General features: G+C 39.4%; 16 protein-coding genes, 1 long non-coding RNA gene and 2 pseudogenes across 25 annotated transcripts; 11 read left to right on the top strand and 8 right to left on the bottom strand.

Moving 5' to 3' along the window:
* Nucleotides 1–14,126: 14,126 nt before the first annotated feature.
* LOC139467710 (solute carrier organic anion transporter family member 2B1-like) lies at nucleotides 14,127–23,031 on the top strand. The gene is made up of 10 exons (XM_071249223.1): nucleotides 14,127–14,193; nucleotides 14,515–15,258; nucleotides 15,670–15,756; nucleotides 16,365–16,547; nucleotides 16,965–17,129; nucleotides 18,179–18,371; nucleotides 18,503–18,632; nucleotides 21,134–21,288; nucleotides 21,697–21,761; nucleotides 22,772–23,031. Exons 1-10 carry the CDS (start codon nucleotides 14,127–14,129, stop codon nucleotides 23,029–23,031), a joined length of 2,049 nt encoding a protein of 682 aa, XP_071105324.1.
* Nucleotides 23,032–28,444: 5,413 nt separating this feature from the next.
* LOC139467698 (solute carrier organic anion transporter family member 2B1-like) lies at nucleotides 28,445–37,675 on the top strand. Its single transcript, XM_071249214.1, has 10 exons — nucleotides 28,445–28,470; nucleotides 28,792–29,535; nucleotides 29,948–30,034; nucleotides 30,644–30,826; nucleotides 31,282–31,446; nucleotides 32,505–32,697; nucleotides 32,829–32,958; nucleotides 35,455–35,609; nucleotides 36,020–36,084; nucleotides 36,842–37,675. Exons 2-10 carry the CDS (start codon nucleotides 28,800–28,802, stop codon nucleotides 37,099–37,101), a joined length of 1,974 nt encoding a protein of 657 aa, XP_071105315.1. The 5' UTR covers nucleotides 28,445–28,470; nucleotides 28,792–28,799; the 3' UTR covers nucleotides 37,102–37,675.
* Nucleotides 37,676–41,788: 4,113 nt separating this feature from the next.
* On the top strand, nucleotides 41,789–52,548 carry LOC139457152 (solute carrier organic anion transporter family member 2B1-like). Its single transcript, XM_071238581.1, has 11 exons — nucleotides 41,789–41,871; nucleotides 42,801–42,853; nucleotides 43,175–43,918; nucleotides 44,318–44,404; nucleotides 44,881–45,063; nucleotides 45,519–45,683; nucleotides 46,741–46,933; nucleotides 47,065–47,194; nucleotides 49,623–49,777; nucleotides 50,187–50,251; nucleotides 51,087–52,548. Exons 1-11 carry the CDS (start codon nucleotides 41,789–41,791, stop codon nucleotides 51,344–51,346), a joined length of 2,118 nt encoding a protein of 705 aa, XP_071094682.1. The 3' UTR covers nucleotides 51,347–52,548.
* A 4,320-nt stretch (nucleotides 52,549–56,868) lies between these two features.
* Nucleotides 56,869–60,501, top strand: LOC139467688 (solute carrier organic anion transporter family member 5A1-like). The gene is made up of 6 exons (XM_071249207.1): nucleotides 56,869–56,971; nucleotides 57,893–58,079; nucleotides 58,524–58,647; nucleotides 59,152–59,306; nucleotides 59,608–59,672; nucleotides 60,272–60,501. Exons 1-6 carry the CDS (start codon nucleotides 56,869–56,871, stop codon nucleotides 60,499–60,501), a joined length of 864 nt encoding a protein of 287 aa, XP_071105308.1.
* A 4,046-nt stretch (nucleotides 60,502–64,547) lies between these two features.
* Nucleotides 64,548–85,772, bottom strand: LOC139463132 (neural cell adhesion molecule L1-like). The gene is made up of 13 exons (XM_071244566.1): nucleotides 85,644–85,772; nucleotides 75,341–75,443; nucleotides 74,219–74,412; nucleotides 72,902–73,090; nucleotides 72,290–72,424; nucleotides 70,937–71,033; nucleotides 70,496–70,683; nucleotides 69,897–70,055; nucleotides 69,228–69,371; nucleotides 68,598–68,909; nucleotides 67,772–67,906; nucleotides 66,621–66,705; nucleotides 64,548–65,963 (listed from the first exon to the last, which is right to left on the bottom strand). Exons 1-13 carry the CDS (start codon nucleotides 85,708–85,710, stop codon nucleotides 65,768–65,770), a joined length of 2,004 nt encoding a protein of 667 aa, XP_071100667.1. The 5' UTR covers nucleotides 85,711–85,772; the 3' UTR covers nucleotides 64,548–65,767.
* An 11,237-nt stretch (nucleotides 85,773–97,009) lies between these two features.
* LOC139463293 (neural cell adhesion molecule L1-like protein) lies at nucleotides 97,010–144,952 on the bottom strand. The gene is made up of 13 exons (XM_071244588.1): nucleotides 144,874–144,952; nucleotides 141,142–141,259; nucleotides 140,548–140,653; nucleotides 118,525–118,718; nucleotides 117,777–117,965; nucleotides 117,229–117,366; nucleotides 116,633–116,729; nucleotides 113,831–114,021; nucleotides 113,411–113,563; nucleotides 104,852–104,989; nucleotides 100,742–101,077; nucleotides 99,093–99,192; nucleotides 97,010–97,389 (listed from the first exon to the last, which is right to left on the bottom strand). Exons 2-13 carry the CDS (start codon nucleotides 141,200–141,202, stop codon nucleotides 97,233–97,235), a joined length of 1,860 nt encoding a protein of 619 aa, XP_071100689.1. The 5' UTR covers nucleotides 141,203–141,259; nucleotides 144,874–144,952; the 3' UTR covers nucleotides 97,010–97,232.
* LOC139467678 (uncharacterized) lies at nucleotides 120,656–123,629 on the bottom strand. 2 transcript variants are annotated; one of them, XR_011653651.1, is made up of 4 exons: nucleotides 123,501–123,629; nucleotides 122,969–123,027; nucleotides 121,743–121,821; nucleotides 120,656–120,837 (listed from the first exon to the last, which is right to left on the bottom strand). It is a non-coding gene; the product is annotated as an uncharacterized lncRNA (long non-coding RNA). The 2 variants fall into 2 exon arrangements; XR_011653652.1 differs by having other exon boundaries at nucleotides 121,750–121,821.
* Nucleotides 144,953–148,744: 3,792 nt separating the features above from the next.
* On the top strand, nucleotides 148,745–154,645 carry LOC139457142 (uncharacterized). The gene has a single exon (XM_071238573.1). It carries the CDS (start codon nucleotides 148,745–148,747, stop codon nucleotides 154,643–154,645), a length of 5,901 nt encoding a protein of 1,966 aa, XP_071094674.1.
* Nucleotides 154,646–168,205: 13,560 nt separating this feature from the next.
* LOC139457130 (t-SNARE domain-containing protein 1-like) lies at nucleotides 168,206–170,167 on the top strand (annotated as a pseudogene).
* Nucleotides 170,168–171,709: 1,542 nt separating this feature from the next.
* LOC139467669 (neuroglian-like) lies at nucleotides 171,710–189,688 on the bottom strand. The gene is made up of 12 exons (XM_071249188.1): nucleotides 189,599–189,688; nucleotides 183,546–183,648; nucleotides 182,319–182,512; nucleotides 180,138–180,326; nucleotides 179,620–179,754; nucleotides 177,653–177,749; nucleotides 177,214–177,401; nucleotides 176,569–176,727; nucleotides 175,948–176,091; nucleotides 175,325–175,633; nucleotides 173,665–173,767; nucleotides 171,710–171,949 (listed from the first exon to the last, which is right to left on the bottom strand). Exons 1-12 carry the CDS (start codon nucleotides 189,657–189,659, stop codon nucleotides 171,793–171,795), a joined length of 1,839 nt encoding a protein of 612 aa, XP_071105289.1. The 5' UTR covers nucleotides 189,660–189,688; the 3' UTR covers nucleotides 171,710–171,792.
* Nucleotides 189,689–196,659: 6,971 nt separating this feature from the next.
* LOC139462867 (neural cell adhesion molecule L1-like) lies at nucleotides 196,660–224,457 on the top strand. 2 transcript variants are annotated; one of them, XM_071244547.1, is made up of 15 exons: nucleotides 196,660–196,714; nucleotides 201,148–201,269; nucleotides 202,248–202,347; nucleotides 202,867–202,972; nucleotides 209,781–209,974; nucleotides 210,535–210,723; nucleotides 211,216–211,353; nucleotides 211,853–211,949; nucleotides 214,705–214,895; nucleotides 215,358–215,510; nucleotides 217,940–218,077; nucleotides 219,070–219,384; nucleotides 220,059–220,193; nucleotides 221,450–221,534; nucleotides 223,102–224,457. In XM_071244547.1, the coding sequence occupies exons 2-15, from the start codon at nucleotides 201,186–201,188 to the stop codon at nucleotides 223,142–223,144; spliced, it is 1,968 nt and encodes a 655-aa protein (XP_071100648.1). In that variant the 5' UTR covers nucleotides 196,660–196,714; nucleotides 201,148–201,185; the 3' UTR covers nucleotides 223,145–224,457. The 2 variants fall into 2 exon arrangements, with proteins under 2 accessions (XP_071100648.1, XP_071100656.1); XM_071244555.1 differs by lacking the exon at nucleotides 196,660–196,714 and having other exon boundaries at nucleotides 201,181–201,269; nucleotides 202,230–202,347.
* A 4,473-nt stretch (nucleotides 224,458–228,930) lies between these two features.
* On the top strand, nucleotides 228,931–247,597 carry LOC139467659 (neural cell adhesion molecule L1-like). Its single transcript, XM_071249180.1, has 14 exons — nucleotides 228,931–229,018; nucleotides 232,519–232,623; nucleotides 234,650–234,755; nucleotides 234,894–235,090; nucleotides 236,556–236,747; nucleotides 237,443–237,577; nucleotides 238,353–238,449; nucleotides 238,928–239,115; nucleotides 240,973–241,131; nucleotides 242,802–242,945; nucleotides 244,088–244,402; nucleotides 245,129–245,263; nucleotides 246,483–246,567; nucleotides 247,411–247,597. Exons 2-14 carry the CDS (start codon nucleotides 232,563–232,565, stop codon nucleotides 247,451–247,453), a joined length of 1,857 nt encoding a protein of 618 aa, XP_071105281.1. The 5' UTR covers nucleotides 228,931–229,018; nucleotides 232,519–232,562; the 3' UTR covers nucleotides 247,454–247,597.
* A 4,517-nt stretch (nucleotides 247,598–252,114) lies between these two features.
* Nucleotides 252,115–268,315, bottom strand: LOC139462436 (neural cell adhesion molecule L1-like; annotated as a pseudogene).
* A 28,820-nt stretch (nucleotides 268,316–297,135) lies between these two features.
* Nucleotides 297,136–310,200, bottom strand: LOC139462505 (serine incorporator 1-like). The gene is made up of 12 exons (XM_071244315.1): nucleotides 310,047–310,200; nucleotides 308,452–308,616; nucleotides 306,513–306,697; nucleotides 305,562–305,641; nucleotides 304,500–304,637; nucleotides 302,844–302,920; nucleotides 301,643–301,739; nucleotides 299,963–300,049; nucleotides 299,536–299,689; nucleotides 298,943–299,016; nucleotides 297,753–297,900; nucleotides 297,136–297,401 (listed from the first exon to the last, which is right to left on the bottom strand). Exons 1-12 carry the CDS (start codon nucleotides 310,065–310,067, stop codon nucleotides 297,263–297,265), a joined length of 1,365 nt encoding a protein of 454 aa, XP_071100416.1. The 5' UTR covers nucleotides 310,068–310,200; the 3' UTR covers nucleotides 297,136–297,262.
* An 11,992-nt stretch (nucleotides 310,201–322,192) lies between these two features.
* LOC139462572 (cAMP-dependent protein kinase inhibitor gamma-like) lies at nucleotides 322,193–386,034 on the top strand. Of its 3 annotated transcripts, none has more exons than XM_071244499.1 (3): nucleotides 322,193–322,277; nucleotides 381,771–381,948; nucleotides 385,152–386,034. In XM_071244499.1, exons 1-3 carry the CDS (start codon nucleotides 322,269–322,271, stop codon nucleotides 385,235–385,237), a joined length of 273 nt encoding a protein of 90 aa, XP_071100600.1. In that variant the 5' UTR covers nucleotides 322,193–322,268; the 3' UTR covers nucleotides 385,238–386,034. The 3 variants fall into 3 exon arrangements, with proteins under 3 accessions (XP_071100600.1, XP_071100536.1, XP_071100638.1); XM_071244435.1 differs by lacking the exon at nucleotides 322,193–322,277 and adding an exon at nucleotides 336,873–336,931; XM_071244537.1 differs by lacking the exon at nucleotides 322,193–322,277 and adding an exon at nucleotides 340,710–340,734.
* Nucleotides 386,035–394,549: 8,515 nt separating this feature from the next.
* LOC139462358 (arf-GAP with SH3 domain, ANK repeat and PH domain-containing protein 2-like) lies at nucleotides 394,550–480,432 on the bottom strand. Its single transcript, XM_071244061.1, has 31 exons — nucleotides 480,216–480,432; nucleotides 469,462–469,534; nucleotides 456,659–456,745; nucleotides 445,869–445,930; nucleotides 442,860–442,984; nucleotides 434,530–434,605; nucleotides 433,197–433,250; nucleotides 431,943–432,028; nucleotides 430,042–430,201; nucleotides 429,380–429,412; nucleotides 427,711–427,890; nucleotides 426,916–426,963; nucleotides 426,432–426,483; nucleotides 425,957–426,005; nucleotides 425,367–425,536; nucleotides 424,470–424,603; nucleotides 423,755–423,843; nucleotides 422,866–423,046; nucleotides 421,045–421,136; nucleotides 419,736–419,922; nucleotides 419,439–419,507; nucleotides 418,195–418,242; nucleotides 417,221–417,256; nucleotides 415,265–415,430; nucleotides 414,243–414,296; nucleotides 408,913–409,266; nucleotides 407,752–407,794; nucleotides 407,570–407,601; nucleotides 402,784–402,878; nucleotides 402,504–402,635; nucleotides 394,550–401,418 (listed from the first exon to the last, which is right to left on the bottom strand). The coding sequence occupies exons 1-31, from the start codon at nucleotides 480,333–480,335 to the stop codon at nucleotides 401,341–401,343; spliced, it is 3,165 nt and encodes a 1,054-aa protein (XP_071100162.1). The 5' UTR covers nucleotides 480,336–480,432; the 3' UTR covers nucleotides 394,550–401,340.
* Nucleotides 480,433–497,243: 16,811 nt separating this feature from the next.
* LOC139462258 (mitochondrial fission factor-like) lies at nucleotides 497,244–507,614 on the bottom strand. 2 transcript variants are annotated; one of them, XR_011653027.1, is made up of 5 exons: nucleotides 507,474–507,614; nucleotides 506,104–506,311; nucleotides 504,527–504,725; nucleotides 499,618–502,850; nucleotides 497,244–499,559 (listed from the first exon to the last, which is right to left on the bottom strand). XR_011653027.1 is itself a non-coding variant. In XM_071243895.1 (4 exons), exons 1-4 carry the CDS (start codon nucleotides 507,510–507,512, stop codon nucleotides 502,622–502,624), a joined length of 675 nt encoding a protein of 224 aa, XP_071099996.1. In that variant the 5' UTR covers nucleotides 507,513–507,614; the 3' UTR covers nucleotides 497,244–502,621. The 2 variants fall into 2 exon arrangements, 1 of the variants encoding a protein (XP_071099996.1); XM_071243895.1 differs by having other exon boundaries at nucleotides 497,244–502,850.
* A 273-nt stretch (nucleotides 507,615–507,887) lies between these two features.
* On the top strand, nucleotides 507,888–513,550 carry LOC139467649 (meiotic recombination protein REC114-like). Its single transcript, XM_071249175.1, has 7 exons — nucleotides 507,888–507,972; nucleotides 509,578–509,767; nucleotides 509,997–510,080; nucleotides 510,220–510,303; nucleotides 510,824–510,976; nucleotides 511,328–511,411; nucleotides 513,305–513,550. The coding sequence occupies exons 2-7, from the start codon at nucleotides 509,690–509,692 to the stop codon at nucleotides 513,485–513,487; spliced, it is 666 nt and encodes a 221-aa protein (XP_071105276.1). The 5' UTR covers nucleotides 507,888–507,972; nucleotides 509,578–509,689; the 3' UTR covers nucleotides 513,488–513,550.
* Nucleotides 513,551–513,940: 390 nt separating this feature from the next.
* Nucleotides 513,941–576,042, top strand: LOC139462010 (rho GTPase-activating protein 18-like). Of its 4 annotated transcripts, none has more exons than XM_071243612.1 (18): nucleotides 513,941–513,999; nucleotides 549,508–549,658; nucleotides 550,940–551,005; nucleotides 552,071–552,240; nucleotides 552,667–552,820; nucleotides 553,966–554,087; nucleotides 556,037–556,069; nucleotides 561,196–561,358; nucleotides 562,485–562,576; nucleotides 563,804–563,881; nucleotides 564,399–564,558; nucleotides 565,767–565,849; nucleotides 566,872–567,084; nucleotides 567,893–567,958; nucleotides 568,553–568,618; nucleotides 569,131–569,285; nucleotides 570,372–570,487; nucleotides 572,645–576,042. In XM_071243612.1, the coding sequence occupies exons 2-18, from the start codon at nucleotides 549,544–549,546 to the stop codon at nucleotides 572,734–572,736; spliced, it is 1,944 nt and encodes a 647-aa protein (XP_071099713.1). In that variant the 5' UTR covers nucleotides 513,941–513,999; nucleotides 549,508–549,543; the 3' UTR covers nucleotides 572,737–576,042. The 4 variants fall into 4 exon arrangements, with proteins under 4 accessions (XP_071099713.1, XP_071099643.1, XP_071099793.1 ...); XM_071243542.1 differs by lacking the exon at nucleotides 513,941–513,999 and adding an exon at nucleotides 522,602–522,827; XM_071243692.1 differs by lacking the exon at nucleotides 513,941–513,999 and adding an exon at nucleotides 522,602–522,831.
* The last annotated feature ends 674 nt before the right edge of the window (nucleotides 576,043–576,716 follow it).

Genomic DNA, 576,716 nt, shown 5'->3' with positions numbered 1-576,716 from the left:
TATATGAAAAAAGTTGCTACATATATAGAGAACTTTAATTTATGGCGTCTTTTAACCATCACGACAATAATACTGAGTGGTCCAAGTCAGGTTCAGGAGAAGTGTGTTTTCACAGAACGAGCTGCTCGGAGATGCAGCACGTATTCGTTTGTTGTTGTTGTTGCATTAGGTGTTTAAGAGGTCGCCTTCTGCCTAGGCAATTTCGGCTGACCTGTCCCTCTTTGGGACTCCTGTGTGTGAGAAGGGTTCACATATTTTCTGTTTTTGCATTGATATGGTTTCTATTTTCTTATATTGATATGATTTCATTTTTATCCTTGGCTGCTCTGTTTATATACGTTCGAGCAGCTGTCCATCTCTCAGAAATAGACCGGGCTGGGGCATGGTCTTGACATTCTAGTAACACGTGGTCAATGGTTTCAGCCTGATTGCAAGATGAACAAACCTTGTCATAGTGCTTTCTGTGACCAAGTCTGAGGCGTGAGATAGCAATTTCAATTTTCCTTTCATTTGAGTATGAGTTTGGCTTTTGTTGGACCTTGGGTTGAATTTTGTATAGCCATCTGCCGATCTTACTTGCGTCCCATTCGGCTTGCCATCTTTCTGCTATGGAGGCTTTGATTTTGATTTTTATCTCTAGTACTAAAGGGAATAGGCTGTATATCCGCTTTGTCTAGAGTTAGCTTCGCCAGTGAGTCTGCTTTTTCATTTCCATGAATATCTATGTGAGAGGGGATCCAACACAGATCCACCTGTTGCCCTTGGTCCGATAGTTTTGTATATTCGTATAGAATATTGTTAACTGTGTTTGGCCTGGAGTTTGAGTTTCTGATAGGACGACTGCCTTTGCTTCCGGGAGTTCCGGTATGAGTTTGAGTGCATGATGAATTGCCTCCAATTCAGCCGTGAATACTGACTGACCATCAGGCAAGCGAACTGAATGTGCTTGGGGTTCGGAGCTGTGGATATGGATCCCGTAACCAACACTGTTGTTGATAGGATTCTTGGATCCATCAGTGTATATATGGGCCCAGCTGTCCCGGGTAGTTTGAATTTTAGTGATAGCTACTGATCGTAGTAGGGTTGGGTTTTCTCTTTTAGTGACTTCTGATGTTAAAGCAGTGTTAACATTGGGAGTTTTTAAAGTCCAGGGAGGGTGTAACTCTTTGTAGTGACTCTCTGGAGGCTGAATGTCATCGCAATTGTGACTTCGAATGAGTTCACGTACTGATATCCCAGATGGCTTTAGTGATGGATTTTTTCGAGCTAGGGCTTTATCTCGAGTGTTTTTGTCTTGCAATATCTTTTTAACCAAAGGGTTTGATGTTCGTCCCCAGAACGATAATATTGCCTGCTCTCTTCTTAGTTTCAATGGGAGTTCTCCCGTTTCTACTTGTAGTGCTTCTAGTGAGGTGCCTGTCGCTGCGCCTGTGGCTAGCATTAGGGCTTTGTATTGTATTCTGTCTAGGCGCCTCAAGACAGTATTTGATGCTGAATGAAAAGCCTCACAACCATAGTCAATTTTTGATCTGATAAGAGCTTTGTAGAGGTCCAGCTGAGTGTCCCTCGATGTGCCCCAAGATGTGCCTGAAATTGCCCGTAACACGTTCAGGTCTTTTTGACATCTGTTTTCCACATATTGTATATGCTTGCGCCAAGTGAGGTGTTGGTCAAGGATCACCCCAAGAAATATTGCAGATTTTTCGAATTTGATAGGTTTGCCTTTTATGGAGACACGGGGTATCATAGCATCTTTCCCTCGGCGTTTGAATAGAACTCCAACAGTTTTTTCACCTGAAAGGGTGAATCCCCATTTATTGCACCATTGATCTACTCCGTCCAGGGCTGACTGGAGTTTTTTTCTGATTTGTGAAATATTTCTGTGCTTTACCCATATTGCTCCGTCATCAGCGAACTTAGAAGTTTGGGTAGGAGAGTTGACATGGTCAAAAAGATCATTGATCATGATATTAAACAGGGTTGGGCTTATAATGCTGCCTTGTGGCGTGCCATTGTCCAGTGCCATAGGGTCCAATCGATTGTTCCTTATTTTAACTGATAGCGCATGTCTTGCAGGAAGCTGTCTATGAAGTTTGCCATGTTCCCTTCTACTCCATTTTGTGCTAGTTTTGAGAGGAGTCCGTCATGCCATACCATGTCGAAGGCTTTGCTGAAGTCCAGAAATACTGCGGCTAGGTATTGTCTGTTTAATTGAGCTTTTTTTATTTCATTTTCCAGTCTTAGAATATGATCTAGACACGAGTGTCCCTTCCTGAAGCCACTTTGGTCAGGTTTTATGTGGTTGCCAGTTTCAAGGTGATGCATGAGCCTTTTTGTAACCATGGCTTCCATGGCTTTGCACATGTTTGAGGTGAGTGAGATCGGTCGATAAGAGTTTGGTAGGGCTTCGTCTTTCCCTTGCTTTAGCAGCGGGATAACCGCAGCATGTTTCCATGCTTTTGGGACTTCTCCTTTGGACCATATCGTGTTATACAACATATACATGAGGGACATAGTACAGAATATATATAGTAGGTGGAGGATTACCAGTAGAGGATTACCAGTAACAACAATTGCATACATGAGTGGGCTCTTTCATTAGTATCGGTAAGGTTACATGGGTATCGCATATTAGGACACTATTATTCTCACATGGATATGGGTATATATGGCTTAACCAATCGGTTGGTGATCAACATTTATTTCTAAATGATTTTCGTAAAATAGCAATAAAAATGTTAATCAAGGGTGGCAATGCAACTTGGAAAACAGTTCACGTTATGGAACTACGAAATAACATGTTGAGTGGGCATTCAGAATTTTAATTTCCTTACCCTATAAATGTATGTTATATTTTTATAATTTTTGTTGTATCTCCCAAACTGTAAATACTACAATATATATATATATATATATATATATATAGAGAGAGAGAGAGAGAGAGAGAGAGAGAGAGAGAGAGAGATGGCTTATTTGCGGTGTAATAACACAGTTAACTTCGCTTCTTCGGTTTGGAGCATATCATACAGCTTTTCTCGAGATGGTCCATTTAAAAAATACTGTTGTATGTACTCATTTTTCTGAACTTGCATATGCATATTAATAGTACTAGTACTTTTGAAGTAAGGAAGGTCTCAGATGCAATAGAACTTTTACATTCAGAATAATGTACCCAATTTTATTCTCGTACATGACGCATTCTTGTTGATATATATCTTTACAGCTTTGTTTAAAAAAAAGGAACTTAAAAGGAATATTAAAAAATATTTAGGTACACTATAAAACGATCTGGTCATGCATAACTGGGGGGCACGGGTGGCCCAGTCGTCTAAGGCGCCGCGATTCGCTGTGCAGAGTTGCGTCCCTTGGGCACGCCAGACACCTATGATTGTGGGTTCGAATCCCGGTTCGCCCCGATTATGTTTCTAGGTTTGTCAGCACCATACCTGTGCTCGTGGGTTTCACCGAGGTAGTAAACGTCTGGGACCTGCATCATTTCGGGCTTTCCTCCCACATTAAGCTGACACGCGGTGATATAACTGGAATACTGTTAAAAGCGGCGTTAAACCCATCTCAGTGACTCATTGCTTGACAAGTGTCTCACAGGTTCTAGTGAATATATTTCTACACGAAAAAAGAACACTCTTTCCTTTGAGAAACCATTTCTCATATCTTGATATCCTACCTCCTTTTTGAAGATTATTATTTTGATCTTACCCGTATTTTTTTTTAATTGACCATTTCACACAATACTCAATTAGGATATCAATTTTACGCTAGAGCATATCACCGAGTCTGCAAAACTGTTTATATCGTCTGTAAATAGTAAGATTGATAGATTTTGTATAGTTTCATTAATAAATAATATATATTTCGAATCGTTGGATAATACTTCGCAGAAAAATGCAACCCTGTCTTACACCAGCAAATGTCTTAAATATATCGGTTATATCATGTTTATTGGCTTTTACAGATGCTTTAATATTGTGGCACGTGTGTTTAGAAAGGCGTTGTAATTGCCCACATATGTCAGATTGTAGTAAAACGTATAGTAATTTGGATCTATGAACACAATCGAAGGTTTTTATAAAAACAACAAACAATACAACTTTGTTGCGTAAATACTTAATATGTTGAAGGCTGTGGAGATTAAATGCATGGTCGGTGGTAGAGTAACTCTCTAAACCCAGCTTGATATTCTGATAACAATTGTCATCGATTCTTCAGTGTGAGTTCTTGCGATTGGCGCTTCTATTCTTTTCGGATTCTTTTCACTTTTAGTCAATATGACATACATATAAATATGGCCATCTCAATAATTTTCGTTTATACATTTTTCAGGTACCTCAATTAGAAGGTATCATCAGATGTGTAATCCTTACATAGTATTATAAATAAGAATGAAAATTAGTTTTGCACATTTTCATAGGTTTTCGAATAAATGATAACACTCATAAATACTGTGGACTTTAGAGAGGAATATGTTAATTACATGCCTAAGCGGTATGACTTAATAAATCGAAAGAAGGCAGACTATCTAAAGATCAACCTTTTAAATACTATATTTTGTCAAAGTTTTGATCAGAAAAATTACATCCTTCCTTCTTTCTGAATATTCAAACAGAAACATCTCCTTTATCAAATATATTTTAGTTCCTGTTTTATCATGCATCTTCTTTTCTATTTTATTCCATATTATTCGTATCTACTATGTAAGGTGTGTGTTGGGTGGGGGGTGGGGTGGGGTGGGGTGGGGGGTGGGGTTATTAAGTGGGTGTATTAATGTCATACCTATCCCACTTGCTTTCGTTGATAACGCAAAATATTTTATACAGCGGACTGATTGATTTTAATAATTTGATAATTCCATGTATACTGTATGGACGTCGTCAATCGAAAGAAATTGTCAATTTCACGTTTTGTCACGGAAGGCAATAATAAATGCCGATGTATAATATACAGGAAGGACCAAATTATTATTCCATGGTAATTACTTGTATTCCATTTTTGTCGGGAAAACATTTTACAAAACCTAGTGAATATTGGTAATTTGGCTGTGTTCAACAAACACCATTTTTCATTCTTTGGACGTTCGCTTTGTGAAGATCCGTACAAAACGGAACTACGATCAGTAATATGTTTTTATTAATGTATATGAATTCTTTTATTGTAAAACCATTAAGCACACCAAAAAAATATGAAGAGAATTTTAATTAGGGCTCCAAGCCGAAAGGCTGTAGAGCCCTATTGTAATCGTTCGATTTATTATTAGGGCTCCAAGCCGAAAGGCTGTAGAGCCCTATTGTAATCGTTCGATTTATTATTATTATTATTATTATTTATTATTATTATTTATTATTCCGCCGATTTTTGTACTACACCTAGCAAAATAACCACTTGCTCGATTATGTTCTAATTTTGTGTGTGTATGTGGACCGTTGGGTACTAGTGCCCGCCAAAAACCCAAGGCCGTAGGCCCAAAGGCCAAGGGCAGATAACTAAAAGAACAGAATTTTGTGAAGATGTATTTCGCCCTATTGCTCGGCAACCGCTTATCCGATTACTTTGAAACCTTGCATGTATCTGCTGCTTGAGCTGCTTGACATTTTTTGTTCTTTGACTTTGGTCATTGGTCACGTGGTTTGGCAGCCATATTGGATTCAAGGTTTTTACAGTGTCTTTTGGGTACCTGTTTTCAAATGCAAACAACTTTGAATCCACTGCATGAAATGCTTTCAAACTTTCTGATAATTGTCTCCATACACAACACATCAAACGTTAATAGCCGATTTTGGAAATCTTTTTTAGTTGTGGCCATATTGGATTTTGATTTTGACCATTTTTTTCACCCAAATTTTACTTTAAAGATCATATCTTATAAGGTTCTTAACAGAAACTATTGAACGTTTGCACAAAGTTTTAATACTATATGTACCTAATTTTATTTCTGGGTTGCATACTGAAAGCTCCACCGCTTGGTGGTAGTATTTGATCTTAGTAAAAAATCAGACTTGAGTACAAATACTGAAGGAAGCGCCTCATAAATCTACCATAAACCTCCATTCACTGGCTTTGCAGATACCCAAGCGTTCGCCACAGTCTTTTTAGTATTATGTGTACTACCCTTGATGATCAGGGTTAGAATTGGCCTTTTTCAACCGATGCTTGTCTCAAGAGGCAACTACAGTAAGCTTGTCACATGAGGCGACTGATCGGATCGGGTGGTCAGACTCGCTGACTTGGTTCTTCATTTCTCAATTGCCAATTGCTATGGTACCTTACTTTTGACGGCGTTATTAAAAGCAAACCATTTGTGGATTAGAATATGGTCGAGGTCGGAAATGGGTTAAGTACAATCTGGGAAACTGTGGCACACGCCAATTTGGTAGCGGCAGTGTCCTGAAAACGGTGACAATCTTTTGACGGGAGTTGGTACAAGCAAACCATATGCAGAATCGAACATGGTCGAAGTAAAACATGGGTTAAGAACACACTGGGACACATGTGGTGATGTCTCACAAGCGGTTTATTACATTTGATGGCGTTGGTACAAACAAACCATATGCGGATTCGAACATGGTCGAAGTCAAACTTGGGTTAAGAACACACTGGGACAAATGTGGTGATGTCTCGCAAGCGGTTCCTTACATTTGATGGCGTTGGTACAAATAAACCATTTGAGGATTCGAACATGGTCGAAGTTGGAAATTGGTAAAATCATCCTGGAACACCCAGGCACATGTCAATTTAGTAGTGGTGATGTCTCACCAGAGGTTCTTTACATTTGACGGCGTTGGTACAGGTAAACCCTTTGAGGATTCGAATATATGAAAGAGGTGGGAAACAGGTTTAGCACTTTATCTCAGCAATGCGACAGGAACCCAGGACCCGGACGAACGCAGAACGCTAATCCGTTTGACTGGAGCCCAACTGACAAAGAAGTTACAGCCTGTTAAAGAGTCACCAAGCCGAAAGGCTGAAGAGTCCCAGTGTTAGCGTTTGATTTAATATTATTATTATTCCGCTGATTTTTGTACCAGAGCTAGAAAAATAACCACTTGCTCGATTTTGTTCAAATTTTATGTGTGTATGAGGACCGATGGGTACTAGTGCCCGCCAAAAACCGAAGATCCGTAGGCGGAAAGGCCAAGGGCAGATAACTAAAAGAACAGAATATTTTGAAGATGTATTTCGCCCTATTGCTCCACAACCGCTTATCTTATTACTTTGAAGCCTAGCATGTATCTGCTGCTTGAGCTGCTTGACATTTTATGTTCTTTGACTTTGGTCATTGGTCACGTGGTTTGGCAGCCATATTGGATTCAAGGTTTTCATAATGTTTTGGGGTACCTGTCTTCAAATGCAAACAACTTTGAATCCACTGAATGAAATGCTTTCAAACTTTCTGATAATTGTCTCCATACACAACACATCAAACGTTAATAGCCGATTTTGGATATCTTTTTTAGTTGCGGCCATATTGAATTTTGATTTTGGTCATTTTTTTCAACGAAATTTTGCTTTAAAGATCATATCTTGTAAGGTTCTCCACAGAAACTATTGCAAGTTTACATGAAGTTAGTGTGCCATATGCATCTCATTTATTGTTATTGGTTGTATGCTAAAAGTAACACCGCTTGGTGGTAATATTTGATTTATATTTGGGACACCCCTGGAACACGCCAATTTCGTAGCGGCGATTTCCGGTGACTATCTTTTGACAGAGTTGGCACAAGCCAACCTTTTATGGATTCGAACATGTTCGAGGTCGGAAATGCTTTTAGAACAGACCTGGACACCCTGGCACACGCCATTTTCCTTGCGACGATACCCTGCAAGTGGTACCTACATTTGACGGATTTGGTTCAAGGAAACCCTTTGAGGATTCGAACATGGACGTTTGGGCACAGTGTTTCTTGGAGCCCGCCATTGCTGCTTGCAGCTTTAATTATTAGGGCTCCAAGCCGAAAGGCTGTAGAGCCCTATTGTAATCGTTCGATTTATTATTATTATTTATTATTATTATTATTATTATTATTATTTATTATTCCGCCGATTTTTGTACCAGGCCTAGCAAAATAACCACTTGCCTGGTTGTGTTCAAATTTTGTATGTGTATGTGGACTGTTGGGTACTAGTGCCCGCCAAAAACCCAAGGCCGTAGACCCAAAGGCCAAGGGCAGATAACTGAAAAACAAGTATTTTTTGACGATATATTTTGCCCTGCTGCTCCACAACCGTTTGTCCGTTTACTTTCAAACCTTGCATGTATCTGCTGCTTCAGTTCTTTGATATTTTTTGTTCTTTGACTTTGGTCATTGGTCACGTGGTTTGGCAGCCATATTGGATTCAAGGTTTTGCCAGGGTTTTTTGGGCACCTGTCTTCAAATACTATCTCCTCTGAATCCACTGCATGAAATGATTTCAAACTTTCTGAGAATTGTCTCCATACAGAACACAACAAATAAGCATAGCCATTTTTCGGTATCTTTTGTAGTTGCGGCCATATTGGATTTTGATTTTGATCATTTTTTTCACCGAAATTTTACTTTTAAGATCATAGCTTGTAAGGTTCTTGACAGAAACTATTGAAAGTTTGCATGAAACTTTGAGACTATATGCAGCTCATTTTGTCCTGGGTTGCATACTGAAAGCACCACTGCTTGGTGTTGTATTATTCGATTTAAGTAAAAAAATCAGACTTGAGTACAAATACTGAAGGAAGCGCCTCATAAATCTACTATAAACCCCCATTTACTGGCTTTGCAGATACCCTCGCGTTCTCCACAGCCTTGTTCAATATTATGTGTACTACCCTTGACGACCAGAGTTAGAATTGGCCTTTTTCAACCGATGCTTGTCTCAAGCGGCAACTATGCTTGTCACAGGAGGCGACTAATCGGATCGGGTGGTCAGACTCGCTTCAGACTTGATTCTTCATTTCTCAATTGCCAACTGCTACGGTACCTTATTTTTGACAGCGTTGTTTAAAGCAAACCATTTGCGGATTAGGATATGGTCGAGGTCGGAAATTGGTTTAGTACACTCTGGGAAACTGTGGCACAAGCCAATTTGGTAGCGGTAATGTCCTGCAAACCGTGACTATCTTTTGACGGAGTTGGTACAAGCAAACTATATGCGGATTCGAACATGGTCGAAGTCAAACATGGGTTAAGAACACACTGGGACACATGTGGTGATGTCTCACAAGCGGTTCATTACATTTGACGGAGTTGGTACAACCAAACCATTTTGGGATTCGAACATGGTCGAAGTCAAACATGGGTTAAGAACACACTGGGACACGTGTGGGGATGTCTCACAAGCGGTTCATTATATTTGATGGCGTTGGTACAACCAAACCATATGCGGATTCGAACATGGTCGAAGTCAAACATGGGTTAAGATCACACTGGGACACGTGTGGTGATGTCTCACAAACGGTTCATTATATTTGATGGCGTTGGTACAAGCAAACCATATGCGGATTCGAACATGGTCGAAGTCAAACATGGGTTAAGAACACACTGGGACACGTGTGGTGATGTCTCGCAAGCGGTTTATTACATATGATGGCGTTGGTACAACCAAACCATTTTGGGATTCGAACATGGTCGAAGTAAAACATGGGTTAAGATCACACTGGGACACGTGTGGTGATGTCTCACAAGCGGTTCATTACATTTGATGGTGTTGGTACAAGCAAACCATATGCGGATTCGAACATGGTCGAAGTCAAACATGGGTTAAGAACACACTGGGACACATGTGGCGATGTCATGCAAGTGGTTCCTTACATTTGATGGCATTGGTACAAACAAACCATTTGAGGATTCGAACATGGTCGAAGTTGGAAATTGGTTAAAACATCCTGGGACACCCAGGTCAATTTAGTAGTGGTGATGTCTCACAAGAGGTTCTTTACATTTGACGGCGCTGGTACAGGTAAACCCTTTGAGGATTCGAATATATGAACGAGGTGGGGAACAGGTTTAGCACTTTATCTCAGCAATGCGACAGGAACCCGGGGCCCGGACGAACGCAGAACGCTAACCCGTTTGACTGGAGCCCAACTGACAAAGAAGTTACGGCCTGTTAAAGAGTCACCAAGCCGAAAGGCTGAAGAGTCCCAGTGTTAGCGTTTGATTTAATATTATTATTATTCCGCCGATTTTTGTACCAGAGCTAGAAAAATAACCACTTGCTCGATTTTGTTCACATTTTGTGTGTGTATGTGGACCGTTGGGTACTAGTGCCCTCCAAAAATCCAAGGCCGTAGGACCAAAAGCCAAGGGCAGATAACTAAAAGAACAGAATATTTTGAAGATATGTTTCGCCCTATTGCTCAGCAACCGCTTATCCGATTACTTTGACACCTTTCATGTATCTGCTGCTTGAGCTGCTTGACATTTTTTGTTCTTTGACTTTGGTCACGTGGTTTGGCAGCCATTATGGATTCAAGGTTTCCACAGTGTTTTTTTGGGTACCTGTCTTTAAACGCAAAGAACTCCGAGTCCACTGCATGAAATGCTTTCAAACTTTTTGATAATTATCTCCATACATAACACATCAAACTTTAGTAGCCGATTTTGGAATTCTTTTTTAGTTACGGCCGTATTGAATTTTGATTTTGATCATTTTTTTCAACGAAATTTTGCTTTAAAGATCATATCTTGTAAGGTTCTCCACAGAAACTATTGCAAGTTTACATGAAGTTAGTGTGCCATATGCATCTCATTTATTGTTATTGGTTGTATGCTAAAAGTAACAACGTTTGGTGGTAAAATTTGATTTATATTGTGGACACCCCTGGAACACGCCAATTTCGTAGCGGCGATTTCCGGTGACTATCTTTTGACAGAGTTGGCACAAGCCAACCTTTTATGGATTCGAACATGTTCGAGGTCGGAAATGGTTTTAGAACAGACCTGGACATCCTGGCACATGCCATTTTCCTTTCGTCGATACCCTGCAAGTGGTGCCTACATTTGATGGATTTGGTTCAAGGAAACCCTTTGAGGATTCGAACATGGACGTTTGGACACAGTGTTTCTTGGAGCCCGCCATTGCTGCTTGCAGCTTTAATTATTATTATTATTATTTATTATTATTATTATTTATTATTCCGCCGATTTTTGTACCTGCCCTAGCAAAATAACCACTAACTCGATTTTGTTCAAATTTTGTGTGTGTTTGTAGACCATTGGGTACTAGTGCCCGCCAAAAACCCAAGGCCATAGGCCCAAAGGCCAAGGGCAGATAACTGAAAAACAAGTATTTTTTGACGATATATTTTGCCCTGTTGCTCAGCAACCGTTTGTCCGTTTACTTTCAAACCTTGCATGTATCTACTGCTTCAGTTGCTTGATAATTTTTGTTCTTTGACTTTGGTCATTGATCACGTGGTTTGGCAGCCATATTGGATTCAAGGTTTTGCCAGGGTTTTTTGGGCACCTGTCTTCAAATACTATCTCCTCTGAATCCACTGCATGAAATGATTTCAAACTTTCTGAGAATTGTCTCCATACAGAACACAACAAATTAGCATAGCCATTTTTTGATACCTTTTGTAGTTGCGGCCATATTGGATTTTGATTTTGATCATTTTTTTCACCGAAATTTTACTTTTAAGATCATAGCTTTTAAGGTTCTTAACAGAAACTATTGAAAGTTTGCATGAAACTTTGAGACTATATGCAGCTCATTTTGTCCTGGGTTGCATAATGAAAGCACCACTGCTTGGTGTGGTATTATTCGATTTAAGTAAAAAAATCAGACTTGAGTACAAATACTGAAGGAAGCGCCTCATAAATCTACTATAAACCCCCATTCACTGGCTTTGCAGATACCCTCGCGTTCTCCACAGCCTTGTTCAATATTATGTGTACTACCCTTGACGACCAGAGTTAGAATTGGCCTTTTTCAACCGATGCTTGTCTCAAGAGGCAACTATGCTTGTCACAGGAGGCGACTAATCGGATCGGGTGGTCAGACTCGCTTCAGACTTGATTCTTCATTTCTCAATTGCCAATTGCTACGGTACCTTATTTTTGACAGCGTTGTTTAAAGCAAACCATATGGTCGAGGTCGGAAATTGGTTTAGTACACTCTGGGAAACTGTGGCACACGTAAATTTGGTAGCGGTAATGTCCTGCAAACCGTGACTATCTTTTGACGGAGTTGGTACAAGCAAACTATAAGCGGATTCGAACATGGTCGAAGTCAAACATGGGTTAAGAACACACTGGGACACATATGGTGATGTCTCACAAGCGGTTCATTACATTTGACGGCGTTGGTACAACCAAACCATTTGGGGATTCGAACATGGTCGAAGTCAAACATGGGTTAAGAACACACTGGGACACGTGTGATGATGTCTCACAAGCGGTTCATTACATTTGATGGCGTTGGTACAAGCAAACCATATGCGGATTCGAACATGGTCGAAGTCAAACATGGGTTAAGAACACACTGGGACACGTGTGGTGATGTCTCACAAGCGGTTCATTACATTTGATGGCGTTGGTACAAGCAAACCATATGCGGATTCGAACATGGTCGAAGTCAAATATGGGTTAAGATCACACTGGGACACGTGTGGTGATGTCTCACAAAGGGTTCCTTACATTTGATTGCGTTGGTACAAGCAAACCATTTTGGGATTTCGAACATGGTCGAAGTCAAACATGGGTTAAGAACACACTGGGACACATGTGGCGATGTCATGCAAGTGGTTCCTTACATTTAATGGCATTGGCACAAACAAACCAATTGAGGATTCGAACATGGTCGAAGTTGGAAATTGGTTAAAACATCCTGGGACACCCAGGTCAATTTAGTAGTGGTGATGTCTCACAAGAGATTCTTTACATTTCACGGCGTTGGTACAGGTAAACCCTTTGAGGATTCGAATATATGAACGAGGTAGGGAACAGGTTTAGCACTCTATCTCAGCAATGCGACAGGAACCCGGGGCCCGGACGAACGCAGAACGCTAATCCGTTTGACTGGAGCCCAACTGACAAAGAAGTTACGGCCTGTTAAAGAGTCACCAAGCCGAAAGGCTGAAGAGTCCCAGTGTTAGCGTTTGATTTAATATTATTATTATTCCGCTGATTTTTTTACCAGAGCTAGAAAAATAACCACTTTCTCGATTTTGTTCACATTTTGTGTGTGTATGTGGACCGTTGGGTACTAGTGCCCGCCAAAAACCCAAGGCCGTAGGCCCAAAAGCCAAGGGCAGATAACTAAAAGAACAGAATATTTTGAAGATATGTTTCGCCCTATTGCTCAGTAACCGCTTATCTGAATACTTTGAAATCTTGCATGTATCTGATGCTTGAGCTGCTTGACATTTTTTGTTCTTTGACTTTGGTCATTGGTCACGTGGTTTGGCAGCCATTATGGATTCAAGGTTTCCACAGTGTTTTTTGGGGTACCTGTCTTTAAACGCAAAGAACTCCGAGTCCACTGCATGAAATGCTTTCAAACTTTTTGATAATTATCTCCATACATAACACATCAAACTTTAGTAGCCGATTTTGGAATTCAGTTTTAGTTACGGCCGTATTGAATTTTGATTTTGATCATTTTTTTCAACGAAATTTTGCTTTAAAGATCATATCTGGTAAGGTTCTCCACAGAAACTATTGCAAGTTTACATGAAGTTAGTGTGCCATATGCATCTCATTTATTGTTATTGGTTGTATGCTAAAAGTAACACCGCTTGGTGGTAATATTTGATTTATATTTGGGACACCCCTGGAACACGCCAATTTCGTAGCGGCGATTTCGGGTGACTATCTTTTGACGGAGTTGGCACAAGCCAACCTTTTATGGATTCGAACATGTTCGAGGTCGGAAATGGTTTTAGAACAGACCTGGACACCCTAGCACACGCCATTTTCCTTGCGACGATACCCTGCAAGTGGTGCCTACATTTGACGGATTTGGTTCAAGGAAACCCTTTGAGGATTCGAACATGGACGTTTGGGCACAGTGTTTCTTGGAGCCCGCCATTGCTGCTTGCAGCTTTAATTAGATTTGCATTTGTAACAATGTGCTCTTAGACCGGGTAATGTCGAGCGCTATATAAATATGGCATTTAACAGTCACTGATTTTTATGCATCAGTATGAAGGCTGGCACCACATAGGCAGGGATTATTTTTGCAGAGCTCTGAAGACAGTTGGTAAGTATATGCCTGTATTAAGACGTATGTATTATGTATCATTCGTTTGAGTCCTTTAAGACTTATGTAACCTTAATGCACAAATTCCCTGAAAAGGTAATTCATTGTACGAAACGTATAAATGTATATTGGGATAAGATGCCTGTAGATCGTTCCTTGTATTAACCTCAAGATTTCTCGACGACTTGTTGAAGAAACCTGTTAGATATTGACGTAATTAAGATTCAGACAATTTTTTCATTATATTTCCAAGTAAAAAAAATAAGGGATACAGCACCATAAAAGATAAAACATAAAACTATTTTATGTGTCTTTGTAAAGGAATAGTGATGGCATCCAACATTATAGAAGAAGCATCAGAGAAAGAGTTGTCAGTCAAATGTGAAAATACAGAACAGGTGGACAAGAAGGCTATAAGCAGCATCTGTGATTCGGACGAGGACAAAACATCGGGTGGCGACGGATCACGTTCCCCATCCTGTATGCAAAGATGTGGAAAAGTTGGATCATTCACGATCTCGGTGGGATTGGCCTCCCTTTGTCTGCAAACAATAACGGCTTATGTTGCATCTCAGATAACCACTCTGGAGAAGGTGTTAAACATCGACAGTACAACCAGTGGCATCCTTCTGAGCTGCAATGATATCGGCTACCTTTCCACAGTCTTGTTTACCAGCCACCTCCTCCGGAAGAGTCATATCCCAAGAGTGCTTGGCATTAGTACGTTGGTTTATGCACTATCGGGAGTTCTCAGCGGGCTGTGTCATTTCATGGATCCATCGTCTTTGCCAAGAAGCATCGGCATGACAGGCAATGTCACCAACGCGACTGACGCAGGGGATGGGGAGAAGTATCTGTGCAGTCAAACCGGATGGGAGAGTAGACAGAATGATACGTGTGAGGGTGGATCTGCTGGACCTGTCGGGGTGGAGAAGCGATGGGCGCTGTGGTTTCTAGCATTGACGCTGGTGGTACAGGGGTTAGCTAAATCTCCCAGGACCCCTCTATCGTCAGATTATATTGACAACAATGTGACTGATAGAAGAAGAACAGGGCTGTTTCTAGGTAAGAGTTAGTAGGTTGAGTGTAATGTCTTTTTGGCGTCTCTGGGTAAGAATGGAATGAGCTAGGGATAGGATGACTTAAGTCACTGTTGTTGATAAAACCAGTGACGGGAACCAGCCTATGCTTATGTCGAATAGAAACATCATCTCACACAGCGTTAATTCTGTTTTCGACCAGCTAACAGATGTCAGAAAAGATCCAAAACAGATAATGTTACAGAAAATGTTCAAACAATTTCATGTTCAAATGTTTGTTTGATCTATCTTTGCAAAGATACTTTCACCATATCAGCATGTTAATATGAACATAGTAAATGTGAGGGTGGGCCACATGTTCGTCCTTTTCAATGTATGTACGGATGAACACCTTTTGTCATATCATTTTATTTATATGTATTTCAATTCATGTCAGGGGGACTTGTATCAATTACAATGTTCGGACCAATGTTGGCATTTTCCCTTGGAGGCGTCTTTTCTCAAATCCCAGTTGATTTGTCTCGTAAGTAAGATATATATTCTTTACAAATAAAAAAATGTATGTATTTTCCTATACAGACGGTATCGTACAAACATTCATTCCATGAACTCGATTCTGTTGTCACAAGTTAAAACGTATTGTTAATAATATTAAAATGGTTTAACATGAAATATTAATGACCAAATACAGTTATCAATAGGACTTTCTGTGATAAATTACTAAACATTTTCAATAACATAAAGTTCAATATTATGGTTAATATGCAGCCAAACTTTCTTAAACATTTGAAACAAAAGATGAGATTGTCTGCTCTGTTGTTAGATATGACTCTCTAAACATATCAGCTTTGTACAAGGTATTCATGATGCAATATCTAAACAATGTTTCCCCCAGGCCTCTGAGATATGCCCCTTCATTAGATGTTGTTACAAGTTAAGAACTTAAACGCATCACCAAGAAAATGTCCATCTATCAAGTTTGTCATTTTATATCTACCTTATCATACTTTGTCACGGGATGCCAATTTAGCCATCCTAGATTATTGGAGCTTTGGACAACTGTAGGCAAATTGCTAGTCTTTGAACATTTATACCTGTTACATGTATTTGCCCTACTTTCTGTTCTTCCAGCCACTTCTCTGACCCCACAGGATCCAAGATGGCTTGGTGCCTGGTGGCTAGGATTTATTGTTTTCGGTGGTGTGTCGGTCGTCACGGCAGTGCCATTGTTCTTCTTTCCGAAAAAGATGAAAGGCCGACATATTGTCCTATCAGATGATGACAAGACACAATCATTTTGTGACAAAGTAAAAGGTAGTGCTTCAGAATTCATGATGTAAAATGTAAACAAGATTAACATAAGTGACCTTTATTTATGAACTATACATTGAGGGGTATTTCATAGCCTTTAACGCTTCAGCCAATAATAGGAAGAGTTGATATTTGATATTTCACGGGACGGCCAAGTGACCCTATTAGTCTTTTGTCAAAACTGTAGATCAATATTGAATATAACTCATATCGTTCACACCTTAACCTGAAACACCAGAATAAATTAATTTCTTCTTTTGTCAGGTCACATTGCTGTTTCATAACTTGTGTCATGTTTAGACAAACCGAGGGTGACAAAATGAGAGTAAATGTTTTCATGACATGTTTATTTGAGAAGTAACAGTGAAAGGTAGATGCGATTGCCTTTGAGTTCAACTAATCATTTCTCCACATGTTCAGATTTCCCGCTGTCGTTGTTTCGGGTGGTGAGTCAACCAGTCTACACTTTAAACAACCTCTCCATGACGTGCACGACGATTGCTACAGTGGGGCTATTCTCATTTGGCCCCAAGTATCTCGAAACAGTCTTCAACATCCCTTCTTGGAAGTCCAACCTGTTAATAGGTCTGTTTAATGTATCATCACGTCTTAGATGTGTGGGGGCACGGGTGGCCCAGTCGTCTAAGGCGCCGCGTTTCGCTGTGCAGAGTTGCGTCCCTTGGGCACGCCAGAAACCTATGATTGTGGGTTGGAATCCCGGTTCGCCCCGATTATGTTTCTAGGTTTGTCAGCACCATACCAGTGCTCGTGGGTTTCACCGAAGTGGTAAACGTCTGGGACCTGCATCACTTTCCCTCCCACATTAAGCTGACACGCGGTGATATAACTGGAATAATGTTAAACGAGGCGTTAAACCCATCTCACTCACTCACTCTTAGATGTGTTCTCCTTTATGTCTTGTCTCCATTTACGAATCGAATCCACCCTGCATCGTTGTGTCATAACTAACATGTTAGTCAGCGAATCATCATTTCTTAAACCTGTTCTCCTTTAGCGAATCACGAAATCTTTGGTCTGTATTCCATCAGTGAGTTATGATCTGGATCAGGCTGGATCTCTATCATAACCGAGTTTTACATGTTCTCACGAGATTCATCAAGCCTTAGGTATGTCCTCCATCTGTGTACTCTCGCTTATTAGATGTGCCCTCCACCAGTGAATCATAACGTCTTAGGTGCATATATGTTATCCATCCGTCATTACTCATTCCGACATATGTTCTCCATCAGTGAATCATTATTATTAGGTATGTTCTCCATCCGTGTACACTCGCTTATTAGATATGTTCTCCATCATTGAGTCATTACGTCTTCGCAAACTATATGTTATCCATCCGTGGTACCCCATTCTGATATATGATCTCCACCAGTAAATCATTACGTCTCAGGTACGTGTATGTTCTCGATCTGTGAATCATTTATAATTAGGTACGTTCTCAATCCGTATTCACTCACTTTGTAAGTCAATCAACTGTCGTTTCCGTTAGTGATGATTAGGTCTACATTAGCTATGTTCTTTTAACTGGCGGTATCTTCGGCTGATTTACAACTATTGACCTTACACCATTGATAGCATGACTACCATACCTGCACATGTTGTTTGTCATTTACTAGGTGTCATCGTGTCGATAACAATAATTTTTGGAACGTTTCTCGGAGGTTTCATTGCAATGCATTTCAAGTTAGACAGAAGTGGCTGTATCAAAGTAGTTATCGGGACCTTCTTTCTCGCTACTCTTGTGGAGTGCCTCAACTTCCAATTTGGCTGTGACAACCAAACGGTAAGCGGACTTAGACGGGGAAACCAGTAAGTTTACAAAATATTATTTCTAAGGACAATTAACTTCCTGATATGAGACTGAACACTATCAGAATCGTTATTTCGTATCTATTGTCTCTGTTGGTGATATTAACTGTTTGATATTGTCACATCTTCAGAGAGAGGGTTGGGTTTGATGACGGTCTGAATACGTGTGACTGTCTCAACGTCCGCTTTCTTCCCGTCTGCAGCGGCAACGTCACGTTCTTCTCACCATGTCATGCGGGATGTCGCAACCAGACTGCCACTGTAAGGGGTATTATATACTGAACTGCAAAAGAAATGTCACCGTGGATAGATTTTTGAGAAACCCTATTTGTCCTAACACTGTACACATACTTTGAGACATATTAAAAAGATGAAAATTGGCAAAACCGACCATCAAGGTTGAAATTAAAGTGTCAAATGTTAAACTGAAAAACAACACTAGTCTCTGAGAAAATGGCATCACAAGTCAGTATCTCGTGTGTCCGCCATGTGCATTGATGACTGCCGTGCAACGTCAATACATGGAACGGATGAGGCGGTTGATGAAGGCCATTGGCACTTGAGCCCACACTCTGAGGAACGCCTGTCGCAGTTCAGTTGCAGCTGTCGGCCTTGGTCGGACGTCATTCAGTCCGTGTTTGAATCTCGTCTACGGGTGCTCAGTGGGACTTAATCAGGACTGAGGGTAGGCCACTGTATTGTTCTGATGCCATTCGCAGTGTGGGCACGGGCTTTATCATGCTAACACTCGTGGTTGCGGCGACGTGCGAAATGAGGTATGGCGCGTGGTCTCAAGACTTGATCAATGTACCGAGCTGCTCTGGCCTCTCCCTGGACGATGCTCTGGAAGACCACAGGGCCGACCCTCTGTGCAAGACAAATTCCACCCCACACCATGATGCTCGGACCAGCCCGTGAGCCTCTCTCAACAACACAATCATCCGAATAACGTTCCCCACGGCGTCTCCAGACTCTCTCTCTCTCTCTCTCTCTCTCTCTCTCTCTCTCTCTCTCTCTCTCTCTGCCATCTGCTGTTGAGATACAGTAACGCCTCTCGTTTGAGAAGAGGACTCTTCTCCACTGCTGGTGGCGCCAATGCTGATGCTGTTTTGCCCACTGAAGACGTTCCCGGCGATGACGTGGTGTCAAAATGGGTCCTCGGTGTGGCACGTGACAGTGGCGGTGTCTGCTCGTCAATCGTCGACGCACGGTGTCCGCACTTATGTGTCGCTGGTGTGTCCCCATGGTCTGCCCAGCAGTTTCCGCAGCAGTAACAAAGCGGCCTTGAAGATGCTGTCGCACGATCTGACGAGCCTGACGTCATCTGTTGTGTTGGTGGTCTGGTACCGATGCTGGAGCCTATATATGGTCCTTACTGGACTTGAAATGCATTGGCTACTTGCCGGGCGGTTTGTCCAGCTTGCAATCCTCCAAGGGCTTTGTGTTGCTGATTTCTTGTCAATCTTGGCATCTGGTAGCAGTTCAATAACGAATGAATGTTACCCGATCCGGGTGGATTTTAAAGGGCAAGAAATGGGGGAACGCATGTGCATTTCAATTTGCACGGAACTCACGTGCAGCGGGTTACCATGGTCGTTGCCGTGATGTGTTTGGGCGATCGGTTTTATTGTCATTTGCTTTGTGTTTGTATCATCAAATTTCATTTTGTCGGACTAGGTTATGATAGATTTTAGAAATTTTGACAAAAATTACTCATATATTTCAATGACAACTTTTCATGCAATCTTACTTGGGGTGACGTTTCTTTTGCGATTGAGTATAGTTTCTTTTAAAGGATGAGGTAGGATGAGAGATAAAAGGCCGAGTTTTGGAACTCCAAGAGAACCCATTCATATGAACTCATCTGGTCACATTCACAATGATTTCAAAAGGTTTTTCCTCATTTCATATATTATGTATGTCCCGTTGGCTAAAATATGCTCTCATCCTACCATGGCTTTCTATAAGCACATATTATGAAGACATGTGCTGAAACCGAATTTCGTACTAAACGAAATGAATAAAACTTTCACCATTCTTTGGCTCTGCCGAGAAGAGACGCTCGTTGAATTGTTCAATGCCTGTCCAGTTGAATACCCTATATGTTGATATGTTTGGGTAGCCTTTATCCGGCGCTTATGTATTTGAGGTCCATATATAGTGCGTTCCCTATACCAGTATCATTGCACAGATTCAACGCAACTGATTAATCGTAATGATTCAATTAAAGATTATCATGTAAGTGTATCGGCATTATCAATATGGAAAGATAGCTGGAAAGGGACTTGAACAGATGGATTTCTGGGGAGAATAAGTAATGCTATTCAGAGTCGATTAAAGTGAGGAATCAATCAAAGAGTTGGTATTTTTCGTGCCTTCAGCTAATTAATGAAATATTGTTAAATGTTGAGTTAAACAACAACCAAACAAACAAAAAAAGCAATTTTAAAGATCGCTATCGAGACATACCAAAAAGGTTGAAACCTAAGGTACACACATGGGCGAAATTCGTCTTTAATTCCTTTTTCTGATTGACAATATAATAGTACCGTGTATGTTTTGTTACATACAGCCGTCACTAAATCCGTTCGTGAAAGTAGCGCCTGATGTGTACCTTTAAGGCTAAGAAATGATTACTGAGTTGATCGGATTTATGTGTCTTCAATTTACTCATTATAACTTGATGACGTTTCGCTTATACACCTGTTTGGCATATGTGTTGATGCATATCTAGTCATAAGCAACACGAACGTTTGTTTCAGACTTACGGAGGTTGTTTGTCTGCTGGAGGCGGCTCTGTAAGCCCCAGCTTCTGTGAATCGGGGTGTCCCTACCTCTACCCCTACGTTGCCTCTACGGCTGTTTACGCTTTGGCTGGAAGTACTGCGGTCATCCCCATATATCTTGTCCTAATACGGTAGGGTCACAACATTCAGGATGTTATGCATGCAACAGAAGTATGTCTATAGAGTCTTCTACACATTTGAAGTACCATATCAACTTACACCGTAGTGATTCCCGGATTAGAAGGCGACTTAAAGGATCCAGTACTCAGATTCCGTATTGATTTCATTGTTGATGTCGTATCCTTGTATCGTTGCTCGTAATATCAATCAATTGATTGTAAGTACCCAACTCGATTAATTCCAGGCCGTCGTAATATACCATAATATTGCCTGTGCGGCGTTATACAAAATACAAACATACGAAATATTGTTTCTATTACAATATAGCATTATTAACCTCCTGTGGGTAAATATGCTTGCATTGACTTCAGTGATGCTGTATACAAATGCATCTAATTATACTTTGTATTTCATAACAGAAGTGTGGCGGAGAAAGACAAGTCAATGGCAGTAGGACTATTCAGTTTTTCCTTTTCTGTTTTTGGTACGTATATCTCGTAAGTCACTATATCTCTCTCTTTATCTTTCTCTTTCTCGCATACATATGCACACACACACACACACACACATACACACACACCCACTCACATCCACACTACACACACACACACACACACACACACACACACACACACACACACACACACACACACACACACACACACACACACACCACACAGACTACACTCACACCACACACACCATATGCACACAACACACACACTCAGACATAGATGCTGACCATTGCATTCTGGTGATGTATTGCTGCTGGAGGTTGTCAGTTACGACCAATGCACCGTTTGTACGAGCATTGTTTGAAAGACAACACATGGACTAGCATGGTGTGCAAGCGGCCCAGCTCTTGGTGCCAGTATTTTGTCTCGGTACTCCTGTCCAGTGACCCTGTCCAGTGACCCTTCTATGGACAAAATGCCATGGCGTTGTGGCAGCCATAGTAATACCGACATTTATTATTACAGACGCCCCCCCTCCCTTACTACTTTGGCTATTTGATTGGCTGTCTTGGCTCGATTTCATAATTGTTGGATAGACATTTCTTTGAAGTTAATGAATGACAGAGTGGAAAAAAGCTTATTGATAACAGTTTCCTTATTATACTGTAACAGCGACGTTTTCGGCATCTGTACAGAAATGTCGCTTTACAATATAATAAAGAGCTCTGGTTTTTTTTATTAATTATTGCAGAACAAGTGTTTTGATACAGACATGTGATGCAATGTAATACCTGCACGACGCCTCTACTGATCGTGAATTCAAGTTGCAACGCTTGTAGACTAGACTAGTGTGTGCAAACATCAACCACTATTTGCGACTGAGCTTACAAATGTTTCCCAACATAGCAGTTTGGCGCAGATATTTCATAATCCAACTAAATATCTTCGCGACGCATTTCATATAGAAATGTTAGTGATTTCAACATTTCAACGTGTGTTTAACACAAGTGTGTCACACATTCTGTGGTTTCTTTTTCAGCCTTCATCCCAGGCCCTATTGTGTACGGGAAGATTATCGACACCACATGTATTATCTGGAATTACGCATGCGGCAAGCGTGGATCATGTGCACTCCATGACCTTGTAGATCTACGAATGAAAATTACGGGAATGAATGTATGCGTCCGCTCGGTTTGTATTGTGTTGAGTGTCATAACACTGTTGCTTTTGAAGTGGGGGAATAAGAAACCAGAAAACGCAAAGAAACTCGAGCCAGAGACAGCGTCGTCTGAAATGTAGCACTCCTATCGGGATTTAGTATCAGAGTATTCTGATAGTATACCATCAGCTGAGGTTCAGTATGATTTAGGTGATCGTTCAAACTGTTTCAGTAAGGGATATAATACAATCAATTGAGTTTCTACATTCACTATAGTACCATCCATGGGGTGTCTGTATACGACATACGGTTTCAGTACATTACAATCAATAGGGTTTCTGTATGCAGCATGGTAACGTCTATATGGTTTCTGTATGAGATAGGTACCATTAATGGGGTTTTAGTATGAGAGACAGAACCATCCATATGGTTTCAATATGACATATAGTACCATCCACGGGGTTTCAAACGGAGATTAGTTTGGCACCCATATTGTTTCAGTGTGAAAAGTAGCAGTTTGTGCTGAGATGTAGTATCATGCAATGCGTGTTCAGGTTTGGATTTGGGACATGATCAAATGTATAATTATGACTGAAGAAAAACACGAGTACTAACTTCACTTCAAGCCAGTTATTGTATGGTATTTCTAAGGCGCTGTCTGTTGTAACATCCATCCCATTAAATATGTTTCTTGACATGATTTAAACTATATATCTGAAATGCTCCAATGTTCTCCTCACATTTCATGAATAAACGAATTAAAACCAAAAGGTCCGTGAGTCAAGATAATGTGTTTACCTTAACTCTATACTGTTTTTATCTACATCTACTTGAGTCAAAGACTTGCTCACAGGTTTCAAAAGGCTCTATTGAAACATTAAAAACCACATTTGACACACACCTATTAGCCATACATGTAAGTATTAGCTGATAATATGCATGAACCAGGCGTCAAAAAGCTCGTGTACACGATAACATGACTATTTATGAATGGAATTTGATTAAACTTAGCATGCATGATCTCTAACGCATGGTCTCGATCGCATCCACACTTTAGGTGACCTCCATATAAGGTCAAGGTCACCAGAGGTCAAATGATGAAAAAATGCACTAACTGTCGTATTATTTCATGAAATACCAAAGGTGTGTGCAATTAGTTAAGATGAACTCTAAGCAAGTAACTCGACACCTATCATTGTTTAAAATGTCGACGTTGCACTAAAGGTCATTCACTTCATGAAATTACTTGCAAATAGGTCAACTGTCAGCATGGTATGGAGACTTCATCTTTGAAACACCACCCAAGTAATCATCGCATGGGATTGGATGATGTTGAAGGTCAAGGCAACTCAATGTGTAGGAGACGTCCAATTAAGCCGAAGGGGGGTGGGGGGTGGGTGGCATCATGGGACTTTAGCTTCATTGTTACACTAAGCTACAACACAGTGGCGTGACGTGTAATACACATTGTAATAAGACACCACATGGTTCTGGAAATTAGATCAAGGACCACAATGTTCCAAAATACTATTTCAACATGATTTCATATAAAACGCTGCTTTATGTACCCAGTAAACTAGATTCATGAATATCAGGAAAAAGTAAATGGAACCAACATACCTATAACTGGTTGTATGAAGTCATTGGATTCCGATTTCACGACGTCGGCTACAGCAAATCTAGTAATTAATCAGGCGCCCCGTGAAGATTCGGGGTGGAATAGGTTTTCAGCAAGCCATACTCATAGGTGGCGACTAACGGGATCGGGTGGTCAGGCTCGCTGACTTGGTTGATCCCAATTGCGTGGATGGATGCTCATGATATGAATTACTGCATTGTGTGGTCCAGACTCGATTATTTACAGACAGCCGCTACATAGCTGGAACATTGCTGAGTGTGGCGTTAAACAACCAACCAACCAACCAACCAATTAATCAGACATCATCGGGATTCGAACCCACGAACATAGGCTTCTAGCACATATTGTGGATGCAACACTGCACAGTGACTGGTTCACCCGTCCCAAAAGTTTCCTTTATAGTGTATTTGTAAGAAGAGACCCATATTAATAAAAGCACCTTCAATCTGAAAAGTAACGTCGTCACCGAAACAGTATACATATGAAATGTACGAAAACTAAATTAAATTCTCAAACCATATTTTAGTACTCTGAATTGTTTGATCACCTACATGTATTTACGATATGGTTTTCCCTCATTGGTTAAAGGAAAACCTGTTTTAGATTGATTATCACCAAATCTAATTACAACCCTAACGCTTTTGGACCGGGTTTTTTCAAAGAAATATTTGTGTATGTGTGTTCATGTTTATTAACACTACAAATTACAGAATGATAATAATCTCTTTAATCTAATCGGATGATGATAAAATAATGTAGATGGCTGTAACATGATATCATTAATAAGCTCACAATTGGCAAATCCATCAGAATTTCATACATTTTTATATATCTCTTTTATGGCATAATGAAAACAACTGGTTGTTTAAATAATAACACAACAGATTGCAAAGTACAGAAAAATGTTCCATTTAAAATAATCCATTCACGATACAGTACATATAGGATGCTATAACATAATATTATTATTAATATAGAGATTCATAATATAGGGAATCGCAGGTTCGGTGCCTGGATCTAGACAGTCGCAGATTCAGTACATAGCTCTAGAGAATCGCAAATTAAGTGCTCAGATCCAGAGAGTCACAGATTCAGTGTCTCACATTCAGTGCACAGATCCATCGATTCATTGCAGAGATTCAGAGAATCGCAAATTCAGTGCCTATATCCAGATAGGGTGCATGGATTCTGAGGATTCAGTGAATAGATCAAAAGAATCGCATTGCCAGAGTTCCAGAGAAATGCAGATAACCCCAGAGAGTCGCGATCTAAGGAGTTGCAGTTTCATTGCATAGAACCAGGGAGTAGCTGGTTGAGTACACAGAGCCAGAGTCACAGATACAGGACATAACGCAGAAAGTCGCAGATTTAGTGCATACGCATACAGATACATTCAGCTGTAACCTATTCCTGCCTAAAAGGCAACACAGCTATGTCTAAAAAAGATATTAGGACATCAGTATCATTATTACCTGTCGTAGATGCCGGAAACAGAGAAGACCCGGTGAACTTCACACAAGCTTGCGTAACGCACAGAGTAAGCCAAAATGGCGCCAAAGAATAACTGGGCTTGCCTCATTCACCTTCTCCACAGGCGCTGCCTCCCTTTGCTTACAGACTATTATGGCAGAAATCAACAGTCTTGATACTCCCAATTGATGTTTATTGTCCGTTATTCCTTCACAATAATAAGAGAAAAGCTCATTCGTTTGGATCTGTTAACATGCTTTTCCTTTGAACATTAGCGTTGAATGAACAGTGTTGAGGTTCAAGAAACTAGTAAATGACAAGAAAAGGTGCTAAGTTACAGTGTAAACAGTGAATTGGCTAAGTTGTTACAAATACAAAATTCTACAAATATTATATCATTTAAAGATAAATGATAGCTTCAACATTACTTTAGATGTACACACATTGTATAAATATGAATAAGCAGGTTATAAACTTACATCTGTGTTCTGCAATAGTTCATGACACGTTTCTCCAACATGGAGACCTTTCAAACTGAATGTGACAGTGGATGAGGTCACATGACCAGAAATTAATCCCATGATGCAACACAACCGATTATAAGTCACAAAAACCTTTGCCTGAACCTGGTATCGAACCCTGGACCTTTATGCTGCTAGTCCAGTGACATAACCAACAGACCATTGTTAAGTCTGATATATGTACATGAAATTCATAAAATTTTTGCACAACAGATTTGCAACATAAATTATACATTCTGCACTAACACAGACCGTTACAGTATACATAGCGTCGCAGGTTCGTGCCATAGAGAAGGTGTTGAACATTGACAGCACCACTAGCGGGGTTCTCAGGAGTTGCAACGACATCGGCTTTTTGACAAGCATACTGTTCAGCACTCACCTTGACGGGAGGAGGCCAAGCAAGTCCTGGTCAGTTGGGCTGTTCGCTGTGTGTTTGTTGATTCAGGGTGCGGTAAAAGCTCCTAGAACACCTCTAGTCACCGAGTACATTGACAACAATGTTATCCAGAAACGACACACGGGCGTACTGTTAGGTAAGACAATGAGTAGTGTACATTTCTGTTGGGAAGTGAGTTCAAATGTACCAGCCATATGACAAAAATGAGAACACATTTAAGGTGATTAATTAACGACTTCCTTTCTGAACTAATAATGCACGAAACAGTTTTATTAATAAACTTGATACATGATAAGCATGGTTAAAGGGGAACTAGCCCATAGCTAACTGTCGAGTCCCTGCAAATTTTATTCAGGACTTTTAATTAAGCATCTGTTTGTGTCTTTGATATGTCAAATTTATTGAGTGTATCAATTTAGCAATTATTGATTATTCCAATTACACAGAGACAATGTCTCAGTTTAGATATTAATTACCACGTCTGGAACAAGGCCGAAAAAAAGGCTTCTGACATTATAGCTCATTCGTCATTTAAATGTACCTGTTTTTGTTAGTATCTTGTTGAGCATGCTTGTGGGGTTTTTTTAGGATCAGTGTTGACACTTGGAGTCTTCGGTGTAGCAATTGAATTTGTATTAGGAAGAATCATATCTGCTATACCAGTGGATTTGAGTGGTAAGTGTTATGATATGTAAACAGAGATTATATGTATCTTATACTCGACCCTAAAAAGATTCCATTACAGGTACCGTAACATTAACCCAAATGCTTGGAACAAAACTTATTAAACAGAGCGGAGGGATGTTAACATGTACGCCCTGGCTGACCTTATCATCGTCGTCCGACAGGCAAGTATCGTTGCTCATATTATCTACTCCTGGTTGACTTTACTCCTTGATTATCTACAGGCTATAGTAAACCTGGAATTTTGGGTGGGTGGGGGGGTGGAGTCATTAAGTGGTGTTTTAATGTCATACCTATCCCACTTGCTTTAGCTGATAACGCAAAATATTTTATACAGCGGACTAATTGATTTTATCGTCCCAATAATTCCATGTATACTGTATGGACGTCGTCAATCGAACGAAATTGTCAATGTCACGTTTTGTCACGGAAGGCAATAATTTATGCCGATGTATAATATACAGGAAGGACCAAATTATTATTCCATGGTAATTACTTGTATTCCATTTTTGTCGGGAAAACATTTTACAAAACCTAGTGCATATTGGTAATTTGGCTGTGTTCAACAAACACCATTTTTCATTCTTTGGACGTTTGCTTTGTGAAGATCCGAACAAAACGGAACTATTATCAGTAATATGTTTTCATAAATGTATATGAATCCTTTTTATTGTAAAACCATTAAGCACACCAAAAATATATGTAGAGAATTTTAATTAGATTTGCATTTGTAACAATGTGCTCTTAGACCGGGTAATGTCGAGCGCTATATAAATATGGCATTCAACAGTCACTGAATTTTATGATATCAGTATCAGGCATCACATAGGCAGGGATTATTTTTGCAGAGCTCTGAAGACAGTTGGTAAGTATATGCCTGTATTAAGACGTATGTATTATGTATCATTCGTTTGAGTCCTTTAAGACTTATGTAACCTTAATGCACAAATTCTCTTAAAAGGTAATTCATTGTACGAAACGTATATATGTATATTGGGATGAGATGCCTGTAGATCGTTCCTTGTATTAACCTCAAGATTTCTCGACGACTTGCTGAAGCAACGTGTTTGATATTGACGTAATTAAGATTCAGACAATTTTTTCATCATATTTCCAAGTAAAAATAATGAGGGATACAGCACCATAAAAGATAAAACATAAAACTATTTTATGTGTCTTTGTAAAGGAATAGTGATGGCATCCAACATTATAGAAGAAGCATCAGAGAAAGAGTTGTCAGTCAAATGTGAAAATACAGAACAGGTGGACAAAAAGGCTATAAGCAGCATCTGTGATTCGGACGAGGACAAAACATCGGGTGGCGACGGATCACGTTCCCCATCCTGTATGCAAAGATGTGGGAAAGTTGGATCATTCACGATCTCGGTGGGATTGGCCTCCCTTTGTCTGCAAACAATAACGGCTTATCTAGCATCTCAGATAACCACTCTGGAGAAGGTGTTCAACATCGACAGTACAACCAGTGGCATCCTTCTGAGCTGCAATGATATCGGCTACCTTTCCACAGTCTTGTTTACCAGCCACCTCCTCCGGAAGAGTCATATCCCGAGAGTGCTTGGCATTAGTACGTTGGTTTATGCACTATCGGGAGTTCTCAGCGGGCTGTGTTATTTCATGGACCCATCGTCTTTGCCAAGAAGCATCGGCATGACAGGCAATGTCACCAACGCGACTGACGCAGGGGATGGAGAGAAGTATCTGTGCAGTCAATCCGGGTGGGAGAGTAGACAGAATGATACGTGTGAGGGTGGATCTGCTGGACCTGTCGGGGTGGAGAAGCGATGGCCGCTGTGGTTTCTCGCATTGTCGCTGGTGGTACAGGGGTTAGCTAAATCTCCCAGGGGCCCTCTATCGTCAGAGTATATTGACAACAATGTGACTGATAGAAGAAGAACAGGGCTGTTTCTAGGTAAGAGTGAGTAGGTTGAGTGTAATGTCTTTTTGGCGTCTCTGGGTAAGAATGGAATGAGCTAGGGATAGGATGACTTAAGTCACTGTTGTTGATAAAACCAGTGACGGGAACCAGCCTATGCTTATGTAGAATAGAAACATCATCTCACACAGCGTTAATTCTGTTTTCGACCAGCTAACAGATGTCAGAAAAGATCCAAAACAGATAATGTTACAGAAAATGTTCAAACAATTTCATGTTCAAATGTTTGTTTGATCTATCTTTGCAAAGATAACTTTCACCATATCATCATGTTAATATGAATATAGTAAATGTGAGGGTGGGCCACATGTTCGTCCTTTTCAATGTATGTACGGATGAACACCTTTTGTCATATCATTTCATTTATATGTATTTCAATTCATGTCAGGGGGACTTATATCATTTACAATGTTCGGACCAGTGTTGGCATTTTCCCTTGGAGGCGTCTTTTCTCAAATCCCAGTTGATTTGTCTCGTAAGTAAGATAAATATTCTTTACAAATAAAAAAATGTATGTATTTTCCTATACAGACGGTATCGTACAAACATTCATTCAATGAACTCGATTCTGTTGTCACAAGTTAAAACGTATTGTTAATAATATTAAAATGGTTTAACATGAAATATTAATAACCAAATACAGTTATCAATAGGACTTTCTGTGATAAATTACTAAACATTTTTCAATAACATAAAGTTCAATATTATGGTTAATATGCAGCCAAACTTTCTTAAACATTTGAAACAAAAGATGAGATTGTCTGCTCTGTTGTTAGATATGACTCTCTAAACATATCAGCTTTGTACAAGGTATTCATGATGCAATATCTAAACAATGTTTCCCCCAGGCCTCTGTGATATGCCCCTTCATTAGATGTTGTTACAAGTTAAGAACTTAAACGCATTTCCAAGAAAATGTCCATCTATCAAGTTTGTCATTTTATATCTCCCTTTTCATACTTTGTCACGGGATGCCAATTTAGCCATCCTAGATTATTGGAGCTTTGGACAACTGTAGGCAAATTTCTAGTCTTTGAACATTTATACCTGTTACATGTATTTGCCCTACTTTCTGTTCTTCCAGCCACTTCTCTGACCCCACAGGATCCAAGATGGCTTGGTGCCTGGTGGCTAGGATTTATTGTTTTCGGTGGTGTGTCGGTCGTCACGGCAGTGCCATTGTTCTTCTTTCCGAAAAAGATGAAAGGCCGACATATTGTCCTATCAGATGATGACAAGACACAATCATTTTGTGACAAAGTAAAAGGTAGTGCTTCAGAATTCATGATGTAAAATGTAAACAAGATTAACATAAGTGACCTTTATTTATGAACTATACATTGAGGGGTATTTCATAGCCTTTAACGCTTCAGCCAATAATTGGAAGAGTTGATATTTGATATTTCACGGGACGGCCAAGTGACCCTATTAGTCTTTTGTCAAAACTGCGTGAGTGCAATTTGTTTTGGCCAAAAAAGAGGGATTGTAGATCAATATTGAATATAACTCATATCGTTCACACCTTAACCTGAAACACCAGAATAAAATAATTTCTTCTTTTGTCAGGTCACATTACTGTTTCATAACTTGTGTCATGTTTAGACAAACCAAGGGTGACAAAATGAGAGTAAATGTTTTCATGATATGTTTATTGGAGAAGTAACAGTGAAAGGTAGATGCGATTGCCTTTGAGTTCAACTAATCATTTCTCCACATGTTCAGATTTCCCGCTGTCGTTGTTTCGGGTGGTGAGTCAACCAGTCTACACTTTAAACAACCTCTCCATGACGTGCACGACGATTGCTGTAGTGGGGCTATTCTCATTTGGCCCCAAGTATCTCGAAACAGTCTTCAACATCCCTTCTTGGAAGTCCAACCTGTTTATAGGTCTGTTTAATGTATCATCACGTCTTAGATGTGTGGGGGCACGGGTGGCCCAGTCGTCTAAGGCGCCGCGTTTCGCTGTGCAGAGTTGCGTCCCTTGGGCACGCCAGAAACCTATGATTGTGGGTAAGAATCCCGGTTCGCCCCGATTATGTTTCTAGGTTTGTCAGCACCGTACCCGTGCTCGTGGGTTTCACCGAAGTGGTAAACGTCTGGGACCTGCATCACTTTCCCTCCCACATTAAGCTGACACGCGGTGATATAACTGGAATAATGTTAAACGAGGCGTTAAACCCATCTCACTCACTCACTCTTAGATGTGTTCTCCTTTATGTCTTGTCTCCATTTACGAATCGAATCCACCCTGCATCATTGTGTCATAACTAAAATGTTAGACCTGTCAATCAGCGAATCATCATTTCTTAAACCTGTTCTCCTTTAGCGAATCACGAAATCTTTGGTCTGTATTCCATCAGTGAGTTATGATCTGGATCAGGCTGGATCTCTATCATAACCGAGTTTTAGATGTTCTCACGAGATTCATCACGCCTTAGGTATGTCCTCCATCTGTGTACTCTCGCTTATTAGATGTGCCCTCCACCAGTGAATCATAACGTCTTAGGTGCATATATGTTATCCATCCGTCATTACTCATTCCGACATATGTTCTCCACCAGTGAATCATTATTATTAGGTATGTTCTCCATCCGTGTACACTCGCTTATTAGATATGTTCTCCATCATTGAGTCATTACGTCTTCGGAAACTATATGTTATCCATCCGTGGTACCCCATTCTGATATATGATCTCCATCAGTAAATCATTACGTCTCAAGTACTTGTATGTTCTCGATCTGTGAATCATTATAATTAGGTACGTTCTCAATCCGTATTCACTCACTTTGTAAGTCAATCAACTGTCTTTTTCGTTAGTGAATGATTAGGTCCACATTAGCTATGTTCTTTTAACTGGCGGTATCTTCGGCTGATTTACAACTATTGACCTTACACCATTGATAGCATGACTACCATACCTGCACATGTTGTTTGTCATTAACTAGGTGTCATCGTGCCGATAACAATAATTTTGGGAACGCTTCTCGGAGGTTTCATTGCAATGCATTTCAAGTTAGACAGAAGTGGCTGTATCAAAGTATGTATCGGGACCTTCTTTCTCGCTACTCTTGTGGAGTGCCTCAACTTCCAATTTGGCTGTGACAACCAAACGATACGCGGACTTAGACGGGGAAACCAGTAAGTTTACAAAATATTATTTCTAAGGACAATTAACTTCCTGATATGAGACTGAACACTATCAGAATCGTTATTTCGCATCTATTGTCTTTGTTGGTGATATTAACTGTTTGACATTGTCACATCTTCAGAGAGAGGGTTGTGTTTGATGACGGTCTGAATACGTGTGACTGTCTCAACGTCCGCTTTCTTCCCGTCTGCAGCGGCAACGTCACGTTCTTCTCACCATGTCATGCGGGATGTCGCAACCAGACTGCCACTGTAAGGGGTATTATATACTGAACCGCAAAAGAAACGTCACCGTGGATAGATATTTGAGAAACAATATTTTTCCTAACACTGTACACATACTTTGAGACATTAAAAAGATGAAAATTGGCAAAACTGATCATCAAGGTTGAAATTAAAGTGTCAAATGTTCTTAAAGTGAAACACAACACTAGTCTCTGAGAAAATGGCATCACAAGTCAGTATCTCGTGTGTCCGCCATGTGCATTGATGACTGCCGTGCAACGTCAATACATGGAACGGATGAGGCGGTTGATGAAGGCCATTGGCACTTGAGCCCACACTCTGAGGAACGCCTGTCGCAGTTCAGTTGCAGCTGTCGGCCTTGGTCGGACGTCATTCAGCCCGTGTTTGAATCTCGTCTACGGGTGCTCAGTGGGATTTAATCAGGACTGAGGGTAGGCCACTGTATTGTTCTGATGCCATTCGCAGTGTGGGCACGGGCGTTATCATGCTAAAACTCGTGGTTGCGGCAAAGTGCGAAATGAGGTATGGCGCGTGGTTTCAAGACTTGATCAATGTACCGAGCTGCTGTGGCCTCTCCCTGGACCGATGCTCTGGAAGACCACAGGGCCGACCCTCTGTGCAGGACAAATTCCACCCCACACCATGATGCTCGGACCAGCCCGTGAGCCTCTCTCAACAACACAATCATCCGAATAACGTTCCCCACGGCGTCTCCAGACTCTCTCTCTCTCTCTCTCTGCCATCTGCTGTTGAGATACAGTAACGCCTCTCGTTTGAGAAGAGGACTCTTCTCCACTGCTGGTGGCGCCAATGCTGATGCTGTTTTGCCCACTGAAGACGTTCCCGGCGATGACGTGGTGTCAGAATGGGTCCTCGGTGTGGTACGTGACAGTGGCGGTGTCTGCTCGTCAATCGTCGACGCACGGTGTCCGCACTTATGTGTCGCTGGTGTGTCCCCATGGTCTGCCCAGCAGTTTCCGCAGCAGTAACAAAGCGGCCTTGAAGATGCTGTCGCACGATCTGACGAGCCTGACGTCATCTGTTGTGTTGGTGGTCTGGTACCGATGCTGGAGCCTATATATGGTCCTTACTGGACTTGAAATGCATTGGCTACTTGCCGGGCGGTTTGTCCAGCTTGCAATCCTCCAAGGGCTTGGTGTTGCTGATTTCTTGTCAATCTTGGCATGTGGTAGCAGTTCAATAACGAATGAATGTTATCCGATCCGGGTGGATTTTATAGGGCAAGAAATGGGGGAACGCATGTGCATTTCAATTTGCACGGAACTCACGTGCAGCGGGTTACCATGGTCGTTGCCGTGATGTGTTTGGGCGATCGGTTTTATTGTCATTTGCTTTTTGTTTGTATCATCAAATTTCATTTTGTCTGACTAGGTTATGATAGATTTTAAAAACTTTGACAAAAATTACTCATATATTTCAATGACAACTTTTCATGCAATCTTACTTGGGGTGACGTTTCTTTTGCGATTGAGTATAGTTTCTTTTAAAGGATGAGGTAGGATGAGAGATAAAAGGCCGAGTTTTGGAACGCCAAGAGAACCCATTCATATGAACTCATCTGGTCACATTCACAATGATTTCAAAAGATTTTTCCTCATTTCATATATTATGTATGTCCCGTTGGCTAAAATATGCTCTCATCCTACCATGGCTTTCTATAAGCACATATTATGAAGTCATGTGCTGAAACCGAATTTCGTACTAAACGAAATGAATAAAACTTTCACCATTCTTTGGCTCTGCCGAGAAGAGACGCTCGTTGAATTGTTCAATGCCTGTCCAGTTGAATACCCTATATGTTGATATGTTTGGGTAGCCTTTATCCGGCGCTTATGTATTTGAGGTCCATATATAGTGCGTTCCCTATACCAGTATCATTGCACAGATTCAACGCAACTGATTAATCGTAATGATTCAATTAAAGATTATCATGTAAGTGTATCGGCATTATCAATATGGAAAGATAGCTGGAAAGGGACTTGAACAGATGGATTTCTGGGCAAAATAAGTAATGCTATTCAGAGTCGATTTAAGTGAGGAATCAATCAAAGAGTTGGTATTGTTCGTGCCTTCAGCTAATTAATGGAATATTGTTAAATGTTGAGTTAAACAACAACCAAACAAACAAAAAAGCAATGTTAAAGATCGCGATCGAGACATACTAAAAAGGTTGAAAAATAAGGTACACACATGGGCGAAATTCGTCTTTAATTCCTTTTTCTGACTGACAACATAATAGTACAGTGTATGTTTTGTTACATACAGCCGTCACTCATTCCGTTCGTGAAAGTAGCGCCTGATGTGAACCTTTAAGGCTAACAAATTATTACTGAGTAATCGAACATCCTTCAGCCTTTTGCTGATCGGATTTATGTGTCTTCAATTTACTCATTATAACTTGATGACGTTTCGCTTATACAATCTGTTTGGCATATGTTTGGATGCATATCTAGTCACAAGCAATACGAACGTTTGTTTCAGACTTACGGAGGTTGTTTGTCTGCTGGAGGCGGCTCTGTAAGCCCCAGCTTCTGTGAATCGGGGTGTCCCTACCTCTACCCATACGTTGCCTCTACGGCTGTTTACGCTTTGGCTGGAAGTGTTGCGTTCATCCCCATGTATCTTGTCCTAATACGGTAGGGTCACAACATTCAGGATGTTATGCATGCAACAGGAGTATCTCTGTAGAGTCTTCTACACATTTGAAGTACCATATCAACTTACACCGTAGTGATTCCCGGGTTAGAAGGCGACTTAATGGATCCAGTACTCAGATTCCGTATTGATTTCATTGTTGATGTCGTATCCTTGTATCGTTGCTCGTAATATCAATCAATTGATTGTAAGTACCCAACTCGATTAATTCCATGGCCGTCGTAATATAGCCAGAACATTGCCCATGCGGCGTTATACAAAATACAAACATACGAAATATTGTTTCTATTACAATATAGCATTATTAACCTCCTGTGGGTAAATATGCTTGCATTGACTTCAGTGATGCTGTATACAAATGCCTCTAATTATACTTTGTATTAAATAACAGAAGTGTGGCGGAGAAAGACAAGTCAATGGCAATAGGACTATTCAGTTTTTCCTTTTCTGTTTTTGGTACGTATATCTCGTAAGTCACTATATCTCTCTCTTTCTCTTTCTCTTTCTCTTTCTCTTTCTCGCATACATATGCACACATACACACATACACACACACCCACTCACATCCACACTACACACACACACACACACACACAACACAGACTACACTCACACCACACACACCATATGCACACAACACACACACGCTCAGGCATAGATGCTGACCATTGCATTCTGGAGCTGTACTGCTGCTGGAGGTTGTCAGTTACGACCAATGAATCGTTTGTACGAGCATTGTTTGAAAGACAACACATGGACTAGCATGGTGTGCAAGCGGCCCAGCTCTTGGTGCTGCCAGTATGTTGTCTCGGTACTCCTGTCCAGTGACCCTGCCCAATTTATTATTACAGACCCCCCCCCCCCCCCCCCCCCCCCCCGCTTTACAATATAATAAAGAAATCTGGTTTCTGATTAATTGTTGCAGAACAAGTGTTTTGATACAGACATTCGATGCAATGTAATACCTGCACGATGCCTCTACTGATCGTGAATTCAAGTTGCAACGCTTGTAGACTAGACTAGTGTGTGCAAACATCAACCACTATTTGCGACTGAGCTTACAAATGTTACCCAACATAGCGGTTTGGCGCAGACATTTCATAATCCAACTAAATATCTTCGCGACGCATTTCATATAGAAATGTTCGTGATTTCAACATTGCAACGTGTGTTTAACACAAGTGTGTCACACATTCTATGGTTTCTTTTTCAGCCTACATCCTAGGACCTATTGTGTACGGGAAGATTATCGACACCACATGTATTATCTGGAATTACGCATGCGGCAAGCGTGGATCATGTGCACTCCATGACCTTGTAGATCTACGAACGAAAATTACAGGAATGAATGTATGCGTCCGCTCGGTTTGTATTGTGTTGAGTGTCATAACACTGTTGCTTTTGAAGTGGAGGAATAAGAAACCAGAAAACGCAAAGAAACTCGAGCCAGAGACAGCGTCGTCTGAAATGTAGCACTCCTATCGGGATAGTATCAGAGTATTCTGATAGTATACCATCAGCTGAGGTTCAGTATGATTTAGGTGATCGTTCAAACTGTTTCAGTAAGGGATATAATACAATAATTGTGTGTCTACATTCAATATTGTATCATCCATAGGGTGTCTGTATACGAAATACGGTTTCAGTACATTACAATCAATAGGGTTTCTGTATGCAGCATGGTAACGTCTATATGGTTTCTGTATGAGATAGGTACCATTAATGGGGTTTTAGTATGAGAGACAGAACCATCCATATGGTTTCAATATGACATACACTACCATCCACGGGGTTTCAAACGGAGATTAGTTTGGCACCCATATTGTTTCAATGTGAAAAGTAGCAGTTTGTGCTGAGATGTAGTATCATGCAATGAGTGTTCAGGTTTGGAATTCGGACATTATCAAATGTATAATTATGACTGAAGAAAAACACGAGTACTAACTTCACTTCAAGCCAGTTATTGTATGGTATTTCTAAGGCGCTGTCTGTTGTAACATCCATCCCATTAAATATGTTTCTTGACATGATTTAAACTATATATCTGAAATGCTCCAATGTTCTCCTCACATTTCATGAATAAACGAATTAAAACCAAAGGGTCCGTGAGTCAAGATAATGTGTTTACCTTAACTCTATACTGTTTTTATCTACATCTACTTGAGTCAAAGACTTGCTCACAGGTTTCAAAAGGCTCTATTGAAACATTAAAAAACACATTTGACACACACCTATTAGCCATACATGTAAGTATTAGCTGATAATGTTCATGAACCAGGCGTCAAAAAGCTCGTGTACACGATAACATGACTATTTATGAATGGAATTTGATTAAACTTAGCATGCATGATCTCTAACGCATGGTCTCGATCGCATCCACACTTTAGGTGACCTCCATATAAGGTCAAGGTCACCAGAGGTCAAATGATGAAAAAATGCACTAACTGTCGTATTATTTCATGAAATACCAAAGGTGTGTGCAATTAGTTAAGATGAACTCTAAGCAAGTAACTCGACACCTATCATTGTTTAAAATGTCGACGTTGCACTAAAGGTCATTCGCTTCATGAAATTACTTGCAAATAGTTCAATTCAGGAAGTACTGTCAGCATGGTATGGAGACTTCATCTTTGAAACACCACCCAAGTAATCATCACATGGGATTGGATGATGTTGAAGGTCAAGGCAACTCAATGTGTCGGAGACGTCCAATTAAGCCGGGGGGAGGGGAGGGGGGGGGGGGGGGGGGCATGGGACTTTAGCTTCATAGTTACACTAAGCTACAACACAGTGGCGTGACGTGTAATACACATTGTAATAAGACACCACATGGTTCTGGAAATTAAATCAAGGACCTTAATGTTCCAAAATACTATTTCCACATGATTTCATATAAAACGCTGGTTTATGTACCCAGTAGACTAGGTTCATGAATATCATGAAAAAGTAAATGGAACAAACATACCTATAACTGGTTGTATGAAGTCATTGGATTCCGATTTAACGACGTCGGCTACAGCAAATCTAGTAATTAATCAGGCGCCCTGTGAAAATCCGGGGTAGAATAGGTTTTCAGTAAGCCATGCTTGCCGTAAAAGGCGTCTATGCTTGTCAGAAGAAGCGACTAACGGGATCGGGTGGTCAGGCTCGCTGACTTGGTTGATCCCAATTGCGTGGATGGATGCTCATGATATGAATTACTGCATTGTGTGGTCCAGACTCGATTATTTACAGACAGCCGTTATATAGCTGGAATATTGCTGAGTGTGGCGTTAAACAACCAACCAACCAACCAACCAATTAATCAGACATCATCGGGATTCGAACCCACGAACATAGGCTTCTAGCACATATTGTGGATGCAACACTGCACAGTGACTGGTTCACCCGTCCCAAAAGTTTCCTTTATAGTGTATTTGTAAGAAGAGACCCATATTAATCAAAGCACCTTCAATCTGGAAAGTAACGTCGTCACCGAAACAGTATACATATGAAATGTACGAAAACTAAATTAAATTCTCAAACCATATTTTAGTACTCTGAATTGTTTGATCACCTACATGTATTTACGATATGGTTTTCCCCGCATTGGTTAAAAGAAAACCTGTTTTAGATTGATTATCACCAAATCTAATTACAACCCTAACGCTTTTGGACCGGTTTTTTTCCAACAAATATTTGTGTATGTGTGTGCATGTTTATTAACACTACAAATTACAGAATGATAATAATCTCTTTAATCTAATCGGATGATGATAAAATACATGTAGATGGCTGTAACATGATATCATTAATAAGCTCACAATTAGCAAATCCATCAGAATTTCATACATTTTGATATATCTCTTTTATGGCATAATGAAAACAACTGGTTGTTTAAATAATAACACAACAGATTGCAAAGTACAGAAAAATGTTCCATTTAAAATAATCCATTCACGATACAGTACATATAGGATGCTATAACATAATATTATTATTAATATAGAGATTCATAATATAGGGAATCGCAGGTTCGGTGCCAGGATCTAGAGAGTCGCAGATTCAGTACATAGCTCCAGAGAATCGCAAAATTAGTGCTCAGATCCAGAGAGTCACAGATTAAGTGTCTCACATTCAGTGCACAGATCCATCGATTCATTGCAGAGATTCAGAGAATCGCAAATTCAGTGCTTATATCCAGAGAACCGCAGACAGGGTGGATGGATGCTGAGAATTCAGTGAATAGATCAAGAGAATCGCATTGCTAGAGTTCCAGATAATTGCAGATAACCTCAGAGAGGAGCGATCTAAGGTGTTGCAGTTTCATTGCATAGAACCAGGGAGTAGCTGGTTGAGTACACAGAGCCAGAGTCACAGATACAGGACATAACGCAGAAAGTCGCAGATTTAGTGCATACGCATACAGATACATTCAGCTGTAACCTATTCCTACCTAAAAGGCAACACAGCTATGTCTAAAAAAGATATTAGGACATCAGTATCATTATTACCTGTCGTAGATGCCGGAAACAGAGAAGACCCGGTTGAACTTCACACAAGCTTGCGTAACGCACAGAGTACACCAAAATGGCGCCAAAGAATAACTGGGCTTGCCTCATTCACCTTCTCCACAGGCGCTGCCTCCCTTTGCTTACAGACTATTATGGCAGAAATCAACAGTCTTGATACTCTCAATTGATGTTTATTGTCCGTTATTCCTTCACAAAAATAAGAGAAATGCTCATTCGTTTGGATCTGTTAACATGCTTTTCCTTTGAATGTAAGTGTTGAATGAACAGTGTTGAGGTTCAAATAACTAGTAAATGACAAGAAAAGGTGTTACAGTGTAAACAGTGAATTGGCTAAGTTGTTACAAATACAAAATTCAAAAAATATTATATCATTTAAAGATAAATGATAGCTTCAACATTACTTTAGATGTTCACACATTGTATAAATATGAACAAACTTACATCTGTGTTCTGCAATAGTTCATGACACGTTTCTCCAACATGGAGACCTTTCAAACTGAATGTGACAGTGGATGAGGTCACATGACCAGAAATTAATCCCATGATGCAACACAACCGATTATAAGTCACAAAAACCTTTGCCTGAACCTGGTATCGAACCCTGGACCTTTATGCTGCTAGTCCAGTGACATAACCAACAGACCATTGTTAAGTCTGATATATGTACGTGAAATTCATAAAATTTTTGCACAACAGATTTGCAACATAAATTATACATTCTGCACTAACACAGACCGTTACAGTATACATAGCGTCGCAGGTTCGTGCCATAGAGAAGGTGTTGAACATTGACAGCACCACTAGCGGGGTTCTCAGGAGTTGCAACGACATCGGCTTTTTGACAAGCATACTGTTCAGCACTCACCTTGACGGGAGGAGGCCAAGCAAGTCCTGGTCAGTTGGGCTGTTCGCTGTGTGTTTGTTGATTCAGGGTGCGGTAAAAGCTCCTAGAACACCTCTAGTCACCGAGTACATTGACAACAATGTTATCCAGAAACGACACACGGGCGTACTGTTAGGTAAGACAATGAGTAGTGTACATTTCTGTTGGGAAATGAGTTCAAATGTACCAGCCATATGACAATGAGAACACATTTAAGGTGATTAATTAACTACTTCCTTTCTGAACTAATAATGCACGAAACAGTTTTATTAATATACTTGATACATGATAAGCATGGTTAAAGGGGAACTAGCCCATAGCTAACTGTCGAGTCCCTGCAAATTTTATTCAGGACTTTTAATTAAGCATCTGTTTGTGTCTTTGATATGTCAAATTTATTGAGTGTATCAATTTAGCAATTATTGATTATTCCAATTACACAGAGACAATGTCTCAGTTTAGATATTAATTACCACGTCTGGAACAAGGCCGAAAAAAAGGCTTCTGACATTATAGCTCATTCGTCATTTAAATGTACCTGTTTTTGTTAGTATCTTGTTGAGCATGCTTGTGGGTTTTTTTTTAGGATCAGTGTTGACACTTGGAGTCTTCGGTGTAGCAATTGAATTTGTATTAGGAAGAATCATATCTGCTATGCCAGTGGATTTGAGTGGTAAGTGTTATGATATGTAAACAGAGATTATATGTATCTTATACTCGACCCTAAAAAGATTCCATTACAGGTACCGTAACATTAACCCCAATGCTTGGAACAAAACTTATTAAACAGAGCGGAGGGATGTTAACATGTGCGCCCTGGCTGACCTTATCATCGTCGTCCGACAGGCAAGTATCGTTGCTCATATTATCAACTCCTGGTTGACTTTACTACTTGATTATCTACAGGCTATAGTAAAGCTGGAATTTTGCTGATTGTGGCATAAAACAACCTTCTCTCATTACCTCATATTCGATGACTGTTATTTGGTAAGGAATCATTCTCATAGCCATGTAAAGTGTCCCAGAGGCTTTCCACGGAAGCATGGGTCCTCTTTGTAGTCTTCAGCTGACCATGATGATCGGGTGATTCACGCCGACACACGGCCAGGACACTTTGAAACACCAACCATACCTGATTTCCTGTTTTATCATGCATCCTGTTTTCTAGTTTATTCCATATTGTTCTTATCTACAATGTAAGGAGGGGGGGGGGGGGGGGGGGGGGGGAGTCATTAAGTGGTGTTTTAATGTCATACCTATCCCACTTGCTTTAGCTGATAACGCAAAATATTTTAAACAGCGGACTAATTGATTTTATTGTCCCAATAATTCCATGTATACTGTATGGACGTCGTCAATCGAACGAAATTGTCAATGTCACGTTTTGTCACGGAAGGCAATAATTTATGCCGATGTATAATATACAGGAGGGACCAAATTATTATTCCATGGTAATTACTTGTATTCCATTTTTGTCGGGAAAACATTTTACAAAACCTAGTGCATATTGGTAATTTGGCTGTGTTCAACAAACACCATTTTTCATTCTTTGGACGTTCGCTTTGTGAAGATCCGAACAAAACGGAACTATTATCAGTAATATGTTTTCATTTATGTATATGAATCCTTTTTATTGTAAAACCATTAAGCACACCAAAAAAATATGTAGAGAATTTTAATTAGATTTGCATTTGTAACAATGTGCTCTTAGACCGGGTAATGTCGAGCGCTATATAAATATGGCATTTAACAGTCACTGAATTTTATGATATCAGTATCAGGCATCACATAGGCAGGGATTATTTTTGCAGAGCTCTGAAGACAGTTGGTAAGTATATGCCTGTATTAAGACGTATATATTATGTATCATTCGTTTGAGTCCTTTAAGACTTATGTAACCTTAATGCACAAATTCTCTTAAAAGGTAATTCATTGTACGAAACGTATATATGTATATTGGGATGAGATGCCTGTAGATCGTTCCTTGTATTAACCTCAAGATTTCTCGACGACTTGCTGAAGCAACGTGTTTGATATTGACGTAATTAAGATTCAGACAATTTTTTCATCATATTTCCAAGTAAAAATAATGAGGGATACAGCACCATAAAAGATAAAACATAAAACTATTTTATGTGTCTTTGTAAAGGAATAGTGATGGCATCCAACATTATAGAAGAAGCATCAGAGAAAGAGTTGTCAGTCAAATGTGAAAATACAGAACAGGTGGACAAGAAGGCTATAAGCAGCATCTGTGATTCGGACGAGGACAAAACATCGGGTGGCGACGGATCACGTTCCCCATCCTGTATGCAAAGATGTGGGAAAGTTGGATCATTCACGATCTCGGTGGGATTGGCCTCCCTTTGTCTGCAAACAATAACGGTTTATCTAGCATCTCAAATAACCACTCTGGAGAAGGTGTTCAACATCGACAGTACAACCAGTGGCATCCTTCTGAGCTGCAATGATATCGGCTACCTTTCCACAGTCTTGTTTACCAGCTACTTCCTCCGGAAGAGTCATATCCCGAGTGTGCTTGGCGTTAGTACGTTGGTTTATGCACTATCGGGAGTTCTGAGCGGGCTCTGTCATTTCATGGATCCATCGTCTTTGCCAAGAAGCATCGGCATGACAGGCAATGTCACCAACGCGACTGACGCAGGGGATGGGGAGAAGTATCTGTGCAGTCAAACCGGATGGGAGAGTAGACAGAATGATACGTGTGAGGGTGGATCTGCTGGACCTGTCGGGGTGGAGAAGCGATGGCCGCTGTGGTTTCTCGCATTGTCGCTGGTGGTACAGGGGTTAGCTAAATCTCCCAGGACCCCTCTATCGTCAGAGTATATTGACAACAATGTGACTGATAGAAGAAGAACAGGGCTGTTTCTAGGTAAGAGTTAGTAGGTTGAGTCTAATGTCTTTTTGGCGTCTCTGGGTAAGAATGGATAGGATGACTTAAGTCACTGTTGTTGATAAAACCAGTGACGGGAACCAGCCTATGCTTATGTAGAATAGAAACATCATCTCACACAGCGTTAATTCTGTTTTCGACCAGCTAACAGATGTCAGAAAAGATCCAAAACAGATAATGTTACAGAAAACGTTAAAAAAAATTCATGTTCAAATGTTTGTTTGATCTATCTTTGCAAAGATACTTTCACCATATCATCATGTTAATATGAACATAGTAAATGTGAGGGTGGGCCACATGTTCGTCCTTTTCAATGTATGTACGGATGAACACCTTTTGTCATATCATTTTATTTATATGTATTTCAATTCATGTCAGGGGGACTTATATCAATTACAATGTTCGGACCAGCGTTGGCATTTTCCCTTGGAGGCGTCTTTTCTCAAATCCCAGTTGATTTGTCTCGTAAGTAACATATATATCCTTTACAAATAAAAAAATGTATGTATTTTCCTATACAGACGGTATCGTACAAACATTCATTCAATGAACTCGATTCTGTTGTCACAAGTTAACACGTATTGTTATTAATATTAAAATGATTTAACATGAAATATTAATAACCAAATAAAGTTATCAATAGGACTTTCTGTGATAAATTACTAAACATTTTCAATAACATAAAGTTCAATATTATGGTTAATATGCAGCCAAACTTTCTGAAACATTTGAAACAAAAGATGAGATTGTCTGCTCTGTTGTTACCAAGAAAATGTCCATCTATCAAGTTTGTCATTTTATATCTCCCTTTTCATACTTTGTCACGGGATGCCAATTTAGCCATCCTAGATTATTGGAGCTTTGGACAACTGTAGGCAAATTTCTAGTCTTTGAACATTTATACCTGTTACATGTATTTGCCCTACTTTCTGTTCTTCCAGCCACTTCTCTAACCCCACAGGATCCAAGATGGCTTGGTGCCTGGTGGCTCGGATTTATTGTTTTCGGTGGTGTGTCGGTCGTCACGGCAGTGCCATTGTTCTTCTTTCCGAAAAAGATGAAAGGCCGACATATTGTCCTATCAGATGATGACAAGACACAATCATTTTGTGACAAAGTAAAAGGTAGTGCTTCAGAATTCATGATGTAAAATGTAAACAAGATTAACATAAGTGACCTTTATTTATGAACTATACATTGAGGGGTATTTCATAGCCTTTAACGCTTCAGCCAATAATTGGAAGAGTTGATATTTGATATTTCACGGGACGGCCAAGTGACCCTATTAGTCTTTTGTCAAAACTGCGTGAGTGCAATTTGTTTTGGCCAAAAAAGAGGGATTGTAGATCAATATTGAATATAACTCATATCGTTCACACCTTAACCTGAAACACCAGAATATATTAATTTCTTCTTTTGTCAGGTCACATTGCTGTTTCATAACTTGTGTCATGTTTAGACAAACCAAGGGTGACAAAATGAGAGTAAATGTTTTCATGATATGTTTATTGGAGAAGTAACAGTGAAAGGTAGATGCGATTGCCTTTGAGTTCAACTAATCATTTCTCCACATGTTCAGATTTCCCGCTGTCGTTGTTTCGGGTGGTGAGTCAACCAGTCTACACTTTAAACAACCTCTCCATGGTGTGCGCGACGATTGCTGTAGTGGGGCTAGTCTCATTTGGCCCCAAGTATCTCGAAACAGTCTTCAACATCCCTTCTTGGAAGTCCAACCTGTTTATAGGTCTGTTTAATGTATCATCACGTCTTAGATGTGTGGGGGCACGGGTGGCCCAGTCGTCTAAGGCGCCGCGTTTCGCTGTGCAGAGTTGCGTCCCTTGGGCACGCCAGAAACCTATGATTGTGGGTTGGAATCCCGGTTCGCCCCGATTATGTTTCTAGGTTTGTCAGCACCGTACCCGTGCTCGTGGGTTTCACCGAAGTGGTAAACGTCTTAGACCTGCATCACTTTCCCTCCCACATTAAACTGACACGCGGTGATATAACTGGAATAATGTTAAACGAGGCGTTAACCCATCTCACTCACTCACTCTTAGATGTGTTCTCCTTTATGTCTTGTCTCCATTTACGAATCGAATCCACCCTGCATCATTGTGTCATAACTAAAATGTTAGACCTGTCAATCAGCGTATCATCACCTCTTAAACCTGTTCTCCTTTAGCGAATCACGAAATCTTTGGTCTGTATTCCATCAGTGAGTTATGATCTGGATCAGGCTGGATCTCTCTCATAACCGCGTTTTAGATGTTCTCACGAGATTCATCACGCCTTAGGTATGTCCTCCATCTGTGTACTCTCGCTTATTAGATGTGCCCTCCACCAGTGAATCATAACGTCTTAGGTGCATATGTGTTATCCATCCGTCATTACTCATTCCAACATATGTTCTCCATCAGTGAATCATTATTATTAGGTATGTTCTCCATCCGTGTACACTCGCTTATTAGATATGTTCTCCATCATTGAGTCATTACGTCTTCGGAAACTATATGTTATCCATCCGTGGTACCCCATTCTGATATATGATCGCCATCAGTAAATCATTACGTCTCAAGTACTTGTATGTTCTCGATCTGTGAATCATTATAATTAGGTACGTTCTCAATCCGTATTCACTCACTTTGTAAGTCAATCAACTGTCTTTTCCGTTAGTGAATGATTAGGTCTACATTAGCTATGTTCTTTTAACTGGCGGTATCATCGGCTGATTTACAACTATTGACCTTACACCATTGATAGCATGACTACCATACCTGCACATGTTGTTTGTCATTTACTAGGTGGCATCGTGCTGATAACAACAATTTCTGGAACGTTTCTCGGAGGTTTCATTGCAATGCATTTCAAGTTAGACAGAAGTGGCTGTATCAAAGTAGTTATCGGGACCTTCTTTCTCGCTACTCTTGTGGAGTGCCTCAACTTCCAATTTGGCTGTGACAACCAAACCATACGCGGACTTAGACGTGGAAACCAGTAAGTTTACAAAATATATTTTCTAAGGACAATTAACTGCCTGATATGAGACTGAACACTATCAGAATCGATATTTCGCATCTATTGTCTTTGTTGGTGATATTAACTGTTTGACATTGTCACATCTTCAGAGAGAGGGTTGTGTTTGATGACGGTCTGAATACGTGTGACTGTCTCAACGTCCGCTTTCTTCCCGTCTGCAGCGGCAACGTCACGTTCTTCTCACCATGTCATGCGGGATGTCGCAACCAGACTGCCACTGTAAGGGGTATTATATACTGAACCGCAAAAGAAATGTCACCGTGGATAGATATTTGAGAAACAATATTTTTCCTAACACTGTAAACATACTTTGAGACATTAAAAAGATGAAAATTGGCAAAACTGATCATCAAGGTTGAAATTAAAGTGTCAAATGTTCTTAAAATGAAACACAACACTAGTCTCTGAGAAAATGGCATCACAAGTCAGTATCTTGTGTGTCCGCCATGTGCATTGATGACTGCCGTGCAACGTCGATACATGAATGAGGCGGTTGATGAAGGCCATTGGCACTTGAGCCCACACTCTGAGGAATGCCTGTCGCAGTTCAGTTGCAGCTGTCGGCCTTGGTCGGACGTCATTCAGACGGTCTTTGAATCTCGTCCACGGGTGCTCAATGGGATTTAAATCAGGACTGAGGGCAGGCCACTGCATGGTTCTGATGCCATTCTGCTTGGGGAAGTCTCTTGTTGCTCTCGCAGTGTGGGCACGGGCGTTATCATGCTGAAACGCGTGGTTGCGGCGACGTGCGAAATTAGGTATGGCGCGTGGTCTCAAGACTTGATCAATGTTCCCGGCGATGACGTGGTGTCAGAATGGGTTCTCGGTGTGGCACGTGACAGTGGCGGTGTTTGCTCGTCAATCGTCGACGCACTTATGTGTCGCTGGTGTGTCCCCATGGTCTGCCCAGCAGTTTCTGCAGTAGTAAAGCGGCCTTGAAGATGCTGTCGCACGATCTGGTGAGTGAGTTGGGGTTTAACGCCGCTTTTAACAGTATTCCAGTTATATCGCGGCGTGTCAGCTTAATGTGGGAGGAAAGCCCGAAGTGATGCAGGTCTCAGACGTTTACCACTTCGGTGAAACCCACGAGCACGGGTATGGTGCTGACAAACCTAGAAACTCGCACGATTTGACGAGCCTGACGTTGGGTGGTGACCCTTGGTCTTCCACTGCGTGGACGGTCATCTGTTGTGTTGGTGGTCTGGTACCGATGCTGGAGCCTGTATATGGTCCTTACTGGACTTGAAATGCATTGGCTACTTGCCGGGCGGTTTGTCCAGCTTGCAATCCTCCAAGGGCTTGGTGTTGCTGATTTCTTGTCAATCTTGGCATGTGGTAGCAGTTCAATAACGAATGAATGTTATCCGATCCGGGTGGATTTTAAAGGGCAAGAAATGGGGGAACGCATGTGCATTTCAATTTGCACGGAACTCACGTGCAGCGGGTTACCATGGTCGTTGCCGTGATGTGTTTGGGCGATCGGTTTTATTGTCATCTGCTTTGTGTTTGCATCATCAAATTTCATTTTGTCGGACTAGGTTATGATATATTTTAGAAACTTTGACAAAAATTACTCATATATTTCAATGACAACTTTTCATGCAATCTTACTTGGGGTGACGTTTCTTTTGCGATTGAGTATAGTTTCTTTTAAAGGATGAGGTAGGATGAGAGATAAAAGGCCGAGTTTTGGAACTCCAAGAGAACCCATTCATATGAACTCATCTGGTCACATTCACAATGATTTCAAAAGATTTTTCCTCATTTCATGTATTATGTATGTCCCGTTGGCTAAAATATGCTCTCATCCTACCATGGCTTTCTATAAGCACATATTATGAAGTCATGTGCTGAAACCGAATTTCGTACTAAACGAAATGAATAAAACTTTCACCATTCTTTGGCTCTGCCGAGAAGAGACGCTCGTTGAATTGTTCATTGCCTGTCCAGTTGAATACCCTATATGTTGATATGTTTGGGTAGCCTTTATCCGGCGCTTATGTATTTGAGGTCCATATATAGTGCGTTCCCTATACCAGTATCATTGCACAGATTCAACGCAACTGATTAATCGTAATGATTCAATTAAAGATTATCATGTAAGTGTATCGGCATTATCAATATGGAAAGATAGCTGGAAAGGGACTTGAACAGATGGATTTCTGGACAGAATAAGTAATGCTATTCAGAATCGATTTAAGTGAGGAATCAATCAAAGACTTGGTATTGTTCGTGCCTTCATCTAATTAATGGAATATTGTTAAATTTTGAGTTAAACAACAACCAAACAAACAAAAAAGCAATGTTAAAGATCGCTATCGAGACATACCAAAAAGGTTGAAACCTAAGGTACACACATGGGCGAAATTCGTCTTTAATTCCTTTTTCTGATTGACAACATAATAGTACCGTGTATGTTTTGTTACATACAGCCGTCACTCAATCCGTTCGTGAAAGTAGCGCTTGATGTGTACCTTTAAGGCTAAGAAATGATTACTGAGTTATCGGACATCCTGCAGCCTTTTGTTGATCGGATTTATGTGTCTTCAATTTATTCATTATAACTTGATGACGTTTCGCTTATACACCTGTTTGGCATATGTGTTGATGCATATCTAGTCACAAGCAACACGAACGTTTGTTTCAGACTTACGGAGGTTGTTTGTCTGCTGGAGGCGGCTCTGTAAGCCCCAGCTTCTGTGAATCGGGGTGTCCCTACCTCTACCCCCACGTTGCCTCTACGGCTGTTTACGCTTTGGCTGGAAGTACTGCGATCATCCCCATGTATCTTGTCCTAATACGGTAGGGTCACAACATTCAGGATGTTATGCATGCAACAGGAGTATGTCTGTAGAGTCTTCTACACATTTGAAGTACCATATCAACTTACACCGTAGTGATTCCCGGGTTAGAAGGCGACTTAAAGGATCCAGTACTCAGATTCCGTATTGATTTCATTGTTGAAGTCGTATCCTTGTATCGTTGCTCGTAATATCAATCAATTGATTGTAAGTACCCAACTCGATTAATTCCAGGCCGTCGTAATATAGCCAGAATATTGCCGGTGCGGCGTTATACAAAATACAAACATACGAAATATTGTTTCTATTACAATATAGCATTATTAACCTCCTGTGGGTAAATATGCTTGCATTGACTTCAGTGATGCTGTATACAAATGCCTCTAATTATACTTTGTATTAAATGACAGAAGTGTGGCGGAGAAAGACAAGTCAATGGCGATAGGACTATTCAGTTTTTCCGTGTCTGTTTTTGGTACGTATTTGTAAGTCACTACATCGCTTTCATTCTCTTTCTCTTTCTCGCATACACATGCACACACACACAAACACATACACACACACACACTCACACCCACACTACACACACACACCACACAGACTACACACACACCATATGCACACAACACACACACACCATATGCACACAACACACACACTCATACATAGATGCTGACCATTGCATTCTGGTGATGTATTGCTGCTGGAGGTTGTCAGTTACGACCAATGCACCGTTTGTACGAGCATTGTTTGAAAGACAACACATGGACTAGCATGGTGTGCAAGCGGCCTAGCTCTTGGTGCCAGTATGTTGTCTCGATAGTCCTGTCCAGTGACCCTTCTATGGACAAAACGCAATGGCGTTGTGGCAGCCATAGTAATACCGACATTTATTATTACAGACCCTACCCCTATTTCTTTGGCGATTTGATTGGCTGTCTTGGCTCGATTTCATAATTGTTGGATAGACATTTCTTTGAAGTTAATGAATGACAGAGAGGAAAAAAGCTTGTTGATAACAGTTTCCTTATTATACTGTAACAGCGACGTTTTCGGCATCTGTACAGAAATGTCGCTTTACAATATGATGAACGTGAATTCAAGTTGCAACGCTGTTAGACTAGACTAGTGTGTGCAAACATCAACCACTATTTGCGACTGAGCTTACAAATGTTACCCAACATAGCGGTTTGGCGCAGATATTTCATAATCCAACTAAATATCTACGCGACGCATCAATGTTCGTGATTTCAACATTTCAACGTGTGTTTAACACAAGTGTGTCACACGTTCTATGGTTTCTTTTTCAGCCTTCATCCCAGGACCTATTGTGTACGGGAAGATTATCGACACCACGTGTATTATCTGGAATTACGCATGCGGCAAGCGTGGATCATGTGCACTCCATGACCTTGTAGATCTACGAATGAAAATTACAGGAATGAATGTATGCGTCCGCTTGGTTTGTATTGTGTTGAGTGTCATAACACTGTTGCTTTTGAAGTGGAGGAATAAGAAACCAGAAAACGCAAAGAAACTCGAGCCAGAGACAGCGTCGTCTGAAATGTAGCACTCCTATCGGGATTTAGTATCAGAGTATTCTGATAGTATACCATCAGCTGAGGTTCAGTATGATTTAGGTGATCGTTCAAACTGTTTCAGTAAGGGATATAATTGTAATAGGAACGGCTGTCACAAACAATATCTCATGCTTTGCGTTGTGTTCGTCATTCTTAGCCTACCGCCGACCTATGTTCCAGTTCTTTTAGGATGTAGAGGAGTGATTAGAAAAATAAATAAACAACGTCAGAGCAACAAAATATCCAGTTTATTCAATAAATCAAGGAAACTCAAATTATAAACTTAACCCCCACCCTCAAAATCCTAACATTACCCAACATGCCGTTTTGACCACTTTTCTACCTAGCCAGTTTGCCCTACATCACTCCCAAGATAATCCCGCATCCCTGCTGTGCACTAAACTTCCGTAAAATGTCACCCGCCCCGCCCACTATCTTACCGGTTTCCCAAAGAGTCTTAACTCTACCAAATCCCTCTAATATTTTATTAAAGAACATTTGGACATAGATCCCTCCCACAGATCTACTGGGAACCAACTCCGTCACGGAGTTATGAGTGGTGTGGTCACCTCACCTGTATCGATCAACCGATAACGCAAGACAGTCTACCCCAGGTGTCAAGCCCCCTTATATTTGCCGCGCCAACCGACCTCTGACCTCTTCCCGTACTCAGTTAATATTTTCATTACTGAAAATACGTTTCTGTCACACAATCAATTGAGTTTCTACATTCAATATATTACCACCAATGGGGTGTCTGTATACGACATACGGTTTCAGTACATTACAATCAATAGGATTTCTGTATGCAGCATGGTAATGTCTATATGGTTTCTGTATGAGATAGGTACCATTAATGGGGTTTTAGTATGAGAGACAGAACCATCCATATGGTTTCAGTATGGCATATACTACCATCCACGGGGTTTCAAACGGAGATTATTTTGGCACCCATGTTGTTTCAATGTGAAAAGTAGCAGTTTGTGCTGAGATATAGTATCATGCAAAGAGTGTTCAGGTTTGGAGTGAGTGAGTGAGTTGGGTTTAACGCCGCTTTTAACAGTATTGCAGTTATATAGCGGCGTGTCAGCTTAATGTGGGAGGAAAGCCCGAAGTGATGCAGGTCTCAGACATTTACCACTTCGGTGAAACCCACAAGCACGGATATGGTGCTGACAAACCTAGAAACATAATCGGGCGAACCGGGATTCGAACCCACAATCATAGGTTTCTGGCGTGCCCAAGGGACGCAAATGTGCACAGCGAATCGCGGCGCCTTAGACGACTGGGCCACCCTTGCCCCCCCTATCAGGTTTGGACATGTTCAAATTATGACAAAAGAAAAACACGAGTACTTACTTCACTTCAAGCCACTTATTGTATGGTATTTCTAAGGCGCTGTCTGTTGTAACATCCATCCCATTAAATATGTTTCTTGACATGATTTAAACCATCTATGTGAAATGCTCCAATGTTCTCCTCACATTTCATGAATAAACGAATTAAAACCAAAAGGTCTGTGAGTCAAGATAATGTGTTTACCTTAACTCTTTCCTGTTTTTATCTACATGGACTTTAGCTTCATAGTTACACTAAGCTACAACACAGTTGCTTGACGTGTAATACACATTGTAATAAGACACCACATGGTTCTGGAAATTAGATCAAGGACCATAATGTTCCAAAATACTATTTCCACATGATTTCATATTAAACGCTGGTATATGTACCCAGTAAACTAGATTCATGAATATCATGGAAAAGTAAATGGAACCAACATACCTATAACTGGTTGTATGAAGTCATTGGATTCCGATTTCACGACGTCGGCTACAGCAAATCTAGTAATTAATCAGGCGTCCTGTGAAGATCCGGGGTAGAATAGGTTTTCAGCAAGCCAGGCTTGCCGTAAAAGGCGTCTATGCTTGTCATAAGAGGCGACTAACGGGATCGGGTGGTCAGGCTCGCTGACTTGGTTGATCCCAATTGCGTGGATGGATGCTCATGATATGAATTACTGCATTGTGTGGTCCAGACTCGATTATTTACAAACAGCCGTTACATAGCTGGAATATTGCTGAGTGTGGCGTTAAACAACCAACCAACCAACCAACCAATTAATCAGACATCATCGGGATTCGAACCCACGAACATAGGCTTCTAGCACATATTGTGGATGCAACACTGCACAGTGACTGGTTCACCCGTCCCAAAAGTTTCCTTTATAGTGTATTTGTAAGAAGAGACCCATATTAATAAAAGCACCTTCAATCTGGAAAGTAACGTCGTCACCGAAACAGTTTACATATGAAATGTACGAAAACTAAATTAAATTCTCAAACCTTATTTTAGTACTCTGAATTGTTTGATCACCTACATGTATTTACGATATGGTTTTCCCTCATTGGTTAAAAGAAAACCTGTTTTAGATTGATAATCACCAAATCTAATTACAACCCTAACGCTTTTGGACCGTATTTTTCCAACAAATATTTGTGTATGTGTGTGCATGTTTATTAACACTACAAATTACAGAATGATAATAATCTATTTAATCCAATATGATGATGATAAAATACATGTAGATGGCTGTAACATGATATCATTAATAAGCTCACAATTAGCAAATCCATCAGAATTCCATACATTTTTATATATCTCTTTTATGGCATAATGAAAACAACTGGTTGTTTAAATAATAACACAACAGATTGCAAAGTACAGAAAAATGTTCCATTTAAAATAATCCATTCACGATACAGTACATATAGGATGCTATAACATAATATTATTATTAATATAGAGATTCATAATATAGGGAGTCCCAGATTCGGTGCCTGGATCTAGAAAGTCGCAGATTCAGTACATAGCTCCAGAGAATCGCAAATTTACAGCTCAGATCCAGAGAGTCACAGATTAAGTGTCTCACATTCAGTGCACAGATCCATCGATTCATTGCAGAGATTCAGAGAATCACAAATTCAGTGCTTATATCCAGAGAACCGCAGACATGGTGGATGGATGCTGAGAATTCAGTGAATAGATCAAGAGAATCGCATTGCTAGAGTTCCAGATAATTGCAGATAACCTCAGATAGGAGCGATCTAAGGTGTTGCAGTTTCATTGCATAGAACCAGGGAGTAGCTGGTTGAGTACCACAGAGCCAGAGTCACAGATACAGGACATAACGCAGAAAGTCGCAGATTTAGTGCATACGCATACAGATACATTCAGCTGTAACCTATTCCTGCCTAAAAGGCAACACAGCTATGTCTAAAAAAGATATTAGGACATCAGTATCATTATTACCTGTCGTAGATGCCGGAAACAGAGAAGACCCGGTTGAACTTCACACAAGCTTGCGTAACGCACAGAGTACACCAAAATGGCGCCGAAGAATAACTGGGCTTGCCTCATTCACCTTCTCCACAGGCGCAGCTTCCCTTTGCTTACAGACCGTTACAGTATACATAGCGTCGCAGGTTCCTGCCATAGAGAAGGTGTTGAACATTGACAGCACCACTAGCGGGGTTCTTATGAGTTGCAACGACATCGGCTTTTTGACAACCATACTGCTCAGCAGTCACCTTCTCCGAAAGAGTCATATCCCACGGGTCCTAGGTGTATGCACTGCAATGTATGGTTGTGCAAGCCTCCTATGCAGTATTCCCCATTTTGTTGACCCTACAGTTTTGCCTTGGACGTCGGAGCTGAGGAACATCAGTTCGGAATTGCCGCACCTGTGTACAAGACAAGGGAGAGAAATTCGTGGAACGATGTCCTGTGATGTTGACGGGAGGAGGCCAAGCAATTCGTGGTCAGTTGGGCTGTTCGCTGTGTGTTTGTTGATTCAGGGTGCGGTAAAAGCTCCTAGAACACCTCTAGTCACCGAGTACATTGACAACAATGTTATCCAGAAACGACACACGGGCTTACTGTTAGGTAAGACAATGAGTAGTGTACATTTCTGTTGGGAAGTGAGTTCAAATGTACCAGCCATATGACAATGAGAACACATTTAATGTGATTAATTAACGACTTCCTTTCTGAACTAATAATGCACGAAACAGTTTTATAAATAAACTTGATACATGATTAGCATGGTTAAAGGGGAACTAGCCCATAGTTAACTGTCGAGTCCCTGCAAATTTATTTAAGTCTTTCAAGCATCTGTTTGTGTCTTTGCTATGTCCAATTTATTGTGTGTATCAATTAGCAATTATAGATTATTCCAATTGCACAGAGACAATGTCTCAGTTTCTCATAAGATATTAATGACTACGTCTGGAACAAGTCAGAAAAAAGGCTTCAAACATTATAGCTCATTCGTCATTTAAATGTTTCTGTTTTTGTTATTAGTATCCTATTGAGCATGCTAGTGTTTGTTTCTTTTTAGGTTCAGTTTTAACACTTGGAGTCTTCGGTCTAGCAATTGCATTTGTATTAGGAGGGATGTTCTCTGCTATACCAGTCGATTTGAGTGGTAAGTTTTGTGATATGTAATTAACATTATATGTATCTTATACTCGACCCCGAAAAAGATCCCATTACAGGTACCGTAACATTAACCCCAATGCTTGGAACAAAACTTATTAAAAGGAGCTTGGAGTTGTTAACATGTGTGCCCTGGCTAGCCTTATGATCGTCGTCCGACCGGCAAGTATCGTTGCTCATATTATCAACTCCTGGGCCCCAATGCACAATGCGATCTTAGCGCTAAGATGATCGTAACTCTCATTTTTTAACATAGGCTTACAATAGTTGTATCGCTAAGATCGCTTTGTGCATGTGGGCCCTGGTTGACTTTACTACTTGATTATCTACAGGCTATACTAAAGCTGGAATATTGCTGATTGTGACATAAAACAACATTCTCTCATTACCTCATATTCAATGACTGTTATTTGGTAGGGAATGATTCTCATAGCCATGTAAAGTGTCCCGGTGGCTTTCCACGGAAGCATGGGTCCTCTTTGTAGTCTTCAGCTGACCATGATGATCGGGTGATTCACGCCGAGTAGGTTACATGTGGTTAACACGAGGACACACGGCCAGGACACTTTGAAACATCAACCATACCTGATTTCCTTAGAAAATCACTGAATTAATTATGTTAACATTATCATCATCGAAGGTGACAATAGCAGCATGTTTATGTTATGACATTACGACTACCGCTACTTTGACCACAGACACAGCTCTAACGAGACGCTGGGTGATGGGGTGTGGTGAGGACTTTCGTTAGAGACGCAATATTCGTCTGTCAGTCCTTCAAGACATTTACTTTCTCTGTACGCAGCAACCAATTATGTTTTGGTACAAATTACTTATTAGTTGATGGGACCTCAAAGCCCAGACTCAGATATTAGCGTTGAGTACTAACAAATTGACAGACCAAGTACAACTATCTCTACCTGCATATGGTGACCTATACATTCCACCCTCCTCAGACGTCCCCAAGTCTGTGTTCCGTGTGGTGAGACATCCGGTGTACCTGCTCACCTTGCTGGCCATGGTGGGACTCAACATGCGAGCAATCAGTCTCGTCGTCTTTGGGTCGAAGTACATGGAGCACGTGTTCAGTGTTCCAATCTGGCAATCAAGCATGTTTATAGGTCGGTATATATAGGATGTTGTTTATAGTTCACGTCGTTGTTGTTAACACTTTAGGTGTAAACTTGTACGTGTGATTTACACTGTTTTGTAACCTACAATGATCTATTGCACTATAGAGTTTTTAATGATAACGTTTGTTTCACATGTTTTAAAGCTCCGGCGTTTGCACGATTTCAACTTTAACTTTAAACCAACACAATATGAAATATATTTCTTAAATATAACATATTTTTGTACTGTTGATCATTTGAACAACAGTCCCACAAACCCAATTTAATCACCTGAACAACAATCACATGATCTCAATTGTCGATCATCTGAACAAATGTCACATTGTACTCTTCAATGATGTTCAACTACATGCGCTACACCACGCTATCGATAAATCTGAAGCAAATCACTTGTAGGTCATCCGAGGCAGAATGTAGCTTGGTCTCAAGGTCCAAATGATTGACGTTGATTGCTGCTTACGCTATCAGTGATTGCTTTGTCAACCCCAGCATCGATTACTTACCCGCATTGGTGAAATAGCTGGAATAGTGCTGACTGTGTCGTGAAAATAACATTAAATCAATCTGAACATTCCCGAGTTACAGTAGAACACGGATATAACGAACCCGGATATAGTGAACAAACGGATACAACGAACTGTTAAAAAATCCCCGATTTATCTCCTATATAATATCATATGAAATTTACGTATATAACGAACTCTCTACAGCGAACTAACGGATACAGCGAACTGATATCTGATCACCGACAAGCCCATCTATCATTGATTAGTGACGTGTATAGCGAACTGATTTCTCTGGTCCCTTGTAGTTCGTTATATCCGTGTTCTACTGAACTTCCGATTTGAGCGGCTCGAACGATTTTTGTACCCTTTATTTTTATATAATTAAGGATATTCGCATTGCCAGGTATCGGAGTGATGCTACTGAGTGGAGTGGGGTGCTTTCTCGGCGGGGTTGTGGTATCTCATTTTAAGATGGAGCGCAGGGGGTGTCTTTTATTTGCAACTGGAGCCATGGTGCTGTCCACAGTTTCAGAAGGCATAAATATGACAATGGGTTGTCCAAACACACGCATAGCTGGGCTTAACCTGCAGTAAGTATGTTTGCAGAGTAAGGTTAGGTTTTAATCTTTGATACCACGCACAGATCAGGAATACATTCTTGCATATCGATCTGAAAAACACGGCTTAAGGGGGCACGAGTGGCACAGTGGTTAGAGGCACGCCTTAGTCGTACCAGAAACAGCTAATCAGGGTTTAAATCCTACCTTCGCACCCTTAATATTCCTTGATTTCTTCACAATCATAAACTTGTACGACCAGCACGACTTCAGGCTTTACTTACACACGAAGCCGACTAGCAGTGATAATATATACGGCGGTAAACACGCCTTTCAATCATCGTTGTGAAGCTGCAATGAACATAAAACGAGGGAGAACCTGGTAAAACCTATTTTATGTGTGTTAAGGGATTTGTATTTTGTTCATGAAAGGTCTATAACCGTCCAGCGAAATAATGATTGTCAACTGGTCTCTAGATTAAATGGCACACTGAACACAACTGCTTGCCAGTGTGATGGTACCGACTTCCTTCCGGTTTGCGGCAATGATGTCACATTTTTCTCCCCGTGCCACGCCGGATGCCAGAATTCAACTGGCATTGTGAGTATTTCTCAGGAAAACTGTAGATCCACGAAGTGTTGATTGCAGTAAATATTTCAAAACCCTTATTACTGTATATTTTTATTTGATAACACATTCTATCCATTTTAGCTGTAATGGCGGTAATGCTATATTTCAGGGCAATATCATTTGCAGAAGCCCTCGGTCGTTTCAACTACCCTCCTTCGGCAGTTAATTGAAGACCTCGGATTTCTGCAAATGATAATGCTCTGAAAAATTGCGTTACCTTTATAGTAATGCCCTACTTTAAGGCTGGCGTTGGTACAAAGCTGCATTACCATATTAGACCAGTGGTATAATGAAGCTGCAATGCCCTACTTTGTAGGCTGGTGTTCGTATGCAGATGTATACCCTACTGCAAGCCTAGTGTTTCAGTGTGAAACGTTTAAAGATATGACATTGACAAAAAATTCCCTGTGATGCGAGCGTTTCAGAGTTTTTGTGTTCTTGCATCTACACATAGTGTTGCTACTGTTGTTTCAGTCCTATGGAGGCTGTGCTGGTGTGGAAGGTGGGGCAGTAGTGTTGGGAATGTGTGACTCGGGCTGCTTCAAACTCTACCCTTTCATGGCGCTCACAGTTGTTTATGCCGTGGTCGGCTCTTTCTCCATTGTGCCCAGCTATCTGGTCTTAATCAGGTGCAGTCACACACCTAATTCACTAATTCAGATGTATGTAGGTATCGGGACACTATGGGTCCTGACGACGTAATCGTGTGTCCTTTCAATACACTGATCGTACTGTAAGTAAATTATATGAAATCAAGATATTTCAAACAGAACCTTTCCTGGTCATGTGTGCTGTGGAGAGATGATTTTAAATGACCAGAATTATTCAAGTCCTTCATACGATAATGTTAATGTATTTCTTTGTTATGTCTTGTATTTATTTTGTCCTTTGTCTGATCTATTTATTGTTATGATTATGATTGTCTTGCAGAAGCGTCTCTGAACGCGATAGGACGATGGCAGCAAGTATCTATGGACTGGCGATATCTCTGCTTGGTATGTGGCCCCGTGAATATCCGGGGTAGAAAGTGCCTTCAGTAACCCATGTTTGTCGTAAAAGGCGACTATGCTTGTCGTAAGAGGCGACTAACGGGATTGGGTGGTCATGTTCGCTGACTTGGTTAAAGCATATCACCGATACAAATTGCGTGTATTGAAGCTCATGATATTAATCACTGGATTGTCTGGTCCAGACTCGATTATTTGCTGGAATATTGCTGAGTGCGGCGTAAAACAACAAACCAACCTTCCAACCTTGGTACGTGTCTTCCTTTGTAGCTTGATTTTCTATTCTCTCCCATTTCTCTACGAAACAATACAAGAGTATAATTCTGTCGCGTTTAACCTTGAAGAAGTATTTCAGCTGTAGCACAGCGTGTCACCTTAATATCGAATGAGGGCCAAAAGTTACTCATTCCGTAAATGCACGATATATCTGATATTGAGCTGACAGACACAATGCATTTGAATCTCAAAAAGCCGATCCTAACACTTCTAATGGGCAGCAACTGGACAGTGCGGAATCCACAGCCTTACACCACATACACGACTGCACTGCCTAGCGAGTGATCTTAAACGTTTGTTTATGTTTGCAGCATACATACCGGGACCTGTACTGTATGGAAAGATCGTCGACACCACATGTATTGTCTGGAGGAACTTGTGCGGTAAACGTGGGGCATGCGCACTGTACGACATTGTTGAATGGAGGATGAAGATGGCGGGAACGAACGTAGGACTCTTGGTGGTGTCCACCCTGTTCGCTGTTCTGGCGTACTGCGTTCTAACATATAAAGGAAGACCTGCTGTTGCCAAGTCAGTATGACTGGTATGAATATGTTGATACACAGCTGTCTGCATGGGCAATTAAACTATTTGAACAATTTAACTAATTGTCCATGCAGCTGATTTCAAGGACATGCATAGTCATCACACTGACGTGGCAACACCTGGTCTTTTCCTTTCCCTCTTTAACGGGGAGTGGCCTCGAGCAAAGTTGCATCCAACTTTGTGTGCCTGCTGCTATTTTGTTGCGTATACAAATTAGGGCATTTAACAATATCACAATGTTTCCATTTCGTATAAGGCGTTAAATCTATGATTGGACCTACACTGGAGATAGGCGCCAGGCTTTGGAATGTAGTCACTTGTTAACTTGGCCTCTTTCATTCCTTGTTGCATTACTGATTTTGTTTATGTCAGGCGGATATACTTTTCCCCAGCTGTCACGTGTATTGCATGGTGTAAGATCTTGCACTAATAAATATACAGATTTGCTATGATTTTTGATGGAGGGGTGGGGGAAGCGGAGGGGTGCTTCTATTGCTAACTCTGTGGAGACATACATAGAGTCGACTATGAAATTAGGCATGGGTGGTTATAGTGTGTGGCCTGGCTGTTTGTGTGTACTCTGGAATATTTCTGGCAGCGGCAAAAGAACCCAGACTCACTCACCTAATTGACTCATTCGTTGATGGTACATTGCCTAGAATGTTCAGACCTGTTACAATTCTACATTTCAAGTGTTTAATTTGAACAACGGGTGGCATTTATTGTTACATGGAGAATGAACACATAATTGTGCTCAGACAGGTATAATGTAAGTATATCTATGATGCGCCCCACCCTATTGACAAATGGGGTAGAGATTGGGCGTCCTGGGCATCGCCAGTGCAGAGTTGCGTCCCGTATGCTTTCCAGAAACCGATAATCGTTGGTTTGAATCCCGGTTGGCCCTGATTATGTTTGTAGGTTTGGAAGCACCATACCCATACACCAAAGTATCATCAAAGTGGTGAATGTCCAAGACCTGCGTCAGGTTGGTCTTTCCTCACATCAAGCTGACACGTCGTGATATAGATAAACTACTCATCATAGCGGCGTTAAACCAAACTCACTCACTCATTCAATAACCCACACACAGGGCTGGGTGTAGCACAGATCGCACCTATGACTCATGCTTCTTGTGATAACATTTATGGCGACGATGGGGAAGTAGTAGTGGTTAAAGCTTTGGCTCGTCAATGGTTAGGGGGCACGGGTGGCCCAGTCGTTTAAGGCGCCGCGATTCGCTGTGCAGATTTGCGTCCCTTGGGCACGCCAGAAACCTATAATTGTGAGTTCGAATCCCGGTTCGACCCGATTATGTTTCTAGGTTTGTCAGCACCATACTTGTGCTCGTGGGTTTCACCGAAGTGGTAAACGTCTGAGACCTGCATCACTTCGGGCTTTCCTCCCACATTAACCTGACACGCGGTGAAATAACTGGAATTCTGTTAAAAGCGGCGTTAAACCCAACTCACTCACTCGTCAATGGTTAATTCATTCGTTAGTCCCGCCGAAGATCGGCGTTCGATTCCCCACATGGGTACAATGCTAAATGTGGTGTTAACCCGATTCACTCGTTCGTCCATATTCCAGAAGCTCTTCTGAAGCTAGCACTTCCGAACCGTAGTCAAATTAATGACATCACTGATTTGTCAAACACGTGTACAGAGGTCCCACCAGGGGACGAAGTTGCCCACGCTAATAGTTTTGGATGGTATTACTTGATTATATTCTATTATTGATAAAGTCGTGTGGTCTTCGTAATAGAAATAGTCTGAACAAGTAAAACGCACTCCGAATATGTGCAAAGAAGCAAAACGAAAAAATAGGAAAAGCAAAAATGAAACAAGAAAGCCCTCGATGTCAGAACAAGTATCAACATGCCTACATGTGAGTCCATGGCAGCAAAGTATTGGTTCTCTTTTCAAAACAAAACTAAACGAAACAAATAAAAAAACTAAAAATCAGATTTATTTGGATAACACGTTTGGAAGTATAGTTGATAAGAACAGTCTAACAAGTAATTATTTACAAATCGTAGAAATGAAGCGGAGTAATACTGACTTGAACCTATGAAGCATTGCACAATGATTGGTGAAAATGGAACATATAAAACAGACAATTAAGACTGCGATGTCATCTGGAGGTTAACACCTTTCGCACGTGTATCGTAACATGTAATAAATAACAGTAAATATACACGGAGGGCACATAATTAACCTGATGGCAGTGTACAAAAATTTATTATATACATACATACATACATACAAACACATAACCAAGAAACATTCATAACTATATCTATGTAACAATAATACAAACTTTAATTGTTAAAGCAATCAATCATAAAATATATTTTGCATAGTTGATTACAGCACCAGTTGTAACGTGTAGGATATTAGATTTACTGCACGCACTAGTAGCAGTAGATTAACGGCGTGAAGTAGCTGCAGTAGATGAAGCCGTAGAGTAGTTGCAGTAGATGTACCGGGCGTAGTATTTGTAGTGGATATACTTAAATAAGCAGTTGCCGAAAGATGTACGAAACAATCTAGTTGCAGTCACGTATACCGAGAAGTGCAGTAGATGTAAGACATAATCTAGTCTATGTTGCTAAATGTCGTGAAGTTGTTGCTGTAGATGTAAGCCATGAAGTAGTTGAAAGTAGAAACGATCTAGTTGCAGTCAAGTATACCGATAAGTTCAGTAGATGTAAGACATAAAGTAGTTTCTGTTGGTAAAAGTCGTGAAGTTGTTGCTGTAGATGTAAACCTCTGGAGTAGTTGCAGTAGATGTAAGCCGGGAAGCAGTTGAAGTAGATGTAAGCCGGGACGTAGTTGCAGTAGATGTAAGCCGTGAAGTACTTGCTGTAGATGCGTTGTGGTGTTTGCTCTAGAGCCACTATAGATAGCAGAAGTTGGAGTAGTGATTGTCGGCATTGTCTGTCCAAGTGGTGGTTGTTCTTTTGCACGAGAAAATGTTCTTGTTGTACAGCTAATTTTAGTTCTTGCTCTCGTAGAACTTGAAGTTGTAATTGTCTTGTTGTTGACTTTTATTCTACTACATGAACTACCATGTAGTATTTTTTCTGCTGTTAGTTGGTGAACTACAAGAAGCACCCGTTGCACTAGTGGCATTAGTTTTGACCGTGCCGATGAGTACCCACTAGTCCAGCTGTGCAGGTTGTCTCGGCAGCAGCGGCCCCTCTAGATAAACAGGCAGTAAGACAGTTGCCAGGCCATGTTAGCAGCGAACAGCAAAGCTATAGATGATTCGTTCGAGAGGTTTATCAAAGTGCACATTAATCAAAACGCGTTTTCTTTGATTATAAAAAGCATTGTAAAATAACCATGCGAAGTACTCTTCCTATTTAGTAAGCCTTCAATCCGCCAACGTTCTGAACGATGGCTTGTACACCAAGGTATGTCGTGGTATTTTGTTCCCTAAAACTACACTGATATATTACTAACCATTAGATGTGTCGATATACATAGAAACGCCGACATTGTATGTCTATACACAAACATATGACTTCAAGTAATAGATACAGAACCTTATCTAATAAACGTTTGTTTTTAAAAATACAAACGTGTCTTGAGTGTCTCATATATACCTAAGACAAGGACAGAGCGTGAACTGATGCCATATCCCATGGACTTTCGTATGTCAACGGGGCGGTCGGGTAGTCTAGTGGTTAAAGCGTTCTCTCGTCTCGCCGAAGACCCGGGTTCGATTCCCGACATGGGTACAATGTGTGAAGCCCATTTCTGGTGTCCTCGGCCGTGATATTGCTGGAATATTGCTAAAAGCGGCGTAAAACCATACTCACTCACTCACTCACTTGTATGTCAACAAACAGACAAACACAGTTTGATACACAACTCACAAGGAACATTGTACGTACAGGACTGCAGTTAGAACTGATTTGTTTGCTATATGGTTAACGAGATATATTGAAGAGACATGTGTTCTTTTGAAGATATTATTGAGTACAGAATTAACTCCGCTTATGTATATACATAATGACTGTAAATGGTAAATGATCCAAGAATGTTTCGATGAATGACAGTTATAAACTCCAAAATGTATTCTAATCCACAGATAATACTGTATCTTGTATCACCGTTCCAACGTCTCAATACAATTTTCATAGCCTGTTGATTTCTTGAGATCAGCAATCTGATAAAACAAAATGAGTATCTAGTCTGCATTTTGTATGTTAGTTAATTAGATTAATATCAAGGTGCACATTAGTAGTAAATTACACGTGACAATATCGTTTGTGTTAGATAAGAACTATAATATTAAGGGATGTTAAAAGTTTAATATGTTGTATAGATTTATAAAAGATGTCTACTATGAGGAGGTTAAGTTCATTAGACAATGAGTAAATTGCTAATAACACCTTTCGAGTATCATTTCACACATAAAATCAAATTTAGACCAAAGACAAAAATTTGAAGCAAACACTTGACCACCAATAACAAGACACAAATACAGATCTAAATGGGGTATAGATTTTAAAGGATTATCTTATAACCCTGATCAAAGGTACTATATTTGTTGATAAATGTATAAAAAAATATATTGCCAGAGAATAATCAGCCTCGATATTGGGCGTAAAATACAAAAGGAATTACATGAATGTATCACTGAAAATCAGCGGTGACACCAGGTGTTCGCTTAAAGGGTAAGCATGTCCTGCTTTCAAAAGCAACAATGAAACATTACTTATCGCCGTCGTAGGCCAAGTGTTTTACATACACTTTCACTTTACACTGCAACAGTGGGCTTGGCAATTACGCACGAAGAACATAACAGTAATGCACAAGCGAATCGAGTCTTGAATCACACAAGATGAATCTGCCCACCTATCATTTAGTCAAGGCATCTCACTGCTGTCTGTCATTATGTTTGTTGAGATCCTACACTCTGAAAACACCGGATTTCGTCTTGTTAATGCTGCCCTCTTTAACATGTTAGTCCAATTAGTTTGGCAAGCTAGTTTACGTTTATGTCACGAATTGGTATACGTAACTCCTCATAAGGTTCAAGGTGTTATGAAGAACCTTTTCGGACCTTTTCTTTAAAACTAAAGAGCCAAGGTAAGGTTTCCAGCATTGAAGAGTGTTTCTGTACCATTGTCAGGTGTAAGAATATCATTGCAGACACATGGGATGTAATTACACTACACCCATCGCTACATGAATGTAATGAATACCATTGAATCCAGTAGATACCGATACGCTATATTTTCTTGATCTTTAAGCTTGACTTTCTTGATGTGTATACCGTCCAGCATTAGCATAACGGTCGTCTCCACTGAAATAACCCGCGTTATATTTACCACTATGATCTCTTCTACTTCGGTACTCGTCCATCGAGTCAGGCTCATCATCATTGACATCGTAAGCAGGGTTATGGGCGGGTCGCTTCTTCGTATATGTATCTTCCTCTGACCTGCAACAGTAAGGGATAGAGATGAAGTGAAATGGGGTACCCGGTTGATATCGCCTTTAAGATTATTGCACATACATAGCGACGTACATGCACGTGTGTGTCTGTGTGTGGCTGCTTGTACTAGTAAGGACTTATTTTGGTTTGATAGTGCTAGCCCACTGATATACCATGTCGCATCTTAACACGGGTACCTTACTAAGACACTGTACACAGACCCCGAGCCCACCAGTCCTTGCTTTGTCCCCCGAATACCGAGCGCCAGGTCGGGTTTCAACAAGAACGATCTTTTCACGTCTTTTTGTATAGCGCGGCCGGGAATAGAACCACCGACCTTCCGCTCTCCGGGCAGACGCTCCATCAACTGGACCACCTCCGTGGTCTTTAAGGGATACATGGAACGTGTGAATGAAATATCGACCAGTCTCTGTTGATTGTACAAGTTAAGAATGTCTTCAAATTATCTGCCGACATAGTTTTATACTTACACATCTATTGTTGCTTTTCACGTGTGACAGATCTTTTCTTTGGATACATTGGTACTGTCATTAGTCCCTTTATAAATAAGAAGCGTTTTCAAAGTAAATCGATATATGTCAGCCCGAAAACCAAATATTACTCTGTCAAGGTCGTCCATATATAGCAAGTAAAAATACTAACTCTATTCTGGCAACATTGTGGAACTTGTGGTCTTCCAAATCCTTATCCGGATTAAGGTACACGGCGTTTACCTCTGTTGCATAGACTGAAAGATAAAATATGTCAAATATTAGCACGAAATACGAAACGACATTCCATTAAGTGTGAACTCAGCTCCAGACGTGACAAGGAAAATAGTTCAATGCATCCCTCATCGAATAACAGTGAGTGAGTGAGTATGGTTTTACGCCGCTTTTAGCAATATTCCAGCAATATCACGGCGGGGACACCAGAAATGGGCTTCACACATTGTACCCATGTCGGGAATCGAACCCGGGTTTTCGGCGTGACGAGCGAACCACTAGACTACCCGACCGCCCCTCGAATAACAGAGGAGATACAACTAATAGTGACCTATTTGGACACTCCTTGGCTACACTGATATATCATTTTGTAAATGCAAAATACCAGTTGGCTACTGCAAATTATGTAAGTATATATTAGTATTTGGTAAGCGTTATCAACATTGCTTATTAATGATTAGTTCCATAAAGTTATTTATTTATGAATGGTCATATAGTTTCCTTATTTTACATTTTACTCTATTTCTCATAGTTGTACACCTAACTAAGTATAAATGCATTTCTAATGGACCTCTCTTCGCAACGCAAACTACAGTTAGCAATGGATACGTGTAGCCGTTCATCGCATGGTCCATTACGATGAGAATTACATTTGATGCAGTAAAGAATGCAATCTACTATTTGGAGGACATTTTTTATACAAACATCAAAATATGATTAAATTTCACTTTATTAATGAGAATTTGTCAAAACCCACATATCTAGTAAGAATCACAGCACACTGATACAACAGCAATTGAGACTGTAACAAACTGTTCTTGTATCTCCTGGAGAGAGAAATCAAATTCTTCTGAAAAGCATAACTGCCAGCTTACACTCCAATCTATGATTGTGAAGGTATATGAGTAATTACTCAGAACATCATGACAGGGGCAGTAAAGCCCATTGGCATGATAACAGGGCAAAATAACATCAACATCTGCGTTTGGATGTACAGGTTAGCTTTATTAACATAGACAGGATCGAATTTCCCAAAGTATATACTAGATCATCCAATGCTGAAGTGTTCCATGTAATCCAACAGCTCACCTTTGTAAGTCCCTTCATCCTGTTTCCGCTTGCAGCAGAAGCAGATGAGGATGATGATGACGACGAGCAAGAGGAGGAGTATCACCACCACTATCCACCACCACGGGAAGTCCCCAGCGGCTGCAACCCCACCATCTGGCAACAAGGATACATGTAACGTTGGGAAACTACCTTGAAAGGTTCATAGTTCCATAGTTCATACAAGTACACTATTTATGTGAAGGTATATTTTTAAACAGAAATACACAGTTATGTGTAAATAACATCTGACAATAATAATGAGAAATATATCTGCTGAGCGCAAAATCCATTTTACGATTGCGACCATATCATAAGCATGAATGAATGAATGAATGAATGAATGAATGAATGAATGAATGAATGAATGAATGAATGAATTTAAGAAATATATAATATCATCTTCCCTTTACTCGTCTGAAAAAAATATCAAACAAGCCATACGATAGCACATAGACACAATTTCTCAATTTCAAAGACTAATTACGACGTTTGAAACAGCACTGAATCGTTACCAGATCACGGAGCACAGTCTCCTTGTAAACATTAGACAAACACGGCCAAATTCGCTGCAGCTGACGATATGAGTTTTATATTTCGAAATTGCAAAGGAGGTCACAGTCAAATTGTTTAACATGGTTAATTTTCTTCAGATCGCTGGCTTTCAAAATACTGGAGTAATGACATGAACTGAATCATCGACACTAAACTGTACGGGGGATACATTTGGCATTACATTTTAACAATGAGGAGGGCGGATTGAAACAAGAAACATTGGATAAGATCAATATTATTTGAAAACACCAACCTCTACCCTTCGGTACGACTTCAATTGTTACTGTGTAGCTATCGTATTGGTGATACAGGTCCCGATAGTAAACGCCAATAATCGCTTCAAACTCCGCATCGGTGAGGCCTGACGTGTCGATATAGGCTTCCTTTGTGACATCATTGTAGATCACATGAGGAGGCGCATTATTGTCATAGGTTTGATTCTTGAAGCGCCATCTTTCTCTCAAGGTCATCCCCGGGTCAGTTGTAGCTTTCACTGTCAGGTTAACGCGATCGCCCTTGACGATTTCTTGAAGTGGCGGAGGATGTTCAGTTATTACGATTGGTTCTGAAACAAACATGCAAAATGTGTCTTTCTTCGGTTCCCAGGTTGCAATGTGGCTTGAATATTGCTACAAGATCCAATCTACACTGATCATGAAGTAACAGGACAAGTATTAGATTTTTTCAAAATTAACATGTGGAAAAAATTTACATTAGTCATTCGAATTTCAAGAAATGCATACAACACACATTGCACGAATTAACACCATTTCTTGAGTAACATCGTCATGAAACTGTCACATTACTGTCCAGGAATGAAGATTTAACTCCCTTTGTATCCATCCGTTTGTATCCATGTTTGATGACAAATATAACCACTTACCGATGACGTTGAGGCAACCATTTGCAAATTCATAGTCTATTTTGTTGCTGACGTTACACTGGAAACACTGGGTATCGTCCGGTTTCTGCAGACCTATGACCGTTAACACTCTTCCACCATCACTGAACTGGAACTTGCCGCTTCCTATAAAGGGATGTGAATTGTTTTTGAAATAATCGTATTAGAACGATTATACCCATACATGTGTATGTCAAATGTGTATGTCTGCGAGGGATTCTTTCGAAAGTCATTTGTTAAAGTTGCAATAATGATTAAATTTTGCAAGGGGGATTTTCTTTAACACAAACAAAGATTCATCTCTGACAGTCTGGTTTCGTTTGTCGTTTCGTGAAGCTGTTGTTCAATGACATGCTTTCATGGTTTTCCTCGATGTTTTCAAAGCCGACAACTGTTGATTTTGCCCTTTTTAAGGCATCTTCTACATAATGCACTGCAATTAATGTAATTATACATGTGCCGATTTTGCCATATCAGTGTGAGAAAAAAGATATTTGAGAAATTGTGTACAACACAGATATTGCGCCTCAGACTCCACATGTCTACATGCATCTGAATTACATGGAAGGTAAGGTGACGTTCATGTCACGTTCAAGATTTGTGGATCAATATTGCGACGTTTAAATTACAGAATGACAGTATGAGTCTTACCTGGAGGACTTAGTATGTTAATTGGATTCCCATTAATGTACCAGTTGGGTGTGTTTATGGGATCCTCCCCGTCAGCTGCCCGGGACTTGCAGTAGAAGACAGCGTCCCTGCCCGTTGGTATAGTCTGGTAACTTAACGCCTCTTCCCAAATAGGACCAGCTGCAACATAGAGCTCTCAGTTTAATCACACACTTAATCCAAAGTATCTTTCGAACTTGGGGGATATACTAGTTAAAACATTAAAAAACAATATGTCATCTTTGTTCATCAAAATTCTGAATTAACGAATATTGAAAACCGTGCCTCGAAACATGCGAATCTACGTGTCAACATGGAGCACAACTGTGAGTAGGTCTAACACCGCTCTGAACAGTATTGCATTCAAATATCACGGCCTTTCATCTTAATAGGAAGGAATCTCATCGTTACGCCGGTTGTAAACATTTTACCTCTTTGGTGAAAAAACGAGGAAGGATATGGTACTGACAGATCAAAGATCATAATCGGGGAGAACAAGATATCTGGGGGGCCAAGGTTTGTAACTCTTCACAACGAGTTAAAAGAACCGTGACTCATCATAACAATACAGAATAACTTACACGTGACATCGAGAAAGATGGGAATCTGGACTGTGCTGACGGAGTTCTGCCCGAAGCAGGTGTAAATTCCCTCGTCTTCCTCCACCAGCTTCATTACCTTTAGCTTCCTGTTGTTCTTGTCGAACTGATATTTCTCACTTGCTGTGATGATATTACCCCCCTTGCGCCACATGATTGTTGGTAGAGGACTAAGAACACATTTACCAAAAGCTTTAGTGCAATGGTATTGAAAACAGTATTCATCTTTAATCAAGGTTTGTGAAGGCTTAAGATGACTCTACAAAACAGTTTTACTACTACTCTGCTGTACCAATGTAAGAACTATATATTGTTGTTATAAGTTATATGGCAAACAGGTGTATATTTACTCAAATGACATGTCAACGTTGAACATGTACTTGCGGAAATATATCAAATCTATCATGAACGAGCTGCACTCACTATCCACTGAACACACACTCCAGCTCTGCCGTCTGGGTCCGTAAGAATATTGCAGGGTTAGTTGTATACTCGGCCTTAGGTTTGACTTGCGGTTTACCTGAAACAAAATGCAAAGTAATACGTCAATGAAAATATCTATTGAGTTATGACTATGGCAATTGGCTGGTTACTGGATTGGGTATAATTGCGAGCCGTGTATGCTGGTGTCCATGATCTCATAGTTCGACACTCTCAATTTCCGACGGACACTGTATTAAGTCATAGAACATTCTGTCCTGGAATAAAACAGTGTACATTGTATTCTATGCTACAATGGTATGCCAGGATAAGTAGCTCTCGACAAAGAAGACAGTGTAAATTGCCTATATATATCATTAAAGACTTGTAGATCGACTTGTAAATACAGAGAAATACTGAGCCATGCTGAAAAATAATTTCAGTCTCTTTCGCAGATGATATGATCAAAATATACCTTATTATGAAATACCACGAATTCCTATAAGCAATAAGATAGGATGTAATTCGGTATTATATCTTTTAAAAAAATATAAAAAATTAAACATATTTCGATTACAGTGTAGACACGAATTTAAAGGCAACCATTACAATACGGCCTCCTTAACATACTAGACACTACTAGACACTGAATAGACTGAATAGGCACATGTGTATGTGTGCCAGAAATAGTAGTTGCAGGACACCAAGAAGCAATGACCTGCGTAGGACGTTGTATGCGGGAAATAACACCCTCTGGACAAGCTATTGTCACATCGACATTATCCTTCCTATTTGACGTTTCATTGTGGAAAGGGAGACATCTGCCAAGTCAATCATACCTCTTTATATGACTAAACTGAAGATATCTTGAATAGCTGAATACGCTGTCCTGGTGGATGTAACGAATATTTTTATGTCAAGGTTTGGTATTTTCTATGGTCATCGTCTTGACATTTTGATGTCTTCTTTAATTCACATATTGATGTCAATTTCGTTTCCATATATGGACAACAGCGTATGTGAGTTTTACATACAATGTGACATTTCTGTACTTCATACATTGTTGAATATTGAATTCAGATAAGATTCTGGAGGTTTGTTCCATGTTCACTCTTCATGTTTTCACTACGAGCTAAACAACACACACACTAACAATTCGTTCCACTACATTATCGCTCGTGTCAGTAGGACAGGCAGGTACGTGCAAATATATGCAAGGGGAGATACCTTGAGCGAAGAAGGGTTAAATCTAAAGAAAGTGAAAGTGATATAAACACTAGATGGTTAGAGTTGTTAAATACATGAACAGTTTGTTAAATACAACGTCACATCTGATACAAAGCAATCGATACTCACTGGCTACCGGAGTAACTGTCAGACTCTTTGGACTGCCTAGCTGAATAGTATTTAGGATATTGTTATAGATGGCACACTTGTACAGATCGGCGCCTGTCTGGTCACTTGTCTCCAAGTAGATAAAATGCAGCGTTCCTGTAAACGAATACAGTCATAACATAAAATGTCATCGGTAGACTTTTAAGGTATGAATGCCGTAATAACATTTATTCATATCCAAAGATATAAACATATTTCAAGTTAAAGCAAAATTCTTGTTTCATTATAAAATGACTGGGTAATAGGGAGGAGTTTATTTAGTTTCATTTTTAGCGGGTTACATATCTAGAAAAACGTTGCTTTAGGCGTACAACGTGACCACTTACTGTCACCACGGTTGTCCCTGCGATTCTGACGAACAACGAATTGAAAAAGTTGGAATCTGTTCCAAAGCCGTTTCATAAACAATTAATGAATGGCAAGTCAGGTCAAACAGGAAACTTAACAAATAAATATTGTAAGGGTTTTACACCAATTGTGTCGTAGGAAAAATATTGTTGTGTCAAAAGTCTCACTGTTTTGCCATCTTTGTCTTTTAGTCTTGTCTATTAAACATTAGTTTTGAACACCAACCTTGATCGTCAACGTGGATTCTGGTGGTTTCCTCCACTTGTTTCTTTGCCCCGTCGGTTGATTCTAAAAACCAGCTGAATTGAGCTTTCGGGACACTTTCTGGTACGTCTGTACATAGCAGCTTGGCGTATGCTCCTTCGAATTTGTTGATGTCTTCAACAGGGATCTCAGGCCAGTTTGCACCGAGTGCTGTAAATACACACGTTAAGGTCGTATATGTTGGGACATAGCGTACACTCCGTGAATATCAATGCTATCTTGGAGGGTTTTGAAGGGTTGGTATATAAATATGCAAATGAGCTACGTTACATCGATGTAATGTCTACGTGATAAAACAAAAGTGATATTTGACATTTCCACTACGTGTGAAAGGTGTTTCCCGATGTCTGGGTGTTCTGCAGACAAACATGGCTGCAAATCAGCTGACACTACGTGTATATGATAAATTAAATGAAGCGATACACTCAAACATTGTATTCATATGCAGTTTTAAGGTTACATCCTTTACTTAAAATAAGTCTCATACATTGGTGAAAATGTGGAGGACATCACAAATTGGAAGAATCAGTGTCCGAAATTATATCTGATTAATTCCTTATTTTGAGTTGGAGACCTGCATCACTTCGGACGTTCCTCCCACATTGAGTTGACACGCCGCGATATAACTGGAATACTGTTAAAAGCGATGTTGAAACCCAACTCACTCACTCACTATTTTGAGTTGTATCATATGTTCAAGTTACATGTGTTTGTGACGGGCGCCATCGCTGGGGCAGGATACGCTCACCTATTTCACTACGACAAAGCAAGAATCGTAAACTCAGGATGTTATTTGTAATAGCCTTGACTGTAAGTTCTGTTCGGCCACCCGATCCCCATTTTAGTCGGTATGAGGCACTGGGGACCTGGCCCTTAATCCCAAAAGATGTGTGTACACGTTGAAATTGGCATGTTGTTACAGGTCTTCACATCATTGTATTAATCGAAATATACTAATATAGCCTTGTGGTCTTTATTTCAGATTTATAACAGATTATGAACATATACGACATTGTTAAATCATTAATCTGTGAACGGATGTATATTCACGTCAAAAACATTACAGCATAGAGCGAACCCCCGTTAATCCGGAATGCTAGTGTTCGCATTAGCACATTTTCCGATATGACGAATCATCAGAACGCATTTATGTCACTTGTATGCATGAAGGACTATCCAACAGTGCTCGTCCCGAAGGAAGGGGTTTCCGGATTAGCGCGGTCCAGACTAAATCGGTTTGACTGTATATTGCAGCAGTGCATAGATATATCTACTCACAAACTTCTCTGACGTTAATGGCGGGGGATACGGCTTCAGGAGTCACCCCTGGACTAACGGTGTTCTCCGCCCCGCACTGGTATAATCCTTCCTCCCTGATTGTGAAGCTGGGTATGGACAAGTTGCCAGTGACTTCATCTACTTGTGTGATAGAATCGGAGACAATTAAGGCCCCGTCTTTGTACCATTTGTACCTGCAATCAGACAAAAAGACATCAGTGGAAACTTTTGATTCTTGTGGTCTCAAACTCTTTAATGACTATGATTTTAATTACACTGTTAACGCTGCTGAAGTTCCTAAATAGAACCTCAGGAACCTATGTTTGTTATGTAGTCAGGCTCTTCTACAAGTCATTGTTAAGCAGATATTGCACAGGATTTTTGACCAACTGACTGTATCAATACAGACAATCATTCTATACAAATTACATTAAGGAATGTGGTATATCCCCAGTCTTCGAATTTCATTGAAGGTACCTTCAGCTCAGAAAAGCTCGCCTTGCGATGCTCATTTACCCACACACATGTAAGTTGCCTCTAGAACTCTCATTCTACAACTACTTCAACGATTCAGTTGTTTTTTAAGCAAGACGCAGTTTCAAAGAAGATCTTTAAAGAATCAAAAGAGCTTGTTTCAAGGAATCGAACAGCAGTACTTACAGGTGATACCACCAATAGGGTAACTTTCATAATGTAGACTTTCATTTGTCTAAATAACACCATGAAGTTACCTTACAGCGGATATGCCTACTCGTAGAAGCAATCGCCCGTATCTTAGGAACACACAACTATAATACACAAGCTTCAATTCATATTTATTACATCAATATTTGGCAACAAACATTTGGACTCATTTTCCGACTTATAACTGTTTATGTAATAATTGTATATTTTAGACATACTGTCTGATGAATTGAAAGAAGACATGTATGCTGAAATATTGTGAAATAATGTTTTCATTACATTGCGAACTAACGAGAGAAAAGAGAAGATGGTGACATCTTTTACTAAAATAAAATACATAATTCAACCTTCAAATAACATCGACCGAAAAGGTCAGTTAGTGTTCCCCCTTGTATGAAATACCTTGAAATAACGATTTGTGACAAATGTCGTACTTACCTAGGGACTGGTACACCTTCGGCATAACACATCAAAAGGACCTGTTGATTGGAAATGTATTCCATCCGACGCACATCAGGCATCTTTATTTCTGGAGCTGTTTCTGGAAATAATTAATCCAATTATAGAGAACAAGGCTACTCGACCTGTTTACAGTTGAATAATGTCTGGAGTATTATAAACTGATAAACATGTGGAATGGACATGTGTTTCCATAAAGTGTTTCAGCATTAATACCGAAAAGTGGAACTTTGTATTGATAGATGTAGGTACTCTGAAACGTTGACGATATATCGCTCAGCCCTGGACGAAGAGCTGTACCCACTTCTACGAAACGTTTCTACAGCGTCTCTACAGTAGCAACAAGGCTACTCGACCTGTTTACAGTTGAATAATGTCTGGAGTATTATATACTAATAACTGAAGACGTCTTCGTATACACAGTCCTGTATACCACTTTTTTAATGCAGGACCTATGTCAGTGGTAAGAGCCAACGAAATGGATCGGTAGTCAGGCTCAGTGACTTGGTTGATTGTGTGGCACCATAACCCGCTGGTGTGGATCGTTGCTCACCATTTCCATTAGTCACAGTTAGCCGTCTTATACTATGAGCTGGAATATTGAGAGTGGCGTTAAACAAAATAAAAGCAAAAGAAACTTTAAGACAGTTTGTGCCTCTGGATAATGTACTGTGTATCACATGATAATGAGAGAACCCCTCCTTTTCACAGTCCTGAATAGTATAGGTAAGGCAGTATATGCATTGGAAACACACGGTGTCTTCATAATACTTCAAAGTGTTGTGATACAATATGCTCTTGATTTTGACCCTTTTGGTTTTCTTGTAACAGCGATGCGAACTCGAATCACGTAGAGGAATATACGTTTCTTAATGAGTACTTACATACAATAATAAAAAGCATGTAGGTGATACGATAGGTAGTTCATAAATATTGATTAAACGACGCAATCAACAGTCCTCGAGTAACCCCCTCCGTGATATTGCTGCAATATGGTTGCATGAGTACTAACCTTGAGTAACCAATTTGACCAAATAGTATGATGCAAAATGTTTACAATACCTACAGCCTTTTCATATGGTATTGACAACATATCGATCAAATTTTGGGCTTCGAACATGGACACGTAACTCGAACTCGAAGACAATAAATTCACTATAATTTTGCCACTGAAAATAGGAATATAACTTCTTTTTTTAATTCTTTCAAACATGTGGAATGGACATGTGTTTCCATAAAGTGTTTCAGCATTAATACCGAAAAGTGGAACTTCGTATTGATAGATGTAGGTACTCTGAAACGCTCAGCCCTGGACGAAGAGCTGTACCCACTTCTACGAAACGTTTCTACAGCGACACGGTCGCATGGTAACCTTGGGAGTGACGCTAGTCGTGGTGTATCGATCGCTGTTTGGGACGGACCCATTGTCGCGAAAGGGGAACCTCATACCCGTTACAGCACATTCACGCCCTTCCCTTCCCCTATTACAAATCACCTGATAACGCCCACCCGACGAGTCACCAAGAGCAAACACTCAATATCCTTATCCGTTAAGTAAACACAAATCATAAATCACTCTTATCAGTAAAAACTGCAAGACCTTGGTTTGTCGACTACCTTAATAACGTTTATCTCACAGTCAGTCAAATGCATGTCTGAAGTTAATATGCGGGACACTATTTCTGTGCTTGTCCCACCTACCAGTGATCCGATCAATCATGCACAGGTATACACGTGTGTGGATGATTAATCTTTGGGTGTGGCGATGACCTTTCAATTCGTGTGTTGGTGATTTGACTAGTTTCACGTTAAAATCAACATTTACAGTGTTTGCGATTACGACTCGTCTGTCCAACGAGTAGGGTTTAACGGAGGCTACCTGTGTGGGCAAACTCGGCACAGATAGTAATACAACCACTGAGAGGCAAATGGCGGCAAAAGTGGCTTCCGGTCCACATTATTCAAAACTTTAACCTTAGTTTCCTGAGCGCAACAAAACCAGAACATAAGTCACACCCAGTTTTGTTTGTCGTCATGAAAAGATAAATCGCGCTTTTTTAATATGCAGTAAATACTAACAGGCGTAGATAATCTTTACCTTTGTCAAGGCTTAGCGATAACAGCATAACAGCCAAGGAAAGCAAACAACAGTCCAGAGTCCAGAGACGGGAGCTTATTCCAGACGAGTACTTATCCTTGTTCTATCTGGTAATCATCTTTCTGCGGATATTATCATAGCTTTTGAATGAAGCTCTTAATTTGATGCCTCGAATCAGCAAGTACCTCTTCACTGCGTGTTACTTGATATACCTGATGCCTTTGATCCAAACAATGTACTACTTGGTGACTTTGATCCAACACTATGTATTACGTTGTGACTTTGATTCAACACTATGTACTACGTGATGACTTTGATCCAACACTATGTATTACATGGTGACTTTGATACAACACTATGTACTACTTGGTGACTTTGATCTAACACTATGTACTACTTGGTGACTTTGATCCAAACAATGTACTACTTGGTGACTTTGATCCAAAGTATGTACTACTTGGTGACTTTGATCCAAACAATGTACTACTTGGTGATTTTGATCCAAAGTATGTACTACTTGGTGACTTTGATCCAACACTATGTACTACTTGGTGATTTTGATCCAAAGTATGTACTACTTGGTGACTTTGATGCAACACTATGTACTACTTGGTGACTTTGATGCAACACTATGTACTACTTGGTGACTTTGATCCAAACTATGTATTACGTTGTGACTTTGATCCAACACTATGTACTACTTGGTGACTTTGATCTAAACTATGTATTACGTGGTGACTTTGATCCAACACTATGTACTACGTGGTGACTTTGATCCAACACTATGTACTACGTGGTGACTTTGATCCAACAGTAATGCCTATAACGTAGTGCCTGGTGTATTTGATCCAACATCACTGCTTACTATGAACTACCAGACGTCATAGATGCAACAATGCAGATCGCAGTATGCTACATCAACTACCTGATACATCAATAATGCTTCTGGGGAATACATGATCTATTAGATGGAACAGTGCTGCACACTATGTACCACATATCGCCTCAGAACCAACTACATGTATACTGCTTTCAGTGTACTAGCCAGTGCTCAGACATGTTAATAGTGTCTTAAAGGTACTCACAGTATTACTCCGGGTCAATAAATGGATCAATGTGCAACAGTGGTGCTTAATGTGTACGTCTTGGTATCTTTGATGCAACAATACTGGTTACATTGCTGCCTTATGCGATACATTTGATATGACGTTCCTGCATACAGTTTACTACCTGATGCCTTAGATGTACCAAAGCTGCTTGCTATGTAGCAACCGATGCCCTCTATGTAATGCTACCACTAGTTATATACTACCTGATGCTTCAGAGGTAACAATACTGCTTACTGTGTACTACCTGGTGCCTTCTATGTAATGCTAACTCTAGTTATATACTACCTGATGCCTCAGAGGTAACAATACTGCTTACTGTGTACTACCTGGTGCCTTCTATGTAATACTCCCACTAGTTATATACTACCTGATGCTTCAGAGGTAACAATACTGCTTACTGTGTACTACATGGTGCCTTCTATGTAATACTCCCACTAGTTATATACTACCTGATGCCTCAGAGGTAACAATACTGCTTAATGTGTACTACCTGGTGCCTTCTATGTAATACTACCGTTAGTTATATACTATCTGATGCCTCAGAGGTAACAATACTGCTTACTGTGTACTACCTGGTGTCTTCTATGTAATACTCCCACTAGTTATATACTACCTGATGCCTCAGAGGTAACAATACTGCTTACTGTGTACTACCTGGTGCCTTCTATGTAATACTCCAACTAGTTATATACTACCTGATGCCTCAGAGGTAACAATACTGCTTAATGTGTACTACCTGGTGCCTTCTATGTAATACTACCTTTAGTAATATACTACCAGATGCCTTAGATGTAACAATACTGCTTACTGTGTACTACCTGGTGCCTTCTATGTAATACTCCAACTAGTTATATACTACCTGATGCCTCAGAGGTAACAATACTGCTTACTGTGTACTACCTGGTGCCTTCTATATAATACTACCACTTACTATTTACTCCCTGGGTTTTTTGATGTAACAATGCAGATTGATGCGTGTGCCCTCATGTCTCAGATCTATGTAACAAGACTCCTTATTATGTAATACATGATGCCTTCTATATAACGATGCTGCTTACTGATGCTTAAATGTAACAATACTGCTTATAACGTAATACCTGATTTTATTTCTATGAAACAAAACTGCTTACCATATAAAACACGATGCTTGCTTACTACATACCTCCTAATACTTATATGTAATGATACTGCTTACTATATACTACATGATGCTGAGTTGTTACAATTCTGCTTATTATGTTATACCTCATAACTTCGACCCTTCGATGAAAAAATACAGCAAACGATTTACTATTATAATACATGATGCCATAGATATTGCAATATTGCTTATTATGTACGACCTAACGCCTTTCATTCAGCAGTGTCCTAGTATATACTACCTTGTGCCTTTCATGGTATAAATGTTGATATGGTTGACATGTGGAGGACATTTCCAAATTTGACGCATCAGTGACAAAATATGATGTCTGATGCAATTCTTTATTTAAACTTGTACCATATGTGCCCGTGTTTTTTCAAGTGAACAATTGACTTGTGTCTGGACGGATGCAACCTTTGGGGCAGGATACGCTCACCTTTTCGAGAACACCAGGCGTCATCACAATATGACAGTGATTCATAAACAAATGCTCATGATATAGTCGGAACCGTGCAATCTGCTTTCCTATGGATTTCGAATGGGGTTTGTGGCTTTAATGTAACAATGCTGCGCACACGGTAACAGTTCACAATACTATGCACAGCCTCATGTCTTAGATGTAACAGTTCCCCTAACTATGGACAACATCATGTCTTATATGTAACAGTCCCCCTAACTGTGGACAACATCATGTCTTAGATGTAACAGTTCCCCTAACTATGGACAACATCGTGTCTTAAATGTAACAGTTCCCCTAACTATGGACAACATCATGTCTTAGATGTAACAGTTCCCCTAACTATGGACAACATCATATCTTAGATGTAACAGTTCCCCTAACTATGGACAACATCGTGTCTTAAATGTAACAGTTCCCCTTACTATGGACAACATTGTGTCTTAGATGTAACAGTTCCCCTAACTATGGACAACATCATGTCTTAAATGTAACAAATCCCCTTACTATGGACAACATCATGTCTTAAATGTAACAACGCAGCTTATTGTGTATTTAACTGTGTTCTTCCTACAACATTGAATCCTACATACATTACTATGTACAACCTGATGCCTTCAATGTAACAATACGGATCACTGTGTATTTCCTTGTCCCTAAGATCGAACAATACTGCTAACTATATACTGCCTGCAGCTTGAATATAAGAATACTGCTTACGATATATTACCTTGTGCCATAGATTTAACAACACTGATTTAAATTTATATGTACTGTATGATGTTTGAGTGTAATAATACTGCTTTAAATATATTACCATATGCCTAAGATGTAACATTACTGCTTACTGTAAACTACCTGATGCCTTAGATGTAACAATGCTGCTTGCTATGTAGCAACCGATGCCCTCTATGTAATACTACCATTAGTTATATACTACCTGATGCCTCAGAGGTAACAATGCTGCTTACTGTGTACTACCTGGTGCCTTCTATGTAATACTCCCACTAGTTATATAATACCTGATGCCTCAGAGGTAACAATACTGCTTACTGTGTACTACCTGGTGTCTTCTATGTAATACTCCCACTAGTTATATACTTCCTGATGCCTCAGAGGTAACAATACTGCTTACTGTGTACTACCTGGTGCCTTCTATGTAATACTCCAACTAGTTATATACTACCTGATGCCTCAGAGGTAACAATACTGCTTACTGTGTACTACCTGGTGCCTTCTATGTAATACTACCTTTAGTAATATACTACCAGATGCCTTAGATGTAACAATACTGCTTACTGTGTACTACCTGGTGCCTTCTATGTAATGCTACCACTAGTTATATACTACCTGATGCCTCAGAGGTAACAATACTGCTTACTGTGTACTACCTGGTGCCTTCTATATAATACTACCACTTACTATTTACTCCCTGGGTTTTTTGATGTAACAATGCAGATTGATGCGTGTGCCCTCATGTCTCAGATCTATGTAACAAGACTCCTTATTATGTAATACATGATGCCTTCTATATAACGATGCTGCTTACTGATGCTTAAATGTAACAATACTGCTTATAACGTAATACCTGATTTTATTTCTATGAAACAAAACTGCTTACCATATAAAACACGATGCTTGCTTACTACATACCTCCTAATACTTATATGTAATGATACTGCTTACTATATACTACATGATGCTGAGTTGTTACAATTCTGCTTATTATGTTATACCTCATAACTTCGACCCTTCGATGAAAAAATACAGCAAACGATTTACTATTATAATACATGATGCCATAGATATTGCAATATTGCTTATTATGTACGACCTAACGCCTTTCATTCAGCAGTGTCCTAGTATATACTACCTTGTGCCTTTCATGGTATAAATGTTGATATGGTTGACATGTGGAGGACATTTCCAAATTTGACGCATCAGTGACAAAATATGATGTCTGATGCAATTCTTTATTTAAACTTGTACCATATGTGCCCGTGTTTTTTCAAGTGAACAATTGACTTGTGTCTGGACGGATGCAACCTTTGGGGCAGGATACGCTCACCTTTTCGAGAACACCAGGCGTCATCACAATATGACAGTGATTCATAAACAAATGCTCATGATATAGTCGGAACCGTGCAATCTGCTTTCCTATGGATTTCGAATGGGGTTTGTGGCTTTAATGTAACAATGCTGCGCACACGGTAACAGTTCACAATACTATGCACAGCCTCATGTCTTAGATGTAACAGTTCCCCTAACTATGGACAACATCATGTCTTATATGTAACAGTTCCCCTAACTATGGACAACATCATGTCTTAGATGTAACAGTTCCCCTAACTATGGACAACATCGTGTCTTAAATGTAACAGTTCCCCTAACTATGGACAACATCATGTCTTAGATGTAACAGTTCCCCTAACTATGGACAGCATCATATCTTAGATGTAACAGTTCCCCTAACTATGGACAACATCGTGTCTTAAATGTAACAGTTCCCCTAACTATGGACAACATCGTGTCTTAAATGTAACAGTTCCCCTTACTATGGACAACATTGTGTCTTAGATGTAACAGTTCCCCTAACTATGGACAACATCATGTCTTAAATGTAACAAATCCCCTTACTATGGACAACATCATGTCTTAAATGTAACAACGCAGCTTATTGTGTATTTAACTGTGTTCTTCCTACAACATTGAATCCTACATACATTACTATGTACAACCTGATGCCTTCAATGTAACAATACGGATCACTGTGTATTTCCTTGTCCCTAAGATCGAACAATACTGCTAACTATATACTGCCTGCAGCTTGAATATAAGAATACTGCTTACGATATATTACCTTGTGCCATAGATTTAACAACACTGATTTAAATTTATATGTACTGTATGATGTTTGAGTGTAATAATACTGCTTTAAATATATTACCATATGCCTAAGATGTAACATTACTGCTTACTGTAAACTACCTGATGCCTTAGATGTAACAATACTGCTGACTATGTACTGCAGAATATCTTGATGCCAAAGATGTAAAACTACTGCTTACTATATATTATCCGAAGCTTGTGACATAACAATACTGCTCACTATACTTACTATATAATAAATGATGTCATAGATGTCACAATATCGCCTATTTGGCATTGTCTGATACAGTACCTTTAACTGTGTTCTTCCTAAAACATTGGATCTAAAAGTACTTCCTGATCCCTCGGATGCAACAGTCCTACTTACTTACAATCTTAAATGTAACAATACTGTTACTTCCTTATCCCTTAGATAGAGCAATACTGCAAACTATGTATTACCTTTTTCAAAGATTTAACAACACCACTACATACCACATGAGGACTTCGATGTAAAAATACTGCTTACTATGTACTACCTGATGCCTTTGGTGTAATCCTGAGGCTTATAACTACTATGTACTACCTGATGCCTTTGATGTAACAATGAGGCTAACTATGCACTACCTGATGCCTTTGGTATAACACTGAGGCTTACTATGTACTACCTGATGCCTTCGACGTAACAATAATGAGGCTTACTATGTACTACCTGATGCCTTTGATGTAACACTGAGGCTGACTATGTGCTACCTGATGCCTTTGATGTAACACTGAGGCTTACTATGTACTACCTGATGCCTTTGATGTAACAATGAGGCTGACTATGTACTACCTGATGCCTTTGATGTAACAATGATACTTACTATGTACTACCTGATGCCTTTGATGTAACAATGAGACTTACTATGTACTACCTGATGCCTTTAATGTAACAATGAGGCTGACTATGTACTACCTGATGCCTTTGATGTAACACTGAGGCTGACTATGTACTACCTGATGCCTTTGATGTAACAATGAGACTTACTATGTACTACCTGATGCCTTTGGCGTAACACTGAGGCTTACTATGTACTACCTGATGCCTTTGATGTAACACTGAGGCTGACTATGTACTACCTGATGCCTTTGATGTAACACTGAGGCTGACTATGTACTACCTGATGCCTTTGATGTAACAATGAGGCTGACTATGTACTACCTGATGCCTTTGATGTAACAATGAGACTGACTATGTACTACCTGATGCCTTTGATGTAACAATGAGACTTACTATGTACTACCTGATGCCTTTGATGTAACACTGAGGCTGACTATGTACTACCTGATGCCTTTGATGTAACAATGAGACTGACTATGTACTACCTGATGCCTTTGATGTAACACTGAGGCTGACTATGTACTACCTGATGCCTTTGATGTAACAATGAGACTGACTATGTACTACCTGATGCCTTTGATGTAACAATGATACTTACTATGTACTACCTGATGCCTTTGACGTAACAATGAGGCTAAATATAGCTATGTACTACCTGATGCCTTTGATTTACAATAATGAGGCTTACTATGTACTACCTGATGCCTTTGATGTAACAATAATGAGGCTTACTATGTACTACCTGATGCCTTTGACGTAACAATAATGAGGCTTACTATGTACTACCTGATGCCTTTGATGTAACAATGAGGCTTACTATGCACTACCTGATGCCTTTCGTATAACACTGAGACTTACTATGTACTACCTCATGCCTTTGACGTAACAATAATGAGGCTTACTATAGCTATGTACTACCTGATGCCTTTGACGTAACAATAATGAGGCTTCTTATGATCCAACACTATTACCGGAACAGCTATCATGTGAACAAGTCAGTTAGAAACTAATGTCTGATATTTGATGTCAAACCATTAAACTAAAAATACACAAGTTCACTTGACTGAATGTAATGTTACTGCAGTACGTGTACGCATGCCAGGCTGTTAATGACGCTCGGTACGTTTTTATGCTATGTAAACAATAATGCAATGATGCATGTACCGTAAAGTACGTCATATATACTGGTATGTTAAAATCCTTGGTGTGCCTATCCTTATCATGTGTACATTGTCAGATATGTACCATGACACATGTTGAATAGTCACAGGTGCAATGCTGACGACAAGGACTATTCTTATCAACATGCAGGAAATGACAATGACTCACACAGTAGGAGTGTTTACTGAGTGTTATTCGATCATATACCTTCTTTAAGTAACAGTGGTGTCATTATGTGGACGAGAAATAATAACTCTACTATCATCTGCTCTTCGAAATAAATTTGTTTGAAATCAATTGTAAATTCCGTAATGACATCGGACCCAGTGCCATGAAATGTTGGAAACTCTTCACATAATCAAACCTTAAACTTTTGCCCAGAACAAACTCCCAGGACGCACACAAGGAAACCTCGTTAATGCAGATACCTCGGGATACCTTAAGTCTTAAACTGGCAACGTTGAATGCCGCAGTGCTGGGATTACAGTCAAGTTCGATACAGTCACTCCATTGTGTGACCTGCTGCAAGCTCAGTCATGTGAAATTGTATTGACATTGGTCTTACCCTGTGCTGTGACCCCGTTCAGCAGGGTCAGCGCGAGGAGAAAGAAGACGGTGAAGCACAGTCTCATATTGAAGCGGTGCCTCCTTCACTGGAGCTTGTGGTTGCTAACTCTCGTTGGTGACATACAGGTTATCTACAAATAGACGTGAAAAATAGACGTGACATGAGGCCATTTGACATGAAGCACACATTCTACAATACATGAAACAGACAATTGTGTGCTATGTGCATTGATTATACTTTGAAAATGTTAATTGTCTAGTGAGTAACAGTCGTTTGACAACTACACCAATATCCAAATCGTTTAAACTGGCAAGTTTTTTAGCGCGACCTGAAGTGTGCTGGCAGATCAATAATACTGCTGGCTAGCAAGGTAACCCAGATATGAAGCATGGCGGACAGGTAGAGCAACGTGACCTCGTTAGTGTTATTCAAAGTCCACCCGGTTCCTGGTGGCAAATATGTGTTTCAGTTAATACGAACGATGGTGTTCCTAAAAAGCAACTGATAGTTAATGCTATACCAAGGCTACACAAATGAGGCCTTCCATGACAAAGGTATTCATAAAGTGTACTCACGCTATAGCGACCCACTGTATATGATAACACAAGCACATATGTACAAGAGACGCGCATATTTCCCTACGCCTTATTTCACGTACATGGACTATGTGAGAACTGTGTCAGTTGCTCTGCGTGCTTACCTTTAGGTGTTCGTGATGCGTTGACCAAGTAACATCCTGAGTCAACAAGCAGAGGCGAATGTTTCAAAGGTCCGTCATACCGGTGCAGCTCGCCCACACCTGTCTTAAATCCGGTGTAAGTATGTCAGAGTCACGGCGATGACTGCCTGGGTAAGCGGCTGGGTAGCTACCGGTTTAGGGTATTCAAACAAGATAAAAATGCATGCTTGAGCTCGGCCAATGCATTGTTGGCGTGACAGCGGTTGACTTCTACCACAACCTGTCTGGTTTCAAATATGAATATAAATTAAACGCATGAGTGCATAACTCTATGCACTATTTTTTTATTCTTCAACACCTTCTGTCACATTTTGATATATTATGTTGAATTCATGTCCTGAATATAGAAAACAATATCAACTAATTTCACAACTTGTACATTCAGCTTAAAAATATGGTTATCAAAATGGCACATGTTGGTGTTTTTGTTTTTTAATTAACACCACTTTGCCTTCAGTCATTCATAATTCGGATAAGGTACGAACGTATCACGAGTCTGTCGCACCTCACGAGTGTGGCTATATCTACTGCTTGGGTGGGTTAGTGAGTTGAGTTTAACAGAACATCATGGCGTGTCAGCTTAATGTCGGTTTACAAGGCTAGTGGAATCCACGAGCACGAGTGCGACGCTGACAACCCAATAATCTTAGTCAGAGAGAATCCGAGATTCTAATCTACGACTATCGGATACCAGCATGCAAACGCATCTCTACACGGTCTTAATGCTTTGACGATCTGTGCGTAGGCTTCTGTTGGATTGTCAGTTGATATTGCACATTTATATGCGTCAAAACACAGTGAGATCCGTCTATGTTACTAATCTAAGTTGTTTATCGTAGGGTTGTTGTTTTTTTCCGCATACCTCTGCGCAAGTGAGGACCAACCGGTTCGGTATGGTTTGGAGGACATAAGCCATGAAAAGTGTGCGTGTTCTGTTACAATAGTGTCGGCCATCATAGGCCGACAACACCTAGGTTACCCTCCTCACTTCGCTGAACGTGCTGAATAGGAGCGTTCATGCAAACAATGTACAGCATGTGTACGGCCTTTCCATCTCTCGCCATGTCCCAGTTGCATGTGTGGGCTTATATCCCACATAGGATCCGCATGGACGAGCCATCTGCATTGACGAACAGTGAAGCATGACGAGCCTCATTTAGCGGAGATTATATACATTGCTGAACAATGAGACATATATCGCCTAGTGCTTTATCATCTGATATGGTACGTATAACAGAAAACGACATGGAGACAAATATGCAATGAGTGATAAGAGAGTTGAACAGTTCGACATACATAATATGGGCACACATTACCCAGTAGGACACACACACAGGTTAATATTGAGACACAGAGGCTAATGCAAGACGTAATGGATGAACAGTGAGACATATATGGACATTTTATTTAAGTTGAACCGTGAATCTATGGAACATACCGAATATAGGGATTGTTGATCATGAATCACAAACCGCCTCCGTGGTCCGCCTCCGCCTAGTGGTAGAGCATCCGCCTGGAGAGCGGCAGGTCAGGGGTTCGATCAAAAAAAACGTTAAATGACGGTTGTTACCCTGCCTGTCGCTCGACATTAAGGGGCTAGAACAAGCACTGGTCGGCCATAAGTCAGTATACTGTGTCTGAATGGGTTATTCATGTTAATCTGTGGTATCTTAGTGGGCTAACACTAAAAATCGGAATTTGTCCGGACAAGTACAGGCAGGCACACACACGCACGCACGCACGCACGCACGCACGCACGCACGCACGCACGCACGCGCACGCACGCGCACACACACACACACACATGCACGTCAGTATATTGTTGGGCCTACCATTCACATACACCTTACACATGAGGTTGACCACTGAGGTATTTATAGTGTAATGTACTGTAAATGTTACACATAGCTGAGCCCCGAGATAGGCGTGCTAGGCTTTGAAACATCATGTGATATATATAATAACGGAAAAAGTAAATGTGTTCCATATAAAGTCCAATATTTAAAAAAATATAAATAATTATTCTGAGAATAAATACCGCATCTGTCAATACGTATTCATAAAGATTATTCAATTTGAATGTTTGCGTGTGTGTTCGCAGCTTTATACCAAAACTGGTGCTTTTTTGTAATGTGAACGTTATCTGCAGCAGGGTAACACTCAAGACTTGACGCGGGCCGGTCGCCGACGTGTCGTGATATCTACGTCAACAGGACAACAATTTTCGATCGGTGCATCTACGGAATCGATACCAAACTGCTTTAATAACAGCTCGGATTATTCCAAGGTTGAGATCAGTTAGAGGCAGAACCGTAAGCAACCGGTTGAGGGAGCACAACACAAAAGTGTATGTATTGTCTAACACCAGATCATATCAACTTCCTGGTAACTGAATAACAACCACGAATATGATGCTATTGGCAGTAGGGTTTTACAGACAGATCACGCACTGTGCACATTTTTTACTACTTGTTAAGATTAGTTAAGATTCACTTGGGTAGTTTGATGCCGTCTTAATGTGTATGTGAGGCAAAAAAGAAAGTCACACCTCACGATTTCTCTCTCGTTCAAACAGTTGTACATCGCTAATAGTGAATGAAACTAAACAAACATTTTATCATAAGCAAGAACTGCTAAGCAGGAGTTGAATTTGAGATTTTGAATTTTTGTCAAATTCTTAAGAAAGGCAATGGTTAAACACTCAATCCAATAATAAATCAGTATAGTTCAGTTTTCCAAAGAATAAAATAGGGGTTTTGAGCAATGTACTTCCATCATATCAGAAAATGAAAAACGTGGTCACAGTTACTTTTGCCTTTGAGTATAATGTCAGGTTGTTGAGTGATGTAAGGGAAGCAACTCTCCTATCACAATGCTGTTTGACACGTTTGTCGCTGCATTCACTGGGAGAGGAGGCCTTCTATACTAAATCAGGACACATACATGTGACAAGCAATACGGTTTTCCTGGTAATTAAGGTACACCAACCCCGTGGTGATTCCCCAGTGCAATAGTGACAAGTCCCACAAAGTCACAGAGCTAAGAAGACTGTTTTGTGGAGCATGGCCCAGATCCTCCATGGGGCTTGTGATCTTTTGTTTTACAATATTTATATTTATACAGTTTGGCCATGATACCTTAGATTCCTTACTCGTTGATGGGAAATATCATGGCATACCCATAAAATATGCATATTGTAAACTTAAATGGACAGTAAGGATACAAACCATAATTATACATGTCATCGTCATTGGCAGAATGGGTTAAAGCTGGTATAAAAAGCGATAAAAAAACTTTCCATAATCATAAGAAATATATGCCTAAAGCAGAGATCATTGTACTATTGCGAATATATCATGCGCATGTATTTATGAATCACGATCAAATGGTGATGATATCCGTGAACTCAATTCTATCCAGCGCTATTGCAGCTTTCTCTGTTTTTGTTTGCAGATGACATAAACTTTATTGTTGACACTGAAACTGTTGACACGTGTAAACACTGATCAAACAAAAATGTCAAAAAGAAGGGAATACTGCCAAAATATGAAAATGTGGCATTATGGTGGCTTCCGTTGGAATGTGTGTCATCGTATATATACTTAGGGGTTACATATTCAAAAAAAAAACAGTTGGAGTAGACACGTGTCAAATCTATTGCTCGAGGCAAAGCGTGTTTTGTTCTCTGTTTGTAAGTACCTGAGACATTTTAAACCAAATGATAATGATGTGAATTTTAAGGTTTTCGACATGACATTTCAAAATGGTGCAAGATTGTAAGTATGCGTCGTTACCCTAAAAAGGGTTAACTATATTGTATCGTGAAGCTCTTAAATCAAACTACTCTGTTAAATAGTACTAGCATTTATCAGTAAATTTAGGTTACTTCAGGTCAGCAATGGCTGACATTCTTTACGTGGAAACAGATCGATACAATAACACTCCCAAGGACCAGAGGCTTGTGAGATATGTGACACGGGCTATCATTTTGTTACCGCTTATGGTAACCTTCGACAGAAGAAAAGTTCCATAACCATCCTACATTATCTGTGTTTAATATTCTAATGTCAAACCAATTAATAAAGAATTAAGACAGTAGGACACAACTGTCGACAACATATGCATTAGTATACTGGAATATTATTAATAACCCTTACCTGTATATCCTGACTGACTCTATGCCAGTTATTTTCCACTACAAGTATATGGTGTCTGCTTGGTCCTGTGTAATAGTTTGGATGTCCCTGTGATGGACACCCTGTTAGACCAGAGGAACATAGCCACATCTGCGCAGACCAAGGAGGATGCTGGAATCTGGCAGCAGTAAAAGGTTCGCAGTGAATCTTAACTTTAAACATTTCTTGTAGGTTACAGATGTAACCGTCAAATGGATGAGTTTGTCGGACAAAGTTATCGAGATGCATATGTCGAAGCTACAACTTTGTCAAAAAACAATTCAATATACTACCGACAAAAAGGGAACTGGTGAAATGATAGTAAGAGTGTAATGACGATAACTATCTGTAGAATTAATCTAGGGCGTGTAGATCAATATATGCTGTGTCCACCATGTCGAGTGGTTCATGCACGACAAGCTAATGACATACCTTGGTAACCTTGGTATTGTCCGCCATTCCACCTGAAGAGCTACTCCAAGCTTGGCCCCGTTGGCGGATGATGGTTCTCTGGCGTAGGAGAGAACCCAAAATGTCTTCAACATATCGCTTCCCAGTCAAATGTCCATAAACAATAACCAAATCACTTCGCCTTTCATGTGTGATACCCTCCCACACTATCACACTGCCACCCCAATACCCGTCATGGTTAAGAATTTTTGTTGCCCTGGCACAGCGCTCGCCGCTTCGTCGCCAACAACCTTTTCTGCCATCTGTAAATCGGAGGCAAAACCTTTATTCGTCAGTAAATACAAAGCTTGTCCCTGGTCTGTCAAGCTCATGGTAAGCTGTTAGGGTCACACCCTTCACAGGGCGGTCTGCATAGAGTCAACTTTTAAAGGCACATGTTGAAATTCGTCTTTCTGTTGATAACATGAACGGAGTTGAATTTATTGCGAAGTGCAATAAATGTAATGAGACGCTCTAGTCTGGGTGTCTTGTTTTTTAGGCCCGTCACGCCCAGGTCTTATTCCAATCCTACCCGTTTGACGGCACGTGTCCCCCAGTCGGGAAATTACACTGTTTGATTTGACAAACATTCGGACAACTGGGAATATTGACGTCACAAAAGACTGATAGCACAACATCACTAGTTTGCTCCAGTCATCTTTGGTACTAATCATATTCATCGTCTCAGTGGTCTGGTGTTAGAGCGTCCGCCCGGAGAGCGGAAGGACCGGGGTTTGATGCGACATACCAAAAGACGTTAACAGATTACCGGTACCTCTTGTTACCCTGTCCGGCGCTCGGCATTAAGGGGCTAAAACTAGGACTGTCTGAGTGGGGTATTCGTGTTAAACTGTGGCATTATATCTCAGTGGACTAGCACTATAAAATCGGTATTAGTCCGGACTAGTGCAAGCAGACACACACACACACACACACACACACACACACACACACACATCTTGAACGCGACGTTCATCTCACTTATCATATCCCTGACACAGATATTCTATAAAACTTTAAAAATCTAAATGTTTTCTTGGGAAGAGTTCATCAAACGTGCCAGTCGTCATGCGGCAGTCGTGATGTCTAGTACCACGTTTGTCCACCATTAGCCTGAATGAACGCTCGTCACACCTTGCTCTTGGAAGCGAGAAGCCTGATAATGACACCTTTTGTGAATTAGGTGCTCCCTTCCTCCAGCACAGCACGGCGAAAATGGTTGACATTGACGTAAATACCTGTGTGGCTCATCCCACAGATGCTCAATTGGATTCAGATCCGGTTAACTTGACGGCTACAACAATTCTGGTGGGGTTTTCTGAGCTCTCAGGATCTCAGTACAGAATCGACGCTGTGTGGGGATGGGCTTTGTTAAGCTTAAAAAAAGAGCCTGGTTCTTGAAGATTCGGGACAACGTGAGGACTTACAATCTCGTTACTTGTGTCGTAAAGTTCCGAAGTAATTGAACGTCTCTAATCAATATATAAGTGCGACAAACATTTGCATAATCAGTAGAAAGCCGTTGTACGATTCCGACTGTATCATAAGCATGTGTGTATGTTTCGCTAATCAATTAGTGATAATACCAGGTGTCCGAGAAAAACAGAGCGCATCCTCCTCCCCAAAGGATGTTACCCGTCGCATAGTCGCATAATCGGGGCGAATCGGGATTCGAACCCACAATCAAAGGTTTCTGGCGCGCCCAGGGGACGCAGCTCTGCACACCGAATCGCGGCGCCTTAGACGACTGGGCCACCATTGCCTCTTGTGATTAATGAACGCTTCCTTATGATACTGTCGGAACCGTGCACTCGTATTATGGCTTTGCTTCTATGTACAGCCAATAAGGTCGTGTTTCTGATCACACATGTGACAGTACTTCTTATCGACTTCCATTGACATTGAGGTTGAATGCGTTTATATCAGCGTTCTTCAAAAACATTTTTTACGCCTCGGTTCTGAGATGACCAATCTAGCTTTGACGCCGTAATTTTGTTTTCTCTAGTCTATATCATTGTCACATAAATGGCTTTCATCTTTGTTAATTACTGTCTCCATACTTCCGCATTTAGGACAAGCATGGGTTGCTGAATGCCTATTCTAACAACGATTTTCACGAATTGAAGTCAGGAGGTATATAACAGAGATATGTCTCCTCCGATACTTTAAACGTTCTAACAAGTTAGATTTGTTCCATGTGTACCTGTTTTCTAGTCTAACTTTAACTAATAATCTGCCTATTCCTATGTTCGACAAATCAAAGACTGAGCTGCTGTTAGTCAAAATTGCATTGGGCACCCTTTGACCACTGATTGGACCACAAGTTTGGAAACGTCTTCCATGTGTCTATTAACAGCTCTAATTAGGCCTTGTATCATGTGACCTTGATCAAACAACTTTTGTTCAAGTCATAAGATTCTTTGAAATCACCATACAAAAGCATGCTCTATTGTTCCTCAAAAGTTTTGAAAAAAGACAAGGGCCGTAGCTCTTGGAGTATTGCTCCACATAAAAAGGAAAGTTGACTATTGGAGCGCTAGAAGATTTTGTCATTCTGATCTAAAAACAGATAAGGTGGTGTCACTGATCTCTTTTATTTCTAGTTCAGGTGGGTAAATCAGTGAAACGGAATAGGTAATTTGATACCAGATATACCTGAAGCATATATTTAACATTTTGACCCAATTCCCGTTTTTTCATTTTGCCAATCCGAGCAGAAATTCAGATTCATATGCACGAAGAAACAGATCATCAAGGAGTGTAACCCATGGGCCTGCTTCTTGCCTGAATGTCCTATTTATCCGTGAGAAAGTCAATCAACCAATACATTATTCAGTATAAGGCCATAGGCCCACATACAAAAATCAATTTCAAAATCAAATAGTAGCAATATACATAATTGTAAAAATGTTTTAACAAATACTTTATTCTTTAATAAGCGTGATAAATACACAAGCATAATGATTTGATTTGTTATAAATATGGTTATAAATGATTCATATTAACATTAATGATACTTGTCTTTGGTAAAAATTTAATCTTGATAGCAATAAAAGTTATAAGAAACAATCATATTTATCTTCCATACTTCGATCACATAAAGGTTTCTAACACATACATCTACATGTTTATTTATTATTTCTAAACTTCTCAAATAGGTTGCAAAGCTTTAATTCACAAATAAAGACACTTTAAACAAAACTTTAAATTCTCCTCAAGGTTATGTCGAGAAATGTTGTTAATAGTGGATGTCCAATTCTGATGAAATATTTTAAAAGCACAATCATTCAATATAACAATCTTTAAATGTTTGTGACAGCCACACAAAACCAAAACCATGAGAAGATATTAAGTGTATATTATTTGAAGCCCAGTTATTCTATTACCCTAAATATAGGGTACATTATCTAAATAAAATAATATTTTGTACGCTTTTAGGGGAGGTGTTTCTATAACTATACTAATACCCAATGCTACGAACAAGTGGGTTGATATACATCAGATATCGGCCACATATGCCATCCACATTAGTTTTTTTTGGTCCAATTTGTAAAAGGTTTTTACCAGCCAGTAGCTCTGTACTATCAAATCTATTGATCCCCCAAATTGTATATGCGTACAAAAAGAATCGGACTAACCTGACAATGAAATAATGTAAAGAATACTTCAGGGGCAGTAATACATAGTTTTCTAGTTGTAAGTAACTCAAATAAAGCCTTTTGGCATGTAAAGCTAGATCAGTATAAACAGCTTTACTTTGACTACATTTACAAGTGAAAACTAATCCCAGATATTGATACGTATTACATCCTCGAGCGCTGAGGCCTATCTTCAATAATATCATACTGCTATAGCTGAAAAACAACATTGTATTTTTCAAAGTTAAAAGTCACTCCCCACTTCGCTGCATAAGAACCTAAAATATTTATCTGGTGCTGTAAACTACGTATAGTATCAGAAACCAGAATTACATCATCAACAAATATCAACATTAATATATATCTTCTATAATTTGGGAGGTGTTATTTCCCATGAGTTCCATGTGTCATAATTTATACAGTAGGGGATTATGAAAGAATATAAATGTTAATACAAATTATTACAAAGCAATGGTATGTGTTGACCATAAACATCCTGTACAAGAACAAGAACGTTCATGTCTGTAAAACGTACAAGTGCAGTGGCCAATTTGTTAAATGTTTCACAGTCTGTGATTAGAAAACTGTGGAACAGGTACCAACAAACCCTATAAGTTGATGAGTGAGTGAGTGAATATGGTTTTACGCCGCTTTTAGCAATATTCCAGCAATATCACGGCGGGGGACACCAGAAATGGGCTTCACACATTGTACCCATGTCGGGAATTGAACCCGGGTCTTCGGCGTGACGTAAATGTTGACGATCGACCCCGTCCAGGCTCTACGAAATCGAGGTCAAACGGTGAATCAAATTGCAGACGTCCAGATGCAGAAGACACTGTCAGGCCCAACTCCATGCTCGACAGCCACGTGTTTTGCCGACCCTTAATGAATCGTCATATTTCCAACACAACGTCGAAACTGGGGTAATCGACAATGGTCCCGTGTCATGATTTGCACTTCTTCGATATGTGTGGTCGTGTCTAGCCACGTCGAAGTGACTGTCAAGCCAGTGTCAACCTGAGACCTCATGACAGATTTGGCGGTGGGTCGTTGATGGTGTTGTTTGGCATCACTATGACTCACCGAGCTCCACTATACTTAAGGGTCACCAGACAGTACTATCGAGACAACATACTGACACCATCTGTTGCCCCGTTTGCAAGCCACGTGGGTCGAAGTTTAGTCTTTCAGGACGACAAAGCCCGCGCTCATCGTCAATACTCCCCTCCAGCAGGACACCATCCATAAAGAGTCATGACTAACAATATGCCCAGACCTTTCCCCCATTGAACACGTTTGGGACATTCTAGGGAGACGTGCGTCAACGTTATAGGTCGCCGACCACGTTGAGAAGAGTGGGACCGACTTCCTCAAATCGCCACTGGGAGACCCATGGCCATATGCAGTATGCCTAGTACACCGGTTGAAACTGTTCCCAATTCGTTCATTATTACCATACAACTATAACTCGAAACTAATATATCTTACAATCTTGGAAATTTTAAGCACTTTCCGAGTAGGGGAAGGTGGGGTAGACTAGTGGTTAAAGCGTTCGTTCGTCACGCCACAGACCCGGGTTCGATTCCCCACATGGTTACTATGTGTGAAGCAAATTTCTGGTTGTCCTCGCCGTGATTTTTCTCGAATATTGCTAAAACAATACTCACTCACTCAATCACTCACCCACTCACCCTGAGTATTCTCTTCTTTATATATATACAATAGTTATGGTGTGAAAATACATAAGGAAAAATATGCAGATTTCAGACTGTCGTCATTGATTCCAGTTTTAAAACTAATGGCATGGTAGATTTGAAATAAACACGTGTAATTTGTGTTCACAATAGTTTCGAACTTTTTAAAATAAAAAAAACCCACAGCGTCAAATACAATTTTCAGGTATAGAACTTCGAAAACACAAACAGTAATTTTACCTCATAAAGATCTGGCTATAGGTGTAATACAAGATTCCTACAGAATCGAACAATGTTCACAGAGAAATCTTGTCAACGAATAAGGAATGCCGCAACTGTATAACCTGGCTTATTATATATAAAGCCTATTCTACTCTGGAACCGACTCCATGGTGGAGCGGATAGAGCTTCTGCGCGTCGAGGTGAATGTCAGGGAACCGATCCCCGTCTGCGTCTTACCAAAAAAAGTTAAAAGACGGTACTTTTTATTTCCCTCCCTTGCGCTCGGCATTAAGGTGGTAACAAAGACTGGTTGACTCGGAGTCAGTATACTGTGTTTGAATGGGAATTTGTGTTAAACTGCGGCATGGTATCTCAGAGGACGCACACACGTACACACACGTACCTACGTGACTATGTAAGTGCACTAATAAGTAAACTCCATTTCGCAAGGACGCTTGTGACTATGACATTAGGCTTCATTGTATAAATTACTTTCCGAAGTTATTAAGATAACATACAATACAAAACACATGCAGTCACATGTGAATATTTGAACTTATCCTAAACATGGATTTAAAAACACGAAGAGAAAATTATTTGTAAGTCCTTTCTCAAGGGGTGGTATCAACGTGAGACGGTGGCATCACCTGCAGATAGATTTGGCGTTAACATCTCTTCGGCGCGGGCACATCGGGTATGGTGGAATAGTAAGGACCATCGTCCGCTCCCGCTTCGCCACCACCTACTACATGACTCATGTTGATGGCGACTGGAGTCAGGTAGGCCTCACTTTGTTGTTGAAGCGGACAGGTACATGTGGGCCTGCAGAAGAGGAACCATACTATATTGTATATGTATGGCGCTTGAAGACATCCTGTTGGAAGGGTTTTTATTTTGAAACTTAATACCAACAGAAAAGTCCTGATAATTGAAAAACTTCAGTCGGTTCACAGTTGATGGTATATTGTGGCAATCGTTGTTGACGGAAATCCTAGTTGCCTAGCTCATCTCATTTGGTGTCGACTGTAACTTTTAAACAAAATTTGATTCCTGTCAGCAAAAGTGATAAACGGCTGCGATCTGCGCCACTCTGGTCTTTAATGTCATACTAAACTGCGTCGTATTGACAGTCCTTAAACTATTGGTACAGTTTTACATAAATAAATTTTAGAAAGCAAATTATTTTGGCTGTGTCGTTTGTCTTGTTAACCTTAATATTCACATATAAATGCATTCGGGCGTGACTACTTAGTTGCTATGACTTGTGCCAAATACTCTTTTTCAAGAAGTTGTTAAATGCCAGTGTATTGTATTGTTTCTGTTGGGATTGGGTAGACGCTTATTGCATTGTGTGTCGACAATGATCAGTCGTCAGGGACTACTATATTTAGATGCTAGTATGTGGAGAGGGCACGGTATAGACATTTCAGGTAGCTTGTTAGGTGTTATAAAAGGGGACAATAGCGTTTTTACGTATCCCTCACGCTTTTCAGCGCTTCGGAACCAGCATTCATGTGAGGATCGCTCATCATCCCTGATTCCCTGAAAAGACCATCTCGGAGGCGTGACTACTTTCGCCGCTAGTTGAATATATATTATTATCACTGACGTTTGCCATCACCACTGTATTTTGCCATCACCACTGTTTTTTATGTATCTGATGCTGACCGCTACGATCATATCATATTATACCATTGAATATTATACTACCACTCTATTGTGTACTGCCATTGTACCTGTTGTGCAGTAATTTGTATTGATTTGTAAACGTAGATATTTTTTGTAATACATCTGTTGATTGTATACCACTTGTTTCACACTGAGTTCTATTACGTACAAATTTTGGGTTAACAGACCGCCTCAGTGGTCTAGTGGTACAGCGTCCACCCGGAGAGCGGATGGTTCGATCCCTGGCCGCGTCATACCAAAAGACGTTTAACGACTTGTTGTTACCCTGTCTGACGCTCGGCATTAAGGGGTTAAAACAAGGACAGGTCGGCTCGGAGTCAGTATACTGTGTCTGAGTGGGGTATTCGTGTTTCACTGTAGCATGGTATCTCAGTGTGCTAGCACTATAAATCGGCATCAGTCCGAACTAGTACAAGCAGCCACACACACACACACACACACACACACACACATACACACACACACACACACATGTGCATGCACGTAGCTATATAAGTGCAATAATCTTGGACGCGACGTTAAACCCCATTTCACCTCACCTCACCTGGGTTAACATCTTGTTTCAATTTGGGAATCGACTCGCAACATTGAGTGAGTGTTTAAATAAAATTAGAAAAGCAAGAACCGCATTTTCTCCCTATTCCACAATAGTAATACATAGACTATGCCCTCCGTTAGACAATCCATTCTGGGTGGAGGGTACTCACAGCATAAACTCCATGGAAATAAGCAGGCATTATAAAGCATGAAGAGGTCACCAAAATGGCAAAAGAAAAAAAGTAGATCAATAGATTTCTTGTAACTTGTGGTTTAGTGAGGAGACGTAGAGTGAATACCTTCTTATAATTAAAAACACCACTGTGAACAGGAGCACAACGACTGCCGCAGACAATGAATATATCCACGGATACAGTGAGTGTTCACAGACGTCTGCACCTGAAACAATCAGAGGTTTCTGATGCATTAATGTACAGAAAATAATGACCTTCCCTTAATGCTTGTCAGTTTCTTTGGATGACCCTCCACGAAAAGATAAATAGCAAAATCACTTTCATAAAAAGAGAATTTCTATCTATTTCGAGAATGTCCATAATTCATACTCCTCATGCATGTAAAATCATTGGCAAATTATTGTTGTTTTCTGAGGCAGGTTAATGTTACTGATCCGCTGATCCTCATTGCGGCCACATGTTGCACGTCTTCCCTTGATAGACGTATAGACGCTGGAAGGGCGGGGGTGGGGGGTGGGTAAGAACTGAATTGCAGTCAACTTTTATCTGAAACAAATATAGGATGGCGCCTCCTTTTTTACGTATACTTTAGCTGAAATATCAAAATACAAAACCGAATTTTTAAAAATGAAAGCAGAAGAATCTAGAGGATTGGAATTGGAATCCTGTAAAAAAATTAAGCACAAAGATGAGTGACATGTTTCATTACAGGTAGATGATAAATTTATCAGTTATCACTTAAGATTTCTGTACGATATCAGGTTTCCAACAAAACCAAAACACCTATTTGTACTATATGATACCACTTATCAATTTTGAAAAAGAAACTTTGGACATAGTGTCCCCAAAATTTATAATGAGATAAGTTGAGAAATATGGTTTTGGTTTTCATGTGCTCAGGTGTTATCATATACTAGTATTAACTAAAAACACTACATCCTGTGTAATACAAAATGGCATTTTGTCATCGTTTTATGACAAAAGGGTCTGTGTATAGGAAACCCAATATCCAAACCTAAACTTTTCATCCTGAGTGAGTGAGTGAGTTGGGTTTAACGCCGCTTTTAACAGTATTCCAGTTATATCATGGCGTGTCAGCTTCATGTGGGAGGAAAGCCCGATGCAGGTCTCAGATATTACCACTTCGGTGAATCCCACAAGCACGGGTATGGTGCTGACAAACATAGAAACATAATCGGGGCGAATCGGTATTCGAACCAATCATAGGTTTCTGGCGTGCCCAAGGGACGCAACTCTGCACAGCGATTCGCGGCGCCTTAGACGACTGAGCCACCCGTGCCCCCTCTTTTCATCCTGAAATGATTTGAACTATGATAAGAAGCACTAAAGACTTTAAAAGAATTGAACTAAAAATTGAACAATATAAATTTGGACAACATGCAGATTTCACACAACTTTGCTTGAATGCAACAGAAGGCCTCTTTTCTTCCAAGCATTTCATATTTGAACTGAACCTATCTGGAGACGTCGGCCTGAAACCACCCCAGAACGCACAGTAACCAACAGGCACAACAGAAGTACAAAACCTCGGGGAACACATCCAGCGAGTGAGTGAGTGGTTAGCTTTTAAGGCGCTTTTAGCAATATTCCAGCCATATCACGGCCTATGGACACCACGCCGCCGGGATTAGAACCCTTCCTCCCTCGCACTATCCATCTGAGAGACATATGACACATGCTTGGCACAGCAGATAAGGCGACAACATCCAATTGTTCATATCAAGTGTACAAACCTGTCACTTGATATCTGTCACCTGTCCCATCATCTAGGACAACGTCAATAACTACACGGCGGGTTTCAAAGTCGTGGTACAGCACTCCGGTGTAGGTTCCTTCTATCTGTTTGAACTCCTCATCGCTCAGACTTGTAGTGTTGATGTAGGTTTGTTTCGTGACGTCGTCGTAGACCACATGTGGCGGTAGTTCTGTGTAATACGTTTTATTCTTGAATTCCCATCTGTACCTGAGAGTCATCCCCGGGTCTGTGGTTCCCCGCACAGTGAGGTTCACCAGATCACCTTTCTTGATGCCCTGCTTAAGTAGAGGCTGGGTAGTCACTTCGATGGGTTCTGGAATGTAGGATTACATATAATTTCATACATAGAGGATATTATATGAGTGTTCATGTCATACTATATTTACGACACGAGTTTCTAAATCCCGGTATTTTTAGTGTTTACCTATTGACATTTGTCACTCTATGCTAATTCCGGTTTTAAAGCGAGGCTTGCAGAGCAGAAGGTGAAGGCTGGATAGCACATGATACACATGGAGATGTCAACAAGGACACAATCGAGAAAACTGTGACAATTATACCATTCCGGTACTATCACGGCAACAATTATCGTAAGTATTGAACATTATAATTATTCATTGACAAAATATTCTACTGTTATCTGGTCTCCTCGCTGATATAAATTTAGCAAGTGAGTCTGGCCGTTCTGTTGTGATTTCAATTTCAAATATCCATGACCACCTGGTAACTCCCAGTGCAGGTTATTGTAGTTGAACAGACTTAGTAAAATCCTACTGGGATCATGTAAAGAATAATTCATTGTTAACACACCATTAACCCAAACTATTTATTTATGTGTTTTAGTCAAGGTGTGAGTTTGAATAACTTTGCGAGTTGTATTTGAAGTCGAGCAGAAAATATTGAACTTTTGACCATATCTAGATAAATGGTTGAAACTAAGTAAATTGATATGTTGATATAATTTATCATATTGTAACCTATTGAGAATTTATAGTCATAAGCAAATCAGAATTTTGCATCAGATGTGTATTTAATGTAAATTGTAATTGACTCAAATACATTCCAATAAGATATTAGACCTATAGATCTACTAGTGCTGCTGTGATTGTGAACAGAAGTTATTTTAATTGTCAATGTTGACAGATTAGATAACATGAGGTGTAATATTTCAACTGAATTATAACATAAAGGGTGTGTAGATATTTAAATTGAAGTACAGTTTGATCTGCAATTTTGTAAACAGTATTTCTACCAAAATGATAATCATTTTTCTGTACCAAATTAATCATGAAAAAAAAACAACCAAATAATTAATGGCCAGTATGTTCAATCTACATGTGATCTTTATGTTATGTACAGAAACAGATAACTCTTTAACAGTCTGTATTCAAATATTTAATCTCATAAATTGAGATTGAAATTACCATAAACAGAATTATTTTTATGATTGTTCTGTAATGCTCATGGGTATTGCAATCATAACTCATTTATTCCCTTTGTTTAATTATGAAATCCATCTTTTTTATGTACACAAACATGTTTTGAAAATTTTAAAACAAAATAATCTCTTTTATGCCAGCAAATGCTATGTTATGTATTATTGATTATTAATCATATCAATTTATATATTAGATGATAGTTGTGCTTACTGTGTCAGTGTGCAATAACTATATTGTTATGAATAATATTTTGCTATTGTTCACAATCTTTAGAGCTTGAGTTTATTTTAATCTAGTCAAGTGGTGTGATAATTTTGATAATTTTGATTATTCAGTCAAGACGAGAAATAGAAAAAAGTATAAATACTTAGGAAATTTGTTTTCCTTGTCAAATAACGATGATAGCATGAATATTTTCATGAGTGGCACAGCCACAAATCAAAATATTAACTTTAGTAAACCACAAGATGAGATAAACTTTTCATTTGACCAAATAAATACAAGTCTTATTCATATTATATTTTCTTTGTGATCTTCATGCCCTTACTCAGAAAACCATAGTGCCAATGAGGCAGACTGACCGTATAAGTAGAAATATTATTACAATATTATTGAATTATTTATACACAATGAATATCTACACAGTCTACAGAGTCCACTATGTTTCTTCACGAAGAAGATGTATGCTGAAATTAAAACCATTTCCGGTGATGGAGGTCTGGGGGAGCTTTCGGCTGATCGTAACATACTGGTTACAATGTGCTTCCTGTCAAATTCACTTAAATAGGACGAGGAAGTGAAAGCCATATTGACTCACTCAACAAATGTGCTTCATGTTACGTTCACTTAAAAAGGACGAGGAAGTGATTTTAGATAATAGTGATTCCTTAAATGTATTGTCGGGTTTTGGAAACATAGAAAAAATAACAATGTTTGGGGATGATATGTCAAATAGTTTTTTCCCCCAACCACTTTGACATTTTATTACTGACTGAACAGATGAAATTATATTCTAGTTTTTGGGTAAAATTTGAGGTTGGTATGTTCATAGGTAACATAAAACACCATGTACATGTTTACTGGCAGATAATGTTGTAAGAATTTTGTAAATGTTTGGAAAAAACACACCCAAAATCAACAACATGAACATGATGGATATATTTTAAGCATGCTGCACTTTTCGTAAGATATCTCAATGATTTAATATTTGAAATCATATTACAATGACATAATTTCAATACTTCCTCCGAAACTGAGATTTTCTCAACATTAAACTTGATAATCTACATGTATGATATGGTATATATTATTAGTTTTTGACAATTCATAAACAATTTAATATTTACATATATCCAGCTTTCATGATAGAGTGTAAATGGACTGTAAAAACATATTTGTATATATATTTTTGAAAATTTATGAAAAGAATACTTTGATATTTTTGTTTGGCCATCAGTATCATCAAATCATACATTTATCTGCATGAACTTCATTTAGACCAGACACACTTCATAAAAAACTTCTGTCATTGAATATACTATTACATTGTACTCATATGCCGACGAGGTTGTGATAAAACAATCTATTTCGGAAATATGTATCTCGAAATGCACCTTTCGATTCACAGCAAAATGCGAATTCCAGTGTATAACAGGCATATTTTAGTTGGTCCTCAGGATTAAATGTGCAATATCTTCAGTTAAATGCACAAAATGCTCTCTGTTCCCTATCAGCTGATGCGACCACACTGCATGGAGCTATGCTCTCCTAACCTCGTTTTCGATCCAAGATGGCGAAAGTGTGAAAAAGGTGAATAAGGACAGCTAGTCGCAACAGCAGGAGAACCACAATTTGTCGAATGACGTCAACAATCTTCAGCTATGACATCGTTTCTAGTGTGAGATCATTCCGACCTTACGTCACAATAAGATTCGAATGACGTCAACAATGGCGTTCGGATGACGGAAAAAATACATCGTTGTCTCGTGACGTGATATAACCCTTGGGCACATATGATTTTTATGAACCCCGCTATGTTTGCCCTCGTAGGTAATAAATAGACATACGTCCCTGGCATTGAACGTCTGAATACAGAATAGGCTCAGTTTGTATTAATGTAGGGCATTAGGTCTGTGAGCTAATCACTCAATATACGGGCTAGATGCATGGGACACAATGCAGGGGTCAAATATAAACTGCTGACGATATAAGACTATAAGCAATTATTACAAGCAGATTTTGTACTTGTATCTCAGCAGTGTGTGTCCAGCATTGCACAAAGAGCGTAAGAATGAACCGTCTACAGGAAAGTATGGACTGAAAACATCTATGGGCGAGGGTAGTAAAGTTGCACACTGTAGTCTCCTGATCATGAAATAACCCTAAAAAGTTAAAAATAGAAATGTGATATTAAAAACAGAACCAAATAAAATCGTTGTTCCCTGACACACAGCATACAAGGCTATGGAAAGTGTATCTACCAATCAAAACGTGTAGGATTCTAAATACATGGTACTCTGTCACATGATTAGAAACAGAATTCACACAAAATGGAATCGACACGTCTATGGAGACAAATCATTGTATTCTTATAACTTATTTCTACTATTACGTCCTGATACTATGAAATAGTTAACGAAGCTACTTACTGATGACGTTGAGACAACCGTTGGAAAACACGGAGCCGATGTCGTTGGTGATCTGGCACTGGAAACACATGATGTCATCAGGTTTTGTCGGCTGAGTCACTGTCAGGACACGAACTTCGTCCCCGAAGATAATATTACCTGCGGAACGACAGGGACAAACAGTCAGTTGTCTGAGGCATTGTAGTGATATCAGCATGAAGGTTTATGAGGTGGTCGTAGGGTACCTTCTCAGGTTCTTGTGCATTGTCAGTGTGAATAAAAAAACACCGAAACTCATCCTCTACAGCTATTATGCTTACACAATACGAACCGTAAGACTGATAATAAACTCTACAAAGATCCGATTTAGAATTGTTCTTCAGCAACCCATGCTTGTCGTAAGATGCAGGCTCTCTGATTTGGTGGTTGCATGTCATCGCATCCCAATTGTGTAGATAGATGCTCATGATGTCAATCCCTAGGTAGTCTTCAATTAATTACAAACCGCTGAAGGCTGGAATATTGCTGAATGCGGCGTTAAACAAAAAAGGAGATACGGATTTTGTGAAATATAGCTAATATATATGGAATACTACTAATAAACTTATTGGCTATGATGCATTTGATTGCATGTTAGGCCAAAACATACCATATGTGTGACGTCAAAGCATTATGGCACTGCACGTATCATATAAGTAATACATACTGACTGTATAAAGGGATGTCAGTCGTACATGCGGAAGAAATTCTCGTTACGTTTTGAACATTCTGATAAAATGTTTGTGTTGCATTAATGTCAGACAAATATAAGATAAAAAAAAACAGTCTGAAATATAATTTGTGCGATGTGATGCGACATAGTAATTTCAAGATGATTTCAAACATCAGTGTGTGCCGTTTTCAAATAATCGTTTGTTTAGAATCATATAAGATAATAAATAATCATTTCACCTTCATGTCTTATAATCTAAAATTTATGAACTTTCGTCGATTGAAGGAACTCGTTGTGTGTAAACTTTTGATCGTGTTGTGGAGGAGTTTCTGCTCTCTCATACATGTGATTACTGTAATGATTTACCCTTTTCGGATGAACTCCTGTCAGGTGAGATCACTGAAAGAGAGGTCTCGGGCAATAATCTCAGTACGGGCAAGTCCGGAAGTGAAGATGGGATACCCCCTGAATTCTTTAAACTACCATCGGATCTCTTAGCACCATAATGAAGTTATTGTTCAATAAGATTTTAGACATAGATGTGTTTCCAGAATCTTGGAATATAAGTATGATTATTTAATTACATAAATCTTGGTCAGTTTGTGAACCAAGTAATTGTAGAGGCATTTCACTGCTAAATGTTATGGGGAAAATCTGCACGTCAATCATAGAAAAACGATTGAGAATATGGATGGAAGTTACTGATTTACTGTCCGAGTCTCAAGCAGGGTTCCGACCTAACTACTCTATTGTTGATAATTTGTTTGTTTTACAAGCTCTTTGTTCTAAATACTTATGCACAACCAGAGGTCGCTTTTATTGTGTATTTATTGATTTTAAAAAAGCATTTGACTATGTTAATAGGAAAAAAATTATGTATTTATTTATTACTAGGATGTCATGGTACAATGTCTGTACTTTTTAAAAAACATGTATGCATCAGTCAGCGCATGTATAAAGGTCAATAATGAACGTACGGACTGCTTTACAACATCCTCCGGTGTGTTTTAAGTCAGTTGTTGTTTATATTTTTCATAAATGAACTTGCTATAGAGCTGCAAAATAGTTGCCAACATGGGATATTTGTAACACAAGAAATAATGGACATTATGTTGTAATTTTTTCCTATTCTGTAAATGGCTTGCAAAAACAGCTAAATTGGTTACAGAGTTACTGTTCAAAATGGAGTCTTGTAAAGTAAATCTGAATAAAGCCAATGCTGTAGTTTTTAGAAAAGGTGGTATTGTTGCAAAACATGAAAAATGGTTTCTTGGTTCGTCTGCCTTGAGTGTAGTCACTCACTATAAATATTTAGGTCTTATGTTTTCCTCTAGATTGTCGTGGTCTATGGCATGTAAGCAATTAACTGTTCATGCGTTGATAGCCATTATGCCTCTTTATAATTCATTCAGGAAAAATAGTTGTTTGTCATTTTTCACAGCATGTACCATTTTTGAAGGCAAAATTATGCCTATACTCTTGTATGGTTCTGAAATATGCGGTGCTAAGTACTACGCTGCAATTGAAAAAGTTCACACTTCATATTTCAAATGTTTACTCGGTGTTGGTAAGTTTGCCTCAAACAAGGCAATCCTTGATGAAACAGGCCGTAGTAATATTTTTGTAGCCAGCCAATAAGGGTAATTAAGTATTGGATTAAATTACTTAGAATGATTCCTGATAGAAACCCATATCAGTGTTATAAAATGTTAAAGGTACTTAATGATAATGGTAAAAATAATTGGGTTTCAGATGTGAGAAATCTATTATTTGTTATTGGCTTTTCATATGTATGGATTTCCCAAGATGTGGGAGATCCACAATTATTTTTATATTCATTTAAGCAAAGACTAAAACATATATTTTGTCAACAGTGGCACCAAAGTATTTCTGAATCACTTTATCTTAGCAATTACAGCAAGGTAAAATCATTGTTACAAACTGAAAGATATTTAACTTGTTTAAATGATAAAAGTTTAATAAGAACTTATTGTAAACTTAGAATTTCATTACACAATTTGAATGTAAATGTATGTCGCAGGTCCAAAGACGGTGATATTGCGAGGTCTATTTGTACAAACTGTTCATCCGGAGAAGTAGAAGATGAATACCATGTTTTACTTATATGTGAACCATATTCCCATTTAAGGAATATTGCAAGGTATTTTTAAAGACCGTCAGTTAATGATAATATGCTTAACTCTGAAATTTAACGGACCAACCAACGGACCGAACTTATGGAGCCCTTGTACGCCTGTGACTGAAATGTCGCAAAGGTAGTGGGATGCAAACACAGTATCAGACTTCCAAAAGCACCCTTCTGTAAACTGTTCTTTTAGGGGACAAGAAAACTGGGGGAGTAAAAGCCGTGGGTCGCGGGAAGTGTGCCGCGACATTCGATAGCGTATTTTGCTAGTAACGTACCTATCGTTTCGATCATTGTTGGTAGCTGCCTGGACGAGTACGTTCTCCGATGGGGATGGAGTGTTGTAGGTAATGGTGCGATCATTGGTAATCGATACCCTTGTTGAAGGTTCGCCGGCGCTCTTGGGTCAGGTAAAGGCGACCGATCGAGCCGAGGAGGGTTTTGACCTCTTCGACCTCTGCCGCGCCCTCGAAAGGGATAAGGCCGGTGAGAAATAAGCTCACGTAAATCGCGCTTGGCAGGAACAAATTTGGGATATTGGCGATCCTTTTTCTGTTGATCCTCCAATTGTCTTTTCTGGAGACGTAGAAGGTTCACCATGACCTGAAGGCTAGAATCTCTCTGCACGTCCTGTGGGACCTGTTGTATCGCGTCAGCAAACAAGGAGCGGGAAGACCAGGGTTGCTGATGCAGTTTGGCCTTAAATTGGTCATCCCAGGAAGAATGTTGTAGCACACCACGACGGCGTCATGGAGTCGGCGCGGTGAGTGAGGAGTTCCAAAATCTGCGTAAGGTTGATCAATCCCCGAGTAAAGGCATCTTCTTGGGAATGAGTGGAGAGAGAGATGGAGAGTGCCTCCATGGCTGACAAAATAGTAGACGCGAGTGGGAGGGTACGGCGGACTGTGGTATCCAAGTGCGTTAGGTCCCGAAGATGAATACCATGTTTTACTTATATGTGAACCATATTCCCATTTAAGGAATATTGCAAGGTATTTTTAAAGACCGTCAGTTAATGATAATATGCTTAACTCTGAAATTTAACGGACCAACCAACGGACCGAACTTATGGAGCCCTTGTACGCCTGTGACTGAAATGTCGCAAAGGTAGTGGGATGCAAACACAGTATCAGACTTCCAAAAGCACCCTTCCATGATAGTTGAGAGGGTGCAGTTACTGTGGAGGGCCATGGTGGAAGCAACCGCACAGGTCTCATGAGGATTTGACGTTGTAGTCGGAGGCAGCCCGGCGAAAGTATACGCTCGCAGAATGATGGAGCGGAGCCAGAAGGATAGCGTCGTCCGAGAAATTTCCGATGTAGACAATGGGATGAAAAGTCGAGATATATTCGAAGCGCCTGAACCGGGCACAAAGAGAGGTCTTCATGGTCGTTCGATCCCAAAATAGCCGAGAGCGGGGAAATCGTAAATAGCCGGTCCGGTTGTCCGGGCAGTTGGTTCTTTGCCACGAAATCCCAACGAAGCCCCAGGAACGCTTTGCCACTTCCGGATCTGTTAAACTGGACTCTCGTGACATCCAAAGCATGAATTTTACTAACCGTTGCGGCAGTGGCCAAAGCCAACAAAAAACGGTCTTCAGCGTAACTGTCTCGAAATGTTTCTCCGTCAGTGGTTCGTAATCACCGGAAGCCAGGTGTTGAAGAATAACGTTTAGGTCCCACGAAGGAGGCCGAAAACGAGCAGTTTGGTCGGTTAATTTGTAGGAACAGATGAGCGATTGTAGTTCCGTAACCGTGGAAACCTTCGCACCGGAAGTGGTGGCGATGACGAAGTTAATAGCCAAGAGGTAGGTTGCCAACGTGGACCCCCAAAGTTTCCGAGTCGAACGCAGGTGATGTAAGTATTCGGCAATCTGTTGAGGCGAAGCCGAGGTAGGAGTGGAAATGTCACGAGCGCGACAATAAGTCTCAAAATCCTTCCACTTGTGGTCATAAAGGCGCCTGGTGGAAACACGATGGGCTGCAGAGATGGTTTTTGCTACCCGCTATGAGTAACCTTTTGCTACCAGGGACTTCTGCAGATGCACCGAACGCAAAGATGGAGCGTTGTCAGAGACTGATGGAGCCACGGAGAGTGCGGTTGAATGAGGAGGTCGTCGCGGAGCGGAAGAGGATGAAATCGTTCGTCGGCGAGCCTTAGCAACGTCGGGAACCAGTTGCGCGTTGGCCAGTAGGGCGCGACCAAAATCAGAGACAGGTGATCGGTGGCTGCTACCTTCTGTAGGACCCGGGGAAGGATCCGTGTCGGGGGAAAAGCGTAGGCATTGAGACCTTCCCACGAGATCGCCAACGCGTCGTGCTCCCAAGCCCGAGGGTCGGGGATCGGGGATACGAATCGGGATAGTTGAGCGTTGAAGCGGGTGGCGAAGAGGTCTACATCCGGGGCCGGATATAGTTGACAAATCCATTGGAACAATTGTGGATGAAGAGACCACTCGGTTGGTGATGGTCTGTCTGGTCGGGACAGGGAGTCTGCTATGACGTTGGATATCCCCGGAATGTGCCGAGCGCGGACATGTATGTTGAGGGAGTCGATGAGACGAACGAACTCGAGGGCAAGTGGGAGTAGGGACATCGACTTCGTGGATCCCATCCTGTTGATGGACCACACAACCGCCGTGTTGTCGGACTGGATCATGAGGGCGGAGGACCGGAGGAGGTCCGACCAATGCGAAATCGCAAGAATTGTTGCCTTGAACTCGAGATTGTTGATGTGAAGGCAACGTTCTACGTCGGACCAACGCCCTGCTACTTGCCGATCTTGAAAATGTGCTCCCCAACCGACGGTTGAAGCGTCGACGAACAGATGGAGGGACGGGGCGAATGGCGTCAAGGAGACCCCGTCGCAAACGTTCGGCGCGACCAGCCACCATTGAAGATGAGGGTGGAGATAGAGCAGTAGAGAAATGACAATCGGTGATCCTCATAAAGGGCGCGAGAAACCATTGGAGAGGTCGCAATGAAGTCGACCCCGTACATTGAATGCCTGCGACGATGTTAAGAGGCCCAGGAGTTGTTGCTATTGGTGCAGTTGAAGCAGCTATTTGAGTGCTAACGGTACGAGACGTTGAATCTTCTCCCATCGGTCGTGGGGAACGAACATACGACCTTGCCGAGTGTCGAACAGGGCTCCTATGAATTGGAGACGTTGAGTGGGAATGAGTTCCGACTTTTGTCCGTTGATTAGCCAGTCGAGTTGTCGGAGAAGATGATTTGTGAAGGCGAGTTGTATACGGCGGAAAACGGCATCTGCGTGAACTTCGTGATGGGTCGGGTCAGGCGGGTGAAAAGCCACGGGGCCGAAGGGATTCCAAACGGGAGCGCCTTCCATTGGTAATGGTGGTCTTGAAAAACGAACCGGAGGAAGTGACGGTGCTCCTGATGGATGGGATCGTGCAGATAAGCGTCTTGGAGATCGAGACTGATGATATAATCGCCGGGATGAATGAGCGTACGAAGGAGCGCGATCGACGTCATGCGAAAATGTGGTGGGGTTTCAAGGTACGTAGCGTTGAAAGTCTTCATGTTGAAAATGAAGTTTTAAACTGTTCTTTTAGGGGACAAGAAAACTGGGGGAGTAAAAGCCGTGGGTCGCGGGAAGTGTGCCGCGACATTCGATAGCGTATTTTGCTAGTAACGTACCTATCGTTTCGATCATTGTTGGTAGCTGCCTGGACGAGTACGTTCTCCGATGGGGATGGAGTGTTGTAGGTAATGGTGCGATCATTGGTAATCGATACCCTTGTTGAAGGTTCGCCGGCGCTCTTGGGTCAGGTAAAGGCGACCGATCGAGCCGAGGAGGGTTTTGACCTCTTCGACCTCTGCCGCGCCCTCGAAAGGGATAAGGCCGGTGAGAAATAAGCTCACGTAAATCGCGCTTGGCAGGAACAAATTTGGGATATTGGCGATCCTTTTTCTGTTGATCCTCCAATTGTCTTTTCTGGAGACGTAGAAGGTTCACCATGACCTGAAGGCTAGAATCTCTCTGCACGTCCTGTGGGACCTGTTGTATCGCGTCAGCAAACAAGGAGCGGGAAGACCAGGGTTGCTGATGCAGTTTGGCCTTAAATTGGTCATCCCAGGAAGAATGTTGTAGCACACCACGACGGCGTCATGGAGTCGGCGCGGTGAGTGAGGAGTTCCAAAATCTGCGTAAGGTTGATCAATCCCCGAGTAAAGGCATCTTCTTGGGAATGAGTGGAGAGAGAGATGGAGAGTGCCTCCATGGCTGACAAAATAGTAGACGCGAGTGGGAGGGTACGGCGGACTGTGGTATCCAAGTGCGTTAGGTCCCGATCTTCAACCACGTAAGACGAGGTTGGGCGCTTCTGAGACAGAGTAGAAACGTCACTGTCAATCTCGGGGGAGACGACCGTAGTAGACATGCCATGAGTGCCTGTATCTTCAAGGATGAAACGGGGGATATGGAGACGATCCAGAAGTCGACGAAAGGACGCGAAAGCCATGTCTAGGTTAGAGTTAATGTCCAGTAAGACCGGTCTTGGAGTGAGCATAATCTTGGACGAACTAGCCGATGGAACTGCGAATCCAGAGAACCTATCCGCAGCCGAAGTTGTCCGCTGTAACTGCAGTTTATCAGCTATCCAATGCAAGACCGATTCAGGGTCCGTTGGTTCATAACTCCCAACAGAGGAAGGCGTCGACACGTGATCGTCAAACGCATAGTCGAATGCTGCTACGAACTGTTGATGGTCGAATACGTGTTTGGAGGCAACGTAACATTCGTTTTGCACCAAGGAACATCCAGAAGACCTTAGCATGTGGCGGGGGGGGGGGGGGGGGGGTCTGTCATGATATGGGGTTTTTTCCTTCGGCTGCAAACTTCCGCTGGTGACAGTTCGTGGAAACCAACAATACCAAGATGCCGTTCTTCGTCCAGTGGTAGTGCCTCATTTTGACAACCATCCTCTTCAGACAAGACATGTTTACATGGACGACAATGCTAGACCACACAGATCTCGGGCAGTTTTGGCTCATTTGCGTAAGAGATATTGCCACTCTTCCTTGGCCGGCCTGTAGTCCGGATCTTAATCTGATTGAGCATCTCTGGGAAATTCTTGACCGGAAAATCAGACATCGTGATCCCCCAGTTTAAAATCTCGCTGGACTTTAAGCCGCACTTCATGAAGAATGGATCCGTTTGCCTCAGAGAACCATTCAACGACTTGTAATGAGTATGAGGCGTAGGGTTGAAGCTGTGGTCAATGTCCATGGATCATACACACGTTACTGACGTTTCTGTCTTGCAATAGACTCTGCACTCCCTAGGGTGTCTATGCGACACTTGATATGGTCTGCTGATATCATGACAGTTACATGACAAAAACAAGTTTTCCAATGTTTTCTAATCCTTCAATTTCTGGTCTTCGGTAAAATTCGATTCTGCTCATATTCTTTTGGAACACAAGATAAACTTGCTTTGGGACAACTTTTGCATCACATGAGGTTTACATATACGGCTTATAACAATCGTACATCTCGTTATAATAGTCACTATTAAGGGCCAAAAGTAACGGCTCACAAATATGGTGGGTGGCGCTTAACTTTTGTGCATGTGTATATTTTTCATGACACGTTATCCTCTCTACTTCAGACTATGAACATATTATTATACCTTGTCAATGACTGCCATGGTGGATAGTACCTTATGTTCATTGACAGTTATTTCATAGGATATTTACCTGTTGTTTTTTGTATTCTCTCCCAATTCTTGTACCACACCGGTGGTTCCAATGCTTTCTCGTCGATAGCTGGTCGGGCCTTGCAGGTGAAGGAGGCGTCTCTACCCTCCGGTACGGTCAGGTTAGTGATGGCTTTTTCCCATACAGGACCAGCTGCAACATGTTTCAACTCAAGCAAGCTCAAAGAAACTAAAACACCTACAGCAATATTAAACCATCCAGTCGTTCCATCACTTATCAAAAGGTACTTTTCACTATCTTGATGTCACATTTTTTACGCCACTCTTAAAATGAGCATATGTTATGATTGTTATGTCGCTAATGAGGTGACAGAACTGAAAGAAATGAGAATAGATTGGCAATATGTAACTTTATAATGATTGTCATACTGAAAAAAAACAAGAACAAAACAAGGAATACATTTTACGTCAAGGAAGATGGTCGTCTCAGCTTCCCCAAGAGTACTCCCCCCCTTGCATCTGTACAGGCCTTCATCTTTCTCTGTTAGTTTAGCGATCTTCAGTTTAATGTTGTGTTTATCCATTTGGTATCTCCCTCCTGGATTGATGGGCTCATTCCTTATGTTAAACCATTGGATCGATGGTAGGGGACTTCAAAGATAAATGAACAAGTCATGTATTAATTAACCAGTGGTTACCACGTGTAATGGTACCACGTGTAAACCATCACATGCATCAAGTGAGAGAAAATAATCACATGAAAACATACCGAAATCTGTCTGTAACGAAAAGCTATACGAGAAACACGCCCATTCCTCTGTTTGGTTTATTTGTCAATATATAGTGTCTTATATTGTATATATATTCAACATCTCAACAGAGTTAACAACGAACACAGGAAAACACTCAATTATCAACCGAATGGACTGGTTCACTACCGGCTTGAGAAAATGCTATTATAGCAATCTCCAGGAATGAGAATTATTACTCTCGTCATGATTGCATGTTATGCTGTTCTTATTACATATGGGCGGTCGCGTAGCCTAGTGGTTAAAGCGTTCGCTCCTCACGCCAAAGACCGGGGTTCGATTCCCGACATGGGTACAATGTGTGAAGCCCATTTCTGGTGTCCCCCGCCGTGATATTGCTGGAATATTGCTAGAAGCGGCGTAAAACCGTACTCACTAACTCACTCACTCTTATTACATATGCCTAAACTCTAACTTCTTTGAGAGGCATCAATCAACCGTGATCAAGGCTATAACACATCCGCTGCTTAAAATGATAATCAACTCATCAAAGACTCCAATCAGGTATAATCCGCTTGTTTCTACAACTGACTGTTAGGGTTTTTACCTTGTATCACCCGCATTGTGTACATAACAGGCCTCTCCAGTCTATTGTAATTACCCCCAATCTACTCAACTGTATAAACTCTGCCTTGTATATATGCTTGTAATAGGCCATTTAGATTGCGCATATTTACATACCACTCAGGGGCATGCTCAAAGCGATACTATTACCCCGGATCAGTATGCACTCAAGAATCATTCTCAGCTCCCTAAGTAGTATACAACCCAAACTGCCTGTTGGGCGCTAGAAGGTTAAAAACATCTCATCCTACCGGATACCCATTCACTGCTGGGTGAACTGAGGCACATTTTGAACAAAGCCATTTGTCCAAGGAGACGCCACATGTGTTATATGTGCTTCGATTCAGGGCATGACCGAAGCCCTGGAAACCCTCAGGAGCCAAGCTGCCGAAACGCGGTAACCCATCTCAGGACTCTCCGCAACTCACGTTGCTTACTTTCACCTGATGTGCACAGGACCACGTGTCACTAGTTTGCTTGTCAAGTATAGTCTGTATATTTCTTGCTTGATAACAGTGTTAGAACCTACACCGAAACGTCGCTCCTAATTGTAGTAAAGAATTTGTTCATCCATATATCTTATCCTTACCTATACCAAAGCTCGGTAGGAGAGTCGACACTGGGGTTTTCCAACACCAATACATTGTATAAAGAACAATAGCCTGTTATGTAAAAGGACCATGGTAAAACCAGATTTAAGCTAGGGATAGCATTATTATCTCCTTTAGGGATCAGTTAAGGTGAGGTGAAATGGGGTTTAACGTCGCGTCCAAGATTGTTGCACTTATATAGCGACGTGCATGCACGTGTGTGTGACACAGTATACTGACTCCGAGCCGACTAGTTCTTGTTTTAGCCCCTTAACGCCGAGGGGCAGACAGGGTAACAATAAGTACTATCTTTTAACGTCTTTTGGTATGACGCGCCCGGGGATCGAGCCCCGGATCTTCCGCTCTCCGGTCGGACGCTCTACCACTTGACCTCGGAGGCGGTCCTGAGAGCAGTCTAAGAACAGACATGCAGAATAGAAGTTCAATAATATTATTGGATAAGTTTATTTCAGAATCAAAGTCCTTGTGGCCCAAAGTACAGTTGAATATCATATCATCTGTGCACATACATTAACAATTATGGAGATGCACTCCTTTTCAGAAGGTAGCAATTGTTTTGAAGGTACATGTAAAAAGTTGATAGTTAATACCTATTTCATTCACACGAAAATAATGGGACACAAGTTATGACAACTTAGATCGCCCTCTCCAATAGATGTACACGTGTTATTATATATAATAAGCACATTAAAAGACAGAAAGGAAAGACGAGGAACAGATAATTGTATTAACATGGCTCACTCAAACCTTTTTTGTTTTCTTTATACATGTATGCAAAATCCTAAACATGTTTTCCTTGACACGGTTAGGTAAAGCTGCATCGTCTAGTCAATATGCATATAACAGGTCTCTTTCGCTATATATATGTCAGCGATTCTCCAAACAAGTGAGCAGAAGCGTAATGTCGCATCGGCAAAATGTCGACGGGTCTCAATGAATCACTTGTGTAACTAATGGGGCATAAGGTTTTACATTGACAAACCGTCTTTGCAATCTAAACATAAAATCGGTTTTATGTCAAAGCAGATGAAGCCTTTAGAGACATGAGAGCACCTTAATGATATATTTCCAAGAATACCTTGCAAATAAAAGGTAACACACGAGCTAAGAAATAATGAATGCATAGTAACACACTTCACTTGGTAATTTTCAGTCATTAAAAAGTAAACTTGAAAAGTAACATACTCTATCCACAGTACCAAGAAGCCTCGCGTCGCATTTATTCTGATTACGTCAAACATTCACGCATTTCAAGTCAGGACAAATACTGCTACTCACTATCCGCTGAAAACACACTCCAGCTCTGCCGTTTGACCAATTTGGAATTCCGCAGGGTTGGTTTTAAACTGGTTCCTAGGCTTCCTTTCTGGTTTAACTGACAAAGAGAGGTGACAAGAAAATACCATTACTTTGAAAACACCTGCAAGATGGAGGAACAGAAGTCATGGGTGATAATATGTGAAGTTGGTTCATATCTGTTAATGAATTACCACTAACTAAACGTGAAAATAACTTAATTAAGTAACCCACAGTGACATTTTTTTCTAATTAATCAAGATGATATTCATGTATTACATGTCTATGTAACTCCAATGCTAGAACATATGTGAGTGGTGGTAAAGGATGTTTTGTTTGTTGTTCTTTGTAGTAATACTCCAGCTATAATACGACGACCTTTAAATGACCGTGTCTTGTTCACACAAACCAGTGGTTGATAGCATGATCAAAGTCATTGGGGAACGATGACACACATTCAACCAAGTCACCGAGCCTGACCCCCTGATTAATATATCTTCCGACAAACATAGGTTACTAAGGAAATTCTTACCCCTGAATCACTACGACTTTTGAAAAGATATGCAACATAGCGTTACCAGTGACTTCTTTAACTGTTAGTCTCTTGGCATTGCCAAGCTTAATGTAGTCCTGAACTTTGTTATAGATGGCACAGTGATACACGTCATCGCCACTCGTCTTGTCACTTGGCTCCACGTAGATGAAATGTAGAGTACCTTCAATGAACACATCATCATACAGTGCCTTGCTTTCACTTGTGAAACGTTGGCAAAAATAAAGCTGACGTTGAGTCAGTACGAACGTTCTGATAATTTGCAACCTCTTACAAAAGAGTATTTTCCAAGGTCATGATAGGACCGCTCTGTAACAATGAATACATCTGAAATGTGGAATGTACTTCCGCAATATTTTATGCCGATAGAAAACTTTGCCTTTTAGATGATCATACGGCACCCTTATTGATTTCTGGATTTAATGAGGTTAAATTCACGTAACCTAATCTTAGAAGAAACAGAACGAGACATATATACCTCTCTCGTCAATGTAGGTTCTGTTACTTTCTGGATTTAATGAGGTTAAATTCAAGTAACCCGATATTAGAAGAAACAGAACGAGACATATATACCTCTCTCGTCAATGTAGGTTCTGTTACTTTCTCGCAACTGATCAGCATCTTTTGATGATTTCAGAAACCAGCTGAATGGAAGTTTGGGGTCACCGTGGGTCACATTATTACATTCCAGTTTGGCGTATTCCCCCTCTGACGCAATGATGTGTTCAATTTGGCCGCTTTTAGTCCAACCAGTAGCATGTCCTTAAATATGCAGACAACAAATGTGTTTGATTTTATAAATAGGGACCGGTACTTTCGTATGTTCTAACAAAAAATCCTCTTCCACTGCTTATTGTTCTTCAATTTCACACCCGTAGTTCTCCTCAGGTGTATAGAAATTAAATTTTTGTTGTTTTTGGTGTGTGCAAAAACATCTCCTTATAAATACACTATGCCTTTTGTTTAATATTAGTTTACCACAATGCTGCTTTCCTCAAACTAGTCCTGTTTTTTGTTGATTCACTTCTACCCGTATCCTAACCAGCAAACCAAATACCTTGAAAAGGATAGACCCTCTGAGTTATTTTGGCTGTGTGATGATTCCGGTCAAATGCTAATATATAATATCTTAATAGTGACAGGCAGCTACTTATGTATGGTGTACAATGCATAAGCAGAATACACGCATGATCTGACCTATCCAGCGTAGGGCAGCCTGGCAATGAATAGTTTAATAATGAAGTGATGCTGCACAACAGGCCAAATTAAAACATATATATCTTCCCGACAGGACCCCTGTGCACAGTTGTGCTCAACTCACTGATTTCTTTCAGGCTGATAGCGGGTGACATGGCTAATGGTGATACCCCTTGGCTGATGTTGTTTGTCGCCCCACATCGGTAGTCCCCCGCCTCCCTGCCTGAAAAGTCGGGTATTTCCAGTGCACCAGTGTCAGCATCTACTTTCTGGTACTGATTTGACGAAATTTCTTTACCATTCCTGTACCATGTATATCTGAAATAAGGAATTGGAATACCTAGTGCATGCACAGAGTAATAATCACCGCAGGACCATTTGCCCGACTACATTGTTTGTTGATGTGCTGAACGAAAAGCACAACCACAGCAAAAAAAGTGTAGGTTTCCGTCTTCCGGAAGCCTTCCGGAAACCTTCCGGATACCTTCCCATTTTGGATCCGGCCCGGATACCTTCCGGAAACCTTCCGGAAACCTTCCAAAAAAAATGTCAAAATTTGGGGGGTGCATTTTGTTCACTTAAGTGTGAAACACATAAAAAAATTAACTTGAAAATACCAAGCAATTTGAAGGTTGTTGAAGGCATCTGGAAGGTTTCCGGAAGGTTTCCGGAAGGTTTCCGGAAGGTATCTGGATGCAAATTTTCTTCATGACTTGCTTCTGGTAAATAATGTTAGCCTGTGCATTACAGATACCTGTTGTAATATTCTGTGTTATTTTAATGGTAAATATCCTCCTAAAACATTTTTGGAGAAGAAAATTGTTCAATTTCATATTTTGTCCTTTTCGGATGTTAATGGTATTTAATGAACAAACATCAGTTCTTGTATAATGATATCCTTAAATTTCATGTCCAGACTTCCAGTTTGTACTGAGAAAAAGAAAAAGTCATTGACAATGTGCTCACTTGGGCCTTTGGTCCTAGTGAGATGATAATAAGACTATTTGTAACGGTACATGTACTTGTTATATTCAAAATACTAACTTCATTGACATTTGCCTCACCCTAGTTGTATGGTACTACAGTAAGCTCTTCCTCAGTTACTGTGAATTATTTTATTAAAAGGGATTGACAGTTAATTTGACACTGGAGTTGTAACCACTGCACATATATGTGTATTCAAATAATATAACAACGATGTGCTTAATACTTCACAAATATCTCCAGAAATAGGCATTTTAGTTATAATTGCAGAAATACTTTATGAATGACCCCTTCACTGTTGCCTTGATCTTACACTTCAACCCCTCATGAATTATCACTTTTGAGTGTGAATTTGACCTTCAATATCAGTGATAAATATTTCAAAAACATTTCAAAGAGCTATCCAGCACATAAACCAAATATGCAGTCCTTTGGTAGAATTCAACATATCATTGACCAAAATATGGAAGTAATGTAACCAGTATATGTATAAGAGTTACTAAGACTTCTGTAGAAAAGGCAATTTAAGGGAAAATGTAGTATATATAGATCACACACGACCTTTTTCCAACTTCGACCCCTGCCCAAAGGAAGAGTTAGATCACAAACAAACTTTTTGTCTGGTTGTGACTTTAACCTTTGACATAACAGATCAATGTGTCATCAGACGTTTTCAGAGCAAAGGAAACATGTGTTATTTATCTTGAGATGCCCAAGCAATGCATGGTTTCATAAGATAAGTGTGGCTATTAAACTGAGGCAAAATCATGAAACATTCCCATTTACACAGCTGGCAAATGAAACATAAGCAACAATCAAATTATCAATTTCTTTTATTAATATGCCTATAGTATATCGCACATTGAACAGTGTCCACATGATGGTTCCTGATGCAGAATGCAATTTCATCCTATTCTTCAATACTCATAACAGAGTGTGATAACTGTTCGCTTGACAGTACCTACGGATTATGTTCACCAGTTCAGATAACTAACTTTCCCTCAATCCTCCTTTTCTTTCTATATTGCCATGGATGAACAGGAACCAGGATGAGGGGATACCAGTTAGACTCTATCTCTGCTGCATTGTGTTAGTAGAATTGTGAACTTTCCATTTGGTGTTTGGGTCCACATTTAAAGACAATAAGTCCCATTTATCATTCCTTTCAAGTGTTTACAAGAATTTCCTGAATGTCCTGGAAGAATTCCACTCCAGCTTGGCATTGGTTGGTCTTCTCACATTAGCCAGACCAGCCTTTGAGTGTCCCAGTACCATTTGGCATACAATTTCTCGGTCGGCCTCCATTGAAATAACAGGACCCTCATCATCGCTGTCTGCAAATCACCTCTGATATCTGAAGGGGTGCAGCCTCTGTTTAGGACTCCCTTGTCTGGTCCTTCCAGACTGTCAACCTGGAGTACTCATCCAGGGATCTCAAGCAGGACTTCAGTTTCTGCAGCATTATGTAAAAAGATTTTAGCAATCAAAAAGAATTGTTGCCACATGTACTTACAGATAGAAGGCAGCAAAATCACTTAAGTTGTCATATGTGAGTCTTGTTATATGCTAAACATTTAAGATAATCACATCTCAAATCTCAACCAGACAAACCAGTGACTAATGTAATGAACTCGGTCCAGACAAACCGATGATAACTATTATGGACAATATCCCACATCACTGTGGTATGATTACATGTGATCAATGAGCCTACTCAATCACAACCTTATCTATTAATTAGGCTTGGAATGCTGGGAATCTTTTTAAGAGATGTCATTTAGTGATTGTTTCAACTCATCAACATGGAAAAATATATATTCACAATCCTTGTCATATAGCCAAACTTTTGCTGGATGCAGTGTTAAATAAATGATTTGGCTTTAACACTGCTTTGAACAGTATTCCAGATATATCACCGCATGTTAGTTTGATGTGGGAAGAAAGTCTTAAGTGATGCAGGTCTTTGATGAATCCCACGAGTATGTGTATAATGCTGACAAACCTAGCAACATAATCGGGGAGAACCACTGACTGACTGAGTATGGTTTTACGCCGCTTTTAGCAATATTCCAGCAATATCACGGCGGGGGACACCAGAAATGGGCTTCACACATTGTACCCATGTCGGGAATCGAACCCGGGTCTTCGGCGTGATGAGCAAACGCTTTAACCCGGGGAGAACCAGGATTTGAACCCATGACTATAGGTTTCTGCTAAGCCCAAGAGATGCAACTCTGCACAGAAAATTGTAGTGCCTTAGATAATAGGACATCCGTGCCTACAGCGATAAGGAACAAACTGAAGACATATTTGCAAAATAACCATATGAACCAAACAGAATAATTTCAAAATATTTACCACTCACTGTTGCTCTTCTATGGTCTTTCTTTGCATTGATGCTGCACGGATGACTGTCTCTTTTATTCATCCGGACATTCTACAAACATAAGTAGCATTCACATCACAGAAATGTCCAAACTGTACATGTTGTACATTTGATTCAAATGAAAAGACCCCGGTTGTGATTCCGACTTAGAACTACCCTAATCATAATAATTCATGTCAAACATTCAGAGATGACATTTATCCCCATATTTAACAAATGTTAAAACAATATTTTGACAACAAAGTCAGGGTCATTCAACACATACATTACATAGGAAATGACTTGTTCGACAATGCAGAGAGATCCTCACCAAGGTGAATATCATTCCATGAATTATGGCCACATTTTCTTGAAATGCAGATTAATGCAATGCCGTATTTACTTTTATTTCTAGGCTATTTGTTTGGCTTTTCCATGGCACTGTTTTGACAGAGATCTAACCTTGATATGACACTTTGTTCAGAAATGATATAAATAAGAGAATACTTTATTATTCCAGAGAAAATTTGGGTTACATTGTAAAAGCACAGAGAAACAAGTATAAGATTCATGATTTAAGTTAAATACACTCGACCCGTGAAGATTCCGGGGTAGACTAGGTCTTCAGCAACCCATGCTTGCCGTAAAAGGCCATTATGCTTGTCGTAAAAGGCGACTAACGGGATTGGGTGGTCAGACTGTCTGACTTGGTTGATGCATGTCATTGATCTAAATTCCGTGGCTCGATGCTCATGATATGAATCACTGGGTTTTCTGGTCCAGACTCGATTATTTACAGACCGCCGTCATATAGCTGAGTGCGGCGTTAAACAACAAACCAACCTAAATACACTCATACATACACACACAAACACAACATCCAAACACCAGGGTTAGAAATTGGCACTAGTCATTTTGACATTTTAAAGGTTTTGCTATATGCTATCATTTTAGGACTAGTGGACTGAAAGTGTTAGTTTCTACCGCTGCAAACACTAATCAACTAATGAATTGAGTGGTCAGACTAGGTTGTCATCATACTCTGAGGGCATGGATCTTGGCTGAAAATAACAATCACTAGATTGCCTGGTCCATGTTCAATTATTTACAGGCTGCCATCACAGAGCTGGACTATTGTGAGCGTGATGTTTCACATTACATTGAAATATACCATGATGAATACATGTAGTTTGTATTTATCACAAACAAAAATACTCACTCAATACTTGGTATCCTCCCTGAGGATGTCTGTGAACCTGCCCAGAAACCCTGAACATGCTGAAACAGAAAACAACTAACTTGTCTTTATCCTTTCAATGTTTCAGTGTGAATTTGTTAAAGATTGATAAGCTGTCATTATTCATTGTAATCCATATCTCACTTTCAGGTGGTTCAGGTGGCAACACATGATTGGAATTGAATGCCACGTTTTGTTTGACATGCACTTTGCCAGATTTATACCCTTGGTAACTAACCCTCATCATCAAATCCCAGCGTTATGTTGAGAATAAGGACACGACCCTTAAAAGTCCTGCACCTGTAGCTCTTATGCAATCCCAAATAGAAATACCACGTCACAACAAACACTTGATCATAATAATAACAAAGGGTTTCCGAAAACAACAAAACTAAAAGGCCCTTGACGTTTACAGTAGTAACATGGAGATCAGGAAAATATCTAAATCAATCCATTTCATAAGATCTCTGTATAGAAATCATGGAACATTATGTCTCGAAGCCCTGCTACGTACCTGGCATCTGCAAGCTGCTCTTCCTTCCTTCGGCTGTCAATCGAGTTATCGAAATACTTGACGTCCTCGTTGTGGATGGCTCAGGTGGATTTCGACCGGGATTTCCGAGTTAGAGGTGATTGAGAACAATGTATCGATACACGAGGTAAGCATATCGCAATCAAGCATCACGGTGTACATCGATTACACGAGGTTTGAGTGTTTGTTTACATTTGTGTTCCAAAATGGCGCCCTCGGCCATACAGGGAATTATGGGTAGACTTGCTTGTCCCGGAATAACACGAGTTGGTCACGAATGACGAGCGGTCATTTCTGCAGCAGTTACGGAAAGAGACGAGGTTGGCCGATTACAGTTCATACAGGCCATATTGGGAGCCGCGGGGATTTCGACAGTGTGTATTAGGAAGTATACCTATGTGGTGTATGGAATATGCGTTTGCCTACCATGCCAGGCAGTGTGACAAGGGATATCCCAGCGGATGTAATATTCCTACAGCAGAAATGTTTCACAACCTCGATTGCAGGGAGCTGAAGATGTGACATATTCAGACAGAGACCATAATACATAGACTTTTATATGGTCTCTGATTCAGGTAAGGAATATGTTAATAATATTGATCACGTATTAAAGTTCTTTATCTTCTGTAAGCCACTTATTCTGTTTGACATATGTTAGTAAATGTGTGATTTAATTTTTGTAGGATAAGCAATCTACCTAACTTATGTTAATCCTTGCTAATGCATATGATGTAGAAATATGTTTGCTTATTTATATTCCTTTATCTAGATACTCTATAGTGACTCATTTTTTTAGTTCATACCGTACCGACTAAACTTACTTTTGCAGGTGTGAATAATCAAGAACAAATTAAATGACAGGAGTTTTGCAACAGTGAACATGGAAGATGGAACATGAAGTGGAAGATAAGACATTTGAAAGGTATGGATATTTTCACTTGAACTTGTTGAAGAATACCGTGATGACAAGTTTATTATGTTGGGAATTTTGGCGGTGGGGTAGCCTAGTGGTTGAAGTGCTGAAGACCAAGGTTCGATTCTTGTCATGGGTACAATGTGTGAAGTCTATGTCAGGTGTCCCTTGCCGTGGTATTGCTAAAAACAGCATAAAACCATACCCACTCATTTGGGGATTCCGGGTTGGAATTGGTCCCCATCAACCTATGCTAGTTGTAAGAGAGGGTTATACTATAGAGGGAAATAGTACCTCGCCTACTATTGCCTGGTGAAAACAGCACCTTGTTATTTTTTTTACCTTGGGTCTGAATATGCCCGAATACATGAAATTAAACTTGCATGATCACTTGTAAACACAAATAACTGAGAAATGTTCAAAAAGGTTTACATTAAAAAATAGCATCTACTTGCCGACTCTGATTTGGAGATGCAACTAAACTTATTGTGAAAATATAATATGCTTTGATTTCTTTGAAGTAAAATAAATGCAATTAAACTTGCAAACACAAATAATTGTTAAATGTTAGTCACCTAAAAATAGTTTACATTAGAAATTAGCCTCTGCTCAAATTTACTCATGATTCTGATTGGGAGGTGCAACTAAACTTATCATTGAAAGATCACATGCTTTGAAGTTTTAAGTAGCTTTACTCAGATTAGCTCAATGTCAAGCTGAACCTGAGTCTGGCGAAAATGTCAAGAAACTGGACAACAGGTATACTATATATGTCATATTTATTTTAGTTTAGTAAGTAGGAAATAAATAGTTATTTTATAGAAATTTCATTTATATATATTTCGGCCAGGAATCAACATGTCTCTCCAGATAACAGACAACAATTAGTAGCCCTTTTTGCCAAATCAAGGTGCTGTTTTCGTTGGAGAAATCAGTGACATTTTGCTGAGGTGCCGTTTTAGCCTCACCCATAAGAGATAACCTAATAGATCAGGTGATAGGCTCGGTGACCTGGTTCATGGCATCTGACAGTGACCATCTAACAGTGTGGATTGATGTTCACAATATCAATCACTGGATTGTCTAGAATTTTGGGCCTACCTTTAGAATACAGTACCTAACTTTTCAAACAGGTCACAGTACCCTGTGATGTAATTCGTAGTATTCTGTTGCCTGACACACTGGCAAAACAATGCCTTGTGATGTCAGGGGTCATTGGATGTGCATATATATGCTCTTTTCAGTGGTCTATCGTCTCCACACGCTATGTTGTTGCATGAGTTTAAATTATTTGTTTACTAAATATTGTTTTAAACATTTATATGTGAACTGGATGGGTAAACAAGCAAAAACTTATTTGAATACCGCTCCAAAATTAGAATACAATATGATATGACAAAAGTAAAGTCAAGGAATACAATTATATACATGTTCTTATTATAGAAACTACGTTGTCGGCGCTGTCAGGTCGCATTTTTAGTAGTAATAGTGTACTGCAATATACGGCAAGGAATAGTATTATAAATTTAAGATGCTATGTACAATCACAAAACCTATTGGATAGCTGAATGTAGTCTTCTACTGATTTAAGAATTTCTAAGTTTATTTTTGACGTCCTTTCAGGATTACCTAATAGAATTGAATTTAGATCATATCCCTTAACATAATAGTACATATTCTGTCTTAAATCATTGTAATTTGGAAATATGAGAAAGAAGTGAAGTGCATCTTCAGTGTGATGGCCACAGCTACATGCAGGATTATCTTATAAATATTGCCTGCGGATGCACATTTTATAACAAGTGCTTGTTTATTTTCTATATACTTTTATTTCATTTTTTACTTATTACAGTGGTTAAAATGATTATAGATATAAATTGAAACTAATAATGTGCAATAAGCGGGTTATAGCTGAAATGACACCTTAGCAAAACAGCACTGACTGGCGAAATACTCGCCGAAAGCAAAAAAGGGCGATTATTACTTGACGAAAATGACACCTTATTTTTTTTTTACCTTGGTAAAATGAATGAAATTAAACTAGGATTGATAACTTGCAAAGACCAATAATTGTGAAATGTTAAAACAAGTTTACAATAGAAATTAGCCTCTACTCCAACTTATCCTATACCCGACTCAATTTATTGTGATAACATGCTTTGAAGTGAAATATATGGAATTAAACACACGTCGTCTCATACAAACACAAATGCATGTAGTTGTTAAACGTTGAAACAAGTTTACCTTCGAAATTAGTCCCCTACTCCAATTTACTCACCGACTCTGATTGGCAGACACAGCTCACTTGTTGTGAATGTATTTTTCACTTTAAAGTTTAAAGTACTCAATGTCAAGCTGAAACTGTATTTAAGAATCCTAACATGGTGCAATTTTTCACAATGGCCTTTTGATGTGTCATTTGAACATGTTGAAAGGTTTTACAAGGGATATTTGTAACCCAATACGTTCCGTTACGGGCGACAATGCTCGTCTAAAGAGTTGACTAACGCCATCAGGTGGCGATCAGACTCGGTGACTTGGTTGATGCATGTCATTGATTCCAATTGTGTGGGTCGATACTCATGATGTCAATCACTGGACTGTCTGGTCCAGACTCGATTATTTACATATAGCCGGAATATTGCTTGAGTGCGGCATAAAACAGAAAACCAAATCATAAGTGTGGGATGAATGATTTGAAATTAGCAAGTTTAATGTGACCTTCAATCACTACAACCTGATCTGAGTCTTGAAAAGATATGACTTTGATTCATTGAAAATTTGCATCATGATAGTTTCAACTGTAGATACAGTTAATCTGTTTGTTGTACAGTTTCTGTATATCAATATATATGTTGTTCAAATAAGCTTTGCCTCTTCACCAACCCTATTCCTCTTTTGGAATAAATAGTGTCTAATAATTCAAACACCATCACCATCATCCTAGTGAACACAACAAAGAAATGCACATCAAAAACGTCATTATTATTATTTCTGATCTCTGATAAATTAGAAAAAAACTGTTATCCAGCAAGATACATTTCCTTGGTCCCAAGAAGCATGTTACATAGTAAACTGACTCGATAAGTTGTATAGCAGTTGTAAAGGCACAACTGACTAAGCCGTCACTACTCAATTAAGTAATTAACAGACAATTGCAAGTACTAATACCCACCCGACACTAATTGCCCTGTTAATCCCTAGTCCACAATGAGTTGACATTGAGTTCATTTTGCTAATTAGCTGTTTTTAGAGTAGCAAGGTAATAAACATCAAAGGTGGGGCAGGCTTTGATCATGTGTTCTGTAGAAGAGATGGTGTCACTTGTTTTATGTTTATTTAGGATTAGCTACATCCCTTGATGCTACCAAGGCAGCCCTTGAGATTATCAGACAGTTTGGCTAGACACAAACTGATGTCTCCCTTGTAGCACACTATGTGTCAGACACAGACTTTGACCACTCTGTGCAGATGCATATCAATGCATAAAGAACATTGGGTAGATGATTCAACAATGCCACACAAGTCAAAGTTGGGTTTCACTGTATTTAGAAACAGACGATGGATCCAAAACTTTATAACAGTAATTATGATTAATTTAAACTCTGCCAGGCCAATATTTTGGCAGATTTGCATGTTATTGTTAATCTTCATTTAGTTAATTTTGAAAAAAGATAGGATGAATGATAAAATATGATAATGAGTCATGAATATTTGAATTCAGATCAGAACAAACAGGGAGGGTCACCCCAAAATGTGAGAGTCTCTAGGGGAGACTTTTGACAAAATGGACAATAAAATATAAAGTGCTTTGCATTTTCTTTCAGGGAGGGTTGTGTCAAAAATGAATGAGAACATACCGGTAATACATGACCGGCCCCTTTAATGTAATATACATAGTTTTTAGTTAATGGTTCAGGTTGTACTTTTCAGTTGAATTTGTTATCACTGTCTATGATGGACTACCAATTAACGGTAGATATTTAATATCCATAATAACTTAGATAAATGCTTCTACAGTCTCATCCTAATTTGTCAAAATTTGAATTTCAATATAGCTTCCATTAATGAATTAATGAATTTGGTGAGAATATCTATTGTCTGAATTCCTAATATACTTTCTTTTGTATTTGGTGTGCAAGGGTAGCCTAGTGGGTGAAACAGTCTCTGAAACCCGGGTTCAATTCACCACATGGGTACAATGTGTGAAGCCCATAGCTGGAATATTGCTAACAAGCTACATGAAACTATACCAACTCACTCGCTCATTATGTTGTATTTTGAGATCACTTACATGACATGTGTTTTGATAATTATGAATAGTTGCATTTATGTATTTATGTATAAGAACCTATGTAACTTAGTTTTGCATAGTCTTGTTTACCCTTCGTTACATTTTGATGTAATGCAAACATTCAAGCAAAATTCAGGTGAACCTTGTGGTATTGTTTTAGAAGACCGGATACATTTTTGTATTTTCTGAACACTTTTCTGTTTGCAATGGCTTATTTACATGTTCAAAGATTGGTTAAATATCAGTTGCAAGATAAATTGTCAATACCTCACTGTTTGAGAAAAAAACTTTAAACATTTGTAAATATGTGTGTGTTTCATAACTTTTGACTAACAAGTTTCTAAAGATGTTATGAAATGTTTCAGGTACCTGGATTTCACAATCTGACACCAGCTACATTTAAGAAGATCTTGCTCACACAATTCAGACAAGGGACTCGCCGGAAGATGAACAGTACTCCTGATAACAAGCAACAGATTCACCTCAGAAAGTGATGATTCTGAATGAATAATGCCACATCAGTGTGACTGTAGGTGGTTTTATTATGACACTAATGAAGTCTGAATGAATTTATGCCAAAGCACTGTGACTATGTCCAGGTTGTGTACACCGATGCTGACCATACAAATCTGAATGACTTTTGTGGTTTACTGCAGAAACATAATTGACTTTAGATATTCTTCTTCAATAAAATTCTTCTGAGATTTGACTAATTTGTTTATTTAGAAAATGGCATTGAAGCGTCTGTTCTGTAAGGCCTTGCAAACACCACTGGTTACTTTATGCTAGTTCCTCTTCTTGCTTGATCAAATTTCAATTTGTGATATGTACCAATGAAATGCCATATAATCAATAAATAAGATTTTTTTCCAAAAACATGATTTGTTTTGCTTCATTAGCATAAAGATATATAATACTGATCAGCCATAACATAGGTGCTGAACAAATATGAAATGTACTAATGCCCTGAATGTTTTCCTACTATAAATACTTAACAAAAGTTGTAGTTCCACCTTAGTAGACAAATGACATTGATATTTTTTCTGTACTTTATTTAGGTGTTTTCTATGGATGCCATTAGTCTTATGCACCAATTTGGGACAATTGTATTCTGTTTTATATTCCCATGAAACTACACTGTCCCGATATAACAAGTACTGATACCATTCCAAACTAATCTGTTAATCTCACCAGGGCCAAATGCCAAAGCACACAGCCAATGACTTTCCATTTTTTTCTGAGTGAGAATGCTGTTTTGCCACTTTTAGCAATATTGCAACAATATCATGGTGGCGGACACCAGCAATAAGCTTCACACATTGGACCCATGTCGCAAAACAACTTGTGAACAATGCATGCCCACATATCTCAGTTTAAGGAGGATATTTACCATTAAAATAACACAGAATATTACAACAGGTACCTGTAACTTTTTCTTTTTCTCAGTACAAACTGGAAGTCTGGACATGAAATTTAAGGATATCATTATACAAGAACTGATGTTTGTTCATTATATACCATTAACATCCGAAAAGGACAAAATATGAAATTGAACAATTTTCTTCTCCAAAAATGTTTTAGGAGGATATTTACCATTAAGATAACACAGAATATTACAACAGGTACCTGTAATGCACAGGCTAACATTATTTACCAGAAGCAAGTCATGAAGAAAATTTGCATCCGGATACCTTCCGGAAACCTTCCGGAAACCTTCCAGATGCCTTCAACAACCTTCAAATTGCTTGGTATTTTCAAGTTAATTTTTTTATGTGTTTCACACTTAAGTGAACAAAATGCCCCCCCCAAATTTTGACATTTTTTTTGGAAGGTTTCCGGAAGGTTTCCGGAAGGTATCCGGGCCGGATCCAAAATGGGAAGGTATCCGGAAGGTTTCCGGAAGGTTTCCGGAAGACGGAAACCTACACTTTTTTTGCTGTGAACACAGAACCTTGAACAAGGACAAGTTCTTTTGGAGCAACAACTTCTACAGTTGAGACTTCCTTTAAAAGTAGATTCTAACACCTTTATTTAGCAATATACTAGACCATAAACCGAAACTGCAACATACCACTCAAAGGAGGTACATAGAGCCTTATCTAATGTTGCCATAGCTACAACACCAGACATAGCGTTGCTTGGTGGTAAAATGAATTTACAGGCATATGCATGTAGAGTTATAGTCATGGATGGTTCGAAGATACTGTAGCGTGCTTACATAAAAGTGCATCTTCCCTTGTTGAATGGAAAATGTTAGTTTGAAGATGTGGCCTGCATATATGCATCACTATAACAAACCTAGAGACTACGCAGTGTCGTCAGCTTCTTTTGCTGAGGCTTGTCCCAATAAAGTCAACGTCTTTCTCAACTACATCTCCTGACCTTACCATATAACTGCTACAAACAGTCAGCCTCTTCTGATTTATATGGCTTTATCCAGGTATATCAACCACCTAGATTTTCCGTGACCAACTCGTCCCATTCCGGGACAAGCCGAGCGTAGACCCCTCTCTATGGTTTTGACATTGTCGTATGAACTACTTCAAACAAGAACGATAACTCTTATTCTTCCCGTACCTTAAATACAGCAGGGCCTGCTTATTCCTGTAGTAAAAGTATTGAATCTATCTGATATAAAATTAATGTTTTCTTTAGAACAAAAGCATATTTGGCAAGCCATTCAACTCATTCATTCTCAGCTGTTGATCTTTTATTTGCAAATTAGTAATTAGTAACAATGTATTTCTCAGACATATGCAGTTAAATGTGGCAATTTTGAAATCGTCTTTTCAAAGCTTGACGCCCCTTCACATACACGCGTTATTCTTGCGAGTCCTTACGGATCTCACAAATTCACGGATTCTTAAGATTTGGCCACTTTTACGACCGATTTAAGAGTTGTTACGAGTTATTACGAGCTATTTACGGTTTATACCGGATTATTACGAGTTATTACGATGTATTTACTGCAAATATCCACGATTTGTTACGAGTTTTCACGGATAACTTCGAGCAACTTACGGGCATTTTGCGAGCTTTTTACGGATTGTTACGAGTATATTACGGAATGTTACTATTCATCGAAGCTTTTACGTGTTATTTACGACCTGTTTACGTCTTGTTACCAATAGTAACGAGTTAGTTACGAGTATTTACGAGTCCTTACGAATTTTTGCCAAAATTATATAAATCCTGCAAATGTCAATGTATCATCATTCGACAACTGACATCCAGAAAACATGGCATATGAGAGAAACAGATTGCAGTTATATAATTCGAAAAACAGGAGACTTCTTGTTGACTGCCTTCTTCTTTGGAGCCATGCTTGTAGATATTGTAGAGTAGATATGCAGAGATGTGACTTCTATCACCTCTTTATACCAACTGAAAATGAAGTGTTCGATTTTTGCAGCTTTAATACCTTCCCCAAATCGTAAATAATACGTAGGAATACGTAAAGTATACGTATCTATTCGTAAAGTACTCGTAACTACACGTAAAGAGCTCGTAATAACTCGAAACAATCCGTAAAGCCATCGTAACACGACCCGAATGAAATCGTAAACAACACGTAAGCACTCGTAATCATCCGTAAATAAACCGTAAAGAAATCCTTAACTAACCGTAACAAATCTATAAAAAATTGTTACGAGTCATTTACGTGTTGTTGCGAACGGTTTACGATACTTACGGATTGTTACGAAAATATCAATCCGTTGACAATCGGAAGATGATTTTTGACATGTCCAAAAAATTGCCTCTCCTTCCACGGATACTTAAGAGTGTCTGCGGGTTGTTGCGAGTAGTGACGAGTTATTTACGGATACCAGCAAGTTATTTACGGATGCTTGCGATTGACTACGAGTTGGCGATCCGTAAGGACTCGTAAGAAAAATCCGTGTATGTGAAGGGTGTATGAAAGTGCAATTTTTAAACTCATTACTTCAGAACTAAACCTGTCCTTTCATGGACAGCGTTAACAAATAGTACACACATTGTCTATGAATTAATTACAATCTAATTATGACGGAATTCCATATCCACCATGTCTAGAGATGACAAGAAGTATTTCTAAACATATATCGACAGCATAGTGAGACCATGTTAGTTTTCAAACCCCGTGGGGATTCCCAAGTAGCCTATGCCTGTCGTAATAGGCGTCTTAATGGATAGGGTGATCACACTCGATACCTAGTTGATTGCGTACTATCGCACCTCGACCGTATTGATCGTTGCTTCCAATATCAATTACTGATTTGCCTCGTGAATGTGCCAGCTGTAGTACATTAAATATATGCCCCAGAGCGATGTCTGACAAAGACATATTTATAGATAGTTAATATTCTACAATTACAAATTCGAATATTTCTGTACAATATACATTTTATTAATCAGTATGAAAGTTGAAATTATAAGAAAAATTGTAAATTTCGCAAATTGCCAAAAAGACCCGCAACACACTATCCCATAATTGGAGTTTTATAGGTACGTAAATAATTTGTTTTGAAATAGGTGATTAGATAATTACTTTTACAGATTTTGTAAAGGGATATTACACGGAATGTTGTTCTGGAAAGTCTGGTCTAGTTCAAATGGACGAATATTGCAGTTAAGTGTGCCGTTTCCTGAATGTAAACAAACGCATGTGTAAATTTGAATTTATCATCCAACATAGCACTTCAAGTAACAATATAAGTTATATATACTCTCCGCCAAAAGAAACGTGAACAATAGAAACACATAGATAAGCAAGTACGTTAAAATGAGATATGTCCAATGTATGCTACTTAATGGCAAAACTAACAACCAGTCAAGTGTTGTCAAGACCACAGAGCGTCTTTCTACTTATCACAATATGCTGCACGTGATTTCCAAACTTTTCACGCTAATCTTGCACAAGACAAATGGTGCATCTCGAGTCATGGATCTGTGACGTCACATATGATGCGTTCCTGAGCGTCGGTTCACACAACATAGCAGTATGTTCGTTTCTGCATCAAACCTTTCTAATTCTCTTCAAAATGAGTAATTCGTCATATATTACCCAACTTATATGGGTTTCGCGTTTCTTTTGTCGGTGAGTATATGTATCACACTTCTGTTATCCGTATACAATGCCGTGTGGAACCGACAATCTACAATTTTCTGCAGTTTTGTTAAACAAACGCTTAATGCTAAAATTATTTTAAGGACTCTGGATTATATTGATCAAAGTACCAATATCCTGACACGCATTCTGATTGGCTTGCGCCGTTTCGACGAATGACGGCCTTCGAGATGGGGGACGAGCCTTGTAGGTTACGGAAACATGCGAGTGGTGACGAATACCTCCTTTCTGCTGAGAAACAACTCCGTGGTATAGCAACGACATAACTGACAAGGTTTGGGCAGGGATCATTTGTCTACAATGCAAAGAGCTTATATCATGTCGTGAAAACAGGTTTGGTTTATAAATAAACGAAACCCACAATAACGATATATGACGATATAATTTCTCAAACGACGGTGAAAGATTTGTTTAAATTTCGAGAAAAGGCATCTCGTATTACCATAGGTACTTTGGTTTTAGAACCATTAGAGGTAAAAAAGACCACTGGAGTTGACAGTGAAAAGGTGTATAACCATTTCAGCGCATGCGTCGATATTTCACTTACTACAAATGCGCACCTCTTCTCTATTCGTTGTGTCAGTAAATTAACCATGTCAGTCGATTTCCTTAAGCGCCGCCTACGCCATACATACATTTGTTTCTATTATGTCTCTACTCTGTTCGTTGTGTCAGTAAAGTCTTTAGGAGCCCTTTGATTTTCTTTCATTGTTTTTACTAACTCAAGTAAACTAATAGCCATGTTAGTAGACAATCCACAGCGCTTTGTTTCTGTAATTTCTCTACTTTGCTATCTTTGTCACTAAATTTATCACATTAAGGCCTGACGTTTAAAACCTTCAATCAGTTAACTCCAGGCCCAAATTACTTTCATTGTACGCGGTGGTCAAACCTTGTATTTTGGTTGCTACAACTATAAGTGAAGACATATAAAAGGGCAAACAATTTGGCAATAAAATAGTTAATGTTTTGTGGTATCTACGCTTTCACATAATTCACACAAAATACTATTCTTTACACGTATCTTATTAAAGTACACATTACACAGAATAATTGAATGCAGTATCTTAAATTGAAGTTGTTTTTAGTCATGCTCCAGTGGTATTCCTCCGAGTATTTTCCAGTTATACTGATCTTCACCATGTATTGATGTACAACTATTGTCATAGCTTTCTTCTAACACCAAATTCCTATTAGAAAATATATATCAATCAACCTAAATCGGTAAACTAATCTGACTATTCTTAAAGTAAATTCAGTATAGCGAATGCACTAACTGACCGCCGCATATAAGATATTTTATGTTTCACATATGCGGCTAAACTCACGGTCACTCCAGCTGTGAGACAGTGGCTCATTATGCAAATCTGCCCAGCCAGGCCGACACAAAGGGTCACTCTCTCTCAGAACCAGTGATTAATGAGTTAACTTCACGTCACAGGGCCGGCACACATGGTCAGTCCGACAGTGATGTAAGGGTCAGTTAGGCAATACAACAACCTACTTGAATAAATCCGTAAATAATGACACACCCACCCATTGTACAGCCGATCAACCGCGGACACCTGGGATGTTGTGATCTTTAGTTATGTAACATAATGAAGGCCTGAGTTGTATATATACGGCGGTCGGTGGTAGCAAACTTCACTCTGCTTCCACCAATAAACGTCACCAACTCAACAGCCTTCTCTGTCATTCAAGGTAAGTCACTATTTACTTAACTGTTAACTTATTTTGTCAGCTACGATCTTAATACGTTAGAGGTAGGTTAGATCTATTTCGACTATATCGTAGCGTTGTGAAAATTATCAATTACTTAATATCCAGACAATACTTCCTCTCGCGAACATATATTAGTATATTAGTATACTAGTTGCACGGCAACATCCCAATATGAGTATGTGTACCAATGTCAATAACTTGTACGTTCCTACATTCAGTGACACATACTCATAGCAATGATTTGCCTGCAACTTAGTAACATTGAAAACTGAGTCGGCCAACATGTATTCATATTGTCTATCCATGCGTTACTGTTTTTCTACTGTTTTCTACCAGACATATTTTCACGTAATTAATGCCTTTTAATAACCATCCGTTAAACAAATATATTGTACATCTTTACAGTCATGTTATTATCGGTTGTATGCCGATTGTATTATTATGATCGTACGTGTTGTACACGTATTGAATTGTTTTAATCATATGTATGCAATTAGATGAATATGACTCAACCTCTTATATATATTATCATGCCATTACAATTAAATGTACTTCTATGTAAATTCACTCTGCTTCCACCAATAAACGTCACCAACTCAACAGCCTTCTCTGTCATTCAAGGTGATAGCCAGTCGTGACCGCTGCTACCGACTAATTCCCCCAATTAAGTAGTACACCCAAAAGACAAGCTACGTCACCCCAAAAAGACCGCTACGTCAACTGGTGAGAGGATCCTTTCTTGGACCAGGTCAACGACTGGCAGAACACCGAAGAATCGCAGAGAAGAGCTGCAAAAGTCAGGTGACAAACAAACCAATCGCCTCAAAACAAGTCAGGCACCAGTCAAACCAAACGCCTCAAAACAAGTCAGGCACCAGTCAAACCAAACGCCTCAAAACAAGTCAGGCACCAGTCAAACCAAACGCCTCAAAACAAGTCAGGCACCAGTCAAACCAAACGCCTCAAAACAAGTCAGGCACCAGGCATCTCAATAGTTCCAACAATCGACTCCTGAGCAGGGCCGTGATCTTCTAACATCCATATCGGATGATGTTGCACAGATCCCAAAATGCTCTAATGTCACTAGGTCAACCTTCCCGCAAGGACCTCAGCCAACCGAACTGCCACGATCAAGCCAATCGTAACCTCATCACCCAGACAGGTAGAAAACGTAACCATAAAATTTTCGTAAATCATAAACTCCCATGTCCAGCCAATATATCTACGTGAGAATCATGTCAACATTGTGGTGAAATGAAGGGTTAACCAAAGTAACTCAATGATACTGATCCCATCATTGCTTCACTTTCTTACCCTAATTTTCTTTACAGCATTTGCCATCTCTATCGTAGGTATGCTTCGAATTTCGTAGGGCCACACAAGCCCTTGTTTCCAAACTTCCTCATCACCAAGTGCTCTTGCCCAACTATTCGGTCTTTATGTTTTCTCATATCTGTCTTGAACATCGCAACAACAAAAACTATTAATAATAACAAATAATAATGATGATAATCCATTTTGTACCAGAAATGATTATGACCATTATCGTTGATGAACATTAATCAAATGTAATGTTATCTATTGTTTTTTGCATTGTATTACCATGTCTGTAACACATCTATTGTTTTTTTGCATTGTATTACCATGTCTGTATCAACGTTTATCCTTACCTAATTATGTCAATTCTATTTTTGCTTTTGAGGACAAAAGCTTCCTGTCGCAGAGGGGTATTGTCATAGCTTTCTTCTAACACCAAATTCCTATTAGAAAATATATATCAATCAACCTAAATCGGTAAACTAATCTGACTATTCTTAAAGTAAATTCAGTATAGCGAATGCACTAACTGACCGCCGCATATAAGATATTTTATGTTTCACATATGCGGCTAAACTCACGGTCACTCCAGCTGTGAGACAGTGGCTCATTATGCAAATCTGCCCAGCCAGGCCGACACAAAGGGTCACTCTCTCTCAGAACCAGTGATTAATGAGTTAACTTCACGTCACAGGGCCGGCACACATGGTCAGTCCGACAGTGATGTAAGGGTCAGTTAGGCAATACAACAACCTACTTGAATAAATCCGTAAATAATGACACACCCACCCATTGTACAGCCGATCAACCGCGGACACCTGGGATGTTGTGATCTTTAGTTATGTAACATAATGAAGGCCTGAGTTGTATATATACGGCGGTCGGTGGTAGCAAACTTCACTCTGCTTCCACCAATAAACGTCACCAACTCAACAGCCTTCTCTGTCATTCAAGGTAAGTCACTATTTACTTAACTGTTAACTTATTTTGTCAGCTACGATCTTAATACGTTAGAGGTAGGTTAGATCTATTTCGACTATATCGTAGCGTTGTGAAAATTATCAATTACTTAATATCCAGACAATACTTCCTCTCGCGAACATATATTAGTATATTAGTATACTAGTTGCACGGCAACATCCCAATATGAGTATGTGTACCAATGTCAATAACTTGTACGTTCCTACATTCAGTGACACATACTCATAGCAATGATTTGCCTGCAACTTAGTAACATTGAAAACTGAGTCGGCCAACATGTATTCATATTGTCTATCCATGCGTTACTGTTTTTCTACTGTTTTCTACCAGACATATTTTCACGTAATTAATGCCTTTTAATAACCATCCGTTAAACAAATATATTGTACATCTTTACAGTCATGTTATTATCGGTTGTATGCCGATTGTATTATTATGATCGTACGTGTTGTACACGTATTGAATTGTTTTAATCATATGTATGCAATTAGATGAATATGACTCAACCTCTTATATATATTATCATGCCATTACAATTAAATGTACTTCTATGTAAATTCACTCTGCTTCCACCAATAAACGTCACCAACTCAACAGCCTTCTCTGTCATTCAAGGTGATAGCCAGTCGTGACCGCTGCTACCGACTAATTCCCCCAATTAAGTAGTACACCCAAAAGACAAGCTACGTCACCCCAAAAAGACCGCTACGTCACAAGTATAAGATCATACCACTATTTCGATTTGGCTGGAAAATAGGTAATAACGCTACAAACTATGGAAACATTGTATTAGTTACGAGTAATATGGGTTTTAAAAACGTGGAATCATGATCTCAATCAATCAATCAATCGATCTAATACAGATGCTAAAAAAGAAGAAAATATGTGTACAGAGTGAACAGGAAGATAGAAGTGTGTCCAGTCATTTTGTAGTGCTTGTCTCATGACAGTAGACAGCTTACTTCACAGAGTTGAATACCATGACCACAATTACTAAGAGGTCCCGTTTCGTAGGCATGTCGATACATTTAAGGATGTTCTGTTTGTTTGTTGTTTAAGGCTGCACTCAGCAATATTTGAGCTATAAATGATTAAGTTTATGGTACAGAGCGAAACGGTATCGATAATATGTTCTTCTGTCGACTGTGTCATATTCACTACCAATTACACAATATAGTTACTGAAGTCCCGGGGGCACGGGTGGCCCAGTCGTCTAAAGCGCTGCGATTCGCTGTGCAGAGTTGCGTCCCTTGGGCACGCCAGAAACCTATGATTGTGGGTTCGAATCACGGTTCGCCCCGATTATGTTTCTAGGTTTGTCAGCACCATGTTCGTGCTCACGGGTTTCACCGAAGTGGTAAACGTCTGAAACCTGCATCACTTCGGGCTTTCCTCCCACATTAAGCTGACACGCCGAGATATAACTGGAATATTGTTAAAAGCGGCGTTAAACCCAACTCACTCACTTACTGAAGTTCCTTGGAGCGGGTTATGTACTCTCACGAGCACAAGAAACTATAGCAACCCATGTGTCAGGCTTGTCAAAACACATAAGAAGATATTCAGAAGGAAGCGTTTATTATCATGAAGTAAGCAAAAACACTGAAATGCTAAAAGTTAGGTCATGTATTAATCTGAAGTTAGCGGTGGTCCCAAAGGTGTTCATATATCGTCTAGTTATGGTTCACTCCCAGAATACCAGATTGGCTTGGATTGAACATACAGCATATCTGCTGAAGGGTCAGGTTGTACGTGAAATCTAAGGTCAATAAACGTCGGATACAACATCCTTGTTTATATGTTACACGGACGTGAAAATTGTTTCTGTTGCAATAATTATAAGTTTTTTCTTTTATCCTTGTCATGTTGAATTCACATTAGAATATTCTAGTTTTGCTCCCAGCTTCCTCCCGACAACACATCCTACATCATGGAGGGACGGTCGGGTAGCCTAGTGGTTAAAGCGTTCGCTCGTCATGCCGAAAACCCGGGTTCGATTCCCGACATGGGTACAATGTCTGAAGCCCATTTCTGGTGTCCCCCGCCGTGATATTGCTGGAATAATGCTCAAAGCGGCGTAAAACCATACTGTTTCATTCTGTATGGTTACACCCAAAATTTCCAACACGTCGAATAAAGTATCGAGGGTGGTAATTATATTGTAACCTTTATAACGAGTTTTGTTTTCAAAACTGAGCAATAATTTACCATAAAATATTGTTGTTGATATTTAGAGACATTTCCGGAAGCTCACTTTTCAAACATTGATCAGTAGCTACACTGTAATGACGTCACAATTGAAGTATATCATTGAAAGAGATGTGATCAAGGTTTACCATAGTAAATAAAATCAACACTACAATTTCCATAACCATTACATTCATCTGAGTCCATTGCACGACCATACCAAAAGCATGCGTATCGGACACTGGGAAGCCAATATGCCAAGAATGCCCACAAGTATCCAATTGGTTGTGATACCGATTATATATCTGTATGCAGTATATAGCCATACAGAGGCAGCTGGGTATCATCGCGGTTAAAGCGTGGGCTTGTCACACCAAAGGCTTCGACTCGATTCCCCACATGAGTACACTCACTCAACCACCCACCCAAACACACCCACTCATTTGCCAAAGCCTCACCCACTCACTCAGTGTACATGTGCATTCAGCTATATAAATAATGTTCTTACTTGGGGGTAGGGTTGCCCTCTGCTTTGCATGTGAGACTGATGCTGTCCTCGGCGGCGATGTACCTGATTTGAGGCACCAGCGGATCTATTATGCCGGGCGGTTTTCCTATTTCGGAAAAAAATAAATGTATGGAGTTGCGGTTCTTTGGCAGGCCAGAAACATATGATTATGGGTTCGAATCCCTGTTCGCCCTGATTATTTATCTCAGCACCAGTTTGTCAACATCATACCAGTGCTCGTGGGGTTCACCAAAGTGGTAAACGTCTGATCATGAGACCTGCATCACTTCGGTCTTTCCTCCCACATTAAGCTGACACGGGATGATGTAACTGGAATACTGTTAAAAGCGACGGTTTATCAAACTCACATATTGACGAGTGTTCATACCTTTGATATCAGAAGTTACTCGGGTAAAATTCTTATTAGAAAATATGATGGTTAAGTCATATACCACTGTCATATTTCCCAGATATTTGACGATGTTTAAGTCAGCTAAACATTATGCATTAAAGGAAAACATGCTTAGACACAAATGAAACTAGTTGCGACAGCAGGAATACGAGCTCTGGCATAACTGACTATGTGAAACTCACCCTGAGATGCGACGCTGTGTAGCGAGGCCAGGGTACAGAACAGGATGAATATTGTCGACATTGCGGCTCCAACACCGGAAATGTCTGTGTCACTTGTGGCCTGTCATACACACGTTTCCTGTAAAGAACACTGAATAATATACTAAATAAAAAAGTAAGGGCTCAGGACATATAAATATAGAATACTAAACGAGCTCCCGTGTAATACCAATTTTATGAAACGAGTGAATAGTTCTGGTATCTGACGAGCGAAAGCGAGTCAGATACCACAACTATTCACGAGTTTCATAAAATTGGTTTTACACGAGAGCGAGTTTAGTATTTTATTTATTACTTGTCATTTATAATGTTTTTAGAATTATACTGTTGAGTGTAAATAGGCCGACACCTACACGATCCATGGCATAATCCAATTGAGTTTAACAGAATAATACTTCAAACACGTCAAAAGTTGAAACGTATGAATTTAATATCATACAATGGTCCACCTTTAGAATTCAGGCGTTCGTCCCACAAAATTATCGTAGTGCTAAGGCTATCACAACTCACATAATTTAACTTAGACTAAACACTCTCGTTGCGCTAGAGTACGATCGCCTTGTGGAACGGGGCCTTGCAGCTCAAAGTTTACAATGACGTCACAATACCCGATGACGTAATTTGTTGAATTTTGTTGCAAGATCCATCGGCGAGTCAAAGCAATGTGACGTCAGCCTAGCAACAAGGTTGCTGGGGTCATCGAGTGTCCATAAGCTCCTCCCAGTGATCTATCATCTCCACACGCAATGTCGTTGAATACGCCAAGGGATGTTGAGAGCTTTCAATATTTGTTCGTGAAACGTGTTCCGAGAGTACATAAGCACGCGTTTTGGTATTACACAATGTGTAATAAAGCTGTATGTTTATTAAACGGGTGATCTCTTCACGGGCAAGTAATAAATATAGAATACTAAACGAGCTCCCGTGTAATACCAATTTTATGAAACGATTGAATAGTTGTGGTATTTGACGAGCGACAGCACTATCGAGACAACATACTGACACCCTTTGTTTTCTCGTATGGCAAGCCGTTTTCACATTTATTACGTAATTACAGATATCTTCAATTGTTTTAAGGATATCGGTATTTTATTTAAAGATATCAATAATGTTTTTAAGATATCAAAAAATAATTAAAGATATCTTAAATTCATTTCTGATATCCACAATACAATTACTGATATCTTAAAATGTTACGGTGATATCAACAAACTAGCTTGTGATATCTCTAAATGTATTTAAGATATCATTAAACAATTACCATCCTAGAGTACATAAATATATTAGAAATAAATTCAAGATATCCTAAATTCCATTCAAGATATCTTGAAATAAGTTATACATATCCACAAATGCATTACAGATATCTTTAATTCAATTAGAGATATATTTAATTCAATTCAAGATATCATTAATTCTGACCGTTTCTGATATCAAAAATCCAATTAAAGATATTATTAATAATTTTGATGATATCTTTATATCAATTATTGATATCAGTTATCTAATTTAAGTAACATTATTAATGTAACATCTTTAATAATGGCAACAATTGAAGATATTAATAATTAATTATTGATATCTCTATTTAGTTTCAATATATTAGGAATTGAATTATTGACATCATAACATTTTGATATCTTTCAATCATATTTTAATATCAATAATTGAATTTAAGATATCAGCAATTCTTTTCAAGATATCAGTAATCCGCTTCACCATATCCCTTATTCATTTGGTGATATCTTAAATTTTATTGCAGATATCTACAATTATCTGCATTTAAGATATTTTCAATTCCATTCAAGATATCTTCAATTCAATTCAAGATATCTTTTAAACAATTGAAGATATCTGTAATTCCGTAATAAATATGAAAACGGCTTGCCATAGTCTCGTTTGCAAGGCGTGTGGATCGACGTATTGTCTTTTAAGACGACAACGCTGCATGAATCGCCAATGGTCACCCAAAGCAGCACAACAGCCATAGAATGCCATGGCCAGCGATGAGCCTAGACCTTTCCCCTATTGAACACGACTGGGACTTATAAGTGTTCGAACCTTAAAGATACTCTCAGTCCGTTGATTCGTAATACGTTTTACAGCGATCTTCTCTCAGCCTGGTAGGATTTTACATCCATTGTCAAAACATCTAAGTTAGTTACTAATACTATAGCCTCAGAAATCATTTGGAACAATAAAAATATTCTAATAGATAATAAAGTAGTTCACTATCCAAATTGGAGCGAAAGTGGTGTACACTATGTCAAAGACCTTTAGTGCAAAAACGGAAACTTTCTATCATATGAACAGTTTAAAGACCAATACAATGTGAACACCAACTTTTTAAGATATAGAGGAATAATAAGCGCACTAAAACAGTATTGCTCAATACACTTTGTCGACTTTAAGGACATACAGACCTTTCAAAAGCCATTCATACCTACATATCTGTCTGAACTACTGAATGGCAATAGCCAGTCTTACTACAGAACCTTGATGAAAAAAAAATTTAATGTCAATAACCAACATTGTGCAAAATGGAACTATATTTTAGAAAACGATCTCGATTTAAGCGTGTGGCATACTTATAACCATATACCATTCCGATGCACAGACGATACTGAACTACAATGGTTCCAGTATAAAGTATTACATCATATACTACCAACAAACAGAAGCCTTTTTAAAATGCGACTAGTTGATTCGGAGACATGTAGTTTTTTTTCAAATAGTATTGAATCTGTTTCCCATGCACTGGCAAACTGTAACAAAGTGGAACCCATATGGCAAAAACTGGAAGAGTGGCTATCAGATGAGATTCAAGTAAAGCTCACATTAACAAGAAAAAACATTCTGCTTGGTTTTGATCAGCGAAACAACGATTCTATAAATGTAATTATCTTACTTTGCAAATTCGTAATTTTTAAATATAGATATTCAAAAAAGGTACTGAACTTCGGGTTTTTTAAAAAGAGATTTACAAATATTACATGCTTACAAAATACACAGCTCTCATAAGTAATAGTATCGATAAATTCCACAAATTTTGGTCATCTTGTTATCTTTTGTTTCCCACACAATAATTCTGTTCTCAACTTTTTTTTTCTGCCCATGTATTACATCGTATAAGCCCATGTGTAAAAATGAAACAGAAATAAAAAAGTTATAAAAAAAACCGTCTGGGACATGATAGGGAGGCATGTGATATCAACGTCAACGTCAACGTATGCTGAACGTGGCCAGGCTCTGCAGGAGGAGTAGAACAGGCTCCCTCAAATCGCCATTGGGAGACTCATTGGCAGAATGCCTCGTCGAGTGAATGAATATTTGACACCCGGCCATCGTCCTTCAAGATCGTTGGGTCATAACTTCATACTTCACTACCAGTTATAATGTGTTCCCAATTCGTTCATTATCATCCTACAAATATTACTAGAAAGTAATATCTCTTACAATTATGGACGTTTTAAGTTATTTCCTGTTAATTACCTAATCACGAAACAAATGGAATGTAAACCTGGAGAGAAAAGCGTAATTAAGCATAATTGGACAGACGCAACTGGTCCATATAAACGAAATAAATTCTATTCGACAAAATTGCATTACAAACGATGGGGTGAACATGACAGTTAACCATGCCTGTCGGTTATATACGTATCAGGATACGGGGATAGTTTAAGAGACACGTACCTGTATGTAATGATTAGTTCTAAGCCAGATATTCTCCACCACTTGCAGTAGTTGGTGTGTGGTTGGTCCTGTTTAATGAACTGTGTGTCCGTGTAAGAGTCCCTGTTAGACTGAGCCACATCTGTGCAGACCAGAGGGGGATCCCGGAATATGAAAGTAGACAAAACATCGCTGTGCATTTTAATTATTTTGAAACCTTTCCTGCTCATATTTATGAAAGCGAGCTTGTGATTAAAGACGGGCTTCTGGGACAAAGTTGGCGAGATACACCTAGGTGATTTTACTAATTCCTGCGTAAAAATGTTTGTTTGAATTTTTAACTCCCTCGTGTAAAATATACATACAATATGTCCGGAAATGTGTTAATCCGGACGATCCATTGTGGACGGTGTTCGTACTAATGAGGTTTTGATGTCTGGCGCATGTGAACTGAACCAGTATGTCGGGAAGAGTTTTGAAATGTGTATGTTTTGCTTCATAGCTCGCTTGTTTAATACAATGTCTGTCCGTAGTGTAACGTATCTTCCTGTGTATACATAGATCTGGTGTGTGTCTCCGTTATGTTCTCCCTCAGAGTCTGTATACAGACCATGTATCAATGATGTTCTATAACTGCCCATCCATACACACTGTCACTTGTAGTCCACTGAGAAATATATTTGTCTGACCTCCCGAAAGGTTTGGTTTGGTGTGTTTGTTGTTTTACGCCGCACTCAGCAATATTCCAGCTATATGACAGCGGTCTGTAAATGTACTAGTCTGGACCAGACAATCCAGTGATTGATATCATGAGCATCGATCCACGCAATTGGAATCGATGACATGCTTCAACCAAGTCAGCGAGCCTGACCACACGATCCCGTTAGTCACCTCTTACGACAAGCATATTCGCCTTTTACGGATTCTCACGGGTCCTTCCCAAGAATGAAGATGATGCATCAGTAGTGTTCCATACCTCTCTATGTCCATGTGTTGTTTTAAAAGCGGCCTTGTGTCCATCATGTGTATCAGTGGTATTCTTGATCTCTCTTATTTAACTGTTGCTTTAAACACTTCTCATGTACACAGACTATGTATGTGTGTTATGTAACTGTAGTGTGACAAGGTACGTGTTCTTGTGAACTCACTTCGTGTTATGTAACTGTGTACTTAATGCTTACAGGGATTACTTTGCATGGGTGAATATGTACGATAATGCTTGTTCTCATACTTCGTTTTTATGAAACGCGGCGTTAAACCCAACTCATTCACTCTTTTTTATGACAAGGTGTTAAAAGAAAACTATCGCTGTGGGGATTCCGGGTCAGAATAGATCCCCAATGAATGATACTGTTCGTAAAAGCCAACTAAAATAGGACTCAGGCTTTGCGACTTGAACAGTTTACCATTGGTTTGCCTTGCAGTGATACAGCTCGAAAATAGTGCTGACTGCGGCCTAAAGCAAAGAAATACATTGCTTTTGGTGAATGTTACTATGATCACTGTACACTTACGTCCCATTGATTAACTATGCACTATGCTGCTTTCTCAGTTACTTGTGTCAGACGACGTGGCGATTTCGGTTTAGAATAGGTCCCCAGCAACCTGTACTGGTCGTAAGAGGCGACCAAATGGTGGTCAGACTCGGTGACTTGGTTGATTGCGTTACATGATAGCGTTGATCGTTGCTCACAATATTGATCACTTGTCTGGATCCAAATATTTACAGGTCGCTATAAAACAACATGTTCATTTCAGTTTATATAGCTGTCAGGGTAATACTCCAGATAAGGTGACAACACTCTTCTTGTCACAATGGGTGTTTCTTGATAGTATACTTACTTGGTACCGAGTGACTAAACCCCTTTCCATAAGCATTAAATGCAGAGTCCATTGTACGTTTCCGACTACATATATCTGTATATCATACGCATGTGTTTATAAATCACTATGAAATAATGATGACACCAGGTGTCCGCGAACAGGTGAGACCTGCCCTCAACGGTGACATCCATAACAAACACATGCGAAGGCAAATCAAGTGTTCACCCGAACAATCATGAGAACATACGGTACACGGCCGTGGTAGTTGTTGCCGGTCGTAGTCATGAGTACAAGTCGTTTTGCCTGTGCATTTCTTTGTTTCGGGAAAAGTAGTTTCATAACTACACATAGCTTCACAAGCTTCTTTGTCCATCCGAAGGTTCGCGCAACCACAGAGGAAACGGAAGATGATTAATTATTTTCCTTGCACACAGAGAAAGCATTGAATGGGAGGCCACTTTACCCATTCATAGCCTCTAAAAATATACTCATCGCCAAAACAAGAGCGAATACCATACATGTTGGTTAATATATGAAACATTACTTATATCCAAGAGAAGATATTAGATTGGTTCGATGCGCAAACGAACATACTGGTATGTTGTGTGAACCGACGCTCATGAACGCATCATATATGTGATGTCATAGATCCATGACTCGAGATGCACCATTTGTCTCGTGCAATATTAGCGTGTCAAGTTTGGAAATCACGTGCAGCATATCTTTATAAGAATAAAGGCACTGTGGTAACATTTGACTGTAAGTTTTGTCATTAATTGGTACACATCAGACACATCTCTTCTTTACGTACATACTTCTCTATATGTTTTTATGGTTCGCGTTTCTTTTGGCGGTGATTTTATATCGGAAATGACATACATAGCTAAACAGCGAGACACGACTAGCCATATATATCGGACAATATATACATAGCCGAACAGTGAGACACGACTAGCCATATATATCGAACATGATATACATGGCTGAACAGTGAGACATGACTAGCCATATATATCGAACATGATATACACAGATGAACAGTGAGACACGACTAGCCATATATATCGAACATGATATACATGGCTGAACAGTGAGACACGACTAGCCATATATATCGAACATGATATACATGGCTGAACACTGAGACATGACTAGCCATATATATCGAACATAATATATGTAATGGTCAAAATGTTTCATTCTATTTTCTATCAATTATGATAGCTTAATTGGTGAAGGAGGTATGAAATCTGGTTTCTAGAATTTCCACAAATTATGTATTACATATAACAACAGCAATATACAATATTAAATATTTGTTATGGTTCGGATGTTTATTTAATTTCCTGGGTTAGAATGTTATGTTTCATTTTTTGGTCATGTGCCAATTTTACATCAACCTTATTAAGAAGGGAGATAAGCACAGATTGGTGTGGTCATGTCACCATGTGCTTTATGCAGCATGCAGGAGGAAGTCATGTTAGGAGCCAGTGAAGTCAAAAGTAATGGTATGGCATATTTAGTCACTCATTTGAAAATTCATAAATAGGAATTTGTTTAGAAATGCATCTTCTTAGTTTCTACCATACACAGTATCTTAATTCTTCATAATTGAGGGTTTGTGGCTGGTTTAGACTTGGCTCATGGAGATACACCCTAGACTTCAATTTTGTTCATAATATTCTCATGGCCTAAATTTATAAAGGTATATGAAATTGTAAGTTTCCTGTTTATCAAGTGCAGTTAAGGCATTGTTTCTGTACATTTATTGGACTATTATGTACTTAGTGCAATTTCCAGGTTTGTCTTGTACACCTTATTGTTAAATGTTCATACATTTGTAAATTAAACAAGTCCAACTTAGTATAATACTGCTGTATTATGAAGTTAATGTGTAAATTAATCAAATTGAAAAGCCATATACTAAATGAAATCCTTTCTATTTGTTACAGTTAATCTAATGTTTGTACATGAGAGTTGAAACAGGAATAAGAAAGAATAAAGAATCAAGATTGTTTGGAACTTCATGTTGTAATCAACATAGCATTAACATTACTTGACTTTGGAAATGGATCAGGAAAATAAGACAGAAGATAAAGAAAAAGTAGGAAAAGAAACCAGACGAAAAAAGTTAACTGATAAGGGCATGTCTTATGCATCTGAAACAAAAGGTAAACGGGTACAAGGCATTTTCCGGCAACTTGAAAGAGACTTTGACCACATCAACTTAGTAATTGCTACGGGGGTTGTGAATAAAAGCACAATTGAGGATGTACGTCGAGAGTATGCATCTTGGCTTTTCCTCTACAACACGCTATTTGATGTTAGAGAAGACTATAGACAACTGTTAAAAGAGCCTGAAATATACCACTTTGAAGAGGAGTGCATATCTCAAGATAAAGTTCTTTCAAATATTAAAACAGCAATTGAGCAGTTTTTTGTGAAGCACGGATCAGTCCAAAGCCAGAGTGAAGCTTCTTTACACCCCAGTCGTTCTAGTAAAAGGTCAGGATCATGTAGAACTGGCCTGTCACCTTTGGCCAGTACTATTTCTTCAGCAATGTTACTTGAAAGGCAAAGAAAAGCAGAGCTTCAAGCTAAAGTAAAAGCCCTGAAAGAGAAACAAAAACTTAATCAAGCAAAATTAGAAATTAAGATGAAGGAGGAAGAGCTAGAGTTGAGAACACAACTGGAGATCTCCGAGGCCAGGTCTAAGGTGTTGGATGTTTATGACAATGACCAGGACGATAGGAACTCTGCCAGAAAATATATGACATTTGACGAGGGTAGTATTGATCAAAGCCTGAAGTCTGAAATGCATAGAGATCATGTCATAAGAGAGCACGTACCACATATGCAAAAGTCTGAAGGGGCAAATCGTAATCCCAGAGTATCTCCATTTTCTTCCTATGCATATGAACAGCCATCTGATAACATGATTATATCAATAGTCCAACAACTTCGTAAACCAGTGCCAGACATCCAAAAGTTTAATGGAAATCCCTTAGAATTCCAGAAGTTCATGAGGCAATTTCGGACAAAGATAATTAGCAACTCGAGTTCTGAAGATGAGCTTATGTGTTACCTTGAGCAGTTCACTGAGGGAGAAGCACATCAAGTTGTTAAAAGTTTTAGCTACCTGGATGCAAGAAGTGGCTACAAAGCTGCTATGGCCGAGCTTGAAGAAAGGTATGGCAATCAAGAGACAATTGCAAATGCCCTAATAAAAAGGGCTATGTGCTGGCCCAACATTAAAGCAGATAATGCGAAATCTTTGGACGAATATGCTGTGTTCCTGAATGAATGCCAGAATGCTGTGAAGAGTTTGTACTCGGTTAAGGTACTTGAGTACCCTGACAACATACGGAAGCTTGTAATGAAGTTACCATTTCACTGCCAGGAGAAGTGGAGAGGTATTGTTTTACAAATTCGTCTCTCTAGATCAACTGTAGAATTTTCTGACCTTGTTCAGTTTGTCCGAAAAGAAGCCCAAAAGGCTATGGATCCAATGTATGGAAAAGAAGCCATGCGACCAGATGACAAAAAACAGGTTCAAAAAAGAGTATGGGCTAATCCCAGCACTGTAAAGGTTCCAACCAAACTAACATTTGGTACTGATCTGGTAAAGGCAAACAAGATGGGAAAGGATTACAATAATCAACAGCCATCTAGGTTTGATACTAATGTCCAAAGGCCATGTGACTACTGTGGAAATGATGGACATTTAATAGACTCGTGCAAGAAGTTAGCTTCAAAACCCCACATTGATCGTTTGAACTTTCTCAAATCCAAGGGTCTATGTTTTCGTTGCTTTGAGCAGGGTCATCGTAGCAAGGAATGTCATAAAATTGTCATTTGTCAGTGCTGCAAAGGCAATCACTCGACAATATTGCATATTGACTCCCAGACAAACCTGAAATGTTTAAGTGCATGTACAGGTCAAGCTAGTGAAGATATGGAGACCGGTGACAGCAGCGGTGAATGTACACTAGCTGTAATCCCTGTGAAAGTAACATTCAAAGATACATTGAAAGTGATATCGACATATGCATTCTTGGACCCCGGAAGTACCATCTCTTTCTGTTCAGAATCCCTGATGAATAAGCTTGGATGCAGTGGAAAGTCAAAGAAGGTTGAAATAACTATAGATACACTAGGGGAGCCTCATACTTCCTTTGTGCATGCCATCTCTGGTCTGAAAGTTCATGATATGGATATGAAGAATACTGTTGTCCTTCCTACAGTGTATTCTAGGAGCCATATCCCAGTAACAAGTAGGCACATTCCAAATGATTCTGATGTCGCAGAGTGGTCTCACCTTGGTGGAATTCATTTACCTTCACTTGAATCTGGTGTCGATCTTCTGATAGGTGCTAATGCCCCTGATGCTTACTCTCCATTTGAAGTCAAAGTTGGTCCACAGGGAAGCCCTCATGCAACCAGAACTCGATTAGGATGGATCCTATGGAACGTTGTCAGACCTTCAGGAGAAGAAGGAAAACAACATTTTCCATCTATGAGAACAGACATTGTAAATGTCAGAAATGTTGAGAAAATCAGTGAATTGAATAGTTTGGTTAGGAAGAGCATAAACTTTGACTTCCCAGAAAGCTCCATCGACGACAAAGCAGAAATGTCCCAAGAGGACAAGAAGTTTCTTGACAAGGTTAATGAGTCTGTCTCCTTACAAGAAGGTCATTATCATATTAGTCTACCTTTTAAGTGCTCCAATGTGCAGATGCCCAACAATAGTGTGCAAGCTCTAAAACGCCTGGACAGCTTGAAACGGAAGTTTAATAAGGATCAAAAGTTTAGTGATGACTACAAAACATTCATGGAAGACATACTGGCCAAGGGATATGCTGAGAAGGTACCTATTGAGGAGCTTGAGGGCCAAACAGGAAAGGTATGGTACATTCCTCATCATGGGATATACCACCCAAGAAAGATTTCGAAAATAAGAGTTGTGTTTGATTGTACAGCTAGTTATCAAGGAGTTTCCTTGAACAATATGCTCATACAAGGCCCAAACTCGACAAACAACTTACTTGGTATTCTTCTCAGGTTCCGCCAAGACTCAGTTGCGATAATGGGAGACATTGAGTCGATGTTTTATCGTGTCAAAGTGCCCAAAGAAGATCGTAATTACCTTCGCTTCTACTGGTGGCCGAGAGGTGACTGTGATGAGAAGCCAGAAGTATACCGAATGTGCGTCCATTTATTTGGGGCCATTTCTTCATCTAGTTGTGCCACATTCGCCTTACAACAAACTGCTGAGGACAACAAAGAAAGATATATTTCTGAAGTTGTGAGCATGGTTAAAGACAGCTTCTATGTTGATGACTGTTTAGCTTCTGTAGAAGATGAAGAAAGGGCAGTTTACCTAATCAATGAAGTATCAAAACTCTGCATGGATGGAGGGTTTCATCTGACAAAATGGGTCTCCAACAGCAAATCTGTAATGAAAGCTATACCTACTGAGGAGAGGGCCAAGGAGGTGAAAGAATTGAATCTGGAATGTGAATCTCTTCCCAGTGAGAGAGCTCTCGGCGTCTTTTGGTTTGTTGATTCAGATACGCTAGGTTTCAAGATTCAAAGCAAGGAAAAGACAATCACCAGAAGAGGCATATTGTCTGTTGTAAGTAGTGTATACGATCCACTGGGGTTTGTGGTACCTTACGTGTTGATCGCCAAGCGTCTTCTCCAAGAATTATGTAAGAAAGATCTTGGATGGGATGAAGTAATAGATGAAGCTTCTTTGACAATTTGGCTTCAGTGGCTAAAGGACTTGCCAAGGTTGGATGAGATAGAAGTGGAACGGTGTTACAAACCAAAAGGGTTTGGAAAAATTGCATCGTGTCAGTTGCATCTGTTTTCTGATGCAAGTGAAGTTGGCTATGGCGTTGTAACCTACCTTCGTCTATCAAATGAAGATAATGGTGTACACTGTGTCTTGGTAATGGCTAAGTCAAGAGTGGCACCCTTGAAGAAAATGACAATACCCCGCATGGAGCTAACAGCAGCTACAGTTGCAGTTCGCCTGGGTAAGCTATTGACCAGAGAGTTGCAGTACAAAATTGATGAGACTTTCTTTTGGACAGACAGTATGTCTGTGCTCAGATATATCTCTAACAGCACATCAAGATTCAAAACCTTTGTAGCAAATCGGCTCACCACTATCCATGAAGGTTCTGAGGTCAAGCAGTGGAATTATGTCAACACAAAGTTCAACCCAGCAGATTTAGCATCAAGGGGAATGACCTACGACAAGTTCAAACATGCACATCAGTGGTTTGAAGGACCAGATTTTCTGTGGAGACTAAGAGTCAAATGGCCCATTTCTCCTGACTTATCTGTCACTGATGAGGACCCAGAGGTCAAGAACTCTGTAAGTTGTCTAGTAACTGGCCAGTCCCAAAATATATTGGACAGACTATTGAATCACTATTCAAGCTGGCTACGGCTCCGAAAAGCAGTTGGTTGGATCATCTTGACTATCAGAGAGCTAAAAAGAAAGATGAAAGCAAGGCAATTGGAGTCAGAAGCAGCGGAGGACAGATCTGAAAAATTATCACGGGCAAAACCCAAGCTGACAGTTTCAGTATTAAAGGATGCAGAAGTTGCACTTGCTCGTTATGTGCAGGGTCAACACTTCATGAAAGAGATTGAATTTTTGAAAGGAAAAGAAAGCCAGATTAAGAAAGGAAGAGGGGTTAGTAAATCTAGTTCTTTGTACAAGTTAGATCCCTTCATTGAAGATGGAATCATACGGGTTGGTGGACGTCTTCAAAGAGCAGAGATTCCGCATGATTCAAAACATCCAGTTGTATTGCCTAAAACTTCTCCCTTGTCAAAGCTGCTGATCAAAGATGCTCACACGGCTGTAGGTCATATGGGTAAAAATGCTATACTTACCTACTTGAGGCAATGTTATTGGATCTTAGGAGCTGGAGCTGTCATCAAAAGTCTTGTTTCCAAGTGTGTCATTTGTAAGAAGTATCAGTCACCAACTGGACAACAACAGATGGCAGACCTTCCTGATGATCGTCTTCAACCTGATAAGCCACCTTTTTCACATGTAGGCATGGACTTTTTTGGGCCTTTTCTAGTTAGACGAGGTCGCGCAACTGTGAAAAGGTATGGTGTGGTCTTCTCATGTTTGACCATGCGAGCAGTGCATTTAGAACTAGCTTGTTCTCTTGATACTGACAGTTGTATCAATGCCATACGGAGATTTATATCAAGACGAGGTCAACCAGAAGTGATCAGGTCAGACAATGGGACCAATCTCTCAAGCAGCGAACGTGAACTTAAAGAAGAAATCTTGAAGTTGAACCAGTCCAAGTTGCACTCATCACTGCTTGAGAAGGGAATTGATTGGCATTTTAACCCTCCTACAGCATCTCATCATGGTGGGATTTGGGAGCGTATGATCCGTTCAATAAGGAAAGTTCTTAATGCTGTTGTCCAGGAACAAGCAATTAAGCTTGACGATGAAGGTCTGAGTACTCTCTTTTGTGAAGTTGAAATTATTCTCAATGGTAGACCTATCACTGATGTACCATATCATCCTCATGATCTAAACCCCCTCACGCCAAATCATCTTTTGCTTCTGCGATCGGGTCAAAAGATGCCACCAGGTACATTTTGTAAAGATGACGTCTACTCTCGCAGACGATGGAAGCAAGTTCAGTATTTAGCTGATATATTTTGGAAGCGGTGGGTAAAGGAATACCTTACACTGCAGCAAGAAAGACAAAAGTGGGTTACAAAGAAGCCCAATCTTGAAGTTGGAGACATTGTTCTTCTGGCGGACAGTTCTCCTCGTAATTCATGGTCACTTGGACGTGTCATTGAGATCATGATGGACAAAAAGGGATCTGTACGTATCGTGCGTGTGAGGACAGCTTTTACAGAGCTTGTCCGTCCTATAAACAAATTGTGTGTCATTGTGCGTGGATCAAAATGAACACTTCTGAAAGTCATCGTGAAAGAATGTGAATATGTAAACTTTAAGGTTTATTTGGCCTACTTAGAGTGAAGTTGATAACTCTTATAAGGTTTATGTTATTTTCGACCCATGGTAAACCGGGTTGGAATTGGTCTTCAGCAACCCATGCTTGCCGTGGGATGCTACTATGCTTGTTGTAGGAGGCGACTGATGGGATCGGGTGGTCAGTCTCGCTGATTTGGTTAATGCATGTCTTCGTTTCACGATTGCATGGATCAATGTTCATGATGTCAGTCTCTGGATTGTCTGGACCAGACTCGACTTTTTACAGACCATCGTCATATGGCTTGGATATTGTTGATTGCAGCGATATTGCAAACAAACAAACAAATAAATTATGTTGTTTTCAGGTCTTTTCATTATAGAATGTTTAAAATTCAGAGAAGTTTTGACCATTTTTGGTACTGTGTTTTGTAATTGTTACTCCCTGATTGTACAATGAGGAGACCGGTATGTAATGGTCAAAATGTTTCATTCTATTTTCTATCAATTATGATAGCTTAATTGGTGAAGGAGGTATGAAATCTGGTTTCTAGAATTTCCACAAATTATGTATTACATATAACAACAGCAATATACAATATTAAATATTTGTTATGGTTCGGATGTTTATTTAATTTCCTGGGTTAGAATGTTATGTTTCATTTTTTGGTCATGTGCCAATTTTACATCAACCTTATTAAGAAGGGAGATAAGCACAGATTGGTGTGGTCATGTCACCATGTGCTTTATGCAGCATGCAGGAGGAAGTCATGTTAGGAGCCAGTGAAGTCAAAAGTAATGGTATGGCATATTTAGTCACTCATTTGAAAATTCATAAATAGGAATTTGTTTAGAAATGCATCTTCTTAGTTTCTACCATACACAGTATCTTAATTCTTCATAATTGAGGGTTTGTGGCTGGTTTAGACTTGGCTCATGGAGATACACCCTAGACTTCAATTTTGTTCATAATATTCTCATGGCCTAAATTTATAAAGGTATATGAAATTGTAAGTTTCCTGTTTATCAAGTGCAGTTAAGGCATTGTTTCTGTACATTTATTGGACTATTATGTACTTAGTGCAATTTCCAGGTTTGTCTTGTACACCTTATTGTTAAATGTTCATACATTTGTAAATTAAACAAGTCCAACTTAGTATAATACTGCTGTATTATGAAGTTAATGTGTAAATTAATCAAATTGAAAAGCCATATACTAAATGAAATCCTTTCTATTTGTTACAGTTAATCTAATGTTTGTACATGAGAGTTGAAACAGGAATAAGAAAGAATAAAGAATCAAGATTGTTTGGAACTTCATGTTGTAATCAACAATATACATGGCTGAACAGTGAGACACGACTAGCCATATATATAGAACATGATATACAAAGATGAACAGTGAGACACGACTAGTCATATATATCGAACATGATATACACAGATGAACAGTGAGACATGACTAGCCATATATATCGAAAAATCATATACATAGCTGAACAGCGAGACACGACTAGCCATATATATCGAACATGATATACATGGCTGAACAGTGAGACACGACTAGCCATATATATCGAAAAATCATATGCATAGCTGAACAGCGAGACACGACTAGCCATAAATATCGAACATGATATACACAGATGAACAGTGAGACACGACTAGCCATATATATCGAAAATCAAATACATAGCTGAACAGCGAGACACGAATAGCCATATATATCGGACATGATATACATGTATACATGTATAGCCGAACAGTGAGACATGACTAGCCATATATATCGAACATGATATACACAGATGAACAGTGAGACACGACTAGCCATATATATCGAAAAATCATATACATAGCCGAACAGTGAGACACGACTAGCCATATATATCGGACATGATATACATTGTATACATGTATAGCCGAACAGTGAGACATGACTAGCCATATATATCGAACATGATATACATGGCTGAACAGTGAGACACGACTAGCCATATATATCGAAAATGATATACATGGCTGAACAGTGAGACACGACTAGCCATATATATCTAAAAAAATATACATGGCTGAACGGTGAGACATGACTAGCCATATATATCGAACATGATATACATGGCCGAACAGTGAGACACGACTAGCCATATATATCGAACATGATATACATGGCTGAACAGTGAGACATGACTAGCCATATATATCGAACATGATATACATGGCTGAACAGTGAGACACGACTAGCCATATATATCGAACATGATATACATGGCTGAACAGTGAGACACGACTAGCCATATATATCGAACATGATATACACAGATAAACAGTGAGACACGACTAGCCATATATGTCAAAAAATCCTATACATGGCTGAACAGCGGGACACGACTAGCCATATATATCGGACAGTATATACATAGCCGAACAGTGAGACACGAAAAGCAATATATATCGAACATGATATACATTGCTGAACAGTGAGACACGACTAGCCATATATATCGAAAAATCATATGCATAATTGAACAGCAAGACACGACTAGCCATATATATTGAACATGATATACACAGATGAACAGTGAGACATGACTAGCCATATATATCGAACATGATATACATGGCTGAACACTGAGACACGACTAGCCATATATATCGAACATGATATACACAGATGAACAGTGAGACACGACTAGCCATATATATCTAAAAATCATATACATAGCTGAACAGTGAGACACGACTAGCCATATATATCGGACAGTATATACATAGCCAAACAATGAGACACGACTAGCCATAGATATCGAACATGATATACATGGCTGAAAAGTAAGACATGACTAGCCATAGATATCGAACATGATATACATTGCTGAACAGTGAGACACGACTAGCCATATATATCGAACATGATATACATGGCTGAACAGTGAGACATGACTAGCCATATATATCGAACATGATATACACAGATAAACAGTGAGACACGACTAGCCATATATATCGAACATGATATACATGGCTGAACAGTGAGACACGACTAGCCATATATATCGAACATGATATACACAGCTGAACGGTGAGACATGACTAGCCATATATATCAAACAGGATATACACAGCTGAACGGTGAGAAATGACTAGCCATATATATCAAACATGATATACATGGCTGAACGGTGAGACATGACCAGCCATATATGTCGGACATGATATACAGGTACATAGCTGAACAGTGAGACATGACTAGCCATATATGTCAGACATGATATACGTGTACATAGCCGAACAGTGAGACATATCTTGGTTACATGGTATGATACATCTAGCTGAACACTGACGCATGGATCTGAATATACCGTACATGACAGTTGAACTTGAACAATAGGCATATGTGCACAATTGCACATTGAGACACGTAAAACTTTATGCAACATGTATATAAGTATAGTTAAACAATGAGACATATATGGTTGGGTAACATCCCAAGAATGCTTCGCTCTATGTTTTGGATCATTGTCTTGCTGGAATACCAACCGTCACCATACAGAACGTGTGCTGTTAGAAGGAGATGTCCTTGCAGATTGTCAGCGTACACTGCACAAGTCATGTGGCACCCAGAACAGACACCCCACCCCGAACTTGAAATTTACGAATATTCATTGGACGCTGGTAACTTGTTTTTTCTGCACCTTTGGTCCGCATTTTTATGCAGTTTGGATATAGCCACACTGATCTTTCATAAAAGAATCTAACATTGTCCACATTGAAAGTCTATGCTCCAGACTCGCTTCTTGGTGTGCATGTTTTAGGAGTGGTGATGGAGTTGTCTCCCTTGAATCAAAGTTAGAATAAGTTCTACATACACCGCTGATATAGTTGTTATTGATGGCCAAAATAGTTATAAAATATCTCAATGCATTCTGGTCAAACTATATTTAAAACATCTCTTGGTGTTAATTGAATACTTCAACATCCACATCCACGTGTTACCCTTTTACTTATATACGATAACTAATAAAAATACATTTATGAAGTACCATAGCTATAGGTCTCATCAAAAATATATATTAGTCTGAAAGACTTTATGGTGTAAAGACATAAATCTTTACATCACAAATGTGCATTACATTAAATAATGAAATACACATATTCATCCAATTACCCGTCTGTCTTCTGCAAACATATTTCTAAACACATATCACAAGCAGAAAGAAATATTTGACTTTTCAAATGATTCAATCGTTGATACTCTGTTGTTAGATTTCGTTGATTTATCCCCATATGTTATGATGTTTAAGAATTGTTGTTTCTGTCAAGGGAGCTAGGAAACTAGGTAAGATCATTGGATTCGTGAAGATCAGGGCGACTATGCTTGTCATAAGAGGCGACTGACAGGATCGGGTGGTCAGGCTCGCTGACTTGGTTGATGTATGTCATCATATCCCAAAATACGTGGATCGATGCTCATGATGTCAGTCACTGGAATATCTGGTTCAGACTTGATTAGTTACAGACCACCGTCATATAGCTGGAATATTGCTGAGTGTGGCAGTAAACAACAAACAATCAAAAGGTAGGATCATTGATTCCACCTTCTATTCACAAAATAGATGAGGCCGTATCATATGTTGCCTCTACGAAATGCAATTACCTGTATGCGTTATACCCAGGTAACACAAGGAAGATGATCTTCGCGTTGTTGTGCTGATATTTTGATGAATGTCAATCAAACAATGTTCTGAAGAACAATGAAATGAACAAACTTTAACGAGTAAACTGATTCTTTGCAAACTGAATTTGCATTAAGGAGTTGGTTCACATCTTTGGTAACTCATCGCCCTGAGCACCTGGATAGATACAATCACAATGCAAACTGAATTCTCTGTAAGAGTTTTCATACATGATATAACATGATATATACACCTTTAAAACGAAAAGCACCACCGACCTTATTGTCTTATATTCCGAACATCCACATAATGATATACAATATAGATAACTGGTGACAACTGAGCATTTAAATATGAGTACATGTATGTCACTTTGAAATGGGGGTAATAATCTCAGTTGGATATTATGGGATCAGAGAGGATCTCCTCGACATCTTCCTTCTTAAGGTCACTGCAGATATGTGTCACAAAAAACACAAGTTCATTTTTTTGTACCACTGAAGAAATAACTCAGAGTAAAATGTAATTTTCAGAAGAAAGAAGTGGACGTTAAACTTATAATATATTTCAGGATGAGACTTAGGGGAGAGACGTGAAGCGACGACCTGGCGCGTGATATGGCGTGGCCGTGTAACAAAACATGGCGAAAGAAAAGCGACAGTGGTCGTTTTGTTTGACTGCAGTACGTTGCTAAATGTCATACACTGTGCAATTGGTGTTTACGTTTTTATGAAACTCTTTAAGGATTGCTCATGTCAGTGTACAGAGCTAGCCGTAATTCCAAGGGCACCAACGCCAGCCTCGGACAGCTTTTATTCAGTGGTTTGAATATGTTTGGGACAAGCCTGCGGTATGAGAGATGATTGACACACAGTAATGTAACTGAAATACTCACTCACCCAGAGCACTAGGAATACTCATACTCGTTAACTTTGCATTGGGTGGCACAGTTGGGCCTTGACAAATGCGTAGCTTATCCGAATCATGAATGACGTTATCACTATGATGCAGTGACAGAAGTCAAATTGTATTTTGTGATTTGAAATTACAACGTGTTGTAAATAGTTTATACTATATACTACATGCATATCGATACACATAACGACTACCCCTGCATTTAAATGATAATGTAATTGCAACATATATTGCATAAAAGTATTTAGTTGTAGCCAACAAGGCTAAAATGTTGTCTTTATATACGAGTGTACGTCATCACCTAAAGGTAAGAAATTCAATTTAAAATGTCAATGCAAGAGAATAACCAACATAATCATGCTACACCATGTGATGAATAATAGGTCCAGGTTTATGGTATAAACTGCTTCGCCTACTAAAGTATAAAATTGATAATAAACAATGTTTAACAAGTGTTAAGTCTAATGGTTAATTCCAAAGTGGTTTTAATGATAAATACACTCCAACACTTACCGTTTTTACGACCATAATATTTCATACTCGTCGTATATGCTGTGTAATTAGGGGTATTTTCTATATATTCAGGGCATTGTATAGGCAAATGTAACAGTCGCAGAACAAAACAAATTAATGCATAGAGTAATGCACTCATGTGTTTAATAAACATTTGAGACACCACTCTGGTAGACGAAAAAGGCTTCGTCCTGGCATCATCATCATTTACATGATGCTAACAATTCTGTTTTCGAGTTTGGGCAGAGGCTGAAATCTGACGGTGCCAAATCTGGCGAATGCGAATGCGGAGGATGTTCAATAAGTTCAACGCCACAATCATGCACTGCATGATAACAGACTTATCCTGTCCTGGTGGAACAAAATACCTTTAGTGACTATTCCACGACGTTTATCCTTGCTATTCTTATGAAGTTGCCTATTCAGATTAGCATGATATTGGTCATAAATTGTTTGACCTGTCGCGACGTAGTCCACAGTAAGATGTCTTTGGAATTCCGGGGCGGTCGGGTAGCCTAGTGGTTAAAGCGTTCGCTCGTCACGCCGAAGACCCAGGTTCGATTCCCGACATGGGTACAATGTACAATGCATGACGCCCATTTCTGGTGTCCCCCGCCGTGATATTGCTGGAATATTGCTAAAAGCGGCGTAAAACAATACTCACTGACTCTTTGGAATTCCAGAAACCGAAGCCATCTTCTTACAAGTAGATGGAACGAACTTGACCTTCTTCTTCCTCGGAGAGATGCCTACTGTACTAGCTATGTGACCTGTGGTCAGTCGTCCATTACCCATAATCATGTCATGTATTTTACCAAACATTTACCTGTGTGAGGGCAGTTGAAGGTCATCCTAATCTTGAATCATTTGCGAGACTCAATCTTTCCCTTTTTGCCCAGCTCCATACAGTGGCAAAGCAAAGAGCATCATCACCTGCATGGATGGCTGTCGGAGGCAGCTCTTTAAGTTGGGGATACTTGATGATAACGTGGAAGACAATTTTGGCCATTTTCATCAACAACAACAGAATACCTAGTCACTTTGAATGCGTAAGATGTATATGCTGCCTGTACATGTACTTTGTTGTTGTTGTTTATTCAGCAAGGTTAGGCCATCGGCCCATGCCACAGCAGTTGCACAGCAGCTATTATTATAATTGAAATTTACATCTGCAGTTTTGTCCTCAATTGCATAGACTTATAAATATACATAGCCAAATTTCTTATGATATTACATTTATCACTTGGCATCAAGACATTGAATTTATGTAATGTGGGAAATTCACAGTAGTTTCTTGGAATGTACTGTTCACGCAGTTCGTCATACAACGTGCATACCAAAAACAAATGATACTCATCCTCAACGAAAGCTTTTACTTAAAACATCATCAATAAAATAAACCTTTACATATTCATTGTCAATTTCTATATTCTGTCAAAAGCAGAGTCGATTGTACGCTTCTGACTATATTATGAGCATGTGTCTATGAATCACTATAAAGCAGTGTTGATACAAGGTTTTCGCTAAACGTAAGTGTATCCTGCCCAACCGGTGGCACCTGTCACAGACAAAAGCAAAGATGTGTCAGTTGTTCAACTTAAAAAAACACGGGACCATATGCTACAAGTCAAAATAGGGAAATGCATCGGACATAATTTTTGTCACTGATGCGTTAAGTTTAGAAATGTCATCCACATGTTGACTTATGGAACGTTATCCCTCTCGTCATACAGTCTTGTGGAAGAGTGATGTGTCACTCTGAAGCTTTATGCATAGATCTGAATATGAAACAGATGGGGCGGTCTCACTGGTCTCCTTTATTTCTAGTTCAGTAGGGTAAATCAGAGGAAATTGGCTATTTGATGGTCATTGAACGATATCAGACTTTGCCAATCCGAGCAGAAATTCCGATTCATATGCATAAAGAAACAGATCAGCAAGAAGGGGAGCACAATAAGTGCCCAGGGGCATAACTACTTCTTACAGTATTTCACTCTTTTTTTTCTCAGTAGCCTTAACATGGCACATGCACACTGTTAATGGTGTACTTTATCAGCCAAGTCTCATATTTGTCAGCTTGAATACCCTATCTCATTAGCTACCCAGAAGCTCAGCCAGTCAGTCAGCGCTGTGACTCCGGAATACCTGCACCACACTGAAGACTGAAGGTGTGGGCTAGCTGCACCCATATGACGGACCTTTGAAACATTCGCCACTGCTGGTTGACTCAGGATGTAACTTGGCTAACCCGTCACCAACACCTAAAGGTAAGCAACTGTCGTGGTCCTCACACAGTCCATGTAATGCTTTTGTATAAAAGTGTAGGGACATATGCGCGTTGCGTGTGTACGACCGCCTGCGTGGTCTAGTGGGAAGAGCGTCTGTCTGAAGAGCGGAATGTCGGTGGTTCAATTTTCGGCCGCGTCATACTAAAATACGTTAAAAGATAGTATCCTGCCTGGCGCAGACATATATCCACACACACACAGTCAGACATCCACACAAGGACAGATAAAGACACAGCCAGACCGAGACCGAAACAGAGACCGAGACACAGAAACAGACACAGACAGACCCAGAGCAGCAATAATCTTGAACGCGAACACACACAGAGAAATACGCAGACAGAGATCAACACACACAGACACACATACTGACATCCACACTTACAGACACACACAGACAGAGACAGACACAAAGCAATAATCTTGATGGCACATTCATGAACACAAACAGAGACAGACACAGACAGACATCCACACATAGACACGGGCAGACATCCCCACACACAGACAGACAGACACAGAGACAGTTACAGAGCAATAATTCTGAACGCGAACGACACACACAGACACAGACAGACATCCACACATACAGACAGACATACAGACATTAACACATACATAAAAACAGGCATGAATCCACACACAGACAGACAGATATCCACACACACACAGACAGACATCCGCAGACAGACATCCACACACACAGACAGACAGATATCCACACACAAACAGACATCCACACACACACACACACACAGACATCCACACACAGAGACAGAGCCTTAATCTTGAACGCGGACACACAAAGACACACAGATACAGACAGGCATCCACACACACATACATACACATATAGACAGACTGACAGACATGGATTGACATCCACACAGACAGATATACATCCAGCGACACACAAAAAGACAAACATACACAGACCGACATCCACACACACATACAGAGAGACAGACACACAGAGACAGACAGGCACCCCCCCCCCCCCCCCCACACACACACACACACAGACATATATCCACACACACAGACATCCATACAGACACACACAGACAGAGACACAGAGCAATAATCTTGAACGCGAACAAACACATACACATAGACACAAACACAGACAGACACAGAAACAGACAGACATCCACACACACAGAAAGACAGACATATACAGACAGACAGACATCCACACACAGAGACAGACAGTCACACAGAGATTGAGACAGACAGAGGGAGACACAGACACAGAGCAATAATCTCGTACGCGATTTTAACCCCCCATTTCACCTCATCCACTGACATACACTTTATTGCTATCTTGGTAAAGCATTAAGTGTCAGTTCATGTTATTGAGGAACATCGTCGTTCGTTTTAACTGAAACTCATATTTGTCTTTAAGAACGGGCGGCCTATTCACGAAGCTGTCTTAGCTAAGACAAATCTTAGCGACTTACGATACAAATTACGACTGACATAAGAGCTATTCTTGAAGCTGTCCTAAACCTATCGTAGCCGTGTCCCAGCTACGAAAGCTGTCGCGGCTAAGACAGGGGGCTCTCTTCTGTCGAAGACAGAAAGAGTCTGGTGTTTTCCCTTGACGTCATAAGGGAATTCCCTTGACCTACATTGACGGGCAGACGATACCTGTCATCTGTGCGCCATGGACCACAGGTATGAGCGGACATTCGGTCCAAAAATACAAAGTTGAAAAAAGGACAAAAGTACGCAATTAAGGTCAAATATTAAGAATAAAGAACTAAATGTTACTATTAAAGGTCAAAATGCAAAACAAAGAGACGCCGGTTAAACATACAAAGTTGAAATAAATGTTAAAAGTACGCAATATTAATAGTCAAATGTTACGAAAAGACGTCATAAGAAAAGAAAGAACAATGTGAATGAAAGAACGTCAGTGAGCACGAAAGGACGTTTTCAAGAAAGAAAGTCAGTGAGCACGAAAGGACGTTGACAATAAAGAACGCCAGATGGCGCTTCAATTTGTAAAACATTCCGAGTTTAATCGGCTTGTTCCGCCGTGTATATGATAACTGCATGCCGGTATGTACATGTGTTACGTCATTCCTCGTGCACTCACCGTCTGACGTCACATATATATACATGTATTTATAATGTATAATGTACACATTGTGTACGCTGCCTAACATTAGTACATGTATTTAGTATACAACCTTCAAAAAACATTCACTTAACGCTAAACTAGGATTCATCTACAGTGATCCAATAACTGTTTATGCTTGGTGCAACACGAGGGTGCTATGATGCCGAGTTTTGTTTCAGACGCACATTTTCATCTGAAAAGTGAACGTTGTGCGAGGGTTTGTTTTATTTAACAGCTTTTCGGAAACTGCGTGCGAACAAAATGCTGTCTAATATCTGAACAACAAAGATAAACTGATGTCCAAAAGAAACTTTACCAGAGTTTGAAATCACTCTTGCTCAAAAACAACAAGACATACATGCATGAGTAAAGTATATTGAGAAGATCAATATATTAACATAATCAATACTGAAAATGACAATGATACCGCGACCGAGAATGACGTCAGAGCCCCCCAAAGATGGGTGTGGTACAAAACTCGAGCTTTCAGAATCATGGACAATAGGCAGAGTACAAAAACAATCGCTCACGTTCAATAGCAAGTCATTAGTAGCGTGTGTGACCACCAAATGCCTCAATACACGCAAAAACTCTTCGACGCACAGAAAAAGTCAGTCGTCTGATGAGGTCACGTGGGATTTGACGCCATTCTTCTTGGAGGGCCAAGATCAGTTCTTGCCGGTTGGCTTGAGAGTGTGGTCGTTGTCGAACACGACGATCCATCAAGTCCCAGAGGTGTTCTGTGGGGGACATGTCGGGTGAGCGTGCAGACCACCGCAGGACGATGACGTTGTTGGCTGCAAGGAAGTTAGTGACAATTCTGGCTGTATGGGCTCTAGCGTTGTCATGCTGATAAATGACACCACGTGGCTGCTGTTGGAGAAATGGTAGGACAACTGGACGAAGAATGTTATCCATGTAACGCTGAGCTGTCAAGTTTCCGTCAACGATGACCAGCGGTGTCTTCTCCTGCCCACAGATCCCTCCCCACACCATGACACTCCCTCCACCATATAGCACGACCTCCTGCACGCAACACGCCGACGTTCGTTCACCCCTTCGGCGGTAAACACGTTGTCTTCCATCAGCCCTAAACATACAGAATCGACTTTCGTTAGTGAAGACAACCCTCTGCCAGTCACGTCGTTGCCAACGTCGTACAGTCCGGGCCCATCTCAATCGCATACGACGATGTTGCGCTGTCAATAGCTGTCCTCTGTATGGTCTAAAAGCCCTGATTCCATGAGCCCTGAGTCTCCTGGCCACTGTCTGTCGACTAACCCTGTGACCTAAGGCATTTGTCGCCGATGACGTCACTGTCAGGAAGCGATTTCGGAGGTGCAAGGTACGCAAGTACCGGTCATCATGGGGCGTGGTCACCCTGGGTCTGCCTGTTCTTGGCCTGTCAGCGGTCCGCCCTGTCTGTCTGTAACGTTGCATCAAATTGGTAACGGCAACACGGGAGCAACCGAAGGTTCTGCAATATGGGCGTGGGTGGCTCCAATATGTACCATACCCAAGGCTCGTTCACGTTGTTCGACTGTGAGTCGTGGCATTTCTTTGGTGGTGTTTTTTTTATCACTGTGGATGTCTAGCTTGCAATGGTTTTTACCCTCACCCGCACGTGCATTTGCAGTTGTCCGTGGTGCACGTGTTTTTCACTTTTTCGCGTGTTATCTCGCAATCATGTACCAGACGATTAACCTTTTCTGCATACACTATTATTGTATTTAGGTTATATGTTTTAGATAGACATTCATCGAAAAGAAAAATTATACTTTGTCTGAAATTTATATTTTCAGTTGGTAAAGTTTCTTTTGGACATCAGTTTATAAACCAAACGGATTTGTATGCATATGTATAACTTACACATTCGTTAGAAGAAAGAAAATAGCTCCACATAAATAAAGAGTTCATCTATGACGTCAGCGTTCGTTTTCAAATCATATTTATTTCGCTTGTTTACGTCCACATGTATATTTGTGACAAAGACAACTTGTAAGTTGATTCCGAAATGTATGCGTAAGTCGGGGATGTATGTATCGCAGCTGTGTGTGAAACATGTGATGTCGCCGATAACCCTAGAATCGTTTAAAATGTTTTAGAAAACACGAACGCCAAAGCGAACTTTCCGCCATATTGTGTTGGATAGCGTTTACAAAATCACGTTTCACGTAGGCCGGTTATGAGACGCCTGTAACAAAACTCGGCATCATAGCACCCTCGTGTTGCACCAAGCATGAACAGTTATTGGATCACTGTAGATGAATCCTAGTTTAGCGTTAAGTGAGTGTTTTTTGAAGGTTGTATACAAAATACATGTACTAAATATAATGTTAGGCAGATGTTGGATCACACATTATACTGTAATTATGAAAAGGCCCTTAAGCGGTGACAAAGTTTAACGCAACATGTTTATACACACTGTTTTCATTATACTTTATAAATACATGTATATATATGTGACGTCAGACGGTGAGTGCACGAGGAATGACGTAATACATGTGCACCTCGGCATGCAGTTGTCATATACACGGCGGAACAAGCCGATTAAACTCGGAATATTGTACAAATAGCAGCGCCATCTGGCGTTCTTTATTGTCAACGTCCTTTCGTGCTCACTGGCGTTCTTTATTGAAAACGTCCTTTCGTGCTCACTGACGTTCTTTATTGAAAACGTCCTTTCGTGTTCACTGACGTTCTTTCGTACACATCGTTCTTTCTTTTCTTATGACGTCTTTTCGTAACATTTGACTATTAATATTGCGTACTTTTAACATTTATTTCAACTTTGTATGTTTAACCGGCGTATGTTTGTTTTGTATTTTGACCTTTAATAGTAACATTTAGTTCTATATTCGTAATATTTAACCTTAATTGCGTACTTTTGTCCTTTTTTCAACTTTGCATTTTTGGACCGAATGGCCGCCTATACCACAGGACCATGTAACTAATTATAACAATGAAAATTAAAAAAGTCGCAAAGAAATCATAGACAAGGACAAAGGCACTGTGGTACTGTATGCTAAAGGTAGGCCCGAAACATAAACGCATCAGGAAAGTAAACTGGATGGCTATCGAAGTGGACATATTAATTCAAGAAGTGGAGAAAAATGATCACATTTTATTTTCGGCGTTTTGAAACACCGTGACAAATATGCAAAAGAAGAAGAAATTGTTTAAGTATTTTTATTTTTTTGGAAGTAATTATTATCCAATATATAACGTCATACATTGTATATATAGATCCAGTACAGAGGTATCAATTTGTATAATGTTTGGTAATTAAGTATTAAAAGAAAGTTTTGATATTATTTGGTGACATTATGTGATTTTTTTAATAGAATATGTGCCAACAGCTTGGTCAAACGCGATGAGAAGGAGATCAAGAAGAAATGGACTGACATTAAGTAAGTGCATTGGCCATATCTGATGATGGTATGATATGTATTAAAAACAAAATGAACCCAGTACTGTTATATAACATAATATATATAAATATTTTTAAAAAAATTTAACAGCATCAACCAATGCAAAAGAAAACAAACTGACATATTTCTTGCTGATATGAACACGTCAATATCTAATTTAATTGTGAATTGGCCATGTTTAGACATATTTGCTTACTAAATGAAACCATATGCAATACTAAGAGTGTCAGGCGATGATTAAATACTTTTATTAAACATTCAGACTAATCCAATTTCCTTTCTTGCAAATCAAACTGTGATATAATCTTGTATTCAGAAGCCAGCAAGAAGGAAGTTTGCCTCACTAAAAAATGAGACTAGTGCAACAGGAGGGGGACCACCACCTCAACCACTTAATGAAGTTGAAGAGCGGGGAAATATAATTACATTGGCATATCAAAGATTACTATAACTTCTATGTAACCAGCCAGGCTAAATGACACATTTACAGTATGTATTGTAATCACTTGTATGAATTGTTTTCACATTTGATACATTTATTCACATCTATCATGAACAGGGTTACCACATACACATTTTTTAATGTTTCATTGTTATGTGTTACAAATCTTTGAAATTTTCAATCTTTATTAAAATTCATTTACAGATTGTATCACTGATTCCCTCCTGTCAAATTGATGGTTGTGAAGGTGAATTGGAGAGTGATGTCAATGAATGTAAGTTAAATAAATCTGAATTCATAACATAGAAAAACATATCAACATTAATTATTAGTAGTAATTATAAATGACCTGTCATAAAGATTCCATTTACAAATATATTCGACATTTAGTCATTGAAACAATTGTAAGATTTTAGTGTAGTCAATATCACACATAAATATCTCAGTTGCATGAAAACTAATAAATTCTGATTATTCATTTTCATTTAGTTGTTCCGGAAGACCTGACAAGTGCTTGTCTACCTGACGAGCAGTCAGTGTTCATGATACAACCATCACCACCACAGTTGGAGTCACAACAGAAACAGACAGTTGTTCAGACTGGCCTAGCTGTGGAAGGTATTAAAATATGATTGATCTGACACAACTTGTCACGACAATTCAACTATATCACAGGTCTGATCATTCACACTATGATTTATAACATGTAAGAACAGTGCAAAAAATACAGAGTAAATAGAAAATGTAGCTTTGTTGTCGAAAAAGATTTTCAACTCCTCTCACAACTTCTTACATAAATATCACTTTTGTCAGTTCACTCAATATTATAAACATGTTATTAGGTGAGAAAAAACAAATAATCTCCAAAATCTTTCACATACTATTGTGTATTTTGATTATGGAAAAAGCATTCATTACCTTTATACATGTTTCGATTTGATTTGATGTACTGAAATATACTACTCATATTTTCAGGAAAAATTACAACCACAAGAGACAAACTGATGACTTTAGAGGAAGGAAAGTGGAGATCCTGCAGCTGTCAGTAGAAATCCAGCGTCTAAGTATTGAAGAAAGAAATCTCGCTATCAATGAAAGAAATTTCAAATAAATGAAGAAAAATTGTACTTCTTCGATAGGTGTGGTCGTGTCTGGCCACGTCGAAGTGACTGTCAAGCCAGTGTCAACCTGAGACCTCATGGCAGATTTGGCGGTGGGTCGTTGATGGTGTTGTTTGGCATCACTATGACTCACCGAGCTCCACTACACTTAACGGTCACCAGACAGTACTATCGAGACAACATACTGACACCATCTGTTGCCCCGTTTGCAAGCCACGTGGGTCGAAGTTTAGTCTTTCAGGACGACAAAGCCCGCGCTCATCGTCAATACTCCCCTCCAGCAGAACACCATCCATAAAGAGTCATGACTAACAATATGCCCAGACCTTTCCCCCATTGAACACGTTTGGGACATGCTAGAGAGACGTGCGTCAACGTTATAGGCCGCCGACCACGTTGAGAAGAGTGGGACCGACTTCTTCAAATCGCCACTGGGAGACCCATATGCAGTATGCCTAGTACACCGTTTGAAATGTGTTCCCAATTCGTTCATTATTACCATACAACTATAACTCGAAACTAATATATCTTACAATTTTGGAAATTTTAAGCTGTTTCCGAGTAGGGGAAGGTGGGGTAGCCTAGTGGTTAAAGCGTTCGTTCGTCACGCCACAGACCCGGGTTCGATTCCCCACATGGTTACTATGTGTGAAGACCACTTCTGGTTGTCCTCGCCGTGATATTTCTGGAATATTGCTAAAACCACACTCACTCACTCACTCACTCACCCACTCACTCTGAGTATTCTCTCCTTTATATATATACAATAGTTATGGTTTGAAAATACATAAGGAAAAATATGCAGATTTCAGACTGTTGTCATTGATTCCAGTTTTCAAACTAATGGCATGGTAGAATGGAAATAAACACATGTGTAATTTGTGCTCAAAGTAGTTTCGAACTTTTTAAAATAAAAAAAAACACAGCGTCAAATACAATTTTCAGGTATAGAACTTCGAAAACACAAACAGTAATTTTACCTCATAACGATAGGTGTAATACAAGATTCCTACAGAATCGAGCAATGTTCACAGAGAAATCTTGTCAACGAATAAGGAATGTCGCAACTGTATAACCTGGCTTATTATATATAACGCCTCTTCTACTCTTGAACCGGCTCCATGGTGTAGTGTATAGAGCATCTGCGCGGCGAGGTGAATGTCAGGGAACCGATCCCCGTCTGCGTCTTACTAAAATAACGTTAAAAGACGGTACTTTTTGTTTCCCTCCCTTGCGCTCGGCATTAAGGGGATAATAAAGACTGGTTGACTCGGAGTCAGTATACTGTGTTTGAGTGGGGAATGTGTGTTAAACTGCGGCATGGTATCTCAGAGGACGCACACACGTACACACACGTACCTACGTGACTATGTAAGTGCACTAATAAGTTAAACACAATTTCGCAAGGACGCTTGTGACTATGACATTAGGCTTCATTGTATAAATTACTTTCCGAAGTTATTAAGATAACATACAATACAAAGCACAATCAGTCACATGTGAATATTTGAACGTATCTTAAGCATGGATTTAAAAACACGAAGAGAAAATTACGAGCATTTGTAAGTCCTTTCTCAAGGGGTGACGGTGGCATCACCTGCAGATAGATTTGGCGTTAACATCTCTTCGGCGTGGGCACATCGAGTATGGTGGTATAGTAAGGACCATCGTTACCTCCCGCTTCGCCACCACCTACTACATGACTCATGTTGATGGCGACTGGAGTCAGGTAGGCGTCACTTGGTTGTTGAGACGGACAGGTGAATGTGGGCCTGCAGAAGAGGAAACATACTATATTGTATATATATGGCGCTTGAAGACATCCTGTTGGAAGGGTTGTTATCTTGAAACGTAAAACCACCAGAAAAGTCCTGATAATTGAAATACTTCAGACGGTTCACAGTTGATGGTATATTGTGGCAATCGTTGTTGACGGAAATCCTGGTTGCCTAGCTCATCTCATTTTGTGAGATAGACTGTAACTTTTAATCAAAATGTGATTCCTGTCAGCAAAAGTGGTAAACGGCTGCGATCTGCGCCACTCTGGTTTTTCATGTCATTCTAAACTGCGTCGTATTGACAGTCCTCAAACTATGGGTACAGTATTATTACTCAATTTTAGAAAGCAAATTACTTTGGCTGTGTCGGTTGTTATATATCTTGATAACCCTTAATATTCACATATAAATGCATTCCCGGCGTGACTACTAAGTTGCTATGACTTGTGCCAAATACTCTTTTTCAAGAAGTTGTTATATGCCAGTGTATTTTATTGTTTCTGTTGGGATTGGGTAGACGCTTATTGTGTTTCGACAATGATCAGTCGTCAGGGATTACTATATTTAGATGCTAGTATGGTGCGTAAACTTCCGGTCCGTGTTCTATTTGGTGAGGGCACGGTATGGACATTTCCAGTAGCTTGTTAGGTATTAAAAAAGGGGACAATAGCGTTTTTACGTATCCCTCACGCTTTTCATCGCTTCGGAACCAGCTTTCATGTGAGGATCGCTCATCATCCCTGATTCCCTGAAAAGAAGCTTGACCACTTTCGCCGCTACTTGAATATATATTATCATCACTGACGTTCGCCACCACCACTGTATTTTGCCATCACCACTGGGTTTTTTTATGTATCTGATGCTGACCGCTACTATGATATCATATCATGCCATTGAATATTGTACTACCACTCTGTTGTGTACTGCCATTGTACCTGTTGTGCAGTAATTTGTATTGATTTGTTAACGTAGTTAATTTTTGTAATACATCTGTTGATTGTATACCACTTGTTTCACACTAAGTTCTATTAAGTACATATTTCTGGGTTAACAGACCGCCTCCGTGGTCTAGTGGTAGAGCGTCCGCACGGAGAGCGGAAGGTCCGGGGTTCGATCCCCGGCCGCGTCATACCAAAAGACGTTAAGAGATGGTACTTGTTGTTACCCTGTCTGACGCTCGGCATTAAGGGTTTAAAACAAGGACTGGTCGGCTCGGAGTCAGTATACTGTGTCTGAGTGGGGTATTCATGTTAAACTGCGGAATGGTATCTCAGTGTGCTAGCACTATAAATTGGCATCAGTCCGAAGTAGTACAAGCAGCCACACACACACACACACACATGTGCATGCAAGTCGCTATATAAGTGCAATAATCTTGGATGCGACGTTAAACCCAATTTCCCCTCACCTCACCTGGGTTAACATCTTGTTTCAATTTGAGTAACATTGAGTGAGTGTTTAAATAAAACCAGAAAAGCAAGAACCACATTTTCTCCCTATTCCACAATAGTAATACATAGACCATGCCCTCCGTTGAACAAAATCGAGTTGAACTATCCATTCTGGGTCGAGGGTACTCACAGCATAAACTCCATGGAAATAAGTAGGCATTATAAAGCATGAAGAGGTCACCAAAATGGCAAAAGAAAAACGCAGATCAATAGATTTCTTGTAACTTGTGTTTTAGTGAGGAGACCTAAAGTGAATACCTTCTTATAATTAAAAACACCACTATGAACAGGAGCACAACGACTGCCGCAGACAATGAATATATCCACGGATACAGTGAGTGTTCTTCACAGACGTCTGCACCTGAAACAATCAGAGGTTTCTGATGCATTAATGTACAGAAAATAATGACCTTCCCATAATGCTTGTCAATGTTTGGGATAACCCTCCACGAAAAGATAAAATGCAAAATCACTTTCATAAAAAAGTCTATTTCGAGAATGTCCATGTTCTTTCTCCTCATGCATGTAAAATCATGGGCAAATTATTGTTGTTGTTTTTCTGAGGCAGGTTAATGTTACTGATCCGCCAATCCTCATCGCGGCCACATGTTGCACGTCTTCCCTTGATAGACGTATAGACGCTGGAAATTCTATCAATGGCTCTAGAAAGCTTGTGACGATGAAACGATAGATATCTAAAGTTCATACAAATACCAAATTAAATAAACAGCACTTCGATAAAGAAAACAAAATTGAAGAAATATAAAAAAACTGTTAAAAAGAACATGAAAAATAATAAAAGCCAGAGTATTGAATGCTTTCCAGCTGATTTAAAAAAAGATTTTGGAAAGATTCAGGAATTTGGGTCTACAAATTTATCACAGAAACAATAAATTAAGCACAAAGATGAGTGACATGTTTCATTGCAGGTAGATGATAAAATTATCTGTTATCACTTAAGACTTCTGTACGATATCAGATTTCCAACAAAACCAAAACACCTATTAGTACTATGATACCACTTATCGATTTTGAAAAATAATTTTTGGACATAGTGTCCCCTAAACTTATAATGAGATAATTTGAGAAATATGGTTTTGGTTCTTATGTGCTCAGGTGTTAGTATATATTAACTAAAATCACCACATCCCGTGTAATACAAAATGGCCTTTTGTCATCCTTTTATGACAAAAGGGTCTGTGTATAGGAAACCCAATATCGCCCTAACATTTCATCCTGAAATGCTTGGAACTATGATAAGAAGCAATAAAGACTTAAAAGAATTGAACTAAAAATTGAACAATATAAATTAGGACAATATGCAGATGACACACAACTTTGCTTGAATGGAACAGAAGAGAGGTTTGGAGCCTCTATTATCAGGCCTAAAGATGAACTTGATAAAACAAAATAAATTTTGATTACTCTCATGTCAGAAAGTAATATAAATCTATGTCAGAATATCCATTCTGATTAGTAATGAGAAGAGTTTGAAATATCATCAAACTTAACATATCTGAAATACCTTTGGGTTACAACGCCAAGTTAAAATCTTTGTGGAAAGGGCATGCTCGATTAAACCTCAAAAGTTGTGAAATGAAGACACTTCTAGAATATTGCTCGACATAACTTCTTCACCATAGCTATGTTACCTTAAATATACATATACGTTAGATGTTCATTGAATGAACCATTCTGTCGCGTGTACAGTAATTGAAAGTACCTTACAGTAACAAAGACGTGTTTTACATACTCGTATTAATTGTGTTAGGTGTGTTCTCTTTCACTCGCTCCCGCCAAGACCTCATTGGGTTTTTTTTGCCGGGCCTTGTAAACGAGATATCATATTGTGCCAATAACTGAACTCACGAATGAGTGTGTTTTAATTATAATTAAGAAAAGATTACAGAACACCAACCTCTCCCCTTTAGTGCCACACTAATTGTTACTGTGTAGCTATCGTATTGGTGATACAGGTCCCGGTAGTACACGCCAATAATCGCTTCAAACTCCGCATCGGTGAGGCCTGACGTGTCGATATAGGCTTCCTTTGTGACATCATTGTAGATCACATGAGGAGGCGCATTATTGTCATAGGTTTGATTCTTGAAGCGCCATCTTTCTCTCAAGGTCATCCCCGGGTCAGTTGTAGCTTTCACTGTCAGCTGAACGCGATCGCCCTTGACGATTTCTTGAAGTGGAGGATGCTCAGTTATTACGATTGGATCTGAAAGAAACATGCAAAATGTGTCTTTTCTTCGGGTCCCAGGTTGCAATGTGGCTTGAATATTGCTACAAGATCCAATCTACACTGAACACGAAGTAACAGGACTAATATTAGATTTTTTCAAACTTAACATGTAGAAAAAATATACATTAGTCATTCGAATTTCAAGAAATACACACAACACGCACGAATTAACACCATTCCTTGAGTAACATCGTCATGAAACTGTCACATTATTGTCCAGGAATGAAGATTTAACTCCCTTTGTATCAATCCGTTTGTATCCATGTTTGATGACAAATATAACCACTTACCGATGACGTTGAGGCAACCATTCGCAAATTCATAGTCTATATTGTTGCTGACGTTACACTGGAAACACTGAGTATCGTCCGGTTTCTGCAGACCTATGACCGTTAACACTCTTCCACGATCACTGAACTGGAACTTGCCGCTTCCTATAAAGGGATGTGAATTGTTTTTGAAATAATCGCATTAGAACGATTATACCCATACATGTCAAATGTGTATGTCTGCGAGGGATTCTTTCGAAAGTCATTTGTTAAAGTCGCAATAATGATTAAATTTTGCAAGGGGGAGTTTCTCTAACACAAACAAAGATTCATCTCTGACAATCTGGTTTCGTTTGTCGTTTCGTGAAGCTGTTGTTCAGTGACATGCTTTAATGTTTTTCCTAAGGCATCTTCTACATAATGCAGGGCAAATTTAATGTAATTATACATGTGCTGATTTTGCCATATCAGTGTGAGAAAAAAGATATTTGAGGAAATGTGTACAACACAGATATTGCGCCTCAGACTCCACTTCTCGCATGCCTACATACAGCTGAAGGTAGGGTGACGTTCATGTCACGTTCAAGATTTATGGATCAATATTGCGACGTTTAAATTACAGAAGGACAGTATGAGTCTTACCTGGAGGACTTAGTATGTTAATTGGATTTCCATTAATGTTCCAGTTGGGTGTGTTTATGGGATCCTCCCCGTCAGCTGCCCGGGACTTGCAGTAGAAGACAGCGTCCCTGCCCGTTGGTATAGTCTGGTAACTCAACGCCTGTTCCCAAATAGGACCAGCTGCAACATAGAGCTCACAGTTTAATCACACACTTAATCCAAAGTATCTTTCGAACTTGGGGGATATATTAGTTAAAACATTAAAAAACAATATGTCATCTTCGTTCATCAAAATTCTGATTTAACGAATATTGAAAACCGTGCCTCGAAACATGCGAATCTATGTGTCAACGTGGAGCACAACTCTGATCAATATCCGGTGATGGTCCATAGTAATCAAAGATCAATGTGCGAGTTAGGTTTAACACCGCTATGAACAGTATTGCATTCAAATATCACGGCCTTTCATCTTAATAGGAAGGAATCTCATCGTTACGCCGGTTGTAAACATTTTACCTCTTTGATGAAAAAACGAGGAAGGATATGGTACTGACAGATCAAAGATCAATATCGGGGAGAACAAGATATCTGGGCGGCCAAGGTTTGTAACTCTTCACAACGAGTTAGACGAACCGTGACTCTTCATAACAATACAAAACAACTTACACGTGACATCGAGAAAGATGGCAATCTGGACTGTGCTGACGGAGTTCTGCCCGAAGCAGGTGTAAATTCCCTCGTCTTCCTCCACCAGCTTCAATACCTTCAGTTTCCTGTTGTTCTTGTCGAACTGATATTTCTCACTTGCTGTGATGATCTTACCCCCCTTGCGCCACGTGATTGTTGGTAGAGGACTAAGAACACATTTACCAAAAGCTTTAGTGCTATTAAAAACAGTATTCATCTTTAATCAAGATTTGTGAAGGCTTTGTGAAGATGACTATACAAAATAGTTTTAAAACTACGCTGCTGTACCAATGTAAGAACTATATATTGTTGTCATGATTATATGGCAAACAGGTGTATATTTAATCAAATGACATGTCAACGTTGAACATGTACTTGCGGAAATATGTCAAATCTATCATGAACGAGCTGCACTCACTATCCACTGAACACACACTCCAGCTCTGCCGTCTGGGTCCGTAAGAATATTGCAGGGTTAGTTGTATACTCGGCCTTAGGTTTGACTTGCGGTTTACCTGAAACAAAATGCAAAGTAATACGTCAATGAAAATATCTATTGAGTTATGACTATGGCAATTGGCTGGTTTACTTGATTGGGTATAATTGCGAGCCGTGTATGCTGGTGTCCATCATCTCATAGTTCGACGCTCTCAATTTCCGACGGACACTGTATTATGTCACAGGACATTCTGTCCTGGAATAAAACAGTGTACATTGTATTCTATGCTACAGTGGTATGCCAGGATAAGTAGCTCTCGACGAAGAAGACGGTTTACATTGCCCTAGGACATTCTATCCTCGTATTTTCCCAAGACACAAAAATTCAGTCCATTGTCTAAGGACATTCATTCCTGGGAATAGTAGACAAGTAAACAACGTAAAGTGTATGAAACATTGCTTGCCCCAGAAAAAGTGAAACAATGAAAGCATTCGTGTACCCAGGCGATCAAAACAAAGTACATTTACTCAAGCAATTCAATCATTGGCTCGAGACAATGGAAACAGTGTGGTTGTTCTATATTCTGTCAATTGATTATTTGGCTAAGACAATAAAACGGTGTTCACCCGAAGAAATCCTTTCCAGGTATATGTTACCCGGTAATGACAACAATGTTGATTGTCATATGACATTCTTGGGGACAATGTCCCAACATTACCCTTCCTAGGGAAACAGCGTCCGATGTAGGAACCACCTTCCTTGGTGGAGCCGTGTCTTCAACTTAGTTCTTGTGTTATACAAGGTTATTTTCGTTAGAAACCAACATTCACTTTGTAGTATTTATTTGTTCCTTTAACGTTCTGCCCGGTCACCTGTATAATGTGTTTGTAACATAACTCAACTATATATATATATATATATACAAAGTATATATATATATATATATATATATCATTAAAGACTTATAGATCGACTTGTAAATACAGAGAAATACTGAGCCATGCTGAAAATGAGCTCAAGGAAAAAAATAATGTCAGTCTCTTTCGCAGATGATAGCATCAAAATATACCTTATTATGAAATACCACAAATTCCTATAAGCAATAAGATAGGATGAAATTAGGTATTATATCTTTTAAAAAAATAAAACATTTTTAAAGGTATATCCATTACAGTGTAGACACGCATTTAAAGGCAACCATTACAATACGGCCTCCTTAACATACAGCATATGTACGTACATTACTAGACACTGAATAGACTGAATAGGCACATGTGTATGCGTGCCAGAAATAGTAGAAGCAATGACCTGCGTAGGACGCTGTATGCTAGAAATAACACCCTCTGGACAAGGTATTGTCACATCGACATTAATCTTCCTATTTGACGTTTCAATGTGGAAAGGGAGACATCTGCCAAGTCAATCATACCTCTTTATATGAATAAACTGAAGATATCTTGGATAGCTGAATACGCTGTCCTGGTGGATGTCACGAATATTTTAATGTCAAGGTTTGGTATTTTCTATGGCCATCGTCTTGACATTTTGATGTCTTCTTTAATTCACCTGTTGATGTCAATTTCGTTTCCATATATGGACAACAGCGTATGTGAGTTTTACATACAATGTGATATTTCTGTACTTCATACATAATTGAATATTGAATTCAACTAAGAATCTGAAGGTTTGTTCCATGTTCACTCTTCATGTTTTCACTACGAGCAAAACAACACACACACTAAAAATTCGTTCCACTACATTATCGCTCGTGTCAGTAGGACAGGCAGGTACGTGCAAATATAAGCAAGGGGAGATACCTTGAGAGAAGAAGGGTTAAATCTAAAGAAAGTGATAGTGATATAAACACTAGATGGTTAGAGTTGTTAAATACATGAACAATTTGTTAAATACAACGTCACATCTGAAACAAAGCAATCGATACTCACTGACTACCGGAGTAACTGTCAGACTCTTTGGACTGCCTAGCTGAATAGTATCTATGATATTGTTATAGATGGCACACTTGTACAGATCGGCGCCTGTCTGGTCACTTGTCTCCAAGTAGATAAAATGCAGCGTTCCTGTAAAAGAATACAGTCATAACATAAAATGTCATTCGGTAGACTTTTAAGGTTGAAATGTATGGTTCTATTATATATGAATGTCGTAATAACATTTCTTCATATCCAAAGTTAAAGCAAAGTTCTTGTTTCATTATAAAATGACTGGGTAATAGGGTGGAGTTTATTTAGTTTCATTTTTAGTGGGTTACATATCTAGAAAAACGTTGCTTTAGGTGTACAACGTGACCGATTATTGTCACCACGGTTGTCCCTGCGATTCTGACGAACAACGAATTACACCAATTGTGTCGTAGGAAAAAGATTGTTATGTCAAAAGTCTCACTGTTTTGCCATCTTTGTCTTTTAGTCTTGTCTATTCAACATTAATTTTGAACACCAACCTTGATCGTCAACGTGCATTCTGGTGGTTTCCTCCACTTGTTTCTTTGCCCCGTCGGGTGATTCTAAAAACCAGCGGAATTGAGCTTTTGGGCCACTTTCTGGTACGTCTGTACATAGCAGCTTGGCGTATGCTCCTTCGAATTTGTTGATGTCTTCAACAGGGATCACAGGCCAGTTTGCACCGAGTGCTGTAAATACACACGTTAAAGGTCGTATATGTATGAATATCAATGCTCTCTTGGTGGGTTTTGAAGGGTTGGTATATAAATATGCAAATGAGCTACGTTACATCGATGTAAAGTCTACGTGATAAAACAAAAGTTATATTTGACATTTCCACTACGTGTAAAAGGTGTTTCCCGATGTCTGGGTGTTTCTGCAGACAAACATGGCTGCAAATCAACTGACGCTACGTGTATATGATAAATGAAACGATACACTCAAACATTTTATTCATATGCAGTTTTAAGGTTACATCCTTTACTTAAAATAAGTCTCATATATTGCTTATTTTAAGACTGACATTATACGATAAAGAGATTATAATCCTCGAGTGATACGGAAACAAGATCGGCTGATAATCACAATTTCTCAGATGAACTTACAGCATAACTCCCCTCTTTTTCTTTGGCGGTTAAGCAGTCATGTACTTGAACACTGATCTGACAGACTTTCTTATTTAAATTCAACTTTCTACATTCTAATTGTGTCTGCATCTTTATTCACTTTTGGTGAAAAGTTGGATTACGTTAATTCTTCATCAAAATGAACTGTTTGAAATGGGAAAATTGAGATATAACTTTCATATTGACACCAAACTGCGTTAGAACGGAAGCTTACTTCTGTGCGTGTTTGACAAGAGGTCTGTTGTGTACTATATTAACCATCGAGTCAATATCATAAAAACTATGATTATAAATCGATTGATATTCAGTTCAATAATCTGCCATTGAGTAAATATAACACCTTGTCAGTGTGAACATTATGGACAGAAAGAACATGCATATTAATCGGAGTGTCTGGTCAGGTTGGCAAAACCAATACAAATGAATTTGGCCAAGACGTGAAACTAAATATTACTATAATTATCAAATCGGTAATTCCCTACCGGCCTGAACTCGAAATTCAAGAGACCAGTGAAATCGCCTCACCTGTTTCATATATACATCTGTGTTTAGAGCTTCAGAATGACAAAAACATATTCACATGCCTGAATGGCAAAAGTTAACATTCCTTTTGTCGATCAATATTCTAGCAGCTCCAGCCTTTGGGGTCAATATTTCACAACTTTTGAGGTATAATCTTTCAATTCAGATTTTAAAGAGCGCCATACGACTATTGCTCAAAGGTTGTTTGATCAGGGTTGCGGCATTCATGGCATTAGTGAACTAATCAAAACGTGGTATGGTGAAAATGTGGAGGACATCACAAATTGGAAGAATCAGTGTCCGAAATTATATCTGATTAATTCCTTATTTTGAGTTGGAGACCTGCATCACTTCGGACGTTCCTCCCACATTGAGTTGACACGCCGCGATATAACTGGAATACCGTTAAAAGCGATGTTGAAACCCAACTCACTCACTCACTATTTTGAGTTGTATCATATGTTCAAGTTACATGTGTTTGTGACGGGCGCCATCGCTGGGGCAGGATACGCTCACCTATTTCACTATGACAAAGCAAGAATCGTAAACTCAGGATGTTATTTGTAATAGCCTTGACTGTAAGTTCTGTTCGGCCACCCGATCCCCGTTTTACTCGGCATGAGGCACTGGGGACCTGGCCCTTAATCCCAAAGGATGTGTGTACACGTTGAAATTGGCATGTTGTTACAGGTCTTCACATCATTGTATTAATCGAAATATACTAATATAGCCTTGTGGTCTTTATTTCAGATCTATAACAGATTATGAACATAAACGACAATGTTAAATCATTAATCAGTGAACGGATATATAATCATGTCAAAAACATCACAGCATAGAGCGAACCTCAGTTAATCCGGAATGCTAGTGTTTTCCGATATGACGAATCATCAGTACGCATTTATGTCACTTTGTATGCATGAAGGACTGTCCAACAGTGCTCGTCCCGAATAAGGGGTTTCCGGATTAGCGGGGTCCAGACTAAATCGGTTTGACTGTATATTGCGGCAGTGCATAGATATATCTACTCACAAACTTCTATGACGTTAATGGCGGGGGATACGGCTAATGGAGTCACCCCTGGACTAACGGTGTTCTCCGCCCCGCACTGGTATAATCCTTCCTCCCTGATTGTGAAGCTGGGTATGGACAAGTTGCCAGTGACTTCATCTACTTGTGTGATAGAATCGGAGACAATTAAGGCCCCATTTTTGTACCATTTGTACCTGCAATCAGACAAAAAGACATCAGTGGAAACCTTTGATTCTTGTGGTCTCAAACTCTTTAATGACTATGACTTTAATTACACTGTTAACTGCGCTGTGGTTGACCAACTGACTGTATCAATACAGACAATCATTCTATACAACGTACATTAAGGAATGTGGTATATCCCCCATCTTCGAATTTCATCGAAGGCACCTTCAGCTCAGAAAGGCTCGCCTTGCTATAATGATTTACCCACATACATGTAGGTTGCCTCTAAAACTCTCATTCTACAACTACTTCAACGGTTCAATTGTTCTTTAAACAGAACGCAGTTTCAAAGAAGATCTTTAAAGAATCAAAAGAGCTTGTTTCAAGGAATCGAACAGCTGTACTTACAGGTGATACCACCAATAGGGTAAGTTTCATCATGTAGACTTTCATTTGTCTAAATAACACCATGAAGTTACCTTACAGCCGATATGCCTACTCGTAGAAGCAATCGCCCGTCATAACAAAAATGCCCGGGTCCGATTACACATTTATAATAAGTGAAACCCATTTCTCAAGCTAAACGCGCCTTATTCCCCCTACCCACTCGTGTCTTTACTCTTATTAATAATTGTGACCAACCATGAGATATGGGACCTTCATGGGTGAAATATCATATTTTGACTTTTCATAATATTTTAAAACTACAGTATCTTAGGAACACACAACTATAATTCACAAGCTTCAAGTCATATTTATTACATCATTATTTGGCATCAAACATTTGGACTCATTTTCCGACTTATAACTGTTTATGTAATAATTGTAGATTTTAGACATACTGTCTGATGAACTGAAAAAAGACATGTATGCTGATATATTGTGAAATAATGTTTTCATTACATTGCGAACTAACGAGAGAAAAGAGAAGATGGTGACATCTTTTACTAAAATGAAATACATAATTCAACCTTCAAATAACATCGACCGAAAAGGTCAGTTAGTGTTCCCCCTTGTATGAAATACCTTGAAATAACGATTTGTGACAAATGTCGTACTTACCTAGGGACTGGTACACCTTCGGCATTACACATCAAAAGGACCTGTTGATTGGAAATGTATTCCATCCGACGCACATCAGGCATCTTTATTTCTGGAGCTGTTTCTGGAAAGAACATTTAAACCAAATATAGCCAACAAGGCGACGTGAAATGTTCACTGTTGAATACTGCCCGATGTAATATATACTCTTAAAAAAGGAAACTTGACATAGATGTAAAACCACTTTTTGCACAAATATCTAAAATAATTACATTCAATAAGAACCAAATAAGTCAAACAGAAGGATGATGTGTCTATAATTCGCGAAAACACATGCAAAGCACATAAACGTAGCGTTTGGGGATCAATTTTACAGCTTCATCCAAACGCAACCGCCTGTAAAAAACGTGCAGCACAGGATCCTGCATTTAGGCATGCAGGCCCCCTGCTGAATGGGTATAAAATCCACATCAACCGCTATTCATACAGTCCTTATGACGGCAGTAGAGGAGGTGACAGAATGCGAAGACTGAATGCAGCTCAACGGAACAACGCCATTGGGAGATTACAAGCTGGAGCAACTCAGCAAGAAGTGGCCAGGCACTTTGGCGTATCCAGACAGACAATCTCCGCACTGTGGACCTGATACAACAATACCAACAGAGTTGACGGCAGACCAAGGTCAGGATGACCAAGGGTGACAACCCAAGCACAAGATCGATACATCCGGCTGCGACACCCCCGAGACCGCACTACCACAGCCACGTCTACAACCACACAGATTCCTGGGGTACGCAGAATATCAGATCAAAAGGTGCGCAACAGACTGAGGGAGGCTGGACATTTTACACGAAGACCTGTTCGACGGCATGTATTAACCCCACGTCATCTGGCGGACCGTCTGCTTTGGTGCCAACAGAGGGTTACATGGGCACGTGCAAGGTGGAGAAATGTACTTTTTACTGACGAGTCCCGTTTCCTACTCACACGTGCTGATGGGCGCGCACGTGTCTACGGACGTCGAGGTGAATGTTACGCCCCCAATTTGTGCAGCAGGTTGTCCCATTTGGCGGCGGTAGTGTCATGGTATGGGCCGGAATTCATCACGGTGGTAGGACGCCTCTCGTGCATGTGGCAGGTGCATTGGCAGGTGCGTGTTACAGAGACTTGATCCTACAGCCTTACGTTCTTCCTCACGTCAACATTCATGGCGGACAGTTCCAGCAGGACAACCGCATATTGCACGTGTTTGGCAGGACTTCTTACAGCACAACAACATCCAGACATTACCTTTGACAGCCCGGTCACCAGATTTGTCCCCGATTGAGCATTTGTGGGACGAGTTGGATCGACGCGTTCGCAGAAGGAATCCACCGCCCCAAACACTTCCGGCGCTTCTTGATGCACTTCAGAATGAAAGGCAGCACATCCAACAGCGTGTTATTTACAACTTGATTGCATCTATGGGTCGTCGGTATCAAGCGGTGATTGATGCACGTGGTGGGCACAACCGATACTGACATTTTCTCCACCCCATGACATTAACTGTATCGTGTACGTGTGTCTGTCTAGGTGACACGATTAATGTTTTGAACATTGTGTACATTGATCTTCAAACGGTGTTTCAATTATGGTTTTTGTGTCCTATTTTGAAACAATCGCATTATATTACATTTTGAATGTCAGTGTCAAGTTTCTTTTTTTGAAGAGTATATAATATACTGAGACGTCCTCGCCTACACGTCGTGTATAACACCTTTAAAGCACGACATGCCTCGGGAACGTTATTTTGATGTTTACAGCTGAATACTGTCCGGTTTATCATAAGATAGCTTGGGGAATACTCGTATACAGTACTATAGATCTTCGGTAAACCGGACATGCATTGGAAACACCCGGTGTCCTCACTATAACTTGAAAGTGATTCGTAAGAATATGCGTTTAAAAGACTGTGTCGTTTCTTTACTTTGTAACAGAGATGCGAACATGAATAACCAGGCATATGCGTTTTAATGAGTACCTACACTCTTGAGTTAGTCATCCAGTTGCCCAAAATAGTTTTATGATGGGAAGTGTTTACGATTTATATAACTTTATCCTATGTTTATGACGACCGAAAACAATAAAGTCGCGATACAAAGTTGCCACTGTTCATGAAAATCAATGAATACCACTACTATGTAAACGTTCGTCCATGCAAGTAGCATTGCGTTTCCATAAAGCGTTTCAGCATTAAAGCCAAAAAATGGAACATTGTTTAGATGGTACCTTTTTTCTAACGGGCCCATGGTCGTAAAGTGGGAGCCACATACCTCCCTCCACCCTTCATTCCTCCCCCGATCACATATCACCTAATAAGGCCCACCCAACGCGTCACCCACAGCAAAGACTCAATACCCTGAATCGTTAAGCAAATTTATATTGCTTTGTCCTATGGTATTGAATAAATGCAATCATGATATAATAAAAAGACAAGGCTACGGCAAAAAAACAATGTTTTTTTTTTTACTTTTGCTCTCCTCAAAGTTTTCTGTGATATAATAACTGATATCCTTCAAGAAATGTACACTTGGCCTGGATTCATTCTACATTATGTACTTGTGAAGACGGTATAGAGCTGTGTTGTAATGTAAATAGGATTCAAAACGCAAAGTTTTTCTTAGTTTCATTGTTCACTCATAAATCCTTAAAGGGGTGGCATACAGATTTATTGTAATATACAAAGTGTATGAAACGGGAACTGGAGACAACGGCCACTGGGTAATTAGAGAAAACAGCCACTCATAAGCGAAAACGGCCAATAGGGTTCATGAAAACGGCCACCGCGAATGTAAAACACGACGGTAAGCAAACAGAAAACTATGAAAGTAATTTATCAAATTATGGAACTCTTGACTCAGTATGTAAATTTCTTTCATGATTTACTTTTATGTTATCATTTTGTATTTGTCTATTTATAGAGTGCCTGCACCAGTCAACGTTGCCTAGGACCCTTTTGAAACAGACATATTTTCATGAACAAATACATATTTGTTCTTTACTCCGGTTATTCAGAAACAGGGGTGGTGGAGAAACAAGTGGATTGTCCCTCCGCCCATCACGCCGAAGAACCTGGTTCGATTACCCAACTTGTGTACAACGTGTGCCCATTTCTGGTGTCCCTGTCGTGATATGGCCGGAATATTGCTAAAAGCGGCGTAAAACATTACTCACAATTCAGACCAAGTACACGAATATGGAAACTGTTGCGAGGTGATTTCTACATTGAAATGCAAAGGTTAACCAGAAATCGGTACATACAGAACTAAATTGTGAAATAAGTTGATGACCATGCACGATCAAGGAATTATAAACAAAATATAAAGAAACACACAGTTTTGGGGGTTAAATACACAGAAGGTAAAATACAATCGGTCAAATAAATGGCAGTTGAAATAGGTAACGGGCCCTACAATATATATCAGTGCACTTATGAATGGCCAGAAGTTTTCACTGTCAAACGGCTTGAAAGAGGGCCGAACTTATAGTGCTAGCCCACTGAGACACCATGCCGAAGTTTAACATTAGTACCCAACTCAGATACAGAATACTGACTCCGAGCTGACCAGTCCTTATTTAACCCCCTTATGCGTCAGTCAGAGTAACAACAATTGCCATCTTTTAACTTCTTTTCGCATGACGGAGCCGTGGATAGAACACACGACCTTTCGCTCTCCGGGCAGACGCTCTATCCACTGGACCACGGAGGCGGTCCAATTAGATACGATGCAAGTCAGGTTGTAAAAGGCCTCGAATCGTGCTGGTCTCGCGCTTAAAGAGTTAAAGCCAGCCTTCTAGAAGTTGTCACGTCGGGAAACTTCTCGAACGACCAAGCTGTCCTGAGTTTTTCACAGGTCATCAAGCTTCCTGTTACAATCTGGCCTCTACAACACTCGAAGTTAGTGTTTACAGCGCCGTAAGTGTTACCTGTCGATTCCCAAACTGAAACAGTATGTTAACCCAGAAATCTGTACTAAAAGAACGTACAAAGAAGGCATCTAAATATGGTAACTTCCTGACGACTGATCACTGTCCAAACACAATGCAATGAGTGTCTACCGAATCTCAACAGAAACAATGCAACACAGTTACAGTCATTGTTTAGCAATAGGTGAGGTGAGGTGAAATTGGGTTTAACGTCGCGTCTGTTTAGCAATAAGATACACTGCAATGTAACAAGTTATTTGCTGACACTTAAAGTCACTGCAAATAAACAATGGCATGTCCATATAAATGTTATCCCCGAGGTATTTGCGAAGGTATGCTATTTTTTACCTTTGAACATTCTTCGGGCATACATACTTTCGTGAAGAAAAATGTGTTTTTGTTTCCAAGTCAGTCTTTTCTTTCACACATAAGAGGTAAAACATTTATGTGTCAACGTGTCTCTTTATTGTCTTCAATATTTCATTTCTAATGAGCTGAATCAAATCACATTTACGTCCATTTGAAAATAACTAATCATTCAGATGCCACGTCCAAAAGAGGAAACGCCCTTTATGCCTGATTTCATTTACTTTAAATCATACAACCCACTATGTTATTTACGTTGTACTCACTTCTTGATGCCTAGAATACACAAGTAATGCTTATTGTATGTACCTGTACCCAATGTACCCAATGCCTTTAATCCAACAAGACCCTTCACTATCGACCACCCGAGGCTGACAACGTACTGCCGGGTGCCTTAGATTTATGTGTGAGTGAGTTGGGTTTAACGCCGCTTTTAACAGTATTCCGGTTATGTCGGCTTAATGTGGGAGGAAAGCCCGAAGTGATGCAGGTCTCAGACGTTTACCACTTCGGTGAAATCAACGAGCACTGGTGCTGACAAACCTAGAAACATAATCAGGGCGAACCGTGATTCGAACCCACAATCATAGGTTTCTGGCGTGCCCAAGGGACGCAACTCTGCACAGCGAATCGCAGCGCCTTAGACGACTGGGCCACCCGTGCCCCCTTTAGATTTATGAGGTGTACAATGTTAGGTGTGTACCCTGACACATGTTGAAAACTCACTGGTGAAGAACTATTCTTATCAACATGCAGGAAGTGATTATGACTCACGCAGTAGGAGTGTTTATTGAGTGTTTATTCAGTTTTAAGTATCTTTTAAGTGACATCTACTTATAGAGGTATATTTGTTTTTATATATATTTTATATTCAGCGACGTAATCAGACCCGATGATATGTTCGAAAACTCTCAATAAAATTAAACACATATTTATATTCAACTCTTGCTGTAACAAACTCCCAAGTAACGAATATAAGGATACCTCGTTAATGCAAAAAAACCTGGGATATATCGAGTTATCCGTAGTTCGAGATAAGATATACTTAATATTAACAATGGCGTTAAATGCCACAGTGAGGAGATCAGTTTCGATTAGGGCTGGGACGAGTCCAAATTTACTACCCGGGTACCCGACACCCTATTACCCGGGCCTACCCGGATACCCGCTATAGGCCTCAAGAGTTGGGTACAAAATTTCCGAATGGGAATTGTTTTACCGCAGCCCTGGCACAAACTATTTAGATACACGTACGCGTATAAAACAATCTGATCATGCATACACTGCAGTTGATACACGAGTTATACTTACTCGAACATATAAAAGTAAGAACGTCGGTGAGAAAGAAATATTAACACTAGCTATACTTGTAGTGTACCCATTGAGTTTTATTGTTAATGTCATTAATAGTCATGTGGGAGTCATGTGGGTACCCAGGTCCTCTTCAGGGCCCCCTCGACCCGAGTACCCGAGTTACCCGTCCCAGACCTAGTTTCGATACAATCGATCAATAACTTTACATGCAGTTGACAGCATATAACATACATACAAGCCCCATGGGCGGATGCACCCCCGCGACCCCCCTTTTTATTTCGAAAAAAATCTTTATTTCTGTATAAATTACCACCAAAGACAATAAATAGATCTTAATTGTGCAACCCCCCCCCCCCCCCCCCCCCTTTCAAAAAAGCTGTATCCGCCCATGAGCCCAGTCATGTGTATTTTACCGACGGTAATCTTACCCTGTGTTATGACCCCGTTCAGCTGGGCCAGAAGCAGGAAGACGGTGGAGTAGAGTCTCATACTGAAGCTATGCCTCTTTCACTGTGCTGGCTAAAACCCCTTGGTCACATGCAGTTCATCTACAACCGTAGACAACATAGATGTGACATGAAGTCATTGATTGATTTTGATTATGTCACTGCTGTGCTATGCACTGATCATACTTTGAAATGTTAAAACGGTCTAGTGACTAACAGTTGTTTAAACCAATACCGAAATCGTTAAAAAAATAGTGCGGTGTGATTGCAGATAAGTAACTGTTGGCTAGCCAGATCTTCGTGTCTGCGTGTGTGTGGATGTATGTCTGTGTCTGCGTGTGTGTGAATGTCTGTCTGTGTGTGTCTGTCTTTTTGTGTGTCGATGGATGTATATCTGTCTGTATGGGTATGTTTGTGTGTGTGGATGCCTGTCTGTGTGTGTGTGTCTCTGTGTGTGTATGTGTGCGTCCGCGTTCAAGATTATTGCTCTGTCTCTGTCTGTGTGTGTGTGAATGTCTGTGTCTGTGTGTCTGTGTGTGGGGGTGTCTGTCTTTGTGTGGATGTCTGTCTGCGTGTGGATGTCTGTGTCTGTGTGTGTATGTGGATATCGTTCTGTCTGTGTATGGATTCATGCATGTCTGTATGTATGTATGTATGTATGTATGTATGTATGTATGTATGTATGTATGTATGTATGTATGTATGTATGCCTGTCTGTATGTGTGCATGTCTGTGTCTGTCTGTCTGTCTCTATGTGTGGATGTCTGTCTGTGACCTGTGTGTCGTTCGCGTTCAAGATTATTGCTCTGTAGCTGTCTCTCTCTGTCTCTGTGTCTATCTTTCTGTGTGTGTGGATGTCTGCCAGTGTCTGTATGTGTGGATGTCTGTATGTGTCTGTCTCTGTTTGTGTGCATGAATGCGAGTGTGTGTGCGTTCAAGATTATTGCTCTGTGTCTGTCTCTGTCTGTAAGTGTGGATGTCAGTCTGTGTGTCTGTGTGTGTTGATCTCTGTCTGTGTATTTCTCTGTGTGTGTTCGCGTTCAAGATTATTGCTGCTCTGGGTCTGTCTGTGTCTCTGTCTGTCTCTGTTTCGGTCTCTGTTTCGGTCTCTGTCTGTCTGTCCGTCTGTGGATGTCTCTGTGTGTGTCCGCTTTCAAGATTATTGCTCTGGGACTGTCTGTGTCTTTATCTGTCCCTGTGTCGGTCTCGGTCTCTGACTGTCTGTCTGTCTGTCTGTGGACATATGTCTGCGCTTATCCTCTCAATGCCGAGCGCCAGGCAGGATACTATCTTTTAACGTATTTTAGTATGACGCGGCCGAAAATTGAACCACCGACATTGCACTCTCAAGACAGACGCTCTATCCACTAGACCACGCAGGAGGTCGTACTCAAACTACAGCGATTCACTGTATATAATAACACTAGCACACATACACTAGCGACGCGCATATGTCCCTACACTTTTATACAAAAGCATTACATCGACTGTGTGAGGACCACGGCAGTTGCTTACCTTTAGGTGTTGGTGACGGGTTAGCCAAGTTACATCCTGAGTCAACCAGCAGTGGCGACTGTTTCAAAGGTCCGTCATATGGGTGCAGCTAGCCCACACCTTCAGCCTTCAGTGTGGTGTAGGTATTCCGGAGTCACGGCGCTGACTCACTGGCTGAGTTTCTGGATAGCCAATGAGATAGGGTATTCAAACTGACAAATATGAGACTTGGCTGATTTAGTACACCATTAACAGTGTGCATGTACGATGTAAAGTCTACTGAGAAAACAAAATGCGAAATACTGTAAGAAGAAGTTATACCCATGGACACTTATTGTGCTCTCCTTCTTGCTGATCTGTTTCTTTATGCATATAAATAGGAATTTCGGCTCGGATTGGCAAAGTCTGATATCGTTCAATGACCATCAAAGAGCCACTGATTTACCCTACTGAACTAGAAATAAAGGAGACCAGTGAGACCGCCCCATCTGTTTTATATTCAGATCTATGCATCAAGCTTCAGAGTGACACATCACTCTTCCACAAGACTGTATGACGAGAGGGGTAACGTTCCATAAATCAACATGTGGATGACATTTCTAAACTTGACGCATCAGTGACAAAAATGATGTCCGATGCATTTCCCTATTTTGACTTGTAGCATATGGTCCCGTGTTTTTTTAAGTTGAACAACTGACACATCTTTGCTTTTGTCTGTGACGGGTGCCACCGGTTGGGCAGGATACACTTACGTTTAGCGAAAACCTTGTATCAACACTGCTTTATACTGATTCATAGACACATGCTCATAATATAGTCAGAAGCGTACAATCGACTCTGCTTTGGACAAAATACAGAAATTGACAATGAATATGGAAAGATTTTTGTCGCTTTTATTAATGATGTATTAAGTAAAAGGTTTCGTTCAGGATGAGTATCATATGTTGTTTGTAGGCACGGTGTATGACGAACTGCGTGAACAGTAGATTCCAAGAAACTACTGTGAATTTCCCACATTACAAAAATTCAATGTCTTGATGCCAAGTGATAAATGTAATATCATAGGAAATTTGGCTATGTATATTTCTAAGTCTATGCAATTGAAGACAAAACTGCAGATGTAAATTTCAATTATAATAATAGCTGCTGTGCAACTGCTGTGGCATGGACCGATGGCCTAACCTTGCTGAATAAACAACAACAACAAAGTACATGTACAGGCAGCATATACGCATTCAATGTGACTAGGTATTGTTGATGAACAATAGCGAGTTTCAGCACCTTAGACCCCTAGGTCAACCATGCCCTGTGGGTCATCTGACAATACACCAACTTCCGACGAACATGAAATCCCGTGCAGTAAAAGAATGATTCACGAACCTAACTGTGCCTTCCATTATCGGTATTTATCATTATCGTACACGAAGAGAAACGGATATAACGAACAGTCCAAGTACATCGTTGTATCCGGAGTAAGTCCGTCTTGTTTTATCACAATAATCTATCAACGAGAGACGGTCTGCAGTCCAAAGATATGACTATGTTACTTTGGTCGGAAGTACAACTCCCACAAGGTCGGCTGTGGCGAAGCACAGTATGATTAAGTTTTGATTCCACAGACGGGTAACATTAATACTAGCTTTGTGAGTAATACGAAGTTGTGTGCTACCGTGTACTTTGTGAGATCATGAATTGAGCAGCTGTAATGTAGACAATGACTTTACATTAAGAGTGAGTGAGTGAATATGGTTTTACGCCACTTTTAGCAATATTCCAGCAATGTCACGGCGGGGGACACCAGAAATGGGTGTCACACATTGTACCCATGTTGGGAATCGAACCCGGGTCTTCGGTTTGACGAGCGAACGCTTTAACCACTAGGCTACCCGACCGCCCCGGAATTCCAAAGACATCTTACTGTGGACTACGTCCCAAAAGGTCAAACCATTTATGACCAATATCAACTTCTACCAGAGTGGTGTCGCTTCAAATGTTTATTAAAGACATGAGTGCATTACTCTATGCATTAATTTGTTTTGTTCTGCGACTGTTACATTTGCCTATACAATGCCCTGAATATATAGAAAATATCCCTAATTACACAGCATATACGATGAGTATGAAATATTATGGTCGTAAAAATGGTAAGTATTGGAGTGCATTTATCATTAGCACTACTTTGGAATAAACAATTAGAATTAACAATTGTTAAACATTGTTCATTAATCAGTTTTACACTTTAGTAGGCGAAGCAGCTGATACCTTTAGCCTGGACCTATTATTCATCACATGGTATAGCATGGTTATGCTGGTTATTCTCTTGCATTGATATTTTAAATTCTTACCTTCAGGTGATGACTGCGGCTAAATACTTTAGCTTTTATGCAATATATGTTGCAATTACATTATGATTTAAATGCAGGGGGTAGTCGTTATGTGCATCTATATGCATGTGGTATGGTATAAACTATTTACAACCCAAAATACTAAAATACAATTTGCCTTCTGTCACTGCATCATAGTGATAACGTCATTCATGAATCGGATAAGCAACGCATTTGTCAAGAGCCTACTGCGCCAACCAAAGAAAAGATATAACTTCTCCTAGTGTTCTGGGTGAGTGAGTGAGTTGGATTTTACAGTATTTCTGTCACATTACGGTGTGTCAATCATATCTCATGCCGCAGGCTTATCCCAAACATATTCAAACCACTAAATAAAAGTTGTCCGAGGCGGGCGTTGGTGCCCTTGGAATTATGGCTAGCAGAGTTTCATAACCACGTAAACACCAATTGCTCACTGTATGGCATTTAGCAACGTACTGCAGTCAAACAAAACGACCACTGTCGCTTTTCTTTCACCATGTTTGTTACACTGCGACGCCATATCACGCGCCAGGTCGTCGCTTCACGTCTCTCCCCTAAGCGTCAGATGACTTGTTCACCCTGAAATATATTATAAGTTTAACGTCCACTTCTTTCTTCTGAACATTATATTTTACTCTGAGTTATTTCTTCAATGGTACCAAAAACATGAACTTGTGTATTTTGTGATACATATCTGCAGTGGCCTTAAGAAGGAAGATGTCGAGGAGATCCTCTCTGATCCCATAATATCCATCTGAGATAATTACCCCCATTTCAAAGTGACATACATGTACTCATATTTAAATGCTCAGCTGTCACCAGTTATCTATATTGTATATCAATATGTGGATGTTCGGAATATTTGGCCATAAGGTCGGTGGTGCTTTTCGTTTTAAAGGTGTATATATCATGGTTTCATGTATGAAAACTCTTACAGAGAATTCAGTTTGCATTGTGATGGTGTATACAGGTGCTCAGGGCGATGAGTTATACGATGTGTACAAACTGCTTAATGCAAATTCCGTTTGGAAAGTATCAGTTGTATAAATGGCTGGTGTGGTCACAAAAATCCGTTTTCTTCACAAACTGTTTCAGCTCTCTATTCTAAAGGTAGAGATTAATAAATATCTTTCTTGGAATAAGAAGGCCAATCCTCCCACAAATCAAATCTGAAAAAACAAGTACTAGCATACTCGTTTTATTTTGTTCACTTCATTGTTCTTCAGAACATTGTTTGAATGACAATCATCAAAATATCAGGACATCTTTCCTATGTTACCTGGGTATAACGCATACAGGTAATTGCATTTCGCAGAGGCAACGTATGATACGGCCTCATTGTATGTTGTGAATAGAAGGTGGAATCAGTGGTCCTACCTTTTATTTGTTTGTTTGTTGTTTACCGCCGCACTCAGCAATATTCCAGTTATATGACGGCGGTCTGTAACTAATCTAGTCTGACCAAGATATTCCATTGATTGACATCACGAGCATCGATCCACGCATTTGGGATATGATGACATGCATCAACCAAGTCAGCGAGCCTGACCACCAGATCCTGTTAGTCGCCTCTTACGACAAGCATAGTCGCCCTGATGCCTAGTTACCTAGCTCCCTTGACAGAAACAAATTTGACACATGATAGTACATAGTCTTTACCTAAACATCATAACATATGGGGATGAATCAACGAAACCTAACAACAGAGTATCAACGATTGAATCATTTGAAAAGTCAAATATTTCTTTCTGCTTATGATATGTGTTTAGAAATATGTTCGCAGTAGACAGACGAGTAACTGGATGAATATGTGTATTTCATTATTTAAAGTAATGCACATTTGTGATGTAAAGATTTATGTCTTTACACCATAAAGTCTTTGAGACGAATACATATTTTTGATGAGACCTATAGCTATGGTACTTCATGTATGTATTCTAATTAGTTATCGTACATAAGTAAAGTGTAACACGTGGATGTGGATGTTGAAGTATTCAATTAACACCAAGAGATGTTTTAAATACAGTTTGACCAGAATGCATTGAGATTTTTTAAACCATTTTGACCATCAATAATAACCATATCAGCGGTGTATGTAGAACTTATTCTAACTTTGATTCAAGGGAGACAACTCCTCGTGTCATATTTGTAAAGTATGACCAGTCGCCCATGGTAAACAAGCTAGCAGACGTCACACAAGACCACTGTGGAAAATGTAATGGCAGCTTTGAAAAAAAATTGATTATTTCTGAACTATACAATCAAGGAATCAGATCTCACAGGTCATTACATTGAGGACAAACATTCCACTATCAACTGTGTGCCGTGTTTAGAAAAATATTGCGAGTAGAAATAGAATTGAGCACAAAGAAATTGACTGCTGATTACAGGAGGTGACTTAGTATATTGGCGTCTGAAGACTTATGAGCATAGCAAGTATTAGGCATGTTATGATTACTAGAGGAACAGTTCACGTTTCTAAAGTGACAATAAGAATGCATTTTGCGGAAATCGCGGAAATTCCATCACAACTCCTAAAACCTGCACACCAAGAACCGAGTCTGGAGCATAGACTTTGGACAATGTTATGTTCTTAGATAAAAGATCAGTGTGGCTATATCCAAACTGCATAAAAATGCGGACAAGGTGTAGAAAAAAACAAGTTACCAGCGTCCAATGAATATTCGTAAATTTCATGTTTGGGGTGGAGTGTCTGTGCTGGGTGCCACACCAATATGTGTATTTGATGGTAACATGACTTGTGCAGTGTACACAGACATTCCACAAGGACATCTGCTTCTAACAGCACACACGTTTTGTATGGTGACGGGTTGGTATTCCAGCAGGACAATGATCCAAAACATAGAGCGAAGCATTCTTAGGATGTTACACACCTGGAATGGCCCAGCTACAGTCCGGGCCTGAACCCAATTGAAAATAATTGGGGAATCATGAAGGACAATATCAATAAAAAATAATCTAAAAAATATATGTGACATAAAAGCAGAGGTGGTGACATATTGGGACAGTATGACTCATGGCTTTCTAACTTCCTTGACAGGCAGTATGCTCCGCCGCATTACAGCATGAGGATGTCCTGAAGTTAATATTGTGGGATTACCCCCTATGACACATTAAACATGTAGAGTGCAGCATGGTGAATCTCTTACCGACAGTCACATGAGCAGCTATGTCCGGACCAACCATGAAAGAGCAAATCTCACGAAGAACTCTTTGAGTGAGTGACTATGGTTTGACGTTGCTTTGTTTTTTGTTGTTGGTTTGGGGTTTTTGCAATATTCTAGCAATATCACGGCGGGGGAACATCAGAAATAGGCTCCGCAAATTGTACTCATGCGGGGAATAAAACTCAGGTCTTCAGCGTGATGAGCGAACACTTTTACCTCTAGACCTCATCGACCCGGTGTGTTATGGTAATTATTCGCCTGAAGATGGAAACATTGGTTTTCTAGCTCCCATAGGTCTCTGTTAAAGTGTGTGTAACATTTACGGTCCATTTTACTATGAATGTATCAGCGTTCAATAAAGTGAAGGGCATACGATAGGCCCATTTCCGACTTATTGTCAACTATATTTAGGTATATTGGCTGTTATAGTTATATCAATATTCGTCTTGGCGTATCATACAGTCTTATGGGTAGTATAAGTTCACATATGTCTCATTGTTCATTTTTAATTATATACATGTTATATAAGGTTTCACGTGTCTCAGTGTGCAATTGTGTTCATTAAATGCGGTACAATAGACCCATATATGCCGATTGTTCAAGTTCAGCGGTCACGTAAGGTATATTCAGATTCACGCGTCTATACGCGTATATCTTGTCCAATACATGTGGCTAGTCGTGTCTCATTGTTCGGCTATGTATATCATGTCCGATATATGTGGCTAGACATGTCTCACTTTACACCCTAATATAGGTCTTCAGCAACCCATGCTTGCCGTAAAAGGCGAATATGCTTGTCGTAAGAGATGACTAACGGGATCGGGTGGTCAGGCTCGCCGACTTGGTTGAAACATGTCATCGATTCCAAATGCGTGGGTCGATGCTCATGATATCATTCACTGGATTGTCTGGTCCATACTAGATTATTTACAGACCGTCGTCATACAGCTGGAATATTGCTGAGTGCGGTGTAAAACAACAAATACACCAAACCAAACCAAACCTTTCGGAAGGACAGACAAATATATTCTCAATGGACTAAAAGTGACACTGTGTATGGATGGGCAGTTATAGAACATCATTGATACATGGTCTGTATACAGACTCTGAGGGAGAACATAACGGAGACATACACTAGCTCTGTGTATACACAGGAAGATACATATCTTGCTGACAGACATTGTATTAAACAAGCGTGCTATGGAGCAAAACACACATGTCAAAACTCTTCCCGACATAATGTTGGGGATGGTTCAGTTGACATGCTTCACACATCGAAACAACCTCATTAGTACAAACACCGTCCACCATGGATCGTCCAGATTAACACATTTCCGAATGGACAAGTCATGGTGAGGTGAGGTGAAATGGAGTTTAATGTCGCGTCCAAGATTATTGCACTTATATAGCGACGTGCATGCACGTTTATGTATGTGTGTGGCTGCTTGTACTAGTCCGGACTGATGCCGATTTATAGTGCTAGCACACTGAGATACCATGCCGCAGTTTAACATAGATACCCCACTCAGACACAGTATACTGACTCCGAGCCGACCAGTCCTTGTTTTAGCCCCTTAATGCCGAGCGCCAGACAGGGTAACAACAAGTACCATCTTTTAACGTCTTTTGGTATGACGCGGCCAGGTGTCGAACCCCGGACCTTCCGCTCTCGGACAAGTCATGGTATGTTACAATATTCAATTAATTATATAAAGACGCTCCAAAGAGTAAAACAGTGTGTCAGGATGGACGGTGTCCATACTCACGGTGCTTCACTCTATAGATACATGTAGAAGGGATCATGGTTTGGACTGAAAATGTGTCGAATCGCGTCGAGTCGAATTGAAGCATCTCTAACATGTAAGCATGTGACATATCAAATGTTATCTGCTGGGGGGTTTTCATTCAAAAGTGATTTATATTTATGAATATCGTGGTTTTGTATTTCAGAATCTGGCATGTGGTAGAATTGTATGTTTTCATAATAAACATTAACTACATTCTACAGTATGCAGATGCAATTTATGACAATTTATGTCTGTTTTGGGGAAGATGAAAGCGTCGACATTGTATTGGAAACATGACTTATTTCCGTATTGGTTAAGCATGTCAGCTGTGTAATTTCCCGAGCTCAACACAGCAGCGTCACCTTCCTCGAGAGCGAGGCAAATCGAAACCAATTAATTCTGAATAAATATATTTCATGATAATAATTCTAAAAAATGACATATACTATCAAGGAAAAGTATTCGAAAATCACAAATGATTACAGACATACAAAGAGGTAAAGTGTGATGGTAATGGTTGGATAAGAAAGAAAAAGAAGTAATAATTGGTGTAACATGACAATCAATAGAACATGTTGGCTGTCTTTTGTAAGAGTACAAACAAACAAACAAAATGGACGACAGGTGTGTATAATAAAAAATGAACGTTTGAGGTGGCTTAATAAGTAATGGACCATGCTCCCACGATAGGTTAAACATTCATTTATTTGGCGTGGCATGGTCTGAATCAATCTCCCAATGACAATTTGAGGGAGTCTTGTCCACTCCTTTTGCTGCGCCTGGCCCAGTTCGCCTCATGGAGCGGGTAGCCTCTGACGGTTGGGTACACGTCTCCCGATCATGGGCTTGATGTGCTCTGCTGGGGAACGGTGGGGACTCATGGTTGGCCGTTGGTGATGTTTTGCTGCGGGAGGTAGTCAGGTACTATACGTGCAAGATGGACACGAGCGTTATCGTCTTGAAAGACAAAACGTGCGAGACCGATCATTAACATTTTGTGTCTGCAGAAACCAGAAACCAAATCTGAAAATCACAGACGGAGACCCATCGAACATATTGGCTACTTCTCAATGAGATCTACCATTCTGTAGCAGGCCAATAGCTTCTGACATTTTTATAAGGTATTGTTGGTGTTGATGTCCCAAGCATGCATTGGTCCATGAGTATACAGAGGGACGATTGTGTAGCCTTGTGGTTAGACCCAAGTTTAATTCCAAACATGGATACAATGTGTAAAGCCCATTTTATGGTATGCTCCGCCTAAACCTGGTGTAAAACCAAACTCATTCTGTAAGCAGAACGTCTGACAGATACATGTATAGCTTATTTCTAGGAAACTAGTAAGTCTAACCTTTGTTGTTCCCAACTACACAGCATGTTTGGCGATGCTGGAAAAGTAACTCTTTACATTCAGGTGAGATATCCCAGGGCAAATACTTGTCAAAGCATGTCATGTCTTCAAGTCAGCTGAACCTTCTCCAGTCGAGTAATGCAATTATTGGGGAAAGATGATCATATTACATTTGTGCCTCAAACTGGCTAACATGTCATTGATGTTACGTATGTTCAAAGTCCCCGCAATTTGTCTAATAGGTAGTTGTTTAATATTCTGTTTATGCTGTAAAAGTTGCAAATAGTAGTATTCGATATGTTTTCTAAAGGCAGAACGGCAGACATTTTCAGATAATATTGTCAGGAAATGTATTTACATGTATGTCATGATCATTAGTTAATTAGCGATTCTTCCAATATTCAAAATGTCCGTGACGAAACCAATCGGTCAGAAAGACAAGAATGATGTCTGAGGCAAATTATTATTTTGACTTGTGCCATAACATATTGACCCCGTGTTGAGGTGAACACTTGACTTGCGTCTGCATGTGTTCGTGTTGGGTGCAACCGGCGGGGCAGGATACGCTGTTGTTTTCTCGAACACCTGGTAAGGTCATTAATTGATAGTGATTCATAAACTCATGCTTGTAATGATATAGACGCAATCGAACAGTGGACAATGGAGACATGTTTTTTGTCACTTGTATTTCTTAATTTGAGATATATATATATATTTATTCGGAAGTGAGTAATTTCCGACACATGACTCATCATTCAAAACACTGGAGACATTTCCGAAATGTGATGAATATCGCGGATGAAACAGCTTACATGTATATACTCGTAAATTTCGTGTATCGGAATTATTCAATGTCACACAGTTACGTGAAAATATAGTCTACATATTATTGTTTGTCGATAAAGTGTCACAAAATGGTTTTGCACAGTTTATGACGTCGTTTGAACAAACCATTCAGTTCAGAAGTGAGTTTGAAAATCGTAAGCCAAGACTCAATAATAATGCCATAAATAACGATATTTGGTAGTCGTGAGTATATTGTATATATGTAACATGAGGGAGATTAAAATTCAAACAAAGGTTTTAGCTATTTAAATTTGAAGACGCAGGAATTAGTAAAAACACATTGTATATATGTAGTATGCTTGCTTATTGCATAAGCTCTATTTTAGTTCTGACAAAGTTGAAACTTCCGTAGGTATATCTCGCCAACTTTGTCCCACAAGCCCGTCTTCAACCTACACGCTCGCTTTCATAAATATGAGCAGGAAAAGTTTCAAACTAAAATGCACTGCCCTGGTTCGTCGACTTTTATATTCCGGGATCACCCCTCTGGTCTGCGCAGATGTGGCCACGCTTCCCCAGTCTAACAGGGACTCTTACATGGACCCACAGTTGATCAGAACTACACACCAACTACTGCAAGTAGTGGAGAATATCTGGCATAGAACCAATCAGTACATACAGGTACGTGCCTCTTAAAATATCCCCGTATTCTGATACGTATATAACCGACAGGCATGGTTTACTGGCATGTTCACCCCATGGTATAAATCGTTTGTGATGCCATTTTGTCTGATAGAATGTATTTCGTTTATATGGACAAGTATGCTTAATTTCGCTTTTCTCTCAAGGTTTACATTCCATTTGCTTCGTGTTTAGGTAATTAACAGGAAATAACTTAAAACGTCCAAAATTGTAAGAGATATTACTTTCTAGTAATAGTTGTATGATAATAATGAACGAATTGGGAACACATTATAACTGGTAGTGAAGTATAAAGTTATGACCCAACGATCTTGAAGGACGATGGTCGGCGGTCAAACATGCATTCACTCGACGAGGCATTCTGCCTGAGTCTCCCAATGGCTATCTGAGGGAGCCTGTTCTACTCCTTCAGCATACGTGTTCAATAGGGGAAAGGATGGAAGTTTGCAGCAATTTGAGTCGCCGTTTGAGCTCGATTGTGTAGAACCTGCTTTCGGATCAATCTATCCTGTACTCGTGTCGTTGACCTGCTAAACACAGACTGTGAAACAAATTGGCCACTGCACGTTGTCTTCAGACAGTTTTCAACATGCCAATAGCCCGAAGGCGCTCCGCGCGTTGCAGACGCCGCATCGCTAATCCATACACAAACAATAAATGAAATCAAGTAATCACAATTGTATTATTAATAAGATTGACAGAAATATTGGTCCACAGAGATTAAATTACCTTTCATAAAACTCAGGAATGACACCTTATTCATGTGTCTGGCGCTACTGTGTGAGACAAGTGAAAACTGTAGGATGTGTTTTGGTGTTAAGTTTTACAGACATAAACGTTCGTGCATAGGATATTTGTTGTCAAGACATATGGTATTAACATTTATATGTCCTGAGCCCTTACTTTTTTATTTAGTATATTATTCAGTGTTCTTTACAGGAAACGTGTGTGTGACAGGCCACATGTGACACAGACCTTTCCGGTGTTGGAGCCGCAATGTCGACAATATTCATCCTGTTCTGTTCCCTGGCCTCGCTACACGGCGTCGCGTCTCAGGGTGAGTTTCACACACAGTCAGTTATGCCAGAACTCGTATTCCTGCTGTCGCAGCTAGTTTCATTTGTGTCTAAGCATATCTGGGAAATATGACAGCGGAATATGACTTAACAATCATATTTTTTAATTAGAATTTTACCCGAGTAACTTCTGATATCAAAGGTATGAACACTCGTCAATATGTGAGTTTGGTTAACATACCCAAGAATCTGTGCCATGAGTATCACCCCACGTTGAAATCACTCAACCGTAAAATGGTGATAGATAAAGGGCCTCGGCATTTAACAGTATTCCAGTTACATCACCCCGTGTCAGCTTAATGTGGGAGGAAAGACCGAAGTGATGCAGGTCTCATGATCAGACGTTTACCACTTTGGTGAACCCCACGAGCACTGGTATGGTGTTGACAAACTGGTGCTGAGATAAATAATCAGGGCGAACAGGGATTCGAACCCATAATCATATGTTTCTGGCCTGCCAAAGAACCGCAACTCCATACATTTATTTTTTTCCGAAATAGGAAAACCGCCCGGCATAACAGATCCGCTGGTGCCTCAAATCAGGTACATCGCCGCCAAGGACAGCATCTGTCTCACATGCAAAGCAGAGGGCAACCCTACCCCCAAGTAAGAACATTATTTATATAGCTGAGTGCACATGTACACTGAGTGAGTGGGTGAGGCTTTGGCAAATGAGTGGGTGTGTTTGGGTGGGTGGTTGAGTGAGTGTACTCATGTGGGGAATCGAGCCCAAGCCTTTGGTGTGACAAGCCCACGCTTTAACCACGATGATACCCAGCTGCCCCTGTATGGCTATAAACCGCATATAGATATATAATTAGTATCACAACCAATTGGATACTCGTGGGCATCCTTGGCATATTGGCTTCCCAGTGTGCGATACGCATGCTTTTGGTATGGTCGTGCAATGGACTCAGATGAATGTAATGGTTATGGAAATTGTATTGTTGATTTTATTTACTAATGGTAAACCTTGATCACATCTCTTTCAATGATATACTTCAATTGTGACGTCATAACAGTGTAGCTACTGATAATTGTCTGAAAAGTGAGCTTCCGGAAATGTCTCTGAATATTGACAACAATATTTTAAGGTAAATCATTGCTCAGTTTTGAAAACAAAACTCGTTATAAAGGTTACAATATAATTACTACCATCGATACTTTATTCGACGTTTTGGAAATTATATGTGTAACCATACAGAATGAATAACAATATACAGGACAAAAATTAGGTAAAATGGCGTTTAATGTCGCGTTCAATATTCTTGTATTTCTATAGCGGTGTACATGCATGTGTGGCTTCTTGTACTAGTTAGGACTTCGTACTTGTCAGTTCTATAGTGTTGGGGGCGGTCGGGTAGCCTTGTGGTTAAAGCGTTCGCTCGTCACGCCGAAGACCCGGGTTCGATTCCCGACAGGGGTACAATGTGTGAAGCCCATTTCTAGTCTCCCCCGCCGTAAGATATTGCTGGAATATTGCTAAAAGCGGCGTAAAACCATACTCAATCACTCTATAGTGTTGGCCCACACACATTACATCTGACTACGACCCGACGGGACCTTGTTTTATCCCCTCACTGCCCAGCGCCAGGGAGAGCAACAGCAACTACCAGAATGACGCGTCCAGGGCATTGAACCACCGAAAAACAACAAGAAGTTAGGCTAAAGTATCATTGTTATATATTTCAAATACAAAAATAAATTATACAAATCAATAATGTAGGAGTGAGTATGGTTTTACGCCGCTTTGAGCATTATTCCAGCAATATCACGGCGGGGGACACCAGAAATGGGCTTCACACATTGTACCCATGTCGGAAATCGAACCCTGGTCTTCGGCGTGACGAGTGAACGCTTTAACCACTAGGCTACCCCACCGTCCCTCCATAATGTAGGATGTGTTGTCGGGAGGAAGCTGGGAGCAAAACTAGAATATTCTAAAGTGAATTCAACATGACAAGGAGAAAGAAAAAAATTATAATTATTGCAACAGAAACAATTTTCACGTCCGTGTAACATATAAACAAGGATGTTGTATCCGACGTTTATTGACCGTAGATTTCACGTACAAACTGACACTTCACCAGATAGGCTGTATGTTCAATCCAAGCAAATCTGGTATTCTGGGAGTGAACCATAACTAGACGATATATGAACACCTTTCGGACCACCACTAACTTCAGATTAATACCTGACATAACTTTTAGCATTTCAGTGTTTTTGTTTACTTCATGATAATAAACGCTTCCTTCTGTATCTTCTTATCCGTTTTGACAAGCCTGACACATGCGTTGCTATAGATTCTGGTGCTCGTGAGACTACATAACCCGCTCCCAGGTACTTCAGTAAATATATTGTGTAATTGGTAGTGAATCTGACACAGTCGACGGAAGATCATATTATCGATACCGTTTCGCTCTGTACCATAAACTTACATCATTTATAGCTCAAACAAAACATCCTTAAATATATCGACATGCCTAAGATTGGTTGTTGTTTAACGCCGCACTCAGCAATATTCCAGCTATATGACGGCGGTCTGTAAATAATCGAGTCTAGTCCAGACAATCCAGTGATTGATATCATGAGCATCGATCCACGCAATTGGGATCTATAACATGTATCAACCAAGTCAGCGAGCCTGACCACCCGATCCCGTTAGTCGCCTTTTACGACAAGCATAGTCGCCTTTTACGGCAAGAATGGGTTGCTGAAGACCGGGAAACGGGACCTCATAGTGATTGTGGTCAAGGTTTTCAACTCTGTGAAGTAAGCTGTCTACTGTCACGAGACAAGCACTACAAAATGACTGGACACACTTCTATCTTCCTGTTCACTCTGTACACATATTTTCTTCTTTTTAGCATCTGTAATAGATCAGGATTCCACGATTTTAAAACCCATATTACTTGTAACTAATACAATGTTTCCATAGTTTGTAGCGTTATTACCTATTGTCCAGCCAAATCGAAATAGTGGTATGATCTTATACTTGTTGTACATCAATATGTCGTAACTGCTTTTGGGCGTTCAGTGCGACCCTGCTACAGTTACTAAATGTATTGCCGTTCCTGGTCCTTGTGGTCAATTAAGCCAGGACATTGCCCTCGCCTTGTCCACCACGGCTCGGCTCCGTCAAGGAGTGATTGGCATAATGACCCTTACTCCAAGTTGTCTCTATCAGCATTCATACTCACATAATAAAGAAACGCAACACCAGTTTATACTCACATAATTTTACTTACTCTCAGCCCATCTATCAATACAGAACAGGATCAGACTGGTCAGGCTCGTCACTAGCTGGGGGAAACTTAGAACGATCGGGATTCGACTCGATCAACTGCAAACCGCGCTTCCCTCTCCTAATGTTGAGGGTATCATTTTATAGTGTTCGAGCCTGACCTGTCCTTGTCACATGTCTCAATACCTCCATTTGATTCGTTACAAGTTTAGATCTGACCATGAACTCATGTGTGTCGCCATCGGAAAAATACCAAAAGCCTACGTGCCTGATTGCTCATCTCTCTATTGATTCTGTGACTCGCTCCGAAGCTCCCAATGGATTATACCTTGTAATTCCCCATTTGTTTCATTAACTCATGGACGATAGCCAGAGACCAATCCAATGATAAATGTGAAATGTCCAGAATACACTTGTGATAAATGTAAAATGTCTTTTCTCTATTGATTCCTTTCCAACTACAAGTTCTGTCACGAACTATATTTAATGCAATTCCTAATTGCAGCTATAATGGTTCTATTTATTATCATTCGTTTCTGAGATGCATTTTTGACCTTATAACAAATACATGGTGAAGATCAGTATAACTGGAAAATACTAGGAGGAATACCACTGGACTAAAAACAACTTCAATTTAAGATACTGCATTCAATTATTCTGTGTAATGTGTACTTTAATAAGATATATGTAAAGAATAGTAATTTGTTTGAATTATGTGAAAGCGTAGATACAACAAAACATTAACTATTTTATTGCCAAATTGTTTGCCCTTTTATATGTCTTCACTTATAGTTGTATCAACCAAAATACAAGGTTTGACCACCGCGTACAATGAAAGTAATTTGGGCCTGGAGTTAACTGATTGAAGGTTTTAAACGTCAAGCCTTAATGTGATTAATTTAGTGACAAAGATAGCAAAGTAGAGAAATTACAGAAACAAAGCGCTTGGGATTGTCTACTAACATGGCTATTAGTTTACTTGAGTTAGTAAACACAATGAAAGAAAATAAAAAGGCTCCTAAAGACTTTACTGACACAACGAACAGAGTAGAGACATTATAGAAACAAGTGTATGTATGGCGTAGGCGGCACTTAAGGAAATCGACTGACATGGTTAATCTACTAACGCAACGAATAGAAAAGAGGTGCGCATGTGTAGCAAGTGAAATATCGACGCATGCGCAACTCCAGTAGTCTTTTCTAGTTCTAAAACCAAAGTACCTATGGTAATGCGGGATGCTCTTTCTCGAAATTTAAACAAATCTTTTACCGTCGTTTGAGAAATTTTATCGTCATATATCGTTATTGTCGGTTTCGTTTATTTATAAACCAAACCTGTTTTCACAGCATGATATAAGCTCTTTGCATTGTAGACAAATGGCCTCTGCCCAAACCCTGTCAGTTATGTCGTTGCTATACCACGGAGTTGTTTCTCAGCAGAAAGGAGGTATTCGTCACCACTCGCATGTTTCCGTAACCTACAAGGCTCGTCCCCCATCTCGAAGGCCGTCATTCGTCGAAACGGCGCAAGCCAATCAGAATGCGTGTCAGGATATTGGTACTTTGATAAATATAATATAATCAATATAGTCCATAAAAGAATTTTAGCAATAAGTGTTTGTTTAAAAACTGCAGGAAATTGTAGATTGTCGGTTCCACACCGCATTGTATACGGATAACAGAAATGTGATACATATACTCACCGACAAAAGAAACGCGAATCCCATATAAGTTGGGTAATATATGACGAATTACTCATTTTGAAGATAATTAGAATGGTTTGATGCACAAACGAACATACTACTATGTTGTGTGAATCGACGCTCATGAACGCATCATATGTGACGTCACAGATCCATGACTCGAGATGCACCATTTGTCTTGTGCAAGATTAGCGTGAAAAGTTTGGAAATCACGTGCAGTATATTGTGATAAGTAGAAAGACGCTCTGTGGTAACACTTGACTGGTTGTTACTTTTGTCATTAAGTAGTATACATTGGACACCTCTCTTCTTAAAGTACTTGCTTCTCTATGGTTCGCGTTTCTTTTGGCGGAGAGTATATATAATTTATATTGTTACTTGAAGTGCTATGTTGGATGATAAATTCAAATGTACACGTGCTTTTGTTTACATCCAGGAAACGGCTCACTTAACTGCGATATCTGTCCATTTCAACTAGACCTGACTTTCCAGAACGACATTCCGTGTAATATCCCTTTGAAAAAAGTGTAAAAGTAATTATCTAATCACCTTTTTCAAAACAAATTATTCACGTACCTATAAAACTCTAATTATGTTATATTGTGTTGCGAGTATTTTGGGCCATTTGCGAATTCTTTTTTAGAATATCAACTTTCATACAGATTAATAAAATGTATATTGTACAGAAATATTAAAATTTCTAATAGTAGAATATTAACTATCAATAAATATGTCTTTGTCAGACATCGCTCTGGGGTATAAATTGAATGTACTACAACTTGCACTGACATTCACCAGCAATTGATATTGGAAGCAACGATCAATACGGTCGAGGTGCGATGGTACGCTATCAACTAAGGTATCGAGTGTGATCACCCTATCCATTAAGACGCCTCTCACGACAGGCATAGGCTACTTGGGAACCCTCACGGGGTTTGAAAACCAACATGGTCTCACTACGCTGTCGATATATGTTTAGAAATACTTCTCGTCATCTCTAGACATGGTGGATATGGAATTCCGTCATAATTATATTGTAATTAATTCATAGACAATATGCGTACTATTTGTTAACACTGTCCATGAAAGGACAGATTTAGTTCTGAAGTAATGAGTTTTGAAATTGCACTTTCAAGCTTTGAAAAGACGATTTCAAATTTGCCACATTTAACTGAATATGTCTGAGAAATTCCTTGTTACTAATTACTAATTTGCAAATAAAAGATCAACAGTTGAGAATGATTGAGTTGAATGGCTTGCCAAATATACTTTTGTTCTAAAGAAATTTTTTAATTTTATATCAGAGAGATTCAATACTTTTACCAGAGGAATAAGTGAGTGCTGCTGTATTTAAGGTACGGGTAGAATAAGAGTTATCGTTCTTGCTTAAAGTAGTTCATACGACAATATCGAAACCATAGAGAGGGGTCTACGTTCGGCTTGTCCCGACGAGTTGGTCACGGAAGACCTAGGTGGTTGATATACCTGGATAAAGCCATATAAATCAGAAGGAGATGACTGGTTATAACAGTTATATGGTAAGGTCAGGAGATGTAGTTGAGAAAGACGTTGACTTTATTGGGACAAGCCTCAGCAAAAGAAGCTAACGACACTGCGTAGTCTCTAGGTTTGTTATAGTGATGCATATATGCAGGCCACATCTTCAAACTAACATTTTCCATTCTACAAGGGAAGATGCACTTTTATGTAAGCACGCTACAGTATCTTCGAACCATCCATGACTATAACTCTACATGCATATGCTTGTAAATTCTTTTTTACCGACAAGCAACGATATGTCTGGTATTGTAGCTTATACCCCCATTACACCGGACGGCGACCTTTCTGCGACCGTTCTGCGTTCTTAAGTTTTGCCAGGTCGGCGTTGAAGGCAGAGGGGTCGCAGAACGGTCACGTAGAGCGCAAAAGGGAGGCAGAGGGAACGCAGAGAGAACGAAGAGGAGACGCAGAGGGAGCGCAGAGATATCGCACAGTGAACGCCTAGGTCGTTCAGGGAACGCAGTGACATTGACAAAAGTAACATATTTAGTCGCAGAAGGAAGGCAGAACGGTCGTAGGAGCGATTACACTAAAAGAGAGTTTTCTTGAGTATGGCGACCCCACTGCGCTCTAGTCAAATTTTAGGACGCAGAAGGATCGCAGAGCGATCGCCGTTTGGTGTAATGGCCCCTTTAGGCAACATTAGATACGGCTCTATGTACCTCCTTTGAGTGGAATGTTGCAGTTTCGGTTTATGTTCTGGTATATTGCTAAATGAAGGTGTTAGAATCTACTTTAAAAGGAAGTCTCAACTGTAGAAGTTGTTGCTCCAAAAGAACTCGTCCTTGTTCAAGGTTCTGTGTCTTGCTTTTCATTCAGCACATCACCAAACAATGTAGTCGGGCAGATGGTCCTTCGGTGATTATTACTTTGTGCATGCACTAGGTATTCCAATTCCTTATTTCAGATATACATGGTACAGGAATGGTACAGAAATTTCGTCAAATCAGTACCAGAAAGTAGATGCTGACACTGGTGCACTGGAAATACCCGACTTTTCAGGCAGGGAGGCGGGGGACTACCGATGTGGGGCGACAAACAACATCAGCCAAGGGGTATCACCATTAGCCATGTCACCCGCTATCAGCCTGAAAGAAATCAGTGAGTTGAGCACAACTGTGCACAGGGGTCCTGGCGGGAAGATATATATCTTTTAGTTTGGCCTGTTGTGCAGCATCACTTCATTATTAAACTATTCATTGCCAGGCTGCCCTACGCTGGATAGGTCAGATCATGCGTGTATTCTGCTTCTGCATTGTACACCATACATAAGTAGCTGCCTGCCTCTATTCAGATATTATATATTAGCATTTGACCGGAATCATCACAAAGCCAAAATAACTGACAGTGTCTATCCTTTTCAAGGTATTTGGTTTGCTGGTTAGGATACGGGTAGAAGTGAATCAACAACAAAACAGGATTAGTTTGAGGAAAGCAACATTGTGGTTAACTAATATTAAACAAAAGGCATAGTGTATTTATATCGAGATGTTTTTGCACACAAAAAACAAACAAAAATTTAATTTCTATACACCTGAGGAGAACTACGGGTGTGATATTGAAGAACAATAAGCAGTGGAAGAGGATTTTTTGTTAGAACATACGAAAGTACCTGTCCCTATTTAAAAATATCAAACACATCTGTTGTCTGTATATTTAAGGACATGCTACTGGTTGGACTAAAAGCGGCCAAATTGAACACATCATTGCGTCAGAGGGGGAATACGCCAAACTGGAATGTAATAATGTCACCCACGGTGACCCAAAACTTCCATTCAGCTGGTTTCTGAAATCATCAAAAGATGCTGATCAGTTGCGAGAAAGTAACAGAACCTACATTGACGAGAGAGGTATATATGTCTCGTTCTGTTTCTTCTAATATCGGGTTACTTGAATTTAACCTCATTAAATCCAGAAAGTAACAGAACCTACATTGACGAGAGAGGTATATATGTCTCGTTCTGTTTCTTCTAATATCGGGTTACTTGAATTTAACCTCATTAAATCCAGAAAGTAACAGAACCTACATTGACGAGAGAGGTATATATGTCTCGTTCTGTTTCTTCTTATTTGGGGCTACGTGAATTTAACCTCATTAAATCCAGAAATCAATAAGGGTGCCGTATGATCATCTAAAAGGCAAAGTTTTCGATCGGCATGAAATATTGCGGAAGTACATTCCACATTTCAGATGTATTCATTGTTACAGAGCGGTCCTATCATGACCTTGGAAATGCTCTTTTGTAAGAGATTACAAATTATCAGAACGTTTGTACTGACTCAACGTCAGCTTTATTTTTGAAGTGAAAGCAAGGCACTGTATGATGATGTGTTCATTGAAGGTACTCTACATTTCATCTACGTGGAGCCAAGTGACAAGACGAGTGGCGATGACGTGTATAACTGTGCCATCTATAACAAAGTTCAGGACTACATTAAGCTTGGCAATGCCAAGAGACTAACAGTTAGAGAAGTCACTGGTAACGCTATGTTGCATATCTTTTCAAAAGTCGTAGTGATTCAGGGGTAAGAATTTCCTTAGTAACCTATGTTTGTCGGAAGATATATTAATCAGGGGGTCAGGCTCGGTGACTTGGTTGAATGTGTGTCATCGTTCCCCATTGACTTTGATCATGCTATCAACCACTGGTTTGTGTGAACAAGACACGGTCATTTAAAGGTCGTCGTATTATAGCTGGAGTATTACTACAAAGAACAACAAACAAAACATCCTTTACCACCACTCACATATGTTCTAGCATCAGAGTTACATAGACATGTAATACATGAATATCATCTTGATTAATTAGAAAAAAATGTCACTGTGGGTTACTTAATTAAGTTATTTTCACGTTTAGTTAGTGGTAATTCATTAACAGATATGAACCAACTTCACATATTATCACCCATGACTTCTGTTCCTCCATCTTGCAGGTGTTTTCAAAGTAATGGTATTTTCTTGTCACCTCTCTTTGTCAGTTAAACCAGAAAGGAAGCCTAGGATCCAGTTTAAAACCAGCCCTGCGGAATTCCAAATTGGTCAAACGGCAGAGCTGGAGTGTGTTTTCAGCGGATAGTGAGTAGCAGTATTTGTCCTGACTTGAAATGCGTGAATGTTTGCAGTGATCAGAATAAAAGCGACGCGAGGCTTCTTGGTAATGTGGATAGAGTATGTTACTTTTCAAGTTTCCTTTTACATGACTGAAAATTACCAAGTGAAGTGTGTTACTATGCATTCATTATTTCTTAGCTCGTGTTTTACCTTTTCTTTGCAAGGTTTTCTTGGAAATATATTATTAAGGTGCGCTCATGTCTCTAAAGGCTTCATTTGCTTTGAGGGGCGGTCAGGTAGCCTAGTGGTTGAAGGGTTCGCTCGTCATGTCGAAGACCCGGGTTCGATTCCTGACATGGGTACAATGTGTGAAGCCCTTTTCCGGTGTCCCCCGCCGTGATATTGCTGGGATATTGCTAAAAGCGGCGTAAAACCATACTCACTCACTCATATGCTTTGACATAAAACCGATTTTATGTTTAGATTGCAAAGACTGTTTGTCAATGGAAAACCTCATGCCCCATTAGTTAAACAAGTGTATCATTGAGACCCGTCGACATTTTGCCGATGCGACATTACGCTTCTGCTCACTTGTTTGGAGAATCGCTGACATATATTTAGCGACATCCTCGCCCTTAAGAGGCAATTCATATAAAAAATTTCATTGAATATCCATTTTTCCAATCACTATTGTTCGTTGTGAAAGAGACCTGTTATGTGCATATTGACTAGATGATAGTTGACGATGCAGCTTTACCTAATCGTGTCAAGGAAAACATGTTTAGGAATTTGCATACATGTATAAAGAAACAAAAAGGTTTGAGTGAACCATGTTAATACAATTATCTATTCCTCGTCTTTCCGTCTTGTCTTTTAATGTGCTAATTATATATAAAAACACGTGTAAATCTATGGGAGAGGGCGATCTAAGTTGTCATAACTTGTGTCCCATTATTTCCGTGAGAATGAAATAGGTATTAACTATCAACTTTTTACATGTACCTTCAAAACAATTGCTACCTTCTGAAAAGGAGTGCATCTCCATAATTGTTAATGTATGTGCAGAGATGATATGATATTCAACTGTACTCTGGGCCACAAGGACTTCGATTCTGAAATTACCTTATCCAATAATATCATTGAACTTCTATTCTGCATGTCTGTTCTTAGACTGCTCTCAGGACCGCCTCCGAGGTCAAGTCTGAGAGCGTCCGACCGGAGAGCGGAAGGTCCGGGGTTCGATCCCCGGCCGCGTCATACCAAAAGACGTTAAAAGATGGTACTTGTTGCTACCCTGTCTGCCCCTCGGCGTTAAGGGGCTAAAACAAGAACTAGTCGGCTCGGAGTCAGTATACTGTGTCACACACACGTTCATGCACGTCGCTATATAGGTGCAACAATCTTGGACGCGACGTTAAACCCCATTTCACCTCACCTTAACTGATCCCTAAAGGAGATAATAATGCTATCCCTAGCTTAAATCTGGTTTTACCATGGTCCTTTTACATAACACGCTGTTGTTCTTTATAAAATGTATCGATGTTGGAAAACCCCAGTGTCGACTCTCCTACCGAGCTTTGGTATAGGTAAGAATAAGATATATGGATGAACAAATTCTTTACTACAATTAGGAGCGACGTTTCGGTGTAGGTTCTAACACTGTTATCAAGCAAGAAATATACAGACTATGCTTGACAAGCATACTCGTGACACGTGGTCCTGTGCACTTCAGGTGAAAGTAAGCCACGTCAGTCGCGGAGAGTCCTTAGATGGGTTACCGCGTTTCGGCAGCTTGGCTCCTGAGGGTTTCCAGGGCTTCGGTCCTGCCCTGAACCGAAGCACATATAACACATGTGGCGTCTCCTTGGACAAATGGCTTTGTTCAAAATGTGCCTCAGTTCACCCAGCAGTGAATGGGTATCCGGTAGGATGAGATGTTTTTAACCTTCTAGCGCCAGACAGGCAGCTTGGGTTGTATACTACTTAGGGAGCTGAGAATGATTCTTGAGTGCATACTGATCCGGGGTAATAGTATCGCTTTCAGCATGCCCCTGAGTGGTATGTAAATATGCACAATCTAAATGGCCCTATTACAAGCATATATACAAGGCCGAGTTTATACAGTTGAGTAGATTGGGGGTAGTTACAATAGACTGGAGAGGCCTGTTATGTACACAATGCGGGTGATACAAGGTAAAAACCCTAACAGTCAGTTGTAAAAACAAGCGGATTATACCTGATTTGAGTCTTTGGTGAGTTGACTATCATTTTAAGCAGGGGGTATGTTATAGTCTTGATCGCGGTTGATCGATGCCTCTCAAAGAAGTTAGGGTTTAGGCATATGTAATAATAACATGCAATCATGACGACAGTAATAATTCTCATTCTTTGAGATTGCTATAACATTTTCTCAAGCCGGTAGTGAACCAGTTCATTCGGTTGATATTTGAGTGTTTTCCTGTGTTCGTTGTTATCTATGTTGCAATGTTGAATATATATATATATACATACATACATACATACATACATACATACATACATACATACATACATACATACATACATACATACATACATACATACATACATACATACAAATAAATAAACAAATAAATAAACAAATAAACAAAACAGAGAAATGGGCGTGTTTCTCGTATTGCTTTTCGTTACAGACTGATTTCGGTATGCTTTCATGTGATTATTTTCTCTCACTTGATGCCTGTGATGGTTTACACGTGGTACCATTGGTTAATTAATACATGTTCATTTATCATTGAAGTCCCCTACCATCGATCCAATGGTTTAACATAAGGAATGAGCCCATCAATCCAGGAGGGAGATACCAAATGGATAAACACAACATGAAACTGAAGATCGCTAAGCTAACAGAGAAAGATGAAGGCCTGTACAGATGCAAGGGGGAGAATACTCTTGGTGAAGCTGAGTCGACCATCTTCCTTGACGTAAAATGTATTCCTTGTTTTGTTCTTGTTTTTTTCAGTATGACAATCATTATAAAGTTACATATTGCCAATCTATTCTAATTTCATTCAGTTCTGTCACCTCATTAGCAACATAACAATCACAACATATGTTCATCTTAAGAGTGGCGTAAAAGGATATGATGTCAAGATAGTGAAAAGTACCTTTTGTTAAGTGATGGAACGACTTCAACAAATAGAATGTCAAGTTTCAGCCAAATATGGTCAAAGTTGGGCCATGTGTCATACATATGGTGATTTCAAAGATTTTATATCTCTGATCAGTGAAGTTAATTATTATATAATTATATAATGTTATAATTCCTATATACATGAGTGCATTGAATTCAAGATCATATACTTTTAGTGGTGACATTTTGATGTGTATGGTTCAATATTGCTGTAGGTGTTCTAGTTTTTTTGAGTTTGCTGGTGTTGAAACATGTTGCAGCTGGTCCTATATGGGAAAAAGCCATCACTAACCTGACCGTACCGGAGGGTAGAGACGCTTCCTTCACCTGCAAGGCCCGACCAGCTATCAACGAGAAAGCCTTGGAACCACCGGTGTGGTACAAGAATTGGGAGAGAATACAAAAAACAACAGGTAAATATCCTGTGAAATAACTGTCAATGAACATAAGGTACTATCCACCAAAGCAGTTAATGACAAGGTATAATGATATGTTCATAGTAGAGAGGATAAGGTGTCGTGAAAAATATATACAGAAAAAACTAAGCATGCAATAGAGTGTTGAATAAAACCGCAGGAAAAAGGGGTTCACTTAGTTTGGTGAACTGAACTCAAGGCAATCAAATACAAGATGAGCGACATGACCAGAACTCTGACGTTTTCATTGTTTCATATGTAACGTAGAAGTCAGAGTACATGTCTTTAAACATACAGTTAACTACGGTTCGTTATAACCGTAGTTCGTTATAAGTACATATACAGCATGACTACAGCAAGTAGTCGGGACCAAAAAGTAAGGTCGTTATATCCGTCAGTTCGTTATAAGCGTGTTCATTATAACCGTAGTTTACTGTACATACATTTTAATGTGAAACTGATTAGATGAAACTCTAATAGAACAACCATGCAACAGGACGTATATTCTATTTAAAGCATGACATAAACTTAGTAAATAAGATCAGTTGGTGCAGAGGAAACAACGCATGCATATTCTGGAAAATTGATGTGCTGTTGAGTGGGATGTTAGTTGTGACTGTCCTATTCTCGTTTGATTAATTTATATATTACATTCTTCATACAATAAATCGTTTTGGCGTGGGTGTGGACATGTGTTTGTATGGCGCGGCTGTTATAAAAAATAAATAAAATACTTTTAAAGTACAGTTTACATACAACATTCTTTTAAACAATGGATTCCTTATATCGACGAAAGTTAATCAAATTTAGATCATAAGACATGAACGTGAAATGATTATTTATTATCTTATTAAAGGATTGACTATGTATTTTTTTTCGAACAAATTACCCAGTCAATGCTTATAATTAAATTCGGCAACATAAAACATGTTTTATCTACAATAGTTTAACCAAAAACAATTGTATACATCAAAACAGACAAAAAATTCGAGATTGATTAACATTCCGGGTGTAGGAATACATACTGTGGCGTGAATGAACCAGGTGATCGTTTAATTTATGCACATAACTTGACACGCCTACACAGTCAGTAGCTAATCAACGGAGAGCAGGATCAAAACGATGTTCATTTGACCCCTCAATTAAGACAAGAGGCGAAAAGAACTGCAACAGTCAGACTAACGAACCGGAAGAAATATGTCCGAGAGAAGGCGGCTGTTTCAAATGAAACAGTCAGTTACCGCCATGTTCAAACATTACTTCCCTGATTACGGTAAACACAGTTGGAAAAATGCTAGTGAGAAATGAAACCCGAAGACATGAAAATTGAACCGGGGCGAGCAAAAAAAAAACAGGCGAGCGAGCTTGCACGTTTGCTGTTTCATTCATTCTCGGCCTTCGGTTTCAAAGGTTTGTTTGGACAATGAATATGCATGAAAGTCGCTAAATATCCTGTGCATGACGATACCCGTGAGCAGAAAGGGAATTCCCTCGACTGTAATATTGGGACTCCCCGACATTCCGAAGTAATAAAAGCAGTGCGCCTCGGTGGGCGTGGCTTAATTTTTTACATTCATTGGGAAATGAATGCAATAACGCGTGACCAATTCATCTAATCAGAAAACAGGAATTTCAATGAACACAACGGAAATTTAATTGTATAATTCTAAACCAACGATTATTTAAAAACGGCATACAATGATGTATGAAATCATCTTGAAACTACTATGTCGCATCCCATCGCCAGATTATATCTCAGACTGGTTTTTTTATATCGTATATTCGTCTGACATTAGCGTAAAACAAATATTTCATCAAACATACATGTATGTAAGGGTCCTTTTCTAATTCAAAAAGTAACAAGAATTTCTTCCGCCCGTACGAGTGGCGTCCCCTTTATTCAGTCAGAATGTAGCTTTGACGTTTCATATATGGTATGTTTTTGCTTAACATGCAATTAAATGCATCATAACCAATAGTATCCTAGTATTTCTAAAGTATCAGCTTTATTTGACAAAATCCGAATCTCCTTTTTTGTTTAACGCCGCACTCAGCAATATTCCAGCTTACATGACAGCGGTTTGTAATTAATTGAATCTGGACCAGACCACCCAGGGACTGACATTATGAGCATCGATCTACGCAATTGGGATACGATGCCTGGTCGACCGAACCCGTTAATCGCATCTTACGACAAGCATGGGTTGCTGAAGAGCAATTTTATATCGGATCTTCGTAGAATTGAACGTCATTCTTATGTATTGTGTAAGCATAATAGCTGTAGAGGATGAGTCTCGGTGGTTTTTTATTCACACTGACAATGCACAAGAACCTGAGAAGGTGACCTACGACCACCTCATAAACCCTCATGCTGATATCACTACAATGCCTCAGACAACTGACTGTTTGTCCCTGTCGTTCCGCAGGTAATATCATCTTCAGGGACGAAGGTCGAGTCCTGACAGTGACTCAGCCGACAAAACCTGATGACATCATGTGTTTCCAGTGCCAGATCACCAACGACATCGGCTCCGTGTTTTCCAACGGTTGTCTCAACGTCATCAGTAAGTAGCTTCGTTAACTATTTCATGGTATCAGGGCGTAGTAGTAGAATTAAGTTATAAGAATACAATGATTTGTCTCCATAAACGTGTCGATTCCATTTTGTGTGAATTCTGTTTCTATTCATGTGACAGAGTACAATGTATTGAGAATCCCACATGTTTTGATTGGTGGATACTCTTTTCATAGCCTTGTATGTTGTGTGTCAGGGAACAACGATCTTATTTGGTTCTATTTTTAATATCACATTTCTATTTTCAACTTTTTAGAGTTATTTCATGATCAGGAGACTACAGTGTGCAACTTTACTACCCTCGACCATAGATGTTTTCAGTCCATACTTTCCTGTAGACGGTTCATTCTTACGCTCTTTGTGCAATACTGGACACACACTGCTGAGATACAAGTACAAAATCTGCTTGTAATAATTGATTATAGTCTCATATCGCCAGCAGTTTATATTTGACACATGCCTTGTGTCCCATGCAACTAGCCCGTATATTGAGTGATTAGCTCACAGACCTAATGCCCACCATTAATACGAAAGTAGCCCATTCTGTATTCAGACGTTCAATGTCAGGGACGTGTATCTATTTATTACCTATACCGGGCAAACATATCGGGGTTCACGAGACAACGGAGTATTGTTTCCGTCATCCGAAAGCCATTGTTGACGTCATTCGAATCTTATTGGTCGGAATGACGTCACACTATAAACGATGTCATAGCTGAAGATTGCTGACGTCATTCGACAAATTGTAGTTTCGATGCTGTTGCGACTTGCTGTCCTTATAGGTAAACACTTGAATTTGCCTCTGTATGTAGACCTCTTCGGCAATAAATAGAACATTATTTTCGCGTTCATGTCATACTATGTTTACGAAACTCGTGCCTAAATTACTGAGATTTAGACACTTGTGTCGCAAACATAATATGACATGAACACTCATATCATATCTCTATGTATGAAATCATATGTAATCCTACATTCCAGAACCCATCGAAGTGACTACCCAGCCTCTACTTAAACAGGGCACCAAGAAAGGTGATCTGGTGAACCTCACTGTGCGGGGAACCACAGACCCGGGGATGACTCTCAGGTACAGATGGGAATTCAAGAAACACACGTATTACACAGGACTACCGCCACATGTGGTCTACGACGACGTCACAAAACAAACCTACATCAACACTACAAGTCTGAGCGATGAGGAGTACAGACAGATAGAAGGAACCTACACCGGAGTGCTGTACCACGACTTTGAAACCCTCCGTGTAGATATTGATGTTACCATAGGGCAAGAAACAGGTTTGTACACTAGATATGAACAATTGGATGTTGTCGCCTTATCTGCTGTGCCAAGCATGTGTCATATGTGTCTCAGATGGATAGTGCGTGGGAGGAAGGGTTCTAATCCCGGCGTGGTGTCCATAGGCATTGATATGCCTGGAATATTGCTAGAAGCGCCTTAAAAGCTAACCACTCACTCAATCGCTGGATGTGTTCCCCGAGGTGTGTACTTCTGTTGTGCCTGTTGGTTAATGTGCGTCCTGGAATGGTTTTAGGCCGACGTCTCCAGATATGTTCAGTTTTATTATGAATTGCTTGGAAGGTTTCAACCCTGCTTGATGACACTTTTTGGAGGTTCTTGTAGATGGAAAGAAACTAAGGGACTAAGATGGTGACAAAGCGAAATGTTCTTTAGGCTTCTTTAGGCTTCATTGACAGATTATATGATATTCAAGTTTGCAGTTCCATACATTTCATAATAATGTTGCTATTACGAAACTGTAATTTGGCATTCGGGCTGTTCAGATATGTAAATTATTCCTCCTAATGGGTTCTGTTGTATCCACCTCGAACTACATCATTGTCCCAGAGCATTAGAATAATTTTGACATCGTCAACCGACTAAACTTATTGATTAACATGATTAATAGTATAACGCTAGCCGTATGCGTTAATCCGTTTTATCATTGCAGCACCGATTGTAGTAGCACCGGCGGCCTTCCCTTCATGGGTTATCATCCTGGTGGTCCTGTTCGTGGTGCTACTGGTTCTCCTCGTCCTCGCCTTCATCGCCATGTCCAGGAAGAAGGAAGAGGGAGCCTACAAAAGTACATAGTTTTAACCATATTGTGATTCAACAACGCGTTTGTGAGGGGTGCCACCGGTGGGGCAAGATACGCTCACTTTTATTCGAACACCTGGTATCATAACTATTTGATTGTGATTGCATAAACACATGCTTATGATACACTAGTGGTCGGAATCGTACTATGGACTCTGCTTTTAGCAAACAATTCTTATAATTTTGGAAAGGATATTGTTGTCACGCCGAAGTCCACGGTTGTGTGAAGTCTATTTCTGGTGTCATCCGTCATTTTTCTAGATTAATACTAAAGGCGGTCGAAAAACGGTCGTAAAACCCCACGCGTGTCACTGACTCAATACAATTTACCATGTCTACTGGTATGAGTATGTAATCACTGAGCAATTTAAACTGTTGCATATGGGAGGGCTCATACAACATTATGTAAGTCAGTCTATAATCGACATGTTGCGTGAACCACACGATTCTTAGGTTTTCAGGTAAAATCGTCGAAGATGGGCGTTATATGTCCATCAAAAGAAATATATTCCCACTTTACTTGTCGTTTACAAGTCGTGTATTCTTACCGAAGCCCCCGAGTTTCATCATTTGTCTATGCTGAGTCAGCTACAAAGGAAATGTTTGGGCCGAGACTTTAAAACTGCGCCCCACAGGGTTGCAAAAATTAATATATTTCTTTCCGTATTTGGGGTCCCGGGTGGCCCAGTCGTCTAAGGCGCCGAACAAAATGTCTCTGCACGGCCGAAACTGAGGAAAAATCTATTTGCATAGAAAAATATCAGACTAACGAATATATATATATCATGATGCTTTCTTATACATAAGCGTTCATTTCATCTGTGGTTCAAATATTGTTTCAAATGAAATATTATATATAACGGACTGAAATGCGAATCTGTAAACACGGCGAATTAGCACCAAATACGCTTCTATAGTAAAGTGTGATTGTGGGGCGGTAGTAAACACGTGCGCCCAGTGCAATAAAATACAGTTAGGCTAAATAAATATGATTTAGAAATATCTGTCCTTGAAAAAGTTTAATAAACTAGATGCTATCCATCGGACATCGTCTAAATGGTTTTAAATTGTTCCAGCCAGCCACAGGAGTCGCACGTAGATACCATGTGGAGAAATTCCTTTACCTCTTCTCAACTAGGCACCAAGACGAACTATGAAACTATGCCTCTATGAACGTGCATATCAGTCGTTGGATTTATTTAAAGATGTGAACAAAACATATAGTATTAAAAATTGTTTCAGTTTACAAGACTGAACTCGATGTGACGTATCTAGATCCGGACGATGATATTCAGAAAGGCAAGTTCCAAGAGGTGACCAAAATAGAGTGAGTATAGATACCCAGAACAGAATGCCCATACATACATACTCTGACGAGAGTGAGTTTTGCTACCCAGAACAGGTACAACATCGTCTATAATCACGTCTACACACACACACACACACACACACACACACACACACACACACACACACACACACACACACACACACACACAGACAAACAAGGTACACGTGGACTATTAATGCCACAATAAGCAGTGTAGAGTTATGTGACCTAGTGTTGCCAGTATCTGTTGGTCGTTGCTTCGAATGACTTAAATTCGCTCTAAATAGATAGGCCCTTAAGACCTACCAAACCCAATAGGTTGTTTTTTATTAGTCTATAAGCAGAAACAACCTTTTTTTATCATCACTTTTATGTTACCTTCACACTTTCCATGAACCTTAGAAAAGGGACGTAAAATATATCTTGGTGGCATACATGAACTTGAAAAACAAGTTTCTTAAATTAAAGCATTCTCGAATATCAAATATGAAGGTTGCACTTCGGCCCCAATGAAATATAAATACATCATAACGCACATTTCCTGAACTTATAATTGTAATGTGTGTTATATAGATTGTGTTAATCCCTGATCCCTGGGACAGAGGGACTTTCTGTAGAATATCGCTTGGTCAGAGGGACTTTCTGTAGAATATCGCTTGGTAAGAGGGACTTTCTGTAGGAATATCCCTTGGTAAGAGGGACTTTCTGTAGAATATCCCTTGGTAAGAGGGACTTTCTGTAGAATATCCCTTGGTCAGAGGGACTTTCTGTAGTATATCCCTGGGACAGAGGGACTTTCTGTAGGAATATCCCTTGATAAGAGGGATTTTCTGTAGAATATCGCTTGGTAAGAGGGACTTTCTGTAGGAATATCCCTTGGTAAGAGGTACTTTCTGTAGGAATATCCCTTGGTAAGAGGGACTTTCTGTAGAATATCGCTTGGTCAGAGGGACTTTCTGTAGTATATCCCTGAGACAGAGGGACTTTCTGTAGGAATATCGCTTGGTAAAAGGGATTTTCTGTAGAATATCGCTTGGTAAGAGGGACTTTCTGTAGGAATATCCCTTGGTAAGAGGGACTTTCTGTAGAATATCCCTTGGTAAGAGGGACTTTCTGTAGGAATATCGCTTGGTAAGAGGGACTTTCTGTAGGAATATCCCTTGGTAAGAGGGACTTTCTGTAGAATATCCCTTGGTAAGAGGGACTTTCTGTAGGAATATCCCTTGGTAAGGGGGACTTTCTTTAGAATATCGCTTGGTAAGAGGGACTTTCTGTAGGAATATCCCTTGGTAAGAGGGACTTTCTGTAGAATATTGCTTGGTCAGAGGGACTTTCTGTAGAATATCCCTTGGTAAGAGGCACTTTCTGTAGAATATCCCTTGGTAAGAGAGACTTTCTGTAGAATATCCCAAGGACAGAGTGATATTCTATAGATCATCCCTGCTAAGAACATGGTATGCCGTTACGAGAGATTTTTCGAAGATATAAAATCTTCAAATGACACTGAGATGACGTCACTTGAACTGTATAACAGGCGTTTAAAATATGCTGTTTTGTTTTTCAGGAACACCGATTTGTATGACGGAAAGAATGATGCAGGTCCTTAGAAGGATAATATTTCTCCAGCAAGTTGCGTGTCTTAGTTTGCTCATGTGGTTTGACCGAGAGGAGCTATTGGTTTACATTACCCCCACATTTCTTCGTGGTATTGCGACGCAACAGATCGGAAGAGGATTGTACGAAACGCTACGAGGTGTATGGCCCTGTGGACCGCAAAGCAAGAAGTCATGGGGTCTACACAAACTTTCAGCTCGTAAATCATGTACACCTGACTGGTGACACATGAAACAAATGTACCATGATGGGTTTCGGAAACATATTGTGTGACATTCAGGTGTATGGTTAACCGATCATAAAACATATTCGAACATTTGCCTACCCCGATGATAACCCATATAGTACCAGGGGATGCTAGTTGATATCCACGTGTAGGGTTTTTTAATTCGTCGCTATTGCTGTTCGAAGATATGTTTTTTATGCTAATTTACTGTTTTTATTTTGATTTATTGTTTAAAATGTTATGGTGTTAGACTATCATAGTCATTATATGTATCATAATTGTATATACTTCACATGGTTATGCTACGCAGGTCAACTGATTGTCACATTACGCGAAAGGCTTCCCATCGTGAATTTCCGCTTCATGTCAAGCAATGAAGCTTTTTTAACCACCACGGCCAGTTTATGGCGCCGACATTCCCTAGTTGCTTTTGTACTTATTATGTACATATTCAAAATTCATAGAAAGACACATCTTACTTACAACTTACCCTTTCAATCAACGTTTCACCTGGTCAAGTCATTCCAAAAATATCAGTGGAATTTACTAAATATGACACGTTGCTTGTCAGTATGATGCGCAATGCCATCCCATATTACCTTTACAGGTATTGGTTGACAGGGCGGCGTCGTACCGCAAAGACGTGGAGCATTGCTCATATGCATGATACCACTGGATTGTCTGGTCCAGACGCTGGTGTTGGCGTGAAGCCGCCGTATGTCAGGGGTATTGCTGGGTGCGGCGTTATTTATCAAACAAGCCCAAATTTGTTAATGAAAATTGTGTGAGTGGCGGATGCTACCGGTAGAGCAGGACTTGCTTGCTCTTTTCCCAGACACAAGTGACCTATTCATATTTCATCACTATTTTGCCTTTTAAGCCCAATGGAATCTGCTTCGCCAAGAAGTGCTTACTCTTTTGGTTTGACGTTTTGAATTTTATTAGGACGTATTTGTATGACGATATTTCTTCATTTATATATTATTGTTGATTTCTTTGCTTATTCACAAATCTTTGTTTCTTGTTTTATTTTAATTGTATGATTTATATTCCAGTTGCAACATTTCCATAATATGTGGTTTCTTCCTTTCTCCAATAAAAAAAAAATGTTGCTAAATTTCGATTATTTAGTATTTTTCATCACTGGTAATTACGGGCGACTGGAGCAAGAATTTCATATTGGCTCAAGTTAATGTTTCTTTCTGGAAACGAAGAGATAACAGCTAAAGTAGGGAAGCATAGCCATATTTGGGCTGACCAAGGGTTGCTTCTTGAATGTGAGAGTAGTGAAAAATACCCAGTGGATTTTAACCTGACACATTTCCTGTTTATACTCATGAAAGCGACCGTGAAGGTTAAAAATATAGCCGTCAAATGGACACGCTTGTTGGACAAAGTTAGCCAGATACATCTGATAACGTTACAACTTTGTCAAAACATACCATAACAAAGCTTATTCAATCTTCAAACACTAAATATAGGCAATGTGTATATAGTAATTTCTGCCTCTTCAAATTTAAATAATATATTCCTTTGTTGGACTTTTTCAACAAACATCCTAACCTTATACATATATCCTCTTAAGATATTGAAAACATAACATGACAAATTAGTTCTTAGCGTTTATAGGAGTAACCACAGCAATAATCTAAACCATAAAACATCAAGCCACATATATTGGCCATTGTTTATCATTAAAGGTATGGGAAATATATTCCCCCACGGAAGCAGGAACCCTGCGGATGGTTCCTTGTGGAATAATAGCCCACGTTTCCCGAAGAGCATGACGTAAATGTTGCAGATTCTGAGGCAATGGTTGACGTTGACGTAAACAGTTGTCAAGCTCATCCCACAGATGCTTAAGTGTCAGTATGTTGTTAATGTTCTGAGCTCTCGGGAAATCAGTACAGACCCGGAATGTGTAGGGCGAACATTGTCATGCTGAAACAGGGTGCTTGATGCTTGCAGAGTCTGGACAAAGTAAAGACGCACGATCTTGCCACGATAACACTGTGCTGTCCTTACTGTCCTTGATCAGAGAAAAGGTCTTCAGCTTGCCGTAAGAGGGACTAACGGGGTCGGGAGGGTAGGCTCGCTGACTTGGTTGATGCAGGTCATCTTATCCCAATTGCGTAGATCTATGCTCATGATGTCAATCACTGGATTGCTAGTCCATACTCGATTATTTAAAAAACCGCCGCCGTATAGCTGGAATATTACCGAGTACGGAGTTAAACAACAAACAATGAGAAGCCAAGCACTATATGTGATAAGTTGTCCGGAATACAACTGCTGACGTAACCGGAATTCACCCGATCTATCCATACACACTGAAGCAACTCTTCACAGAGGCCGGCTGTTGTCATCTATCCTACTGTACACTCGAAGACATACACAATGACAAGGACGATTTGTAAGTCTTTCCTCTTCTGATCGCGTCATACAAACATATATTAAAAGGTTATACTTGTCGCCCTGCCTGACGTTCGGCATTGCAGGGATAAAACAAGTATCTGAGTGGGAGATCCTTGTTAAACTGCTGCCTCATTGGGCTATAACCACAAAACCTGCCCAGTCCAGACTAGTACAAGCAGCAACACACACACGTGACAGTACGTCGCTACACACACACACACACACACACACACACACACACGCACGCACGCACGCACGCACGCACGCACGCACACACAGGCACACGCACGCACAAGCGCGTCGCCATATTATTGTAATAATCTTGAACGCTACGTTTAACCCATTTCACCTCACTCGCAGAAGGAACTATCTTCCCCTTTACATCCTATTTAAGTCAAACACAGTGTCAACCTTTACAACAATCGATGTTTTGACGTATTGTGTGACGCTGCGGGTGTTCGTGTTACTTCCTATTTTACAAACACATTTATAATGTTAGAATTCATTTCAGGAAATAGATAGCTGGGTTTGACTTGCCTCGCTCTCGAGAAAGGTGATGATGTCACAATAGCACGGAACTCATGCGGAAACTATGTCACGACCGAGAAATGATTAAACTGACACGCTAACCCAATAAGGCAATAAGCCAATGTTGCCATACAATTTCAAAGCTTTCATCTTCCTCAAACAAAGAAAGAGAAACAAATTGCCATACACTGTATCTGCATACTGAAGAGTGTAGTTCAGTATACATACAATTCTAACATGTGCTAGAGTGTGAAATGGCCAGCTTACCGCGATATTCACAGGCACAGTTTCAGTGAAAATAACAGCAAATAACATTTGGTGTGTGACATTAGAGCTTAAACAGTATGGCAATACAGTGAATACAACTGTTTTGTTGTTGATTTGACTCATTTTCAATGCAACCTGAATTCCATTCCATGACTGTTTGGAAAGTCTATATATAAGTATAGACTTACTTTTGTATAATCTAGATTGGTTTTGGTTTCATAAAATACATATATTCAGTCATAGTGCAGTACTAAAACCTAATAGTATATACTAACTATAATTATCTATGCATGTCCATCTTCATCGTCTAAGTGATACCCACCACGGAAGTTTAATCGAGTGGGTTGATCCCAAACAACAATTATTCAGCACGTAGTGTATTATGTTATTTTGTTATGGTGACGCATTTATCCATTTAGCCCGAAAATTCAAGCTCAGATACTCCATTTGTGGGATGACTGAATCAGAGAAGTAGAACAACACTACTGTATGTTCGAACCCAGGAATATGGGACGGTAGTAAACATGTGCGCCTAGCACAATAAAATGCCCAAGAGTGAGGTGATGGCAGTTCACGGTTGTCATGCAGTGTCTGAATGTGTGGTAACGTAGGTTTGAGGCTGTGTAGGTCCACCGTATCCATCTAGCGTCCGAATGGGTGCTTAATTTGGCCCACTGCAGGGTCAGAGCTTGTACTACATTCTTGTTCACGAGGACATATTAGCTCGCAAATAACCCTTTTGTTACGCCTCTTTCTGCGGATATAGATGCCACCTCCATATGGCTGCTACTTTCAAGGACACGTTCGGTTGTCCTGGCAGTAACTAATCCAACGCCTCACTCACTATATGGAGTTAAGCCATAGCCCATCTCTTCAAAAACTGTCAAGGACGTTATTCTCACGCAATTGGGATTTCTCTTTATATGCAGACCTTTATAGTGATATTGTATGGCGGTATGTTATAAAGTTTAGCAGGAAGGTAAATATGATAAATGAGACAAAGAGGCTTGTGAATGAAAATTCGGCGCGGTGTGGATGTCGCCGACACATAGTTGTGTCCCTCCGCCGTGGCAAGGCAGACGGGTATAGCTATAGGAACTTTGTACTTTGTACTCCCGTGGAAACAGCAGGCAGGAAGATTTGGACTGCCCCTGTAGAAGCAGCAGCCGGAGAACCAAGCGTTATTTTTTTTTTATAAATGTGCTTCCACGCCGGCACCATGCCCATCGCACCTAGTTTATTGGATTAACAGTGATATATACAAGAACAATTGTACAAAATATGACTTATGTTGCTTGAATTGTTGCTGACGTGAATGGACGGAAGTGACGTAATTACAAGTCGCTGATGACACACGGAAATAAATGGGGGATTACATCATGTGCGAGGTCAATTCTGCCTGTTATATGACACGGAAAGTAGAAGTATATATTGAGGGAGTAAATGGTGGGATGACAAAAATGCTGCCTATGAACCCATTTAGCGAATTACTGCTAAATGTTATCAATCTTTAGTATATTTTTAGCCTTTTGAAATAAAACTATGCGTCCTTGGGGGTATTCCTTAGACCCCACATACGTCGAATGTAGACCTTGGAGGTGAGATAGAGGTACATGTGTACTATGGATCGTCAAAACTAGAGTAAGAAATTACGTTGTACGATATAATTTTGACTTTTTCTGGAATATTTGCTAAAACGGCGTAAATCCCTGCACGCTCCCTCACTCTATATGATGATGTATTATGCTGCTAACACTTAGTCATACCGGGGTCTGGTTATTGTATCCCACATCTCCCTGATGATGTTCTTTGGTTTGTCATCTCATTATTTTCCCAAAAGGGTTAGATCTTCATCATTTAAAACTTCCACGCCGTCATATCACTCTGAAAAAGTGTTCAAAGTGTGTCACTCACTCACTCACTCACTCACTCACTCACTCACTCACTCTTGGCAATACGTATATTTACATCGTTGCTTAAACAGTTTTAGGGATATCTACCCATAGGCAAATCCATGGGGAAAATGAATATCCTTGACAGCTGAGGCTCAGTTTAGATCGCCATCGTAACGTTTAAGTATGTAATAAAATCGTATAGAGTATCGTGTATCTGGTTGTCAAAGCAAACGTGTATAACATATCAAATAGTTTAAAATTATGAGTAACCTTCCACATTCTGATAAAACAGCTTTATTTGATGACCAGTCGTAAACAGTTAGGTCATGAAGTCTTTGTTTGTAGCCAACACGCTTTCAACGGCAGCAGGAAATATTTGAAGCATAAATGCACTTCGCATTGTTGTATGATGACACATTATGCATGCAGGGCTGACTGTATCGATCATAATAACTGGGTTTCAGACAGACCGACATTAGTATAAAATGATGCGTGTGTAGGAGGACATCCTACCTAGAACCCATCTGTCTATACAGGTAAGATGCCTTCGTTACGTCTGTATAGCCGATAGACATAACCTACTGTCATTTTTACCACTTTACATAAAGTGTTTATATTACCCTATGTGGGAGTGAGTTTGGTCAGAGGCCATGCTGAACAGTATTTCAGTTATCGTGTCAACTTGATGGTGGAGGGGGGACACACAAACTGATGCAGGTCCTGGCTGTTTACCTCTTTTCTGAAACCCAGGTGCATGGGTATCACACTGCTATTCGAACTGACGATCATAGGATTCTGGGACGTCTAAGGGGCACAACTCTGCAAGTCATCGGCCCACAGTGTGACACAACGCAGATATCGCATGTGATGTTATTCATATAAAAGTTCTATAATCGTAAAACAAAATGTCAACACCAGAGATTATCAGTCTCCATAATCTGTCGAAACAAATTCCACTGGGCGTAAAATGCTAAATAGTGGGGAAAATTATATGAATGGATCACTGAATTCAGTGATGGCACAACTAGGGACTTCGGGTCGACCCATCAGAAAGGTTTGCAAATGATTTAAAGTGCACTTCTACATCCCCAATTGCTTATGATTAAAAATCGTAAAAAAATAAAGTAAATCATATGTCGCACATTTGGAGATTTTTTTCTAACGGGTCGACTCGCAGCCCCAGTAGTGACATGTAGAAGAACTGATGTAAAACAATGGGATGAGGGGATCCGCTTACGGCTTTTATACTCAACCATTGTCAATGTTAATGACAGAGCACCTGAAACTATGATAGTGAAGCTGGTAACCTGCCATGTGAAGCAATGACACGTCTAGGGATTATATTGAACATAAGAATACGCCTCAACAGGAAAACGAAAGCTGCGCCACACATGATCGCCATTGCTTACTGAGCTGGAATGGACCATGCCATGAAACTTCGTTTTCCATAGCAGTTTTGTGTCAACAAAGATATATGAACCCAATATGCGTGTATTTCACATCATAATCGGTAACGTTACACCTACATCACAGTGTTCTGTCAAGGTCAAGCCTGGAACAGACTAAGTAGAGATCGACAGTGTGGACAGCGATTCATGACGCCGGTGTACAATGACACACAGTGAGGCGAGTGAGCTGTGTTGACTATGTCACGGACGTGCTTCCCAGCCTAGCTCTCTCTTCAAACCTTGAGCTGTAGCTTGGACATCATCACAGAACTTACCCTCTATCGTTTACAAGAACACCAAGTTTCGGACCTGTTCAAAATGTTTCCCGTGTTTATTTGGTGGTAAGACTTTTAGTCAAGAAGAAGTCATCCACAAAGGCACCAATTGTGTTCCCCTTCTTGCGGATCTGATTCTTTGCAAAACAAGGATCTGGTATATCGATGATATAATGTCGTTCAATAACAATCAAACAGCAAATTCACTGATTTTCCCACTGAGAACTAGAAAAGGGGAGACCAGTGAGACCGCCTCATCTGTTTCATATTTAGATCTAGGATTCAGTGACAAAACACTCTCCACAAGACAAGGGGGGTGACGTCAACTTTCCAATAGTCAACTTTATTTTATGTCGAGCAATATTCTAGCAGCTCCAACCTTTGGTGTTTACATTTCACAACCTTTTAGATACAATCGAGCATGCTCTTTCTGTCATGATTTCAAAGAGCGTCATGTGGCGCTTGCTCAGAAGTTGTTTGATCAAGATTACAACATTCAAAGCCTCAGTAAAGCTTTCAAAAAGTTTTATGGTAGACATGTTGAGGACATTTCCAAATCTAACGCATCAGTGACAAAACTGATGTCCAATGCATTTCCCTTTTTTTACTTGTACCATATGTTCCAGTGTTTCTTCATAACTATTTATCATTACTATTTGATAGTGATACATAAACACATTCTTATGATATGGTCGGAATCGTACAATCGAGATTTCTATTGGATACGCTTACCTTTTCGAACACCTGGTATCATCACTATTTGATAGTGATTCATAAACACATGCTCATGATATAGTCGGAATCGTACAATCGACTCTGCTTTATGCAGAGATTTCTATTGGATATGGAAAGGGTTTTGTTGCATTATGTCCATAACTTACACCTTGTAGCTGAGTTATTTATCTGTATCTTTACGTCAAACACTCAAACTTTTACATAGATCACTCTGTTGTGTATTTAGTGGCTCAGTATATTAAAGATTATTTTCAGAATATTTTGCTGACAGACAAATCTAAAGCCAATTTGATTGGTTCTCCAACAGCCGCATACATACATACATACATACATACAAACATACATACATACATACATACATACATACATACATACATACATACATACATACATTGTGACATGACATATAGTTCCATTATTTCCTGAGGATTGTCTAATAACATGGCATATACTCATATACTAGTATTCAAAACTGCCGTTTTCTTATGAAATACGGAAATCCTTTCATTTACGCCAAATTTTATTGACATTAACCTGTTACGGAAATTAGTCACGCCCGTTCATTCAAGATATTCCGGTTTCCCAGCGATTACTGTGGGAACACTTGCATCAATACAAATATACATCACTCCGTACCCCTGTTTCATTGACCCGGAGGTGTCTTTATTAGGACGGTTTCCTTTCACATTCGGGACAATTACAAACAGAATTTGCCATTGGTAGTTGGCACCTCTCTTAAACTAGTAGGGGATTCTGATATATGATATATGAACGAAGACAGTTCATGGTTATGCTTGTAAACGTTTGGGGGGCGTAAAACTATCAACTCCATGTGGTATGAGGAGGAAGTTGGAGATAAATATTTGTTTCAATTGTTGGACATGCCCTCTACTAACTATCCGAGGAAATGGTAATATATCATTACAGGACTCTGAGAGGGTAAAATAAACTGGGTTAAAAAATAGATGTTGATTTCATCACTAGAGAGGCCTAAGCGTGTGATATAGTGTACCACCTTCTGTCCAGGATGCTACCTACTATTCCTACACAATGGCCCAGCAACAGCAAGCACATAACTGTAGATTTATTGTAGTACAGTGCCTCTTTATTTCTATATGTGTATGTCACTTTTAAACAAAAACAATTTCGGTCGGAAAATAAATACAGGATTAGATCCCAAAACGGTATCACATATGGCAATGTATAGTACGCGGTCGTTAACGTTTTTCATGTAAACTACGGTTATAACGAACTCAAAGGGACTACTAATTTTAGTTCGTTATAACCGTAATTCGTTCCATAGATTAACCGTAATAAGCATATATACAGCATAACTACATCAAACAGTCGGGACTAAAAAATTAGTTCGTTATATCCATCAGTTCGTTATAAACGTGTTCGTTATAACCGTAGTTTACTGTATTTACTGTTTTCATTCAAATGTATTTGTGAAGGCCACTGGCACATTCATGTATGCATTGTGCGTTATCGGGAAAACACTGTAATGTTTTGTCTACAACAAACGTATGTCTTAATAATGTTTGTTACTCAAGTTTCACTTCTATGTACTGTTTACAGACTGCCTGTGTGGGACACTGTCCTTGGCGGGGCTAAGAGTAACAATGACACCCATCTTCTCCCTCGTCTGTTTGCTGGCCGCAGTACCCAGTGTCACGTCTCAGAGTAAGATATGTTTAACAGTTTTGTAATTAATGTAATGTGTCTGGTACCGGATCGTAAAACCCAGTTCGTCACGGTACAGTGATCCTATCGCCTCCCTTCTCGTGCTCATTAAGCTGTCGCTCGCGAATTTGTTGTCTGTATATTTTTTTCTCTTGCATTTGTTTTTTGTTTTCTTATCATATGTGTGTCGATTTGACATATGTCGTTATCTCATATGTGTATGTAAGCTTCTTCGTGTATTGAATGTGTTTTAGTAACGTTGATTTACATGCCGTAGTGGGATTATCTAGAACTAAGTAGATATTTCTCATATATTTGTAGTCATTTTTCCTACCTTACTCATTGAACATATCTGGTTGTAAATGTTTAATGGTACCTGTGGCCCTTTATTTTCGTACCTGCATGTCCAAAATCGGTTTAGTAGGTTGTGTGCTATTTGTTTTATCCATATTTTAGAAAGCACGGTTCGATTCAGTTCCGGGAGCGAACAGTTTTCCCTGCTAGCTTGGGGTGGTTTTCTTCACCGAGGTCCGCACGTCTCGTTAAAGAACCTCGGCGCTATCGAATGTAATGATCATCATGAATCGCTAGACCTTGACGGACCGTTCTGTTACTGGGTGGTCAGGTTGAATCTTAGTTTCGCAAGTACGTTATTGTGGGGCAGTTTTGATCTTTTACTGACTTGCGACTGGTGTTACTGTGCTAAACGAATTGGCTAAGGTATTATATTTTATAACAACCTTTTTCTCTAAGAAAGAGAATATATAGATGTCAACTTATCATTATGAGGAACACAACGTTTGGGAGTATATGCTTACTCCTTCATCAGGTGAATGAATGCCATGTGGCAGAGAGCATATATATGTATGTTTACAACAGCAATGAGTAAATAACTATACTCACTTCCTGTTAAAATCTGGACTTTACCACACTCGACATTTCACGAGCTTTTGCTGCCACTGACAATTATCACAAATACATCTACAATAGTTTCTACTGCCACTGATATTACTTAAGACAAAAGGGATGACTTCATTATCTAATAGTCAACTTTCCCTTATGTCGAGCTATATTCCAGTAGCTCCAGCCTTTGGTGTTTACATTTCACAACTTTTGAGATACAATCGAGCAGGCTCTTTCTACGAAAATTTCAAAGAGAGCCATACGATGTTTGATCAAGGTTAGAACATTCAAGGCCTCAGTAAAGCTTTCGAAAGGTTTATGGTAGACATTTCCAAATTTGACGCATCAGTGACAAAAATGATGTCCAATGCAATTCCTTATTTTGACGTGTACAATATGTTCCCGTATTTTTTCATTTGAACAATTGACTTCCTTTGCATGTGTTTGTGACGAATACCACCGGTGGGAAAGGGTACGCTCAACTTTTCGCGAACACCTGGTATCATTACTATTTGATAGTGCTTCATGAACACATTCCCATGCTATAGTCGGAATCGTGTAATCGAGATTTGTATTGGATGTGGAAAGGCCTTTTTCGCTTCATTTACAGATAATGGTAGCTGTAGGCAGACATACATGTGTACACAATAGGTATACAGGCATATGAAGACATTGTGAAATGTGGAAAACCCCTTGTCAATTCAATGGGCACATATAATTCCATACATGACTAGCGTTGAAGGTTTCAGCTTAGTTACCATGATGTTACCATCATTGTGAAATGTGGAAAACCCTCGTCAATTCAATGGGCACATATAATTCCATTATTTCCTGAGGATTACATATTACATGGCATATCCTCATATACTAGTATTCTTTAGGGGCGGTCGGGTAGCCTAGTGGTTAAAGCGTTCGCTCGTCACGCCGAAGACCCGAGTTCGATTCCCGACATGGGTACAATGTGTGAAGCCCATTTCTGGTGTCCCCGCCGTGATATTGCTGGAATATTGCTAAAAGCGGCGTAAAACTATTCTCACTCACTAGTATTCTTTGAAATACGGATAATCCCCTCATTCCCGCCAAATTCAACTGTATATTATTATTATATTTACTATTTTCATAGGAATTCCACCATACATAACTAAACCGGACGCCCATAAGAAGGATTACATCAAGAAAGATTCGGAGGTTGTTCTCCCCTGCACGGCAGAGGGAAACCCCAGACCCACGTGAGCAAAATAACCCTTATCATAAGCTATGGCTTGTAAGCGATAACAAGAGAGCTATTACATTAAATAATCTTTAATTGAAGCAACGGTTGTCAAAAATGTATTGTGATATCACCTCCAAATCCGTTCTATTTTCAGATACAAATGGTTCTTCAAAGGAGACGAGGTTAAATCGTCAAACGAGCATATAAAAGTAGACAGAACTAACGGCACCCTGACTATACCCAGCTTCACAGACAGAGAGCAGGGGGAGTATCAGTGTGCAGTGGGGAATAATGTTGGTTCGGATGTGAACCCGTTAGCCATGTCACCCGTTACAACCCTGATAGAAATCGGTGAGTTATTCCCCTTTGATTGTATAGTGCATTACCTGCAACTTTGATGCCTTCGACTTTAGATATGTTTGAACGTACCGAATCAAAACTATAACATCCTATTGAACCTTCTGAACTGAAGGCTTTATACCAGTGATTTGGACTATTATGTAATATCATAGCATTTATTGTGAGATCCATGGGGCTATAAAGGTATGGCAGGGGAAACTCATTTATCCGGGTTTTTTTAAACTGGCTGTTGTACAGAATAAATAGCGACCAAAATCAGAACCCTTGGGAACTCCACATTATAGTGAGACAATTTAATGTTTGTTTCCTGACAATTACTGACTAATTTCTCTTATCTTGATGGAAAAATACTGTTTCAGCTTTTAGTTAATTACATATTCAGTGCAGCATATCGATCAACTGCATCAATAGCAAGTTCATAGTGGAACAGTTGGACGCAGTCTAAGTATGCCTGTCTGTAAACAGGTTTATCGTTAAAACTTTCGTGAGGGAAGTTAGGCTTTTATTGATGCTGTTTTTTAATCAGAGCGTTTACAAATACAGTGAGAAGCCTCACTGGTCCAAATGTGACGTCACATGTCCAAGGATGTGTATGGTTCTGTTAATTCTGTCAGTGCATAGTCATAAATCCAACACTTTCCACGAATTTGTTTATTGTGTCAGTGTAGAGTCACGTGTATATTTTCTGTGACTGCTTATGGCTGTATTCATTCTGTGGGTGTGTAGTCACCCATCACAGGTTTTGTAAAGAGTCGTATATACCATCAGTATATGTTCAAGGCTATCTATGGTGAAACAATGTGAAATAAATTGTCAATGCAGAATAATAACCACTCCAATATAATAATTCTTCAATTTGTTAAAGGCTGAATTGACATCGAAAGTCAAGATGACCCATATTGTTTTCCCGTTAAGAGACACAATGGTCATACTGAATTTATATCATTTGTTCAAACATACAAACAGTTATTTCTCTCACCCATATATGCGATAAACAACATTAACTCATATACGGATTCCAGTTGTTCAGTTTAACTTAATTATAAAACATCATGAGGAAACATAGTTACACTCTGCTATTACCCTTTCAACTGAATTATAAAGCATCATTAGAAAAAATATATTTTCAATGCCTATTAAAACAACAGTGCAGTCACGGTATATCTTCAAAGCCGAAGATATTATTTATGAGTTATTATGTGTTTTCTGAAATTCACAATATGATATATAAGCTGTATTTCTTTCGAAAATATTTTGACATTCGACCCTTGAAGATCTGTATCCCTACCTTCTTGGGTTTACACCTTTCAATACACTGGAATAGTCCACAATTACAATTGGGAGAACTGTTTAATAATAACAATACACAAAACAATCCCATGGTAATGATATACAGGTCCATCTCATCATTTAATGCCGCCTGTGTTTGACATCATCATACTGGTGCTGTTTCTAGTTCTAGAAAGTTGGTCTGACAGCGGCGCCCTACCAACACCCATAATCAAGTCGGAGGGGGAGTATGCCAGCCTCGAGTGTGGGGATGTTCCAGAGAGCGTTCCTCCAGCACGCTTCATGTGGTTCCGACAAGGAACAGATGGCACCCAGGGACAAGTTAAAGAAAGCGAAAGAATCTATATTGACGATAAAGGTTTGCATCCTGCTGATTCTTGATGTACACTGTATGTTGTTGTTATCATGTAGACTTGGGGGTAATTTGTAGTGTAGTGTAGTGTGTTTACAGCAATAGTTCGAATATGTTTGTGTTTGTTTGGGAAGAAGACCCAATGGGACTTTGTTCGTACCACTTTGATGAAACCCACAAGCACGTGCATGGTGCAGACCGACCAAGGATCACAATGGGTCCAACTCTGGACCACCACCAGCTGAGACTGGTACAGCTAAAGGACATATATACTAGTACATAATGCAACATACTGACGATACACTAGCAGCCGAAAAGTGACCATATGGGAGTTGTAAGACCTACTTTTAATCACAGAAGGTCTTAAGTTCTGCGTTTTTTTTGGCGGAGGGGAGTTTTTAATGCAGCGCCTAAGTTTGAAGCTATCTGTTGTTTTAAATCATCACACTCCCTTAAATGTTAAATTACAGCCTCGTGACGGAGACAGTCAGCAGAGCATTTAGAGCAAGCAGAACCGTTGTAGCCCAATGTTTTAACAGAACCACCATGACTCCCCATCATAACCAACAGGCATAATGTCAGGATGTTATGGTTGGTGCGCTCTATAAAGCTTTCTTTAAGGACACACTAATTCAGAGCTTCCACACCTAATCATTTACAATGTATATGCATGAATAATAGCGTAAATTTTTAATTCAAAGGAACCCTGCATTTTATCTTCTTGGAAATGGAAGACCAGACTGGTGTTGATATATACAAGTGCGCCATGTACAATGTCAATCGCAATAATATCCAACTTGGCAGCCCAAAGAAGCTGACAGTTAAACCAGTAGAAGGTGAGAATATGCGAACCCATTTGAATCAGTCCATTCAGTGTAACAGTTGTATACGATTTAGTATGATTTCACATTTGATAACATATCAGACAAAGCTGCTCTATTAAAAACAATAGCAAACATATTGCAGTAAAACATGGAGTTTTGATATATTTATAAGTGGTACCATACCCTCAGCTTGCCTCTCTTTCATTTGATAGTGAATGATAAACTCATTCATATGCAATTATAGAAACGTGTTGTAGAACGTGGACTTGGCAGCTCTTCATGTTAATTCCACAACTTGTGGCTGCCAAGACTCACAATACTGCTATCAACCTGTTGGTCATATAATCACAGGTGGCTTCGCTATTGTTGACAATAGCAACCTTCGTCAGTTATATCAAATATGGACCAAAATGTCGTGGGTAGCCTCCTTCAAATGGAGATCACAACTTATTATGGATGCTGTCGAACAATATGCCAATGAATGGGACAAAAGAGAGCAGGAACCTGTTGAATTGTCTTCAGGGTTGCTTCAATCAGTGCGTGATGTCATTGGTAAAACGCACAAACTGAAAAAGAGGAAACAAAATTGGAATTAACCCATTCTGTCCCAGGCGGCTGTTATCCAAATTCAATCTGTAGTTTACTGACAAAACAATATGTGAAATGCTGGACTTCCTCATTAATAACGTTTATGTAAACTTTTGGGTAACACACATTTTGTGCTCCCCTTCTTGCGGATCTGTTTCTTTATGACCTGTTTCTGAACCATCTTGGTTTATAACTTTAGTTAAACCCCAAGTGCCTCCGAAAAATGTGTTTAAGACCGCCGATACCCAGTTCCTCATAGGCCAAAAAGCAGAACTGGAGTGTGTTTTCAGTGGAAAGTAAGTGTCAACAGTTCCATAACATTCTATAGGCCTGGTGTAGTTTCCATACATTAACATAGAGTGAGAGGAAAAGGCTCTCGAAGCACACCAAATCAGGAATTACGATAGGATTAATCAAAACTTCAAGAAACCATAGTAATCCAAAGAAATCAGATTGCCATCAGCAAACTTGAGACACTTGCATCAATCAAGTACAAATTGTACAGCCATAGGTTCCATTTTATCATTTCATTTGTCATTTTAATCTGTCATTTATCATCAAATTTACATGATAATAGTTAGTTTAACCTGATACTATATTTTATAATAATAATATAAATGAAAAGTAAAGCAACATGAATAACGTGGACATCGAAATCGGGATAATAGGAAATAGGAATAGGGTTAAATGCAGCATCTGAAATAGAGCTTTTTTGCAGGCTGTGATTTTACGAAGAAGTGTAATGTATTTTATGCCAATTTTCTGTATCTGAAGCCCTATCCCGTCAGTCCAGTGGTATAACCCACGGAGAGAGCCCATCACGACCAACAAGAAGTACAAACTTGACAAGAACAACATGAAACTGCACATTGTCAACCTAACAGATGATGATGAAGGCATTTATAGATGCAAGGGGAAAAGCTCTATTTCTGTCGAAGACATCATCTTCCTGAACGTAACATGTAGGTTGTCATGAGCTATTCCACAACACAACATGTGTTGGTTCCATTTCAAGCATGTACTGTCTCCGTGATGTCTTCGAGAATGGCAGGTTTTAGTGTCTCTGGGAGGGTGTAAATGTGTTGGATGCAGCAGTGGTGTGGGAGATCTGTGTAGGATGTTCCAAATTGTGAATTGTGAATGTTTGTAGGGATGTTAGTGGAAAAGTTTGTGGGGATGAAGGTGGATATGTTGGAGGGGATGTTTGTGGGGATGCTGGTTGGGATGTTGGTCGGATGTAGCTGGGTTGATTGTAGATGTGTTTATTGGAATGTTGGTGGGATGAGTGGGGATATTTTCTGTGGGGAAGTGGGTTGGATGTTGCTTGGTTAATTGTAGGAGATATGTTTGTTCGGATGTTGGTGAGCCTGTTGATGGGGATGTTGATGGACTGATTATGAATATGTGTGTGAGAGTGTGGTCGGAGATGTTTGTGAGATGGTGGTCGGATATCGATATGTTTGTGCGGATATTGGTGCGATGACTGTGGATATCTTTCTTGGGATGTTTGTTGAAGATTGTGAATATATTTGTTGGGATGTTGGTGCGATGATTGTGGGTGTGATTATGGATATGTTTGTAGGGATTTGGGGACAAATGTGGGTGTGTTTTGGGGGATGTGACTGTGTACTTTGGGCGGTTATGATTGTGGATGTTTCTGGTAATATCAGTGAATATGTTTGTGGGGATGATGGTGGGGTGATTGTGGATATATTTTAGTCGACGTTTGTGGGGGAAATATGGATATAATTGCGTGGATGTATTTTAGGGATGTTTTTGAGGTTGTTGATGGGTTGATTGTGGATATCTTTGTGGAGAAGTTGGATGGATGTGGCTGTTTTGATTGTTGAAATGTTTATTGGGATGTATGTGTGGATGTTGATGGAGGTGTTGATGGAATGATTGTGGATATGTTTGTGAGAGTGTTGTCAGATATGTGTGTGCGGATATTGGTTTGGATGATTGCGGATCTCATTCTTTGGTTATCGGTTGGGATGTTTGTGGGATGATTGTAGATGTCTTTGTGCGGATATTGGTGGGATGATTGTGGATCTCGTTTGGTGGGGATGTTTGTGGGATGATTGTAGATATGTTTGTGCGGATATTGGTGGGATGATTGTGGATCTCGTTTGGTGGGGATGTTTGTGGGATGATTGTAGATATGTTTGTGCGGATATTGGTGGGATGATTAGGGATCTCGTTTGGTGGGGATGTTTGTGGGATAATTGTAGATATGTTTGTGGGGATGTTTGTGGGATGATTGTAGATATGTTTGTGGGGATGTTCGTTTATGTGTTTGTTGGGATGTTGGTGCGATGATTGTGGGTATGATTGTGTATATGTTCGTGTGGGTGTTGGGATGTTGGTGGGACGATCAAGGGATGTAATGGGGGACGTTTCTGTGTGCTTTGGTTGGATATGATTGTGGATATATTTCTGGGGATTTTGTTGAATATGTTTGTCGGGATAATGGTGAGGTGATTGCGTATGTGTTTGTACGGGTCGTTTGTAGGGATGATCGTGTGGATGTTTTTCTGGATGTTTGTGAGGTCATTGGTGGGACTATTGTGGAAATGCTTGTGAATATCATTGTAGGGATATTGATAGGTTGATAATGGATATTTTTTCTGGGGATACTAGTGGATATGTTTTTTGTTTTGTTTGTTTGTTTGTTTGTTTGTTTGTTTGTTTGTTTGTTTGTTTGTTTGTTTGTTTGTTTGTTTGTTTTTGGGTGGGGTGGGGGGAAGGGCTGTTGATGTAGATGGTGGCAGGGATGAGGGTGGGTGTTGTAAATTTAATCATCATATATCATGTTGCAGCTGGTCCTATCTGGGTACAGGGCATTCACAACAAGACTATACCCGAGGGTCGAGATGCCACCTTCACCTGTAAGGCCCGTTCGGCTCGTGCGGAGAATGAGCCGAGTACCCCTGTGTGGTTCAAGAATGGGGTGGAGATCAACATGAACAATCCTCCAGGTACAGATTATTCTCTATTGTTGGATTGTCATTCATAGGGGTATTTTACTATGAGTGTTCGAACCTGATTATGTCTTGTTGTAAGACGATGGACGAACACTTACTTGTTTATAAAGCTTGTATGAGTGGCGGCTGTGACCGGTAGTGTTGGCTTGCCCTTCCGACCTTCTGCTTTTTACGCTTTATGGAATCTGTCCTGCTGGATGGTCGAAACTCATTATTCTCTGACGTTGACGTTATATATTCCCACTGACAAGGCCTCAGATAACATAACCATTATATGTAAGCATAACTACAGTAATTGTAGTTAAAGAACTTCACTTAGGTGAATCGAATCATGATAAATATTAGGCCAGTATGTAACCTGAGGAAGTAAACTGCTTAAACCACGCAACAGTACTATCAGCTTTTGGCTTTATCCGAAGATATGTCATAACCCTTTTTGAACTTGATACCAAAGCTCCACAGTGTTCCGTACAAATAGAGATATATTGCTGGGTCCTGCTAATATACCCTTCTTAAAGATTAACCACAATCTTTCATACAATCATCGATCAGCAAATTCAAAACAAGGGAATTTGGCCAAGTGTAACTTAAGTTTAAGGTATATCGGTTATCTGATATCGTTCAATAACCGTCTAATAGCCAATTCCCTTCCACTGATTTACCCACCTGAACTTAACATAAGGGAGATCAGTGAAACCGCCTCGTCTATTTCATATTAAGATATGTGCATAGATTTCAGAGGGACAATAAACTCTTCACACGACTCTTCGACAAGAGCGACGACTTCAACTTTCCAAAAGTCAACTTTCCCTTCATGTCGAGCAATATCCCAGCAGCTCCAGACTTTTGCGTCTATGGTAGACATATACGGGACATTCCAAACTTGACGCATCAGTGACGCATCACTATCTGTGACATGTCCGATGCAAGTCCCTTGTACCATATGTTGCCTTTAGGTAAACAATTGAAATGCCTTTGCATGTGTTTATGAGGGGCAATCGGAGGGGCAGGATTCGACTACCTTTTCGAGAAGACAAGTATCATCACTATTTGATAGTGATTCACAAATACATGTTCATGATAAAGTCGGAATCGTACAATCGATGAAAATGGAAAGGGTTAGGGTCAGTGGAATCTGTTTCGACGGATAATCGAGACTGGTTATTATCTGGTGTTGACGATGTATGCGTTCAGTTGTTCATGAAATGTCATCATTTCTTATGAATCATATGAACTCCTATCAGTAAGTCAGTAATCGAGAAGAGAACACTCTGAAGAATACCCCTGCCACCAAAGGAAAGGACACAGCCATCCTTATTCACCATTTAGTATGTCTATTTCCCAGAAAAAAATATGTTTTGTTTCGATCTACCGTGGGAAGGGGTTACTGCTCTAATAATTCTCTATGAGTTTTACCGGCAACCCTATGTGAATGCATTTAGAACATCATGAGCGAAATGTGTAATGAGTCACGTAACTAAAAGATGTTGGAAATATTTATTGCGATCCTATTCTTGCATTTTGATAGTATCGAAACTTATAAGTCTGAGAGCCGAGAGGTACTACCATGAAAGTAAAGAATTAAATATTGAGACGTCGGATGGTCGGAAAGCCATGGTCCAAGTAAGTGTTAAGTTAACACATGAACTTTGCTCTGCCCACAGGTAATGAAAAGATCCTGTTCAGCGAACGTGACCGTGTTCTGACCGTCACAAACCTGACCAAGCCAGATGACATTATGTGCATTCAATGTCGGGTAGCCAACTCGATAGGCTCCGAGTTTGCTAACGGTTGTCTCAATGTCATAGGTAGGTAATACCCTTCTGACTGAATTGAGGCGCTTTTTACTTTATATGTGTTATTTTATTATATCAAAAATCAGTAAATCGAATTAATGATACAAAAACAAAAAATGGCATTACAAATTGGCCTTTTAGTTATAAACAATGTTTTTAAAATATCACAAATTCAAAATGTATTTAACGAATTTTATTTTATCAATAATTCATATCTTGGTTCATGAAAATGTGTTTTCCATACATAGACTAACAAGTCATACCGCAGCAAATAAACTACAAAATTTTCTGTCATGTTTCTCACGTAATATATGTTATATACTAGTATTCAAGGTGTCCCTAGCCATGATATTTCTGGAATATTATGTTACTATTATGTATTGCTAAAAGCAGCATAAAACCATACTCACTCACTCACTCACTCATTTACTCACAAATGATATTATCTTGATAGGAAATGGAAAGCTCGTTTGATATCCCATCAATATTGTATCTTATCAATGATTATATGTGAGATCATAAACTCGAAAATCAATAATTCATTTTCCTTAAATGAATTATCCAGGTAGTATAACAGGGTTTCAATAGCAAAATTGCACATCATACGTCAAAGCTCCGACATCAAAGTATCTACATCTGATGAAAGCTATGAAGTAAAATGTCCTTTTATTAAAAAGTTCATCGGACGTTATCTTGGTTGTTACCCACAACATATCATACCTATGTTAAGTGAAAGCAATCAACCTATCGCGAAAGAATGAAGATTTCTCTGATAAAGCACTATAACGTCTAATGTTCACAATTGAAACATGCTCTGTGAGAGCAATGTGATACTGACCTCGATCGAAAGTAAGTGAGTGTGTGAGTGAGTTTGCTTTAAACAATATTCCAACAATATCACGGGCAGGGGACAATAGAAATGGGCTTCAAACATTGTACCCATGTCGGGATTCGAACCAGGGTCTTCGGGTGACGAGAGAACGCTTTAACCATTAGGCTACCCGACCGCTCCGATTGAAAGTAAGATTGTACCATATAACAAACAGCCACATGAGAGCCAATTGTACCCATGACAGTTGATTGCATGTGGTAAAATCAGTTCAGTTGTTTCATAAAGTGATGATTCAATGTAACGAATTTATATCATGTTTTAGAGCCTATCAAAGTGACTACACAGCCTCCTCTTAGACAGGGCATCAAGAAAGGTGATCTGATGAACCTCACTGTGCGGGGAACCACAGACCCGGGGATGACTCTCAGGTACAGATGGGAATTCAAGAATGAAACGTATTACACAGAACTACCGCCACATGTGATCTATGACGACGTCACAAAACAAACCTACATCAACACTTCACGTCTGAGCGATGAGGAGTACGACAAGATAGAAGGAACCTACACCGGAGTGCTGTACCACGACTTTGAAACCCGCCGTGTAGTTATTGACGTTGCCCTAGAGGATGGGACAGGTTTGTATATATGAACATCGGATGCTGTCACCATGTCTGCTATGTCAAGCATGTGACTTATGTCTCTCAAATTAATAGTACCTTTGAGGTCGAGTTCACTTCCCAACATGTGTACATGTGGCGTCCAGGCGGTTTGGCCGTACGTCTTGAATTGGCTGGAATATTGCTAAAAGCTACCTATAGGCTACTCACTCAACCACTGGATGTGTTCCCCGAGGCCTGTTGATTACTGTGCGTTTTGGGGTAGTTTTGGGTCTCCAGACAGGCTCCCTTTTATAAGTTTGAAGGTTTCAAATATGTTCGATAACGCTTCTTTTGGAAGTTCTTAAAGAAGGAAAGTGACTATAAATAAACTATTCTTTAGGCTTCATAGACATAGATTTACATATGAGTATCATATTTTGAAACACGTGTCAATGTTGTATAGAATAATATAACATATGCAAGTTGCAGATGCATCCATTTAATACGAATGCCATGTTGCTAACGCGAAACTGTATTTTTGATATTCGGGCTATTCAGATATGGACATATACATTTTTCCTGCCAATGTGTTTTTTATGTATCTGAAACTATTTCATAGTTCCAGAGCATCAGAGTTGTCATACGATGTTACATTTGACATCGTCAATCCACCAACCTCATAGACTTACATGGTGTCTACATCAGCAGTCACTGTATTACCCTAAATGTACCTGTATGTGTCAATTCGTGTTATCATTGCAGCACCGATTGTAGTAGCACCGGCGGCCTTCCCTTCATGGGTTATCATCCTGGTGGTCCTGTTCGTGGTGCTACTGGTTCTCCTCGTCCTCGCCTTCATCGCCATGTCCAGGAAGAAGGAAGAGGGAGCCTACAAAAGTACATAGTTTTAACCATATTGTGATTCAACAACGCGTTTGTGAGGGGTGCCACCGGTGGGGCAAGATACGCTCACTTTTATTCGAACACCTGGTATCATAACTATTTGATTGTGATTGCATAAACACATGCTTATGATACACTAGTAGTCGGAATCGTACTATGGACTCTGCTTTTAGCAAACATTTCTTATATTATTATGGAAAGGATATTGTTGTCACGCCGAAGTCCGCGGTTGTGTGAAATCCATTTCTTGTTTCACTTGCCATGATTTTTCTAGAATCTTTAAGGATGTCTGCTCTTACCACCATGTAATCACTGCGCAACTCAAACTGTGTTTATTAATCACTAACAAATAGTGATGATACCTGGTGAAATGTCATTCTTAAGCAGTAGGCACAGTTTCTTAACACAAGGGAAAAGTGTAGCCAATTTGAGTCCAGTGTACGATTTAGACCGTGTCATAGCATGTGTTTATGAATCCCTATTACATAGTGATGATAACAGGTGTTCGCGAAAAGGTCAGTATGTCCTGCCCCACCATTGCCACCGTACACAAATACATGAGGCGTGGACGCCAGGAGTCTTAGGTTTAATGTTAGTTCGTCAAAGGTAGGAATTATATATCAATCAAAATCCACTGATTATAAATCCTCGTTTTACTACAAGTCGCGTTTGACTCTGCAAAGTAAATGGAATGGAATTGGTCAAGGGAATTCCGTAAATGCGCACGTTGTTAAGATTGGCAAAGCAAAGTATCAGACTAGGAAATATGTGCTATGGAGCTATATATTTATATAAACGATTGTTCCATGTGTGATTAAAATATTGTTTAAAATTATATACCATTTATTATATCTAAATGCGAAACTCTAAACACTGCGAATGATTATTCAATCAATCTGTAATAAAATTTATAGTAAAGGGGGAATATGAGCATAAGCAAATGCTTCAAAGTGCAAAAAAAATGCAGTTAGTTAAAATGATAAAGGCTTTGGAAAACCTTTCATTGGAAAGGTCAAATACTCTTGAAATAGACAGGCGAACGTCCTTAAAATGTTCGTAAGTTGTAGGTTTACATCCTTCACAAAATTCCTCTAAATCTTCTCAAATAGGCAGTGAGACGAACTATGGACTATTACCTCCATACGCGTGCACATCCGTCGTACGAATAATTTTAAGATAAGTACAAACGTTTGTGTGATATAACTTGTTTCAGTTTACAAGACTGAACTCGATGTGGCGTATCTAGATCCGGACGATGATATTCAGAAGTGCAAGTTCCAAGAGGTGACCAAAATAGAGTGAGTATGGATACCCAGAATAGAGCGTCTGTACATACCCTGACTGTAGTGGGTATAGATACCCAGAATAGAGCGTCTGTACATACCCTGACTGTAGTGGGTATAGATACCCAGAATAGAGCGTCTGTACATGCCCTGACTGTAGTGGGTACTGATACCCAGAATAGAGCGTCTGTACATACCCTGACTGTAGTGGGTATAGATACCCAGAATAGAGCGTCTGTACATACCCTGACTGTAGTGAGTATAGATAACCAGCGTCTATAGTCACAAGGAAGAGCGCCTCTCAACACACACACAAACTACAAAGGGACATGTGCTGCAGTGAGCAGTGTAGAGTTGCGTCCCTTAGGAATGCCATGTTGTCTTTGTCGTAGCTTCGAACACTGAAATTCGCACTATAATAATTCTTGTTTTGTCAGCACCATACCCTTGTCCGTGGGTTTGCCTAAATAAGTAGACGTATTGAACCAGCGACACTTTGGGCGTTCATTACCTGTTAAGCTCAGACTCCTTGACATAGTTTTGTTCAAAACGGCGGAAAACCTCCCTCACTCACTCACTCACTCACTCAATCACTCACTCACTCACCCACCCACCATTGATTAAACACGTATATAATCAAATGAACACGCCCGTGTCAGGGTACATAGCCAGATATGGTTAACCACGAAGGCGACCTGAGTTATCAGCCGTTACAGATACCCTCATACACTCAAAAGAACACATCCAAGTCAGGATTCATAGCCAGACATGGTTAACCGAAGGCGACCTGAATTATATGCCGCTACTAGAGATCAATGATTATCAGGCGTTGATAAATTGCAATGTTGTGTTTTTCAGGTACTCTGATCTGTATGACGGAAAGAATGATGTAGATCCTTAGATGGATAATATTTCTCCAGCAAGTTGCGCGTCTTAGTTCGATCATATGGTTTGGCCGAGAGAAGCTACTGGTTTATCGCCCAACATTACTACGTGATATTGCGATTCAACAGATTGAAATCCGAAGAGGAGTGTACGGGATGCTACGAGGTCAATGGTCCTGTGTACCACAAGGCAAGGGGTCAAGCGGCGTACAGAAACTTTCAGCTCGTAAATACCGTACACCCCACTTGTGACACGTGAAACGAATGTACCATAGCGATGATCTTCGGAGAGATAGTTGTGACATTCGAAGTCTCATGCCCATGGTTCAAGTTGCGAACAGAGCCATTTGTTGATGTGTTTCTCTTTTTAAAAGACGTTGACTGTCGTGTGAGATGGCTAGAGTTCAGAGAATTGACAGAATTCTACGCCTTCATTATGATGGATCTTACTGATCATTAAATCATTCTAACATTTACTGGGGATACGGGTGGCCCAGTCGTCTAAGGCGCCGCGTTTCGCTGTGCAGAGTTGCGTCCCTTGGGGAAACCTATGATTGTGGGTTCGAATCCCGGTTCGCCCCGATTATGTTTCAAGGTTTGTCAGCACCATACCCGCGCTCGTGGGTTTCACCGAAGTGGTAAACGTCTGAGACCTGCATCACTTCGGGCTTTCCTCCCACACTAAGCTGACACGCCGCGATATTACTTGAATATTGTTAAAAGCGGCGTTAAACCCAACTAACTCACTCTAACATTTACTTCCCCCGATAATAACCCTGTACCAGGGAATGCAAGATATCTACTTGTAGGGTTGTAGAGTTCATACAGTATTACTGTCCGAAGATATTATGCCTTTCCATGTTTTCTAATTTTCTGTTTATATTTTGATATTACTGCTCAGATTGTATTAGTGTAGACATTATTTGTATCATAATTGTTGTATATACGTCCAGTGTTTTGTTTATGGCGCTATCAGGCTACCTAAATGCTACACAAGTGAACTGATTGTCAATTAACGCTAAAGGTGTTAACATGTTTGGAAAAGCGTTTCACATCGTGAGTTTCCCTTTCATGTCGAAACTAAGCTTTTCGATCCGTATTTCACAGCAAAGACCAGGTCAATTCATTCCAGAGATGGTATGGTGCATTCAGAGGCATGTACCAAATACGACACTTTGATTGTGCGGTGTTATCCCATACTATGACCTTTCTAGGGAGTTTTCACACCCAGCTTACTCACGGGCGCTAACTTTTATTAATCTGGTGGTCATCCTTGGTGTCCTTGGTTGACAGTGTGGCGTCGTACCACAACGGCGTGGATCATTGCTCATGATGCTGATCACTGGATTGTCCGGTCCAGACGCAATTGTTTACAGGCGATATGTAAGGAGCATTGCTGGGTGAGGGTTTAGGCATTTGACAAACTCTTGTTCTTAATGAAAATTGTATGTGTGATGCTTACTACCTGTAGAGCAGGACAGGCATGCTCTTTTCGCGGGTTCGACAGGTTCGAATCCTAGTATGTCGGATAGTTAATTTCCAAGGAAATGTGAAACCCCGTTTGGTTCGACCGGGATTCAGTTTTGTCACAAGGGTGACGATCCTGAAATTCAAGCCCTTGCTAGGCTGGCAGTTTCTTCTGATGAAAGGCTGCCAAGGTACCTGAATGTTTCTACTACCGACATGATTACCCTTGTCGCAAACGCCTAGTGTCATTGGAGAGAGACACCTTTCCGCGAACACCTGGCATCATTTCTATTTGTTAGTGATTCATAAACGTATGCCCATTACACAGGCCAAATCGTTAAATGGACTCTGCCTTCAGCAGATATTTCTTGTGGTAATGGAAAGGGTTTTGTTGCTTTTGTTGTTAATTCATAGATCTATGTATTTTTGCTTTATTGTTATATTCCATTTACAACATTCACATGATCTGTAATTATTCTTTCATAACTTTCTCCGATAAAAAATAATTGTACCTAGAATGCGTATATCTGGTATTTTTCATCATTAGCAATTACGAGCGACTGGACCGAGAATTTCACAATCGATACTTTCCGGAAACGAAGAGAAAACTGCAAAATTTCACTTGAGGAGTGTGTTTTCTTCTTGGTCTACAGAACACATCTAAAAGAAATCGATGTTACTCATTTCTGTTTATATTCACATTTTCACAGCCGAAAACAGAAATCCGCGTTCAACTTGTCACCTGTAGCTTGTTTGACAAGAAACGTAATGAATCTTTCACCCCGCACCTATATGCCTTTGACCTGTCCTCAAGTATAAATCGCATATTCTTCTTTCAGGCTTTCCCAACGCTTTATCTCAGTCAATATAATATATATAAAGCTATAACTCAGGGTTTGTTAGGAGGGGGCATGGTCTATGGAGGGCATTCAGTGGTTAAAGGAGTAGTGTGAGGTCATATTGGTCCATCGTAGTCATACAGTGTCGGAGTGTGAGGTTATGTTGGTCCTTCGTAGTCATACAGTGTCGGAGTGTGAGGTCATATTGGTCCATCGTAGTCATACAGTGTCGGAGTGTGAGGTCATATTGGTCCTTCGTAGTCATACAGTGTCGGAGTGTGAGGTTATGTTGGTCCATCGTGGCCATGCAGTGTCGGAGTATGAGGTTATGTTGGTCCACCATAGTCATACAATGTCGGAGTGTGAGGTTATGTTGATCCACCGTGGCCATGCAGTGTCGGAGTATGGGGTTATGTTGGTCCACCGTGGCCATACAGTGTCGGAGTGTGAGGTTATGTTGGTCCACCGTGGCCATGCAGTGTCGGAGTATGCGGTTATGTTGGTCCACCATGGTCATACAGTGTCGGAGTGTGAGGTTATGTTGGTCCACCGTGGCCATGCAGTGTCAGAGTGTAAGGTTATCAGTAGTCAGTATACTGTGTCTGAGTGGGGTATTCATGTTAAACTATAAATTGTCATCAGTCTGGACTAGTCCGGACTAGTACAATCAGTCACACACACACGTGCATGCACGTCGCTATATAAGTTCATGCAGTGTCAGACTGTAAGGTTATGTTGGTCCACCATGGCCATACAGTGTCAGAGTGTGAGGTTATGTTGGTCCACCGTGGTCATACAGTGTCAGAGTGTGAGGTTATGTTGGTCCACCGTGGCCATACAGTGTCGGAGTGTGAGGTCATATTGGTCCATCGTAGTCATACAGTGTCGGAGTGTGAGGTTATGTTGGTCCTTCGTAGTCATACAGTGTCGGAGTGTGAGGTCATATTGGTCCATCGTAGTCATACAGTGTCGGAGTGTGAGGTTATGTTGGTCCACCGTGGCCATACAGTGTCGGAGTGTGAGGTTATGTTGGTCCACCGTGGCCATGCAGTGTCGGAGTATGGGGTTATGTTGGTCCACCGTGGCCATACAGTGTCGGAGTGTGAGGTTATGTTGGTCCACCGTGGCCATGCAGTGTCGGAGTATGAGGTTATGTTGGTCCACCATGGTCATACAGTGTCGGAGTGTGAGGTTATGTTGGTCCACCGTGGCCATGCAGTGTCAGAGTGTGAGGTTATCAGTAGTCAGTATACTGTGTCTGAGTGGGGTATTCATGTTAAACTATAAATTGGCATCAGTCTGGACTAGTCCGGACTAGTACAATCAGTCACACACACACGTGCATGCACGTCGCTATATAAGTTCATGCAGTGTCAGAGTGTGAGGTTATGTTGGTCCACCATGGTTATACAGTGTCGGAGTGTGAGGTTATGTTGGTCCACCGTGGTCATGCAGTGTCAGACTGTAAGGTTATGTTGGTCCACCATGGCCATGCAGTGTCGGAGTGTGAGGTTATGTTGGTCCACCGTGGTCATGCAATGTCAGAGTGTGAGGTTATGTTGGTCCACCGTGGCCATACAGTGTCGGAGTGTGAGGTTATGTTGGTCCACCGTGGTCATGCAATGTCAGAGTGTGAGGTTATGTTGGTTCACCATGGTCATACAGTGTCAGAGTGTGAAGTTATGTTGGTCCACCGTGGCCATACAGTGTCGGAGTTTGAGGTTATGTTGGTCCACCGTGGTCATGCAATGTCAGAGTGTGAGGTTATGTTGGTCCACCGTGGCCATACAGTGTCGGAGTGTGAGGTTATGTTGGTCCACCGTGGTCATGCAATGTCAGAGTGTGAGGTTATGTTGGTTCACCATGGTCATACAGTGTCAGAGTGTGAGGTTATATTGGTCCACCGTAGCCATGCAGTGTCAGAGTGTAAGGTTATCAGTAGTCAGTATACTGTGTCTGAGTGGGGTATTCATGTTAAACTATAAATTGGCATCAGTCCGGACTAGGTCCGGACTAGTACAAGCAGCCACACACACACGTGCATGCATGTCGCTACATAAGTGCAATAGTCTTGGACGCGACGTTAAACCCCATTTCACCTCACCTCACAATTCGTCCATGTTAACCCTTATTGAGATAGTCATTTTTGTGTCATTTCAGTGCTTTGTTTTGTTTATAAGCTTCATGTGTTTTTCCGACCTTGCTGCTATCGGATGTTGCAAAAACCAAAGGAATAGTCACTGCCCATACAGTGTGAGCAAATAATATAAGCTAACCCACTTTACGTTTCACATTTAGTCCTACAACACATCCGTGTACAATCACAATATCATCCTTTTTGTCCATATGGAATAAACTCAAGCTCTGTAAAATTGTTTTATTCGGGAAAAGGTATAGAAGTATCATAATTAAAAAAACTATAGACGTGAGCTGTACATAAAATCAGATACCTTTAGCATGATAATACACTGATATAGTTAGTAATACTGAGTAATTCGACCTATAAAGCATTGCACAATGAACTAAAATGAAACAAATAACAAACAAGTTCATATCGTCACCATTTGGTTAACACCTTTCGCACGTGTACTGTAATAAATAACACTATATATACACGGAGGGCATATCGTTAACAAGATGGCAGTGTAAACACAACAATGTAATTATGCGTATAAGAGGTAAACCAGCAGGAGCTGTAAGATGTACACCTGGAGATATCATTGAAACATGGTGAAACATGCTGTAAGTCAGCAGAAATGGTAACAAAAGTATATATTGAACTGATAATAATGGGCAAACTATAATGCGGCGGAGGGACACATATGATGGCCCTGCTCTAAGCATAACATCTACTGACAAATGTGCAACCAAACAGCATTCTGTGACTATCTATAAGCAAATTGCATAGAATTACCTAGTGTTAACTAAGACAAAGGGGTAACACCCGGTAGTAAACTAATACACTAAGCTACTTGTTTTGTTTGTTTGTTGCTTAACGCCGCACTTGGCTATATTACAGCTGTATGGCGGCGGTCTGTAAATAATCGAGTCTGAACCAGACAATCCAATGACTGACATCATGAACATCGGTCTTGGTAATTTGAATACGATGACATAGATCAACGAAGTCAGCGAACCTCACCACCCGTTCCTATTAGCCGCCTCTTACGACAAATGTGGGTTGCTGAAGACCAATTCTAAACCGGATCTTCTAATCTTAAAATACAATTACCTTCTTTGGAATACAATGAACACGACAGACAATATTCAAAGCATCCCCTGGACAGAGTCATAGGCATTTGGTCAACAGGCACATTATGGAAAAATTGTTTATACAAAAAAGTAAAATACTCTAAATGTTTTATTTCAACAAGTATATTAGAAATGTATTTGGTATAATAATGTTCTTTGGAATATGGTAAGAGAATATTAGCACCGGAATATTCGGACGTACGACAATATTTTGTTCATATTGCTGAAAACTGATCACCACATTTGGATTATTCAGATGAGAATTCTTTCCTGAATACCACTTAGTGGGTCCCACATGTCCATTAAATGTGGACAACCCGGCTGTCTGAGTTTCTGTTCCAAGACTTGTATACTACTTGGAGCTAGTTGATCTGCTGGCCTGATGAAATAAAATATATACACTTGTGTTTGAAATTTAGTGAATGCAAACAAGATGCGAGTTGCGACTTTCTAAATGCATATAATTTAATGCATTACATGTATATGCTGTATTTGTGCATTTCATCTTTGTTTAAGACAAAGGCATTTAAAGTTAAACAGGTTTGACAAATGATACTACAGCATATGCATGTCGGCAACATAAAACTACCGTATATAGGTTTAAACCAAAAATGCCTGGGAATAGTAGTGAGTGAGTGAGTATGGTTTTACGCCGCTTTTAGCAATATTCCAGCAATATCACGGCGGGGGAGACCAGAAATGGCCTTCACACATTGTACCCATGTCGGGAATCGAACCCGGGTCTTCGGCGAAAGGGAATAGTAGTGATGAATATGAAAAATATAAAGAAAATGGAACATAGAATATTTATAGGAAAATCATATTGTTCATCAGGTTTGTTTCTCTGTCTGTTTGTTTTGTGCAAGGACATACATGTATCGCTTATGATCGAATTGTGTTTGTTGTGATTGTATAGAAGCAAATAAAACTAGTGTATTGTGCATCTGTAACTTGTAATAAAATGTAATGCAATGTAATATTTTTTTCAAATTATCAATATAACTATATTACAATATATCAGTACCCCTAAAGGTGTTTATTTCTGCCAACTAGACTAAATGTAAAACGTTGTTTTGTATTAAGATATATACTCTTTGGCTGTTTCTCAAGTTCTGTTTCGTGTTCAATCGTGTTTAACCATATACTGTTCAACTGATGCCGATAAACACGTGTTATTTCAAACATTATTCATGTTTACCGCGATCACAGGATTCATTGTGGAATACATCAACATATGTAGGATGTAAGATGTCGGAATATAAAGTCATGGTATAAGCGTGGACTTCCTACATCTCAGAGAAAAGTATATACTGTTGGAACGGTAATAACGATGAAAACAAACGTCAATTATCAAATGCATCACTTAGTGGACTAATTGTGTAAAGGAACATGAAAATGAAAAGTCGGCTCCCATCTACGTAGAAAGAATCGCAAAGAGACGATTTTAATGGCTTCAACTTATTGCTGAAAGTAATGAATATGCTCAACGTATATTTTGTTTGATGTGTATGTGTTTTGTTTGCAAAAGAATAAATAAGTGAGTTCTCAGATCCCGTGTGTAATCCTGACTAAAATCATAGCCAAACATGCAAAATATGAAGATGATTTGGTCTCCAAACAGAAGTTGATTTGGTAGCCAAATATGTTGACTTGGTACCCGAATATGTAAATATAAAGTTGATTTGGTAGTTAAACATTTAGAAATGAAGTTGATTCGTTAAAGACGTTTCGTCAGTGGTTCCCATTGCGGCCGAATCGACCCGTTTAGTTGAGCAGCCCAGTACGTTGATATGTTTTTAAAGTATCAACACAACGTCTTCAAAGATCTTGACTTGCTCTAGTTGCATACTGTCCTACAAAAGACGCGTCATCGCTGAAGTACGCGGCGTTGAATTTACCTCCAGCATAACCGTCTAGCGAGTCAATGTCGTCATCACTGAGGTCATAGTTGGGGTTGAGACTTTTCTTCAGAGATTCGTCTCCTTCAGGCCTGCAAGCAGAAAATCCTTCTACATGGGGAACGGGCAGGGATGAAGTTTAATTGATAACATCTAACGCATAGGCATCCTAATGATCTTTTCCTGTAAGTTGGAAACGTCAACGCTAGGAAATAAGCCGTCTCGATTATCCGCTGAAATGGATTCCATTGGGTGTAACACGCAACATATGTCGGTGAAAACTATATGAATGGACCATCGAATATGTATACTCTCTCCATCCGTACTATGCCCTCCATCCCTCTCTCCATATTCGTACATTGCCCTCTCTCCACCCCTCTGTCTCTCTTTCCATTTTCGTACAATGCTTTCTCTCTCCCTGAACGTGCAATGCTCTCTCTTACAGAGGATATAATCACTCCCTATTTAATTCGGACAATGTATACTCTTTAGACACTATGTACTCACTCTATGCTTGTGACATTCTGGAATTTATGATCCTCAATATCCTTGTCCGGGCGTAAGTAGATAGTGTTCACCTCGGTGTCGTACACTGAAAATACAGACACACAGTGAATACCAAATCCTACGGCAGCCAAATGAGCTTGTTTATGAGCTGCAGTTATAAGCCCGCATACAAAAGGGGAAAATTTTACACAACATACATTTGAATTGTAAAACCTAGCCGAGTCAAAGATCTATCATCAGTAATACGAAGCATAAAGATACCTTCATCGGATGCAAAATAATACTAACAAAGGGAATTAATCATGAATGTTTTTGAGTGTACAATGTTCTCACATAAATGTTTACCTTCCAAAATGTATTAATATTATTTAATGGGACTATGCTGTATCAATATAAATAGGACTGACTTGTTTCGACTTGTTTTTTCTGTCAAGAATTATTACATACTTTCAAGACAATCGTGTCGTTATTAATGCATGTGTTGCACAGAAAAGATTTTTATTCTCAACAAATATCTTGTATCAAGTAATTCGAAGTAAACGTGTGCATCTTAGACGTATACTAGTCTTCGTGAATGAAAATTGCAGGGAGACAAGAAATCGTTTTTCCACAGCATTTAATGTAAAATGTTATTGAGAAATGTGACGGCTTTTAGATATATAGGAGCCATATGGTGAAGTAGGATATCAGGACTGGGTTTATCATAGTGTATTAATGTTGGAAATCGTACCAGACCTGTTCGTCGTGGCGAGCGAAAGCTCTACTAACAATCCAACCAGAGAAAACGGGTGGGACAACACCATTTGAAATGTTAAGTAATGAAAGGTCTACCTCTGTACGCTCCCCGATCCTTCTTCTTGTGATAGCAGCAGCAGATGATGATGATCAGTATGATGAGGAGGATGAGGAGGATGAGGAGGATTATCAGCCAAATCGGCACCGCTGCACCACTAATCAGAATCGGTCCAACTGAAAATCATCACAAAGTATGAACACACAATGCCATTTAGAAAGTGGTCAAATGTAACAAATGTTATATTTGGGATAACACTCTCTGAGTGAAGTACAGATTCTCGTACTTTTTTGGGTAGAGTACCGTCCGGGATTCAAACCCATCACAAAGTAGACGGTATAGTGAGTGAAAAACTGTTGTTTTATACCACGTTCATATAGTGAGTGAGATATTGTTGGTTTACACGACGTTCATATAGTGAGTGAGCAACTGTTGTTTTACACTGCGCTCACATAGTGAGTGAAAAATGTTGTTTTACATCACAACGATATAGTGTCCCCGTAATTCCCACGATGACGAAAACCACATTCATTTACAATACATTTGTGCATAGTATATTCCTTTGTCTCTGTCTCTGTCTCTGTCTCTGTCTCTGCCTGTCTCTGTCTCTGTCTCTGTCTCTGTCTGTCTGTCTGCCTGTCTCTGTCTTTGCCTGTCTCTGTCTCTGTCTCTGTCTCTGCCTGTCTCTGTCCCTGTCTCTGTCTTTCTCTCTGTCTGACTGTGTTTTTGTCTGTCTCTGTCTCTGTCTCTGTCTCTGCCTGTCTCTGTCTCTGTCTCTGTCTCTGTCTGTCTGTCTGCCTGTCTCTGTCTTTGCCTGTCTCTGTCTCTGTCTCTGTCTCTGCCTGTCTCTGTCCCTGTCTCTGTCTTTCTCTCTGTCTGACTGTGTTTTTGTCTGTCTCTGTCTCTGTCTTTGTCTCTGCCTGTCTCTGTCTCTCTGTCTGTCTCTGTCTCTGTCTCTGTCCCTGTCTCTGTCTTTGTCTCTGTCTGTCTCTGTCTGTCTCTGTCTCTGTCTGTCTCTGTCAATGTCTTTGTCTGTCTCTGTCTCTGTCTGTCTCTGTCTTTGTCTCTGTCTGTCTCTGTCTCTGTCTTTGTCTCTGTCTCTGTCTGTCTGTCTCTGTCTCTGTTTCTGTCTATCTCTGTCTCTGTCTCTGTCTCTGTCTGTCTCTGTCTGTCTCTGTCTCTGTCTACACAAGGCCCTATGTTTCCGAAACACCACCAAACACAGCTGAAGCTAGACATGGTGCTTTCTTTGCTAATAGTTTTGTTTCATTGTGATTCGTCAACACATGCTCATGATCTAGTCGGAATCGTACAATCGACTGTGTTTTGACGGAGATTTCTTATGAACATGAAAAGGGTTTTGTCGCTTTTATTATTATGGGTCTGCAGACTCAAGACATAGAAATATTAGAATACCATTTTTTTTAAATAGAGAAGATTCTTTTTTCCGACACGGAGAAAAAACGTAGAAGAAGGTTTAAATTAGAAGAGAAGTAACCCTTTTTATTATTTCAACACTTTTAACGATAGTTTCTTTTTCATTTTGACCACCGATCAAACGCTTTTGGAACAAATAATCCAGTTGTCAGAAAAAGACCCTAGTGTTAGGGTTCAACCGTTCAGATTTAATGTTCACCTTTGCCTACTATTTAAAAAAAAGAAACAGCAAGAGTCACAAACCTATCCCATCCTCTAGGACGACGTCAATGAATACACGGCGGGTTTCAAAGTTATGGTACAGCACTCTTCTGTAATTTCCTTCTATCTGTTTGTATTCCTCATCGCTCAGATTTGTAGTGTTGATGTAGGTTTGTTTCGTGACGTCGTCGTAGACCACATGTGGCGGTAGTTCTGTGTAATACGTTTTATTCTTGAATTCCCATCTGTACCTGAGAGTCATCCCCGGGTCTGTGGTTCCCCGCACAGTAAGGTTCACCAGATCACCTTTCTTGATGCCCTGTCTAAGTGGAGGCTGTGTAGTAACTTAGATAGGCTCTAAAACATAATATATATTTTCCTTAAATTAAATCATCGCTTTACGAATCAAATGAACTGATCATGTGTTTGGGACAGTATCACAATGCTCTCACAGAGAATGATTTACATATAAACCGTTAGGTAGGACAGTGCTTAATCATAGAAATCTTAATTATTCATGGTATTTATTCTTATGCAGTTGCTATAAATATAAACTCTTGTATCACCATCGGTGGTGATTTGATAATAAAGAATAGAAATGAATTGACTTACCTATGACATTGAGACAACCGTTAGCGAACTCGGAGCCCATCGAGTTGGCTACCCGACATTGAATGCACATAATGTCATCTGGCTTGGTCAGGTCTGTCACGGTGAGAACACGACCACGGTCGCTGAAGTGGATCTTTCCATTACCTGCGGCAAATGCAAAGCTCATGTGTTAACTCAGCACTATACATGGACGAAGTCTTTTCATATTCTTCATCTCAGTATTTCATTCTTTACTTTCATACTTCACGTTGTCGTACATCTCGATTCGATAAGTTTTGATACTGTCTGAATGCAAAAATAGGATCTCAGAATAGATATTACAGAAACATAAATAATTTCAACATACCAGCATGATGTCACACATTTCACGTATGAATATTCTGCATGCATGCATACATATTTTTCACACGTATGTACTATCAACAACTATCAGCATTATGTAAAAAAGGGTGTCGTGGCCAAAAACTGCACTGACCTTACCCAATAATCATTATTGTTATAGTGTTAATGTTTCGCTTATTATTTCCTAATTTTTAAAGTACAAGCTCGAATTCTGGAATTGAAATACTCTTATGTGTGATAATCCAACAATGGAAAAAAATCTGTACCTGGAGGATTGTTCATGTTGATCTCCACCCCATTCTTGAACCACACAGGGGCACTCGGCTCATTCTCCGTACGAGCCGAACGGGCCTTGCAGGTGAAGGTGGCATCTCGACCCTCGGGTATAGTCTGGTTGTTAATACCCTGTACCCAGATAGGACCAGCTGCAACATAGTATATGATTATTGAATCTACAGCGCCCACCTTAACCTCAATCACCAATCACCCACAACCAGGCCAATATACATACACAGAAACATCACCAACAACGTCACCACCAACATCACCACCAACATCCCCTCAAACATCACCCCTCTCCATCTTCTCCCACCACCAACATCTTCCCTAGCACCGTCACCAACACCCTTCCCCCAACAGTCCCCTACTTTCCCTCCCTCCCTCCCCTCCCCCCTTCCCCCTCCCTATATGAACATCCCCACTATCACTGCCACCAACACCCAGAGCCTCTAAACCCTGCCATCATGGAACATCCTTCAAAGATCTATAAGATCAATGTTGCAACAAACATCAGCATCCAACCCACAGCCACTAACCCCACCATCATGGAACATCCTACATATATCGACCAGATAACTTCTGCAACAAACATCGATATCCCACCCACAGCCACTAACCCCACCATCCTGGAACATTCTACATATATCGACCAGATACGATGACAATAAAGGCTACCAACACATGTTGTGTTGTGGAATAGCTCATGGCAACCTACATGTTACGTTCAGGAAGATGATGTCTTCGACAGAAATAGAGCTTTTCCCCTTGCATCTATAAATGCCTTCATCATCATCTGTTAGGTTGACAATCTGCAGTTTCATGTTGTTCTTGTCAAGTTTGTACTTTTTGGTGGTCCTGATAGGCTCTCTCAGCGGGTCATACCACTGTACTGACGGGATAGGGCTTCAGATACAGGAAAGTAGAAAAAAAAATTATACTACGCCGTAATATCACAGCTGGCATTTCAGATCATTATTAGCACATGAACGACACAGTATTGTACAAATATATCGATGCCGAAAGCAACTATGCTGCATTTATCCCTATTCCTATTTCCTATTATCCCGATTTCGATGTCCACGTTATTCATGTTGCTTTACTTTTCATTTATATTATTATTATATAATATAGTATTAGGTTAAAGTAACTATTATCATGTAAATTTTATGATAAATGACAGATTAAAATGACAAATGAAATGATAAAATGGAACCTATGGCTGTACAATTTGTACTTGATTGATGCAAATGTCTCAAGTTTGCTGATGGCAATCCTATTTCTTTGGATTTCTATGGTTTCTCGAAGTTTTGATTAATCCTATCGTTATTCCTGATTTGGTGTGCTTCGAGAGCCTTTTCCTCTCACTCTATGTTAATGTATGGAAACTACACCAGTCCTATAGAATGTTATGGAACTGTTAACACTTACAACCCACTGAAAACACACTCCAGTTCTGCTTTTTGGCCTATGAGGAACTGGGGATCGGCGGTCTTAAACACATTTTTCGGAGGCAGTTGGGGTTTAACTGAAATTATAAACCAAGGTGGTTCAGAAACAGGTCATAAAGAAACAGATCCGCATGAAGGGGAGCACAAAATGTGTGTTACCCCAAAGTTTACATAAACGTTATTAATGAGAAAGTCCAGCATTTCACATATTGTTTTGTCAGTAAACTACAGATTGAATTTGCCTTCTTTTCTAACAAATTGACCCGAACCTCTGAAGATATAGATGTAACCGTATCTATGGTCAATACGTTTCGAGCAAATGCCCCATGGGTCAGCGAATGAAGTAAGTATTTCATGTGGGATAGTGGTGAACAAAGTTGAATAATCAAATGTGTTAACAGAATTGAATATGGTTCCTTTCTGCGATTTTAAAAAGTCAAGCAAAGTATTTGAATTTTTGAGAATCCACATGGTATTAATTCCACTTGTCGAAAACCTTTCTGTGTATATAAGGAAAGTTCTTCCTTGATTATGGTAAATCATTGAGACAAGGATTTGGTGGTACATCTGCTGGAGATAGCAATATATATCTCTTTGTACGGAGTTTTATGATCTTTTGAATCCAGTATAAACGAGTCTTCGGGCTTTAGAGTCAAACCAAAAGTTGATAGTACTGATGAATAGTTGTGGCAGATTACTCCCTCAGTTAGCATACTGGGCTTATATGTGGCATTATTTACTTATACCAAGTTCCTTGATCAAACAATAATTGTACGGATGCTTACATATAATGGTTATGTTATCTGAGGCTTTGTCAGTGGGAACAACTACAACCTTTTATGTAGGGCAGCCATACTAAGGATAAGAGCTGCCTGGGACAGAATGGGTTAATTCCAATTTTGTTTCCTCTTTTTCAGTTTGTGCATTTTACCAATGACATCACGCACTAATTGAAGCAACCCTGAAGACAATTCAACAGGTTCCTGTTCTCTTTTGTCCCATTTATTGGAATATCAGCATCTATAATAAGTTGTGATTTCTATTTGTAGGAGGCTACTCACGATATTTTGGTCCATATTTGATATAACTGACGAAGGTTGCTATTGTCAACAATAGCGAAGCCACCTGTGATTATATGACCAACAGGTTGATAGCAGTATTGTGAGTCTTGGCAGCCACAAGTTGTGGAATTAACATGAAGAGCTGCCAAGTCCACGTTCTGCAACACGTTTCTATAATTGCATATGAATGAGTTTATCATCAAATGAAAGAGAGGCAAGCTGAGGGTATGGTACCACTTATAAATATATCAAAACTCCATGTTTTACTGCAATATGTGTGCTATTGTTTTTAATAGAGCAGCTTTGTCTGATATATTATCAAATGTGAAATCATACTAAATCGTATACAACTGTTACACTGAATGGACTGATTCAAATGGGTTCGCATATTCTCACCTTCTACTGGTTTAACTGTCAGCTTCACTGGGCTGCCAAGTTGGATATTATCGGGATTGTCATTGTACATAGCGCACTTGTATATATCAACACCAGTCTGGTCTTCCTCTTCCAAGAAGATAAAATGCAGGGTTCCTTTGAATTAAAAAATGATATATATTTTGTAAATGATTAGATGTGGAAGCTCTGAAATAGTGTGTCCTTAACGAAAGCTTTATAGAGCACACCGACCATAACATCCTGACATAAGGCCTGTTGGTTATGATGGGGAGTCATGGTAGTTCTGTTAAAACATTGGGCATATAACGGGTCTGCTTGCTCTACATGCTCTGCTGACTATCTCCGTCACGAGGCTGTAATTTAACATTTAAGGGAGATGAATGTCGTTTGGTGATGATTTAAAACAACAGTTAGCTTCAAACTTAGGCGCTGCATTAAACAACTCCCCTCCGCCAAAATAACACAGAACGTAAGCCCTTCTGTGATTACAAGGAGGTTTTACAACTCCCATATGGTCACTTTTCGGCTGCTAGTGTATCGTCAGTATGTTGCATTATGTACTAGTATATATGTCCTTTAGCTGTACCAGTCTCAGCTGGTGGTGGTCCAGAGTTGGACCCATTGTGATCCTTGGTCGGTCTGCACCATGCACGTGCTTGTGGGTTTCATCAAAGTGGTACGAACAAAGTCCCATTGGGCCTTCTTCCCTAACAAACACAAACATATCCGAACTATTGCTGTAAACACACTACACTACACTACAAATTACCCCCAAGTCTACATGATAACAACAACATACATCAAGAATCAGCAAGATGCAGTGATACCTTTTTCGTCGATATAGATTCTTTCGCTTTCTTTAACTTGTCCCTGGGTGCCATCTGTTCCTTGTCGGAACCACATGAAGCGTGCTGGAGGAACGCTCTCTGGAACATCCCCACACTCGAGGCTGGCATACTCCCCCTGCGACTTGATTATGGGTGTAGGTTGGGCGCCGCTGTCAGACCAACTTTCTAGAACTAGAAAAAGCACCAGTATGATGATGTCAAAGGCAGGCGACATTAAATGATGAGATAGACCTTTATATCATTACCATAGGATTGTTTTGTGTATTATTATTAAACAGATCTCCCAAATTGTAATTTGGGACTATTCTTCTGTATTGAAAGGTGTAAACCCAAGAAGGTAGGGATACAGATGTTCAAGAGTTGAATGTCAAAATATTTTCAAAAGTAATACAGCTTATATGTCACATTGTGAATTTCAGAAAACACATAACTCATAAATAATATCTTCGGCTTTGAAGATATACCGTGGCTGCACTGTTGTTTTAACAGGCATTGAAAATATATGTTTTCGAATGATGCCCTAATGATGCTATAATTCAGTTGAAAGGGTAATAGCAGAGTGTAACTATGTTTCCTCATGATGTCTTATAATTAAGTTAAAAGTGTTAAAGTAAAATAATTTTAAAAAATAAATCACGTTACACCGGTGTGTCCTGAAAACTGATCATTCTGTGAATATGGAAGGGTTTCGATTAAGGGGTTCGATGAGAGGGGGACACGTAACTGGGCAGCATCAATATCATGTTTATCAAGAAAGAAGAGAAGTATTTCCAAACACTTAACTGAACAACGAGAACCCGTATATGAGTTAATGTTGTTTATCGCATATGTGGGTCAGATATATATTGTTTGAACAAAGTTCAGTATGATCATTTTGTCTCTTGACGGGAGGACAATATAGGTCATCTTGACTTTCGATGTTAATTCAGCCTTTAACAAATTGTATGACCATTTTGTCTCATAACGGGGGGGGGGGGGGGGGGGGGGGGACAATATGGGTCATCTTGACTTTCGATGTCAATTCAGCCTTTAACACATTGATGAATTATTCTATTGGACTGGTTATTATTCTGCATTGACAATTTATTTCACATTGTCTCACCATAGATAGCCTTGAACATATACTGATGGTATATACGACTCTTTACAAAACCTGTGGTGGGTGACTACACACCCACAGAATGAATACAGCCATAAGCAGTCACAGAAAATATACACGTGACTCTACACTGACACAATAAACAAATTCGTGGAAAGTGTTGGATTTATGACTATGCACTGACAGAATTAACAGAACCATAATCATCCTTGGACATGTGACGTCACATTTGGACCAGTGAGGCTTCTCACTGTATTTGTAAACGCTCTGATTAAAAAACAGCATCAATAAAAGCCTAACTTCCCTCACGAAAGTTTTAACGATAAACCTGTTTACAGACAGGCATACTTAGACTGCGTCCAACTGTTCCACTATGAACTTGCTATTGATGCAGTTGATCGATATGCTGCACTGAATATGTAATTAACTAAAAGCTGAAACAGTATTTTTCCATCCTGATAAGAGAAATTAGTCAGTAATTGTCAGGAAACAAACATTAAATTATCTCACTATAATGTGGAGTTCCCCAGGGTTCTGATTTTGGTCGCTATTTATTCTGTACAACAGCCAGTTTTAAAAAAACGGATAAATGAGTTTCCCCTGCCTTACCTTTATAGCCCCATGGATCTCACAATAAATGCTATGATATTACATAATAGTCCAAATCACTGGTATAAAGCCTTCAGTTCAGAAGGTTCAATAGGATGTTATAGTTTTGATTCGGTACGTTCAAACATATCACAAGTCGAATGCATCAAAGTTGCAGGTAATGCACTTCACAATCAAAGGGGAATAACTCACCGATTTCTATCAGGGTTGTAACGGGTGACATGGCTAACGGGTTCACATCCGAACCAACATTATTCTCCACTGCACACTGATACTCCCCCTGCTCTCTGTCTGTGAAGCTGGGTATAGTCAGGGTGCCGTTAGTGCTGTCTACTTTTATATGCTCGTTTGACGATTTAACCTCGTCTCCTTTGAAGAACCATTTGTATCTGAAAATAGAACGGATTTGGAGGTGATATCACAATACATTTTTGACAACCGTTGTTTCAATTAAAGATTATTTAACGTAATAGCTCTCTTGTTATCTCTTACAAGCCATAGCCTATGATAAGGGTTATTTTGCTCACGTGGGTCTGGGGTTTCCCTCTGCCGTGCAGGGGAGAACAACCTCCGATTTTTCCTTGATGTAATCCTTCTTCTGGGCGTCCGGTTTAGTTATGTATGGTGGTACTCCTATAAGAATAGTAAATATAATAATTGAAGATAGGTAAAACAACATACAGATGACCCAAACCCAAATGCGCGTGGATTTATACCTACACACGTGTCTGTCTACGCCTGTGTGTAAAGTCCCGTGTATATGTATATACGTGTGTCTGACCAGTGAAGATCCGTTTAGAATTGATCTTCAGCAACCCTTGCTTTCCGTAAAAGGCGACCCTGCTTGTCGTAAGAGGCGACTAACGGGATCGGGTGGTCAGGCTCACTGACTTGGTTGATGCATGTCATTGTATCCCAATCGCGTGGATCGATGCTCATGATATCAATCACTGGATTGCCTGGTCCGGAATCGATTATTTACGGACCGCCGCCAAATAGCTGGAATGTGGCTGACTACAGCGTTAAACAACAAACAAACAAACAAACAAACAACACCTGTGCCTGTTTACAACTGCGTGTCCGCCTTAACATGTGTGTCTGTCTACCTGTATGTCTGTCCACACTTTTTTGTCTGTTTTAGTTTTAGACTCAATATCTTTCTACACGTACAGAGATGTAGATGTAAACAGACAAACATGTGTAGGCAGGCATACACTTATATACTGATGTTCAGGTGTAGACAGATATACAGGTGTAGACAAAGGTGCGAAGAATATCGAAAATTTGACACACAAAATGTCTCTGTGTAGAGTAGTATTTGCTAACGCCCGGTCACTCTCGTCCCTTCCAGCAGCTGTACGTTAATCAGACAGGTGGTCAGGTGGGCAAATACCCCAAGGACCATGTCGAGGGGGTTGCGGCCCTGCTTTGTCCGGAGTGTTTACTTCAGGGCCACATGGGTACATTCAGCAGTTTGTGTGTGACCTTCGTCACGACCTTCCCTCTCCCACAGCCTTGCGTGACACTGTACAATTCTGTACTAGAAAGTTGTCCTGTGTATATTTCAGATTCTAATCATTTTAATGACTTATTCTCATTACAATCCGCGGAACCAACTCCTTTTTTTAACTTATTTTAATTCATTGTTTGATTTTGGATTATTTTTTTTATTTTTTTTTGTTTTTATTTTGCGAGGTGTCTACCTCTTCCTTTAACCATTGCACAAGGAATGTGATTTTAAGATTGAGGTACGGGAGGCAGGGGCGGATCCAGGATTTTATAAAGGGGGGGGGGGGGGGGGGTCCACTCCACTTGGGACATTTGTAACTTCAGGATGGGGTTGTGGAGGTTCCACCCAAAAGCCTACACAAAAAATCAAAAATACTATATATAACAATCAAATCAACATGGTAGGCAACTGGCATACAAAATGTCATCGGATGTTTTAAAAGGGGATCCGGATCCGCTATTGGGTGGGGGATGAGGAACTATTTCTGATAACATAAATAGGTATATGAACAATGTTAACAGAAATGAACCCATGACGCTATACTAATCTAGCACTTAACACTGCTATCGTTGATTCTGGTATGCGGATACATTGCATTAATAGCAGAACTGTGAAATATATCTTACTCTGAGACGTGACACTGGATACTGCGGCCAGCAAACAGACGAGGGAGAAGACGGGTGTCATTGTTACTCTTAGCCCCGCCAAGGGCAGTGTCCCACACAGGCAGTCTGTAAACAGGACACAGAAGTGAAACTTGAGTAACAAACATTATAAAAACATGCATTATAGTTGTTGATAAGCCGTTACATATATGCATCTTAACATAAAGCAATTGTAATATTTAGATGTAGACATGCCAGTGATCTGCGAAATGTTTCTATAGACAAGGCAAATCGGAGTATTGCCATTAGCGCACAATGCATTCATATGTGACAATGGCCTCAACAAAGAGCTTGATTGAAAACAGTTACTACACCAGGAATAAAGATAACAACCGCCTACTCTACAATTCAAAATGATATAGTGTTATCATGATTTTATTCTGTATATATTCTCCGTCAAAATAAAATTGTTTTTATTTATAAAGTGTCATACTCATACTGAAATACAGCAAAGAAGGTTTTCAGACGGCCATGTATATCGCGTCTGGGTGTAGCGTCGTCACACGGACATTGTAAAAAATAACAAGCAAGGAAACTATGAAAGGTTCTTAAGCGTCCGAAAACCAATAACACGTCGATATATCATGCAATTTTTGAAATCTCACAGTGGATTTCGACTCTTGATTACTAACAAGCGACTGGAAACTTATATCCGGGTATTACAAGGTGAATGAGGATTCAAACTCAGTTCACTGAACATTATTTCCCAAATTCTACTTTGAGTTTTCATAGTGTGTCAGTATATATAACATCTACATTTTATCTCAAAATTATGAAATATTCGAACCCACAATCATAGGATTCTGGCGTGCCTAAGTGACGCAACGAAGCGAATCGTGGATGACGCAGGACCTACAAACTGCGGTACATACTGCGGTATTGTACCAATGCTCTAGCGGGTATTGGTGGTATCCTGCACATTTATCAAAATGAGGTCATATGTATACATTTCAAATTCAGGAGGCTGGGATATATGAAAATATACAATCGGTTGTGTCTTTCCTTTTTCAAGATGTATACGTCTAGGTTTTTTAGGAACTGATATATCTACATAAAAAAGGAGACAGTTCATAGAATTTCAAACATGCAATATTGTTTGCCATACAGTATTGATACGTGTGATACGACAACGTTACATACAATGTATCAACCTTTCAATGGCACTGTACTACACTACACCTACATGTATGTGCTTGTTGTTGCTCGGCCAGTGTGTAGGAATATCAGGTTACAGTCTAGACTGACAGTACGTGGTCCACTATTACACATGCCTCCCTTATGAAGCATTCTATAATACATAACATAGCGTATAACATTATGAGCAAATGTGCCAGGTAACGAAACTTTGTATTTGATGACACCAACACAGACAAACGTCATGTTACTATCTTTAGTAACAGAAAGACACGCCTATATCGTGAAAACCGCAAACCCTTACATAACATAGTATGTCAGTTATGTCATGAGATGTGATCCTAACGTGGAACACTTACCTATGTACTGCAAGGAAATCAGCTACAAATAGCTCGTTTAAAGAGGTGTTTCTGCCATACCTGTCCTGCACATTCAACAGGCTATGAATAAGTCGCCCACTCAGTGGGTAAAGCGAAAGCAAAAATGCATGAGTGTACAGCATGGAGAGTGGCTTCACAGTGGGACAATAGGGGCCGATGGTTACGAGGGTTTTGAAATCAGATTAAAAGTGTCAATGCATATTTTAATTTTAGGGCGTATCCATGTTCGTTTATGTATGCTGGTGAAACGAATGTATCAACAATTGACAAAAATAATATTGATAATCACAAAACAAATGGTGTCACTATTGTTTGCGTATTTTGAGACGTAACATCCAAACCACAATATGTCTTTGGAAACCTGACAAAGATTTTGAATATGACTTAGCATACTATTTTTAAATGCCCGTGAGGTCATTTTCCAGGTATTAGAAACATACGCACCGTGTCCGTATACAGGTAGTGTATTCCGTTCTGCCGATTAGGAGTAGGCTTTCATATCAGCTGTCCGCATGGTAAAACCTCAAAGAGATGCGCTCCAGAAACTAAACTAAACGAAATGTCCAGATCACTAAACCGAGTTACCTTTTTGAATAATTTAGATTTAATCTATGCCGTTTAGCGAATCATATTGTGCACACTGCCTGGCTAATGTACGGCGGGTCAATAGACGGCCCTGACGTCACTACTAACCTCGTGAACACATTGTGCGATTCAAGGGTCGTTCTTCTCGATATAATGGGATCTAATCTGTCTCTAAACAGGAAATAGTTTCTGAAGGACAAGCGTTATGGACACTTGGTATATTCTCGGCCAATCCTGGCAGGTAAATGTCCAACATACCTGGATCTATTACTACGTTTGTTTATACCTCTAGAAGGACAAATGTGTGCAACTATATTATGCATCGCTGAAAAATGTATGTGGCCCAACTGTGTGTAAATCGAATCTTCACAATGGCGTTATAATCTCGGTGAATAACTGCTGCTGCTGTTTGGACATGAGGAGTAGGTGACGTTTCTGAAACACAATTTCATTCCAGTTGAATAAACTAAAAACCTTGAATTGATCAAAGTATAGCACCAAAAATCTAGCGTTTGGAATCCTTTGATCTTAATTTCTGTTTACTTTCATTGTTGGAAGGAACCATACCCAGAATGCACTGAGTCCTTTGGTAGAATGTGTACAGTTTCCTGCTCTGTCAGAGAATGTAACCCATCTAAATAACTGATGAAACACTACAACGACAAGCGTCTAGTGGTAAACGTAACGCATTGACTGCTTTTAAAACTTATAGTTTACTTATAAAGATAATATCAATGACAATAACGTACGGTGATTTAAAACTTTTTGTTTTAAAGCACACAGCCTCTGTTTTGGATTCAATTAAGTTATTTGGTAGTGATTATAGTGTACTTACACTATATGAATGTCCGCCTTTAGGATTAAAATTAACATTTACGCTGAGCCAAGACAGATACTAGTAACAATATATGTTTTGAAAATGAAATTGTTTTATTTGATTATTTTACAGTATATTTAATAATCACACATCAATCAATCAATCTTTATTCGCGAGGGAGTAGGCCGTCGACCCATATACAGTATATGGTCCACCGGACCCGTGAAGATCCAGGGTATAAGAGGTTTTCAGCAACCCATGCTTGCGGTAAAAGGATCGATGCTCATGATGTCGATCACTGGATTGTCTGGTCCGGACTCGATTATTTACAGACCGCCCTCATGTAGCTGGAATATTGCTGAGTTCGGCGTCAAACAACAAACAAACTAACAAAATATGGCCCACGGCAACATCCATAGTTCAGTAGCTAGCACAATAACTTTGTTTGACAAGCATATTGCATAAAGGACTTACATGCTGATATTATGAATACTATTTCTTGCTTACTTGACATTAACTTATCACATTGGATCATACTGATTTCATTTTAAAACCCAACTAACAGTTAAAAACCCGTATGTGTATGCTTTAGAACCACTAGAAATTGTACAATGTCAGTCTTGCTCATATTAAGCCGTAGTATGAATTCACGGGGGAAAATTGAACACTTTCTTCATCTTGAGTATTGCACGGTTGGCAAAAGTGCAACTTCAAATTTAATCTGCAATTTTGTAACCCAGGTAATTATACCCCTTTCAGATGCATGTAATAATTCATTAAAATGTCCGCACGCCGAGTGGTAACATTTAAGACTAATATTTAACACACCGTTAAATGCCAAAATATATAGTGGGTATCTCCCAAGGTTTATTCAGACCACATGGAGTTGATATAGTTTCACACACTAAAAGTCTTTACAAGCATAACCGTGAACTGTCTCGATGTCTTCATTCACATATCATATATCAGAATCCCCTACTAGTTTAAGAGAGGTGCCTACTACCAATGGCAAATTCTGTTTGTAATTGTCCCGAATGTGAACGGAAACCGTCCTAATAAAGATACTTCCAGGTCAATGAAACAGGGCTATGTTTATGTATATTTGAATTGATGTAAGTGTTCCCACCAGTAATTGACTGCTTATCAGAAGAGTGAAATTAATCAAATCCTTTGGTTCACATTGTGGATGTATATATAGTACCTCATGTGACCTTGGTCATATATCAGCGAAAGGTTGATCAGCGAACCACATAAGAGTATGCTAAGACTCACGATGTCGTGGTAATAATATTATTTACTTATGGTTCTAAAGATTGCTTTGGGGGAGTCTGTTGTGTCGTCATTTTAAAATCTGATCTGTATATTTTCTTTTGCTAAGTCAGTTTATGTGTATGCTAACATACAGTCTATGAAACCATTTATTACACAAGGTCACTACTGAGGCAGCGAGTCGACCCGTTTGAAAAGTCTGCCGATGTGCGCCATAAGATTTACTTTTCTGATCGAAAGCGTAATTTGAATAAGTATTCCAGATCGAAATCAAAACGGGTTTGGGAAACAAGCTTGCGATCTCACGAAACGAGGTAAATCATTAACTTAGAGATTTGTAACTAAATGTTTACAAACATTTTATTATTTATAGCCAATCGGAGATGTAGTCCTTTGCAGACTTTTCTAACGGGTCGACTCGCAGCCCTTAGTAGTGATGCATAATAAACGATGTAACCCTTAACGCAGCTATTGTCCAGAACTACCTGATGTGACTGGAGTGCATGAGCTCCAACAGATTCGTAGAGCTAGTGCTTTGTCCTTTGAGACTTGATTAAGGTAATTCGGGTAACTTTACATGGCCACTACACCAAACAACACTGGCAATCACTCACACAGCAAGGAGAGATGTTTCACAAATTTCCAAAAACATTAACAAACACAATCTTATGCAAGCAATTGGAGAACCATAGCCCCCAACGCAACCACAAAGTTGTCCGAGGCTGGTAACCGTGAAATAGATGTTATTTCTATGAGGATTACAAAGCTGCCAGACCCGTGAAGATCCGAGGTAGAATAGGTCTTCAGCAAACCATGCTTGCTGTAAGAGGCGACTATGCTTGTCGTAAGAGGCGACTAGCGGGATCGGATGGTCAGGCTCGCTGACTTGGTTGATGCATGTCATCGATCCCAATTGCGTGGATCGATGCAAACGATGTCAATCACATTGTCTCGAATATTTACAGACCGCCGTCATATAGTTGGAATATTGCTGAGTGCGGCGTTAAACAAACAAGCAAACAAACAAAATCAAAGCTGCCACATGACTCTGGAGTTAAGGTCTTTTTGGTCAGGGTTCCAATAGTCAAGGCCTCAGTAAAACTCACAAAACGATTTATGATACAGATGTAGTATCAATAGTTGACACATCAGTGGCAAACACAATGCCCTATTTTGACTTGTACCATATGTTCCCGCGTTTGTTCAAGAGAGCGCTTGTTTTTGCATGTGTTTGTTACGACTGCCACCGGTGGAGCAGGATACATTCACCCTTTCACGAACACCTGGCATCATCAATAATTGTTAGTGATTTATAAGTACATGCTAATGATACAGTGGGAATCGTATAACGGACTCCGCTTTCAGCAAAGAGATTCTACGATTACTGAAAGGATTTTGTCGCTTTTATTTATGTGAGAAGAGCGAAAGTGTTTCAATATGTGACCACGTCGTGCTCGACACGTGACTTGTGTCATCTGGAGAGCTGGCGACTGTGGGCACGTTCTGTACGTGACTTCCTGAACACTACATTTAGCGAGCACGTTCAGCCATTGAGCATATCTGGCATGGCCCACACCCTCAGATGATGGAGAGGTGATTCAGGCTCTGAACGAATGGCGACTCACCCTGCGTGACATCATTAAGACACTGACGACCTCGATGCGAGAGGGAGTGCTTACTACTAGGTACGGACAGGTCATACATGTTGTAAGGGACACTCAAGAAGTGATTTTCATTACAACAGCGTCTGTATGAACAACTGACATGGGGACTCCTGTAGCCATTTGTTCGCCCTGACATCATGGCCAAGCCCTGATGAAGATGTTTCCTATTACTGAATATCTATTTTAGGACTTGATCCTAGGATCAACATTTGCATATAACCTGCAATGTCACACTAATACGTCCCTTGGGCACGCCAGAAACCTATGATTGTGGGTTCGAATCCCGGTTCTCCCCGATTATGTTTCTAGGTTTGTCAGCACCATACCCGTGCTCGTGGGTTTCACTGAAGTGGTAAACGTCTGAGACCTGCATCACTTCGGCTTTCCTCCCACACTAAGCTGACACGCCGTGATATAAGTGGCATACTGTTAAAAGCCGCGTTAAACAAAACTCACTCACTCACTCACACTAATACCTTTCCGAGAAGTGCTCTTTCTGTTTAATCAATTCTGACGTCCTCAAAACGATAAGGAAACTACATGTATCTCTAATATATTAACGATATTCAGAAAAAGAAATAAGGAACAGACCATTGTCATTCTGTCATTTTGATTTTGCGAATCAGCGTGCCTAGCTGTTACACCCTCAGCTCCCTATCGAGTACTCATGGTAGATACAAGGCACAGTGGGACATCGTCAGAGAGATGGGACTGTACAACATAGGGAAGGCTGAAGGACGAGTCCTGGGAGTCTGTGATGGTCACATCTCACTGGATGTCTTCCTTCCTTCCTTCCTTCCTTCCTTCGTTCGCTCGCTCGCTCGCTCCGTCGTTCGGTCGTTCATCTGTTCGTCCGTCCGTTCGTTTGTCACTCAGAAATATCCTAACTTATCGAGTATTGACCAGATGGGCCAAGGATTGATATTATGAGCAGCCATCCACTCCGTCGAGGACGATGACACGTTGTCAACCAAATCTCTGAGCCTTGTCACCGATTCATATAACTCGAATTGGGATTGAAAAGGAGTGAGATGCGAGATTTCGAACCTGAAAAAAATCAAGACTTGCTTCATCTGGGGCTTTTGCATTACGGAAAGAGGTAGGCGGGAGGGAATATAATGGCTCAGGGATTGTGAGACAGGCGAAGTATCCTCGTAATGTCATGATGATATGATTAGTCTCCTGAATGCTGCTGATCTATCAGGAGAAGAATTATCATCAGTTATGCATAACTTTCAATTGGGTAAATCGGCAGGACCGAATGGAATTTTTCCTGAAATGGTAAAATGTTGCAGCACTTTAATCATAGCATACTAAAACTATAGTTTTAATAGGATTGTGCATAACGGTGTATTCCCCTACGAGTCGGCAAGGGATTTAATATACTGACCCCCAAGAGAACCGTCACCATGGATAGATATATAAGAAACCTTATTTGTCCAAACACTGTAAACATACTTTGAGACATACTAAAAAGATGAAACTTGGCAAAACTTATCATCAAGGTTACAATTAAAGTGACAAATGTTCTTAAAGTGAAACACAACTCTAGTCTCTGAGAAAATGGCATCACAAGTCAGTATCTCGTGTGTCCGCCATGTACATTGATGACTGCCGTGCAACGTAGATACATGGAATGGATGAGGCGGTTGATGAAGGCCATAGGCACTTGAGCCCACACTCTGTGGTACGCCTGACGCAGTTCAGTTGCAGTTGTCGGCCTTGGTTGGACGTCATTCAGCCGACTTTGAATCTCGTCCGACAGGTGCTCAGTGGGATTTAAATCGGGACTGAGGGCAGGCCACTGCATGGTTCTAATGCCATTTTGCTGGAGGGAGTGTCTTGTTCCTCTCGCAGTGTGGGCACGGGCGTTATAATGCTGAAACTCGTGGTTGCAGCGACGTGGTTTCAAGACTTGATCAATGTACCGAGCTGCTGTGACACCATTGCCTCTCCCTGGGTCGATGTTCTGGAAGACCACAGGGTCGCCCATCTGTGCAAGACCAATTCCACCTCACACCATGATGCTCGGACCACCCCACGAGTCTCTCTCAACAACACAAGCATCCGAATAACGTTCCCCACGGCGTCGCCAGACGCTCTCCCTGCATCTGCTATTGAGATACAGTAACGGCTCTCGTCTGAGACGAGAACTCTTCTCCACTGCTGGTGGCGCCAATGCTGGTGCTGTGTGCCCACTGAAGACAGTCCCGGCGATGACGTGGTGTCAGAATGGGTCCTCGGTGTGGCCTGTGATAGTGGAGGTGTCTACTCGTCAGATCTGACGATCTTGACGTCGGATGGTGACCCTTGGTCTTCCACTATGTGGTCGGTCATCTGTAGTGTTGGTGGTCTGGTACCGTAGCTGGGACCTGTATATGGTCGGGCGCCGGGCGGTTTGTCCAGCTTGCAATCGTCCAAGGGCTTGGTGTCGCTAATTTCTTCTGCTTGATTTTTTTATCATCAAAATTCATTTTCAAGGTAATGTTAAATTTTAGAAACTTTGACAAACATTACCCAGATATTTAAATGACAACTTTTCATACAATGTTACTTGGGGTGACGTTTCTTTTACCGTTCAGTAGTGATAGTTCCTCTGCATAAGAAAGATAATATAAATGATGTCAGTAATTGTAGAAGAAAAACGATGATGGATGTATTTGGAATGTTGATGACAACAATATTAAATAACAATGACACAATTCCTGAAGCTCAGGCCGGATTTCGAAGCCGAACAGTACAATTGACAACATATTTACTTTACAGTGTTTAGAACAAACGTATCTCTCTAAACGTCGGGGTATTCAGTAAAGAAAAATGAAATACACGGTCGTTTATTGGTGGTTTTGAAGGATCTCTGCTCCAAGATTCAGTGTGCTGTCAGGACATCAAAAACCTCTCTATCAGATTATTTTGAATCACTGATCGGTGTTCGACAGGGCTGTGAGTTGAGTGCCTTTCGGTTCACGATGTTTATCCTTGAATTACAGTGTATGACAGAAAGTAGTAATTTGCGAGGATTCTTTATCGGAGAGGAATTCATAGACATATTACTTTTACTATATGCAGATGATTTGTGTATTTTTGATGAAACTGTGATAGGTCTGCACTGAAAAATTGATATTTTACCCATTTTTTGTAAAATGTGGGGATTTGAAATTAAAATGTCTAAAACCGAAATTTCGGTGTACAGATAAGGTGCCTGACTCTTCAAGGGGATGATGAACAAATGTTTTTGAATTATAAGCGTATTAATGTTAGTACTTACTATAGTCATCTGGGTATTCTGTCTTGGTCTAAATACATTAATACACACAAGATTAAAGCTTTGTTTGCCATTAAATAGAGGCAGTTTCACTTTATAAATATTCCAGTTAACATTTTATTTAAATTGTTTGATGTTAAGGCCCATTGATAAAGCCCATCCTTCTTTATGGTGCGGATATCTGGGGTTGCAAATCTGTGGTAACTTTTCATACTAATTTATGTAAATTTGTTTTTAGAGTTAGTAAATATGTATCTAGCACAGCGATATTGGCTTAATGTGGAAGATATGGTTTGCCTTTGGATTATCATATGAAGTGTGTTAAATACTGGTGTAAACCTTTCAGAATGAAGAATGAAAGATATCCCCGATTGTGTTATTTGTTAATGCTGGATGAATGTGGCAGAATTACTCATGCGAAATATTTACTCGACATTTATGGATTTGGTTATATTTGGCACGAGCAGAATATTGGTGATGTTAATTTTCTCTTGTAGCTGTTCAGACACCGTTTGTTATAGTGTAACAAAGAGTTCATTCAGATGAAAATTTAAGAGTCTTGTAAATTAAGGTATTATTCGCACGTTAAGATAGTATTGGTTGTGCAGTATTATATTACAGCTTACAGAAATAGAGACCATCAAAGTACGTCCCTGTTAAGATTAAGTGAATTGCCTATACGGAGAAATCTGGGCAGAAGAGAAGATTGTTTATTCTCAAAGCTGTTGTCGGCTATGTAGCAATGGTTCTATTGAGGACGAAGTCCATTTTGTGTTCATCCCATGTTTTACGGATCATGAAGACAGAAGCATATACCTGTTATACTTTATATCAATCCATGCGTTAATACCTTCAGCAATCCCTTTTCTGGCAAAAATGACTGTATACTCAGAAATATAGTACAAAGACCAGTAGTATAGGTAATGATGGTTCTGGCTCACTTCAACTCGAGCCGGATTCATATACCTATACTGCTACTACAGGTAGCATTTTTTATGTGTAAATGACTATGCGATTCAACGATAGTCGTGAGATTAAGTTAAATTGACTCTAGCTCACCACCACCTGGAGTAATAAAATGGTAATAAAAATATTCTTCATTATTTTTATCGATAAAGCGATATTCAACATTTTTATTAAGTTCTTCGTTCATTTTACTAGGAGATCAGACTATATAACTACACTCTTCTTGTAAATTGATAAGAAACAATTGAGTACCGTATTTGGTTGGTTTGACATCACTGATATAATAAAAACCTTGTGGTAATTCTCTCCATTTAATAGCTTTTTCCATTATTATATATATTTATGTAAGCATTTGTCTAAATGTGATCAAACGATAGTAAGCAATTTATTTTTAATCTCCAACCAGTTCTTTGGTTTTGGCACGGAATAATTGACGTGCTTGTTGCCTCCCCTGTTCTATGAACTTTTTTTTCTCATCTTCGCTAATACCATTGGTCTTACGAGATTTTGATCGAATCTCCTGCTTCATTTCATTGTATTTGGTGAGTTCTGACAACACTAAACGAAACTCATCCTCGGATATCTTACAATCGGCCATTGCTGTCGAAATATGATCCTCAATGCTGTTCAACTTTGCTTTGGCAAGTATCCGAATACTATCGTGTTTTAATGCTTTCTTTTGCAACCTACGAGAAATGAATTTTATCGCTATTCCTGCCAGTCCTGAGACTCCGGCGGTTATTTCCATGCCGAGCACGATAGGCGCGGCGATTATAGTTGATAGTAAACCGACACCAGCTACACCGAGTCCCATGCCAGCCACTACAAGAGCGGTGTCAACTCTGTCCAGAGCATTCACAGCTCTGCGATACTTTTTATACAATCCAAGTCTAAACTCCCTATCCTTCTCTATTCGATGTTTTATGTCGCTTATTTGATGTAATCGAAATCCATCAACAGTTTCCATCTTTTCAATTGCTTCATCGAGCGCTGGATATAAACTCATAGTGTATATTATGAATATATAATAGTCTTTAATTGGTCTTGCTTAAATGTTTTGAGAGTATACATCAACCTTATCAAATGTATATTATGCGGCAAGAATATCTTAGAAAGAGAAATACTACCACTTTTAATAATTTGAACCCCCTCGAGGGTTGCAACGGGTGATGCTCCGACATGAATAATACTGCAACGTTGACGCTCGTGTTTCTTGAGCCATTAAATCGATAGACCTGGTAATATTTCGAAAGCATGTACCGGTGCATCTCCGAACAAGACTTCAATAATAAGCGTAGAAATATTAGGTATTGCACTCAAGTTAACTTTAATATCATCGAATTCAGCAATCAAATTTAAACCAACATTTTGGATTGCCGGACGACTATATAACATATGACCTGGTTTTTCTGGCAGGGGAGTGACTAACACACTTTTTCGTTTTGAGGGGATATAGGCCGTGAGTACGATACCACTATTTATTATCTTAGTTAAATAATGTCCCTTACCCATCATCACATAAGGTGGGGTAATGGTGATATTCAGTAGCCACTTGATGTTTGCTTCGACCATAGTCCATTTATTCTCACTGTTGTAAATAATATTGTACGGGGTGGTTTTAAGGAGTCTACTAACATCGACATCGCTTAAATCTTCTAGATTTTCCGGGAATATAACTTCTTTCCGCTTGTATACATTATCGTGTAAGTGTAAAGCGTATAACTTACCATTGCTACCGGGTTTACCGAATCCTTCTGTGTCTCCGAGATCGGAAAGCGCAATTGTATTACATTGTCATTGGCCTGATGCATCAACCATTATTTATAATAAGGAGTGATACACTTCAGTATCCTATATGTACACGTTGATGCTTTACATCTAATACAGAAATTTTGAGGTCTGAAATAATACCCCGCTTCAATTTTTTCATATTGTAATGTTGAGAAAGATGCTGTTCTACCGCTATTATATTTTTCATCTTTCACTGGAACACTTCTGAGTAGAGTTGAAGGACTTTCTTGTTGAATATTATCCGTCGTACTGATTTGATCAAGATGGATGCACAACTCTTTATAGGGAACTAAATCGGGTGAATCTAGTCCCTGATCTGATGTCTTGAGTAATGTTATTACTCCTCTCCATCCAAATGTGTATGCTAAGTTCTCGTAAAGCTTTACATCCTTTTTTCCAGCGTTTAAAATCAGTAACGCATTTGACTCATTTTGTGTTAGACTAATTCCATTAGGCTTAAAAAATTCATCATTGAGTGAGCATACGCTGTAATACCCTTCAGGTATAATGTATTTTTGACCATTTATTTCTGTCTCATTATTATAACCCCTCGTAGCATTTATATTGGTCCACCGTGGGTAATATGTTACATCGCATAGAGCGACTTCGAGTTGTCCATCCGAGTTATCGATAGTACGAAGCAGTTGAATAGACTGACTATTTGTTATTCCCAGGAGTGTAACATACATATCAAATATACAATGATACTATATCATAACTTAAATATGGAATCAACCATTATTTTTAATATGGAGTGTTACACTTAAGTATCCTATATGTACAGGTTGATGTTTTACATCTAATACAGAAATTTTGAGGTCTGAAATAATACCCCGCTTCAATTTTTTATATTGTAATGACAAGAAAGATTCCGTTCTACCGCTATTATATTTTTCATTTTTCACTGGAACACTTCTGAGTAGAGTTGAAGGACTTTCTAGTTGAATATTATCCGTCGTGCTTATTTGATCAAGATGGATGAACAACTCTTTATAGGGAACTAAATCGGGTAATGTATCTCCATCAGATGTTGCACTGAATAAATATATAATTCCTTGTGAAAATCGTGTAAATCCAAGTGTAGCTGATAAGTTCATTTCAATCCGTACACCTTTCTCTCCAGTGCCGATTTTCACTGTCCCATTGAGTGAGCATACGCTGTAATACCCATCAGGTATAGTAATGAATTTTTCAATAAGATTTTGTTTATCTGTTATAACCATCTTACTATTACCTCTCGCAGCACTTATATTGGTCCACCGTGGGTAATACGTTACATCGCATAGAGCTACTTCGAGTTGTCCATCCGAGTTATCCGATAGTTCAATAGACTGACCATTTGTTATTCCCGGGAGTGTAACATACATATTAGATATACAATGATACTATATCATAACTTAAATATGAAATCGAGATACATTACTAATCAATCGATTATAGTAACTGCCTCTGGAGCTGAATTTACCGTTAAATTCCACGATATCTTTGAAAAATACAGTTTCACGGCAACTAACGATAAAATGGTGAACGATTGGTTTCACAATCCGATGCAATTTTGGCAGAATCAGTTAAACTTTGCATTCCTTATATTATAACAAAGTTTGTGAATCCAAACGATACAACAGACGCTTGGAATGAATTTCTTAATGATAAAACGGAAAATAATTTTACTAACCCAGGATTTGAAAGAGTTAATGAATCGATAAGAACTTATGTATGGGCAATTCTCGGTGCACAATCGCAAACACGAACGTCCATTATCGGTACTGGGACGGCGTTCGTTGGCAAAAACAGTTTGTCGCAAACGTGGAGGACGACATTAATTCACCAGTTGACATACCGTCGTCTATAAAGCGTTTTCAAGATGTATTACAGTACGCTCAATCCAAAGTGGACTTTGTTTATGCACCGGGACTATACATGTCTCCGAGTAATATGGAACTTAAGATCGGTCAAGTGATAGGCTATAATAATAAAATTGTTATTGCTACCGATCAACAAAAACCAGGTATAAATTCAGATATGAACGTCGAATTAATAACGCAAACGATCACGGGCGAAAAGGGAATAGTCAAGCCACAAACACCACATGTTTCACAAACATCTACTGATGTACAAGTGTCACCGCATATTGCGGCTAAAAATCAACAACATATCGATGAACAAACAGCGCTTGTAGTGGGTGGAGTCACGGTTGGTTTACTCATGATTTGGTTAAATAGTTCTTAGCGAATACGTACAACAGCCCTGCAATTGCTACGATCAACCCCCACAAGTTTTGACTAAGCCAAGTGGTGGTCTTAGCTAATAAATTCAATAGCCAGGAAACAACACTACCTATTATACCGGGAAGTGCAGCCACGGCTTTCTCAACGAGCTTTCCCAGTGCTGAACCTAATGCTTTTAAATGCTTTTTTATCCACTCTTTTATCCCGTTTTTATCGTTAGGCGGTGTGGGCGGTGTACCACCACCTGTTAACGCGAGAGTCAAAGTCGATATAATAAATCCCAACGCGGTTAAAATACTGGTAATTGTTATTCCCTGTTCTCTGAACAATGTTTTAATTTTATCGGCCAGTGTAGTGTCATCGTTGAGGACTCGATCGATAGTTTCTCGAATTCTACTGATTTGTGAACGAAGTGCCTTTTCATTACTGGATGCCGCTTCGAGGCGGGCCGATCTTTCGTCTTCTAAGTCACGTATTCTTTTCGCTACGCGGCGTCTACTGAACTCATCGCCCGCCTGTTCAAGTTTTGTTTTCTCGTAAGCTATATGCTTGTTGAGTTCTGATAGCTTGGCTGTATTATTGGTGAGTTCTCCCCGCATTGTTTGCATTGCCTTGTCAAGACCTCGTAATTCCCTAATATCGTTCTCTAAGGATGGTGATAACTCTAACTGAGGATCATTAATGGTGGCCAAGATTTCTCCGAGTCCTTTCGAGGCCACTCCCACATCATCTGTATTACGGAGTTCTTCCCGCACAGTCTTAAGAACCTTAGTAGTCTTCGCGGGTGCTCGTCCGTATTCTACAAAACCTAATTTATCACGAACAAACTCGCGGCTATGTCTGCCGGCTATAGTAGACAAGGCTAGGGGCATACGAGTACTATAATGCATAAGATCAATATGCGGAGAGTCACGCACTCGCAATGTTCCTTTACTATCTAGCATAAACTTTGAATAGTCACGACCTATTGGGATAACATAATTTTTATCTTTTTCTTTTAAGGCATCGTAATAATCATCGACGGTTGATTTTAATATTTCATCGTTAAGACTACTTAACCTGATTTCATTAGTATCTTCGATTGGATTCTGGTTATCAAAGTTATCAAAGGTATCTAGTTCAAAATCACCCATTTTTATATCAAACATATGGTTATATAATTTCAATATAACAATGTCTTCGTAATACGGACGCAAGTTAAACCCACAACGTAGACTTCGAGATCCATTAGGGGTCAAGGCAATTCGTCAGTCTGTAACTATAACTAATAACCCTAGTACCATCGATCAGAATCAAACGCTTCTGGTTTGCTTTCCTAATCTCGGCGCACACGATGTGTTAGTTCCGGGAACTGTCCGACTAGCATTTACGATTGTTTTGACTTCTACCGACGTTAACAGGGAGTCCGTTCAGAACGTAGGTCATACTATCGTTAAGAAAATCGCTATTAAAATTAGCGGTAATGAGGTTTTGAGTATCGACGATAGCGATGTATACTATTGTTACATGGATCTCTGGAGAACGGATAAAGAGCGGGAAAACTTACAGTACCAAGGTATTTGTAATAAGAACACATTGAGACTGCGCGTAGATGCTTCTAGTGGTGATGGTACTGTTGTAAAAGATCAGGCCGTTGCCGACGCATTAGGTAACCGATTCTATATTCCGCTAGACTTTGAATTACTAGATTCCCACATGCCTTTTTATCAAGCATCCCTAGGCGATAGGTTAGAATACGAACTCAGTTTTAATGACTAAGGCAGAGTAATCAGAGCTGCTGAAGATGCTAGCTATTCCATTGACAATATCTCGCAGGAGTACGATATGATAACGGATCCCAAATTAGCCAGACAAATTAGTAACCAGTATACGGGAAGTGTAGCCATTTTGTTCGATCGCGTGCTGCGACACTGAAAGATCACGAGGGACAGAAAAGATACGATGTGGAATATAAATCTAAACGTCCCCACGAGGTCGTTGAAGGGTATTTTAATGTTGTTCGACGACCCCTCCGATGCGTTTAAAAGAAATACCGAGAAGTTCTACAATCCCAAGATTACAAAAGTAGAATTGACTATCGAAGGCGTTCCTAATCAACTATATAGCCAAGGAATGCTAGCGTATCACCAGTGGGATGAGATTAAAAAACTTCCTTCTATAAAACGTTCTCCGGAAGTTAACGCGGTCGTGAAAGATCTGTCTCTCGGAAGTGTATCAATGGGTGAATACCTCTCCACGAAGTACGCGCTATGGCTAGACATGCGAACAACGGACGATGACCAACTACACGGCAGTGGGAGGAGAATAGAAAATGCTAGCGAGGGTGCCACCATACAGATAACGAAGCTTCAGGAATCAGCTGGTAAATTAAACATATTTGTACGTGATTATGGATGCGCAACTTAATATACAGAATGGGAGATTCGTGCAAGCAATCTATTGATAATCTTTTACCTAAAGATCCGCACTGCGCTATCATATGTGGGCAAACGGGCTGCGGAAAAACAGCTTTTATTCTAGATATTTTACAAAGTCATTATCGGGACGTTTTCGATCATATTATTATTCTGTGCCCGACTATAAGCGTTAATAAAACATACTTATCGAGAGATTGGGTAATGAATGACGACGGGGTACACAGAGTCGATCCGGGCGATCGTTTACAAGACTGTCTCCGAGTATGTCACGAAAGATACAAAGGAGAATCAACCCTTTTCGTAATAGACGATTGCAGCGCGAGTAAAGAACTAACAAAAAAGAAAGATATGCTTTCGTATTTAGCATTCTCCGGTCGGCATACTCAACATAGCATTGGGTACTTACTCAAAAATACAACTCTGTCCTGAAAGATCTCAGAGAGCAGACCAAATGGGTAGCCCTGTTTCATTGCAAAGATCGAGATTCATTCGAGGAATGTTTACGCGAAAATGACGTCATTTATACCAAGGTTGAATGAGATAAAGTCAGAAAACTGTTAGCGGCAACGAAGCACTGTAAACTCGTATTAAAAACCGATCAACCAGCTGCTTATGCAATTGCTTAGCAAAATGTAGCAAAAATGTAGCAAATATAGCAAAAAGATAGCAAAATGTGGCAAAATTATAGGAAAATTATAGCAAATATAGCAAAAATACGATAAGTTGAACATTAGCAGTTAATATTACATAAAATGTGGTTCGAAATCATCATTTTTTCGCAACAGTTCATTATTACAGGATGTATTGGATATGTCATATTATATTATGTTAGACTTAAATATCTCCTTAGGTATTACATTATGGAATGCGACGAACTCATCGAAAAATGCTCAAAGAGCCTGATGTAGATAAATCTTTAGATAAACATAGAGAAAGACTCGCGGCTTTGGTAGCCGGTGGAAAATGTTCCCAATATTTGGGAGAAAATTATACCATCGAAAAAATTGATAACATGACCGAAGAGATTAAAAAACTGTACGCGCGTTACGAGTCTAGGCTGGGAGCTACCATGACTAAAACGATAGTGTCGTCTATATTACAACTATACACAGTCGTAGCTAGTACGTTTCTCCCCATCCCGGCAGAACATCGCATGTATTTATGCAAATCTCTAGAGAAAGATCCATTCATCGAACACGCTATAAGCGCAGTGAGCTGTGAGTTTTATCATAGATTCGGAATGTTTTTAGCTCCACTCACCACAGCTTTAATAACGGCTAGGTATTGTCAATTTAAACATACGTGCCCACTTAATAATAATGGAGACTCAACAGATTGCGGAAACACAATCACAACAGGTGACACCACAACAGATTGCGGAAACGCAACAACAGATTGCGGAAACGGAACAACAAGTGAATGAGGAACCACAAAAACAACCCAGAGTTGTCCCAAAAAAATAGCCGCAGGAAGAAAGGGAGGTCTGGCGAGGAATGCGAAATTAATAAATAATTCAAATCCGATTAAAACATGGGCACTAGTAGGAGTTGCTGGTATAGCGGCTGTATGGTTCTTTTATAAGACCGGAGAAGAGAAAACGTCACCCCCGCCGCAACAACAATTTCAATTAGAGGTTAGTCCTCATATAATGCTATAAGAAGCATGACTACTCCAGTTACAGACGGTAAAATGTTGGTAAACGCGACGTATCATTCAGCGGTGGTCACCGGCTTGGCAATTGGCTATGCTCGTATGGCTAAAATGATTACCAAAGCCACAACTCCCAAGCTAGATTTTAATGGTTATGACATCGGTATGATGGTTATGGATATTGGATTCGCAATGGCAATGAAGGATATGCTCATCAAACAAGGACTTATCCCGGAAGACATAATGAAGTATTTAAACATTTGAATATTTATATGAATATAAATATGGCATCAATTGCGATGATGGTCGGTGGAGCTGTTGTTAATGCTCTAGCTTTTTCGGGGAGTAATTATTTATTTTCCAGTATGAGGGAATCAAACGCTAAAGAAGTTGAAGAGGAGCGTAAACGACATAACGAAGCTTAGAACAACTCCAAGCAGCCCAGTTACAATATACGCAGCAGAGAATGAAGAGATTAGACTTTATTCATGAAAAACTGATTAAGGAAGGACATTCAATTCCAAAGTTTAAGGATGTCGAATCTGCCATGCACGAATACTACCTCGTTTATGGGAAAAAACTCGACCCAATACCGAGACCAACAATGAGTCAGTTTTATACACCGTCAGAGGAACAAAAGAACCACGAGGTCACATTTGTGATTATGGGATTGACTGCTGTATTGATTTTCAGCTATACAATAGCTACGCAGTGACAGCTGTGGCTATGCATAAACCATGATCTATAAATAGCCTAATCAATATCTCACCAGTGTAGCTGTGATTTGCATTTAGACAAATGATATGATAGATGTATAACCATGAATAATTGCAAATTTACACTCATGGGGAAGACGACTCTATGCAATCGACGCTGTGTTGATATTTACTGCGGTATACACAATTATTACATCAAGCGTGGACACATAAACTATACGTGTTCTGTATGCGGGATAGGGGTCAAAGGTCGTTATTGTTTATGTAAGGAACACGGTGCTGATGGGGTCAGGAACCAGATTATTTATGCTAGGAAGAGAGATTACATCAATGAGAGGAATAGATTGGGGAGAATACGTATTTAGATATATGAAAACAACCAATTAGACATTTGTCTCATTTTGCATATACCACAATGGTTTTTGTCAGAGAGTTAAAAGCTATGGCAAAGCAAAGTGGTCTACGTGGATATTCTCGAATGAGAAAAGCTGAATTGATTACCTTACTCGGTTTGGAATACAACAAACCCTAGACTGTTAGGGAACTCAAAGCTCGAGCGAGAAACAGTGGGCTGAGAGGTTATTCTCGAATGAGAAGAGCTGAATTGATCGCTTTACTAGATAATAATGATGATAATCTTGATATTCAACATAATGATAATGATAATGATGATGTTGAGAATAAACAACAAGAATTAATATTTGTACCATATCCGCCGGCGTTGGTAAATATCTAAGAGGTTGGAAGATGGATATTAATTCCAACATTGATGTTAACAATATTAAGCCCATCATATCGAGTAAAATTAACGAGGAGTTAGATGATTTACATAGTATAAAATACCAGCCATAATTAACGTAAAAAATAAATCTGATGATTGTTTAAGAATGATGATAAGATCTGCATTGTTCCCCGTAGACAAAAATCCGGATAGACCTTCTAGCTATCCCCAAAACGATGGACTCAACTTCGATGGTATAGACGAACCTACACCAATATCGCAAATTGATAAGGTGGAAAAGCAAAATAATTTAGCTATAAATGTTTTCGGACATTCTAAAGGAATTGTTGTACACAGGATAAGCTCCGCTCTGGAACATATTCCCAGAATCAATTCATTTCTGATCGAAAAAGATGGAAAATATCATTACATATGGATAAAGAGTTTAAACAGGCTATTATACGATCAAACAAAACATGCTAGAAAGAAATATTTCTACGAAAGATGCCTACATGGGTACAGCAGACAAGATCTATTAGAAGCGCATAAAGAAGACTGTAGAGGTGTTGGACAGACCGCTATCAGGATCGATATGCCTAAAGAGGTAAAAAATATATTAAAATTTGAACATTATTGTAATCAAATGCCAGTACCGTACATAATTTACGCCGACTTCGAAGCGCTTATCAAATCCATGGAAAATACCGAACGCAATAATGATAGTAGTTTTACGTACAAAACTCAAGAACATATTCCTTGTGTGTTTGGATATATAGTTGTAAGGTATGATGGGAAAACAAACACTCCCGTGATTTACAGAGGTCCCGATGCAGCGGGAAAGTTCCTAGAATATCTACAAAATGAAGACAGAATAATCAGGGAAAAATTATCGTGTAAGAAACCCATGCGTATGACGAGGGATGATTGGAGGGCCCACAAGAAGTCAACGAGTTGTCACGTTTGTAATAAACCCCTGGATGGGGATTCCGTAAGAGATCATTGTCACATCACGGGTAATTATCGGGGAGCCGCTCATAACGAGTGTAACTTGAAACTAAAAATGAATGCTCAAACAATACCCATCCCTGTTGTGTTTCATAACCTTAGGCGATACGATTCACATCTCATTATGCAAGCTATCTCAAAGACCGACGGCGGTTTAACGTGCATTCCTAACAATATGGAAAAATACATATCGTTCTCGTTGACTAAACCTATACATTATAGGGACAAGGATGGGAAATCTAGAATAAAGCAAAGTAATGGGCTTAGATTCATAGACTCCGTACAGTTTCTGTTATCTTCCCTGGACAATTTAGCTAAAGCGAACAATCCCGATGACTTCGCGATAACAAATCAATATACAGATAAGATAACTCGTCATTTGCTGCTGAGAAAAGTTGTATATCCTTACGAATATATGGATGTTTGGTCTAGATTCGAAGAAACTGAATTACCACCCCTCGAATCATTCTATAGTAACTTAACAGAATCTAGAATAACAGATGCCGATTATGAACACGCTCTGACGGTCTGGGATAAATTAGGTTGTAAGAATTTAGGCGATTATCACGATCTGTACTTAAAAACCGATGTACTGTTACTCGCCGATATATTGGAGATATTTAGAAAGACGTGTTTAAAACAATACGGCTTGGACCCGGCATGGTACTATTCCAGTCCCGGACTATCGTGGGATGCATTGTTGAAGAAGACCGGTGTAGAACTAAAACTACTCACAGATTACGATATGCACTTGTTTATTGAGAAAGGATTAAGAGGGGGTATATCGATGGCAGCGAAAAGGTATTCTAAGGCTAATAATAAATTAGTGGAAGGATACGATCCGAGTAAACCCGACACGCACATATTATATCTCGACACTAACAATTTGTACGGATGGGCTATGAGTCAACCTTTACCCACGGGTGGTTTTGAGTGGGTCGATGATATCGATATCCATAATAATGATGAGAATAAAGGGTACATACTAGAAGTTGACTTGGAATATCCAAATTCCTTACATAAAGACCATAACAGTTATCCACTAGCTCCCGAAAGATTAATGGTTGATAAAGATTGGATGTCGGAATATCAACACTCCTTGATGGGTAATACAAGGTTAGCTAACATAGAAAAACTCGTACCAAATTTAATGGATAAGACAAAATATATAGTTCAATACAGAAATCTCCAGTTGTATCTATCGTTAGGTATGAAACTAAAGAAAATACACAGAGTTCTAAAGTTTGATCAAAGCCCTTGGATGGAGCCCTATATAAGGCTGAACACAGATTTAAGAAAGATAGCTACCAGCGATTTCGAAAAGAATCTATATAAGCTCATGAATAACTCGGTATTCGGTAAAACTAAGGAGAATCTAAGGAAGCGTGTTGATGTTAAATTAGTCAGATCTAATGAGGAAGAAAGACTCAGGAAACTTATAGCCAGTCCGGCTTTTAACAGAAGCAAGATATTCGATAACGACTTAGCCGCGTTGCATATGCAGAAGAGTAATATAAAATTCAACAGACCGGTGAGTATGAGTATTCTCGACTTGTCAAAACACTTAATGTATGACTTTTATTACAACGAACTTAAGAAGCAATACGGCGATAGATGCGAGGTGTTATATACCGACACAGATTCTTTGTTGATGGAAATACAAACCGAGGATGTGTATAAAGATATGGCAGAAAAAATAGATATGTAGGACACGAGCGATTACCCTAAAGATAATCCACTGCACAGCCTAGTAAATAAAAAGGTATTAGGTAAGATGAAGGATGAATGTGCTGGGACTCCTATAGCGGAGTATGTAGGATTAAGACCTAAGATGTATTCTATAAAAAAGTCCGATAATGGAGAGATAAGAAAAGCCAAGGGTGTTAAGAAGTATGTTGTGAAAAAGCATATCAAACAAGAACAGTATAAAGAATCATTATTCAACGGTAGAACGTTCAAACACGAGATGAACTCTTTAAGAAGTTATGATCATACGATATATGGATTAAGAATGAACAAGACATCATTATCCCAATTAGATACAAAGAGATGGATTGATAATGATGGTGTAACTACCTATGCTTATGGTTATGGTGGTAATACCGTACCGTCGGGAACTATGAACAACTCTTCTCGTACAAATGCCCTACCCGGTCCATCTTGAAGATAATAAAGAATAGGCTCTCCTTCTTTCGTAACCAATCGACTAATGTTATACGTCTTAAGGGACCATATGGGATCGGTTGCGCGACGTAGGCCTCCCTCGAGTTCACCGGGCTGTTATAAATATCTTACCCTTACTCTATCCGGAAGTTTTCGTTCTTTGCCTCTCCTCGGTGCTGAAGATTCGGAAGTCACGGATTTCATTTTAATAGCATCGGATGGTTTCTTCCCTATTAATCTCGTCACTTCATTATTCAGCGCTGATACAACGGCTGATAATCGTGTCACCCATTCGGTTGATCTCAATCGCTCGGATTTCATTTCGATCCCATACTGATAGCCAAACAAACGTTCCGCTAATGTCCGGTTAAATCTTTCGACGATAGCTTGACTGCGGTGGGCCTCTTTTTTACCACGGACGATTTCGACATCGTGCTTTGTTAACAGTTTAGTTATCGATCCCATAAACTCGCGACCGGGATCTACTTGAAATAGCTTAGGCCATTTTAGCGGTCCGCGTTTATATATGCGGCTCAGTGCATTAGCTACTTCTGTTGAATCTTTCGAGGTTAATGGCTCAGCCTCTTTGTATCGACTAGCCACATCTACTACTGTTAAAGCGTATTTATACGTATTGCGTTTTACCTTATCATGGGGAAGAAACAAGAGGTCAGCCTGATGAACTTCATTCGTTGTAAAAATATCAAACTTCTTCCTCGGTATATAACGCGGTGCCGGTAAATATATTTGCCACAACGCTTGTTTCTTTAACCAATCCTTGGCTACATCTTTAGATACCTTAGCCGCGGTGGCTAATTTTTTTATTGCTCCTATACCTTTCCAATATCCTCGTGGGCTATAGTAAATTTTATTCATTATTAATTAATATTGATGTTTCGTTTAATACATCTCATGACTATCGTTGAATCGCATCATCATTTTGGCATAAAAAATTCCATCTGTAGTAGGTATGTAAATCCGGCTCCAGTGGAAGTGAGCCAGAACCATCATTACCTATAAAAATTTATATCACAGACTCCAGGTGGTGGTGAGCTAGAGTCAATTTAACTTAATCTCATGACTATCGTTGAATCGCATAGTCATTTACATATAAAAAATGCTACCTGTAGTAGCAATATAGGTATATGAATCCGGCTCCAGTTGAAGTGAGCCAGAACCATCATTACCTATACTACTAGACCTAATATCATACCTTAGTATTTTTTTCAATGTCAATTGCCTCAATTGTGTGTTACTATGTATAACTGAAATGTACAGGGGCCTATGCCACACATACATGAATTGGAAAAAAACATCTTTCAGTCATATTTGCCATCATATTTCCCAGATATTAACATTACGCCCATGACATATGTAAATTATGTGGACAACGTCAACGAGAGCTGAAATGTATGAATACATACGGAAATACATAGACACGTTTCAATAAAAAGTTTTTTCTGACTAATTACACTTATGATTGCAGGTAAACGAATTCCAGAGTAACTGAATGTGAAACTGTCAAACAGCAGAGACTGTCTTCATTAGATCATAAAGACTAATTAATTAAATAATGTTTCACACGTAAAAAGGGACACGGGTTTCCGAGTCGTATACGCCGCCGCAATGCGCTTTTGCAGAGTTGTGCCCCTTAGACGTCCCAGCATCCTATGTTCGTGAGTTAGAACGTCAGCACGCTACCCATGAACCTGGGTTTCAGAAAAGTTGTAACCACGCACCTTTTTTTCTGCTCCCGCATCAACCTGACACGACAGCTGAAAGCGTGGCCTTAAACCAAACTCAGGTCTGTCGGCTATATTGAGGTAAGGGAGAGATCATCAGTAATACTTACCTGTACAGACAGAAGGGTTCTTGGTGGAATGTTCGCCTATACAAGCATCATGTTATACTAATACTTATGGCTGTCCTTGTAAGAGACACCCAGTTTGTATAATTCTGTGTCCCTGCGTTCTAGTGGGAGAAGTAAAAGGTTTGAACGTGCATTCACACTTCAAATATTTCCTGCTGCTATTCAAAGCCAACGTGCATGTAACAAACATAGTCGTCAAAGAGAAAACAAGGTCGACCTGTTTTGTGTATTATTCAAGCGGTTACGTTTTAAAATAGACCAGGACACAAGAGGATTGTACAGATAATACCATATAAAACAGATGTCTGTTGATTTATAGTTGCCGCTTCAAAATGTAGTAACTACATATCTATATCAGAACTCACGTGATACACGTCGGTGTACACTACCTTATGTGTCTGTATACAATACCTAATAGGTATATGTACGTTAACTAATGTGTCTGTGTACAATTCCTGCTGTGTCGGTGTACACTACCTGCTGTGTCTGGGTATAATACCTGCTGTGTCTGTGTACACTACCTGCTGTGTCTGTGTACACTACCTGCTGTGTCTGTGTACAATACCTGCTGTGTATGTGTACACTACCTGCTGTGTCTGGGTATAATACCTGCTGTGTCGGTGTACAATACCTGCTGTGTCTGGGTGTAATACCTGCTGTATCTGTGTACAATACATGCTGTGTCTGGGTATAATACCTGCTGTGTCTGTGTACAATACCTAATGTGTCTGTGTACAATACCTAATCTGTCTGTGTCCAAATGCTAATACGTGTGTGCATAATAACTAATATAAATGCATCTATAACATAACTAGGGGTCACGGGTGGCCCAGTCGTCTAAGGCACCTTGCTGTGCCAGAAACATATGATAACGAATTCGAATCTAAGATTTTCCTGATTTTGTGTCTAGGTGTGTCGGCATTATTCACGTGCTTGTGGGTTTCACCGAACTGGTAAACGTATTAGCTTTACTCCCGCATCAAGCTGACACGCCATGATACATACTTGTCAGCGTCGCGACAAACCAACTATTTCAAGACCTAACGTATTCTGATCATCTTTGGGAGCTTTACCGTAGGTAAAGGTCCATTTATAATCTAACCTTGGTATTACCCTCAAAGCAATCAAAGAGTAAATACGAGTATCAAATAGATGCATCACGAAACGTGCTGAGATGAAATGAATGAAGACGCTTCACCTGTGATGTTCATCCTAAAATCTATATTTCAGCGTAGTGGTGTCATTTTTTTTCTTGCAATGTGTGAATTGCAGAAGGAAATATTTCCACCTTTTCATCCTCTTAATACAGATACATAATTCTTACATTCCTCAGAGAACTCCACGTTTATGGCAAAATAAAGGTTTTAATATTGAATGACTAGTTACACAGTTATGACCTTGCGACTGCAGTTTCATAGTCTGTCTCACAGTCCCTGAACCATATTATTTTCCCTTCCCCCCAGCCCTTACTGTAATGCTGTAGCCATAAATGAAGCAAGTCTAGATTTTCCTGATTTATTGTTTAGTAGTAGTAGTAGTAGTAGTAGTAGTAGTAGTAGTAGTAGCAGTAGTAGTAGTAGTAGTAGTAGTAAACATTTTATAAAGCGTTGCGGCAAGCATTTTTTGTAAAACGTTTGAATTCAAATGTCCATTATTGTTTAGTAGTAGTAGTAGTAGTAGTAGTAGTAGTAGTAGTAGTAGTAGTAGTAGTAGTAGTAGATCGCTGAGAAATCATGTGCTCAAGTAGACCCTGCCCTACTTCTTTCACTCCCATCCCATGAAATCACACACACGGCTGTACACGAACTATCCTCATAGCTCACCAGCCGTGCAAAACAGGTTTCTTTCAAAACAGATAAATTCGGATAAATAAGCGCTGTTTCACACATTCTGAGGGTGTATTGAAATGAGAACTTCTTGAGCGTTAAAGGGACAGAAATAACCTAATGTATTATAATGTCACTACATTTTCATGTCACGCTTAATGGAAGCGTCATCGTTGACAATTATGATGAGTTGCCTTGCCACCATTTCAAAAGCAACACAAAAAAGACACAACATGCTATTCAAAGTCCACAATTCCTGTTCATAGAGCGAATGAATTACCATTACAAACACCGGGCAAACAACGTGGGCTCACATCCAACAACGCTCGTTTGTCACAAAAATCATAGTTACAAACGCAAGTTCAGGATTCGAAATTTTGAAACACATCTGTTGGCTTTTGCTTTTCCCGCTCTGTCGTGGCCAAGTTTGGTTAATTTCCTCCTCATAGTCATCTGGGAGTGTACATTACAGCCGGCATTAGTGAATATCTAAATCCCTTTCTAAACTTCTTTCCTAGATAGAAACGGGTTATAAGCAAAATGTGCAACTTTATCGATAACAACTTGTGATTTATTCATGTAGCGATGATTCTGTGTAGAATGAAACACCATTCCAGCTTCATAACAGTGTAAGAATCTACATGGAGACGTCGCTAAATGCAGAAAACCAGAAGTTATCCACTAAGTTGTTGTTTTTTTATTTACTCAACAACTTCTAGAAAACAATCAATCATTCAAATAAATCTCATTTTGTACATTGTACATTCCTCGGACACTGAGGAAAGTCAGATTGAAACAATTGGTTCTTCCCTCCCGTCTACTGTTAATTGAGTCTGAACAAGATAATCCAGTGACTGACGTCATGAGCATCGATCCACGCAATTGGGATACGATGACATGCATCAACCAAGTCAGCCACCCGATCCCATTAGTCGCCTCTTTCGACCGGGATCTTCATGGTGTGATTAGTGAGTGAGCTGGATAGATCAACACTATCAGCAATATTTTAGCAATATGATTTTGGGGGACATTAAGCAGGGGCTTCATACATTGTACCTATGTGGGGAATTACGCCTGGGGTTTCAGACAAGAACAGTAGAAGTCATTTCAAGTCAAACCAAATGTGTGTGAATGAGCATATGTAACCCTGTGTCATTTCCAGCATTGGAGTTGGTGAGATTTATACTACATTTAGCATTATTTCATTCTTATGTGGGCAGGGTACACCAGAATGGATTCCACATATTGTATCAATGTTGAGAAGTGGCCCATGTCCTCACTACCCAATTCCTCCTCCTAAACTTTAGTGGAGCCTACATCAACAAGGAACACCTCCTTTCTTAAAACATCACCCAGAGGTGAAAACATTTAATCTGTCATTGACTTGAAATTGCCAAAAGAGGCCTTGGATGTCACTACTTGTTTTGCTGTTAATATTGGTCTAAATGTGAGGAAACTTAAGTGAAATTAAGTTTTTTCTCCTACTTTCATGATAGATTTACAACAAAGGATGTGATTGTCACACTAGAAACCTAACTGAAAATTGAGTACAGTACAGTACAGTTTAATTCACAATCTGAAACTTTTCTTTCAGGACAACCATACAAAGGAGCTTTGGTGTTGAGTGAGTGAATATATCTTTTCACTGCAAAAATCTAGCTATAAGTGCATCTTGTATACATCAAGTCTGTGCAGGGCAAACCAGTTGAAAGCATGAACAATAACCAAGGGGCATGGACGGAACACAATCAACCAAGTCACTCATTATAGTTTGTCTGTTGTTTCATGCTATATAATCCAGCAACATGACTGTGGCCTGTGAAAAATCTAGTTTGGACAAACCAGTGACTGATATTATGAGCAACGCCCCTAGTCCCATAAGTAACGCAAATGATGTATACTGCAGTCAGCACAAAAGCAGCATGTTCATGGGGCTAAATAATCAGGATCCATCCAGGCAAAGCTGTGGTTGATTTGTGTGTAAGCAATGAAGCCTTGCAGGTATAGAGGATGAGGAAGTAACAAACTTACATGATTCACATTCAACCAGGTCCCATATATTGTGTCCAGCCAATCATCCAATTGACAAGCACAGTATACTGGGGACATATCATATACCACAGAATACCACATGGATGTTACATGTCGATGATCCTTAACTGAATGAATTGTATCATACCAACATTGATCAAGAAAAACCATTCATGATATTTTCATACACAGTTTATTCTGAAATCACAAAAGTTCACAAAATGTGACAATTCACATTACAACAACTTCAGAATGTGATATGAAGCACTCAAACAAATACATATACATTTACATCATCATAATAATTTAATTTTCTCTTAAATCATAACTTCAAGCAATATATTTCAATTTGCAAAATATGCAATAGTACTAGGTGTTACCAGGGATCAAGAGAGGTAATTTTAACTGTGGAATCAACATCAATAAGGCATAGGAAATCAGAAACTTGACTGTGCAGTGACTGCTGCTTAACTGTTGGTTCATGTATAAAATATTTTAGTGATGTTTGAGTAGCACTGTACATTAAACAAACATTGCACCACGTTTGATCAGCACAATACATAACATACAATATATAATGTTAATGTACACAAACAGAGAATTCTGTACCTAAAGTCAAATATCAAAACATATTTGTGACATTTATGATAAAACTAAACTTTCATACAAATAATTCATTTACCTTCAATGGTTATATCTAATTCTTTAGTCCGGCACATGAAAGATACAATATAATTTTGAGTACAACCACACATTATTTATGTTTTCAATTTAGTTCTTTAACTTAACTTGAGAAAAAAACATCAAATCAGTTGCATCGTGGGTGTTTGTTTGCAGTTCATCACAAACATGCCAACAACAATTTACAAACATGTGTAAACATAACATAAAAGTTTGTAAAATAATGATACAATTCTTCATTGGGGAAAGAATCAGATGAAAAGTTCCACTAGAATAAATCTAGTTAGCATACGTGTGTGTGTCTTATATCCAAACATAAAGGTGCCACCACAAAAACATTCAACAAACTATTATGACATAAGTATATTCATATTTACAACTGGTCTTGTCTTATACAGGTATCAGCCAAATCCCTTCCCTATCATGTGAACCTGTCAGTCAGTCATGTGTCTCAGAATCATGTCATCAAACATGACAGATGCTTCTTTAACCATTCATGGTTATCTTCCATGACACACTCTTCCTCTTCCAAAAGCCTTTAGTTGGCAAATGATATATAAGGTGTCATATAACTGGTGTAAATAGCAAATAGATAAATGTACAGCAGATGGTCATACCATTCTAATAAAGAAAATCAAAAACATGAAAAATGAAGAAAGAATATACTGTTGTATCAAAGCCAAGAGGAAATCAAAACTTGTTACAGATGCATGGTTCTGACAACATCCAATCTTTTGTTACCATGGGTACACATAAACGCTGGTTGAGATCCTAGATACCTTTCTACAGACATCTTGTCATCAAAGGTGGGAGGCCAGGTTAAATACGAATGAAGTCATATTTGATTATAAATACCTCTTCAGTTGTAACAGGAACAATTGCAATGCAAGCACCTGCTGAACACTTAGCAGTTAACATGGTTAGATACAAGTCAGAACAGTTCACAGCATGGCATACATACTGACACTGACAGAAGCAATCTGGCCATCAAGCTATCTTATGACGCTCACTTAAACTATGTGGGTATTGTCCAGACCTACATTAACTATTTGACAAAAATAAACTGACAAAGGAAAGGAAATTATTTACTGTAATCAATAAATCTCCATCTACAAACGTATTCAATCTGAACATTGTTAAGACCTGCTTTTGAAAATACAAAACATATTCTGTAGTATCTGTATTTTGTTAAAATAATTAATATCAAGTTTTTCTGACATTGCTGATAAATAAAAATTATCCTAAACTATCAACAACCTTGTAACCAAATAAAATAGTCATTCTCAATTAGCAACAGTAATGAGAATGTGATAGATATTACGACTGCTGACCTAAATACATAAGGACTTGGATCTGACTACAAGGATGGCCCTGTGCGAGTTGTTCAACTGAAGTCTCTATTGGGGAGGACACAGGGGGCGACGAGGGTCCAAACATAGATGAGGATGCAAACCCAGCTGGAGGCAATCTTCACCCACACAGAGGCCATGTTAGCATTCAGAGTCTTAAAGTCAGAGCTGGGCCTGGAAAATAATTAGGAATCATAAGAAAATTTCATCAGCTATGCATCTTATACTCTTAACTGTGTGAATAATTTCATATCAGCAAACAATGTTCACAGTTAAATGAGAGTGCCAACATTTAAGAAATATTTAGTTGGGAGCGTTTTACACGAGTAAAGACAGGGGAGGGAGGTGCCCTGTATGAGACATTCTGGTTTACTGGTGATGGCACCCAAAGTTTAGTACTCATTTAATCGCCACTACTTTCATGGATGCCTATTTTAGCAGACTCAAAACATACAAATGAAGATTTAACACCCTCGATAATCGAGGATGAGCATGCACAAACTGTATCAAGATAAAGTGACATACTCGAACCAGTTGGTGAGGGTCATCATCACATAGAGTGCGCCGAGGCACATCATCAGGTGGAAGAAGGAGTAGCTGTATGCCACACTGTCTTCCTCATTGTCCCAACTCTTAGAGCCCTTCTCCTCATCAGCATTCGAGTCAGTCGAACCTGGTTCAACAGAGCACAGTTTAACACAGACCAGTCAGTCAAACCTGAACAATAAAGCAATATTTATCACAGCCCAGTTAGTCAAACCTGAACAATAGAGCAATGTTTAACATTGTCCAGTTAGTTAAACCTGAACAATAAAGCAATGTATAACACAGCCCAGTTAGTCAAACCTGAACAATAAAGCTATGTATAACACATCCCAGTTGGTCAAACCTGAACAATAATGCTATGTATAACACAGTCCAGTTGGTCAAACCTGAACAATAAAGCTATGTATAACACAGTCCAGTTAGTAAAACCTGAACAATAAAGCTATGTATAACACATCCCAGTTGGTCAAACCTAAACAATAAAGCAATGTATAACAAAGCCCAGTTAGTCAAACCTGAACAATAAAGCAATGTATAACACATCCCAGTTAGTCAAACCTAAACAATAAAGCAATGTATAACACATCCCAGTTAGTCAAACCTGAACAATAAACCAATGAATAACACAGCCCAGTTAGTCAAACCTGAACAATAAAGCTATGTATAACATAGCCCAGTTGGTCAAACCTGAACAATAAAGCTATGTATAACACAGCCTAGTTAGTAAAACCTGATCAATAAAGCTATGGATAACACATCCCAGTTGGTCAAACCTGAACAATAAAGCAATGTATAACACTGTCCAGTTAGTCAAACCTGAACAATAAAGCTATGTAATACACAGTCCAGTAAGCATGGTAAGTCAGACCTGAACAATAAAGCAATGTATAACACATGCCAGTTAGTCAAACCTGGCACAGAAAGGCAATGTTTAACACAGTCAAGTCAGTCAAACCTAGTTCAACATAGGCATAACATATATTTTAAACAAAGATTGTACTTCCAGCTTTAGTATTTTTAACTGTAGAATCAACTTTCCAACCCAGTTCAAGGGCAGTAACTCAGACCAAAAAGAAATTGTTGATATAGTTATAGGGCTAACTCATTAAAACATGGACATGCCCTCATCAACAGGATTCCGCTGTATTAAGGGTAAGTCAGCAATTTACCATTGTCTGATTGCAGAATGGTCTTCTCCGACATGGTCAGCTTCCCCACCTGGCTGTTGGAGGAGGTCCTTACACTACAAGAAGAACAGGCATAAATAAGTTGATACATGCACTTCAAGAGAATGAGAAAATGTTGTTTTATGTCAAAGTCAGCAACAGAATGGCCATGTCCTGGCAGCTTGAAAATAATTAATCTGACTGTGGCTGTTGGAGGAGGTCCTTCCACTACAAGCAGGAGAACAGGCATCAAAAAGTTGATACACGCATGTCAAAATAAGCAATATAATGGCCATATCCTGGTACCCTGTAAATAATCAACTATGAAACATACAAACCAGTGGTTGATAATAAGTCCCTTATCATCAGGGGATTATGACAAAATCAACCAAAACACCGAGCCTAACCATGCTAACTACATGATTCATTTCAGTTGCCTCTTACAACAAGCATAGGTTACTGGGTACTCTATCTGACCCAGAATCCTCACTGGATACACGCATACTTCATGTGATATGGTCGAGCCACTATCAGCACTGATAGTAAGACACAAGGCAAGAATATTATTCATGAAATGTAACAAATTGTAAAGTTACCTGGCGTAGAGAACTGCAAAAACCCAGATAACAAGAGCCAAGATACCCTGCCAATCAAACACTCCCTTGTCGAAGGTTCCATTGTTGGAATCAGTGTGGGGTAAAGAGCCGTTGAAGTGGATCAGGGAGCTCAAACTGGGGTTACACTTCTTCTCTAAACAGATAAAACACACATCTCATCATCATTTTTTTCTATTAACATGATTTAAGTAATCTTTGAAATAAATTGCCTCCACATGTGACAAAGTCTTTTAGCCACCTGGGTATTTAAACATTCTGTATCATTCTATGCATTGAATCTTGAATGCTTGAATGTGCCTGATCAAATATGGGTTTCAAATTAATCAATAACATGCCTCTGGTTCAAGCACCTGCAGTAATGTTAGGGATCTAATTCAAACACACAGAGTGTCTATGCAGTGTCTACCTGGGCTGTTGGTCATGGCAGACCAGGTGAGGTACATTGTGTACAGGGAGATGATGGATGACTGCAGGAGGCCGGAACGAGGCTGGTCTGTAACACAAGTGATTGATACTGTATATATCAAAACAAAAAGTTCACGGAAAACAAATTTTCCTACCATATCTGAGAGTGGTTCACACAGACTGCATTTGGTTTACCATATTAAGCAGGGTTTTTCCCACTTACAAGGTCTTCTTGTAGTATAACATACATGACCAACCCTCCTCATTCACCACCTGACACAGGTACAGTTTGCAAGGGTTTGTGATGTATTGATGCCTAGATAATTATCGCCATCAATCCATGAATAAAAAGTCAAATAGGTGTCGTTACACAACATATTTAATAAAGCATGACTGTGTCACATAGCTTAACTACTGACCATGATGACTACAGGCTACAGCTTATTTCATTTCACTAGTGATGCTTTCCTATCATAACCCTTTCAATATAAATGCTACAGAAATCCATGCAAATCCAGGTGTAACAACCAAAAAGAAATTTATACAATAGTAAAGTATGTTTTCAGCAGACTGTTTATAAGCACCTGACAGAATATAATTCACCTATGGTACATCATCGTCCATAACACAAGTTTTTTGTACCTAGAATGAGAGGGGTATGAAAAGGGATGGTCCTATGCACAGGGTAGAAGCTCTTTTTTCAAGCTCTTTTAGGTTCCAATGGCAATGTCAACCAGCTTTTGGAAGCCAACAAAGCACTGATTTTGTTTGACAGTAAATTTTGCATGTCATCCAAAATAACTATTATCTCATTTCCTTATTCATACTATATATTTTCTGCAAATAAAGTTCAAATGAGCCTCGCCTATATTTACATTGCCAAACAAGGTGTCACGGTGACAAAATCAATTTCCGTCAGCATAAAGGCAATAAGCATATGCAGGATCATCTATGATAAGCTGGAACACCTTTAGCATAAATTATTTTAATATATATTTCATGTAAATCATCACAATATAATTGACTTAAATGACTAATTATATGATTGAATTTAAATAAACTGCCAAGTAGACAAATATGTACATGATGTAACCAGTAACGAATTTATACTTTAACATGAGATGTCCCTGATCTCTTGCTACATGCCATCTAACAAGTGATTTCCAACTAGTGGAGCTGAAATCAATTCCTTTTTTATTTACAGCTATTACCAAGAGTTGGAGTAAGTTTGCAACGGAAGTGAATATGCAGGAATTCATTTTTGAGAAGTGTTAGTGTGGGGGTATGAAGGAACATTGGACTCGTAACTTAAAATATGTTCTTATTTTATTACTTCATCGATAAAATTTCTTTCACGGGCACCAAATTTCGCACCCTGTCAACACAGAATAAGACCGTGTGCTGGAGTTATTCATGGGCTAAAGTATCATAGAAAAAATGTCAGAGGGCAAACATGTTTTCATTGCAAATGAAGGGCCTGTGTATTATATGCCCCAGTGATGTGTTTCAGTCCAGATCCTAATATAGTCGGGTGATATAATTAGCATCGATTTGGAGGGATTCTACTGAGGCATTGCTTATACGGTATGAGACTTAGACTGTTATCCTTGCCCTAGTAACGAGGGTAACATCAGACATCACTAGTTGACTGTGGCACAGAAGTGATGTGTAGGTTACTTACAGTCCTGGATCTTGGGCAGCACAGCAAGGATGCTGATGAACACACACAGAATCAAGTTGAAGGACAGGAAGAACTTGTGTAACTTGCAAGACTCATCCTATCATGTCAAAAGAAAGGACTCATCTTACATAGTTGATAACACTTTCTTATCATGCGAATAATTTTGTTTGTTGTTTAACACTGCACTCAGCAATATTCCACCCAACTTCTTAAAGTGGCATTTAGAAGTTGGAATGATAAAAAAGGGAGAGTTCTATGGATATACAACTTCTTTATTACAATGAATTTGACATTTCGGTGTAGATACTGACACGGTTATCATCACTTGCTTGATAATGGTGTCAGTATCTACACCCAAATGTCAAATTCATTGTAATAAAGAGGTTGTATATCCACAGAACTGTAGAACTCTCCCATGTTCACTTTTCCACCTGTATGGCGTCAGTCTGTAAATATTCAAGTCTGGACCAGACAGTCAAGTGATTGACGTCACAAGCATTGATCTATGCAACTGGGATACCATGACATGCATCAACCAAGTCAGCAAGCCTGACCACCGGATCCTGTCAGTCGCCTCTTGCAAGGATGGGTTGTTGAAGACCAATTCTAATCAGTTCTTCAGGGAGTATCATGATGATAAAGAACACAATATTACATGGTGTGGGGGGAGGATTTATGCTGACTTGGTTTACATTGTTTGTGTTTGTTTGCCGAACTTGGCAATATTTTAACTATATGACGGCGGTCTATATATATTCGAGTCTGGACCAGAAAAAAAAAAGACATGCATCAACCAAGTCAGCGAGCCTGACAACCTGATCCTGTTAGTTGCCTCTTACGACAAGCCTAATCGCCTTTTATGACAAGCATGGGTTTCTGAAGACCTATTTTAACCCGGATCTTCAGGGGTACATTGTTTATGGCAAGCATTCTAACCACAAGTCTACTCAACAACAATTAACCTCCATTTCCAGTTTTTGGACTAACTTCTCATCATTATTCAGGAGTATTCAGTATTTATCATTTCATAGTTCATAAAAAGACATCGCTGGTTCACTGTTACCAGTTACAATCACAAAAACATACAACATGTATAAGAACATGCTAAGACACAGTATCAATACACAATCATAGTGAGTCGCATAAGGAATATTGAAATTAAGGTGCAATCTGTGGATGCTGTATGGTGCATGAGACTTACACTGGCATAGAATATGAAGAAAACTGCCACCAAGGCTATGGCAACACAGTAGAAAAACCCTGTGAAGAACAGCAGACCTGGAACACAAAGTATTTGCATTTACTCTCAGTTAGTTATGTCAGTCAGGATTGTTAAGCAATGACTTCAAACAGGCGTTGTTTTCTAGTTAGAGGTTGTACAACCGTTTCAGCAAAAAGATTCAAGTAAAAAGTCACTGCACCACTCCTGTTGGTATAGAAACTGTACCCCAATTAGATACTAATCCATGAAGTAGATTTCAAGTAAAAGGTCACACAAATGACGAAGCAAAATTTAACATGAAAAACATATGTTTTCAGAAAATACACATATCAAACTCAAACTTTGCACTGCACCTATTCTACTAGTATGGAAACTGTTCCCTAAATTTGAAAAGAATCTATGCAGTAGCTTTCAAGTTATAGGTCACACAAATGTTTCAGTAAAAATATTCTTAAGAAAAAAATGAAAAAAAGCTGTATCTTTTCAGAAAATCCAAATATTGAAATCAAACTTCACACATCACTTCTCCTATAGGTATACAAAGTGTCCACCAAGTTTGAAAAGAATCTATGCAGCAGTTTTCAAGTTGTAGGTCATACAAACAAATGTCCTCTGAAGGACGGATGGATGGACGGCCGGAATTCCTTTGTGTTACCATACCCCGCCCTTTTAGGTTTGACAACATGTGGAAGTGAATAAAGAAATATGCCTCCCTACTTTCTTTATTTGTTGTTGGTATACAAAAATAACTGCATCATGAAACGATTGCAAAAAAATCCAGATTTACAGTAATAAGAACAACGACAACCTTTCACAAACGATAAGAATTCTAGTTACCACCAACAAAGACAATACACTCACAAGATTAAAACTTGCCAATTTGCCATGCAACAACTGTTTTTCTGTCTTATCTTATCAGATCTGCAGATAAGCTGCGTATCTGCGTGAAATACGCATCAGAAATACGCAGTAAAATATAATCCAAGTGAATCAAATACGCAACGAACATTACAGATACGCTACAAAAAAAAAGTAACCCTGCGTATTCGATAAGCATATCAGCAACTTATTTTGAAATTATAAATGGACATTCAGTCAACCTTGCCAAACTTCACGATGACAGTTACATCATGATCATTTGCCACCATTCTTTCTTGTGAAAGTATCGCATATTTTTGAGTCCTATAAAGCTCTCAAACCCACAAGACACCAGTTTGCAGGGACTAGATGAATAGTGTTTTTAAATATCTAACTTAAATACCCACATGTGTAAAAACTAGTGGGTAACAGAAATTTGAATATGCAGATAGAATTACTGATACCCAATGATTTTAAAATGCATGGGTAAAATACCCACAACACCAAAAGCTTATCAGGAGCTCTGTCTTATTGTAGTTCAGATTAGTTTTACTATTAATAATATTTTTATTCTAGTAATATTGATGATTAAGTCAATATCCCGGAAAATGAATACAAATTGCAATGTTATCTGAAGAGAATGCACTGTCAGAAAATGGAACAGAAAGTGTCCCAGGGCAGTCTGACATAACCAATATCATCAATTAGTTTGCCCCTGTGAACACACTGCATAACAGACCTTCCTCACCATGTGACTGTGGAGGGGAACCTACTCACCGATGTAGTAGCATCTTGAGCCTGTTTCTTCCCACTTGCCAACCCAGCTCTCAGCCCAGCCATGAGCAAAGTCCACGAGCAGAATCAGCTGGATAATAATGAAGATGAAGGCTCCAATCATCCCAATCACCATCCATGCTGAAATGTTCATCATGTTTTATGTTAAAAAACAAACACCTTGTACTGACTGCATTAACCTTTAATTGTAGCTTGTCACAATTAGTGTAACTATTCTGAAATTATCAGTGTCACAAACTGACCGCACTGTATTATCAGTACACTGGAAAACTGTGACACAAACATTCAACAACATGAACTGCAACATTAATGCCATGAACAAAATGGAGATGATAAGAATAATCACAGAATACAAAAAACAAGATTTCAACCTCGATCATAATATTAAGACTTAATTACAGATGACATTGAACTGTAATTCTTTTTTTTAGGAGCACACAGATGTGAAAAGGTGAGCAAGGTGAACAGCTAAGAGTTGGCAGCCAAAATGCCATGGGCTAGACAATGAAATGCAGGTTAAGTTGGTGCATTTTTTACATTTTGTCAGGCTAACAATTATCGTACATTTATTTAATAGAATTAACCATGTTAATATATAAACTTTATGGTTTTAAGATTACAAGACGATTCCTAAGTTATCTTTGTTGTGCAAAAGATGAAACTGCCTAATCCGGAATGTCTGTGTTAATTACAATCGACAATAATTATGATGCTTAGCATGCTTTGGGAGTTTTACAGGACGCCTTAATCACACTCATTGAAGTCACAGCTGAGTAGGCTCAACACAGAGATTGGATTGATTAGTGTGACACCCTTCACTGAGTACACAGACCACACCCATCATGCATACAACATACAATAGGCCGTCTCACATACACTTGTATCTGCGACTGATGATAACAAACAACTACATTCAACGAAGCGTGCTAATTATAAAGATTCTAGAACGTTGCCTCTCCCAGTAGTTTACAATGCAAATTCATCATCACGTTATTTTTATCTTTACAACTTCATTATTATCAAGTCATCAACATAAACACAAACCTTGGCCGAAGGCTCCTTGTGGAATGAAGAAGGCTCCAACACAAATACCAATGACAATCAGGATCTTAAAGAACCAGAACCTGTCAAACACAAAGTGAAAAAGTCATGCTAAATGGTGTCCAATGTTAAAGACAAATTTCCTATGAGAAGAACTTTGAGTTATTTGTTCATATTAGAGATCTCACTGTTGATCATGTTGATGGGACAGCAGATAATCAAGCTCATGAAGGTCTTTCAAACAGCAATGCAATACAATCTATTAAATCTAATAGCTTTATTAATGCAATTTCAGGTGATCAGGAAGTAACTAGTTGATAGTTAATGGGGTGTATCATACTCAGACTTTTGTCAGAAGTATCACAGCATTTCTTCATTATATTCATTTACAAGGATTCGTCGTAGAGAGGATTTTAGATCACAAACAATTTTTCCATGTTGTATTCAAAAATGATGACTTAAAGTGTCTCGATCCCAAACAATAATTTTATATTTTATTTGAGCTAGGCAATTCTAAGGGATTTCCTCAGGAGTGTGAACTTGTCGGTCAGTGTTACAGTCTAGTGAAAATTATGAACACCCAAAATTGCCATCAAGTTCTCGGACATGTAACCATGGTAACTGTTTGTTAACCCAATGGAAAAATTTTATATATTGTGTTAACTTCACATAAAAAAATCACATGACATTACACACATTCAAGTAGTCAGCATAGTCAGGTACCCATAGTGACTATATCCTTCCATGTGGTCTTTCATCAAGAACTACCCTCAGCACACTCACCATTGTTAACACACAATCACTATTAAAGTAATGTCTCACAACAATCATGATATACGACAATGTACTAAGCATATATCTGCCAAGAATTCCATAATACCCAAAGGTACCCTCCTTGAGCCAAGGTAAGCCTATAGGTTCAATTGTTAATAAAACCAAACAAGAACAACTTACCCATTCTGTAAGCCAGCTCTCGGGTCCTTCGAGGAGTTGACCTTTATCATTATCAGCATAAAGAGGAAGAAGAAGGCAGCCATTGCGAAGCACACTCTGTAGACAGCCAGATACCCTACAACTTCATCGCACACTTTGCCCGAGCCAATTTGATACCCCAATTTGGGGTTACACAACATTGGTATCTGTATGACAAAAAGAAAGGCATTTGACTATTGATATTACCTAGGTGATAGAGTACTCATAGAAAAGAAGATTGAAATTTACCAAAAGTAGAAGTCCTTCATGTACATAGCCCACAAACCTTGCCAACTTCAACTTTTATATCACTCACAAACTTTGCCCACTTCAGCATGTACATCCCCAACAAACTTTGCCCACTTCAGCATGTACATCCCCAACAAACTTTGCCCACTTCAGCATGTACATCCCCAACAAACTTTGCCCACTTCAGCATGTACATCCCCACAAACTTTGCCCACTTCAGGTTGTATATCACTCACAAACCTTGCCCACTTCAGGTTGTATATCACTCACAAACCTTGCCCACTTCAGCTTGTATATCACTCACAAACTTTGCCCACTTCAGCATGTACATCCCCAACAAACTTTGCCCACTTCAGCATGTACATCCCCAACAAACTTTGCCCACTTCAGCATGTACATCCCTCACAAACTTTGCCCACTTCAGGTTGTATATCACTCACAAACCTTGCCCACTTCAGCTTGTATATCACTCACAAACTTTGCCCACTTCAGCATGTACATCCCCAACAAACTTTGCCCACTTCAGCATGTACATCCCCAACAAACTTTGCCCACTTCAGCATTTACATCCCCACAAACTTTGCCCACTTCAGGTTGTATATCACTCACAAACTTTGCCCACTTCAGCATGTACATCCCCAACAAACTTTGCCCACTTCAGCATGTACATCCCCAACAAACTTTGCCCACTTCAGCATGTACATCCCCAACAAACTTTGCCCACTTCAGCATGTACATCCCCAACAAACTTTGCCCACTTCAGCATGTACATCCCCAACAAACTCTGCCCACTTCAAGATGTACATCCCCAACAAACTCTGCCCACTTCAGCATGTACATCCCCAACAAACTCTGCCCACTTCAACATGTACATCCCCAACAAACTCTGCCCACTTCAACAAGTACATCCCCAACAAACTCTGCCCACTTCAAAATGTACATCCCCAACAAACTTTGCCCATTTCAACATCTACATCCCCCACAAACTTTGCCCACTTCAGCATGTACATCCCCAACAAACTCTGCCCACTTCAACATGTACATCCCCAACAAACTTTGCCCACTTCAGCATGTACATCCCCCACAAACTTTGCCCACTTCAGCAGTACTTAGAAATTCACCACTTGGCGAAACCCTGGAGTGTTCCTTCCGGTCTCACTCCAGTCAACCACCACATGCAAATTCTGACTTTGCACACCACAGTTTCCAACAACTGACAAGCATCCTGGCTTTTACATCCAGGCAAATATCACATGGTCCAGTGACATTGAAAACATGGAGAGCCAATTATATAAATCATTATCAATCTCTCCTCTTTTATATTTTACATAATATTTAAACACTGATTAAACAATATGTAAAACTGTTCCACATATAAAACATATTTACAAACAATTAAGGAGTGGAGCTGACAAACCTAGACACACGATCAGGGTGAATCTGTCATTCAAACCCATCATAGGTTTCTGTAATGTTTAATGAAATGATAGCCTATGATTTCCTTACAATAACTCTATGATAGTTTAAGCATGTTTAGGGTTAAGATCGTTTTTAAAATCTAGGCCTTGGGCCACTCGTGCTCACTCATCATGCTCATTAATGCATAATCACTTATATACCTCAAAATACCATATTTTGATCTTAACATGCTAAATGAGGATTGAATGCAAACCTTGTCCAGTTGTTCTCGAATACCTGGTGTCAACATAACAGCTGCTACCACAGTCCCAAGGAGCAGCAAAAAGGCATAGGCAATTCGAGTAACAGTAGAATTCTTGGTGGAAGGACAGCAAGCACAGCACAGACTGCATGCTGCGCTACCAAAACAGCACGCAAGCTGAAACAATCCCCGATGAAGATAAGTACAACACATCTGTTTAAATATTTATCATTTTGGCATGATACGAGACATTGAGATTATTTCTCTTGAAAATACTTAGTTATTTAAAATAAGTTTAAAGAAGATCAATGATTATAAGCAACCAAGGAGGATGTGCATATCACACTCAACAGTCTACAACTTTACTGACTTTCTAAACTGTGGGCCCACCTGCAGCCATCTCTATTCAAAAGAATAATGTAGAACAACATTTGGGGACATCTACCATGAGCATGAGTTTTTAATTTCACTGACAAGAACCATTTTTAATTTGCTGGAAGGAAAGATGAAAAAAATAACATGTTCATGATATATTAAACATTTGATTACGAATATGGTATCCATGTTTAACTAAGGGTTCAGCATGTTTGGATGGCAAAATATATTTTGACCAACATCATTTTTCGCAAATATGAAAACATCAGAGATAGCACCAGATTGTAATAAGAGTGACCTCCCTTTCCCAAATAAACCACTGATAATGCAGTTTCACTGTATCAACAGTTCTATATGTCACCCATCAGTGATATATTAAACAGCTGATAAAACAGCACAATGGATGAGGGGATACAGCAACTGAAGCCAACCCTTTTGGGGTACTGTAATGAATATTATTGACCTATTGTCATGATTATATAATCCCTGAAAGTTATCTATAAAATGAAATAAAAACAGTTTCATAAGCCTAGTACAGGAACCTTCAAGTCTCAGTATTTCAAGTTGAGAATGGGTTGAGTATACATGGTATACGCTGCTAAAAAGACAAGAATCAGATGAGAATTATCACAGCCTGAATTTGTACGATGAAATAGGGGCGATCGGGTAGTCTAGTGGTTAAAGCGTTCACTCATCACACCGAAGACCCGGGTTCGATTCCCGACATGGGTACAATGTGTGAAGCCCATTTCGGGTGCCCCCCGCCGTGCTATTGCTGGAATATTGCTAAACGCGGCGTAATTCCACACTCACTCACTCACTGTACGATAAAATAGTTACACTGGTATGTGATAAAACTGTCAGAATATATCTAATGATGAAATTCCTTCAAATATTTTGACAAAATTAACTGTCTGTAGACATAATAATGCAGACTGGTGTTGCCCAGTAAATGCGTACCAGCAATGGTGGTTGCAATGGCAAGGAACAGTATGCTACACTTCCGCATATTATTAATCGTCATTTTCAAATATAAAACATCACGAACGGTGTTCAGTGAAACTAGCATCGGTACCATATAAGCGATACACAATACCATATTGACAAATGTGAATGTAGTGTCATTGTTTTCCTTGTCGAGAACATGACGTTATGACATTGTTTATGTTTTTAATTCAGTTCTTTGTGACTACAATCTTAGCAATCCCAGTCCAAAATGTCTAAGTACTTACGCTGCCAATAATACAACCCATCTTCAGTCAGTTTCCTCTATAGCAAATCTGCCAAATGACAAAAGAAATAACAAATTTCAACCTGAACCTGACTCAATGGTTATATTGCGATTTCAACCAGTGTTTACTTGCGAAATAAAATGGCCGATGGACTATGACGTCATCGTCATGTGATGATCACTTCCTGTTTGTCAAGTGCCCACGCGGTAAGTTTGAAATTAGAATTTAACTATTTGCAACACCGAAAGACGTTGTATGGAACATAAAACCAATCAAATTTTATAGCAATGAATATGGCTGGAAGTATATTAATCTTGATATTGTTTTCATCTAACACGACACGACCGTTGAAACTCCCGGTAAGACTAGGTGTTGAGCAATCCAAGTTTGTCGTGAGGGGCTACTACATGCATGTTGTAAGAGGCAAGTAATGAGATCGGGTGGCGTGGCTCGCTGACTTGGTTGATACATGTCATAGTTTCCTAATTGCGTGGATCGAGGCTCATGATATCAATCACTGGACTGTCTGGTCCAGGCTCAATTATTTACAAACCGCCGTCATATAGCTGGAATACTGCTGAGTGTGGACTATAGCAACAAACAAAACAAACCTAACAAGACATGTGTAATTGCCTACATATTCTCCACTAATTTATCAATATCATTAAATGGAATATATTACTAGATCTACATGTAGAAAACAGAGTTCGTTCTATCTTTCAATCAAATAGATTATGTTTGCTTATTGAGAAAAGTCTTAATTGATCGTAAATATAGATCGATGCAGGAGCACGTGCTTGTTAACACAAAATAAATAAATTATTAGTGATACCATGGCATTTTCCGATACCGAGGAATTTTCTTGTGATTGTTTTCATTATTAAATCCAAAAAATAATTACGCCACGCCCACCAGTCAACTAGTATTTCCTGATTGGTTGATAATAGAGTGGGCTGGGCTTGTATTGTATTATTGCGCTAATGGCTGTCACTGGTTTCGTATCATTGTCGACAGTTCGTGTATGCTAATGATTGCATAAGCAGTATGTGAAGTTAATTATTGTTGACGCGAATTTACACAGAATGTAACCCGGGTTTACGTTTAAACACCTTTAAATCGCCTCCGTGGTCTAGAGGTAGAGCGTCCGCCCGGAGAGCGGAAGGACAGGGTTTCGATCCCCGGCCGCGTCATACCAAAAGACGTGAAAAGATGGTACTTGTTGTTACCCTGTTTGGCCCTCGGCATTTAAGTGGTAAAACAAGGACTGGTCGGCTCGGAATCAGTATACTGTGTCTGAGTGGGGTATTCATGTTAAACTGCGGCATGGTATCTCAGTGAGCTATAGCACTATAAATCGGCATCAGTCCGGACTAGAACAAGCAGCCACACACACACGTGCATGCAGGTCGCTATATAAGTGCAATACGTGTAATAATCTTCGAAGCGACGTTAAAGTCAATTTCACCTCACCTCACCTTAGACACCCTTAAACGCCAATCCAATTCCGCACTTTCCGATAATTAATGGTTTCTGAGTTTTGAGAAAAAGATTTGTTTGATAGGATACTCGTTTTGAGTAGAGAAAAAATTTGTAATCAAAGACAGATATCTAATGTATATTTCTGTTTTCGTATGATCATGTTGTATTCACTAGTGAAATAATTGTCGTATTTTTGTGGTGTGTGATATCGATTTTGTCAGGAAAATATGATTGAATGAGTATGGTTTTACGCCGAATTTAGCAACATTCCAGCAATATAACAGGAACACCAGAAATGGGCTTCACACATTGTCCCTGGAAAATAATTGACTTTCAAGATTTATTCTTTACAGTGCCGCGAGACTAAAGGCATTTCAGTGGTTGTTAAGTGAGTTTAAATTCTCAGTTGCAAGAGGGGGGCAAGGGTGGCCCAGTCGTCTAAGGCGCCGCGATTCGCTGTGCAGAGTTGCGTCCCTTGGGCACGCCAGAAACCTATGATTGTGGGTTCGAATCCCGGTTCGCCCCGATTATGTTTCTAGGTTTGTCAGCACCATACCCGTGCTCGTGGGTTTCACCGAAGTGGTAAACGTCTGAGACCTGCATCACTTCGGGCTTTCCTCCCACATTAAGCTGACACGCCGCGATATAACTGGAATAATGTTAAAAGCGGCGTTAAACCAAACTCACTCACTCACTCACTCAGTTGCAAGAGAGAATTGTTCACATAACTGTGAGATTTGATTGAAGCTAAACATGTCAGTCTGAAAGTGGATTTATGCAGTTGTTTATCAGTGTTTTCAAACAAAATATATTGCCATTTATACTCTATGATATTCTAGGAACCACAAGTCGGTATTGGGTATTCTTTGTTTAAGCATTTGGAATCGCCTACCCACCAAAGTTACCAACATATTTTTTCTGATATATTTCTAAATGGAAAATCAGATTATGTATCTCAATGACGTGCTTCGTGTGAAATCCTAATCTTCGAAATTCACGCTGGCCCGCTTGCCCGACACCACTAAATTTTGCAGAGGATAAGTAAACACCCAATGGTGGTAGTCCTCATTGACTATTAGCATTTATTGGCTATAATTCTCAATACTTCAATTTTTGTACAAATTTGAAGTGAATAATAGAAAATGTAAACAAGCAAACATAGGTAACATTTTTGTCTCTTTCAAGCAGGTGTACTTCAAACCATGAGGACTAGTGAACCTTTTCACAAATGCTGTGGTTGTTTTATTCCAAAATAGTTTCCTGCAGCGCGTATGGGCGTCTCCAGCACGACCATCTCGGGCTGTTTTTATTCAACATGCATGTAAATCTTAACACACACATAAAATATGCACACATTCTGGAGTCCTGAATGAGGAAATGAGGAAAATAAATAAAACCTTATCTTTTTCATTTTCTGACCATCTTGAAAATGAAATATCATGTTGTCGGTATGCAGAGTAGAGGCGCAGAACACGCCAAGTAAATATCATTATGTGACTACACCCACTTCAGGAATTGCACTTCCGTGATGACATGTACACCGCGTGTTGAGATCACGTCATGGCTGTTAATGCTCCGTGAAGATCCCGGTTAGAATAGGTCTTTAGCGACCATGCCTGTCGTAAGAAACGACTTACGTGATCGGGTGGTCAGGCTCGCTGACTTGGTTGATGCATGTCATGGTAGCCCAAATGCGTGGATCGATGCTCATGATGTCAATCACTGGATTTTCTGGTCCAGATTCGATTATTTACTGACCGCTGTCATATAGCTGGAATATTACTGAGTGCGACGTTAGACAACAAACAAACCAACATGGCTACATCCTCGTGTGTCACGGGCGGTGGGGAAGTCTCGTGGCTAAAGCGTTTTTTAACAGTAAAAATACCGTACACGGTGAAAATAACTGAATCTCATAACTGAATGTACCGTTTGTTACAGCGATAAATTGCCTTGTATAACTTACACCAGCCGTTTTCCCAAATTATACAATGCTTTGTCAAATATGCTTTACTCCCACCATTATATTATTTCAAGTGGCGAGGTAACTCCTGCATCTATTGCATCTATTCTATTTACGTTATTACTCGACTATGTCAGTATGAATGGTAAATGTATAACACATTAAATTAAATTAACTCTCAAGCATACGGCGTGAGTCACGAGATATTCAAATCCCCCCCCCCCCCCCCCTCCCCCCAACCCCCCTTAACTTGGATTGAAAGCCCTGCTACCCTGCTAAGCTGGTTCAGTTACACGAATTAAAACTCAATGTGCCCATTTGAATATTTCTCCTCCTTTATGCGATACTTCATGTTCTAAAAATGAATTTGGCACAAAGATCTGAGGACATCCCATTACGGGTCACATCAGAACGACCTTTCATCCGGCCAATCAAGGCGTCGCTTACCAGATTATGAAAGTAACAGTCGGAATGTGTTTTCTAATCATGCAACCTCGAAAACGTTAACACGGGGTATCCCGAACGACAGTTACGGCCCGTACGACTGATTCCTTCAAAATCATCGTCTATCTAGCTCTCGCTTCCATGGGATAAACATTTGAACGGAAGTGGCGTTGCACGGTACGTGGGAAGCACTGCCATACAATCTCAACCATATATAAGACATAAGAATGTTCGTTTGTTCCCTTTTCAAAATTTTAATCGAGAACTGTGTCAACATATTTTTCAAGCGTAGACTGAAATGGAAGTCGCCAGGTTGAAACGAGCGCCGTAAAGCTCGAGAAAGCTGCTTTCTTATTGGCTGATGTCGACTTCATTTCAGTGGTCGCGAAAGGTGGTTCTGACATGACTCGTAATGGGATGTCCTCAGATCTTTGTTTAGCGGCAGCGAGAACTTAGATCTGATTTTAATGAGATTGGCATAAAACAAAAAAAATTGCAACAGACTACCTGGTTGTCGGTAGTGGTTTTGTTTATGGTCAAAGGGAAGTAATCGCGTATGTACAAAAAATAATTGCAAGCACCTCACAGCGATATCCCATTCGAGCTCAAACTCTTTCAAACGGTGCGTGACATCTTCGTTTCTCTTTCTACATCATCGCTGTCACAAAGATCGTTCAGTTAGATCTACGTGAATTCAGTTTCTTCTAAAAATGGATTTGACGACGAAAAAAACCGTCACAAAAGACCACCTGATAGTCGGTAGTGGTTTTGTTTATGGTTAAAGGGAGGTAATCGTGTGATACAAGAGTTAACTCCCTTGCCTCAACTCAGCACAAGCTCCTTCCCAGCGCCTTCGTTACACTCTCGGTAACATAGTATAGAGAGCTCCGCGAACGTCTATCACTGTTGAGGAGCCTGGGCGTGGGCCCTCCAAACTCCTTACAGTGATAGCCCGTTCGCGGAGCTCTCTATACTATGTTACCGAGAGCGTAACGAAGGTGTCACGCGCTGGGAAGGAGCTTGTTGGCCCTCAATCAAAGGGAGCTTATCGCGTACAACAAAATCAAGAGTTATGTCCCTTGTCTGAAAGGGAGGCAAGCTCCTTCCCAGCGCGTGACACCTTCGTTACACTCTCGGTAACATCGCTGCCACCAAGCTCCTTCCCAGCGCGTGACACCTTCGTTACACTCTCGGTAACATCGCTGCCACCAGTGTGGGCGCGGCCATTTCAAGAATCTTGAAATTTGCCCTCTAACCCCATATGTAGTAACGTTTATATTTTTGTTTATGTCTTTGGGAATGCCATCCTATTTCAGTTTGAAAAGGTTTACGACTGACCATGTTTTCCAGATGAATTTACTTTGTTGTTTTGATAATCAGATTGGTTCGAGATTGCAGACTAACGGAAAATCAACCAACTTCTCCCTTACATTCTTACTATATCAATTACATGACAGTTTTAATGAAACAGAAATTCAACTTGACAAATAAAGAAAGTAATTTAGCAGGGGTAAGTGTATTCGGCGTCACGACAGTCGTCACTTGTTTGTAAACATAACGGTCATTCGGTTGCGAGTCCAACTCCAAGCATGGTTGTGGCCACCTATTCACAGTGGGGAGTTTTGACTGGTGGCAGCGATAGTATAGAGAGCTCCGGGAACGTACTATCGCTGTGAGGAGCTTGCGCTGCCACCAGTGTGGGCGCGGCCATTTCAAGAATCTTGAAATTTGCCCTCCAACCCCATATGTAGTAACGTTTATACTTTTTTTATGTCTCTGGGAATGCCATCATATTTCAATTTGAAAAGGTTTACGACTGACCATGTTTTCCAGATGAATTCACTTTGTTGTTTTGATAATCAGATTGGTTCGAGATTGCAGACTAACGGAAAATCAACCAACTTCTCCCTTACATTCTTACTATATCAATAACACGATAGTTTTAATGAAACAGAAATTCAATTTGACAAACGAAGAAAGTAATTTAGCAGCGATAAGTGTATTCGGCGTCACGACAGTCATCACTTGTTTGTAAACATAACGGTCATTCGGCTGCGAGTTCAACTCCAAGCATGGTTGTGGCCACCTATTCACAGTGGGGAGTTTTGACTGGTGGCAGCGATAGTATAGAGAGCTCCGGGAACGTACTATCGCTGTGAGGAGCTTGAAAGGGAGGTAGATCTTTTTAGCAAATGGTAAACAGGATTTACAGTTACTCCCCTTTGACCATCAACGGCGCGACTCCTCAAATCCAATGCGCCTTAGCGATGTCGTATGTAGGTAACGAGTAGTGTCCACTCAACATAGATTCCGCTATCTACGATACCCTGATATGAGGTCATGAAACCGCTGATTTGACCTTTATCAGAACAAGTTCCTGAAATCCAATGAGTTATCGATGTAGTTAGTAGGTTACCCGGAATAGCCGTGTGGACCCGAATGTACCTGAACTCGTAAATATACCCGAGGTAGACCTCGGTATACAGAAACTACCCTGCCAAGGAGTGCTATCCATAGGCGAGTCCAACCCCTGTTCTGAAACCGGGTTCAGTATTAATATTGTCCGCAAGAATTCCCTTTCTGAGAAAGATCATATCGAACTCGATAATATTTACGATGATTTAAAACAAACTAAGATGGATCTTACACAAAGGTGTGATTTATAGACAATTAAAACTATCAAAACGTAAATGAATGCAGAGTTGCACAAATTCCAGTAGGCGGCCCACATTTAGAATATTTTCATTTTGAGGCATATCCAGCGTCATCGACTGTTTATGAACCAAAGATTCAGTAAAGACCGATTCAGTACCCAATGAAGACTTAAACACCATATTTACCGAGACGGGTATGCTGTTAATATCGGGAGGAATTAATATTCACGAACCTGGTATTTTAGGAATGGTATACCGGTTGGGTACACATGGCATGATTTGCCCACGCCCCCAGGACACTAGTTCTTAAGCCATGAACTTAAAAAAGCTTAAATGAGGTTCGAGTGAGTGAGTGAGTTGGATTTAACGCCGTTTTTAACAGTAATAGGGGGAGGTTTTTTATGCACTCATGTACTGAAAATAATTACCCTTCCCTAATACATGTTGTTTATGACCCTCACTGAAAAAGCAATGTCCAGTTTTTCATGCCCCTTCCCAAATAAGTGTAATACAGACACAGAGAGAGAGAGAGAGAGAGAGAGAGAGAGAGAGAGAGAGAGAGAGAGAGAGAGGTGGGTGCGTTGAACGTAAAGATGATGCATGGAGATGTTTCCTCCTAATATGTAGCCTGGCCGTGTATAACCTCTATACCTCAAAGTGTTTGTATTTCTTAGATCGTGTAGAAAATGGATACATTATCCTGTAAATGTTAATATTCGAGTCCAGGAAAACCAGTGAGCAACGAGCCCGCTCCTGCGGTGAGCATGGAACCCAGACCCCACACAGGGTAAATTTGGAATAATGTGGGACACAAACAATACGTATAAGTATGTGTACCTCACCTTGACTCCCCTTGTAAGAGATAACGAGGGACTATGGTACTGAGCCTGATATTGAGACACTGCGTTGACTGATATACCTCGAACTGAAACGGGTTGGGTTTGAATTACTTTAATCAAACATGGAAGGACTTTAAAGTGGTCCGATCAGAGTATTTTTTAACCAAAATATGGCCAAGTTTACCGTATGGAGAACGATCCTATAGTCTAGAATCAACGCCCAGTTAAGAATATATGGCATCTTTCGCTCGCGGTCAACCTTTGTATTGTACAGGGGCGATGAGGTTAAGGTTTTCGTTCGTCACGTGGAAGACCCGGTTCGATTCCCCAAATTGGTACCATTTGAAACCCATTTCTAGTGTCCCCGCCGTCATATTGCTGGAATATTGCTAAAAGCAGCGTTAAAGCATACTCACTCACTCACTCACTTCTGTTGTATGACAGTCACATTGAAGCCCATAAGCCCATGAAGCGTCATAATCAGGTTGAATGTGAATCATAACCTATTAGCAGGGGTCTTGCGGGCCACGCTGACGCAACTCAAGGTGGCGCACAGTGATTTGCCTTTGACGCCTTGGTTTGCCTATACAGTGTCTAGGTTCCCATAGATAAAAGGTCTGTATGTCGACTGTACATGTCTAGGTTCCCATAGATGAAAGGTCTGTATGTCGACTGTACATGTCTAGGTTCCCAGAGATGAAAGGTCTGTATGTCGACTATACATGTCTAGGTTCCCAGAGTTGAAAGGTCTGTATGTCGACTGTACATGTCTAGGTTCCCATAGATTAAGGGTCTTCATGTCGACTGTACATGTCTAGGTTCCCATAGATTAAAGGTCTTCATGTCGACTGTACATGTCTAGGTTCCCATAGATTAAAGGTCTGTATGTCGACTGTACATGTCTAGATTCACATAGATGAAAGGTCTACATGTCGACTATACACGTCTAGATTCACATAGGTGAAAGATCTGTATGTCGACTGTACATGTCTAGGTTCCCATCGATGAAAGGTCTACATGTCGACTATACATGTCTAGATTCACATAGATGAAAGGTCTACATGTCGGCTATACACGTCTAGATTCACATAGATGAAAGGTCTGTATGTCGACTGTTTCATGTCTAGATTCATATAGATGAAAGGTCTGTATGTCGACTGTTTCATGTCTAGATTCATATAGATGAAAGGTCTGTATGTCGACTGTTTCATGTCTAGATTCACATAGATGAAAGGTCTGTATGTCGGCTATACACGTCTAGATTCACATAGATGAAAGGTCTGTATGTCGACTATACACGGCTAGATTCACATAGATGAAAGGTCTGTATGTCGACTATACACGTCTAGATTCACATCGATGAAAGGTCTGTATGTCGACTGTTTCATGTCTAGATTCATATAGATGAAAGGTCTGTGTGTCGACTGTTTCATGTCTAGATTCACATAGATGAAAGGTCTGTATGTCGACTGTTTCATGTCTAGATTCATATAGATGAAAGGTCTGTATGTCGACTGTTTCATGTCTAGATTCATATAGATGAAAGGTCTGTATGTCGACTGCTTCATGTCTAGATTCATATAGATGAAAGGTCTATATGTCAACTGTTTCATGTCTAGATTCACATAGATGAAAGGTCTGTATGTCGTCTATACACGTCTAGATTAACATAGATGAAAGGTCTGTATGTCGACTATACACGGCTAGATTCACATAGATGAAAGGTCTGTATGTCGACTATAAACGTCTAGAATTAATATTTTGTGAGAGGAAAGTGCAACGGTTTGTTTGGACATGGTGTTACCGGGAATGGTACGCCAAATGGAATCTGTTTCGGCGGATATTCTAGACTGGTTATTATCTGGCGTTGACTTTTTTTCATATATCGCAATATTGACAGATGATGTTAATAACTAAAATGTAAGTGGCCAACGACGTGTTATGAAACCGGATATATTTATTTTACACAACTCACTCACTCTTTCTGGCTAAGGCACTGTAAATAATGTTCAAATTTCGAAATTGGTATTTGAATTATTTTATTATGGCACCCCCCACCCCCGCCCCCAATAAATAAATTACCTGTCATGATATAACTATATTATCCTGTGCCCCACCCCATCCCCAATAATTAAATTACCTGTCATGATATAACCATATTATCCTGTATGTACATAAATCACTCTTCCGCATAACGTTTCTGCATTTACTCTGGAAGCAAGTTCACCTATTTTAAATTATATTTCTGTGATTTGTACTTCCTGTAAATTATTGGAAATAGGAATGTTCTAATTGCAATATGTTTATTTTAACCTGGATACTTTGTTCTGATAGAGATCCTCCCCGAGTAGCGTAGAGTAGTTTCCCCACACTCTGTAATGCAGGCACCAGGGGGCGCTAAAAATTAAGCAACTTCCGGCAAATGTGAGGGTCTGCGAGAGATGCGAAAAGCGTCTGCTTTTATGACAGGTGAAGGCTGATAAGTACACATTTCATACAACTGATTCTGGATAATTGGAGCTACGTAATCTAGGTGAGTCTTTGGACGTCTTGTTATGTACACATATATTATTACTATAACAGGATGAAAACGCCATTCTTAGCACTGTTACAATGTTGAACTAAACCTGAATTATTGTTTCAATGAACTTGTGAAGAACTGTACGACTGGTTAACATAAAAGACTAGAATTGTATTCGTTAGCATATCAAATACACAATATTTATACCTCCACCTTGAAATAGTTACACGTGACGGACATTTTTCATTGAAAATCAGATACCAAACTTTGTTATCTTTAACTTGTATGCTCTCCATTCTAACAAGGGGGAAGGAACTAAAACTATATCAAATTGTACATGTTCTCTTAGGTTGGCGCCCCTGTTTGTGTAATGTTGGGTATATAGGAATCCTAATGCTTTGGTGAGCTTCACAGGAATTTTACCTTGATAATTATTGTTATTTGTTGGGAGTATTTCACAGTGTTGTTTATGGCAGTGCAGGTCAGGTCAAATCATTGCTGAATAATCAATTACATATGTTGCCTCTCAGTGCATCATTGATCAGTTTCTCATAACCTCCAATCTGAACATACTACCAACTTTATTGTTTTTGTAAGCACAAATTATTTAGATGCAATATCAGTGTTTAAAATTAATTAGGAAAGTCAAGGGATCCTTGTCTAAATTAACCCTATGAATGTTTTAAAAAAACGACCCCAGGATACCCCCACCCCCACCCCCATTTTGATGACAGACTGTAATTTAGGAATGACCAACCCATGTAAGTTATTACTACTCATAATGATATACATTAGAATACCAGTAAATTCAATTAGTACTATTTCAATTGGTAATCCTTATCTACATTAAGTATTTTGGCTTGGGCTGTGGGACTAATGCCAGTCTCCATTCCTGATGACACAAAATAAAGCAAGTCACTAAATTTTCCTACAGGTAATATATTTCTTATCAATCAATATTACTTTCAGGACATTTTGAAAATCTGTTTGTCAGTGGCCTGCTATCAATTAACACTACTTGAATAGGTGACATTATAATTGTAGAGTGACTTCAGTGGTTACGCATGCTGTCTGCAGTATCCCCAGTGACACTACAAAGCTGAAGTATGGCTACACTGTTATAAAACATAAATGATGACAGAGCTGTTTATTATCTGTAGCAGTATGACTTGATGTTAAAGGACTAACTAATAATTTGGTTATGTGTTATAAATACTGTAGTAGGTTATATGCTACTGACATAATAGGTCTATCCACCTTTACAAATATTTATTAAATGTCATTCTCACTACATTAACATACCGGTACAGTGTTAATCAAACATTAAATCGAAAAAAAAGAGATAATTATTTGATTTTAAGTTTGGTTTGTTTTGTCATAGGAGTGAAAGTGCTACTTGAAAAAAACATGAAGGAGAAAGGTTCATTTCTAGCATATATTTGTGTGTATTATACTCTACCATGTAATGTATACTTTATCAGGGATAGAAATTAACCAAGAAAGACTACTTGCCCGAATAGTGATAATATCACAATATCCCCAAAATGTTTGAAATTCTAGTAGCCTTTAGGATACCTTTAACATTAACAAGACTGGTCAGGGCTAGTGCTAATTTCTAAGCCTGTTACATCATGTGTACATGTGCATTATTCATGACTAGTATGTGTAATGTATCAGAAGAAAAGTATGATGACTGCATGATGAACCTTTTGTTACAGAGATAAGCATCAGCAGTGATCAGATGCATTGCATTTCCAACTGAGAGATTATTTTCATAATGAAGGCGAGAGATTTGCCATATCAATGATAACTTGTTTAACATGTTCAGTTCAGTTCTAATTAAGTTATTAACCCATATTTTCTCAAATCAATTAATTGTGAACACTTATGTTTTCGATGCAATTTAGTATGTGCACATGAATGATGGATGACATAGTGTGTTGTATTAGTCAATAGATAATGTTGGTATTGTATTATTAATTCCTTCGTTACCTAAGAATTTGACAAACTTGTTTGTGTGATGACAAGAATAGTTTATTCACAAATATCAGTTGCATGTCAAGTGTACTGCAATGAAATGTTGTTCCAATGGTAATAACAATGTTAATTTATCAATGATATGTTTCACATGTGACAATATACTTTTGAAACTGAATATCCTTCTCTTGTTACAGGTATGCTTCAGAAATATATCCTTATAACAATAGGTAGCAGCACTGTCACTTGAGAGGAGCCACTTTCACTTGTATATTTGACCGAAGATAGTGACTCAAAGCTTTTGCACCGAGTAGCTAGTTGAGAGATCAGCCGGTGCGTGATCAGATGGAAAAGGTATTCTCATGATGCCTATCTTCTGACAAGTGTTGTCAGCTTGAGTCCGTTGTTGTGTTTTTGGTGTTATGCAGATTGCAGGATGTTGATGATGTTAATTGCATGGTATTTCAACCACTATTTCTTTGATCACAACATGGCCTACTCCATTATCCACCAAACTAGAAAAGGGAGGATCGTAGAGCGATTGTATGATTGGCAACTAGAAATTTATAAACACAGCAATAATTACTGTATAACAGACTCCAGATGTCTTTCATCTTCATGGCTTCCATCAGACACGCACAGAAAATTACTCAATAATTCAAGCAGTCACTAAAATAATTATAACATTAAAGTAAATTATTGCAATTTTAAAACATACTTGTCATAAATAAACATTATCATGGAACAAATCGTTTCTCTTGTGACAGTATTTCTTTTCTTGTACTGGGAATGAGATTTTATTTACAGTGTGTATTGTTTCACATGAGACCCTCCCAATAACAAGTTAACAAGTTGATTGAAACATCATGTACTTGGGTGTATGTCCTGTTAAAAATAGAACTTTATGTTGTTTTCAAGCACTTTTCACTAAAAGTGCTTAAATTTTAGTGTACAGCCTTTTTTAACTGGCTTTTATTGCTGTATTGGGGTAAGATGTACACAGTGTTGGGAAAATAGATATAGATCATCAGTATTCAATATTAAGTATGAAAGATAACCTTGTCGATGAACCCTTGTCAATCCAAATGTTAATAATTAATGATTTGGGGGTCCATCAATAGCAGCAAACATCAAAGACCCCAGGACCATCATTAATTTCTACTGGATCATGATATATTTTGTAATTGTTGCTATAGATACCCATGGGTTGCCAAGATTGACACTGTTTAAGGGTAGTGCCTTACTTCAACCAAACTACCATGCTAGAAGTGTCATTGGCAAATGACAAATGGCTTATCTGTAGGCATGTTGGAATCAGTGAATGTTTCCAATCAACATTTTGTCTTCCTTGAACAAAAGGCAAGTGATCAAAGAAGTAAATGAGCATGACTACCATTTTGTTTGTAAGCTTTGTTTATTTGATTTTGCGATATCTCTTCTTGACTAATATATTAACAGTCAAAGAGGATTGAATCCTGAAGTGAACTCACTTGTTAAGTAATTGAACCAATTTTAATAGCATCATTGATGTGAATTGTTGTGCATCAGTTGTGCAGATCATCTGTATAATGTACATTAATTCGAATTGGTGTCAGGTAATATCAAACTGGTAGACTTTGCCAAGAGAAATCCAGATCCCGTTGCACAAAGTGATCTTAGCACTATGATTATCGTAAGTCTAGGTTAAAAAATGGTAGTTATGATCACCTTAGGGCTAAGAACGCTTTGTGCAATGGGACCCAGGTCCTTTATTTTTCTCTTACAACTTTTGTTGTATTATTCAGCTATATTGCAATGCATATTTCTTGAAAATAATAACTTCATCTTTTTAAAGATGCCTACTGACAACTATTCATAAACAGTGTAGGAGGTGAAGGTCGACGTTTCTGGCTCACCTCTACATGATTATGACACAATGAATGATTGACATTGAATGATCATTACACAAGCCCATTCTTGTAACAGCTGTTGATAATGAAACTTGATCAGCGATCAAAAGTTTCTACAAACTTTGTACCATTTGTAGTTTGAAAGATGATAAAAAGCACTCTATTTCAGAGTTCTGCTGAAAATTACCTGGCAAAAGTTTTATGTATAGATAATAGAGATGTCAAGCCAAGAAGTTTGCCTCAAGTATTTTAGGCAGTTGAAAACTGTCTTCATATTCACTTATCATCAAGTATTGTCTGTCTAATCCAGAATTAAAGGGGCAGTACGTCGACGGTTCTGTGTGTTTTTAAATCATCCATGAAATCATTTCAAAGTGTGACATCACATGCCTGATTCAGTTCTCAAACAAAAGCTCTGCACAGCGAAGCCAACAATGCAAGCACTGCACACGAGTAAACTGGCTTATCGTCAAATTTTGCTCAGTCCATTCATGTGTTTTTCAACTGTTTCATTTTAGATGGATCTACAAATATAGATGAACATAACTTTCCGAGAAAATATCCTGAACATGAAAAACTATTTCCATGTACGTATTTATCCTTCACATGCTGTCATCAAAGCCCTTTGGAGAGCTAGCAATACAGCCACTTTGATGTGTAAAGCTATATTGTCATGCACCTCAATGTCACAGTTGTTGTAGTATGTCTATTTAATAATTCCAAAGAATATGAAAAGCGCACCGAAAGGCTTATTAGAGAGAGGCGCTTATCACGTCAAATATAATTGATGTTCACTGGTCCTGATGCACTCTTCACAAATCTTACTGTGTCCAAATCTCAAAAATGTCCAGTAATTTTGTTCTCTCATCAATAAACTATGTGTTTACAACTTAGATTGGTGCCAAGATTGACTGTTTATTGTGTGCGAGATACCAAGGGATGTAACTCTTGCTTGAATTGGATTTACGTCTATTCTAGACTGCTGTCTAAATCAGTCTTAAATGCATCCAGTATGGTTTTAGACAACTTCCACTGTATGAGACAATGCAGTTAGTAGACAAGTATAAAATGCTTGCTGTCTGGTAATATCCAGCACTGCTGTTGTACTCAGAAGAAAATAACTTGTTACCATGGTTACATCTGATCACATCAAACATGATTAAGTTATTGTTTGGTTTGTGGAGTGTTAGTTTTGATGTTGAGCTGCGAATACATTTTGCTGTCTTTGTTGTATGCCAGTACAGTCTCATGCAGATAAAAGAAATCGTGTTGGACTAACAATGCAATTGTTGAATGTTTAAGGGCAGGCGAGTATTGGGTTGGCTAAAAAGATCTGAATTATCGTCGAAGGGAAGAAAAATTAACAATTATGGATATGAAAACTGCCTCATCTATAATAATATCTTACATAAACTCGTGTGATGGAATAAAGTCTTGATATAGTGAAGCAGATTTGTTTTTGTCCATTGCCTACGATGGAAAGCAACTGATTTTGTTATAAATGTCCACATAGTATTCCATGCGTAAACGTGTCACCACTCACCAGTGACACGAAATATGTTGTTTTGTCTTGGAGCTTTTTGCATATGTCCTCAAAGTAATTGACATTTGTGCGAGAATGCTTGCTACTGAGACAGGTTATGGTAGTCAGTTGTTTTGCTGCAGGAGTAAAAACGATTTATATTAACTGTCAACTGATATAGTGATAGCAGCTTTCATCATGCCAAAGTTGCAAAAAATCACTGATGGATTGATGATATTGTGTTGCTTGGCTAGAAAACAAAGACTCAGGTCTGTACGCTATGAATCGTTCCTCATATGATGTGTATAAGGTGGCCATGACATGATTGGTATGATCAGAGTTCATTCATTTTTTTCATTTAGCTTTAACGTGGGTGGGTGTGCGTGTTTTTAGCTCACCTGACTGAAAGTCAACTGAGCTTATGTCATTGCGTTCATTGTGTGTTGTCCGTCATAAACATCTCCTTAGAAACCACTGGACCAACAAAGCTATCAAGCTTAGTCTTCACATGCTGGTTCCGACAATGATGATACCCCGATTTCTTCAAGATGTTCAGATCAGAATTTAGTATGGCTGCCAGAGAAGCCATATTGAAAAATCTATATATGACCATTACTCAGCCATTATTTTTTAAAATGGAATAAAATTTATTACATGTGTAGAAAGTAGAGGTGCCTACATATGTTCTATATTTTTACGATATTTCAATTTTTTGTGTTGGTTTGACTTTTGCGCTTTGATAACACTGACAGCTGAAACTTCTAATGGCCATTACTCCATAATGTCTCTTTAAAATGAAGTAAAATTACAGTATATGTGTAGCTAGTAGTGAGGCTTAGTACATATGCTCTGTCTTTCGCAGTCAATTTTGACCCTTTAATTAACCTTTGCACTTTGACCATGCATGCTCTCAATTTCTGTTAAAATGCATTTCCTTGCACTGTAAGCATTAGCTCCTTGGAAACCACTTGACCAATGAAGCTGAATGAAATTTGTTACATGTATAGTACCATATTCAACGTAAAGCGCCCAGGGCGCTCTCAAAATTAGAAATAGGGGGCTCTTATATATTTGTATATTATATATCAAATACAGAGTTGAAAGATCGTAAATTTTGTGTTTTATGCTACCAGCCTGAAATGATACAAAAGAAACGTATGTGCGTATCATACATGACAGATATATTTTCTAGAATTTAATTGCCCATAATTAAGGGTGCATTTAACACACTAGTGTGTATTAAACACGAATATATAAGTCTTGTGTACATTGATCAATAGGAAGGGGTGCTAATTGGGGTTGTTCACTAGCCAATACACGGTTAGAAACTAACAGTTTTTGTCCACTAGTCCTTATAATGATAGCATATAGCAAAACTCTTAAAATGGGCCAATTTCTACTAGTCCTTAGGATACCTTTACTATTGGACAGTTTGGTAAGGACTACAGGACTAGTGCCAATTTCTAACGCTGCAATATATTGGCAAATAGCTTATTAGAGCAGGGAGCTTATTACGTTGAAAACGGTACTTGTTTTGACCTTGTTGTTAAATTTCTCAAAGGGATAGTGACTATGTAAACTTCCTCTCTGAAATTGACGGACTGAACTTTGGCATGTTTCTCCTTTTGATGGAATCACTGTTTGACCAAATAATTAGATTTTAGTCAGGGTTCATACAGATTTGAAAACTGCTTGAAATTTAACTTTGTCTGGTGTGCTTAATTCTGCTGTTTTACTATTGAAGTGCTGGAATCTTATTACCAGTACTCCTTTACTTTATATCACTCACAATGTAAATGGGTGATTAATTTTTTTGCACATTGCATAACAGAGTTGAATTATCATGTTATCATCCTTGAAAACAAAACTGGGTCATGAATGTCACACCGACACCCCTGACATGTGAAAGAAAACGGAAGTTAATCAATTGTTTTCAGATCATTGGAAAGTGTTTGTTATCATGCATTGGTTTCAAAGTATGAATGGTGCAGAAGACAAAAGACCTAAACAAGGAGATGTGTCAATGCTGCAGGAAGGAAATTGCTATTAATACAATATGGGAAAGATTGCTACCGTCTCACAGACGAAGCAGTCAATCATTAATGGGAATAAATTAACAGGATGTTCTTTTTGAGCAATGAAAGTGGCCCTTGATCTGTCTGAACCCTGTTAGTGTCAGTTTTAAATTTCAATACTGACAGCAGTATTTTATTTGTGTCTATGTTGACATTTAATCTGTTGACTATATATATCCAGGTGAGCTACAGTGCCTGTGACACTCTTTTCTTGTACTTATTTCATGTTATGAAAATATATTGGAGAAAAGTAATCTGTGACTCGAACAGTTCCTCCACACAGGTCACTCCCAGTTCCACTATAACCAAAGTGTTTCTAACTATGGGAATACTAGAATTAAGGAAAAACCTTCAGCATGGCCATTTAGTGTAGAAAGGAAACCTGTACTTTGTCAAATTTGAAACTTCAGGCAAAGACTACAGCCACTAGTCCTCTAGTCTGAGACTAGACAAAATTAAAGGGACTAATTCTAAAATCTAGTCATTTTACATAAGCCAGTAGTCTGAAATGAGCTAGTTGCATAGGACGGTGTTTATCTCTGCAGTTGTGTTTGTGACACTGTGATTATGTAGAGTGACGTTAGTCCCGATCACATTTTACTGTTTCCGTGTACAAAAGTAAATAATACCTGATTGGAATGTTGGTGCAAACATATACACTGCTCAGTATAGTAGATGGTTTGACAGTACTTTTCTGTTTTTGACCCCATCAAAACACACAAGATACGTTTTGTTGAACACATCTACGCCATCCCATAAAAAATGTCAGGATATGAGTTACTGTTGTTGAATTACATATATGTCAAGGTGTTTAGAGTATTCCAGTATTCTTCACAGGAGGTGAATGCTGTTTAAAGCATGTAATAAATTATGTATTGTTTGAGTATTTAGGTTATGAAATATAATTGTATCATTGAACAATCAGGAAATGAAGTGAACTTGAGGACTTTATGTCACTAGACATTCTTCATGTGATTAATCATTCCTAATTTCTGTCAAGTCATCATTTTTCTGAAGTGGGTTCTCATTATTAATAAAGTGGTATTAGGCATGTTTTGTGCAGTTGCAAATATTTTCCTTGAAAATCTTGAAAGGCACTTGTAAACTCCTTGACAGTTTCTAGTGTTCTACTTATGTTTTCATGAACATTGTATGTGGAATCAACATGGAGAAGTTAACAAAGTTTTAATGAACCTAATTAGCTCTAATAAATGTCAATTATTCTTTTTCTTTATAATGTGTTCGAGAAATAGAGACGTAACAAAGTGGTTGACTTTTTTTGTCTTCAGGAAGTATCTTATCGACCATTTTGAATCCCATCATAAATTTTACTTAACAATGACTAAGATTGTCTTCCTGACCTTTATTGTGATGTCTTTGTAGCTAATGTTATTGGCTGATTAGGCATGCTTGACAGAAGCCGTTTAATCTTGCTGCAATGCTCCTTCCAGCATCCCCCGTAAGATGTTTACCAAGAATCTGTACATTGACCACTAATAATTCAATTTGGTAGCATGGTCTTTGCCAGTTACTCTAGATTGGATACTTGGATGTTGTTGACATTAAATGTGTACTAATCCCCACCACTGTCAAGCAGAGCCAAAAATAGAAAGTGTCCCACCTTTTTCCAATTTTAGCCAACGATCTGAATTAATCCTATTTCAATGAAGCCAGCTCAATTGATTACCAGGTACAACTTCCCCTCATTTGTAATGCGATAGACTTTTGAGTGGTTATGGCAATCCTAAATGTGGGAAGTATTCTAATATGTGATTCTTACCCATAAGTTTAATAATTAAGGAGTTAACCATGGTAACTATGGATTCAACTATATTGTGATATCAATGTATCAGTAAATTTGTAATATTGATGCTGTATGGATACAAATTTATGAATATTGATACTATATTGATACTTCACCATGTTCACAGCCAGAGAAACATTTACATATATTGTGATTACCATGCTTAAGATGAACAATGAGTAGGCAGAAAGTTCAGACATTTAATGGATCAGTCTGGGTCATATATTGGGCATTAAATTATTTGCAGTTGTACATAGGTAAATTGTATCTATACACATACTGATTAATTTTATATATTGTTAATCCATATTTCGTGATACTTTTGAGTTGATATATTTATGCTAAAATATCCAATCAATGACATGCCTAGAGGTAACACATGATGTGAAAACATGAACGATCATGAAACTTTGGTGGGAAGCAGTCATATAGTCTTCCATTTGTAGAACTACAGTATTTGAATCTGGATTGAAAGCCTTCATACAGGGATCTAGATATCCAGATGGAGGGGTGCAGGATGAGTGTCTCACTTTTTGAAGAATACTTAAATCATGACGGGTAAAGCTTGATTTGACATGTTTTCAACAAAAATAGCAATTAATCATTTAATGGTTTAACAAATGCAAATTGTTTTACAAATTATGTGAATTAGTCTATCTTATTTAAAGTATATTTTAAGTGCATAATCTGTTTTCATAAAAGGTATATCCATGCTTGTATTGTAGGGCATGTTTCAGAAATATCATAAAAGATGTAAGTTAGGAATGTATAATATTTTAACTGGGAAAAGATGGGCTGAATTTTTTCTGCTGACCCGTTGCCATTTACCTTTGTCCCTTCAGTTATTTTGCTGGAGGCAAGTGGCATAACTTTTGATTGGACATACATATTTATCATTATCATATAATGGATAGGTTTTTCGGCAGGATAAAGCCAACGGATAAAAACGATATCCGTTGGGGTCATATGCGGATAGAGATGCAAATATCAAAGGTCAAGTAGGACTACTTTCACTGTTTATAAACAAAAATGGTGTCGTCCTCGTCATTCGGCGATCGAATCAGAATTAACCATCGGGAATCTGGATAAACTACAGGGATAATTGCTGTCATTATCAACAGAACAGTCTAATATACTGAAAATCAGTGTCTAACTGTGACGTAGCTAAGGCATTTTATAAGTTTTGGCAACTTTGGAGATATAAATTTCGAAACAATTTTGCGAGGGCACAAGGCCTAGCCAAGCGGGATCAGTAGCCATATCTGGGCTTGTAGACCTCTGCGGCTTGAAACCTTCTCCACAAATAAAAATAGTTGGATTTGGCCGAAATATGTTTGAATCGTTACCTTTGTTTTGTTTTGTCGCTGTGTGTACATCTGACTACACTTCTTAACGTTATGACAGGACAGACACTATGTATTTAGCTCGCCCAGGCTTGCTAAATACAATGTTTATTCCTAATGCAGGATATTTACCATCCCCAAACACACTCGCGTGATAACCTCTATTTATCAAATTTGTATAATATCATTGAATAACGTTTTGAATGACAATCAGTCAGTCCACCAGAAAATGAGCCAAATTAAAACCATGATCCTTCTAACATTCTGTTAATGTTTCATGGTTTAGTCATTTCCACCAGAACCACATAGTCAACAGTGCATGTGAAACTTTGCAGATATTAGGTGATCTCACCAATAAGTTTTTCTTTTATTATTCAGGAACATCATATGGTGCCCATTATAGCCATGATAGCCATCCTGAAAATTCCTTGTTATAAACATTACTTGGCTGTTTCCATGGTGATTTCATTTATTTCAGATTTGTATTTACCTCCTCAAATTTAGCAATATTGTTCAACTTCTTTAAGGCTTTGAATAGTCTGTCTTACAGACCCTGATACAAATATATATCAAATACAGCCCATGCAAGTCTATAATGTTTGGCAAGTCTAGATCACTGCAGTATCAGGAAATGAAGAGAGTCACTGGGCTCCTTTTTATTATATTTTTATTAAGATAACTGAACAACTGTTTTTTTTATGTACGATATGTTCATTTCAGAGACTAGATTTTAGTCTAGGCTTTGAATGATGATCGCACCTATAGTCTTGCTGATATTTCCTCACAGAATTTATATCTAATTTCAATACGTTTAGGAGATCCAATTTTGACCATTTATATATGTATGCATGTGCAGTTTATTATGTTCAGGGTCTGAATGCTGTTGGATCTCAGTTTGCAATCTTGTAGTTGTACCATGCTTAACTAGTCCATTCCTCCTTTTTGAAAACTGGATAACCAAAGCAGAATTTGAAAACCACAAAGTTCTTCTACAAAAATAAATGTTGACCATGTAGACAGGAATGCCTCCATTGTAGTTTGCATCGTGTGAATACTGGTTGTATTGTGCATCATGTGATTTAATACTTACTTTAAGGACATGTGATATTTCAAAACAAAATCGGGGGCAAAGGTAGCCCAGTTGTCTAAGGTGCTGTGTTTTGCTGTGCAGAATTGCGTCCCTTGGGCTCTCCAGAAACTTATTATTCAAATCCAGGTTGACCCGATTTGGATTTCAGTTTTGTCAGCACCATACCGTGTTCATGGATTTCACCAGTGGTATACATCTGAGATCTGCATCACTTAAGGTTTTTCCGCTCACATTAAGCTGACATGCCATGATATGACTGGAATACTGTTTGAAGTACATGTAGCATTAAACTTGACTCACTCACTCACACACTCAAACCCAAAACTCCTACAATACATAAGATATCAAACAAATAATATTCAAATAAATTTATGATGTATTTCTGTAATAGTAATATCAACTAACTAATGAAGAAAATATATGCCACTCCGTTTTAACCTATAAATAGAGCACCTATTTTTCTGCAGGCCCAACCTGTCTGTTGAGAATCAGCAGGTAGTCAGTCGCCTTGGCCAATTAATGACAAAGCATTCATCATTGTCCTGAATTATTTATTCCAGCCAAGCCAGATCTGTATGACTGCCTGACGTTCTAAACACCTATATGCCAGGCCATTCCTACTCAAAGGGAAGATTAGTTTACTTGTATTGTAATGAGTGCAGTGGAGATCTGGACTACTAAAGCCTGTAATATACACTACTGACTTGCTTGTATCCTGGCCACTAGTCACTCAGCTGGGCTTCTCCAAGATCACATGTACTTGGATGCAAGAACTACACTCAGAGTCTGTGTGTGAAAGATTGGTTAAATCACTCACGCTGGAGCTCTGCTGTTCCTGTTAACCTTTTGTGAATTTTATAGAATACAAATGGTTCATTAGTTGGATCTGTGTCCCTTGAAATCCATCTATACAGCAGAGATTTTGTGTGTATATCATATAAAGTCTCTGATATACCAGGTCTCTTCTATATGGATCCAATATACCAGTCTCCAACAGCTTGTGTGCAAAACTTTAATCATCCTTGATAGGTAAGGACTTGGATACAGATTGTTCAGTGAGAGACTGTGTTTGCATATCAGGGCTCTGTTTTGGAGTGTCCTGGAGTTACTCTTGATATGTGAGTGGAAACAGTGTCAGGTAATAACTGCTGGATGTGAGCGTGTTTCAAGGCCACACGTAACCAGGTGAATTCCAACCATAAACAGTTTCCTTCAGTGCTAAGGTATGTATTGTGTTTGCTCTAGAATATTAGGTTACCAGATGTACAATGTATATCTAAAGCAGTGTTAGACTGATATAGAAATTGAGCTTTGGCCAAGTTATTAAACATATGCCTATTCTTGTGAGGATATGGCATGCACCATGTACTTGTTATGGTCATTAAATCAACTCTGAGGCCATTTTCCTTACATATTCGTACTGGTCTGTATTTCAAAAGAGGTAAGATTTTATTTGACAGTTACTCTCAAGTTACTAGTTACTACAGTTATTCTCTATAGAAGTAATTGCTAGAATGTTGTAGTAACATTCAGATGAAATCTGACAACCACCATGTGTAGCTGCTGCATGAACCCTCATTATACCCTACTGGCGTAAGACTATCATTTCAACAAGGGACATGGATGATGCCTTGTTAGCATCGCCTTTAACTGGATCTTTACAATACAAGAAACTAACATGGGATTGAGATATTGATTGAGACAGATGTGGGGAATTTATTAATACAATTCAAACTATCCCTGCATCCACATGTCAGGCAGTTACATGCAGTTCAATATGAGTTTTGTTCATGAATATCAATACCATATTCCTCATCAGTGGTCTGATAATCTCGGGGCGGTCGGGTAGCCTAGTAGTTAAAGCGTTGGCTCGTCGCGCCGAAGACCCGGGTTCGATTCCTGACACGGGTACAATGCGTGAAGCCTATTTCTGTTGTCCCCCGCAGTGATATTGCTGGAATATTGCGTAAAACCAAACTCACTCACTCACTCTGATAATCTCTGTTATGAACCCTGGTGTGTTGATTTACTAAGGATGAACTTATTGCATCATAAACTCCTTTACATGTATAAATATTTCAAAATAAAATTTGTAATCACAAAACAGATTGCATATCATCTTTACGTATTAGAACCATTTACATGTTACACAGCTAAGATCAGAAGTTAAACCTGTTGCCAACGTGTCTTTTGTGTAAGCCTCTTTGTGGCAGCTTTTGCTGAGGCAATGGTTTTACCTACTGTACATACAGAAACACACAGAGGATTACCAGTAATCCCCTATACAGAAACATGACAGCACATGCCTCCTGTGTGTGATCAGCAGCTGGGACACATTCAGATAGCCGGGGTAGTAGCCAAGCAATTGTAACTGTAACCATTACCCGTGGGAAAACACATTACTTATTATGTATGACCTGGAGATTTCTGTTCGACTTCCATGTATGAATGATGTATTATTGTTGTTATAAATTTCAATAACAGAATGATGTGTTCCAAAGTAATGCAGAATGTTGTTCATTTTGTATGAAGCTGCTACTTCACGAAAGTGAGTGAGGTAGTTGGGAATAATGCCACTTTTACCAGAAAGACCGACCTGATGCAGGTCATACATGTATACCACCATGGTGAAACATGGTTATGGTGCTGACAGTTCTTGAATCACGATCAGGACAGGGTTGGATTTAAGCCTATGATCTCTGCTTCTGGCATGCCTAAGGATACAGCAAACTGGGCCACTCTTACTCCGACAGGTACATACATCATGCATGTTGAGAAGAAATAATGTTACTGGGAAGATGTTAGATGCATAATTAGTAACTGTTGAGTATATGAACCACCTATGTAAACAGTTAAAGTTTCATTATCCCCCGCTCAACAAAGTTGGCGGGGGATATAGAAACGGGCTCTGTCCGTCCGTCCCGTTTCGTTTCCGGAGCATAACTCAGAAACCATTCAATTTTTTTTCATGAAACTTTGCAGGTCTGTCAGGTACATGCTGAACTGGTGCCTTTTGCTATTTAGAAATTTTAGAAATTTTTATTTTTGTATGTTTCCATGGCAACAAGATGGACTTAGGTTCCAAACTCTTCTTTTTTTTACAATTTCCATGACAAGTTCTGCAACAGGGGTGGGGGATATAGCCACGTTAGTGGCAAACTCTTGTTTAATATTTAAGTTGATGATAACATTTCATCAGACACATTTTGATTGGACAGCCAAACAAATGTTAACATACACATGATACAGTCAACCCTTATCTTAGTATTAGTAACCCTTAAAGAACCCATGAATAAACCTCAAGATATTGTGACGTTCAAGAAAAACAGACAGTATAAATAATCCATGACACAGCATGTGGTAAAGAACAACACTCATAAAAACTGCACACACATTAATGCAGAAACTATTCCAAGAATTTATAAAGACATAAGAACACACATGAACATGATGAAGTTAACAAGCAAGAACAGAGTTTTAAGGCCTTAGCTTGACTCACTTTCAGTGATTTATCAGCGTGATCAGTGCTTCACATACTTTCTCCTGAGCAAGAGCAATGGGGAATGGCATTGTGGTTACGGTGCTTGCTCTTCATGCCAACACCTAGGTTCTATTTCCCTGTTAGTTACAATGTGTAAAGACCAGGCTTGTTGTCCTTTGCCATGGTGATTAAAGGAGATCTATTAATTCAAAACATTTATTAACATGTTATTAGTCATACAAAGTACATATTTACACCAAAAAAAGGTCATGTTATTTCATTGTTATCTAAAAGCAACAAACAACTGCCCTGACCCCCACCACCAGCGCGTATGCTTATCGAAATCCCAGATAGAGGCCCAGCTGCAGCTGTGATGTCACTGTGATTCTACACCATTTCCCTTTGTTTGAAGAGTATTAAAGGATATGTACAGTAAAAGTATGGGATTAAATCATTTATAAAGCGTATCAAAACAAGTATGTTGAAGAAAAAATCCTTAAGTCAATATTAGTATCAAAAAATGTTGAAAGCCCATGTGTATTCCTAGTATCGGTCTTTGAACACTAGTAATGTACTAAACACTATACAGAAACAGTGATACTCTGCAAGTCAACTCTACAAGATTTCAGGTCACTTGTTAACAACTCTGCTCATTAACTTTCGGTATTTTCTGGAATACGAGTTGGTTTTAAAATTGTTACTAATATTAACTTCAGAATTTTTTCTTCAAGATATTTGTTTTAATATACTTTAAATTATTTAATCCCATATTTATACTGTATATCTGCTTTAAACTTTGAGATAAAGGTAGACAGTTATCATGTTATAGCAGACACAATATTATTTAAGTCACAGGTTTGAGACAAACATCTATTTATCTCAAATTAGAGATATACTATTGCATAGTATATAGTAGCACAGTTGGACCATTATAGGTTAAAGGTAGCAAATCAACATTAGACAGTAGACTGATTGAAAAAGTGCCTTATTTTCTTCTTTAAGTTAATTTGGAGGGTGGCCCAGTTATCCATGGCACCAAAAGTACCTGTGCACAGCTGCATTACTTCACACCTATGATTGACACCATACAAGACCTGCATCATTTCAGGCTTTCCCCTGTAATACATAAAACTGACATGCCATGATGTAACAGAAATACTGTTCAAAGTAGTGTCAAATCCATCTCTGTCATGCAAGTTTTATCGAATGCCAAACATGTGTTGGGCATGTAATGTGAAGTGGTGATTATGCCACTCATGCAAGGATGTATATTCTGTATGTCATGACCTGGTAGATAAAATCCCATATTAGCACTGCTGATCTATTGTTCATGTGAGATCTGTTGAAAAACTAGGAAGTAATCATTCTAAGTATTCAGGAAATGTTACATTGTACAGTCTGTTTTCATTGTCACATCAGAATTATTCTGGTACATGTGGTATTGTATACTGTCGAAACATTTATACAGACAATGAGGCTGTTGTTCACTTCCTCCAACATACAGAACCTGAATTCTAGTTTCATCAGATTATTAGCTACACAATGTTTATCTTTTCTACTGAATGCCCTCCTATTGGGCCAGATCAAGAATGTAGAAGATATTTCCTACTGCTGTGAAACAGAGTGCACTGCAAGGTCAAAGTCTTATCTTACGTCAGTCATTCCGCATGTTACACCGCCTATGAGAGTGTTATGTTGTTGAGTGAGGTCAAATACATGTCATGGCTCTCACTGACATTGGGAAATACAGAGGTTTGTGAAAAGTCGTACCAGAAAGAGTGATTGGAAAATGGCAGTCACAGAGGTATATTTACTCTGTGTCATGATTTTTGTCATTGTTTCCTATTAACAAATTATCACAAAATTGTCAATAATGTTTTGGCAGGTCAGAAGGTTGAAATGTTCAAGATCAGTCAAGGTGTGTTGAGGAGTGCCAAATGCAACATGGCATACATCATGTACAGAAGTGGCTTTGTCACAGTCTGGGGCTTAGAAGCTTCATACAATGTTTTTAAGCCTACTGTCTTATTCCTGATAAGAGATTTCTGGCACTTGATATGTTGTTCTTGAGATCAGAGTCACTAATTACAAGGAAGATGCGTGCAACTTTACTTAGAATTTGTTATGAAGGTGACAGTTTGTCTTCTTTAAGTTTTGTCTTTAATTTCTCTCCTGTTTTTAACTAACCTGACTGAAAGTCAAGTGAGCTTATGTCATGGCCTTGTTTGTCTGGCATACATGTCTCATTCTGTTGTGTGTCTCCTCAGAAACCACTGGTCTGATGAAACTGAAACTTCGCATGCTTGTTCTCACCAATGACAACGTCCCAATTTGTTCAAGAGGTTTGAATCCATTAATGTCCATTATTCTTTTTGAAAACGGAATCATGTGTGAATCTTATTTCTGGTATACTGTAATATTGATGGAATATTGCTTAAAGCAGCATAAAACCATACACACTCACTCACTCATCCTAAATGGGATTAAATGTTATACATGTGTTAAGAATGGGGCTCAACAAACATGTTCCATTTTTTTAGATTATTAAAATTATGACCTTGTTTTGACCTTTACTTCAACCCTACTACAAGCTAAAAATTCTTTAATATGGGTCTTGCTCGGTCATTTCAGGTCACAATATAATAACATTTGGTATATGTGCAGCTAGTAGTGGGACTTAACGCATAAGTTCAATATATTTTTTATTTTTACCTTTTTTTACCTTTGAACTTGGACCATGCTCCTAAATTCTCTTAAAATGCATTTCTTTGCAATGTAGACATATCTCCTTGGAATACACTTGTCCAATGAAGCTGAAACTTCACTTTCTTGTTCTCACAAATGACAACACCTGAAAGTGTTCAAGAGGTTTGACTCTGATTTTCACTGTAGCCATCAACTGAACTAACTATATGTCTTCTTCCTTTCTGTGCAGATAAAAGATCCTTCGTCCATTTCATAAAAGCAACATTAATGCTGCAACCTTTGTAGGTCTATGTCAAAGAATATGAGATACACCAGCCCTAATACAAGGTCTCTTTGTGAAAGGGGCTTCTGTTTTGTTTATTTGCTGTTTTGCTTTGGCATGGAAAGCATGATAAATGTCAAAAGCAGTCGTGTATGATGACACATGATTAGCTGAAAAACAGAGCCTGATCACCAAGTCCTTTTTTCATAAACGCGTACTCATGATATAGTCAGAATAGTACAGTTGACAGTTGTACATTTGATTCTGCTTTTACCAGATATTTCTTACAAATATGGAAAGTTGCTTTAGTTATCCCCCACCGCAAAGTGGGACAGGGAGTATAGGAACGAAGTCCATCCATCCTTCCATCTGCCCAACTCTCAATGGGACAAATTTTCTCAAAAACTATTAAAGTTAGAGAAATGAAATTTTGCAGGCTGATGTTACTGGTCACAATCTCAAATGAGTTCTAAAATTGGTGTCTTTCTTAATTTTTTATGGGCCTTGCTCCCTGCTTTTCAACTACTGAAGTTACATGAATGAAAATTTGCATCTCATCTAAGAGATACTGAGTTCAAAATTTGATGACATAAATTATTTTATCCGGAGATGGGGCCTTTTCAGTGTATTATATTCACATTTAATCATTTTTTTCTTGTTACATAAAGCGTCTTTAGTGCATATCTTCTTATCTTCTTCACGTTTAATAGGACTCACTGCGTTTATTTGTATAATCATGATAATGCTATTCTTATCACATTTTACATTTCATGAATTTTTCATATCAAGAACGCTCTGTCGTATACGTCATACATGTCAAAACTTGTTTTAATCATGTCATTAACCAACCTCCTACCCTCATAATCTAGCCAATAAAATATTCATTTTCCAAAGATCAATCACTAAGAAGGCCTTTTTCCCCTCAGTCATAAGCAGGCTATAGTGATAAATGACACACATGCAACATAAGCAACCACTTATGTCGATATGGCTTGTATTCCACCTCTATTAATGGGCTAGGTATCATAAGGGATTTTCAATTGGGCAGTAATCAGAAAATCACCCACTGATCATGCTAATGGAAAGCTATTGAAAAATTGTCCTATCAATAGCCCAGGTCAGGCGGAATAAAGAAAATGGAAATCTGCCTCACTTTGATGCAGTATTTGTATTGGTCTGGATGTCACATGTCACAAGAGGGATGGAGATTAGACGTGAAACTGTTTTTCATAATGTTAGTTTCATGAAATCAATACCCTTTTATTGCAATAAATCCATGTGAACTGAACTTCAAGTGGGTAATTTTACAATAGGATTTCCTTCGTGTTGATATATAAGTAACTGATTGATTTCCCTGCGAACATAACAAACAAGGAATAATGTATCTTTTAGTTTTAAGTGATTTTCTTTAAGCTGTATTATCATTGAAAACAAAGTTGCATTATTGATTTCTACGAGTTGTTTTTCTAGTTTTATGATCCAGCAAGTAACTTGCTTGGTAAACATGGTAAAGGTACTGGCACCTGTACCAAAAGATCACATTGAAATAATAAAGAAGTTCAAATTCACAAGTCTACTCAGTCTTCCAGGAAAATGTGACGGCTGTAGTATTAGTGGACCAAACTCTTACCATAGGATTCATTATCACACATTTATTTAAGTTCTACATGAGGTTCGCATTTGTGTTGATCAGGAAGATAAAATATGTATCTTTTCACTTACAAAAGAGAACCTTTTGGTTGATATTATAAGAATATGATTATTTGAATGATGTGTTACTTATATGTTTATTATGTTATTTGGCAGGTATTGGCAATACCTGGTAATATCTCACCTATGAGACAAATCAATGTCTGACCTCATCTATTATCACTTGTTTTGATGGTGCCTAGGTGATTTGTTGAGAATTGACTTGATTAACCTTAGTCCTTCAGCATCCTATGTGAAAACAAATGACAGCATAGTTACTTTACAAATGTATGCCATCAGGATTTGGATGTCCATATGTTATTTTCTTCTGAGCTTCCCATCTCCCACCTTCCTTGAATTTTCATTCCAATGTGAAGTCATACATTCTTTTGTATCTTTCTGCTGTAGAAAACAATGCACCATTGTGATAAAAAAAATAGACCGCTACCATTGCACTCATAAAAAAACAGGTCAGCTTGATCTTTCTTCACCAATGTTAATTAAAAATTCTGAAGCAAAGCAACTCTATCTACGTCACAAATTAATTTAGAGATTAGTACCGAATGTTTTAAACTTTAAAAGGTCATTAATTAAGTTACACAGTTAGTAAAAAACAGTTGTTGTTTGCAAGTCTTTTCTTTTATCTTATTTCACCCACCCGATCTGTTTCTGGTTAAGGTTGGACATGAGAAGCACACAAAAATATGTGGCTGGTCCTCTCAATAATGAACACTGTTTGGGGCTTGAATATTATTGAATCAGTGTGTTATGAAGGCCTCACTGCATGATCTGATCACAGGCAAGGTACTTGTCACAATGCAAGTGACTAAGTGTCCGAGAGGGCTTTCAGTTCATTTCTACAAATTATCACATTTTGCTAATCATGCTAATGGTAATATTTTCATCATGTTCCTAGAGTTCACCAAAAGGTCTTTTGCTGCCTCACGGAGGTCAGTAACCTCCCTTTGCTAGTTTCCTTTCATCATAGTTATTGCTTATAAGGTTTGAATCGAGAACCAAGCTATGTCACCCTTGATTCAAGTGACTTGTTCGGTTAAAATCAGTTTTCATTTATTTGTTCATGTTTCCAAGGCTACTTTGACCCATGCAAATTTCAAGTAAACTTTTTTTTTATCACATGAACCACAATTATGCGAGTGGTAAAATGAAAATGTCACCAAACCATTAGTTTAAAAAAATACTGTTTATCTCTTATTGAATGGACAAAATGTGATGCAAAACATGGGTGCTTTTTCCCTTTCTATTCTGTTTGTCCTTTAGCCCTTTACGCTGTGGCTCTGGCTTCACTTCTTGAGGGTTAGCTTATTGTATTGGGTAGGTAACCCCAAGCTTATCCTTAGCCCTTGAATCCCCTTTACAATCAATCACCCCTTTACAATCATAGGGTTAGGTACCCGTTTAGTGGCTGTTAGATTCTATAACGCCTCTTAATATTCTTCACAAAAAATGAGATAGCAGGATGAAATGATTTAGTGTCGAATATTTGAGCTACTGGAAACTGTCCTGGAACAACCACACAAGCCACTATCACATGAGCTGCATTTGTTCAGTAATGATTCAAAAGCCGACTGACACTTGTGGGTGTCCGTCACCTATTCGACACTTTCCATCTGTTCCATATCATCTTTGGCATGACTAGGCATATTTGCTTTAAGTGTAGATGTCAGGCTAACAATCGAAAGGTCACGAGTTTGCATCTCACGGATTCTCACAAAAACTGGTTGCTTGTCTGAGTGACATGTGACCTACGTCAGAGACCAACCTGTGGTGCTGTATTCTAAAACGTGTTCCCAAACTTGTCTTGAATATACTTTCAAAACTGATGATGATTTCCTCTATGGAATGAAACCGATGTGTATTCATGGGTGTAATAGGTCCCAGCACCCCATGCTTGCCATTAAGGCATCCTACATCTCCTAAGGTCTGCCGCTAATCAAAGAACTGAGGACAGCCCATTATGGGTCATGTCAGAACAACCTTTTCATGAACTTCGACTGACCAATGAAATGACTAATAAGAAGTCAATATTAACCAATCAGAAAGCAGCTTTCACGGAGGATGAAAAATGGCACTTGTTTGAAACTGGTGACTTCCATTCCAAGCTTTGAAAAATATTGATTCAAAATTTGAAGTCTAAACAAAACAAAGTTCTGGTTTGTCTGATAGATAAGCAATTCTGTACTTCTCATGAAAAGCCTCTTCCGTTTCAAATCTTTATCCCTCTGAACATGCTGAAGCGAGAGATAGACGTACAGTCCACAACTGTTGTTTGGAATATCCCTTGTTGCATGATAAGAAAACACATTCCGATTGTCACTTTCCGGATCTGGTAAGCGGCGCTCTGATTGGTTTGATTAAAGGTCATTCTGACTTGACCTGTAATGGGATGAACTCAGATCTTTGTTTAGTGGTAGCAAGAACTAAGATCTGATTTTATGAAGGTCGATGGCAGTGTAAAGTGTATATGACTGTATATCATCGCAGTGTATATCATGATTATGCAGTGTAAAGTGTATAATGCAGTATAAAGTGCATATCATGGCAGTGCAAAGTATGTCCTGCAGTGCAAAGTATATTTGGCAGTGTAAAGTATATATATGGCAGTGCAAAGTATTTCATGCAGTGTAAAGTATATCATGCAGTGTAAAGAATATATGGTAGTGTAAAGAATATATGGTAGTGTAAAATATATATGGCAATGTAAATTATATATGGCAGTGTAAAGTATATATATGGAAGTGTATAGCATGTCAGTGTGAAGTGTATATGTGACAGTGTGAAGTGTTAGTATTGCAGCATGAAGTGTATATATGGAAGTGTAAGGTGTATATATGACTGTAAAGTTGTATATACGACTGTAAAGTTGTACATATGACAGTGTATATCATGGCATTGTTAATTGTGTATATGGCAATGTAAAGCAACATTCACTCATAACAGAGTCAACTAAACTTTTGAGTCATGTTCAGGTCAAAGCAAAACTCTGGACTTTCAACCCGAACAGTCCATATTAGTCATGTTATGCTCAAAACTCAATACTGATGCTTGTCAAAAGAAACTGATGATGTCACAAGGGGCACTCCTCTTGTTGCTGCTTCAGGTGTAAATGTCATGAACAGACAACCTGTACATTATTTACAATGGGTAAAAGGCTAACAAGTGTTAGAATACCTCCTACGCCCATCCTATGGAATAACCAGTGAGTTCACCAACTCTTTCCGTTCTCTCGTGATAGAATACAGGTAAGTGATTATTCACATCTTTCAGGGCTGTTTGTCAAGTATTGTTTTTATGTCAGTGGATTTTAGTAACACCATAGTATTTTATAACAATAGTATGTGTATTTATTCTGTTTGTCAGTCATCTACCATTGTTGAAAGTGACTACAGAGAAACCTTTCATCACTTCTTTTTGTTGGTGGCTTAGGATGTAAACGAAAACTTAACAATGGTTGGATCAGCCCACACCTGGTCGTATAATCCTTTGTCTGAATGTAGAACTATAAGTTTGAGGATTAGTATTGTATTAGCCTGAACAATGCTGTCTCATGAGTTGGCTGAGATAAATATCTGCTGTTTGCCAATTTTATCTGGTACTATAAGTAGCCTATTTATGGCGAATTTCTACACCGAATGGAACCAATTAACCTTCAACAAGATGATTTCTTGTCAGATTTGATAATGCCTAAACAGCTTTAGAAGTAATGCTAACCTACTGGCCCTTGGCTGGTGACAATTACAAAGGGCTAGATATAAGAATGTAAATGGACGTCAGCTCTGGCTCTGGCGTTCATTCTTGGCGGGGGGCACGGGTGGCCCAGTCGTCTAAGGCGCCGCGATTCGCTGTGCAGAGTTGCGTCCCTTGGGCACGCCAGAAACCTATGATTGTGGGTTCGAATCCCGGTTCTCCCAGATTATGTTTCTAGGTTTTGTCAGCACCATACCCATGCTCGTGGGTTTCACCGAAGTGGTAAACGTCTGAGACCTGCATCACTTCGGGCTTTCCTCCCATATTAAGCTGACACGCCGTGATGTGACTGGAATGCTGTTAAAAGCGGCGTTAAACCCAACTCACTCACTCACTCACTGATTCTTGGCGAAAATTTCAGTTTTCAACTTATTTTCAATGCATATTTCTTCAGTACAATATTGTTTTGCAAATAGTCAGTAAGTTTTCTGAATGAGTACCAATGGGGCACAGATGTCCCAGTCACTAAGGCACCAGAATACAGTGTGCAGAGTAGCATCACTTCTAGAGGCATGTCAGAATCCTATGAATTGGTAAGAATGCCAGAATCCCACTGATCATGATTTGTGCTATGACAGGTGAGTGATGAAATGAAAGTGGTGAACCATTAGTACCTGCATCACTTCTGGCTTTCCTCCCATATAAGCCACTTGTTTGATTGCAATTCATCATTCCCAGTTGCATGGATTGTCTGGTGCTGACTTTAATATTTACACACAGCTGTCATATAGCTGGAATATTACTGAGTGGCGTTAACGCACATGCACATGCGCATGCATGCATGCATGCATGTACGCATGCACACACACACACTAACACACACACATCTGAAATCTCCCCATTAACCAGATGAAAAAGGGTTAATTTCCTCTCAACAGTCCTTGTAACTATTATGAAGCCTTTTAAGATGTTTAATTAACTTCAAACCAAACTTACTCATTCACTCTACCAATTTTTCAATCTCTATTATAATGTGATGTAATAAGTACATATCATTAACTGGAAAAATATGCCATCATGTTTGATGTAGATTTATTTGAGATGTAAGCAGTCAGAATGGCGACTAACAATACTGTGTAATGTATTCGTTAACAACGCTGTCAATGCAGGCGTGACTCACAAGAACAATATAACGGGGATCTAAAGTCAGTCTCTTCCTTAGCATGCTTAGTGAAACCTGGTGCAGGATGGGCGGGTGATTAAGTGTGGGCAAATTACTAGGGCGCATGTAGGGTAATGTTACTGTTATGATAGTTGAAAATGCTTTGATGATACACCAAGTTTTTTTAATTACCATTGCCTGATGCCCATGTACAGTAAAATGTACAGGTTGGACAACATTGTTCATTACTGATACTTGGCTGCAGTGATATAACAATGGTTTAGTGATTACCATTGCCTGATGGCTGTGTACGTTAATTTTTACAGGTCAGACAGGTTTCAGTATTTTCTTTTGTGTAATTCGCATCCAAAAAAACCCTGCTGAATGAGTACGTACAGCTGATAGTTATTTCTGGCTTATTTTATAAGACAATTACAATTGATAATATTAATACTTGTATATTAAAAAATGCTTTGCATAACAGGAAATATGATCAAAATTGTAAATTATCATGTCTATGTTTTATCGCAAAAATTCACATTTGACCAAATTTGTTATGTCCTGTTCATTTACCTGAAGTGATGTGATGTAGTTTTGACAGTGCATGATATACAAATTAGCAGTTTTCCCGAAATTTGCACCCAGGAACATGAAGAATGTGCAAGTGAGAATAGGACACAAGTAAGGAAGTACAGTTCTTGACTGTAGTCCACTGATCTGTGCATTCATTGAATAAAAGTAGGAAAAAAAATGCTTTCGTTACATGTACATGAGGAAGACAAACCTTCTAATCAGAACATTTTTATTTTACACATTGAAGCTGAATGTTTTGGCTCTCTACTTTAATATTTGTTGTAAATAATGGCCGCTGAGTGAGGTGGTTGTTGTGACAACCTTCAACTGTAGCAAGGAGGTTATGCAGCTATCAGCGAGTGTTAGGTCATCATTTGCTGTACACTATAAGGTCACTGTACACAGTTGTTTGATATGTTGACTGGTTGTGGCTGTGTAAACTACTATTAGCTTTCTAAAACATATCGGTATACACAATTCAAGGTTTGTGAATATTAAAAAAAGGGAAAGGAATTCAGTGAGGTACGATACAATGACATCTGTGAGACGCTGCTGAACTGGTTACATTGTATCAGATCAAATTCTGAATATGCACGTACATGTTCAACTTTAGATAATAACTTTCATCATTAGGAAAATGACATTCTGCGATGGTGACTTGTTTGACGGCATGGCATCGTACCCTGACAACGTGGATTATTGCTCACGATAGTGATCACTGGCTTGACCTTACAGGCTAGGGTATTGCCTGCTTTTTTATGAAAATTGTTTGAGTGTCGGGCTCTACCGGTAGAGCAAGACATGCCCTTTGGCGAACACCTGGTATCATCACTGATTTTCAATGATCCATTCATGTAGTTTTCATCACTATTTTGACTTAATGCCAAATGGAATCGGCAGATAATTGAGACTGATTATGCACTGGCGTAAACATTTGAACTAAAAATTATTTTCTTACCCTGTGTAGAATTATATGATTACCGTATATGACCCGTGTATATTTATGCCTTTGTTTTCCCGCAAAACAAGATGACATATCAATGCATACTGTCTTACAGGTTAAATAGACTGCAGGGTAGTGTCTTAAAGAGGGAGCTTTCATTATAGTGATACAACCTTCATGTTTACTTGTGTGGTAGGTAACAGCTTTTATTTTTTATGAAACTGAATGTTTAAATGCTCACAAAAGGTCATGATTCAAAGTATTTTTTAGCTTTTATACGACTAAAGAAAAAAGTTAAAGTCGTGTGTAATATGATATCAACTATTAGTGTTTCATCTTGTCATCAATATTTTCTGTCAGACCGTTGAGAAATGAAAAGCATTGATCATTCATGACACCCCCAGAAATCATCATTATCTGCCAGTGCAAATCAGTGTGTACATATATTTAGTAACTGTCGAGTCCTACTGGTTCCAGCAGTCGTATGGGAAACAGATATATCAGTTGCTTATCTGACTCCAAATGTCACTATAATAATGCATAATCAATCACAGGAGAGTTTTTTTTCTATTTTAATGATAGCATGATGTGTGTGATGATCAAGGGACTGAGAGATAACCACATGTCACCTGTGAGTGTTAACAATGCATGTTCGCTGACAATCAAGGGAGAGTATCGATTCTCCCCAGCTTGGACCAGCAGTGCACCTGAGTGGCTGTCAAACCACTCCATCACCACCGACTCCTCACAGCTCCACATAAGTTCCCCCAGTGCAGTATGGAAATTTGAGCTTTAATTGAATTGGAACAAATGATATTTTAGTTTACATGTGTGTATGTTTGAGCTGTGTGAGCCATCCTTTGTGAATAATAGCTTCGAACTTTGACATTTCTTCTGTTATTCTAGATGCGGGGACAGTTAGCCAAGTTGTCTAAAGCACCACAATTTGCTTTGCGGAGTTTGGACTGTTAGCACTACTGTGGGGATTCCGGGTTTTAAATAGGTCACCTGCAGCTCCTTATGCTTGAACGCTTTAACCACTAGACTAGCCCTCCACTCCCACACATTATGGTACTGCCTACAAAAAGGATAACAGGAAGAAAGACGACACATACTTCATAGTTGATAGATAGATATTTATGAAAAAAGGGTCATGAGATTTATATAACTAGATTACGAGAATATCTAGCGTTTCTTTAAGAGGCTTTAGTAAAATGCTATTGGTTGACGGATTTCGAGTTGATAAGTTGAAACTAACTCTGATGTTACTTTATAGTCCCCCCTTGATGACTTACCCAATGGTGATTAAAGGGATAAACATGCTGTGTTTTAAATGTAGAGATAGTTACCTGTAGATTTAACCATGCTAAATTGATTTTGGAACCGAACACACAGCGTTTCAATGAGAGGGGTATATGGTGATTTAATAGCCTCTTATTGACCAATCAGAATCGATTAAAATTCCAAATTCATGGTAGAATTCGGGTTAGAAATAGTCCTCTCAGCAACCTGTGCTTGTAAGAGGCTAATTAATGGATTTTGTGGTCTTGGAACTAGTTGATTGCGTGTCATCATATCCAGACTGCATGGGACATTACTCATTATATCAATCACAGGTTTGTCTGGTTTAGACTTGATTATTTGCAGGTTGTTGTCATATGAATTTTGTGTTTATATTGATGAGTGTGATGTTAAAAATCAAACAAATGACTGGTAGCAGACAAGACCTATGGTTGTGGGTTTGAATCTCAGATTGTCTGGGTGTCAGGGTTCAATTCCCCACATGGTTAAATTGTTTGAAGCCCATGTCTGGTGTTACCCACCATGATATTGCTGGAATATTGCTAAAAGCTGCATAAAACCATACACGCCCTCACTGTTACTGATATTATTCTGTTTTGGACAATACTTGAGAAGTGGGCCCAGTCTCTCCAGCTTTCTTTCAGGAATTGTGTACCAGTTAGTTGTTGAGTAAAAAGGCTGCGCACCTTTCATTTCATTAAATTGCAAATCCCAAGACTCAGTTTTATGAAGTCTGTCAGCTGATATTGTTTTCTCAATTTATTTACTGATATCATCATAATATTTTGTCATACTGACCTTTATAATAATGTGTGTATAGAGAGTTCTAGAAATCCAACCTTATGGACAGGCAATTATTAGTGAAGTTCTTATCTGTTATTGTACATAATGTTGTCTGCACAAATAAAAAGAACCTTATGAGCAGTATTGATCATGTTCATGCACTGAAATGTAAATAGCAAGCTGACACTAATGGTTCTGGGGTGATGCATGCCATCAAAGAAATGAATTAAACTAATAATGTTTTATAGATTAACTTTACCCTACAGTTAGTTGATAGCGAAGTCAGTGTGATCTGCTGCACGCAGCTGCTGAGGACAAAACAAACCTGGCGTGATGGTGCAGATTGCATGTACATGACGCAGCTGGTCTGAACATTTGGAACATTGTAGTGACTGTCTTTGAGAGGTGAGGTGAAAAGGGGTTTAAAGTCAAGTTCAAGATTATTGCACTTAGAAAGAGACCTGCATGAAAATGTGTGTGGCTGCTTGTACTATGGTGTGTACTGAGCCCTCTGAGAAACCATGCCGCAGTTTAACATGGATACCCCACCGAGATAAGTCCTTGTTTTATTCCCTTACTGCTGGGCATCGCAACAACTGGTGCCATCTTGTAACATCTTTTGTCAAATCACCAACCTTCCACTCTTGGGGCAGACACTATATCAACTAGACCTCGGAGGCTGACTTTTTATTGTGAGGACCTGCAATGTATACAGCATCATATCATGAAAATAGTTGCTGGCTCCTGTGTGTTCAACAGTGAGGGGGATCCTTGAGGGTTTCTCTTCTATGGTGTTTGAAACTAGGGACCCCTCAATGCTTTTACTTTTATCATCAGGATTATGGCAAGGACCCCTTGACTTTCTGCGTAGTTTTGAACATTGGTATGTGAAATTGTGAAGGGAAGGTTAACATGGTTAAGGGGTTCTCATCATTGTTCTAATGTTGCAACTGAAAGATCTTGGACTCCATTTATTCAATATACAAGCAAACTTCAAGGAACCCAGGACCTTCTTTGATTTCGAACATGTTCACTGACTGTGCAGAATTTGCTTCAAGCTGTATTTAGTACACATGCTTCAGATATGCCATTGTTAATAATTCTTGTTAAGATTTCAGTGAAACACTGAATTTCTGTATTGCTTTGATGGGATTTGTTCACAAGATGACCTAGATGCAGAATGTTGGAGGATGCTAAAATCAGCCTTTAAGCTACCAATGATCTTGAGTTACAACTGCTGTATTGGCATCAATGGCTTCAGGTAGAATTACAGTAAATACCACTTTGGTATTGATCTGCAACAGTAAAACCATAATTTCCTTGAGGCACTGTTTTAGGCTTCTACTCTTTATAAAATGAGATTGTTCCTGTATATATGAGGGATGAGCTAAAGGTTCTAAGCCTAACAAACAAAACCAATGTTTTTTCATTTCATTTTTCAACATAATCTCCCTGCTTTTCAATACTCTTCTCATGTCAATAGTGAAGCTTTTCAATTCCAGTCATGAAGACGTTTTCTGAGGCCACCCTGAAAAACCCATTCACTGCAGCTTTGAGGTTATCGTTGTTGTCACAGCGCTTTCCACGAAGGTGTTCTTTCAGTTTAGGAAACAGGTGGAAATCACTTGGTGCCAGGTCTGGCAAGTATGGAGGTTTCGAGAAGAGGCATTGTCATGAAAAAGTAGAACTCCAGCAGTCATCATTCCTCACTGCTTTTCTTTGATAGAATCCCTCAGGCGATGAAGCAAATCAGCATAGTAGGCACTCGTTTTGTATCCCAGAATAAAGTGGCCATAACTTTCTTCACTGATCTTAAAGAGTTGAATTTCTTTGGTGCAAGAGAAGTGGATTGATGGATTGATGTTTTGACTCGGGACCATGCTGTTAGACTGATGTTTCATCACCCATTACTAATCTCTTTTTGAATTTGACCAAATCCTCCTCAGTTAGCTCTAAATATTCTCTGGCAATGTCTTTTTCCCTTAAGATCAGAATTTAGAAACTTTGGCACCTATCTTATTCATCTGTAAATGTTCATGAATAATAGTTTCAATGGATCCATTCCTTAGACCTGTGTCTCAAGTTCATCGTCTATCTGACAGTTTAAGTTTTTTTATCTCCTTGATTGAATCTTCTTTGATGGAAGATGAGGAACGTCCAGACTGGGGATCACAAAGGCTTGTTCTCCTATTCTTAAACATAGCTGCCCAACATTTAACAGTAAAATAGCTAGGGCACTTATCCCCATACACTTTTGACATTCAGTCATGAATTTCTTGGGGAGTACTTTTCTCAAGTCAAAAACTTGATGACTGCTTGGTACCCATTTTTTTCCATTTCTGTGTCCATTTGGACCCCCATCACGTTCAACTGGCTGTCACTAATACAAACAGCCTTAATAGACCAAATACACTTGCAATGTACTACATTGACTAGTTCACTTTGTTATAGCCGGTATTTGAAAGTTAGTCAGGCTTAGAAATTTTCGACCAGCTCTTGTACAATAGATCCATGAAGTCAGGTTCCTACATGAAAATGGAGTTGGTCCTGGGGTTGGCTCAAGAGGGCAAAGTGAACATTGTGTTCTGCATAATAGTGTAAGCTCAGAGCTTTTCATTTGCTTTGCCCCACACAAAGGACTACGCACAACTGACAAAAGTCAAGTTATTCTGAATCAATATCAATCTTACTTACATATTGATTTGTCAACAGTGGAAAACACAGCAATCCAATTTTCCCATCAAAGGCTTTCTTGCTGTAGATATTTGATACCAACGCACTGTCAGAACTTGTCTCATATATATAAACAGAAGTATAAGCAATGCTGATTTTGTATATAAATTCACACAAGTTTGGTTTTTATATAGTGGAATTGAGATGAATGGCATTATCAAATTTAGTGAATTAATCTATATTTAACTTATTTTTATTAACATATAAAAGATGTATATGTTAAATGCCAGTGTTGTACGTCAGTATGTGATGAAGATGTGATGTGTTGACAATTGACACTATCATATTTATGGATGAACACTTTTCTATTATTTCTCAAGAACATTTCAAAGCTGTTCTTACCCTTTCATCAGGTGAATGGGTGCGATAGGTTCATGTTGACCTATATATAGACAGCAGGATGAGGTGTAATGAAAAAGATAACAAAGAAATAGGATTAACAGTCCCAGTAATTGGAGGACAGCGGATGATGGGGAACCAGTGGAATTACAGGAGGGAAGCCAGATGAGCATGGTGTTGTGATAGAGCTGTGTGGAATTACAACAAGATTACACTGAGATTATGGTTACCATGTCAAACTTGTGTCTGTTTGGGAGTTCGTATTGACAGTCATGTCCAGAACTGGTTGTGTTCGCTTTGGGTAGATGGATGCCTTGGTCTCTGTTAGATAATTGCTTTGTTCCTTGGATCTCTGTATTCATGTGCTCTCCTTGCCCCAGTGGTGGATGTTGGTGTGAGGGATTGTGGTTTCTTGACAAGTATAGTGTGGTTGGCAGTCTTGATTAGGTTTCCTTTTTCATTTAGCCTGTCCTGACTGTAAACATTGCCAGTGTATGACTAGCCATGTAGTATGATGTACAAGATTCCCTTTTGACTGGAACTCCCAGGATACACTGATCACGGATTACTGATTAGTGTTCAGTGGTGATAAATTCAACTCTCATACAAACAATGGGCAAGAAGCAGAGAAGTGCTACGATCATTTGTATCCACAACGTGCATGAGTAAACAGGCATCATGACATCAAGTTCTTCCAACACCCAGATGCTATATGAAGATATAAGTCAATAAATTTTCTGTAGTTTTATCATAAAACATTGAATCGATCATGTTTGGCGTCTGCATTAATCACAGTGGGCGGAGCTTATTTATAGTTGCGCTATAAATAGTAAAACACGGGGTCATGTGTACATGTGACACATTCAATGCATTTGTGGTCAAAGTGTATTATGTTGTATATTTTTATGGCAGAAAAACAGCAGAACATCAGTTTCGGTTAATGTAACAGTAACGACACTTAAATTGACGACACAATTCTTTCAGTCCAATCAGAAAATTACAGATATTTGTTTAGTTTTGGTCATTTGCATTCAACAGTTAGATCTGTGCCACACAATAATCAGATTATATTTATAAAACTTAAAACACATATTATGTTTTTTGTTCAATTACACTGCTCATATTCATCACGACAAACACATTTCGCTCTCATCCAGAGATGTAGAAAAGCTCAGAACTAGAACATCTATAATTTCTGTGTTGGACTGCGTTGGATATATGGTGGACATTCCACGGTATCATTTTATAAAGATGTGAAGACGACATGGCAGGTAGGACCAAAGACCTACGCATTTGTTGAAAAGTCTTGGAATTGTTTGATAGATATTTATTACCATTAACACTTACATCCTTGTTGTCAAACGGTCCGCGTGGGTGGGTGTTTACATGACGTCACCTGTTTACGCATTAACCAATGAAATGTGTGTGTGTTATCATGATGTCATTTTGACCTGTCAGATCACTCGTATAAGCTCCACCCACTATAGTGCGGTAGTTACAACTGTAGATGGGGCTTTAATCAGAACCAGTGTAGATCACAACTTGATTCAAGCCATTAAATGATCTCTCATTTTTCAACAAAGGTACCCATGATATTACTAATATTAATTTTCATGAGGCAACAGTATATTACTTATTCAAATCTATTTCAAGTTTTCAGAAGTATGTCTGATTTTATTTAAATGTTTGTACTGTGTCATGCATGGTAAGCTATTATTTGATATGATGCATACAAATATTGTGTGTACAATATCACTGCCTCAAAAGCCTGGGTCATTGAAATCCGTGATAATATTGTGATATCTGTCCTGAGTCACTGTCTGAGGCAAATGATCACTGGGCCCATAAGACCATATAAATCTGAAGCTTCAGACCATACATATGATCTATAAGACTGAGAGATAAACAAAGATTGAATGACAATCATGTTGGTGTAGTTTTGCAGAATGCTATTTAGGATTAGTAAGGGAGGATCGTACTAAGTTCATCAGTAACTGACAACTGGATGTTGAATACTGTCTGCACAATCCGACAGTACCGGTACTTCAAATTAAATTATGTACCTTTGGTTGCCAGGATTTAGAATGGGTAAAGTACAGAGGACTGTAGAACTGATATACAGCTCAATAAAGAAAATTGTTTTATGCCTTCAATGATGTAGAGACAATAACATTCAGAGATGAAGTGCTGCTTAGTAAATGGGTCTTACATTGGAATTCTATGGGTTTTTTATGTCCTTAAGGTTGGGTTTCCTGTAGCTAGATTGAATATGACACTAACAGCAATTTCCTTCATCTCCAACTTTCTCATTAAACTAGATTCTGTGTGATAGCCTGCAGGCTCGACATGACACCATAGACGAGGCAGATGGGAAGACATTATTTGGGTAGGAAAGATGAGAAGGCATTCTTGATAAAGTAGTCTGTTTGTTTGGAAGCTATCACTTTCGGACATGTGGTTCAAGCATCCAATATTGAAAATTATTTTAAATGTTTCAAAGAGGAGATACAGTGAGTCGAAATTGTATGAGATGTGATTCGGAAACAGAATCGGCATAAAGTTTTTGATGTTTTTTTGGCTCTTTACATTGAAACATTTTATCGATTTATGATGAAAATGAAAAAAGTAACTCTATTCCAATTTGAGATAGATTTTACAACATGATTACACAATCAACAGATTACACCACTTGATGTCTCTACTGTTGTTAGTTAAGTCGTCACAAGCTTATAATGATAGCTGTGACCTCATCGTGACATGGCCGTGACCTCATACTGGAGAGGAGCAGCATTGACTTTGAAAATTTGAAATAGAAAAGGAATTTGGCATCTGATTGAATCCCGACAGGTGCTGCCTTGAAGATTGTTGGTGTTCTTTCAGATGCATACCAATGTGTAATTAAGTTTTGCTGGAAGGAAGTTATACATCAACTGCAGATCTATTAGTTCACACTGTTAAATCGTTAAGCCTGAATATAGGAACTTGGCAGGTAAAGTGGACATGATCTGTCAATAAGGCCATGTCTTTGAAGTAGAGGTAAAACAGGCACAACCAGATGTTTATGTAAAATATGAGAATCATCATTCCAATGTTAGGATAGGACTGTCAGAAGGAAGGCTACTGTTAGGAATATTCCAGCAATATCCTGGCTGGGTACACCAGGAATGGGCCACACACATTCTGAATCCAACAATGACCTTCTGCATGAAGAGCAAATGCTTGAACCACTGAAGTCGGCGCCCACATTTTTTTAGGCCATGTATCAATATGCAGTTCCAGATTAGGACAACATCATCTGATATGTAAGAAATTGTTGATACAATTCCTGGATGGTTTATTCATGAGTTCTAAAGACACTGTTGTATTTTGGTAGCATCATTTTTCATTCTTTTCTTTTTTTTCTTCTTTTTTTGACCCGTGAAGACCCGGGGTAGAATAGGTCTTCAGCAACCCATGCTTGCTGTAAAAAGCGACAATGCTTGTAAGAGGCAACTTACGGGATCAGGTAGTCAGACTCGCTGATGTGGAATTGGTCTTGCACAGAGAGTCGTCGCTGTAGTCTTCCAGAGCATCGGTCCAGGGAGAGGCAATGGTGTCACAGCAGCTCAGTACATCAATCAAGTCTTGAGACCACATGCCATACCTCATTTGGCATGTCGCCGCAACCACAAGTTTCAGCATGATAACACCTGTACGCACACTGCGAGAGCAACAATAGACTTCCTCCAGTAGAATGGCATCAGAACCATGCAGTGGCCTGCCCTCAGTCCCGATTTAAATCCCATTGAGCACCCATCGGACGAGATTCAAAGACGGCTGAGTGAGTGAGTATGGTTTTAAGCCGCTTTTAGCAATATTCCAGCAATATCACGGCTGGGGACACCAGAAATGGGCTTCACACATTGTGCCCATGTCGGGAATCGAACCCGGGTCTTCGGCGTGACGAGCGAACGCTTTAACCACTAGGCTACCCGACCGCCCCAAAGACGGCTGAATGCACACATTCCTTTTGACTTGTATATGTTTGAATAAAGATAAAGCTTCAGTCAACTTCAGTGAACGCATGATCTGATTGTTTGATACATGTTTCTAAATAGTTTTAGCCAGAGCTGCGGTAAAACAATTACAAATCAGACATTTTGTTACCTACTCTTGAGACTTGTAGTGGGTACCCGGGTAGGGTCGGGTAATAGGGGATCGGGTACCCGGGTAATAAATTTGGACTCGTCCCATCCCTAGCATCGACGTTGCATGGCAGTCATCAATGCACATGGCTGACACACGAGATGCTGACTTGTGAGGCCATTTTCTCAGAGACTTGTGTTGTGTTTCACTTTAAGAACATTTGACACTTTAATTTCAATTTTGATCAGTTCTGCCAGGTTTCATCTTATCAATATGTCTCAAAGTATGTTTACAGTGTTTGGACAAATAAGGTTTCTCATATATCTATCCATGGTGATGTTTCTTTGGTGGTTCAGTATATGTACTGTCCTGAAGGCATGAGGTACTACGGACCTGTGGCCTTTTCAGTAACCCAAATAAGGAATAATTGATAGACCTTGCTATGAAGCTACATCAAAATACATTAAAGTTTATGAATACTGCTAACTTTAGCAATGGGAGCATGCATGTAATGATGATGCTGTCATGAATTATGGGCTGCTGATGGGCAGTGTTGAAAAACCACTGCGCTGATGATATGGCCGTTAAGTGTAATAAACCCATGCACTGTGTACAGGTTCATCTGCAGAGATGAAACCCATTTTGAGATTGTGATAAATGTATGCTTTTAATTTTCTCTTTTGCATATCGCTGGAACCTCGATCCTCTGATGTTTGTCTCAGACGAACCATGTCCACAGACTGTAGCCATGCTGTGTCCATCATACCTGCTCATTTGGATAACTCATTTTGCCAGTATGGCTCCAGTGCAATTTAGTGTGATGTTCTGTGTACTCTCAGTATTACTATCAACTTCATTATTCAGGGTTTATGGAAGAATTTTGACTTTATTCCAATAGTAATTTGATCAGGAAACATGTTTTTCTTAGCCCCAAATTTGGACATTTTATATTATCAAAAATGTGTATCTTCAGAACTAAAAGCAGCTGAAATTGATAACCATCAAGAATGTATCAAATCATGTTAACGAAGTAGGTAGAATTAGAAACAAGTCACATGGTACATACAAAATAAAAGTAACACATATTATGTACCCGCAAGCTCATGCCAACAACAGGTGAAGGTTTGGGAAGTCTGTTTCACAAATGGCTCAACACCAAAATAATTTGCTTAGTATTGGGTATGTAACCACTACTTACTGTTACCACTTTGGCCAGTGGCAACCAATCGTGATCACACTCAACAAGGTCTATGTAAGTGACAATATACTTCTAAATATCTCACTGTTTTACTTTTTGTTTTCAAACACATTCGAAACACGCAATGATTAGCAAAAAAGGGTAAAACTAATTGGTTAATTGAAAATAAGTTTTTCCTGAATTGTTTTGGTTATCAAGACTGATAAATAATGATTTGTTGTAGTGTCAAAATACATACATTAGCCTTTAAATACGAAATTACCACTGATCTTAGATTAACAATCTAATGAAACACTAATTGTTTAATTGACGAGAACTTTTTCTATTAGACTTGCTACTGTTTAGATTGGTGTGGTTGATCATGAAGATGCTTGTGCACATTCAGGTGGGCTTTAAACCACCAGATGGCCATCTTTACACAACTAGCCAAAGTCGGGTCAGGGTAGTGCTTGAAGATGGGTTTCTACCCATGACAATATGGTAACGTGTTCCATCAACTTAGAGGAATGTATGGAGGCCCAATCAAAATATGTAATGGTGGCTTAAGAACTCTCGTAAAGACTGTCTGGAAAGTTGTATTTTTATAATTCATTTTCAAACCATTTTATATACTCATACATTCTGACCACATAGTTAAGTGTTCAAGCTCAACACAAGTCTGCTAGTACTATGCTAGTAAAATTAAGGAAGGACAAGTGACATTTCCTTCTGGACTATTTTCACTTTCACCATTTAGATGGCAACTCTGTAGCAGATCATTTTTGTGGACAGTGTCTAACCACGATAATACTCTTAATGAGGCACAAAGTATGATAATGGAGAGAATCTTAGGTAAAGTGTTACCGCCTGAAGAATGTTGATATTGTTGTCATGCAAATTATGATGATGATAAAACATGCTACACTTTGTTGTCACAAGTGTAGAGCACTGAACCATCAATTGAGTTGTGGGAGTACTCAGGTCCTTTTATGTGAGGATAAAAAAATGAGGACAAGTCGCCAAGTTGGACACAGCATCACCAGACAAGCTGTGTGAGTCTTCTACTGGTTACATTTCAGGCCACTTTAAGTACTCCATAAAGATGATTACACCAGAGACCATATAATAGATTACTATTATATGGTCTCTGATTACACAGAAGGTCTCTCAGTGGACCAAAAGCCATTATTTAACATGAACCCCAAGCAACTCCAGTTTAGATACCTCAACCCCAACAAGACTGCAGGGAGAGACACGTCCACTTGAAAATAATAGAGGGACGAGTTGCTTTCTCCCTAAATCTAGTTATTTTGCATAAGCCACTTGTCTGAAATGAGCTGCAGACTGCTTTGGATATGACCAGTGCTGCCTACCCTAGGACTGTCAGTGTTACCAGGGTGAGGGCCGTGCAGCTTGACTTGTTATTCCCTGACAGACACTGCTGCAACGTGTTTCCCGGGCCATTGATTTGCTCCAAGATTACTTCCATCGCACCCTAGTTATGCACCACTTGCATAACATAATAGAACAATAAATATTGCTGTTGTCTGCTTGATTGCCTTCCCTGTTCTATCTTGGGAACTATTTGTTTGTTTCCCAATATAATCTGTAAGACTATATCAAAAACGTTGATGTCATTTCTGATGTGAACTTGCCATGGAGAAGCAAACTGTGAGATACACAGGAGGTAGAGATTTTGGCAATTTTCTTACGTAACAAAAATTCAACCTGTCATTTAACTATGTTAGAAATTTAAGTGGAAATGGTATATGTGTGTTTTTTATATATGTGAAGTGTAACAGTAAATCGAGAAGCTGTGTGGGTGCATAGATCTATCAGCAAGCTTTATTTGCAGCATACACACCAACATGTGACGCTCATGAACATGCCAGGCCTCCAGATTTTCATATGTAGATAGTGTAGTGTTAGTTCATTGAAAGCATGCTGAGAATGTTATGTGTATACCATACACTGAGCCACTGTACTGGACTGTTCAAGTTGAATGGGAGACAGTTTATACATTATAAGTCTGATAGTTCAAACATGTTTCACAGCATTCAGCCTGCATCCACACTTGTTAATATCTGGCCATGTCTCTCCTGTAATCAAATTGAATTTCTTTGCATGTGTTGAAGTTTCTGGCAAACAGTTTGAATTGAAACGACAAGATTGAACAGTGTGAATGTTTGCTCGTGTAATTTTGTTTGGTTTTACCAAATCAATCTTGTGTACATTGTGTTTGGCTTCTCTCACACGAAACTGTAAACATGGCTGGCTGTTTCAGCTCCACATGGATATCATCATTTTTTCTGTCCATATTTCACTGATTGAAATTAGTTCTTGGCAATGGCCAATAGCAGTAATTTTTCTCATTCCTGGAGAATCTTGTATGTGGTTAGTAAGGAGCTCTTGGATTACAATCTGTTATTCTGACTGTTAAACATTGTTCTTTTGTCCGCATTATTTGTCCTATAAGTGAGTGAGTGAGTATACTTTTATGCCGCTTTAACAGTATTCCAGTAATATCACATTGTGGAACACCAGAAAGGGCTTGTATGCATGTATGGAACTAAACCAGGGCCTTCGGCATGACAAGCAAATGCTTTAACCACTTGGCTACCCCATATAAGGTTAAAGAAGGAAATGACAGGCTTCAGCATGAAACTGTATTAAAGCTGTATTATTGGTGTTAAAAAGATATGTCTGATTATTAAATTTTATCAGTAAAAACGTCAGTTGAAAAGTCAACAAGATTGTATTTAATCCATGTTCTACATTGAACTCCTTTGATATCTACACAGCTTGCTGTGCAAGTTTGGAATGCTAATGCGGAGTGCAGTTTAGAGCTAGAGATTGATTTCAATACTTATTGCCCAAGTGACCCATTGCCTAAGATCATGGTGATAATGATGAGTCAGATTTCCAAAAAGTAGGGTCACTTACTTCTTTCAGGAGACGGTGATCTAAGACCCATGGCAATACGAAGTACAACAGTATTACATATGTAATTCACAGCAGCTAAGGCTGTCATGGCAGAGTCATGTCATGTAGGCAGTCATATTGCTGAAAGAGTACTGATATGAACTACTATCCACTTGCTGTCTCATGTAAGACATACTACATGTGCAATCTGTAACCAGACAGCTAAAAACATACTGACATAGAAGGTATTTTTTAGCAGTCCAAGTGTTTCCCAGGTGCTGTTTGCAACTCTGCTGTGTCAGTGTAAAATGATATGGCATGGTATTCAAAGATCTGAGAACACCCAAAATCATTTCAGATTCGGAGTGGCAAAGACTTAAATAGATGGTCCTTTCTTACAAGACTTCTAACATATAAGTTCATGTGTGAGATACCCATTTTAAATGTCTATTTCTGCAAAGGTCAGCTGAAAGGACTTTTTTTATCAGAGCAACATTTAGATTTTAATATGCAATTTCCTTAGCCAAAGGATGCGTTGTGAAGAGCTTGTCAACCTTTTATATTTTGTACTGTTAGATTTACAATGACATAAACACCATGTTACTGCTGTGATGAAACATTTGAAATATTTTTTGCATGAGAAGACTCACACTTCCTCTTTGTGAACACAGTCCAATCACAGGGATTGTGATCAATTCCCTCCTGCACCTATGACCTGTGTTGCAGCAGCAGATGCTAGGCGGCAGAATCAGGTGGCCACGGCTAGACAAGTTGCCTCATTAATTGCATACACTGAAATCTCCCATTAGGAATCACCATGCTTGTAGATACACAGTAGGTGACATCAATCACCAAGCTTTTGAGTAAATTAATTACCTGGGAACAGTGTTTGTCAATTTCCAAGTGGAAAGGGATGTCCTCCAAATCAGGCCACTTCCTATCGATCTTGGCGTGTACTGGTTTTGACCCGGTGTAGCTGACACTTAAGTGTTGTATTGTGGAAGTTCTCATGTGTCATCTCATATCCCATTGCTTTCTTACATCATGTTTGTGAATCATGTTAATATACATTGAAGAAAAGGTGTGAATCAGAAACTTATTTTGGTGGATCTTTTTGTTAAGTACATGCTATCGTTTTTCAAACCAAACACCTGAGGTTTATACCACACAGGTTACAATCTCACATCAATAATCTTTTTCACTGTCAAGACCATCCATCAGTATCTGGTGCCTATATCTCACACCAATCATCTCCTTCACTGTCAAGTCCTCCCATCTATATCTCACAGCTATATCTCATGGCAGTGATCTCCTTCACTGTCACGCTCACACATCTATATCTCACACCTATATCTCATGGCAGTGATCTCCTTCACTGTCAGGCTCACACATCTATATCTCACACCTATATCTCATGGTAGTCATCTCCTTCACTGTCAGGCTCACACATCTATATCTCACACCTATATCTCATGGCAGTGATCTCCTTCACTGTCAGGCTCACACATCTATATCTCACACCTATATCTCATGGCAGTGATCTCTTTCACTGTCAGGCTCACACATCTATATCTCACACCTATATCTCATGGTAGTCATCTTCTTCAGTACTATTACTACTACTGCTACTGTTTAGTACTACTATTACTACTGTTGAGTCCAATCATCAAAACCTCACCCCTACAATTCACTGAAAACATGGCAGTCATATCCTTCTTTGTTGAATCCACTCATCTATTTCTCATCGTCTACATCTCGCCATCTCACATCACGATCAACATAGGAGTTAATGACAAATTGCCGTCATCACCAGAATGCTATTGATTTGTTGGAAGCTTCTGTGATCTGTACTTTACTGCTTGTCACACCTCAAAATAACATGTCACTGTCAGTTCATTGATTCCTTGCTTATAATGCTGCACTGATACCAGAACCTCTAAGGTTAAACGTTTAGCAGCCCTTAATCTGTTAAAAACATCCACCTCAGTCCTGTAGTCTTAAACATGCTTATGGTAAAACATTCACCAATTCATAATTTGGAAGTTAAAAAGTCAAACCTAAGTAAATGAAGATTCCAAATAATGTTCTTTGCTTTGGTAATTGGTATCCATCCATGCTAAACATTAACCAAACAATGCTGAAACAACTTGAGAAGTAAAACAGAGCAAAGTGGTAATGTATTTCTTCGATGATGTCATAATAAATTATCAATCACACTAATTGGCACCATGTCTAAAAATGGATAACACACACACCCTCAATCCCAACCACCCTATTGTATCAGTATATAACATGAGGTCCATCCTCAATTACATGACAGTGTTTGCATAAGACGGCAGCATCCTCAATATTAGCAACACCCCTACGAACAAGTTGAATACCAAGAGTATTTTGTCCACATCTAAATTTGGTTATTAGCCATCTATATTCACAATGCTTAATATTTGATAAATATTATTTTGCAAACAATATAAGATTTATGCAGTTTATAGACTGAGAGGGTCTTGCTGCCTAGAGATGCATGCCAATCTTGAAATGAACAATCATTAACCCTTTCGCTGAACATATGTACAAATAATTATGTATTGCCAACACTTTGTGCAACCCATACATCCCCAAAACCATAATGATTTAGCAAACATCTGATATGCGATGACCAGTTAGGACGTTTTCTATCATCAATGGATAATAACATTTTATAACACTGTTATGGGTATCTGTTTGGACACATTTGCATTATTTTAAGCATTTGCAGTTTTGTAGCCTGTGTGAAGTAAAATTTTGCAGTGAACAGTTTCAATCGTATTCCATTTTTGGTATCCCCAATATTGGTGTTAATATTGTGAGCATATCCATTGTTCCTTGTTGGTGTATTGATATGGGATTAGCATGTTACCTGGGAGCCCCTGCATACATAAATCAGATAATTTTGAATACTCATTCTCAGACATGTATGAATTGAGTCATTTATCAGCAGGCAGTGGATAGATACAAAGAGCCATGTGAAATATATCTGATATGTACTTAAGAATGGTTGAAATAGAGGAAGATATGCATTTTCTGATTAGATGATAAAAATGTATACATTATGATGCTCATGGGCTGTCACAAGATGCTTGGGCCATTTTTACGAGTTGTTTTGTATTTAAGTTTGAACATTGGTGAATAACTGACTGCTCAAGTGGACTTTATGTCAGCTGTTAGTGATAGATTTCCTATGCAAAACATCTGGTGAGATAAGACTGACTTTCTGCTAGAAACAACTTCCAAGTATGTAGATTGAATTAAAGTTCTGCCTAATGCTTGTTTGGGTTGTATATTATATATATACCCACTCAGCTCTTATCAGTAATGACAAGTGTCTGAGAATAGCACTGATATAACGGAAATAGAATCACTGGTTGAACGATTTATGATTTGAAAACAACAGACCTACCTGGATTTTTCCTAGTGATTTGGATTACATTTTACACTCGAGTCAGCAACTACAGAGTAAGTGTTGGGTAGCATAGTGGGATAGGTAGTTGATGTGTAACTGTTAATGTTTCTAATCAGTTTTACTGACACAGGGTCACTTATGACCACTTTGAAAACATTTTGCAGGCCTCCCACAGAGGTTTATGAGGGAATTTTATCCGTAGATTTATTACAGTCACTGGTTTAGTCTTTTGTTATAATTGTACTGTCATGGTTGGTATTTTGGTTGCAGAATAGTTTCCAGTACTGCATGCTTTCTCTTAGAGCCAACTTAGTTACGGATCCAAGTTTTCCGATGTGTTGCCGAGCTGATTGTGTGGCATTGTGAGGATTGTTGCTCATGGAGTCAACCACAGTTTTTCAATTAAGACCTGATTGTTCACAGTCACTCATAAAACAATGAACCTGTACTGTGTATAGAAATTCAAAGACGTTCTCAGAGAATACCAAACCTAAACAACACAATGAATTTGATCTACCATTGTGATTGCACCAAACATCGAAATAAGACGATACAGACAGATACAATACTATACAAGATACTCCTATCCTTGTTTTGATTAATGATTTAATACTGTATTGATTATAAAAAAGAAATATTCACGAAATTCACTCAAAAAGGTGCAAAAAAAAGAACATCATATTATACTTCGAGTACTGCAATATGTATTGTTCAAAGATGTTTTACTAAAAGATCAAAGGCACTGACTTTCCTTTATCTTGCAATAAAGTACATTTTTTGAGTCATTATAAATGGGCTGACGGCAAGATGTATTTTATCTTGAAGTGGTTTACTACCACAGTTGTTATGTCATTTCACATGTAGCACTTCAAATGTCAGTGAGTTATCTCAAGTGACTGTGGAAAAGCCAAACTTCTTAATATATATATAGCTCACAGAGGGTGAAACAGCAAAACCCGAACATGTACCAATGCCCTTGGAGCTGGCATCACGGGAAGTGTAGATTGTATTTGTTGACTGATTAATCACCATGCTTCTGCAATCCTATTCAAATTACCCATGTTTTTAACTTTTTGTCTGTGGGGAATTGGCAGGAGAACAAGGCCCTGATCCACAAAAAGTTCAAGGTGCTACGACTATTATGACTATAGTTTAACATAGACTAATGAAATTGTAGTGTTACACTTAGTGCTTTCGGGCAAAGCAGGTTGTAATTGGTAACTCAGTGAGAATTAAACTTTAATTTGATAGCTCTTGGATTGATGGCCCCTCAATATTCAGTTGGTATTTGACTGGCACAAGTTTGCATTTTGCACCGGTGTCAGACCAAGTATGTGCCACTGTATCATTTTGAGGATACTCTATGAATCTGTATTATAGTAGGTATTGTCTCGCCATTGGGATTCCAGTTTAGGGTTGGTCCTCATTGAAATATGTTTCCCAAACAATCAACTATATGGATTGGGCAGGAAGGCTCAATGACTGAGTTTATATATATATTATGATACATACAGGCAGGGATAAGTGGTGAATTCATTACCAAGGTCATAGTTTCAATTGAATTTCCCATTATTATTTTTTAAGTTTAAACATTTACGTGCTGAATAGTAGGCTAATTCCACAGTTGACTTTGAAAGCTTGAAATAGAATCATTTGTAGCATTAGAGATGTGGAATGGTATTTCAACGTTTGGTGCACAGGAGCACTCAATTCACTTTGGCGATATCCCATGAGTGCAATCAGATTTAGCATTATTGAGGTCGTGTATGGGAGTGTTCTAACAACATACTGTAAATCGATCCATCGCCGATATAAATTATGGACTAAAAGCAAAATCGTGAAAGATACAGGGTTATATATGATATTTAATTCAACTAATTCTCATTTTACGACCTGTATTCTTTGCAGTGAAGTCAAATGTCAGTAGTGCCAAGGCTCTTCATCCTGTGATGTTGCTGCATTGTAACCTTGTTGCATGGCGTTATAGCACTATATGACATCATTAGAGGAGGGCGGTCGGGTAGCCTAGTGGTTAAAGCGTTCACTCGTCACGCCGAAAACCTGGGTTCGATTCCCGACATGGGTACAATGTGTGAAGCCCATTTCTGGTGTCCCCCGCCGTGATATTGCTGGAATATTGCTTAAAGCGGCGTCAAACCATACTCACTCACTCATTAGAGGAATGTCCTTGTACATAATAAACTGAGGGCTGTATGTAAATGCACAAGTTTTAAATCTAATAACACACTAACATAGATAAAATGATGTGGGTTTTTTTTCAGAAATGTTATTGACAGATAGTTTTACTTTTATGAGGAATGATATTTCTATATGTCTCTATACATGCTATAGGAAAGTGTTTATTTGGCTTGATTAATACGCTATATGTATAAGGGTAAAAAAATTAGCACCTCTTTCTTTTTCATGTCATCATCTAGATTAAATAATAAAAGTCATAGAAATACATATCTTTGGAAAAGTTTAATGCTCTCAATATGGTAACCAACTACTGTTTATCATTTCCGTGTAACTTGCATTGATTTAAGGCAACTGTCAGATGGTTGAAATATTGCTTGGAGTCCTATTAACTCACTCATTCATTCATTTTGGAGCATTGCAGTGCCACGATACTGCCTCAACGCTCTCAGGAATTGTTAATTAAACTGTCTGGATGAACACATGGCATGGACTGGGTTTTTTAGCTTGTGGTATTTATTTCTACTGTCCTTTTCCCAGAGCCGATTTGAATCAAGCGGTACCATTTATTTTGTGTCAGAGATGCCCATATTGTTGGTTCCAGACTGTTACTGTGTCATTATGTGGAAATCTGAACTCATCAATATTCACCCTTTGAGACATTTCTGCTCCCACCATGGACACAAACAGACAGAAATAGCAGCTTTCAGTTTTATCATGGAGAAATTACACCACCAACCACCTCTCTGCACAGTCGTTATTGGCTGCTGCAGTCTATTTTCAGAACGAGTCTATTTTTACACCCTGTGTAGATTAGCTGGTGAACACATTGACAATATTTTGGACAATTGTTGGCTTGTATTGCTGGTGTCACAGTCCCAACTTGCTCCAAGCATTTAATGATCTGATTACCAATATTCACTCCTGCCAGGCTTGTACCTCAACCGACTGGATACACAAGGTCCTAGTTGGTCACAAATGTCAAGTTGCAATCAGATTATTGCGGCATGAGATTCCTCTATAATTGACAGGTGAGCTTTATTTTCAGGGTGTTTTGCAGTTGAACTGTCAATCTTATTTGCAGATTCAACACATGATATCTTTGACCTGTATCAAGCTTAAAGTTTCAGTCTGTTAAAATTATGTACACAGAAAATTTGGTGGATGTCACATCCCAAACTGAAACGTTATATGTTGATGTTGAGTTGAATCAATTCCTGTGGTATTCTTGTGTGTGTGTATATGTATATATATACAACTGTGTTAAGGTTGTTAGGGTCAGGGGGTAGGGCAGGCTGATATTGGTGATAGTGATACTGGTTGGCAGACATCTCCATGGATCTGACTGATTGTAAATATGGTGGTCGTCCTGTTGACATAGATCTGACTGATTGTAAATATGGAGGTTGTCTTGCTGACATTGATGTGACTGTAATTATGGTGGTTGTCCTGCTGACATAGATTTGACTGTAATTATGGTGAATGTCCTGCTGATATAGATTTAACTGTAAATATGGTGAATGTCCTGATGACATAGATGTGACTGTAAATATGGTGGTTGTCCTGACGGATTGTAAATATGGTGATTGTCCTACTGACATAGATGTGATTGGTTGTAAATATGGTGGTTGTCCTGACGGATTGTAAATATGGTGATTGTCCTGCTGACGTAGATGTGATTGGTTGTAAATATGGTGGTCGTCCTGACTGATTGCAAAAGGTATAATTGACCTACTGGCATAGACATGATAGATGTGACTGATTGTAGTGTTGATGTAAATGTGGCTGATGATGGTGAAGTTTGGTGACACTGAACGTTACTGATACTCATTGGGGTTGTCATGGTAACAAGACAGGGATATTGTATGTATACTTCGATGTGATACTAATTGAGGTTTCCATGTTGACAAGTTCCTGATTTTAGTGATAGTGGTGGTATTGATGATGGTAGTGGTGGAGAAAATGTTGGTTTTGTGATACTGTCGGAGGTTGACATGGGTGCATTAACACATGGTAGTGTGTGGCTGTCATTGTAGATTGTGAACAGGGTCCCGTTCCACAAAGCGATCTTAGCACTAAGGTGATCGTAAGTCCCATACTTCAACATAGGCTTACGATCATCGTAGCGCTAAGATCGCTTTGAGGAACGGGGCCCAGGACAGTAGTGGTACAGGTGGTTTGATGTCATGGTTGTAGCAATGGAGAGGGTAATGTCGGTGCTTGCTGTCACTATGTGTTGATTGTACATAGAAACAGTTATGCTTCTAGTTTTTATGGTGGTATGCTCTGTAAAAATCAATACAAAAGTACACCGAGGCTTCTTTGGTACAATAAAGTGAAAGATCCAATAAAGACTTGCTTGTCCATGTGACACACTTCCTTGTCACTTTTGCTGAGATGTATGATTCAGTTTGAGGCATTGATTAACATTTGTCTGAATTATTGCACTCTCTTGAGAATGTGTTTCCACAATCTGTTAATCAATAATTGTGCTTCAAACTAAGAGATGTTAAATGGAAACTATCTCGTGTTGTTGAATATTGAAAAACATGGACATTAGCTGATGTTTTAAACCATTTCTGATGTCTCACTGACAGTGTGAAATGAAATGTGCTAATGTGTGTGTCTGTGCACTGGCTGTTTGTTCTGAATAGCAGATTTGGATCATTAGCTGTGTTGTAAGAACCAGAATGATTGAACATGAAATGATGGGCTGAGATAAACCTTCTTCTGAACATGTAGTTGGTGATATTGCAAGGTATTAGTATGAATCCTGTAGAATAGGTCCCTCGTACGAGGTGACCAAATGGATCAGGTGATCAGGCTCAGTGACTTGGTTGATTGCATGTCATAGTACCCTAATATTGTGGATCATTGCTCACAATATCGATCACTGGATAGTCAGGTCCAGATTATTTACAGGCTGACATTGTATAGATGGAACTTTGCAGAGTGCAACGTTAAACATACAAACAAAACTAGTAGTTTGCTGTAAGTGGATAAAGGGCGGTCACGTAGCCTAGTGGTTAAAGCGTTCACTCACCACGCCGAAGACCCATGTTCGATTTCCGACATTGGTACAATGAGTGAAGCCAATTTCTGGTGTCCCCCGCCGTGATATTGCTGGAATATTGCTAAAAGCGGCGTAAAACCATACACAGTCACTCACTGTAAGTGGATAAACTAGTAGTTTGTTGTTAGTAGATATGTTAATTCTGCATCTCTCTCTATCTCAGACCACAGGAAGTTCTTGTAGAATTAAGATGAATTCAAATAGTATGTTTATGAACTGTGTAAGGAATCCAAATTATGTACAAGGATATTTGAACAGCTGTGTAAAACCCCTCCCAACAAAACGCTGATTATGCATTTTTCCTAAAAAGGGTCCTCATTGCTAAACAAGCTGTGAGACCATGCACTCACTCTTAAACAAGCAAAGAAGCAGTAAGCAAATCAGAATAATGAACTGTTTGTAAAAAAGAGATGTCCACACACGACACCTTAAGTCATAATGAACATCTAAAAGAGGTATAACACGGTATTATGTTAAGCTTTTTCTGCCGAAAAGACAACTTTATGAGATGTTAATGTGGTAAGGAGCTTGTTTCCCCCCTGAACGTATATGTGTGTCTCACTCAGTGGACGGGGATGGGGAACAAGGATGAAGAATTGTTTCAAAATATCATTTCCGTTGGCACAAGTGTATTGTCTCCTTTCAAAGAGGCAAGTGAGCTGGGTTGGATGTTTTTGTTGATTTGTCGCCTACACTATAGATAAGAGATAACTGTTTAGTTTACTCAGTAGTTGCACTGATGGAGATGACAAAAAGGGATGATGTCTGATTAGTATTCCTGATACATTCACTTGCTGAAAACATTGTCAGATATATGGCTTATTTGCAGTGTGTTTAGGTTAGAAACAGGTGGAATTACTATCAACTCATATCTACTGAAAACAAGAGGAGAGGGGGGTGGATTTGCCTTGGAGGAATTGCAGTCCTTGATTTGGAAAGTGATACATTGAAGGTAATGTCTTCATTCACTGCATGTCCACAGTTGCTGTTGTCAGGGCAGCCATAAAACCAACTGCAAAGTTGATCTCAAACTGGTATGTTATCATGGTTATTGATTTGCTTCTACATGAAAAATGTACTGTAAATCTTGAAATAAACGCAAGCGTGAATTAAATGCGAAAAATGCGAGTAGGCTTTTCTCGCATCATTAAACATCACATTTATATCGACAATAAGACATTTTGGATAGCAGAAATACCAACTTAGACAAACGCTGAAAACAAGCAACTATGTATTCCACACCACTGTTTATTGAGCAGCACTTGTAACAGATATATAAACAATGTCATTCAAACACTAATTACATTCTGTGAATTGTCACTGCTGGGGTCAAGACAAGAGTTCTACTCACTTATGTCAGCACTGATCACACCTGCAAGTCCAGACAGACTCCACCCACGCAACACCGTGTCCTTGTCCTTTGCGACTGCGTCAAAGGCCGACACAAGCCAGCGTGCATGTATTGTTTTAGCGGAAGAGTGTTACTCAGTGCTAATAAGCGGTGCTATTTGGCGTGTGATTGGATTAATGTATGGTTGGATTAAGGTGAGGATTCTCCTGTAAAATGTCAACTGACAGAGGAATTTTCTTTAGAATAAATCCACTGATGCTTGAGAGGAGGGGGTTGTCGCATTCATATTGTGTCTCATTTTTGGCTCGGGAGATTCTTGTGGAGACGCATTATTTTAACGATTTAAAGTATAAATATGTATGTGTTAGGGCTAGGACGGGTAACTCGAGTCCTGGGGTACGCACAAGACTACTCAGACCTGTGGTTAGTCAGGTGGTACATTGTTAATGACAATAACAATAAAACTCCATAGTGACACTTAAAGTCACTATTGTTCGCATTTCTTTCTGACTATGCATGTATTCCTTCAGTCAACTTTAATGTATGCATGACCATATCATTTTATAGGTGTATCTTAATAGTTTTTGCCAGGGCCCAGTAATCTATTTTCACAGCTATGAGAGGATTCTATATTCAATTATAAGCAGCATGACCATTTTGGTTGGTAGTTAGGTACCACATATGGATGCAGAGTCATGCTCTGTAATAATGAGTGAGTGAGTATGGTTGTACGCCACTTTTAGCAATATTCCAGCAGTATCAAGACGTGGGACGGCAGAAATGGGCTTCACACATTGTTCCCATGTCGTTAATCAAACCCAGGTCTTCAGCATGATGAGCGAACACTTTAACCACAAGGCTACCAGCGGTAGAAACTAACAGTTTTAGTCCACTAGTCCTTAAAATGACAACCCTTAAAAATGACAAATTTTTGCAAGTCCTTATGATACCTTACAATTGGGCAGTTTGGCAAGGACTACAGGACGAGTGCTTATTTCTAAGGCTGGGCTACCTGACCGCCCCCTATGTACTTGTTGCTCTGCATGACTCCAACCAGACTGCATGTACTTATTGCTCTGCACGATTCCACCAGACTGCATGTACTTATTGCTCTGCACAATTCCACCAGACTGCATGTACTTATTGCTCTGCACGATTCCACCAGACTGCATGTACTTATTGCTCTGCACGATTCCACCAGACTGCATGTACTTATTGCTCTGCACAATTCCACCAGACTGCATGTACTTATTGCTCTGCACAATTCCACCAGACTGCATGTACTTATTGCTCTGCACGATTCCACCAGACTGCATGTACTTATTGCTCTGCACGATTCCACCAGACTGCATGTACTTATTGCTCTGCACAATTCCCACCAGACTGTATACACTTGTTGTTATGCACAATTCCCACCAGACTGCATGTACTTGTTGCTCTGCACAATTCCCACCAGACTGCATGTACTTGTTGTTATGCACAATTCCCACCAGACTGCATGTACTTGTTGCTCTGCACAATTCCCACCAGACTGCATGTACTTGTTGTTATGCACAATTCCCACCAGACTGCATGTACTTGTTGTTATGCACAATTCCCACCAGACTGCATGTACTTATTGCTCTGCACGACTCCGAACAGACTGCATGTACTTGTTGCTCTGTATATGTCACAGTGCTCAACGTGAAGTGCCAAACGTCAACATTTGCCGTTTCTGGTAGTAGTGTGCCGAGAAGTTTGGCCGAAACTCGCAATATTTTCTTTTTTAGGTAAAGACACTACTGAAAGTTTTGATATTGTGCAAGCTGAGCATTTATGCATGTCATACGTAATTTAATTGTAACTCAAAGCCTTCTTGGCAAATAGATATGGCAAGTTTTGTTTGTGGGTGTCCTTATGCTATTCGCCTGTCCAACAGGTTCGACAGTAGCAACACGGTTAGTGACACACTTTGTCGAACTGGTTCGACTGTAACGTTGAGAGCTTTAATTGAACTAACTTCATATTTTTATCCCCCGACTTTGAACTTTAAGGATTCAGTTTGTTCTGGTTGTGAAATATATTGTTTGAAAACACTGCAGAGATGGCCTAAAATTTCATTCCTGTTCTTTTCACAATACACTACAATTGAACTGCCAGTAACCCTCTAATGCATTTCACAAGTCTACACTGCAGATATGATACCTATGATATTTCAACTAGGGCTTATCAAAGCTGTATAATAGACCCATAGCCACATGGTGATTCCTGTTTAGAATAGGTTCCTAGCAACCGATGCTGGCCGTAAGAGGCCACCAAATGGATCTGGTGGTCTGGCACAGTGACTTGGTTGACTGTGTGTATTCATACCCACGACTGCATGGATTCTTGCTCACAAAATGGATCACTTGATTGTCTGGTCCAGACTTGATTATTTACAGGCTGTCGTCATACAGCTTGAATATTGCTGAGGGCAGCATTAAGCAACAAACAAAGTACATGTAATAGATCCATATAATCTTAATATTATGGGCTTCGGTGTTCAAATAAATAAAAAACCCTACAGCAGCTGGCCACAAACTGATGCTTGCTTTATTGATTGATATCAGAACACTTACACACATACTGTTACATTAAATCTGGATCATGTTAGGAGCTAAAGAAAAAGGCGACCAACAGCAATCTGGAAAATCCTTATTCCTAGCATAATAATGCTCCCTTTGTCTGCCTCTGCCTGATGATTGATACACTTCCTGTATAGTATATCATCAGTCAATAAGGTGTAGTGAGCTCTATAAAATGAAGAGACAAGATCCCATTCAGTAATACATTGACCCCCGGATTATTTGTACACTTTGTGTAAGTTAACATGGAAAGTGGTTTATTAACATTGAGTAGGACCCTGTGTAACATGAGAAGAACTCAATCACTCCACAATAATGGGTACATTGGGCTTTGGCTGTAATTAACAGTGGGTTAGCTCTGATAATTCCTGCTGATGCCTATATATAAAAGTGTGGTTCATTAGCACAGCACACCATGTGAGACATACGCATGCAGTCGGAAAGCGCATGTTAAATCTCCAATATAAGGAAGTAAGGAAGTAAGCACTGCACATGGTCATTGGTATATATTTCCATCTTGAAAATAGTGAATCTCTGCAAATATAGCATTTGCCCAAGCTTATCTTCACCTTCTGAATATAAGCCTCAAATTTGGCTTAAATGCTATTAGTATTGCATGTATTTAATACTTACCGTATTCGACGTAATAAGCGCCCAGGGCGCTCTCAAAAATTAGAATATTATTTGGGCGAAAAAAAAAGAGTTGAGTTGAAAGATAAATTTCGTGGTTTATGCTGACAGCCTGAAATGTTTATGTATACGACAGATATATTTTTCCCAAATTTAATTGCCCATAATTAAGTGTGCTTATAACGCACGAGTGCGTATTATACGCGAATAAATAAGTCTTGTGTACATTAATAAATCCAGGGGGGTGCTAATTGGGATTGTTCACTAGCCAATATTTTAGCAAATATCGCCGTGGGCACTTATTAGAGCGGGGCGCTTATTATGTCGAATACGGTATTTCAAATAGTTTGATTACCATAGATAATATTGATTATATTGATCAAGCTAAACCTGCCGAATGGTTATTCATAATATTTGTGTGAAACATTTGGCCTCAGTCTCCAGGTCGTCCCCATAGGCCAGTCCACCATCACAATTACTTTAACATTTGACATTTGGCTTTTTGACACCATGATTGATTTTTATAATTGACAAGTGACCACATCCAGATGAACGTATGTCCATCATCCATAAGTTTGTCCTTCATCCCTCCAAAACATTCAAAGAAATAAAACTGAAACTTGAGCAGGAGGATAGCACTACAATTGAAATCATTATTGTATATAATCTAGTTTTTTTAATTATAATTTGAACTATCAATCAAAGTTTATAGATATTTATATGTTAATACCAATACCCAACAGATTCTTTCTGGCAGTGATTTATCTAAGATTGCTGACTAAGTGCCCCTGGCAATGACTGAGTGAGTGAGAGAGTTAAAATTTAACGTCGCATTGGCATTATTTCAACCATATGGCAACAAGACCAAGTTAATATATTCACAATTTAGTTATTTATGCAAAGTTATATTAAAAACAATTTATGAAACATATTTGTCCCTGGTAGTGAAAATATGTGGGTGGGTGGGTGGACAGGGTGATAAATCGTTATTTTGTTCAAAATTGGGTCTTTCTTTAAGTTCCTATTTTACTTGATTCAGAGAATGTTTTGATGACATTTGCTGCAGACTTTGGATGGAATATTAGCCTCTGAGCAAACCTAGATTAACCTCACTGTAAGCATGTCAACATGGATGTTTTGCTCGGAACCTATCGACATTGTCCTGGTCAGGCTTCGTTATACATTTTTTATGTGTTGTAAAGACACAATAAGGAACCTGATAATTGACTGTTTTGTTTTTTTATACAATCACAAGTAAGAATCTGTACAGTTCCTCTTTATTATACCCCGCTACGAAATATGCCCCTTCAATGACTCTTTTACAGAGTGATGGCCCCTGCTCCATGCTTTTCAACTTTGTGCATAGTGTGTGCAATGGGGACAGGTTTCTCAGAAACTACTGAAGTCACTTGAATGAGAGTTTGCATGCTTATCTAAGAGATACTTGTCAAGACAGAATTCACAAGAATCTTTATCAATTTACAAGTGCCTATCTTTATGGTTTATATTCACTACCATATGAACAAACTAAATTCTAAAGTGATAAGGATATTGATAACACTGTTTTCTTTTCATTTTTGCTCTAGCATTCAATATGATTAAATTTGATTACTTTGAAATTCAGGGGCAGAATCATTTGTGTTTGGTTGGTCAGTTCCGTTCCAATATTTGATCATGTGGATTATTTCAATTAATCGCCTCAGCACGACCATGACTATTTGTAACTTTCATGTCAGTCTGTTTAAACAAATACATTTCATCCATTTGTCACAGCAGTGGGGCGATGTCATCTTCAGATAGCTCAAGTTCAATAGCTACCGGGAAGACACGTGACAAGTCTGTTTGCTCATGACATCATATTATATTCCCCATGAATGTGTGTTTATTCACAATGCAAATATCTGTATCTGACACTTTCCAATCATGAGATATGAGTTCAGTGATCTGTATACCACTCCGATTAAAATGAATGATTTCATTCTATTTCTAGCCTATGAGCCTAAAGATAGCAAAAGTGGCTGTGTCTTCTATACACCTGCAATAACAAAATTCCGTAATCCACGAGCAGTGCATGATAATAAATGTAAAGTCTCATTGGAATAACCAAAGGCAAACATTTTGGTCTCAATAGCAGTAGAGTGAGTGAGTGAGTTTGATTTTACACTGCTTTTTGGCAATATTCCAACAATATCACGCCGAGGGACACCAGAAATGGGCTTCACACATTGTACCCATGTCGGGAATCGAACCCGGGTCTTCGGCATGAAGAGCGAACGCTTTAACCACTGGGCTACCCGATAGCAGTAGAAAGTAAGTTGAAAGGTCTACCAGCCAAAATAGTGATCACATGCCAGTGTAAAGATTCCCTTATATTCTAGCGATCAGGCTCCTTAACATTAGGCAAATCAACTGAGACTAGTTGGCTAATGGCAATGTTTTCTACATCTTCAAAGACTAGATGTGGTAATTCCCATTCTTTTTTTTTCTTTTATGTGAAAATCAGATTTTGGACTTTTACAAAATTGAAAGGGTTGCTAAGCAGGCTGCCCCTGTTAATCCTTTTTATCTCAAGATGATGCATAACTCTACAATCAATCCCCAATCTGCACAGCACTTGTATGTTTTTAATACGTTATCTCCAAACCACATTTATTACTAGAGTTATAACGGAGTTGGAGATACCCAACCAAGATGTGCCTTTCTACTTTCTGTCAACAACAGACTGGGTCATTTCACTAATGACATTTAAAAGAACAAAAGGAACAGTTTATTACAACATAATATCATATGTTAGGTATGTTCAGAAGGTTTCTCCTTTCAAACAGGAAATATAAAGATCACAGGGAATCTATCAATAAAAACTAAAGTACAAAACTACATTGTGTCAACAATTTCACAGCATGATACTGTATTATATGTGCTATAAACATATTTATTTCCATAAAGTGGAGGGATTAGCAAACAAGCAAATTTTGCTTAGCTGAATGCCTCTCCCAAACATGATACATATACAAATAGCAATATATTGATAGTGACATGAGAAATAGCAATAGCATACATTGTATAATTGGCATTAAAGGTAAGTATTGTTCTGTAAGTGTTTAATTACTGGATTATCTTCCATAACTACAGTTACATTATTATTTACATTCAGCACAACAACATTGCAGTATCATATAGCAAAGCCATCAAAATCTCTAAATCGGCAAGAAGACAGAATAAAACTGTGCACTGATTTTAAAATTTCAAGATTTGTTACTGTCGTTACATTTGAATTACCATTTAGAATTGAATTTAAATCGTAGCCTTTTACGAAATAATACATGTTTTGCCTTACTGTACTGTTTAAGGGACACGTAAGAAAGAAATGAATGTATTATATTGTCTTGTTTAATGACAGTTGTCACCATTATTATGCACAGTCCTTGTAAGCACTAACCAGTGTAGTATGTCATTGTGTACCTGTATGTTTTACACTAAAACACTGGAACTGCCCAAACTGTGGACACCCAACTCACTCACGGTAATCAACACTACTTAGCATGCATTTCTAGCCAGTGAATATCACCTACACAAAGGACAGGGAATGCGCCATGCTTTTGTTGATCATGGGAATTAAACTTGCCTTTGACATGTTCAGGCCGTTTCAATTTCTTCCCAAATGCTTTATGTTGCTATTGGTTGTACAACCTAAGCAGATTGTAGCCAGACAATGTTTTTGTATAGATTCTAAATATATCGCCCACTTTCAAATGGAATGTTAAGTAAGCAGAGCAGATGTAAGAGAGCAATTTTAGAATGTGTCTTGTCTTTAATTACTTTAAGCCCCCATAGACTAGCTGGGACTAAGTGAAAGGTTTTGGAATGGTCACCACTTCAGCTGCCCATTAAATCATTGCCCAGCAGGGGCGGACGGGTAGCCTAGTGGTTGAAGCGTTCGCTCGTCACGTCGAAGACCCAGGTTCGATTCCCGACATGGGTACAATGTGTGAAGCCCATTTCTGGTGTCCCCCGCCGTGATATTGCTGGAATATTGCTAAAAGCGGTGTAAAACCATACTCACTCACTCACTCACTCATTGCCCAGCAGGAGAGCAACTGGAGGTGTCATTGTCAGTACAGCTGATCAGGATTGCTTGTTGTTGAACAACATATGCATTGATGCAGGAAGATGTTGCAGATGTGTGTTTGTTATATCTGTCCCTTTTTCTTTGATTATTTTAAAAAAATAACAAGTCAGAAGTGTTTGTTATTGATATGTCCATGAATAAGCTGAATTTGATCATGGTTGTGAGTGAAGTATACTCATGCTGTCATGATCATGTTACCATTGTCTTCGGCTTGGTTGTATTTCATGTACAGTCATGGTCTTGACGAGTGTGACAGTTGCACGCCACTTTCCTCTTCTGATAATTACACTACGCCCAGCTTGCAACGGTTCAGCTCCATCTTGTCAGGTACCAAGGCCATCATTTGATTAGGAAATAAATATAGCTGTCATCCGCTCCATATCTGATGATAGTTATTCTCCCAATTGTTTGTGTGATGGAAGTTAAAAGCGTGATAGTTCTTGTAGTCCTGCAACATTCCCCTGATTTAAATCATCACTCATCAGCTTCAGTGGCTCACTCAGACATAGCTATGTTGTCTCTTATGGAATAAACTTTAATGGATCATTCTGGAAAATAATATAAATGGGCTTTGGGCCCCTGATGCTTACTTACTTGCCCTTTTCTCATTATCTTCTCCTTGGGACCCAGAAGTAGGATCCACTCAGCAAGAAAGTGTAATTTGGTGATATCTAAGGGCCCTTCCCTCATGAATTATTGTAAAATGTTCAACTTTTTATACAGATTTCTTAATTTTTTCATCTTTTTTTCTGGACAGTCATCAATGAGAAGCCCTAAAATGCAAACAAACATTTATCTTAAACACATTTTTTTTTCTGATGACTTTGCAGAACCATAAATATAAAGGAAATCAATCTAAAATATCGAAGCAGTGTTGTCACAGATCGTTATCATATTGATTAGCCATAGTTGCCCTCAAGTAAATATTTATAACCTTCCAAGAGCAAATTCACAATGATACCTAAGTTCTGATACATGCAAACAACCTTGTTCTTTGTATCTATAGCAGTATAACCAAGTCATCAAATGATATTTATATTACCGGGTATTGCTTAGTTATTTTCAAACACAAGTTGCAAATATGTAAACATGGTTAAAGACTTTATATGTGAAGTGCTATCGGACCCAAAAGTAGATATAGTTATCATGTCACATATGTTAGTATGATGTCATAGGTTACCGGAAACTAGAAACTTGCTTCAAATAAACATTAATTCCATGTTTGATAACCTCATTTCAATTTTGCATACAGCACAAGTCGTATTCCACAACATGACCCTAACATCTATACCAATGTTGACAGTCGCTTACTCACCAACAAAGGCTGGTTTTCATTGGCCAATCTATATATGGCATGGGACCATTTAGGACCATTTAAAACAATACTCACAATATTTATATCCTGGGACTTGTTTGTATTATATTCTTTCAATTGTAAAAAGTACTGAAGAATTCATAAGCTGGTGTACATGCCCTCATACATGTCATACATCAGATGCCTTCTTTAGCACCATACAAGTATGAAAAATAATGTACAAGAACTTTGAAACCATCCCCTGTGACTACAGCCACGTTTTTTGCATTGAGGTATATTGCTAAGTTGTAAATATCTGTGCATGTTTTCTTGGGAAAGTTTGAACTGGCAAATATTGGCAAAATAGAACTTGTGGAATTACAAAGATATACAGTATCATTACTTACCAACATCATTTTAATCAAATAACATGGAAAAGAACAAAACATTGTCAACTAGTCCATACAGTTTTCCAGTTGGCAGTTTATGAACTTTCTTCAGCGGCATATTCCATGTGTGTTGCACACATTACCTAGCCGGAGGCAATCATCATTTGGAACAAACAAGTTCGAACTATTTCTGTATCATATAACATGGAGAAAACAACCACTTGTGAAGCTTTCCAAATGATTTTGGATTTTTACACACTGTAGAAAGCGGATAAGTGAAGCTACTTCCTATGTAAAGAATCTGTGATCTTTTGCACGTTGTGATAACCACGTACAATTTATGAAGTTAGAAGGCCCAGATTTTAACATTCATTGCATCTGCAATTCTTGTTCACCAGAAGGCCTCTATTGTTAATTTGAATGCGCCATCTCATATTTCAGTGCGCATATGGGGCAATGGCGCTTCCCAAAAACTATCCTTGCTTCATCAGATCAGATCATGAAAGTAGAAATTACTCCAGTGAAGACCCGGGATAGAATTGGTCTTCAGCTACCTGTGCTTGTTGTAAGAGATGACAGTTGGGATCAGGTGGTCACATTCCCTGACTTGGTTGATGCATGTCATCATACCCTATTGCATGGATTGATGCTTATGATGTCAATCACTGGATTGCCATCATATAGATGAAATATTGCTGAGTGCAGCAGTAAACAACAAACAAACAAAGCAGCATAGTGAAAAGGCGCTAGGTAAATTCTAATTAAATTGGGTTGTAAATTGCATAGGGAACTGGGTGCTATCTGTTGTCTTCTACATGCATAGGGAACTGGGTGCTATCTGTTGTCTTCTACATGCATAGGGAACTGGGTGCTATCTGTTGTCTTCTACATGCATAGGGAACTGGGTGCTATCTGTTGTCTTCTACATGCATAGGGAACTGGGTGCTATCTGTTGTCTTCTACATGCATAGGGATCTGGGTGCTATCTGTTGTCTTCTACATGCATAGGGAACTGGGTGCTATCTGTTGTCTTCTACATGCATAGGGAACTGGGTGCTATCTGTTGTCTTCTACATGCATAGGGATCTGGGTGCTATCTGTTGTCTTCTACATGCATAGGGAACTGGGTGCTATCTGTTGTCTTCTACATGCATAGGGAACTGGAAGATGTCTGTTGTCTTCTACATGCATAGGGAACTGGGTGCAATCTGTTGTCTTCTACATGCATAGGGAACTGGGTGCAATCTGTTGTCTTCTACATGCATAGGGATCTGGGTGCTATCTGTTGTCTTCTACATGCATAGGGAACTGGGTGCAATCTGTTGTCTTCTACATGTATAGGGAACTGGGTGCTATCTGTTGTCTTCTACATGCATACCTGGGAACTGGGTGCTATCTGTTTTCTTGTACAAGATGCACAGGGAACTGGGTGCTATCTGTTGTCTTCTACATGTATACCTTGGAACTGGGTGCTCTCTTTTGTCACCTACAAGATGCACTGTGAAACACTACCATACATGTCTAGTAAGCCTGTACAAAGGACCAGTAATCAATCTTCAGTTTTCTGTTTTGTTGAATGTTTGTAAATGGTTCAGTTGTTGTACTTGCTACACAATTATATAGCTCTATTTGTATCATGGTCTCTAACATTTATTGCAGTGATGATTTTGTCCAAAGAGAGCAATATACTGTATCAATACAAAGACTAGCTAAATGAGGTCATTCTGCTGATAGTTACATTATCCTGGTTAATGGATCATGTTGCAGTATGCTGTGAGACCTGTCTGTTCCCAGTGTGAGGGTGTTTAGCATGATGGTACGGTTGTGTGGGTGTTGAACACCCATTTTATAGAAGCTTTTTCTCTGTAATTATTGTTATTGATTTTTTGCTGCATGGGTTGGGGCTTAATGAACATTGGTAAGGAAACAGAAGCTGTGAAGTGCTTTTCTCCAGTGCTGTGACAAAGGACAGTTCGGGAGGACCAGTAAAATGTTTGACAGTGGAATAAGTCAGAGTTATCAATGGGCTTCGGGTAGCTTTGAAGACAGACCAGGATGTTTGGGGGAATTTGCCTTATGACATTTTCATAAGTGCTTTTTAGGAGGATGGTCTACTTTATCATTACAAAATGTTTCATTAAATTGGGACATATTAGAAATGTATCTGTCACTGGCATAATTATGGATGAATCTGAAACTTGATAGACATTGATTTCAATAAGGAAAATATGTTTCAAGATGAAAAATGTATTACTGAAGTAACCAGCTTAATTACAAAGTATTCTAGGTACATGTATTTACTGAGCATTATTCCTTTGCCTATTGTGTTTGCATGTACAATGTTTGAAGTCCAATGACATGTGACTTGCCACTTGGATAAATATGCTTGTTAAATAACAAAATGCTTCCATTTCATGCTTTGATATAATATGTCTTTGGGAATCTAAAGTATTAGCATAGAAGGCAAATTCATCAGGTTATTCTATGACTAAGGCAAAAGTCAAAAAGGTATCAGAATGAGCTACTTTTCAGCCCTCTGTAAAATGTTTCAGGCTGTTTAAGTTGGCCCCTGATTTGAAACACCTGTGCAGCTCAGACTTGCAGTTTATGAGGACCCTGTAGTAGAAACTAACTCATTAAATTAAGTTACATGACCTTGTTATAATGGGAAAACCTTTATAGTTAATCACTACTTATACTGAAGGTACAAAATGTCAGCTACTTGGTTGGGGTTGTAAGGAGTAATGTCTTTGAAATTGTGTAGAAAACAGTGTAGGAAACAGTGATTGTGTGTTTGGTTGGTCTGCAAGGAGTAGTTCCTCTGGTGTTGTGTACATGGTTGGGTCTGCAAGGAGTAGTTCCTCTGGTGTTGTGTACATGGTTGGGTCTGTAAGGAATAGTTCCTCTGGTATTGTGTACATGGTTGGGGCTGTAAGCAGTAGTTCCTCGGGTATTGTGTAGGTAAAAGTGATTGTGTGTTGGAAACAAGTCTTGTGTGCTTGGTTGGGTCTGCAAGTAGTAGTTCTATGTTCTTGTGTAGGTAACAGTGATTGTGTGCTTGGCTGGTTGGTAGTTTCTATGGCATGCTGAAGTAACAGTGATTGTATTGTTGCAGAGTGAGGGACAACAGGACGAGGTGATGACAGAAGTAGAGTGTAGCTCCACCCTGGAGGACTTCGCTACCAGCGGCAGGACGGGCCGGAGGAACGCCGTCCCCGACATACAGAATGACCCCAATGCTACAGTCGGCGCTACAGACGTCACATTTGAGCTTGACAAGTTAAAATGTGAAGGTCTGTAACCATGAGTGTTGTAGTATTACATTTTGTCATTATATGTATAGTAGGTTTGCAATATGATGCTTGAGAACCACAAATGAGAAACGTCACATGGACAAGTTAAAATGTGAAGATCTGTACCGATAGGGCTGTAGCATAACATTTAGTCATGATGTGTACAGTTAGTTTGCAATACAATACACATTATGATGCATGGGAACTCAAAACTTGAGTCTTTTAAAATAATGGCTTGAAAAGGTCTCATCAAGAAAATAGTATTTTGCCTTTTATATTCATGCCATTGCGCATGTTATTCGTTCTGTATGGCTGCATGAGACATAGCCTCCCTACAGTGAGGCCATAGTAACCTGTTGGCACTGGTGTATGGTTGTGGGAATTACAAAGTTAGGACCAAAAAAAATCCTTCATCTGATTCAGGTTTTGAACAAAATCACTATTGTGAAACCACTTATTTGGTAAGCTCGTCACACCGAAGATCCGGGTTCGATTCCCGACATGGGTACAATGTGTGAAGCCCATTTCTGGTGTCCCCTGCTGTGATATTGCTGGAATATTGCTAAAAGCGGCGTAAAACCATACTCACTCACTCACTCACTCACTCACTATTTGGTAAGCATTTCATATAGGGAATGCTTGTGAAGATTCACTGTGGTTAAAAATAAATGTGAACTTAATTTTATAGGATTTTGACTGAACTATTTTACATATATTCCAGACATTTTCAGGTGAGCTTCATGTCTGTTTCCTATTATTAATTTGATATAGATATGTGTCATGTTTCAGTGGTAATTTTTCTATCATGTCACACATAGGTTGCAGTGTAGGGGCGTCACTTGGGGTGACTATTGGATCTATTTTCACTATTGTGATAGTATTGCAGTAGTACCCCACACTATAGCCATAATGTTGCAATAGATGTCAAGTATTTCAATAGTATTATAGTATTAAACCAACCTTATAGGGACAGTATGTCGATGGTTCTGTGTATTTTAAATCATGCAGGAAATAATTTCTGAGTGTGATGGCACGTGCCCAATTCAATTCTCAAACCAAAACAGCAGAGCTCTGCACAGTGAAGCTGACAACACAAGCACTGCACAGAGTAAACTTGCTTCATTGTGTTTATTAGAAGCAAATTGGATAGAAAGCTGGTGTGTTTTTCTTAGCATGAGTTACACAATACTAATTGACTACCAGCTTGATTAGAAGCTAGTGTATTTCCAAGCCTAGATTACAATATAAATATGCCTCAATCGTATGAAGTAGGGCTGGGACGAGCCCAAATTTACTATCTGGGTACCCACCACCCTATTACCCCACCCTACCCGGGGACCCGCTGTAGATATTTAGAGATAGGTACAAACTATCTGATTTGGAAAAGTTTGACCTTAGCCCTGGCAAAATGTATTTAGATACATGTGTAAAACGATCTGGTCATGCATACACTGAAGTTTACTGCATGAAGTTTTATCTTTATTCAAACATATAAAAGTCAGAAGGAATGGGTGCATTGTCAGAAAGAAATGGGAACATTAGTGACTTATAGTGTAACCATAGAATTTAAGATAATTTTGGTTATCAAACAATATATCATATGAATAACCACGGGTCCGGGTAGTCCTGTGGGTACCTGGGTCCTACTCAGGACCCACCCGACCTGAGTACCCGAGTTACCCGTCCCAGCCTTAGTATGAAGCCAATCACACTCCAATGCAGTTCCATGCAGTCCATTCACATGTTTTTCATCTGTTTCATTTTGTCTACACTTTTAGATAAACGTAACTATCATTGAGAAAATATCCTAAAACATAAAGACCTATTTCTATTTGCGTAGTTAACCTCCACATGCTGTCATCGGAGCCCTACAGCAAGCTAGTGATATGGTCACTTTGATGTGTAAAACTATACTGTCATCAGTGATAGAAATTGGCACTAGTCCTATAGTCCTTGCCACACTGCCCAGTAGTTAGGTATCATAAGGATTGACTAGTAGAAATTTGCCATTTTTAATGGCTTTGCTGTATGTTATCCTTATAAGGACTGGTGGACATAAACTGTTAATTCCTATCACTGGTCATGCACCTCACTGTCGCAGTTGTGGTAGTATATCTGTGTTATTGTACAAAACAACATGTAAAACCCACTGAAGGCTTGTATGAGGTCCCTCTTCTTATTTCAGAATAGGGGGCACGGGTGGCCAAGTCGTCTAAGGCGCCGCGATTCGCTGTGCAGAGTTGCGACCCTTGGGCACGCCAGAAACCTATGATTGTGGGTTCGAATCCTGGTTCGCCCCGATTATGTTTCTAGGTTTGTCAGCAACATACCCGTGCTCGTGGGTTTCACCGAAGTGGTAAACGTCTGAGACCTGCATCACTTCGGGCTTTCCTCCCACATTTAGCTGACACTCCGTGATATAACTGGAATACTGTTAAAACCAAACCCACTCACTCACTATTTCAGAGTAAGTGTGTTTGTTTACAAACAAGAGAAAAGTCTGGTCGCATGATAAGCCTACACCCGCGGTGGTCACTTTAACCGAAACTTTTCTCGCAGAATAAGGCAAACAGAGCTTAGTAAACTCAGGAGTTATCACTTACTGTTTACATACATAGCTTCAGACCGGTTGACGTCCTGTCCCTTTAAGGCTTGATAATCATATTAAATCAATGTAAAAGAAATAAATAAAGTATGTATTTTGTATTCTGTTGCAATACAAATGTTGACTAATGTAATATACAACTTGAACATGTTGAACAACAACAAACAGATACTGAGCTTCTGGTTCTTTCTTAAGAACAACAGTTTATCAAGATGCTCCAAGTTCAAGTCAGAACGCTGACAATTGAAACTATCAATTGTTATGCATACGATTGACAATACCCTTGGCATTTTAAAGTTCGTAAGGGCAGTTTCGATGTAGGCAAACAATTACATTACAATGATAGTTCAATATATATTGTTACACTCCTAGACGTCACAGTTGATGAGCATTGCTACTCACAGTGACTTTTCCTGGAAGCAATAAGCAGCCAGTCTTAAAATTATTGTAAGAGCATGCAGATAACTGACAGCTGCTCATTGCACACAAACCTCTGCCGACAACCTTACTTTAATGAACAAGAAATTTGGAATCCTTTATTTCCCATTATAGTTGTTTAAAAAAGATATTGCAAAGAAGATGTCATTACTTGTTTCAGATGGGAGTCAGCCTCAAGCCAGTACATCAGGGGCTAGTCCACAGGCATCGGCAAGTAGCAGCACAGAGGGTGCCACTGCATCTTAGCAGTTGGAGCAACACGACATGTACATACATTGTCATTTTCCATGTCCGACAGGTCACACTGACACAAACAGATGGATGGACAGTGTGTATTGTGGCCCTTGGCATACAGGATGCCCTTCACTGCTAAGAGATGTACGTGGAACAGACCCCAATTACTTCTTGTAAATAGCTGGTATTGACTTCTTTGTACATATGTGGTTGGTGCAGAAATTTGTGTCAACTTTGACTGACAGTTGTCTCAACTAAAAGGATTGCTGCTTCAAGTTTGAATTCGTCCATGTTTCCCATTGCTGTCCAGATGTATATGGATGTCAGAAATCTCATTTTCAGTTTGTATGAATTCATTGGTCTGTGCTCAAAGACAGAGGAGGAGGATAATGTAATTTTGTCATCAAGCTAAACTGGCAGACATGGAAGAGTTAAAATTCTGCTCTTGGAAGAACTACTATTTTCGCTTCTTTCTTGTTTGCATGTACACTGTATGTAAATATCTACTTAAGAGATCTGTTTAAGTTACTTTATCAGAATTCATGTTTTATTAAGGTGTTTAAGTTTCATTTTGTTGTAAGTTGAACAAGGCAAATTACAGCACGGCATCTTCACATGTGATGAGTACATCATCTATGAGTGTGCTCCTGTGACTGGTATATCATCTTTAGTGTGCACCTGTGACTGGTATATCATCTATGAGTGTACACCTGTGACTGGTATATCATCTATGAGTGTGCACCTGTGATTGGTATATCATCTATGAGTGTGCACCTGTGATTGGTATATCATCTTTAGTGTGCACCTGTGATTGGTATATCATCTTGAGTGTGCACCTGTGACTGGTATATCATCTTTAGTGTGCACCTGTGACTGGTATATCATCTATGAGTGTGCACCTGTGATTGGTATATCATCTATGAGTGTGCACCTGTGATTGGTATATCATCTTGAGTGTGCACCTGTGACTGGTATATCATCTATGAGTGTACACCTGTGACTGGTATATCATCTATGAGTGTACACCTGTGACTGGTATATCATCTTTAGTGTGCACCTGTGACTGGTATATCATCTATGAGTGTACACCTGTGACTGGTATATCATCTTTAGTGTGCACCTGTGACTGGTATATCATCTATGAGTGTACACCTGTGACTGGTATATCATCTATAAGTGTGCACCTGTGATGTGTATATCATCTTGAGTGTGCACCTGTGATTGGTATATCATCTATGAGTGTGCACCTGTGACTGGTATATCATCTATGAGTGTGCACCTGTGATTGGTATATCATCTTGAGTGTGCACCTGTGATTGGTATATAATCTATGAGTGTGCACCTGTGATGTGTATATCATGTATGAGTGTGCACCTGTGACTGGTATATCTTGCACTTATGTTTAGTTTGAAATTATGCTAAATATGTGTCAGTTCCCTACAATATGAAATACTGCTAGTCTGAGCAAAGCAAAGCAATCTGTCACATTCAGTCCCAACTGAAAACTTTAGCAAATGTTGAGTTGTATAGTTCCGTAACACTGCATTTCCTAAAAAAATATTTACAGAAATAGAAAAAAATCATTTTTGTCAGTTTTTAAGTTTAGAATGAGAATTATTCCTCTCAAACAAAGCATTGTCATCATTACAGGGGTATAAACAGATTGTGTTGACAGAGTCTTTGGTGTGTTTATATTTGTAAAAGAAGCATCCCACACCATGATACGTTGTTGACATCTCCCCTCCAGTGTAACTAGTAGCTGTTGTCAATCACGTCCAGCACAATCAGGTCCAGCACAGACAGGGCAGTCAGCAGAGCTAGATGTCACATTGGTCACAACCATATCAAATATTTATTCTAAAGGACACAAGGACAGTATTCAGGTTAGTAGTTTATTTAGTGATTGTGCAGGTGTGTACATATGGGCATTGTAACCTGGAAAATTACTGAGGAAAAAATGTACTTGAAATTATTTGAAATACGTGGTGTAGGTAAAGGAAGTATTGATGCGCAGGTAGTATAGCTCTGACGTGCTGTGATACAGACAGGTGCTCTCTTGGTAACACTTAATGGCTCTCTCTAGGGTTTTATGTACATGTACAATTCAGCATAACACTCAACTTGGTCATGTCATGTATTGTGGAAACAATCTATACTGAGTTGACTGAAACCATAATATTGTTGAGCATAAAATGCTGAAATAAGCTTGCATACAAATATCAGTGTGTAGATGTGTTAGCTCACCTGGTCAAAGAACAGCTGGGCTGTTGTAATGGCCTGTCATTCATTAATGTTTCACGTCATGAACATCTCCAAAACAACTGGAAAATGAAAGTGAAACTTGGTGTGGGTTGTACCACTAATGGTGTCTCGCTGGCTCAAAATTGGATGTGTAGTAAGTTGATTTTGATCATGTAATAGTAACATTGAGTATGTGACAAGTCAAGGAATATGAATTGAGTGTACCCTGTGCATATAAATGTCCATGTATGTATATTAAGCATGCTGATAGTGGAGGGGCTATTTGGTGTCAACAAATGATTAGCTTTGAGAGAAAAGCCTTACTGCTGTGCTGTTCACTGGGGACTGTTGCAGTATCAAATCTTGATAGCCCAGATATGATCTGTTGATGCCACCCACTCAGATCCATGGCAATGCAGGATTATCATTGTTCTGGGAATTTGAAACTGGAGCCAAGACACACTACCAGTAAAAAAATAGCAGGCCCTCCCCAGGATGGCAGACTCGGATGTTGGCAGACGGCAACTTAACCAGAAATATTTAATAGCTTTCACAATAATAACATAAAGGCAGCCTCTTAATAAGCCTGATATTCTACTTCCCCTCAGGAAACCTTTAACATTAAACTCAGGCTATTAGGCTCCTGCCAAGTTGCATGTCTGGATGGTAATGGTAAAGGTGTTGATTGCTGTATTGTTGGCTGTTTGTTCCTGGGCTTCTCCAGCAAGATTCTATTTCATGTCACAACAGTTGACCGTTCAGTCTGTTGTCACAAAAGTTGACCATTCAGTCTGTTGTCACAACAGTTGACCGTTCAGTCTGTTGTCACAACAGTTGACCGTTCAGTCTGTTGTCACAACAGTTGACCGTTCAGTCTGTTGTCACAACAGTTGACCGTTCAGTCTGTTGTCACAACAGTTGACCATTCAGTCTGTTGTCACAACAGTTGACCATTCAGTCTGTTGTCACAACAGTTGACCATTCAGTCTGTTGTCACAACAGTTCAGTTAACCATTCAGTCTGTTGTCACAACAGTTGACTGTTGTTAACCTTTGTTAATTTTAAAGTTTCTGTTCAAGAAACTTTTAGTCAAACATCAAAGTGCTCGCTTGAACCATTCTTGTATGTCAGTTTTATCATGGTGATTGAGTCAGCTTCATGTGGGAGGAAAGCCCAGAGTGATGCAGGTTATAGGTGTTTACCTCTTTGGTGATGTCCAGGAGCAGGGATGATAATCAGGGGTAATCGGGGATTCAAATGCCAGGCATAAGATCCTGTCATCTAAGGGATGCAACTCCTGGTTGTTTGCCATCAGCAGATGCAGCTTCATATATATCTATGCCATAGTAAGCCTATCCAACTTCCATGAAGATAACAGGATCGTAATCGTGGACACATGGCTGGTATGGCTCTTGTATCTTGGGGAATAATCAGGATTGTCCAAGCACACCATCCTCAAATCCAAGCTGTACATTTGAAGTGAGGAATGTGAACATATATGCCTGGGTGTACAGGAAGATATATCAGACTTATTCAGTGCTATTGTTTGTTATATATTTTCTGTTTCTGTGTATAAATAACACCAACATGTCATAATGTTTAGTTCCTTTTATGATGTCATGATTCCAGATTTTCTAGTTGTTAAATTACCTTACCCTCAGTGGGTATCTACAAAGTTTGTACATTCATAAAATAGGCTGGGATAATATGTATTCGAGTCCATTCGTTGCTGTTTATTTCCTCATGTTCATGTGATACCAGCCTTGTAACATAATAAGAGTAGTTGATAGCCAGGTGTGTGTTATTCTTACAATTTTTACCATTTGGAATACTGTGTATTTTGTAGTATTTTGTTATGAAATTTGTTTTGGTTTGGTTTTATGCCATTACTGTTAATATATGGCCCAATGTATTTGTTGCTTCACATGCACATGATAAATTTGAATTGAAAGAACAATATAAATAATCATTGTTCGGTTGCCCAAGAAAGACTAAATTGTAAGTTCATTTAGGAGATAAACTTGCTTTATCATATTTGAGTGTCTCACTGTAGATTCTATCCCTGTTAAGTTTAATTTACTCAGTGCTTGGTTAATATAAAAAATAATAGGTAACATATCTAGAGTGAGATGACCTCAAATTTCATAACACAGCAGGTTTATTTCCTAATTATCTCATGAATTAAGGCAGTGTTTATTTGTATTTGATACCCAGTTGGTAACTTTTTGAAGGGATTTATTAACATGTTCATCCCTGTATCAAGCATTCATCTCTTGTTTCTGTATGACCTTAGGGAACAAGGAGAATATTGATATATTTATAATATTTTCTCACTCGGGGTGTATCCATTACTGGTGTAGATGTGTCAGTGATTTCATTGTGTTCTGTTTGCTTTTTGTGCTCAGGGTATTATTAAAGCCATAATGGTGGAAAGCATCATGTAAACTTCATATTTTTGTACTTGTTTCATCTGTATAAAGCTTTTGTTGTTTTGAGATAGCCACCACACATTTCATCAAACATAATTCATTTTTCTTCCATTTTCAAGTTAGCTGGCTTTACTTACTTGCCATGTAGAGGCTTTGTTATGCAATAGCTTAAGCGTTATTTCTGCAATTTGTGAGCATCATCCTGCTGTATATTTAACTGAATCAAATGAACGCCTATCAGTGAGCTCAACAGTAAACTAGGCATCGTTGGTTGAATATTGTTTATCACTTCAGTCTGTTCCTAATGAGCCCATGAAATCTGCTGCGTCATTACCCTGCTGACAGAAACAGGAATTCTAGCAGTTTGGTTTATGCTTTGATGGAAATAAATGGAACGAGACAAGTATATTTCCTTCCCAACTTGTTCCTTAAGCATTGGTTTCAGCAATGGTTCTACATATAGAGTTTTAGAAATGAATCTCAACTTCTAACCTTGTAATTTACCTAGTCATATTCAGCATTAATTGGAGGGCATGAACTGACAGGAAACGTTCCAGGACCGGAGCTGCTTTAGCTCCATGATGGTGAGCTAATGTCTGCAGTTAACAGTCTGTACAACGGTGAAGGTATATCATATCAAAATCAGAGGAGTGAACATATATGAAAAATCTTCATTTCAGGCACAAGATTTATACACAATAATTGGTGATTTATGTACCCCCAGGTGCTCCTTGTCACAAGGTTGACAGTTTGAGGTTTTCCGATTCACTTATTGACTAATGCAAGGGCATTGCCATCATGACGCACATTAAGTCCTGAAGCACTTTTAATTATATATGAACAGTGGCACCTTGTTGATCTGGAAAATCCTACTTTCCAGATGATTATTGTTGGGAATGTCTATATAATAAAAGAGATGTTACTGTGTACCATGTTTTGTTAATCCAGAAATTTGTAAATGCGGATGGTCTCCTGGAAAAGGATTTCAATCAGATTAACTAGGTTCACTGTATTCACAGATGTTAAGTTTGGAGCAGTGTGTCTCTGTACCTCCCCATGTTTCCCTTGCTGACAGCGGACTGCTGGCTAGTCATGTACTGAGACATTCTGCCGCTGTAGCATTACCAGGCTGGTTTTATTGTTCTGTTTAGGTCAGAGCTTACACTGTAATGTTTTGACATTTTCATAGCTCAAAATTAAATTTTTTCACAAAATCATCTTGTTTTGTGGTCATTGAATTGGTGACTTGAGTGGGTGAGTTTGGTTTTACATCGCTTTAGCAATATCCTGTCCATAGCATCGATGTTGGTAATCAAATCAGAAGGCTTTATCCTCCAAGCTACCCAACTATGCATACTTCCTTGTTTAACGTCTAATAATCGTGCCTGGACCAGACAATTAAGTGATAAATAAATTGCAGTTGGGATGTAATTCAAAACTCCTGACTCAAAGTTTATTATGTGTTTTGATTTAGTGATGACTGGTAGCCTACCTACAGAGTCAATTTCTCAGTTTCATGGGGCAGTGGGGCAGCTTAGTGGTTAAAGAGTTGGCTTGTGACGCTGAGGACCCGGGTTCGATTCCCCACATGGGGAGCCCATTTTCCAGGGTTCCCCGCCATGATATTGCTGGAATATTGACAAAAGTGGAATAAAACCATACTCACACTCACTCAGTTTCACACATGGTCTACGGAGTCTCGACCTACAGTGGAAATTGGCAACAGACTATTAAGCATAGTCCCCCTTTAACAGATTGGAAGGACCCATGAAGATCCGGGTAGAGAATGTCTTCAGCGACCCATGTTTGTCAAAAGAGGCAACTAACGGGATCGGAAAAGTCAGGCTGGCTGACATGGTTGATGAATGTCATCATATCCTAATTGTATAGATCAATACTCATGATATCAATCGCTGGATTGTCTGGTCAAGATTTGATTATTTACAGACCGCCGTCATACAGCTGGAATATTGCCGAGTGCCATGTTAAACAACAACAAAAACACAAACAATTAACAGCACAGCAATAAATAAGCCATACAAACAGACAAACCAGTGGTTGATATTGTGACCAATGTTGCATGCTATCAGCTAGGGTACAATGACCTGCATTAAACAGAGCAAGATTCACAATGTGATCAAATCTTGTCGCCTCCAATGACAAGGAAGAATTGAGTGCATGTCAGGCACCTGTTCTAACCTGAAGCCTCCACCGGGAGAGTCCTGTTGCTCAATTACCCAAATGAAAAGGCTAAATTAGCTGTAATTTTATCCAAATTTGTACTCACACTGCTGAAATTACAACTCTTTTCACTTGGGCCTCACACCAATGATCTGTCATAATTATTGTAGCTTGCATGGTGTGTTCTTGTGTAGGTAATGACCTACAGCTCTTTTCACAAAGCAATCTTTGTGCCACAAATGTCTTAACACCCTTATGTCAACAAAATGATAGTTGTACCACTGTAATCATTTGTGGTATGAGGTGCTGGTTGTTTTTGTGCAATGTAACCAAACACCTTCAACTTTTAGTATATAGGGTTTCTTTACACGTCAGGATTACAAGTTTCATGGAATATAAGCCCTATCACTTTCACATTCATTAGAAGAAGCAAGTAAACAAATACGGGATCCATTATCATTTCAAGCAAAAACAAAAACATTGGTGTGTCAGGCAGTTTATTGGTTGGTTCTAAGCTAAAATACCTCTAGATAGCAGTCTAATCTGGCACAATAACAGACATTCGATACAAATGGCCTTGACCTTTGTGCTTATGGTGTCAGACGACCTTGACCTATTTATGTACATTGTGCATTAACGATAAGTTGTGTCATGGCGTGACTGACGATATAATGTACAGGCGACCAGTCTGAACAATGGCTTAAACATGGTCTTTCTGTACAAAAAACACGAACAGCTTCAAGCATTCTGTACTTCTGGGAGAAAGAGAGACTGCAAAAACTGGTTTTGACCTCCGAGAGAATGTGAAACATGGATGTTTTCATACAATGAAATGTTGAACTTCATACTTTCAATGTCATTATCACACACATCTTTTCAAACATCATATTCATCTTTGATCTGAAAGGTTCAACCACCACCTCTTAGAGGCCCTCTTTCTCCCTGTGTACCATCACATGGCAATGCACAACATCAAACACATCATCCATCTTAGAATGTCTTCATCACTAAAATATCAACAATATCACAATCATCAAACATGATGTAGTCAATCTTGGTCCACCTCTTCCATCCTGAATTGAACTGGAGTTGTTAGTAGTTGTACAGAAACAGCATCTAATGAAACATCACCAAATGCAGGGCCATAACCTTTCATTAATAGAATCCTATTTTCACGACTAGTGCATCTTATGCAACCAATGGAAAGTACTTACTGTTTACCAAATCTTTTCATATTAACAGCCTGTAACCACTTTAGAAAATGTAAGGTAATAATAATGGTATCATGCAAATTTATGCAGTTGAATGCCCAGTAACAAACTCTCCAACCACCAAGTCATTTAGTTTTCATCCTTGTGTCGTAGGCTTCGTCCATATCTACTCGTAGTCTGCACACATCACCAACAGACAAATGAGCTTCAGAACCCACCTAATACCTGTGACAGAAGTCAATGTGCTGAAATCAAGATTGTCAGTAAAATCTACCATAGACTTGTCTTTTCAAGTTCAAGTAATATCATTGAGCCGCGAAGCAAGGGTCATATACACCATTATGTGGTTTCAAACATAAATTCCAAGATATAAATTTCAGTAATTCATAGATTCATGATGAAGGTTTAAAATCCTGAAACAAATATATTTCTCCTTGTTAACAAAAAGTAAGATATATAGATATATATATGTTTTCCATTCTAATGACAGTAAATTACTAAATACTGATTTTCAGGCCTACAACTATTCCAGAAATTCTCTAGTCACATGGCATCTCACAGGTCGCCAGCCACATTCTCATGTAACCATAGTAACAACTGTCAACAATATACTCTACATATCAACATGTAACCAGAGAAAAATAGCACATAATTGTTGGTTCACAGCTGCAGTGAAATACAAACACTACATGTATATACGTGTTAGCACTTAATTAGAAACAGATTACAGTCAAACCGCTAATATCTTACAATATACATGGCCTTGTCGAACTACAGCAACAATAACATGTACTGAACATCCATCATCAATGTTGTAAGTCAATGTTTCAGTAACATGACTGGTACTGGTCCTATTCCACAAAACAATCTCAGCACTTATCATAATATCTAAACGAGCATAGACGAGGTGTTATAACACTGACAATGTCAGCATAGACCTACTGTAATAACACTGACGCAGTATAGACATGGGGTCATATCACTGACAGTGTCAGCATAGACTTGGTGTTATAACATTGACAATGTCAGCATAGACCTACTGTAATAACACTGACGCAGTATAGACATGGGTCATAACACTGACAATGTCAGCATAGACCTACTGTAATAACACTGACAGTGTCAGCATAGACTTGGTGTAATAACACTGACAACTTCTGCACGGATCTGGTGTTATAACACTGACAACGTCTGCACGGATCTGGTGTTATAACACTGACAATGTCAGCATAGACTTGGTGTTATAACACTGACAACGTCTGCACGGATCTGGTGTTATAACACTGACAATGTCAGCATAGACTTCGTGTTATAACACTGACAATGTCAGCATAGACTTGGTGTTATAACACTGACAACGTCTGCACGGATCTGGTGTTATAACACTGACAATGTCAGCATAGACATTATAACATTGCCTAAGTCCCAGCACAAAGCTTATCTCATAGTAAAGATGCTACAGCAAAAATTAATGGCAGCCTTTTCTTTATGTAATAAAACACACATCGTTTTCACCTAATGTTTAAATAGACTAAATGTGAAACGCAATGTTAAATACTGCACCTGCTTTGTGGAACAGACTTTACAGAAAGAGAAGAACATCTTTGATACCATCTACTTTCTACGCTTACACAATCTGAAGTGCTGTCACAACTGGGGTGGGATTGCGTTCTAGCTTAAGCGATAAGGTTACCAGAAGAACCTGTTCCTTATCCTACTCTGTAAAGAAAGAAAGTGTATGTTTTGTAACCTTTCATGCTGTCAGTGGACTACATTGAGTGTAAGTGGAAGGTTTCACCATGTTACATGCCCTGAAAGAGGGACCAAGCTTCATGTAGACAGCCTCAATCTAACCACTGATTGGAGCCTATTGAGGCACTGTCTCTTTGTACATAGACTTACTTGTTGAAGATTCACTGAAGTAAATAAACACAAGTAGCATTCTAGTTAAATGTTTTCATGCTTACTGGGTCTGGCACTGAATATGAACCATAATGCCTTCTGCACAGTGCGACAATGTCAAAGTATGTATAATGACTGTACCCACTGAATTTAGAAGCTCATCATCATCTGTTTTGTTTGCTTAGAAGCAGTTATTTCAACACTGCAGACATAAAACATTAAATGTTATTGCAATGATAGTGCATATATTATGCCAAATAAGATTTAATGAATGAAATTGAATATTTCAAGAAAAACATATTGCACTTTATAGCCTCAGTTTTGTTTTAAGCAGTAAGCCAATTAACTTTCATCAATACCCATCATTGTCATATTCCATGTTTCATACAGAAAACAAAAAAATAAAACATGTTAACATAAAAGAGCACAAAATGGCTGGCTGATGTAATTACAACGTAAAGCAGAGGTATCTGTTATTGCAAGTAGCGTTGCGGGAATTCAATACTAGCACTTGAGAAGTAGACATCTATTTACAAACACCTGTTAAGGTGCAGACTAGCACTGGAACAACTTGAGCAACATCACACGCAACAGCAACACCACACTCACAGAGCAACAACGTACAATGGACTCACTCCTGCAGTAGAGAGACACTCGACCGTCAGACTGATCTACCCTGGCACCCTGTCCCTCTAACACTGTGTCAATGTATGCCAAATCAAACGCCATCCTAACACTGTGTCAATGTATGCCTCATCAAACGCCACCCTACCACTGTGTCAATGTATGCCCCATCAAACGCCACCCTAACACTGTGTCAATGTATGCCCCATCAAACGCCACCCTAACACTGTGTCAATGTATGCCAAATCAAACGCCACCCTAACGCTGTGTCAATGTATGCCTCATCAAACGCCACCCAACCACTGTGTCAATGTATGCCCCCTCAAACGCCACCCTAACACTGTGTCAATGTATGCCCCCTCAAACGCCACCCTAACACTGTGTCAATGTATGCCAAATCAAACACCACCCTAACGCTGTGTCAATGTATGCCTCATCAAACGCCACCCAACCACTGTGTCAATGTATGCCCCCTCAAACGCCACCCAACCACTGTGTCAATGTATGCCCCCTCAAACGCCACCCTAACACTGTGTCAATGTATGCCCCATCAAACGCCACCCTACCCAATTGCAGGTACTTACCCATAAGGCCAATCTATACCTTACTTCTCTGTGTTACACTGTCATTCGATGATCCACACCTCCTCCGACACCATCTCAACCCCTTCCAGGTTTTACTCATCAGACTTATCAAGGCTACTTTGTTCCAAGAATGTCACTCAGCAGTGAATGCTAATGTGACTTAACTTCTAGCACCTCGGGTTGTATACTCCCCAGGGAGCTGAGAATGAAATTTGAGTGCAAACATACATAGAGCAGAATAATAATATAATATAGCACCACTGAGCACCTATCTAAGTTGGAAGTCAGGTGCTCTATAAATGCATTATCATTATTATTATTATTACCACCATGTGTCCTCCTTAATGCAGTGTCATATACCCCACCCATACTATTCCCACCCATAGTGCATGTAGTTCTGTATACATGGGGGGCATTGTGTGGGGACAAAGCAAAATGGCTATCGACTGAGATCCACATCAATGCTGCTGATAAAGACCCATACAGTACAACTAAAGTATATATCCTCCGATAAGGAAATGTTTTCTGATCACTTGCCCTGAACATGTATACATCATCCACTATTGGTAGAACTGAAAGCTGAACACACACGACGGTGGCAGTATAGAGGTATTGTCAGAAACGCATAATTATGGTAGTATGAACAACAAGACTTGCTATGATATTGCCAGAGACCAATTTCAAAACAAACTACTTTGCATACTGCTGCACTTCATGATCTATCTTCAAGCTACAATGATAAATACCCTTGACCGAATCGCTACCATGGCTTTGTTTTCAACTCAAATTGACAGAAATAACTCTCAATAGCCATCCAATCAGATTACTCCCATGAGCTGGAGATGAAGATGTTGATATCACTATGGTAACAAATGGGTCCAGGGTAATATCAACACAGAATGCAGATATTCTACCCTTGACAATCGAGGATGTTAATGACCACAGTTCAGTACTTCAGGCAATTAGGAAGAATCAAAAACTTTGTAAAAACATCTCCCATGATATCAGTAATCGATGGAAAGACCTAGCAGGGACTGTCAAATCCTATGAAAACAATGTTCACGAACATAACTCGTCACATAATCATCAGAAACCAATCATTGTAATGCTGTATACATCAGTGTCTATCATAGGTATATCTTACAGTAATACCTCATAAGGGATTTCACAGTATAAGTATAATCCGACTTGGTGATACAGAGTGATATGACTGCTCCACCGAGCAGATGAAGTAAAAGTTAGATATGTGTTATGATGGCTATATACAGTATAAACAGAATACCACGTCTGTACAGTTATACACACTGCTCCAGGAATAGACGAGTCGTTGAAAGCAAAAATAAATTGAAATTGTAGAAGAAAAAGAAGTTCATTTTCCACATATGTAACTTTAAAGTAAACAGAAGCCTTGTTAACTCAGACTCCCCTATCGTGAAACAGACATGTGAGTGAGTGAGTGAGGACATGTCTACACCACTTACAACTATATTCAAGCAATAGCCCAGCTGGGACACCAGAAACAGACTTCACACATTGTACCCATTTTGGAAATCAAACCCGGGCCTCGAGTGTGAATAGCAAACACCTTGGCCCTTGGCTACCCCTCTAACAGAATACAAGGTTACTTCATGCTTCCATAGAACCCTTGTCATCTTGATGGTTTAATGTCAGCATACATCTTGTCTCCAGTGAGTAAATTTGACAAACCTCTTTGAACAAGTTTTCAGTCATATTGCGGCTTAATGTTGGAGGAAAGCCCGAAGTGAAACAGGACTTTGACATTTACCATTTCGATGAAACCCACAAGCATGGATATGGTGCAGACAAACCAGGAAACACCACCTGGAATTTGAACCCATGTTTCCGGCACACCTAAGGGACACAACTCTGCACAGCACAATGATGATTGGGCCATCCATGGCCCCTGCTGGTCTTCAATGACAACTAACAAGAAATACATTTAATGGTCCCGGGGAGTCTTGAGTGAACAAGGTTTCTCTGTACTCTGTATCACAGTGATGGTATATGAACTCATCATCAATACGTCCTAGGTTTGTATACACTATGTTCCTCCATCCCCCATGAATACATACGGCCGACATGAGGCGCAGTGGCTGTTATTAAATAACAAATTAAGCGGCAATCTGGTTCCAGCATGGGAAAAACCATCAAGATCAAAGAGAGCTCAGTTTTTAATCGCACAAACGGCAATGTTTCTCACTGGTCATTGTGTCAGTAGATGTCAGGCAATAATGGGGTTATTTCACTTCCGTGAGTTATACAAGACCTCATTGATTAGCCAACTAGACTGACAAATGTTACCACATACTAAACTGCATATCAGCCCCATGTATTCACAGATGATGGAGAAACACAGTGTATACAAACTTTGAAGTACTGACTATGAACTCAACACTATATTGTGTTTCTGGTAGTACACTGATGTCACCAAGCCTGATACACTCTCAGGCTTCGTACAAATTTGCTGTCATTGCTGAAAACACCACTCTACTATGCAATAAGAGTTAAGATACAATACATATTAACACTACAAGACACCAACCATAATTGTTAGCTCAGTAATACAAGTTTTCAAATTACCACAATTTCATTTCATATTAATACTACAAAATTAAACTTTAACATAAATATTACTGTTAATTAGTACATGATAAAATTTGTTCAGCTACTGTATAAAACATAGTCATCACATACAATGATATAATAAAAAATGATTTGTATGTTAAATGTTGTAGTGGCACATCATGCTTGAGTTTGAATTTCATGTTTGGTTTCAAATATTAGTCTCAGCTACATCCGCAAAGGTAAATGAGATACTAGAATACACACAACTAGTCTACAATAGCACCATCACACATTACTAGTTGTATTTTACATTGTTCATACAAACAATGAAATATTTTGTTCCCCTCAATTCCAACTGTCTTTAACAGGGCTGTAACGATGACCAAGGTTTTGTTGGACTGCAATACTTTGTGTGACAATATGTATCATAAGTTTGTGAATTGTAAAAAACAATACATACAGGAGCAGACACAGCTACTTGTCTATTAGTCCGAAAAAGATAGACTAGTTGTTTTAACCCCAAATCAAGTTATTATATATACCCACTAGTCCAAAATAAAATGCGACCAGTTGGATGTGACCATTGGTGTCCTCATGACATGCTTTATGATAATATCGTATGGTATTAAAATTCATTAAAAAAACCTATTACTGTCAGAATATACAAAAGGACAACGTTATTTTGAAGACTATAACTGATGTTTACTGCATTTGTTTTGTTAGATCCTCAGTCTTTTCACTGGAAGACTCAAAACTGCTCTCAACAAGACAACAGTGTTCTCATGTGTCGTACATGTGTTATTTTGTGACTTGACGTTCAAGGTCAATGCTGCATGACATATCGTTACAGCCCTATTCATAAACACTTCCTATGCACTGCCTCAAGAACCTACACATCAAATACAAATCACATCATATAAACAAATGTCAGTTGACTGTTTGACTATCTTAATGTGAAACTAGACATTTGTTGTGTAATAAGACATCTGATGAACTGACAAGTACAGAGGATTTTAAGTCTACATCAAATAACAAGAATTTCCTTCCAGATATGTTCTAACTTGCGTCATCACAAGAGCTACATTTCTACATCTTTGGTTAGTTCGGAAATATTGTGGCCTGAATGTCCTGGATTCGTCACATCCTAACAGCCACAGTGCAAACCTGGACACTGCTATCTACATTTGTGTTGAATGTATGTGGGTTATCTTTGAAAACTCAGCTGTTTTTAGAGGAATGTTCCATTCTTTCAAATATGTTGAAAACAAATACACATGTAGATTATAGCTCCATTTGAAAGACATGACTTACTTACCTACCAATAAGACTAACCATGACAAGACATAGTCACTTCAACGATTATCTAAATTATCATGATATCCAACACACAGATTACACTGATAGACAGCTGAAGACACTATATTCAACCTGTCACCTCTCAGAAAGTGCCTCACACTTGTGTAAGCATCAGATTTTCTCTACACGAGATCTGACTGTGATCAAGGATGTTTGCTGGTCTGCATTAATAGGATTTAACTTTTTCTAAGTTAGATAGATATATCTAAATGATACCTTATACTGTCTAAATGGAATAATGCCTTATTCTACACTGCTAGGCTTATACAATAGTAACCATCACACAAAATTCACACTTTTTTCTAAGATGAGTAGGGGTATAAGTTTTAACAGTTTTGCAGCAGACATTCCAGCAGACATCCTTGAGATCTGACTGTACACAAAGTACATTTATCAACCAAAACTGGCTTCCGCAGGAGATGTCACGACAATGAAATTGCATCACAATGCTTTGCTGACAATATAAAAAGACAACCCTAACCTCTCTGCCAAAGAAGCTGGTTATGTTTTACACTCCAGATACTGGTTATTATTGTATACAAACTGATAAAGTCGAAGAAAGATTTTGGAAGATAAATAGAATCTAACCGAAGTGTCTTTTGACATCAAATATATCAACACTCGTCGATAAAAGTTAAAAACTCCTCTATCAACTCATTTTGATGTATTTGATATCAAAAGACAAGAGGGAGAGATTTTCTATTTCTCAACTGAGCCGAAGAAAAGATTCAGGCCCATGACAAGCTGAATACAGTGTTTCAATATCCTATTACAGAGTGGTTCAGCACAATGCTACAATGTCTGATTTATTTCCACAGGTTACATGAGTCATTTATCCTACCACAATACTAACACTGCAACTCCTCACTAAACTTCCAAAAATGTCTGTTCCTAGTGGTGTAGAAAAGCTGAGGGAGTTATCTCCCCTGGTCTGTGTCTGGCAGTAGGGGGTGCTGTATTGCATGTGTATGTGCATATTGGAGCCTAGTTGTCAGCTAACGTCATCCCTCCGGAATCATGTTCACGAAGCTCACGGGAAACAGTCCTCGCCGCCCAGGGCTTCCTTCAACCTCTCCTTCCTGGAAACAGTCAATTATTTTAAATAAATATGTTCCACCATCAGGGATTTATCTAGGATTTTTAACTCAGGGCACTTGGCAGGCAAATTGGGAAAATAATCAAAATATTGTGATATTCTTCAAAATTTGATGTTATTAATGTTCTTAGTTTTGTAAATTCTGAGGAATGGGGGGATTTTTTAATTCAATTTGGGAATTCTTAATGATATCTGCTGCAGGCCAAATATCGGCCTCTGAGCAGGTCCAGAAAAAGTCTGGACATGACAATCCTGTGATTAATGTCATGAACATCGATTCACGCAATTGGGATATACGATGACATGCATAGTCGCCTCTTATGGCAAACGTGGGTTTCTGATGACCTATTCTAACCCGGATCTACCCGATGGGAAACATTGCTCATAATATCAACAGCTGGTTTCTCTGGCCCATATTTCATTAATCACCAGCCTCTGTGATATAGACAGAATATTGCTGACTGTGGCATCATACGACATCAAACTACAAAAGTACAGCCAATGTGCACATTTCAAGTCAAATGAAGGGTTAACTTTGTTCTAGTTGTTTCATCTTTGTTAGTTTGTTGTTTAACGCCGCACTCAGCAATATTCCAGCTATTTGACGGCGGTCTGTAAAATAATCGAGTCTGGACCAGACAATCCAGTGATTGACATCATGAGCATCGATCCAAGCAATTGGGATCGATGACCTGTATCAACAAAGGCAGTGAGTCTGACCACCCGATCTTGCTGAAGACCTATTCTACCCCGGAATCTTCATGGGTCTGTTTCATCTTTTAGAGCAGAGACACATACACAGTGGGGAACTGTATCCATTTCTAAACTTGAATATCCAACTAATACTTGTGGTTGTGAATTTGAAATAGAGTCAATAGAGAAATAGATATGATTAATTGCTGTAGGATTGAACTAATTTGTTGAACCTAGACAAAATGGTCACGAAAACTGAGGAGCTTTCGTCTTTTTATAATTTTACAATAAGATATCACGACTGAAACGTACTGAAAAGAATATTATTCTTGAATGAAACAAACTTTAAATTCTGTATGTGAAATCAATACTCACCCACCACTCTTCCTCTTCCTCCTTCAACACCACAATTACCTCCCCTTCTTTGAAGGTCAGTTCATCATCATTGTCAGCATCACAGTCATACAGAGCCCGACATCGTCTGCGGCCAATGGAGGACTTCCGAGTCTGCAACATTACAACATTGACAAATATGATAAACTTTTGCTGTTTCCAATATAGCCAATATATGCATGCCGACATGGAGATGTTCACAATTGTCTACTTGGGAACAGGTTTAACTGAATGAGGAGCATGTTGAACAAATTGAACTCACCTTGAGTCTTGGGTTGGGAACAGGTGGCGGTGCAGTATCCCTACTCTCAGCATCGGGTGGATCGATTGAATGGCTTCTACTGAACCGAGCCTCATCTGCAATGATCATGTGCATCATCATGTGCCATTGCCATGAGAAACTAAGATACAAGTCACCTTAAACTGAAACTGAGATACAAGTCACCTTCTATAGAAACTAAGATACAAGTCACCTTCTATAGAAACTAAGATACAAGTCACCTTCTATAGAAACTAAGATACAAGTCACCTTTAATAGAAACTGAGATACAAGTCACCTTCTATAGAAACTAAGATACAAGTCACCTTCTATAGAAACTAAGATACAAGTCACCTTCTATAGAAACTGAGATACAAGTCACCTTCTATAGAAACTGAGATACAAGTCACCTTCTATAGAAACTAAGATACAAGTCACCTTCTATAGAAACTAAGATACAAGTCACCTTTAATAGAAACTGAGATACAAGTCACCTTCTATAGAAACTAAGATACAAGTCACCTTCTATAGAAACTGAGATACAAGTCACCTTCTATAGAAACTGAGATACAAGTCACCTTCTATAGAAACTGAGATACAAGTCACCTTCTATAGAAACTGAGATACAAGTCACCTTACACTGAAACTGAGATACAAGTCACCTTCTATAGAAACTAAGATACAAGTCACCTTCTATAGAAACTAAGATACAAGTCACCTTCTATAGAAACTAAGATACAAGTCACCTTTAATAGAAACTGAGATACAAGTCACCTTCTATAGAAACTGAGATACAAGTCACCTTCTATAGAAACTAAGATACAAGTCACCTTCTATAGAAACTAAGATACAAGTCACCTTTAATAGAAACTGAGATACAAGTCACCTTCTATAGAAACTGAGATACAAGTCACCTTCTATAGAAACTAAGATACAAGTCACCTTCTATAGAAACTAAGATACAAGTCACCTTTAATAGAAACTAAGATACAAGTCACCTTCTATAGAAACTGAGATACAAGTCACCTTCTATAGAAACTAAGATACAAGTCACCTTCTATAGAAACTAAGATACAAGTCACCTTTAATAGAAACTGAGATACAAGTCACCTTCTATAGAAACTGAGATACAAGTCACCTTCTATAGAAACTAAGATACAAGTCACCTTCTATAGAAACTAAGATACAAGTCACCTTCTATAGAAACTAAGATACAAGTCACCTTCTATAGAAACTGAGATACAAGTCACCTTCTATAGAAACTGAGATACAAGTCACCTTCTATAGAAACTAAGATACAAGTCACCTTCTATAGAAACTGAGATACAAGTCACCTTCTATAGAAACTGAGATACAAGTCACCTTCTATAGAAACTAAGATACAAGTCACCTTTAATAGAAACTGAGATACAAGTCACCTTTAATAGAAACTAAGATACAAGTCACCTTCTATAGAAACTGAGATACAAGTCACCTTCTATAGAAACTAAGATACAAGTCACCTTCTATAGAAACTAAGATACAAGTCACCTTTAATAGAAACTAAGATACAAGTCACCTTCTATAGAAACTGAGATACAAGTCACCTTCTATAGAAACTAAGATACAAGTCACCTTCTATAGAAACTAAGATACAAGTCACCTTCTATAGAAACTGAGATACAAGTCACCTTTAATAGAAACTAAGATACAAGTCACCTTCTATAGAAACTAAGATACAAGTCACCTTCTATAGAAACTAAGATACAAGTCACCTTCTATAGAAACTAAGATACAAGTCACCTTCTATAGAAACTGAGATACAAGTCACCTTCTATAGAAACTAAGATACAAGTCACCTTCAAGAGAAACTAAGATACAAGTCACCTTCTATAGAAACTGAGATACAAGTCACCTTCTATAGAAACTGAGATACAAGTCACCTTCTATAGAAACTAAGATACAAGTCACCTTCTATAGAAACTAAGATACAAGTCACCTTCAAGAGAAACTAAGATACAAGTCACCTTCTATAGAAACTAAGATACAAGTCACCTTCTATAGAAACTAAGATACAAGTCACCTTCTATAGAAACTAAGATACAAGTCACCTTCTATAGAAACTGAGATACAAGTCACCTTTAATAGAAACTGAGATACAAGTCACCTTCTATAGAAACTGAGATACAAGTCACCTTTAATAGAAACTAAGATACAAGTCACCTTCTATAGAAACTAAGATACAAGTCACCTTCTATAGAAACTGAGATACAAGTCACCTTTAATAGAAACTAAGATACAAGTCACCTTCTATAGAAACTAAGATACAAGTCACCTTTAATAGAAACTGAGATACAAGTCACCTTCTATAGAAACTGAGATACAAGTCACCTTCTATAGAAACTGAGATACAAGTCACCTTCTATAGAAACTAAGATACAAGTCACCTTCTATAGAAACTGAGATACAAGTCACCTTCTATAGAAACTGAGATACAAGTCACCTTCTATAGAAACTAAGATACAAGTCACCTTCTATAGAAACTGAGATACAAGTCACCTTCTATAGAAACTGAGATACAAGTCACCTTCTATAGAAACTAAGATACAAGTCACCTTCTATAGAAACTGAGATACAAGTCACCTTCTATAGAAACTAAGATACAAGTCACCTTCTATAGAAACTGAGATACAAGTCACCTTTAATAGAAACTGAGATACAAGTCACCTTCTATAGAAACTAAGATACAAGTCACCTTCTATAGAAACTGAGATACAAGTCACCTTCTATAGAAACTGAGATACAAGTCACCTTCTATAGAAACTAAGATACAAGTCACCTTCTATAGAAACTAAGATACAAGTCACCTTCTATAGAAACTGAGATACAAGTCACCTTCTATAGAAACTAAGATACAAGTCACCTTCTATAGAAACTAAGATACAAGTCACCTTACACTGAAACTAAGATACAAGTCACCTTTAATAGAAACTGAGATACAAGTCACCTTCTATAGAAACTAAGATACAAGTCACCTTCTATAGAAACTAAGATACAAGTCACCTTACACTGAAACTAAGATACAAGTCACCTTTAATAGAAACTGAGATACAAGTCACCTTCTATAGAAACTGAGATACAAGTCACCTTTAATAGAAACTAAGATACAAGTCACCTTCTATAGAAACTAAGATACAAGTCACCTTCTATAGAAACTAAGATACAAGTCACCTTTAATAGAAACTAAGATACAAGTCACCTTCTATAGAAACTAAGATACAAGTCACCTTCTATAGAAACTGAGATACAAGTCACCTTCTATAGAAACTAAGATACAAGTCACCTTTAATAGAAACTGAGATACAAGTCACCTTCTATAGAAACTAAGATACAAGTCACCTTCTATAGAAACTAAGATACAAGTCACCTTTAATAGAAACTGAGATACAAGTCACCTTTAATAGAAACTAAGATACAAGTCACCTTCTATAGAAACTAAGATACAAGTCACCTTCTATAGAAACTGAGATACAAGTCACCTTCTATAGAAACTGAGATACAAGTCACCTTCTATAGAAACTGAGATACAAGTCACCTTTAATAGAAACTAAGATACAAGTCACCTTCTATAGAAACTGAGATACAAGTCACCTTCTATAGAAACTGAGATACAAGTCACCTTTAATAGAAACTAAGATACAAGTCACCTTCTATAGAAACTAAGATACAAGTCACCTTCTATAGAAACTAAGATACAAGTCACCTTTAATAGAAACTAAGATACAAGTCACCTTCTATAGAAACTAAGATACAAGTCACCTTCTATAGAAACTGAGATACAAGTCACCTTCTATAGAAACTAAGATACAAGTCACCTTTAATAGAAACTGAGATACAAGTCACCTTCTATAGAAACTAAGATACAAGTCACCTTCTATAGAAACTAAGATACAAGTCACCTTTAATAGAAACTAAGATACAAGTCACCTTCTATAGAAACTAAGATACAAGTCACCTTCTATAGAAACTAAGATACAAGTCACCTTTAATAGAAACTGAGATACAAGTCACCTTTAATAGAAACTAAGATACAAGTCACCTTCTATAGAAACTAAGATACAAGTCACCTTCTATAGAAACTAAGATACAAGTCACCTTTAATAGAAACTGAGATACAAGTCACCTTCTATAGAAACTAAGATACAAGTCACCTTCTATAGAAACTAAGATACAAGTCACCTTCTATAGAAACTGAGATACAAGTCACCTTAAACTGAAACTAAGATACAAGTCACCTTAAACTGAAACTAAGATACAAGTCACCTTAAACTGAAACTAAGATACAAGTCACCTTCAAGAGAAACTAAAATACAAGTCACCTTCAATAGAAACTAAGATACAAATCTGCTTCAACAGAAACTAAGATACAAGTCACCTTCAATAGAAACTAAGATACAAATCTGCTTCAACAGAAACTAAGATTCAACTTTTTTCAGTCACCTTAAACAATTGTGTGGTATTAATGCTCAGAAGTCAGCAAAACATTCACAGGACTTAACACACTCAAATATTATCAAATAGAAAGATCTTCCACAAGCAGTTAATATTACTGTAATGCTGTAACATGATAAGAATCAATCCAATCAGAGCCAATTACTTAAGAGCTATTCAGAAATGAACCCTGGCTGTCAACATGAAGAGTCATGTGTGGATAAACAGGGGTGCTCTAATGGTGGTGACAACATATATCTGATCTTGCCATGACTTCCAGAATCATGCTGGATTATGAATTAGTGATGTCTCTGCTTACCTTTCTGTCGACTTAGTGGTTTGGAAGGTCCTCTGTGAAAGTAGAAAACGGGTTCAAATTAACCACCTTAAAAAAATAAGTGATTTTAAAACTCCATTTAAAGGTTGATGTCTATAATTTGCAAAGTCATTGTATCCAAAAATAATCTTAAATGTTGCTATATTTTTACTAAAGGAACTCACCTCTTGTCACCATCCGTCGGCAAGGGCAGCACCAACTTGGCACCTGTAGAAAACAATGCCAGTATGTTACATGTGTACATGACCCGTGAAGATCCGGGGTAAAAGAGTTCTTCAGCAACCCATGCTTGCCGTAAAAGGTGACTGTGCTTGTCGTTAGAGGTGACTATTTGGATCGGCTGGTCAGGCTCACTGACTTGGTTGATGCATGTCATTGTATCCCAATTACTTGGACCGATGCTCATGAAGTCAGTCACTGGATTGTCTGATCTAGACTTGATTATTTACAGACCGCGTCATATAGCTGGAATATTGCTGAGTGCGACGTTAAACAACAAACAAACAACATGTGTACACACAAAATAACCAAGAACACTATAGGATCTGGAGTGGGGATGTTATCAAAAACTACAGCCAGCCATCAGGTTTTTTGCATCATATTCATGATAATATTGATGAAAATGTGGTCAACTTGCATTAAAGGTAACTGGCCCTGCTTATATAATTATACCTGTTTTAGACTGAAGGTAGACTCTGTTTTCCAACCCTGATGACAGCAAAGAAGATTGACAACTCTTTTGATGTGAACCAAGATTTGAATCAAAATTGCCATCAACAGATACAGGGAGTTAACAATTCTTAACATCATAGGAAATAACAAAATGTGAATTGCCATACCAGCACATGAGTTAATCCAGAAAATATATGCCTAACCTAAACAGAACCATGTCACCTCTAGTCAAGGATGTGAGACAAAAGAGGTTTGGTTGAGAATGTAAACACAATGGGGAGAGAGTTGCCGAAACCCGAGTGTTTTTCCCAACCCAAAGTTTCTTTCTCAACCAAACCCAAGCAGCATTTTTTTATCAGACTCATAAAGAAAGAAATATCTGAAACATTTATCAACAATTTTATGTTTTCAACACACTTTCCACGGACCACAGTTGTAATACGTACAGGTGATGTCACCAGAGGTTTATAAGCAGGGATGAGAATGTATATATTCCTTTTCAGCTGAAGCTTCTTTGCAATGGAGCATGGTCCATAATTTGGGTGTGTGTGTGTGTGTGTGTGGGGGGGGGTTATGGGGGGAGCCATCAGATTTTAACATATTTGTGGTCACTGAAATTGGCTGAAATTCACGGATCCGTGGAGGCTTCTCACCCCTGAATAAGCTTCCTGATGAGCTTCCTCCTTCCTCACCTGCAGGGATATTGATGGTGTTCCTGAAGTCAGGAGGGGCTGGTCTTGGAGGGGGGTCAGAGGCCGTACGCTTGTGTACAAGATAGGATGCATCTGGTTCTGACCGATTCCTCACGTGACCCGGAGCTGCTGTCGTTGGGGGAGGAGGGGGCGGAGGTTTCTTACTCCGCGGTGGCAGTGGCGGCAGGCTGGGCCGACTCTGAGGCAGCGGCGGGTCATGTGACTGCTGAATTGGGGGAGTAGTCGAGGAGGAGGATGTGTTTGTTCCGTTCTGACTCGACCCTCCATGGCTGTTCGGAGCATTGAGGCCAGGAACTACAAAGGACACAAAGACGCAGATAGGACGACAGTTAACTTCCTTAAGTGTCATTTAGAAGTTGGTATGATGATAGTTATATAAGGGAGATAGTTCTATGGATATACAACTTCTTTATTACAATTATCACATCACTTACTTGATAACGGTGTTAGTATCGACACTAAAACATCGCATTCATTGTAATAAAGAAGAACGATCTCCCTTGTTCTAGGACAACATTTTCTTTTACACCTACAACTACCACAGTTCCTAATTATATAACATTACATGGAGTGTTTATTGCTTAACATCAGCACTTTTCTAGCTAGTGAGTTCTTGCCGGGTTGAACTCCGTGTACGGTGCAAAGTAAGTCAGTGCCTGAGATGACCCTTCATGCTGAGGCAGAGATTCCTGTCATGCTGTAAATCCACTTGTCTAGCAAACCTTTTATCACAAAATATATAGTTAGAATGATGTCTAAACTCAGTTTGTTCTCTCAAGGTAGATCTCTAATATCAAATTTAAACACTTGCATGGTTTAAATAAACACAACTTTTTTTTTATCTCTACAAACCCAGGGCCCCGTTCCACAAAAGGAGATGGTAACTCCCATACTTTAACACAGACTTATGCCCAGGGCACTTACAGTGACTACAGTGTTTCTAAATCTGAAAGGGAGACACACACAGAGTGTACATCACAGACAGACCCTCCTGCTGACGTGTCGTTCTACAATGATTTTCTACATCACTGTGTAGACCTGATTTCTCACACATCATGCACTGAGCCTCATGCAGTACAGCCCCTTCATCTACACACATGCTCCAACACTGCTCTACAGTACTGTGACCCAGCTCACAGCAATCTGAAGTTTGGATCAAAATAATGAAACTTGATCCTTTTTTAAATTATCGAAACAATACTCTAAATGAAGAAACACCATAAGTAAAATGTCAGCTGAGAACATTTACACCCTACCCCATCTATTTCAAAGAAGAAACACTGCCATCAGCAAGAATATGGTCTTACAATCTCAGTATGAATTTGATTTGCCGCCGTTACAAAAAAACCACCTCCTAAACCTACCTCCTATATGTCTTTAATGCAAGATATATTTTGCGATACTCATAAAATCCTGTCATGTCCACAAATTGATGATTACGGTGTAAAGACAAATACATAGTGATAACGTATAAACATACAGATTCAGATACCTGTCACTCACTCACTCACTCACTCACACACAGTGATAGAATCATGTACCTAAAAACGAGAATATGAATAAAATATGTAAAAAGTATATTTTCGCAGTGTATTTTCGTTAAACCTTACTAGTATTGAAAAGATATCTAAAACAAAAAACATAAAGAAAAAACACAAAAAAAAACGTGTGATTATACCGGTGCTCACAAAACTGCTGAGAGTTCAAGAATTCCAACCAACAAAGAACAATTCAGAACTAGAGCATAATTTTATATCAGTCAGACAATATCTGCTAAAGAACGTAAACAAGGCTGAAGAGGCAAATAAGTGAGGCAGGCCCCTCATGTATATATGCAAGGTCTCCTTCATCTAACACTAAGATAACACCTTCATGAAGGAGGCTGATACGTATACGTATTGTAGACTGGAGGGTAACTTCACCAAAAGCTGGGTTGTGCAATATTATGATATATTGTGCCACCTGGTCATGTAATGATATACTGTCTATAACTGCTGGGTAATATAGATATAATGAGGTTCAAGGTGGAGCGAGTGTGGTTTTAAGCTCCTTTCAGCAATATTCCTCAGTGAATGTGGGTAACTGCGCCAGGTAATCCATATGATGAGGAAAACACCCTATCCAAAAGACCACCCCCAACTAATGTAAGAAAAACAGACAAGATAGGAATCAATTGCAGCAAGTCATGGAAATTAAGGACAGCAGACAGTAGAATATAATCATGATATATCCACTCAGTAAATACAAAAACAAACAACCGTGTCCACTCAGTCAAAGTAAAACAGTTGTACCTACTGAGAAACACATCATAACAACCATATCTACTCAGAACCATAACAGTTCTAGATACAGACGGACACATCACGACAACCATATCCACTCAGTAGAATAAAAACAGTTCTAGCTACAGACGGACACATCACAACAACCATATCTACTCAGTAGAACAAAAACAGTTCTAGCTACAGATGGACACATCACAACAACCATATCTACTCAGTAGAACTAAAACAGTTCTAGATACAGACGGACACATCACAACAACCATATCTACTCAGTAGAACTAAAACAGTTCTAGATACAGACAAACACATCACAACAACCATATCTACTCAGTAAAACAAAAACAGTTCTAGATACAGACAAACACATCACAACAACCATATCTACTCAGTAGAACTAAAACAGTTCTAGATACAGACAAACACATCACAACAACCATATCTACTCAGTAGAACTAAAACAGTTCTAGCTACAGACGGACACATCACAACAACCATATCTACTCAGTAGAACTAAAACATTTCCAGATACAGACGGACACATCACAACAACCATATCTACTCAGTAGAACTAAAACATTTCCAGATACAGACGAACACATCACAACAACCATATCTACTCAGTAGAACTAAAACAGTTCTAGATACAGACGGACACATCACAACAACCATATCTACTCAGTAGAACTAAAACAGTTCTAGATACAGACGGACACATCACAACAACCATATCTACTCAGTAGAACTAAAACAGTTCTAGATACAGACGGACACATCACAAGAACCATATCTACTCAGTAGAACTAAAACAGTTCTAGATACAGACGGACACATCACAACAACCATATCTACTCAGTAGAACTAAAACAGTTCTAGATACAGACGGACACATCACAACAACCATATCTACTCAGTAGAACTAAAACAGTTCTAGATACAGACGGACACATCACAACAACCATATCTTCTCGGTGGAATAAAAACAGTTCTAGATACAGACGGACACATCACAACAACCATATCTACTCAGTAGAACTAAAACAGTTCTATATATAGATGAACACATCACAACAACCATATCTACTCAGTAGAACAAAAACAGTTCTAGATACAAACGGACACATCACAACAACCATATCTACTCAGTAGAACTAAAACAGTTCTAGATACAGACGGACACATCACAACAACCATATCTACTCAGTAGAACTAAAACATTTCTAGATACAGACCGACACATCACAACAACCATATCTACTCAGCTGAACTAAAACAGTTCTATATATAGATGAACACATCACAACAACCATATCTACTCAGTAGAACAAAAACAGTTCTAGATACAGACAAACACATCACAACAACCATATCTACTCAGTAAAACTAAAACAGTTCTATATATAGATGAACACATCACAATTGTCATATCTACTCAGTAGAACTAAAACATTTCTAGATACAGATGGACACATCACAACAACCATATCTAATCAGTAGAACTAAAACAGTTCTATATATAGATGAACACATCACAATTGCCATATCCACTCAGTAGAACAAAAACAGTTCTAGATACAGACGGACACATCACAACAACCGTATCTACTCAGTAGAACTAAAACAGTTCTATGTATGGATGAACACATCACAATTGCCATATCCACTCTGCAGAACCAAAACAGTTCTAGATACAGACAAACACAACACAACAACCATATTTGAACGGTTGTATGTTGTGAGGGTGACTAGCATGCAGGTAGACTGTTAGTGAGTACTTACCATGGAACCGGAACACCTCTGGCAGCCACAAAAGAAAGGGTTAGTATACAGGTAAGTGGAGGGCAGATGTTGGTATCAACTCATCACACAGTGTGTGGCCACAAGAACTAGCAGGGACTGACAACATTCAACACCCATCTATTCAACCTGTACACACAAACAGGCTGAAGTATCTAGCTCATCCACATGATGCACACAGAACATGTCTCTAGTTCCTGCCTGCTTTAGAGGGAAGCTCTGAACTGTCATGCAACAACGAGATGACACAGGAGTCATGCAACCACAGCAACAGTCTATTGGTGTAGGAGGTGATCAACTGTAGGCTATCTTGAAACAACCACAATATCTGAGGTATTGTGAGTTGGCCACAAAATCCAAACAAAGTACCCCATACATGACAAAATATATTTCCTTTCAGACCATCTTGTGATAATCTTACAGCAATAGAAACTAACAGCTTTAGTTCAATGGTCCTTATAATGATAACATACAGCAAAACCCTTAAAAAGGGCGAATTTCTACTGGTCCTTATGATACCGTAACTGTTGGCCAGTTTGGCAAGGACTATAGGACTAGTGCCAATTTCTAACACTGTCTTAGTGAATCAATTACAGTTCTAATGATCATCACACAAGCATGAGCTTCCTGTATGGATTACCACACAGGAAACAGAAGGGTCATCAGTGAGAGATGTTACTGCAATGGCTTGACCAGCAGCTCAAACTGTTGGCCAGAGGTTTTCTTTAAGGAGTGTGTACACAATATAAAGGCTGTGACGTGCGACTACAGGTATGTTAATACTTCATGGTAAGGTATGGGAAAACAGATGTTAAGGAACAGGGGATGGTTCATTCTCAGCTGGGACTCAGCACACGATGCTGGATCACAACCAGGTCGAGGCTAGCACACGTAATATTTTATAGGCAATCAGAGCATCATTTGTGCATCTTACTCTTCAGTTACAAAATCATTAGGATTAAAAACCATCATGAGAATTGCAAATTTGCATTTTTACAAACTTGAATTCACTTTCCTTTTAGATCATGCCTCACACTGAAAGCTTCTTCTTACAAGATGCTTCAAGAACAGACCGACAAAAAGTGGTGAAGAGTATAAATGGAGCAATGCAGGTCATGGTCATGCCTTGTTAATACAGGTCAAGGTCATGCCTAGGTCAGTGAGGGACAAGGTCATGCCTAGTTCACTTACCTGACTTGACCTTGTTGTTATTGTGGCGATATTTACTAGGCATAGTGATATACTCTACAATAAACAGAGAGTAAGTATGTTTTTGTGCCTTACAAAACTGGGGGAGCAATTTAACATGTATATATACCAACAACAGTAGGGAGATGAGGTGAAAGTAACTACAGTGTAAAATATGGACATATACCATCTACAGTAGGTAATACAAGGTGAGGTAACATATGTATATATATCAACGCCAGTGGGGAACAAGAGGTTATATCTAAAACACCATAACAACATGATATCTATAGCTATATTGGACAACACAAAGGATGATGGACAAAGGATTGTTGCACAACAGTTAGAAGCCAAAGTATGATAAATCCTGTATCAAATATTACATAAGAACACAAGTTGTTGATTTCCTGGACATGCCATTCTTTCAGACATGACAGCTATGTCTTTCTGCCTGATATGCAGATATCTCTGAATTGAACTACACATGATTCACAGTTGTTACTTTCTGAAACAACTTCTAAAGCCAAATGCTCGCTATATGATTAAGTGAGTGAATACGGCATTAAGCTAACTTTAGCAGTATCCGAGTAATATCCCATTGAAAGACAATAAATGATTTGGGTGAAAAAGCCCAAAGTGAAGTAGGTAGTAGTCATTTACCATGTTAGTGAAAACCAGCAGCACAAACATGATGCTGACAGACGCATGATGCTTCATAATTGGGGTAAATGTATTATTCAAAGTCAAACAGCAGATCCTGGCACAGCCAAGAGACACAACTTGTTGCACCTTCAACCAATGGGCCACCATTAACATATGTGCAACAAACGATATTTTGTGAATTGTGTTCATGTTTTCCCTACTCCATGACAACCCAGTGAATGCAGTAAGTGTTACTCTGCTCATTTCCATGTGTCATGGTTGGTGGAAATGAGCCCAACAATAGCAGGGGCTGTCTCACGTAACACAGGTCGAGGAGTTATACTGTTTCCTATAACATTACTGACAGCATATACAAGACTTACTCTTTGGTTTGTTGACAGCCGGAGGTGGCGGAGGAGGCAGCTTGCCACTGTCCGAATCTAACCGGTCTCGAGATGAGTGGCCATCTTTGCTCCCAAACATCCCCGGGTCAGGTAGGACAATCAGACTAGGTGGCCTTGACCTTGGTTTCTGCTTGTCCGGTGTTCCCTGAAAGAGAACAGGGAAACAATGTGATAATTATTTCTATTAGAAAACTTTTGTCAACACATTTGTATAAAAGTCTCTATATTCAGCGCTGTTCCGTGATATATGTCCCAGGGTTTAAACAAACCATTTGAAATATGTCACAGCAAAAGCCCTGACTGCCTCATCTCATAAATCAGTGAGTCAACAATATTCCAACTATATTATAGTGGCTTGTCATAGTCTAATAGTGGTAGACAGCACTAGCCACATTCCTTGTTGTCGGAGCACAATGATACACAACCAGGGCCTTGTTCCACAAAAGCAATTGTAGCACTAAGTCTTTCTGTCTATGATAAAGTTTAAGAGTTACAATCACCTTTGCACCACACTCACTTTGTGGAGCGGGGCCCAGGTCACACACAGTGACCACTAATACCAACTATTTGTCTCTTGAAGGGCAGTTATTTTGCTCACATAAATCAACTCGTCCTGACAGTGTTATACTACTATTAGGTGTATATATGGAATAATCCAATGGTTAACATTTTATAAAAGAGAATCCATTTTATCAAAATTGTAAATATGTTTGCCTTTTAACTCTGCACTCAGCAATATTCCAGCTATATGATGGAACAGACAATCCAGTGATTGATATTATCACACAGTCTGACAATCCAAACCATTGAGCCACCTCTCATGACACGCAATGTTTCCAGAGGCTGATTTTGACCCAGAATCCCCACGGTGCCAAGCAGGCAAGGTCACATTATATACTGGTACACAAAGAGTTTGTAGTTTGAAATGTGTCTGGTAGAACCAATGAATTATTATAAATAATATAAAAATAACTTATGCACAACAAAAATCACAACACAACCATTCATCTTGTTGCGCAGATGAAAATAAACATGGGTACTGGAAGATGACTACATGCTGCGGTGATAGCTGATAGAGGGCGTGCTGCAGCCACCGGCACTGATGGAAAGGCATCCACGTTCCTGACAGTCTTTACCAGTGCAGGAATAACACATTCATTTCTCATACAAAGTAAAGTTTGTGTGTGCTGATATAAACACATGCAGATCCAGTCATAGATCATAGGGTGGTTTGGGTGGATGAACAGAGATGGGTGGGTGGGTGGGGAGAGGGTCAGAAGATGGACCAAGAGGGAGGGTGGATGGACCAACAGGGAGGGTGGATGGACCAGGAGGGTGGGTGGGGAGTGGGAGGCTGGGTGGGGTTAGTGGTAAGATGGAGCAGGAGGGTGGGTTGGGAGTGGGAGGGTGGATGGGCCCGCTAGGGAGGGTTGATGGACCAGGAGGCGGGGTGGATGGACCAGGAGGGTGGGTGAGGAGTGGTAGGGTGGATGGACAGGTGAGCGGGTGGACCAGGGAGTGGAGTGGGAGGGGTTGATTACCTGGGTAGTTTGAGGATGGGAAGTAAAAGTTCGAGTTACAGACACAGTGAACTGACTGCACCTCTCTCAGTCGCTGGCAGCTGTATCAGACACAACAGGGACATTCTTCCCCGTGTCTTGCCCTCTTCAAGAATTTCACAAAATGTTGTGTGCATACTTGCATTACAGATACTGCAGATTATTTCTATGTGCACTGATTGACATATCCAAGAAGAAAGATGCATGCAAAAATGGTCCTGCAATGAACACAACTTAGAACAACAACATCCCAATAACAAACAGAACAAATCGCCAAGACTTAGACTGTTAGCATCCCAAACTTCACCAAGAAAACATTCCACAATCTCCAACAATTTCAACACAAAACAGTAAAACAGCTTCCCATTCATCTTACCAGAATATAATGGGAATTACTCTGTATTGAGCTTTTCTGAAATGTCAAGTTAATTGTTCATGGAAGCTTCTTAATAATTCAATCACAATTCATTTTATATTCACTCAAACTTCCAGAATGTCAATTTGTATCGGATCGAAAGTCTAAAGTGGACAAATGTCAAATGCTATTGCACTCAAAGTTTCAGAGGATGAAAATATCAAATTTTCAAATATCAATTATTTTATTTAGCTTCTAGACTACAAAACTGCCAAATATCAATGAGATTTACACATGGTACAGTGAATGTAACACATCTGGCAACTTGAAAATGTCTAAAATATTCAGGACATCAATCAGATTACTAGTAACCTGGAGCACATTATAACTTGTCTTCATTTCTGACCACACACTTGGCAGATTTCCTGATCTATTTCTCAGTTAATCAATTCCAGTTGCTACGACATTCACAATGAAGCTGTCCCAGAGTTTTAAAACCTTACACACTGCACAGATAGTATCTTTATGTAGATGTGCATGGTATGTACCAAACAAACAGCCAATATTTGGCATTATCAAGTCTAAATGAGGAGAAGGAACATGAGCCAATCTTAATTGTGTTTACCCTCCTAATATTTCATCTATCAGTTTAAGAACAAATGAGCCTCAACAAACCGAGACTTTCTTTGTAGATGAAACCATTAGTGAGTGTTGGAACAATGACTTCATTATACAAAGGGACATTTCGTGCCCTTCTTGTACTAAGACATTGTTAAACAGATTTAATCAGTCACATAACACAGACACAAAACCATTATTTTTATTCAAATCACTAAAATTCCATAATTATTTTAATCGTTATGTACAAATGAAAAGAATCAGAAAATAGGAATGTTTGGAACATGGTAAAAGTAAATGATTTTATTTCCTTTATAATGTTTGGATAAAGGAAGACATTGCTGTAAGCCTGTGACTACAAAGTGACAGCTACTTACGTCTAAGTCATCATCGCTGTAGTCCCCGTAGTCGTACAGGCGCTCCTCCTGCAAGGACACACAGGCTATCAATAGTGTGTATCTAACGTGTGTATCAAATAACCATATCATGATGCGCAAGTTTTGATCTGATTTGTTGCACTCAGCAATATTCCAGCTATATGATGGCAGTCTGTAAATAATCGAGTCTGGAACAGACAATCCAGTGATTGACATCATGAGCATCGATCCACGCAAATGGGATACGATGACATGCACATGCATTAGGCAAGTCAACGAGCCTGACCACCTGATCCTGTTAGTCGTCTCTTATGATAAACATAAGAGTCTTTTACAGCAAGAATGGGTTGCTGCAAGTTTTGAGACCACAAAGTGTATTTCAGTAATATCCCTTAATGTCTGCCTTAGTGAGGGAGTGAGTAGGGTTTTATGCCATTTTGAGCAATATTAAATTGAGCATATGAAATTATCGCCAACAAGCGAGTATTGTTTTCCTCCACTGTTAGCAATATTTCATGGCGATGGACACCACAAATGGGCTTCATGTATCCATGTGGAGTATCAAACACAGGCCTTTGTTGTGATGAAAGTGAGCTTAGCACTACGACCATCGTAAGTCAAATTTAAAGCATGAGAGTTGCGATCATCTCAGTGCTAAGATCACTTCAAGGACAAGGGCCCTGTCAGCCACTGTAAGTAGCAGGTAGAAAACCTCATCCACAAAGTGATCACTTAGAGGAACAGGGCCCTGTCAACCGCTTTAACCAGCAGGTCTACCACCTCATGACCGTCTAGGGTAACTAGGGCCTCGTCTTCCCCGGAATCCCAACAGGGAGTACAAATGAAAAGGGTTGTATGGATTCACTGCTTAAGTATTGTACAGTAACCTACTGTTATAACTAACTCAAATGGACCACTAATTCAAGTTTGTTATAAATATACACACAACATCTATACAGCAAATGGCGAGGACCAAAAATTAAGTTTGTAATATCCGTCAGTTCCTTATAAGCGTGTTCATTATAAACATATTTTACTGTACTTAATATTGCCTAGTGCCCTATATGATCAGTATTGTTGCAGTCCAAACCTGTGTATTCAGCACATTGAGTAACTGGGGTAGGTAACAATAAGATTACTTTGTAGAACAGGATGAGCAGTTATCTTATGTGTCGTTAGATGACCTAATTTCTTTTTTTCTGCTGTGATTGTTGACAAACAGTAGGAATATTGTTTTGCCTCACATTCATAAGGTCCCAGTCCACATTGACATAAAGAAATTGGTCCTTTTTCGCTGTCAGGGCTGACTTCAACTGCAAAAGAAGACTCACAATTATCAACCACAATTAAAGATAATCTGTATTTGTCAAAAGAAATTACAATCCTGATAAGAAATTACAGCATTTGAAGATTTTATTGAAATTAAACATGTATCCAAAACACTTTCCTACTGCATCAACACTGACTCCATGCACATATCGGAAGCACATCTGGATATTCTCAAACAGTTTGCAGTGTTATACAGAGAAGCCTCCTCCTACCAGTTCAGCACAGTGGTGGTTGTTGTGTTCCTTAGCTAGGTCCATCGCTGTTTTGCCAGATTTGTTCTCAATGTTGGCGAGGTCAGGCCGAGTCCTAAGCAGAAGCTTAAGACATTCTGTTCGGTCAAGTTCGGCACAGAGATGCAGAGCTGTGTTTCCCCCACGTGTCCGCTTCTCCAGAGAGCCTCTATCAAACAAGGAACAGCCAACATTTACAGTTATTCTCAAACCAGAGAGCCTCTTTGGGGAAAAACAAGGGTGATGGTGGCAACAAGCACAAGCGTATAGTCGACGAAGTCATCTGTATCCCCCACCCATTTTAATACATTATGGTCCCGAACCAGGTAACTGACCCAACATTTCTCTTAGCCCATGTCAAAATAGCTGCGATGGAAATTCTAAAACAAACATTTCTAAAACTCTTAATATCAAATGGCACCAGATCAGAATGTGCTTTATATATAGATATGCAATGTTTGGCAAGGAAATATTTAACAGTTTATTTGTTATACTCCATAAGTAAACCCACCCTATATTAAAACTTAAATACAACTTGTTATCATGGAAACATAAACAAAAAAATCTCTAAAAGTGCTAAATATCAAAAGGCACCAGTTCAGTATGTGCCTGGTAGACATGCAGAGTTTTGTAAGAAAGTATTTTTTGAGTTACACTCCGGAAACGAACACCGCCCTTATAGTCCAAATTGTTGCCATGGAAACGTATAAAGTAAAAATTTCTAAAATTCCTAAATAGCAAAAGGCACCAGTTCAGCATGAGTCTGATAGACATGCAAAGTTTCGTAGAGAAATATTTAACGGTTTCTGAGTTATGCTTTGGAAACAATTTCGGGAGGCACGCACGCACGCACGCACGCACGGACAGACAGACAGACGGAAATCAAAGGAGTTTCTCTGTATACAGACCCAGTACCCACACACTTACATTGCACTGTTCTGTATGATAAAGTCTACAATGGGCAGGGTCTGGGCTAAGGGGGTTTCCTTGTATACAGACCCAGTACCCACATAATTACATTGTACTGTTCTGTATGATGAAGTCTACAATGGGCAGGGTCTGGGCTAAAGGAGTTTCTCTGTATACAGACCCTGTACCCACATAATTACATTGCACTGTTCTGTATGATGAAGTCTACAATGGGCAAGGTCTGGGCTAAAGGAGTTTCTCTGTATACAGACCCTGTACCCACATAATTACATTGCACTGTTCTGTATGATGAAGTCTACAATGGGCAGGGTCTGGGCTAAAGGAGTTTCTCTGTATACAGACCCAGTACCCACACACTTACATTGCACTGTTCTGTATGATGAAGTCTACAATGGGCAGGGAAGATCCATCTTCTTCAATTATTGCCAGATGTAGTGCTGTCTCATCATTCTCCTGCAACACAAACAAGGCTGTCACGCACAACTCACAAGAACTGAATTGCGCTTTTCACAACAGTTTCTTTCACCACAACCAAGAACACATGGAGTGCAAACCACACAAAACAAGGCTTGATAACGTAAGAAGCTAGTCAGCCATATTTTACTCACCCTGTGAGCAATGTATGTACAGAGGACTTAAACACCAAGGGGGTGTTTGACTGTAGAAACCAATCTCAAGTTTACACATAAATTCTTATTAATACCTCCCACAAATTTTCAGTCTAACCTCCAACCTAGGTTCAGTTTGACCTGTGACCTGTTCTGTCTAGTCTCTGTGTTGTGTTCTGTCAAACTTCTGACCTATGTTCATTCTAACCTCTGATCTATGTTCTGTCTAATCCTATGATCTATATTATGTCTAACCTTTGATCTGTGAGTAGTTTTACCTCACACCTATGTTCAGTCTAACCTAAGACATATTTCTAACCTCTGACCTATGTTCAGACCAACCACTGACCTTAGTTCGGTCTAGCTTCAGACCAAAGTTCACTTTAATCTCCAGTATGCAATTATTTTATAAGGCAAATCAAATTAATGATAACACATCAGGTTTTGTCTTGATAACATATTATCATACAAACTGAAATTACAATACGACACTGCCTCAACTTAACCTATTAACTGCTGATTGACAGTGTTAGTATGGATGGAGAGATGGGATGCTTTGTCTCTACATAAATGAAGCAAGAATGTATTCCAGGGAGGGAGATATGCCAGATTGCTTCTCCAACAAATCATGCACTGGTCAGTGGAACCCTTAATCCACATAATCATGCCCGCAGATGGGACAGCAGTACAGTTGTATCTTGACACTCATCACTCCAAGGTTGGTTGGTTGGTTGGTTGGTTTGTTGTTTTACGCCGCACTCAGCAATATTCCAGCTATATGACGGAGGTCTGTAAATAATTGAGTCTGGACCAGACAATCCAGTGATTAACATCATGAACATCGATCCACACAATTGAGATCGATGACATGTATCAACCAAGTCAGCGAGCCTGACCACCCGATCCCGTTAGTCGCCTTTTACGACAAGCATAGTCAGCTTTTACGGCAAGCATGGGTTGCTGAAGACCTATTCTACCCTGGAATCTTCACGGGTCTCACTCAAAGGCAATAACAGCTAGGTGGCTATCCTATAGTACATGCACCGGAACCCACTGCACTAAGCAATTGAAACTCTCATACTTTACCATAGACTTACAACAATTGTAGCACTAAGATCACTTCGTGGAACAGGGGCCTGGTCAGTGGGTAAAGATTAACCCTCAAACCAAGGTAACCAACATGTAAGGCTAAAAAAATTAAGTCTTGGTTCTCAGACACCGCCCGCATCATCATCAAGATCGCTGCACGTTTCATTTTTATTTCCATTTTGAAACTTTTTTTTAAAAAATCCTTTAATATTCCAAGTCCAACGATAGTCAAATACTGTATTCCAGTATTTTCCCCAGTTGATTGTACACATTGTTTATTTATTTACATACTAGTACGAACAACAACAACAACAAAAAAAGACCTCGCCCGCACACACAATATTTTCAAAAACCATTGCCTGAGAACCATTCTTTTAAATCTGATAAATGTTTTCTTCATCAACGAATCAATGGGAAACCAACAAGACCAATTGGGTCTTTTTTCACATGAAGACACAAACCACGAATAACGACAAGACGCTCACCATGTCAGGGAGGATAGCCATGAGATCGAGGTCTTCAGCATGGACCTGCAACAGGGCTAAAATGTCCTTGGACAAGATGGCTTGTCGCAGGTCCTGCTTGAGGTCGTCCTTGTCTGTACACGTGATTATTGCATATCGATGGTGCTCGTACTTGGCTCGTATGAAGTCGCGTCTATCATCCCTAGGAAGACAAACAAGGTCATCTACAGTGATGAACATAGAAAATAATCATAATACGGTAACAATCATTATCAGAAAGTTTCCACCTGAGAATATGAATCGTACCATCAATCATGGTCATAATTGATTTTGTTAAACAAATCCAACAATCTATCAGTTCTTAAAATATTTTGTGTATTTTCCATCCTAGTTTTATCAAGCTTTGAACTCTTAAAACTTTATTACTTTGTGAAACTGCTTGTCTGGCTGCACATAAATGAATGTTTGCATGTATAGGTACATAACAAACAGGTTTAACATAAATATGAAATAGCAACTTCCTTCACAATGCGTACACTAACAATTGGTCATAGAGTCAGTACTGGATAACTGCACAGTTATCAATAATCCCCTGTCCTGATCCACCAGGGGGTACGGGTGGCCCAGTCTTCTAGTGCGCTGTGATTCGCTGTGCAGAGTTGCATCCCTTTGGCATGCCAGAAACCTATGATTGTAGGTTCGAATACCAGTTCGCCCCAATTATGTTTCTAGGTTTGTCAGCACCATACCCGTGCTCTTGGGTCTCTTTCCACCCACATTAAGCTGACACGCCGCGATATAACTGTAATACTGTTAAAAATGGTGTTAAACCCAACTCACTCACTCACTCACTCACTCCTGATCCACCACCATCACATCTCTTGATGAAACCATAACTAGTTGTACTCACATATGACTAGAAGGTTTTGGCTTTTGAGTGGGGTCAAGAGTGGCCTCCATAATATCATTGAAGTTGGAGTTTCCTACTACTCTTGCAAGCTGAAACAAAATAAAAATTGTCACCACCTACAGTAAAGATCCAAGGGACTGTCATACAACTAAAACAAGTATCACAATAAATGATACTGTAATTTTTTTTATCACCTTTCTAATCCAAAATCAAACTAAAATAATCATAAAAATTATGTACAAAGAATTGTTTTTCAACTGACCAAATTTCTCACTATCAAAATCCGTAAACCCCAAGACAGAAAATAGTCTCGCCTAACGTAAATTGAGAGTAATAATCTTGTGATAACAATGTCAAATGAACACAAGACAGTGAAGAAGTGGATATATTTTTATGTCACAGCAATACTACAGCTTTATCATGGCAACTTTACAAGAATCTGGAGCACACAACCCAGTGGTAAATTGTCGTCTTGCATACACCCTCAGGATCACAACCAACCAGGGACCCGTTCCACAAAGCGCCTGTAGTAAGGCTATGTTTAAGTATGGGAGTTACGATCACCTTACCGCTAAGATCACTCTGTGGAACAGGGCCCAGGTCACACATAGCAACTATCACATCAAAACACTATTCAACATTTCAGCATTGAGTTCTGTTGTCCTACACTGCCCCAGACTCTCTACAGTGGAGTAAAGGATTATCATGACCCTACCAATAGCTGAGAGGTGCCCAGCTCATCTATGACGATGCTCTGTGTGCGGGAGATGTGGACGCCCATCTGGCGGTGAATCCCACAACATTCTAGGCAGATCAACACCCCAAGGTTTGTGGACAGCCATTCCGGGTCTGAAAAAGGTGAGTTGGGGCCATCAGAATGAGCTTCCCACATTGTACCTATGTGGGGAAACAAACCAGGGCCCACTTGCACAAAGCGATTGTAAGCCTATGTTAAAGTATGGGAGTTACGATCATCTTAGCGCTAAGATCGCTTTGTGCAAGTGGGCCCAGGTGAACAACTTTTACTGCCAGGGCCTCATTCAAGGCCTTATATCAGTCTTAAGGCCTTTCAGGGCAGAATAAAACATAGATGGCCTTTTCAAGGCATTATGCCAATATTACAGCCTTTTCATGGCACATATAGAGGATATTATATTTGTGTTCATGTTATACTATGTTTACTACACAAGTGTCTGAATTACAGTAACTAGCGGAATTTAGGCACGAGTGATGTAAACATAGCATGACATGAACAGAAACATAATGTTCTATTTATTACCAAAGAAGATTTAGTGTTTACCTATAAGGACAGCAAGTCACAACAGCAGCGAAAGCACAATTTGTCGAATGACATCAACCATCTTTAGCTTTGATGTCATTTCTAGTGTGACGTCATTCCAAACTCAGGTCACAATAAGATTTGAATGACGTAACAATGTCGTCCAGATGACGGAAACAATACACTGTTGTCTCATGACGTGATATGACCCTAGGGCACATATGTTTGACCTCGTAGATAATAATAAAAGTTACGGCCTTTTCAAGGCCTGACTGCCAAATTAAATCCATTATGAAAACTATGTTTAGCTTGGTACTGCTACAAGTGACCTACCTGGTGCTCCACAATCACAGCAATACTTGTTTCCAGGAAGCCGCTTGACTCGGTCGATAATACTGTTTGTGAGCTCTCGGACATTCTGATTGAGAGACGGGGAGTTGCTACTGTCCTGGAATGCCTTCAGTAAAACTTCTTCCTTCGCATTGTTTAATACTGAAATCCAGCTGAAAGAACATACAGGGGTTGACTGGGGCCTAAACAATGAACCAAGGTACAGTAAAATTGGAGACTGTTTCCATATTTAGAGTAGAGATTAACTCATAATGTCAAATGAACACAAGAGAGTGGAGTAGTGGATATTCAAAATTGTTTGAAAAACAAAATCTTCAGTTTTTCCAAGATAATTTCAACATAACAAGATTAGCATATGCATCAATCTAACTTAGTGTTAAATCATGGAAGTCAGTGGATTCTTGTCATAAAAGATAAAACTCAAGGTGGTCAATACATCAAAATACAAATGCAGAAAACCTCAAGAACGCTAGGAACACCCTTAATTTCTTCTACCAATGAAAATACTTTAAATGCTTCATGAGATAAATGTATCTCGTCATTTTTCAAGAAGACAAAAGGTTTGTACATACGCCTCCATATCTTTCACATCATCTGCTTGGAAGTGATATGTGCGGTTATCTGAAACAGCAGCAGAGATTTCAGTACGTCATCCATGTGAAACATCATATCTACACAAAGGACTACATGATTATTAAAGTTCACTCACATGTAAAATACACTAAATAGAAATATAGAAACAGCTGTAGAGGGATGCATTTAACAGTTGTTTAACCAGACATCCTGTTCTAACAATAAATGTTAAAGCTACCTTCCAAATACCATGCTAAGAAAATAAAGGGAGACAATCGGAGTAAATTATGTCCCTTGCACCATAAACAACGTTTTGCGTATCAAAGCCAGTCCATGTAAGCTACTGATTAAACCTTTCCCCAATTTTCTCAAGACAATATCTGTGATACTTGTTTACTGCTCCCAAAGATTCCAACCATCATTATTTTGTCATAGGTTTATTCCTATTATAATTGAAGTTTGGGTTCTACTCACTGGAAGATGAGACGAGGTCAAAACACTTCTTTCCAGGGTCATCATGAACCAGCTGTAAACACACAATCACACAGGTAGTTGTAGTATTCCAACACTCATTCTTCATAATAAACACACTCATTTGAATATGGCTGTTGAGTGATGTGCACTTGCTCGCCTGTATCTGTGTGAGCCTAGCCTTGTCGTGTAACCCCAACAAACACATGCTTTGTGCAAGAATAACCATGAATTAATATATTGAAATATATTGAAATACATTGCAGTACATTGCAGTATTTCAACAAGTTATATATCTCCTTCATTGCTTAAGTAACTTAGAAACCAAAGTATGTTACCTAGTAACAAAAGGATGACAATGAACAAACAGCAATTCACTGCCTTACATACATCAGGTAGTTCATGAAAATTGAATCAATCCTTGGAATTAATTTGATAAATTCTAGATGATAATCAATATACACTTTCTGATCTCATCACAGCTTACCTTCACTTGGCAAGTCAGAAGATTCAACTTCACCGGATCTTTGTTTTCCTGAAAATGACAAATCATTCTGTATAATTCTGATGAAACTGATTGTTATGAAGTACAGGTCATGAAATAACCATCATATTAAGACAATACAAAACATAGTTCTACCATAACTCTCCAGGCAAGCCAGTGACAGAAACCAAAGAGCCACGTACCACAATGTCGGCGCAAGATGACACACAGTCAGCCAAGTCCCTGACCACCTGAACTAATCTTAATTAATCAAGACAGAGTACTTGGGACCTATCCTAACCCCGTTCCCACACGGCTTTAGACATGTAAAATACAGCATCTGTTTGGGATTGTCTTGGCTTAACACTTCAATATTCAAGCCAAATCACAGCAGCCTGTAATAATGAAGTCTGGGCCAAATAAACCAGTGCTTAATATTATGAAGAAACATCTCAAGCAATCGGAATACGATGACTTGATCAGCAAAGTCACCAAGCCAAGCCTATCCACTAGAAGTCTCCGACGACCAGCATAGGTCCCTGGATCCCTGGTTCTTACCCACAGCGTTAGAGCAACTCGGTGTTCTTACCCACGGCGGTAAAACAACTCGGTGTTCTTACCCACGGTGGTAGAACAACTCGGTGTTCTAACCCACGGTGGTAGAGCAACTTGGTGTTCAACCCACGGTGGTTGAACAACTCAGTGTTCAACCCACGGTGGTAGAGCAATGCATGTAAAATGAAAAACGATACATCTGCCTTGTGCATGTCTTCCTCAGTCGGTATCCCCCGTACTCACGTCATGATGGCTAATGTACAGCAGCCCCTCCTTGATGATACAGCGGCGCTTCTGCCACACTCGACGCATGCGGCCCTCGCTCTTCTTGAGCAGGTAGCCAGTTTTCTCACTGCCATGTATCTTGTTGCCCTGCAGCTGGTGCAGGCTGTAGCCGGGCGTGGACGAGTTCGTCGTCGACGGCTGCACACAGTACATAGCAGGTTGATAATACAGAGCGTGAGTGAAAGGAATTACTCCAACATGTCACTGGTCATGTTCACCAGTGCAAACAAACACACATCAGTCACAACAAACATATGAATGGGCGATTTCGATAAACAGAATGTTAGATAAGTCACTATGATCGAAGTTGCAGTTGTATAGGATAGGAGATTTTAAAGATTATTACTGGACAACAAACATCAGCAATTTCACTACTGAGCACAAATCTGCCTAAATTCCACCTTCCTCACTGTAGCATATGCGTCAGACTCTCAATCCCCACAATCCAACTGTCTTACATTCACTATCAAATTATTGTCTTTCAAAACAATATTTGTACTTGCATACAAAACATCTGACAAATATTTTGAAATGAAACTGACAGTTTCAGTGACAAAGCAACTGAAACAATCAACATGAATTGAATTAATTCTTAACTACAGATAGAAATCTGAAATTCCTGACAAATTAAGGCCTGGTAGTACACGATGATTAAAAACTACACTGACACAAACAAATCTTCCTCCTGGTTCATGGACATCATAGCTATCAGAGGCAGCGTCCTAAGTAGTGACATGCAACACTGATAACATCATACAATAATCTTTGAATCTGATGATGAACGTGCATGTCGGTCTCCTCCCCTATCTTCCTTTTGTTTTTTGTTTGTTTGTTTGTTTGTTTGTTTAACACGTCACTCAGCAATATTCCAGCTATATGACAGCAGTCTGTAAATAATAGAGTCTAGACAGGCAATCCAGTTATTGACATGATGAGAATCGGTCCATCAATTGCAAAATGATGACATCCATCAACCAAGTTAGCAATCCTGGCCAATCAGGCTTTGGAGAAAAGACATTTGCATGGACACATAACAACCAAGTTTCACAATTCATTATGACAAGAAGAAACAAATCATGCACAGAATATAGAAAGAATCGTAAGGATGAGAATGAATTTTCATGCTGTAAAGAAAAAATAGATTCTGACAGTAGAAGATTGGAAATTAAGCAATCCATTGTCAGGACATTTGTACTGAACTGCATTTACAATAACAACTGATGTGCAAAAATATTTCACAAGAACAGCTACTTGAATGTCGTACATACTGAAGAAACAGATACTATTGAGATTGAGGACAAAAATTATCACAAGCTAAGGTTGAAACGATTCACCAGTGCATCTGGACATCAAACACAGAATACGATATGCAATAAATTCACTTTGTAATGTTACGTGTATCTGGTTGAAGGTTCACTAACAGACAGTGATACAATATCGATAAGGCCATTATTCAGTCTCATTTACTGGTGAACATCTTCACAAAATATTATTTCTAAAATAAATGTTTTCCTGTTATACTAAAATGGTGCCCTTTTCTCCCGAACTAGTGTACAGTGACACATCGTGACTTCAGTGAATCGTTCCATCCCTAAGCAACAGAGGACAACATCCCAGCATCTTATACCCAGCCTCCTCCTGACAACCGGTGGTGAGCATGCTTGAAATACGGAAACGGTTGGGTCAGTCAAACACTGGATGTCAATGGATTACTCATGGAAGTATGCAACACCTGTTGCAGTGTTAGGAATCTCTATTGAAACTTGAGTTGGTGGAACATGTCAAACTATAAGAGCAATTAATACCAAGGCCCTGTTCCACATGTGATCACAGAGCTATGACTGTGCGAAGTCAATGTTAAAGTATGGGTGATATGATTATCTTAGAGATAAGATTGCTTTGTGCAACTGGGCCCAGGTTTCAATTCATGATCCACAAGTCTACAATTATGAAATAAGAGTTACGATTGGTTCCTTTCAGTATTGCACACAAGTTTGTATTCCTACGTCAATAATGGAATTCTCATTTATTGAAGAATCACAGTTAAACTATGCTGATACAAATACACCAATTTTTTAAGGAATTATCGAACTAACATTTTAGCTCCAGAAGTCTCAAAATTGCCTCAAACAGTTCACTCAAGACTTCAAAATTCTTGTGATCTGTTAATTATTAGCTCCATATGATCAAATATTCTCACCATGACACTCCCTCACAACAGAGGCAAATGTTAGGAAATGGAATCAGTATCTAACAAGAACATTGCTGAGAACATGGCATGTAAGTTACCTCTTTGTATGATGACATGGAGCTCTTGAGAGCATCCCGGAGCTCTATCAACTGCTTGCGCTCGTTGTCTTGTCTCTGTTTGATTTTCTTGAGTTGTGTGACCAGCTCCTCAATGAAGCCATGGAAGTGGTTTATGGTCTTCAGACCGTCCTGGAAGAAACTGAACACAAACATACCTTAGCCTCAGCATGGTACAAGTCCCACGTTGTCTACTATTACACTGCCACAGCATGGTACAAGTCCCACTCTGTCTACCCTTACACTGCCTCAGCATGGTACAAGTCCCACTCTGTCTACCCTTACACTGCCTCAGCATGGTACAAGTCCCACTTTGTCTACTATTACACTGCCTGAACATGGTACAAGTCCCACTTTGTCTACACTTACACTGCCCCAGCATGGTACAAGTCCCACTTTGTCTACACTTACACTGCCCCAGCATGGTACAAGTCCCACTTTGTCTACACTTACACTGCCTCAGCATGGTACAAGTCCCACTTTGTCTACATTTACACTGCCTCAGCATGGTACAAGTCCCACTCTGTCTACACTTACACTGCCTGAGCATGGTACAAGTCCCACTCTGTCTACCCTTACACTGCCTCAGCATGGTACAAGTCCCACTTTGTCTACACTTACACTGCTGAGAACATGGTACAAGTCCCACTTTGTCTACACTTACACTGCTGAGAACATGGTACAAGTCCCACTCTGTCTACACTTACACTGCCTCAGCATGGTACAAGTCCCACTTATTCTACACTTACACTGCCTCAGCATGGTACAAGTCCCACTCTGTCTACACTTACACTGCCTCAGCATGGTACAAGTCCCACTTTGTCAACACTTACTTTCACTGAACATGGTACAAGTCCCACTTTGTCTACACTTACACTGCCTCAGCATGGTACAAGTCCCACTTTGTCTACTATTACACTGCCTGAACATGGTACAAGTCCCACTTTGTCTACTATTACACTGCCTGAACATGGTACAAGCCCAACGTTGTCTACACTTACACTGCCTGAGCATGGTACAAGTCCCACTTTGTCAACAATTACACTGCCTCAGCATGGTACAAGTCCCACTTTGTCTACTATTACACTGCCTTAACATGGTACAAGCCCAACATTGTCTACACTTACACTGCCTGAGCATGGTACAAGTCCCACTTTGTCTACACTTACTTTCACTGCGCATGGTACAAGTCCCACTTTGTCTACACTTACTTTGTCTGATCATGGTATAAGTCCCACGTTGTCTACACTTACACTGCCTGAGCATGGTACAAGCCCCACGTTGTCTACACTTACACTGCCTGAGCATGGTACAAGTCCCACTTTGTCTACACTTACACTGCCCCAGCATGGTACAAGTCCCACTTTGTCTACACTTACTTTCACTGAGCATGGTACAAGTCCCACTTTGTCTACACTTACACTGCCCCAGCATGGTACAAGTCCCACTTTGTCTACACTTACTTTCACTGAGCATGGTACAAGTCCCACTTTGTCTACACTTACTTTGTTTGATCATGGTATAAGTCCCACGTTGTCTACACTTACACTGCCTGAGCATGGTACAAGCCCCACGTTGTCTACACTTACACTGCCTGAGCATGGTACAAGTCCCACTTTGTCTACACTTACTTTCACTGAGCATGGTACAAGTCCCACTTTGTCTACACTTACTTTCACTGAGCATGGTACAAGTCCCACTTTGTCTACACTTACTTTCACTGAGCATGGTACAAGTCCCACTTTGTCTACACTTACTTTGTCTGATCATGGTATAAGTCCCATGTTGTCTACACTTACAATGCCTGAGCATGGTACAAGTCCCACTTTGTCTACACTTACAATGCCTGAGCATGGTACAAGTCCCACTTTGTCAACACTTACTTTGCCTGAGCATGGTAAAACTCCACCAAGTACTGCAATAAATCCACACCCTTCTTGGTACGGATCTCGTTGATCTTGATCAGATACTGAAACATATATATGTGAAACATTAGTATCATATTCCTTAAAGACGACTGCCTAATATACTGAAGGTGAATATATGTTTGTGTAATGATGAATAAAATTAATGAATAGGTGAATATATAAACCAACCGTTTGGTATATTTATAACTTAATATGACCATCTTTAACCACAATCGATTACGGACACTCATAATCAATCACTGCAGCAGTACGGAGAAGCCGATCAATCAACAAGTGTGATCAATCGCGAGACATCAGTTGAAGGCAGAGGCCAGGTGGCTAATAGTCTATGCTGACACTCTATTGTCATATACAATGTAACCTTGTTGGTCTACCAACCCACTGTTCCTAACCATTATCTTAGAGAAGTCTACATATATACAAAGTATATTACTATATTCTCTGGAATAAGTGCCCCGGGAGCCTAGAAAATTGACAAAGCTGGTGCTTATTAAAACCATACAATTTGTTTTCAATGATAGAATAGTGAACAAAGTTCAAAATTCGGTAAAACCTTTTTGATAATAGTTACAAGGTAATTATAAACACCCTTTTCTGCGGTGCTGTTTTCAGTAATAAATGTGTAATTTACACAAGAAAATATGGACGGTTGTGTAAGTATTGGTCTAACATGGGGCGGGGACTATCAAGATTACTTACAAACTGGTCTAGAAGTTGGTCAGGGGGCCCTTATTAGAGCAGAGCATTGGTCTAACATGGGGCGGGGACTATCAAGAATACTTACAAACTGGTCTAGAAGTTGGTCAGGGGGCGCTTATAAGAGCAGAGCACTTATTACAGTGAATACGGTATGTTACAGTGATAAATTCGGAAATGTGTTTATCCAGATGATCTCACATAGATCAGTACAATTGGATTAACAAGGCTTGGCTGTAAATGAAATACTGTCCACAGCAGCATAAAATCTAGACTAATGCTTAGTTTGTGCAAATACATAATTTTGATAGAAACAACTAACTCCATTTCCATTGAAAAGGAGCCACAGTGAGATGGGAGATTCAGAACCTAAGGAAAATCTAGACTTGCTTCAGTTAGTGCTTTTGCATTAAAGAAAGAGCTGGTTGGAAGGGAAAATAATATAGTTCGGGGACTAAGGCAGACTATGTTAAACCCTACACAGGGACTTGTTGGCAGAAGAAGACTGATTACCTCGCACATGTGGAGCTGGAAGATCTTCCTCTCCTTCTCCATCTCGTCAGCAATCTGCACACAGACAGGATATATGTAACTTTAACATGTAGAGAGATACAATGGAAACTTGTCAACAAAGTAGCAGATATACCTACTGTGTTTCTAACTAGAGGTTTCAAATGAACAACTTTTTTTGTGGTTTGAGTGGGAAACATTTACAGTTATAAAATCTGAGTGGAAACCTCTATATTGAACAGTATGTATATCTCTAGTATACCATCATAAACAAAATGCATACTATTCAATGATAGTATGATGGATGATGTGGCATAGGTGGAGTCTAATACTTTGAAAGGGTTGACTCTTTGAATAATCGTATGTAGAAATCATAATCAGGGTAACTACATTTTCCACATGTTTCCAAGGACTACCTTTCAGTCTTTCTATGTGTGTAGTTTTTGGTCAAAACAATACTGCCATACTTGCTTTGAATAATTTTCTCACTGAGCTGAAGTGTTTCAAAAGTTTTCTTATCAACAATCAGTATTTCATTATATTAATAACAGTCAGAGGTTCCTTTAACAATATATTTGCTTTCACAGTGATCACTTAGCTTTATTCAATACAACTGGAGGACTAGTCAAAATGTAGAATGTCTAAAATGATCTGGGCCTTGGGTGTCATGTTTAATTATTTTGTTTGTTGGTTGGTTGGATTCATTCAGCACTAGTCCAGCAATATCAAATGCCTCTAAAAAAAATAATTATATATATCACACAAAGCATTAATCAGCAGAATGTTTGACAGGAAAAGATCAATTCAACATGTACTGATCTGATGAAAGCCACTGTCAACATATCTTTGTATGTCGGGGGGGGGGGGGGGGGGGGGGGGGGGAAAGGCCACTGCTCAACCTGATAATAGTCTAAACAATGAAAATGACACACTTCCTGGGTTCACAGCAGGAAGAGGAACCCAGCTAATGGTTGTTCAGTCAACCGGAGTGCATGTGACTGTGCTACTGTACACAAACAATACTGACGTTTCATCCAAGAAGCTGTTACAGAGAAGCGGGCGAGTTTAATGTTGGGAACGAATCATTTAAAGGATTAATTTTGCATAGGTTGAAGAATAGCAGTCCAGTTAAATGAAAGGAAAAGATATGTGATCGATTTGATACCTGTGAAAAGGCACAAGAATAGCACTTCAGTTGAAGCGAAAAGAATAGCATTAATACATCACACAATCAGCATAATGTGCTAATGTCAGTTTGTTCACTACATAAAACCACCAAGACAAACCCTCAGACAATTATGAAAGACCGGCCAGGTGATGGTTTGTGATAACATACCTCCGCCCCTGAGACCTCCGTCCGGATCATCCCTGCTTCCTTGGCTTGTTGCTTCTTCTCCTTCTCAATCTTGGAACTAAAACAAAAATATTATTACATTAAATTCTAAAACCCAAGAAAACAAGGAGTCTTGCTGAAGTAACAACACAATGTCCTGGATATTAAGAACACAACCACATGTCACTTCCCATTGTGGACACCCAGAGGCTCATGGGTAAAACAAGGCCTTCACCCTGATGTAAGGGATGACTAAATGTGTAGGACCAAGTGGGACCTGGCTGGTGGTGTGTCATTGTGCCCTGATAACAGGAACACTGCTCATGCTATCAACCACTGGTTAGTTTGCTGTATGAGGATGATCCTGGCTCAGAGCTATCGTGAAAGTAACAAAAACATACAAAGATTTTCCAACTTCAGCACAAAGTTGTCTCTTCTACCTGGCTGTTTTCTATATTTGCATAGGCCAAGAACCCTATGTGTTGCATGGGAAATGTGTAATTTATAGATACAAAAGGCCCCTTCTCTGGAAAAAATAATTTATGGCACCAATTCTCAAAGTCAGTCTTGATAAATTTCTCATAGATACAAAACTTCATTCATGTAATTTCAGTAGTTCCTGAGAAAACTTGTCCCCTTACACACAGTATTCACTAGGTTGAAAAGCAAGGGCCATAACTCTTTGAACTCATTTAATATCATTATCAGTAATATCAGTGTGGAAAATATCCACATCTCTGAGAAAATTTGTCCCATTTGAGAGAGTGAGTTTGATTTTACGCTGCTTTTAGCAATATTCCAGCAAAATCACAGGCGGGGACACCAGAAATGGGCTTCACACATGGTACCCATGTCGGGAATCGAACCAGGAACAAACGCCTTTGTCCCATTTGAGAAGCTGACGAACAGAAAGACATATGGAAGGATGGACGGATGAACTTCGTGGCGTTTGATAATAACTTCACTGACAATAAAAGCAAATACTCATCAAACAAGCGGCCAGTAGGGCCTGAATCGCTTACCTGGATATTTACTTAATCATGACAAAATATACATTTGTAATGTACATGTATAAAATACTGCAAATATTTCGTAATTTTGACTCTGTCAGCATTTAAAATTGGTGGATTGCAAATCTGATATCTCTAGATACAAATTTAGCATAAAGATCTGAACTGTTTCCATGTTATGATCCAGGATAAATCATATTAAAGGTATTATTCTCTTCATAACAAATAAATGTATTCAATGTATCTGTTTATTATAGGGTTGGGATAATATAGGTTTGCATGTTATGGTCAAGGTTCTAACTCCTTTGGGAATACCGGACAGATGAACAGAAGGGCCAGTCCTGGTAGCATATGTGCATTCTTCTCATTATTCTCTCAATTGTTCATATGGTTATACGGTGGGGATCTTAACTGTGTCCAAGTTAAACTCTTATTAGCCCCGCCCCTTAGTCCCCAGGGGTGGGGGTAGGGTTCAGCCCGTCCATTTATCCAATTTGAATCCCCACCATCAGAGAATGCTTCCAACCAAATATGGTTGATATCTCTCTCTTAGTTCCAGAGGAGAAGTAGTTTAAAGCAATATATAGCTTAATTACCCCTATTTGGCCCCTCCCCTCAGACCCTTGGGCAGTCAGCCCCTCCATTTGTACATTTTTGAATCCCCACCACCGGAGAATGCTTCCAACCAAATATGGTTGATATCTCACTCTTAGTTCCGGAGAAGAAGTAGTTTAGAGCAATATAGCCAAATTACTCCTATTTGGCCCTACCCCTCAGCCCCTTGAGGGGGTCAGCCCCACCATTCATACAATTTTGAATCCACACCACCTAGGGATGCTTCCAGTCAAATTTCGTTAATTTCCATTAAGTGGTTCAAAAGAAGGAAGTCCTTTGAATAAATTGTTGACGTACGGATGACAGACAGACGGACAGACAACGGACGGACGACGGATGCCACAGTATGGCATAAGCTCACCTTGGTCCTTTGGACCCGGTGAAATAACACTGTGACATTTCAAACCAAACTATGCACGTACAAACAGCTGGCGGATCACACAGCATCTAATACCCTAATACCATCATGACAATTCAATAAAAAAAAACAATTTCACATAATTACCTAAAAGCAGAATGTTGCAAGCCACATACATACAGACAATGTAGCCACTCTCAAACTGCTTCAACCAAGTAGTTTTAATCTGAGTATTTCCATGTGTGAACAAGATTATGCACCTTTTCACGGATTGTTTCCATTCTTTCCTGGATTGCTGGCTGCAGCCTACAAAGTGCTACATGCTGCCCTCTTCCATAACAGCATCAGACTGCCACTACCTCTGCCTCATTTCACTGATAGAACCATTCATACATATTTAACTCCCCTGACCAGTTTCTCACGCCTGCAGACGGCCAGTCTCGCAACCATTCATGGCCCGCTCGCTGGAATAATCCCCTATGCCACAACATGGTAATACATTTATGATCACATCCAAGATTGTTCTTTATGATCTTTAGTTAATTGATATTGACACACATGTCATAATTTATGGGGAGTTTCATTTTGAAAACTGTTTGAGACAGCAATCCAAAACTACATAACCAGATCTGTAACAGAATATTTCAATAAGATTTCTCCTCTTTGCAATTTTTTTTGGGAGTTCCATCAATCTCAGAAATTGGAATCAGTTAAAAATTATAGTGGTTGTATTTGCAACTGCAAGTGGAAATCTTGTGAAAACATGCTTATTGGCAGTAAGCCAAATGTATCAAATAATAGATGAGACCCAGTGATACACGGACATGATATGTGTGTACCACACAGGTGAATCACTGTAATAGAGCCTTCTCCCTACATGGACATATGTTTCATATAGGTGAGTCCCTGTGATACAGCCCTCCTCCTTCATGGACGTATGTACCACACAGGTGAATCACTGTAATAGAGCCTTCTCCCTACATGGACATATGTTTCATATAGGTGAGTCCCTGTGATACAGCCCTCCTCCTTCATGGACGTATGTATCACATAGGTGAGTCCCTGTGATACAGCCCTCCTCCTTCATGGACGTATGTATCACATAGGTGAGTCCCTGTGATACAACCCTCCTCCTTCATGGATGTATGTATCATATAGGTGAGTCCCTGTGATACAGCCCTCCTCCTTCATGGACGTATGTATCACATAGGTGAGTCCCTGTGATACAACCCTCCTCCTTCATGGATGTATGTATCATATACAGGTGAGTCCCTGTAATACAGCCCTCTCCCAACATGGACATATGTATCACATAGGTGAGTCCCTGTGATACAACCCTCCTCCTTCATGGATGTATGTATCATATAGGTGAGTCCCTGTAATACAGCCCTCTCCCAACATGGACATATGTACCACATAGGTGAGTCCCTGTGATACAACCCTCCTCCTTCATGGATGTATGTATCACATAGGTGAGTCCCTGTGATACAACCCTCTCCCAACATGGACATATGTATCACATAGGTGAGTCCCTGTGATACAACCCTCCTCCTTCATGGACGTATGTATCACATAGGTGAGTCCCTGTGATACAACCCTCCTCCTTCATGGATGTATGTACCACATAGGTGAATCCCTGTAATACAACCTTCTCCCAACATGGACATATGTATCACATAGGTGAGTCCCTGTGATACAGCCCTCCTCCTTCATGGACGTATGTATCACATAGGTGAGTCCCTGTGATACAACCCTCCTCCTTCATGGATGTATGTAACATATAGGTGAGTCCCTGTGATATAGCCCTCTCCCTACATGGACATATGTAACATATAGGTGAGTCCCTGTGATATAGCCCTCTCCCTACATGGACATATGCATCACATAGGTGAGTCCCTGTGATATAGCCCTCTCCCTACATGGACATATGATATAGGTGAGCCCCCAGCTTATGGATACACTTCCTCACAGCACCACCATTCGACACTTTTCTTCCATATGCTAGCTCAGAATCAATATCAGTGTGACGGGCAAATTGCTATTGTATAATCCTTCTGATCATCTGTATCAAGTCGTAATGAATTAAACGTGAAGTGAGCAGAAAGCAGTTTGAACTTGAATTGTGTCATATGATCATGGAATCAATGTGAGCAGACTAGATTCTCTGCGTCTGTGTAGTGGCAATTAACCTCGCCAGGTCGATGAGATCAATAATCAAAATGGTGCATGTCTGAGGCTTCAATATTAAGTAAACGTCTTGTTGCACCACTCCCGTCGCATCGACTAATGACGGTCATTCTGTGCTTCAACTGATCACTATGTTAATGTTTGATTTTAGTTTGTATCAATTTCAAAAAGACACTGGTGTCATAATGTTACAGATGACTTTGATGATGTGATGTACTGATATGAGAGTAGTCTTTGGTCAGGTTTGGCTGGAAGGCAGCATTGGCCAGTAGCACAGAATAATGGAAGCAAAGTCATCCATTTTTTAAAACAGTTAAATTTACATACAAAGCACATCTGGGCTTTATTTTAAACAAGTTCTTATGTGTCGAACTAGAGTATTATTTTCACCGTCCTGTTGATTTGCTATGTTCTAACCAGGTACTGCATAAGAGAAATATTTTCACTGCCCTCACTGTTTTCTGAGCTGTTCTGTCTAGGTACTGTCACAGAGTAATATCTTCACCAGCCTGTGGGTTTCTGAGCTGTATCAAGGATCTCAGTACTGTTACAGAGGAATATCTTCACCAGCCTGTGGGTATTCTAGGGTGCATCAGGATCTAGGTGCTGTCACAGAGTAATATCTTCACCAGCCTCTGGGTTTTCTAGGCTGCATCAGGATCTAGGTGCTGTCACAGAGGAATATCTTCACCAGCCTGAGGGTTTCATGGGCTGCATCAGGATCTAGGTGCTGTCACAGAGGAATATCTTCACCAGCCTGGGGGTATTCTAGGGTGCATCAGGATCTAGGTGCTGTCACAGAGGAATATCTTCACCAGCCTGAAGGTTTTGTGAGCTGTATCAAGGATCTCAGCAATGTCACAGAGGAATATCTTCACCAGCCTCTGGGTTTTCTAGGCTGCATCAGGATCTAGGTGCTGTCACAGAGGAATATCTTCACCAGCCTGAGGGTTTCATGGGCTGCATCAGGATCTAGGTGCTGTCACAGAGGAATATCTTCACCAGCCTGGGGGTATTCTAGGGTGCATCAGGATCTAGGTGCTGTCACAGAGGAATATCTTCACCAGCCTGAAGGTTTTGTGAGCTGTATCAAGGATCTCAGCAATGTCACAGAGGAATATCTTCACCAGCCTCTGGGTTTTCTAGGCTGTATCAGCAACTAGGTATTGTCACGGCAGAATATCTTCACCATATTTTTTACGCTGTATCAAGGTACTGAACAAAAGAAGTATTGTCACCAGTCTGTGGGTTTAGGTACTGTCACAGAGTATTAAGTATCAAGGTACTGAACAATAGGAGTATCTTCCCCACTGATGTGCTTTTGCTACATATCTAGTGCTACACTCATGTGGGATAATACTGCAAACCAGAGTAATTTCCAAGGCAGACTTTTCTCGATTTAATTGACATGATGTCAAACTATTGCCATGATGTTAATTGCTTGGCAACTTCTTACAGAGAGTTAAAAGCAATGTTACAAACGCATGCAGATATTCCTTTGAAAGACAGTGTGAGTCATCACACAGTTTTAGGATCCCAGGTTTCCAAGATTTAACTTTGTTTGCCCACAGTCAGTAATAATCGTGCCTTATCACAGCAGCCTGTAAATGATGAAGCATTTCACTGAGATTTATTCCATCATCATAGTGAATTGAGGCCAAAAAGATAGTGAGTCACTTCAAACAGCAGTGTCATAAGTACCCTTGTCCGTACTATACATAAATACCATTGCACATATTCTTCTAATATATACTTGTGACATTTGTATATATCACCTCACAATACACATAGGTGAGTCCCTGTGATACAGCCCTCCTCCTTGATGGATGTATGTATCACATAGGTGAGTCCCTGTGATACAGCCCTCCTCCTTCATGGACATATGTATCACATACCTGAGTCCCTGTGATACAACCCTCCTCCTTCATGGACATATGTATCACATAGGTGAGTATCCGTGATACAACCCTCCTCCTTCATGGACATATGTATCACATACCTGAGTCCCTGTGATACAACCCTCCTCCTTCATGGACATATGTATCACATAGGTGAGTATCTGTGATACAACCCTCCTCCTTCATGGATGTATGAATCACATAGGCGAATCCCTGTAATATAACCCTTTCCCTACATGGACATATGTATCACATAGGTGAGTCCCTGTGATACAACCCTCCTCCTTCATGGATGTATGTATCACATAGGTGAGTCCCTGTGAAACAGCCCTCTCCCTACATGGACATATTTAACATATAGGTCAGTCCCTGTGATACAGCCTTCTCCCTACATAGACATATGTATCACATAGGCGAGTCCCTGTGATATAACCCTCTCCCTACATGGACATATGTATCACATAGGTAAGTCCCTGTAATACAGCCCTCTCCCTACATGGACATATGTATCACATAGGCGAGTCCATGTTATACAACCCTCTCCCTAGATGGACATACGTATCACATAGGTAAGTCCATGTGATACAATCCTCTCCCTAGATGGACATACGTATCACATAGGTAAGTCCCTGTGATACAACCCTCTCCCTACATGGACATATATGTATCACATAGATTGTATACATGACCTCATATATACTTGTGACATTTGTATACATGACCTCACAATACAAAGTCTGCTTCTCAAAATATTGGTGAATCGGTAAACTCTAGGTCGATAGCATGGGCAAGGATCCACACATCATGGTATGACAAGGCTCGATTCAAGAATTTGTTCTAACTTGCACCAGTTGACATGAAAAACAAGTTGCACCAAACGAAACCAGGTTTCACCCTGGCCCATAAATTTATCAGAGTTGAAACATAGGCCATTCTGGAGCCAGTAGACTGACATTTGGTCCCAGAAATAAAGTTATCTTATCTCAATATATATATCTAAAGATCTATAAATTAATAAAATCTAAAGGAGCCCAGAACAATTCCTAATTAAGTCTAGAGCTGAGGCAAACTAGACTTGCCTGATCATTCATTTAATTTATTGTCCTGTGCACATCTTGAAGTATGCACAGTTTGATTTTGTCAAACCTAAGAAAGCATGACAACAAATTACACAGGGATTAGTCATGCAGTATGGTAAGTAAACTGTAGAGTTATTGAGTGTGTTCTAAGATCAATTTGTGTGGATACAAACTTGAAATATTTTGACATGCACTTGGTGAATGTACACATAAATATTAGGTTGCATTTTTCAATCATAGGTTGCAGTGGTGGATGTTTTATATGCCTAAATCAGGCCCTGTCTAATGACACATGATCCCTACTAAAAAGGGGCCAACACAGTACATCCCTAGCCAACATGATTGCCTACCCAGAATACCCTCAAAAGGGCCAACACAGTACATCACTAGCCGACCTACGGATTACGCAGAATCCCCACAAAAGGGCCAACAGAGTATACATCTCTAGCAAACATGATTGCCTACCCAGAATCCCTACAAAAGGGCCAACACAGTGCATCCCTAGATGACTTGATGGATTACCAAGAATCCCCACAAAACAGCCAACACAGTAAATCGCTCGTCGACAAGTCCTTTATGAATCTAAAATAACACTGTAAATACAGTAAACTACAGTAATAATGAACTTAAAAGGACCACTAATTTTAGTGTGCAATAACCATAGTTCGTTATAAGCATATATACAGCAAATGGCCGGATCTAAAAAATAAGTTTGTTATATCGATGATCAGTTCATAATAAGCATGTTCATAATATACATAGTTTACTGTATATTCATTTCCAATTGTAGAGCAGCTGAGCCACAACAGCTCATGGCGGAAAAGCAGTTGGTACACTATCAATCCTTGTATTCTTTTATAAAATTGGAGATCGAACCACCGACCTCCACTCTCCTGGCAGACACTCTACCCACTAGACCACGGAGGTGGTTACATTGAAGGGACAAACCCTGACTCCTGAGAACATACACACTTGCTGAGAAACAGCTTGACACAATCTTTACAACTAAAGTCATGACCGAAGACAAAACCATTTCTCACCATTTTAGAAATAAAAACATCACATCAGGGCCTGATTTTACAAAACAGGGAATCCAACCAGCATTTAGTATGAGGAGTGAACACCCTACCCACTGGGCTACCCAGTATCCCTGACACATCTGCTTCCATGTGAGACGCATACTTACAACTTGGCCTCATACTCCTTCCAGGCCTTGTCAAAGGGTTTCTTCAGGTCACCCTTGACACCCTTCAGGTCGCCCTTCAAGAACTGGTCCAGCGGGAACAGCATGATGTTGTGCAGAGACTGCATCTGGAATCAGGGTCAAAGATAACTTCAAACTGTGCAAAAGTAGCATATCAGTTGATACTTATCACTCAAATGTGGTGATTCCGGTTAAGAACATAGGTCCTCGGCAACCTATGCTGGTCGTAAGAGGTGACTGAATGAATCAAATGATGAGACTCAGTATCTAGGCTGAGTGCATGTCATCGTATCCCAATTGCATGGATCAATGTTTGTGATCAGTCATATTGTCATATTGCTATGAAACACACACAAATCACTCATTGCATAATTATCTGTCACACTCCAGGAGAATTACATATATAAATTGATCAATATTACATGTCTTTGTGATCCTTGGCAAAGTGGCTCCCACATGAAAACAAACATATTAACACCTACTCTCCAAAGTCATGAGTCATGGTGTGTGTGTGTGGGGGGGGGGGGGGTGTGTGTGTGGGTGGGTGGGTGGGTGAGCCAGGCAATGTTTCATGCAGCCTAATAACTCAGAAATATTGCTTTAAATACCACTCAAAAGAAGTTAAAGGAAATCCTATGGGTGTTCTTTAACTTGTTTTGTGTAGTATACATCATATGCATTATATTTGGAGGGAAAAAAAATCAAGACCTCTGCACTGATAAGCAAACACCTTAATCATTATACTACCTATTGCCCACATAACAAAATGAGGTTAATGTATTGTGTATTTAAATATGAGGCACATGCCAATTAAGACTGGGAGATAGACAGTTTGAGGCCAGACTAACTGAGCCAGCCCTAGATCTCTGTAAACTACCTGCAGCACTATCACTTTGATTATAGCAGATGATGTCTGTCTGCTACAACAGGTTCCTTCCATCCCAACACACCAAACCCAAACACCCACAAAGGATTGACACGTTATTTTCTTTTTCTCCACTGTTTAGGAATGCCTAGTGAAAGTGTATGTGTGAGTATGGGTGTCATCCGACCTGAGGAGAGAAAAACAAATTTTCTGTTTTTCAAACTGTAGGTTTAATATACAAATGATACATGGTCATATTTGTGAGAGTGAGTTTGGTTTAATGTCGCAGTGAACACTAATCTCAGTTACATCACAGTGTGTCAACCTGATGTGGGTGGTAAGACCGAAGTTAGGCAGGTCAAACCTAGAATCCTAAACAGGGAAAACAGATTTGAACCTATTATCATATGTCCAGGCACATCCAAGGACACAGCACTTGGACACTTCGGCTGCCCTTGCCCTTCATATTTGAGAGAGCACATGAAAGACTGTCAGTGTGAAAACATGTCCGCTTTACTTGGATGACAGGACGCAGCTGGGGAGGGCGAGTGAGTTTACAGGAAGTTGAAGCAAATCCACTTTGATTTGTCATATATCATGTCACCTCTCACGTATCATCACTTTGCACTGGATTGCTTGTGTAATTCATACACAAGATCAATGGGGACTTCATCACAAAAGTGATCACTATATTCATTCATGCTGTAAATGACGCATCACCTGTGTCATCAAGACATCGGCTTCTCCCATTGGCCTACCTGCATGAGTGAGTGAGTGAGTGAGTGAGTGGGTGAGTGAGTGAGTGAGTGAGTTTGATTTTATGCCGCTTTAAGCAATATTCCAGCATATATCACTGCGAGGGACACCAGAAATGGGCTTCACACATTGTATCCATTTCGGGATTCGAACGAACGCTTTAACCACTAGGCTACCCGACCGCCCCCCTGCATGAGTAGTCACTGCTTGCGAAAATGTTTACATATACTTTCCTCGATACATTAATATATACACTATACACTGTGATATAGGTGGAATATTGCTGACTTCATTCACTGACTTCAATCCATGATTCATTTCTATTTCAGATAATCATGTATTCTCAGTTTATTTGATTAACACTCAACTATTAGAGCACATCAGACTCCTTCCTATCCTTGATGGGGTGGTGGGGTGGCCTAGTGGTTAAAGTGTTCACCCGGCATTCTGAATACCCGGGTTTGATTCCCAACATGGGTACATTGCGTGAAGCCCATTTCTGGTGTCCCCCACCATGATATTGCTGGAATATTGCTAAAAGCGGTGTAAAACCATACTCACTCACTTATTCCTATCTTTGACCTGTCTCTGAGTTACATGCATGACAAGCAGGGTGTACGGATTTTGCAAGATAAATGATCTTGTTCATTCTGAGACAGAAGGTCTCTTGGCATACACAAACTTTCAGAATTGATTATAAAGAGTTCACAAGTAAAAAAAAACATATTTTTGTGTCTGCTGATGGAAAGTCAGAGCAAGGTAAATCAAAGTGAGGTGAGTCAATCTTGACTTGTCTTGCATGCACCTTTAGTATATAAAACTATATTATCTTGGGAAGACCAAGAAGCTGAATCATGTGGCTTTTTACATGATGGTGAATCAGAGTGAGTGAGGTTTTAAGCCGCTTTAAGCAATATTCCAGCAATATCATGGCAGGGGACACCAGAAATGGGCTTCACACATTGTACCCATGTCGGGAATCGAACTCGGGTCTTCGGCGAGACGAGCTAACGCTTTAACCACTAGGCTACCCGACTGCCCCGATGGTGAATCAGAATCAGATTTGATGAATTTTGGCAATACCTGTTTTTATGGACCCGAGAAAAACAATATGGACTAAGCTTTGGGTCCAAAAATACAGGTATTGACCTCATTTTAAGTCCATAATTGTTTTATTATATAATGAAGAGAAAAAAAGTAGAATCAACATATTAAACTGTTGGCTACAGTAACGTTAGGAGGTTCAAACAAATGGAGACATCTGACTGCTTCAAGGCCAAAGACTAAGCAGAAAACTTTTCACATTATATAATAATGGCTTATATTGTAATGTAAAATCAAATAATGTTTAATCCAAGATGTACACTCACCAAATTTTTCATCATGGATGCCAGTTCTTTGGTGACATGAGAAAACTTCATGAAGGCAGCACCTGTGGGACGCAAACACATCAGGAATGAAGAGGATTTAGATTAACACATGCACAATCTGTAAAAATTGGTCCACTAATGTCCAGTAGTTGACGAGTCAGAGGGGATAATGAGACATGAGGGAGTTTTTTATTATTTGTTGTGAGTGAGTGAGTTGGGTTTAATGCCACTTTTAACAGTATTCCAGTTATATCACGGCGTGTCAGCTTAATGTGGGAGGAAAGCCCGAAGTGGTGCAGGTCTCAGATGTTTACCACTTCAGTGAAACCCACGAGCATGGGTATGGTGCTGACAAACCCAGAAACATAATTGGGGCGAACCGGGATTCAAACCCACAATCATAGGTTTCTGGCGTGCCCAAGGGACGCAACTCTGCACAACGAATCGCGGCGCCTTAGACGAATGGGTCGTTTTATTTGTTGTGAATACATCTCGGTTGTTAATCATGCTACTAGTTATTCTAAATTTAACCTACTGACTGTTGGAAAGCTTTGATGCACACTTTATAAGAAATCAGCTCAGTTGACCTTTTGTTAGAAGGATAGTGACAAGATAAAATCCTTGTTGACATCATAAACAATAGATAACACCATCCTAAACTATTTGAAACAATGCACTGATGAGATTTGTTTTCTTTGTTTCTAATTAACTCCGCAGTCTGGACCAGACAATCCAGTGATTGGCATCATAAGCACCTATCTACTCAATTGGGATACGGTGACATGCATTAACCAAGTCAGCGAGCCTGACCACCTGATCCCTTGAATCACCTCTTATGACAAGCATAGTCACCCCTTAGGACAACCATGGGTTGCTGAAGACCAATTCTTACCCGGATCTTCACGGGCGTACTGTTATGCTCTGGCCCACTTTGCAAAACATCAAAATAATGGATATTTATGAGTGAATAAGCAGGAGACTATATATTTTGTAATTATGTATTTATAAACAAACTAGTATCTGTGTGTATATATATATATAAACTGTAGAAGGATTTGATTCACATGAAGATGAATGCCTGTATGTGTGTATGTCATCCATTAAAGAATGAAGGGATAATCAATAGCCATTTTCTTCATTTGTAGGGACTTGGGGACAAAATAATTACGTAAAACGTTGAATAAATATTAAATGATTCCATGGCATTTGATTACTTAAGCAATTTTTTTGGCATAAACTGAAAATAATTTAGGCTACATCCACTAAAGGAGTACTGTTTCTTGATTGGCTGATAATAAAATAGGCAGGAGTTGTGTTTCATTATTGCACTGAACAATGTAAATTAATGATTACATAAACAGTCTGTGAAGTTGTTGTTGTTGTTGTCACATTTATTTATAAGAATTGACTTCAATATGTTTTGTGTGCTTATCAGGTAGTGCTTATTAACTGGTGTGCACAGGTTGTTCATGTTTATACCTCAATAACCTAAAAAAATATTGAAGTCAATTTAGAAAAAAATAATTTACTATGGCCTAACCAAAGTACTAGTTAGTGAAAGGAGGTCGCCCTGACCACCAGTGAACCAAGATGGTGTTTATTCTTACTAGCGCAGTAAAGACAACATGGCCATTCGCAAGCAAACCAAACAAGATCATACGAGGTCAGACTGGAAAGTCTGCCAGTGCGGAAGCATGAAGATTATCATGATCTTTATAACCAGACACCAATAGAATTTGGACCAAGTGTGTCTCACTTCATGACTGACTCAGAAGGTCAAAAGATAGTTTGTTCATGCGTTGTATCTTAATGTCAAAGTTAAGAATATTCCTGCTATATTACAGTGGCCTGAAAATATGAGTGAGTGAGTGAGTGTAGTTGAGAGAGAGAGAGAGAGAGTATGGTTTCATGTCCCAAAATTCCTGCAACATCAGGGCGTGGGACACCAGAAATTGGCCTCACATATTGTACCAGTAGGGATAACAAGAATCTCACACCACCTAACAAACAAATACAAACAACAAATACAACAGCTATCATTGTGGAAATAATGCTTTCACATTTATCTAAACTTACTTCCTTCTAAATATGACTGTGTTTTGAGGTGACGTATGTCTATTGACACTGTGCTCATACATAATTCAATAACTGCACTCTATTCAGAGATGAATGCCGTGATACAACTAATGTACAACTACTTTAACATAACCATGTGGTGTGCTGTATGGAAGCCAACACAATAACCCTCTGCACTGATACGTTTCTATTGCACCCTTCCCTCCATACAATCTGGAAAAATAGAATTCCTGAAAGAATGAACTCTGATTTTGTCAGCTGGGATCTTTTCAATAAATATACATGAACCCAACAGCCCTCTGCAAAAACTCCCGAACCTTTGAAGGAACAGAATAGCAGACCCACACAATGCTACTCCAACATTTTCAACAAGGAAGACACAAAAATTTACTGCAGGGAGGAAAAGATTTCAATCATTTTACATGGACATTTCCAATGAATACAAATTCTGCTTTTATATGTGTCCTTGTTCAAGCCAGTGGCCTTCACTTCCTTGTCATACAAATACTCCCAATCACTAATTAATCAGCGTGATAGTGTACTGGCTTAATTACCAACAACAATACAAGGCAGTTCACACAGTGCTAACAGTGGTCAAACCACATTTCCGAGCCACACACTAGGGAAATTAATACTTGTTTTAACAACTGATCAGACACGCCATGTTCAACATCTTTCAGAGGTCATTATATCCTACAGGAAGAGAATTTAATCACCATTTCAGCAGTCTTTCCAAAATGTTAACATATATCCTTCAGATAAATAGAGATAATTTCTTCAAATAGAGAATCTCACCAGTGTCATGTGATATGAAATATATCAACACAGTATTTGATATCAAAGGACACGAGGGTGAGATTACCGTATTCGACGTAATAAGCGCCCCGCTCTAATAAGCGCCCACGGCGATATTTGCTAATATAATGGCTAGTGAACAATCCCAATTAGCCCCCCTTCCGATTTATCAATGTACACAAGACTTATTTATTCGTGTATAATACGCACTCGTGTGTTATATGCACCTTTAAGTTTGGGCACTTATATTCTGGAAAAATGTATCTGTCGTATATAAACAGTTCAGACTGTCAGCATAAACCACGAAATTTATCTTTCAACTCTGTTTTTTCCACCAAAGTAATATTCTAATAAGAGCCCCCTATTTCTAATTTTGAGTGAGTGAGTGAGTATGGTTTTACGCCGCTTTTAGCAATATTCCAGCAATGTCACGGTGGGGGACACCAGAAATGGGCTTCCCACATTGTACCCATGTCGGGAATCGAACTCAGGTCTTCGGCATGACGAGCGAACGCTTTAACCACCAGGCTACGCGACCGCCCCTCTAATTTTGAGAGCGCCCTGGGCGCTTATTACGTCGAATACGGTATATTCATCATCCAAAACCTTTCTCAGTTTGTTAACAGTAATAACCAGTCTTAAGTGTAAAAATACAAAGCTATCCAGGTTCAATGGCAAAGACATGAGAGATGTCATGGTGATCAATGACTTCACGATAGTCAGCAAAGCACTGTGATGCAATTTATTGTGACGACATCTCCTACATCTCTGATATCGCTTGATCTCACCCACGTGATATCTCCTGTAGAAGCCAGTTTGAGTGAGAAATGTTTTTATCACCCATATGAACGTTTAATTACAAAATGAGATTTTTCTCCTTGTTAATGGACTAGTTTTGGGCACATCACTGGGCCTTGTTGAGCAATGAGGAACCTGTAATGGTGACAGTTCTAGATCAAGCATCCTGAAATAATCAGGTTATAATATAAATAGCCCGGATTCAATTGCTACAATAGATTGAGTAAGTGAGGGAGTATGGTTTTACGCCACTTTTAGCAATATTCCAGCAATATCACGGCAGGGTGACACCAGAAATGAGATTCACACATAAAGTGTGCCAGCCACCTCATGATATATATAAATGTTTATACACCGTGAATGAAAATAAGATGTAGTATCTCCATATATCTCCATATATGTACATTATGTATATGTTGCTCTCATGTCCATTGTTATATTTATTCCCAAATGTAGATAGTTTGTACCCTACCCTACAAGGGTGTTCTGTACAATAAACATTCTTGATTCTAATGGAGATATTAATACCCAGGACTATCAATGTTTAGTAAATGGAGGATGCGCATAGTCAGGACAATGGAGGATATGTTATTATTGCGAACTGCTACCAAACATGGTCAAAGCACTCGTGAATTGAGGGTGTGGACAGTCAAACTTGTTTTATTAGTCAAAGAACTTTAATTTCAACTACTACTTTGCGATGACCATTATCTAGAAGCTTACAGTTCAGTCTCCACACTGAAAAATGATGCCTTCTCCCTGGAGTCTGCATCCAAATAATAGTAATTACCACACTGACCACAAACGGAATGTAATTACATGCTACAGGGTTTGGTAAATATTACAAAGTGCCACAGTCTCCTTCTCTGGTAGAAATATCTGCGAGTACAGTAGACAATCAGTGGATCTCTCATTAAGGTCAGATCCACTGCTGACATATCTCCATAAATCATGCATGAAATAGGCCACAGGAGAAGGGTATTGACTGCTTGGCTGACAGGCTCTCACTTGGCAGCCTGGGGCTGGACAACAACAGAGCTGTGGAGTCCCATACCGTGCATTCCTTCACAGATCAATTCATGCAGGTTGTACAGCCATAGTATTGTCCACTGCTATCAGTCAGCCTTCCAAACACTTCACAATACATATTCATTATCTTCGATTGAGTCACATACACAGCATCCATTTTGTCTACCCTAAAAAGTGCACTGATTTATCAAGGTTTCTGAATAATGCCACATTCACACATAGGCCATGTTTTTTAAACAAATATTATACAGTTGAAAATGCAAATAAATGGATTTGTGCATCTGGCTAGATACTATTTCATTGGACATGACATTGTGTCAAGTGAATATATAGATGCTATATCTATGTGTATGAAAATAATATGTTCATTATCAATACTGAAACAAGACTTTACATTTGTAACAACCAAACTATATCTTTTTCCAGTTAATATTTTGATATATTAAACACTAAAGCAACATTGCATTTATATTTTTCTTCAGTTTTCTAATCCATTTAAAACAGAGCAGTCATGGTGGTCAGCAATAATAATAACAATTTATATTAGCCTCCATTTATGTCTTGGTCAACAGTCAACAAAATATACAATAAAGTTTGATATTAGGGGGGTTTTATCAGAGATTTCATTATGATTGAAGACTGAAGTATATCATCACACATTTCAAGGTCTCGTTTCCTTCCACCAGTGATAACATCTGTGAGGATGATTATTTATTGACCAATTGTACGTCAGTATTAACATACTTCCCATGACTCTGGGTTGTGGATGCCCGGCGGCAGCTTGCAGAGAGAGGATTCATCACGCGCTGTTTTTAATATGGGAGACATGAAACGAGTCTCAGTTGATTGGCAGTTGTCCTTAGAGACAGATACTGATTAAAAGGAAAGTGTTGATATTCTTCTAATCTTATATTTATCTGACAAATATTTTAATGCATGAGGTCAAAAGTGAAACTATACCCGGTGGAATGTACCAGTAACAATTGTAACCAGATAACAAACAATTTTGATTATTCTGAACCAGGTGAACTAACTAGATAGCATGTACAAGAACACCCTCAAAAGAAGAAGAAGAAGATTTATTGTACATAAACACCCACAGGGGGCAGGGTACAAAACATGAAAATGACTAATTAAACATTGACATACACAATAGAATACAAATATTGCTATGATTATATTGTTAGAGAGGAGATGCATATTTTCTTTGCCTGAACATTTAGTGAATGAAATTGGAGATAATTTTTGCATAAGGCTCTGGTGGATGTAAAAGTATTTTTAGGGATATTGGGATGCATAGCCAAGGTGGGTGATGAATATAGTTCCTGTCTCAGGTCTTTGTACAGAGGGTTTGTAACAGGAAGTGTTCCTCATCTTTTATTTCATCAATATCACAGAAGGTACATAATCTTTCTTCTGTTTGAGTGTTAAAGTATCTTCCTCTCTCAATTTGAAGGTCGTGAGCACTAAGTCTTAGCCTCGTAACTGCTTTGCAGTGTTCTAATGCGGTGGTTACTTTCAGATATGGTTTAAAAGATGAGGTAAAATAAACCATGAAATAACCTTCCTAAGCACAGCAAAGGCTCAAAAGTACAATACCGATACAATACTCTATTTCTGAAAACACTTTAATCAAGTAAAATGTTTTCCCACAATGCAACACTTTCAGGAAGTCGCCTTGGGGCAGCAGAAACCTGAGTAGTGTGTTTATCAAGGCCAGCAGCAAAATCACTGCTTAGTGCAATTTTTTAAATTTGCCCCCAGACCTGTTGACTTTAGGCAAAAGGTGGTGCCAAACGTTTGCTCAGAATCCTTTAATTTCCCCAGACAAGGGGAATGAGTAATGTGACATTTAATTTAAAGCACACTGCTGGAATCACATGTGTTGGGTCTACATGTATATGCACTTTCCAGCTGACTGAAACAGGGGGCATCTCAAAGTTTCTGCAATGATATATTTCCGTTTAGCTCACCTATTCCATAATAAATTGAATTCTAGACATAATAAGCGATACACAAATAACATCCATCAGTTTTCCACATTGTTCCTTGTTGCACCCATCAGATGCACACTCAGCAATATTCCAGTGTTATTATGGCAATCTATAAATAATCAACTCTGACACACACAATCCAGTGATTGATATCATGAGAATTGATCCACACATGGGATAGCCATATCACTGCTGCTTGTAATCTATTCGCAAACTATTGGTTAACACCACCAGCACGATGACACTGTCAACAAGGATAGACATTGTAACCACCTAATCATGGGTTATCTCCCAAATAAATTTTAATTTGAAGTTTACACGAGATACAGCTTTTCCATTGGACGAGAGGTCGGTCACATGACCGCGCAATTGACATTCATAAGTGTATGAACGACACCATTTGACGTTCATACGACACAATTTGACGTTCATACGTGTATGATCATTTAGAACCTTTATTCTTGGTCTCAGCAATATACCTGGTGATTAGTCCATTCAAGACCCCCATTCAATAACATCCAGAATTTATTGAGATGGTCCCTGACACAAACTCCAAACATGTTACTACAGACCACATTAAATAATCCTGAACTCCGTGCTCCAGATTGATAGCTTAAACGTCCTAAGACCATTGTGTATTGTCATGGGAGATGTCGGTTTCTCCACCACGATCGACTGTATTATGGAAATCAGTAAAAATGCCATGGATATCATTCAATTCAATACAGGAAATAAAATTGATTTGTGAATATTGCTGAAGTTAATGGCTAGATAACACATATCATGCTTATCCATGAAGGAAGTAGTTGCCTTCATGCATGGTCATGAGCTGCTTCTAGCATCTAGACCGGGCCTGAAGTACAGACACATCCACAACATCAAAATACATTACCATCAAACTACACAGTATTATCAAATCAGAGCAGTGCCATAGGACGTAGTTCACCTGGTCATTTACACAATAGCTAGTAAGTCACATTAAGCTGTTGTTGTTCATGTATATATACAGTAAACTACGACTGTAACAAACTCAAAAGAACCACTAATTTTAGTTCATTATAACCGTAGTTCGTTATAAGCATATATATGGCAAATGGACGGGACCAAAAAAAACAGTTTGTAGATCCATCGGTCTGTATAAGCATGTTTGTTATAATCATAGTTAACTGTGTATATACACAATATATATATTGTTAGTGTAATCACGGTAAGTCGCCACAAAAGTCAGGTCAGCAATGAAATATGAAATATTCTTGAAAAATATTCTTGAAAAATATTTATTTTTTTTATGAGGAGAGTGAGTGAGTTGTTATTAATGTTGAGCAGAACAGTATTTCAGTTGTATTACAGTGTCTCAGCTTGATGTGGTAGGAAAGCCTTAAGTGATGCAGGTTTACCACTTTGGTACAAAGTACGAACACAGGTATGGCAGTGTTAGAAATTGGCCCTGGTCCTACAGCCGATGCCAAACTACCAAATAGTTAAGGTATCCTAAAGACTAGTAGAAATTTTGCTATATGTAATCATTATAAGGAATAGTGGGTTAAAACTGTTGGTTTCTATTGCTGTATGGTGCTAACAGACCTAGGAACATATTCATGACAAACTGGGATTAGGACCCATGCAACCAGTTCAATGAGCCTGACCACAATCCACACCATCGAGTCGTGATGACAAGCAGCACAGAGCCTAAACACGGTCTACACCATCAGGTCATGATGGCAAGCAGCAAAGAGCCTGACCACGGTCTAAACCATCAGGTCATGATGACAAGCAGCACAGAGCCTGACCACGGTCCACACCATCAGGTCATGATGACAAGCAGCACAGAGCTTGACCACGGTCCACACCATCGGGTCATGATGACAAGCAGCACAGAGCCTAAACACGGTCTACACCATCAGGTCATGATGACAAGCAGCACAGAGCTTGACCACGGTCCACACTGTCGGGTCATGATGACAAGCAGCACAGAGCCTAAACACGGTCTACACCATCAGGTCATGATGACAAGCAGCACACAGCCTGACAACTGTCTACACCATCAGGTCATGATGACAAGCAGCACAGAACTTGACCACAGTCTACACCATCAGGTCATGATGACAAGCAGCACAGAGCCTAAACACGGTCTACACCATCGGGTCATATGACAAGCAGCACAGAACTTGACCACGGTCTACACCATCAGGTCATAATGACAAGCAGCACAGAGTCTGACCACTGTCTACACCATCGGGTCATAATGTCAAGCAGCACAGGGCCTGACCACTGTCTACACCATCAGGTCATGATGACAAGCAGCACAGAACTTGACCACAGTCTACACCATCGGGTCATGATGACAAGCAGCACAGAGCCTGACCACTGTCTACACCATCAGGTCATATGACAAGCAGCACAGAGCCTGACCACGGTCCACACCATCGGGTCATGATGACAAGCAGTACAGAGCCTAAACACGGTCTACACCATCAGGTCATAATGACAAGCAGCACACAGCCTGACCACTGTCTACACCATAGGGTCATATGACAAGCAGCACAGAGCCTGACCATGGTCTACACCATCAGGTCATAATGACAGGCAGCACAGAGCCTGACCACTGTCTACACCATCAGGTCATGATGACAAGCAGTACAGAGCCTAACCACTGTCTACACCATCGGGTCATGATGACAAGCAGCACAGAGCCTGACCACAATCCACACCATCGGGTCATAATGACAAGCAGCACAGGGCCTGACCACGGTCAACACCATTGGATCATAATGACATTCAGCTAGTTCAGAAAATGGACCCATCTGGGTATTTCTTGCCTCTCTGTGCATCTGCATGAACCATCACCCATTTAAACATGCTATACGTTTAACTAGCCATGGGCAACAGGTCTCGAGTTTGTTTCTTATACAACTGATGTGAGCCAAAAAGTCAGAAATCAACAAAGAAGAGTATTTACTGATCTGTTATTCCAAAGATTGTTTGTAAACCAAAACTGCATGAAATGTCAGGATAACCCATGTTACCAAATACAAGTTTTATCAAAGGATTTGTTGATAATGTTACAGATCATACAGTGAGAAATGTTTATACGTGTTTATAATGTTATTATTTGGAAATACCACATTTATCTGAACATAAAATATCAATTTTACAGAGTGAAATAAAACTTGATCATATTTATGCCAGAAATAGTTATAGTCTGCCTCAGGGACACTGTGGTTTTCAGACACTGCAAAACAAACATAACAAAAAGAACATTTGGCTGATTTGATCAAATAACCTGTTTATCTCTTGAGCTGCAATATCAACTTTATCAGGTCACCTGATGAGCTAGGCATGTTTTTTGACAAGATTAGCCAAATAACAGACTGTTTCTACCCTTCCTGTAAGGAAATGCGAGATATTTTAGAGATAAAATATAAGCTGCATATTATCCTGAGATCTGGACTCCCCCTAACTTTATATCTGACTCCTGTATGATCCCAAGCATTATATGCCTGCCTAGGATCTGATGTGGAGGATGTGAGATGGATGGTTTGACATGGAGCTGGCTGTGTTGGACTCCAGCCAGCAGGCTGCCATATCAATATTACCCATGCTGGAAAGGTTGAGATTTATGAATCTTACATTTAACAACCAAATCAAAGCCCTCCATATGAAATGAAAGTGAGAGTCCATTGAAAGTCATGTTTTGTAAACCAACACGTTTTTCAAGAAATTGTTAAATGATAAAAAAGAATCATAGGCCTATTTGTCAAGCATTCGTAATTATAAGTAGCAGAACACTGTTTATTTGTGAAATGCATGAATACACCTGGTATGTATCCAGTGTGTGAGATTGCAAAGCCTCGGGCAATTGACGACTAAAACAACAAATTACCTTGTAATTTCTTTGTATACAATAGGGGTTCCCAATATCAGATACTGATACCAAGGCCAAAATCATTTCCACATGTAATGGTCAGTTGAGCACTGACAAGACTCTGAAGCTCTGTGGGAGTAGCGTACAATATAACAGCCAACAACAAAAACTAGGTTGACTGTTTTCTCAAGTACACGGTCAATAAAGCGACTAAGAAAGGGGAGATAACTCACTGATTTCAGCTTCGTTTTCCCGCACTTTGGCATTGTTGCCCAGTCTCTCCAGATTCTCCGCCATGTATGCTTCGTTCTGCACATGCACTGCAACAAAAAATACCATGTCTGTAAAATGTGATCACACCCCTTTCACCATGTGTTCACAACAAACAGTCTGAACCTGTAGGTCAAAATGCAAAGGCCCTGTTTAACAGAACGACACAGTAATACTATGGATGTATTATTTACCGGAACATCTATACCATATTCATCATAAACACCACCCTGGGTGCTCAGACAACTGATAGGGGGAAGGGGGGATGGCGACATTTATGAAAACCATACACAACAAGAATAATTTGTTGTCACAGACCATACGAAAGAGAAAAGAGTTGGTTCCAACACATATGAAACTGAAACCTTCTTGATGTGTCCTGTGTCTTCTGTAAAAACAATCTGCAATATGCACAAGAAAATACCAACTGTCTTGTGCAGGGTACTTATAATCATAACTTAAAGATTGGTCTGGCAGATGTGCTGGGGTTGCTAATATGGTAATTACTTTTCTTCAACATAGACTTACGATAGATCCACTGCTGGTTAGGATTCTTGGGAACAGAGGGCATCATATTCTAACACTCTACATACAATCTAATCTACCTACAACATTGTCCCAGGAGCCTCTAGATGTTATCATATACTACATTCACATACATTTACAATCAAATTTATCATCTAAATCTTTGTGAAATGTGTGACAGAATGGAAGCATTTCATGTTCATAATTTCTATTTTCTTGAAATTGATGCTGTGAGTCGCGTGGAGTATTCCAGCACATGACAGAAAGATGACATTGTTGACAAGTGGCCATCATGACAAACAAAAGAATGTGTGGAAGGGTGGAAACAAAGTTTGGTGAAAACTAATAATAAATTTATTCAGTCCTGATGCATGAGATAAGGAGAGCAGTTTCTGAATCCCAGCGCTCTTGGACACACTCTGACCAAGGTTTGCATATTTGCCACAAAAATATCTAGTGCTATGTCTATTGAAAGTCTGTTGAAGTAGTATGGGATATACAACCATAGCTCTAAAATCTAGATTAGTGGAACGTGGCCAAGTTTTGCTCCAGACGGAAATATTCCATACTACTTAAACATTAATAAATTAATCAAATATATCTGACTTCTTCAATTCTTATTGACTAAATTCTATATCTGTAAACATCTGTACACTAATGCAAAAACATCATTTGCAAAATAATAGGTCTTAAGCTGGTCTATTCACAGAGATTCTCAATAATAGCCATGACTAACAGTTCGAAGTGTTACGCATAAAGGTGAGAAGTTATAGAGGTGGAATGTTGAATTATTGAAGCTGTGGCAGCTTTCTGTTGACCAGAATCAATATCCCATCATGCCTAGCAACATGCAACATGTCGTACACATCCATTTTTAATGAGGAAACAAAATAGGTCAGTTTTGCTGTTACACCACATGTCACAGTGGTATCGCCATGGCTACATGGCAATGAGAAAATGTCTGTGTGACACAAGAAGCTGCTGTCTTGCTTTCGTAGAATCAGAACAGACCTAAATGAGATGTTTTCAGACAGACCAGCCACTACCAATTGGTAATAATCATTATTTCTGTCAATAAATGTAATATGGAATGCTCTTCAGAAGAGTGCAGATACAATCAAATCAAACACAATTCCTTCCAACACATGTGGCCAAATTAGTGACATGCAAAAGCATCAACAACACTCTCTACCTGTTTTAAACCTGACAGTAATAAAGACATTGACAGAGTCTCAACAAACTCCTAACAAGCCTATCTCTGTGATATGAGCCATGGGAGCAGGGCATGTTCTTCAGTATAGTACATTCCACCATCAAAAGTTTTACAGAAGACCTTATATCTTGAGGATGTGGCCATTTTTTCAGCTATTATCTAAGATTGTAATTTGTTTAACAGAAACATGACAAACTTTTTATTGTTGAGCATTCAGAATGATAAAAGTAGGCAGCCCAGAGTTCTGGCAGCATTTGAATTGTCCCACAAATGCTCAGATTATTTCAGTGCTTATCAATACTGTGTGGAGCCTTGGTCAGGCCTATCCTATTACTGTCCAATAATCCTTACTGTAATGACACTCACAGAGAAACATTTATTGTCCAGCCAGCATAGGTCAAGGGCTCTCATAAATATTTTGAATTGTGAAATATTGATTGCGTGACCTGGAGCAGTGTATAAGGGCTGACACCACCATGTCCGCTGTAGCAGACGGCTTTCGTTTATCATCAGTGCTGTCTGTACAGTTCCAAAAACAATCCTTAACATTTTCTAGAGGATCCAAGTATGTTCTTTTTCATTGATGATGCAGAACTTAGGAAGGTTTGAAAACCGGAACAAAATTCATGATGGATTTTAGTGAACATACTGACTCCATCATTTATTGCATCTGATAACAATTTCTGAAAAATAGTTTGTATAACTACTGATTCTTAATTTAACCGCTATTCGTCATGATTGTGTTTACAGTGTCATTGTGGTTTGACTGTCACATTGTAACTCAACAGTATTGACAGCTAGCGATAACCTTGGGCAAATCAAGGATACCATTATACACAACAATCTACTGAAACCAGACACATCAAAAAGAACACTTTACAGTAATGAATATCTAAGCATTTAGTTTCCATGGTTATGACTTTTCAAGCTTTAAAGTACATATTTCTGTTAATTATTTTGCAAACTTTACGAAAATCACCAATAAAAACTTTCCTAATCAATTTGAAAATAAGGTAGCAAAAAATGGTGGTAGAGGCCACCCACAGAAGAGAAAATATGTTTTCCCAGACAATCCCAATTGATCTGTGGGCTTGAGCTGGACAGCTGGTCTAGGTTGTAATGTGTGTGTCAGAATTATTGAGTTAACCTTCTGCTGGAATCTGGTGAAATCCCTCATAATCAATGTCACCATAACACCCATGCCTTCACACAGAAGGACACCCATGCCTTCACACAGAAGGACACCCATTCACTACAGGGGCAAAACCTTCAAACTTAAATTCCTACTTTCCATAAACTTCATACCATTGCCATGACACAACATCGTCCCTGAGAATCTGAGCTAAGATGGCTACAGTTTGTATCTGTCCAGTCACTGTCTGGAGGAGGGTTTATTGGCTGTTTGACTGTTGCCTTGCCATCGTAACAAACTATCTCAGACAACTGTGGTTACGAGCATAATCCTCCTACACAGTGGCAGTCAAACAATCTTATTGTTTCTGTGGTATGGGTCTGGACACAATGATCTTTTGTAATGGAAATTTGACTTGTTACCCCATAACCATGATAACAATGGTGGGACTGATCTCTATGTTCAGGATCAGTTGTCAATACCAGTCAACATGCAACACAAGTAGCTTCTTGCTTTTATTAATTTGAAATCATGGTAGAAATGGGCACTCAGGAAGACCATTTAGACGTAATGATTGATGGCTTGGGAAAAAGCTATTCTAACCAACAATTGATTGTGAAACCCCAAGTGGATTCTCTCACAAGTAGCAGTTGCAGAGTTGTGTAGCCCTCGAGTATCACATCTAAATGAATGACAGAACTCAACACTCCATGTGCATCTACATAATGGCAGACTGAAATGCCTGTAATCAGATCTCAAGTAGAAAACCAAACCTGATATTGTGTAAACACTGTCCTACACCTTCATCAGTCTAACTATGCCATAAGGATCTCTCTGTACATCGATCTAACTATGCCATAAGGATCTCTCTGTACATCGATCTAACTATGCCATAAGGATCCTTCTGTACATTGATCTAACTAAACAATAAGGATCCCTCTGTATATCGATCTAATTATGCCATAAGGATCACTCCGTCAGAGATAAAAAAATCACCGGGCATGTTGATTTACCGTTCAAATTGTATTTTTTGTTCTGCTAGGCATTGTTTTACATCATGGATTAAGATTACCTTGAGTATTTTCTCGTAAACTAAGCCGGAAACAGCAATCAGCTGTACACACGTTTTCTTGGAATCTACTGGTGATTCGGTGAAGACACACCCAATGATATAACTTTACAGGATTTAATGCAAGGATCTGCAAAAATTGTATCTGAAACTATTTTTTTATTAGGCATAATATATTCCAATATCTTGTTATTTTAGTTGCAGCTTTCACTAAATATATTCAAAATAATTATAAACCTAAGCGAAGCAGCTGATCGCTATTGACGGTTATTATTTTTCACATGGAACCAGTTTGACCAGTCACCGGTAAGGGGGTGTGGGGGGTGGGGGGGTGTGTGGAAACATCAAAACTCATTATTGCGTGTATAATGCGCACCCCCTTCCACACAGCTGTGGTTTTTTTTAAAAAGTGTGCACTATATTCAAGAAAATACGGTATGCCATAAGGATCCTTCTGTACATTGATCTAACCATGCCATAAGGATCCTTCTGTACATCTATCTAACTATGCCATAAGGATCCCTCTGTACATTGATCTAACTATGCCATAAGGATCACACAGTGATAGTCAACTGGTGGAGAAGGAGAAAGGTGGTAGTCAACTGGTTGGGAAGGAGAAAGGTGGTAGTCAACTGTTGGGAGGGAGAAAGGTGGTAGTCAACTGTTGGGAGGGAGAAAGGTGGTAGTCAACTGGTTGGGAAGGAGAAAGGTGGTAGTCAACTGTTGGGAGGGAGAAAGGTGGTAGTCAACTGGTCGAGAAGGAGAAAGGTGGTAGTCAACTGGTTGGGAAGGAGAAAGGTGGTAGTCAACTGGTTGGGAAGGAGAAAGGTGGTAGTCAACTGGTTGGGAAGGAGAAAGGTGGTAGTCAACTGGTTGAGAAGGAGAAAGGTGGTAGTCAACTGGTTGGGAGGGAGAAAGGTGGTAGTCAACTGGTTGGGAAGGAGAAAGGTGGTAGTCAACTGTTGGGAGGGAGAAAGGTGGTAGTCAACTGTTGGGAGGGAGAAAGGTGGTAGTCAACTGTTGGGAGGGAGAAAGGTGGTAGTCAACTGGTTGGGAAGGAGAAAGGTGGTAGTCAACTGGTTGGGAAGGAGAAAGGTGGTAGTCAACTGTTGGGAGGGAGAAAGGTGGTAGTCAACTGGTGGAGAAGGAGAAAGGTGGTAGTCAACTGTTGGGAGGGAGAAAGGTGGTAGTCAACTGGTTGAGAAGGAGAAAGGTGGTAGTCAACTGTTGGGAAGGAGAAAGGTGGTAGTCAACTGGTTGAGAAGGAGAAAGGTGGTAGTCAACTGGTTGGGAAGGAGAAAGGTGGTAGTCAACTGGTTGGGAAGGAGAAAGGTGGTAGTCAACTGTTGGGAGGGAGAAAGGTGGTAGTCAACTGTTGGGAGGGAGAAAGGTGGTAGTCAACTGTTGGGAGGGAGAAAGGTGGTAGTCAACTGGTCGAGAAGGAGAAAGGTGGTAGTCAACTGTTGGGAGGGAGAAAGGTGGTAGTCAACTGGTTGGGAAGGAGAAAGGTGGTAGTCAACTGTTGGGAAGGAGAAAGGTGGTAGTCAACTGGTTGGGAAGGAGAAAGGTGGTAGTCAACTGTTGGGAGGGAGAAAGGTGGTAGTCAACTGGTCGAGAAGGACTAACCCTTCAATGCAGGTCACTGTTCTCATGGAGTAAGACGTGGCTAAAAATACAGTTAGAAAGAAAATCAATAGAGAAAGAAGTTGGTCAAGTCTAGAAGTTGATTAAGATGGATCTTATTTTAGCACGATGAGCATGGCCATTGATTCCCGGGGTACAGCACCACGGCTGATGACCCTGTGTCAGTAGTTCGTCTTTTCATGTCATGTCAAACAGTTGAATACTCACTTGAATGAGCCAGAGACATTGACTGGCACCAGACCAACGCCCAATACTAACGATATCAAAACTGATAATATCCTTCGCAAATAGCCGATTTTAAATGTTACTTTGATGTCAGTAAAGTTGCATATAACGTTACTCACAGATAAGTAAAAGAGTATGATTTCATCTTCTCATTATGGCTTAATATGATGTGGTAAGTCTATAAAAGTCTCTCCATTTCCCAACAAAAAATCCTGACAAACTAATCTGATGGACATCATCATCTAATCCTGTCATTCTTGACCACTTTAATCACAAGTCACTTGACGATACTAGCTAGACGATACAGTGAAATGAGGCAAGTCTAGAAACTGGTTATTTCAAGTCTGAGGGACACAAGCAGCTATGATTCATATGAGTGAGATTCTGTACATGCTTTAAGCATGTTAAGTATTCGTCATCGAGCAGCCGATTCCACAACACTGGTCATTCAGTGGTCACTACCGCCCTACACTTGGGTTATCTGCCCATCTTTGTTGTTTTGCTGACCTGACAAGATTTCAAAAAATAATATTGGTATGTCACACCGGAAAGTCTTCAAAAAATCAACTTTCTTTAGGAAATGTGAACATTTAGACAAAAAAGGTGACAAATACACATTAACTCCCATGGCTCACAGGAACATTCCATCCTTCGCATTTTGTTATTTACTCTCATGGACAACACATATCTCTACTATCAAAGCTTACATGTGAATGAGCAAGTGAGTGAATGGGTGGGGTGGGTTGCATGAGTGAGTATGGCTTAATTCCACAATAAACATTATTATCACAGCAAAATTATCACTGAAAACATCCAGAACGAACTTCATACACTGTGACCATTGAATCAGAACTGACTCTTTGTCTAACACCTAACCACTAAGCTATCCTACCACCCAATAACGTAATGATGAAGTGTATGGTTTTGAAGGTATATTCTCAAAGAAATGGTGGCCTGGTGTCGAACATCTTGTAGTCATATACATATGAACAATGATGGAGCAGGATAAGCACATGAATCTGCAGACTACAATCCTCTTCAAACAGAATAAGTCAAACAGAACGTACAGTAGTTCTTTAATGTCAATGTATAATTACCTATCTGACCCAGCAGGCCGATGAGGAAATCATTTAAAGTAACCAAAACTCAGAAAGTGAACACAAATAGCCACTAATTAATCACCGAACTGGACATGGAAATTTATATAACTTACTTACAGGTAAATACTTATGTTCACAAATTATGGCTTGTAAAAGGCTCACAAAAAGGTTACTGAGTGAAACAAATAAGGAAACAGCAATATTAAAGAAATAAAGATAGCTCTACACCCATGTGTAGTGTAATAAAGTATTGTTTTGCCCTGCACTATTATAGTTCACAGACAAGATGCCAAAATTGAGACAAACTTCATGTTTTATTGGCGATGAGTCGAAAATCAAATCTTTAATAAACAGCATGTAAACTGAAAGTCATTGAACAAGTAATGGTCTGGTCCACCATGTTGCCTCACACCTTATGTTAGGAGACAGACAAACTATGTTTTAAACAAAATATAACGCCCCTCAAACATGCAAAATGGGTAGTTTAGGGTTAAATAAGTCTCATCATATAAAATGGTAGAAGTGTTTAGCAGGATTTATTTTTTAAAATTCTTATATCAATTTGGTTCAGTATAATAAGATTTCAAACATTCCACAACAGCATTATAGGGGCAAGTAAAAACATGCAAAAAAAGCCAAAGTTCTGTATCACTTGTTATTGTGATTTGAGATGTTTTCTGTCGCAAAAATTGCAGTTTTGTGTGTCCCACTGACGTCTGCCGACTGCAGCCACAACATGGAGTGCTTACTTATATTATAAGTCTAGGTCCTGATGGCAGCACTGCAATTCTTTTTATTTCAAACACTACCAATCACGTACACCATGTACACCAGTACACATATACTTGGAACATATCAGGAAATGTGTCTTGAGATTCTAATATCATAAGCATTATGTAGATTGAAAAAGGCTCTCTCAACAAAGCCAACAAGGATGTGTTAGCTGGATGAAATCTGATCATCAAGTATTGACTGATGATGATAGCCCATATTTTAACACTAGCATCTGCTGAAAATGATCCCAAGAGACAAGTGCCCGGCTAACAGACTTCAACATTTTTGTCACAGACTGCAGTCTGTAGAGAAGGATGCTTGGTAATAATCAACAACGCTCAAAAGTAACTTTTATTAAAATCATATCGTCAGAACATGGGCATAAAAAAGTTGAATGATTCTACACAACATATCTTAACATAATTAACATACCTTAATGTAACCAGTGACAATGGGACGTGGACAAAAGTCTGAATAATTAGTACCTTGCAGATACCGTTTCTTGTATCTTAAGGATAAGATTTCACCTCATAATAAACTCAACAAACTCTGTGGTTTTAGAGGAGATAATGTACAATGTGGTATATACAAAGATCATTAGCCAAGTGCATTGGACATGTAAATTGTATAATGCGAGCCTTCCTGATAATAGTGATATGTGATATGTATGACACACATCAGTAATAATCTCTTAACCATATGATATTAAAATCATGGAATTTTATGATATAATTTTACTTATCCAAGTAGCTCTAAACACCATGGCTGAATAGAATTTAAGAGTAAACAACCCAACCTATTAACATTATATAGTGCAAAATGACTTGTCACCATGTTTCGTTGACGCATTGGTAAACCCCTTTCCAAGCACATTGGGAACGTTAGTCCATACTTTATTGAGAAAGAAGGCATTGCATTGATGCACAGTTTGAAAGTTGTTTCTGCTATGCATCCTCATTTGCATATATATAGCATTTGTGACATCATTCATTATATGATAACACTAGATAAATGTTAGTTGATTTCATTCTCTAATTATCTCCCTAGACTTGTATTTGAAACTTCACAACTTCTGCATTTTGGTTTTTTTTGCAGCACACCGTGACCTAGATCCGAGATGTAGCATGTGCAACTGTGACACCGTCACCAGGGAATGCTAACCATGCTCCCCTGGAAGTCCTGGACTCAGATGTATAACATACCAGATGGTTTTGACATAATCCTTGGCCTTCTTACTTTGCTGTCTCGCTAAAGGAGTGATGTGACAGTGATAGGGCTGATCTGTGGACAATGCGTAGTACATGTACCTCCATCCCACCATGTAAATGACACATACAAGATACTATTCAAATGAAGTTAAAGAACACCCGATACCAATCACAAAAACACAATATGATAGCATTATCAGATCGGCCATAATGTAATTTTTCAAACTCTGCAGGGAAAACAATTCATTTCTCTCAGTAGTTGGCCAACCTACATCCAAATGTAGTTCTACAGGAAACAGGAACCTTTAAATAGCAAGATAGATTATTTTAATGCAGGACTGATTGCTTTTCCTCTCTGCAGAGTTGATTCACTTATCACATAGCAAAAGTAGTGTGTGTTCTAGGTGTGGGGACGGGTAATCATGGTAACTCACGTACGTGGGTCAGGTGGGTTACCCAGACCCATGGTTAGTCACGTGATATATTATTTGATGACAAAAACTCACTATGGCCCAGTGGTTACACTATAAGTCGCTAATGTCAGCATTTCTTTCTGACTATACACACATTCCTTTTGACTTGTATATGTTCGAGTAAAGATAAAGCTCCAGTCAACTTCAGTGTACACATGATCTGACCGATTGATACATCTATGTAAATAGTTTTTACCAGGGCTGCGTTAAAACAATTCCCAATTGGACATTTTGTTCCCAACTCTTGAGACCTACAGTGGGTACCGGGGTAGGGTCAGGTAATAGGGAGTAGGGTACCAGGGTAGAAAATCTGGACTCGTCCCAGCCCTAGTCAGTTTAATTAGCTGTTAATAAGAGGCATGTCTTTGTGATTTCATACCCGTTTAACAAATCAGAATCATGTACATGTATTTACCAAGGTAAGTATTGTAAGGAAACATGGCGACAGGGTCGTCAGTTGTAGTTTTGTCTCTGTAGCCTGTAAAGAACAGAGTCTGCACCTGTCTTCCAGTGGTCAGTAGTGAGTACTTCACCTTAAAGTCATACTCAGCAACCGATGAGACCCTCAAATTCCCATTGGTCTTACAAGGACAGGATAAAAGCAAGACTATGTGGACAATTCATACAATAAAGTGATCACCATCCTTGGTTGTCACAAATCTGAGATAAGAAGGAGATAGAATTTCAGACAAGAACTCATAAGAGTACTTCTAATGAGGATTAAGTTTACAGTTTTAGTATTTTACCCCAACCCAGGTACCCTGACTTGAGTATAACACTTTGTTGGTGATGTTATACCCGGATCTGATGGCTGATGTAGGTTTACACAAATACCCTGATCAGGGAAGCAAGCAGCTGTCAGGACTGCTCAACCCAATGCCATATTCATATATTCCTACAATTATCCCACTATTTCATAAAATGTGTCACATCAATTCATAATACATCAATGCCTCAACCCCAAGGCTCAGCACCAAGTCCCCTAGTCCAGCAAGTATGTCACAAGTATGCATGAAAAGTGAAATAGAATTAAGTTGCAGTCATTCACGGCTTGGCACAATACTGTCACAGTATTTGGAAATGATCACACCAAAACACACTTACTGGAGATACATCAGACAGAGTAATAATATTTGTACCAAGTCAGCCTAAGGGCATTGTTGCTCCAATATATGCGTGCCATTGATCATGTTGATAATTCAGGTATGTATCGTTTTTCACAAGATGAAATTATTACAAAAGTATTTACGCAGAAACAGTTTGGTTTGATATCGGTTAGACTGAAACCTTGGCATCTTTGAAATGTTGAACTTGAGTTTCTCCCCCCATGATCACTTGAGTGACTTATACATAATTACAATCAAATTTCTTTTATTTCACTTGATGTGTTTGTTCCCTAAAGACATTCTATCATGTACAGAGGTAAAGTAATCCTAAAACACTTCCCTGCGACAATTTCAAAGGATGCAAAGTTTCATGATTCTGACACAAACTCATTAAAATCACATGTTAGTACTTGCTACCGCTACATAAAGATCTGAAAAGTCATTACAAGTCACATCAGAAGGACCTTTCATCCAACCAATCAGAGCATTGCTTACGAGATCCAAACCTCAAATTGGTTAACCTAGGGCATTCCGAATGAAATCATTGTTCTAACTCGCTTCAACATGTTCAATGGGATAAATATTTAAAACAGAAGAGAATATCCATTGCTAGTCATAAGGACTGCCATATAATCTTGGCCATATATTAGACATTCCCAAAAAATGTTTTGCTCAGTTTTCAAATTTTAAATCAAGAACCCTTGTCAAAGAAATTTGATGTGTAGTCTGGAAAGGAAGTTGCCATTTTGAAATTAGCCATAGAGCTTGAGAAAGATGCTTTCTGAAGGCTAATATCAACTTCCTGTTAGTCATTTACTGGTTTGTCAAAATTTGCAAAATGTCATTGTGACATGACCTGTAATGAGATGTCCTCAGATCTTGTGTAGCTGTTGCGCCCACTAAGACCTGATTTCAATGAGATTGGATTCTGACACCGAGAGCACAAGTTTTAACCATACAGTTGGGCCATGATCATGATCATAGAGAGAATCCATTCAGTTGTGTATCATGTACCCTGACCATAAGGTATAAACATGTAATCACATGAGACTTTTAGTATCACCAGTGCATAGCATGTTTACAATACTACAGGTGGGAATTCATTTCTTGCATTTGCCAAAACATTCAGTAGACAGCCATATACTGAGCATTGTTAGCTGATAATTTATTGTCTTTGGCAATGGGCATGAATCACTCGGGTTGTGTGCAGATGTCATTGATCATATATTCCATCTGTTGCACCCCTCAGATCAGTGTAACTATCGGGTTGATATCACCCTGGTGTGTATTTCCCATGATATATCACACTCACGTATATGACAAGTGCATATCACCTCCTAGTGGCTATTTCCTGTATAACATACAAATCAGTCAAGTATTCTATGAAAAGCAATCAAATTGAGCAATAACTGTCAAGTCTGATATCTACCCCTAAATTCAAACAAGTCACAGGAGGCTACACCAGCATTCTAACAATGGCGCCTGGTGATGTCACAGTCTCCCATAATTCTGTTTTTCTTGGCACAAATTTCAAACTAGCCTATTGAGTTACAGAGCGCCAGCCCATTAAACTGCACTCAGCTGCAAGTTCTCACCACTGTGATGTCAAGGTCGAGACAATGCAAAGCTTGCAGAGAGTTGCTAAGCAAGGTTTTGAATTTATCGAACTAAAAACATATGAAATTCCTGTCTAAAGGCTTACTTTATTGCAAGCAATAAGAATAGCATAAACACAACTTTCGAAATAATATGTTTTGATAGAGCATGTTTGTGTGAATAGCACTATAGTACTACAACGCATTGTGAATTCTGAAAATGCACTAATTATAAATGTGAAACTGAGTTAGTTTGATCCTATGTGCTACAGATGAGGGTGAGAGAAGGGGGGACCGGGGATTTCCTTGCACAGGACAATGGGAGGCTTTCAGTTCAACAAAATGCATCCCTCCACTACCAAAATGTTATACTGTACGTGCAAAGTTTAACTGAGCAAGTTTGAAAACTCTTCAATTCTGCTTCTGAAACAAACCTCACCATTAGTAGCCAAAGTCCAATCTTAACTGCAAAAACAATCAATAATCACCAATAACTGAGCATGGACCATCAATACTTAAAATGCTTAGTATCACATTTCTATCATGTGCAGACAATATACAGCCCTTGTAAGAACATGACATTATGGAACAATTATTCATGTCCACATCCCATTCCAATTACTAACACCCATAGGAAGCAAGCCCGAGGACCCAAGCAGACTTCCCTTTGACTTCATGGAGGCAGCATCTTGTGGTACTTACTGGATCCTGAGTTGTACAGGGCCTTCACCGACTTCTTCATCTTGGTCAAGCCACTGCGGTCCACGTCCAGGGTCTAGAACAACACAATGGTGGAATCACATACAAAGTGTTCGTGTTGGGGATTGGTTACAGTTCACACACATAATGATCATTTGTTTGTTTATTGTTATTTACGCTTCACTCATCAATACTTCTGCCATATGATAGCAGCCCGTAGCAGTCTGAACCAGATAAACCAATGATTGATACTGTGAGCAATGCCCCATTCTGTCAGAGTACAACCATACAATCCATTAATGATCAGCTCACTCTGGATGACAAGCATATGCTGCTTCACTTGCTCAATATCTGGCCCAATTAATAACTGATTAATGATCATTCTTGAATAAGAACAGAACTATCATCAATTTAGAACACATAGTACATTTTTACTTAGTATGTGATGCATGTCACAGTATATTGCAAGCTTTCTTTCATCACCCAGATGGGACTCAGACCCAAAAACGTACGAGAATCAGTTAGTGAGTGAGTGAGTATGGTTTTATGCCACTATCAGCGACATTCCAGCAATATCACGGCAGGGGACACCAGAAATGGGCTTCACACATTGTACCCATGTCGGGAATGGAACCCGGGTCTTCGGTGTGACGATACAAGAATCTGTACTTGACTAAGAAAGCCTGTTATCCTAAATATGATATTTTTTACTAAGCACTTGCTAAATGGCATTGCGTGTTCATTTCTTTCATCTTATTTGTTATGAGCATAAAAATAACCTAAATGACTAAAAGTTTTCTTATACTTCCAATACATCAGACTTTACCTGCACATTTTATACATCTTGTTGTCTGCCATTTTGCTGTATTTTTTGGTATGGTCACAACACGTGTAATAGACACATTATATACAGATACCTGGTCGCAAATAGTCTTGCTTTTTCAATCACAGCTGCTGATGTCATAATTTCATAATTTCAATTCAACTTGTCACTTCTGTAAACTTTTCCAACAAGTTGAAAATATACATGACTTTGAAAAAGGCAATATACCTGTATTTTCCAAACAAATTGTGATACAAATTCATTAGTATTTCAAATTGTGGCACACCGGTATACTGAATACCAACCTTTCTCAAATCAACAAGCCATAAAACCCTGTCTGGTACAGACTTCTCTGATTTCATACATGATATGCTCTATTACATTATCCCCCAAAAATTAATAAAAATGAATTAATTCAATGGGAACATAATCAATCAGAGATTACATGATCGATTCCTTATATGGAATCTGAAGCTAATCAATCAGTAAAGAAATCAGTTAATGTTGTTTGACTGGTACTGAGCAAAAGCACAATTTGTTTGTTGTGTTACAAAGCTCTCAGCTAATTCAAGCAATAAAATGGCAGCATGCTAGGACTGGGACGGGTCCAAATTCACTACCCAGGGTACATGACCCCCTATCACTAGACCCTATCTGGTTACCCTTTGCAGGTCTCAAGAGTTGGGGAAAAAATGTCTGATTGGGAATTGTTTTTTCACAGCCCTGGCCAAAACTATTTAGATACATGTATCAAATGATAAGATCATGCGTACACTGAGTTAAGTGAAGCTTTATCTTCACTCAAACATATACAAGTCAAAAGGAATGTGTGCATCGTCAGAAAGAAATGCAAACATTAGCGACTTGCTAAGTGTCAAACATGTCACTAGTTTGTTCAGAGATTCAACTAAGCCAATTATTGCATATGATATTCCGTAAACATTTCAATAATGTTTATAAAAAAAAGTGTGCTACATTGTATCATAACAAAATGCCGGTCTCATTTATTTGCTTATCCACTATTAACTTTTGACACAACCCCCTGGACATACATTTGCCATTAGCATGTAATTCACGAGGAAATCAGTTCCTGGCAATCCTTCAGACATAAGGGCAAGGTGGAACCAGTGTCTGCTTGTCTACAGTTAGTCAGTTGGAAATTGAATCTTGTCTTGTTATTAATGTAGCCCTTGTTCAGTATCACCAAGACCCAGAACACAAGACTTGGTGGCAACTCAGTGTGCAACTGTTTCAACATATTGTGTCAACTGTCAAGCAATAATTGGATCTGCCACACAACTCTCTCCAGCAACGCAGCCACAAGAAGACATGATAGAATCCCTGAATGATCAGTCTCCATATTGTCAAGGATGATTCATATCAGATAGGGAACCTATTACACAGCACAGTCCCCATGTATACTTCTCTAATTCATTATCAATGTTATGGTGGACCAGAGAATCGTCTTTTGAAGACAAAAAGGGATTGAAAATATAGGGTACCGGTAGTTGGTTAAGAAAATCATTTTACTTTTTATCAGACTTTGATGAATAAACAACACAAAAAAAAGTCTTTTCTGAAGATGAAGTTGAAACATGAGTTATCCTAGATTAAAGCCAGTAAAATGTAGGTCAAGTCTCCCACGGATGTTCTATTTCAAGAGCCACAGTAAACATTATTCGGCTCAAAGGAAAAATCTAAGATCCAGTTAATCAGAGTATTTTTCAAGTATGTTAGGCTGTAGGCAGTCTCATATTTCACCCCTTTGGGATGGGTACACTACTTTTATTTTTCCTTGCGATGCAACAATTTGAGTGCATAAAAATGTCATTAGTTTTTTACATACATAACAAGTCACTGCTATGTGTCATAAAGAGTTTCTTCCCTTAGTTGTTCCAGGATCGACTGATTGGGGAGCTAAATCCAAGATTTGCTCTGATTATGTCCATTGATGTACATGTGATGTGTACAAACATGCGAGTGATTACCAACCCTTGACCTGTTGACAGTCTCAGCTCTCATAAATAGCCTATATCCATCCATGAATATCATCTGTTGTAAATAGCCTATATCCATCCATGACAGTCTCATCTGTTGTAAATAGCCTATATCCATCCATGACAGTCTCATCTGTTGTAAATAGCCTATATCCATCCATGAGTCTCATCTGTTGTAAATAGCCTATATCCACCAATGACAGTGTCAGATGTTGTATATCGCTTGTATCCATCCCTTGACATGTTTGTCTCAGCTGTTATATACAGCATATATCAACCAATGACAGTGTCAGATGTTGTATATCGCTTGTATCCATCCCTTGACATGTTTGTCTCAGCTGTTGTATACAGCATATATCAACCAATGACAGTGTCAGATGTTGTATATCGCTTGTATCCATCCCTTGACATGTTTGTCTCAGCTGTTGTATACAGCATATATCAACCAATGACAGTGTCAGATGTTGTATATCGCTTGTATCCATCCCTTGACATGTTTGTCTCAGCTGTTGTATACAGCATATATCCACCAATGACAGTGTCAGATGTTGTATATCGCTTGTATCCATCCCTTGACATGTTTGTCTCAGCTGTGGTAGATATGATTTATCCATAGTTGACATGTTAGTCTCAGCTGTTGTGGATATAACAATGTAGACACAATTTATGGATAACAACTTCTTTAATACTGTAAAGGCGATGTTTCGGTATAGATCCTTATATCTTGCTTGACAATGATATAAGGATCCACACCGTAACATCGACTTCACAGTGTTAAAGAAGTTTGTCATTGGTCAACTTCTAAGTAATGCCTATCAAACAATTTATAGAATATAAATTATATAAAAGTGTCTTAGGTGAGGTTTTTGTACCAAGAATTAAGGGGGTTTCACCCTATACACAGGGTAGAAGAGTTTTGATGTTTTTTTCCCCCCAACATAAAGACATTACCGTGAGCACAACTCAACCTTGACAGCAACCATGGTCAGATTACCGCTATTGACGCCTTGAAACAAACTTTAGTGGACAGAAAATAAATATAGAAAATAAATGCAATACTTTGACTCATTTAAAATTTCATTTGTTGTAGTTTTAGTGACTTTTATATGTCAACATAAACATGATTAAGTTAATGCGATCGCGAGCGTGGGAGCATCAACAGTGATTGTTCAAATTGTTGCATATGACAAAATTATCTGGCAATAGCAATCAGCTGAACCAAACTGCCATGCATATGTTTATCAATTTATTTTCAAACATATATAGTAAAGCTACAACTAAAATAACATGATATTTTTAATATATTATTCCTGATAATATTATAGTTTCAGAATATAAAATAGCATTGATTTGGAAGGGTTTTACAGGGAGGTCGCTTTGTAGATGGCGATATTAAGGTATACATGCTGACACGTGTGTGTGGGGTGTGTGTGGGGTGTGTGTGTGTGTGTGGGGTGTGTGTGGGTGTGGGGGTGGGGGTGTGTGTGTGTGTGTGTGTGTGTGTGTGTGTGTGTGTGTGTGTGTGTGTTCAAATATGCACTACAATTACAAGGCTTATTTAGTATAAACACACCATTGTAAGATTAAAGAAGTTGTTCAGCTTTTTTCACTTTAACATATTTTAATTAGAAACTGACCACACTCATTGTCATATATGATTTTTAAAGAATATGTAGGTAATATTAATAATCAATGAAAAATAAATTATCTGAATGGACTTTGAGCTCTCCACCCCATAGATTAAAGTAACACATTTTTTTCAGCTTCATCAATGTTTTGACAAGGCCCCTCATTGAAAGCATTCTGGCTACCACATGGGAACCCCTCCCCCTCACCTCCAACCTTAAATCCCTTCCCTAACTGGCATCCAATATTCCCCAGTCGCAGCTAAAACAACACCAGCCCATGTTCAGACATCTCAATTGCTCCTCTTGCCCATACTTCCTGAAACCGAGTCCTGTTTATGAAATGAGAAATGCTTTATCTGTCAATCAGGAAGGTCCCTGCATGGACTATCTCACCTTCCACATCAAACCTCACAACCTCTATATCACAGTGTTCAAAATTAAAGGGGTCCTTGGGTTCTTGAGGTTAGTTGGCAACTTGCTGCTATAGTATTTGAATCTGAATACTTCAACCTTTAACAAAAGGGTTTAACATCCCTGGAGTTTCATGCTAAATTTCAAATACTGAACACCATAATATATCCATTCTTAAGCCAAATTTTACTCATAAATATAATTATTGTCAGTATCATTTTGGTAGATCAGCTGTCTGTAAAAAAAACAAGTTTTGTAATAAAAAATCAACAAACAATTACTTTTGAATTTTTTGTTCTACACATTAACTTCAATCAAAAAAAGATGCAACCCAGGAACTTATGGAAGCTTGAAATTTGATACATTCAGATAACCCAAGAGCTGGCAGGATTGACAAAGTTATCCACTGGTGGATAGACTGTACCCAGTATGGTGTACAATATCCTCTCTTAGGATCCATTACTGTGAAAGTTCTGGAATACCTTAAATCCCTCAGTCACAGGGCATTATTGTAGACAAAGTGGTTAGTCATCAAAGCAGTCTTCAAAGGCAGTATTGTTTTACATCAAGTAATCATTCAGCCACTGCTATCATGTCAGAGTGACTCTTAGACTAACATCTAGTTTCTGACATGAAAATATTTTACAGAGAAAATAGTAGTCAAATTATTAATATTTATTAAAAAAGAGCCCAGAGACTTATGGGTTGTATTGGATACATTTCTTTCATATTTGTGTGTATTACAGACTAAGTGAGACTGAAAGAGTGAGTGATTTGGTTCTTAGTCAATCAAGACTCACTATGGTAATCATGGTAATTATAGCTCGATGTGAAACTGAGAGTTGGTTTAGAAACAAATATGTGGTGCGTCCAGCGATGTGCGAGTAGAGTGATGATGGCTTGTAAATAACTGTACCCTAATGACATGGATGGTTGCTCATGCTACCAAGCAGTGGTTTCTCTAGTCAAAGAGTTGATCAATTGCAGACCAACGTATCTGTGATCATGGTGATATGACTGACTTCAGTACCACTCAACCGGGATGGCAATTTGTTGTCAAACTAGATCATAAATCAACAGTTGGCCCTGTTAGCCAAGTTTGTTTGACTAACCTGATTCATCACTGGTAAGGCTGCATTTTACCCAAGTCGAGCCAATCTTTAAGTACGTTCAAATGTTTATGTTTTGAATCAACGAGTAAACACAAATCCATTCAATAATAAATGCTACAAGTATTAGCAGCCTCAGGAAAAGAAATCCCCTTATCATGAGTTATAAGTGTTTATCATTAATAAATATTCTTTCAAGATGTTGAAACACTGTATGATTAAGATTTTACTTCAGTCTGCAATATCATCTGCATATCACTGCTGCCAAAAGATACGTTTTTGTTTGTTTTTTGTTATTTTATTCAGCTTTATTCCAGTTATGTGACAGCAACCTGCAAATAATCAAGTTTGAACCAGACAATCCAGTGATTGATATAATGAGCAACAAACCACATAGTTGGGGTACGATGACACACAAACAACCAAGTCACCGAGCCTAATCGCCCGTTCCATTTGGTCGCCTCTTACGACCAGCATAAGTAACTGGGGACATATTCTAATCCAGAATCCTCACAGGGTATATTAATAAGAAATCTGGAAAATCAAACCAATGGTTGATAGCAGGAACAACCATCCATGAGGCCATGGGAAGGTCGGGTCAAACAATGTGACCACTCCATCTTCATTAGACAGCTTTTAACAATGGGTATCTACACGTCCCGATTCCATATACCTCAATGAAACTGACCAAGACACACCCACTAAACCACATACGTTCAGACACCTTGGGAAAATAGGAGACAAATTCGGAATAAAATCATATCTGAAAGTAACCACTGCATTAGAACACCGCAAAGCAATAACAAGGCTAAGACTCAGTGCTAACGACCTTCAAATTGAGAGAGGAAGATACTTTAACACTCCAAGGTAAGAAAGACTATGTACTTTCTGTGATATTGATGAAATAAAAGATGAGGAACACTTCCTAACAATATAATCATAGCAATATTTGTATTCTATTGTGTATGTAAATGTATAATTAGTCATGTTCATGTTTTGTACCCTGCCCCCTGTGGTTGTTTATGTACAATAAATCTTCTTCTTTTTCTTCTTCTTCTTCTTCAAGTTCAGAAACAACGAAAACTTGCTGACTACACATTAACTCATACCAATGAGAATTGTGAAGATCCGGGGTAGAATGGGTTTTCAGCAGCCCATGCTTGCCGTAAAAGACAATTATGCTTGTCATAAGAGGCGATTAACAGGATCAGGTGGTCAGACTCACTCTACTTGGTTGATGCATGTCATCAAATCCTAATTGCATGGATCTATGTTCATGATGTCAATCACTGGACTGTCTGTCATAAAGCTGAAGTGCAGCGTAAAACAACAAACAAACAAACAAACAAACATACCAATGATGCGCATGGCCCTTTTGGACAAGAGTCATCAGATTGAGTGAGTGAGTGAGTGAGTATGGCTTATTGCCACTTTTTTTTAGCAATATTTCAGCAATATCATGACGGGGGACACCTGTAATAGGCTTCACACATCGTACCCACGTGGTGAATGGAACCTGGGCTTTTGGTGTGATGAGCGATTTCTTTAATACCTAGGCTACCGCTCCACCCCTCAAAGGAAATGGGAAGTCACAAGTACCTATTAACACCATGTGCAACAACATGTACACGACATTTCACAAAAATATATTTCCTTGAAATGCTACGATGTAGACAGCTGATTGACCTTTCACTCCTTAAATAAAGAAGAATAGGAAATTGTCCCTTGTGAAGACCTGTAATGACATCTCACTAGGCCACATCTGACCTTGTTAACTCCATGCACATACTGTCAGAGGCTCTCTGTCCCTACTTCCCCATGAGTGTAAGGTCACAGCAATTATACCAGTCACATTATTTACATAGCTGAGAAATTGACTGCTAATACACTGACTAATCGTGGCTGGACACATGCAGAGCTAAGTGTGTCACTGCTGGCCGTATACTCAGTCTCTCACAGAGGAAACTGTGACTTTATGTAGGAAGTTGCTCATACTAAACGTGTAGTCAGACATTTGTCAGGTTTGTTAGTAGACACACAGTCACTGATCAAGTTTTTATACAGGATCATACTGAAATGCAGATGCCTGTTACCTTTGTTCCACAAGGTATTGCGACCAAAGTCTATCTGTAATTTCAGACATGCCTTAATCATACTAATCATGGACATATTTTTTGGTAAAGTGCACTTCCTTAGCAGCATATACAAGCGATAAATGTTATAAATGTTATAAATGTTATAAATGTTATAAATGGTATTATATTGAAATAACCCGAGTCTCCCCTGACACAATAAATGACCAAGCAATTAAACCAGATTTTCTTTATTCACATAAAAAATTAAACCATTGAAACTTGGTTTAACTTTCTTATATATCTTATATCGTATGATATATATAGCTATGTGCAAGAGAATGAACACATAGTAAAGTGAATATGAAGGGGGGAGCAAGTGTACTTGGACATTAGATGTAGTGCCTACCAAATACTTGCTAAATTATTCAATTTTACATTTGAAACATTGGTCATGAATCCCCAAATAATGTGAGAAACAAAGTGGGGGTGCACAGACCTTTACTGACATGGCCCTAAGGACAAATTGCCGGTAGATTTCTTTATTTCACACTGATACTTGGACAAGTGCCCTCAAATGTGTTCATCCTTGATTCTAATACGCCCCATTTTCACATAAATAACGACCTATGAAGATCCTAGGTAGAACAGGTCTTCAGCAAACCATGCTTGCCGTAAAAGGCGACTAAGCTTGTGGTAAAAGGCAACTATGGGGATCAGGTGGTCAGGCTCACTGACTTGGTTGATGCATGTCATTGTATCCCAATTGCGTAGATCCATGCTCATGATGACAATTACTGAATTGTCTGGTCCAGACTTACAGAAAACAGTCATATTGCTGGAATATTGCTGAGAGCAGTATTAAACAACTAACAAACTAACAAACAAACACATACAAAACAAAAAGATTCATGCAACCATTGTAAGATTAAAGATTTCATTAATACAAATTTACAAAATAATAATCTATGGATATATAAATTAACGTCTTTACTTCACCTGACTTAAAAATATTTTTGTATCCAGCGTTTTAGAACACAAAGTTTAACTCACAAGCCATAAATCTTTATGACCAATAAATGCCTATTGCAAATAAGTTTATCATATTTCAATTGAATTATCAAGTCATTATCACCTAGCTGAGATATATTCCTTGATAGGCGGTATCAACAGATACTTAATGGCCACCTGCTGTAATATACAAGCCTCCCAGTGATGATACATGGCCTGGGCTGGAAGTCAAGCTATGAGTGTACACTGAAACACGATAGGCCTAACACTTGGGTGTTACGACGCCTATCATGTTCTTGGTTGTAGTTCATATTCTCAACTGGTGGTGTGATCATATACAACAGTTTCATTTGAACATTGTCACATGAACAGGATACACATGCATATAGAATCTCATCCCAGTGTCTTACAAAATCAAATATGTATATCAAGATGAGTTGATAATAGTTACAAATATCCAAGGTTTGTTGATGATATTTTTCCTTTTATCAAGGAGTCAACACTCAACAGAATTTCTGAAAACTATATGTTACTCTATCAAGTGGTGCTTCAGCACGCCATGTTTAAAATGAAATATGACTCACTTCTTTCAACACTCGAACATAAGAATTTAGGTCAGATAGATCCAACAGAGGTTGCAAGTGCTTCATATTCTCCTTGTAATTAAGCTGTAATGCTTGTCATATATTTCCAAACAACCTTTTATGACAATATGGAAAAAATAATAAATCCATTTGAGTATGTACCAATATGGAAAAAATAATAAATCCATTTGAGTATGTACCAATATGCCATAGCTTGTAAAGTCAGTATTTTGTTGTTGGGCAACTGTCATTGTCCAAGTTAAGAAATCGGTCTCTGCCCATTATTAGCAGTCCTGGCAAGTTTGATTTCACTTTTCAAGTCATCCAAACACTGCCTTGATTCTCTACTCTCACATTTAATGATGTACATCAATCACTTAGTCACCAAGGTTAATGATTGCACTACCAGTGGTTAATACTAGTTATGTTACGACAATGCCTCAATTACCATGATTACGGACAAAATGCTAATCACAATGTCTAGACCTCAACTGAAAATGGGCACCAGACCGTGGCACAAAAGAGTTCACAACTGATGTCATTTAGGATGCAGTTTGACAACTGTGTGATAGTTTCATTGAATCGACAAGAAAATATTTAACATTACACTTATCACGTTTATTTACAAACGTCTCATTACTGATATTTAATTTCCTGTGATGGCTCCTCGGAAGAAAAATATTTTTACTCTGTTGACAGTGAATAGGGAGGGACATATCAGATAATGGTTTTACTCTAATAAGAATAATTGTCAAGCACTGAATGGCAATAAAATGTTACATGACATTAAACAAGGAGTCACATATATAAGTCATTCAGTTATAGGCCTCTTGAAAATAAACTAATGTAAATGAGCATCTAAACAATGGGATGCATCAGTGTACTTCTAGATCATATTCCCTAAGGGAGATAACTCATGTGTCTCTTCGCAGTGCAAAATATGAAGATGAATCGGAAACGCCACAGGTCCGAAAACAAAACATAAAACCAAAACCGTTTGATACAGCCCTACAAATTTTATGACATCACGCAAATAATCCGCAAAAATGAACCTCACATAAAAGATTCATAAAATTTGGATATCCGTGCCCGGGTTCAGATGTGACACCATCATTAGCTTACCTCTTCCAGTGTTGAAACCGTATGTCGACAGTGACCCATTTTCGACGTGAAGGTGGATGTCGTGGGTGACTTGTAATCCTCCCATGACTCCTTCACGAAGTCACCGACGTTTATTTGCATTGTCGTATATTAAAATCCAGTCTTAAGTCATCATCGGGATCTACATCGCCTTTCTACCAGTTGACTGAGATATCAACCACAGGAAGTTCGCTCAGCGATAGCTCGCGGTGTGACACATACTGTTTCCCTGACAGCTAGTAAACGCTTAATGTTCTGCACCGGACTTCGGTAGGAACTGAAATAAAATATAAATAAGGAATTCTAAAGATGCTTATTTCAACTACACTTTAATTTTATTATCAAAGCGCGTGTGTTGGGGATGGTGATAGCTCAATGTGAACCGATTATCGTCCTTCTGATGAATCCCTTCGTATGTTAAAAAGGTAATCGAATCCCTGGCCTTTATTTCTTATATTCATAATGAAGCTCTATATTTTTGTTACATCATATCATCAGTCATTCAAATATAACATGGCACCTTGGCGTTGAAATTTATATGTTAGATCAATGTCATGGCCTCTGTTGTTTGAAAACGTCATTGAACAATGACGTCAACTATTAGCACCTCGTGTCTGAGTATTTAGTAGTACCTTCACCTTTCTCCGTCGTGTCTGTCAAGATATCAGTCTTAACCATGTCGTTAGATTATGGTAACTATATATGATTTTAATTAACTATTCTAAATACTGCGGTGAAATTTCGAAATAAAACTCAATTCCGGGATCAAAAGTTTGTCGAAGGCGCAGACTAAAATGAGGATCAAGTGATCAGTCTCTGCGACTTCGCTGATGACTTGGATCGTTGATCACTCCATTTTCACAGTCCGCCGTGAAATAGAAATGTTTTTACAATGACATTTGTGGAACAGCAATAATCCAAGCCACCACCGGATACATGTCATCGCCCAATCATCCCAGGAACAATATCATCATATAGGAATCTATCTATCTGATTGGATCGTTGTACGGATATCAGACGCCATAATGCCATAATGTTTGATGTGACGTCACTTGCTTTTGCCGAAAAATGCAAATTTATTGATTTTCAAAGATATGATGTCTAAGACACTCATCAGCAGTTGTATATTATGCGATTTTTCTTTTAATTTTATAAAGTTATAAATCAAATCATAATTTTAAAAATAAAACCATGAAGAAATATTCTTTGAGTGCTGACGAAGCGCCAGTGCAGTTCACATTTCGATATAATATCGATAAGTTAGGGTATTTCCAACTGAAAATCAAACACTTGATACATTTGAGTGAGAGATGTAGTTTCTTTTTCGCCTCAGTTTATTTTTCAATGTGGGAAAGAAATTTTTGACATTTCCAAAAGTGAAATTCGACCTTCGTTACTTAAAATTCCACCAACATTTCCTAGGTGTAAATATTTATTTTGATGCATGTCTATACCAATGTCGGCGCAATACATAACACACCTATTGTACTGCCAAAGTTGGCACCGTAACTGAATTATATATATTTTGTAAAGTTTGTTTCGTTGTTCCCTCCACCCATGTCTACTCCAGTCTCTGTTTGCTGCTCGTAAGTAAGAAAGCCAGGCCTTGACAAGACTGAGGACATGACTCTTGCGTCTTCACGCCCACTTTACTTGTAATTCAGTGTTAATCTGTTTACAATAATCTGTTTACAATAATCTGTTATCGTAATACTTATTGTCAGCTCCCATCAAGATCTTCAGAAACATATTTGCATGCGAACTGAATATGAGAAACCGCTGAAAACGTCAATTTGCAGACAAAAAGTTTCTTGCAGAAGGAGTTTCCATGGTAACCTGGTCGAAGAATACGGAATATGTCTGTAATTCAAAAGCCATAAGCGTGGCTAGAATAATAAGTATTTTGTAATTAGTATCCTGCGTGAAGCTGAAACACTTTCTCTTTGTCAGAGGGACAAAGATTATCCTCTAGGCGGATACACGTCATAAGACGAGAGATAACTGACATAAACAAGGGTTATTAATGATTTGAATCAAACTCGGAGCCTCTTAGTCATACTTTAAGATACATATTCGTTAAAGGGACCCGAGTATCATGATCTGGTGCCTATTTTCGGGCCTTGTTTAGACGTTGTAATTAGTTTCTTGTGTATGTTGTTTGTTTGTTTGTCTGTTGTTTAATATTCAGAATTATTCCAGCTATATGACCATCTTTGTAAATAATCGCACCTAGGCCAGACAATCCAGTGACTGATATCATGATCAGAACATAGATCTACGTAATTGGGATACAATGACAGGCATCAACCAAGATAGCAGGCCCGATCCCGTTAGTCGCCTGGTACGAAAAGCTTGGGTTGCTGAAGACCAATTCTAACCCAAATCTCTGTACGGAGGTAACGGCGTGTGTCACGCCGAGACACCATATGTATATCGTTAGGATAACCGTCAACTGCTAGATTGATTTATATAGAAACCTTTGAGTTTGTAGACAAACAAGTTGGACTTTGAATGGCTTTATTCAACTTTACCAGGTCGTCCCGAGCCTCGTTTCCCTTTAACATTTAAAATATCCGATGTATCACGACGGGGCGTTTTGTTAATGAGAAGAGCGCATGTGCGTGTGAGTATTGTGCTTCAGAAGCGGAGAACACAAGACACCTCCTATACAATCCGACATGAAATCAGTTGCCCCGAACATCTTATCGGGAGGTGTTGCATTTCGTTGTGAAGAGTTTGTGTCCCCAATTCGTGCTAGAATCCTATGATCGTGAGTTCGATTCGCCCTGAATATGATTCTTGGTGTGTCAGCACCATACTCGTCATCATGGGTATGAACATGTTAAACGTCTTGTACCCGCATCACATATGGGCCCCCCAACTAAGCCTCCGACCACACCCCCATTAAGCTGATACGCCATGATATAACGGAATGCTAAAAACACAATTCACTTACTATATACCATATGGCCAGAAACGACACATACTCAATAGTGCTAAATACAATTATCAATACCTACTATTAGGTACACAGAAAACATTCGGTCACATTCTTACACAACTGAGGAAGTCCATATGATATATTATTGATTTGTTTTTTGGTTGTTTTCCCTGACACAGTTCTAGTACTAATTATTCCGTTATGATACCACCATCTCACTGTTAAACGTGAAAGTGCGAAAACGAACGTACCAGAAGCGCTCGTAAAATGGATAACACCTGGAGTTTAGTCATGTCATGTTGATGGGATACCAGTACCCATGAAACGCCAATAAGATATATAGAACGCATATCACCAAATGACTCCCATGTCTTCACCCTACAACAATATGTCTTAATTGTTTGTGTGACGTTTCAGTATTAAAGCGTGTGCATAGCATATGTACCATATAGCTCTGTGTGTCAACATATCTTCAACTTACAGACGTAATGGACTCTTCTTACTGACGCATTCTGTTTCACTTCTTGAAAACTGCTCCGCTGACTATGACTGCAGTTCAGCAGAAGACCTGTTATGTTCTGCAGTTGTAGCAGCAGTCGTATGGCAAACAGTTTAATAAATTTGTCTCCCATTCTCAACAGATGTCAAACGACACGAGGGATATTTGAGCTGCCAATTTGATTCCTGCATACTCCCAGCCGTGTCAGTTATGTAAGACGTATCCTTTAAGCAAAATTAACAGCAATTGCATGAGGAAATGGTACATATTTTCATGATAATCAATACGATTATTCTTGACAAACAGGGGAAGGTGGAGGCTATTTAATCTATTCATAAACATTTATTCAATCGTAACTTTGTTGAGGAAAATATTTAGACATGGAGAACTAGTATATAGATCTGTTTTGATAACCATTTTAGCTTGCTGTGTAGTTATTGTTTTTATATTACAGATGAGCGTTTTTATAAGGTCAGGTTATAAAAATACATTATTGGGATTAATTGGATCACGCCTAAACGCAACATAAATATATGTTTGTTTGTGGTTAGTAGAATAGGGCGTTACCCTACTATACGGAAGTGGTTCTGCGTATGCACGAAGTGGGCGTGCTGGGTAATGCGTGCGCATACAAGATGGCGGCACTTCCGGTTCCAGGAGGCTTGCACATCCAAGATGGCGACACTTCCGTTTCATTAAAGATAGCAGGAGGGTGGGGTTCTTTTGGGGTTTGTTTTTGGTCAGCATGTTTTAAGTTTTCTTTCGGGATAGTTGGGTGGCCCTGAAACAAACTGGAAAACAAAGTTTAGCAGCATGCCATGAGCTAGTCACTTTGCTCAGATATGTACATATCTTCTTCCTCCTCCTCCTCCTCCTCCTCCTCCTCGGACTGATGACGTCACCGGCACTTTGAAGGGGGCTTTCTTGAGGGGCTTCTGTCATGTTTTCTTTTGCCTATGCGTGGTATGGCGTCCGCATGGAGATGTATGATGTCTTCTTGTAGGCCACAGACATTTGTATCAAGTATACCTAGGTATCGGTATAGTGAAATGGAGTCCCATTAGTATAACGAATGCATGCATTATTATCATTGGTGAACTTAGGGGTTCTTTAACTGTATGATTGACAGTACACCCATGGACACCCTTCCTTCCCCCAATGTCAGGTCAACACAGTCAGTCAAAATGGAGACCGGTCTATGGTGGGAACAAACCCCTTGGAAACCAACATATTCACCTAACCCACCTATGATTATGATCAGTGACGACGATGATGATGGCAGCACTACCTCCCATGGATGTGGACACACCCACCCTGCTTGGATGTTGTGCCACCATCACCAGATGATGGCAGTGGTTCATGGCAACGACAATCCTTTTTTAGAAGATCAACTCACTTCAATACAACGTAAATGTAGTGCCTATATCATGTTGAAATACCTAAGCTGTCACAGTGGTCAAGTGATGTGATGTGTTGATGTGTGCTTTTTTATTAAACAGTGATTAATTGAACTGACTCTTTGTCTCTTGACTTATCTCAACTCCAACAGGGTGCCAAACCGAGGGTAGAGGCTGAGTTGAGATGTAAACTCTGTCTGTCATTTGTGTGCTCGTGATAGTTGAACAAGTTTGAGAGTTCTTTCTTTTCAAAACACTTCTTTAATTTGACAAAATTTTAATTTTGCTGGTTTAAAAAACAAAACAAATAACCAAATAAAAATAAACTTTGACTTTGTTCAACTAGGAAGAGCACAGAAATGTAAAAAATAGGATAAAAAAGATACTTGAAAGTATCAGTTGCCTTGTGTTGAGTCACCAAGAACACATGATGTCAGGTGATGAAGAGGTCATGACCTCACCTCTAACCCTAAGCCACCCTTTTACTATGTTAATTGCAGGGCCATCAGGGTCAGGAAAAAGTTCCTTTTGAATCATATATGGAGTACATGCATCGCCCTGAGGTGTTGGATACACCACGACATCGCATTGTGTTAGTGTACAGTGAATGGCAACCGCTCCATCATGAGTTGGAAGAGATGGCAGACCGCTAAGTTGTCACTCTTGAGTTTGTGCATAGTATGAAAGAAGTTAATAGTGAATTGCCAGAAAAAGGGGTCCCTCATTGGCTAGTCATTGATGATTTGCTGGGTTACAATGCAAAAGAAGAAGAAACTCAAGTGTTGTGATGGTTCACCAAGAAAAGTCATCTCCGAAACACATCCGTGTTGTATCTCACTCAGAACTTGTCCAATCACCATAACATCGCACCATTAGTCAGAGCGAGTGAGTTTGGTTTTACGCCACTTTTAGCAATATTCCAGCAATATCACGGCGGGGGACACCAGAAATGGTCTTTACACATTGTACCCATGTCAGGATTCGAACCTGGGTCTTGGGCGTGACAAGCGAACGCTTTAACCACTAGGCTATCCCACCGCCCCACCATTAGTCTGAATGCCCACTACATGGTCCTATTTAAAAATCTGAGAGATACACAAATTGACAGTCTGGCTCGCCAGGTGTTTCCAGGCAAAGTTCTTTTTCTGCGTGAAGCCTGTAAAGCCATCAAAGAACCTTACACTTACCTGTTCTTGGCCTTGAAACCAACCACTTTGCAAGAACATCGAGTACACAACAGCCTTTTTACACGCAGGAACAAGAATACAACCAACTGTTGCAACAAATGCTAGAATTGCAGCGTAAACAGCACAACAACAACAACACCAAACAACAACAACAACAACCCAAAGTGACACCATCAACTATGGACACCACAGGTATACCTGCCATACCAGACCTGGATTCAAACCCTTATCAACAAGTGAAAGACGAAGTGGCCATGAGTGTTCTAAAACCATGAAAAGTAAAGCCATGAATTTGATGACAGGGCTTCAAAACAATCCCAACTTGAGTTGGACTCCAGAGGGAATACTGACAGTCAAAGGAAAACCTGTCCCTAGCACACACATGATGGAAAACCAAAGAGGGCCCTGCAGGTTGGAACATTTAGAGTCAAAATTGACCAACAGTAACGTTCCCCATGAAATGATTGGAAACCCTCGACGATGGCAATGGATACAGAAGCAAAACAACACCAATCACCAAGAACACAAAACATCAAGTTCTCCCTCCCCATCCCCAAGTTCTCCCCGCAAAGTCACAAAAAGTAGAAGGAGGCAGCGGCAGATGGATCCACAAGCGGAAGAAGAAGATGAGATGCCAAAACCATTGTTGATGACAACACCTCCCTCTGATACCAAACGGACAGATTCAGGCGAAGTTCATGGATACCCTATTAACACCACATAAAAGAAATCTCTCCCTCTCTATAATAGGCCATCATTGTACCGAGTGGCATCAGTCTGAGAGAAATGAAGCGACAGACCAAGACCTGACGCATTCCCTCTGCTACAGGGAAACAAAACAATGGACTTCATATTTCCCTTTGGACTGCATCATTGGAAAAAAAACATACTTTAATCCTGAACATCCAGCAAGTTTTGGCAGCCGGCGACCTTTGTGGAAAGCCTTTCAAGATGACAACAAAGGGTTCAAATACCTGCTGTGTGTGATTGATGTGTTTTCAAAGATGGCATGGGTGCAACCACTGAAGGCCAAGAGCAGTTCTGCTTTGACTGAAGGTTTTCAAACCTTGCTGATGCAACACATCAAAGGTCGATTAACTGCTCCATTGCAAACAGACAAAGGCAGAGAATTTGTCAACAGACCTTTCGGGGATCTCATGACAAAGCACAGCATTCATTTCTACACCAGTCAAAATCCTGAAACTAAAGCAACAGTGGTGGACTCTGAAAAATAAAATGTGGCGATACTTTACTCAGCATGGGACCAGACACTATTTGAAAGTCTTACCCCAGTTGGTGATCAAGTAGTACAAGCATAGTGTGCAACGGACCACTGGTCAGCGACCTGAAGACGTCCTCCTAGGAGATCCCCAGTCAGAAATTCCGGTGTTAGACTAAATGGAGGAACAACAACAACAACAACAGCAGCGCAAAAAGAAAGTAACGCAAAGACTGTCATCGTCCCACAAGAGAAGATCCCCCTCTCTTTTACTGCCAGGCACTCGTGTACGTCTGAACAAAACCAAAGGCACTTTTGAGAAAGGATATCTCCCCAAATGGGAGGTGGGAGTCAGTGAAATTCGCTTTCCAATGACATGGTACAACGTCGCCCCACCCTTTGACAGATTTGCTCTCAACTTCAAACTGAAAAAACACCCTTGTGTGAGAAAGCCTGTCAAACACTATACCACACCCACAGTATGGTGTCATAAATTATGAAAGCTGGAAGATTCCTATCGAGAAATATTCATCTGAAGATTTGATGAAAACCCTCAACTGTTTGATTCATCAGCATATTACTTGTGTCTCGAAAGAACAGACCTCAGACAAAGTCCAAAGTGATGGCAAACGATTTGTCATTGTTGTCAACTATCCCCAAGATAGTCTTCGATTTGACATGCTTAAAGAGGGAAAGGTGCGATTCCAAGTCCCTGGAGAAGTAGAAACCAATCATCCTATCATAGGAAATACTGGTGGACCACTCTATTCCACGGAAGTGATCATTCCAAGTCCACTCTTGAGAATGCTCGGATTTGTTCAACTACCACCCGTCAGTGATGATGGATATGAAAGCTACTCAGATACTCCTGTTCCTTGAGTGTATTGTCCCAGTGGTAAGTGGGGTCTAATCCCATGGCAGGTGGATTTAAAGAAATCACAGGTCATGCAAAAGCTCATCGCCTGTCAGGATTTGATACAGCGTATATTTACACAAATCTGGTCGAAGATCAAATTGTGGGCAATACGATGGCCCCATTGCTGATACTCGTGCCTGTGTCAAAGAAGTTGATGCAAGATTGTGTGGTGATTAAAAGTCCTCAGCACATTTGCTACCTCGGACTGCTTCATGTTTCCTTTGACGGTATTAAACTCTATATCATGGACGACACAGGGAACACAGTGCCATTTCAAATGGGGAAAGCGATCGTGACACTTCACTTCAGACGCCGCGAACACAGAAACATGTTGGGACAACAACAACAGCAGAGGAATGGCATGTTTTATCCAGGACAGTTCAGCCAGCGTGGGAATGGCATCAAAGTATACAAAGGACAGTATCTGCAACGTGGCAGTGGTCTGGGTGGTATTAGATAGCTTTACCTTTCCTTAAATCTGCTGGAAAATCTGTGCTCAAGATGGGTAAAAAGATCCTACCAGGGTTGGTGAGTGATGTGGTTGCAGGCAAACGTAAATGGACAGAGAGTCTGAAACATCGAGGAAAAGCTGCCCTGATGGATGCATTGGAAAGTGAGCCTAGACAACCTAAAAGATGTAAAGTTCCAACAACAGTCAACCAGAAAAAGCGTAAAAGGAAAAGAAAAATGTTTTAAAGGTCAGGGAGGCTTGTGGGGCAGGTCAGTATTCATCAGACTTTCAACCTCAACAGACGTCAGTAAAGGCAGAGAAAGGTAACATCAATCATCATGATGCACCAAGATGCTTGCGAATGTTCAAAGGCCCAGTTGGATCTCTTTACTGTACCCCCTGTGACCACATCTGTGCAAGATGGTCAGTGGTTTTGCTATAGTCCCTTGGCGCCACCCTCTGTTGCGGGGCCACTCCAATTTAACATTTCCAATCCAGTGAATGCTTACATTAATTTGAGCCAGTGTTACCTGAGAGTGTGTATTCAAGTGACTCAAGAAGATTCGACAGATACCACTCTGGGAGCATCAACCAGTATCAACAGTCAACAACTTGACGCATTCCCTGTTTCGTGAAGTGCGGCTGCAAATGGGACACAATCAGGAGCCAAAACATCTCACCTTCGATGTCCTGGATGGTATGCCGATGATGCTGGTAAAATGGATGTATTCAATCCTGATGCAGCAAGAAACCAGAAAGAAACACTGGCGTCAGAACTCGGCGTGGTCTCATTGTGCCCACCAAAGAAGTCGAACTGACAGGGCGTCTACACTGTGACCTGTTTCTCCAAGAACGATATCTGTTGAATGGTGTCCCTATGAAACTGGAATTGCTTCGAAGTCCCGATGAATTCTTCTTCATGTGTGCTGATGATGGTGCCTACAAAATAGCCCTGACCAAAGCTGAATTTTATGTTCTTCAACTCAGCATTGATCCTGTTCAAGAAAAACATGTGACCAGTCTGAACGTTGGGGTGACTGCCAAGTATCCCCTTTCCCGTGTGCAAGTGACAGCCCAGGACATCCCAAGAGGTGGTAGAGACTTTCACAAAGATCAGCTCATTGGTGGATAATTACAAAAACGAGTGGTACTGGGACTGGTGGACAATAATGCCTATGTAGGAAGAAGCAAAGAGAAGAATCCATACAACTTCACACATCACCATGTCACCATGTCACCATGATGAAGCTAAAACTCAATGGACAGGAAATACATGGCACAGAAATGAAAAGCGACTACAGCAACAACAGTGCCAATTTGAAACAAATCTACATGAATCTGTTCCAAAACACCGGACAGCTGTGGTGGCCTGAGACCCGTGAGGTGACTCAAAAAGGCCTTATTTCAAGGTTCCACCATCCAGCTCCTGGATCAGTGGAAATGATGGATAGCTATGGACTGTATTCATTACCCCTGTTTAAAGAGCCTTTGAATTGCATGGGCCAGATTCAACAACGATGAAATACACAGACATTACAAAATGGATACAGTACATTGTGTGGAGTGTACTGTCTCTACATACTGACCTATCGAGTGCGTGGGTGGACTTTTTATCAAGTTTTAGATACTTTGGACTTTAATGACACAGTAAAGAATGATGCCACTGTATTAGAATGAGTGCACAGACCCGTACCCTAGTTACAAAGTTACTGTTCACTGGTTTTATGAGTGTACATACTGTTACCCTAGTTACAAAGCTCCTTTTCACAAAAATCACTGAGACGCCCCTAATCCTGTGACATTTGTTTGTTGGTTCATGTTAGCGGGGGAATTAAAAGTTGAAAAATTTGTTGATTTTTTTTTAAAAATGTGTTGTGCTGTCTTTATTTAGTGGATCGAAATGCACACCCGGGAAAAAAACAGGATCGAAAATGCACCAATCAAAAGACAGTACACGAGTTGTGCTTTCTCTCCCATTGAAAATACATTTGACTATGGACAAGAAACACAAGGCTCGAGTCGGTTTGGAGAGGACCAATCAGCGTGCAGAGTTATGGACCAATCAAAACATTGGGCGCCAAATCGGTGTGGGGCATTTCGATCCACTCCTCTCCTATAAAAAGAGCGAAGCCACTAACCCAGGCTACGTTCTAGCACTGAATGAAATCAACCATGTCGTCTCGATACGGCTGTCTGAAGTGCCAGACCAACAGTTACAGTTGCCTGTACTGTACGAAGACGAAGACCAGCAGTATAGGTCAAGGTAAACCAAGGACAACAGGCAGCAGTCAAGGTCAAGCAAATGGTCCATGCTACAACTGTCAAGCTGTTAGCAATTTCGCTGCAGATTGCCCAGAGCCCCACATGAAGACTCAAGCAGCGTAGTCAATGACGACACAACTGACCCATCTCATAGAAGGCATGCATAACGATTTCCGTGGCCTACAAGAAGACATCATACTTTTCCATGCGGACGTCATACCACGCCTAGGCAAAAGAAAACATGACAGAAGCCCCTCAAGAAAGCCCCCTTCAAAGCGCCGGCGACGTCATCAGTCCGAGTAGGAGGAGGAAGAAGATATGTACATATCTGAGCAAAGTGACTAGCTCATGGCATGCTGCTAAACTTTGTTTTCCAGTTTCCAGTTTCCAGTTTGTTTCAGGGCCACCCAACTCTCCCGAAAGAAAACTTAAAACATGCTGACCAAAAACAAACCCCAAAAGATCCCCTCCCTCCCCGCCATCTTGGATGCCTCTCGGAACCGGAAGTGTCGCCATCTTGGATGCGCACGCCTCTCATGCGTACCAGCATGCGTTCTTCCCAGCGGTCTGTAAATAAACGAATCTGGACAGGCAGTCCAGTGATCTGCTCTCATGGGATATTAATCAATTATCAAAATCGAATGGAGATATTAAAAGCATTGTGACGTAAGGTCGGATAATGTCACATTAGAAACGACGTCATAGCTGAAAATTATTGACGTCATTCTACAATTGCGGTTTTCCAAAACGGCGGTTGTGATCGGTGCAAATTTTGTAAAGGGGTGCTAAGTGGATTAAGTAATAATGGATAAAGAAGAAATTATTCCATTCTCATGCGTGTCATACTGATTTTACGAAACTCGAGTACGAATTCATGTATTACCCTCAGACCTTGCTCCCGCTCGGGAAATACAATAATTCTATCACGTTGCGTAAAATCAGTATGACACACATGCTCGTGTACTCTTCTCTATCTATTGTGTTACAAATAAAGAAGTTACCTCAGACAAGAGATTTAAACTACAGGATGTTAGACAAATACATAGAAGGATTTATGTCGTTGTTTTAATCCTCTTAAAAGATTTGTTTAAGTTCAAACCTTTATTTCGACATCGTACTTTCGGCACGCACGCTCTTACACACACGCACTTATGAGTGACGTGTGAAACATATGGAATGGAATATAAGTATTAATTCCAAGGATTCATACACACAAGAGTTAGCAGACAGAATGATGTCTGAACGGCTTAACTCAAACTCGTTGGAACGATCAACTGGCCCTATCTACAAATCTAGTTCGAATATTATTATCGTCAATGATATTAATATTATTACATTTTAACAGGGGCCCCTTATTTTCAATCCCCAAAAGAATCGAATAGGAAATAGTTTTACATGTTTTACGTAGAGTGTTAACGTATTGGTTACCGTAAGCATAGACATTGATCGGATATTATATCTTTTGTGACAACTTATACGTGTACGCAGAACGTACACGGACATACGCATATGTATACGCAAACAAGTGTGTGTTTCCGTTTAAAAAGTGACAGTCTATATCAATGTGTGTCTAGGTTACGCAAGGAGACGAATCAATATAAGGATAATAGATACACAGTTTGTTGCCTGGACTATTTTATAGTACATAAAACATTTCTTCGACGGACAATACTAGGTTTCAAGTTGGATGGAAAAGTTGGCGAGTGTAAACATGGGTGTTTCCGGGTTGTGGCAGTTCGCCATTATTCTTCCTCTGTATTATTCAATCTTATCTATGTATGCTGCGACACAAACGCCTCGGAAATGTTATAAATTATAACAAATTAGAAGAAACGACAGCAATAAGAACGAATGTCGGGTATGATTTGCTCGAAGTGTTCGTGGGTGTTAGGTAAAAAAACGCGGGGTCCACTATTACACTATGTGTATCCCCCGAGTACACTATCACACCATGCACGTGTATCCTCCCTTTGTTAACACACAGTACACTATCACACCATGCACGTGTATCCTCCATTTGTTAACACACAGTACACTATCACACCATGCACGTGTATCCTCCATTTGTTAACACACAGTACACTATCACACCATGCACGTGTATCCTCCATTTGTTAACACACAGTACACTATCACACCATGCACGTGTATCCTCCATTTGTTAACACACAGTACACTATCACACCATGCACGTGTATCCTCCATTTGTTAACACACAGTACACTATCACACCCGTGTATCCTCCATTTGTTAACACACAGTACACTATCACATCACGTGTATCCTCCATTTGTTAACACACAGTACACTATCACACCTGTGTACCCTCCATTTGTTAACACACAGTACACTATCACACCTGTGTATCCTCCATTTGTTAACACACAATACACTATCACACCTGTGTATCCTCCATTTGTTAACACACGGTACATTATCACACCCGTGTATCCTCCATTTGTTAACACACAGTACACTATCACATCACGTGTATCCTCAATTTGTTAACACAGTACACTATCACACCTGTGTATCCTCAATTTGTTAACACACAGTACACTATCACATCACGTGTATCCTCCCTTTGTTAACACACAGTACACTATCACACCCGTGTATCCTCCATTTGTTAACACACAGTACACTATCACATCACGTATATCCTCCATTTGTTAATACACAGTACACTACCACACCACGTGTATCCTCCATTTGTTAACACACAGTACACTATCACACCACTTGTATGCACCCTTCGTTAACACAAAGTACACTTTCACACCTGTGTATCCTCTATTTGTTAACACACAGTACACTATCACACCTGTGTATCCTCCATTTGTTATCACACAGTACACTATCACACCGCATGTATGCACCATTTGTTAACACACAGTACACTATCACACCTGCGTATCCTCCATTTGTTAACACAGTACACTATCACACCTCTGTATCCTCCATTTGTTAACACACAGTACACTATCACATCACGCGTATCCTCCATTCGTTAACACAAAATACACTAACACACCTGTGTATCCTCCATTTGTTAACACACAGTACACTATCACACCATGCACGTGTATCCTCCATTTGTTAACACACAGTACACTATCACATCACGTGTATCCTCCATTTGTTAACACACAGTACACTATTACACCTGTGTATCCTCCATTTGTTAACACACAGTACACTATCACACCATGCACGTGTATCCTCCATTTGTTAACACACAGTACACTATCACACCTGTGTATCCTCCATTTGTTATCACACATTACACTATCACACCATGCACATGTATCCTCCATTTGTTAACACACAGTACACTATCACATCACGTGTATCCTCCATTTGTTAACACACAGTACACTATAACACCATGCACGTGTATCCTCCATTTGTTAACACACAGTACACTATCACACCTGTGTATCCTCCATTTGTTATCACACATTACACTATCACACCATGCACATGTATCCTCCATTTGTTAACACACAGTACACTATCACATCACGTGTATCCTCCATTTGTTAACACACAGTACACTATCACATCACGTGTATCCTCCATTTGTTAACACAGTACACTATCACACCCGTGTATCCTCCATTTGTTAACACACAGTACACTATCACAACACGTGTATCCTCAATTTGTTAACACACAGTACACTATCACACCACGTTTATCCTCAATTTGTTAACACAGTACACTATCACACCACGTATCCTCCATTTGTTAACACACAGTACACTATCACACCTGTGTATCCTCCATTTGTTAACACACAGTACACTATCACACCACGTGCATCCTCCATTTGTTACGTTCGTTAATGTCACTTTAGCCATTCCCATGTGGATGTCTCATTATCTCCCTACGTCAGTACATACGGTCACTCAGTGAGGTAATGTTGAAAATCTGCAATATATATCCAGCATACCACTGCAGCCACTGAAGAATCAGAGGTAATAGAGGAACCAGACATCCAGGGTGTTCCTTCACTACAGACATGCATGTACTATATGAAAACATATTTCATTCAAAGTTGTCAGGACTGAGATATAAATGCTTGAATATATGGAGTATTATTATTTTCATAAGCACAAAAGTGCAGTCCTGCAGTAACCCGGAGCGAGTGAGTTTGGTTTAATGCCGTTTTGAACAGTATTCCAATTATATCATGAAGTGTCAGCCGGAAAGTGTGGAAAGCCTGAAGTGATGCACCACTTTGGTGAAACCCACAAACACGGCTGACAAACCGCAATACATAATCTGGATTCAAACCCACAATCACAATCAAAGGTGTCCAGCATGTCCAAGGGATGCAACTCTGCACAACGAATTTCGTCGCCTGAGATGATTGGTCCACTCGTTGTCATATGGCAGTGTTAAACAATGTTGCAATTATATTACATTTTCTCTGTTAAGATTCGGTTAAAATTCATAGCATTGTATTTTGACAATAGTGAGTTGTCAGGAATGTAGAACAACTAATGTAAGCAGTGGCGTAAAGTTACCATATTTAGATGCTTTGGGAGTCGGGTTATCTGGAATACTGTAATTTGTATTGATTTGTAAACTAAGTTAATTTTATAATACAATTCTTAATTGTATACCATTTCTTTGTTGTCTCTTGATTTCGCACTGAATACTTTTAGGTACAGATTTCATGGTTAACTTGTTTCAATTTGGAAGTGGACAAGGTGCCCAAAAAACAGGGCAGACCCTGTGGTTTGTCAAACACAACTGCACAGACTCCGGGTTTGTCAGACACAACAGCACAGACCCTGTGGTTTGCCAGACACAACAGCTCAGTCCCTGGTTGGTCAGACATAACAGCACAGTCCCTGGTTTGTTAAACACAACAGCACAGACCCTGTGGTTTGCCAGACATAACAGCACAGTCCCTTGTTGGTCAGACATAACAGCACAGTCCCTGGTTTGTTAAACACAACAGCACAGACTCTGGGTTAGTCAGACACAACAGCACAGACCAAGTGCTTTGCCAGACACAACAGCACAGTCCCTGGTTGGTCAGACATAACAGCACAGTCCCTGGTTTGTTAAACATAACAGCACAGACCTTTTGGTTTGCCAGACACAACAGCACAGACCCTGTGGTTTGCCAGACACAACAGCACAGTCCCTGGTTGGTCAGACAACAGCACAGACCCTGGTTGGTCAGACATAACAGCACAGACCCTGTGGTTTGCCAGACACAACAGCACAGACCCTGTGGTTTGTCAGACACAACAGTACAGACCCTATGGTTTGCCAGACACAACAGCACAGTCCCTATGGTTTGCCAGACACAACAGCACATACACTGGATGGCCAGACACAACAGCACAGGCTGTGGATTGTAAGACACAACAGCACAGTCCCTGGTTTGTTAAACACAACAGCACAGACTCCGGGTTAGTCAGACACAACAGCACAGACACTGTGGTTTACCAGACACAACAGCACAGACACTGGTTGGTCAGACACAACAGCAAAGACTCAGGGTTATTCAGACACAACAGCACAGACCCTGTGGTTTGTCAGACACAACAGCACAGTCCCTGGTTTGTCAGACACAACAGCACAGACTGTGGTTTGTCAGACACAACAGCACAGTCCCTGGTTTGTCAGACACAACAGCACAGACTGTGGTTTGTCAGACACAACAGCACAGACACTGTGGTTTTCCAGACACAACAGCACAGACTGTGGTTTGTCAGACAGAACAGCACAGCGTGGTTTGCCAGGCACAACAGCACAGGCCCTGTGGTTTGTCAGACACAACAGCACAGACACTGGTTGGCCAGACACATCACAGACTGGTTTGTCAGACACAACAGCACAGTCCCTGATTGGTCAGACATAACAGCACAGTGTGGTTTGCCAGACACAACAGCACAGACTCCAGGTTAGTCAGACACAACAGCACAGTGTGGTTTGCCAGACACAACAGCACAGACTCCAGGTTAGTCAGACACAACAGCACAGTGTGGTTTGCCAGACACAACAGCACAGTCTGTGGCATGAGTACCTGATATACCCGTCCCAGCCGTACCCTGCAGTATTCCAGACACACCCGTGGAGACCCTGTGGTATGTCAGACACAACAGTACCAGGGCAGAGATGAGTTAGGTTTATTCAAGGCAACAACACATACAAGACATTCACATCAACAAATGCAGTTACATGTATGGAAAATGTGTACGTCTTTCCTTAGTCTTGTACATGTTGTATGTATAATACATCCAGTGTGGGCCACACTTTCACCACTATTGGCCCTGAACAAGGACATGGTTAATTAACACTGAAAAAAATCTTAGTCAGCTATTAATCTTTTTGAGTTATTCGTATAATTATATTATGTGACGGTGACATTTTATTTTATTTTAATATGAAGACATTGCATGTCGCCATGACACTGCAGACAATTATAGCACAAAGAGCATGTCTGGTCCATGTTGAACTCCCAAGGATATTTTCTATGTACATCCGTGCATCTACTTCTGACGCGGTTTCCTCTGTATCAAGGGGAGACAACTACAGTCACATGAATGAATGTCTTCACTGTGGAACAGCAGAAATAAATATGCTGTAGTTATGATTTAGAAATATGGTCAGCTAAAACTTTATAAATTATCATAAACACATATATATATATATATCACTGAGTTACAATTGATGTACAAATGAAAAAAGCTATAATTAGCAAGGCAAAGATGATGTTGTTTTTTTACACTATCTGTGACGCATGCATATTGAGTCTTCATATATACACATGGTTGAGGACATGGCACTTGACACAGCAACGCTGAAAACAAACTCTTACAGCTGGGGAGTTACACTGTACATGACAAGACTACCCATGGATTGAGGAATGATCAAGATTTCTCAACAGTCTAATGACTAGCATCAAATTAGCAAAATATTTGACTGTCAAAAATATGGAAATATAAGGGAGCGTTTAAAAGTCATAAAAACACTTCCACTCAAAACATGTAAATGAAAATCCTACATCCAGAATTCATGATCAAGCTGTGGCACATTCTTCAAGACGATTGTTGAGACAGGAATATTAGCATGGTGACAGAGTCTCACTGTTATGTTGTTGTTTGGCATCAGGTGCCGTTCCAACGCTGACATGTTAACAGTTAGCGGGATGAAACTGACGACACCTACATACCGCTATGTCCTGACCAGTGAAGAAAACGCATTCTAATATTTAATTAACATTGCTGAGATGGCAGTACCAGCACTATAACAGTAACTCATCAGAGAGAACCTCTTGTATTTGTTGACAAGTGATTGAGGTTTTGAGTGAACGAGTTGAAACATCTTTGAAAACTCTTTTCTGTTCACATGGTGTCATCTCAATGTGGGAGGCAAGCCCAAAGTGATGCAGGTATTGGAATTGCCACTTCAAATGGTGAAACCCATAAGATGCATCAAAGTTTTCGATTTGAGCCCACAATCTGCTGGATCAGCTGTGAGGTCTAACACATGCAACACATGCTGGTGACATCCCTAGGTACACTTAACCCTTTTACAATCAATACAACTACGTAGCTGTTTGAGGGTTAGTCATTTGTGGCAAGCTTCATGGGGCAGCCTCAAAGATTGCAAGTGCAATTTTTATGTAATGAAAAGTAAAGGTAGAAAAATAGTATGACAACTCTTCTAATATATTTTCACAAAAATTAGAAAACAAAATTAAACAATTGTTGATATATGAATCTAACCTGTTCTTGCAATCTACATGCTGAGAAAATAATGCTGTTTGCCAATATCCATCTAGTATACATCCATTATGGCTATTATGTTATTAGTGTGCGTTAGTGCCAATCTGTGTGTGTGTCTTAGTGTGTGTTCATGTCTCTGTATATTATAAAAAGTAACGTAACAATATGAGGTAGTGAGAAGTCCCCTGATGTCTGATAAATATGTTAGTCATATGTTAACATTGTTTCACATGTCAGTCATCTGTTATCATTGTTTCACATGTCAGTCATCTGTTATCATTGTTTCCCATGTCAGTCATCTGTTATCATTGTTTCACATGTCAGTCATCTGTTATCTTGTTTCACATGTCAGTCATCTGTTATCATTGTTTCACATGTCAGTCATCTGTTATCTTGTTTCACATGTCAGTCATCTGTTATCATTGTTTCACATGTCAGTCATCTGTTATCATTGTTTCACATGTCAGTCATCTGTTATCATTGTTTCACATGTCAGTCATCTGTTATCTTGTTTCACATGTCAGTCATCTGTTATCTTGTTTCACATGTCAGTCATCTGTTATCATTGTTTCACATGTCAGTCATCTGTTATCTTGTTTCACATGTCAGCCATCTGTTATCACTGTTTCACATGTCAGTCATCTGTAATTGTTGGTTCACATGTCAGTCATCTGTTATCACTGGTTCACATGTCAGTCATCTGTTATCACTGGTTCACATGTCAGTCATCTGTTATCACTGGTTCACATGTCAGTCACCTGTTATCACTGGTTCACATGTCAGTCATCTTTATCATTAGTTCACATGTCAGTCATTTGTTATTGTTAGTTCACATGTCAGTCACATGTTTTTGTTGGTTCACATGTCAGTCATCTTTACCATTGGTTCACATGTCAGTCATCTGTTATCATTAGTTCACATGTCAGTCATATGTTATCATAAGTTCACATGTCAGTCATGTTGTCATATGTTATCATTAGTTCACATGTCAGTCATATGTTATCATTAGTTCACATGCCAGTCATCTGTTATTGTTGGTTCACAAGTGTCTCAGATGTTCTTATTGGTTCACATGTCAGTCATCTGTTATCGTTGGTTCAGCCATCTGTTACTGTTGGTTTACATGTCAGTCATCTATTATCTCTGGTTCACAAGTGAGTCATATGTTCTTATTGGTTCACATGTCAGTCATGTGTTCTCGTTGATTTATAGGTCAGCACCAGGAATATCAGGATAGACATGTAGGCAATACTTAATCATATATCATAGAAGAAACATTTGGTGTGGCTGTAAAATGTCATGCTTATTGGGACTTTCTCTTTCACGTCTTGAGGACAGGCATGTCATGAGGATGAAACCTATCACTTGGTTACACACAAGGTAAATAAAGCTGTATGTCTGTTGGGATGAGTTCTATCATTGTTCAATATATATTATCCCCCAGTACTCAGCAGTTACTACAATGACAATATAATTCACTGATAATCCAAAGAAAACTACACACTGGCTGGTCTGTTAAGACATACCTCTAGCTGAACTGATCACTACTGATGAGATGAGGTATGTGTAATACAGACGTACTGTGATAAACTATGATGAATTACAACAAATCTCAACAGTCAGATATGACAAATTTGTGACTTCTCTACATGTCATGTATTTTCACAACCCAAAGATTGTCGACCACAGGGACATGATACCCCTAAGTAAAGATACAATAAAGCACCCCTTGTTTGTTCCGGATGTGTGGTCTGAAGCTACGTAGGCATGAACGTGATGAAAGTAACTCAAGACATATTCAGATATCAAGATATTCAGTTAAACGGATGTTATAAAAGAGACGTCCTGATAAGCAGGGTTCCACTGTACCATAGCTTGATGTTCCAATAGTGTACTGTAAGTTACTGATGTCACACGTTAGATATACCTGTATTTCATGGGAAGTAGCTACAGAAAACAGCATGACTATGTACAGCAATGTCCTGGATAAATGAGTTCCTGTCGACCAAAGGGACATGATACTTTAATAGCTGGTGACTCTAAAGAATATGCCCAATATGTTTAGTAGGGTTGACAATGGCTAATGAGGCATATTCTTGAACTACAAGAAAATCATTGATGGAAAGATGAAGGTCTGTAACATGTTGAGTGAGTGAGTATGGTTTTATGCCGCTTTTAGCAATATCACGGCGGTGGATGCCAGAAATGGTCTTCACGCATTGTACCCATGTACAACTGGGTTCTTTGGCGTGACGAGCAAATGCTTTAACCACTAGGCTACCCGACCGCCCCTGTAACATGTTGAGGATTTGCACAAGTTTGTTCTAAATTCTTCCATTGCATGTTCTTCCCCTATATGAGACCGCCTCCTTAGTCTAGTGGTAGATCGTCTGCCCAGGAGAGCTGAAGGTCGGGGGTTCGATCCCTGTCCGCGTCATACCAAAAGACGTTAAAAAGATGGTATGAGTTGTTACCCTGTCTGGCGCTCGGCATTAAGGGTTAAAACAAGGACTGGTCGGCTCAGAGTCAGTATACTGTGTCTGAGTGGGGTATTCATGTTAAACTGCAGCATGGTATCTCAGTGAGCTAGCACTATAAATTGGCATCAGTCCAGACTAGTACAAGCAGCAACACACACACGTGCATGCACGTCGCTATAAAAGTGCAATAATCTTGGACGCGACGTTAAACCCAATTTCACCTCACCTCCGCTATATGATGTAGATGTCAGTTGGTCAGTGTAGTAGCCTGTCAGTGAACTCTGTAACCTGCATAATGATAGAATATTTCACATGTCCCAGGACATCACCCAGTAGTACCATTAGATTGAAATAAAGAACAGAGATTGGTTTTTAGGATTTGGGTGTTTGACCAGGGACCAGTATTCTTAAGAGTTCTAAAGAACATGTTACAGTGGGACCCCACTAATGTGGACTAAGATATTGGAAAACCAGCCTCTGGTACACTATTCATTGAAAACAAAACGTGTATCTCATAAAATTGCTAACATAGTCATATTTCACTCCGGACAGTCATATTTGTGACCAAAATGGTGTTTTACTTATACATAAAACTGGGTCATTCATCCAGACAATCAACAACCTCTTCGATGTGCATATGACTTCCATGTCATAAAGATCACATCTGATGTCTTAACACAAATTTCAGACCAAACTTGCATACATTCTCGTGTTTTCTAACATGCTAAAACAAGAAACCGTGCTAACTGACGACCACAATTACAATAATGCACCCCTTGTTTGTTCCGGATGTGTGGTCTGAAGCTACGTAGGCATGAACGTGATGAAAGTAACTCAAGACATATTCAGATATCAAGATATTCAGTTAAACGGATGTTATAAAAGAGGCGTCCTGATAAGCAGGGTTCCACTGTACCATAGCTTGATGTTCTAATAGTGTACTGTCAGTTACTGATGTCACACGTTAGATATACCTGTATTTCATGGGAAGTAGCTACAGAAAACAGCATGACTATGTACAGCAATGTCCTGGATAAATGAGTTCCTGCCATGTTCATAAACACATATAGTGATATGGTGTGCAGTGATATCAATCATTGTACACATTGTCACAAGTTGTCATTCTGAAGTTTACTAGAGTAATACATCTGGCCCTAAATATCTGGGCTCTCCCAGAATATCAACTAGAATGTTCCCTCAGGTAAACTGTAAGAAAGAATTGAGGAAAAGATAACATTCTGCAATATATCTGAAAAGTCAGTCTGAGGGGCGGTATTTGGTTTCATCTATTTCTCATGAACCAGAAAAATACTCGAAACAGGAGATAGCCGAACACAGCAGGGTACAGGAAAAGTTCGCGCTGAGATCGCCGCTGGTTATCCTGCTCCATGACAGTCAGTCGACGGGTCAGTTTAGAAACTTGGGTTCGTAATAGAGTGGCTTCATCTTCTTCATTGAGGAGCAGCGACTCGTAGGGTGACACTCCTGGAGTGTACGGCACTGGGCCCATCCTGTAATGGAAACAGATTGGTCCAGGTTAGTTTTGGACTTAACTCAACTTGTGATGGAATAATGACCACCTAACTTTACTGCTGGTAGCCTGCAACCTCGGGGTATCGCGGTACTTGTCATGTACGCTAAACGGAACAAAATGCACTCACTAACCTTTATGTATATTTGTGTTCTCTGTATCAGATATCATCCATGTTATCAAACAATGCATATTTTACTGATAAAAGTTCATTATTTACATTAGCAGCTCTGAGTAAAAGCCGGGCCATGCGCTCAGTTTGACAAGGGAGAGAACTCCATCGTATCGCGGTTGTGTATGGAGGTCCGAATTGGACAAAAAGAGGACATAATTCTACCAACCACTTGGTATGATCATGCCAGACATCAGTGATTTGTCCAGACAAGTGCAAAGACAGCACAAGTAAAATTCTAAATGTGTTATCAGCAATAGGTATTCAATGCATATTTACAGAAATTTAAGAGAAAAATATTTTTAAAAGTCAACATAAAAATATCAGAAATGATATATTAAGATTGTTTAAAAAAAATTGGATGACAATAATTAGTCACAAAATGGAAAAATGTTAAAAGTCAACAATAAATATATAAAAAGCACTTCTAGTATGCCCAAAGTATGTATTTATCTTTTGGTTACTAGTGAAGAATGTATTTCTAAGTTTGGCATTATGGCCCTTATGATCTCCCAATAGATTCTGGGCACAGAGCGGGAAAAAATGTGCGGACTAAGTAACTTCCGTTACCTCATTAGTCGCCATGAATATGCAGATGATCTAGTTCAGGTCGATAGAGAAAGTTTACTTGGGGAACTGCGGGTTATATCGTTGGCCATTGATAGATGGGGGTAAGGCAATATTACAACAGATGCCAGAAATATGTATCAACGGATTAAAAACTCCTTACTTACAGCAGACGGAACATTCCGAGGAAATTGAAATTGTTTACGAAGTGAGCACTTCCTGGTTACTGATTTGCATTAATAGACAGCCGCTAAGAGGCGTGTCCCGCGTGAACTACAGGAAATCACAAATGCCGCGATACGATGAATGCCGCGGTACCATGGGGTCCGAGTATATGGTGTAACAGATCACTCATTGCTGACATTAATATTTACTTGATATAAACAGAAATAGACTTGTTTAGGTATTTAGATATGGTTACAGATGCTATGTAACAAATACCCCCAAACATGTTCCAGGCTGAACTATACAATACTCCATAAACAATGATAAGAATTATTTTTACCAAGTTTCTCTGCTTTAAAGATCATTCTTCAAATTGTTGTAACAAACAGGAAACAAATCTTAAATACATACTTGACATCCACTGATCACCCAACAGTTGTTTCCCCTATAATTAGTGTTAAAAAAACCTTTAAAAAGCAGGATGCTACAGGATCTATTTCAAAATATCCTCAAAGGTCTCAGAGATTGTTCATCCCTGTCCGGTAACAGAAATTACATATATCTTTACCAGTCCAGTAAATGATCTGCTGCAGAGTAACCATCACCCTAATAGTAAAAGTGGTTCAAATCACCAAAGACCAATAAAGGTAATTGATACAAAACATTGTCAGACATTAGGTATGACAACACCTGAAAAACATGGCAAAATGTGTGATAGCCAAACATCAACCAAATGGCCTAGTCCTTCTCACCCATTAGCTTCTGGTTTGGCTACCATAACAGTATTAGCTCTGCGTGTTTCCACATCCTCCACAGTCGGGAATCTCTCCTCCAGCGTCAGTGTTCTGGGTGGGGTGATCAGCCCAACATAGGACAAGCTCTCACTGTCTGGGACACGATCAAAGGCAAGAGGACGGAGTGCCTCCTTCATGCCGATGTGTGTATCTCCTCCTGCAATTCAAATTTCAAAAACAATTTCATCATAGACAGCAGTAACAAACAAAGCAATGTATCAACGTGACATCAGTCATATCATCACCAAGGTCGGAAAAAACAGTGTTTGTCGGTTCTTCATGCACTCAACAATATTACAGCTATGACGGTGGTCTGTAAATAACCAAGTCTTGAAACCATGAGCATCAATCTCTGTAATTGGGACATGATGACATGCATCAACAAAGTTAATGAGTCTGACCACCCAATCCCCTTAGTCGCCTCAAGACAAATTCTAACCTGATCTTCATGGTGTTTGTAGTGTGAACATTAATATGAATGGTACTTAGGTAGGTATGATGACAGCAGAGCTGAGAATTGAAACCAATCTAGATACTATCCTGCTTCATACGATACAGACAGCGTTGCCACATATCCCAACACATATTCAAAGGACTCCGTGGGGATTCAGGATTAGAAATAGTCCCAAACAACTTATGGTGGTTGCAAGAGATGACTTATTGAATATTGACTGGTGAGACTCTGCGTCTAAGTTGTGTGTCATCACACCCAGACAGCGCAAGATGTTGGTCATGACAGCATTGAACAGCAACAACAAACGATGCATGGATCCTGGCAAGTTATAGCCATGGACATGCACAGGAATCCTAAAAGTAAAAGTAATATCCACAAGAAGCAGGAACAACTTGACGATGTCATTATGACTGTTTGTGATCGTAACAAATTCGACTCAGTGACAGAAAGTCAAGTAAGGATCTAAGCCACACAGGGCAATTCTTAACATGCTTATCCAAATTGGAAAATCTTCTTAGATACTCCATTCCTAAACTATTTTGATGTATTCATTTTGACTAGTCCTATCAAGTCCTTAAATATTGAACATGTTTGAATGAGGCTGAAAAATGTAAAAAGAGAAAAAAATATTTTTTTCAGTTTTCACTCTATAACTTATTCATGTGAGTAAAATATATTGATGACAGTTCATACTTCATTGACATAGTTAACAAAATTCATGCGGGAGATTTATCAAGACCTGCTCAGAGGTCGTTATTCGGACCCAAGTCTGCAGCAAATGACAGTCAAAAGACTATTTTGAATTAAAAATGTCCCAATACCTCAGAATTTATGAAAATAAATTATTATTTTTTAAATCCAATTTTGAACAATATCATGATTCTTTCCCAATTTGTCTGCTAAGGGCACTTTGTTTGGAACCCTAGATAAATCCCTGGGTGATCCCTTGAAACACGTGGGTTGTAATCAATTATGAAATCTCAGTCAATTTCAAACACTATCAGTATCAATGACAATGTGAGTACTTGAAGCTATATTGCAGATGTGACAATTTATACAAGTCCTTTCTTCTTGGCCTTACCTGCCAGTACAATCCTGTCCGGCACCATCATGTGTTCCGAGGCAGGGTTTCCAGTGGGTCCAACATGGCCGTTATATGCTCCTCCCAGAGCTATACGGTCTGGCACTTGCATCTTGTTGCTGATTTCTGATATGAAATCTGGATCGTAGCTGTTTGACTGGACATCACTGTAGTCTGATGGCAGACTGTGAACATAGGCTCTGTCCATCTTAAAATAAATGTTTATAATATTTTTAAGTGTAATGTAATAGAATTGGGACAAATTGTAGCTTTCATATTCAATCTTCATTCAATAATTGAAGATGTCCTTACACACTATATCACTGTATAACATAAAAGCTGGTATACTTGCAGATTCAAACTGAGTAACATAAGAGTTAGAGCATAAGGCCTTTGATAAAGACCTTGCCTGTCAAGTGGTTATATTTCATGTTATATAGTTCATCTCACAGTGTCACAAAAAATTATGTGTTTTTTTCCCTTATATTTTCACAGAACACTTTGATTCAATAACTGTTCCCAAAGGCTCTAATATTTGACTAAGTAACTGCAGGGATGCTGTGAAATTGTAGATACTGCCAACTAGTAGACACAATTTACAATGAATTCTTAGGCAAACCTGGAGGGAATTTGAAGACACATTTTTTATATTGGAATTGAATGATAATTACTATCCGTGTCTTTCACTTATCATGCTTATGTGTAAGTTTCTTGGTGTTTTTAGCAGGTTCTTTAGTGAATAAACATGATAAAGTGTTTAATAAAAATAAGGTAGGTTTTAGTATTTTCTTTGCAGGACCCATTGTTATAAATAAACAATTTGATAAATATATACAAGCTGAGAAGGACAAGAAGTTAATTTGGTAAGTGGTGGATGTTGGGTGGAGGTGATAGACATATTATTAATTTGTTTCAAAAAGGATTTGCAGATTCCTTTGTAACTACTATTATAAATAAGTCATCTATCAATTTCTGTATTGTATTTTTTTGGTCAACGAGTTGGTTGTGGCTTCCAATTCTCTATGGATACGAATTGGTTTGGTTACGAATTTAACTTTTGGGTGGTGAAAGTCCCACACAAAAAAAGATGAAAACGAAATAAGGAAATTACGTTACCTGCTGGGTACCACGTATATATATAGAACTGGTAAACATGGAAATATTACTATAATAAGTATAACATGTGAAACGTTTAAATGGTGGTTATTTATTCAAGTTCATGAACGTGTGATGAACAAAAACCCAGTACATTCTGAGGATGAACAAATCAAGCTCAAAGGTTACAACAGAATCTTCATGAAATGGCCAAGGATATATGGTTATTTCACGATAATAAAATCATGGACTTTTCTTTTGTGTACAACGCTTACCCGGGCCGACGAATCTGCACTCTCGGTCGCACTCTCCATGTTTAGTGTCTATATAGCAAACACAACTTCCTGTTTCACAGATAACAACTTCTAGCTTCGAATCTATGTCATTCTGACAGGACAGGGAGCTGCCATATTGAAAGTAAGACCGCATAAAATGATGACGTCAGCAACATAGTACGCTTTTACAAACTAATACAATATGTACAATGTTTTTCGTTTGTCTTCTATGAATTATTCCCAGAATACACAGTTCCATATGACTTATTTACTTAAACATGCTCCATTATTAATAATAAAATTAATGGATTCAATTATATTAATTTTCAAATGACAAATTCGTTACATTCTCTTATAAGACACAATAAGTGTTTAGGAATACAACATAAAATATTTACTTCACTGACGCAATGTCGAGATCATTAACTGGAAATCGGGAATAACTTCTGTGTTTTTCCCATGGCATGTCACAGTTAACTTCATTTACTCTATACAAACAGTAGGTCATATATCATGTATGGCACCCATGGCACAAAGGCAGTCAGCAGATGTAGTTAGTTGTGCGCTGGGTGGCCGATAGTTCACAAGGCTACTCGAAAATCGTCTGCTCGAGTATATTTTGTTTCCAGCTTGGCCTTAATTTTTGTGGCCATACATGTGGATGGAACAAATGTGTTCATCTCATATATCTATGTAATGGCCCAACCATCATGATTTTAAACGTAAATAATTTGACACAAAGGGAAATTCAATGGGATTAGAGAGAGTTAAAGAAAGCCCAAGTGTGCATGCACTGTTTTCGTTCGGACTTGAAGGAAATGTCAGTGTGCCATGTCCATGAATAACTGATTCCAAAGGGCCGATGAAAATCCAACAATAAAAAACAACATTTAAACGTATTGAGGAAGAATAACGTGCAGGCTTCCAGGCCTTAAATCCATACCAATTGTTTTCTGTTACGTCTATCACGCATATTTAGTTTTGCTTGTATGTGCACTATTAATACAATATTTCAAGAATTTTGCCATTTATAAAACAAAGATGACATTCTGCTGATATAACTTAATTTATGTATATATATATATATTACTCGCGCTATAACGAGGGATGTGGCGTCACACAGACTATTGTAAATAGTCATATGATGACTTGTTTTTAAAATATATAGTTGTCTTTTATAAATAAATTTCACAGTTGTTCGTGTGATTAGCGAGAAAACTACGAATGTTTCTTATGTGTCCGAAAACATATAACACGGCTATAAGTAAAATTATAAGTTTAGCGATTTAGTTCCCATTTTATGATACTTATAATCATTTTAGATCAAATAATGTCACAGAATGAATTATTGGTATCATAAATTCGATTTTATCATACAATAACATATTTTGTGACATTAGAAATTCGATCTTTAGACATATTTATTTTGTGATAATTGGATTTTATCATATAAAACCAAATGTGTGAAGAAAAATCATAAAATCAAATTTGGTAGTGATATACATGATATGAATAATTCATTTTATGATGTCTTAAAATCGAATTTGTGATTTCAATTCATCTATTTATTCATATGAAATAGGGAATACTTAGTAAGACAGTGCCTCATACCAAAAATATTTTTTTGTGTAAATGAAAACATTAGATATATATATTTGTGCACACATGCATTGTCTTTCTACTGAACAGTGGTGATATAAAAATCTAATCAGACAACACACGCTGACCTAACTATGCTCTCAATCCACATTGTAGTCGGTATTTTCCAATTTATTTTCAAACGATATTACAAGTTTTCATCCTGTATCGTTGTGTATCGGCACATGACACGGGTTTCTCGATGATGCCCCCAAACTAATCGTTACAGCTTCGAGATTGACAAACAAAAGTGTAAATATTTCAATGCAGGCCTTAATACTGTCCTACTAATGGACGTTAATGACATGCACGTGTTTCTCTTATGTTGGATTTAATATGTATTATACTGAAGGATTAGGTCATGTATAAATAAAGGTTTTTGTTGAATGATATATTTATTTATCTGCTCCACATGTATCAAATCAATATCAGATGGGTGTCATTTTTTTAACACTTTTATATGTAGGCACTGGGCACACCGACTGGCCTCATAGCGAATCTTCAGTGGCTTGACAGGTTCACTGAAACAAATAAAGAACCTGGTCTTAGCTCGGTATTATTACACATAGCTCAAAGACATGTCTGAAGTGTGGAAAATCGAGAAATACGCCAGGTACCTGACAACTCCAAGTGCACCGGGAAAAGGACAGTGGCAGGTGCGTTATTCACATACGCCAATCCCCAAGGAGGGTCACTTCAGTCAAAATAATACGGAATAACTTGAAAGCAACCTTGCAAATTTATTTTACACAAAAAATTTTGTTAGCCTCGCGAAATATCTATTATCAATTAGAAACAAATGTTAAAATAATCCCATAGTAATACTGTCCATGCTTGTGTCTTTCAGAGACTTAATGTGAAACTAAATGTTTATGCCGTTTGTAGCAATACGATGACAACGACGGTGATCTTGTATTGACTCTCACAGATTCCAGCCACCTCGTCCTGTGTCGGAGCACAACCGTTATGGTAAGCTCGCAAAGCCACGCATGGTTTCAGCTATCCTTTATTGTACTGCAAGTATGGAAACAGATAAATCCTTGTGTTTGTCTTCACTGTAGTTGTTCATACATCCGTATTCGTGCATTCCTTATATTTTGCAATTCAGGAGAGTCACAGTTTGGTGACAGCCCGGGCCTGGATGCGGGGGATGACGAAGAGGGACAGCATGCTGCTCATGTATAAAGTGGCAGTAAGCTTTTACATCGTCATTATTCCCGTTATTTCGCTATCAGTGCAATCAAATGTGAATGAAAAACATAATTAAGGTAAAATAAATAATATAGGGAGCGACATGAAAAAAACAAAAACACAGTGAACACAAGACCATGGTGGGCCACCTCGCGAAGAACGTACACACATTGACATTTGGCATATGCTAGTATATGTATACTAGCCACACACGCACGCACACACACACACACACACACACACGAAGACGCGGTTGTCTGAAGCGTCGTAAAATGTTGAACCTGTCTGTCGAACAGAAAGTGCAGAAGCTTTGGTATTGAAGAAAGATTGTATTACAAACGTGTAAGAGAATACAGAAATAATACAATTGTATCATTTCAATTTAAATCGTTCCATTGATGACCCTTTTTTCTATATGCTGGTTATTTAAACAATTACAATTTAATGAATTTGGTATACAGTGTATTTCATAAAGGTCTCCCTAATCTTGATCCGGTCCGTTTAATTTATTCTGCTGATAGAATGAAACAAGACGATTTCGACTGAAGTTTTATGGATGTGATGGGAGAACAGCTGAAAAGCAATGTGCAGTTTGTGCAGAGAAGCTGTCCAAATTCTTCCCTGTTAAGATGGATAGTCAAACAACCAAAAGTATGGAGATCACAAGCACAAACGTAAGTTGGAGATTTTCTACCTTATGCACATCCCATATACGTTGGGGAGGTAGACTTTGACTGACATCTGCCACTGGTCAAGGTCAACATCGGCATCTTACTGGCACGGAGGGTCCAGGGCCCCGTTCCACAAAGCGAACGGAGCACTAAGGCGACCGTAATTCCTATACTATAACATAGACTTACGACAGCCGTTGCGCTACGATCGCTTTGTGGAACGGGGCCCTGACCTCTCAGCCAAAATAATAACGTATGGGCATCTGATGTATGTTTAATGTATGTGAAAAAAATTATCAGCTGGTGCGATTGAAAACCTTATATTATGTCTAATGTGTTCATTATATACTGTAGGAGAAGTCGAAAGACGCTGTCAGTCCGCAGAGGTCACAGGTTGAGCTCATTCAAGGGGAGGTCACTCTTGGTAAAATGGCTCAGGTGAGAATCCTTATAATACGGCTCATATGAATGCTTTAACAAGAAGCACCCAAGAGATCTCTTTTAAGGGGAGGTTACTATTAGTAAATAGTACAGGGAGAACCATTAAGATCAGACAAGGGGTACATGTAACTCCCACGTGAAGGTTACTCCTGATGAATGACTGGTGAAAGTCGTCAAAAGCTGGTTAAGGGGCGTAACAGCTAGGTAGGGCGTGACAGGTTGAGTCTGAGGTGGAGGTTACTCTTTGCCAATATCTTCAGTAATTATCTTCAGGGGACGTAGAGCCGATACCTAAAAAGTAATCTAGTTCAGTTTTATCTGTTTTTTGTTTTTTTTAACGCCACACTCAGCAATTATCCACCCATATGAGGGCGGCCTGTAGACAACCGAGCGTGGAAGAGACAATTCAGTGATTGACATGAACATCGAATTTCGCAAATTTTACTGATGAGGCACGGGTTTAGGGGGTTCCCACCACCACCTTTTTGGATGATTGCAGATGAGTTATTTGAAGACAGCTAACGTTAGCCATAACAACTAAGGTTATAATCAGTCTGAGTGAGTGAGTGAGTTGGGTTTAACGCCGCTTTTAACAGTATTCCAGTTATATCGCAGCGTGTCAGCTTAATGTGGGAGGATGTGATGAAGGTCTCAGACCTTTACTACATCGGTGAAACCTTAGAGCACGGGTATGGTGCTGACAAACCTAGAAACATAATCGAGGCGAACCGGGATTAGAACCCACAATCATAGGTTTCTGGCGTACCCAAGGGGCGCAACTCTGCACAGCGAATCGTGGCGCCTTAGACGACTGGGCCGCCTGTGCCCCCATAATTAGTCTGAAGTTACGGCCCTTTCACAAAGCAACTGTAGGTCGATCTCAATTCGGTGTGTCATTCTTGGCGCTAAGGTTTATTAAGTCGCAAATATATGTCAACAGTTTAGGATTTCTTTGCCTGTTTCTAACACAGTTTCTGAGTGCCAATGTTTTACACCGATTTACATAATTGTCAAATGTAGTATGTGCGGTTACGAAACTATCGCTAACTTCCACCACATTGTAACCCACCTTTCGTGATAGCATGCCCGCATGTTGTTTGAAATGCATGTGGATAAGCTGTATTTATTTAATCCTAAGATACCCCCATGACATTCCTTCATACGGGCCTGTGACCACCCGATCCCGTTATTCGCCAATATGTCGTTGTCTCCATTATTAATACACCTGTTTCCCCAATAACCCTTGAAGTTGGGTGAAACCTGAATATCATCATTAGCACAACCTCACAACCCAGATAGAATTAATAAATTCATATCGCATGTTTCCTTGTTTTAAGTGTAAGTCCCATGTCACTGTCCATAATCACGTTTAGGTACGCAGTTTCATTGATGACGTGCTCTACTTAACAGTGCAATATAAGCTGTTATTCACATATATTATCAGGGGTCTTGAAGAGGTACTTTGATCCATTGATTGTAATTCAGGTAATCACTAACTATCATACACACAAGAAAATTTGCGTTAGAAGACAAACAAGGTGGCGTTTGAAGACTTAAGATCGAAATTACTGGGACTGCCAATTTGCCCGCGCTTAGTCTCCCTTTAAGTGTAAATATTACGATTTATCCACATATTAACTACTTGAATTGAAATGTTTTATAATTAAAGTAAATCTAAATATTTCAATTTTCACTGTTCCCAGAAAAAAAAGATTGTAAAATATTCTAGTCGTACTTAAATAATAACATAGAGACATGTTCCATTGTAGCTTGAAAAGGTGCTGGCTCTAATGTATTACATGTGAAAAGGTCATTACGAATCACGATAGTCAAAACGAAATGGCCGGTAAAGAAATTGGGGTTGCTTTTATTCTTGAGCTACTTTTCCAGGTCGTGTCCGGACATTTGAAGGCGAGACTGCCTGTTGCGTACCAGCACTGTGACTTCCCGCCCGAGGAGATCAAGACAGTGATCCGACTGTGTCTCACAGACCCTAGTTTCCCTGCATTTGTACAGCAGGTGGACACACAACTGCAGAAACTCATCGCGGAGGACGCCTCAAATGTCACCTGAATATTATAATATCCATGGGTAAACGTTGTAGTGAGTTAATAAATAAATGACCTGTTTGGTTGAAAATGTAGTACATATATTTGTGATTGACTGGTCGATTCAACAGTTGGCAGGTTTTGTTGCGGCTATTGGTAATAGATCTTATAAATGGGCAGGTATGTCATTAACTCTTTCCTTTACGCATATTTGTAAGCAGTATTTTGGCTTGTTGGTGTACCTACGGCAGCTGTAATTCCCCCGCCTACTCAACATGTGAACGTCCACCCTCATGTTGACCATGTTCTAACAGGGAGGTGTGCGTGCGTACGTGCGTGTTTTGCTTTGTCTGTGGTAAGTGAGAGGCCTGCCGCATAATTTGTATGCTGTGGTGAACACTCTCAGCCCAGTATCCCTTCCGACATAGTCTATACTATAAACACTTCCGTCTCCAACCAAAACTTCATCACAGTGTCATCACAAGCCTCACCGTCCCACTAGGTTGAGGCAAAATATCGTCCCTCTGTTGTATGACGGTATGTATCCATTTAAGACACTCGCTCATCTCTGAATTAAACAAGGTAACTATTTTGTATTTGCGTGTATGTACAGGCGTATGATTGTAACCAGATATATATATATGTGTGTGTGTGTGTGTGTGTGTGTGTGTGTGTGTGTGTGTGTGTGTGTGTGTGTGTGTGTGTTCCACAGTCATGCATGGCGCAGTTCTTACCCTGCCTGCCCCTGGGGATTAACGGGATAAAACAAAGACTGATCGGCTCCGAGTCAGTTTTCTGTGTCTGATTGGTATATCCATGTTAAGCTGCGGCATGGCATATCAGTTCACCAGCACAAAAATCCGGCATCAGTCCGGACTAGTTAATACAAGCAGCCATACACACACACACACGTCGCTACACGAATGAAACGATCTTAAACGCGACCTTAAACCCCACTTCACCTCACCTCACCAAATGCATTAATTGTCCGTGTGATGGTTATGTCTTCCTACAGAAGGGAACATACTAATGAGTGTGCATGTAAATAACATAGTATGTATACAGAACAATACTTCGGTTGGAGTTCGTCCCCTACACCATGTTTGTCGCAGGTGGCTTTAATGAAGATTGGATTGCTACAATGGCTAGAATGGTTGTGTATCATGGCTTATTGCTGTCATGTATCCCGACGGCTTTTATGGGTGCTTATGCTCTCAACCACTGGTTTCTTGGATTATTTTGGGATATTGAATATTGCTCATAACGTTCAGTCGCAGTTTCATTAAACAACAGTAACTTTAATACGGTTGTTTTGCATTTGTACCTTAAAAAGATTATGAATAATTAAATCACTTCATAACATTATCTTAATGCTCAGAAAATATTTTCTAAATGTTGGCATACGGTGGAGCACAATGGATCCCAGTACACAATTCGTTGTAAGACAACGACGAAACGATCATCTTGCAGTTGGTTCACATGTTTCATATGGCTGCAATGTGTGCCTTCAAACCTCGACGTTGTGCACAGTTGTTCATGTTATTGACCGTTGGTTATCCTTGACCACATTCGATTATTTACAGGCCTCTTTTAGTAGCTGGAATATTGAAGACAGAAGCATAAAACAATATTATTTCACCCACTCACATTTTAAATAAATATTACACTATATTTAGACCGTGAATGTCCAGCCCCCAGTGTTATAAAAGCTTTCATGTATTTGTAGTCGTACGCCTACTTCCACCACATTGCATGATGTCAGTACACCATGGGTCATATGCCACGTGCATGTTTGCTGGCAAAGCTCTTGTTGTTGAATGTACTATTTTTCTACAGCTTAAGGTTTGAACACTGAATCACGGCTTCTTGCAGATTTTGCCGACCCAAATACGGAAAGCACATTACTGAATTAGCGTCGGTGATATTGAGAGTAATTTATACGCATGAGCGATCGTGTATACGTATGGCTTTTTGACATAGTATTGTATACAGCGCCTCGCACACAACTTAGGGGAACTAATGTTCCGTAGTATCCACACTCGCACAGAGAAATTCATGGGTAAACACCCGTGCTAAAATCAAGCTTTACCAGCTCGACCGGAACGGTATTATAGCCAACTGGTTGCCAATATTATATACGTTTTCAGCGCCTGCATTGAGCCGAATGTACAGATTTATTTTGTGGCTGGGTAAACGGGGTTAACTGGAAGGAGATGTGCTGAGCCAGATATATATGTCTGTGCATTAGCAATGATATAAGAGGTTGGTAGATGTAAGTATAATCCTTACGAAGAGCTGTGAACACAGATCAAGTTACTAATGTGCAATGTATATTATACACTTCTTTGACATTGGAGACATTGGGATTGTCGTTGAGAGTCGCCACCCTACGACCATCGTGGACTGCGCCTGTGACACGTTCTTCCCAAGTTGTAAATATATGAAATTAGGGTTTGAACTGTATATGCTCCCTACACCATATTTCGAGATAATCTGTAAAGCCCTGGTTAAAATAGCATGTACTCTCATTGCCATACGCCAATTGTCAAATTTCATAACTTTCATGAAGACATGAGCAAATGAACTGTGATATGCTTCGGAACCATATTTTCTCATGTGGTATACCGATAATTTTGGGCCGCTTTCTGTTTGAAAAGTAAACCATACAATTACACTATTTCTATAGTGATCATCTGACCAGGAACAGTTTACTGTACAACTTCCTTCTCCATGTGACCCCAAAGCTCGGGAAAAGGTCAAAAGTCCTGAAATAGAAACCATTGGATGTAATCGTTGATATAATAACATGTAGTTGATGATATATCATCATACTTGGACAAAGAAAATAGCAAAAACGTTCAATCAGCCAAACATTTTATGCCATGATTTTAAAACACTTGCATCAGCTTTATCCTCATTAACGTATGCGTATACGCGCATGTTGATGCCGCACTGGTCAATATTCAAGGTTGTTTGGTTGTTTTACGCCGCACGCAGCAATATCCCAGCTATATGACGGCGGTCTGTAAATAACCGAGTCTCGGCAAGACAATCCAGTGATCACGAGCATCGATCCACGCAAATGGGCAATATTCAAGAACAACGGGCCATAGATAATCGCGCCTGGACCAGTCAAATGACAATCCAGTGTAACAGATGCTATATTTTGGATAACACTTTCTTAGTAAAGTACAGATCCTCGTATTTAAAGTGTTATCCCAAATATAGCATATGTTACATTAGACCACTTTCTAAATGGCATTGCGTATTCATGACAAGCCAGTGGTTCATAACATGAGCAACGATCAAGGCCTTCGGGGTACGATGTCTGACTTTCAATCAAGTCACCGAGCCTGCCCACCCGATCCGTTGAGTCGCATCTCATACGATCAGTATATGATGCTGGAGACGGATTCCGACCAGCCATTCCAACTGGGTCCTCATTAACACTCTTAAGAATAGGCAATATATGAGGTGAGAAAAAATATAGAGCAGCTGTGTTAGTTTAAAGACGTGCACAATACATGTACACCGCGGAGACATCTGAGTAAATATATGAAAGTAATGAGAATATTGAATCATTATTTTGGTTGAAGCGTTGTACAATGCATGGATAACACGAAGTTATACAGTTACGTTTGTTTGAAATTAGATGATTTGAACAAGCAGATGGCGTATAATATTTGTGGAATGTAATCGTTATCCAGTACTGAAATTACATACAGCAATATATCACTAGCCGTACGTCACAGTGTTTAACATTATATTGCCGCGGTCACAACAAATTATCCACCAGATCGTGTGCATAACCCCTATAAACCACAGTTTATGAGCACACGAGCATCTACGAACTATATTCAATTAAAATAAGAAATAAATGTATCGTCATTGATTTATAGAAGTTCTCGCTATCATTCTAATTTACATATCTATATATATATATATCGATACCCATCTCTCTCTCTCTCTCTCTCTCTCTCTCTCTCTCTCTCTTTATATATATATATATATATATATATATATATATATATATATATATGAATGTGTAGTTACTCGATATAACTGTTTCAGTAATACATTGAATATGGTAACTAGTCCTGAACAATACAATTCCAGCTGTATTCCACATGAAATCAACATCAGAAATTGTTTTAGAAGAGAGAAACGTATAGTGTAATAAAAGATTCATATAGACGCGCTAGTTTAGGTGGTTTGGGAAGAGTATGTGGGTTATTAGGCAGTTTTAACACAGGCTTCTTCGTACCAGGTGTACATCAGAGATATATCTGTATAATAATGCTAAGATCTTAAGAACGAAGCTCTTCAAAGTCAGTTGGTGATGTCAGTCATATGCGTTTCACTACTCGCATACAGGGCGTGAAGCCCCCCCTATCGCTCCTGCAATCATGCATGCGAAGCAGTGTGTTAACGTGCGTACAACTAGTGTCTAGTTCAGCTAGAAATACAAGTTCGTGTGCGTTGTGTTATTGGTTGACATACGTTGAATTGTATATTAATGGGTGGTATCACACAACCGCACACACACACTCTGTTCTACACCTGTTGCACACACGCGAAAGTGGACGTTATTTACCTGAACTGTAGGGCATGCGCTATGGAGACAGTATTTTCCCTACCACTGGTCTTATGTTCCAATTTTTGTTGGCGTGGCGGTCATCGAACGTCCTAAAACCACTTCGCATCTAACTGCCTATAGCTTTTGTTTTTGTAATTGTCAGTCTATTTACCAGGGTGAAATATGTTTAAAGTATGATGATATGCATGTTTTTGCGTTTTTATCCACCTCGGTGATCGATTTTTCATATCAGTGTTGCTGTCATTTGGTCAAGTTGATATTTCTTATCGCAAGTGTCCGGGGACTAGTGAAAAATAATGTATACGTAAGGAAGAAGTTATATGTCGGATACAATTCTTTAAGTTTTGAGACCTACCCTCAACCAACCCCCGTAGAAATGAAAAATAAAATAAACAAAAACAAAAATTTAAGTGTGAAAATCTTGACATTAACAGAAAGAAAACCAGTAATGTTATGAACACTAACGCAGCAAAGATGGCTTTTGAAATGACACGACCTGTCGTGTCGTTTTACGTTGTCTAATGATGCTGTTCACTTTCAGAGTAAAAATTGAGTGATGTAATTTTACTTCAGCTGTAACGCCCCTGAATAAGTTTATTTTATTGATGGAACCCCACCGATAAACTTCAGGAATTTACCCGACCTTTGAACAGCTTCCGCAGTTACCAAAGATGCCATTTTCATGCCTGTGCTTTAAGAGTGATTGGGTGAATTTAAGGTCGCTTTGGGCAGTATTTCGGTTATATCACTTCGGGGCAGCTAAATGTGAAAGGGAAGGCAATGCTCAGTTTAATACAGGTTGTAGACAGGTTGGAGCTTAGATATGGACGATCGTCATCAGGTCATATCTGGCAATCGGACACCTTTATGATAACTTGTTCTCATGTCTCTGAAAAATATTCCGTCATTTCTCCTGGTCCTATTTCCCTTCGCAGTGAAAGATTTTTGTGCATGGGTCAGCAACGTTGAGTATGTATGACTTTGGTATGCTTAATGTTATCATGTATACATGGATATATATCTTATATATACTTACCATTGAAAGAAAAGCGAAAATCATACGTGTTGGTTGATATATGAAGACTTACTCATATTCAATAGATATAAGATTGGTTTGATACACAAACGAATATAGTGTTATGTTGCGTGAACCGACGCTTATGAACGCATCACATGTGACGTCATAGATCCATGACTTGAGATGCTACATTTGTCTTGTGCAGGATTAGCGTGTAGAATTTGGAGATCACGCGCAGCATTCGTGATAAAAATAAGGACACACTCTGAGGTAACACTTGGCTGGGTGTTAGTTTTGTCACAGTGGTACGCATTGGAAACAACTCTTCTTATAACGTACATACTTCTCTATATGTTTCTATGGTTCGCGTTTCTTTTGGCGGTGAGTATACATGTACATTAATATATGTACATATGCGTGCAAACATTACACCACTGTATAAAGATATCAATACATTCTGTCTTGTCGCTTGCTTTATAACATGTTCACATCTCAGATATGTCATATTTGAACGACATGCCTATACAGACGTCAATACCCAAGTCAATGCATATACGACTATACTATGTCAATAGATAAATTTAGGGTCGCGCTGCATAGAGAGAAAGGCCCTCGGGCAACCCTACAAGGTGTAGCAAAAGTGGTTTTATACTTGACAGTACATGTAGACTGATTACCGACTCCAGTAACACACTGACCTGTGATGTTGGTAATAATAAACAATAACGTAATCTGTGTATAGGGATGTCGGGTCTGAATTGGTACCCGCCAACTAGACTTGCACAAGGCTATAAGGCAATAATTATTAGTTTTAATCATAAGTTCTAGATTATGTACATAATAGGATCTAGTTGTCCCTATAAGAGACTGGAGTCCTTAGTACTGTCCACATATCTAGACTTGCCTATTAGGAGGTTAGAATTATTACACATCCATGGACCTTTCTTTCAGTACAGACTATGAGCTAGGCTATCCACCAACCTTTGCTGGTCGTAAGGGGCGACTAAATGTATCGGGTGTTCAGGCTCAGTGACTTGGTTGATGGTGCTGTCAACGTACCGGATCATTGTTTTTCATGACAATCACTGGATTGTTTGGTCCATACTTAATTATTTACATGCCGACGTCATGATTTATAGCTATGCTATGACATATTGCTGCGTGCGTTTGACAACACACACACACTCACACGTGACGTGTGATTGAACACGATTGTATATAGTTATGGTACAACAGCAGAAACATGTCAAGAGACAGACAATAGATTTGGTCTGATGAAGATTTGCCAGAAGTATCTGAAACCACTGACCTGAAAATACTATACATTTTTCTAACCCAAGGCCGACCGGAAAATATGCAATGGCTTGCCAGCTTCACGCCTTTGTTCACACATAACGCATGACTGAGGTCAACAATTAAAATATAAAACAACAGTTCCTTTCACGCAAAAGCTTATTGTGACTGCAGTGAAGTCTACCGAACGTATGAGGCTTTTATTGCCACACGGAAAACCCCACCCATGATTGAAAAGAATGGGAAACCACACCTTCAAACAGTGACCTTTCAATTCATGTATAGTAACAAGAAGCATACAGGTCGCATCACTGGGTTTTGGGGGTGTTGAGGTGTTTATTGCGATCAAAGAAAACATGCATTCCACTGTACTTTAACTCTCTTTATGCCATAACTCAGAGGAAGCTAACCATGGATGTAATGTGACCGTAAAGCACATAACAGCTCCGGCTCTTCATTCAACATTTGTTCAGTAACAACGTATTTGGCATTTCCACATTTTCAAGTACATGTTCAGAAACACTGTATACAATATAGATGAATGAGAGAGTGGGTGGTGCTTCACTTTTACGTCATAGTCATACTGCAGATGCACCACAACGAACAGCAGTAGTCCAATCAGGATCAAGCAAGTCAGTCACTGCATGCGGTTTGAAAAATGGCCTATGTCTTCGGGGTACGAAGCCATTTACACATTCTTTTTTAAACAACCGATTGCAGTGTATAGTCGGCTATCGTGATTAAGATTATGAACCACTATATGCCTGCTGTGGTACGACAAGGCGATTGTATATGTTCGTCTCCATGTGCATTGTCAAACAACAGTTTATAGTCGTGAATGCTATATGATTTCTGATCAAGTCTTTGAAAGGCATTTAAAAGTGATACACATAAGGAAGAGAATTCATTGGCAACTTCTTTATCATGAGGAACAAACCATTTCGGGGTATGTGCTGAAGACATACATGATGCCAGATGTTGATGCTTTTCAATAGGCATTTTTAACGATATATTGTAACCCATGTCATGTATTTCAAAGCAATCTTTTATACAAATCTTGGTGTCATTGGTTATTATCTTCATAGTTTTAGTGTATAAGGAGCTGGCCACGTAAGTTCCATGAGCTTCTGTCTCACCCATCATCGTGCTGATATCAATTTCCCCAGTGAAACATGTTTCAGTAATGCTGTTTTGAACGTCCGAAGAAACACATGAAACATGTTTCAGTAATGCTGTTTTGAACGTCCGAAGAAACCCATGAAACATGTTTAAGTCTGTTTATACAGACAATGTTAAAAAATGAGTCCAACTCAAGTCTAGATTACTTCAGCTGAACTCTGAAATTAAGCATTGTTCTGGGCTCCATTTGAAGTTTACGTTACATTTTGTGGATACATATATTTAAATGAGATTAACTTTATCTCTGGGACTAAATGTTAGTTAAATATGGCATCGGTTTATGGGGATACCGCTGTTTTAAACATACTTCTTCTTATAAGGAAACCAAAGCAAATAAATAATTGTATTTTGTAGGATAGAAATCAAACTTAGTATACAATGAAACGTGTCCAAAATTTACGTTTACATTCGTTTACGGTCAAGTTCATGCTGCGACCAAAGTTTGGTTCTGGCGAGTCACTATGCAGACAAACAGATTGTTTATTAAAGTATGAATGTCACAAATGCAGGTCGTCTGTTTCCGTTTCATTCAGAATATGTGTACACTCATGGCATGGCTGCGGTTACATTGATGCTTAGGCTTGGCCCAAGAAAACACTACTCACGAGTCTATCAGAGTTTTCGCAAGTTAATCGATGTTTACCTGTATTCAAGTCAACCATGAATCTTTTGGGGCAGTTCAACAAAACTGCACGTTGGTTGATGTAGTTATATATAATCCTTGAATAGGGTGAAGCGTTTCGCGAAAAAAGGTACTTGTAAAGTTACTTCGACCAAAACGTAAGTCACACACTCCTGTATCCAAAATAATTTGCACTCGTCGTTTTGTGACACAAGTTACCAGACAAAAATGATAAAAATAATCAGTTGCTATATATACAATAATTTTGATTAACTGTTTTAAATATACACGACCTGTGAACTTGTAATCGCTGTCCGGGGAAATGACGGGGGTAAGAAGATTAATGCAAGTTCATCTGACGGCCTGTCATTTGATGTCAAGCCGTCGCGAGGAGAGTAATATCTCACCTGAACAGGTAGATTGAGGAAGGTCGGTAACGATGTCAGTCCGGTGCTTTTGAAGTAGTGTAAGTCGTGTTTGATGCTATAACAACACTCGCATACGCGATAGACAATAAGCACCTGTTCACACCTTTATCTCGGATACCTGAATTGTGTCATAGAGTTGATCCGTCGGCACATTTGGAGAAGAGGATTGTTTTACCTGGCCAAACGGACAACTCCCATGCTTGTGTTCTTAGAAAGGAAATCTAACAGGTAGGTACTTAAACTTGTCCATTTCGAACGACATCACAAATCGGACAAACCATTTATCATTTTGCAAAAGTGTGTATTTTGGCAGTAGTGGGGTTCTGCACAACGTCCAACTTGCCATGGTCCTTGTCTTGAGCCTAGACAAACCTGTCATGTTTACTGTCCCGTTATAACGCGATGTTTAGAGCAGCTACGGAGTGATAGCGAAATGTCATCAAGATGAGCATCAGTATATCAGCATTTGATTAGACTAATGTACAGTGATTGGTCTTCACATTGAATGTGTTTGTGAGCAATAGTTCGTTGTTGACAGCTTAACAACAGACGAGAACAGCGTGTAAATACACTTCATATGCAAACAGGGACACTTCATTTGGAACACAGTTATATATACCTGTTCATATATTGCTACTACATAATAATCAAAACTGATAATTGATTTTTGAATACAGAACCAAATTGAAACAAAAATCATTTTGCTCTTTTTCCGATCTTTAAAAATGTGTTGTTTCAGCTAGTGTATTTAGAGTTATTTAGTGATACTTTTGAAAAATATCAACAAAATATTCAAATTTTATACATATATTACTTGCTTTAAACCATTGTAAACAGATTTTGTACAATATCCAGAAAAAATATGAATCTACTGACCAGAAAGCTTTATTTCTTCTGGCTGATGCTGTGGACCGACATCTCTGATATAGCTCATTATAAGGACGAGGTCCCTTAACTATTGACAGGTGTCCCCTCGTTATAGTGTGAACAGGCTGAATGTGCTGTAAGTTACTCAGATATTCATGATTTGCTAACACATCAGATAACTAAAGTTGGTGGTTCCGCCCTTCACCGATGTTGTTTCAACAATACGCTATTATTATCATCATAAGTCACCATGAGGTAGGGCTATTTAGTTTATCTACCATAATCAAATTTCTTGTTTTTCTTGTCCCCCTCCCCCCCCCCCCTTCTTGCATGTCTCCAAGGATGGGTGTTGCAGAATAGTAAATGATATAGGAAGTATATATGTACACATGGTAAGGTTCAGATCTGAAGTAAGACTAAGAATTATGTCCGATTCTCAGATCATCGCATATTTACTTCCTGTATGATGCCAGACAGTATACAACCAGTGTCTCATGCTCCTGGCCAGAGCCTCCTTATATGGGCATGTTGTGATCAGGCTCTGTGACTGAGCTGACCTTCAGTGACATGTCAGGGAGGATTACCATGCTATCAACATGATCAACCTGGCCCTTTATATTTCTGACTGGTATAAAACACAAACAAGCAAAATAAGGCACGTTTACTATATACAAGTATTTTAGATCTGAAATTAATGTGGCAAGTCATGAATAATGATGATTATGAATTATGAAGATGATAGATATTCCCACCGACCCATCATGACCATGAAGAGTTAAAACTGACCTTTTTTGAAGGTTATCGAGACCGAAAAAGTTAAAACTAAAGACACACTCTTCAGGTTTTCAGCTATATGATAGCGGGCTGTATATAACGGGTCTGGACCACCTCTCACTACCAGCAGAGGTTGGGGACCAATTCTAATGTGGAAATCCCATGAGGGAGACCTTCTCCTTAACCACTATTTACCACCCAGTGGGGATTCCAGGTCAATAGATCCCAAACTGCCTGTATTTGTGGTAAGTACTGACTAGAATGAGGAATGGTTAGCCATGATGTTTGACCAGACTGATAGTGTATCAACATACCCTGCCCCCGTGGATGGTCGCTCAATTGCTACTTATCATTGCATTTACCAGAGTCTGTTCTACAGGCTGTAAGGGGAAGACCAAGCAGGATAAAGAATCAGCGAAAAGACACTGGTGCCGACAAATGGAACAAAAAACAAATCATTTATTTCCTGAGACAATTAATCCACATAACATAATACCATTCAGAGCAATGGTAAAATCCCAATTTATAACTTTATGTTTAATCAGGCTCATCTTCTGAGTTTCTTCCCACCCCAACACCTTGGTGTTTGTTGCTATGACGACTCGTTCTTCTGGTTCAGGCTTGTTTCCAGGGCCCCGTTGCACAAAGCTATCTTAGCGCTAAGGGGATAGTAACTCCAATACTTTAACATAGGCTTACGACAGTCATAGCGCTAAGATCGCTTTGTGCAACGGGGCCCAGGTCATCATGATGCGACCGTCTCCGTGGTCTTGTGGTAGAGCGTCTGCATGGAGAGTGGAAGGTCCGGGGTTCGATCCCCTGCCGCGTCATACCAAAAGAAGTTAAAAGATGGTACTTGTTGTTACCCTGTCTGGCGCTCGGCATTAAGGGGCTAAAACAAGGACTGGTCGGCTCGGAGTCAGTATTCTGTGTCTGAGTGGGGTATTCATGTTAAACTGCAGCATGGTATCTCAGTGAGCTAGCACTATGAATCGGCATCAGTCCGGACTAGTACAAGCAGCCACACAAACACATACATGTACCTGCACGTCCCAATTTAAGTGCAATAATCTTGTACACATCGTTAAACCCAGTTTCATCTCACCTCATATCATGATGCATCTAACTGCTGCTGACTCTTGTGCTAACCCTTTTCACTCACTCACCTTCAAATACAACAATCCTTAAGTCTGTTATATATACAGTGCTCCAGTTAAAGGAAAACATCTCTTGCTCCCTTACAACATGAGCATGATCATAGTATAAATATATCAGTAAATAGTTCCATCAATCGTTTCATAACGGATGTTACTCGTATGTAAATAGAATAAAGTTTCTCTTATGGGACATGTATCAATACAACCTTCTTGAACCAGTTCTCACTATTATTTTCTTGGAGTGAGTGAGTGAATATGGTTTTACGCTACTTTTAGCAATATTCCAGCAATATCACGGCGGGGGACATCAGAAATGGGCTCCACACATGTTGGCAATCGAACCCGGATCTTCGCCATGACAAGCGAACGCTTTAGCCACTAGGCTACCCGACCGCCCCTTATTTTCTTTGAAATCCTTGTTTTAGCATCTCCAGCATTTATATATTTTAATATGCATTGCATGGAAACTTGTGATAAAATAGCCTCAGCCCTTTACTCCTTGTAAGAAGCAATTAAGTTGCATCTAGTGGTTAGACTCGGTGACAGCTGATTTTGTGTCATGCCCTGGTAGTGCAAGATGTTCCTCATTATATCAACTGGACTCCCATTATTTACAGGCAGGTAAGACATTGTTGGAAGAATGCTGACTGCAGCACAAAACAACAAACAAACAAATATGAATATGCAAATTTTACCTTACTGTGGTATTTACAATAATAGATCTTTAGGGTAGAATAGGTCTTTATCAACCCATGCTTGCCTTAAAAGGTGACTATGCTTGTTGTAAGAGGCGACTAACGGGATCGGGTGGTCAAGTTCGCTGACTTGGTTGATGCATGTCATCGTATCCCAACTGCGTGTATTGATGCTTATGATGTCAATCACTGGATTGTCTGGTCCAGACTCAATTATTTACAGACCGCCGTCATATAGCTGGAATATTGCTAGTATGGCGTTAACCAAACAAACAATAGAATTTTGACTCGTGATGTCATGCTTTACAGCTATCAAAGCACTTCTTCCATGCCATGTGAGGAGCACCATACCAGTGCTTGTGGGTTTCACCCAAATGGTAATGTCCATGATGTATATGTTTACCATAAGACGCCAGTAGTCTGATCTCTTTCAGCCATTGCAATATTCAAAGAACTTAAAAGTTTAAACACATTTGACGTAATAAGCGCCCCGCTCTAATTAGCGCCCACTGCGGTATTTGCTGATATACTGGCTGGTGAACAATCCCAATTAGCACCCCTTCCGATTGATCAATGTTCACAAGACTTATCAATTTGCGTACAATACGCACTCGAGTGTTATATGCACCCTTAATTATGGGCAATTAAATTCTAGAAAAATATATCTGTCGTACATAAACATTTCAGGCTGTCAGCATAAATCATGAAATTTATCTTTCAACTCTGTTTTTTTACCAAAATAATATTCTGATAAGAGCCCCCTGTTGCTAATTTTGAAAGCGCCCTGGGCGCTTATTATGTCAAATACGGTATAACCTAATATGCTGAAAACAATAATAAATGTCTTCCCTGAGCCTTTCAAGCACGCTGGCGACTTGGAATATACATGTTTCGGGGCAAGTATGCAAATCAAGAAGGACCAACACAGCATGTTGAGCATATTGGCAATCTCCAAATATTACATACAGCGGATTTGCGACCAATCATGATTATTTTCGTACATGAGTAACAAACAGGTCTGTCACCATAAGCGGTGAATCAAACAACAAAGATATAATTATCCTGTTATCACAACCGTACATGTGCTGATTAGTTGACCCCAATTCATGTCAGTTGCGTGAATTAATACTCCCCTCAGAAGGTGGAGCAGCAACGTGGCCACAGATTATTGTTGCATCCCTTTGCCGTGATGTTAAGATATGTGTTGCTGAAACTAATCACTGGTTCACTCCTGAAAATTAAAACTGTTTCTGAATTATCAACTATAATTTCATTCTGTGTTGTTACGTCTGATTACATCCACATATATCAATCTGTCTTGGCAAATTGTCTGTAATTGTTTGTAAAGTTATCGCCCCCGAGATTGCCAGAAGGTGACATCTTTAGTTCCCTATGTCACTGAATACTGCTATGACATAAGACTGCTCACTATCTTTCTTCAAACTTCTAGTGGTATGATATATTTTCTTAGACTGGCAAAGTAATTTTGCCACAATGGTAACTACTTATGAAAATACAAAGAAATTAAAGTACAAAATGGTAGACAGGGTTTCCTGCCACAACACAGGATTTTAGCTCCCTTCACTATAACACAGGAAACAGGTACCCCATCACTATACCACAAATTTTGAGCTTCTTCAGTAAGCTTCTTATCAGCTTATTGCTGCGGAGTCTGCCTGACCTGGGAAAAGACAGCTTCCTCTGTTCCTAGGGAACCAGACATCTCCAGCCCATCACAATCACAGCAGCTACATGGTCCTATAGATAGTTTCAACCACTTTTGCATTTCACAATTTCAATAAGTTTCAATAAGTTTATCATACATGCTTGTCAACTTGTATATATTTGTACTTCAAGAAATATGTCTTTATTCATTAACTTGTTTAACACTATAGTCTTTGTGAATGAATCTTAGACCACTCTTTTTTAATTTTATGTTTCACGGATTAATTTCATCTTTTCCGCATAAGGTCGTTTGATATAAGAATAAAAATAAATAGCGATGTCAATAATGTATTGATTTATATGAAAGTCATTCTGACGTGGAGTTAAAACTGCATCTGGCTTTGGAATCACTGATTGTGATGTGAACATGGAATGTATTTATAACCTTTTTAATTGAATAAGGGTCTATATTACCAGCGGGAGATAATAAAAATAAATATTTTGTGTTTAATTTATTTCTTGGTCCGGCTGCTTTTCAGTAGGGGCGTCTGGTCCATGAAACTAAAAATAAAAATTGTGTGGCCTTAGGGAGAGATGACAAATTTGTAAATTTAATCTCAGCTGACATCATTGGACAGAAGTAGATGAGACTAAGTCGCATGGCTGCTGATGTAAGTAAGTATAGAAGTCTATAGTGATACGTAGACAGTGTGAATTACCTAGTCATGCTTATGTATACGATAAGTATAATCTGTCAATATAGCATTATGGTCTCAAGTTTTTCAAAATTTGACACCAGGTCAGCATGGAAATGTATGAGATAATCATGATAATATGGTCAGTGAACATATTGTGGTTACCAATGTTGCTCTGAAGTCCAATTTTCTAGCGGTCCCTTTTTTGTTGCCATGATGTTCAACAAATATGCTTTGATTTTGGGTCACATTTAAATATTTTGGAGGATTGATAGTAGAGCTGGGACGGGTAACCCGGGTACACAGGTCGGGTGGGTACTGAGTAGGACCCGGGTACCCACAGGACTACCCAGACCCATGGTTAGTCACGTGACATATTGTTTAATGACTATAGCAATAAAATCCCATGGTTACACTTCAAGTCGCTTATGTTCACATTTCTTTCTGACTATGCAGTCGGCGGTTGGGTAGTCTAGTGGTTAAAACATTCCCTGGCTCACTCACTTACTCACCCACCCACCCACTCACTCACTCACTCACTCACTCACTCACTCACTCACTCTTCTATGTAACCAATGTATTTCTTTGTTGATGTGCACACCTTGTGATGTTCATGTTTGGATTGATGTGTAATACCTCCCACTTGGGGCGTAAGAGTCGTGTTGCTTTGCATCATAATGCTGACTGATGGAAATCTGCAGTGTTGACAGTATTTCATATTTAACCTGAATCTGCTGGAAGAGATAATCTCATTCTCAGTGTTCTATTGCTGTATATCATGTTGACTCAGTCAGTTTCCCCTAGTTGTAAGGAGGACAGTCTGTCAGTTTCCCCTAGTTGTAAGGAGGACAGTCTATCAGTTTCTCCTAGCTGTAAGGAGGACAGTCTATCAGTTTCTCCTAGTTGTAAGGATGACAGTCTATCAGTTTCCCCTAGTTGTCAGGATGACAGTCTATCAGTTTCTCCTAGTTGTAAGGATGACAGTCTATCAGTTTCTCCTAGTTGTAAGGATGACAGTCTATCAGTTTCCCCTAGTTGTAAGGAGGACAGTCTATCAGTTTCCCCTAGTTGTAAGGAGGGCAGTCTATCAGTTTCCCCTAGTTGTAAGGAGGGCAGTCTGCCAGTTTCCCCTAGTTGTAAGGAGGACAGTCTATCAGTTTCCCCTAGTTATAAGGATGACAGTCTGTCAGTTTCCCCTAGTTGTAAGGAGGACAGTCTATCAGTTTCCCCTAGTTATAAGGATGACAGTCTGTCAGTTTCCCCTAGTTATAAGGATGACAGTCTGTAAGTTTCTCCTAGTTATAAGGATGACAGTCTGTCAGTTTCCCCTAGTTGTAAGGAGGACAGTCTATCAGTTTCCCCTAGTTATAAGGATGACAGTCTGTCAGTTTCCCCTAGTTATAAGGATGACAGTCTGTAAGTTTCTCCTAGTTGTAAGGATGACAGTCTATCAGTTTCCCCTAGTTGTCAGGATGACAGTCTATCAGTTTCTCCTAGTTGGAAGGATGACAGTCTATCAGTTTCTCCTAGTTGTAAGGATGACAGTCTATCAGTTTCCCCTAGTTGTAAGGATGACAGTCTATCAGTTTCCCCTAGTTGTAAGGATGACAGTCTATCAGTTTCGCCTAGTTATAAGGATGACAGTCTATCGGTTTCCCCTAGTTGTAAGGAGGGCAGTCTGCCAGTTTCCCCTAGTTGTAAGGAGGACAGTCTATCAGTTTCCCCTAGTTATAAGGATGACAGTCTGTCAGTTTCCCCTAGTTGTAAGGAGGACAGTCTATCAGTTTCTCCTAGCTGTAAGGAGGACAGTCTATCAGTTTCTCCTAGTTGTAAGGATGACAGTCTATCAGTTTCCCCTAGTTGTCAGGATGACAGTCTATCAGTTTCTCCTAGTTGTAAGGATGACAGTCTATCAGTTTCTCCTAGTTGTAAGGATGACAGTCTATCAGTTTCCCCTAGTTGTAAGGAGGACAGTCTATCAGTTTCCCCTAGTTGTAAGGAGGGCAGTCTATCAGTTTCCCCTAGTTGTAAGGAGGGCAGTCTGCCAGTTTCCCCTAGTTGTAAGGAGGACAGTCTATCAGTTTCCCCTAGTTATAAGGATGACAGTCTGTCAGTTTCCCCTAGTTGTAAGGAGGACAGTCTATCAGTTTCCCCTAGTTATAAGGATGACAGTCTGTCAGTTTCCCCTAGTTATAAGGATGACAGTCTGTAAGTTTCTCCTAGTTGTAAGGATGACAGTCTATCAGTTTCCCCTAGTTGTCAGGATGACAGTCTATCGGTTTCCCCTAGTTGTAAGGAGGGCAGTCTGCCAGTTTCCCCTAGTTGTAAGGAGGACAGTCTATCAGTTTCCCCTAGTTATAAGGATGACAGTCTGTCAGTTTCCCCTAGTTGTAAGGAGGACAGTCTATCAGTTTCCCCTAGTTATAAGGATGACAGTCTGTCAGTTTCCCCTAGTTATAAGGATGACAGTCTGTCAGTTTCCCCTAGTTATAAGGATGACAGTCTGTCAGTTTCTCCTAGTTGTAAGGATGACAGTCTGTAAGTTTCCCCTAGTTGGAAGGATGACAGTCTGTCAGTTTCCCCTAGTTGTAAGGATGACAGTCTGTCAGTATCTCCTAGTTGTAAGGATGACAGTCTGTCAGTTTCCCCTAGTTGTAAGGATGACAGTCTGTAAGTTTCCCCTAGTTGGAAGGATGACAGTCTGTCAGTATCTCCTAGTTATAAGGATGACAGTCTGTCAGTATCTCCTAGTTGTAAGGATGACAGTCTGTCAGTATCTCCTAGTTGTAAGGATGACAGTCTGTCAGTATCTCCTAGTTGTAAGGATGACAGTCTGTCAGTTTCCCCTAGTTGGAAGGATGACAGTCTGTCAGTATCTCCTAGTTGTAAGGATGACAGTCTGTCAGTTTCCCCTAGTTGGAAGGATGACAGTCTGTCAGTTTCTCCTAGTTGTAAGGATGACAGTCTGTAAGTTTCCCCTAGTTGTAAGGATGACAGTCTGTAAGTTTCCCCTAGTTGTAAGGATGACAGTCTGTCGGTTCCCCCTAGTTGTAAGGATGACAGTCTGTAAGTTTCTCCTAGTTGTAAGGATGACAGTCTGTAAGTTTCCCCTAGTTGGAAGGATGACAGTCTGTAAGTTTCTCCTAGTTGTAAGGATGACAGTCTGTAAGTTTCCCCTAGTTGGAAGGATGACAGTCTGTCAGTTTCCCCTTTATGTAAAGGAATCTGTTATTCCTCCTCCTTATTCAAATCCTTATGTGTTCCCAGATCATCCTTTTGGAATCAGTCGTAAATACGCACCTGAAGGCAGAAATTAAATACTTTTCCACCTAATTTATGTTGAACTTGTCATATGTGTCAACTTGCCCCACTAAACATGTCAATGTGATCAGTGCAGAGATGGATTGATACCTGAAATATTTCTTTCTGAAAGTGGCATTAACTTAAGTGATTCTGCAGGTCAATGATTTATCTCTGTGGATCGTGCCTGCTGGCAATATCACATTTTATCTGATTGATAATTCACCTGAACATGCTGAAAGCCTAATGGTATTGTAACTCATCTTCCTTGTTTGACCCCACAAGTGCTCTGGGCAAGTTAGTAAATATGTGATAATAGGGACTCTTTAAGATACCAATGATGAGGGAGGTACTGAGTTTGTTCAGTCTGGTGTGATGATGTGTTATCTATGCGATAGGTGATGGGAGATGTGTGTGGGCTATTACACACATGTACCCAGGTACCATTCTGTATACAGTGATCCCTACCAAGATTGGAATACACCAATGTACCCTAGACAACAGAGACCCAGTGTAGGTTTGCGGTAATCATGGTAATGGAGGAAGATGCAGTTTGATTTGAAGGGCAACTTTGAGGTAATGGAGGAAGATGCAGTTTTATTTAAAGGGCAACTTTGAGTTAATGGAGGAAGATGCAGTTTGATTTGAAGGGCAACTTTGAGGTAATGGAGGAAGATGCAGTTTGATTTGAAGGGCAACTTTGAGGTAATGAGGGAAGATGCAGTTTGATTTGAAGGGCAACTTTGAGGTAATGGAGGAAGATGCAGTTTGATTTGAAGGGCAACTTTAAGGTAATGAGGGAAGATGCAGTTTGATTTGAAGGGCAACTTTAAGGTAATGAGGGAAGATGTAGTTTGATTTGAAGGGCAACTTTGAGGTAATGAGGGAAGATGCAGTTTGATTTGAAGGGCAACTTTGAGGTAATGGAGGAAGAAGCAGTTTGATTTGAAGGGCAACTTTGAGGTAATGAGGGAAGATGCAGTTTGATTTGAAGGGCAACTTTGAGGTAATGAGGGAAGATGCAGTTTGATTTGAAGGGCAACTTTGAGGTAATGGAGGAAGATGCAGTTTGATTTGAAGGGCAACTTTGAGGTAATGAGGAAAGATGCAGTTTGATTTGAAGGGCAACTTTAAGGTAATGAGGGAAGATGTAGTTTGATTTGAAGGGCAACTTTGAGGTAATGAGGGAAGATGCAGTTTGATTTGAAGGGCAACTTTGAGGTAATGGAGGAAGATGCAGTTTGATTTGAAGGGCAACTTTGAGGTAATGGAGGAAGATGCAGTTTGATTTGAAGGGCAACTTTGAGGTGATGGAGGAAGATGCAGTTTGATTTGAAGGGAAATTTTAAGGTAATGAAGGAAGATGCAGTTTGATTTGAAGGGCAACTTTGAGGTAATGAGGGAAGATGCAGTTTGATTTGAAGGGCAACTTTGAGGTAATGGAGGAAGATGCAGTTTGATTTGAAGGGCAACTTTGAGGTAATGGAAGAAGATGCAGTTTGATTTGAAGGGCAACTTTGAGGTAATAGAGAAAGAAGCAGTTTGATTTGAATGGCAACTTTGAGGTAATGGAGGAAGATGAAATTTGATTTTGAATGGCAACTTTGAGAGAGAAGATACAGTTGGGTGTGGGTAACATTGAGTGAGTGAGTGAGTGATTGTTGTTTTATTCAGCTGTCAGCAATATTCCAGGTATATCACAGCAGCCAACAAATAACCTGAATCTGGACCTGGCAAACCAGTGCTTGAAACTCTGACCTCAGTTATGGTGAACAGAGCCTGACTGTCAAGTTCCCATTTCTTCAGTTCATACAACAAATGTTAGGTACATGATCTATTCTGACCATGATCTCCACAGGGAGAGGTACATATTGAGGTGATGGAGGGCAGATGCTGTTGAAGAAATATGTAAGAAGTTGTTGCGTCTGTTAACTCTCATGTAGTTTTCCAGATATCTGTGTCTGAAACAGCCATAGTAACATATAGCTGCTTCTGAACGTATATTTTCTACGACCTTGGTGAGGGATGTAGGTGTAGGGGGTTGTGTGTATATAAGGGATTAGAAGACTGTTTGACCACTGCCTTGTATGGACACTGGCCATGCTCTATGTCCACAAGCACAGATCACCCCAGGAATGTATGCCGTCTTATTCATGTCTGGAACGGTTGTCAGAAGCTAAATTTAGTTCTGAGCTTTTCTGTGTATCTGAATGAGAGCTGTTTTTACATCGATAGCATAACAGATGTAACCTTTCCATCATCATGATTATGCATGATGCAATGTGTTGACATAAATGCCAACTCTGTTTGCTTGCCATGTCCTGCTACAGTAAGAACGACACAATGCAGATATGCCTATTCATTAAACATGTAAGCACTCAGTAATCTTTCAAAGGGTTAAAATATATTTGTCAATTTGTATTTTGTCCAGTAGAATTATGTGCTCATTCATTTACTCTGGAATCTGTCAACATATTCAACATTTGTTCAATGTGTTGAAATTTTTTTGTCAGCTATTTTTTCCCTTAAAATATTTGTTGTTAGCATAATTAGCATGTTAAGCGAGGTGAAATTGAATTTTCTGATATATTAAATGGCATACACATATCAACACTCATTAAGTGATATATCAGAAAATGTGAATTAAATAAATACCGTATACGACGTAATAAGTGCCGAGAGCGCTCTCAAAATTAGTAATAGGGGGCTCTTATTAGAATATTATTTTGCTGGAAAAAACACAGTTAAAGGGGAAGTGTACACGCAAAAATCACTTTCTTTCTTTTTCTAAACAAAACGCAATTTTAGAATTAGTTAGTATCTGTGTTTGAAAATATACACTCATTTTTTTTCACAGTGAAAGTAGGAAGCTCACAATAGTGTGAAAGTGATATGCCGTTATGAGGCCTTCGTTTTACGAGCGAAATAGGCCTGAGTTATCCCCCTTAGATTATGACGTAATTGGTGCCAATTCAACTGGGTCCCTGTCTATTCTCAATGCAAAAGATATCAAGGACCAGTTTGCGGTAAAACAACATGGTCTACGACACACTCCGGCGCAGTGGTGACTCAGCATAACACAATTCTGGCTGGCATCTGAGATGCTAGAATCACAAAACTGTACCTACACCACGTGAAGCGGCTCTAACAAAGCATGATGACGTCATAATGTTTATCAATTGGCACCAATGACGTCATATTGCAAGGGGCATAAGCCATGGTGTTTTTGTTATGGAAAAAGAACACTTGGTAAATGTGAAAAATATAAATCGTTTTAGTGCAATAAATATGTTAATTAATTGCATGTCCTGATGAGCTTTGATATTATCATTGAATGTTTCATGTCTTCATCATGAGAATACGATGTCATAATGAGCATAGCATACCATGGTGAATATGATATTTTTAGTGACCATTTCATGTCTTCACCATGAGAATACGATGTCATAATGAGCATTGCATGCCCAGGTGAGCTTGGATATTATCAGTGAATATTTAATGTCTTCATCATGAGAATACAATGTTATATAGAGCATAGCATACCATGGTGAATATGATATTATCAGTGACCATTTCATGTCTTCACCATGAGAATACAATGTCATAATGAGCATTGCATGCCCAGGTGAGCTTTGATATTATCAGTGAATATTTCATGTCTTCATCATGAGAATACAATGTCATAAAGAGCATAGCATACCATGGTGAATATGATATTATCAGTGACCATTTCATGTCTTCACCATGAGAATACAATGTCATAATGAGCATTGCATGCCCAGGTGAGCTTTGATATTATCAGTGAATATTTCATGTCTTCAACATGAAAATATGATGTCATAGCATGCCCTGTTGAATATGATATTATTAACTTGAGGAAAAGTTTTATGGTGAACTTTTATCACACTGACTTAACATGTGTCATCATGGGGATTATTTGGAGGTTATTTTGCATATGGCAGTTTTCATATCATACTCTTTTATCAACCTGAGACCCCCAGACCAAAGAGATTATATGGGGGCCAATGGTTTATATGGGGTATAATAATATATGATAAACGTTTTACCATAAAATCAAATTGTAAAATATATCTATTTGTAAGTGAATGCAATACATTTTCATCTTGTTTGGAAGACATTGTCATCGGAAAGCTAGCCGAGCAGACATAACTTCAATTTCTTACCACCAAGTTGAATGCCCCTTGATAATGCATTGCAAAGCCAGGGTATTATCACAATGGCACGATGGGAGTTATGGGTTACAAGTAATACTACAGCATATCAGGATTGCAGGAGTGAGCATTGTCCCGTCTATTTCAATATTGATGCATTAACCATTACCCACAGTTAGGTGCATGGTTTGCAATAAGAAAGAGTCTCATATTATGACCCTAACATACATCATTTTATGACAGAAATTTAACAATGTGTTTTGCATGCCGGTGTTTACGTCAGAAGTAAGTAGCGTCTCACATTGTGAGACCTTCATTACACTCTCATATTATAGCACAATGAATGAGATATTGCTGTGAGGAGTTTTGCCATATCTGATATGTAGAACAGACTTTTGTCTGTATATATATAAACATTGTTACAGTTGGCTTAAGCTAATGTGTAAAATTGTCTGCCAGCATGTTGGAAAGTCATTAACATAATGGGAGTTTCAAGAGGTTTAAGACACTATTGAAGTCTTTGCTTATATACAAAGAACGGATCAAGGCATCGCATCTTTCACAGACTCTCCCCATTTCTGAATTTGGAGATCAGCAAGCCGACTAGCAAGCCAATATCATTTCTGTTGTCACAAACACAATGGACCAAACAGGAAATATAGGAAATTTACGACTTTATGTTCATTAAGCACAAGAAATGAAATTCAATGACAGATGGATCGTAAAGCTTCTTAACAAGCATACACACAATGACACACCATGCTTAGAGTAAAGATCACCAAGTATTGTGTGGATCCCTTCTTTCAAATGATCCAACATTTTGTCATTGGTAGGCCCGAGGGCCCCTTGCTTTATATAAACTACAATAAACACTGCGGCATGGTGACATACATGCCACATTATTACAGGGAACTAAAATGGATTTTGACTTTGGTAGGTAATTGATGTTGTTTTCATGTGATATGAGAAAGTACTGTCATGTGAAGTATTGTAAGAGATGAGCCCGAATGTTGACTGTCCTGCTGACAAATGTTCTACTGTTTGAACAAACTAAGAATCATATTTAACTTGTGAAAAAAGGTGTGAAAGGTCAATAGCCTTTTTTAAGTGCTAACTACTTGTATTCCTGCACAGCTGTACTGCAGAAGTCCAGGTCAGTGTTGAGGCACATTCAACAGCTGCTTGCATCTTTGAGAAATATACTTGTAAAAGTTTTATCTTTTTCAATTTCTCTCTTATATATATTTATATATAATTTCTTTATATATATTTTAAAAGATATAAATGTATCTTTTCTTGTATACCTGCATTTGGGTAGCATTTATCTTATTCTAATATTCTGATCAGCTATGGGTCAGTTTCCTGATCAGATTTGGTTCAGTTTCCTGTTCAGACATGGTCCAGTTTCCTGATCAGACATGGTTCAGTTTCCTGTTCAGACATGGTTCAGTTTCCTGTTCAGACATGGTCCAGTTTCCTGATCAGACATGGTCCAGTTTCCTGATCAGACATGGTTTAGTTTCCTGATCAGGCATGGCTCAGTTTCCTGATCAGACATGGCTCAGTTTCCTGATCAGACATGGTTCAGTTTCCTGATAAGACATGTTCAGTTTCCTGTTCAGACATGTTCCAGTTTTATGATCAGATGTGGTTTAGTTTCCTGTTCAGACATGATCCAGTGTCCGGTACAGACAAGGTCCAGTTTCCTGATCAGACATGGTTCAGTTTCCTGATCAGACAAGATTCAGTTTCCTGATCAGATGTGGTTCTGTTTCGACATGGTCCAATTTCCTGATCAGATGTGGTTCAGTATCCTGTTCAGACATGGTTCAGATTCCTGTTCAGACATGGTTCAGTTTCCTGTTCAGACATGGTCCAGTTTCCTGTTCAGACAAGGTCCAGTTTCTGGTTCAGACATGGTCCAGTTTCCTGATCAGACATGGTCCAGTTTCTGATTAGACATGGTTCAGTTTCCTGAGCAGACAAGGTTAATGTTTTCTTGTATTTGTTTTGTTGTTGTCATAATAGGAATCTTTCAAATTACACATTTGTACATTGATAAAGTTCAGTTTCCTGATTGGACATGGTTCAGTTTCCTGATCAGACATGGTTCAGTTTCCTGTTCAGATGTGGTTTAGTTTCCTGATCAGACATGGTTCAGTTTCCTGTTCAGATATGGTTTAGTTTCCTGATCAGCCATGGTCTGGTATTTGTGCTTTTGATCATTGGAATTCTTTCAGATAACACATTTGTAAAATGACAAATTGAGTTTATAAGAAAGACATTCAATCTTACTTCAGCTCTTCTAGTACAGAAACAACAACACTTTTGATTTAAGTACATTTCAGTAAACGCATTAACCTTATACTGAGGGTATGGAGGGAACGTCTTCCCAGCCTTGGGTCGGCTGTCAATGTGAAGAAAAAGAATATAGGAAGCTAAGTAACCATTTGACTTTTCGTTTTGAGGAAAAATATTACAAAAACATATTTTGAAAAACAATCTGTAAAAAGACAGAGTCTGAGCTTGGTGTCAGGAGTAACCATGAGATTAAAAAACATGTATGCATAAATATGATAATATAGACCCCAGCATAGTGTAAGGTTGGATTAACTGAGTGCACTCAATGATCTCAATGACATGTAGTGTACACCATTCTTGATGCTTGCCTGAAAGGATCAAGATTTACTTTTGAAACTGATAACAGGGCCCTTTATATGCACCTTTGTTATGAGTGGCCCCGCCAAGTGGAGAAATGTATAGATTAACATAAATATTGGTATGTTCATCATGTTTATCAGGTCAGGGAGATAAAATATCCTTCCTATCTCTCCCCTTCACATTATGAACGTAGTAGACATTCTAGTGTGTGTGAGAGTGTTTGCCCACAACATGGGTGACAACAAGGCACAGATCTTGTACTGGTAGGAACATACCGCACGGGGACCACAATTCTAGATATGATTTATTGAGACTGTAGGGACTGAAGTCAAACACAATTCTTGCAAGAGTGCCAATATTTTGAGAGATGAAAGCACATGGAGAGTGTCGGCATGCTGGCAGCGTGCCATGTATGTTTGACAGTCGTCCAACACCATCATCCACGCAGGTGACATCTCAGTGACTGCAGATTAGCTGGTGTATGCCGTTGCATCACAAGTCAACACACAAACTGAGACATTGTGAGGTGGAGCCATGCTGCTGAGGCTGGAGTACTAATTGGAAGATCCATAGAAAGTGGAGGGAACCTGATTTAAACATGATAAGCGTCTGACCATCTTGACCTTTTCATGTTTTGAGGGGTGGTAGAAGAGTGGTGGATGTTTTAAAAAATCAGTTGTTCCAGAAATACTGGAAACAAATAATAAAAAGAAATGGTCCAGCTACAATCAGAGAAAATATTGTTTTAAAGCAGTGACGTCCAAAATAAACCAAAACACGCCCCGACACACACACACACACACACACACACACACACACACACACACACACACACACACACACACAACCCACAACCCACAGCCTTTGAGCCACGCACACAGATTTTCAAACATACATGTCCAATGTTCATATCCTCAAACTTTAAATAATTCATTTTAAATTTGTCTTCAAATATTTACAGTCTGACTTGTTAGATTGTAATGAACGTTTGGTACCTTGAAACCTGAAAGCACTACATTTTTCACACTGCCGAGTGGGAAACAGTGTGCAAACAGTATATTTAACTGTAAGATTGACAAGGCTCACTTTATTAGCATTGCACACATGACAACATATTCTGATAACCCTTGAAGACATCAGTGGGAATTACAGGTTAGAATAGGTCTGCAGCGAGCTAAGCTTGTCAAGAGAGGCAACTAAGTTGATCTGGAGATCAGACTCTGTGGACCCGTGAAGATTCCGGGATAGAATAGGTCTTCAGCAACCCATACTTGCCGTAAAAGGCAACTATGCGTGACGTAAAAGGTGACTAACGGGATCGGGTGGTCAGACTCGCTGACTTGGTTGATATATGTCATCGATCCCAATTGCGTAGATCGATGCTCATGATGTCAATCACTGGATTGTCTGGTCCAGACTCGATTATTTTACAGACCGCCGCCATATAGCTGGAATATTGCTGAGTGCGGCGTTAAACAACAAACAAACAAACAAACAGTCTCTGTGATGTGGTTGATTGTTTATCATGATTACCCTGTGGCTTGGATTGTTGTTCATGCTATAAATCACTGGTTTACCTTACTCGATTATGTACAGGCCTCCATTGTGTGGCTGGAATATTGCTGAGTGAGGCGTTGAACAACAACCAAACTTCTGGAAGCTTCAAGAATTTTCTGAAATGTCATTTTCATTCATTTCCCTTGTAACAATCAGGATTTTTCACAAAAATAATTGTAAACCAAGAAATAAAAAGAAAATATAGATTTGGTTGGAAGGGGGAAAAGAATTCCTGACTTCAAATGAGTGCACTCTGACTGCAGCTTTTCCCTGTGTCTGTCATGTCTACAGTTTTAGACTTGGCATTAGATATTAATTGCCTGCACTAACTGCTTGAGGGGACTGAGGCAGTGTAGCCATATAACTAGAATGTTTGCATTATATATGGAATAATGGCGCCTTCATAGTTCAGGCTTTTAGCAGGGAAAGACAGAGTCTGCTCATTGTCCAATCAGTGGACAGGTGATGGTGGACTTGATGCATAGGTATTGAAAAGGCTGTCTTCATTAATGCTGAGTTCTACCAGTTGGGTGTACTGTGCTTCACATTGCACTGCTTCATGCCAATATACCAGCATGGCACTGTGCTTCACATTGCACTACATCATGCCAATATACCAGCATGGTACTGTGATTCACATTGCACTACCTCTTGCTAGTGTACCAGCATGGTACTGTGATTCACATTGTACAACTTCATTCCAGTGTACCAGTATGGTACTGTGCTTCACATTACACTACATCATGCCAATATACCAGCATGGTACTGTGATTCACATTGCACTACCTCTTGCTAGTGTACCAGTATGGTACTGTGATTCACATTGCACTACTTCTTGCCAGTGAACCAGTGATGGAGTGATGAAGTAAGATGAGTTCTGTGGATGAACAACTTCTTTATTACAATTAGTGCGACGTTTCAGTGTAGATCCTAACACCTTTATCAAGCAATTGATTGATAAAGGTGTTAGGATCTACACCGAAACGTCGCACTAATTTTAATAAAGAAGTTGTTCATCCATAGAACTCGTCTTACTACTTCATGCCAGTCCACCAGTATGGTACTGTGATTCACATTGCACTACTTCATGCCAGTCTACCAGTATGGTACTGTGATTCACATTGCACTACTTCATGCCAGTCCACCAGTATGGTACTGTGATTCACATTGCACTGCTTCATGCCAGTCTACCAGTATGGTACTGTGATTCACATTGCACTACTTCTTGCCAGTCCACCAGTATGGTACTGTGATTCACATTGCACTACTTCATGCCAGTCTACCAGTATGGTACTGTGATTCACATTGCACTACTTCATGTCAGTGAACCAGTATGGTACTGTGATTCACATTGCACTACTTCATGCCAGTGAACCAGTATAGTACTGTGATTCACATTGCACTACTTCATGCCAGTCTACCAGTATGGTACTGTGATTCACATTGCACTACTTCATGCCAGTCTACCAGTATGGTACTGTGATTCACATTGCACTACTTCATGCCAGTCCACCAGTATGGTACTGTGATTCACATTGCACTGCTTCATGCCAGTCTACCAGTATGGTACTGTGATTCACATTGCACTACTTCATGCCAGTCTACCAGTATGGTACTGTGATTCACATTGCACTACTTCATGTCAGTGAACCAGTATAGTACTGTGATTCACATTGCACTACTTCATGCCAGTCTACCAGTATGGTACTGTGATTCACATTGCACTACCTCTTGCTAGTGTACCAGCATGGTACTGTGATTCACATGGCACAACTTCATTCCAATGTACCAGTATGGTACTGTGCTTCACATTACACTACATCATGCCAATATACCAGCATGGTGCTGTGATTCACATAGCACTACTTCATTCCAGTGTACCAGTATGGTACTGTGATTCACATTGCACTACTTCATGCCAGTCTACCAGTATGGTACTGTGATTCACATTGCACTACTTCATGCCAGTCCACCAGTATGGTACTGTGATTCACATTGCACTACTTCATGCCAGTCTACCAGTATGGTACTGTGATTCACATTGCACTACTTCATGTCAGTGAACCAGTATAGTACTGTGATTCACATTGCACTACTTCATGCCAGTCTACCAGTATGGTACTGTGATTCACATTGCACTACTTCATGTCAGTGAACCAGTATAGTACTGTGATTCACATTGCACTACTTCATGCCAGTCTACCAGTATGGTACTGTGATTCACATTGCACTACTTCATGTCAGTGAACCAGTATGGTACTGTGATTCACATTGCACTACTTCATGCCAGTGAACCAGTATAGTACTGTGATTCACATTGCACTACTTCATGCCAGTCTACCAGTATGGTACTGTGATTCACATTGCACTACTTCATGTCAGTGAACCAGTATGGTACTATGATTCACATTGCACTACTTCATGCCAGTGAACCAGTATAGTACTGTGATTCACATTGCACTACTTCATGCCAGTCAACCAGTGTTATGGAGAGGGACATCACTCTTCATGGAGTATTATGAATTTGTAAGTGCAGTTTGAAACATATTTGTAATAGCCTGTTAAATAGAACTTCATTATTCTTATTATCTTTCATTTTAAGGTCTTATTATTGTAAATGTAAGAGAAAGTAAGGGGGCAGGTACAAGAGTAGGTTATCCAGGTGTTAAGGAATGGCTTAGTTACTGAAATGGATGTCTGATGCTGGAAGGACAGTGAAACAAGGAGGACTTTGACTACACAAATTACGAGGTGACCAAAACTTTTATGCCAGTTCTGGCTAGTTTTCAGATCAGTTTCCGGAGAGCTACATATGTGGCTCAGAAGACTGAGGAACTCTTGAATGATATAGTGATTTCTTTCTTAGATACATCATTCACATGCATTGGCGGCGGAATTACCGTTTATTTCGATGAGATGCCTGCCTGGAGAAACATGCCAGGAAATAATCATTTGGAAACTGCTGAAACTAAATTTCAATGAATAGCATCAGTCAAGAGAAGTCCCATCTTCCCGAGGCAAGGGAGTTAACTGACTTTAAAAGTCCAGTTTCCACCCTTGCCGAACTTGCCTGGAATTCCTGGGCTCGATCGTAGCGCCACCAGTGGCTATTACGAGTTATGTCCTTTCTATGCCTCTCCTATTGACAATCAGATTCAACCTCTCGTATCACTTGCATTTGCTTCAAACAAAACGGTGACGCCCAGTCAAGACAATCTGATCGATAATCAAGATCTATATTGTGATCAAACGAGTCTTACATTGCGAAGTGCATCAAATCACGTGAGCACTTTGATTAAAAACATGAAAAGATTTAGAAAATATCTGTTGACGAGTTAGCGGTGCACATGCTTTGCAAATCCTGAAGTCGACCGAAATCTGCATGACACTTTACGAACCGGGTTTCGATTTCGGTGCGCGATTTTGATTGGACTATACAGAGACTCGTTAGTCCAGCCAAAATGTAACTCCATAATACCAGCCTAGTTCGGCAAGGGTGGAAACTGGACTTTTATAGTCAGTTAACTCCCTTGCCTCGGGAAGATGGAGAAGTCCTGGATGACAGTTTGTTTTTCAGCAGTGGCTGATGGTACAGTTATCAACACTCGTTTGGCTAAAAGGTGTCAGACCTCCCAAAGACATACCCCTTGAAGGCATCTTTATTACACCTAAAGCCTGCGCCAAGGAGGAAGTCATGGTTTCTTTTGCTGGAACAGGTCTGAAAGAACACTTTTTCAGCACACCACAGGCCAGTAATCAGTATAAATATAAATTGTCAATGCAAGAAAATAACTAGTCTAGATTATCTGCTAAAACAGATTCCATTTGGCGTCAAGGGCAAAAGAGCTGTGAAAATTATATGAATGGATCACTGAAAAACAAGGATGACACCAGGTGTTCACCCTTTCTGAGCACCCAGGGTGCTTATGCTTATTAAAGCTGATATGGTAGTTTGAAACTCCGTGGCAGAACAGCCAATGTACAGCCTGGAGTGATGATGTTGTAATCCAAGCGGACATTGCAGCTTGAGTCCACATGTATCCCGTAGGTCTGATTGTTAACACTGTATACACTGAAACAGGCCCACACTGTACAAGAGGTGGCTGATGTATGCAGATGATGTTTGATGAGGAGCTTCATACTGTTTGTATGTTTCTGATGGCTTTTACCTCTGTCATAGGCTAACCTAGATTTCTGTGTGTTCAGTATACAAGTGTAGATGGCTGTGTTGGATAACATTAGATCAGTGTTGACTGTGTATCAACTTGACTGTGACATTGTCTGTCAAGGTTATCCCTGTTCACATCCCTGTGTGTGGGTCTTCGCATGGTAACCATAACGAAGCATTGGCTTGGTGGAAGACAACCCCTTTGTGAATTTGATGGAAATTTATTATCGTGAATTGTTAAGTAAGTGCCTATCTTCAAGCAATGCCAGGTCAACCTATGCACTAAAAGACGTAAAGGCCTGCCTTGAAACAATGCCGTCGGCCTACACACTGCCTTGAAACATCCAGGTCAACCTGCCTACTGCCTTGAAACAATGCCATGAGCCTACTCACTGCCTTGAAACATCCAGGTCAACCTGCCTACTGCCTTGAAACAATGCCATCAGCCTACTCACTGCCTTGAAACAATGCCATCAGCCTACACACTGCCTTGAAACATCCAGGTCAACCTGCCTTCTGCCTTGAAACAATGCCATCAGCCTACACACTGCCTTGAAACATCCAGGTCAACCTGCCTTCTGCCTTGAAACAATGCCATCAGCCTACTCACTGCCTTGAAATAATGCCATCAGCCTACACACTGCCTGAAACAATGCCATTAGCCTACACACTGCCTTGAAACAATGCCATCAGCCTACACACTGCATGAAACAATGCCAGGCCAACCTACACACTGCTTTGAAACAATGCCATCAGCCTACTCACTGCCTTGAAACAATGCCATTAGCCTATACACAGCCTTGAAACAATGCCATCAGCCTACACACTGCCTGAAACAATGCCATTAGCCTACACACTGCCTTGAAACAATGCCATCAGCCTACACACTGCCTGAAACAATGCCAGGCCAACCTACACACTGCTTTGAAACAATGCCATCAGCCTACTCACTGCCTTGAAACAATGCCATCAGCCTACACACTGCCTTGAAACATCCAGGTGAACCTGCCTACTGCCTTGAAACAATGCCATGAGCCTACACACTGCCTTGAAACAATGCCGTCAGCCTACACACTGATTGAAACATCCAGGTCAACCTGCCTACTGCCTTAAAACAATGCCATCAGCCTACTCACTGCCTTGAAACAATGCCATCAGCCTACACACTGCCTTGAAACATCCAGGTCAACCTGCCTTCTGCCTTGAAACAATGCCATCAGCCTACTCACTGCCTTGAAATAATGCCATCAGCCTACACACTGCCTTGAAACATCCAGGTCAACCTGCCTTCTGCCTTGAAACAATGCCATCAGCCTACTCACTGCCTTGAAATAATGCCATCAGCCTACACACTGCCTGAAACAATGCCATTAGCCTACACACTGCCTTGAAACAATGCCATCAGCCTACACACTGCATGAAACAATGCCAGGCCAACCTACACACTGCTTTGAAACAATGCCATCAGCCTACTCACTGCCTTGAAACAATGCCATTAGCCTATACACAGCCTTGAAACAATGCCATCAGCCTACACACTGCCTGAAACAATGCCATTAGCCTACACACTGCCTTGAAACAATGCCATCAGCCTACACACTGCCTGAAACAATGCCAGGCCAACCTACACACTGCTTTGAAACAATGCCATCAGCCTACTCACTGCCTTGAAACAATGCCATCAGCCTACACACTGCCTTGAAACATCCAGGTGAACCTGCCTACTGCCTTGAAACAATGCCATGAGCCTACACACTGCCTTGAAACAATGCCGTCAGCCTACACACTGATTGAAACATCCAGGTCAACCTGCCTACTGCCTTAAAACAATGCCATGAGCCTACTCACTGCCTTGAAACAATGCCATCAGCCTACACACTGCCTTGAAACATCCAGGTCAACCTGCCTTCTGCCTTGAAACAATGCCATCAGCCTACTCACTGCCTTGAAATAATGCCATCAGCCTACACACTGCCTGAAACAATGCCAGGCCAACCTACACACTGCTTTGAAACAATGCCATCAGCCTACACACTGCCTGAAACAATGCCAGGCCAACCTACACACTGCTTTGAAACAATGCCATCAGCCTACTCACTGCCTTGAAACAATGCCATTAGCCTACACATTGCCTTGAAACAATGCCATTAGCCTACACACTGCCTTGAAACAATGCCATTAGCCTACACACTGCCTTGAAACAATGCCATTAGCCTACACACTGCCTTGAAACAATGCCATCAGCCTACACACTGCCTGAAACAATGCCAGGCCAACCTACACACTGCCTTGAAACAATGCCATTAGCCTACACACTGCTTTGAAACAATGCCATCAGCCTACACACTGCCTGAAACAATGCCAGGCCAACCTACACACTGCTTTGTAACAATGCCATCAGCCTACTCACTGCCTTGAAACAATGCAATTAGCCTACACACTGCCTTGAAACAATGCCAGGCCAACCTACACACTGCTTTGAAACAATGCCATCAGCCTACACACTGCCTTGAAACAATGCCAGGCCAACCTACACACTGCTTTGAAACAATGCCATCAGCCTACACACTGCCTTGAAACAATGCCATCAGCCTACACACTGCCTTGAAACAATGCCATCAGCCTACACACTGCCTTGAAACAATGCCATCAGCCTACTCACTGCCTTGAAACAATGCCATCAGCCTACACACTGCCTTGAAACAATGCCATCAGCCTACACACTGCCTTGAAACAATGCCATCAGCCTACACACTGCCTTGAAACAATGCCATCAGCCTACTCACTGCCTTGAAACAATGCCAGGCCAACCTACACACTGCCTTGAAACAATGCCATCAGCCTACTCACTGCCTTGAAACAATGCCAGGCCAACCTACACACTGCCTTGAAACAATGCCATCAGCCTACTCACTATCTTGAAACAATGCCAGGCCAACCTACACACTGCCTTGAAACAATGCCATCAGATTTGAAACATATTTGAAAAACTTAACATAGTACCTCTCTGAAAACTTAAATGCCTACTTGGTATAAATGCCGGATGTAAGGATTCTCCGTAAGAAACATAATCCCCATGCTTATTCAAGGTTTAACCATATGTTTGAAACAGATTCTGTACACCATGTTTATATTGATTCTCATACATTGACGTATATGGATCACATAATGTTATCATGTTTATATACACCTAGATTTCTCCAGTGAAAAATAATTCATTCCTCACTGGTACTGGTCACATGCTAATCTGCTTGGTAGAAGTCAGCTTTAACACTCTGTGCCGCTCACAGAACCAGGAGCGGAACTAGAGTCAACACTGCGATGTGACGGCAACACCTCCAGCTAGACTAGGACAACATAAGCTTGACCAGGCAGCATTTGTCAGGGTCGACTTACTTGGGACACATTTGTTTTTGCGTTAATTTCACCCCAAAATAAATGAAAATACAATGGTTCGATTGAGTGTATACAGTGGCATTGACTGGAGGATGTTGGATCAGCTTACAGTGCAATGCAAGAAATGTGAGATTATCTCGGAGAGAAGGAGGAGAAGTGTTTACAGTAGGTTTTATGTTGTTTGAATATGTCATAAGAACTTCACACAGATTGAACTGTTCTGCAACATATACAGAGGGAAGCATTACCATATTAGGGGGAGGGGGGTAGTGACAATCTTCTTCTTACCATCCAGATAACATGAATCAATAAACATGTGAAGGATGAGTGAGTGATTGTTGCTGATGGCTGCAATCAGCAATATTTCAGCTATACCACTATAAATAATGTAGTCTGAACCAGACACCAGGTACAAATTGCATAATTGTTGAGCAAGCATAGTTCAACTTTATATGGCTCACTCAAGACAAGAGGGAAAATTTGCTTTAATTGGTGAGATGTAGGTGGGTAAATAGTACTTGCATCTGCTTTAATCACTGAGAGATGTACTCGGGTAAATAATTTGTACAATCAGCTACTTCAATCAGTGAGAAATGTAGTCGGTTTCTGAAAAAAATACAGCTATTTTTCATTTTTTAACTTATTTAATTTAAATCTTTTTGCGACCGATACAACTGATACAATGAACACTACTGCATGGATTCTTTTCAAATTTAGTTTCCATGCTAATAGGAACATTTTTTGTGACCTATAATGTGAGAACTGCTACATGGATACTTTTAAAACTGAAGGAACGCTTTCTGTACAAATAGGAAAGGTGCAGTGCAAAGTTTGAATTTGATGTGTTGATTTTCTGAGAAAATGCCAATTTTTCATGTTTTGAACTAAGAATGTTTTTTTTTACTTCAACATTTGTGTGACCTATAATCACTGATAATGTCAGAACTACTACATGGATACTTTTAAAACTGAAGGAACGCTTTCTGTACAAATAGGAAAGGTGCAGTGCAAAGTTTGAATTTGATATGTTTATTTTCTGAGAAAATAGTGCTTTTTTCATGGTTTGAACTTAGAAATATGTTGCAGTCGAAGTTGGGGTATTAGTGATCACTGCTCACCTTTTGCCTTGTTTTAATCAGCTGTACAGGTTCCTACTTTTGTTGGATAACTGTCTCTTATTGTGCAAACATTGTCACCACACATTTATATCATCATGATGGTATGATATATAACCATATACTGTTGTTTCCATGGAAACATCCACACATTGTGTAACTGCAGGTAAGATTGCATGTCAGAACAATGTTATATGATATGCTCTGTAGGTGCATAACGGACATTGATTTGGAATAACCAATGTTTCTGTTCTGGTTACCTGATAAATGCTGTCTTGGTGCTGACTGTGGCAGTCCTGTATTGACCACAGTAGTTTCTTCAGGCTTTGTCACAGACTCACCATACTCGTTGTGTGAGTGAGTTGTGTTTTGCTCCACCGCTTTGAAATTTGTTGTTGTGCCACGCAGAGGTTGGCCTGCTCTAATTATGAATAAAATCTTGTTGTTTTATTGTGAACATGATGATCAACCTCCAGGGATTTATCTAGGCTGTTCAGATGCTGATATCTGGCCCCAAATACGCAGCAAATGTCAGTCCACATTCGCAATTTCCCAATTCACGTATGTAATTTGGGTTTGTTTTTAATTATGTGTGCATTTGTCAGAGTCACAAATTACGTACCGGTATACAATTGCTTCTCTATGCTACCTAGTAGATGATGTACAGGAGTATGTTTGTGTTTCAGATGGAGCAGTCCATAGGTGTGTGGCTGTGACCGAGAATGGCGAGTAACCATGGCAACTCTGAGCCATTGGAAGACTACTGGAAGGAGTTTGATGACATTGCAAGCAATAAAGGATCTGATGATGAAGAGGAGCTGTCGAAAACCCCAGATGGTACATATTCAAATTGTTCCTTTGACTGAACAGGAGTTTGTTGCTGACTAACAATTTTATCAAGTTACCTTTCATAAATATATGAGAAATATGTGAAAGATTCCTTCCAAATTACAAAAATTATTTTTAAAAATATTTTTAGGGTTTCCATAGCAACGACTTTGAAAATGGCTGTAGTGTTCTTTTCTGGAGCAGATCTGGAAAACTGCAATATTTCTTGCCTTGCACACAACCGGACATGTCTAATTGGCGGGGGATATGAGTAATTCATGCGTGTGGTTAATCAAGTTTAATACCTGTCCCCCTGTTTTAAGAATGGGTTTGTCAAAAGTTCATTAATATCCTAGAATGTGCAACAGCGTCTCACCTGCATCAACTCAGGTGATGCACGCTGTCGCAAACCATGTGCTCAGTGAACCTTTACTTCGTCACCTCACGCGGTCACTCAGAACAGTGGGTTACAGCACTAATAACATGATACATGTGGTCGCACAGTCCATTCACTTTTATTTGTACAAAGGCCACTGGCCCATAAACAATACATTCATTGGAAATGTGTGGTACATGAACACCTCATGGAAGTTTCATGCAAAAATTCTTTACATTTAACCTGTCAAAAATCAACATTAGATGTGAATCGATAGAAATAGTTCAAATGTAAAACCTCAGTCAGGTCTTAGTTATGATTCAAAGTAAAACCTTTAGTCTTACTTGAGAGAAAATAAAACCTCAAACCTGGTCTTACTTGAAACTAAAACCTACCTGCATATATTCAAAGTCACTCCCAGCTTTCAAGTTGAGTCAAAGCACAGTGAGTTGCTGAAGGGAGAAAACCCTGTATAGAACAATGGGTGTATTACTCTCATCCTTAGGCTAGGTCACGTCTTTGCAATCACTCATTTGACAAAAACTTACTTTCGAAAACAGATGGTCAGCTGTCATTATAGATATATAATTCTAAAGATGTTAAAAACAAGTTTTACTTTAACCATGTTAACATGTTTATGTAATCCCGTAATCATGTTAAAAGTTTGTGGGGGAAATAACGAAAAATTAAAACTTAGCATGTTGACATATTTAAGAGAGGGAGACTTACCTACCTTCCCTTTTTGACATTGTTTAAGATTTTTTTCTTTTAGGAAATCACCTGTAGTTAAACTTGGCAGAAAAAGAAATGAAAATTTATTAAAAAAATTCCACTTTTGTTTTCAGACATACGGAAATGTATATGTGAATGCTGTGCGTGCATATGTCACTGTGTGTGATAATGGTGTGTTTCAGAGGGGGAGCAGGAAGCAGAATGGCTCCATCGAGCAGGATACGGATTTGTTGCAAGCAAACTACATGGTTAGTAACTAGCCGCTACTCATGGCTTGACACAGACACTTGTCTGTTAGTAACTAGCTGCTATTCAAGGCTAGACATAGCCACTAGTTTGTTAGGAACTAGCTGCTCCTCAAGCTAGATGAAGGCAAGATGCAGCCACTCATCTGTTAGTAGCTGGCCCTTATACAGGGATAGACACGACCACTATTCTGTCAGTAACGAGCCCTTTCCCAGGGCTAGACACGGCCACTAGTCTGTTGGAATGTAGCCCTTATTACTCAGGGTTAGACTAGTCCCATGGTAACTTCGCGTTACCCAGGATTAGACAGGGTCACTTGTCCATTCAGCTTGGGGATTCCAGGCCAGAACTGTCCCCGAGCCACCTATGTTGGTCATAAGAGCAAATTAATGGATGGGGTGGTCATTTCAATGACCGCGTGTCATTGTACCCTGATGCCATGGGACTTTGCTCATGATATCAATCACTGGGACAGAGAATTTATGCATGGCAATTTCTATATTATGAGGAACACAACGTTTCAGAGTTGGCTGGTTTGTCTGGTCCACATTATTTACAGGTTTCCATCATCTAGATGGAATATTCCTGAGTGGCATTAAACAACAAACAAACAAAACAGAAGTCTTACAGTTCCAGCTGGCACTGTCACATTTTGCAGATAGTATTGAGCACTTGATGGGGGGAGATGAAAATTAAAGTCTGATATGTATAGGAACTCCAGAGAGCTCTGCTCTCCTCCTTATGGTGCTCCTGTCCTCTTATAGCAGATGGTAGTGAGAACTTGACGGAGGAGATGAAAATTAAAGTCTGATATGTATAGGAACTCCAGAGAGCTCTGCTCTCCTCCTTATGGTGCTCCTGTCCTCTTATAGCAGATGGTAGCAAGCACTTGACGGAGGAGATGAAAATTAAAGTCTGATATGTATAGGAACTCCAGAGAGCTCTGCTCTCCTCCTTATGGTTGTCCTGTCCCATTATTGCAGATGGTAGTGAGCACTTATAGGAGGAGATGAAAATTAAAGTCTAATGTGTATAGGAACTCCTGAATGGTTGTCCTCTTATTGCAGATGGCAAGGAGCTGAGTGATGATGACCTGGAGGGCTTGACGGAGGAGTTGTCTGCCCCCCAGGCCGAAGCGGTACGGAAACGTATTGACACATTGACCACCACAATGAGGAAGAAACACAAACAGAACAAGATCCATGTGAAGGACATCTTCACTAACATGGATCCAAGGGTAGGACATATTGAACAGGTCACTTAGAATAAATACCATTGGGTGCTTTCTACTCCAGTGTTAGCCTGACTCTGTTATACCACTTTCTGAAAGTAGTCAGATGGTCTGGGTATTCATCTCTGATATAAAGGCACAGGGTCCTCAGTGGATTATAAGATACTGTCATTCACTCTACACAAACTATGGAGTTATGTCCCTTGGTTGTGGCGGGATCTGTCAATCACAAATTCAGACCCAAGAGTTATTGTGTAATTGTTTTTGGGTGGTCAGCACCATATCCTTGCTAGTGAGTTTCACCCAATTGACAAATGTCCTGACACTCTATGATATAACACACACAATGTTGAAGTGGCATATATTATACTCATATTTCCACATGCAGAAAATTTGTTTTGATCGGATGTACCATTCTTATTGTGTTTTAAGCCACCGGCAAGTCCGACACTGGAACGTATGCCAATCAGGAGAGAAAGTGCCAAAAACCGAGAACGAGCGTCCTTTTTGAGAAGTGGGCATTACTCCATGTCTGGGGCCCCGACAGCCGAAGTCCAGACGTACACCAACCCAGAGACAATACGTGGTGAGCCAGCCACTCGTGGCTATGGAGTAGGTGGAGTTGTATGTGTCACTCGTACAGGATCTTACGAGCCGACTGATCTTGTACACCATATGACCTAACCTTGAGGGGTGTACAGGATCTTACGAGCCGACTGATCTTTTACACCACATGACCTAACCTTGAGGGGTGTACAGGCTCTTACGAGCCGACTGATCTTGTGCACCACATGACCTAACCTTGAGGGGTGTACAGGATCTTATGAGCCGACTGATCTTGTACACCACATGACCTAACCTTGAGGGGTGTACAGGATCTTACGAGCCGACTGATCTTGTACACCGCATGACCTAACCTTGAGGGGTGTACAGGATCTTACGAGCCGACTGATCTTGTACACCATATGACCTAACCTTGAGGGGTGTACAGGATCTTACGAGCCGACTGACCTTGTACACCATATGACCTAACCTTGAGGGGTGTACAGGATCTTATGAGCCAACTGATCTTGTACACCACATGACCTAACCTTGAGGGGTGTACAGGATCTTATGAGCCGACTGACCTTGTACACCACATGACCTAACCTTGAAGGGTGTACAGGATCTTACGAGCCAACTGATCTTGTACACCACATGACCTAACCTTTAGGGGTGTAAAGGATCTTACGAGCCGACCGATCTTGAACGAATGTTCAGCTTGGAAAGAAAACATCCTTGTGACACATGTAACAAATTTGTCGATATGAGTGCACTATTTACAATGTGTAATGTCAAGGTAATAATTGTGTTTTACAAATAGATCTATCATGTCACCTACATCAGATTTTCATTAATTTCGGTAACTTTCGGTAACTGGAAGTGTGAACACGGCCAATTATATTGTGACAAGCAAGGAAAGAGATTCTCTGGGCTTCTTTGTATTCTATTATAAAAGTCAATTTAATCCAAAAAAACTTGAATATTTCTCAGAAAAATTGTTAGTCTAATGTCCCACCCCACAGTATTTCTCAAACTTGCTCACTTCATATGTAGCTTCGAGTCGACTTGTGTGCTCCATATATGTGTATGAGATCATCAAAGGTTGTAGTAATACTTTGAATCAGATCTGCTTACTTCATTATCAAATTTGGATCTTGAAGCTTGAGTATGCGGTTGTGATGTTGCCAGGTGTTCAAGTGCTGAGCATCAACCCAATGACAACACAGAACAGGTTGTCTCGGACCCAGCTGCTGCCAATCACAGACACCGACTGCTCCATGGACTTCCACCTGGAGGAGCGAGACAACAAGGTGAGGTCAAGGCCGGGGCTTCAGGGTAGCCTTGTGGTTAAAGTGGTCCCTTGTCAATTTGAAGACCTGTGTTCAATTCCCTAATTGGGAAGAATATAGTGAGCCCATTCTTGGTGTCCCTGTCCATTTATTGCTGGAAATGAAGAATTAAGTTCACTCACTTCACTGTAGTCTTTAAAACGAGTACAACAGGAGTATTGATAATAACAACAGTAAGAACAATTGACCCATTTGGCTCACTTAAGATGAATTTCTCTTTTAGGAAATCATATTATTACTCCCAAAAGCATGACTTCAGAAAGTTCCATTCCTCTATTGTCAATAATATACAAGTTAAGTAAGTGCACAAAAGAAGAGTCCAAGATGGCTGCCAAACATGACATATCCAAATAAAACGAGTTATGATGTATGTTGACAATATGTGGAGTGGTGCTACTTGTTGTTACCCTGCCTGGTTCTCGACATTAGTCTGGACTAGTACAAGCAGCCACACACAATAACTCAAGTACAGAAGAATCCATGCAGAAGTTATTTTGCTTTTGGTACAAAAATGGTTGAATAATAATAGTAACTTTGATAATTACAGGAGGGCTTACCCAAAGTATGTGCATCCCCAGTCAGATATCCTTGTAATGCTGACTGAAATACACTTTGTGCCAAAACAGAGTTAGCTATTTTGTCCCACAGTCAGGCAACAATTAGTCACCACATAGTGTTTTTTATTACATTTTGTCAGCGTTTTGAATACACGCCAGCCTGACAGTCAAAGACGGTCTATATTGATGGACGGTCAATTTTTAAATAGTTGCACGCCTGAATGCTGGGCTATTATTGTATTCCCTAAATTGCCTAAGCAGTATAGTTATAATTTAATGTAAGAGGTAAGTTTAGCTGTAAAAGTTAAACACATTATTGATGAATGAAATATCAATGAGTTAAAGTTACTAAGTTACTGAGAGCTAACATCAAACAGTACTATTCTTATGTTTACCCTTTTGTTACTTTAGTTCGTCAGTCTGGAGCATTCTGGACTGGCAACATTTTATCTGGTCTGGTAACTTTGCAAAGTTGCCAGTCCAGTTGTCTGCTGAAATTTTGAGGAATTTTATACACTGTGCTTCTTGTAACTAGATATGCTACATTTCTGGGGATACTGATGTTTTCACTCAATGAGTCATCATGTGGAATGGGAGTTTGCCCATAATTGTGTTTATTAATATTTCTCCAATCTTTCACATTTTCTAAATCCTGAAAATGCTTCAGACCTACTAATATGAGTAATTACACTGTACAGAAAATAAATAAGAACAAATTTATATTGTTGACCAGGAAAATATCTATCACTGTGATAAAACTGTGACAGGTATGAAGTTGCATTCTGGCTGATTGAATGATGGATTCTGTAGTATCACTTCAGACTTTCTGATTGGTCAGTCACTTTTGATTGACAGGTGGCAACAGGTTACATTCCAGCTAGAATCATCAGTTCTAATGCTGAATGTTTGTGTACGGCTGAAGAGAAGCAATTGCTTGCTTGACCATGATTTGTGAACTAATGAAAAATCAGGGGATGGAATCGGTGATAATTGAATGTGTGGTGGTTGCTGTAGATTATTATCAGAATATGCAAGCACCATTTCTGTGTTGTGTGGCCATATATAATGTGGGCAAAATGATTAACATTGTGCTATATTGGTCTAGATTTCATTAGTCAGCTGTCATTGTGAAATAGTAATCTCTAACCATATGGTGTGTGGATGTTTAATAAAATGTCTGGTCACATTGGGGTAGGAGCGGCTAGTTAATGCAAACAAAGACAATCAATAACACTTGTTTTGCAACACATGTGCATCCTTGTTTGTTTGTTTCCAATCAGTGATGGTTTCTAATCACAATCAGTCCATGTGCTTGTTTTGCCTAATCTTGTTGCATGGGTGTGTTTGTTTCAGAGCAATTCACAAAGGAGTCCACTTGATTTACCTGTGAGTCTCACCGGAGTAGTCCCCCTTGGTTTAACTCTATGGTTCTAGGGCTAATAAAGTTTTGTCATCTAATATAAGAAAGACATGAATTGAGTCAAGCTAATGAAATACATGCAATCAGGTCACAAGAAATTTCGAGTGCAAATAAGCAATTTGAAGAGAAACATTATGATTTAGAATTGGGCTGTAGATAATGAAAGAAGTTTTATTTCCACGTGATTCCTACGAATATGTCTTTATTGTATTTTTCAGTGACAAAACTTTTGCTATAGAAAAAAGCTAAGCATTTTAAATGTAACAGGTTTGTCAGGATCTGCAGACTATCATGTTGAGCACTGCCTGTGTGATATCCGTCAGTATTTGCTTCCAAAGGCTTTCTGCTTCTGTGGGTCTTCTGTCACATCATTAAGAGTGCAGTCCTAGCACACTCACTCACCTTGCTTAACGAGGTGACTCACAACTCACCTGGTGTTAAAATCAGTCTGTTTCTTGATGTTTGTGTATTTGTGTGACCTTTTACTGAATATTTGACACAGCTGGTGAACATATATATGTTTCTCGCCAGTTGAAGGTCATTTCTTCTGTATTGTATAACATAACTAATATTTCATTTATCCTGTAGGTTGAAAATGAAATATTTCAACACTAATGGCTATACTTCTTTATCACTTGGATGTCCTTCTTTTGGATGATATATATGCACCATGTTGGATCTAGGATTTCTTATAAAAGTGGGATGCATGTCTTTGAGGCATTGTTTTACTATTTATTCCCCATTTCATAGTATCAATAATTAATTTATTTATATCACAAAATAAGTTATTGATATCATAATATCGATGTTAGATTGTCATGTTTAGCATATTAAATGGCAAAATATTCTGATATTTATTTTTAATAATTCATGCACAAGCACAAAAAAATCTCAATTACGTTAAATGCGTGATCACTTTGATAAGCAACAAAATGGTTGAAAAGTATCATTTTTATTTTTATGTGTACCAAGAAGTTAGTTATTATATTATTTTTAATGAAATAAATAAATAGAATCAGTTGTGTCACAAATTTGATTTTTAATGTCACTAAGTACTTTTGGAATTTGTCATATTTAAAAATGGTTTTGTGATATCCAAAAAATGAAATTTGTGATACACGAATTCTGTTTATTGATATCTAAAATACATCAGTTTTTTTTATATCTAACTAAACATCAGATCTGTGATATCAATAAATAAAGTATTGAAATCATAAAGTAGAGAATAAATATCAAAACAATGCCTCATACATGTCCATAAATGGGATTTCAAAGATCTACACAAACCAGATTACAGACAGACATACTGTAGCGTCATGGAAGTAGGCCCATCTTTGAGCACCAACCCACCCTGTTTTTGATGGGTGAGTAACATGGCCGTATTGTGATTTAAGGCCCACCCCCTTTATAAAGATCTCCTTGATCAGTGTGTTCCATGTGCCTCTGACAGTGACACTACGGTATTGTCTCACAGAAGAGTGAGGTCCCCTGGATCCCTTGCTCAGTTCCACCTGTGCACTAGTGCATGTGTTTTCAGTATGTGTAGCACTGGACATGCACATTGGTCTCTAAATGTACAGATAAATATAGTGCATGTCAAAATGAGCATTTGAATAATGGTTCAGTTGTTCTTGAAATTACATCATGAAATTAAACTAAAAACCTAGATGGCAAAATTCTTTGGTTTTCTTTTCCACCTTAGTGAAATCACAATAGTAAGACTTATAGGATTGTCTGTAGTTGGTTGTTTGGCCAAAATTATAATATTTCATGTGCAGTCGGGAATTTTTGATTTTAAGAAATGTTTTTCAAAAATGTTCAGAGGAGTAAACCACAGCATCATCATTTATTTGTGGTGCTGTGAATCCATGAAAGAAGCAGACTCAACAGGCTGGCAAAAGCTTGTGAATGTTTGGAAAAAAATAAGCTGCAGTTAGTAGAGTATACATTTTGTGTGATGCGGGACAACCCAGTTTGACATACAGCTCTCGTGAAGATGCTCTCTCTGGCCTTCTGCCCACTCTCGCTGTTCTGTATTGACTAATGTATTAAGCAATAACTAACGTATCAGCTTCTATATTGACTATTGTATTAAGTAATAACTAACGTATCAGCTACTATATTGACTATTGTATTAAGTAATAAATAACGTATCAGCTACTGTATTGACTTATATATGTAGGCTAAGTATACCGTATTCACTGTAGCGAGTGCCCGGCTCCAATACTTCTGCAAGTAATCTTTATAAGCGTCATTACCACATGTAACAATGCTGAAAGTGTACATGACAGTCCTTGTTTCTTGTGTATGATCCACATTGTTGAACAACAAAACACCACAGGAGATGCATATTATACACTCAGACATTGAGTTGGTACTTCTATTTTGCCACAAACATATTACTGTGGCATGTTAATGGTTAAAGTTATCACCTTGTCTTGTAACCTATTGTCGCCTACGTTTTAGTTTCATCAATGTTTGACATAAGTAATTTATCTTGATCAGTGATGTCAAGTTTAACTTGTGTATAGTTTTAATAACCACCCTCTTTGTCAACTTTCTAAACACCCAAGGTGCTTATTACAGTGAATACGGTAGCTCCAATATGCCCATGATCCAGTGACACAGTATCACTCACACCTCTAATGGTGAACAATTGAAGTCATACCAGCCAGATCAAGCTGTGCATGTTTTACAAATGACCATGTTCTAAATTTTTCACAAAGAAATTATTGGAACATTGTTGCACTGAAAATAGTCTCCTTTTAACCTGTGCTTGATAATGATATTGTATTCATGTTTTTCAAACCAATATGACAATGATATACTGAATTAACTTTACATTGTTTTGATCAAATCAGGCTGACCATATATATTCTTTCATGGCTACCGACCTAGAAAATATAAAAACAAGAAATACAACTGATCTGGCCTACCCTTAACGACCAATAGCCTCGTGAATACACTGCTTTCATTTTTCATCCAACAATGATGAAAATCATGATATTGCTGGTTTATTGATGTTTCTGATAATACCTATTGACTGGCATCAATGTCCACAACACCAAACACAAACCTCAGACTTATCAATGTCGTCATTATATTGTAGGTTACATGTTATACATTATACAGTGATCCCTCGCTAATACGCTACCTTTGGGGTCCAAATAATTTATGAGCATTAAAGACGATCAGCTGTTTAACCGAGGTGGAGTCGTAGGGGGTGGATGACCAACACAACACTACATGCTCTGCCTACCTAACATGATCTACGTTTCAGAGTTTTAGACAAAATTAGAATAGTAGTTGTTTATGATTCACAGTGTTAAAAAAGATTTACATCGTGTCATTGGAAAACTTGAGTTTATTAAAAATGTAAGTAAATTTTGGGAGCCATTCATTACCGCGCACTATAACCGAGTTAGCGCTATAGCGAGAGAACACTGTATTATGCTGCATTTTATATATAAGTTGGGGATAAATATATTGTTTACTCTCATCATGAATGTTTATATATAAGTGGGGGATAAATATATTGTTTATTCTCATCATGAATGTTTATATATAAGTGGGGAATAAATATATTGTTTACTCTCATCATGAATGTTTATATTTATTGAAGAATTTGTCTGAAGGTTTGTGTTGTGCTGTGTTAAGTACCAGCCTGGTTATTACCACTACCTTGTGTTATGCTTCATGAACATGCCAAATAAGGTATGAGTATGGTATTGATTTCATACGTATTCCCAGCCCAAGCACTGTGTAACACTTTGTTGTAAAAATGTAAAATTATATCAAATGGAACTACCTACTAATGATTTTTTGTTATTGACAAATAACTTGCAACGGAGCATGGCTTGTTATTGATATTATCCTGATACAGTAAAGCTGACAGGTGACCAACTCTATCCTACATATGAGAATGGTGTATCGCAAGGAGCTTCACTAGTTTTAGCTGTTTGTATTCGGATTATTTATTTTCTAAACAAATTATGAATTTGAACACCAATGCTTTTGTAACCTGCACATAGTATAGATGTGTTTGTATTGCTGCACTGTTGGTCTAGATCCAGTTTGTAATTCCTACATGGAAACGGCTGTTCTGAATGTTACTTTTTAAAGTATGCTGTCGCTAGTTTTGTACTTCCTCTGTCCGATTGGCTGGGAGAGGTAAAGTCAACACATGTTCAGGAAATATCACCATGGACTCTCTGCTCGCAAATACAGGAACTATACCACTCAACTCTTGACTGGGATATGCCTGTTTTTCTATAATACACTCAGCTGATTACTAAATATGTAAATTACAATATTGTCAGTATCCCTTTGGAAGGTTGAATAGTATATTTCAGACTCCATATGTAGATCAACTTTTACTCTGATACAATACCTCTCGCCATGAAGATCTTACAATCACTCCATTGAGGGTCACGACAGGTCAACTTTCTGATCATCTGGTCAGCATTGAGGTTTCTAAATTCGAAATATACTACTCAATCTTTGATAGGGAGAATCATATTCCATAATGGGGGCATATGTGATGCAAGTCCCCTAAAGTGGTGTAATTCACTATGCATAGCTGCATCGCTTAGACGTGTCAGAAATCTTATAATGATTGTGGCTTCAAATGTCAGTTCTCCCTGATTGTTTCTTGGTTTGTCAGCACCATACTAGTACTTGGATTTTTTAGCAAACTGGTAAATGTCTAAGACCTGTATCACCTTGGCTTTCCTCCCACACCTAGCTGACATGCAGTTGTTTATCTGAAATACTGTGCAAAGCAGAGTTAGACCAATCTCCTATCACAATGCCAAACTTGTTACTCATAATATGTACAGGTATGTAACCAGTACGTGAACGCTATGAAATATCGCTATCAACCGTGGTTTGGGTAGGCCTGTGGTTAGAGCATAGGCTTGTCACACCAAAGACCCAGGTTTGATACTCCGCATTGAGTTTGTCCATTCTTGGTGCCATTTCCTATTATGTGACGGAGATTATAAGATGACACAACATAAGACCTTACTCACCCAATCAAAAGTTGAGGAGTGTATGTTTCTGATAAATAAACACGTTGTGTTGTGCTCCACAGGCATTCAACTTGAAGCACAACCCACTCGGCACGACACGGATCAATGACCTTGGCACTGTCGACCTGGACAGTCTACGAGCCCTTGCTCACATAGAACTAACTGCCCTCTTTGATTTGAATAATTTAACATTTGCAAGACCAAAGAAAAAGAAAAAGATAAAAGGTAAGTATGTATCCATGGCAGAGAGTATCCTGAATATGGGGCATGTCTGTGATGCATCAGACAGTATGGTTTATTTAGAAACATTTTCACGTTTTGTTTTGTTTCGAAGCCGGCGCTACTTTGGGCACATTACTTTGGCCAGATCTTATTGAAAAAGCACTTATAATTCATTACTGGTGTCATGTATTCACATATTTATACTCAGGAGTATGCCCGCTCGTGTGCCATGCCAAACACAACAGAACATGGAAGGAAGCCATCCTAGTTTACTCACGGATATATGACGTCATCATATGACGTAATGAGATAATGTATACTTTGGATATTGCGGGAAACTGTATCACACAAGATGTAAACAACTAAAAGGAGAATACTCTACAACTTATATGTCAAAAGTAGCATTGCGGTCGGTAACAGCTGCTACTAGAGAGCTGTCAATTGAAGTTCACTAGGAAACTGTGATATGTTATAAAAAATGTCTTGTCTGCGCATACATATTATAAATTATAAAGTGAAAGATGTTTGGAAATTTACATTAACATTCTAAAAAAGGACACCGGTTTTGAAAATATCCCATGTTTGCCAGGTTTTCACAAAAACATAATTTCAGTAAAATCTATTTCTCTGACAATTACATGTATTTTACGACCACAATCAGACTTTCTCTGTAGTTCATATGGCGTGAAAATAGCAGGATCAGTTATGACGTAACAATTAAGTGACATCACGTCATGACATCCGTTCAGCTCGGCTAACTGACCTGTAATGCTTTTACAACTTGACTTGTGAAGATCTGGGTCAGAATAGGTCTTAAGCAACCCATGCTTACCTTAAAAGGTGACTATGCTTGTCGCAAGAGGTGACTAACGGGAGCGTGTGGTCAGGCTCACTGACTTGGTTGATGCATGTCATCATATCCCAATTGCGTGGATCGATGCTCATGATGTCAATCACTGTATTGTCTGGTCCAGACTCGATTATTTACAGACCGCCGTCATATAGCTGGAATATTGCTGAGTGGGGCGTTAAACAACAAACCAACAAACAGTTTTACAAGGCAGTGACTGGCCAGACGGATAACTAGATTCTTTTATGTCTGTTGTACAGAATATGATTGTTGTTACAGAACATGGCTTGTTTGGCGTCCCAATCCACATCCTGTTAGAGAATGACCAGCGGAGAGCTCCCAATGTCAAAATACCACTTATATTTCAGGAGGTGGGTTTAACTGGGTCTGTGTTCTGTCTTACAAAACAAACCATGTCTCCTCATTCTTATTCTAAAGAACATTTGTTCTTTGTTCCTCTGGTATTTGATGAGTGAAGTCCCAGACATCAGGTAGTGCCAGTTCTGTATTTCTCTGTGTGAAATCCCTAAACTGTTTATCTGGGGATTTGCTTTTTGTTATTAGCTGGGATAAAAACTGATTTAGAATTAGTATATTGTTAAATACATGACAAATGACAAATAAGTTAACTTTTCTATACATCACTGTTTGTTTGTCAGTAGTGCATGTAAGGTTTAAGGTTCATTGTAAGGTTCTCAGTCAAACCTGTCTCACAGCCAGAAAATAGTGACTTTGAAAATAACTCATTCTGATTGGTCAAGAGGTTTCAAATCACAATAACCATAATTAATGAAGCAGTTGATTTCATTGCTGTGTCACTTTCAGAAACTGATGTCTTTCCAAATAATTATAGATAAGATGTATACATTTACTGGTCACAACATAACTTCTTTGATAGGCATTTAGAAGTTGGAGTACAAGGTAAGGATAAGATATATGGATGAACAACTTCTTTATTACAATTAGGAGCGACGTTACACCTTGCTTTATAAAGGTGTCAGAACCTACACCGTCACGTCTCTCCTAATTGTAATAAAGAAGTTGTTCATCCATATATCTTGTCCTTACTTGGTCACAACATGCTTGTCTACAATATTCAGAGTATGTGTTTCTATATTGGAAAGAAAACATGATAAAAACTTGCTAAAAGTGTATGTTTATAGTTTCAACAGACCTTGTAATTTGATACTTTCCTATATCCGATTATGACATGTTTGATTCCAAATTCAATTTCTCTTGGTTAAATCTTCTGACAGCCTGGCTCTATATTGAAACTGCATGTGTCTCTCCTGATTAATGATGTATGTAGGTAATTCTTTTTAAATTGTTTGATAGGCATTACTTAGAAGTTGACGGATGACAAGGTAGACACAATTTATAGATAACAACTTCTTTAATACTGTAAAAAGCGACTTTTCGGTACAGATCCTTATACCGTTGTCAAGCAAGACTGAATGAGGGACTTAGTACAGAATATATATAGTAGGTGGAGGATTAACAGTACTATAAGGATCTATACCGAAACGTCGTTTTTGACAGTATTAAAGAAGTTGTTATCCATAAATTGTGTCTACAAGGTAATTCTTGTTGCCTTTCAGTTGATCCGATTTCTAGAAAAGGAAGGCCTGAGAACGGAGGGTATCCTTCGAGTGCCAGGAGCTGTATCAAGAGTGAAGGTATATTGTAGGGTTGATACTCCCTAAGTCAGTCTCTCCCCACTGCAACTGCTCTCCCTGTTTCTCCTTTAGATAAAGTATTTCCCCGACTGAAATTAAATATTTAAAATGAGTTTGTTATACTTACCATATTAGCTAACCCAGTTAACAGTATCTTTGGGGTTTATAACATGTGCAAGGCATTTGATACCTCTAGATTTATGTACAAGGCATTTGATACCTATGGATTTGAACTGAAAATTAATGCAGTGCTTGGGAAAGTCTTGAATATGTAAATGAGTTTAAAATCAATGATGCAATGTTATTTCAAGCAGGGTATAATGTTTTTTACAGTAGTAAGTACCTGTTAAATATTGATCAGTATTTTGTAATTTTGGTTGCACCTGTCAAAACTGTCTCTAGTTGAATAGAATAACAGGACTTTTTAAATTCATCATACCAGACAAATGTAGGAGGTTTCTCATAATGCTTTAACAATTTCTTGCAAGTCTACATGTGTTATGGAATGTATTTCTAGCACTTACGGCATGAATTAGAAGAGAAGTTTTATTTGGGAAACTTCCACTGGAAAGATGTTTGGCCCAACGATGCTGCAGCTCTCATGAAGCAGTTCATCCGAGATCTACCAATACCTCTGTTGACATACGACTACATCGATGCCTTTCCACAAGTCAAGTGTGAGTGTTGTGCATTAGGGGTAATAGCTGGTGCAGCATAAATCAAATGGTCAACTTTGTGTACTATGACTAGTGTTGTTATAGCCCAATCATGTACTATGACTAGTGTTGTTATAGCCCTATCATGTACTATGACTAGTGTTGTTATAGATCAATCATGTGCTATGACAATGTTGTGATAGCCCAATCATGTACTATGACAGGGCTGTTACTTCCCTATCATTTACTATCACTAGTGTTGTTATAGCCCAATCATGTACTATGAAAGTGTTGTTACTACCCTATCATTTACTTTCACAAGTGTTGTTATGGTCCAATCATGTACTATGACTAGTGTTGTTATTGCCCAATCATGTACTATGGCAGTGTTGTTATAGCCCAATCATGTACTATGACAGTGTTGTTATAGCCCTATCATTTACTATCACTAGTGTTGTTATGGTCCAATCATGTACTATGACTAGTGTTGTTATAGCCCAACATGTACTATGACAGTGTTGTTATAGCCCTATCATTTACCGTCACTAATTTTGTTATAGATCCAATCATGTATTATAACAGTGTTGTTAGTAAAAACTTGTTACAATGCATGACTATTATTATTGTTACAATGTGTGATATGTTGTGGCAGTGTGATCGTGGTGTGTACAGTATGTGACGGAGTGATTGTGTTTATGTTACAGTGTGTCTGTTGCTGAAGTGTGTAGTTGTGTTGTTACAGAGCGTGATCATGTTGTTACATAGAGCGTTTGTGTTGTTAGTAATTGACTGTTAAAGTGTGTGGTTGGTTTGGTACAGATTGAGACTGTCGTGTTGTTACCATGGTTACCGTGTGTGACTGTTGTTACAGCATGTGATTGTGTTCATGTGTTTACTGTTACAGAGTAATTGTGTTGATGTTATTACAGTATGTGAGGGGGCACAGGTGGCCCAGTCGTCTAAGGCGCCGTGATTCACTGAGCAGAGTTGCATCCCTTGGGCACGCCAGAAACCTATGATTGTGGGTTCGAACCCCGGTTCGCCCCGATGATGTTTCTAGGTTTGTCAGCACCATACCCGTGCTCGTGGGTTTCACCGAAGTGGTAAAAGTCAGAGACTTGCATCACTTAGGGCTTTCCCCCCACATTAAGCTGACACGCCGTGATATAACTGGAATACTGTTAAAAACAGCTTAAACCCAACTCTTACCATCTGTGATTGTGTTACAGCGATCAAGACAGTGCTGGAACAACTGAAGTGCCTCAACCTTCTGGTGCTGCTCCTGCCTGATGAACATCGGGAAACTCTCAGGGTCAGTCACCGCACAGACAATATCTTGTACCTTACAAATAGTCCATCGGTCTTAAAGGATACATTGGTTGATGTACCCTCGGTGATAGCTTATGTTCCCTGAGCCCAACAATAACAAATGTACCTTACATGTTAGCAGGGTACATTGAAAATAATAGAATGGGGCTCTGCCAATCAAAATCCACAATTGAACGTAAGATAAACATTCATATAGCCGGGGGTAGTCATGGTACGAATCATCTTGAACATGCACATAGCCAGAGGATGAGTGAAATGGCTACCATAACACATGACATATTGAAAATGTCATTTCTGTCTATTACTTAGACGGGGCGGTCGGGGAGCCTAGTGGTTAAAGATTTCGCTCATCACGCCCAAGACCCGGGTTCGATTCCCGACATGGGTACAATGTGTGAGGCCCATTTCTGGTGTCCCCCGTCGTGATATTGCTGGAATATTGCTAAAAGAGGCATAAAACCATACTCACTCACTCACTCACTCACTCACTCACTCACTCAGTCATTTCTGCATGTATCATGATGAAATTAGAAATGCTGCAAGTATGGGCATGTGGAATAACGTGATATGATTATTGGCATATTTTGGAAATGAAACAACTACTTTGAATGATTCCAGCTTGGTAGCTCTACAGAAACTGCTTACCGAATTCCTGACTTTATAGGTGGATGCCATTGTTTCTTCATAATTCAGAGGGGGCACAGGTGGTTGTGCAGAGTTGCATCCCTTGGGCCATGCCATGATCGTGTCTTCCAATCCTGGTTCACCCAAATGTGTTTCTAGGTTTGTCAGCACCATACCCATGCTCATGGGTTTCACCAAAGTGGTAAATGTCCTGCATCACTTTGGACTTTCCTCCCACGTTTAGCTGACATGCTGTGATATAGCTGGATTACTGAACACAACTCACTCAGTCTCATAGTTCAGGTGAGCTACAGAGCCTAGTGGCTCTATTTTAAAGTATAATAATCTCTTGTGTTGTTGGATTGAATATTGTCTTTTCAGGTTTTATTAAGATTTCTGCGTAAGATTGTATCCTCCAGTAAAGACAACAAGATGTCATTGAGCAATGTTGCAATGATAATGGCCCCCAACTTGTTCCTGGGACCAGCTACACGTAACAAGTCACTGAGCATAGAACAGAAGGAGCTGAGCAAAGCACACGGAACATCAAGTATCGTGAAGATGTTGATCCACTACCAGGAGGAACTGTGGACGGTAAGCCGCTTCTGTAGAGTCAGGGAAATATGTCTAACACATCACGATTACTTATTACCTTATATCTATCGGAAGCATCAAATTATAGGAAAAAATTATAGGAAAATCCAGTTAATATATTAGACCATCTTAAAATTTAAAGGTTGCATCAAGGCGCAAGAAAATATAAACCCCGCACATATTTTTTCAAGAGTTGTTAGGAAATACTACCAGTGTACAGGGGAGGCAACATTCCCTTATGATGTCACAATGGAAAAGTGACATCACGTAGTAGCATTGCTGGGGCGGTCGGGTAGCCTAGTGATTAAAGCGTTCGCTCGTCACGCCGAAGACCCAGGTTCCGAAATAGGTACAATGTGTGAAGCCCCCGCCGTTATATTGCTGGAATATTGCTAAAAGCGGCGTAAAACCGAACTCACTCACTCACTGACAGATATATTGTAACAATGTTGGAGTATTGTATAATATGGTCAAGAGTCTAGATTAAAACATTTGTTCCTCTAATCTAATGCTTATGTCAATGGACCAATTAAATATCAGGTAAGCAATCTGGCAGCCAATAAAAATGTTGAAAATATTCTACATATCCTACTGTGTACATGGACCATGAACGTCTAATGAGGATCAGGGTATGGAAGGAACAAGAGAGAACGACAATAACATACCAGACAAGATGGCATCACAGGTAATCTGGGGCATGACTTCATGTGACAATGGTGTTGTACATTTCTGCCAAGACTTAGACAATCTGGCAGATGAGGGAGCCGCCATGGTGTTCTACGTCCCTGTATTGTGTCACTTTTTGCAGGTGCCCCCATCCTTTGTCAGACAATTGAGGATTCAAAACGAGGCCGATATTTTGCGGAAAAATAGGGTAAGGAAATAATATCATACATTAAAACAGTATTATAAATATGTAAGTATGTATGTCAATTTAAGCAACAAAATCCTTTCCATAATTCATCCGGGCTTAGGCGGGAAGCGGGCGTGGAAAAGGTGTGGGCTGGGCGAAGCCTTTCGGGGCTATGCCCAGACCGCTGCCTCGACCGCCTCGTGGACCAATTTAGCTTGCGGGTTATCCTTCGGGGTTCCCGCATCGTCTGGCAATTAACGGCCACCTCAGAACTGGCACGGACCAGGGGAATCCGACTGTCTAATTAAAAAGCATTGTGATGGCCGCAACCTGGTGCTGACGCAATGTGATTTGGCCAGTGCTCTGAATGTCAAAGTGAAGAAATTCAGTCAAGCGCAGGTAAACGGCGGGAGTAACTATGACTCTCTTAAATTCTGAAAGCAGTCCATTGTTTGATTCTGACTATATCATGAGCATGCTTTAATGAATCACTGTCAAAGAGTGATGAGACCACATGAGTGCATCATGCCCTACTGAGATTATATGAGGGCAATAGAGGGACAGTTTCCATGATGAGGACATATATGTAGTATCTTCTGTGTTCTCTGTCTGCAGAAAAGAGGATTCCGATCTCGAAAGGACAAGAGTGAAGCTTACAGAAGGTCAGCGCCTGTATCAGAGGTGAGAGTGGCTGCACAGTTGACAGTATTTCCCTCACATTAATTTAATAGCTGATTCAGCAACTGACATGCCTGTTATGTTCTGAAGGTTACTTTACAATGTGGTGTGAAGCAGTCTGTTGTCCAATACACTTTACCTTAAGAGGGCTGTGTACTAGCCCAGTGGTTAAAGTGTTCGCTCATCACGCCGATAGCCCAGGTTCAATTCCCCTCGGGTACGAGTGTGAAGCCCATTACTGGTATCCCCTGCTGTGATATTTCTGGAAATTTGCGGTGTAAAACAATACTCACTCCTTTTACCTAAAGAGGGACTTTGCCCTATTGTCTGTTGCCTATGTTCGGAATGTGGCACACAAGCCAAGTTTGTTGAAATCTATTATAATTTATCTGTAAACAAATGTTTTGAGAATTATCATACTTTCAGTTCTGATGGGAGTGATTAGTTAGTGTAGGGACTTTTTTTGTGGTATCTCCGTCCCTGCTGTAGTTACACATGCCTGTGTTTGCCCTCAGGCGGACCTAGCAGAGGGGGTGATCCTGGTGAAGGCGCCGCACCTCACCAAACTCTCCACCAGGATGAAGCTGGATGAACTGACCACAGCCAGGGACATTGTGGCCAAGTTTCGCCGCATCGCAGGGCCACACCCGAGTGGGGGGCTGGGGGAGAGGTCTGTACACAAGCTGATTGCTCAGAATAATTGGATCATAGGTTCAGTTTGTTAACTAAAATACAAAAATTATGGTTTGTATCACATTATCATGCTATATTTAGCATCACTGTGCTTTTCTATGTGTATCATTATTGGTATTTCTGCACCAGTGCAGAAAAGGGAATTTTCAGGTCACATGTTACTTCAGAGCTTCCAGCCTTTGGGTGTGGATTGATGACTTCCTTTAACTCAAAATGTCAGTTAGCTAATTATCATTTGTATCACCATTGTGCAAGGGCATACACGGTTCTATAAGCTCATCATTATTCATCATAATATTCACTGTGGCCATTTAGACCTGTGAGGATCCGGGCTAGAAAAGGTCTTCAGCAACCCATACTTGCCATAAAAGGCGACTATGCTTCTTGTAGGAGGCAACTAACGGGATCGGGTGGTCAGGCTCGCTGACTTGGTTGATACATGTCATCGTATCCCAATTGCGTGGATCAATGCTCATGATGTCAATCACTGCATTGTCTGGTCCAGACTCAATTATTTACATACCGCCGCCATATAGCTGGAATATTGCTGAGTGTGGCGTTAAACAACAAACAAACAAACAAACAAACACTGTGGCCATTTCAAATGGTTCGAAATTCAAACAAAAAGATCTAATAAATATAACATTGTTATACTGAATTGTGATTTGTGAGAATCATGAAGGCATCAATGAAGTGGCAGGTGTGTGAAGAGTGAGTGAGTGAACGAGTGAGTTTGGTTTAACGCCGCTTTTAACAGTTTTCCAGTTATATCACGGCGTGTCAGCTTAATGTGGGAGGAAAGCTCGAAGTGATGCAGGTCTCAGACATTTACCACTTTGGTGAAACCCACGAGCACGGGTATAGTGCTGACAAACCTTGAAACATAATCGGGGCGAACCGAGATTCGAACCCACAATCAAAGGTTTCTGGCGTGCCCAAGGGATGCAACTCTGCACAGCGAATCACGGAGCCTTAGACGACTGGGCCATCTGTGCCCCCCTCAGATTGATGATAGTTTAGTGGCTTGTATGCAAAATGATAATTATGTGGCTTGCTGTTGCAGCTTCTCATCACGAGAGCATCACAGTCATGCATTGCACAGCATGAGTTTTCGCAACCCAGACAATGCACAGTTTGCAGATGACAATGCATACCTATTTGAGGTTGGAGGCAATATAGGTAAGACTTCGGTATACATGGTTGGGGCTGAATCAGTAGGACTTTGATATACCTGGTTGGCATGGTATAAAATGTACATTATGTTGAAATGTAATCAGTAATGAAATACATCTTTTCTTAAAATGTCCCAATTTGTCATGTGTTTGAAAAATCAGTTGCGACCAGATTACTACTGTAAATATCCTAACATTAGTATTTTAATTCATGTGATTTTAAGCTCATATTAGTTAAACCGGCAAGTCATGTTTTAAAAGGTGTGCATATTCTCCATTAGATTGGAAACATAAGTCCAGATATATACAATGAACACTTTTTATAACCAGACAGTGTAATTACATGATCAGTACGTATTTGTTGACATGGTATTTCCACTTTTACATGCTCACAGTAATGTCTTTTTGTTAGGAAAAAAACCCATCAAAACTCTTCAACTCTGTGTATAAGATGCCCCCCCTTGAAAGCCCCTAATTGTAGGTATGAAAAACTTGCCTTATACACAGAGATATACAGTATATACTCTTCACGCTATCACTGTTGTGATATATGAGAAAATATCATCTTCTGTGTGATGTTGGGGCATCACTGATAAGGTTTTTATACACCATTTATCTGAACAGTATACAGATATTGGTAAGAATATGGTATACCTCTTAGGACATGGTTGGGGCAGTAAGACACTAATGGTATACTTAGTTGAGGCAGCTCTGATAAGAATATGAGTTGCCTGATGAGTGAGTTGTGTTTAACGCCGATTACAGTATTCCAGTTATATCACGGCGTGTCAGCTTAATGTTGGAGGAAAGCCTGAAGTGATGCAGGTCTTAGACAAACCTTAGGTGCTGACAAACCTAGAAACATAATCAGGGTGAACCGGGATTCGAACCCACAATCATAGGTTTCTGGCGTACCCAAGGGATGCAACTCTGCACAGCGAATCGTGGCGCCCCCAGTTACCTGATGAAGGCAGACAGGCAAGGTAGCAGCACGTAGGAAACTACTCTGCACTGCTTTACACATACATAAAGGAAAGATTGACTGATGTTTCTTCTCTTTCTGTGAAAATGCAAAGAACATTTTCCAGTACAGTTGAACTCTGTTGCCTTGAACTCCCGGGGGGCAGAGATTGACACATCCAGTAACAGAAAGCAAACATCCTCTTGGTTTGTTTCACCCATTTTGCTCTTTGTCATCACAGTGCAATCACGTGATGGTGCGTGGTGCACATTATAGAAGACCAGGTGTTGTTTCATTGAGAACATGTCAAGTCACCTAATGATGGCAGCTTCTACTCACACCAATGAACAGTTACTTGATACAAATTTTAACCAAGTTAACCAAATTTTAGTTTGACTAATGAGGGTACATTTCAGTTATTTTTAAATTTTGAGACTATGTATGGAGGAATACAACACATCCAGTATCGACACTAAAATAGTGATAAATATAGTAAGAGCATGGCCAAATCCAGCATGTTTAAAAGGGAGGGGTCTAAAATATCCCAATCCTCTCTCGATCAGTTTTACTGCCTACAACACACATTACACATTTGGTTTTCAAAATGGTGGTGGTGGTTTCCAAACCCCCTGGACACCACCACCACCACCCCTACCCCCCACACCCCTACCCCCCACCCCCCACCCCATCCCACCACACACACACACCCCACCACCACGTCCCCGACTTTAGAACAGTGGAGTTCAACTGTACATACAAGTTCTTTTCACAATTATAGCTAAAATAGATAGAATTATCATTAAACTGCTCCTTCATCAGGTGAATGAATGCCACGAGGCAGAGAGCATATACATGTACATGTAAGGACAACCCAATTAATAAGATAACAAAAGGTGGAAAATAACAAAGAGTAGAAGCTAACAAGGGAAGCCAACAGATGATTGGCGCTGTTAGGTGATTAGCAATAGACAATAGAAGCCAACACTTAAGTATCATAGATGAGTAATTGGTAATGGACACTGGGCTAAATTAGCACTGATAGGTGAAAGAATGGACATAGCAAAGAATAAAATAATAAAGAAGTTGACATCCATATATTTTCTTCCTTATGTGTATCACTTCTAAATGCCTTTCAAAGACCTGACAGGAAGCAAGCTAGACAGCCATGGTGCATGAAGTGAGGAGATCTTTTCTTGTTGCCAGGTGAACGTTGTCTCGATCCCCACACTCGGATGATGAGCCTCTTGCGGATCAACCCACATGCAGAATGGGTTATTAAAGTGCACCATAGATAACTCAAGTCAGTTCTAGAACATTTTATAGAAGACTTGAACTAAAAGCTGTATTCACAGTGTCAAGGCCAGTTGGATGAAGCTTAAGTCATCTTATAAATCAACTGTCGGTGACTTCTGTAATTTTAAGAAACATAACTTCATAATGTCAAGGGCTGATGATGGAAGGGTCAAGGACAAGTGATGGAAGGTCAAGGTTGGATGAGGGAAGGTAAAGGTCACTAACAGGATAAGTTCCTCTGTTTACAAAGAGCAGTGTGTTAGCGATGGACCTATTTCCAACAGGTGTTATATCGGAGTGATGGAAGGTGTCCAAGACAAAATCCACGGACTGTTTATATCGGAGTGATGAAAGGTGTCCAAGACAAAATCCACGGACTGTTATTGAGGTGCTAGTCTTGTTTGAAGTGTGCACTGGTTGTATGTATGCTCTCTGATGAGGGCTGGACGGATTATGCCTGAGGAAACATCCTCCACCATGACACCTCTGTAGCAGACACTCATCATGCAACAAACAGTGTCCAACACCACTGTGAGTCCAATACTTCACTTGTGACAAATTATCATCACTGATTGGCATGTTGTTAACACTTGTAACATATGTTGAGATTTATATACAAATATATTGTTTATGTTAAGCAAGAAAACAGCAATATCTTATACAATGGATTGTACAAAAATTGATGTGTATAATATCCAATATTGAAAAGAATTGTTGCTCATCGAATCGACAAAATATTTTTTCATTTGAAGCCAAATATTTTGAAAGCCTGAATCTTGTCTGATCTGTTTTGTTTTGGCCTTGCTCGAAGGCAGGTTAGTTCAAAGTCAGTGTTAGATAGCGATCTGTACCGGATTAGGACAAGGGGCAGGCGATAATCATTTACAGCGTCAGTAGTTCTCAGGTTTGCACACACTACCTTCCCCCATGACCCATGAATTCATAGAGGTGGAGGGGTAGCCTGATGTTAAAATGTTCTTTCATCATGCTGAGGCCCTAGGTTTGATTCCCCATATGGGGTACAGTGTGTGAAACCCATTTCTTCTCTCCCCGCCGTCATATTGCTGGAATATTGCCAAAAGCGGCGTTAAACTCAACTCACTCACTCATGAATTCATGGGGCTGTGATGTGGTGTAGTGGTGACATTTGTCTATTGTAGGTTTGCTAGTGGCATGAAGCCATGTATAACTCACACAAGTATAGTCAGTTCTACCCCGTGCATGAACTTGGTGCGAACACTGATGTTAAAGCAATAACAATAGCGACTGTAACAAATGTTATATTTGGGATAACTCTTTCTTAGTAAAGTACAGATTCTCGTACTTTTTTTAGGTTGAGTCCCGTCCGTACAATAGCGACTACCCCACAAGCGGCCTTTTGTGTTCATTGGTGATGTTGGCACATAGTGTATACAAAGCTGTGAACTACTAAGGGGAAATCACTTTGTGACTTAAGTTTTGTGAGATTTTTCTTCTTATGTAATATAGATTCATTCTTGTCATTTCTATCCAGCAGTTCAATAAGGTTATAGGAAGCAATGTTGGAACCAGATGGCACTGTTTCCACATAGGGTACCTTCCTTAATGACTGTCTGTCATCTTGTGTTCAAGGTGGAAATGCTGAAAGTTATTTTAACATCATCCTAGATTAATAACATGTATATCCTCTCATAAGAGGCCAGGCAAATTCTTATTTTGAGGAAAAAATAAGAAATATTTGATGAATGTATATGTTGTTATCCATAAAATTGTGTCTACCTTGTCATCTGTCAACTTCTAAGTAATGCCTATCAAACAAAGAATGTATTTTACTTCTGAAAACATTGTGAATGGTATGTAACTGTGAGAAGATGCAGATGCAAGGTGTGATATATGCAAGTATGTCTGTATGACTCTCTGCCTCTGTATCGCTGTTCTAGCTGGTAGGGTAGGCCTGTATCTCCGACTACAGGTTCAGGAGTACCGGTAATGGTAGTAGTTGATAGTATTAAAGCAGCATAGAGCAGAGTGCCTATCACTGTCTGGATCATGCTGAAGTGGAGATACAAGTGCAAGTGTTTGCATGCAAGCAGTTCATCTGCGATCAGCACATGGGTTATGTATTTGGGAAAAACTACCAGTTAAGGGACCAAATGGTCGATCACCGTTTAGAAGATTTAGAAGATTGAATGATTAATTATTTTGTGCTAAACACTTACCAGTACTTGACAAGGCACTGCATCATCAGTTTTATAGCTATTCGGTTCATTATTTTTGTTATTTTGGAGTGATGACGTTGATGATTGTGAATCCACTCTTAACTCAATACTAATCTGCTGGCCAAAATATCACAAATATCAACTATGTTTTTTTCTTCTTGCAAATTCAAACTAATTTCAGTAATGGAAACTTAAAAAGGTCAACAGAGAAATAACATGACTCTTCACGACTGACCATATTTTTCTGGGTTTTTTTCAGTTTATATTTTATTTTGACTACCGACTGTATGTTTTTAAAAATTAATTTGTAAACCAAGTAATAGGTAAAATGAGGTATGGGTCTGGATTAAACTTAAAGCTGGACTACCGGTAACTTGTGTCGTGTCTGGGAACACTGCTGATGCTGTGACCTGTAACATGGTCAGTAGTCTGTGAGGGAGGTGTACCCAAGGTGTACATACACACATCCCTTACTGGGGTAGATGTGGCTTGGTTCAGTTTGGTACCCAGGTAAAACTCACTTTTAACACATGGTATGCTTGTTTGTGTGTTACACAGTGTATCTGTTTGTTATGAATTGTATCTGTTCTGCACAGTTTGTATGTCATGCAATATAGTGTATGTGTGTTACACAATGTGTAAGTGTTTTACTTGTAAGGACCCGAGTAGCAATATTAAAGGAGAGTGTGTATTTGGATGCTTAGATGGATGTTTGTTTGACTAGCAGGGAGCCACAGTGTAGTTTGGGTGCTATCTAGTAGTAGTAGTAGTATGGGGATGCTGGTACTGTAACTAAATGGCCATCTCCCTCATCTATGTGTCATCTTGTCTTCTTCACAATACCTCCCCTACACACACAATCCACCCTTGTCCTTCACCAGAACATCCCAATCCCACCCTCCGCTCTTGTCAGTCACCCTCACCTCTCGACAGTAACCCTCACCTCTCCACAGTCACCTCCCCTCTCCACAGTTGCTCACTCACTCAACAGTCACCCTCCTCTCTCAACAGTCACCCTCACCCACCCCTGTCCACAGTCACCCTCACCCTCCCCTCTCCAGTCACCCTCCACTCTCTCCAGTCACCAAACCCCTTTTGACAGTCACCCTCCCCTCTAGACAGTAACCCTCCCCTCTCTCCAGTCACCAAACCCCTTTTGACAGTAACCCACCCCTCTCTCCAGTCACCCTCCCCTCTCTCCAGTCACCAAACCCCTTTTGACAGTCACCCTCCCCTCTCGACAGTAACCCTCCCCTCTCTCCAGTCACCAAACCCCTTTTGACAGTAACCCACCCCTCTCTCCAGTCACCCTCCCCTCTCTCCAGTCACCAAACCCCTTTTGACAGTCACCCTCCCCTCTCGACAGTAACCCTCCCCTCTCTCCAGTCACCAAACCCCTTTTGACAGTAACCCACCCCTCTCTCCAGTCACCCTCCCCTCTCTCCAGTCACCAAACCCCTTTTGACAGTCACCCTCCCATCTCGACAGTAACCCTCCCCTCTCTCCAGTCACCAAACCCCTTTTGACAGTCACCCTCCCCTCTCTCCAGTCACCCTCCCCTCTCTCCAGTCACCAAACCCCTCTCTCCAGTCACCTCTTGAGTACTGTGTTGAATACAGTGTTGTGTACAGTGATGTAACCAATGCTGAGTTGAGACTGATAACTGGTCTCTGTATATATGGATTATCACACACTGCATGTCAGATCGGAGAGAAATGAAAGAGCGTAACTATGTCCAGTTTTACATGTGAGGATCCATTTCAGACATTGTGTACATACTACAT

This window comes from Haliotis cracherodii, unplaced genomic scaffold, assembly GCF_022045235.1.
Source record: "Haliotis cracherodii isolate W230 unplaced genomic scaffold, xgHalCrac1.p SCAF_1, whole genome shotgun sequence".
In the NCBI taxonomy this organism is placed as follows: domain Eukaryota; kingdom Metazoa; phylum Mollusca; class Gastropoda; order Lepetellida; family Haliotidae; genus Haliotis; species Haliotis cracherodii.
Note: the sequence above shows the minus strand (reverse complement) of the source record. Positions and strands in the feature narration are given on the sequence as shown.

Bases quoted from the DNA above. Each gene is read 5' to 3' on its own strand.
- LOC139467710 (XM_071249223.1), top strand. From the start codon at position 14,127: ATGCATCAGTATGAAGGCTGGCACCACATAGGCAGGGATTATTTTTGC. The intron at 14,194-14,514 runs GTAAGTATATGC...GTCTTTGTAAAG, and splicing joins CAGAGCTCTGAAGACAGTTG to GAATAGTGATGGCATCCAAC. The intron at 18,633-21,133 runs GTAAGGGGTATT...CGTTTGTTTCAG, and splicing joins GTCGCAACCAGACTGCCACT to ACTTACGGAGGTTGTTTGTC.
- LOC139467698 (XM_071249214.1), top strand. From the start codon at position 28,800: ATGGCATCCAACATTATAGAAGAAGCATCAGAGAAAGAGTTGTCAGTC. The intron at 31,447-32,504 runs GTCTGTTTAATG...GTCATTAACTAG, and splicing joins GAAGTCCAACCTGTTTATAG to GTGTCATCGTGCCGATAACA. The intron at 35,610-36,019 runs GTAGGGTCACAA...ATTAAATAACAG, and splicing joins ATGTATCTTGTCCTAATACG to AAGTGTGGCGGAGAAAGACA.
- LOC139457152 (XM_071238581.1), top strand. From the start codon at position 41,789: ATGCTTGGAACAAAACTTATTAAACAGAGCGGAGGGATGTTAACATGT. The intron at 41,872-42,800 runs GCAAGTATCGTT...TTATGATATCAG, and splicing joins TTATCATCGTCGTCCGACAG to TATCAGGCATCACATAGGCA. The intron at 42,854-43,174 runs GTAAGTATATGC...GTCTTTGTAAAG, and splicing joins CAGAGCTCTGAAGACAGTTG to GAATAGTGATGGCATCCAAC.
- LOC139467688 (XM_071249207.1), top strand. From the start codon at position 56,869: ATGGTGGGACTCAACATGCGAGCAATCAGTCTCGTCGTCTTTGGGTCG. The intron at 56,972-57,892 runs GTCGGTATATAT...TCGCATTGCCAG, and splicing joins GCAATCAAGCATGTTTATAG to GTATCGGAGTGATGCTACTG. The intron at 58,648-59,151 runs GTGAGTATTTCT...CTGTTGTTTCAG, and splicing joins GCCAGAATTCAACTGGCATT to TCCTATGGAGGCTGTGCTGG.
- LOC139463132 (XM_071244566.1), bottom strand. From the start codon at position 85,710: ATGAGACTGTGCTTCACCGTCTTCTTTCTCCTCGCGCTGACCCTGCTG. The intron at 70,684-70,936 runs GTGAGTGCAGCT...ATGTGTTCTTAG, and splicing joins GAGTGTGTGTTCAGTGGATA to TCCTCTACCAACAATCATGT. The intron at 67,907-68,597 runs GTTGGTGTTTTC...CCTTGTTGCCAG, and splicing joins AGTCGTACCGAAGGGTAGAG to ATGGTGGGGTTGCAGCCGCT.
- LOC139463293 (XM_071244588.1), bottom strand. From the start codon at position 141,202: ATGTCGACAATATTCATCCTGTTCTGTACCCTGGCCTCGCTACACAGC. The intron at 140,654-141,141 runs GTGAGTTTCACA...TTTCCGAAATAG, and splicing joins ACACAGCGTCGCATCTCAGG to GAAAACCGCCCGGCATAATA. The intron at 104,990-113,410 runs GTAAATATCCTA...GTCGTTCCGCAG, and splicing joins GAGAATACAAAAAACAACAG to GTAATATTATCTTCGGGGAC.
- LOC139457142 (XM_071238573.1), top strand. From the start codon at position 148,745: ATGGATCAGGAAAATAAGACAGAAGATAAAGAAAAAGTAGGAAAAGAA.
- LOC139467669 (XM_071249188.1), bottom strand. From the start codon at position 189,659: ATGAGACTCTACTCCACCGTCTTCCTGCTTCTGGCCCAGCTGAACGGG. The intron at 175,634-175,947 runs GTAAGTGGTTAT...TGTTTCTTTCAG, and splicing joins TGGTTGCCTCAACGTCATCG to ATCCAATCGTAATAACTGAG. The intron at 173,768-175,324 runs GTTGGTGTTCTG...TGATTGTTTCAG, and splicing joins TGTGGCACTAAAGGGGAGAG to GTGCAGACGTCTGTGAAGAA.
- LOC139462867 (XM_071244547.1), top strand. From the start codon at position 201,186: ATGGACCCACAGTTGATCAGAACTACACACCAACTACTGCAAGTAGTG. The intron at 209,975-210,534 runs GTGAGTTGAGCA...TGTATATTTAAG, and splicing joins TATCAGCCTGAAAGAAATCA to GACATGCTACTGGTTGGACT. The intron at 219,385-220,058 runs GTTTGTACACTA...TTATCATTGCAG, and splicing joins TACCATAGGGCAAGAAACAG to CACCGATTGTAGTAGCACCG.
- LOC139467659 (XM_071249180.1), top strand. From the start codon at position 232,563: ATGACACCCATCTTCTCCCTCGTCTGTTTGCTGGCCGCAGTACCCAGT. The intron at 239,116-240,972 runs GTAGGTTGTCAT...ATCATGTTGCAG, and splicing joins CATCTTCCTGAACGTAACAT to CTGGTCCTATCTGGGTACAG. The intron at 246,568-247,410 runs GTGAGTATGGAT...TGTGTTTTTCAG, and splicing joins CAAGAGGTGACCAAAATAGA to GTACTCTGATCTGTATGACG.
- LOC139462505 (XM_071244315.1), bottom strand. From the start codon at position 310,067: ATGGGTTGTATTATTGGCAGC. The intron at 301,740-302,843 runs GTAAGTCTCATG...TTGACATGATAG, and splicing joins TCTTCATATTCTATGCCAGT to GATGAGTCTTGCAAGTTACA. The intron at 299,017-299,535 runs GTAACTTTACAA...TTCTTCTTGTAG, and splicing joins TTTGCAGTTCTCTACGCCAG to TGTAAGGACCTCCTCCAACA.
- LOC139462572 (XM_071244435.1), top strand. The intron at 381,949-385,151 runs GTCTGTAACCAT...TACTTGTTTCAG, and splicing joins TGACAAGTTAAAATGTGAAG to ATGGGAGTCAGCCTCAAGCC.
- LOC139462358 (XM_071244061.1), bottom strand. From the start codon at position 480,335: ATGCAAATAAACGTCGGTGACTTCGTGAAGGAGTCATGGGAGGATTAC. The intron at 407,795-408,912 runs GTGAGAAGCCTC...TGTTTTCTACAG, and splicing joins ATCAGGAAGCTTATTCAGGG to GTGCCAAGTTGGTGCTGCCC. The intron at 401,419-402,503 runs GTGAGTATTGAT...GACTGTTTCCAG, and splicing joins AGGAAGAGGAAGAGTGGTGG to GAAGGAGAGGTTGAAGGAAG.
- LOC139462258 (XM_071243895.1), bottom strand. From the start codon at position 507,512: ATGGAGAGTGCGACCGAGAGTGCAGATTCGTCGGCCCGG. The intron at 506,312-507,473 runs GTAAGCGTTGTA...ATTTATTTTAAG, and splicing joins GTGCAGATTCGTCGGCCCGG to ATGGACAGAGCCTATGTTCA. The intron at 502,851-504,526 runs GTGAGAAGGACT...TTTCCATTACAG, and splicing joins GCCAAACCAGAAGCTAATGG to GATGGGCCCAGTGCCGTACA.
- LOC139467649 (XM_071249175.1), top strand. From the start codon at position 509,690: ATGTCTGAAGTGTGGAAAATCGAGAAATACGCCAGGTACCTGACAACT. The intron at 510,081-510,219 runs GTAAGCTCGCAA...TTTGCAATTCAG, and splicing joins GTCGGAGCACAACCGTTATG to GAGAGTCACAGTTTGGTGAC. The intron at 510,304-510,823 runs GTAAGCTTTTAC...TTCTGCTGATAG, and splicing joins TGCTCATGTATAAAGTGGCA to AATGAAACAAGACGATTTCG.
- LOC139462010 (XM_071243612.1), top strand. From the start codon at position 549,544: ATGGCGAGTAACCATGGCAACTCTGAGCCATTGGAAGACTACTGGAAG. The intron at 551,006-552,070 runs GTTAGTAACTAG...CTCTTATTGCAG, and splicing joins TGTTGCAAGCAAACTACATG to ATGGCAAGGAGCTGAGTGAT. The intron at 569,286-570,371 runs GTCTGTACACAA...TTGCTGTTGCAG, and splicing joins AGTGGGGGGCTGGGGGAGAG to CTTCTCATCACGAGAGCATC.